The sequence below is a fragment of the Manis pentadactyla genome, chromosome 2 (assembly GCF_030020395.1).
Source record: "Manis pentadactyla isolate mManPen7 chromosome 2, mManPen7.hap1, whole genome shotgun sequence".
Taxonomy (NCBI): Eukaryota; Metazoa; Chordata; class Mammalia; order Pholidota; family Manidae; genus Manis; species Manis pentadactyla.
In genome coordinates, this window is record NC_080020.1 from 14,077,072 (window position 1) to 14,653,787 (window position 576,716).

General features: G+C 39.8%; 4 protein-coding genes, 1 long non-coding RNA gene, 1 other non-coding gene and 1 pseudogene across 16 annotated transcripts; 4 read left to right on the forward strand and 3 right to left on the reverse strand.

Moving 5' to 3' along the window:
- Positions 1-1,857: 1,857 nt before the first annotated feature.
- On the forward strand, positions 1,858-113,515 carry SGCG (sarcoglycan gamma). Of its 3 annotated transcripts, none has more exons than XM_036917423.2 (8): positions 1,858-2,115; positions 65,680-65,874; positions 71,237-71,338; positions 79,631-79,718; positions 87,272-87,391; positions 98,470-98,542; positions 110,348-110,471; positions 112,736-113,515. In XM_036917423.2, exons 1-8 carry the CDS (start codon positions 2,062-2,064, stop codon positions 112,907-112,909), a joined length of 930 nt encoding a protein of 309 aa, XP_036773318.2. In that variant the 5' UTR covers positions 1,858-2,061; the 3' UTR covers positions 112,910-113,515. The 3 variants fall into 3 exon arrangements, with proteins under 3 accessions (XP_036773318.2, XP_036773319.2, XP_057346238.1); XM_036917424.2 differs by lacking the exon at positions 1,858-2,115 and adding an exon at positions 37,196-37,352; XM_057490255.1 differs by lacking the exon at positions 1,858-2,115 and adding an exon at positions 60,787-60,808.
- On the forward strand, positions 34,832-44,405 carry LOC118928258 (probable ATP-dependent RNA helicase DDX43; annotated as a pseudogene).
- Positions 64,281-64,387, reverse strand: LOC118928348 (U6 spliceosomal RNA). The gene has a single exon (XR_005031195.2). It is a non-coding gene; the product is annotated as a U6 spliceosomal RNA (small nuclear RNA).
- A 4,265-nt stretch (positions 113,516-117,780) lies between the features above and the next one.
- SACS (sacsin molecular chaperone) lies at positions 117,781-255,086 on the reverse strand. Of its 6 annotated transcripts, none has more exons than XM_057490271.1 (11): positions 254,941-255,086; positions 210,887-211,407; positions 180,418-180,568; positions 175,350-175,437; positions 174,275-174,360; positions 171,126-171,237; positions 163,767-163,913; positions 157,525-159,010; positions 156,815-156,906; positions 135,043-135,069; positions 117,781-130,664 (listed from the first exon to the last, which is right to left on the reverse strand). In XM_057490271.1, the coding sequence occupies exons 2-11, from the start codon at positions 210,904-210,906 to the stop codon at positions 119,110-119,112; spliced, it is 13,764 nt and encodes a 4,587-aa protein (XP_057346254.1). In that variant the 5' UTR covers positions 210,907-211,407; positions 254,941-255,086; the 3' UTR covers positions 117,781-119,109. The 6 variants fall into 6 exon arrangements, with proteins under 6 accessions (XP_057346254.1, XP_057346255.1, XP_057346256.1 ...); XM_057490272.1 differs by having other exon boundaries at positions 254,945-255,082; XM_057490273.1 differs by lacking the exon at positions 254,941-255,086 and adding an exon at positions 237,903-238,162.
- On the forward strand, positions 211,059-219,350 carry LOC130680140 (uncharacterized). Of its 4 annotated transcripts, none has more exons than XR_008993181.1 (3): positions 211,059-211,180; positions 211,275-211,515; positions 215,051-219,350. It is a non-coding gene; the product is annotated as an uncharacterized LOC130680140 (long non-coding RNA). The 4 variants fall into 4 exon arrangements; XR_008993179.1 differs by lacking the exon at positions 215,051-219,350 and adding an exon at positions 213,581-214,856; XR_008993177.1 differs by lacking the exon at positions 215,051-219,350 and adding an exon at positions 213,581-214,855 and having other exon boundaries at positions 211,275-211,419.
- A 16,894-nt stretch (positions 255,087-271,980) lies between the features above and the next one.
- MICU2 (mitochondrial calcium uptake 2) lies at positions 271,981-420,749 on the reverse strand. The gene is made up of 12 exons (XM_036925502.2): positions 420,505-420,749; positions 380,072-380,216; positions 352,532-352,563; positions 352,342-352,417; positions 341,819-341,866; positions 340,749-340,831; positions 325,080-325,142; positions 297,396-297,493; positions 286,339-286,510; positions 282,154-282,262; positions 281,532-281,689; positions 271,981-273,356 (listed from the first exon to the last, which is right to left on the reverse strand). Exons 1-12 carry the CDS (start codon positions 420,706-420,708, stop codon positions 273,252-273,254), a joined length of 1,293 nt encoding a protein of 430 aa, XP_036781397.2. The 5' UTR covers positions 420,709-420,749; the 3' UTR covers positions 271,981-273,251.
- A 51,210-nt stretch (positions 420,750-471,959) lies between these two features.
- On the forward strand, positions 471,960-503,629 carry FGF9 (fibroblast growth factor 9). Its single transcript, XM_036925504.2, has 3 exons — positions 471,960-472,242; positions 480,747-480,850; positions 499,420-503,629. The coding sequence occupies exons 1-3, from the start codon at positions 471,966-471,968 to the stop codon at positions 499,663-499,665; spliced, it is 627 nt and encodes a 208-aa protein (XP_036781399.1). The 5' UTR covers positions 471,960-471,965; the 3' UTR covers positions 499,666-503,629.
- Positions 503,630-576,716: the final 73,087 nt, after the last annotated feature.

Consider the following 576,716-nt stretch of genomic DNA (forward strand, 5'->3'; position numbering starts at 1 on the left):
CCTGTTTATATTTATCTTTCCCTCTAAAGTTTCTATCTGTGTTGCAATGTAAGTAAAATGTTGATTTTATGCAAACAGTATAAAATATATTCATAATGCATATAATTTACAAATAACTATATATTAGGTTGCTCAGAATACTTTGACCTGTTAAGGTGCTCCTTCAAAACCATTTGGAGACTTCCTGCCAGGTACACACTCTTGGGTTTTTCCATACACCACTTTGGATATATTTAGCTTTTCCAGCAGGAGAATTATGGCAAGTGTTCTGGCTCCTCAGTGCTCTCACCATCTGTAGCATGAAACTGTTTCTGGTTGTTTCTTTCTAAACCAACAGAAGAGAAGTCTTGACTCTGAGATCATTTGAATTTTGGCAAGTAAAATACATTAGTAACTTTTAAATTCTTCCACACAAATACACAAACTGCAGCATTACTGGAGAGTATGGATATTTTTAGAGCAATAATTTACAATGCTTTTCATTATGCTGCCTGTGAAACAGGTAGAAAAATCATTAATACATCTTTAAAAATATATCTCAACCTACATCAATCTTATTTATCCTTGTGGGAGTAAGTTGTTTTAAAAAATAGATGTCACTATCACCTGTGCGGCAGAGAATAGTGAAACTTTATGTAAGCGTTTTTTGGGAAGTTGCCTTATCCCCTTTAGATTTCTACCTTTGAAAAAGTTTGTTTTAAAAAAGATGTAATGTAAAGGTTGTAACATTTCTGCCTTGCAATTATCCATTTTGTTACATGAAAATAGTTTTAAATAGTCCGGCATCTGCATGTTTCTACGTGTTTTCAAATATGGGAGCATGTCTCCATTTAGGAAATGATAAGACGAATGATCCTTTCAGGGATGTGTGTGCCCATTTCCTTTCTCCCAGCAACATTCATCAAACATCGTCAGATGCCCATACCATTCTCCAGACACGGAACTGCGAAAGCAAGTCCCCACTCTGGTTGAAGGCTGCCCAGCGCACGTGCAGATGTCAGCCAGTAAGGGCGCTACTTGAATACACAAGCACTACACACGACACTTGTGTGTCTTATGATCACAATTAGACGAACATCTTTAGGCCTTAAAAAAAATGTAGAAAAGCAGCTTCTTAAAAGTAATGGACTGGCACACACACTATTTCAGATCCTGGCTCAAAGAGCTAACGTGCAACATTGTTTTTGCCACAGCCAAGAATTCCGAAGGACCCTAAAGGGTGCCCCCTAGCGGCAAGACAAGCGTGTCTTGAGAGGAAACTGCTTCTGAGGCCCCAGTGGCTCCAGGCTGGGTGGGGGTCTTGCAAAAGGTATTTCCCCGCAGGGACGCCCTGAAGCGCCGGGATAGGAAGGCGCCGACTCTCCTAACAGTGGGGCACCGGGACCTGAGGTGGGGAGATGCTGCTCTTCCCGAGGGCGCCGAGCCCAGGTGCGCGAGGCAGACGGGGCTGGTGGGGAGACACCCCCGCGCGGGTCAGAGAGGAGCCTGGGGAGCCGCCGACGCCGAGAAGCGCTCCTGCCCTGCGGCGGCGCGCGCGGCCGCGGGGGACGAGCGGGACGGGGGAGGCCGGGGTCGCGCGCAGGGGGCGTGAGGGGCACGGGGTCCTCGGGCAGCGGGAGTCGGGGAGGGGCGCGGGTGGGTGGCGTGGCGGGGGCCTGCGAGTGGTGCGCGGCGGGAGCGCGAGGGGACGCGCACTCTTGCCCGCCTGGCGGCTACCCCGCTCCGCGGGGCTGGGGGACCGGGGCCACCGGGGGCGGGCACGGGGCTGCGCGAGGCGCGGGGCTGGACGGCCGGGCACGAGGCGGGCGCTGGGCGGGGCGTCCGGGGGTGGGGCGTGGGGAGGGGTGAGCGCGGGGTGGCCGTGGAGCGGCCCGGGGCGAGCCCCGCGGAGCAGTCGGGCCCCCACTTTCCTGGCGCCCGGGACCAGGCGGGGCTGTGGGCACCCGCCGGCGGCGGAGCGGCGCCCCCGCCCAGGAGCAGAGCGGTCGCTACGATCGCGGAGCAAGGAGGACGGAGCCCGGACCCCGCTGCCCGAGGAGACACGGGCTCATCCCGCCTGCAATGAGGGGAAACGCAGTGGTCCTTCCCGCCCGCAGACCCCGAGAAGTACAGCAGGTAAAGGGGGTAGCCGCGGACCGCCACTGCGCTCCCAGTCTCCCCAGGTTTCCTCCTCTTGCATGCCCCCAGACTAACTGCCGGCTGCTGGGCGCCCCTCTCCCTCTCCAGCCTGGGCCCAAGGACCCACCGCCGTCTTCCAAGCGGGCTCCCCAGCCCCGTCTGCTCCCTCCGCTCCTCTGTGCCCCGAACAGCGTTGCCCTCCTCATCCGCCGGCCGGCGGGGGCTCTGGCACGACGGGGAGGTGTAGTTGAGAAGTGTAGTTTGGTCTTTGGCCAAAAAACTTTGCTAACTGATGTGCACTCTGACATGACTGAAATCCGTTGTACATAGTGTGTGTGAGAGAGGGAGAGAGAAAGGGGGTGTGTGGAAATGAGAGAAGATAAGAGTGAATTTTTTTTCTGTGAATTGGTTTTGCCGAAACATTGCCCTCGACTGCTGACGAGTCTATCCTTGACATTAGTAAGCAGAGTCCCTGCACCGAGACAGTGCAGAGTTGCGGAGGGCTGACGTAGGCAGTTCAGAGGGGAAACAAAGATTACTTAAAATCACAGTTGGCTCATCACTTGATGATCCCCGCCCCATTATACCTGCTTGTCTCCTGAAGCACCTGTGGTTGGTATTTTTGTATTTGCATGTTATCACTCGGTTAGATCAAAGTTAGGAAGTTGATCATTTTTAAATCACGACTGGACAGTGGGATGTTTATAAATACTGGTACAATACGTACAATTTATCTGTGAAACCACTATTCATCAAGTGATACTGAATGTTGTACAAGTAGATTTATAATAATAGCCCTTCGTTATATGCAGAGTATTTTTGCATTAAGGCTTCCAGGTGTCCATTAAAGCAGGTAAACCTGTTTGTAAAGCAATGGAATTGCATTTATTTTTTTAAAAAGCAAACTTTTTTTTTGTATGGCTCTTCTTGGGATTTTCTTTCTTTAATGTGAGCAGGTGATTGAGAAACTCTGAAAAGTAGGTCTCACAATATTATTGAAAAACATACTTAAACTAATCTCTTGGGTTTTGGTGATGGAATATTTTACGAAAAGGTTCAGTGTCTCTGGTATTAAAACTTCCTCTGGAGGAAATGTGCTTCCAAACAAAGTGATTAGCGTATGTATCCACTGCACATGTATAAAAATATAATGAACTTTTAAGGATGTTTTCAAGTATTTCACCTTTCCTAAATCCTATGTTCTTTTCATGTTTAATGTTTGTTTTTGCTCAATCAGACATTAAATACAATATTGAGTGGATACTACACATAAATCATTTATGCATACAGTACATTTACACTTGGGGGCTTATGAGTGTATAAGGTGTCCTGGAGAACAATTGTAATAAAAAACTATACAGCAATGAATAATACATTTAGTAAATTAAAGTCATTGGAACTACATAGCAGACTGTAAAAGAAATAAGGAAACTTTCATGTTTAACAAATAATTTGCTTTTTTAAACGATTAAAACACCTCTCAGAGATGAGGATAATAATGCTCATTTCGTTTTTAAAGAAGCATTGCTGGAAGATATTTAAAGTAGATTATATATATATTTTAATCTCTATGTATATATATATATATATATACATACACACACACACATACACTATTACAGTTCAGTCACCATCATTTCATTATTTGGTGTATGGATTTTTTACATCTATGAGATTCTCATTTAGATATTTGGTACTTAAGGTCATGTCCTGCAAGAGCACCTATTTTACTGTAGGTAAAGTGGGCAAGTATCTATGACCACAGTTACAGTTAAACAAAAAAGGTTAAGCTAATTTTATTCCTCTAGAATTGTATTTTAGGAAATGATTTATATGGACATTTACAGTTATGGTATAATAACCAAAACATTTGATTTTCTAAAGACTTAGGTTCCTTGTGATTTAAAAAAAATGCCCATTTCATTGTTTCCTGTAGTTAAATTTATATGAAGTAGACACACCTGTTATGTGTTGTCAGTGGTACAGAGTTACCTACATAGATACCCCTTGTTTGAAGTATATTTGCACTTAAGTTTTTGAACATAACACCTTCTAAATTAGGAAACAATGTAACTACATATAACAGTTTGTCTTTTTAACATATCTTTTTATAAGAGGGAAATATTTGTGCTGAAATAGAAGACAACAGGAAAAAGGAGATAGTAAAGTGATGTTTCCTAACTATTTGAAGGTGATGGACATCTTTGAAAATCTGGTGATAGTTACAGATCTGAGGATCTTGAAAAATCTGGACTTGATTTCAAGAGGCTAACAGTTCTCAGAGAGTTTTGGACCCCTGGCTGAGGTCACCTACATTAGATTCTCAGCATGTAGGCTTGGTTGTTGCACGTACAGAGTCTTGAGTCACTCCATTATAACAATTATACATTCATAATTAAATTAATAATAAAACAATGAAAACCCTGTTTAGAAAGGTAACACAAACCAGGTATTAATTTATAAAAATATGCTTATGATATTTTGCCAAGTAGACTATTTGTTGCTAGACTTTTTTTCTAAAAATAACATATAATAACTCACCTGAATGACAAAAAAGGAAATTTTTTAAATATGAAAAACTTAACTAAAGTCATATTGCGTTGCAAACAAAGGCCTAAGTAGCAACCAAACTTAAAAAGGCAATGGCTATGTAAGAGTCGTGCTTTTATAGAGAATGTCTACATGAATCATTGAATTATTATTATTTTTTTAAATAATTATTTTTTATTGAAGGGTAGTTGACGCACAGTATTACATTACATTAGTTTCAAGTGTACAACACAGTGATAAAACATTTATATACATAATTCTAGGTTCCAGCTATCACCCTACCAAGCTGATACAATATCTTGACTATATTCCTTATGCTATACATTACATCCCGGTTACTTATTTATTTTACCATTGGAAGTCTGTCCTTTTTTTTTTTTTTTTGTGAGGGCATCTCTCATATTTCTTGATCAAATGGTTGTTAACGACAATAAAATTCTATATAGGGGAGTCAATGCTCAATGTACAATCATTAATCCACCCCGAGCCTAATTTTCGTCAGTCTCCAATCTTCTGAGGCATAACAAACAAGTTCTTACATGGAGAACAAATTCTTACATAATGAATAAGTTACATGGTGAACAGAACAAGGGCAGTCATCACAGAAACTTTCGGTTTTGCTCATGCATTATGAACTATAAACAGTCAGTTCAAATATGAATACTCATTTGGTTTTTATACTTGATTTATATGTGGATACCACATTTCTCTCTTTATTATTATGATTTTTAATAAAATGCTGAAGTGGTAGGTAGATACAAGATAAAGGTAGAAAACATAGTTTAGTGTTGTAAGAGAGCAAATGTAGATGATCAGGTGTGTGCCTGTAGACTATGCGTTAATCCAAGCTAGACAGGGGCAATAAAACATCCACGTATGCAGAAGATTTCTCTCAGAACGGGGGGGTGAGGTTCTAAGCCTCACCTCTGTTGATCCCCAATTTCTCACCTGATGGCCCCCCTGCGACTGTGCCTGTCTTAGGTTGTTCCTCCCTTGAGGAATCTTACCCGTCTCTGGCTAACCAGTCATCTTCCGGGGCCATACAGGGAAATGTGAAGTTGGTAAGTGAGAGAGAAGCCTTATTGTTTGAAAAGGTTAGCTTTTTACTTCTTTGCTTATTTATGCCCTGTGGCTTCTATGCCCAGCATTTGTCTTGCGGTATCTTTGCCACTTGGAAGAATTATGATACTCAGTAAATTTGATATGAGGCACGAATTTTATTTAAGGGTTGTAATTAGGAAGGAAGAAGAAAAGCTATAGAAGTAGCAGGCGGAAGAAAACATGGGAAGATTGATTATTTCTTTGACATATCTTCTCGTAGAGTACTTCAGCATGTATAGGTTTTAAGCTACTACTTAAATTGCGCACACACATTAACATAATAGGAGTATAGTTACATAACCAAAGCATATCTGTAATTACCAGCCATCTCCAGTGAAACCAAGAAAACCAGTTAGGCACCCCAGGCATTTGTGAAAACTTATCTATGATATGGTGGACACCGTCCAACTGAACGTGAACAGTCTGAGAGAAATCAGACAAACTAAAACAACCCATTCCTGGGGCATGTTCACATCCCTTATGTTCTTTTAACAGTAAATAGTCTGTAGTTGTAAGATTTTGGAGCGCTACAATTTGCACTTCTCCTAATTCTTGGTTGAGTTCCAACAGTATAGATCCAGTCAAATTTGTTGTTTTACTGTATGTACAGGCCAGCTTAGATATCTCCTTCCTCATTCCCATGGCAAGTCCAGGAACTGGTGGGATGAGTGCATCTACAGCTGTAGCAGTGCGTGGATCTTTGTTGGGGTTTTTTGATGATCATCTTCTGGCATGAGTCTTCCCGAGAGTGCTGATGTTGGAAGTTCTCTTTCATATCGTATCTTAGTTCATTTTCGGGGTAGCCCAATTAGGCTTTGATCTTCTGTATAGACGCAAACAGACCCTTTGCCTACACTCATATATGCCCTTTATACCCTTGTGTAGAACTCATTGGAGGTTACCACACAGGAACTGCCCTTTTTTTTTTTCTTTGTTTTTGGTATCACTAATCTACACTTACATGACGAATATTATGTTTACTAGGCTCTCCTCTATACCAGGTCTCCCCTATAAACCCCTTTACAGTCACTGTCCATCAGCATAGCAAAATGTTGTAGAATCACTACTTGCCTTCTCTGTGTTGTACAGCCCTCCCTTTTCTCCTACCCCCCATGCATGTTAATCTTAATACCCCCCTACTTCTCCCCCCCCCCTTATCCCTCCCTACCCACCCATCCTCCCCAGTCCCTTTCCCTTTGGTACCTGTTAGTCCATTCTTGAGTTCTGTGATTCTGGTGCTGTTTTGTTCCTTCAGTTTTTCCTTTGTTCTTATATTCCACAGATAAGTGAAATCATTTGGTATTTCTCTTTCTCCACTTGGCTTGTTTCACTGAGCATAATACCCTCCAGCTCCATCCATGTTGCTGCAAATGGTAGGATTTGCCCTCTTCTTATGGCTGAGTAGTATTCCATTGTGTATATGTACCATATCTTCTTTATCCATTCATCTATCGATGGACATTTAGGTTGCTTCCAATTCTTGGCTATTGTAAATAGTGCTGCGATAAACATAGGGGTGCATCTGTCTTTCTCAAACTTGATTGCTGCGTTCTTAGGGTAAATTCCTAGGAGTGGGATTCCTGGGTCAAATGGTAAGTCTGTTTTGAGCATTTTGATGTACCTCCATACTGCTTTCCACAATGGTTGAACTAACTTACATTCCCACCAGCAGTGTAGGAGGGTTCCCCTTTGTCCACACCCTCGCCAACATTTGTTGTTGTTTGTCTTTTGGATGGCAGCCATCCTTACTGGTGTGAGGTGATACCTCATTGTAGTTTTAATTTGCATTTCTCTGATAATTAGCGATGTGGTGCATCTTTTCATGTGTCTGTTGGCCATCTGTATTTCTTTTTTGGAGAACTGTCTGTTCAGTTCCTCTGCCCATTTTTTAATTGGGTTATTTGTTTTTTGTTTGTTGAGGCGTGTGAGCTCTTTATATATTCTGGATGTCAAGCCTTTATCGGATGTGTCATTTTCAAATATGTTCTCCCATACTGTAGGGATCCTTCTTGTTCTATTGATGGTGTCTTTTGCTGTACAGAAGCTTTTCAGCTTAATATAGTCCCACTTACTCATTTTTGCTGTTGTTTTCCTTGCCCGGGGAGATATGTCCAAGAAGAGGTCACTCATGTTTATGTCTAAGAGGTTTTCGCCTATGTTTTCTTCCAAGAGTTTAATGGTTTCATGGCTTACATTCTGGTCTTAGATCCATTTTGAGTTTACTTTTGTATATGGGGTTAGACAATGGTCCAGTTTCATTCTCCTACATGTAGCTGTCCAGTTTTGCCAGCACCACCTGTTGAAGAGACTGTCATTTCGCCATTGTATGTCCATGGCTCCTTTATCAAATATTAATTGACCATATATGTCTGGGTTAATGTCTGGATTCTCTAGTCTGTTCCATTGGTCTGTGGCTCTGCTCTTGTGCCAGTACCAAATTGTCTTGATTACTATGGCTTTATAGTAGAGTTTGAAGTTGGGGAGTGAGATCCCCCCTACTTTATTCTTCTTTCTCAGGATTGCTTTGGCTATTCGAGGTCTTTGGTGTTTCCATATGAATTTTTGAATTATTTGTTCCAGTTCATTGAAGAATGTTGCTGGTAGTTTCATAGGGATTGCATCAAATCTGTATATTGCTTTGGGCAGGATGGCCATTTTGACGATATTAATTCTTCCTAGCCATGAGCATGGGATGTGTTTCCATCTGTTAGTGTCCCCTTTAATTTCTCTTAAGAGTGACTTGTAGTTTTCAGAGTATAAGTCTTTCACTTCTTTGGTTAGGTTTTTTCCTAGGTATTTTATTTTTTTTGATGCAATTGTGAATGGAGTTGTTTTCCTGATTTCTCTTTCTGTTGGTTCATTGTTGGTATATAGGAAAGCCACAGATTTCTGTGTGTTGATTTTGTATCCTGCAACTTTGCTGTATTCCGATATCAGTTCTAGTAGTTTTGGGGTGGAGTCTGTAGGGTTTTTTATGTACAGTATCATGTCATCTGCAAATAGTGACAGCTTGACTTCTTCTTTACCAATCTGGATTCCTTGCATTTCTTTGTTTTGTCTGATTGCCGTGGCTAGGACCTCCAGTACTATGTTAAATAACAGTGGAGAGAGTGGGCATCCCTGTCTAGTTCCCGATCTCAGAGGAAATGCTTTCAGCTTCTCGCTGTTCAATATAATGTTGGCTGTGGGTTTATCATAGATGGCCTTTATTATGTTGAGGTACTTGCCCTCTGTTCTCATTTTGCTGAGAGTTTTTAACATGAATGGATGTTGAACTTTGTCCAATGCTTTTTCAGCATCTATGGAGATGATCATGTGGTTTTTGTCTTTCTTTTTGTTGATGTGGTGGATGATGTTGATGGACTTTCGAATGTTGTACCATCCTTGCATCCCTGGGATGAATCCCACTTGGTCATGGTGTATGATCCTTTTGATGTATTTTTGAATTCGGTTTGCTAATATTTTGTTGAGTATTTTTGCATCTACGTTCATCAGGGATATTGGTCTGTAGTTTTCTTTTTTGGTGGGGTCTTTGCCTGGTTTTGGTATTAGGGTGATGTTAGCTTCATAGAATGAGTTTGGGAGTATCCCCTCCTCCTCTATTTTTTGGAAAACTCTAAGGAGAATGGGTATTATGTCTTCCCTGTATGTCTGATAAAATTCCGAGGTAAATCCATCTGGCCCGGGGGTTTTGTTCTTTGGTAGTTTTTTGATTACCGCTTCAATTTCGTTGCTGGTAATTGGTCTGTTTAGATTTTCTGTTTCTTCCTGGGTCAATCTTGGAAGGGTGTATTTTTCTAGGAAGTTGTCCATTTCTCCTAGGTTTCCCAGCTTGTTAGCATATAGGTTTTCATAGTATTCTCCAATAATTCTTTGCATTTCTGTGGGGTCCGTCGTGATTTTTCCTTTCTCGTTTCTGATACTGTTGATTTGTGTTGACTCTCTTTTCTTCTTAATAAGTCTGGCTAGAGGCTTATCTATTTTGTTTATTTTCTCGAAGAACCAGCTCTTGGTTTCATTGATTTTTGCTATTGTTTTATTCTTCTCAATTTTATTTATTTCTTCTTTGATCTTTATTATGTCCCTCCTTCTGCTGACCTTAGGCCTCATTTGTTCTTCTTTTTCCAATTTCGATAATTGTGACATTAGACCATTCATTTGGGATTGCTCTTCCTTTTTTAAATATGCTTGGATTGGTATATACTTTCCTCTTAAGACTGCTTTTGCTGCGTCCCACAGAAGTTGGGGCTGAGTGTTGTTGTTGTCATTTGTTTCCATATATTGCTGGATCTCCATTTTGATTTGGTCATTGATCCATTGATTATTTAGGAGCGTGTTGTTAAGCCTCCATGTGTTTGTGAGCCTCTTTGCTTTCTTTGTACAGTTTATTTCTAGTTTTATGCCTTTGTGTTCTGAAAAGTCGGTTGGTAGGATTTCAATCTTTTGGAATTTTCTGAGGCTCTTTTTGTGGCCTAGTATGTGGTCTATTCTGGAGAATGTTCCATGTGCACTTGAGAAGAATGTATATCCCGCTGCTTTTGGATGTAGAGTTCTATAGATGTCTATTAGGTCCATCTGCTCTACTGTGTTGTTCAGTGCTTCCGTGTCCTTACTTATTTTACTGCCCAGTGGATCTATCCTTTGGGGTGAGTGGTGTGTTGAAGTCTCCTAGAATGAATGCATTGCAGTCTATATCCCCCTTTAGTTCTGCTAGTATTTGTTTCACATATGCTGGTGCTCCTGTGTTGGGTGCATATATATTTAGAATGGTTATATCCTCTTGTTTGACTGAGCCCTTTATCATTATGTAGTGTCCTTCTTTATCTCTTGTTACTTTCTTTGTTTTGAAGTCTATTTTGTCTGATATTAGTACTGCAACCCCTGCTTTCTTCTCACTGTTGTTTGCTTGAAATAAGTTTTTCCATCCCTTGACTTTTAGTCTGTACCTGTCTTTGGGTTTGAGGTGAGTTTCTTGTAAGCAGTATATAGATGGGTCTTGCTTTTTTATCCATTCTGTTACTCTGTGTCTTTTGATTGGTGCATTCAGTCCATTTACATTTAGGGTGACTATTGAAAGATATGTACTTATTGCCATTGCAGGCTTTAAATTCGTGGTTACCAAAGGTTCAAGGTTAGCCTCTTTAGTATATTACTGCCTAACTTAGCTCGCTTATTGAGCTGTTATATACACTGTCTGGAGATTCTTTTCTTCTCTCCCTTCTTGTTCCTCCTCATCGATTCTTCATATGTTGGGTGTTTTGTGCTGTGCTCTTTCTAGGAGTGCTCCCATCTAGAGCAGTCCCTGTAAGATGTTCTGTAGAGGTGGTTTGTGGAAAGCAAATTCCCTCAGCTTTTGTTTGTCTGGGAATTGTTTAATCCCACCGTCATATTTGAATCATAGTCGTGCCGGATACAGTATCCTTGGTTCAAGGCCCTTCTGTTTCATTGTATTAAATATATCATGCCATTCTGGTATGGCATGATAATATATCATACTCTTCTGGCCTGTAGGGTTTCTGTTGAGAAATCTGACGTTAGCCTGATGGGTTTCCCTTTATAGGTGACCTTTTTCTCTCTAGCTGCCTTTAACACTCTTTCCTTGTCCTTGATCTTTGCCATTTTAATTATTATGTGTCTTGGTGTTTTCCTTCTTGGATCCTTTCTGTTGGGGGTTCTGTGTATTTCCATGGTCTGTTCGATTACTTCCTCCCCCAGTGTGGGGAAGTTTTCAGCAATTTTTTCTTCTAAAATACTTTCCATCTCTTTTCCTCTCTCTTCTTCTTCTGGGACCCCTATAATATGGATATTGTTCCTTTTGGATTGGTCACACAGTTCTCTTAATATTGTTTCATTCCTGGAGATCCTTTTGTCTCTCTCTCTGTCTGCTTCTATGCGATCCTGTTCTCTGATTTCAATTCCATCAATGGCCTCTTGCATTCTATCCATTCTGCTTATAAACCCTTCCAGAGTTTGTTTCATTTCTGCGATCTCCTTTCTGGCATCTGTGATCTTCTTCCAGACTTCATCCCATTTCTCTTGCGTATTTCTCTGCATCTCTGTCAGCATGTTTATGATTCTTATTTTGAATTCTTTGTCAGGAAGACTGGTTAGGTCTGTCTCCTTCTCTGGTGTTGTCTCTGTGATCTTTGTCTGCCTGTAGCTTTGCCTTTTCATGGTGATAGGAATAGTCTGCAGAACTGGGACGAGTGACGGCTGGAAGGACTTCCCTTCTTGTTGGTTTGTGGCCCTCCTCTCCTGGGAGAACAGCGACCTCTAGTGGCTTGTGCTGCGCAGCTGCGCGCAGACAGGGTTTCTGCTTCCTGCCCGGTTGCTATGGAGTTAATCTCTGCTGTTGCTGTGGGCGTGGCCTGGCTCGGGCAGCTACTCCAAAATGGTGGAGTCGCATTGGAGCAGGAGCTGCTGGGAGGCTATTTATCTCAGTAAGGGGCCTCCCTGCTCCTTGCAGCCCAGGGGTTACGGTGCCCAGAGATCCCGGATTCCCTACCTCTGGATTAAGTGACCCGCCCTGCCCCTTTAAGACTTCCAAAAAGCACCCACCAAAACAAAACAACGACCACCAAAAAAAGAAAAAAATTTTTAAATTTAAAAAAAAAAAAAAAGGTGATCGTTCGTTTTTCTTTATTCTCCGGTGCCAGCCTCAGGCCTCTGCTCACTGGTCTTTCTGCCTTGTTTCCCTAGTATTGGGGTCCCTATCCCTTTAAGACTTCCAAAAAGCGCTCGCCAAAACAAAACAGCAAAAAAGAAAAAAAAAAAAAATTGGTCGCGCGCTTTTCTTATGTCCTCTGTCGCCCAGCCTCCAGTGCCCGCTCACTGTTCTTGCTGCCCTGTTTTCCTAGTATCGAGGGCTCTGCACTCTGGCCCGGATGGCTGGGGTGGGTGTTCGGCAGCCCTGGGCTCCGTCTCCCTCCCGCTCTGCCTGCTCTTCTCCCGCCGGGAGCTGGGGGGAGGGGCGCTCGGCTCCCGCGGGGCCGGGGCTTGTATCTTACCCCCTTCGCGAGGCGCTGGGTTCTCTCAGGTGCGGATGTGGTCCAGATATTGTCCTGTGTCCTCTGGTCTTTATTCTAGGAAGGGTTGTCTTTGTTATATTTTCATAGATATATGTGGTTTTGGGAGGAGAATTCCGCTGCTCTACTCACACCGCCATCTTCCGCCCCTCCTCATTGAATTATTTATGTGAAATTCTACGGGTTGTGTTGTCATTGAGGCTGTGTTGCATTTCACAGGTGTGGTGATGTACAGACATTTGACTGCAGATGGCTTCTGAGGGTAAAGGAATGTTTATATTTTCCATCATCTCTGCTTGGCCAAGCTCTCCTGAACACTGGCCTGTCTTTGTAACCATGGTTTCTGTCTCTATATCCTCCTTTAAGAGTCTTGACTCCCTCTTTATAATCCACCCACAATTCAGAAAGATTTGAGGTAAACAACCAATAAATTATTCCCAGATAAATTCCTACTTACATTTGCTCGTTTACCTCTGGTTTCTAGCATTCTAAAGAGTGCTGCGTTTACACTGATGGGGCTCCTCTTTTATGCCAGGCACTTTGAGTATTCCACTTCACCACGTCTTCACAAGCGTCCTGTGGTTAAGGCCCCTCTTAACATAGAAGGAAATAGTCCAGAGAGGCTGTAATTTGCCAGGGTGGTTACTCAGCAGGGCCAAGTAATAACAAGGGCCTGATAGCAAACCCACGCTTTCCACCAGCACAGCACCCAAGAAAACTTTTATTATTTGCGTTTTATTCTTTGGAATATGCAATAGCTCAAATGATTAGATCATGTAACTAGTGCTAGTAAGACACTGACTCAAGGGAAATGAAGACGATTTCATTTAAGGTTAATATTAAGTACTATAAAAGAATGCATATCATTAATCTTAGTACTGTTAAAAACTCACAGAATTTTTTTTTGGAAACTGTAGAAGTCTCTTATGTCTTCATCCTATAATTAAAATGTTTTTCTTTGCTTTTTAGTAAGTTAGGTAAATACAGGAGGTTGATAAAATAATACCTTACAAAACAGTATTCCATTGGCAAATTTTGAGGTGCATTGAGCATAGTAGGATGGTATTTTAGCCCATTGGTACTTTTTTATGAGAGATTTAAATTTTATTAATGCTTACCTATGCAGGTGATAATTCTATGGCCCTTTGTATATCATATTTTATTGCATCATTTTTGCTTTTCTTCCTTTTTCTTTTCCAATTCCTGAACTTTGAGGTGTACCTAAGTGGAGGCAGGCATGACTGACCCACCTGGAGTGCTAAGGGAAACGTATTGTAGTCTCTTTATTTGACCTGGCTCGTGCCCAGGCAACTCTCCTGCAGTGTTTCTTTAAAAATAGCACATGCTCTGCTTAGGGCTCCATGTGCTGCCTCCCACCGAGAGTCTTTCCTCAACTCCAGAAAAGCAGAAGGCACCATCTCTTTGTCTTGTCCCTTCCTCCTTCCTTTTCTCTCACTGTCACTGGGTGGATGTTGGCCCTTCTCGTTCCTGTCTTCCATTTCTTCTTGGGTGGCTGATTCCCTCATTCCCCAGCATGACAGTTTAATTGCTCAAGTGGTTTGTAATTTTTTGTGAGCTCATCGACACTGAGAGTTATTCTTAGACAGCAATCTCAAATGTACCGGGTGTGAAAGTGTCTCCAGGAACAGCTTTGCTTCTGCATCTGCTGGGATCCCAGGGTTTATGTGGGTCCTGGAGCAGTTTTTACATAAATTTCATGCTTTAGGATTACAGCATCACATGTTTGTTCTAAATTTGGCCAAACTCAGACTCACAAAATACACAGGCTTGGGGTTGGTACAAGCTTCTGACTTTGCTTTTTTTCAGTGGTTCATCTTTCCATTCACCACCTTGGAGGGGAGGGAGCCTCTTCTTGTACTGTCTTTGCATGTTGGGAGCTCAGGCCTTGCTCTGGCCAGAGGCGAGTCTCCAATCCTTGTTGGGCATTAGGAATCAGCTCGGCCACTAGGCCCATAAGTGGGTCTAATAATCTGAATACCTCTGTGTATAGCACCACCTCCCAGCTGTCCCTGGGTTTGATTTCCATCCTTGTTTCTAGTCCTTGGATGTTTTCCATTCTTTCCTATAACTTTATACATATATGTATATATATATATATATGCAGATACACACATACATAGAAGTTTATATATACACATATATAATTGCATTTTGTACAAGATTTCTGTGTCTTGGTGCTAAAGTGGTGCTTTCTCATACCTTCTCTGTTCATTGTAAGGACTCATATGTGTGATACATTTCATTTTGGGGGAGCAGTTTCCATGCGAATATTTTTAAAGAGAATTATGAAATAAATTTTATAATTAAGTTGAACTTCATATTCTCAGCTAGACTTACAAAAGAATTCATGATGTTCATTACCTAAATTTTAAAACAGCCAAATTTTAACCAACTTCTGAAATTTTAAAATTAGAGATGTTAAATGATTTATTAAGTATTTAATGATGGTATAATAAAGATAACTCTTAATTATTTATGTTGATTATGTAATCTGTGGGTTATTTAGGTTGGTTATCCAACCTGTTGCTTATTCTTGAGCTGTCTATATCTTTACAATTAAATTTTGTTTTTATTTAATAAAATTTCTTCCAATGTGGTTGGAAAATGAAAATAAACATCAGGACAATCAATTTTGTTATTGATTAGAGTTTGAGAAATTGGTTGCTTACAATTAATAATTAAGGTTTTATTATTGGAATTAAGGTTAATTATTAAAAACTCAAAGCATAGTATGAATTTGGAATCAAAATAGGTACTTAGTAAGTACCAGTTGATTTTAATTTTTTAATTTTTTTAGAAGGTAGAGGGAATGTAAAGATTCACCTCTTGGATTAACAGTAATAATTAGATACAATAAATTAATTTTTTTAATAATAAAATCTAACTAAAATATGACTTGCATATCTTACAATATTTATTTCCACTGAGATATATCAGGATTTGGCAAACTTTTTCTGTAAAGGGCCAGATAATAAATATTTTAGGCTTTATGGGCCATATGGTCTCTGCCACAAATACTCAACTCTGCCGTGGCAGCAACCGTAGAGAAAGTGAAGCACATAAGCATGGCTGTTGCCCAGTAACACTACTTGCAAAAACAGGCAGAGGCTTTCTTTAACACACAGACCATAATTTGCCAAACCCTGATCTATACTCATCAAAACAGTGAATTATAAAGAAATAATGTTTTGCTGTGAAATATTTCTCTACAGAGATTGGTATTGTCAACCTTAACAATTCAACAACAAAAGCTATGGAGCAGCAAATGAGTTTGTTCAAGAATAGCAGAGGAATTGCAATTTGGGACAGGCAAACAGTGGTAAACCACAGACAAGTCCAGAGAGCAATTCAGAACAGGCAAACTATGGGGAAGCACAGGCAAATCCTTTTTTAGAAGAAAGAAGGGATGCAAGAAGTGTTGTCTTGAACAAAAGTTCATTGGAGGAAAATGAGTTTGAAGTGGAGGTGGCTTCTCATTGTCTGCAAGCGAGGGCAGCCTGGCTATTGCAGAGCTAAGAGGACACCTCGCCCCTTCCTGCTAGACTGTGTGAACTGTGGTGGGTGTAGTGTGGAGAACTCCCCCCTTCATGGCTTCCCAACTCGGTTTTGAATGAGGTTCCTTTCATTCATTTTTACATGTCCCCCTTTGAACAAGATCTTTCCTCAAAAAGCATCACTGATCAGGAGTCAGGTTTTCTGTCTCCTGTGGTTTTGTCCCTCTATGCTAGGAAGAGCTTTTCCTGGTTGTCATGCAGGAGGGAAAGAGCATGGTGATTGGAAACCATTTAAGGTCACATTGAGCAACAAGGAAGGGCAGGAGGGAGAACTCCCAGGCATTTCCCATTCAAAGTCAGTATCTTATCAAGGGCATAAGCATTAGAGATTATCTTGAAGCACTGACCCAGCATCACCCTATAGGGTATGTCATTTCTGCAAAGATTTGACAGGCAATAGTCACAAAGCTTAAAAATGATTATACTAAACAAAATGAGGAGCAAAATGATGAATCCAGTTTATATAATGGTCTTAAATCAGGTGCCCAAACCTGAAGGTGACCAGCTAAATAGATCAAAAGATTAGGGGTCAGTTTTCTCCTAGCCTGAAATAAAAAAATTGCTCCAAATTCCCAAGGTTACACCCTTGCAATGACCTGGGAGATACAAATGATGATGTTATCTTTCCAGGCCAGTGCCAGAGTAGAGGGAAAATGAAGAAGAAGGGGTTTTATGCTTAAAGTATGAAGGATATCATCTGGTATGGAAGCAGTTAGCCTTGATGTCAGCTACGTTTCTTCCTGGTCGGTTTCATTCAGAAGTCTCAGCGTTTGGGGCTGGACATCAGGGGGAGAATTCTTTATCTGTGAGGTGTGTACCCAAAGGTCAAGTCCCTGAAGTCTGGCTGCCATCTGGATAGTGAGAAGTCCCCGTCAGGGAGGTTCAAGGGCAATGTTTGTTCTTAGTGATTCCAAATCTGAAGTATGGGAGAAAACTGGAAATGTTAGTCTGGAGAGTCATAGCCAAATACCTTAGGAGACTAGAGGAATTTAGCATGTCATCCAGGTTACAGGTATATAACAAAACCGCAAAGATGGCAGGATTAGAATCTAATACAGATAAAGGTGCAAACGTATTTTTTCTCTCTATAATTATCCTCGTTATTATTCTCCGAAGATAATAGCAGTAAAGTTGATTTGTTTGCATTAAACTTGGCCTGATTATTTACACAACTGTAGCAGGAACAGTGATTTATCATTATAAGCTTTTTTAAGACTGCTTTGCTGAAACTTTTTATAAGGAATCTCAGATTGAACTTTTAAAAACCTGAGGCCAGGACTTTATTTGCTCCATAAAAGTCAACCTTAATCCCTTAAAGCTGGTCATATCTAAGTCTGTATCTCTCTCTTAAATATGACAATCCAAAGTCCTGGTAATATAACCAACATTATTAATTCTGTTCTGTTTTAAGGAGAATAGATTTTCATTGAATTTATGCAAATAACTAATTATATTGCCATAAGAAAAACTCTTTAAGAGTTTCCTAACTCTGGAGAGATCAGATAGGGAAAAAAAGAGAAATGTTCCATCTTGGTTCACAAAGGTACATTTTACTAAATTTCTATAGTCATAGATAGCTTAAGAGGAAAGGTTTTCTTGTATCTGGAAAACAAAGATTAAAGAACCAGCAATATTTTCAACAAAAATGCATAGAAGTTGTAATCATCCTCATCAGTTCATTCAGTCCCAAGTTACTAATTTTTGTTTGAGTCCAGTTTTTCCATTAGTTCTGAAAATATTATTCAGTTCAATTTTATAATCTCAAAGTATGAATCACTTTTGTAAGTACATTTTTGCAAAAAGTTTTAGAATAGGACAATAAATGTAAATGACAGAAGACTTAAAAATGTCCATTATTAAAGATGTGATGAGAGTACATCACAGAGGAATTGATAAGGAAATTTGGCTATTTCTGTAACATACATTTTAAGACAATAACTGGAATTATGACTGGCAGCATTATGCAGAGACATCTGATTTTCAGGAATTTCATAGGATTTTTAGAATATTTATATTAATAATATTCATCTATACAATATAGCCTAAGAAGGTTTATCATCAGTTATTTGGCTGTGCTTTCCATGTAATTTAAGGTATCAAAAAAGCCTAATTAGTTTCACATCTTCATTTTTATAAGGACAGAGAACAAATCTTTTGAGATATTCCAGGGGCCCTCTGGAAAAATCCCAAATTAGCTCAATGTCAAAAAGGCTTGTTAGAATTCAACCTGGGGATGTTTGTCAGAAATATCAAAAGAGTTTAAAACACTATGTCAAACTGGGTCGTAGACTGCTGTGAAACTATACTTAGTTATCTATTTAACCATGAGGTTAGTAGAGGATGCTAAAGGTAAATACAGAAAGGCACATAGTTCTGAACCAAAAATTTTAAAGGTTCAGAAGACTCAGTTTGCTTAGGTAACCAAAGTCTGGTAAAGACAGCAAGCATAGGAAATTATTTTGAAAAAAAACACAGACTCCTTCTTTTTATTAAAAAGGATTACTTTAAATGATAAAATCTTTTACAATCTCTTATCAAAAGCAGACTGATAGTCCAAGAAAAAATTGTACTTTCAGCAAATGGAAGAAATTAAGGTTTAATTTTATATAAGTACACTTTGATATTAAAGCTTATTTTTAAAGCCCTTATAAGAAATCTATTTTATCTTGTCTAACCTGATCATACATAAAATTATTTCTTCAAAATTCCTTTTCCACAAGCCTTCTACAGCTTATGTCTGTTTTAGTTCGTCCCTTATTCTCTTTCCCTTAGAAACAGTCAGCTTTACTTTAGGACAATATCATTTTTCATTTCCCTCAAAAATTCATGTCCATTCCTCATACCTTTTCTAACCAAAACTAAAAATAGCCTACTTTCCTGGAATACAGAGTTATTTCTCTTATTATTTCAAATAGCCTTAATTACATATGTTAACTAGAATTCTTAGTCCTTAGAAACCTTCATTTCTATTGAAAACTAAGCCATTGTGAACTGTTAGATCAGCATTTTTTAGGTTGGCAATTTTATGAAAACATTTCATAATCCCCATATACATATGCTTCCTCATGGTACAGTTTTTCAGTATGGAACCAAATATGTTTAGTGATCTAAAATCTTTTATTTCTCTGTATTAAGAAGCCAGAATTGGATAGACCTAAGTTCAGTAATTAATGTTTCAGGATCTACCTTATTAGGAAATCATCTGGTTATTCAATGAATTTAACTTAACTCATCATTTAACTAACCAAAACTTTAAGGTTTGAGGTTACAAAAAAGATTGGGTTAAACTACTTGAAAAGTTCACCTAAAAGTGTTTTATCCTAGTTATATCAATTTAATTTACTTATTTTTAATATTGTGTTTAGATTACACACAAAAACTTCATGAGACTTTAGACAATTAGCTGTCAGCCCAGGCTATTTTCTTGCTGACAAATTTCATAACAGAGATAACATGAACTTACTGGACTTATAATAAACCTAGGTGGAATAAAGTTTTATATTTAATGCTAGTAACTCTAAAGAGACACCTGCTTTAATTGAACCAACCTGAAACTAGCTTTTATATTGAATATTTTCCCAGATGATGTGAACCTGAAAAACACCTGGGTTTCTATTATATTTCTGAGTAATCTATATAAGTACTCCATTTCCAAGCCAATTAAATACAGCTCCTTCTATAAATTAGTTGGCAGTATCATCCAGAGATATAAAAATACTATATCTATAATGTAAGTACATGTACATAAATAAATGCATAGACAAATGCAAATATAGACCTTAGAAGGCACTTTCAGGATCTTTTCTCTGAATTTTAAATGATCTTCCCCCCTTTTATTTTTCTTCTGGTAAGAATTACCTTCCTAAAATCTTTGCTTTAATATTTACTATAATATTTATTATAATATTTATAATCTCAGAAGCACAAGAAGGAATCAAAGTTCTTCCAAGAAGGACTTTGGTTTCTTAAGGTCTATCATCTACAAGGCTTTTAGCATAAATAGGGGAGGTTCTGGGACTGGTGAAAGGAATAGGTAAACCTTGAATTGGCGCTAGAGTTGCATTTATAGTTTTGCAAAGATTTGTAAGATAAGGACAATTGAATTGGTTGCAGCCTAAATGGCGTCATGGTTTTATCCACCCTTCAAATTACATGATCTTTTATAGTAAATCCTTTTACAAAGACCTCAGAAGGTTCCTTTCTTTGTGTGCCAAGTATATAGTTTCACTTTAACTTAGGGGAAGAGAGCTGAAAAAAAAAACCCCATCAGGCTCTATCAGCTTTTGTTATGAATTCAGTCAAATAGTGGCCTCCATTTCTTTCCCCTTTTTTATCTATTTAATATCAGGAGGTAATCCACCTGTAAAAACTTTTGAGAATACTCCCTGGGTTTAAGAAATTCTTTAACTATGTTGCTTAGTCCATAGAGTGAGATAGTGAAAGGTATAAAGTAGGTGGGCGCAGGGTAGAAGGAAAAAAGCTAATGCCAGGAACAAAGACCAGGGAAGGCAAAATAGCCTTCAAAAGCTTTTTTGTCTTCTTTCAGTTGTTTGCCTCAGTTAATTTAGAAATAATATTTTCTAAAGAGGTGATTTTAGAGTCTTGGATGCATTTGGAAAGCTCCAGGTACTAATTAAAATAGGCATCCCATCCAGTCTGATTTTAGAGACAGTCTCCTAATTTTGTTCTTTGAAAACCGTATTTGGAAATGTCAAAAGTTCCCCATAATGAGCCTTAGAATTCAAAATTGTCTTTGGTTAAGTTGGTCCATTTAGTTAAGAATGCACATGAAGAGACATGATAGTTTTATTTTTGTTTAAAGCATAAACTAGCTCACATCCCAGAAAGAGAACCCTCCTAAGAGAATTTAGAAAATTGGGATCCCATACTTCAAATACAGGCGTTCAAAAAACAAATGAATACTTCCCAAAGGACAGTGACTTAAAGAAAACAGTTTCCAAATAGAGTTCAACCAAAAGGGGAGAACTCAAATCCAAGAGGAGACTTACCAAGCTGAAAAGAAAAAGATGACCCACAGAAATGGAGAATGCAAGGGGCTCAAGCAGATACTACACACAATTCTGGGGATCATCCCTTAGGGATTCTTCTCCTTCAGATCCCACTTCTGACACCATGTAATGTAAAAATTGAAGGCTATTAAGCAGCAAATGAGTTTTTTGGAGAATAGCAGAGGAATTGAAATCCAGAACATGCGAACTATGGTAAACTGCAGGCAAGTCCAGAGAACAAAGGAGGACAGAATCCTCTTATGGAGAGAAGAAGGAATTGGGAGGGGTTGTTTTGAATAAAAGTTCATTGGAGTAAAATGAGAGTTTGAAGTGGTGGTAGCTTCTCAATGGGTACAGAGGGTATCTTGCTGTTTCTGGGCTGGGAGGATAACTTCCTTCCTGTGTAAACTGCAGTGGATGGGGTGGTAGTATGAGATCACTCACTATAGAGTTCTCACTCTATTTTGAATGAAGTTTCCTCTATTCATTTCCACAACATATACATGAACATAATTTTTTTGAGAAATCATGTCATATAAAATACTGATATAATCATACTCAGAAGATCCAGTGAAGAAGGAATCAGTCCCCATTTATCTTTTATTTATTATCTCTTCTCATTTCTTGCTTCAGAGAGAAGATCCAGCAAAGAAGGAATCAGTCCTTGTTTATCTTTTCTTTATTGTCTCTTCTCATTTCTTGCTTCAGAAAATGATATAATTCACACACTTCAAAAAAAAGTTACTTTCCTCTCTATAGCTGAAATCTCAAGTTGAGTAGGTCAGTATTGCAACCTACCTTTAATTTGTAAAAATTAGTATAAAGAAAGGTTTTCCTTTTTTGAAAAATAATACTTTATTATATGCATCACTGTGAATATGCTATACTTGTTGCATTGCATTACAAATCATCCTTTAATTTTATCACTATACAAAATTGTTGTGATAACCCAAAATATTAAAAATTAGAGAAATTTATATATCTAACCAATATTTTAAAATAGAAATTGTACCTATCAGTAAGCCTTGATTATCTGCATATTTATTTTATAACTTTATTACTGCATGCAATAATCAAATGATATGCAGCAAGAAAGCACTTTTCCTTTAGGAGAATAAGTGAGATTTGTGTGAATTTGGAAATTTTAAAAAACTAAAAAGTATTTATAAAGCTTGACTCTTGACATTTGAAAAATTACAATTTCATTAGATTAAATATTCTTAGTTCCATACTCAGAAGGGTTCTATATTTTTTTTGTGTTGATTAATTTAAAAAACATTAACTACATATTGTAAAGTGATGTTATCTTTTATTTTTACACTTTAAACAGCTAGAAGATATTTTTCCAACTCATAGCTTTTGGTTATATGTAGACTTTATTTTCAAATAAACAAATATTCCAGGGTAATGAAAGGAAACTTATTTGTACAATCTTTTGTTGAGAATATTTTTCTGCAAATAAATGAGCTACTTTTATTAGATTAGAAAGTGAATCCAAGGTTTGGAGGTGTTCCCTACTAGCAGAAGGGAAGGAGAACATGGCAGAGCCTATAGAATACAACATGTAGCCTGTTTGTTCCAAGGACAAATAAGTTTAATCTTGTGGTGTTAAGAACCACTGAAATTTCACATGAAGATTATTTCTCTTATGTTAGAGAAGTAATAGTGTACTATAAAAACCAAGCAGTGTGCAAGTGAGGATATGGAACAATAAGAGCTCTCATTCATTGCTAATGGGAAGGCAAAACAATGCAGCCACTTTGGAAAACAGTTTGGCATTTTCTTACAAAACTAAATATACTCAAAATATTCAGCAATCATGTTCCTTGGTGTTTACCCAAAGGAGTTGGGTAATATATTCATCGAAAATGTATTGATACAGAAATCTGCACATACGTGGTTTATTTATAGCAGCTTTATTTGTAATTGCCAACACTTGCAAGTACCAGTATGTCTTTCAGTAAATGAATGGATACATTGTGGTACATCCAGACAATGGAATATTATTCATCAATAAAAAGAAATGAGCTAGTAATCTACAAAGAGACTTATGTGACTATAAGTAAGTGAAATAAGCCAATATGAAAAGGCTGCATACTGTATGATTCCAATTATATGACATGTTGGAAAAGTCAGAGTTGTGGAGACAGTAAAAAGAGTAGAAATTACTGGGTGAGGGGACAAGGATTAAGAGATGAAAAGGCAATACAGAGGATTTTCAGGACAGTGAAAATACTCTGAATTAATAATAGGAATAAAGCTGGCAAATTCACAAATATGTGGAAATTAAAGAACACATTCCTGAACAACTGATTAGTTAAAGAAGAATTCAAAAGAGATATTTTTTAAAACCTTGGTGAAGAAAGTGAAAATGCAACATGAAATACCAAAACCTATGGAATGCTACAAAAACAGTTCTAAGAGGAAAATTGATAGCAATTAAAGCCTGTATAAAGAAAAAGTAAAGACCTCAAATAAACAACCTTACTTTACACCTCCAGGAACTAGAAACAGAAGAACAAACTAAGCCCAAAGTTAGCAGAGGGAGGAAAAAAATATCAGAATAGATGAAATAAAGAATAAAACTGATAGAACAGATCAATGAACTAAGAGCTGGCTTTTTGAAAGGATGAACAAAATTGACACAACTTTAGCTAGACTAAGAAAAAAACATTCAAATAAATCAGAAGTTAAAAGGAATCATCACAGCTAATACCAAAGAAATATAAAAAATAGTAAGAGACTACTATGAACAATTATACATCAACAAACGGGATACCCTGGAAGAAATGGGTAAATTCCTAGAAGCATAAAACCTATCAAGACTGAATCATGAAGAAATAGAAAATCTGAACAGACCAATAACTAGTAAGAAGAATCAATAATCAAAAATCTCCCTACAAAGAAAATCCCAGGATCAAATGGTTTTCCTGATGAATTTTACCAACTATTTAAAGAATTAACACCAGTTCTTTTCAAACTGTTCCAAAAATTTGAACAGGAGAGAGTAGTCCAAAGCTCATTTTACCAGCCCAACATTACCCTGATACAAACTCAAATAAGGACAAAACAAGGAAAGAAAATTATAGGAATATTCCTGATGAATATAGGTATAGAAATCCACAATAAAATATTAGCAAATCAAATTCAGTAGCCTATCAAAAGGATCATACACTATGATCAAGTGGTGTTCAAATTGAAAAGGAAAAAGTAAAGTTGCCTTTGTTTACAGATGATATAATCTTACGCATAGAAAATTCCACAAAGACCCCACCAAAAAAACTATTAGAACTAATAAATGATTCAGTGAAGTTGCAGGATACAAAGTCAACATACAGAAATCACTTGTGCTTTTAAAGTAACAATCAACAATCTGAAAAAAAATGAAGAAAACAATCCCATTTACAATAGAATCAAAATGATGAAATATTTGGGAATAAATTTAACCAAGCACATGAAAGATCTGTATGCTGAAAACTATAAGAGTTTGATGAGAGAAGTTGAAGAAAGACACAAAAAATGGAAAGGAGAGTGTTTATGGATCAGAGGAATGAATACTGTTAGCAAGTCTGTTACCCACAACCTTCTACAGATTCGGTGCAATCTCTATCAAAACTCCAATGGCATTTCTCACTGGAAAAGAAAGTGTGTATGAAACCACAAAAGACTCCAAATAGGCAAAACAATCCTGAGAAAGAACAACAAAACTGGAGGCATCACGTTTCCTGATTTCCTGATTTCAAACTACTGTACAAAGTTATAGTAATCAAAAAAGTGTGGTACTGGTTTAAAAAAAAATAGACACACACACACACAAAATCAGTCTGATTTAAAAATGGGCAAAAGACCTGAGTAGACACTTTTAAAGATATACAAATGGCCAGCAGGTAAATTAAAAGGTGCTCAATGTAATCATCATGGAAATGCAAATCAAAATCACAATGAGGTACCATCTAACACCTGTTGGAATGTTTTTTATCCAAAAGACAAGAAATAACAAGTGCTGGCGAAGATGTGAGAAAAGGGAACACCTGTGCACTGTTGGTGGAAATATAAATTGGTGCAGCCACTATGGAAAACAGCATGGAAGTTCCTCAAAAATTAAAAATAGAACTACTATAGACCAACAATCCCACTTCTGGGTGTATACCCAAAGGAAAGGAAAACAGTGTCTCCAACAGATATCTGCAACCCCACATTCTTTGCAGCGTTATTCACAGTAACCAAGAGAGGGTCTAAGTGTCCATTAATAGGTGAATAGATGAAGATGTGATATATATGTATGTAATGTATATTATTATCCTCAATTCAAAAATTATCATTAATTATTATTAGCAAATAAATGCCTGATATCTCCTGGACTAAATTTTTGAGTACTGAAATACAAATTTGGTATTTTTAAAAAGGAACAAAACAATAGGGGGTGAAAGGTAAACTTTTTTAAAGAACTTTTTTCAGGAGACAGTTTTAGATTCATAGCAATATTGAGAAGAATGTACAGCAATTTCCCATTTAACTCCTGCCCCTCACATACCTTTCCCATTATCAACATCCTGAACCAGAGCAGTGCATTTGTTAGAATCGATAACCTAATGTTGGCATGCCATTGCCATCTGAGTCCATAGTTCACACTAGAACTCATTCTTGGTATTGTACATTCTATAGGTTTGGGCAAATGTACAATAACATATATCCATCAATAGGGTATCATAAAGAATAGTCTCACTGCCCTAAAAATCTCTGTGTTCCACCATAATCCCTTCTTCACCATAAACCCCTGGCAACCCCTGATCTTTTTACTGTCTCCATAGTTTTGCCTTTTCCAGGATGTCATATAGGAATATAATAGGAATCATACAGTTTGTAGCCTTTTCATATTGGCTTCTTTCACTTAGTAATATGCATTTTTCCTCCATGTCTTCTCATGGTGTGACAGCTCATTTCTTCTTATCACTGAACAATGTTCCATTGTATGGATGTACCACATCATTCATTCACCTACTGAAGGATGTCCAGGTTGCTGTAAAAATTTCTTAAATGCAAAAATTACTTGACTTCCTTTTCTAAAAACCCTTCATTCAAAAGGAGCAAATTTTCTTTTTATTACTTTGATGTGGAAAGAAGAAGACCTGGAATTATCTCTCACAGTGTACAATACAGTTTGCATCCAAATAATTGCCTGTGTTCTGGAAGTTTGTTTGCAAATATGAATATATTTTCTAGCTATGTATCATAATATTATGTTGTAAGAATTTTTTGAAAATGCTTCCTTAAGCTTAATGTAGTTAAATAATCATATTCTTTGTTGCACAGAGCCTAAACATACATTCATAGCATCACTGCTGTGTTTTAATTCTTATTGCCAAGAATATGTCATGCTGAGAAATGGCCCAAAGAACAAGGACTCTGTCCTGAGAAGATGAGTGGGATGAGTTCACAATGACCGTTTTGTAGAAAGGAACCAAGTGTAATCCTGGGAGAGAAGGAGGATTCTGCACACCCGCGGGCAGCATAGTAGGCACAAGGGCCCCATCTGTTCGGGGATAGACTGACTTGTGACCTGAGCAGGAATTTTTCCCTGCCATATCTATAAACCAGAAGTAGGTTCAATGTTTATACAACACAGCCTAGATGTGAAAAGTTTAACTATTTCATATACAAAAAAAATATCCTCACTTTTGGAACCTAAAGCAATTACTTCCTTCTATTGAGTTGAAATGGACGGTTAAAAATGACGAAGCTTTCAGTTGCTCCTAAGGCATAAAGGTGAACTGGAAAGAATCATGTTGTTCCACGAGAGAGCAGTCACGCTGCCACGCATTGGAAGCGGGATGAGATCCATAAAGGAACGGAGAATCCTGAAAGTCTGGTTTGAGCAAATGTCAAAAATTGTCCCCTTTATTTTCAACTTCATTTCTGGGCTCTCTTTGAGCTTTTACTGGAATGAAATGCACTGTTTTCCTCTTTCTTGGTTATCTATGATTTTGAAAAGGACCAGAATTCTTTCAGGCAAGGATCCATAGAAGGGTGTACAGTGGCCACAGGTGGTTTTCACAGGTAGCTGATGACCCGTTAGCCCTATGGTAAGGACACATCGAGGGACAGACTTCCACCGTGGGGATGGCAACGTGAGGTTCATGCTCACACGCTGCTTTCCTGCACTCACTCAGATGCAACAAGGAGAGTGAGAAAGTCATTCAAACTCCATGTTTGGCAAAACTAGGTGACAACTAAAACCCAACCATGGAATTAGTTGAAAATTATCAAAAAGAATGGGGATTGAGCAGAAATGTGCCTGAAAGAATACCAAGAGAAGATATCAGAGCTGCTGCAGACTCAAAACCTAAGTGGTGTGTCCGTTTCGAAGGTGAAGGGGACTTCCTACGTGGTGCAAAGCCTGAGCTCCTTACTTACTATGAGGAGGATGAGATGCACGAGCTGACAACGTCCTTTGCACCCGGCTTGGTTCCAGGATGCAGAGTACATGGGCAGGCGAGGACTCACAACTAAGCCCTGTGTCCAGGAGGCAATCTCTCTGTGAAATAAAGGCACAGGACAGATCTTGCATTATTAAAAATGAAAGAATAAAAACAGCTGACTGAGAAGTCCGGACTGGACAGGCACAAATACTCTGTGTCATGAAGAAACTTCCAGTCACGCCAGAGTGTATCCCCTACCTGGCACAGACCTGAAAGAAGCTATTTAGAGACAGAGAAAGTGACAGCTCCAGGTAAGGGCTCATTAGAAGAAATGAGCAATATTTCACTAATAATGTCAAACTTTTTCATTTCATTTCTACATCTAGTATTTGGAATAAAGACTTATCCTCTTACAACAGGTTGCAGTGTTTTGAAGCTGTGTTTGCCAACCTGGACTACCCATTAGAATTGCCTAGGGAATTTAAAAAATACTGATAACCTATGCCCCTATCTATACAAATACACAGAATTTCTGGAGTGGATCATAGGCAGTGCTATCTTATACAACTCCTGGTTGATTCTGTGTGCAGCCACAGTTGTGAACCATTGTTCTTCGATCCACAAGCTCTCTGGCCTTATCTGTCCTCCTCTCTCACTCTGTGACACCCCCCCACCCCCCACCCCCACAAAACCCTGTTTGTGTTTCTTGATCATTAGGAGGTCATTCCTGCCTCCAGTGCCTGCTTTGCTGAGCTGCCTCTGTTGCACTTTGTCCTGCTCTTTCCATGACTGGTTCTTATTATTCTGAGACTTCCCTGACCATTGTATTTAAAATACTCTCCCCATCACCCTATTTATTTCTTAATAAATTTGTCACTGTGAGAAATTTTCTTGTGTGTTGTTTTCACATGTTTTGACTGTTTCAACTAGAACATAAGCTCTAGGAAGACAAGACCTCCTGTCTTGTTCATGGTGGTATCAACATCTAGAACAGTGTTTGACACCTAGAAGTAGGTGCTCTTTGCATCAAAAGCAGCAGAAGTGGCTTATCGAGATTCTGATAGTCTTTCCATGTCACTGATTCAGATAAGACAAACCAACTCAGCATCCCAGAAAAACAATTTTAGAGAGAGTCAGTCATTAATCCCATTAACTAATCTCCACATACAATAGTAAGCAAGGCATTACTTTTCTGACTTGGACAAGAACTGAATTTCTAATCTGTTCCAGTAAACGTAAAAAGAAATCAGTAAACAAAAGCAACTCATGTATATAACAGAGATAATCCTTGATGAATATTTTCTAAATGAATCATGAATGACGGACAACTGCTGTTATCATTCACTCCATTGTGCTATTAATAATTTCCCAAATCTAAAGTGCCCAATTTTTACATTTTAGTAGCTCTTAATTGGGAAGCGTAGTATAGTTGAATTTGCAGAAGCACTTCCTTTTTTTAGTGGAATAAAAACAGTCATGATCTTAAAACCATCAGTCTTAGGTTTGATAGGATAAGTATATGAGAGACTCAAGGGCTTTGCATAAGGTTTCCTGAATTACTAGTGTGCCTGTAATTTCTTTATTATTACTATTTTTTTTTAATTTGGAAGTGCCTTCTTAAATTGACCCTGGTCTTCTCTTGTCAAATCAAGTGATCTTTCTCTACCTTCGTCCTTGACATCCCCAGAGCACATGATGACATTGACTGGTCCATCCTTCATGTATGCCACCATAGAGGAAGTCAGTGTAACCCACAAGTTCTTATTGCACAACTGATGGCAGAGAGCTGTTCAGATCTGTGTTCATCACCTCTCTTCATGTTTTGAGACTCTTTGACTCCTAGTACCATCACCCCTCATTCTTATACTTACTAGTAACTAAGTGAATTCCACCACCACCAGAAAAAAGCGAAAGCAAAGCAAAGGCATGTTCTTTATTGCATTGGTTTGACTAAAACTTGTATTAGATGCTAAAGTTGCAAATTATCAAAAGCCAACTATAGAGTTTTGAACAAAAAAGGCAATTTACTGACTGATGTAACTAAAAAAGTACAAGGTTAGGGCTGATGTAGGAATGCCTTGATCCACAGACACAATTATCATCAGTTTTTCTCCGTCTCTCAGCTCTGCTGTCTGCTGTGTTGTCTTGTTTTCCTGACTGCTGACAAACCAGGCTCAAATCACTCTCACGTTCAAGTCAAGCAGGAAAGAAAGTGTGTCTTCCTTGTCACTAAAGCAGAAACCGTGGGATCTGCTCTGATGGGGCCTGGGCAGCTTGGAGGGAGTCTGAGCTAACCTCTGTGGCCAAGCGGATGCCGTGCTGTGATTGGCCTGGCCTGTGTTCCATGACCCCCCACTCACCTGGGGATGGTGTTTATCCGCTTGACCAAACATATGGACTGAAAGTGGGGTACCGGTGATCCCCCAAAAAGCAAATCCAAGGGTCATTACCAGAAATGGAGTTATAGGATGTCAAGAAACAAATAAAAGGCGTGTACTTAGAAATTATTTTTGAACCAATATGTTCATTTTAAAGACATTTTTAACTTTTTTAATCTCTAATTTTTTAATTATAAAAATTTATCTCCTTTTAAGGATTAGCGAACACATGGGATCTTTGTGCTACAGTGAAGAAACTTGTGGATTTGCAAGATTTTCTTCTTGTTGAAAGTTACAGAACCTAATACCTGATATCAAACAGCTTTCTTTCTTTCTTGGTAAGCAGCTGAACTGGCTCATATACATGATGTGCTTAGACCAACAACCTTCATTTTTTTCCTTGCAGTCCTCCTTTTCCAATTAAAAAGAAAAAAATGGACCTTGTGATCATTTGCTAATTGAGGAACAACTACACACATTAGTTGAAATGATTTAAATTAAGCTTTGGTGGGTATCTGGCATGGCCAACTGGCAAATAACAATGGCCATAGCTAAGAAAGAGAATAGAAGAGAAAAGAGGTTGGAGAAAAGTGGGAGGGTGGTAAAAATACGGTTCGTTTTCAACATGATGACTTTGAAATGGCCATGCTTATAAGTCTTTAAACATGAGGGATCCACGCCAATCCTCTTCCAGTTGTCATCTTCACCACTGTCTTTTCTCCACGTCAGCATCAAGTCCTTGCTGCCCTTAGGACCTCACAACATAGCGTTTCTGTCGTCATGATCCCTCTAGTGTCCAAGTACATGTTTTCAGTGGAAGAAAGGTTTTCGAGAGCACAGAATTTTGCACACTTCTTGGTGGATGGACCGAAGGTGGGAGGTCAGGAGCCCAGGGACCCTTAGGAAGTAACATGAGCAGGACAATGGTTGGAAGCAAGTCAAGTTTGCTGCACGGAATGACCAGTAACTAACTTTGAAACTACAAAAGTGTTCCTGTTTGTTGTTGACAAATGGGGATTATTTGATACCAAAAGCTAAACCATAAGGAAAACCAAAAAAAAAGGATAATTTAGTTTGATCGTCTAAAAGTGCTTATGGTCTAGCTTATGAAAGCTAGCTGAGCACATTAATGAGCAGGCATAACATTAAGTCAAATGCTTTTATCATACTAGGTGTATCATTAATAAATATGCCAAAATACCTTTATCATAAAGGCTGCATTTGTTATAATCTGTGATTCATAAATTTTAATTCTTTTTGAAAAATTCACTCTCAGCATTAAGAAATAATTATAATAGCTACCATTTATATGTGTTTCACTATGTGTCAAGCACCTTTTGTACGTTATCTCATTTGTTTTACTAGCCTTAAGAGGGGAGGTGATATTATCTCCAACATTAATAGCAGAAAATAGACCATTAAAGAAGATAACTAACTTACCTAACATTAAGCAGCTATTACATGGAAAAAATGACTTTAAAACTCAGCTGACCCCAAAGCCTGGAATTTTTGGTGATTTGTTTCTATTATCTCTAGGGAAAGAGGAAGTAAGAAGATTTTTTATTAATACCATATAATGTTAATCAGAACTAGACATCAGAACATCGGCTGAGTTGTCAAGTCAAAGAAGTTGTCAGGAATCTGAGCCTGATTTGGGGGGTTCTAGGGAGCTGAACGGAAGTCATCAACCCTGAAGATAAGATTCGGAAGGCCAGAGGTGAAACTCATACCATAAAATCAGAGAGAATTCTAATTCCTCTAAAGGGAAGATGGCTTTTGGACTTGAATATCTGACCACACGAGTCATCTCTATCTACCCTTGCTCACAGTTACCCACACGTTGTCTCTATCTCCACTCCCGAAGCACCTCACAGGTGACCTATCTCATCATTTCATGTCTGTGTCCCAGGAGGCCTCCGGGAGGAGCCCAACAAGCTCTGAATATGTGGGCTGCATCTCGTTCTCTCCTTCCCAAGGAGCAAAGTTTGTAGGTGCTTCAAACACGTGGGTAGTGATCTCCAAACTTACTTGTGAGTAATAAAAAGCATAGCACTTCAGAGAGAGTGATGCCATATCTCAATATGTATTGACTCTTACACATTTATAGATTATGTTCATGTATTATTATGTGAAATATTAAATACATTTGAAACATGCACAAATATTGAATAGCACAAATAGAGAATAGCCTCTGTTATGTAGTAGATCCACCACAAGGATGTGTAGTTGTTAAGTGCTGATTTTTACGGGTTTGAGAAGATTGAGAAGATTCACATCTGTTCATGCCCAAGTGCTGAACCAACTGAGTGACCGTGAGGCAAAGGGAAGTCTAAATGCCATTGTCCTCTAAATGTCCTCGATGTGCAGCAGCAGGGCGCTTCCCAGCGCCCCACATGGACTCCCCCACCCTTGGGCAGCTCTGGATGATCACAAGCCCTCGGGAAGGTTGCATTTGGAAACTTGCAGCTTGAAGGATCTCAGTGTAAGAAATGTACTCTTCAGGCAAGAAGGTCCCTGAAGAGGGAGGGCTTTCACTGCACATGCCTGCCTTCTTATGCCAGCTCACCAGGGGATGAGTCAATCCACTTTCCCCAGGAAATGACTAGAAGTTGTAGAGAGAGTCCAAGAATGTTACTGCAGGAGGAGAAACCTAGAAGGACTAAGTGTTTCCTACATAAATGGCCATTTTGACAACTTTTCAATGTCTGACATGCTCTCAAAGTGTCTGGGCACAGATTTCCTATTCTTCCATATCCAGACTGCCAATAATTTTTGATTCAGCTATTTTCCTCCAAATTTATACCACATATCTTCCTTTGCATAAAGTCTACCATCATTTACTCTCTAATCCTTGATCAGAAATTTATGATTAGGGTAAAGAAATTTTAAGAACATCCATGAAATATTACTGATTTCACATTTCATTTGCCCTGAAAGCCATACTTTATTACTGTTATACTGCCCTCTTCTGGGTAAGTCTTACAATATCACCCTGATCATATGTTAGCTGTGCACTATAAAACTGATATCATAAAAAAACAGTGTCTGGTGTAACTATGCAAAGTTCGGTTCATTAAGGACTCACCATATGTAGGTGCTGAGCAAGTTCATAGTCCAGTTGAGATAACAGGTATATAAGCCAGTGATGGCAAATAATGAGTTTATAAGTGCAAATAATTATAAGTTTAAAAACACAGAAAGCTGATAGTGACATGTAAACTGCCTTTTGAAAGTTAAGTACAGGCATACCTCATTTTATTGCACTCCACTTCATTGTATTTCACAGATATTGCAGTTTTTTTAAGAAATGGAAGGTTTATGGCTGTCCTGCACCCAGAAAGTCTCTCTCTCTGATAGCAGCATTTTTCCAGTGACATATTGGCCACTGCATGCCTCTGTCACAGTTTGGAAACCCTCACAGTATTTCACACTTCTTCATTATTATTATAACTTAAATTGCTGCAATCCAGGATCAGACCTGATGAGGAGTTGCTTCTTAGGGATGAGCAAAGAAAGTTCTTGAGATGGAATCTACTTCCGGTAAAGATGCTATGAAGACTGTTGAAATGACAAAGGATTTAGAATATTATGTAATTAAGTCGATAGAGCAGCAGCAGGATTTGAGAGGATTGCCTTCACTTTTGAAAGAAGTTCTACTTTGGGTAAAATGCTATCAAACAGCATCTCATACACAGAAACCATTTGTGAAACGAAGAGTCAACTATGGGGAAAATGGAAGTTCCTGTGGCCGGGAGCCTCCCCCGACCCTAACCTACTGGACGATGTGATTGGCCTGCTGCTAGGCTACTGCTTCCACACCCTAGGCAAGGAGCTGTTACTGACTGAGTCACTGTATAAAGAGCTCTGCCCAGCGCTCTGGGTGGAGGCAGAGATGGAGGAGGATTACAGACCTACAGACTGCTGGATGCAGACGTGATTCTAGTGCTCGACCTACTGCAGATAGAATAAAGCTGGGTATAAACCCTTTTACCCCCAGGACATTTCATTTCCTTGTCATTTTTTGATCTCACCAAATCCACAGTGAACTTGCCCAGGGCTGAAACCCTCAGGCAAGACATGACCTATATGGCAAACCTCATTGTTTTATTTTAGGAAATTTCCACAACCACCCAAACCTTGAACAACCACCACCCTGCTCAGTCAGCAGCCACCCACATTGAGGCAAGACCCTCCACCAGCAAAAATAGTACCACCTGCTGAAAGTTCAGGTGATGGGCAGCATTTTTTAGCAGTAATGTATTTTTGATTAATATATGTATATTGTGTTTTGAGATATAATGCTGTTGCACACTTACTAGACTACAGTGCACTGTAAATGTAACTGCTATGTGCACTGGAAAACCCCAAAATTCATCTGACTCCCTTAGTTACTATATTTGCTTTATTGCAGTGGTCTAGAACTGAACCTGCAGTTCTCTGTAAAGAAACCTGTAGTAGTTAAACAGCAAAAAAAAAAAAGATGAGAGGTAACTCTAGTCCAAGATACAGTCAGACACTCAACAGCACTGTCACTTCTGTGGTTCCTTATGGAACCTAAACAAGGAGGGACAGGCCCCAGCCACGAAGGTGTGTGCCCTATCAAGAGCTTGGTACTGTGTCCTGAAGGTTCGCTAAAGGGCTGTAAGCAGGGGAGCGATGTGGACAGAGTTACCTGTTCCCCCCTTTCTCTGGCAGTCCCAGAAGTGTGAGATGGAAGCCAGGTCCTGGCTACAGCAGCAGGCTCAGCCTGCTGGCATGTCCTCCAGTGAGGTGGGGACCCCTGGGAGAGGGTGGACGGAACAGGGGATGCTTGGTGTAGCAGGCTGGCCAGTGAGGGACATTACCAAATCTGTCTTCTGTGACTTTGTGGAGGATGGAGTCACAAACCAAGGAAGGGCACAGAGCAGGTCTGGGGAGATGATGCATTTGGTTTTGGAGGAAGGTGTGAGGTGGTTTTAGCGAATTTATTCAGAAGGGCTTGCAGTTGCAGCTAGTGTATAAAGCCATAGGAATCATTAAAAATGGGGCAACTCTACATTCCCCAGCCTCAGCAGGGCCTGAATATGTCTAGTGTGTTTTACTAGTCAGTTTATTCCCCATATCTTCATGCAACTACCTCAAACTTCTCTATTTTTCTGAAACTTTGAACTGTCTCTTCCTCTATCACCACTCTCCCTCCACAGACACCTTACCCCCCACTTCATGCCAACAGCAGAAGTGATTAGTCCCAGGAAGACGTGTCCCCACCAGGAAGTGCCCATTTTCACGAGTTCTAAGCGTCATCTCCATAACCTAAGCACCTCTTCAGTGAGGGAGCAGCAGGGCTGTGTGTCCGGGCAGGGGCGGGTTAGAAGGAGAGGAGGCCAGGAGGACTAACTGATGGCCAAGGGAGGAGGAGGGTGAATCCCTGAAGGACCTACAGGCATCCAGGACTGTGCTTAGGAGCCGGAGAGCCAACAGACTTTCAGGCACTTCTATCCACACCCTTACCAAGCTATTTTACAGCTAGTGGGACATTAGACCTTGTTTAAGAACTCTTATGGCTGCATTCCATTGAAAACATATGAGATGTGCATGTACAAGTTACAAAGTTAAGCTAGACCTACATTATAAAGCTATACCTACAACGTTGAAGTTCCTGTTTTTATAGTTTCAAACTATTGTATGAAATCAAGATATTTTTTCTCTAAGTCATCCTTCTGCAGGACTAAAAATGGAAGTCGATGGAATTAAATAAATCTGTGAATGTGACTGGCGATCAAACACATAACTTGACTAGTATTTTTACAAAGCAGTGCCCCAAACATTGAAAAGGTCCTTGCTATAATACCACTTTACTGACTGATGAAGTTCCCTCAGTATGTAACCTTTAACATGACATTTTAACCAGAAGATTGAGTTAGGAATTAAAATTTTTTGACTTTGCAGACACATACTGATGCAAAAATACATCTTATATCATTATTGTTAAATATACATTTTTCTTAAGAATTGGTAGTTGTGCTATAATTTTATGTCTAACTGAATTGCCATAATAGGAAAAATAGTGATATACAGAGAATTCATGAAAGATTTTTAGAAGTCTTATGAACAAGTGCATGATTAGTTGACACTGTATCAGCTTTTAATTTAAGGCCTGCAGCTGTTGGTGTAAGAAGCATCAATGTCAGAAGAAGCTAGAGTATGAATAAATAGAATAAGAGAAAAGGTCTCCTGAGAAGAAAATACAATAAAAAGTAATCATATAGATTATCATTACATTGCTTCTCATATTCAAGGTTTAGTGCTAAAATACATAATGTAGTCAGTTTTAATCCATGCTGCTAGCCAGACTATATAAAAATAATGCAAAAGGAAAGATTAGGATTATGCAAAAGCTTGCTATTAGTTTTTTCTTTATACCTTACAAAAATGAAATGACCTAATTGTTATTCTTTTTTAAATAAAGAAAAACATCGATCATGTTAGTTTGCTAAGCATACTATAAATTAGTTTACTAAAAAGAACTCACAATTTTAACATGTAGTTTTTTTTACCTTCTGTTTGTCATTGTGATCATTACGTGAGGTTTTTCTCTTCAAATATTAAGTTCTTCACTTAAACAGAGGCTTAAAAGTTTTTCTTAAGAAGTGACTATTATATGAAAATACGCAGTTTTCTTGGATGAGAGAGGTGTATACATTTAATACTAATCAAGCTGCAAGGGATAAGTGCTGCGTGTCGGTTTGAAGTGATTTTTTCATGACTTTTGTCAACATTAAATTCTACTGGAAACTAGCCCCAAAGTGGTTTGCTATTCATTTAAGGTAAAGTTTATTTTTAGAAAGGTATAATTATATAAGACTATCATGATTCAGGGTTTAAATGTTGGCTTTGTAAGAATTTTTTTATTTTGGCACACTTAGGGCAGTGTCCTGGAATTGGTGCCCAACCAATCTGAAGTGCGGTACGAGCTGTTTATGTCACTGAGTAAAATTAGATTCGCCTGTTGCTAATATGAGGGGATGAAACATGAGCCAAGGCCAAACACGTGAGAGACTCGTCTCTCAGGCATAGCTGGTAAAGCCAAAACCCTTCAGGCTTCTGCAGGCAAAGGGAAACTTTGAAACACTCTGTCTCCGGTAGATCTCCAGCTCGTTATACTTAATTCGCCGGTGTGCTTTTTCATACATCCAAGGTAAGTAAGCAGTTTTAATGTGGGTTTTATATCATTACAAAATACAGCCTAAAAACCATTAGGCTTCAGGATTCTTGATTTTGTTCTTCTTAGGTGACATAATAGTTAATTAGATTTAAAATGTTGAATAAATTTCTCTCAGAATGATTATATATTGGGTATCAATGAAATTTAGCTTCTCAAACTCTTCAGTTATTCTGATTACTAATATGCTATATAATTTTAGCACAATTTATATTTCTTATGCTTTTAATTTGTAAAATATAACATTTCTGTATTATTGGGCATTAAACTGTGTAATGTAGTTAATCCAGACAAAATATGGTCTTGTAAGAACACCTAATTCGACTCTAAAATTTTTGTGGTGTAATTACTTGTGCTCTACATTTTGTTGATAGTTTTGTGACAGACATTAAAAGATAGATTAAAATCAATGAGAACAAAAATCCACGTCATTTGATAACTTGGGAAGAAGGGAAACAAAAGCGAAGTCCCAACTTCAGTTGTCTAGTTATTCTTGAAGTGAAAAAGAGAAGAATAGTTCTTTCTGAAAATCTGAGAAAAATAAAGTGTTGCTCAAAATACATATGAAAAAGTAAATAGGGTAAAAGTTAAGCATGTGCTAACTAACGTTCTGGCCTACTGAAGTTGTCAGTTCTTTCTTTGGGCTTCCTGAGTTAAAAGGGAGCAATCAGAAAATGAGTTTTTAAAGGAAAGCATAGAAACAGATAATAAGGGAAAACAACTCAACTGGCTGAAAGATTTGCCAGCAGGGTGGAGTAACTCACTAAGACAAAACGAAGTACAAAACGTGCGGTTTATTTTTCACTGATTTTCTTGGAAGCATTTTATAGAGATTTGAAGAGACAGGTACTTTTCTTTCAAAACCAAATGAAAAGTAGTCTTTCAACACACTTAAGTATCAAATTCCAAACACTAATAAATTCAAGTTTCCAAAGATGCTGGTTAAGCTTGCAAGTTAAAATGCTGAACGTAAAATAGCTCCATATTGTCCTTTAAAAACTATATTTCCTAGACATTTAAGTTATACCGCTCTTAGACTGCATATGAAAAATCAAAGAACAATGGTAAATTCTGACCAGGCACCCATTTTATTCCAATTGCATATTGGGTAGGACCCACGGTTCTGCCTTTGCCCCTCAGCTGCTGGCCCATCACCCGCTGCCTCTTGCTTCTCCCCAAATAAGCCCAGCCTACTAAGCCTGCCATTGCTGTGATTTCCTAGTGGGAAGGAAAGAAACTACAGTCGTGAGTGTGATTCTACTCCCATTCCTTCAGAACCTGCTTCTGCATTTCCTGCTGTTCTTTCATCCTTTTCTGCTCATCTCAGGCAGCCTCTGTCTAGCTTTATTCTTCTCTGGACCTTCTGCAGGGCCAGATAGGTCTGTGACGTTCTCCTGAGTGTTGTAGAATTCCTCACCCACTATACTTGCCATCCCAGACTCCATTTTTAATTTTTATATGTTATTATACCCTAGAAAATTTTATGGGAAAATTGATACAGGAGTACTTAGCAATTTGTTGATTTGCAGAAGGCACAACACTTCTCTCAGAATCCCTCAAAATGTGCCTTGTCCCGTGAAGCCTCCTTGGCTTCAGTATGGCCGGTACACAGAGTACCACTGATGAACGTGAGCTGGGAGCAGGAGGGCGTGCTGGTACCCAGAGAATCTGGGCTTTGTCCCCAGCAGGGAGCCCTTTGAACAATACAGCAGAAAGGTAGCTCAGCCCATTCATCATTTGGGAAGGTCTTTCTGGCTGCTGCGGGGAGTGGGTTAGGGCGTGGGAGAGGGACGGAGGAGGGGTTACACGGAGTCAGAAGTTGGCCTCACTGAGGACTGGGGAGGGAACTGCAGGGAGGAAGCCCTGGAGAAAGGAACATAAAACCAGGCTTCACCTTTGTTTGTTTTACTCTTAAACATTCTTCATTTTATTTGTGAAACATCTCCGCAAAGCACAGTATCAATGAAGAGGCAGTGGTTACAAGTTCGGACTGTGGCATCAGACTGCCACGTTAGAGCTCTCAGGCCTCCTATGAATGACTTCCTTACCCTGGGCTCGGTTTCCTCGTTTGTAAGAATGGGAATGACCACAGTATCACCTGCTAAGGTCATCGTGGGTATCAGATTCAGTCCATGCAAGCCACTTAGAAATGTTCCGAGAGCTATAGGTCCTCCATGGCACTGCAAGAAGGAATTCAGGAGCAGACATGAAGTGGTTGGGCTTTAAGAGTTTATTTGGAAAACAAGGTTATAGAGAAAGGCAAGAGCACACCCCCAAGAGTGGGGGCCCGGGCAGACCCAGAGTGGGCAGCATGAAGGGAACAACAGGGAGCCCTTTTTATATAAAGGGAGATGAATATTCACTAAGGTTTCAAAGGGAACAGGTGGAGTCTTTTTGGGGCTCAAGCTCACTCTACCCTCACTTCAGGCAGAGGGATTTTGACTATATTTGGTCCCCGTCAGAACCGTCATGGTGCAGGATTTGTACTATGCTAATGACAGAGGGGCAGGATTTGTACCATGTTAATGGATTTTGGGGTGACGTTTGGATCAGTCTCCACCATGTTTTGGCCAGTCTGTTCTCTATATTCTCCCTCCACATCCCACGCACGCAGCTTACACAGAACGTGTAGTATGTAAGCAAGCATCTAGCTGAACGTAAACACCACACAGTCCCCCCCCCTCTTCTGTCTGGCTATCTGCCTACTAAAAGCCTCAGAATGATAAGTGATTAGAGTCTCTCACCTGTTTCTCCTGGACCCCCTGAGACAGCAGCTGAAGCCCTCTGTAGACAGAAGCATTTAGGCTGAGGATATTTCTGCTCCAGCAGAGAATGTTCTCCACATACAGTGAAGGCTGCCCAGGACTATGTACATTCCAGAGTGCAAATAGAAAACCCTCCCAAGATGTTCTCACCAACTGACCGAAAATCCCTAATGACGCCTTTAGTATTCATGAATGGAAAAAACATCAAATGACTGCTTAGGTTCCCTATGAACATTCTTCTTTCATAAGATATCTTAGATCTTGATGGCTACTTTACATAAACATTCCAAAATGTCAGTCTTGATGAATCATAGATGTATGCCGTCCCTGCACCAGAATGTCTTTGAATGTGTGTTTTCTAACATCGGAAAATCACTTTAAATCATCACATTCCAATCCTAAAGAAAAGGTGACTATATAGAAGTGAATCATGGCCCCAAAGTCCTCTGAAACTTTTAATGAACTGTCAAAGAAGTTGGAAAATTGCATATACATTACACTCGATAAGAACCTTAATTATGTCTACCTCAAGAAGAATTTCTTTTGCCTTAAATCTTTTATAAAGAGAACTGAAACTTAAAAAAAAACTCAACTTGGTTGATAAATTTAAATGACTTTCTTTTCTTAAAATCTGTCTTTTGTGTGGATATTTTTCAGAGTTAGAATTTAGTTAAATGCTGTTTTTAGAAACTAGGTACATTGAGATTTTCAGGGGAGGGGTCTCTAGTTGTTCTGCCTGAAAAATCCAGCTTCAGTTATAAAACTCCAAAGACTTAATGAAGTAGACAACAGGCTCCTTTATTCTCTGTTTGATTAAAGGTAGTTTCCATGTGTAACTTTCACTTAAGAATATTCCAAACTCTGTCTTCCTTTGTAAGTTATGTCAAAACTCAAAGCCATGTCTACACGGGATAAATGGCACTCTAAGAGACCCAGGCCCCCCGTACAGGACCGGTACATCCCAGCTCCTTCTCCTCACCTTATCTGCTCTCACTGCCTGAGTGTGCCTCTTGAGAGCATTCCTCTAATAAATCACAAGTATGAGAATCCTCTTCTCAGACTATGCTTCCAGGAACCTGACCTAAGATAAAGTTGAGCAATGTTCTTCTGATAAACCCTTACATGTATCTGATCACTTAAAAAAAATCCCAATTGTTCCAACAGCAATGGTTTAGACAGGTTTCCCCAGGAAACCCTCTGTGCTAGAGGTTTTCATACTGGTTTATTAGACAACACCTTCAGTAAAAACACCTGTAAGAAACAAGGCAGCAAACGCAGGCAGAAGGAGGCACTGAAGAGCAGCGTACTTGCAGTAGAGCTGGGGTGGCCCTTCAGAGTTCTCCGCAGAGTGAGGAAGGGGCTGGGCATTTGCATGCCTCCAGGGATGGAACCGTGTGGGACATGCCATCAAAGGGGCAGCTCAGCCCCATCAAAAGTAATTCTCATCATCACCCCCGGCAACGGGAAGATTGAGGGGCCTGGTTCTGCAGAGTGGCCTGGGTGGGCACCACTCTAGCCCACCCCTTGCATCCCTCTAATTCATCTGCCCCATACACCTCATTAAGGAACAGCTCCCCCAAGATTCTAATCAACCTCTCTTCCCGAGGAAACCACTGAGGGAATGTCAGTGGGATGGACTCACCCCTCCACGGCTGCAGCTGGTCTCCAGAGGGCAACTGATGCCCACCATCCTTCCTTCTCACCCACCACCCCAGCCACCCATTCATTCTCACCTAACACCTGTGCCTGTCTAGGCAGTCTGGTTTGATGGCCCTGACATTCAACTCAGGCTTGAACCCTTCTTCATCACGCTCTCATTTATCAGCCTTTGGCTGAGCACCTTTCCATCTATTAAAATGGTCTGGGAAGGAAGCGGTTGGGGGCGCTGTTGGGGCGGCAGAGGTGGCAGCCACAGGGACCCCTCCAGCCTCCAGCAGCCTGCAGCTGCTGGCCCCCAAGAACCAATGCTGTGCTTTGGATTGAAGAACGACTGGGTCGGCGCCGTGACCGGTGAGAGGGAGGGGGTGTGCGGCGGGGCTGGGCAGAGCACCTCACCTGCCCACTTTGCCTCCAATCAGCTCCACCTAATGAGACTCAGAGTCATGGTGGGCCAAAAATATGAGATATCCAAAATACAACAAACACCAAAATACAAATAATAAAAGGGCATCCCCAGGCAAAGGTCAGAATTTTTGGCAGCAAAGCAATGCAGACAAAAGCAAAAGCAGTGATAAACAATCTTGTTAAAATACAAGAAAGCTAAAAATCAGAGCTCCGAGTTGATACCATTGCAATCCAACCTTCTGGTGGAAGAGATGTAAGGTCAGACGACAGAGTTACACGCCAGCCTTTGATTGCTTGGGACCAAATTCGAGAAGATGCTTTAAAATGGGAAAGAAAAAGGTGGTCAGATTTACCTCCAATTAAGAAAAACTTTTACATGGAGTCAGAAATGACAAGTTCTATGTCTCAAGTGCAAATAGACAACTAGAGGAAAGAAAATTATAATGTGCAATGACTTAAGGGATGGTGAGAAACGTCCCATCCCCAATCCGACTTGTAAATTTGAGGATGCCTTTCAAAGTTACCTTAAGTTATGAAAAACGTTAAAAAGGCAGGTTTTCAAAAGCCAACACCAATTCAGTCACAAGCATGGCCAATAGTCCTGCAAGGAATAGATCTTGCAGGAGTGGCCCAAACTGGGACAGGAAAGACCTTATCCTACTTAATGCCTGGATTTATTCATCTTGATTCTCAACCAGTAGCTAGAGAAAAAAGGAATGGGCCTGGCATGCTGGTCCTTACACCCACTCGAGAATCAGCTCTTCAAGTGGAAGCTGAATGTTCTAAATATTCATATAAAGGTCTTAAAAGTGTTTGTATATACAGTGGTGGAGACAGAAACGGACAAATACAAGGCCTGACAAAAGGTGTCGATATCATTATTGCAACTCCAGGAAGACTGAATGATCTGCAAATGAATAATTTTGTCAACCTGAAAAGCGTAACCTACTTGGTATTAGAAGAAGCTGACAAGATGCTAGATATGGGAATTTGAACCCCAGATAATGAATATTTTATTAGATGTGCACCCAGATAGGCAAACTATTAGGACAAGTGTGGCGTGGCCATCCGCTGTCCGTCGGGTTGCACAATCTTACTTGAAAGAGCCGATGATTGTGTATGTTGGTACTCTGGATGTAGTTGCTGTAAGTGCCGTGAAACAAAATATAATTGTCACTACAGAAGAGGAGAAATGATCTCACATGCAGACTTTACTAGAGAGTATGTCTCCTGAAGACAAAGTCATAGTGTTTGTCAGCAGAAAGGCTGTTGCTGATCACTTATCAAGTGACCTGATTCTCCGACACATATCAGTAGAATCTCTTCATGGCAACAGAGAGCAGAGTGATTGATCGAGAGAGAACATTAGAAAACTTTAAAACAGGTAAAGTGAGAATACTGATTGCTACTGACTTAGGATCTCAGGGACTTGATGTCCATGACGTCACACACGTCTATAATTATGATTTCCCCCAGAACATCAAAGAATATGTGCAGAGAGTGGGGCGCACTGAAGGAGCTGGGAAGACTGGAGTGTCAGTTACCCTTATCACCAGAAATGATTGGAGGGTTGCCACTGAATTAATTAATATTCTGGAAAGAGCAAATCAGAGTGTCCTGGAGGATCTTGTGTCAATGGCTGAGTGATACAAAGCAAACAGACGGAGAAAGAAATGGAAAAAAAACTGGGACCACCCCAAGGAAAACCCAAGAAGTTTTATTAATGTCTGTTGTAAAGTACTACCGACCTACGTACAGGAGAATTTATTCCTTTTTTAGAGATATACTATTTAAGATATATGGAAGTATTGGGAACATGCTAATGTAATGAAGAAACTGATTCTTAAAATTAACAGTGTTTAAAAATGAAGAATCAATATTTTATACTTTAATAAAGTCAAAAGTATTTTAAAAATATAAAATGGTCAGGGGACACCAAGAACTGCTGTGTTGCTACCTGGGGCACAGACACGTGCTTCCCACCCAGTTACTATCAGAATGATGTGCCATCTCCTCCAACTGGCCTCTCGATATGAGAAGCTCAGGTGACTGACGGCAGCTTGAAGATTAATGGGGCTCACGTTGCACCCCCTGGTAGAAGCATTCCTCACTGGGAACAGACTGCCGCATCCACAGAGCCCATCGTTGTGGGGATGGGAGGCACAAATGTCCTGTGTAGGTCATTAAAAGTGACGGTAAGAAAGACCATTCCCACTCTCACCCTTGGTTCCTAGACCACTGTGGACACATGGCCGTAATGGCGGTTGATACAGTGAGCACAGACTGCATCCCTTGGAATCTCCGAGCTGGAGCCTCAGCTGCAACTTTAAAAGTCTGTCCCATCACCTGACGCCTTCTGGGAACTACAGTAGATGCTGAGAATAGTAGATCCCATAGCCAAGCGCTATAGCGGCTTTGCTGTAAAACGATCGTTTGGTTCATTGCAGTGTTCAGTGGCCAATCTTCCTTGTGCCGTCTGCCTGCTCCCACCCTTGGTGGGCCCCTTCTAGCTTGCAGTGGATTGCTGCTGCTCCCTGACCTTGTGCCTCCTTAGGTTAGACCTGAGGTGTGACAGAACTCAGGTCACAGTGGGAAGTACTCACATGTGGTCACGCTGTGTCTTAGGGTCAGCACCCTATCTCCACCAAGGCCCAGTAGTACTTAGGAAAAGGTTTTTCAAATGATATGTGATTCTCTGCTGCAGATGGCATGGCCTTATTCCAAAATGCTAGAGTTTTATATTGCGATTCTTGCACCAAGGTTTGTCATAAACATCACCTTCCATCTTTTCCCATCACAGACCCTCTTAACCCCATAGTGTGCCCGCATGTCCAGCCTGAGAGCCCTGTGGGTCCTGCTCAAAGATGACAGCCCTTGCCACTTAGTAAATGAGCAGGATATGCAGGGCCCCAAAAAACCTCCTGCAATTTGGCAGGTTCCAGAGCCTGGGTGGGGTTCCTCTCACACCCCCTTGCACACATGGATTCCACGAAGCCCTCCAGCACATTTGTCGCTTTCACCCAGTACAAGATGGCCCAAATCCCTTCTGAATATATGAAGACAGGGGAAAATACTACAGCCTAGCACATGTGAATGTGAACTACTTTTGGTCTTCGCTGGTGAGAGAAATAGGGGAGGTGCATTTACCAGCTTAGCAGGGCCACACACGCCCCAGGAGCCAGTCAGGCTGCCAGGCGAGCATGCCTCATCTGGCACAGCAGCAGCAAGCGGCACCTGCGAGATCGAGTTTGATGTATGTGGGATATATCTGGTTTTTCCGAGGTCCAGATTGGTGAATTTGGGTGGGAGCATGGTGAAAGCACTAACCCGGTCCTTTAAGAGTGGCACTGATCACTGCCCTTCTTCCTGGGATGCAGAGGGCATGAGGGCAGTTTGAAAACTTTTCTCTAGATTTTCCCCATTGGAATACCTCTTAACCCGCAGGCCAAGGAACTTCGAATGTGGGAGTTCTGCCAACTACCGGGTATATCTATCCCAATTATACATTTGTTGACCAAGGAAACAACTCCTCGGTAGTTCCACGGACCCACTATGAGCCAGATCTGGGCCAGGATTCCACTTATCACCTGGTCCCCGTATGTCTTCGCGCTAACAGAAAGTCCATGATGACGCTTTGTGCTCATGGTTTTAATAGTAGAACTAGACTCAGTGTCCTGTGTCCTCAGAATGCTCGAGTCCCGTTTCCCCACTGTGCGTTAATGCAACGAAATGGCCCTCGGTTCAGTCGGAGCACGGTGGGGCTGACCATTGCTGTGTACGTTTGCACCTCCCTCCGGAGACCTGGCCTCTCCACAGTAAAGGATTTCCTGGTCAGGAGACTGGCTTGTTCTGGAAACTGAGCAAAGAGCTGGGACTCCTTTTGTGGGGGCCAATGGCCTCAGCCTCCTGATTATCCTTCCCTGGTGTCTTTTGACTGCATGGATTGAGGTAACTCCCTTGTTGGCTGCCCATCCATCCTCCACAATTAGCTTGGCGATTCTGGATTTTGTCTTTCTCTAAGCCTAAGCCGCTGGTTTCTTTAAGCTGTGAGGGGCTGCCTGAAAGTGTGAAACTACCATCTTCCAAGACCCTTGCCTAGTGTTAAATTCTGCATTACTGGGGGGTGCCCTCCTATCAACAAGTGCCTCTTTATCCAATTCTATATTCTGTCTTCCTTGAGGCATCCTGTCATCTCCTGCTGATACATGCTGGAGAGGCCCTCTGGGATACGATCTCTTTATTTCCTTGTCAGGCCCACTCTTCCCTACCTGGGTTACCTTGGGATTTAACCTAACTATTTATTGGTCAGGTGGCCCAGAGGGGAGGTGGTGAGCATGTTGCACACCCTCTGCAAGTAGAAGGGAGGAGTGGACCACTCTGCATCCCCAACATCCCAGGGTGTCTGGAGTTTACAGCTCCTCAAGTGCATTGGTCCCCATGTCTCCTACCAAGTCCCAGGGTCCCTCTCCCACCCTGCCAGGTCCCTGATCCTGACAGAGCAGACTTACCTAGGAGGAAAGTCACTCTTCCGCGGCGCTCTACTGCTGTTATAAAGACCGCTGCTCAGCTGGCTCTGCCCTTTAGTTACAGGAGGTGAGAGGCTCTGCACAAGCTGCCAGGGAGGCCCCCTGAGTTTTACAATTCGCCTTGCATCATCTCAGACTGGAGTCATCTTTCTTCAACATCTTGAAGGAAATCAGCAAAGATACCAATCCTATTGTCCTTATGATTATTACTTTATCTGAAACCTTTAAACCCCTTATATATTGCCCACGAGTAAATTTTCTACCACTGATGTTTTATCCCAGTTCATCATCAGGGACAGTTTTAACAATGAGGCCTGCATGCCGTGATATATCAGTACTCCGCCTGCTGCCTGCATTGGGGTCCCCACTGCCAGTGGCTGCAGGTGATCCAGCCAGAATACCACTTCAGACTTCTTCCCTGGACTACTTCTGGCCACCAACTCTGCTATAGCAGTTTCTCCAGAAAAAAACAGGAGACTGAGATTTGCATAGAGGAAGTTTATTAGGAAATGTTCTTAGGAAGAACAGCTCTGAGGGAGTGGAGGAAACAGGATTGAGCAGAAGGAGTTCAACAGCAATGCAGTGAAAACAGAGGTCTTAACCATCCTACACGGCTGGCTGGGGAGAGGGGAGGGTGCTTTCTGAACCCAGACTGGCCCTTCAGGGATGTCCTGAATGAACGTGGGGCCCAGTCCTGGTACCACAGTCACTTAGCTGCTGGGAGGAACATCTCTTTGGGAGAGTCAGTTCCCTTCACCAAAGACAGTTCCAGAACAGGGATCCTGTTGGCAACTGTGAGCAGGAAACAGTCCTGGGAGCTGGGAGAAGGACTTCCTTGGTGCCGAGGGGAGGTCTGTGAGGCACACCACACCATCTGCTATAATAATTCTCTTAATGTTTCCTGGCTCTTTGATTATTTGATTTTTGCATGAGTTTTTGAGAAAATAATTTTCATTCTTTACTTGTTTTACTTATGTAGGTATGACCAAAGTACAATCATGTAAAACAACAAATTAAAAACAGTATTTAATGGTGGAGAATTAATCTTTGTATTATATTCATCCATTCAATCAACTAATACTGGCAGTATTCTAGGCGATGGGACTGGCCAGGTGCCTAACAGTAAAAATACAATCCTGCCCTTGTGGATATGGGATAAATAATAAGAGAACATAGACACGCTATTTTTTTGGATGTTCAATAAGATAGGAGACTGGAAACAGGAGAGAAAATTTTGTGTATCAGATTAATTTGTATGGTTCAGAAGTAAGCAAAAAAGTTAAAACTACCAGCAGAACTCCCAGTATAAATTACACCTTAAAGACTTGTTAAATTCAACTAGACAATCATCCCTTTACTCTCAACATAGACAAATTAGACGTCATTCTTATTTTGGTGATTGCGTTGGTTAAATAATATTGTTATCAAAACATTTTAAGGGGACAAAAAATATAAAATAAATATTTAAGTTTTTTATATGTTAAGAGGAATTGATAGTGAAAAGAATTTTAACATAATGATTAAAGTATTTTAGTATGAATCTACATGGAAAGTACGTATTATATAAATAATATACATAATAATATCAGTAAATTGGTAGTTGATTTTTGATTGATTATATTAATGATATTATAGAGTTTTGATTTGATACAAATTGTGTCTGTAGTACTAGTTTCCAGAACTTTGTCAAAATGTAACATCATCCTATTTTATAAATACATATTCTTTGAAATAATATTATGGTCTTGCTTCAAAGTCAAAAGACCATGAATTTTATTCATCATATCGGTAATAGCAAGTATAACACCCATACTAAACATTCTAGGAGCAGTGAGCTACGGTGACAAATCTTAGGGAAATACAGGCCTCCAGATACGCAGGATATATAAATATGTTGGGGATATAGCAGAGCAAATATTATAAGGTTAACCACATTGGTTCTGAATGTTAGATGTCCAATGATAATAAATGGCTTTGCTTGGGAGAATGATAGTATTCAGAGACATGATAATCCTTATGAAACTTAACATTCCCATGACATTAAATGTTTGTACTTCACTGATAAGACTTCTATTCCATCTGCTGCAAGGACGAGGCCAGCAGGTGCAGAGGTAGCACTGAGGACTTAGAGGAGAGGTGTGACATCACTAGTAACATTAGGACAGTTTTTTAAAGTTATGATGCCAATCAACAGCCCTGAGAAATTGTCATGTGTTTCAAAATTTTTTCTTGAATAACTGCATAATTGAACTCTGTATTTGGTAATACCTTTTTGTTGATAAAGCATTTAGAAAATATTATGTAATCAAATGCTCCACATATTTGCAGGTACTTTCTGAGTAATTTGACAGAACACAACATCAACAACAAAACTTTTTTAAAAAGTAACCATATACCGTTTTCTAAAAAGCTACATAGGAAATCAAGAAATACACCCTCTTGTTCATTATGGACCATCTAAATCGAAGAAATATATTTTTTAAAAGGCAAAGAGATCCGCCCAGCTCAAATAATACCATGCCTTTCTTCTCCACTTTTGCTCAGGAGTCTTAACTGTAAGGCACTTTGGATCTCCAAGTAAATCTTGTTTGCATTTCCGCCAGAACTTTAGGAGGACCTCACACTGGAGCAGAGTTTGGGGAAGGGGTGCCAGTCTCTAGAAGGAGAGAGAAAGCAGCAAGAACTCTAGTTTCAAGGAACCAAGTGCAGAAAGCAGCATGAAATCGGTTCTGAGGACTGCATCTCATGGACAAGACTAAGTGTCAGAACCACAGGGCCCCGCCATAGAGCTTTCAGATGTGCTCCGCCAGATGCTGGGATATTTCCCAGCACAGGGTGATCAGGAGTTCCCACTGTGAGAAGAAGCCTGATAGGATATTTGAGTCACTTGCCTAACAATTGATGATCACAGAGTTTTCATCATAGAGTTAAATAAGGAATGTCTTTACAACTCAGTCTGTTTTCTATGATCACAAAGGAAATGCCTGAGATACTATAGTTGCAAAGCAAAAGTAGAAACAGTACTTTTCTGATGCTAATCATCCTCCCCAATCCAACTCATTCCTCCATCAGTACAGAACTGGGGTAAAATGGAACTGAAAAGGCTGGGCAGAGCAGCTAGAGTGGGGCTTCATCTGAAGTGCAGCGGGAAGCCACCAACTGAACTCGGGTGGCTCGTGGTCGTCTTGTTGTATTTGAAGGTCTTACTCTGGCACCTGTGGACAATCATATTAAGAAGGGCAGGAGAAGATGCAGGTGACAAGTGAAGAGGCTGGTAAAAAAAAACAGTGTGGATTGGAGCAGTGGCTGTACAGATTAGAGAGCAGGGTGGACCAAATCTTTAATTAGCATGCAGACATGAGACGACTTGCTAATAAAATAGGTATGGGGGTGACAGAGGAACAGCGGGGAGCACTCAGGTGTCCGGGGTGGTCAGCTGGGAATAGGTGGTGCTATTACTGATGGGGAAGAGAAAGAGGAAGGAGGAGATCCGGAAGAGGTAAGGTTGTTGAAAATTAAGTTAATTTTTGAGCAAGTTCAATTTGAAATACCAGGTGGAGACTTCAAAAGCAATCATCAGCTATATGAGTCTAGAGTTCTGAGATCTCTTAGATAGATATTAATTTGAGAATCATCAGCTTATAAACAGTTCATAAGTTGTTATTATAATGAATAGAATTACCTCAAAAGATCAAAAGAAGATGGTCCCAGAACAAGTGCAGGGGTAATCCAGCAGTTAGAGGAGAGAGAGACAGAAGCAGACAGCGGGGAGGAGACTACGAAAGAGGCGGAGAAGCAAAGTCCAGTGAGATGGAGAGCGAATCAGGAGATCACAGAGTCAACAAAACCAGAAAGGAAAATGTTTTCAAGGAGGAGTGGCCACTCATTTCAAATAAAGTGAAGAATAAAATAAATAAAAAGAAAGAAAGAAAATGAGCATAGGAAAATAAATACTGGATTTGGAAGCAAAGAGGTCGTGTGATTTCTCTGACATTAGCAAAGATAAAGATTGCAAAATAATTTTCTCAGAAAAATACCTTTATATCTAAAAACAATTGTTTTTTAGAAGAGTCTATCTGACTTGGAAGGAAAATAGGTCAAAAATAGTTGAAAACCATCTACCAAGTTAGTTCATTTTTTCTTACTCCATGGTTCATCATTGTAAGATTTACTGCCTTTGCATCTCTCATATATGCATTATTTAGGATTGTTTCAGGTGAAAGTGACAGAATTCCAAGTTAAAGAAGTTCAAGCAAAGATGGAACTTATTGATAATAAGCTCACTCTTCCTCATTCATCCTTCCTGGTTTCTTCTCTAGCAAGCTTGCTCCAAGTAGTGGGAAGAAGATGTTGGCAGTGCAGTGTCAGCAGGTCTCTGAGCTTCTGTACCAGGAGCAACTTCTCTCTCAGAGACTAGTGACAATGAGTGGTTGTTTAGACTCTAATATAATGCAGAGGAAAACAGTAGGTATCAGTAGGTACCTACTCTAACATGATACAGAGGAAAACAACAGATGCCCACCATAATATGATATAGAAGGAAATAGGTATCCACTCTAATTTATACAGAGGAAATAGTAGTTGGTGCCTACCCTGACGTGATACAGAAGAAAACAGTCAGTGCCCACTCTAGGGTGATGTAGAAGCAGACACAGCGTGGCCTTGGGCTTCCAGAAGTTCCTCATTGTAGCATTTTGTTAACATTAACTTGGCTCTCAGCCAACTTCTAATTTGTCTCTTCCCACTTGATGTAGGTGCACTAAATCAAAGGTCGATGTGGTTACTGGAGCATATTTGGTACCAAATAACACCTGACTCTGTTTTAGAGGCCAAGTCTCCAAAAATGATAGTCTCTGTTGTGATACTTCAGTGCATGCACTTCTACTAGACATTAGGATTATTCTTTCTCATGGGTCTTATTTCTGCCAACTTCAGTTTCTGGATGTTGATACTACTCCATAGTGAAATACTGTATAATCACACCACAAATCTTCAGATATCTGAGGTCACTTAATACAAACAAGGAAAAAACACACAAAAAAAGTATATTGGAATTGCCCACCTTTATAAACATATGCTGTTTAAAATAAGTTTATCTGGGAAGCAACCTAAGTGTCCATCAGTAGATGAATGGATAAAGAAGAGGTGGTACATATATACAAAGGAATACTATTCAGCAATAAGAAAAAAATCCTACCATTTTCAACAACATGGATGGAGCTAGAGGGTATTATGCTCAGTGAAATAAGCCAGGCAGAGAAAGACAAGTACCAAATGATTTCCTTCATTTGTAGAGTATAACAATGAAGCAAAACTGAAGGAACAAAACAGCAGCAGGCTCACAGACTCCAAGAAGGGACCAGTGGTTACCAAAAGGGAGGGGAGGGGGAGTGGTGGGGAGGGCGGGTGGGGCGGGAAGGATAAGGGGATTGTGGGGTATCATGATTGGTGCACATGGTGTGTGGGGTCACTGGAAAGACAGTATAGCTGAGAAGACAAATAGGGACTCTGTGGCATCTTACTACACTTGATGGACTGTGAATGTAGTAAACACATTGTTTCTCTTGTGAAACCTTCATAAGAGTGTATATCAATGATACCTTCATAAAAAAAAAGTCATGGGAGGGAAAAAAAACACTGAAACAAACTTTGGTTAGTTCAACTTTTTAAAAAAATTAACTCTTGCTTTAGCTTATAATTTCATTTCAACAAAACACTCTATTTCTTTTTTAAACCTCCTTTAATCTTTGAAAACTGCTATAGCACTTGTGTTTATTTGCATTTGTTTGGTTCACAGTGAACCTTTTCTTACCACGTATGAGTCATTTGTGTTTCTTTGATGTATCTACACATTTTCGCTCAAGTTTTATTGGATTAACTGTATTTTTAAGGGTATTAAGCTTGTCACATCTTGAAGCAAATATCTTTCCCAATTTATTATCTTAAGTTCAATTTTTCTGTCATGATTAGCTCACTCTCACATATGTGTGACGAGAAGTTCTAATACAAGGTATTATTTCATCAACTTCTTTGTAAAAGGTGTTCCTAAATGTTGGTGCCCACTAAATAATAATGTAAGTTATGACAAAAACACTCGGCAGGAAATACTTTGAGAATTAGCTAACTAATAAGGAAATGGCTATTTCTTGGAAGTTTAAAAGAAAATCAAGGTAGAACACACCCAGTGATCCTCAGTGCTAGCATGATCTAGTCAGCTTCAACTTAACGAGCACATTGACTTTCTCCTTCGCTGGGAAAGTGACCAACACATACTCTCACTTTTTACTTACTTCTTTATCCTTCTGTGTACGGGCTTATTTTAGACTCTCTGTTCTCTTTTCTTTGTGTTTTTGTCCTCTTGTCACTATCTTATTTTTTCATTACTATCACATAAAACTGTTTTACATCCATTTTACATTCATAACACACTCATTTGTCCAGTACATGCTTACAGATAGCCTGTCACAAGCAGCTAATTCCTACTGGACATGATGATGTAGTCACATAGTTGTGATAAACATCTTTGTCATTTTGATGGATGATGTAACATAATGGCACTAATTGCAAAATAAATTATGCTACATGGATATTAGACTTGGGTGACATAGTTTATGAAAACCTGTTTTTTTAATTAAAGTATCATTGATACTCAATCTTATGCTCAGGTTTCACATGAGCAACATTGTGGTTACTAGATTCCCCCTATTATCAAGTCCCCACCACACACCCCATTATAGTCACTGTCCATCAGCATAGTAATAAGCTGTAGAGTCACTATTTGTCTTCTCTGTGCTACACTGCCTTCCCCGTGGCCCCCCATATTATGTGTGCTAATCATAATGCCCCTTATTCCCCTTATCCCTCCCTTCCAACCCACCTCCCCAGCCCCTTTTCCTTCAGTAACCACTAGTCAATTCTTCTGTTCTGTGAGTCTGCTGCTGTTTTGTTCCTTCAGTTTTTGCTTTGTTGTTATACTTCACTATGAATGAAATCATTTGGTATTTGTCTTTCTCCTCCTGGCTTATTTCACTGAGCATAATCCATGTTAGTTGCAAATGGTAGAATTTGTTTTCTTCTTGTGGCTGAATAATATTCCATTGTGTATATGTACTACATCTTCTTTATCCATTCATCTATTGATGGACACTTAGGTTGCATCCACTTCTTGGCTATTTAAATAATGCTGTGATAAACATAGAGGTGCATATGTCTTTCTGAAACTGGGATCCTGCATTCTAAGGGTAAATTCCTGGGTCAAATGGTATTTCTATTTTTAGTGTTTTGAGGAACCTCTATACTGCTTTCCACAATGGTTGAATTAGTGTACATTCCCACCAGCAGTGTAGGAGGGTTCCCCTTTCTCTGCATCCTCACCAGCATTTGTTAGGATGTTGGCCATCCTAACTGGTGTGGGTGATATCTCACTGTGATTTTAATTTGCATTTCTCTGATAATAAATGAAGTAGAGCATCTTTTTCCTGTGTCTGTTGGCCATCTGAATTTCTTCTTTGGAGAAGTGTCTGTTCAGATCCTCTGCCCATTTTTTAATAGGGTTATTTGCTTTTTTGGTGTTGAGGCATGTGAATTCTTTATATATTTTGGATGTCAACCTCTTATAGGATATGTCATTTATGAATATATTCTCCCATACTGTAGGATGCCTTTTTGTTCTACTGATGGTGTCCTTTGCTGTACAGAGCTTTTTAGTTTGATGTAGTTCCACTTGTTCATTTTTGCTTTGTTTCCCTTGCCTGAAAAGATATGTTCATGAAAAAGTTGCTCATGTTAATATTCAAGAGTTTTGCCTATGTTTTCTTCTAAGAGTTTTATGGTTTCATGACTTACATTCAGGTCTTTGATCCATTTTGAGTTTACTTTTGTGTATGGAGTTAAACAATAATCGAGTTTCATTCTCTTTCATGTAGCTGCCCAGTTTTGCCAATACCAGCTGTTGAAGAGGCTGTCATTTCCCCCATTGTATATCCATGGCTCCTTTATCATATATTAATTGACCACATATGTGTGGGTTTATATCTGGGCTCTCTAGTCTGTTCCATTGGTCTATTGTCCTGTTCTTGTGCCAGTACCAAATTGTCTTGATTACTGTGGCTTTGTAGTAGAGTTTGAAGTTGGAGAGCATAATCCCACCAGCTTTTATTCTTCCTTCTCAGGATTGCTTTGGCTATTCAGTGTCTTTTGCGGTTCCATAAGAATTTTAGAACTATTTGTTCTAGTTTGTTGAAAAATGCTCTCAGTATTTTGATAGGATTTGCATTGAATCTGTAGATTGCTTTAAACAGGATAGCCATTTTGATGGTATTAATTCTTTCTACCCAAGAGCATGGGATGCATTTCCATTTATTACTGTCCTCTTTAATTTCTCTCAAGAGTGTCTTGTAATTTTGAGGGCATAGGTCTTTCACTTTCTTGGTTAGGTTTACTCCTAGGTATTTTATTGTTTTTGATGCAATTGTAAATGGAATTTTTTCCTGATTTCTTTTTCTGCAAGTTCATCATTAGTGTATAGGAATGCAACAGTTTTCTGTGTATTAATTTTGTAGCCTGCAACTTTGCTGAATTCAGATATTAGTTCTAGAGGATTTTGGAGTGGATTCTTTAGGGTTTTTTAGAACAATATCGTGTCATCCGCAAACAGGGACAGTTTAACTTCTTCCTTACCAACCTGGATGCCTTTTATTTCTTTGTGTTGTCTGATTGCCGTGGCTAGGACCTCCAGAACTATGTTGAATAAAAGTGGGGAGAGTGGGCATCCTTGTCCTGTTTCTGATCTTAGAGGAAAAGCTTTCAGCTTCTCACTGTTAAGTATGATGTTGGCTGTGGGTTTGTCATATATGGCCTTTATTCTGTTGAGGTACTTGTCTTTTATACCCATTTTGTTGAGAGTTTTTTTCATGAATGGGTGTTGAATTTTGTCACATGATTTTTCAGCATCTATGGAGATGATCATGTGATTTTTGTACTACTTTTTTTGACGTAGTGGATGATGCTGATGGATTTTTGAATGTTGTACTTGATGAATGAATCCTGCTTGATCATGATGGATGATCTTTTTGATGTATTTTTGAATTCAGTTTGCTAGTATTTCATTGATTATTTTGGCATCTACATTTATAAGGGATATTGGTCTGTAGTTTTCTTTTTTTGTGGTATCTTTGCCTGGTTTTGGTATTCGAGTGATGCTGGCCTCATAGAATGAGTTGGGAAGTATTCTGTCATCTTCTAAATTTTGAAAAACTTTAAGGAGAATGGATATTAGGTCTATTCTAAATGTCTGATAAAATTCAGCAGTGAAGCCATCTGGTCCAGGCGTTTTGTTCTTGGGTAGTTTTTTGATTACCGATTCAATTTCATTGCTGGTAATTGGTCTGTTCAGATTTTCTGTTTCTTTCTGGGTCAGTCTTGGAAGATTGTATTTTTCTAGAAAGTTGTCCATTTCTTCTAGGTTATCCAATTTGTTAGCATATAATTTTTCATAGTATTCTCTAAAATTCTTTGTGTTTCAGTGGTGTCATAGTGATTTGTCCTTTCTCATTTCTTATTCTGTTTATGTGTGTAGATTCTCTTTTTTTCTTCATACATCTGGCTATGGGTTTATCTATTTTGTTTATTTTCTCAAAGAACCAGCTCTTGTTTCATTAATTTTTCTATTGTTTCATTCTTCTTGATTTTATTGATTTATTATCTGATCTTTATTATGTCCTCCTTCTACTGACTTTGGGCCTCATTTGTTCTTCTTTTTCCAGTTTCATTAATTGTGAATTTAGACTTCATTTGAGATTGTTCATCCTTCTTTAAATAGGCCTTCCTCTTCCACTCTTAATATATTAGGTGTCATATTCTGTACTTTTTGTGTATCCCTTGACTGATTTTGTGAGTAGTTGATTTAATTTTGCATTTGCTTAGTAATTAATTGGTCTACTTCCTTTACTGGGGTTTCATTTTCTCTGGTGACAGCTATTTAGCCTTAGGAGCACTTCCATCTACAGCAGTCCTTTTAAAATACACTGCAGAGATGGTTTGTGGGAGGTATATTCCCTCAACTTTTGCTTATCTGGAAATTGTTTAATCCTCCTTTAAATATAAATGACAATCTTGCTGGCTAGAGTATTCTTGATTTGAGGCCCTTCTGTTTCATTGTATTGAATATATCATGCCACTTCCTTCTGGGAGTACAAAGCCCTTTCCTGATTCCCAGCCACAGTACCTGCCTCCGCTTTCAGGACCAGTGATCCACATGCAGGGAGCAGCCTCTGTATTAAGCCGTGTAGTTGCTGTAGGCAGGGCTGCCCTCTGGCTGGTCTGGAGCAATGGTAGGGGCAGAGGGTTTGTGTGCATGTGCCAGCAGGAAGGAAGAAGTGGCAGGCCGCTTATCATGATGAGGGGCCTCGGGGCTGTACTGCCCACCAGGGGAATGGGGCGCTTGAAGCTCCTGAAAGTTCCCAATCTGCTGGGCTGAGTGTGCCAGGATGATTTTGTCCACCTGTTCCTTCTCCTGAATCCTTGTGCCATTAGCAGCCCTCTCACTGTTGGGAAGTCTTTCAAAGTGCCCTCCTTTCTTTTGTCCCAGGGCAGCTGGTTGTGCAAACCTGTTCACTACACACAGCTGGAGTCTCAGTCTCTGACTCTGGTTTTCAATCCCTCTAATCTCCAGAGCACCATGCAATGTGGGTCTGTGCTCCCGACATAGATTTCTAGGGCTGGGTATTTAACAGTCCTGGGCCTCCACTCCCTCCTGACTCTGATTCTCTTCCTCCCGCCAGTGAGCTGGGGTATGGGGAGTGCTCGGGTCCCGCCAGGTTGTGGCTTTCTTACTTTACCCTTTTCCATGAGATGTTCTCTTTTCCCAGATGTAGACTGGCTGGTGCACTCTTATTTCTGGTCACTCTTTTAGGAGTAGTTGTATTTGCTGTATTTTTGCATCATATGTGGTTTTGGGAGGAGATTTCTGCCTTACTTCTCACTCCACCATCTTTTTTCACTCTCCATCTGAAAGACTTTGAAAAACAACTGTTCTGAAGTTTTAAAATTGAGATCATAGGTGCTCTAAAGAGGCTTGGTACAGCCCTGGTCAGCATGCCCTGAGGGCTGGCAGGAAGTCCTACCCCTGCACACACAGAATCTCCCTCATAGAAGCAAGGACCATTGGGAAGCTGCCCCCAGTGGACCTTCTCCAGTCTCTGCTTTATGTTAACACCTGCTAAAATTAACCACTAAGCTTATGGCAGAAAAATGTAATCTGAATCAATGTATGTGTAAGAGTGGACATAATCATCAAGCCTCAACCTTTTAACACACTTCAAAAACTGGTTTATTCTGTAATGCATTTCTAACTTTAGTATGACCAGAGCAAAGGACTTGTATTAAACATACACTCTGGCATTTCTTCATACTTCCTTGTGAAGTCCTATGTTATCAAATTTTGGAAATGTTACACATATGCTTGAAAAAAAGTAAGCACTTTATAGGGCTTTATACACATCCATTTGAACACATTTGTGTTGTCCAAGTTTTCTTTAGCCTTACTCATTTTAGAGGGTTTGGACTATCAGTGGAGGTATGATAAAAAATCCTCTGCTATGATAATGGCTTTCTCAGTTTTTTCTTGATGTTATTTATTTTTTATTGTATTTATGCAGCTGAATAGATAGAGATATAGGTATAAGTATAGAGGGATGGTTATTAGATGCATGCAAGTCTGGTATTTCTATAGTTCCTGGTGAATTTATTTATTTTGTATCTATAGTGTTAGAGCAATATCCTATTATCATGTACCCTGTAATTACGGGGGGTCAGATATAATATAAATAACAGGTGGCTCCTGCCCTTTGCTCCTGCCCCATCACCAAAAGAGTAGCTGAAGTTAGCCTCTTCTTTGGGGTAAGAGTAGGTGGTGACCTGTAGTGACGGTTGTGTCAGGCTGAAACAAGCATCCCCAGCGAATAAGGCACCTGTCACCAATAATTTCCCACTAATCTCCCTTGAAAAGGTTAACTGAGAGAGTCATAAAATCATTGCTCCTTCCTCCATAGAATCCCTGTACAAGCCCAAGGGCCCAGAGCCCTTCCCAGCAAACCCTCTAACAAGAAGTGCTAGCTGGAAGTAGTAGAGATAGGCACTCTCACTCTCTTCCGGCCTGGACTTCAGGCCCACAGTCTGTATTTATGCCTTCACTGTGGTGTTTTCATTAACTTTGCTATGTTTACAAAGTTGAAATCTGGCACCCATACTGGTTGAAGTTTCTTTGCTGTTGGTCTTTTCTGGATTGAGAATGATTTTGTTTAATAAATTTGAATTAATTTATCCAGCTCAGGAGCCCATACCTGTTTTCAAGTTAGTATCTTTAATGATAGAAATTTCTTGGCACTTCTTCAATCATTTTATTTCCTGTATTTTCTCCAGTTGCTCCCCCTGGGGCTTCAGTGAGATGTATTTAGACCTTCTCCTTCATCAGCCATGTCCTTAAACTTACCTTCACATTTCTCGTGTCTTTATCATGCTGTGATATTTTCTAAGATCTTTCTTCCTATACACTGATTGTCTTTTCGGCTGTATGTAATCTGTCAGCTATAAAGGAAACTGTCTTTATATGTTTTATAACTTTAAGCTATGTAACTCATTCTCTGAATGTTAAAATGTAACCAAATTTCTCATTTCCAAAGAGACTGTTTAGTTCTTTTTCAAACCCACCTTTCAAACAATCATGGTGTCAGCTCTTTTTGAACATCCCCCATGTATTCATGATCTCTGTGTCTGAAACTCCTGGCAATAGGCTATCCAAACTAGACATAGAGTAAATGCTAGTTGAAATTAAGAATGTTATTTAACAACATTTATTTAGTAGACACTCTGCTCAATTCACTGTATTATGTACTACAACAAGAATCAAAGACTGTAGAAGGTAGCATTCCTATCTTAAAGAGGCTTTATTTTAAATAATAAATCGGGACCCATGATTTCAAAAGCATATAATAACTGATATTTATGCAAAAATGTATTATAATGCTTCATGTCTGGAGCCCTGTCCATTAAAATGTTGATAACTATATTTTAGAGAAGCATTTAAAGCCAATTAAAATTAAGTGTACCACCACCAACATACTTTGAAAGATGGTTAACAGGGAAAAGAGTGTAATTTTTTAATGATAACATAAATTAGTTTTAAAAATAAAGGATTATATGAAAAAAACAATATATTTCTCAAGATGTACTAAAACTCAAAATTCTTGATCTTGGAATATAGATTTTAAGTTTTAGTATAAGGTATTTCATTAACTTCTTTGTAAAGGGTTTATAAATAGATCACAAAGTGCTATGCATTATTCCAGGGCAGTTTCTTGCCAACATGAGTACTACTTTGTAGTTGTCTGACCTCAAGGGCTGGAAGAATTGGGATGGTCCACAACGCTAATTATAGTAAATATCTGAAGGAAGCTAGCTGAACCAGATAGCCTCTGATGGTCAAAAATTGAATACACAGTGTCAAAGAAAAATGAAAGTCACCGTAAGTTCTGAGGAATATAAGCTAATAAGTTGTTAAACAACAAAATGAACTTTTTAGAAAAAAATCTGAGTGTTCCACTTCATCATTTAAATCATGCCTATCTCAAATAAAATCCTTATTTTATGCAATACAATGAACACTGGGAAATGGAAGGTTAACCAAAAAAGTTAAACTGGGCAATCATAAAGTGTGATATGATAAGGAACACAACTGGAAAAAAAACAGATTTGGGAACAAATCGAAATGGCTTTGGTAAATACAGCTCAAATCTGGAAGGGCTAGACAGCAGGTCTACCTTCCAAAAGCCAGCTTGTGGTCAGTATGTTCTGCTGAGGAAATAGGATCCATTCTCTTACTCAAGCCATCCCCAGAGCAGTGCACAGATGTGGGGTGACCCATAAGCTAAACAGAGTGCGTTCCTCAGATTCCTCTCCCCCGAAGAACCTCAGCAGATGCAGAAGAGCTCAGTCTCCTTCACAGCGAACAGCTGATCACCCTGACCACAGTCCGCAGTGAGTGGGTTTCAGCTCACTAAACAGTTGAGGAAACTCTGAAGTAATCTATTTTATTTTTTTGTTGTAAATTTAAATGGAAATAAAGTTATCTGGATATCTGTCCATTCGATGTTTGCATTTGATTTATTCAGCAAATATTGATTGAGCACATACTATGTGCCAGGTACTGTTCTAGGTGCCAGGGATACAACAAAATAACAAACTAGTTGAAAACCCTACCCTCTTGGGGCTTCTATATGGTGAAGTGAGCATTTACAGTAAAATAAGTAAAATATATAATGGGTCACATGGAGTTAAGTGCTATGGTGACAAATAACACAGGAAGGAGCATAGAGAGATAGGCAGTGAGTGGTGTTCGTGGAGGGTTTTATTTCAGTAAGACATCAGAGAGGGCTCTGTTGGTAAATGATCTTTGAGAAGACAGTGGAGTGAAAAAGGGGGAGCCATGTGCTCTGGGAGAAGACCTTCCACGTAAAGGAAATTTCAACTACAAAGTCTGGGAAGTTGGAGCATGCTTGGGGTGACTAGGGATGAGTAAGATCGATGTGACCGCAGCAGGAATGAGGGGGAGCAGTGGGGTAAAGACAGGACGGGCCATGCTCCTCGGGGTAAGGATTTGGGGTTTTCTCTGAATAAAAGAGAAAGCCGTGGGAGGGATTCATGGAGAGGTGGGACATGGTCCGATTGATGTTGTCAGAGGACCCCTCCAACCCCTGCTGGAAATTGACTTCAGGAGATTTCAGGGTAGGAGCAGAGAACAGCTGGGTGGCTGTCACAACCAGCCAGGTGAAAGACGATGCCGAGGATTGATCCAGTTCTGGATTAAAGGTAGTAATTTAATTTGTTGATTTGTTGATGGATTGGAGATGGTATAGAGAAAGAAAGATTTAAGAACAACCTGTAGATTTTTGACTTGAGCACCTTGAAGCATAAAGTTGCCCTTCAGTGAGGTGGGGAAATTTTACAAGGAGCAGGCTGGGGAGATGAGGCCAGGAGTTTTGTCTGGGACATGTGGGATCTGTGATTCCCAACTGAGTGTAGTAATCATGAGTTCAAGGTGAACGTGTGCTGGGGACCACGAGCCATTTGCTTATAGATGTGCAGGAGCTGAGGCGGGGCAGGGAGACGAACAGTAAGCGGCGAATGAGAAGGAGAAGTAGCAGAAGAAATCCAAGTGGGGTTTCTGGAAACCAAGTGCAGAAGGCTTTTCAAGGGGGATGCAACGACTGTTTGGCAAGTGCTGGCTCTAGGTTACATGAACACACTTTGTTTAGCAACACGGAGGCCAATGGTGCACTTGTGGGAGCAAGGTCAGTGGGGCAGCAGATGCGAAGCCTACTGAGGTCTAGAAAGAATAGAAAACATGTATAGTCAACTCACTCAAGGAGTTCTGCTGAAGGAGTGGAGAGATGGGGCTGCACTGCTGCCTTTTGTGAAATGTCTGCTGTTTGCTGTTTGGTGACAAAGAAGACCCGCTGTCCTGCGCGAGCCCAGGCTGGTGGCTGGCCCCATCTCAGACTCTTTCTCCAGTCTTGTATAGTTTTCTTCCAGTATTTAAAAACTGGAAACCTTATATTTACATATTATGAGTCCTCTTCCCAAACATGTCATCTGAAAACACTTTAGCATAGCACATTTTATTTTTATCCATTTAGCCTGTATCCCATTTAGAATTAGTGTCTCATGTACAATCATTGTTGAAAAAGAGAGTTAGACCACGTGCTGAATCTTTTCTTAATAGACTGTGTTCATAAATCACAGAATGTTTTAGTTAATACGTACTCAGAGGACTTACTCCATTGATCCTGCCCTATTCTCTGGTATCACCTCTGGGAGGTAGTTCAGTTAATGTTTGTCAAATTCAACAGTTCTTTCTTCCTTTCTTTTCATTCATTGACCCTTTTTCCCTTAAGGCCTTTATTGTATGCCTATTAATTGTCAGTTGTATTGTGAGGACACAGCAATGATCAAGACTCACATGGAGTTTGCATTCGAAAGAGGGGAAGTCAATGAACAAGTGAATAATCAAATAAACAGAATCCCAGGGCCAAATTAGGGGGGATTTAAGGGCAACCCTCATAACAGAATTCCCACTGGCCCTCCTGTAAACCACGTCCAAATTGCCTTAAGTGGATATTAAAGTTTTCCTAATTTTATACAAGCATGAATTAAAGCTTTCTATGGCAGGCAGGATGAAGTCCCCCAAAGATGTGCATGTTCTAACCCCTGGAACCTTCCATGGTGACCATGATTTCGCAGCTGTGATTACGTTAAGGCCACTGAGCTGCGCAGATTATCCTGGGTTACCCAGGTGGGCTCAGTGTAATCCACAAAGGCCCTCACTAAGGAGAGGCCGGAGGGTTAGAGGCAGAGGAGATGGGACAACAGGAATGGAAGTGTTGGCAGCTTCTAGAAGCTGCCCCGGACCCTCCAGAAGGAAGAACAGCCCAGCCCACACTTTGATTTTTAGCCCCAGAAAACCCATTTTCAGACTTCCGACCTCCAAAACTATAATAAAATTATGTTGAGTTAAGCAACTGAATTTGTGACCATTTTTTAATACTAGCACTAGCAAACTATATATAAGAGTATAGTTGGAACCCTGCGTGTGTGTGCATGTGTGTGTACACAGATATTTTTAGAAACCTGCTGTTTATAGTGATCTGTAGCAATACTGTAAAAGACTGTGCTTGATATAAAGTCAGACTCTCTGGCCACCCTTCCTGGTCCACCTGTAGTCTCTCAGCCTGTCCTTTAGAGAGATTCTGGAGCCACCACCATTAGTTCCAGGAATGACAAGAGCTTCTGAATAAATGCAATAGAGTGATGTGCTGGAGGGTGAGGAGATGACACGTGAGCCGCAGTGAGACCTAAGGGCCAGCAGAGAGTTTCAGGTGGGGAGTGTGCCTGGCACAGGGGTCCTGGGTGGGTGCTGACCTGCTCTACTGAAGAGGAGCTGGAGCATCGTGAGCCAAAGGAAATGGAGCAGATGAAGGTGAAGAGGCGAGCAAAGCCCTGCCTGCAGGGTCTGGAAGGCGGAGGAGTGCGGATAGTCTCAGTGTGGGAAGTAACGCGGAAGGTTGGAAACAGGAGTGACGGGAGCTTGCGTACATCCTGTTCATGCAGCCGCCGGTGGGGAATGTTTCCTAGAGGGGAGAGAGGACAGCTGGTTTGGCCGTAAGGAAGATGAGGGAGTTTGCAGCGGCTTGATCTGGTGCCGCAGTAGAAGACACGGACAGGAGCCGGGTTTGGGACGTATGCCGAAGGCAGAGTGGGTAAGACTTGCTGGTGAGGTTGGAAGGGAGGAGAGAGGCAGCGGGGATGACCTCAGGCCTTGGAGCAGCTGTGCGGGTGGTGGTGGACTCTGGTCTGAGGAAGACGGCCGACTCAGAGACATGGGTAAGGAAATGACGCCATTATGAAATCATTTAACACTTGCGTTTGGAAAAAGGTATATTGTAAGTCCTGAGTATTTGAAAACACTGCGTGATGAATAGCATCATTTTTTCTTTTTTAATGTGGAATACTTCACGAATTTGCATGTCATCCTAGCGCACGGGCCATGCTAATCTTCCCTGTATCGTTCCAATTTTAGTACATGTGCTGCCGAAGCGAGCACAATGGCATCATTTTTAATAATCAGTTACCACACAGGAAAATGCCTATTAACAAGCTGAGAAAAGATTTGAAGAATTATTTTAGACTATGACTTATTTTAAATAAGGACACCTTCAAAACATCCCTAAAAATAAATGTATGATCTCTGCATTTAAAAAATCCCAGAGGTAAATATTTTATATTTCCAAGTAATCATTTCACTTCACTATAATGAGAAAAGTCTTCATAATCTTGATTTTATAAATAAAACACACTTTCTTTTTTACTTTGTGTAAGGGGAAATGAATGATTTTTTCAGAAATCTCCATAGAGTTGAAGTTGTTATAAAGGCTCTTACTCCTTCCTCTTCTTTTTTTTTTAAAATTCAGGTATGATTGATATACACTCTTATGAAGGTTTCACATGAAAAAACAATGTGGTTACTACATTCACCCATATTGTCAAGTCCCCACCCTACCCCAATGTAGTGCATCAAGATGCCGCAGATCCACTAAGTGCCTTCTCTGTGCTACTCTATTCCCCCCGTGACCCCCGACACCATGTGTACTAAGCTGCTCTTTCCTCTTACATAAAACAATGAATATTTTTAAACGTGTGTGTGCTCACACACATATTCTGATCATTCTTAAAGTAGGTTAATACTTGGGAACTTCACTATAGTCAAAAGTTAGTAAGGTAGGTATCTTGTAAAGAGCTTTTTAAATTCTGAGTAATTTAGTAGCTGAAGAAAGATGTAATTTAATCATCTGACATAAAATTGAGTAATTGCTTCTATTTTTTAAAATACATAGATTAATCAGCTTGATTTTCCTCCCAAGGAGTCTTAAAAACTTGATAACGTGATTATTTTAAGTTGATGCTTCAATTCCAAGTTTAACTCTGCAGAATTTCAAAAGTTGATGTATATACGTGAATTCATTGATTAAAATCTGATACTATAGCTACTGGATTTGTTACATATGAAATATTTTGAATGAGAGATGATATATCACTCTGCAGTTGAAATACAGTGACGTGTTTCAAAGTAATATTTAAAAATAATTTAAAATATCTAAAATCTCTTAAAAAATCATTAGCTTGGAATATTTATCAATGGGGTAAAAATATGGTTAGACTCTTAGTCAATCAGTACTGACAGGCAAGTTCTCTCTCCACCTGCCTGTCTGCCCCTCCCTCCCTCCCTCCCTCTCCCCGTCTCTGCCCCTCTCTGCCCTCCTCCTCCTCCTGGCCTTCCTTCCTCCCCCTCCCCTCTCCCCTCCCCCTACTCCCCAAACTTTCCCCACCCCGTGGCAGATGGTACGGGAACAGTACACCACGACCACAGAAGGCACCCACATAGAGAGGCCAGAGAACCAGTGCATCTACAAAATTGGCATTTACGGCTGGAGGAAGCGTTGCCTCTACTTATTTGTTCTTCTTTTACTCATCATCCTCCTCGTGAATTTTGCCCTTACAATTTGGATTCTTAAAGTGATGTGGTTTTCTCCGGTAAGTATTGTCTTTTCCCTGGTGAGCATGCTCTTGTTTTGTGTGCTGTATCTCTTCATCTATATTGTATTGGTAAAAGCTTTCCTTTCATATAATTCATGTTTGCTTCCATTCTGGGTCAAAAGTTGCAGTAGCAAAATATTCATATAACATTTACTTTTTTAAAAATTTCACTGTGAACACGCTATGCATGTTTGGGTTTTTTGTTTTTATTGTAATATTTTTTCATTGGTCGTTATCTCTCTATGTTGGGAAAATTGTAATAATCTTGAGTCTATGGTTGAGCGAGCCAAAACTGCTTGACTCACTCACATTACAATTAATTCATTAATTTGTGGAATTGTATGTTTTTATTCATAGATATTTACCATTCATATTCATAACTAACATTCATAAAATGCTACTTTTCATTTTTTAAAAAAATCCATTTGAATATACTCTAAGTTCATGTCTACACTTCAACATTTAACAGCAGATTTAGTAAGTAAAATACTAGTAGTCTTAAGCAATTCACATTTTATTTTAAATATCCTAATGTTTTCAAGATAGCTGGGTAATTTTATATGCTCTGATAAGATTTTGTGTACTTTTTGAAAAGAATACTCATTTAATATAGAATGTCTTAATTTTGCAATCATGGTGAGGAAAAAATGCTACAGTGAATAACAGAGGTAGGTTAATCTGTTCCTTGCACGCATCTTGAAAGTGTGATAGAAACACAGGCCCTTTCCTATTGCAGGAACAGTTGTAGCATTCTGTCTGAAGTGCCTTCCGGTGATTAGCATCCTTTACTTTCTATGCAATTATGTCTTTCCTGCAATTATTTCTTTCTTTCCTATGTCATTTTATAGCCAATAGACATTCTTTATTTTGAAATGTGTGTTATTTAATATATTTAATATAAATGTAGATGATATATTTAATATAAATATATAGCATATTATAAATATTTATTATAAATTATATAAACATATTTAAATTAGTCCTATTTACATTGGATTTCTTCTTTAATACTTACAAAAAAATAATTTACAGTTTCACCATAGTATCTAGTTCCATTGGGCAGCTTTACTTTATGCAAGTAGCACAACATATGGTATGCATGTTTTGTACATCATTTTCATTTCATATCCAAATCTGAAGTGTTTTATTTTACCATTTTTGGAGACTGAGTCAAGCCTGAGGTCCTCAAACTATAAACCATGGCATCTGTCAGGGACACCTGCTGGCCAGAGTGGCCTGCATCAGCCTGCAGTCCACCCCTCAGTCGGCAGAACTGTGCTAGGAAGAAGACCTCTAGAAAGGCCTGGGAAAAAGGCGTCCTGCAGCCTGCAAGTGCAGGAGACAGCCAGATTTTAATAGTCCCTCAGCACAGGGGCCATGAGTTAGTTCTATCAGTCACCTTGTGATTGTGGTGCATGGTTGGCACTCAGTCAGCATATCTTGAATGATTAAAGATATGCATCATATTAGAAATAATGTGCACCAATTTTATAAACTTTATGTGAATGCAAAGTGAATATAGGCATAGTTTGGGCTCTTGTCTTATACTGTGCATTTAAAATAGCTTATAGGTATGATAGACTTAAATTAAGTTGTGCTAGCAACTGAGCCCACTTCAGCGATTAGGATAGCTGAGGACAGAGCCCAGCAAATTGTTTCCTGCCTGAATGCAGCTCTTCACAGTCTGCACTTTCCAGTGAGATGTAGTCACTGAGTATGGTATTTTCTTCAATATCAGGAATGTGTTACTAACTGGCAGTGAATATTCAGGGTTCTAAAGTGTTGCCCTTCAACAGAATAGGATGAACAAACACTAATATTCATGGGCTCCAAGGCAAGATCCACCGAAAGATTCTCCAGCCAAGAGCACAGGGCTTGAATCAGAAGATGGTGGGTAGGCCTGGGGCCTTACCCTCAAAGTGGGATGACATAAATGATGTGATTCTCATGTGTATGTGAGCATGATTCCTACAGGACATGAGGCTGTAAATGTAAATTAATTTGTACTTTAATTTTTTCCTGCTTTGAAAGACCACTATATATAAGATTTCATTTTTAAAATTTTGTTCATATATAAATAACATATATAAATATGTTATATATAAATATATATAAATATACATATATATAATAATAATAAATATATATAAATATCATATATAATGCCATAGAAGTAACATGACTATAAAAGAACCCTTCTAGATCTCTGGCACCAGAATGATAAAGTCAGGGCCTTCAACATTTGTAGAGAGCTATACAGTTTGGAACATGTAATGACCAGGATATAGTTCTCTACCTAAATCCAAGTATAATAGCCTATCTATTACCCCCACAAGTGGTCATTAGTCAGGGTTCAGTGAAAATGATAATTTCCCGAATTAGCAGAGTTTAGGTGGGCTTTCTCTGCTTGGATCCCCAATAGTATAGTAATGGCATGTTTATTACTTTACATAGACTATCATTTCAATCCACTTCTTCCCACCATCATGCTTTAATATTTCACTGTAGAAAACAATAAAGCTAACTACCAGTAATATATTTTTAAATGCCATGATCAATTTACAGGAGAAAGAAAGCAAAACATCACAAAATGAAACCACAAGGATACCAAAGAATACTGAGACTTTAAAAAGATAAAAGAATAAGAGACATGACTTAGACGTTGATAAGAGAACTAATATGAACTCAAAAAAAACCAGCTTTTCTGTGCCCATTGTGGGTTTTGGAGACCCCAAATCATGAGTATCTCACAAATCCAGTCCCAGTCTTAGAACTGCAACTTCATGTGAGGGAATTTTACAAAATTTATGTAAATGATATCCATTGAATATAAAGTAATATTTAGGAAATGCAACTGATACTAAACAGATTCTAGTACGTTCTATGTTAGCCACTGTAACAGTTAAATCAATTACTTAGGAAAGTGGACATTAAAAGAAATCAGTGCAATAAAATGGTTAGTTTATGTTTCCCTCACTATACTTTCCTTCCATAAAACTAATATTCAATATTAGTTTTAGTTATAGTGTTCCTTGATGTAGAATGAAATCTAAAAGTATTGCCAACAAGTGCTTTAAAATAAGGCATCTTTTATTTTTTTACTGTGTGATTCCATATTTTTATATATATAATATTTAAATATATACAATAAAAATACATAACCATGTACCTTAAAATATTATTTTAAAATATTTCAAGTGTGATTATTTTTATATTAAATTTGTATTAAATCAAATATAAAATATGTAACATTTTAATATAAATAATTCTAAAAAATGCAAGCAAAACTATAGTGACAGAAAGCAGATCAGTGATTGCCTGGGAAGGCAGGGACAGGGAGAGAAGAAAGGGAGGGAAAGATTACAAAGGTGCATGAGTAAACTTTTAGGAAAGATGATCTGTTCATTATCTTGATGGTGGTTATGAATTCATGAATGTATAGAAATGTCAAAACTTATATTGTACCATTTAAATGTGTACAGTTCAATGTATATCAATTACATCTCAATAACATTGCTGAAAAATTCCCATCTTCAGAATTCAGGAATTTTCTTTAAGTTTTTAAATATGATATTAGGTTTCCCTTAAATTTCCTTTATCAAATTGAGAAACTTCCCTTCTGTTCCTAGTTTGCTGAATATTTTTTTAGAAATTCATATTTCATTTTTTCAAATAAGGCATCTTTTATTTTTAAGAGCCTAAACAGATTTTTTAAAAAACCTTTATAGTCATCAATATTTGTTTGCATATAAACTATTTTAGTGTCTTCAATGAATGTAATTTTAGCAAGGTAAGATTAGTGATTCTGAGCCATCTACATTAACACTGGAAGTTAAATTTCTTTGGGCACTTTTATTTGGAGAAAAGGGACATAAATAGTCAAAACAAAATTGTAATATTTAATTTAGAATTAAGCTTATAGCTCTCCTCTAAAATATTTTGTGGACATATTTTATTTGTTTTCCTTCACTATGGCAATAGGCAACATTGCTCCTATTAGGAAGTCAGAAACCCTAAGTGTATTTATCCTTAGGAAGGACTTAAAATTAATTCATTTTGGAAGCCAGCAATTGGAAATCTTCCATCAGGGATGTTCCAATTAAGAATCTTCATTTAGCCAGAAAGTAAGGCCCTAATGGACTGCCTCTGTGGATATTTCCTTAGATAAATGTGTCCTCATAAGAAGACAGTGATCATTCATGGGAAGGTAGGAAAACAGTATGAGATGGCATCTGGATGTCATTTATTTCAGCCCTGTGATTGTGTAATTATTTAAAGAGGATTTCAAAAACTCAGGAAAGAATGCTTACACACAAATAACTACAGGCTGTTTTTGCACACTGATCCTTCAAGGTCATTAAAATAGTACCTTTGTAGTGATATTTTCTAACATATCTATTAACTATTTCATTTTATAAATTCTCAAAATTTAAAGATGATTGATTTGTACTAAATACATAGGAAGACTTGAATACATTGTTTATTTTAATGACCTTTATTTTCTTCATCTATAAAACACCAAGGCAGGAGAAGTATTTTCTGAAGCAGGAGGAAGGCTGGGAAAGCATCGTGTGGGAGCCAAAGGGGGCTGGTGTTTCCAGGACAAACGTGTCCAGTGTGGGACGCCGAGGAGAACGCAAAGGGAATGAAGTTCTAATGTGACCACAGATTTAATGGCATGATGCTGATCTCCCAAATTAAATCTTCTATTCTTTCTGCTAATTCTTTAGACTAGAAACTCCTTGAAAGCAGGCACCTTGAACAGAGCTCCCCATCTTCCTGTAATGCTTTTCACTTAAGAAATGCTAAGCAAATGTCTGCTGTATTGTGAAGACTTAAAAAGATATTTAGGTGATGGACAGTAACTGTAATGGGGTATGTAGGGGGGACTTGATAATAGGGGGAGTCTAGTAACCATAATGTTCAAATAATTATACATTAACGATACCAAAAAAAAAAGATATTTAGGATATTTTGGGGGTGGTGGTGATGGAGCTGTTCTGTATCCTGGTTACAATTAAAAAAAAAAGAACTATACACCTCAGAAGAGTCCATTTTATTGCATCTTAATTTGAAAAAAACTAATTAATTGTAAGATTCTTTTCTTATATGGTGTGGACACTTGGGTGTTTACTATAAAGTGATTCTTTAAACCTTGTATGCCCTTTGTATGTACACAAGACAAAAAAATACTGAATATTGAATTAAAAAACCTAAAGTTTTAAATAAAGCATTTAATAGAACTATAGAAAAATGCCCATGGGAAATCCACAAAAATGTGTAACTAATTTAAGTTGATACTAAAAGAAATGAACAAGAAATCAGTTACAAAAGCTCTATTGTCTCATCTTTTTAACAGATAGGAATGGGTCACTTGCATGTTACAGAAGATGGACTTCGCCTAGAAGGGGAATCAGAATTTTTATTCCCCTTGTATGCCAAAGAAATACATTCCAGAGTGGTAAGAAACTGATGAAATATGTAAATAATTTTTTTGTTTTCTGAAAAGTAATGATTAAGTACAGAAATGTAATATATTTCAGAGAAGAATTCTTAGAATGCATACATATACACACAATCATGGTGTGCTTTTTATTTAAAAAAATTTGGCTATAATGTTGTGGAACTCATCTCTGATACTAAATTCTAAAAAGATTCCATTTTCATGTGTTTTACATCTGAGTTTGGTGGCATCAGTAATTTAGATCATAATAAAGTAAAGGTTTAATCATTAAAACCTTTATCAAAAACAATCTAAACTTCTTTCCATCAGTGCAAGTAATTTAAATACACTTATTTCCAGGCATTTAAAATTATCTGAGAAGCTTAAAGAGATATAAGTTTCCTAGTGTTATGAATACTATTATGTCCTGTACTAATTATACTAATTAGAGATGATGGTTCTGTAGGCTTCTCTGTATGTAGATTAAACATCACCATTAAATAATTGTGTGACTTCAAAAGTAAATCTGCCTCAACATTATCTTAATTTACCTCCATGGAATTTATAACAAGTAAAGCCAGGCATAAGACAAATAATCTTTGTAATATGTTCTATTTTCCCATATGTGACACTAGGGACTCTGTAATAAACACTTTGTTAGAATACTGATTAGGTGGTATTATCTAAATAAAATGTTAAAACTTCACCCAGTCATAATTTACCAACTGAATGAAGAACACATTCCTCATTTTTCTACCCATAATTCTAGATATGAAAGGATTTGTCGGTACCTCCTACATGCAGAGGTTGAACCACCTATTGTGGGGTAATGGGTCAGGAAACAAAGGCTGGCCACTGAGAAATACTCAGTCTTGTAGGAGAAATGAAGTACGCTCCTAAATGACACACCCAGTCACCAAGCTCTACTATCTGAATGATACAGTGTAAAACTTACATATAAATACTGACTACAGAAGAGAGTTCCTAGAGAATGCAAAGCACGTAAGTAGTTATTAGGCTCTATTGTGTCACATCTGGTAATATCTTCATCAATGCAGGCAAATGATCTGGAATATCACATCCTGATACACACATGAGCCTGATTCTGTGAGCTTATTCAGGTCATACACTTACTTTAATCATGATGGTATTTCACTGTATTAAATAGACTGTTATGTGGGAACATGAGGAATTAACACAGCTTTTGTAAAATGGAGAGTCAGATGTGAACAAAGAATTCAAATATTAGAACTTAGTGATTTTTTTCCTGCAGAGTTATGTTAACTGACCACCTCCAATATTTTTAAAGAGATAAGATTGGTGATAAGACTGATATCCTGGTGACTAAAATCAGGTGATTAGATCATAGCAACTTTAATATCCTGGAATTAATAATACTTTTAGTTATATCTTATCAGACTTGTTCATATCCTATACCCTGCATACTTTAAAAATAAACAGGGAGCAAAATTATATAATTTTAGATAATCACATTTTAAAGTCTCACAGTGATGCATTAATATATATATTAACCAATACATAAAATTATAGAAATATTTAGAATAATAGTATACAATCACAGAGCTGTATTTTGTAACTAACATGGCTTTCCAGTAATAGGTTTAACTAAACAAAATAATGCCTTGTAATTTCTGTATGCATTGATGTATTATTATGTTATTATATATTATGTTTTTGTTCCAAAGATGAGTCTGGGAAGTAATTCCCCATAAAATTACAGAAATTGCCTTATGAATTTGCAAAGTTTGACACATTTATGTATATTATTGGACTGGAAAAATTTCCTAATTATAAGTATAATTCAACATGATACTCTGGCTTCTAATATATGATTACTTGACCTTTTAAAATTACTACATGAAGTCCTCAAGATTGTTCTTGAAGTTCGTGATTGAAACTCATCCATCCTGCCCACTAATCCAAACATACAGCAATTACATCTAATAAAACAAAAAGGTTGTCTTTAAAAACATACAGACATTGTCAAAAGCTAAATGGAACAAAAACACACAGTTGTAAACCTTTCCTTGAAATCTAATTGCACTGACCGGGACTCTGGCCAGGTCTGTTGCAGGAGACAGTAATGAAAGGCAGGAAATAGTTGCAACTACAGCCCGTGCTTGAACAGGGAGGAACCTGCAAAGATGCCAGACCAGTGAGCACAGAAGTCTTAGCCCACTGTTGTAAGACTGAGACCCAGGAATCTGAATGAAACAATGATAAAGCCTTTAGACAGGATGGGTAAGTCCAGAAATTAAAATACATCCATGTGGGAGCTTGAGACTGAAATTTCAAACCACATAGGGAAAATTGCATCTAAAAAAAAAACAAATAAATCACAAAAAAAGAGAACTAACTTCCAAATAAGTAAGAATAATCAGTCTGAAAATGACTGGGAAAGCACACTTAAGAATCCCAAAGAGAAAAGGCTATTTTTTGAGTAGTTTTCATTTAGAAAATCAAGAAGTTATAAAATCAAACAGGTAATGTAAGACAGAAACAACAGGGAAGAGATTTACTTTCTCTCATTAAACAACTAAAATTTTGAGAAAATATCTGAAACAATGGCTTTTGCTATAGTCTTAATGTTCATATGTTGAAATCCTAACCCCCAAGGCGATGTACTAAGAAGGTGGGCCCGCCCTAGGAAGGTAATTAGGTTATTCGATAAAGCCCTCATGAATGGGATTATACAAGAGTCCTGAGAGACCTCCCTCATCCCTTTTGCCTCGCCAGGTTATAGCTGGAAGGTGCATTATGAACCAGAACGTGAGTCTCACTAGACATCAAATTTGCCAGCACCATCATCTTGGACTTCCCAGCCTGCAGAACTATGAAAAATAAATTGTTGTTTCTCAGTTTCTAGTATTTTGTTATAGCAGCCCAAATGGACTAAGACAGTTTTCAAGTATTAGATATGGCAGTTAGGACACTTAGCTCTGAGAGAGAGAAATAAAACAGGTGAGCCCCAGTTTACTTCCTGGAGAGTTTCTAAGACCACAGTGAGAGAGGGATACCATTGTAGAGATGTGTGTTCTCCCTGAGTTGAGGAGATATGGCTGGGATACAGGGAAAACCAGCCAGTCTGAGGTCCTCAAGGCAGAGTGCTGCAGAGGAGGGAGCTGCTACACACCAACAGCGCTCCAGAGATTGCAGAGAGTTCACCCTCCTTCACCATCTCCCACAGTTAGTCCACAGGTAAATACTTAACAATGTATATATATATGCGAGTAAGCTACCTGAGACTGAGGAAATAATCACTCAACAAAAACAGAAGGAATACATGGAATTCACATGGGTTTGGGAACAGCTCATATTCCCACTAGCCATAGTGGGAGAATTTCATAAGTCATGGGACATTGGGTAGAATGCTCAGAAGAGTGTTGGCTCAGGAATGGCACAAGATTGGCACTCAAATAAATGCTGGTCTGCTCCTATTGAATAAAGCTTAACAGGAAGCCTTGAAAATATACTTTTTCCAAGTGACTAGCTATATCCCAGAAGAAAACTCAAGAAAAATACATCCCATCTGGGTACAAAATTTAAGGAAAGCATGGGTATGTTAAGGAGAGATGTGAAAGAAAGACAAGAAACATGCAACTTAATCTTCTAGAGATGAAAAATGGAATTAAAAAAATCAATTAGTGGGATTAACAGATTAATAGCAAACTGGTCACTACAGAATGAAAAATTAGTAAATTTGAAAATATAGCAATAGATACTAATCAAAATGAAACATCGTGAAAAAAGACTGGAAAAAATTAAGAATATCAGTGAACTAAGGGACAATGTCAAGGGGTCTTAGGTATGTGTAATTGGAATTGCAAAGGGAATTGAGAGAAGGGAGGACAAATATTTGAGGAAAAAAAGTGATTTTTTTCCAAGTGTAATTAAAATCTTAAACCCACAGATCAAAGATGCTTACTGAACTCCAAACAAAAGAAACAAGAAACTACATTAAGGCACATCATAATTAAATTGCTTAAAGCTAGAGACAAAGAGAAAATCTTCAAAGCAGCCAGAGGAAAAAGACATATTATGTACAAAAGAACAGGAAAAGATGACAGCAAACTTCTAGTTGGGAATAATTCAAATGAGAAGCCCAGCACATCAATTTTAAAATACTAAAAGAAACACCAGCCAATCTAGAATTCTATACCTAGAAAAAATATCTTTCAAAACATAAGTCAAAATAAAATCTTTTCTCAGACTTAACAGAGCTGAAAAGAATTTACTTCAGCAGACTGGCTGGCACTACAAGAAATATTAAGGGAAATTCTTATGTAGAGGGAATCTGAGAACAGATAGAAATTTGGATTTTAACAAAGGAATAAGAAAACCAGAAATGGTAAATATGTGGATAAATGAAAAATAATATTTTTACTAGTTTAAACATTTTAGAAGATACTTACCTACAGAAGAAGAAATTATGACAATAGATTTTTGGATTTACAACAGGATAAAAGCAAAGTATATGACAACAATGAAACAAAGGCCATGAGAGAAAAAAAAATGAAAATACTGTTATAACATTCTTATATCATACATGAAGTGGCATAAAATTACTTAGACCATGATAAATTAAAGATGTTTAGTATAAATCCTACACTAAACACATACCCATATAATATAGTTAATATTTCAACCAAGGAGATAAAATCAAATCACAAATAATAATTAATGCAAAAGGAAACAAGAGCAAATTGGATAAATAGAAAACAAATAGCAAGTGGGTAGATTTAAACCAAGCCATATAATAATTACATTTAATATAAACGATCTAAACATTCCAATTGAAAGGCAGAAATTGTCATATTGAATGAAAAAAACCAGACCAACCATGTACCATGTACAAAAAAACCACCTTAATTACAAAGACACAAGTAGGTTAAAAGTACAAGGATAAAAAAAAAGATTAACTATAGTAACACTAATAAAAAAAAAAGTCGAAGTGACTATATTAACAAAAGACACAGCAGACTTCAAAGCAAAGAGAGAAAGATCTCAGAGATACATTCAAATGATGCAAGAGTAAATTCATGAACATTTATGTTGCTAAACATTTATTTATACACCTAATAGCTAAAATTCAAGCTACATGAAGAAAAATTGATAAAAGTGCAAGAAAAAAATTAGAAATATCCATATTTATAATAATAGATTTCAATATCCCTCTCTCAATAACTGACAAAGCAAATAGAAAATCAGTAAAAATATAGAAGACTTAAACACGATGAGCCTACTTGATCTAATTAGCATTCACAGGGCACTCTCTCCAACAACAGCACAAGTTATTTTCAAATGCACAAGGAATATTTATCAAGATAATATTTTAGATGATAAAACAAATCTCCATAAATTAAAAGCATTCGGATCATACAATGTATGTTTTCTAACCACAATGAATTTAAGGAGAAAGCAGCACCACAAAAATAACTGAAAACTTTCCAAATATTTGGAAATTAAATAAAACATTTATACACAATCCATTGGTCAAAGAAGAAATCAAAAGGAAAATTAGAGAGTATTTTGAACTGAATAAAAATGAAATTATATATATATATATATATACATATATATATATATATATATATATATATATATATGTATATATACAAAACTAGGGGGGTGTAGTCAAAGCTTTTCTTGAAGGGAAATTTATAACAAATTCTTACATTAGAAAAGAAGAAAAACAATGACCTCAGCATACAACTTGAGAAACTAGTAAAAGAAGAATAAATTACACCGAAAGAAAGAGAAGAAATGAAAGAATAAAAAACAGACATCAACAAAATAGAAAACATAAAAATAGAGAAAATCAATGAAAACCATAAGCTGGTTCTTTTGGAAGAACAATACGACTGATCAACCTCTAACCAGACTAATCATTGAGAAGAGAAGACATAAATGACCCATATCAGAAATGGTAGAGGGGACACGACATACCCTACAGACATTCAAATAGTGGTAAGGGAATATTATGAATAATTTCAGGCCAATTAATATAATATATCCACTGATAATTTTCTTACTGTTTAGTAGAATTCTTAACATACACATGCTGCTTTAATGACTAAATCAGCCTCTGCTATGCCCATATCAGGTTCAAATTTGAAGTAATTATGTACATACATGAAGTGTCCATAGGTGGTTATTAGGAATTCTTGGGGCAGTTGAGGTCCATATTTGGTCCTCCCAATGCATCCTTACATTGTTAATAGTCTTTTTATGCATCTTTCTCACAGCTATTTTTGTAGCTCACACACTGGAGAAAAGATAACATGTCTTGTGGCTAAATGTAATGTTGAATGATATATTTACGTTATCCAGTAAATGAGGGTCAGAATTCAATTCAGATGAGTGAAAAATATTCCCTTTCTACCTTGCTGTCATTCTACAAATGGCATAAACTTTTTCTCAAGGCTATCACGAGCTAACTATGAAAACCAAAACTCATTCACAAACTAGTTCTCAACTTCCTCATCTAGAAAATGGAAATGATATTCCTGTACTTGTTAATAAAATCGCAGGGTTTTTTATGTACCTGTTCATGGTTTTAAGGTACTTATCAAAAATGTAGATTAACAAGCAAGTGCAATCCAATGTAAAAGCTTTTGTTAAGTAGTACAGGGACTTTGTATATCATTTTGTTGTTAATATATAGAGAACTTTCTGCTTTATCTTGTGAGCAACAGAAAATCTAGCTAGTAATGCATAAACTTATAGGAACTTTTTTTCTCACCTAACAGAAGCTGGAAGCAGTAGCTATAGCATCAGTTTGGCACCTCACAATATTGGGGTCAGTATCTTCTCCATCCTCCTGACTTCTCCGTGGTGGCTAGATGTCTGATAGGCCACACCCAAGTCATGTGGCCCCATGAACTATGCAGTGCCAGTGCATGCATGCATCCCTTTCATCAGGAAAGCAAATGCTTGCCTAGAAACCCCCGGCTCCACCCATAGCAGATTTCAGCTTATATATCATTGACCAGAATTGTGTCACTTTGATATCCATAAGCTGCAAGACAGGCTGAGAAAGCAATTCACCTTTTCAATCCATTATAGTGTAAGGAAGAAAAAGGAAGGGGTTAGACAGTGCCCACTGGCCCAGACAACCAAGGCGGTTCCCTGAATAGCTTACCTCGTCTAGGCACCAGAGTGGGACTCATAGCTTTCGCCTGAGCCCTGTCCTCCCAGCCCAGAATGATAGAAAAAAGCATGGAAGTTGACATCTAATGAGTGGGTTCCATCATGGAACTTTCACTTGCTGTGATTTAATCTCTTTGAACTCAGTTTCCCCATCTATATATAAGGAGCAACGGTATCTACTTCAAAACGTGGAGGAGAAAATGAGAGGATGGATGCTGAAATTATTGGTAAATTGTTAACTCATTATCATTTATTATCTACTATCTAACTATTTCTAATTACCTAATCATTTTCTAACAATGCAAAAACAAGTATTAAGGTCATATCATCGGATAAAATGTGAGATGCTGATAGATCCATCTGCTTCCAGAAAGTGAGTTCAAGAATCGCTGACCTGCTGGATAGAATGCCAAGCACTCTTGAAACTTCTTTCCTGCTGAAAAATCACATTATTCCCTACAACTTTCAAAGATATTTGGTTCCCCCTGAGTGAACCACAAACCCACCTGAATCCAACAGCCAAATTTCTGCATTCCTTTTGAAGAAAATTGTTCATATAAAAGCTAACAGTCTTCTGTAAAACAAAACCACCCATTCAGAACTATGATACTGCAGAAAGCACTTCGGTGTTTATAAAGCCACTTTTATCTTCCAACAAAAGCTCAAAACACATAGGCATCCAACAACTTTTAAAACCTCTTTTGAAACTGTGAGAAGCTTTTGCATTTTGAAAGTAAGTAGTGTTATATTATAGAAAAGCTAACCATTCTCTGATTTATCTTAAAATATATTGTGTCTTGGAATTAAATAATAGGAACTGAACTTCAAATTTCTTGGAAAAGATTAAAAACTGGTTAAATCTTGACTGTATTTAGATCTTCACCTTGAGAACTGACTTGGTACATTGTAATCTGTGCACAGAAACAGTATAAACTCATAAAATTATTATATTTTATGGGAAAAATTTACATACTCAGTAAAATCAAAATTTTTAAATAATTTTAGCCACAAATTTATAGGATCACAGGATCTGAGACCATGGAAAAATCATTTTATGTAAATGCTAAATTTAAATACAATATAAAGATATTGTCACTTGAAATAGTACATATCTGGCTAATTTTATAAATCCCTTTCTAGGACTCATCTCTGCTTCTACAGTCAACTCAGAATGTGACCGTAAATGCACGCAATTCTGAAGGCGAAGTCACAGGCAGATTAAAAGTAGGTGAGTCTGACTTCATCACAGTGCTTTGCATGGGTTGTCCATGAACAGTTGTGCTGAATGGATAAGTCTGTTTTCTCTTCTAGAGAATTAAAGTTATTTGTGAACAATCGAAGTATGAATTTTCTAAATACCATGCTGTGTTGACCACAGAGAATAATTAGCATCACAGGGAGGGACAGTCTAAAGTATTTTATTTAAAGTTATGTTGATTCCAAGAAATAAGGGACCATTCAAGTTAGTAGAAGAAACACAATGAATGTTGCAGAATGCAAAAAAAATCACAGACCAGAGGAAAGGAGCCAGAGTAGCTGGCCTAGAGGGAACAGAGACCAGGTGCTGTAAACAAAAAGCATTGCCCTCCGTCTCCCATCTCTTCCCCTCCGCCTCTTTCTCCCCTTCCTCTCACCGCCTCTCCCTCTGCCCACGTACCTCTCTTCTCCAGTGTATCTCTGCCCCCATCATTTTCACTTGGGTGTTATGGCTTCATCATATCTAACCTGCAGGACCTGCAGGACCTCTCCAGCTCATGTGATCGGCTGCAGTTCTCATCACCCAACACCGACCAATTTAGTCTTCAGTTGCACAGACTGAATCTAAATTCACACAAAGTACTCTAATTGGTCCAACTAAACTGTTCAACCAACTGTCCTTGGGTCAACTATGTGCACCCATCCAATCAGCTAAGACCAGAGAATAAGGTCACATGGCAGTGAAGTCACATGGAATCTTGCACACTGAGGAAAAATGATTAGAGAGAAAGAATATAGATGAAAGAAAAAACAGAAGAGCAAACTCCCTGGTAAAAGTCATGTATATACCTTCTAGGTACTATCAATGTTCTATAGATTTGCTAAGTCTTAAGAAATTGGATGGCCCTTTTAATTATGGGGAAACAGATGAGAAGTGTCTCTCTTCTTTAATGACTGTTTTTACAAAAGAGAATAATGTTACCTTGGAAACTACACCATATATTAACCTGACTCCTTTCAGACTAATACAAGGAAGGATATTTTATGTTCTGTTTTAATCATCATAACTTATTCTAAGTAACAAGTTATACTCTTTTGCTTACAAGTTTGATCACTAAGTCCAGTGAAATCCTCAGTCTAGAGATGAACCTGAGTTTATCCACGATACATGTTGCTGAAACTTGCCTAAATCAAGTTTTCTTGATGAATTATGTAGCAGTATGATTTATCTTTACCATCTTTTCTTCTTTAACTGACTGTAACTTTTAAATGTTTGAGAGATTTTTGCCCATCTTTTGTCATTCACTCAACAAACATTTATTCAGTGCCAATGTGCTAGTGTCTACATTCTGTCAGGTAATTACTAACACATAAAGAATATGTTATTATGTCTTGAGAGCTCCAAAAGTAAATAATTCCTTTTATATTCTTATAAAAATGATGAATACAAATACTCATTTCCTTATTTAATTCTTTGTTGCATGTGGATTTTCATATATCATACAAGGGAGTTAGCAATAATACAAGTGTGTCTCCAATTTCATGGATAAGAAAGCACCAAAAAAGTTAACTTTTTCAAGAACCCAGACCTAGTTAGTAAAGATGCTAGTCACACCAGGACTGGCTCTGGGACTCACTTCCCTCGGCCAGGAGTGTTTCTGCCAGCCAGCCCTCCCTAGCTTTAAACAGATATCCTTAAATGATGGCATGCACTGTCCTGGTTACCACAAGTAGGGTTCCCATTTTTGTCACCAAGAGCTTACTAAAAAAGTTTCCCTTTGAAATTAGTTTACTATAAGCTGCTAACTTCAAATCTTCAGTTTTAACCTTGGTATTCCATTACTGATACAGTGTTAAAATCACTGATTTCTATTAAACTTAGGTTGAAAAGCCTCTGCTACATTGAGAAACCTGAAGCAGAGGGCAGCATTCAGCTCAACAAATCCAAGATTGTTTGCAGCAAAGGACTTCCTACAGTCTAAACATTCCAGCCCAGGAGAAGTTAAATCTAGCCAACCTAGATATTAAAATGTGATTCATGTGAATTAGCCAAATTAATCCTGTCAAATTATATGAATGATTGTTTATTGCTAAGCAATTACTGAAAGAATTGGTAACCAATGAAATCGAAACCAAAAGTCTTAAATTCCAGAAAACACTTAAACACAAGCACCAATACCTAACATTTAAAATCCTTGAACTAAAAGATATTAAATCATAAGCAACAACAATGGGAACCTTACTAGTTATAAATGCAGTTAATTTTCTGTTGATTTCAAATAGCAAAAAAAAACCACCCCAATTCTGGTTAGCTTAAAAATAAGACACACCCAGAAATATGCAAGCTGCATTCAGATGACTTGGCAGAGTGTGGCAGTGTGGGTCCTGGAAACAACACCGAACCGCCCAGCAACCTGTGCTGGGTGCAGCGTCTGATCAAGCAGGACTACCCCCCTCTCCCTCCAGAGCTTCCACTGCAGTCTAATCCCTACACACCAGTGCAGAGATTTTCCGATTGCAACCAAACAGACCCAGTGGGGGAGCAGGTGACATTTATGGCAGAATTTGGTCACTGCCTCCCAGATATCTAAGTCATTTTTCTGAGTGCTACAAGGACTGCTGTGCTGCAATCACACTATCTTAGATCCAGGTCTTTGAATGACATTTGACAAAGCTGAGAAGAATCTCATCAATTCACCGAGTTTGTTAGTTCTTCTTTGAACTTCTGCACTGACATGCTTAGCTTCGGCAGAAGACTTTATACACTCAGAGCATGACTGGTATCAAGGATATAAATGTAAAACACAAGAATAAAGTGAATATAGTATTGCAGAATTTAATGCACACCCTATTAAGAGACAGCAATGCAACCTTAGCCAAGATATCTTTGGGTGTAATGACTGAACTCAACAGAAGAAACACTTACAATGATGCCAAACGGTCACAGTTATCCTAACTTCGTATTTCTCTAAAGTCACCAAGATGTTACTTGCTGCTCTGAATTCCTTCCCAGGGAAACAGGAGAAACAGGGTGGAGACTCAGCTTCTGAAGACGAACGACCTTCTAGTGCAAGTGAACCACAGGGAAGAGAGGTCCCCGACACAACACAAGGCTGGGCAGGCCATGAAAGTCCTCAGGAATCAGAAGAACAATAGCAAGAGAGGTTTGACTTTTGAGCGTCTACAGGATTAAAGATCCACAAGGTTCTGCAGAAAAATTGCTAAAGCACCAAGAGTACCCCAAGGAGGACTTTGAGGTGAGGAGGATGCTAAGGGTCCTTCCACCCAGACTGGCAGGAATTCACAGGCTTTCTTTCTTAACTTTGCTCACTTTATGCAGAGGTTTCTGTAGGCCCTTCAAAGAGAAGTAACAAAGATCCTTCTGTTTGCTGCACAAGCACATCATCATTGGTCGGGACTGAGGCCAACAATTTTATCATCCACAAAAGCTCTAGGGAAGTCATGACAGTAGTAATCAGTGCTATGAAAGAGGTAACAGCTCGGGGTGCGCTAGCTGTGACTGAGAGCCTTCTGAGATCTACCCCAGTGTACGACACACAAACACAAGACTGATGATGTCTGATAGAACTTTGATTCAGCTCCTGAGCATTAAATCCTCGAATGCAACAGAAGAAATTCTGGTATAATCCTACAGAGGCCTCTATGGAAGCAAGAATGCAAGAATATGGGGAATTAAATGCTAAAGAGTACAGCTCAGGAGCAGACATTCTAGGGTGAGAAAGAGAAAGAAAATGATGAAGACGGGTGGGAAAGGAACCCAGGAGGCTGCTGAGGGCGAGTGTGTTGACATGTACTGTTCTTACACAAAGAACAGCAAGAACTTTCCAAGAATCTTGCCCGAGAGCTCAAAGAGGAGTGGAAAGCCAAAACTGCCACCCTTAGAACTAGTCAGGTTCTAACCCAGGATGACTTCCAAAAAATCTGCCTGCATTTTTCTCCAACTGAAGCATGAACACAATGCTGCCCCAGGAAAGCCCCCAAAATGAGATATATTGAAATAGCACCAATGGACGCAGAGACAGGATACTTTCAATACAATGAACACGTTCATAAAAGCCCAAGTCGGAGGAGGAGACAAATATTAGCAACTGCAATGGCTAGAAAGACAGACAGAAAATAATACGTTAGGGATATTGCTTTCCATGCATGCCATCAATTCTCAAGGACTATGTTTTCAGTTTTCAGTGTCATTATTCTCTTTAGTCTGTAATTTGTATTTCCCTCTTTTAGCCAGAAGTTTATTTAATAAAGGATTTTTTAATTTCTGCATGGATGGGCCATGTTTTGTTTCTGTTAACCAACGTTAATGCTACTGCATTGTGCTCAGAGAGTATTTCTTCATGGCCTTTCCACTTTATGAAAGTTACTGATGTTGTTTGTGATCTAATTTATGATTAGATTTTGTGAATGTGCCATGGGCACTTGAGAGGAATGTGTACCTATTATCAGAGTTTCATGTTAATATATGTCATAATACTTGCCTTATTAAGTTTTTAGATCCTCTATCTCCTTACTTATGTTAAGCAGGAAGAAATGAGCAGGATGAGAAGAGGGCGGAGTCCACCAACAACTCCGGGAGTTAATCAGATTAAGCCCGAGACCTAGCAAGGACTCACCCCCTTTGCAGTGGGAGTTCCTCCCACACACCCTGAGTCTGGGCTGACCTTGAGGCTTGCCGCGGCTAACGCAGGGGAGGCAGGGCAGAGACAAGGGACAAGCATCATGGTTCATTTTCCTAAAATATGCCAAGATTAGCATAACAAGAACAGGAAAGACTCATCTTAAGGCTAAGATTCCACTTTCAAAAGAAAATCGGACACTTAGACTCCTAACATTCTTTAGTAATTAGCCAGCGACTTGTCTTCACTGATGTATTTCCACTACTTGAGGGTGGTCACTGTCTTAGAGAGAAACAAAAGGCTTGTCCTACAGAATCACCTAGAGGACTGGCTATAGACAATGATACAGCATCTCTCACCAGAGATAAACATCATGAGACCTCCTGACAAGCCTACACCCCCCCCAACCCTTTATCCCATTCTTGAGACTCCTTGAAGGACAGAATCCCGGTTTTGGGGAGCGCCTCCTCTTCTCTGAGGTTGCCCGCACTCCCTTCCTGGACTGTGTATTTTTAAAAGACTTCTCACAGCTCAACTTATTACATTTTGTCTCTGTGCTCTTCTTGTCACTCTGTTATTCCATTATATTTTCCAGACTTCAAGCATACGTCTTCACTCTCTGTCCTGCTTCAGATTAGTAAGGAGGGGCTGCTGAGAGCCCTGATTTGGGCTGGCCCATTCCCAGCACCTGGGTGGCCCAGACTACAGCTATACAATCATGCTCCTTAGTTGCTTGCCTAAAAATCTCTTTTCTTTGCCTTTAGGAAATTCTCAGAACACACTTTCACTCTATCCAGTGCTCTGTGGCTCCCCTAAATCCTGGGGTGGTGTAACTCCGGGGAAAAATCCCGGGGCAAAAATACCTTCAAAATTGAAATTAGCCAAGGGAGAAATAAAGTGGGAGAAACCTATTTATTGCCTACAAGCAGTCGTCCAACTTCTGCTCTCCCATGTCTCTTGCAACCCGGCTGCAGAGGAAGGGACCCCACCCAGCCTCTCTGGTCCAGAAATGCCCTTGCTCACCCTTGTAATTCCCTACTGATATGGAGATGGACTACTGCTCTCCACCCCTTGGAAACACCTATTGATATGCAGATGCACTAAGATCAGGCTGGAGATTCTGGAAATATTGCAGTTTTACCCGCAGATGGTAAGAACTTAGTCCCCACACAGTGCAGATTCAAGCAGACCCTGGATGCCAGGTGTCACTGACTGTAAGAGTTGGCAAAGGACTGTGCCCTGTGCAGAGCAGCAGTTCAGTGAGCTTCCCTTTCCTTCCTCTCTGCTTCATTCCAGTAAACCTGCCTTTATCTACCCTGACTCTAGCCCGTTCATCCCTTAGAGTGCATTCACATAAGACTTTCATTCTGCTTCACAGCTGTGTGTCTGCCCTTCAGTTCTTTGTTGCCGTGGGGACAAGAACTGAGGAGAACAAGCTCATCACCCCAACACTTACGTTTTAGCCCATTTGATCTCTTGCTCAAAGTGGTGTGTTTGGACTACTTTCATTAGTGTGTTCTTTCTATGGGTGCTCCTGTCTTTAGTTTTTGTGTCCTAAGAGTGGTTGCTGTGATACCTGAGCACAAATGTAAGTATCCTGTCTGTGCTGTGGATTGCTGTCTTTCTGTTATGTGAATGCTCTGGACTTGAATTCTGCTCTGTCTGACGGGGGGCCAGCTGTCCTGGCGCTGCTGTGGCCCTTGCCTGCAGGGCTTTCATCTGTCCCTTCAGTGACCTTCTTCTGAAGCCCCTCGGTTTTCTCATCCTGCCTCTGCTCACCACACAGCCTGTGCGGGGGCAGCACTGGAAACAGGAGTGTATTAATCAGAGCCCTGGGGTTTGTTAATTTTCTCACATTAAACATACACTGAATGAAGTAATGAGTTGGGAGGCAATGAGTCTAAAATTCATGTGAAGAAATTAAGCTTGTAGGGGGGAAATGATGTTTCTGTCATAAAACAGAAAGAAGGAGTGAAGAAGACACAGATGCCTTCAGGGAAAGGAAAGGGCAGAAACCCGAGGGCGTTGTGCAGCGGTGATGTCCGCTTTCTCCGAGGAGTAAGAGGTGGGACCTCCTCCGAAGATAAAGGCAGAGGAGAGAATCTGAGTATGGCTCATCTTCTGGGGTATTTGGCCTTTAAGGTGAGCCATTCATGAAATGGCCTTTCACCAGCCTCACGTTTCTGAATACGCAAGCCTTAATGGGTTAATACACAAAAGAACACAAATTTAAACAATGTGAGTAAAAGGATTATATTATTTTGGCAAGTTTCCTGAAAAAATTAATACAATTTATTAATATTTGGCATAAATTAATTTTAATAGTATGATAGATCTAGGCTTAGAATTTAAGAAGTTTAACCACAGAGTAAAAAAAAAACTATTGGTGATGAACTATTTAGTAATTTGGAATTGCTGGATGACATAGCATGTGTAGAAAGAGAGATTTTTGATGCTGTTAGAAAACAGCATAAAACCTAAATGTGATTTATCCCCACTAGGATGTTTAGACATTTTAACAGTGAGGTATTAACAAAGGGCCACGTGGGGGAAGCTGCTCGGGCTGAGAGTGGGGGTGGGGATTGATAAGGGCCTGGCTGTACCTGTTTGAGTTTTTTTTAAACCTACCAGTAAGAACAAGACATGTAAAGGAAAGATATAACGGGCTTAGGCGACATCCGGGGAAGACTGTGAACCCTGTAGTACTCAGCCAATGAGGAACCAGGGGAGGGACTCCCGCACTAGGAGATAAATTATTGGCGCCAAACTCCCCAGGTGTGCCTGCCCACCAGACACCCGATCTTGCAAGACCGTCATTAAAGCCTCGCTCCGCTCTGCTCTTTGTCTCCGTGTCCACTTATTGAATTTGGACCAGTGAGTGTGTTTCTCACAATGCTGCACACAGTAAGCTCTTGATAATAAACTGTTCTAATTAATCCTTCAGGTCCCAAAATGGTAGAGGTCCAAAGTCAACAGTTTCAGATCAATTCCAAGGATGGCAAGCCACTGTTCACTGTTGATGAAAATGAAGTTGTGGTCGGTACAGACAGACTTCGAGTAACTGGTATGTAGTAACTCTGGTTTTTCTTTATTGAGATATAATTGATATAACTATATTAGTTTCGAGTTGAAACCTAATGATTTGGTATATTTCATATATGCAATATATTTGATATATTGATATAAAATACATTTGATATAAAATCTCATATTTATATATATTGTAAAATAGTCACGATAACTCTAGTTAACATCTGTCACCTCACATAGTTACAAATTTTCCTTGTGATGAGAACTTTTAAGATTTCTCTAGCGACTTTCAAATGTACAATACAGTATTATTAGTGATAGTGAGCACACTGTTCACTACATCCCCTAGGACTTACTTATTTTCTAACTGGAAGTTTGTACCTTTTCACCCCCTTCACCCATTTCATCCACTTCCCCCACAACCCTCCCACCCCAACCTCTAGCACCACCAATCTGTTCTGTGTACCTGTGAGTTCAGAATTTTGGGGGGTTTTAGTTTTTGAGATTCTACATGTCAGGGAGCTCACACAGCATTTGAATTTTTCGGTCTGACTTATTTCACTGAGCATAATGCCCTCAAGTTCCATCCATGTTGTTGCAAATAGCAAGACTTCCTTTTCTGTGGCCGATTGATGTTCCATTGTGTATATATATCTATGTACATATACATACCACCTTTTCTTTAACATTCATCTGTAGTAACTCTTGAGAAAAAGAACACCCCCTGTAGTGCACTCCTGCAAAAGCAAACTGTATTTTCTGCAAGGTTATGCCGGAATCTTTCTGCCAGGTAAAAGGGTGGTTTGAATCAGTTGACTTTTCTTCATGGCATTTCCTTTGAAATTCTTTGACACTCTCCTAGAAGAATGAAATCCTCCTCACAAAACTTTGCCCTCTCTTTTCTTGCACCACATCATTATTTTATCTCTTCCCAATTGGTATAATGCAAAGACACCATAAATTCTTTTACCATCTGTATGATATTCAAGTATCTGTTTTCCATATAACTGTTGCAAAAGAAACTTCTTCCCAGTTTTTTTTTAATTCCCATTATAATGGGTATTTGAAGTCCCTATATTTCCACAAAAAAATTTATTTGAAATCAAGATTGGATGGGATTCTGATGGACTCATTTTTAGGACTGAAAAGAATGAATTTTATGGAAAAATATCTTAGGAACATATTTTAAGTTTACTTGCCAAGCTTCTGTATATTACATCAAAAGGCAAACACTGATTAAATTCATCCTAGTACTATTTTCTGTACTATTCTGAAAACCAGTTGCAACTTAATTCTCTCACACATCATCACCAATACTCATGAATGAAAAAGAAGTAATGTTCCCTGACCTAAGAAGTAGACTCAACCTTAATAGAAAAATTTATGTAATATATAATTCCTAACAAAACAAACTACACAAATTATAACCTGCGTTGCAGTGTACTCTAAGGCAGTAGGATCCCTGGTTTTCTTACTAAAATAAAGGACACTAGGACATCACCTAATTACAGGAAGCTGACTATTGCCTAATAAAAGAATGAGTAGGCTGCCATGTGCCTTGGTCATCAGAATCATCTAGTCACTGGTCAGGGAATTCGGGCTTTGCAGATTCCATTCGGACCTCAGTAATTACTAACTGTGATGATCTCAGGCAAGTTACTTAATCTCTGCTGGCTGTTTCCTTTTATAATAGTGGATTGATAATGTACTAGTACTAGTGTTGCTGGATGACGTGGATTAGTGTATACGAAAGACAGCAGAGGTCCTGATAGAACACTATTGCACTGCGGGGCAAAAAAGCGTGTAGAGGAAACAGTCTGATAAAACAGGTTAGATTGCTTCAAACCCAAGCTATCCTCCACTGGGCATCGGTGAAGTGAGCTTCTTCCTGGCCTAGGGCTTCTTCCAGGCCATGATGTCAATTTTAGTGGAACTGGTGAGAAAAACTGCTAAGCAACTATATGATTTATTGCCTGCGTGTATGTATGAGAATGAACACCTGGAGGGCTTGTTGACATACACATTGCCGGGTTCAGTGCTGAGTTTCTAAGTCAGTAGGACTGGAGTGGGGCATGAGGATCCGCATTTCCTACATGCTCTCAGGTGTTGCCAGTGCCGCAGGGCCAGGGACCACAAAGCCACACGTCAGCCTCACGTAGATGCTCCCTCTGGCATGTGCATCCAAGGTAGCCTCTTAAAAAATAAGCCACATGCTTCTTTTCTTTTATAAGTATTTATACATGTCTGGAGGCACACATTTCTTCCAAACTCCTCCTCTCCAGTGAACCTAACTAGAGCATATGCCCCGCCTGTAGTTGCTTTATACTTCCTTGTTGTTACGCCATTACAGTAAGACGGATTTCTTCTCTCCAGGGCAACCAGGAGTGGTGAGTGTATGAACAGTACAATTTTGACCCACACCTTAACTCTTCTCAGTTTTCTAATTTGTTCTCAACTTCCCTAAATTTTGTGATTAAAAAAATGCAAGAAATTCCACAATTGTGACTTCTTTCCTTTTTTCTCTCTATGCAAGGTCTCTGTCTATATCTTATATAATTCAGGTTTTCTCAGCCTTGCCATTGTTGGCACTTGAAGGCTGGGTAAAGTCTTTGGTGTGGGTTGGGGGGAGGCGGCGTGTGCAGGGCAGGGCAGTTAGCAGCATCTCTGACATTTATCAGGATTCAGTAGTATTCCTCTTGCCCAAGTTATGACAACCAAAACATCCCCAAACATTGTTAAAAGTCTCCAGGGTGAAGAGGGAGTTGCAGAATCACCTCTACTTCAGAATCACTGGTCAACCTTAAACCTATACTGCTTCTCTGGAATTTATTTAACATTTAGCCTTTATTTAATATTTACTATCTGCTAGTAATTAAGCTAAATACCTATAGTACAAAATAACTAAGACATGATTCCTTTTACATGATGTTTACATTTTATCTGGAAAGATGTAAACATATATTAGTTTGTGGAACGGTCTGCTAAGGACTGTAATCAGTGTTTGGGCCAAGGGCTACAGGAGCAGAGAACCAGACCGAGTTCCAGTCACCGCCAAACCCCTGAGTAGGTATGTGACCTTGAGCGAGTCTTTGATCCCTTCACGCCTCACACTATGGCTCCAACATGCTTATTCACTGACCCCTCATTGGTTAGAGGGTATCGCACCGAATTCAGCAAAGCAAATACAAGTTGATTGTGAAATTAAATTTCAAGTCTTGCAAAAGATGCAGATTTTCTGGACGTCAAAAGCAATATATGGAAAAACTGGAACTGCCGACAACCCAGGAATAAAAGAAGACATGGAAAGTTAGACTTACCAGCATGTAAAGTGAAAATGAACAGAGGTGATGTCCTGATAGGTACTTCAAAAGCAATAATTTTAAATATAATAAGATTAATATGTTCACCCTTGGAAAGACTGACAGTGCCCTCCATTTGTCTGTTATTATGGCTTTACCGCCAATGTTAAACGTTATGTTAACAATGTCATATTGTGCCACTGGGATAAGCAGAATTTTAAGTATGATCCCCAGTGAATTTTTCCCTTCTAAAATATCCTGACCTCTGTGAATATGATGAGATCTCTCCCATGATTATGTTACTTCTATAACAAAAGGGAGATCACCTGGAAGATGGCCTGGAAATTAGATCTTCATCATCTAATCTAATCACATGAACTCTTTCTAAATAGAGAGTTTTCTCTAGATGATAGTAGGAGAACTCACAGAAATTTGAAGTGCAAGAAGGATTTGTTACTCTGTTGCTGTCTAAAGACGGAGAGGGCCATGCAACAAGGAATAGGGTAGCTTCCAGAACCTTACAGAGACACTAGGCTCCCAGCAAGAAAAAGGGGGCCTCCCCCCTAAGACCACAAGTTACTGTATTCTGCCAACAACCTGACTGGACTTAGAAGCAGATTCTTGCCCACATCCTCCAGAAAGAGCCCTGCCTGAATGACATCTTGATTTTGGCCTTGTGAAACCCTGAGCATAGGTTCCAGACAAGCCCACTGGGTGAGACTTCTGACCTACAGATGCGAGCCGACAAATGCACACTGTTTTAAGCAGTTAAGTTGTGTTAGAAAAGTTGCACCAAAAGACAAAACTTGATTTATTCTTTGTTTATTTCACATGATTTCATAGTTTTTATTATTGTGACTAGGTTTTGTTAAATGTAAACTATGAGAATATTTTTATATATTTTAATTGTTAAAGATAAATTCCTATCAAAGTTTTTGTCCACTATACTAACCAAAAACAGTGGGTCCCTATTTTAAATGGACTGACTCCGAGTAGCCTCTGGAGTTTCTTGGATCAGCAAAAGCAGCAGCAGTTAACAGACAGGAAGGAGGAATGACCAGAGAGGAGACAGGACCAGCTTCACTCTGAGGACCAAGAAGGGGAATGAAATGCCCTTCTCTCCTCTCTCTCTCCTCTGGTCCCTTGCACAACTGCACTAAGCATGAAATGTAAGATGAGGGACTGAATGGCTCTTTCCTTAAGGTTGTACACTCCAAATTCCTGACTTGTACTGAGTCTAAATCCTGACTCATAAAGCCTTGCCATTGTCTTTGTCTTAAGTGCTCAAGGAATAAGATGAAATCTCTCTTTAATTCTTAAGCAGCTTCCATTTGCAGATAATAGGACTTGCATAAAGAAAACCCCAAAGACTCAACCAGAACACTGTTAGAACTCATCAACAATTTCCGTGAAGTTTCAAGATATAAAATCAACATACAGAAATCAGTTGTATTTCTAGACACTAATAATGAAACATCTGAAAAATAAAGAAAACTATCATATTCACAGTAACAGCAAAAAACAATAAAATATCTAGGAATAAATTTGAGGAAGTGAAAGATCTGTACAACAAAAGATATAAGACTTTTGAAAGAAATCAAAGATACAACAAATGGGAAGACATCCTGTGTTGGTGGATTAAAAGAATTAAATTGTGAAAATGTGCACATTACCCAAAGACATCTACAGATTCAACATAATCCCCATCAATTACCAATAGCACTCTTCACTGAAATAGAAAAAACAATCCTAAAATGTATATGGAACCACAGAATACCTCAAATAGCCAAAGCAATCCTGAGGAAAAATAATGATGCTGGAGGTGTCATGCTTCCTGATTTCAAACTAAACCACAAAGCTATGGTAATAAGAACAGTACGGTACTGGCATAAAAGTAGATTCATAGACAGATGGAACAGAATAAACAGCCCAGAATTAAACCCCCATGTATATAGTCAACTAATATTCGACAAGGGAGCCAGGAACACCCGAAGGGGAAAGGATAATCTCCTCAACAAATGGTGTTGGGAAAGCTGGATAAACACAGGCAGACCAATTTATTTGACATCTGTCTTATCCCACTCACAAAATTTAACTTGAAGTGGGTAGAAGGCTTGAACATAAGACCAGATACCATAAAACTCCTTGAAGAAAACGTAGGGATAAAGCTCCTCAACACTGGTCTTGGCAATGATCTTTTTTTTTTTTTTTTGGACACAACACCAAAAGCACAAACAAAAGCAAAAATCAGCAAATGGAAATAGATCAAACTTAAAAGCTTCTGCACAGCCATAACAAAAGAGAACAATTAACAAAATGAAAAGGCAACCCACAGAATCGGAGAAAATTTTTGCAAACCATTTATAAAATAAAGGGTTAATATCCAAAATATATAAAGAACATATACAACTCAGTAACAAAGAAACAAACAATCCAATTTAAAAATGGGCAGAGGAATTAAATAGACATATTTCCAAAGAAAATATCCAATACGGCCAGTAGGTACATGAAGCATGTCAGTATCATCTACTTATCTTGGACATGCAAGTCAAAACCACATGAGATATCAGCTCACACCCATTAGGATGGCTATCATAAAATAGATAAGAGATAACAAGTGTTGGAGAGGATGTAGAGAAAAGAGAGCCCTTGTACATACACTGTTGGTGGGAATGTAAATTGGTTCAACCGATTTATGGGAAACAATATGGAGATTCTCCAAATACTTAAAAATAAATCTAGTGGATAATCCAGAAATTGCACTTCTGTGTATATATATCCAAAGGAAATAAAATCAAGATATCAAAGAGATATATGCACTCTCATGTTTATTGGAGCATTATTTACAGTAACCAAGATATGGAAATAAGTGCCTATCAATGGATGTATGGTTAAAGAAAATGTGTTATTTTACAATGGAATATTATCAGCCATGACTTGACTTACTGCCATTTATGACAACATGGATGGACCTTGAGCATATTACATCAGAGAAAAACAAGTACTGTGTGGTATCACTTATATGTGGAACCTAAAAAAGTCTCATAAAACTCATAAAACAGTAAAATGGTGGTTACAAGGGGATGGTGGGTATGGATATAGGACAGATATTGTTGAAGGGTGCAAACTTGCAATTAGTAGTGAATAAGCCCTAGAGATTTAAAGCACAGTATAATGAATACAGACAACAATATTATAATCATCAAAACTGCTAGCTGACTAGGACTTCATTACTGCAACTAAAAAAAAAATGACAGTTAGGTAACATAATAAAGGTAAAATTATCACTGCAATGGCAATCATGTTACAATGTGTAAATGTATCAAATTAACATGTTGTATACTTTAAATTTACATAATGTTATATGCCAACTATATTTTAATAAAATGACATTTAAAACATTCTTAAGCAGCTTCCATATAGAATTCAGTCAACTAGGAAAATGAAGGTTTGTTTTAAATCAAACTTATGGAGGATATTTTATTTAAAAATTTTATTGATTCAGTTTGAAATCAACCTGGACCTTGAAGCATTCTCACTTCCCCCCCTAAAAAATTGAATTGGTCACCAAATGACTGAAGTTAACATGCCATTTTTATTAACCCCATTTTCAGAGCATATTATTGGAAGAGCATCAAACATCTTCTTAAAAAAATTAATTCTATACCTTTGCCAGAACCTGCTTCTGGCAGAAAATATTTTAGTTCCTTGTCAACAATTTGCTTGGCTGGGTTCACTCCTCAACATTAAGTAAGAAAATCTGGGTCCTTTAATGGTACACCATTTCCCACCACTAACGAGGAAGCCAAGATCTAACAATAAGCTAGTTCTATTTCTTCACCTCTCTGTGAAGCTAAGCAGGATTCCATGAAGGTAAAGCGATGACGTAAAAATGCTGGAGTTGCCACAAAGTCACTAACAGAAGAGGACCCAGAGAATAAGATTTTAATAACTAAGAAAATGAACATAAACAATGATGCCATGTCCAGGTCTCTTAAAATAACATGAAGACAGAAATCCGGAGATGCTTACAGATCATGATATTTTTTGAACAAGTACTTGAGGTCTCTGAACACCTTGTGATGCAGTTCTGTGGACAGCTGATGACCCGGTCCAAAAGTTAACAACCTTTAGCTGAAAGGAACAAAAGACCCAGTTAAATCTGGTGTAAACGATAAGGACATTTATTACCTTGCATGAGAAGTCTGGAGGTAGGGTAGCTCCAGGGTGACTGATTGGTCCCATAGTATTTGCTCCAGCTCTGCTCCTCTTCTGTATAACATTCGCCTTTTACTGGCAGAATGGTCCCATCAAATCCAAGCATCACTTCCCTGTGCGTGGCTTCTCTAAGATTCTGTAAGAGGGCATCGATGGCCTCTGGTGATCTGGCCTCTTTAAAGTACCCTTCCAACCGAAATAAATTCTCCCCTTATTGAACTGCTTGCATTTCTCTTATAAGTGACATTTAACTGGAGTTTTTTTACTCCAGTCTGACTTTTAATGAGGAATTTAAGACATTCACATTAATTTTGATAGCAGCTCTGTTTGGGCTTATCTATGTCATAATATTTGATGATTTTTATTTTTGAATCATACTGAATTTGGATCCAAAGCAAGCCTGGTAAAAGGGAAAATAGAAAGGGAACAGATAACACAGGGACTTGGTGGTCATTCTAAGGACTTAGGATTTTTTTTCAATGCAAGGGAAAGGCCTTAAGTTGTTTTGAAGGGGAACTCCTTGATTTGTTAACCATTTTAAGATCAGTATAACCATTACAAGGGTTAATAGAGTTATTTGGAGGAAAGAATGGGAACAATAGACCAGTTAGAAGAATGTTAATTGCAGTACAGGCAACAGCCAATGGTGGCCTGGGTCAGGTGGTGGCAGTGGTCAAAGAGGGGAGCTAATGACTCCAAATTAAGAACCGACATAGACAGACTTGCCACGGATAAAATGAGCGACAGGCATCAAGGGAGGGAAGCAAAGATGAAAATGTAAGGTTGAAGGCACTGGGGGGAGGGGTGAGCACGTGGGACACTGATGACGTGCCAAAGTCCCCCGCTGCTGCCCCCTCCCAACCTGAAAAATGTGCCTTAGGCCAGCCAATCCTCGAGCCGCTGTAAATCTAAGCTCTGCCTCCCCCTGCCTTGCTGAGTGTGACTTCCCTGGCCTGTGATAGCCAGACGGGGGAATATCACCTGGGAATGGCGCTCAAATAAACTGCCTGGCCCTTTGTTGCCTCTTGTCGCCGGCTTATTTCAGCTAGAATTTATCTTACAGAAAATATATTTGTTTCTGGGTGATGACATTACTCTCTAGGTACTGGAGGTACAGAAGAACATCAGCAAGGCAGAGACACTAGACAATTAATGTTTTAGATATGTAAATTGAAGATGACTGTGAAGCAGCCCATGGATCTGTCAAGTCAGCTATTGGATATGCGAGCTACCTGTGTGCTGCTCAAGGTGGATGTCCTGACTAGGGATAGAAATGCGGGCATCTCACCTAAGTTCTGAGCGATGCCAGCATCTGAGCCCAGGTAAAGGAGGAGCAGCCGTCAAGGGAGAGGAAGAGACAGACACTGTGGTGGGAGGCGCGTCACAAGAGCCCTTTTCCTGGTTCCACAAGTGACTGTGTTCCCAGAATTTGGGTCCAGGAAAGAGGAGGACAGAAACTGCCCTGACTTTGCCCTCCTGGAGGCCATTGTCGTCTTGACAAGCACACTCACTGAGGTGCTAAGGCAAAAGGCAGTCTGAAGTGGTGGCAGAGGACAGAGAGTGGGGGCAGTGGAGACATCCCGTGGGAGTCTGGCTGGAAAAGGAGAAACAAATCTTTTTGCATCACTTGAAAAGCCCACTTCGGTCTATAAATACTCAATGCATGTGTGGAATTAATCTTTATAAACAGTATCAATGTAGATGTAAAAAAAACTAACAAATGCCTGGGCTTTTTAACCCACTGTTTGAACAGAAGTATTAATATTGAACTCCATGGGGCATGTGTTGGGGAAAATGGGACGACTTGGAGCAATTTCCCCTCCAAGTGTTGGGCCCTGTCCGTGAACTCCGAGATAGCAGGGCCCCATCCAAGAACCTTCGGCTGCCGCCACCACCATGTCAGTTCTCCTCGTGCCACGATCTAACCACAGATCTTCACATGAATATCTTTCATCATAAATTGTTCTAAGAACTAGAAGAAAAGAATGGTGTTATGCAAATACTAATGATATCAGTAGAAGTGACCAGACCATTTACCAGACCTATTTTCAGTGACATGTTCTTTAAAAAATATAAAAGTTAACATTATAAGATGGAAATTTTTGTTTGTTTTTTTTTTGGCCTTTTTGATTTTACTTTCCTATATTAGTATGGTAATGCTTTTTTCCTTAAAAGGGAAATCCAAAATAGGTGCTAATGTAGGTCTTCCGTAAAAGTGAAGTAGCTTGACTCCACTTTTCCGAGACCTGGGGAGACTTCACTTTACCCATTTCCACTTACAAAAGGTGTCATCGGAATGCTCTGCTTTTAAATAGCAGGAGAAACCTGTGCTTGGACACTGCAGATGCAGACTGCAAGCTTGGGGTTGGGTCTAAGCCAGGGGCGGACCCTAAGAAGGGGAGTGGCCTGGGAAGTGGGAGAGGTCTAAGAAGGAGGTGGGGCCTCGGTTAGGCACCGCCTCTACCCAGGTAGAGCCTCATGAGAAAGGATACAGGCAATGTGGTGCCACATGGATCTGTGCATATGCCCATAAAATTAAAGAGGAGAAATATTTTAAATACAATAAGAAAAATAAATTTGTATTTCTATGTTGAATCCTTTACTGTTGTAGTAAACTGAATTATTCATTCATTTCTGTACACCAGTCTCATTTTCCTGCTGCTGAGCTGTTGACCTTGAAAATCATTGCCCACAACCTCCATATATTCACAGATGTCTATTTATTTTAAGAATCAGACCAACTGCATTTTACTATATCAAGTCTTCCCTGATGCCTTAAAGTAATTCTGCCCTACTGATGACCCCCAAGATAACTTTGCTACTAGCACATTACTTCCTATCATACCGTGTAGTATTTATCACTATGTATGAGAAGCCCTATAGCATACAGATGAGGGCTTTGGATTCAAAGCACAGCCCTGCCACTCACTGTATAGCTCTAGGCAAGTTAATTAAGCTTTCTGTTCTTCAGTTTCCTACTCAGGAAAACGGAAAGGTAATCTTATCTGCCTTGGGCTCTGAGCATTAAACAAGTGAGTATATGTCAAAGCACACGCCACTTCTATCTGTGCATCTCTGCATGTCTGCATCTGAACCAACAGTGTCTTGCATACAATTAGGTTCTCAGAGCAATGAAATTACAAAACACACTGATTCCTAGAAATTAGAAAGTTTAAAAATTTTTTCTAGACACATCCTGATGATGCGCCTTAAGACACACTCACAAGATGCAACTTTTACACATAAAATCTAAAGAATTACTCAAATTTCTACAGACTAAAACCTATGTAGTTATTCCATTCTTAAAAGAAATTACTTCATTTTCAATTTGGGAGAAAATGCTGCTCTCCAGGTTTAAAATAAGCCTGCATATTTGTAATTGCTTTAAAAACCGTTATTTTGTTTATAAGAACCTAGTGAAATCATGGTATGTTCAGAAAAGTAGAGAGGCAATTGGGTGTATTTCCTTTTCCCAAAAGCTCGAACATCTGCACAAATTCAGCAGCCAAGATCAGGATCTACCTGTACTTATATAGAGACTAAATGTTTGATTTGTCTCACCTTTGTAAAATGACACCTGTTTGGTTTGGTTTAGGGCCTGAAGGGGCTCTTTTTGAACATTCAGTGGAGACACCTCTTGTAAGTGCCGACCCATTTCAGGAGCTGAGGTAAGGATCTGTTCAAATAGAAACATGCTTTCTTCTAGAACGCACCTGGCTATGAGCTGGAATAATATTTTAGCAGTTATTACCACATTAGTTGTCATTATTCTCATGACAGTCTGCTTGTAGCTAGTCATCGCTTGTAAAATCCAGAGGCAACAACAAGTCCTACTGATTGTCCACCCTCACTGGCCCCGAGCTGCAGGCCCTGTCCTTGCTCTGCCCAGGTTCTGCACTCTTCCAATGCCTATTCCTGCCTCCAGCTCTTCCTCCTTCATCTGCCCTTCACACTGAAATCAGAGTGTGCTACATGGAACTACTTAAAGCGTTTCATTGATCTCGAGTCAGTGGTCGGAAGGTGAACAGCACCTCCCTGGGCACTGGTGGACCCCTGTGAGCTAGACCCCAGCTGGTTCCGCAGCCTGACCTGTTCCCCAAGCCCCTACTTCTCTGGGAGTTGTCCCATCTGACTAGAGATCCCTCTTTCCCTCGGAGACCCTGATGTCCCGCCATCCCTGGAGTTTTAATTTCCCTGATGTGGAATTATGACTCATGTACTTCACAGACTCAACATAGTTCCCTAAAAAGCATCAGCATAAATTTCCTGACATTTTCCACAATTTTAGCACAGGACATTAATGTATTCATGTTATACTACCATCGCTACATGTGCAGACAAGGCAAAACTTTTGCACCTTTTTGTGAAAGAGAATGTTGCCCTGTGTGGGCTTGCAAGTTGCAAAAGGCACTCTTAGAAATGTCAATGTACATTAAATTTTCTGAAATATGTGAACTGTTAGTAGAGCAAAGGGAATTATCAAACCAAGTGCACAATAAATCCGTATTTGAAAAAAAATTGGAAATCTTTGGTAAATCTTCTTTTCAACTGTGGTAAAATATACATAACATAAAATTTAACATGTTAACCCTTTTAAGTGTACAGACAAAAGTGTTAAGTAGATTCACACTGTTGTGCAGCCATCACCACAAGATGTCTCCATTTTGCAAAACTGACACTGTCCTTATTAAATAACTCCCCATTCCCCAACCCCCAATTAACTTAAAAATGTGAATGGGCGTAAAGGTTTTCAAAATTCTGTTAGGACTATTATGAAAATATTGCTCTTTCTATTCTACCAAATTTTAGAATGTGTGAGTTTCAGATATGAACATATTCAGCTTTACCATACCTGACTAATGTTCATCTTGTTCTTATGCTTGTTTATAATTCTGTGAACGGTGTAAGAATTTGTCTTTCCTCTTACTTGTACCAGTATTTGGCATTGTCAGGCTTAATGTTCTTTTTCATTCTGATGAGCGGTATATTGTGTTATTTTATGTTTTATTTCCCTATGATTAGTGTGACTAAGCACCTTTCACTATTTGTGTTTTGTTAAGGTTGCTTCTTCTGTGAATTGACTCCATCTCTTTTGCATCTTTAATTGTTTTTTTAAATGGATTTGTGGAGATTAAAAAATATACATATATAATGACTATTAACCTTTTCCCTATTACATTTATTTATAATGTTTATGTATTCAAAAGGTTTATTAATCATTTCTTTTATTACATCTGGATTTTAAACCATAATTTGAAAGACTTACCCTACAGAAAGAAGAGGTCGTCAGATACATTTCTTGTTTGGCTTCATTATTTACAGCTAGATCCCTGATCCATTTAGTTTATCCTTGTATGAGACAGAAGGTATTAGGTCTAAGGCTGATCTTACCTGTTCCATCTGGTCAACCAGAGGAGACAACAATCAGATCATTGAAAACTGTGTCTTTGCTGCTGCGATCTGAAATGCAACCTTTATCATCTGTCTGTGCACGTGGGTCTTACCCTATTCCCCTAGTCTGTCTACTGAAGTGCCACTGTTACTAGAAATGGGTCCTTGGTCTCATTGCAAGAAAGAATTCAAGAACAGATGCAAAAAGCCATTAAGATTTTATTTGGAGAATAAAGTTCAGAGAAAGACAAAAGTATACACCTGAGAGTTGGGGCATGGGCAGACCCAGAGAGGGTAGCAGCTAAGGAACAATAGGAAACCTTTTTTATATGAAGGGAGATGAATATTCACTAAGTGAGATTAGGTTTCAAAGGGAACAGGTGGAGTCCTCGTGGGGTCGGGGCTTGCTCTGCCCTCACGCCATCAGGTGCGGAATTTTTTTGCTATGTTTGGTTCTCCTGGGAACTGTCATGGTGTGAGGAAGCATGATTTCACTACTATGATAATGATGGAGCATCATGAATTTCACTGTGTTAATAAGTGTATATTGTGTTTGGAGGTGAATTCAGGTCAACTTCTCTTCATGTTGGAACCAGCCAATTTTGGCCAGTCTGTTATCTCTACCCTTATTCCCTATCCTGCAGTAATGGCGTGCACAGAATGTGCAGAATGTAAGCAACCTTCCCACCCAAGTTCCCATTGCTTTTCCTGCTTATATCAAGCTATTTACCTACTTAATACCAGTATACCAATCTTGTTAATTAAATAGGCTTTAGAAGATATTGTAATGTCTGGCAGGACTAGTCACATACATACACAATCACACCCTCCATCTATTCCTGTTATTTTTCCATATAAACTTGAGTGTTAACTGGTCTAGTTCAAAAACAGGTTATTCTTTTATTAGGATTATGTTAAGTTTGTAAATTAACTTAGGGAAAACTGACATTTGTACAGTGTTAATTATTTACCCAAGAGCATAGAAGTCTTTCCATTTGTTAAAATCTATTTTTGTACTTTTCAAGTATATTTATATGTTTCCTTTGTATACGTTTTTCACATTTCTTGTTAAGTTTATCACTAGGCATTTTAGTTCATCTTTTTTGTTGCTGTAATAAGTATAGTTTTGTTCTACAGTTATATCCTCTAATAACATATTGTTTTGTTTATGAGGATGACTGATTTCTGTATGTTAATTTTATGTCATCTGCCTTACTGACTTTTTATTGTCGGTTTGATCATTGGTTCACCAGGATTGTGCAGGTACACTCTCATATTATCTGCAAATTGATGTAATTTTACACCTTATTTCCAACTCTATGTCTCTAATTCCCCTTATCTAATTGCATTGCCCAATACCCTCACTAAAATGTTTTTTAAAAATGGAGAGAGTATACATCCTTGCCTTTTCCCTGTCTGAATGGAAATGCCTTAATGTTTCTCCATTAAGTAAGATAATATTAATGTGTGTTTTAAAAAGAAAGTAAATATCAATTTCTATTCTGTGTTCAGTAGGTGTTGAATTTTATCAAAGGCTCTTTGCACCTATAGAGATAGTCATATATATGTCCTTTAGATACATTAATAGAGTGATCATATTAATGTGTTTTCTAATATTGAATATTGCATTCCTGGAATAAATTCCACTGTGGCATGGTATATTATTTTCTTAAAATAGTGTTCAATTTTATTTGCTAATAATTTATCTAGAGCCTTCACGTTTGTATACATATGTAATATTGGTCTGTAACTTTTTCTTTTTTGTGTGCTATCTTTGTAAATTTTAGGTAACACTGTTTTTCAAGCCTCCAAAGTTGGAAAGCTTTCCCTGATTTTCAATGTCCTGAAATATTTTGTGGACCATTGGAATTTTCTGGTCTCTAAAAGTTTGGTAGAATTCTCCCTGGAACCATATGAGCCTCATGAATTTTTTAAGCATAGTTCCATAATAGTTCATTTCTTCTTTTATGGAAATTTTTCTATTTAAACTTTCTACCTTTAATAGGGGCCAATCTTTATCAACTGTATTTCCCTAGAAATTATTCATTTAATCTTGGCTTCAAATATATATGTAGAGTGGTCTGAAAATAGTCTCTTAGGAATTTTTTTAAATTCCTTCTGTTTCAAAGCCTTTTTAAACAACTCATTGATAAAATCGATACCTGTAAACGCATGACAAACAAGTGAGGCATTGACTTGCTCTAACACAGTGTGCATGACCACACCCCTCAATCCACAGGGTCATCTTTCACTTACCACAGGTACTCTCTCTGGTCTATTTACCTTAAACAATGAAAGCAGTTTATGCCTCCTGGTAACTGACAATTCAGGATGTGGCTTATTTACCAATTCTAGCAATTCCAAGAAAGAGGAAAAAAATCATATATCAAAAAGAAAAAATAATAAATGCTTATATTTTTTATAATAAATATTATATTTATAAATAAATAATAATAACAGTTTTAAAAAGTTTGAAGAATCCAAAGATTCATCCAATAAGAGAACAGCAAGAATTTATGCAAGAATTCATCGATGACTCCTCCAACTCCTGGGCTGTTATGTAAAGTGCTGTGAAGTCAGAAATGTGAAATACGGATGTACGAGATGAATACTCCAAATAGAAACTTTTAAGTTGTTCTTCCAGGAAAAGCTTACAAATACATGGGTTCTAGTTTTCTTTTAGCGTAAATGAATTTATTTAAGATTTAACTTTTACTCTTAACAAATAGAAACTTAAGTCTTTTAAGAATTAAGGTATTAAAAAAAGGTCCTAAAATGGACTTCTTAAAGATAATCTAAATTTTACAGTTCACTGACTCCTGTGGTAATTAAAAGTCTTAGGCTCCCACAAAAAAATCAAATCAGGCACAGATGGCTTGAGCATAGCCATCGTATCCAAGTGGCATTAGTTATCCTGTAATGCAATATAATCTTTCACAGATTTCCACTCATTGCAATGACATTCTGCCCCCTCTAGGCGTCAGAGATTATAAGCACTCCATCTGTGAGGTACAGCCTTAATGGATTTGGAAGATGATTTTATAGTTTTCATGAATTAGACAAATTATATATATTTTCAAAGTAGAAGCAAATATTTCAGAAATAACGATATCACAGGAGTAATTTGGATGATTATGGGATGGTGCCAGCATTGAGGGTGAGCAGTACTTAAAATTATGTCATGTTATGCATCTTTTAGAAGACACATTCTATGGAACTGTATGATTTTTCTTCTAAGTTGTTACGCTGGACTATTTAACTCAAATGAAAATAATTGAAGTCAGTAAGGATGCATGTGAGAACAAATCAAGAGCAATAATATTAATATAAGTAAGTGTCGAACTCTATCGACCTTTAAATGTATATTTTCTACAAGTTCAAGTGAAATAATTGACTATTTTAAATGTTATGGTCATCATAAATCATAATGACTATCACAAATCAACATGTAACTATTATTAAAATACACTTGTAATACAAATATGACCAACAAAATGTCTTTGCTTAGTTCATTAATAAACCAAAATACAAACTTTTTAAGCTTTTAGAACCAAAACACATTTCTTATATACAAAAAATATTAGTTATAGCAGTGAGAATATAAAGTAAACCCATATCCAGATCTCCATAAATATGACCCTCAGAGCTGAATGGTGGTCAAGTCTGATGAGCAGTGGATTGTCAAGCTTATGAACGCTTCACTTACTAATCATACGTTCATAGATACTGATTTTTACCTTGGAAATATGTGATCAGTATGAAATTTAGTTTATCCTTGTGGTATTCTCTGAAAATAAACCTTTAGGAACTTGGATGTGTTTGAAAACACCGCTTGACCACTGAGAAGGGAATGAGATGTTTTAGAAACACTTGTTTTCCATATTTAGGTCTTTAATCCAACTGGAATTTGTTTTTCATGTGGGGTGTAAAGTAGGCAAATAATTTTATATTCTTTTCCGAATGATTAAACAGTTGTCTCAGAAGTCAACCCATTCCTTGCAAATTTGTAATGCTGCTTTCGTCATAGGGGTATTTTTAATAGGCTATCTATTCTGGTTTGTTGTCCTATCATTTTCTTCCCCAACCATGCCTTCTTGCTATTCTCTCCTTAGATAATTGTCTAGGGATTTTTAGACTTCCATTTTTCCATACATATTTTATGAGCAGTTGTTCAAGTTTCATGAAAAATTCTATTGGATTTTGAGTGGGAATTACATTGAATTTGAGAGAGAATTTTTGTTCTTGAAATAATGAATTTTCTAATCCATAAATATATCTCTCCATTCACAGAGTTCTTCCTTTAGACCCTACAGTATTATTTTGTGATATTCTCTATTCAGTTTGGTCTATTATTATTAGAATTCATTACTAGATTGCTCATAGTTAATTCTATTGAAAATGAATTCTTTTTCTGTTACATTTTTCAAATACATAATTATAGATTTTTGCATGATAGTTTTAAGTTAGCAGTTTTGCTGAACCTTTTCATTAATCCTAATATTTTGACTTTTAAACCTATTGGATTTTACATAAAAGTAGTAAATATATTTAAAAATCATCTTTTTAATTATTACATTTCTCATATCCTTGTTTTATTGCTTTGGCTGGGGCCTTCAGTAAAAGTTGAAGAGTAAGAGATGACAGACATCTGTGTCTACTTTCTAGCTTTGAAAAATGCTTCTCAAGTTTCCAAGTAAAATTATGTCTGCTATCGATTTTTGGTAAATATCTATTATCAGTTTAGGAAAGGTCCATTTAAATTTCCTAGCTATCTTTTCTCTACTGTTTGAAACTGAAAGAGCAATTGAAGTCTTGGTATAAACTCATCTGTGAAATTAAAGAGACAGTGGCTTGAGGGAGGTGGGATTTTTTTCACTACTGATTTAACTTCTTTAATGTAAAGTTACTTTCTTGAAGTTTTCTATTTCTTAAGACCATTTTGGTTCTTTATTTCTTGCTATACACTTTTCCTTGTCACTTGAGATTTCAAAATTAGGGGCATAGAGTTATTCCTAAACTCTATGGCAAATATGTTCTCTGTTGCCTTAATGTAAGGTGTGTGTGTGTGTGTACAACATACATATATATGACTATATATATGACTACTAGGCCAGTCTTATGAATTAACATTGTTGGTATCTTCTATATACTTAGATTTGTCTTCTGTGCCTATCAGCTTCTCAGTGAGTTTTATTAAAACTCCCACTGTAACTTTTATATTGCTGATTTTTCCTTTTGCATTAATTCTAAGATGTATACAAGTCCGTGCTAACTAATCTTGGGAACTGTTCCTTTTAATTGTGAAGTCATTGCTCCTACTTTGTCTGATTTTAATATTGCTATACCTGTTTCTACTTTCTTTTGCACTGATTTACCTTTTCCCAAAACACTGTAGTTTCAGTATTTTTGCAGCTTTGTGTTTCAGTTGTTTCTTTAGGGATTAAATTTCTTGATTTGAGATTTTCTTTTCACCCCCTGTAGGTTTTAGTAGGTGAATTTGACCATTTATATTTATTATGATCACTGGTTTATTTGACATATTTCTATTATCTTATGTTTTATTTACTATGTTTTTCTCTTTCTTTTTCTGACCTTTTGTTGGATTAATAAATTTTTCCTTATTCTGTGCATCATATTTCCTTCTAAAGTTTCTATTTTTATTCTTTTAAATGATTTTTTACTTTATATGCATGGAGATAAATTAAGTTTATCATTCTCTCCCCAAACTAAAAAAAAAAATTTAGGAAGTTATTTCAACTTTGCTTTTACTCATCCCCTTTATTTTTTTCATGCAAAGCATATTTAGCTTTACCAATGTAGTTTATTGATTTTTCTAATGTGCACCACGGCTTCTTGCAAAATACTCTTTTTTTCTGGTTTTAATTTCCACAAATACACTTTTTTCAGTGAGGGTCTATATAGATAGTAGTAAACTTTCCTTTTAAGCCTGAAATATCTAGTTTTTTCTTAGTTGAATGAAAGCTAAGATAGAATATAATTTTAGGCTAACAGTAGTTTCATATCAGCCTTTTAAAGATATTATTCATTACTTTGGGTTCTTTGTAAGCAATCTGATCTTCATTCTGAATACTTTCAAGACTTTCTCATTAATCTTAATGTTTTGCAGTTTCTCCATGGAGTGTATGGGTGTTGGATATGTTTTGTTCATACTTGGGTATGGTACATGTCTTCAAGTTTAGGAACTCCTGGTATTTTTCAGTTCCAAAAGATTATTAGCCATTACCTACTTGTATCTGTGCCTCCTCATCATCTGGAGGATAGGGGCTCTTAACTTGTGGTCTGCGGATCCCTTGGGGGTCCAGGAATGGAATTTAGTAGGTTAATGAATTTGAATGTGGAAAAGAAATTCTTCATTTTCACTGACTTGCAGTTGACATCTAGCATTCCTTTCACTGTGCAAAGTAACAAACCTCAGCAGGATGGACAGTTCCTTTGGCTTGTCACCTACGGAAGCCACAGATATGTTCGTATCACATAAAAGTTATGACAAGTCTCTCAAAATACTTTACATGTTGTTTACTGCTTTGAAATTACAACACCTGTGCCTAGATCTTATTTAATGCATTACTAAATAAGCTCATAAATCACTATCACATATTTAAAGGTATTTCTACACTTGTATTTAAAAGTTACTAGTTTCCTTTCAAATTCTATGTTCTTTGTCGAGAAACATTAAATTTAAAAACATTAAATTCATAGACTTCAGCAGAGTGCCAAAATGCGCAGTCCTTGACATGAAAGGAGGTCAAGAACCTTTGTGCACGGCCCTCTGCTGTGATTCCTGCCTCCTACAGGAAGTCTCCTTCTCCCCCCACTTGCCTTTAAGATTTTAGGTTTTACTTTTCTTTTTTGCCCACTGAATTACCAAGTCTACATTCCAATATCCTATTCTTTTTTCATATGTGTCATGTGTACTAGTGAGTCTGCCAGAAGAGTTTAATTTTATTGCTTGAATTTCCACATACCTGGCTTTTAAATCTTTCTTTTCTATTCTGGTCTCGTTCCATGGCTGTTATTAATTCATCTCTTTGAACGCTCTCACTTTAGTTTTGTTTTAGTCCCTTTCTGACCGCTCTGCTATCCCCAGCTCCTCATGTGGGTAGATTCTCTCATGTGGCTTGAACATTCTGTGAGTCATCCGCTTTGCTCTTCCTCTGGGAGCTGCTGTCGTGGAGACTGCCTTGCAATTGTTTTTAATGTCAGTTTCACATTCACTTCTGCCCGGATCCTGCAGGGGTCACTGTTCTGAAACCAGCTTTCACATGTATGTCCCAGCTTGGGTCTTATACAAGGCCTGAATCATGTGGACTTGGGTTCCACACTAATGCATGGTTTATGACTTTCCAGTCACATCACAGAAGGAGCAGACTGCTTTGGGGTTGTGACCATGTTGTGTTTGAATTCCTGTCTGTATGCATGGAGCCCTTTTCCAACTCTCCCTCCCCCAGCAGTTGGCCACAACTCTTTCCCTATAGATTTAAAATACCAGCCTTCAAAGCATGTATCTGCCCATTACCTTCATGGGATCCACACTTTCAACTCTCACTCAACACTGGCTGTGTGTGTGTGTGTGTGTGTGTGTGTGTGTGTGTGTGTGTGTGTGCGTGCGCGCGCGTGTGCTGAGAGCAGGAGAGGGGCAGTGGAGCTCTGCATCTGCTCATCTGGCTTGACCAGACTCTTTAGAGTGATAATTTTAAAACCAAAATTGAATCTCATCATTCCTCTGCTTAAGTCCATTAAGCTGCTTAAACATCAGGTTCCTAAGGGCAGAAACTTCTCTGTCTTGTTGGCCACCTTTGCCCTGCAGACCCAGAAGAGCACATAATAGGCACTTAATAAGTGTTAAATGAACGCATACTTTACTTCCCACCACTTTTAGATAAAAGACCAATACAGGTAACACATTTGAGTAGTCAGCACAGTCTAGTGGCCAGTCTGGTCCAGATCTCCCACGACCTGGCCAGTGCGCCTCCAGGATCTGTGGTCTGACCACATGTGTATTTATGCTTCCTGGTCTCTCAGCCCATTTACAAAATTTGGGCTTAATTTTGTAATTAAATTTGGGCCTGAAAGAGCTTAAAGTTGAAACAGTATCCATTTTTCTGAATAGCACTAACATGACATAAACAATAAACACTAAGATCATAAATGATTGATCGATGAGTCACATTCTACAAACTTAATGAAAAATGAATATGGGCAAAGCTTTGGGAAATTACTGAATTTTACTTATCTTTATTTAAAAAGGAACACAACTTAAAGCTCACCTGTTTCAGCAACCAAATTATCTTAATTGTATTTTTGTAACACAAATTGTGTATGTATATGTGCATATGTGTGTGTGTATATATTAGATACATATGTACATATACACATATATATACACAGCTTATTTATTTTTTTTATTTGGATATATTTCTGTGATAGTGTCCAAAACTTTTTGCTCTTCATATAAATCCTGAGTAAATATTCATATAATCACATATTTGAAGAAAAGGGTAGATATCTAAGTAACAAACTAAAATACAACCAAAGACAGAAGAAAATTAAGTTCTTTCATACCTGACTGTTGAACATGTTCTTGGAAACGTATATTTAACAGCATTCTACTTTCAGGTTTTTGGTAACATGTGTCTTAACTTGTGCGGAAGGGAAATATTTCATCCCCAAGGCTAGAAAAGATGCAAAGGGCAAGAAGTTTGCTCTCCTCGAGGCATCATAGTATATTACGGTTGAAAACTAGTAATTAGTTCTGTTGAGGTCATTTTGTTGTTAGATAATTGATCTTTGAAACAGATGTACTTTCACTAGGGTCCTTAAGATCAGGTGGTCTGCCTGAAACGGACCAGGTCTCTACAGAGGGCTGGTCTCCTTTCTTCCTTTCTGTCCCCTTAGCCTACCTCTTTCTATCTATCAATCCAGGCAGGAAAAATGTAGGCAATTAGCAGAGGTCAAAATAGCACAACAGGCCGGCAGGCAGCAGACCAAGCTCATCTTGAGATACCAATGCCTCCCTATAACCTAAGCCCAACGGAATTTGACCAATAAATGCCATAGATATCTCTAAGCGTTTTCTCATACTATTTCAAAATGTGTAACAGACAAATTTTACACACTGAGATGTACATACGAAAATGAAACTTTGTTTTCTACAACAGATAGTGGTAGACAAAACACTCGCCAATTAAACGCAGCAACCCACTTGACTTAACAGTCTATCAAATACTCAGTTGGTTCAAATGCAAATCTGTGATCAGGGTACTTCTCTCTTCTTGAGCCATCCCCTTTCTCCTCTTACCCGCCCTCTGCCCTAAGCTTGCTCTCCAGTGGAGGATTACAGGTCATTTTCTATTCTATTCTCTGTCTCTCGTGGATCTTCAAACATTTCAGTCAATTGGCCTTTCAAACTTTTGGGCTGAGTCGGGTTGTGTTGGAGCAGCTGAAAACCTTTCCAAGTGATCACGTTGTACCGTGTAGGGAATCCAATCTTTCCTTGGCAGAGGCAAATTAGGGAATTTTTCTGGTCCAAATATTCCTAGTTCTGTACATGTTTTACTTAGTCACAGAGATTCTGATAAATCTTACAAAAACAAAGTCAGCTTAGGCCAGTCCTGATCCTATCAACTTCATCAGCTCAGTATTTTTCCAAAAGAAATCTTTGCCCTTAAATTTGTCTTTTTTCCCAAACAACTTTGTGTTTTAACTAAAAAAAGAAATCATTTTACCAAGTTATTCCCAAATAGCGTTTTCTTCCAGTAAGGCATGCCGGAGTGCCTGACCATGCCGTCTGAAACTACTGCATACCGTGGGGTTGGCTCAAGTTTTTATGTTTTTAGATGACACTAATTTCACTGACTCTCACTGACGGGAAGTTAACTTCTTTTCTGAACATTATTTCTGGATTTATCAATGAGTAATTTACAATATATGTACAAGAAGGACATAAATGACATGAAGATACTGTTTACCTTAGTTTATTTTCTATGCTAAGTCATTCATTGAGGGGTTCTTGGGTAGCTTTTTTTAATACTCTTTTTCTTGGTTTCTTTCCCTCATTTCAGGTTAGAATCCCCCACACGAAGTCTAAGCATGGATGCCCCAAAAGGCGTTCATATTAAAGCTCATGCTGGGAAAATCGAGGCCCTTTCCCAAATGGATATCATTTTTCATAGTAGTGACGGAATGGTGAGTTCAGTGGATCAGGCTCCTATTGATGTCCTGATGACACTCATGCCCATTAAGTTATCAGTATATTACATTTATGGTCGTTTGTGAACAGGTGGTAGTGTGTTATGAAAGGCATAAAGCAAACAATGTAAAAAGAAGGCAAAGGAAATTTAACACAGAAAGAAGGCCAAGAGGCCCATAATTCCATATTGGATCCAGACAGCTTTCTTGGACTGGTGTGTGTGCTATCAAGTCTCTTGTTATATTTAGCTTTGAAAAAAACCACTACGGATTTCAGATCTCACGGAGAATATCCATTCTGCATTTCCTGGTGATCCCACTTCCCTCAGTACAGCTGTCACTAGGGCCTCTCTGCAAATGACACCTGTCATCTGTTCTCACCAAGAGCACAGTGCAGCTGACACCATGTTTAATGAAAAGTAAATATGAAAAGAGTTTTAAAAACCAGCTACAAGGACAAAATCCAGAACTTCAAGTCCAGAAATAAAACATCACTGACATAAGCCAAAGTCATCCTGAGCCGCTGAAGCACGTGCTACTCAACATTAGAGGTGTCTCTGGGCCTATCTTCTCATTTGCTGAGTAGGGAAGGGATATTTGCTTAACTATGTCACTGGGTTATTAGACACCGGTGTGCTAAAATGGGTGACAACATTTTGAAATTATATTAAGTTAATATTAAGAGGAAAGGGTAGTTGAGGCAGCAAGTGTGGAGGGACCGGCCAACTAGCGGAATATAAAAATTGTCTGGAGCAGCCCCTGCAAACTGTAACTTAAAAAGTTATGCTGCCAGGAGGAGATAAAAGCAAAAGTGGAAATCAAGAATTTTAGACTCTCACTAAACCCTTATTATACATGTTCGCCAATGCAAAACTGACAATTGTCAGTATAAACTTAAAATGTGTTGCCTTGAAAAACTTTACACTGATTTTAATTTTGAACTACTACTTATTTCCGTGAATTAGGTGTCATGTTTCACAAGTAGCACAAAGCCTGACCCACGGTTACAGTTGCTATTTGTTATTGCTGGGAAGCCTCCTCAAAGTGCAGAGATGTCTGGCTTCCTACAAAATACTTCCAAAAAGGCAAATGATGGTGAGCAAGGAAGCGGTAGGGGAACTACCAGTGATTAGTTTGCTGGAAAAGCAGGAAAAAAGTAATGACTGGAAAAAAAAATTGACCAATTAGTCATCAGAAGGAGAGGAGAAGCCATCAAGTTAGGGAACAGCAAGTACACACAGACCCCAAAGCACTGGACAATAACCTACGTGGGCTCTGCTTGGAAAAAGGAATAGCCATTGATTTGTTTTACTCTGACAGTGTTCCAGAGCACGGCGGTAAAGCGTGGCCTGTGGTGCCACTGATCATTCCGGAGGGGGAACACAGACTGTGAACATGAGCTTATTGAAAGAGTGGCGCTCACAGATGGCAGCTATGTAAAATAAAGGCCCCATCTGACCGTGGGGGCTAGGAAGAGCACGATGCCTGCCCACATACACTTTAATTCCTTCTACCAAGTGAGGGTCCCACAATGGGTAAGGCATGGCTGCTCAGTGCCACAATCCTTATTTCCTTAGATTATCAAAAAGATGTCCAACTTTCTATCAATGGCCATTTATTTGCACTTCAATCCAAGTAAACTGTAATAGGAACAAAAAATCCAGTGGCTTTCATTTTGATTTAGTTGACTTTAGTTTATGTGTCTACTGCTTTTCCACACCTCACAGAAGGTAGCAGTTTCAAATGATATTTTTAAAATTAGGAAAATGGGTGATAGCTAATAAGATTTATCTAATTGCCTCTCATAGGAAAATAAATCAGGAGAAATTCCAGCATTTACAGATAAAAATTTAGACAAATCTATTCTTATGGCTTGTACTATATCCTCATGGGGAAGAGAAGATGATTCAGCATAAAGTCAAAGTAGATCAAAAGATAAATGTGAATCAGCCAAGAAATTCTATTACTTTGTCAAATTATTCTGAAAGGTATTTTTAGGGTAGCATCCTAAGTTTTCCTGGCTCAGTTAGCACACTGGGTGAAGGAAAAAAATGACTTCCCTCCAAGTGTGACAGCCCTGCCTGAACATAAAAGAGAAGCAGGCTTTGAAGGAATCAGGTAATTGTAATATGACTTGAATTAAGCCAGGTGGCTATTTCATTTTCTACCCAGAGGAAAAATAATTTGTTTGGAACATTTTTTATGAATTTCTTGCTTACTGTGTTCATTTCTGCTTTCATTGTTCATTTTCTCCCGAACAGCTTGTGCTCGATGCTGGCACTGTGTGTTTACCCAAGTTGGCTCAGGGCACACGGGGGCCCGCTGACAGCTCACAGAGACTCTACGAGATCTGTGTGTGTCCGGATGGGAAGCTTTTCCTGTCTGTGGCTGGCGTGGGTACCACATGCCATGAACACAGTCACATCTGCCTCTGAAGCACCTGCATTTCCGTGGGGTGCCTGCTTCCTTTCAGTGATTCAAAGCGCCCACCTCAAGCCTTCAGATGTGACATGCTGCGAGACCAAGGTGGCGGATGGGAAGGAGGGGGATACATCTTCAAAAGGAACCCAGAAAGAAAAAAGTGACCAAGTGTTCAGATGAAACCACGTGATCTCAAAACGGCATGTGGATATTAGACAAAAAAAGTCAGATATCAAAGATTCTGCAGATTCCACTAGATTTCCATCAGAACCATTATGACTTTTCATTTTTCACAGATTGTCAATCTAAATGCAATATAGAATGGCCACGTAGAGTTCATGATGTTGAACTGTGGATATCAAACTCCCCATTCAAGTAGCATCGGTAAATACTAAAATGCCCCCAAAGTTCTATGAGGTGTCTCCACTATATTACTCAAACCTGTAAGTTCTCTCTTCATTTTTAATGCAGTGTGTTAGGTTTCTCAAGACAATCTTCAGGTTTTGAAGCAATTTTGAGGTTGATCTGATTTTCAATATGTACTCAATAAATTACACAACATTAATCACGCTTTCTTTATAGTCAAAGAGCAATAAACATAAGACTACATTTTTCACAAACTTCATAGCTTGAGTGTCTTACTTTCTTTAATCAGAATTATTTCAGGTAGGTATTATTTTTCCAAGTTACTGGTGATACCAAAAAGTTTAGATGGGACAAGTCACAAGGTCATAATAGTATCTTTTGAAATTAAATTAAAATGTGACCCTACATTTGAATAGCTGTTTTTACTTCAAAAAGTTCTGATATGTTGTCTCATTCCATCCACCTGATAACTGTGTAGATGGGTCGATACTCACTTGACAAGTAAGGAAGCTACAATCCAAAGGGTTTTTCACCAGCAAGATCAAACCACTAGTAGGTGGTGGGACCCAGAGCTGCCCGCCTGTGTAGCTAACCCTACACAATAGATAAAAGGCTGGATATAACTTCCTAACACCTGACTCTCTCAGTGTGTGAAAATATGTATAGTACCAATTGGTTGTAGAAGTTGCTGTTAATCAAATAGGACACACTGACCCTATGAAAACAGGTTCGTTTTGTGTAAGCCACTCACTCACTTTGTGAAAGGCCCTTCATCACAAAGGGTGGTGGGTGGTTTGCTTTGCTTTTGTTTTAGCAGTTGTAATAATTAGAATCTCCAAACAGCTCAAGATATGGTGGGACCAACTTCCAAATTATAGGATTTACAACTATAAACATAAGTTCAGATTCTAGTTTCAGAACCGAGAGAAAGTAGAAAAGTGAACTCTTTATTTCTAATGCTGTTAGGAAAAGGTGTTCGTTTAACAGTGTGGCCCACTTATGACTCCTTGATTTTTAAGTCTCTAGTATGCAAACACTTGAAATCACAAAATAAAAATATGGTGCTTTCTAAGCAATTAAGAGCAAACTCAACTCTAAAGATAATGCTTCCAAAGTTTCAAGGGGTTGGGTTCTTTTAGATTATAAATTAGTGGTCACCTTTTACATTTAGTTAGGTCTTGATTTTTTAAATCGTCTGCTTTCTTGCATCTGCATTTCTACTCTCATAGTAAATAGTATTGCCACTTCTTTGTCATATTCGCTCTCTTGTTCCATGTTTATGCAAAAAAGTCTTCCAGCCTGCTTGACTAAATAACTTTTTTAATGCAAAAGTGTCCTCCAGCCTGCTTGACATACACAGGATCACATGGGATATTCATAAAATAGCTTGACTCTTATAGTACTGCCCCCAAAAAGTGGTTCTTAGATGATAAATTAAGGTAAAAAAAAAGAATCAAGGAGAAAGTATGGAGAATAAAATCTCTTCAATAAAAGATGTAAATTAGAACTTTTTGCTCCTTTCTTATATGGAATCGTCATGAAAGTTGTTAGAGATGGCTGCATTCTCCAAGTGATAAGGAAGCTACCAGTGGTTAGACTCAAAACATTGAGATAGGCTGTATGTAATTTAAGTTTTCTTTAATGATCCGAGGTCTTGATTATAAACATACCTAATGAGATACAGACACTGATACTCCTATACCAAGTGGTTATAGACCATTGAGGGTTGATAGTCGAGCAACCTCAAAAGATAGTCCTATTTCTTTTCCAATTTCCTCGCTGACTGAGCAGACGAGAGTTAAAAAGATGAAGATCAAAATATCAATCAGCCTTAGTAGTAAAGAAGTTTGATTTGCAGCAAAAAGGACTTCTAAGATTTAACAGCTGAGTAACACACAATCCCGTCGGGTGGGGGCAGAACCACAGGCTCCAAGCGCCCACAGCTCAGGAGGGCAGGGTGGGCGAGGCACCTGTCCTGCAGGCAGCCCCAGCCCCCATTCCGAGTGAAAGGGAGGGCAGGCGGCACCGGCTCAGGACCTCCCCCTCCCCCACACCCCCGCCCCCGCCCACCGACCCGCCCGCTGTGTCCGTCTCCTCGGGAGACAGTGCATTGGGGCAGGAGCTGCTCTGAAAGGGCACCGCCCCTCTCACTGCAGCTGTTAGGATGTGTCTGCTTTGTATAGCTTTTTGTCCCCTTCCTTCCCTGATTTATATTGCTCCTTACTCGGCTTCAGCAGTCTTTTCCATATTTTGAATTCCACTTCAAACTTGCTTTGGTTTGGAAACCAAATAAACTTTGTATCAATTGTAAACAGGCAGATGGAATCGGAGACTCTAAGTGCACTGCTGAGCAGAAGGCAGATTTCTAACCAGATAGACGGCGCAACTCCAGTCCTGTCCTCTTAGCCCCCAGGACTTTCATATTCGGAGCACACCAGTGTACATCCCAAGCCACTCACCAACTCTAAGAGAAAGAAGCATAAAGTTTAAACACATAATTATTATTTTGAAGTAAAAAAAATAACTAAATCTGACTTTGGTTTACAAGCCGACTAGGTTCCCGATGTTAAGTAGACAGCTCTCTGGTCTGTGGGTGACGGAAACCAGCCGCCAGGGGGCACTGTCCCCTCTGTGCCTCCAGCCCGGCAAGGCCTGCACAGCGCACTCAGGATCGGTGTTCTCCAATGGATGAATGAATGACACTACCTTAGGCCACATATATTAGGGCAAGGTAAAAGGGGGGGAAAAACCTGGAGAAGCCAAAGTTGTAGGAAACTCTAGCTGTGGACTGCAGCTCCAGCCCCTGCCGCGCGTTTCCGGCCTGCAGTGTAGGCCTGCCATGTGGACTACAGACTCACCAGCCACAGGCACGAGTCAAACCCTGGGAATAGATCTCTTCACAGTCACTATGTGCATATCTCAGACTGGTTGTTGTTTCTCTGGTAGAACCCTGATCGGTACAAGACTAAGTAAACTCTTGTGTAATTGCTCTTTTCTATCAGCACTACAGATTTTATCCTCAACATCTATGAAACATTTGGAGTACAGAAAATGTCGACTGGAACCAGTGGAAGAAAATCCCACACATCCCCAAGTCAGACCTGTGAACTTTTTATTCATTAAACACTATCTAAACATCTTACCAACAGCATTGTCAAGCCCTCAGCGCCCCGCCCCCGCTGCCCCACTTCTCACCCAGTTCTGCTGGGGACACGTGTGGCCCTCCTCGTCCGGCTGCGGAAGCCACTCCTGGGAGCCGCAAGGCCTATGGCCCAGGTGCTCGTCGGGAGCAGCTACTCCACACCGGCCGGCAGTCTTCATTTTCCTTTTAATAAGAAAAGCAAAACAGGGATAAAGAAAAAAACACAAAATAATGAAATACAAAATTAGTTCAGGCCCAAAATTCATTACCTTAATGTGAAAATCTAAAAATCTCCAAAAAATGAAAACTTTCCAAATATATGTGCTGCGAACTATTGATGGCAAAACCTGACCGAAATTTAGATGAGGCTCTGCACCAGGTCTATAGATTCCATTCTGAGTAAACATTCATAGGCATTACTGCAGAAATAATACTGTGTTTAATTAAAGGGTGCTGTCTAACCCTGATGAGAATGAGGTTATTATGTACTTGTATTAACTTTCTAAAATCTAAATTTTGATATACATTTGGATCCAAGGGTTTCATATAAGGGATTCTGAACCTACATTTTTTTTTTAAGAAAGCCTAGAGAAAACATAAAATTCCAACTAGATCAACTATCACAAAGGCCAAAGAGCAATTACACAAGAGTTTAATTAGTCTTGTACCGATCAGGGTTCTACCAGAGAAACAACAACCAGTCTGAGATATGCAGATAGTGACTGGGAAGAGATCTATTCCCAGGACTTGACTCGGGACTGTGGCTTGTGAGTCTGCAGTCCACGTGGCAGGCCTACACCACAAATATCCAAAATCAATAAAATATATTTCAAGTGCTGAGTTTCAAAGTAACAAGTACGCCTTAAGAAAGTGCCAAGAAAGAGAAGATCCAGAATTCAGGTAGCTCAGGACAGAACTCTCAGCCCCAGCCTTGCCAAACGTGAAGACTTGAGGCTCAGGTATAAAGATGAACATTTCTTATCTGTCAGTGTTCAAGTGTGAATTAGCACCAGACATGCAGCCCTCTCCTGAGATTAAGGTGAATATTAATTCAGCCTCTACCTACAAAAGAACCATTATTTAATGTATCTATTTTCAAATACATCTATATATTACATATCAACTAATGTTATTCCTTAGAAAAGGTGAAATAAACTTTTAAAGAAATTAATGAGCACTTAATAAACCTGTACATATTGAGCACTTTATATTCAATCATAAAAAGAAACCTACTAAAATTCCAGTAGAGAACACATAGGAAAATTCTAACCTAATATTTCCAATAGACACACATACACCCACATACAAACTTAATATGAGAAGATACTAAGTTTGGTTTTCAGCGAACTGTTTCTCAGGAAATACCAGTTACAATGATTTCATATGTACATTTACTTTATTAAAAGTATGGCACTTATTATAATAGCAGAAATAATTACATGGCTTCACATCCAGAAGCAATACAATAGTGGAGGCACAAACATTCCTTATTACCAATAAAAGGAAAAACAACTTTTATATGTTCCACAAGCCCTTAATTGCATAAAATATTATATTTAGCTTCATTTACAGCCAGCATACTTATATGAACTAATTATCATTACCTTTCACATTCTGCAAAAGAAATATCTGAAAGTAAATACATATGGTAAGACACTCAAACATGATGAAAATTAAATGTCAGTTCTAAATCATTCATGGGGAAAATACAAGCCGACAGTTCCTCTTATATAAACAACTGAATATTATCACAATGATTTTACGATTTTTTTAATGTTCCCAAAGTAAAATCCAAAAAGCTCCGCTAAGTGCCATGTTGAAAGGCAAAGTCTTTTTTTTAATCGCAGCACCTTTAGACAACAAAAGATTGCATCCTGTTTAACCATGCTATATAAATTATGACATTTGTGGAAAATAAGTACAAACAAAAAGCATATGTTCTAACCGTTGATAAATGTTATGGTAAGCAGTTCCCGGAAGCAATATTAACATCTGGTGAAAAGAACTGCCACCGCTTCGAGTTTTCCGTATGCTATTTTCATGAAAGGAAGTCTGTAAACATAAGGCGTAAACCATTTAAAATAAGGACGTAAAGTGCACTCAGTGCACCCCAAGGAGTACTCTCTCCAGACTCTTCATCAAGTAGTATTCAGGATAAAAACACTGTCCCATTTTTTAAATGTACTGAGTTTTTAAGATGTAAAATTGCAACAAATTCATAATCAGATCCAGCTGATAAGAAAATAATTCATCCAAAGAGGAGCCATTTAAGGAAATGAGAAACTCCAAAGACTTAATTCCCCTTGTTTAAACCAATGATATGTCCAGTGTTTCAACAGCTCCTTCAAAAATACCATGTTAAAAACATAAAATGACTTCATCTTAACCAGAGACATACACAGACCTCTATCTGACAACAGCTAAGCTTTGGTTACATAAAGTGCAGTTCAATAATGTGCTACCCTAGCCATTCAAATACATCTAGCAATTGTGCAGTTTACAACTATCTTCAAAATAGTTCTCTTCAGGATTCATTTAAGGTCTCCTATTGCTATTCATGTTAATAACAACTCCAAAATTCTTCCCAAACAATCTTCACTGTGCTTCACAATTCCTAAATAACTGGCAATGAAGCTTAAGGAAGTACAGCACTTCATATTTGTGTTACAACACATTCAAGATCTAGCTCTGATTTTTAAAATATTTTCACACTTTTTGTTGTATAAAATTTTCAAGTTTTATAATAATACAGGCAGTACATTCCATCACCCTCATAGCAACCTCAGAAGTGAACCTGTCATTTGGGATCTGTGGGAAAGGCAGCAAATCAGGGTATCTTGTTTTTAAGCTGTCTACACCGTAAGCTTCCAGTGTGTGGACGTCATTTGTGAGTCCATCAAGTTGCTGACTATATTCTTCTATTTTTTGAGCCAGTGCAGTTGGTTTCACATCTTTATCGGACTTCCCCCTTACAGCATAGTCAGCGGCAATCAAAGCTAACTTAGTAGAAAGGTAACATTTAAAGCACACCCATTCATTGGCATTTTTATGGAGGTCATTCCTAGCAGCTGAAAAATTTGCTCTGGCTTGTCTTAACCATCTGCGTGCTTCGACTGGATTGCCAACGGACTTGAAAGTGGGAGGCACAAAGAACCTCTGGGAGTAAGTCTGTCCAGGTGGGGGTGGGCATTTTTCTTTATTTTGTTGTTGCCTTTCAGATTTATGGCTCGTTGCCTCCTGATTCCACGAAGTATAAAATCTTTGAAACGAGTACTTGTCTGACTGAAATCGGGATGCTGAGGTTGGAAATGTTCGCCGTGAGGCTCTGTCTGCATTTTGATCTAGAAAAGCCTGTTTCTCTAGTCGGCTGATTTCATTCTGCAAATGTTTAAAAACTTCATTAGCAATGTCATGATTCTCTGGATTTTTGTCAGGGTGCCATTTCAAATACAAGCGCCTAATAATCTTTTTTCTTTCGGATTCTGGAAGCTTCCAAGCTTGCTCCACCACCGATGTCACTTCTTTTAAAATTTCTGGTAAAGAATTCACCTTAAGCTTTTTGGGGAAATGGTGTTTTGAAGATGAGGTCTTGTGGCTCTCTTTCCCAGAGGAAAGAGGAGGGATGCTTCGTAGACCAGGGGCTAGGAACTCAGTAGGGCTGGTGGGTGTAGAAGGGGCACTATCTCTACTTTGAGAGCTTTCCTCAGGCCTTGAAAACTTATACAGATCAAGAGAGCTAACTATTTTATATTCACTATAACCAATATCAATCTGATATATCTTTCCTAGAAAACTAGAATTGTCTGCATCTTCTCTTTCAACTTCTTGTACAATAATTGCATAGGTGTATGTTGGCTGGTAAGATCCATAGATGTCACCACCTTCAGCATCAACAAGGTACCCCACATATTCTCCTGGGTAAAAAACATTCATGGGATCCATAAGCAGAGTATAATGAATCTCAGCAGGTATTGGAGTGCCGGGCATTGGAAGTTCAAGTTTAGATGGTTCTGAAGAGTCATATTTCACTCCTAAACTGTCAAGCTTCTCACTGATTCTATAAATATCATTGCATCCCAGCATAGCAATTAAGTAGGAAGTGTCAGAAATCAAATTGTCAGTCGCTGATTTAAGCGTCATTGCTAATGCTAACAGGAAATTAATGTCTTTACTGTCTGAATGTTGTATGTACAGCAGAATGACCGCATTACCAAACCTCTTCAAAAAAGCAAAAGTTTCACTTCTACTATGGGGAATAGGATTAAAACCTTTAACTCTCAGTGTCGTTTGAAGCTTTTCGAAACAGGACACTTTCAATCCTTCTCTAAGGGTTTTGCAGAGTCTTATGGCTTTTTCTTCATTGGCCAAGAAAGCATTATCATTTTCATGCTTCATGATTCTGATCAGTCCTGTAATGAACTGTTCAGAAGACAAGAGTAGTTGCAACCTTCCCTGAAGAGAACACAATGCTCCAAACTGACAAACTTTGGGAGTCTCTTCATCTAACTGCTCTTCAAGGATACTGCTCAGTAAACGAGGTCTGAGTTTTTGAGGAAAGAGCATTATTAGCTTTGTATGAAACCCATGGTCTTTCCCTAAGTAGCACTGGCTGAGATCAACCAACATTTGCACCCCAATATTCCCTTGGATTCTACTTTTGTAATGTGGTGCATCATCAAACACTAAGATGCTGGACTTCACCAGTCTACCATCCTGGCTTGGAAGGTAAAGCGTAAGGTCTCGTACATTCTCAAGATCACCCCTCACCTTGACTGAATCATTTTGTAGACTCCTGAACAAACCAGAAACTACTCTCTTAACTGTACGCATTTCATTAGGATCTAACTGTTTTCCTTCAGAATTTTTGAATATGCGGCTCAACACTTCAACGTATTGCTTAGTTGATATAATATCTTCAGTACCTAAATGTTTGAACAACTGATGAAATGTGCCAAGTTCTAAAGGTAGCTTGTATAAATAAGGTTTAAAATCAGATTCATATTCTAGATTTATCACTACCTCTTCAGGCTTCAGAAGTTTCCAACCATCTTCTACCATCACAAAAGCAACTCCCCTCAGTTGAAAACGAAACTCCCTTTTTTCCGCACTGAGAAATTCATATATGCTCCTTAAGACCTTTGCTCTAGTTTTTACCATTTCTTCATCCAAAGTTGTTATGCTGCATATGTTTCTGCAGTTATTAATGACCTTATCGAGAGGGGGGTCCAAGTTAACACTAAGCATACTTAAAACTTGCTCAAGCTGTTCTTGTGGACCAAGGTCACTATCTTCTTGTTCTTTGATAGCCAAGGGTGTGGCTTTCTCCGGAAGAATAGGGCAGGATGTCCATAACAGCTGCAGCACATCACACTGCTTGAATTTTGGATTTACTTGTGCTCCATTGAATTTTATAAGAGGAAGTGTTCCATTTACCTCTTGATATTGAGGATGAAATCTAATGAATTCAGCAGGAGCCCTCTCAGGACATAAGAATGGTATTAAAGACAGTTCTTTGAGAAAATTTCCAGATAACAAATCCATTCGTTCTTGGAATATATGATGGAGAAGGATATCAACTGTATTTTGCAATGTTTCTTTAGACCAGTTTTCTGTATTAGCTCTCACACTGATTTCCTTGGCAAACTGCAACAACTGCTGCTGAGAAAGTATGTATTTCAGCCCAATGTTTCTTAAGAATTCCACCCAGGATGTCATAAATGCAACTGGATTTTTGGGCTTTATAAGTTGTTCCAATTTTTTAAAGAAGTCCTTGGGAATGAACAATTTCTCTGGAAGCATAACTTCAAAAACTCTCACAGTTCTATCATAGAAATGTTTTGCTTGCTTGAGTCGGCTGTTAGCATCATGGATTATCAATAAACTTTCCAGTTTTTCAAAAAGTTGTTCCTTGATCTCCGATAATTCCTCAATACTTGACAATCTATTCTTAAGATAGATCAAGTGCTCTAATTTTGCATCATAAGAGAGATTTTCAATTTTTGGTAAGAGGTGTTTCAAATATACCTCAAGATCATCTACAGGTACACAACCAAGCACCTCGTATAGTTCTTTTAAGTGTATCTTTTCTTCAAGAAATGCAGATGATGATGATTGTGTCCATTTTTCCACTTCCGCTGAAGGAATACTTTTTGTAAGTACATAGCTTGTTCCAAATTTTGCAATGTTCATATAGCGACCACTGATGGATTTGTAGCATGGAAGTGACTTTAAAACTTTTATGTCATCTTGGGACATCAAGTCACTCAAATTACAGTTGAAATACATCAAAAGTGCTTCAAAGTCATTTTCTACTAATTTTTCACTTCTAAATGTTGAACTTTGGACCATGTAATGTACAGCCTTCAAAATGCTGGTGGGGCTCTCTATGTTTGCTGTGTGACATGACAACAGAGGAACAAATGCACTGTCTTTGGAGCAGATTTTGTTCAAAGCAAGCTGAATACAACCAGCCTTCATGAGAGCATGAAAAACTTTATCACTCTGGGCATTTGGAAAAACTGCAATGTGCATGAGGCTTAGAGGCAGAAGCACATCACCCTCGGGAACCACCAGGTGACTGGCTGACACGGTAAACTTTGTTCCCGGAAGCAACGCCCAGTCTTTTAGGGTATCAACAACGACGTCAAACATTGGTTTTGTTTCTTCTTGATCTTCTTTCACAGTTACAGATTCACTGATAAAATGCCATGCGTTCTTCAGCCAAGACTCACTTGCAAAATTGTCTTTCCACTTTGTACAATTTTTGGTCTTATATTCACGAGGCAATACAGAGGGTAACAAATCAGCAAAGCTTGAAATGTCAAACACTTTTGCAACTTTACAATTCAATAAAATAGTACTGTATTTCAAATACAATGTGTTCATGAACAAGTCTTTGCGGGATGGAATCAATTCATGGTACGTTGTTAGAAACTTGGGTCGTTTTGCATCAAAAGTTTGTAAAACACTGTCCAGTGTAATGAGAAGGGGCAGTCCCTCCACTTCAATCCCATTTTCTTCTGCATCCTTAAAACAATAATCAACTAGAAGTTTTAAACTGTGAAAAAGTTTTAGGTTAGTCTGCTGGAGACGACAAGGCAGCTTCCCAATATGGCAGTTAGTATCAGGAGAGGAAAATGTCATTAAAAAAGACCTAACATCAGCAGGAGTTACATAACTAACAGGAATATCAGCATCTATAAGACAGTGGTACAGATTAGCAGTCTCATCACAGTTGTAAACCAAGTTGAAGCCAATTTCTAAAAGTAGGTGTTTCAGCCTATAGACATTCTCTGCTACTGTTTTGCGTGTTGTGATATTATAATCTGCATTTTTAAGGTGTTGTAATTCATCCTGCAGTAAATTGTCAAAAAACGGTCTCGTTTTATTTGAAGTAGACATATTAATCCAAGTTATTATAACTGCAGAGTGCAAATCGGAGCCATCAATATTTGGAGCTCGTACAACAGGTAAGAGACGTTTCATGTCCTCATGAATGCAGCTATAAAGTGCTTTCACTAGACAATATAAATCTGGTTGTAGATCAAGCCTGTTAACTGGGAAAAATGATAAAAACTTCTTTAAAGTGTCCTTTACAACATGAATCGGCGTGTTCTGTAAAACTGATAATGTTGGGTCAGAACCAGGGAAATAGCGCTTTTTTAACTGGATTAATAATTCAACATATGCAGGAGCTATTAGAGCTGTCATTAAACTGTTATTCCAGTCACTTCGAACACCGACTCCATTATCATCACGCCACAGATTCCTTCGGGCTGAATCTAGAGCAAAGTGGCCATTCACATGAAATGGCAATCCCGTCTCTAAAGAGAGGGGCAAAAAGCAGAAGGCCCTGTGGGGTTTTTTATAGTTGTGAGTGATGCAAGCAGCTACTCCTCCCCGTGGGAAGAGAGTAATATCCTGGTTCTTGTGAGCTGATATAACGCTCTTAGATACTTTCTCCATACTTGAAAAACCTGATCTATTACAAACTAGCCATGTAGTAAGGTTCCCTTCAGAGTCCTCAGTATCCATAGTATAGGTAATCTGCTGAACTGGTATGTCCTTGAGCTGCCTCTTTTTAGTAACACTATCAATCACGGATGCATGGAACTGTTTCCTTTTCAATCTGTCTCCATCAGTGATTTTGCCCTTTACAGAATACAGCACATTTAGAGCTCCAGTAGCTTTATCTATTTCACAAATAGAAATTTTTTCCATGTGATTAAGAAACATTAAAAGTTCTGCCCCATCAGACCGCAATTTGTCCAAAAGATTCTGGACCATTCTGTCTGATGATGGAACTGAAGAAATTTCTGAACCTTTTGCCATTTCTGCATTACGAAGAGGAAATCTAAACATTGTGCAATTATCCAGTTTAAAGTGGGTTCCCAAATAAAGATCCAGAACATCTGAGAATTGTGTCCTAAAATCGGCATCTAAATCTCTGAACATGCGTCCAGGACTAACAGATGTGGCTCCTGGGGCAAATCTGGCATGAGGATCAAAAATACACAGGATGTCATTGCCAGAAATAAAAGAAGGGCAGTCTGTAATATGGTACACAGAATTGAATCCTATTCCATACTGTCCAGTTTTATAAGGATTTCCTTCCTTGGTGCCTTTTCCAAGATTCTGAATTCCTCTGACATCATCTTCTGTAAAAGGTTGGTTGTTATATACACAAAGCGCTGGTCCCTGCAGTGGGGCCCATTTATCGTCAAATATTCTATCAACTGGATGCTGTCTAGGATCAAACACAAAACAGATTTCTGTGGCTTTTGCATCATCAGCATTTTGGAGAAGTTCCTTCAGCATCTCCTTTTCTGAAGGATAGGCATTAAGGATACTCTTAATTCTGCTGGTCAGTTTTTCTTTCTGTCCAAATTCAGTGCCAAGTGTTGGAAAGCAGATGTTGGACGCATATCTTTCTAAGGCTTTATGTCGCTTTGGTACTGCTCCGAGTTTTACGGCTACTTCCCTGGGTATGTCAGCATGACAATATTTTACAGTGGTATCCTTTACTTTTATCCAGGGACAATCATTGTAGCATAAAGATTTAGCAGGGAGAAGCTTAAGATTAGTGTCTGGTAGTAGTATTTTGCCATAATTTTTCTCACAAAATTCTTGTTTCTTTTCTCTGATGAGACTCCATATTCCTTCACTAATTATTCTCCGGCAAAGCTGAAAATTCTCTTCTGTTACTTGCTTTGTTCCTTTTTCTTGATCGATAGATTCCAAAACAAGGGCAAAATCTTCAACAGTAAATGACTGCCTCACACCCACACTTTCAAAAAGTTCACGGAAATTATTTTTATATTTATTAGGCAACTGATAAAGGTATGGTGCTGCTTCAAAATTCAAATGAAAAGCAACTTTTTCTGTGTCAACATATGCATTCTCAACTAGAATGAAGCTAAAGGGCTTTAACTTTTCAGTGATTGATATCTTAGTGATTTCATTTTGCATCATTGCTTCATGCAGGTATTTGTAGCAAGCATTGGTGATATTCTCCTGGTACAACGTAATGCCATCATCAACTGATTTTGCAACTTCTTTCAATTGGCTTATAACCAAATCAACTGTTGGCTTCCTTAGTAATCCCAAAAACTCTTTCACAGCCAGTGGCACTGAACCACAACCTCTGAAAGAATGTGAGTTTTCGTTTAGAATTGGCTGCAAAAGACAAACTATATCTTGATGCTCAGCTGTATAAAGGTCAGTTGCTGCAAACATGGTTTCAGGCTTAAAACCGTTACCTTTCCAGTCCAAAGAAAAACCTGCTGGTTTTGTTAGAAATGGAAGGAAGGGGATTGTTTGATATTTTGCAGCAAAATCCTTTGCTCTAGGATCTCTTATTTTTAGTTTTTCATCAATAAGACTTAATAGGATACTACTTCTTAGACAAGCAGCCACATGATCACTTTTATTAATTTCCATTACTGACTCTGCACGTTCTAGCATGTCATCCCATAAGATGTCATCTTTTGCCATACCTAACTGAACTAGTTTAATCAAAATAATAGGATTTAGATAGTCCTGAGAAGAACCATAAGGAAACCGTCCATCTTTAGTATCAAATAACTTTGCAACTCGTCCTTCAGGGTGGATTAATCTTGATGGTAAAACCAAAGGATGCCCCTCCAAAGAGCAGGGAATACATGGAGTAACACGAAGAATTCCTGAGAATTCATCAACTTTTTCATTTAGAACAAAATTCATTAAAGGATCTCTGAGTTCTGGTTCAATTTCCTGAATATTTGGAAAAAACACTTCTGAAAAAAACTGCTTCTCTGAAAATGTATTTTCAAGCAGGATTTGTTTGCAGCCAGCTTCTTCAAATCCTAATTTTACTGAAGAAGGAAGTTCAACAGCGCAAAGATTTTTTGACCCAGTCTTCTTGAGGTATTTCAAAAATATTTTGAAGGCTGCTGGACCAACATCTCTTCTTTTAAGTATAGAGTCATCTAGAAATCTCACATTCCTCATGGAAACCCACATAGATCCATCAGAGAAGACTCTGGTCAATTCTCTCCCTTTTTCATGAGCTATATCTTCATAAAATCCTTGACAAATTACAGAAAAATCATCATGAACTAAATCAGGATCAGGCCACACTGCATAGTAAGTATAATCCACTAGCTCCCCACTGATGGCCAGGTCACGCAGGACACTGACTGCCTCCAGGTAAGCCTTCACAATTACGCGTCTCATGAACGTGGTATTCCATCGCCCTTTCGTATCTGTCTTCCAGATTTCTTTTCTGTTTGAAGTAACAGCAAAGCACCCATTGATGTGAACTGGTAACCCTGTTTTTATTCGTAAAGGTAAATAGCAAAATACCTCTCCAACGTGTGGCTTCACTGCCCACGTCTGGTCCTGGACTTCAGACAGTAGAACTCCTACTGCCCCGCAAGGAACCAGTCCAAGCCTTCGTCCACTTTCACTCAGGGAAAACTTTAGAGCCTCTCCTGTATCCATGCAGGTACACAGAAGCCACGTGGTACACTCTACTGTTTTTTGTGGCAACTCATCCGATGGCTTTTTTGATTGGCCAGACTTAGCCATTTCAAAGAAAGCAGCTGGGTCGTCATCTGGACCTCTAAAAAGTGGTGACTGTAGGTCAGCAATCCTCCTGAATACATGGTGAAATTCTTCAACTGTGATCTGAAGAATGCAAGATGACTTTGGCACATCAGCAGGAACCTTTTTATTACTGCTACTGCAAGTCTTCATGAGCTCAGCAGCTTCTTTTAAAACACTTAAGACAGGTACATGCAATGCTTTGGAAGAGCAGGGTTTTTTTTTAATTACTATTGTATCTTGTGCTAAGCTGGGATTGGTTTCCTCAATTTTCAAGTACTTCAAATACATTGAGTTTACACTCTGAGTGAAAATGATAAGCCTGTGTCCACAAAGACTAAATTCATCCACAAGAGAATATATATCTGCTGTATTATAGCAGGTACTGCTAACTTCACTCACTTTTGCTTCCTGTTGAGTTCTGAAGGACAGTCGGAAAAGAGTTCCATTGTAGCTGTAAGGTGCTTCTATGGTCAAAGGTAAATGACAGCCAAATACATCTATAAATGGTTTGAACTGATTAGGAAATTTCCTAAGTCTTTTCTGCTGTTTACTCCAATTAATTTTGATCCCAGGATTAGATCTGTCTTTAATGTGTTTACTGATATGGTTTATGTTTGGATCAAACATTATCATGAATTCTCGACTCATAATAATGGGAATGTCCGTGATATGGTACACAGAATTAAATCCAAGACCAAATTTCCCAACTTTATCAACTTCTCCCCTTTTTAAAGATTCTCCTAATCTGGTTATGTTCACAAAATCTGAATCTGAAAATTCAGAATTATTGAATGACCACAGTGCAGGTCCATGACAAGCTGCCATTCCTGGGTCTAGGAGATTCTCTCTGATGTCCATATTTCTTCTCATATCAATCATGAAACTGCATTCTGTTGCATTTGCATCATCAGCATTTTGAAGTAGCTCTTTAAAAATATCTGCCACTGAAGGGTATTCTTCCAGAATATTTTTAATTCTTACAGTAAGTGGCTCTCTCTGCCCAGACTGCTCAAACCCCATGTTTTCAGGATTGATCAATCTTGTACTAAGGCATGGAACTTTCAGCCATTCTGCAGTTTTCATGGGTATGTCTTCATGCACCAAAATGATTGGTTCCACTGAATCTTCCAGTAAGTCATTAAGGTCATCAACTTTGATGTCACAATAACAGCATTCATGAATTGGCTTCATTATAAGCTTAGAAGGATTTCTGCTATGATGTATAGGAACTGGAGTGTTGGGGCTTGCTGGAATCTGATTGCTATATAGCCATCTGATAATATTCAACATAAGATGAAGATTTTGTTTGCTTTCTTGTTCACTGAGATCTTGGTCACTTTTGAGATATATTTTCTGAATGACCATGGAAATATGATCTGATGTCAACTCCTCTATTGAACCACAAGCCTTAAATAGTTGGTGGAATTTTGCCATGGTTTTAGGCACGCTATGCAAATAAGGCTGAAGGTCAAGATCATGGAATGGTTTTATCACAGCTTGAGTGAGGGGACAAAATTTTTTACCAGTCCAAACCCAAGGAAATTTTAAGGCTCTGAAAGCATCTTTCCCTTCATCTAAATGATCATGCATGAATCCATAAATTTCAAGCAGAATATGTTGGAATTGATAATAGTCTTCATCGCTAAAGGTTTTTGAAGTATACCAGTCAACAACAATTTTAAAGTGTTTTAGCACAGCACTGATACTAGGTTTTGTGAAGATACCTAAAGCTTTTTCCAAGTGTATATGGGTACTTTCAACAAGAGGAAGTGAAGAGCCAACCAGAATTGCATGGGCTACATCACACATATCTGGTGGTACACAAAGATTACAGAGATTTCCTTTCCAGACCAAAGAGCCTGGATAATTTGGAGGCCTTTCCTTACAAGCTGGAACCCATTTTATTTTCTTCAATGTCATCTTTCCTTCAGATGACTGCAACAGTGCATGATTCTTATTTAAAACCAGTAAGAGAGTTTTGGCTTTCTTTAGAAGAATATCCTGTGGACAAGAACAAGCCTGTAAGGCTTCAATTTTTTTTGCCACTTGCACAATATCTTTCTCTTTGAGACTGCATTCATTTTTTAAACCAATCTGTCTCAAAGAGTGAAGAATATCTGGTGAGGTAAAAACTGAAGGTGGGAAACAAGTTTCTTCTTCATTAAAGAAGAGATCCTTTAGTACTTCTACATCAGGATCAAAGAGTTCACTGGCTGATACCATGTGTTCCTGTGAAATCTGAATGAATTTTAATGGCATTAACCAGTCAAGCACATTTGGATTCTCATTTTTAAGAGAGGATAGATTCTCAAGGATCCATAACATAAGGTGTGTTATCTCTTCATGTGAGTAAAATGCATTTTCAATATCTCTTAAAATAAGCTTTAAGCAACTAGTGGTCTTTAACTTCTCTATTTTCAACAGGTTTGCCAAGCGAATAGTAGCTTCATCGCTGCTGTCTATCACGGAGACAGAAAGCCGCAGGTCCGCGGGAAGGGCGGCAGTATGGTGCAAGACCTTACAGCCCTTCAGTTTTGTATAAGAGGAAACCCCCTGATCAGAGAGATGGTTAATTCGCTTGAATATTGTCAATTCCTGAATTATTCTTTTCTCCTTTTCACTGCTCTCAGTTAAACTAGCTAAGAACTTCCTCAGAGCATCTTTGTGTGTTGGAAGTAGCGAAGCTATTTGATTACACAATTTCTGCAATGGCATTTTCTCCATTATCTGCAAAACAGCACTTGGCAATGGCGAGTGAATGTATTTTTTAATAAGTGGATGTTGTATAGAGGCATCTAATTTTTTAAGGACAATCCCTCCAAGTTTTTGTACAATGTCTGCTAAAAATTCTGGAAGCTGGACTTCAGATTCATCATCTAAAATGACTAATGATGGAACCCTGAGTCTAATGAGTTCCACACATGTCTGACCTTCTTCTAGTGTAGTTCTGGGGATAAGTGGCATCTCATCAAATAAAGTCAGATCTTCTGAAAAATGTATATAGAGATTCTTCCAAACCATTTTAAGCCATGAAACAGATGGGTGATTTTTGTCTTCGTCAAATGGATACCATTGAACGATCAACTCTCTGCCAGGCCAGAATGTATTCATTACTTCTTTGATAAGACGTGCAAATCGTTCTGGATTTAGAAGCTGCAGTTGAGTACATGGCCTTCCTGTAAATCATATACAGAAATGTTACAAATACATAGAATTTTATTGTAACCTTTTAGCTTTCTATTCTTGTACATTAGTACTAGAAAGTCATTTTAGAGTTCTAAGTATACTGTAAAATTGCAAAAATTCAACACAATTGAGTTAAATAATTTTTAAATAATGAGACAGAATCTACACATACATCCATATTTATAATAACCCACAGGAAAAAATAATTCTCTCTGGAGTGCTTATTTTAAATAAATATATAAAATACATTTACATGTGTTTCAAAAATTATCCTATAGTGTTCTACAGATGGAATCAATATGGAAAGTAATTCTTAGTGGTTGTTTGTCCACAAATGAAAGCACCAAAGAAAATGTGGATAAAGTTTAAATAAGTATCCTTTTATTTAAGGGTAATTTATACGCAAACCTAGTAGGAATTTTCTTTTCTTCATGTTCCAGGAGCCATGTGGCCACATGGGCTAAACAAAGGGGCACGAAGCCTGAGCCTCCGTCTGGACAACCAGCTTCCAAAGCTGAGGCAAGACCTGCGGAGTTTCCTTTCTCCACTAAGTACACGTGTAAGTTAGGTGCCACTTAATCTTCCTGGGACTTGAATTCTCTCATCTGGAAAAAGGATGGGGATAAGGCTCTAGGTCTCCAGACTGTTCTGCATACATGCCCAAGGATGGAGCAAACTCACACCTTCCCAAAGCAGATCTTACATAGCTACTAATGACCTACTAATGTGTGTTCTTCAGAGCCCTGGTACTGTGCAGAAATGCTTCAGGAACAAGACACAGAAGCCAGAGAGGCACACAGTGAGGGCAGGGGCTGGATGTTTAATAAATGAGAAAACTAAGAAAATTTTATCTGGGGAAAAAGGTTTTTGCTGATTTTTAACCATTGGTTTGGAAAATAACATTTTATTTCTAAGTGCATTTTGTACCTCAGAGCATTTATGATACCAGTAGGAACAAAATTTTAAGATAACATTATATACCTTATAAGTATGTATTTGCCCATAGAGAGAAATAAAAAGCATCTCAATCTTATAGAAAACATTCCATTTTCTCCCTATATATGTACAATTTTTATACCCTTAGACTATTTCTTTAAAAGGCGTAAAAGAGCTCACACTCAAGCCCTTAAAACTTTTGTAAATCATTATTTTTTAACCAAGGAAGGACACCCTTATTTCACCAACTTACACATCAAGAAAAGACCTCTACCTTCTACCAAGAAAAGTATCTTTCATGAGGAGACATTTTAAAATTAGTGCCATACAAGTTTAAGCAAGGGCACACTTTTACAACTTTTAGAAGATGTCAATACCCAAGTTCTGAATATTTTCAGTTTTACGTTGTATGATATAGGGTAATTCAAACAATAATATTTAAGAAATCGTAAAATCTTGTCAGTGGTCTAACTAACTAGCATAGCCTCTTTGGTCTATAAAGCCCATTAAAATATAATTTTATAATTAATTTTAACAATGTCCTATTGAATTGAATTAACATAATAAAATACCAAATCATAAATAAGACAAGGATATAATACCAATGATACAATACAGTTAGCAGTTAAAATTCAGAACACTCAGAAACAAAAGATTAAACACACTATATTCTATGTTAATAACTGCAAATGACATGCACTTTGTAAACAATCACACCTAATACCCTTGTATGAAACTTCATGATTTATAGAATACATACCTACCTTCAGGAAAATTATCTACTACATAAAATGCCAAACACAGCCCCCACCACATATAACATGCAACTAACACACCAGTCATGCTCAACTGAAAAAAAAAAAAAAAAACAGAAAATAAAGGAGAGAGAAACTGTAGTAAGACACAATTCTGAGTACATAAACTGGTTTAATTCAAAGTCCTGGTTTCCTTCTATTTTGTATTTAATTAAGCCCTTTAGCTTTTCACCCTAAAAGTATAAATGTTAACATAGAAAATAAGTCTTCACGTCCCAGGTTAGAAAGCCACTGAAATTGTAAAGCACCTCTAACAGTATCAGCAAAACAATTTTTATTGCATTTTAATAAATGACTTATGTTTTGTGGCCTAGCCTTTAAAATTATCAGCACTGTTAAAAGAGGGTAACTGTATAGTGTCAAATGTTCCTAGACATAGAAAGGTTTTATCTAAACTATTATCAAATATGATTGCTTAATTTAGAAAGAATTCTTTCTTACAACTTTTCACTTCACTATGTATATAGATCAGTTCAAAATAACATCAACACACTGAATCCCTATTCAAGCACTGCATTGTTTTTTACTGTATATGTTTACGTTCAGCACTAACTTTGAGAAAGATTTTCAACATGGATGGAAATAGGCTATCACAGTGCACTTCAAAATTCGCTTAACCACGCAATCCCGGCCCTGAACGCCTTCACTCACAGGGAGGTCACTGCGCTCAGCCTGGCTCTCGCTGCCTGCTCTGGGGCCCTGGGGCCCTGGGGCCCTGGGGCTCTGGGGCCCTGGGGCTCTACGGCTCTGGAGCCCTGCGGCTCTGAGGCCCTGGGGCTCTGGGGCCCTGGGGCTCTGGCGCCCTGGGGCTCTGCAGCTCTGCGGCTCTGGGGCTCTGCGGCTCCATGCAAGCAACTGCTTCCTACACTTCCCTTGCGCAGAAAGTGCGGTGGCAGCTGTGGTGGCTGGTGGGTTCTGACCACGCTCCGCTGTGCGGATACCCAAATCTCTTTGGGAACATGTATGTGATAGAGTGAAGGTCCAATCAATGGTAATCTGTAGATCAGTCAAATCTTGAAGAAATCAAAAAGGGAAAAAGGAAACGAGCAGCCAAAGGAAGGGAGGCAGCCCTGTGCCAGCTAAGCACTCCTCGGGCACAGTGGCAGCAGCAAGCAGGTCCCGCAGAAACCTCCACGCTAAGGTGGATCACGCCGAGATGGTTCAAAAATACACTGGTGACCAAATTTCTTCTCAAGAAGTCAACACTGACCTTCTGCTGCTGCCTTCCTAGTTTCCAACTTGAACAGGAGATGCAACAATAACTAGAGAGAACACAGACGTAACCCAGAGTCCCAGGGCAGGTATAACTACACAGCCTGCTTCCATGAGGATTTTGTTTTCCTCTTTCATTACACTTTGAGTATAAAAGATACACTGATTAAGGTTTAAGACTATATAGTCATAGTAGCTGTGAATAAGCCACTTTTAATACAAACTAAACGAGAAACCAAATTCAATATTTACGTGAATTACCAGTGTAACAATGACTTGGTTTCTAAGTTAATTTTAATATAGGTACAGCCTGCTTCAAAGAATAGATTGACTCCAAAAATAAAATTTACTATACAAAGAATTTCCATTAAGCAAATCTTGCACCCTCTAATTTTCCAAGTGAAACATGAACTGGGAGAAGGTGAGTCAACTCAACAAGGTGAGTCAAAAACTTCCTACTTAAAAAAAAAGAATCCACAAGTACAACAACAAAGCAAAACTGAAGGAACAAAACAGCAGCAGACTCAAAGACTCCAAGAGGGACTTTCTAGTGGTTACCAAAGGGAAGGGGTTGGGGAAAGTGGGTAAGGAGGGCGGGGGAAGGGGGTTAAGGGGCATTATAATTAGCAATCACAATTATAGGTAGGTCATGAGGAAGGCAGTACAGCACGAAGAAGACAAGTAATGACTCTATAGCATCTTATTATGCTGATAGACAGTGACTGCAATGAGGCCAGGGGATGGGGGGGTACTTGATAACATGGGTGAATGTTGAAACCACAGTATTGCTCATGTGAAACCTTCAAAAGATTGTATATCAATGATACCTTAATTAATTAAAAAAAAACAGAGTCCACAGCATGGTTCACTATGTATTGTAAGAACAGTCAGCGACTGTTCCTAATGGAAGCTGTGTGGCTGCTGTCCTCCCAGTGTGCCATGGACAGGGGTTCCTTGCTGTCCCCAACGTCAGCACGTGAAGCCCTGCTTCACGGCAGGGCTCCAAGGTCTTCTCACTTTAGTCTCGGAGCCCAAAATTCATTCCCCTCTATCCTTTTTAATCTTAATATACATGTGTATTGTAACAGAGGTGCAATCACTTTCTCTTTCCCATTAGTACCACAGCTTCAAATACAAATTTCAGCATAATTCTTTCATTTGAGACTAAATGTTATGAAATGAATGGTTACAAGTCATTTAAATGTTTTTTTTTATTATGGCATGTATAACAACCATGTATGTATCTATATTAGTTTCGTCTCTCCTTTAATAGTTACTATAATCAGAAAAAAAAAATTGACATAATTCCTAGCTATTTAGGTAAATGAAAAACCAGTATTCAAAGAATCAAACGAACAAAAACTTCAAGCTACAAATAAACACAACATTTAGTCAGTTATCATACCTGAATATCCCCAGAGAAGTTGTTGTGCTAGAATATAATTAAATCCATTCTTAGGAAAAGTCAGAATTGTCACAATTTTCACAATGGTACAGGTATTATTCTGAATCTTAAGAAAAGACTGTCTGCAGAATCTTTACATGTCATTATGCAAATGAAAAGCCATAAGAAAAACTCTAAACAGAATATTCATTTAAGATTTAAAATGAATTTCCATGCACAATAAATCCAAACTACATAAAGACAGAACACCTTAAGTCAGAAAGAAAGCAAAGAAGCAAGGAATATGTATTCTACATGCATAAATTACATTTTCATAACAAAAAGTTATTTGATAAGCTCCCAATGGGATTTCTGTTCAGGCTATCATCATATAATATTCAGACAGTCTAGATAAGAATTAAGAAAGGAAAGCTATATGATTTTTTTAAAGTTTTGGAGTATCTCTACAAGGTGAGGATGCATTAGTTCTGACTTCGTGATAAAGGGAGGTCTTATCATATATTTCCACCGCTTGTTTACAGTAACCCCCAATAATTACAAACTTCAGAGAACTGCTCTGCCTGAAGCAAGCATTTGGCCAAGTACATCTCTACAACTGTGAGATGTTTGTATATCTGGGTGCCTTTGGCTAACCTGGGTGGCTAATACAGAGACCACTGGTCCTCCCAAAGGAACTGAAGCTCTTCTAACCCTAAGGCCCTTCAATCGCTGTAGAGGCACTCTTGCCAGCCAGTCAATACTGACTGAGGGCTAGAGACATAGAGATGAACAAAACAGACATGGTGCCAGACCTGTATCATAGTGTAATGCAGACGGCAGGTATTAGTTAAATTATTCTAAGTGATTAAACCGGAATGTATCAGGGCCGTGAGGAGTTCAGGCCCTGTCAGTCCACAGGCACCATGTGCAGGTGAGCATGAGGTAGCGAGATGACGGATGGGGAAGGAGAGCAGGTGTGCCAAACCCGTGGAGGGAAAAGCATGCTGCCTTCCAAATCTGAGAAAGCTCAAGGGAGATAATGAAGGAGGTTATTAATAATCATCACCGAAACAGCAAACACTGATAGGCCCCCTCCATGTACCAGGTATCTTTACAACACTTGGAAATGAAGCCAGATAATGAAGAGCTTCATAGGAAATGTTAAGGATTTTGGCCTTTGTTCCAAAGAAAAAAGGGAAACCTTTGAAAGATTTTCGTAAGTGAGCAAATAATATTTTAGAGAGACAGTCCTAGCAGTACCATGCTGTATGAACTAGAGAGGCAAGAAAGGATGTAGGGAGATTTTTGAAGTTATTTTCACATTCAGGTGGGGAGTGATGTGACCTGAATGAAGGGGAAGGTGGGGTCAGGAGGGAGAAAACACGGACCTTTGTTCAACAAGTAGCTGTGAATACTGACCCAGAACATCCTCATGGCACAAAGCTTGCATCAAAACCTTGGAATACTGCTGATCTATATGCCTGAAGTTGGCATCTAAAATTGTTACTTTTTCTGAAGATCTATCTCTACATACCTATATGCGATGTCATTATCTCTGTGATGAACGCATGAATCACCACAAAGTTGTGTCTAAGTGGACAAAGTCAATACACTACCCCCCGGCCATGAAGTTTGCAGTACCCCCCTAAAACTGAGATGGAATGCATGCCCCCCTCCTTCTTATCCTAATGTGATTATTTGACCGAGGGCCTGTCATAAAGAATTACAATGTAATGTGCATTGCTGTCTCCACTCAGCTGTTAGAGCCTTCAGTTTTATTCATCTTTATATTATCTCCATCTAGCATGATGCCTGGTACATAGGGAAATTCAAACAAATGTTTATTGAAGAATCTTTGGTCATGAAATGGAGCAAGGCATGAAGCCATATGTAATAAATAGGTATGGAAAAATTTTAAATAGAAATAGGATCTTGGTGCCAGCCTATTAGGCACTGCTATAATTTGTCTGACTTAACTGTTTTGTTTTTCTATTTATTTCCTCCAAAACCAATTTAGCTGCTCTTCTAACTATTCCCCAATTTCTGATAGGCACCCGATTACTGAAGTAACTTAATACAGAAGTATTCAAACTCTTTCATGTCTGCATCTCTCCAATGAAGTGATAGCATAAGCTCTATTCTCTCATTGCCGTAGAGAACAAACGAGGTAACAGAAGATACTTACTTGGAAAAGAAATACTAAATCACAGATACAATCTCAAGACTTGCCTTTTCGCCTGGTGCCTGTGTCCCCAGCACTGTGCCCACTGCACCCAGGATATGAGAGCATTCGTGCACCCAACTGGGTGCATGCACTGGGAACACAAAAACGGAAGAGGAGACTGCTCCTGCCCTCGAGGGTGCTGTGGTCCAGCACGGCACAGGGAATGTGAAGGAAGCCTCTCCGGCGAGACTTGTGGGCTGAATATTAAAGGGTGAATACAAGTTATCAAGGATGAAGAGAAGTTATCAAGACCAAGTGAAGGATGGAAAGAGTATTCTAAGTTTTGTACCATGTACAAAAACACAGATATGAGGAAACTTCATTCAGATTTAAAAAGTCTGTTCCAAGCACTCACCTTGAAGCAGGCTCTGTGTGCACGGTGGGACACCTGACAGGGCTCTGCTCTCACGAGAGTAGGGAGCACTCAAGTTCCCCCAACCGCCCTGCTTGGAATGGCAAGAACAGATGAGGGACACTGAGTGACCCAGTGCCAACAGGACGGCAGCTCACGGTCATGGGAAGCCCCACCTTCCACACTAACAGGACTAGGTCATCCTGAAGGATCAGCACTGGCAGGGCAGCGCCAGCAGAGGAGGGACACGATCAGGTGAATAGCAGGCCCCGGAGGGAGGGAGGCCACGAGGAGGGAGCAGCGGTAACGCCCCAGGAAACACAGGAGCCACAGTACAGCTCACAGGAGGGTCCAAGAGAGACCGTAACCAATAGAACCACCCACAAACTGTGAGGAGTAAAGACGGCAAATGGAGGATTCCTTCTCGAGCAACTCCATGGACCATGGGTACTTTTCTCAGTAAGATCATTCAGAAGGAGCAAGGGATTTGGGGAAAGGATGACGATTCAAGTTACGAAAACATTGGCTTTGAGATACATATGGAACTCCAAGTGATAATGATAATAGCTGCCATTTTATCAGCATGTATTATGTGCCAGAGACTGTGTTAAGCTGTATATATTATGTAGACATTGTCTGATCTTCAGAGTAATGCTACTATAAGTATAACTTTACAATAGAGCTTTTCAATAACATGCCTGCTGCAATAATGCAAAATTGTATAAAAGTTTACTTGCAAGTGCCTGCCATCCTACATTCAACCCTTATTCTCATTTCATAAACCTTGTAATAGAGCAATCTTGCACTTTATGTAACTTGATCGTGATGGCCCCACATATACTCTGATGGAAGGATGCTACTGTATTACCAGGCTATGAATGAGAAAACAGAAGCTCAAAGAGTCACACAATGAAGGAGCCGTGTTTGAGCCCAGATTTGTGTGACAGTGAAATCCAGGTTTGTAACCACTACACTGGGCCCTGGGACTGGGGTGGCACCTGAAGACATGAAGGTCAGCACGCACACATGATGGTGGGTACAGGGGAGTGAATGTATGCACTCAAAGAAAACAGAGACAAAATAAGTAGGAGCTCCCATACACTGGGGTAAACTAAGGAATAAGAATTCACAAATAATTCCGAGAACAGGCAAGATAAGGATACCAAGAGAGAATGGTATTATAAAAGACAAAGAGTTCAAAGAGGGAGTGATCAATAGTATCAAAGCTTCAGGGAGATCAGGTAAAAAGAACAAAAGCCCACTGGATTTAATAATAAAAAAATCATTAATTGGTGACCTCAGCCAGGCAATTTTATTTGAACAATAGTAGAAGCAAAAGCCTGTTTGCAAAGTTAATGGATGATGAGGAAGCATAGATAATAAGTGTCCACTGCTCTCTCCAGAAGCTGGACTATGATGCAATGCAAGAAAAGAAACCAAAGTCAGGGTTTGTTCTGTTTTCTCCCAAATGGGAAAGACTGAAACATGTTTAATTGCTAATGGGAAATGTACAGTAGATGTAAACTGTGATAATGTAAGCAATAAGTTAATATTCAGCTCAGAGTTCTGAATGTAATACAAGTATAAAGGTAACTATCAAATAATGACACAGATTTTGCTTGAGCTATCGAATTAGAGAAGTACCCATTGCAACATCACATTTCAATTTATGCAGCAGTACTTTCAAAACTGGCCAATTTTTACTGAAAATCAGTAAATAAAAGTCCATTTGATTGTCAGCGAAACAATCAGTCATTATTTATAGCAAAAATGTCAAATGTTGTTACATATTTGTGATACTTCCTACTATCAAAATAATAACTCTTGCTATGCAAAACTCCGACATGCTCTGAAGCATGTCGTGCCCGCCACCCTCTGCCTTCCTATGGTTCCGACAGAGCAGCTCACCTGCCCGCAGCCTGTGACCAGCAGGCTCGTTTTAGACAAGGCTTTTTGGCATGTCTCATCTTCCCCGTCATTACTTCCCTAGCTGTGCACATGAGTGATGGCTCTCCCACTGCACACCATGATGCCACCTATCCATTCAAGTCTCCAAGGAAAACTGGGATGCAAACCAGAGCCGCCCAGTGAGCAGTGTCCCACCAGGGTGAACTGTCATGGGAGGGGCCTCACTGAATCCCACGTTCACCTCGGGTCGGAGGCACAGATGGTGCGGGACTCCCCGGGCTGTCCCTTCCATCCATCATTCCCTCTGAGACGACCTTCCTCTTGGGATTCTGTCCATCACTAAGTTTCCCCTTGTGTGGAGTATTTCATTCTGTAAGCAGAGTCAGGCCTCAACAGCTGTGCAGGCCAACAGCACAACATGGACCGAGAAGCTCCTCGGTGTCTCTGCTCATCCAAAAAGCAGACATCCTACACCCCGACAATGTGCCTGGCCCTGTGCTAGACTACGGAGCACAGAGATGGACACAAAGCACCTGTGCTTCAAGTTCACAGCCGTGTCAAGGAGACAAAGACAGAGAGCTTATAAATAAATAGATATTTTTAATGCAAAATAATAATAATAATAATAATAACTCTTGGCCTCTCTATTCCCACACTAATGCCCTGCTTCTGTCTCATGCCACCAGAACATGGAATGACTTAACTGATTGGTAAATTTGGAAAAGGAATCCCCACCTGCTCAGGAAGTCTCTCAGGGCTGCTCTCCAGGCTCCCCTTTGCAGGGGCAGCCCGGGTAGGGAAGCCTGTGCTCTTCTAGTGCTGTCTGTGACTAGACTGGCGGGCTAATAATCCACTTAATTCTGGATTCAACAGTAGCCATCCACTGCTTGCCATAAGGCATGATCCCCAATATCAGAATTATCAGTAAAATGGGGTGATTTCTGACATCTGTCCGCTGGACTCCCCTCTCTGCATATCTCTTCACTGATTCTAGTCTCAGGGAAGGAAAGCCAGGGTGACGTTCATAGGGTCCCCATCAGCTCCCATGACATTCAAACTTTCATAACAAAAAATTAATATCAAAACCTATTTTTTACCTAGAACTAACAGTATAAAAATAATAGGGATTAAAGACGGTGTGAGAGGAGAGACAGAGGCTTCCTCCTAAAACTGGATACAATTAGAAAAAATAGTTGGCGCAACTAATCCTGAGAGAGCAACAGGAAAGAGGATGGCATGAGACTGCACACACCTGGAGAAAAAAGCAGACCTCACCGAACGGGGTAATGTACCAGAGCTGTGGCTCTGCGGGACCTGAGCCCCTCCCCGACCCCAGCTCACTGGCAGGAGGAAGAGAAACGGAGCAGGGAGGGAGTGGAAGGCTTGGGACTGCTAAATACCTAGCTCCAGAGATCTGCTCTGGGAGCACAAACCTACATTTAATGGTGCTTTCATGAGACTCGCATGGAAAGTTAATACAGGCAGAGTTCCTGGGGAGACTGGGATTCCGGCTGCTTGTGGAAAGCAGGGATCCATATCTGGCTGCTCTGGGACAAAAACTTATACCTGTGTGACCGGCCCACTGGCTCAGGCAGTGGAGACAGGCACAGCAGCCGGGAGGCGGGGAACAGCTCTTTCCTCCCCCCAGGCACCAGTACCTGCTCCCCTGCGACCCCCGACATTGCTTCAGGGGCTCAGCAGCTCCAGAATAGAGCGTCTGGACACTAGACGGCGCCATGTACAAACATGAAACGCCAAAGGAACCTTGTCCAGAGTAAAATTGTTAATATAACTCCAAGAAAGATTTAAATGATATAGACCTCATGACTCTTCCTGAAAGGGAGTTCAAAATAAAAATCATCAACATTCTAATGGAGGTACGGAAAGACATCCAAGAACTCAGGAATGAATTCAGGTTGGAGATCTAATTGCTGAAGAGCAGGATGGAGGGTATTAAAAGCAGGCTGGATATGGTGGAGGAGACAATAAATGAAATAGAAACTAGAGAAGAGGAATACAAAGAAGCTGAGGCACAGAGAGAAAAAAGGGTCTCTAAAAATGAAAGACTATTGAGAGAACTCTGTAACCAATCCAAGTGGAACAATATTCGCATTATAGGGACACCAGAAGAAGAAGAGAGAGAAAAAGGGATAGAAAGTGTCTTTGAGGAGGTAGTTGCTGAAAACTTCCCCAGTCTGGGGAAGGACATAGTCTGTCAGGTCATGGAGATCCACAGATCCCCCAACACAAGGGACCCAAAATGGGAAAGAACAAGGATAAGGACAGACTGTTAAAAGCAGCCAGAGGCAGAAATAACATCACATACAAAGGAAAACCCATCAGACTAACAACAGACTTCTAAGCAGAAAACTTACAGGTCAGAAGGGAGTGGCATGATGTATTTAATGCCATGAAGCAGAAGGGTCTGGAACCAAGATTACTTTATCCGGCAAGATTATCATTTAAATTTGAAGGAGGGATTAAACAATTTCCAGATAAGCAAAAGCTGAGAGAATTTACCTCCCACAAACCATCTCTACAGTCTATTTTGGAGGGACTGCTATAGATGGAAGTGTTCCTAAGGTTGAATAGCTGTGACCAGAGGCAATAAAACCACAGTAAAGAAAGTAGAACAGCCAATTACAAAGCAAATGCAAAATTAAATTAACTATCCCCAAAGTCAATCAAGGGATAGACAAAAAGTACAGAATTTAATACCTAATATATAAAGAATGAAGGAGGAAGAAAAAGGAGGAGAAATAGAAAAGAACCTATAGATTGTATTTGTAACAGCATACTAACTGAGTTAAGTTAGACTCTTAGATAGTAAGGAAAGTAACCTGGAACCTTTGGTAACCATGAATCTAAAGCCTAAAATGTCAATAAGTACATACCTATCGACAATCACCCTAAATGTAAATGGACTGAATGCACCAATCAAAAGACACAGAGTCACTGAATGGATAAAAAAACAAGACCCATCTATATGCTGCTTACAAGAGACTCACCTCAAACCCAAAGACATGCACAGACTAAAAGTCAAGGGATGGAAAAACATATTTCATGCAAACAATAGGGAAGAAAAAGCAGGTGTTGCAGTACTAGTATCAGACAAAATAGACTTCAAAACAAAGAAAGTAACAAGAGATAAAGAAGGACATTGCATAATGATAAAGGGCTTAGTCCAACAAGAGGATATAACCATTATATATATATATGTACCTGACACAGGAGCACCAGCATATGTGAAACACATACTAACAGAACTAAAAGAGGAAATAGAATGCAATGCATTCATTTTAGGAGACTTCAACACACCATTCATTCCAAAGGACAGATCTACCAGATAGAAAATAAGTAAGGACACAGAGGCACTGAACAACACAATAGAACAGATGGACCTAATTGACATCTATAGAACTCTACATCCAAAAGCAACAGGATACACATTCTTCTCAAGTGCACATGGAACATTTTCCAGAATAGACCACATACTAGGTCACAGAAAGAGCCTCAGTAAATTAAAAAAGATTGAAATTCTACCAACCAATTTTTGAGACTACAAAGGTATAAAACTAGAAATAAATTGTACAAAGAAAGCAAAAAGGCTCACAAACACATGGAGGCTTAACAACACACTCCTAAATAGTCAATGAATCAACGACCAAATTGAAATGGAGATGCAGCAATATATGGAAATAAATGACAACAACAACAAAAAGCCCCAACTTCTGTGGGACGCAGCAAAAGCAGTCTTAAGAGGAAAGTATATAGCAATCCAGGCATATTTAAAGAAGGAAGAACAAACCCAAATGAATAGTCTAACGTCACAATGATCAAAATTGGAAAAAGAAGAACAAATGAGGCCTAAAGTGGGCAGAAGGAGGGACATAATAAAGATTAGAGAAGAAATAAGTAAAATTGAGAAGAATAAAACAATAGAAAAAATCAATGAAACCAAGAGCTGGTTCAATGAGAAAATAAACAAAATAGATAAGCCTCTAGCCAGACTTATTAAGAGAAAAAGAGAATCAACACACATCAACAGAATCAGAAACGAGAAAGGAAACATCATGATGGACTTAACAGAAATACAAAGAATTACTAGAGAATACTATGAAAACCTATATGCTAAGAAACTGAGAAACCTAGAAGTGGATAACTTCCTAGAAAAATATAACCTTCCAAGACTGACCAAGGAAGAAACACAAAATCTAAACAAACCAATTACGAGAAAAGAAATTGAAGTGGTAATCAAAAAACTACCCAAGAAAAAAACCCCCGGGCCAAATGGATTTACCTCAGAATTTTATCAGACATACAGAGAAGATATAATACCCATTCTCCTTAAAGTTTTCCAAAAAACTAGAAGAGGAGGGAATACTCCCAAACTCATTCTATGAAGCCAACATCACTCTAATACCAAAACCAGGCAAAGACCCCACCAAAAAAGAAAACTACAGACCAATATCCCTGATGAATGTAGATGCAAAAATACTCAACAAAATATTAGCACACCGAATTCAAAAATACATCAAGAGGATCATACACCATGACCAAGTGGGATTCATCCCAGGGATGCAAGGATGGTACAACATCCGAAAATCCATCAACATCATCCACCACATCAACAAAAAGAAGGACAAAAACCACATGATCATCTCCATAGATGCTGGAAAAGAATTCGACAAAATTCAACATCCATTCATGATAAAAACTCTCAACAAAATGGGTATAGAGGGCAAGTACCTCAACATAATAAAGGCCATCTATGATAAACCCACAGCCAACATCATACTGAACAGCGAGAAACTAAAAGCTTTTCCTCTGAGATTGGGAACAAGACAGGGATGCCCACTCTCCCCACTGTTATTTAACATAGTACTGGAGGTCCTAGCCACGGTAATTAGACAAAACAAAGAAATACAAGGAATCCAGATTGGTAAAGGAGAAGTTAAACTGTCACTATTTGCAGATGACATGATACTGGACATAAAAAACCCTAAGGACTCCACTCCAAAACTACTAGAACTGATATCGGAATACAGCAAAGTTGTAGGATACAAAATTAACACACAGAAATCTGTGGCTTTCCTATACACTAACAATGAACCAATAGAAAGAGAAATCTGGAAAACAATTCCATTCACAATTGCATCAAAAAGAATAAAATGCTTAGGAATAAACCTTACCAAGGAAGTGAAAGACTTATACCCTGAAAACTATAAGACACTCTTAAGAGAAATTAAAGGGGACACTAACAAATGGAAACTCATCCCATGCTCCGGCTAGGAAGAATTAATATCGTCAAAATGGCCATCCTGCCTAAAGCAATATACAGATTTGATGCAATTCCTATCAAATTACAAACAACATTCTTCAACGAACTAGAACAAATAGTTCAAAAATTCATATGGAAACACCAAAGACCCCGAATAGCCAAAGCAATCCTGAGAAGGAAGAATAAAGTGGGGGAGATCTTGCTCCCCAATTTCAAGCTCTACTACAAAGCCACAGTAATCAAGACAGTTTGGTACTGTCACAAGAACAGAGCCAAACACCAGTGGAACAGAAAAGAGACCCAGATATTAACCCAAACATATATGGTCAATTAATATATGATAAAGGAGCCATGGACATACAATGGGGAAATGACAGTCTCTTCAACAGATGGTGCTGGCAAAACTGGACAGCTACATGTAAGGGAATGAAACTGGATCACTGTCTAACCCCATACACAAAAAGTAAATTTGAAATGGATCAAAGACTTGAATGTAAGTCATGAAACCATAAAACTCTTGGCAAAAAACATAGGCAAAAATCTCTTGGACATAAACATGAGTGACTTCTTTATGAACATATCTCCCCAGGCAAGGGAAACAAAAGCAAAAATGAACAAGTGGGACTATATCAAGCTGAAAAGCTTCTGTACAGCAAAGGACACCATCAATAGAACAAAAAGGTATCCTACAGTATGGGAGAACATATTCATAAATGACAGATCCGATAAAGGGTTGACATCCAAAATATATAAAGGACTCATGCACCTCAACACACAGAAAGCAAATAATCCAATTAAAAAATGGGTAGAGGAGCTGAACAGACAGTTCTCCAAAGAAGAAATTCAGATGGCCAACAGACACATGAAAAGATGCTCCACATCGCTTGTTATCCAAGAAATGCAAATTAAAACCACAATGAGATATCACCTCACGCCAGTAAGGATCACCACCATCCAAAAGACAAACAACAAATGTGGGTGAGGTTGCAGAGAAAGGGGAACCCTCCTACACTGCTGGTGGGAATGCAAATTAGTTTAACCATTGTGGAAAGCAGTAGGGAGGTTCCTCAAAAAGCTCAAAATAGAAATACCATTTGACCCAGGAATTCCACTTCTAGGAATTTTCCCTAAGAATGCAGCAGCCCAGTTTGAAAAAGACAGATGCACCCCTGTGTTTATCACAGTACTATTCACAATAGTCACGAAAAGGAAGCAACCTAAGTGTCCATCAATAGATGAATGGATAAAGAAGATGTGGTACATATACACAATGGAATATTATTCAGGCATAAGAAGAAAACAAATCCTACTATTTGAAACAACATGGATGGAGCTAGAGGGTATTATGCTCAGTGAAATAAGCCAGGCAGAGAAAGACAAGTACCAAATGATTTCACTCATATGTGGAGTATAAGAACAAAGAAAAACTGAAGGAACAAAACAGCAGCAGAATCACAGAACCCAAGAATGGACTAACGGTTACCCAAGGGAAAGGGACTGGGCAGGAGGGGTGGGAAGGGAGGGAGAAGGGCAGGGAAAAACAAAGCAGGCCTTATGATTAGCATGTATAATGTGGGGGGGCACGGGGAGGGATGTGCAACACAGAGAAGACAAGTAGTGAGTCTACAGCATCTTACTACGCTGATGGACAGTGACTGTAATGGGGTTTGTGAGGGGGGACTTGGTGAAGGGGAGAGTCTAGTAACCATAATGTTCTTCATGTAATTGTAGATTAATGATTATAACATGAATTTTAAAAAATTTGTAATAATAATAGGGAAATTGAGGGGCGGAAGATGGCGGCGTGAGTAGAGCAGCGGAAATCTCCTCCCAAAACAACATATATCTATGATAATATAACAAAGACAACCCTTCCTAGAATAAAGACCAGAGGACACAGGACAATATCCAGACCACGTCCGAACCTGAGAGAACCCAGCGCCTCGCGAAGGGGGTAAGATACAAGCCCCGGCCCCGCGGGAGCCGAGCACCCCTCCCCCCAGGTCCCAGCAGGAGAAGAGCAGGCAGAGCGGGAGGGAGACGGAGCCCAGGGCTGCCGAGCACCCAGCCCCCGCCATCCGGGCCAGAGTGCAGGGCGCTCGATACTAGGAAAACAGGGCAGCAAGAACAGTGAGCGGGCACTGGAGGCTGGGCGACAGAGGACATAAGAAAAGCGCGCGACCATTTTTTTTTTTTTTTTGCTTTTTTGCTGTTTTGTTTTGGCGAGCGCTTTTTGGAAGTCTTAAAGGGATAGGACCCCAATACTAGGGAAACAGGGCAGCAAGACCGGTGAGCAGAGGCCCGAGGCTGGCACCGGAGAATAAAGAAAAATGAACGACCACTGCTTTTTTTTTTTTTTAATTAAAAACTTTTTTTTTTTTAATTAAAAAAATTTTTTTTTCTTTTTTTTTTTTGGTGGGCGTTGTTTTGTTTTGGCGGGTGTTTTTGGAAGTCTTAAAGGGGCAGGGCGGGCCACTTAATCCAGAGGTAGGGAATCCGGGATCTCTGGGCACCGTAACCCCTGGGCTGCAGGGAGCAGGGAGGCCCCTTATGGAGATAAATAGCCTCCCAGCAGCTCCTGCTCCAACGCGACTCCACCATTTTGGAGCAGCTGCCTGAGCGAGGCCACGCCCACAGCAACAGCGGAGATTAACTCCATAGCAGCCGGGCAGGAAGCAGAAACCCTGTCTGCGCGCAGCTGCGCAGCACAAGCCACTAGAGGTCGCTGTTCTCCCAGGAGAGGAGGGCCACAAACCAACAAGAAAGGAAGTCCTTCCAGCCGTCACTTGTCCCAGCTCTGCACACTATTCCTATCACCATGAAAAGGCAAAGCTACAGGCAGACAAAGATCACAGAGACAACACCAGAGAAGGAGACAGACCTAACCAGTCTTCTTGACAAAGAATTCAAAATAAGAATCATAAACATGCTGACAGAGATGCAGAGAAATACGCAAGAGAAATGGGATGAAGTCCGGAGGGAGATCACAGATGCCAGAAAGGAGATCACAGAAATGAAACAAACTCTGGAAGGGTTTATAAGCAGAATGGATAGAATGCAAGAGGCCATTGATGGAATTGAAATCAGAGAACAGGAACGCATAGAAGCTGACATAGAGAGAGACAAAAGGATCTCCAGGAATGAAACAATATTAAGAGAACTGTGTGACCAATCCAAAAGGAACAATATCCGTATTATAGGGGTCCCAGAAGAAGAAGAGAGAGGAAAAGAGATGGAAAGTATCTTAGAAGAAATAATTGCTGAAAACTTCCCCACACTGGGGGAGGAAGTAATTGAACAGACCACGGAAATACACAGAACCCCCAACAGAAAGGATCCAAGAAGGGCAACACCAAGACACATAATAATTAAAATGGCAAAGATCAAGGATAAGGAAAGAGTGTTAAAGGCAGCTAGAGAGAAAAAGGTCACCTATAAAGGGAAACCCATCAGGCTAACGTGAGATTTCTCAACAGAAACCCTACAGGCCAGAAGAGAATGGCATGATATATTGAATACAATGGAACAGAAGGGCCTTGAACCAAGGATACTGTATCCAGCACGACTATCATTCAAATATGACGGTGGGATTAAACAATTCCCAGACAAACAAAAGCTGAGGGAATTTGCTTTCCACAAACCACCTCTACAGAACATCTTACAGGGACTGCTCTAGATGGGAGCACTCCTAGAAAGAGCACAGCACAAAACAACCAACATATGAAGAATCAAGGAGGAGGAACAAGAAGGGAGAGAAGAAAAGAATCTCCAGACAGTGTATATAACAGCTCAATAAGCGAGCTAAGTTAGGCAGTAAGATACTAAAGAGGCTAACCTTGAACCTTTGGTAACCACGAATTTAAAGCCTGCAATGGCAATAAGTACATATCTTTCAATAGTCACCCTAAATGTTAATGGGTTGAATGCACCAATCAAAAGACACAGAGTAACAGAATGGATAAAAAAGCAAGACCCATCTATATGCTGCTTACAAGAAACTCACCTCAAACCCAAAGACATGTACAGACTAAAAGTCAAGGGATGGAAAAACATATTTCAAGCAAACAACAGTGAGAAGAAAGCAGGGGTTGCAGTACTAATATCAGACAAAATAGACTTCAAAACAAAGAAAGTAACAAGAGATAAAGAAGGACACTACATAATGATAAAGGGCTCAGTCAAACAAGAGGATATAACCATTCTAAATATATATGCACCCAACACAGGAGCACCAGCATATGTGAAACAAATACTAACAGAACTAAAGGGGAATATAGACTGCAATGCATTCATTCTAGGAGACTTCAACACACCACTCACCCCAAAGGATAGATCCACTGGGCAGAAAATAAGTAAGGACATGGAAGCACTGAACAACACAGTAGAGCAGATGGACCTAATAGACATCTATAGAACTCTACATCCAAAAGCACCGGGATATACATTCTTCTCAAGTGCACATGGAACATTCTCCAGAATAGACCACATACTAGGCCACAAAAAGAGCCTCATAAAATTCCAAAAGACTGAAATCCTACCAACCAACTTTTCAGACCACAAAGGCATAAAACTAGAAATAAACTGTACAAAGAAAGCAAAGAGGCTCACAAACACATGGAGGCTTAACAACACGCTCCTAAATAATCAATGGATCAATGACCAAATAAAAATGGAGATCCAGCAATATATGGAAACAAATGACAACAACAACACTAAGCCCCAACTTCTGTGGGACACAGCAAAAGCAGTCTTAAGAGGAAAGTATATAGCAATCCAAGCATATTTAAAAAAGGAAGAGCAATCCCAAATGAATGGTCTAATGTCACAATTATCGAAATTGGAAAAAGAAGAACAGATGAGGCCTAAGGTCAGCAGAAGGAGCGACATAATAAAGATCAGAGAAGAAATAAATAAAATTGAGAAGAATAAAACAATAGCAAAAAGCAATGAAACCAAGAGCTGGTTCTTCGAGAAAATAAACAAAATAGATAAGCCTCTAGCCAGACTTATTAAGAAGAAAAGAGAGTCAACACAAATCAACAGTATCAGAAACGAGAAAGGAAAAATCACGACGGACCCCACGGAAATGCAAAGAATTATTGGAGACTACTATGAAAACCTATATGCTAACAAGCTGGGAAACCTAGGAGAAATGGACAACTTCCTAGAAAAATACAACCTTACAAGATTGACCCAGGAAGAAACAGAAAATCTAAACAGACCAATTACCAGCAACGAAATTGAAGTGGTAATCAAAAAACTACCAAAGAACAAAACCCCCGGGCCAGATGGATTTACCTCGGAATTTTATCAGACATACAGGGAAGACATAATACCCATTCTCCTTAAAGTTTTCCAAAAAATAGAGGAGGAGGGGATACTCCCAAACTCATTCTATGAAGCTTACATCACCCTAATACCAAAACCAGGCAAAGACACCACCAAAAAAGAAAACTACAGACCAATATCCCTGATGAACGTAGATGCAAAAATACTCAACAAAATATTAGCAAGCCGAATTCAAAAATACATCAAAAGGATCATACACCATGACCAAGTGGGATTCATCCCAGGGATGCAAGGATGGTACAACATTCGAAAGTCCATCAACATCATCCACCACATCAACAAAAAGAAAGACAAAAACCACATGATCATCTCCATAGATGCTGAAAAAGCATTTGACAAAGTTCAACATCCATTCATGTTAAAAACTCTCAGCAAAATGGGAATAGAGGGCAAGTACCTCAACATAATAAAGGCCATCTATGATAAACCCACAGCCAACATTATATTGAACAGCGAGAAGCTGAAAGCATTTCCTCTGAGATCGAGAACTAGACAGGGATGCCCACTCTCCCCACTGTTATATAACATAGTACTGGAGGTCCTAGCCACGGCAATCAGACAAAATAAAGAAATACAAGGAATCCAGATTGGTAAAGAAGAAGTTAAACTGTCACTATTTGCAGATGACATGATACTGTACATCAAAAACCCTAAAGACTCCACCCCAAAACTACTAGAACTGATATCGGAATACAGCAAAGTTGCAGGATACAAAATCAACACACAGAAATCTGTGGCTTTCCTATACACTAACAATGAACCAACAGAAAGAGAAATCAGGAAAACAACTCCATTCACAATTGCATCAAAAAAAAAAAAATACCTAGGAATAAACCTAACCAAAGAAGTGAAACACTTATACTGTGAAAACTACAAGTCACTCTTAAGAGAAATTAAAGGGGACACTAACAGATGGAAACTCATCCCATGCTCGTGGCTAGGAAGAATTAATATCGTTAAAATGGCCATCCTGCCCAAAGCAATATACAGATTTGATGCAATCCCTATGAAACTACCAGCAACATTCTTCAATGAACTGGAACAAATAATTCAAAAATTCATATGGAAACACCAAAGACCCCGAATAGCCAAAGCAATCCTGAGAAAGAAGAATAAAGTAGCGGGGATCTCACTCCCCAACTTCAAGCTCTACTATAAAGCCATAGTAATCAAGACAATTTGGTACTGGCACAAGAGCAGAGCCACAGACCAATGGAACAGACTAGAGAATCCAGACATTAACCCAGACATATATGGTCAATTAATATTTGATAAAGGAGCCATGGACATACAATGGCGAAATGACAGTCTCTTCAACAGGTGGTGCTGGCAAAACTGGACAGCTACATGTAGGAGAATGAAACTGGACCACTGTCTAACCCCATATACAAAAGTAAACTCAAAATGGATCAAAGACCTGAATGTAAGCCATGAAACCATTAAACTCTTGGAAGAAAACATAGGCAAAAACCTCTTAGACATAAACATGAGTGACCTCTTCTTGAACATATCTCCCCGGGCAAGGAAAACAACAGCAAAAATGAACAAGTGGGACTATATTAAGCTGAAAAGCTTCTAAACAGCAAAAGACACCATCAATAGAACAAAAAGGAAACCTACAGTATGGGAGAATATATTTGTAAATGACAGATCCGATAAAGGCTTGACGTCCAGAATATATAAGGAGCTCTCACGCCTCAACAAACAAAAAACAAATAACCCAATTAAAAAATGGGCAGAGGAACTGAACAGACAGTTCTCCAAAAAAGAAATACAGATGGCCAACAGACACATGAAAAGATGCTCCACATTGCTAATTATCAGAGAAATGCAAATTAAAACTACAATGAGGTATCACCTCACACCAGTAAGGATGGCTGCCATCCAAAAGACAGAGAACAACAAATGTTGGCGAGGCAGTGGAGAAAGGGGAACCCTCCTACACTGCTGGTGGGAATGTAAGTTAGTTCAACCATTGTGGAAAGCAGTATGGAGGTACATCAAAATGCTCAAAACAGACTTACCATTTGACCCAGGAATTCCACTCCTAGGAATTTACCCTAAGAACGCAGCAATCAAGTTTGAGAAAGACAGATGCACCCCTATGTTTATTGCAGCACTATTTACAATAGCCAAGAATTGGAAGCAACCTAAATGTCCATCAATAGATGAATGGATAAAGAAGATGTGGTACATATACACAATGGAATACTACTCAGCCATAAGAAAAGGGCAAATTAAATCATTTGCAGCAACATGGATGGAGCTGGAGGGTATTATGCTCAGTGAAACAAGCCAAGCGGAGAAAGAGAAATACCAAATGATTTCACTTATCTGTGGAATATAAGAACAAAGGAAAAACTGAAGGAACAAAACAGCAGCAGAATCACAGAACTCAAGAATGGACTAACAGGTACCAAAGGGAAAAGGACTGGGGAGGATGGGTGGGTAGGGAGGCATAAGGGGGGGAGAAGTAGGGGGGTATTAAGATTAACATGCATGGGGGGGTAGGAGAAAAGGGAGGGCTGTACAACACAGAGAAGGAAAGTAGTGATTCTACAACATTTTGCTATGCTGATGGACAGTGACTGTAAAGGGGTTTATTGGGGGAGACCTGGTATAGGGGAGAGCCTAGTAAACATAATATTCGTCATGTAAGTGTAGATTAGTGATACCAAAAACAAAGCAAAAAAAAAAAAAAAAGGGCAGTTCCTGTGTAGTAACCTCCAACGAGTTCTACACAAGGGTATAAAGGGCATATAAAAGTGTAGGCAAAGGGTCTGTTTGTGTTTATACAGAGGATCAAAGCCTAATTGGGCTACCCCGAAAATGAACTAAGATACGATATGAAAAAGAACTTCCAACATCTGCACTCTCTGGAAGACTCATGCCAGAAGATGATCATCAAAAAACTCCAACAAAGATCCACGCACTGCTACAGCTGTAGATGCACTCATCCCACCCGTTCCTGGACTTGCCATGGGAATGAGGAAGGAGATATCTAAGCTGGCCTGTGCATACAGTAAAACAACAAATTTGACTGGATCTATACTGTTGGAACTCAACCAAGAATTTGGAGAAGTGCAAATTGTAGCACTCCAAAGTCTTACAACTACAGACTATTTACTGTTAAAAGAACATATGGCATGTGAACAGTCCCCAGGAATGGGTTGTTTTAATTTGTCTGATTTCTCTCAGACTGTTCAAGTTCAGTTGGACAATATCCACCATATCATAGATAAGTTTTCACAAATGCCTAAGGTGCCTAACTGGTTTTCTTGGTTTCACTGGAGATGGCTGGTAATTATAGATATGCTTTGGTTATGTAACTATACTCCTATTACGTTAATGTGTGTGCGCAATTTAAGTAGTAGCTTAAAACCTATATATGCTGAAGTTACTCTACAAGAAGATATGTCAAAGAAATAATCAATCTTCCCATGTTTTATGCCACCTGCTACTTCTATAGCTTTTCTTCTTCCTTCCTAATTACAACCCTTAAATAGAATTCGTGCCTCATATCAAATTTACCGAGTATCATAAATCTTCCAAGTGGTAAAGATACCTCAAGACAAATGCTGGGCATAGAAGCCACAGGGCATAAATATGCAAAGAAGTAAAAAGCTAACCTTTTCAAACAATAAGGCTTCCCTCTCACTTACCAACTTCACATCTCCCTGTATGGCCCCGGAAGATGACTGGTTAGCCAGAGACGGGTAAGATTCCTCAAGGGAGGAACAACCTAAGACAGGCACAGTCGCAGGGGGGCCATCAGGTGAGAAATTGGGGATCAACAGAGGTGAGGCTTAAAACCTCACCCCCCCTGTTCTGAGAGAAATCTTCTGCATACGTGGATGTTTTATTGCCCTGGTCTAGCTTGGATTAACACATAGTCTACAGGCACACACCTGATCATCTACATTTGCTCTCTTACAACACTAAACTATGTTTTCTACCTTTATCTTGTATCTACCTACCACTTCAGCATTTTATTAAAAATAATAATAATAAAGAGAGAAATGTGGTATCCACATATAAATCAAGTATAAAAACCAAATGAGTATTCATATTTGAACTGACTGTTTATAGTTCATAATGCATGAGCAAAACCAAAAGTTTCTGTGATGACTGCCCTTGTACTGTTCACTATGTAACTTATTCACTATGTAAGAATTCGTTCTCCATGTAAGAACTTGTTCGTTATGCCTCAGAAGATTGGAGACTGATGAAAATTAGGCTTGGGGTGGATTAATGATTGTGCATTGAGCATTGACTCCCCTATACAGAATTATTGTCGTTAACAACCATTTGATCAATAAATATGAGAGATGCCCTCACAAAAAAAAAAAAAAAGGTCAGACTTCCAATGGTAAAATAAGTAAGTAACCGGGATGTAATGTATAGCATAAGGAATATAGTCAAGATATTGTAACAGCTTGGTAGGGTGATAGCTGGAACCTAGAATTATGTATATAAATGTTCTACCACTGTGTTGTACACTTCAAACTAATGTAATGTAATACTGTGCGTCAACTACCCTTCAATAAAAAATAATTATTTAAAAAAAAAAAATAATAATAATAATAGGGAAATTCCCAGGAGGCAGTTACCATCACCCATATGGCCAGATTAAAATACTAGAAAGGCTAGAGATCAGGATTATTAAATAATCATGAGAATGGCAACCTTGTACTTAAACTGAGATAAAGAAAGGCGACCATGAAGACAATTTCCAGACTGAGCCACACCTCCTGGGGGGCATACAGCAGCAGCAGGGGCACCCCGTCTAGTGTTCACAGCCCCGAGAAACTGAACCAAGAGCCAGAGACAAAACACAGGGCTACGGTATAAACCCCAGAGTAAGAAATCAGAATCCAGTAGACGAGAAAATTAAAGACAAAGAAGGAAAGTCAACTGTGTAAAGATGTCAAACTACCTAAGTAAACGTGTGAACTTAACTCGTCCCTACAAACATAACAGGCACCCTGTCCACCTGAGGCTGGAGAAGCAAGCTGTGGCCATGCCCTGTGCCACAGGGTATTTGAAAATTTCTGAATAAAAGCAGTATTATTCTGTTGGCCTTCCACCCTTTTAATTGATTTGGTTCTGTATATTTTTTCTCCAATTTCCAAATCCATACCCACCTCAGAAACTACTGGCCATTAACAAAAAGTATTCTCTTCAGAAGACAGTAATACATTATACTGTGAAAAGCCACAGCAGTGAGAAAGAGTGACCCACCGGTCCAGGCAACCACCGGGGTGGGTTCACAAATATGAGAGTACATAGAAGAGACAAACACAAGGCGTTCACACTGCATGATTCCTTTCAGGGAAAGTACGATGACCAGCTGGTCAATCTACGCCGTTAAAAGTCAGGACCATTGTTACCCTTGCGTGCGTGTGACTGGAAAAGGCTTGAGAGGGGTTTCTGGGTGTAAACAGTCTTCTGGTTTTTGATCTAGGTGTTTGGTTTGTAAAATCTAATTATGCCTGTATCTATATGTATACTTTTCTATATATACATTTGTTTTTATGTAATGTTTGTATACAAGAATATAACAGAGAATTTTAAAATAAGGAATTCTAAAACTTTGGAGCAAAGAACTGCAGGGCTGTAGCAACCCACACTTAACAACCAAAAAGACTACTTTGAAGATGGCGATTCCCAATTAAGTGAGTGACCTTGTCACAGTCACAGATCCATCGTGGTGAACAACATTTACAGGCTTGTTTTCCTTTGGTCTCACTTTGACTCCAACCTTAATTTGCCTTCCCCATTCCAATACCTTTCACTTATATTTAAATGAATAAAGTTGTATGATTATTAGCAACTTTTCCTCTCATCATTGTCTGAAAAGGAAGCAGCCTATAAAAGGTATGCTATAAAAGGCACATCGCAAAGAATATGCTTTACAACCTTAGCCAGTGGGGCAAATCCAGAAATTTTCAGGCCAATATCTGACTTAGAAAAAGTTCAGGCAGCAGTCTTATATGAGAAAGGATGCTCACAAAAGGTGAAGGATTGTATTAAACTTACAATCATGGTTGTTTTTTTATCCCAACCATTGTCTTTTCCTAAAGAGAATTCTCAGTCAAGGGCACCCACCCTTTGCTGAGGCCCCAGGAGTCCCCTTCCTGACACTGCTGCAGAAGTCACGCTACCTGTCTGCATTTCCTTGAAGCTGACCCAGCAGGGCCACACAGGCCTGTGAGGGCAGGGCAGGGTGGGCAGCTCACAGGTGGAAGAGCTGACGACCTTGAACTCGACCTCTTTCTCTCCTCGTAATCTAACCAGCAACTGCTGTCCTCACTATACCAAGCAGGTCACAAGGGATGAGGCTGGGGGTTCAAATGAGAAATGGGAAAGCACTGAAGGACTGTAAAGCACTGGGCAGGTACAAGAAATTATTTCCATGGATGTACACCACCAACTGTGACAGGAGACATTTTTAAATGAAGTATCACCTTCAGATTCTTTTAGATTTCAGAACCTAGTACTGAAACTTCTTTAAATAGAACAGTTACGTTAGGTTGAACCATAGGAAATTGCTGACTTATAGATCTAACATGGACCTACTCGTGACAATTTCATATTGGTTCAATGTAATACAAAACTTATAAAAAGTGTTTATATTTTTATACATAAGTTTATTAAAAAATCTAAACTACTATAATACCTCGGGTTTGCGCAGCTTCCTTTAAAGCAGCTAGAAGGTGAGGCTTCAAGTTATCCGAAATAAATCTTCCTTCAAGACCAGGAAAAAGGGACCTAAAAAGTGAAGGGAGCATCACAATTACAATTGTTAAACGATTCCATGGTAAAGAAATTCAACCAAGTAATTTCAAGCCAGTTAAATTGCTATTTTAATAAATTATAATGAACACATCAGATCACACGGCAATACTTTCCAATCAAATATTATCCAGGCTTCACTTTAAAAGGTGAGGGCACCATGCCCTCCAAATCTGGAAATAGTCTATACATCTTAGAATAAAATCAATTAAATTTTCTGAAATGTCAATCAATACACATCTTCAATTACAAAGACTGAATAGACTATTTTAATTACTTTAAGTTAAATTCATCAAAATAATTCATCGTTAACTAATCTTATTATTAACACTTTACAAGCTTTGCTTTCAGTGTTCTGTTGAAATTTCCAAGAACAATTGCTTGGATAACTTTTTAACTGATAAACATCTGAATGCTTTTTCACTTTAGAATGTAAAAATGCATCCTTTCATATTTGAACAAAGTATTTCTGCGAAAGTCTTCCTAACTGTAAAATCTGTTGCTAACTGCTGAATTCCACAGTAAAGGACTCTAATTGCAGGTGGGGGCAGAGGAATCCCTAAGAGGAGACCGCAGTCTAAGAGTGGGCTCTACCTTGGGTAGTCTTCTGAGGTAATATAAATAACATCTTGATCTGATACAGATGAGGAGAAGGGAACAAAATGTCCACTTTGTAAAGGCAGCAGCTCCAACCCAAGCAGGTCACTGTAGGCTTGGTCGGAGAGCACGAACTCCAGGAGGTGCAGCTTTTCCCCGGCACAGCCCGGCTGCGCACACTTCCTCAGCACCTGGCGCACCCACGCGGGCGTCACCTTCCTCACAGGCCTCCCGCTGGAGGCAGCGAGCTGAAGAGCGGCAGCCAGGTTTGCTGGCGCCTTGACAATCTGCTTCCCTGAGCTCTGGAGGTAGCTGAGCACACTTTTCGTGCATTCCGAACCGTCATCAAGTTCTGAGAAGTATGCCTGCTCCAACCTGACCCAGTCGTGGCTGACTGAATGAAGAACCGCATTCTGGAGCAGCTCATCAAACAGAGGCTCTAACAGCGGCCGCCAGTGCACCTTGACTTTGCTCGCATCAGGCCAGAGCCTGTAGATGACGTCAACCGACAAGGGGAAATCGGAGCTCTTTTCTGTCTCCAGACGTTTTATGGAATCTAAGATCAGAGTAGCATAGGCTTTCGGGACAACATTCACAATGAGAAATTCATTCCATAAGGCTGCCGGATCTCGCCACTGGTCCAGCTCTCTCCACTTGATGCTTCTGCGATTGTCAGTCAGGCCAAAGAACCCGCTGATGTGAACCGGGAGCCCCGTTTTACTTTCCTCACCAGGCGGTAAAGGAAGAAAACAAAATGCTTTTCCTGAGAAGTCAGATGTTGCTCCTTTTTCTTCATCATCTCTGCTTGATAAAGACATGGCTATTCCAATGATTGGCACAAATTTCAATTCATCAGCTAAAGAATCAAGTTTACTGTTAATCCCTCGCCCTCCCACACTGTTACACACCAACCAGGAGGTTCCTTGTGCATCCTTAGCACTCTCATCTTCTAGAGCTATGTTTATGTGGTATGTTACACAGGTTATACTGCTGCTCGGGACCTTGTTACAATAGTTACTTATCGCAGCTCCCAGAATCTTCACGGAATCTGACCGTTCACGTTTCAGGGCCTGATTCTCACTCGCAGTCACTCTGAACAGCAGCTTCTCTGTCCCGCCAGCCTCGCGGACATGTAAGGAGACATCCTGCACGCTTTTCAGAAAGAGCAGCACGGTGTCTGCATCTGCCCTAAAAGATTCAAACAACTCAAGAACCTTTTGCTTATTGTAGAGGTTACCACTAAGCTGTGAAGGTTGTAGGCGAAGAGGGAAACGGAAAAATGTTCCTGGAAAATGGCCGTTTATAAACGTTTCCTTGGTGCTTCCAAAAATGCCAATAAATGGTGCAAACTGGTCTGAAAGTTCACTAATTTCTTTGCTATCATCTTTAAGATTCCAACACTGGCCTGATTCATGTGGACCAAAAAGTGTTTGATGGGGATCTAACATCCCAATCTGGTCACCACTAAAGATACAAGGAACATCTGTAAAGAAAAAATTCAACAGTCACAATCAACTCTGAAATTTAGAACACAATTATAATCATAGTTGCAATGCATACATAATTGCTGTCAAAATATTGCACATGAAAAAGCATGAGCCATAAAATGATTCCAGAACGGGTTTATCTAAAACCAAACTAAATTAGGCTTTGGAAATATAATTATTGGACCATTAAAAATAAAAATTTCTCTTTTGATTAAAAAAAATACCAGGCACAGAGACTTTACATGATTATTGCAAAAACCTAAGATACATCTTTAAACACTTATTAAACAATGAAAATTTTGTATTCACACTCAGTGCCCACAGGCATGTGAACCAATTAAACACAAACAGAGCTGCATCCTATGCTTAAAATAAAAATTTCAACCACAGATTCTCTGAAAAAAAGAGAGAGGAAGAAATAACAACGCAGGCAGTTCTGCCCCCCCATGTTACTCCGTGAGCATGTGCCCTGGATGAGTTTGGAATGAGTGCCTTGGGTTGGTCCTCAGCCCTGTGCCTCTCAGAGGACAGCCTCTCAGTCTAGGAGCATCGCGCCGTGCTGAGCCTACGGGCAGTGCCACAAGGTACATACCTGTGAGGCATGTAGCATGGGCCCTGACCTGATTATCAGCTGCTTCACCTGTCTCTCAACCAAAGACAAAATGATACTTAAACACTGGCAGAAAAAGTGGGTATGTTGGATGTGCTGTATTGTGAGAAATTCTTCACCATGGTGCCTTTATAAGGACTTCCCAAGGGTAGTTTTGACACGTTTTGCCTTACATGCTGACTTAAGCACCTACCGTTAAGCAAGAGTCAACCACAGTAAGTCCACCTTTATTTCATCCACTGCATGCTCAGTGTCACTGCCGCCTATTCCTAAGCGCTCAGGTGTTTTAAGTAGGTAATGTCCTGGCCACCAACCCTGCCGCTAACTCAATCAACAATGAGTTATACTTGTCTACACTCCCTTGGGACAGCACTCGCTCTGAATACTGAACTCAGGCCAGGGAGACTCCTGACAGTTGCAAAGCATGACTCATGACCTTTGCAAAGCCTCAGATTAGAGACTAGCACTCCAGTTAATGCTGTGCACACAAATATACACGTTCCCAAATCTGGACCAAATCCACAGTGAGAAGCAGATGCTGGCAGTCAGTGGAACTCCCTAAACAATTCATTTCTGTCCAACAGTCTCCACACTTTTGAAATTCATGTACGTGCCCTCATAAACTTAAAAGCTACTATATACACAGACTGGGGGGTAACTCATGAATATTAATATTCATTAACCTGTAACTCGCAGAATGTTACATTCATGTATTATAGTTATATAATATTATATGATTTAATATCTAATATTAACATCTAATATAACATCTAATATAATTAATATTACTTATACATTATAATAATATAAATGCAATTTAAAAAATAGGTTTACTAAAACTGGGCTACAGTGGAGGTGACCTTATGTCGCACTGCCCAGGGCAGTCGCAGTTTAGGCCAGCTCTCTGACATTAATGTTAATCTCCTTCACTCTGAGGGGTGCCCCATTTGAATGGTGAATTAACACGGTCATCCTAGCAATAGCTTGGCCAGCCCAATCTCTCCTTCTTTTGCAAGTTCAAAATGCAAAAACAGTCTGAAAGTAAACCATAACAAGGGTCAAGTCCATAAAAAAACCTTTCCCATGAACTATAATAAATAATAAGAGCATTGATTCTAGAAGAATAGCCATGCATTCTTACACTAAGAGTTTCAAGTGTTTCCAATTGTAACTGTGTAAGTTTCTGGTAACTATAAATCCAAAACCTCCTTTTAATTCTAGGTTCAAAACATTACTTCAAAATAATCTTTAAAATATTCATAAGTTTAAGAAGAGCAAAATTTTTATGAGGAAATATACAGAGCCCAGATTACTTTAAAGATCTTCACTTTGTCAGTTATTAAATACCACTGGGTAGTATACTCTCCTCATTCATCTCTTGACATTTAAAAATATGTACAAGAAAATCTGTGAAAATCAGTTTGTATAACTAAAGATTGTCAGTGTAAAATTTTTTACAGTACAAGCATACCTCACTTTATCATACTTAGCTCTACTGCACTTCAGATGCTGTGCTTTTTACAAACTAAAGGTTTGTGGCAACCTTTTATTGAGCAAGTCTGTCAGCACTACTTTCCAACAGAAGTTGCTCATCCCATGTCTGTCACATTTTGGTTATTCTCACAATACTAAGAACACTTTCATTATTATGTTTGTTATGGTGATGTGTGAACTTTGATGATACTACTGTAATTATTTGGGGCATGGTGAACCTCACCCACATAAGATGGCAAACAGTTCATAAATGCTGTGCTCTGACTGCTCACCAACTGGCTGTTCCCCCATCTCTCTTGCTCTCCTTGGGCCTCCCTATTCCCTGAAACACAATACTGAAGTCAAGCCAATTAATAACCCCACAATGGCCTCTAAGTGTCCAAGTGAAAGGGAGAGTCACAGATCTCTCACTTTAAATCAAAAGCTAGAAATGATTAATCAGTGAGGAAGACATTGTCAAAAGCTAAGACAGGCTGAAAATGAGGCTTCTTGCACCAAACAGACAGCCAAGCTGTGAATGCGAAAGAAGTCCTTGAAGGAAATTGAGTGCCACTCCAGTGAATGCATGAATGATAAGAAAGCAGTCTTGTTGCTGTTATGGAGAAACTTTTAATGGTCTGGATGGAAGAGCAAACCAGCCACAACATTCCCTTAAGCCAAAGCATAACCCAAAGCAAGGCCACAGCTCTCTTTGGTTTTGTGAAGGCTGAGAGGTGAGGACGCTGCAGAGGACAAGCTGGAAGCTGGCAGAAGGTGGTTCATGAGGTTCAAGGAAAGAAGTCATCTCTGTAACATGAAGTGCGGAGTAAAGTGTCAAGTGCTGACGTAGAAGCTGTAGCAAGCAATCTGGCTAAGATAATTCACGCAGGTGGCTACACTGAACAACAGATTTGCAATGTAGATGAAACAGCCTTCTATTGGAAGAAGATACCATGTAGGACTTTACTAACTAGAGAGGTGAAGTCAATGCCTGGCTTCAAAGATTCAAAGGAGAAGCTGACTCTCTTGTTAGGTGCTAATGCAGCTGGTGACTTTAAGTTGAAGCCAATACTCATTATGCATTCAAAAAATCCTAGGGCCCTTCAGAATTATGCTCAGTCTGCCTTGCCTATGCTCTGTTAATAGAATATCAAAGCCTGGATGGCAGCACATCTGTTTACCACATGGTTTATGGAATAGTCTGAGCCCCCTGTTGAGACCTACTGCTCGGAAAAAGATTCCTTTCAAAATATTCCTGCTTATTGATAAAGTACCTGGACAGCCAAGAGAGCTGATCATGATGCACAACAAGATGAATGTTGTTTTCGTGGCTGCTGACACAACATCCACTCTGCAGCCTATGGATCAAGGCACAATTCCACTTTCAGCTCTTATTACTTAAGAAATACATTTCATAAGAATCTAGCTCCATAAATTGTGATTCCCCTGATGGATATAGGCAAAGTGAATTGAAAACCTTCTAGGAAGGATTCACCATTCTACGTTCCATTAAGAACATTTATGATTCAGGGGAAGAGGTCAAAACACCAACATTCACAGGAGTTTGCAAGAAGCTGATTCCATCTCTCATGAATGACTTTGAGGGGTTCAAGACATCAGGGAGCACGTCACTGAAGATGTGGTGGAAACAACAAGAGAACTAGAATTAGGAGTGGAGCCTGAGGATGTGACTGAATTGCTACAATCTCACGATCAAACTAGAATGGACGAGGAGTTGCTTCTTACAGATGAAAAAAGACAGCAGTTTCCTGAGATGGAAGCTACTCTCAGTGAAGATGCTATGAAAATTGTTGAAATGACAACAAAGGAGTTAGAATATTACATAAACTTGGCTGATGAAGCAGTGGCAGGATTTGAGAGGATTGCCTCCAATTTTGGAAGTTCTGCCACAGTTAAAATGCTGTCAAACAGCACTGCATGCTACAGAGCTAATGCTCATGAAAAGATGAATCAACTGATGCAATACACTTTGTTGTTGTCTTATTTTAATATTTTAAGAAATTGTCAAGGCCATCCCAACCTTCAGCAACTACCACACCCAGATCCATCAGCAGCCATGCACAGTGAGGCAGGACCCTCCACCACCAAAAAGATTACCCCTCGCTGAAAGCTCAGATGATGGTTAGCATTTTTTATCAATAAAGTGTTTTTTAATTAAGGTATATACATTGTTTTTTTTAAATATCACACTGTAGCACACCTGACAGACTACAGCATAGTGTAAACGTACTATTATATGTGCTGGGAAACTAAAGAACTCATTTGATTTCTTAACTGCAGTATTTGCTTACTGCAGTACTCTAGAGCCAGACTTGCAGGATGTCAGAGGGACGCCCGTAACAGTTCTGTGTAGGCTTTTCAAGAGCTACATTTGAGACCTCACACGAAATGACAGAACAAATTACACTGGTTCCACCAAATCATGACATTAACATTTAGCACCACATGATGCTTTGGTTGTAGTTGCCACGGTAACGTTAGATAACTCAAAACACACTAATTATTTCTGTAATATAATTCTTCCCCCAACAGAGAATTTGGAAAAGATGCCTTAAAAACAGTATCATCTCTGAAGTTAATCAAATAAATTTACAAAACATAAGCTAAAATAATTTTCAATATCAAGACTAAAAAGCCAAATACTATACCTGTTATATGATAGACAGAATTGAACCCGATTCCAAATCTTCCAACCTTCAAAGGGTCATCCTTTTTCCTGCTTCGTGCTATTTCTTGAATGCCGTTCCAGTCCTCTGAGGTGAAAACTGCATTGTTGTATACATAGAGAGCTGGCCCTGGGTGTTAAAATGTACACACAGGTGTTCAGCAAGAAGTAAGCCAAAGTGTTTGATTCTCTCAAGAACTTCCTCAATATTAAAATGGCTTATTTCATGAGAAGATGGAAAGAAGTGAATGGAATTAACTCTACTTATAATTCTGATTGCTTTCACAGTAAAAATAACACAAATCAATGGTAATGATTGCCAGCAAAAATAAATTGTTGGCCATATATCCAAAAAGGAAAAATTAAGGGTGTTAAATAGTACTGAGATACCCAATATGGAAGGCAAGCAAGGAAATTGATCAGTGTAGTATTTTGTAAAATCTGTTCCTAAATAGCATATTTGAATTTTCTTTTTTTTTTGTAATGGGATTACCTGTAAATGTACCGAGGAGACTATCTTAAGAAACCTCGTCAATATGTTATTTCATAAGGTGAAAAAAAATCCTCTAGCAATGTTAATAATCAACTTATAAGTGGTTGTTTTTGTTTTTGTCAACCTCTGGATTTTTCTACATTATTTGTATAATTTTTAAAAAGCATTAATATGACCAATTTTTAAATAAGCACTTCAGAATAATACCATCCTATCTCCAAAGTAGTTCCTTTAAAAGTTATATTTATAATTCTGGACAAAATATTTTTGGAATTCTATTTTTGAGACTTATCTTCAGATCTCTAACATTCTTTGAATATGTTCAACTGTAATAACTCCTATTTTAAAATAGTTTTTCTTTAAAAAAGCTACTGAGGGCACAGAGATGGAAAAAGCAAGGCAGAGTGAGAAGTGAGGCAGAAACCTCCTCCCAAAACCACATACCACACGAAAATACAGCAAATACAGCTAATCCTGAAATAGCAAGCCAAAGAATGCAGAACAGACTGCCTACATCTAGGAAAAGAGAAGACCTCACAGAAAACGGTAAAGTAACAAAGACACGATCTGGCAGGACACAAGCCCTCCCCCCACCTCAGCTCACAGACAGAGGAAGAGAAACAGAACTGGGAGGGAGTAGAAGCCCAGGACTGCCAAAAACCCAGCCCTGGAGATCTGGTCTGGGAGCAGGAACCTACATTACATAGTGCTCTAGAGATTAGTGGGGTTGGAAAGCAAATACAGGCAGAATACTTGGAGAGACTGAGATTCCAGCTGCTTGTGGAGAACAGGTATGAACAACTGGCCCCTCAGGGACAAAAGAAAGGTGGACACTTTGAAAGATTTCCCAACAGCGAGAGGGGTGCTAAAAGGGCAAAGATTACAGAGAGGTTACTCCTCAGGAAAAAGGGTAGGTGGACAAAACCATCCTGATACACTAAGCCTAGCAGGTTGGGATCTCTCAGGAGCTTCAGATACTCTATCCCCAAGCTGGCAATGCAGCCTCAAGGACCCCCCACTGCCATATGCAGCCTGCCACTCCTTCCTCCAGGCAGGCACTGGTTCGAAACCTGCAGCCCCAGCCATCATGCCAGGCCAGCCAGAGGGTGGCCCTGCCTACAGCAGCTACAGGACATAGCTCAGAGGCTACTCCCTGAACACTCAGCCCACTGGACCTGGCAGTGGTGGCAAGTGCTACAGCCAAAAAGTAGGAAAGAGCTCTTTCTTCCCAGCAGGCACCAGTTCCACTTACCTGCAACACCCACTGTAGCTACAGCTGCTCAGCAGCTCCAGAGAGTAGAGCTTCTGAGCACTAGAGGATGCCACCTACACAAAGTTATTATTCTAAAGGCATCACTAAAAAAATGAAATGGCAAGAAAATTTTGTACAAACAAAAATATAGCAGAAGATGCCAGAATGAGGGCTAAGTGAAACTGAAATCAACAATCTTCTTGATAAAGATTTCAAAATAAAAATAGTAAACATGCTCATGAAGCCACAGAAAAATAGGTTATTCAAGATCTCATGAAGTCCTCTTTAAGAAAGACAGAAACTTTGAAAAATACAGTATCTGAAATGAAAGGTAAAATGAAGGGATTTCAAAGTAGATTAGATGAGGTAGAGGACACAGTAAATGGAACAGAAATTAGAGAACAGGAATACAAAGAAGCTGAGGCACAGAGAGAAAAAAAGATCTCTAGGAATGAAAGAATATTGAGAGAATTGTGAGATGAATCCAAACAGAAAGATATTCGCACTATAGGGGTACCAGAGGAAGAAAATAGAAAAAAAGAGACAGAAAGTCTCTTTGAGGAAATAATTGCTGAAAACTTCCAAATCTGGGGAAGGAGATAGTCTCTCAGGCCATGGAAGTGTACAGATGTCCCAACACAAGGGACTCTAGGAAGACAACACCAAAACATATAATAATTAAAATGGCAAAGATCAAGGACAAGGACAGAATATTAGAAGCACCCAGAGAGAAAAAAAAGATCAGGTACAAAGGAAAGCCCACCAGGCTATCATCAGACTTCTCAGCAGAAACCTTACAGGCCAGAAGGGAGTGGCGTGATGTATTTAATGCAATGAAGCAGAAGGGTCTCAAACCAAGAATACTCTATCTGGCAAGATTATCATTTAAATTTGAAGGTGGGATTAAACAATTTCCAGATAAGCAAAAGTTGAAGGAATTTACCTCCCACAAATCATCTCTACAGGGAGGAACTGCTATAGATGGAAATGCTCCTAAGGCTAAATAGCTGTCAACTGAAAAAATAAAACCACAGTAAAGGAAGTGGACCAATTAATTACTAAGCAAATGCAAAATTAACTACCCACAGAGTAAGTCAAGGGATACACAGAGAGTTCAGAATAGGACACCTAATATATAAAGAGTGGAGGAGGAAGAAGTAGTGAGGAAAAAAAAAAAGAACCCTTAGATTGTGTTTGAAAGAGCATAATGAGAGTTAAGTTAGACTGTTAGATAGTAAGGAAGCTGCCTTTGAACATTTGGTAACCACGAATCTAAAGCCTGCAATGGCAATAAGTACATACCTATCGATAATCACCCTAAATGTAAATGGACTGAATGCACCAACCAACAGACACAGTTACACAATGGATAAAAGAACAAAACCCATGTATATGCTGCCTACAAGAGACTCACTTCAAACCCAAAGACATACACAGACTAAAAGTGAAGGGATAGAAAAGAGAGTTCATGCAAATAACAGGGATAAAAAAGCAGGAATAGCAGCACTTGTGTCAGAAAATAGACTTCAAAACAAAGAAAGTAACAAAAGACAAAGAAGGACATCACATAATGATAAAGGGGTCAGTCTAACAAGAGGACATAACCAGTATAAATATCTATGCACCTAACATAGGAGCACCCAAATATGTAAAATAAATACTAACAGAATTGAATGGTGAAACAAAATGCAAAGCATTCATTTTAGGAGATTTCAACACACCACTCACTCCAAAGGACAGATCAACCAGACAGAAAATAAGAACACAGAGGCACTGAACAACACATTAGAACAGATGGACCTAACAGACATCTACAGAACATTCTACCCAAAAGCAGCAGGATACACATTCTTCTCAAGTGTACATGGAACATTTTCTAGAATATATGACATACTAGGCCACAAAAAGAGCCTCAGTAAATTCAGAGGACTGAAATTGTACCAACTAACCAGCTTCTAAGACTAGAAAGGTATGAAACTAGAAGTAAATTATGCAAAGAAAACAAAAAAAGCCCACAAATGTATGGAGGCTTAACAACATGCTCCTAAAAATGGGTCAATGACCAAATAAAAACAGAGATGAAGCAATATATGGAGATAAATGAAAACAACAACTCAACACCCCAAAACCTGTGTGATGCACTGAAGGCAGTTCTAAGAGGAAAGTATATTGAAATACACACTCACTTCAAGAAAGAAAAATTCCAAATGAACAGTCTAAACTCACAATTAATGAAACTAGAAAAGGAAGAAAAAACGAGGCCCAAAGTCAGCAGAAGGAGGGACATAATAAAGATGAGAGCAGAAATCAATAAAATGGAGAAGAATCAAACAATGGAAAGACTTAATGAAAGCAGGAGCTGGTTCTTTGAGAAAATAAACAATAGATAAATGACTAGCCAGATGTATCAAGAAAAAAGTATACACACATAAGCAGAATCAGGAATGATAAAGTAAAAATCACTACAGACACCATGGAAATACAAAGACTTATTAGAGAATACTATGAAAAATTATATGCTAACAAACTGGATAATCTAGAAGAAATGGAAAACTTTCTAGAAAAATACAACCTTCCAAGACTGCCCCAGGAAGAAACAGAAAATTTGAACAGACCAATTATCAATAATGACATTGAATTGGTAATCAAAAACCTACCCAAGAACAAAACCTATGGACCAGATGGCTTCACGGCTGAATTTTACCAAACATTTAGTGAAGACCTAATACCTATCCTCCTTAAAGTTTTCCAAAAAGTAGAAGAGGAGGGAATACTTCCAAACTCATTGTATGAAGCCAGCATCATTCTAAAACCAAAACCAGGCATGCACCACAAAAAAAGAAAATTATAGACCAAATATCCCTGAGGAACATAGATGCAAAAATACTCAACAAAATATTAGCAAAGCAAATTCAAAAATACATCAAAAAGATCATCCATCATGATCAAGTGGGATTTATTCCAGGTATGCAAGGGTGGTACAATATTAAAAAATCCATGTACATCATACACCACCTCAATAAAAAGGATAAAAATTACATGATCGTCTCAATAAATGCTGAAAAAGCATTTGACAAAATTCAACATCCATTCACGATAAAAACTCCCAACAAAATGGGTATAGAGGGCAAGTACCTCAACATGATAAAGGCCACAGATGACAAACTCACAGCCAACATCAGACTCAACAGGGAAAAGCTGAAAGCTTTTCCTCTAAGATCAGGAACAAGACAAGGATGCTCACTCTCCCCACTTCCATTGAACATAGTTCTGCAGGTCCTAGCCACGGCAATCAGACAACACAATGAAATAAAAGGCATCCAGATTGGTAAGGAAGAAGTTACTGTCACTGCTGTTTGCAGATGACATGATGTTGTACATAAAAACCCTAAAGAATCCACCCCAAAACTACTAGAACTAATAACTGAATTCAGCAAAGTCACAGGGTGCAAAATTAATACACAGAAATCTGTGGCATTCCTATATACTAATGGTGAAATAGAAGAAAGAGAAATCAGGAAAACAACTTCATTTACAATTACATCAAAAAGAATAAATACCTAGCAATAAACCTAACCAAGGAGGTGAAAGACCTATACTCTGAAAACTACAAGACACTCATGAGAGAAATTAAAGAAGACAATAGTAAATGGAAATACATCCCATGCTCATGGAAAAGAAGAATTAATATTGTCAAAATGGCCACCCTGCCTAAAGCAATCTACAGATTCAATGCAAACCCTATCAAAATTTCGACAGCATTCTTCAATGAATTAGAACAAACAGTTCTAAAATTCCTATGGAACCACAGCACAACCTTGAGAAGGAAGAATAAAGCTGGGGAATTACACTCCCCAACTTCAAGCTCTACTACAAAGCCACAGTAACCAAGACAATTTGGTACTGGCACAAGAACAGAGCCACAGACCAGTGGAACAGATTAGAGACTCCACACATTAACCCAAACATATATGGTCAATTAATATCCGATAAAGGAGCCACGGACATACAATGGGGAAATGACAGTCTCTTCAACAGATGGTGGTGGCAGAACTGGACAGCTACATGTAAGAGAATGAAACTGGATCACTGTCTAACTCCATACATAAAAGTAAAGTCAAAATGGATCAAAGACTTGAATGTAAGTCATGAAACCATAAAACTCTTAGAAGAAAACATAAGCAAAACTCCCTTGAATATAAACGAGCAACTTTTTCATTAACATATCCTCTCAAGCAAGGGTAACAAAAGCAAAAATGAACAAGTGGGACTACACCAAACCGAAAAGCTTTTCTGTACAGCAAAGTACACCATCAGTAGAACAAAAAGGCATCCTACAGTTTGGGATATTCAGAAATGACATATCCAGTAAGGGGCTGACATACAAAATATATAAAGAACTCACATGCCTCAACACCCAAAAAGCAAAACCAATTAAAAAATGGGCAGAGGATCTGAACAGACACTTCTCCAAATATGAAATTCAGATGGCCAACAGACACATTAAAACATACTCCACATCACTAATTATCAGGAAAATGAAATTAAAACCACAATGAGATATCACCTCACACCAGTTAGGATGGCCAACATCCAAAAGACAAGAAACAACAATTGCTGGTGAGGATGCAGAGAAAGGGGAACCCTCCTATACTGTTGGTGGGAATGTAAATTAGCTCAAGCATTGTGGAAAGCAATATGGAGTTCGCAAAAAACTAAAAATAGAAATACCATTTCACCCAGTCTTTCTACTCCTAGGGAATCTACCTGAAGAAAACAAGATCTCAGATTCAAAAAGACATGTGCACCCCTACATTTATCATAGCACTATTCACAATAGCCAAGATAGAGAAGTAACCGAAGTGTCCATAAGTAGATGAATGGATAAAGAAGATGTGGTACATATATACAATGGAATATTATTCAGCTGTAAGAAGAAAACAAATCCTACCATTTGCAACAACATGGATGGAGCTAGAGGGTATTATGCTCTGTGAAATAAGCCAGGCGGAGAAAGACAAGTTCCAAATGAGTTCACTCATCTGTGGAGTATAACAACAAGGCAAAACTGAAGGAACAAAACAGCAGCAGACTCACATACTCTAAGAAGGGACTAGTGGTTACCAAAGGGAAGGAGAAGGGAATCAAGAGGCATTATAATCCACAATCACAATATAGATAGGTCATGGGGAAGGCAGTAGAGCATGGAGAAGACAAGTTATGACTCTGTAGCATCTTACTATGCTGATGGACAGTGACTGTAATGGGTATGTGTGGGGTGACTTGACAATATGGATGAATGTTGAAAGCAATGTTGCTCATGTGAAACCTTCATAAGATTGCATATCCGTGATGCCTTAATTAAAAAAAAGCTATTGAGGTATAACATATATACAATAAAGCACAAAGATTTTAAATGTATAGCTTGATGAATTCTTACAAAGTGAATAAACATGTGTATTCTCCATCCAAATGAATTATAGAGAACATTCCAGCACTCCTGAAGCCTCTTCTCATGCACCTATAAATTCAAGCACGGATATGGCATTGGTGGTACATGAAATAAAACTTGTTTCTCACTAATTATTGATTCTTACCCTGATATTGGGACATATCTTTTGACCAAAGGGTCTCTGTTCCATATTGAGTTTCATCATATAAAAATTTAACTTCTGTAGCCCCAGCATCTTCTGCATTCTGGATTAACTCCTAATCAATAAACACACCAAAAATTAAAATATTTAATAATACAGTAATCCACTGCCCATCTTTGTATTTACCTATAAAATTTATAAAGTGATTACATTTAAATAAAGAAAACCCGCTGTTTGCCTCAGTAAGATCTGGTCTGAAAACTACTGAAAGTAATTGTTACATGCACATGGGTGTGACTGAAAAGATTAGCAGACCTCCAATGACACATACCTAAACTGAATTTTTTAATTTGCTATCTCTTATCCTCTAAATATAAACCCTGAGATTATTTATAACTCTGACTCTTATTTACAATCTTCCCAAAGCCTACATTCAAAAGAAATCACTCCATTTCCAAGAGCTGCAGATACCTCATTCTCGAGCAGTTACCAAACACACACCTTTATTTATCATCTGCTTATCAAACGTACTTGCACTTGGAAAAAAAATGTATCAATGTATATTACTAATTAATATGCTGCATTATTGAGGACTTAAGATATGAACAAGCCTTTCTCCTGTACTAAGCTGAAAGTTTCTTGAAGGTCAGGGCCCTGTCGTAAAGAAGGCAGTAATATTTGTTTGGTAGATGGTGGGTGAGTGGATGGCTGGATGGCTGGCCAGACCTCTTAAATGTCAAAAGCGAAGGGCCACTCCAAGATTTACAGTCTTCAGCGGTTTCGAAAAAACCCTATCTCAACCATGCCAATCACTTTGGAACACCTACCAAAAAATGTTGTGCTCTGATCCATCTAAAGAGAGCTCCAGACTCTGAAATAAGAGTCCAACCCCTAGAGCCAACACCACAAGCATCCCAACTGGAAATGCACTCCAGAGACATCACTCCTAGTTCATTCTGGACCTCATCTAACATAAAGAAGAGCTGGCATGATGGTCGTCAGGATGAGCTCTGACTCGGGCAGACCAAGTCAAGCGGCTATCTCTGAAATCAATGGGTCTTTAGAATCATGGTAATTCACCCCATATTACTACATTCATGAACCTCTAATGTTGGGGAGAACTATTATTTTCTTTTTTTGCTTTCCCAGTATCTTGGTATCACTAAATGGGGAGGTGGGGATGGGAGGGATGGGCAAGAACTGAAGAAAGTTTGCCGTGATACTATAGCAATGCCAACACAAAGCCTTTATCAGAGCAAGCGAAACAGTGCCCACAGGACGTAAGACTGAGTGAGGAGACTTTGCAGATTCAAAGAGCTCATGCTGAGATCAGGTAGGGCCTTTGGTCCGGCCCAGTAGCCAAAAGCCTGGGGTGTCTTATCCTACCTATTGTTCAACCCAGAACATGAATATTTGAACCATGTCCCTATCTGCCTCTCTCTCAGCTACAAATTCTTCCTATTTACCAACTGACTATTTCTTACAGGATTTTTAAGACCAATTCCTACCCTATTTGTACAATGGAATCCCTAAAAACTAGCAATCTTATTTACACTGGGATATCATAATAAAAAAGATAAAAATAATTAAACAGGGCAGCATAATACAATGTTAACTTACAAAATTATAGCACTTTAGAGGCTGAATCCTGTTTTCACTTGGATATCTATTTGTGATTTTATGTGTATTTTAGGGAACAGAGATGAAGAAAACTGGAGACAAAATCCCAAGTCCCAGGCTCCAATGACCAATCTCAAATTGAACAAAAAATAGGATGGTTGTTTTTTCTCAAGGGATCTCTTTCAAATTGAATTTGAGAAGAAGAGTGAAAAAATGGGCCAATTTGCATATACTCTTGGGCAAGTCTTTAAAATATCTCTGGACCTGCTTCAGCAAATACCACAAAAAGTGGTGGTCTGTCTCAGCCTTTTGGAAACCCCTATTAAATCTAAAGCAGTTGAATTCCACTAAAATATCCAAAGAGCAAGGATTACATGGAGCTGGCTAGCACACAAATACATACAGTAAGCAAGACAGAAGAATACACATCGGCTGCTTGCTAACTATAAGAATGTACAGAATACAAGAGGACATTGTTCACAATGGCTGCCTTCTTCCCTGATAGGATCTCAATACCTCACTTTTGAACCCATGAGACCCTACTCCTATTATCACCAACCACATTTTTGTTTTAAATGTATTCTAGTCACCTCTCTCTACCCTGCATAACAACCCAAGAACCACACTCTTTCCATCTCCACTTTCCAATTATCTCAAAATAAAAATAGTTTTCAAATTAACCTTGTGTGAACCACTGATGTCTATTCTGAAAGATGACCTTAAACTCTTACAACATACTGTCAGATGCAGCAACCCTCAATCAGCACCTATCCAAGTGTGACTATTAAATAGACCTCTTCCTTATTCTCTAAATATCTACCATGTAAAGTAGAAAATATAATGAGGGCAAAGACACTGAAGGTAATAAAAATTAAATATATTAATGGGAAGGAAAATGCATAATAATTTATCGACTTTTACCATTAATTAAGGTTTCCTATTAAGCTCAAACACAAAATCTAATTTTTTCAGTATCTTCCATTATTGTTTTCTTTTATGGTTGTTCAGTTTTTGGGTTTTTTTTAATGAGTGTATTTAAACTAAAAGAACATATTGTAAATAGAAATAGTTAAAATAATTACCCATTAAATAAATTCTCCCAGAAGCAAACCTCTAAATCCAAGGGTCATATGGACATATGTTCATGGCACCTGAATGTGGGTTTTGTGTTATTTTAGTTGTTTGATCAGTTGGTTCATTTGTGATGCCCCTGTACAATGTTTTACATAAAATTACATTATGTAATTACATAAAATTACAAAAAACTCTCCCTAGAGCAACAGTGGGCTTGATTGTAGCACACAAGAGCTTAGTAAGTTCCTTTGCCTCTGAAACCTCTTGTATTTACACTGATTGCATTCTCAGCCCATCCTATACTGCGTGTGAGATCCAGGTGTGGAGGGAAATACATGCAGCCATTCAAATCCAGATGCACTTTTCAAAAACTTAAAACTAAAAGGACTTTAAGTAATTTTACTTCCATCTCATTTCTACCAAAGTAAATTCACACCCATGCACAACACATGTCCTACCTTCAGAATCTGTCCTCCTTCTGGGTATCTTCTTAAAATGTCCTTAAGAAAATCAACAAGTGGTGGAGTGGTTTGACCAAATCGACCTACAATACACAACACATTCGAAATGACTTAGAAAAAAATCCCATGGCCCGTTACCAGTGTGTTATTTGGTTCCAAAACAATAAAGTTATACAAGTTGTGACTTCATTCATTTTACTGCACTACTCTGGGGTGAGAAATCTACCTGACTGACCACATTCAGTAGCAAGTAAGACAGATTCAATTTCATCAGATCTCAAGATTTTTAGTTAAACTACAAATTCAGTTTTTAAAACACTATCAAAAATACACTAAATGCCACAAAATATTAACTCAAAAAGAAACAGCATAAGGAGGGGATGGGGGAGGCAGTGTCGGCTCTTCTCCAAGGCAAATGAAAAAATGGCACTATTTTGTGGATTCTTTGCCATTAAATAATAAGCCAGAAATAGTTGTGCCTATTATGACATTATTAATATTGTCAAACTCTCTTAATATTCTGCTTGTTCTGAAATTCAGCACAGTCGCTGTCTCAGTGGCTATCCTGTTCTAATACCCTTCTGCCTTTCCTAAGCTGGAGATTCTTAGCACTGACTGACCAGACCAGGTTATCTTAGGCAGGTGACAGCAAAGTACAGGGAGTTTGGGGGGAAACGAACTAGCGTTTCAAAAGCACAGAAATTTTTTAAAATTTGTATATAATTGAAAGAGAAATCAGTGCTTAAAATAATAAAATCATCAGTATATATATATATATATACACACACACATATATATATGTGTGTGTGTGTGTACACACACACACACACACACACACACACACATATAGTATCACATCCTTCTGGTGCAAATGCCCATCTAGACTAAGCCCAAGCAGGGCTCTGTCCCACAGGTGACTGTATGCCACACGTTCTCACAGATCACTAGCTCCGTGGCTCTTGTTCTCCTCGGGCCCTGATATCCCTGTGGTATACACCTCCATTTCACTTTTAAAACATAATCTTTATGCAACTAAAAATGGCACATACTCCTGGTAAAGTCAATATTATACCTCCCCCTTTTAAGCCTTTTGATTGAAGGTTTACAAAAAGATGACAGTTTTTGGAAGTCAGATCTCCAATCTTGATCCAGTCAGATAACTGAAAAAAAGAAAATAAAGTGTATGAAAAGCAATATCATTCCTAATGCCGTAAATTCAAAACTTCCCCTCAATTTTTTTCTCATTTGAGAAATAATGCTTGTTAGCTGTTCTTATCAGAAAATAAGCTGCCCTGGAGAAGCAAACATTTCAAAGAATAGAAATTAACTCAAAAACTTTTTTTAAAAAACCTGAAGGTTTTTCCTTTAATTACACACATTTTTGCTTTAAAATAACTTAAATATTTTGATGATGAGTCAGGATCATCAACATAAACAAAATCATTCTTTTGATCAGCATTTCCAAAGTGTATTGCTCAGAACAGAGCTCCAAGGGATGTCAATGGATGTTACAGGACCAAAGAAAAAGTTTTAAATTAGTTGGAATAATACAGTTTTTAGGGCATTTTACATATTAATAAGTATGCTAACTCTTAGAAAGGATTATCTCACAAAGTTTACCCACAATTTTTTTTCATAGTTTTTAAGGACATCTTATAGGTTATTGTTCCTAGAGATACACTTTGGAAAGTACAGCTGTAGATGCTACTACTAAAAGGTGTGCAGCAAAGGGAAGGGACAAATGAGGACCCCAGACTCTGAGGGTGCTCTGGTCTACAAACATCCTGAAACTGGCTTTCCTGGAAAACTCCTTGATACTTGTTTTTCTTTTGGGGATTGTCCTGTTTCTCATACAGGCAGGGTACAACATGTGTGAGCATGACCTGCAGAGCAGTGTGATCCAGTGCCTTTTTTGAAAAGGTAGATAACCCAAAGCCAGATTAGCCTCCTCCCCAGAAGCCCTCTCTCAAGTGTTACTATGGAGTGACCTCTTACAGGTCAGCTGTCCACAAACATTACTCCCAACCTCACCTGAAGAACCACCTCTGTAACTTATACCTCCCTGACAGATAGTAAAGAACATCACTTACGGTATCAAAACCCAGCACTTCCTACAGTCTCCCACCACCCCGACTGACTGCCTCCTGTTTCCTGAAGCTCAGCCACTCTCACTGCCTCCCTTCCAGCACTTGTCTCTCCTCTTTCACTTTCGTCTCAACAGCAGTGGCACCTTCTACCTAGCTGCTTGTACTGGAAAGCTCCAGGGAAAGTTCTCTCTCTCCAAGCCACATGTCCAAAGCCTCTAGGTCTCAGCATGTCCACTATCAGTATGTCTCATGTCTAACTTGCTCTCCACCATTTCCAATTGTATATTGTTTAGGTTATATATTTAGGTTATACACACATGCATATATGTAGATGTACATATGTATATATACATATACACTCATACGTGCATACACATGATAAGACTCTTAAAACAACTACAAAAAAGACAACAGAATAACAAACACAAAGGGGCAAGGGAAGACAGAAAGGATGCAGGCTAAGGAATAAAAGCACAGAGGTAAATATAAACTGCCAACAGTGCCCTAGTTCTTTGGTTAGATGAGGTCATCATGGTTGTTCATTATACTATTAGTTAATTAACTAATTAATTACTAAAAGAGAGCCAGGCAGGCATAAACCAAGGTTTGCTAGTCCAATTCTGTATAGATAAGGTATGTTTAAAGGAAGAAAGGCAGGAAGGGTGGAATGAAATGTACAATGCAGGAGGAAGTATCCAGATCTTAAAGAGGACTGGGAACGGAAGAAGACAGGAGTAGAGCCATGTTAGTGATCACATGTACCTGCCCATGTGAGTTGCATTTTGGTGGACTGTAATCAGTGGCCTATCAACAAGGAGGTGACTTTCCTAAAGACAAATCAGGCAGCCCAGATAACCTCACCAGTGCCATCTGCTTTCTCCTCCTGAGCCTGCCAAGCTTTGAGGGTTTTGCTTGGTTCTTTCTCCTTCCTGAACCCTAAATCACTCCAACCAACCAAGTAACATTGGTCCTACTCATCTCCAGAGGCAGTGAGATCTTCAAAGTTGTCTGTTTTAGTCTTTATAGTTTGTTTTTAAAAGAGGATGATTATAAGATAATTTGAACATCGGGTCTCTATCCATGCCAGCCTCAGCCTCCCTTAAAAACCTCAGAGATGCTCGTTTTCATTCACTATAAAATAATAACTCACACTCCAAATTATTAGCAAACAATATAGTATTAACTGCAATCCAGATCTCCCAACACTTCTTCCTTTGTTCAGGACACAAGAGAGGTTCACAATATTCCCAGGTTGACAGGAAAGACATTTTATCAATTAAAAACCAGGAAAGTTAACCTCCTGGTTTGAGCCTCAAGTACATTTGGTATGGAGAAAAAGAACCAGAAATATGCCCAGCGATAATAAACAGCTTCAGTCTCTCCATATGATAGGAGGTAAAGTGAAGAACTTTCAAAATTCCACTTCCAGGCCAGGAAAAGCAAAAAGGACAAGGAGAAAGAGGCCAGCAGGTGGCCCAGACAGACTGAGGACTAAGTACATGCCAGCTGCTAGCTGTGTCCAAACATCGCCTTACATAAAGGTGACCCTCTTTGATGGCTGGCACATGTTAGCAATGCTCAATTCACCAGTTCAGAAGTCACAGGCCTGTCCTCTGAATGCAGATAAAACTGCCCTCTGCTTGTTTCCTGAGTGAGCTCCATCCTTCTTTAAAGTTCATGTTTAATGCTTTAAGCTCTTCTCTGTTTTGAAGAACTTTATGTTTAACTTTTATTTATTCCCAATGGACATCCTGAAAGATTCTCTATGGTGTAGAATAGTAAAAAGTCCATAGACTTTGGAATCAAGACAGACCTAGCTTCAAATTTTGATTTGATATTTCATTTCTCTGAATCTTAGCTTTATACTTACATAAAATGGAATAGCAATAACTAATTCATAAGGAGGTTTGGAGTAGCAAATAAGATGATATATGCTAAGTACTTAAAAACTGTGTGTGGAACACAGTGAACTGCTCAATAAATGCTACTCTAATTGCCAATGCATTTTACTAAAGTACTGAAGGAGAAATGTGCTAGGCAGGTTACTTCCATAATTGCATCTCCCGCCCTGACCTCTACCTTGAGCTTCAGTCCCAGATCTGTGGCTGCCTAGTCTAGACTACTAACACAGCAGAGACCTTAAAATTGGTTAGAATTCATTTTATCCCATTACTATTAGTCTCCTATACATCCTTGCCTTTCAGTTGCCCCTCTGAAGTTGCAGCCTAGAACCTCATTCCCTCATGACAGCACCAGTGTCCTAAGCCGCCACAACCCACTCAATACAAAACACTCCATGCACCACTGCCATGGTCACCATCCCATATCGATGCCTTGCACAGACACCTCCAAAAGCACTTCTAATGGCAGCACCAAGCCACAGCTGAGTCTGCATATAGTATATGTAGGGGACAAGATGACAAAGCAGAACCAGAGGAGCAACCAAAGCAGTGGGTATAGAGCCAGAAGAGCAGACCCAGGAAAGTTAAGAGAGAGAAGGCGGCTCAGAAAAAGACGTAAGAAGGACAAGCTTTGCTCTCAATTCTGTCCAAAGTCCTCAGTCAAGTCATTGTCTGTCTTCATGCCACCAAACACCTTTGGGAAGCAGAATGGAGGACTGTTCCGTGGAGGAACACAAGTACAGGTTAACCAGAAATCTGTGTCTAAGTAGGAAGAGACAGAGAGTGGACCCAGGCACACAGAGGTCAAAGTCACATTAAGGGATTAGAAATCACAAGTACCAAGTATTTTGCCAATATCTGTACTGAATAGGAAGGAAATGCAATACTTGAAATATCATTCCACACAACTCAAGTATCCCTTGTATATCTGTTCAACTCTTCTTTTAAATCCTGAAAATGGTGTTCTTTTACCATATAAAAAAGTAAGGATACTTATTAGGATTAAAGAGTGAGTTAATTTTCAGTAAAACATCTCCATTTAACACCTCCTTTAAGAAAACTGTATTTTCATCAATTTTAAAGGATACACAGGCATACATCTTTTTATTGTATTTCCCAGATACGTGTTTTTCCCACAGATTGGCGGTTTGTGGCAACACAGAGTAAAGCAAGCCAAGTCTATAGGCACCATTTTTCCAACAGCATTTGCTTCTTCATGTCTGTGTCACGTTTTGATAATTCTCACAATACTTGAAATTTTTCATTATATTTGTTGTAGAGATCTGTGATCAGTGATTACAACTCGCTAAATGCTCAGATGATGGTTAGCATTTTTTAGCAGTATTTTTTAAGATATGTACATTTGTTTTTTAGACATAATGCTGTTGCACTTACTACACAACAGTACATATTATAAACATAACTTTTATATGCATTAGGAAACCAAAAAATCCATTTGGTTCACTTTATTGCAATAGTCACTTTATTGCAGTGGATTAGAACCAAACCCACAATATTTTGAGGTATGCCTGTATATGACAATATGAAATACTCCTATTTTCCAAAATTTTGATTGGCTAGGTCATTCATTTGCATTAAAATATGATATAAATTTACCCCTTGAAATAATAGGTTCTGTATTAAAGTGTGTCTGGAGATCCTTTCAGTCCTAAATTTCTGTGATTCAAAAATGGAGGAAATTTCTAAGACATAAAAGGTGAAGATATTTACCAGCATTCCAGTTAACTTACATAACACAATTAGAAAAATATGAGTAATGATTAAGTCATTTCAATGATGATGTCTCTAAACAAGAACATTTCTTAAAAGCTCTCTTGTCTATGATGCCCATCAAAAAAGTATTTTAATTTCAGGAAGTGAAAACTCAGACCAAATCTGAGGGGGGGTGCGGGAGGCATAAATGTTGAAATGGTAAATTAACAAAAATTACAACTAACGATAGGAACATAGTCGTGTCATTCTGTTCATGTTATTTACAAAGCATTATTTCCAGAGAGACCATTAAAAGAGCATGTCTTCATGAAATAAGATCAAGCCTGCTCAGTTCCACCCCCTAGCAAGTTGCTGTGCCAACACCCTTGGCACAGATGGCACGCCCATCGTCCTAAGCAGAGGGGACCGGCGGCCTTACCTCCCTGTCGCCGAGCCACAGCCGCTGCTCTGCCACCGGGAGGCCCGTCTCGGCGTAGATACGCTCCTTGACATCACGCACAGTCCAGGACGCCGGCACCGCCACGGTCCTGCAGCCCACGCAGCCGCGGAGCACAGTCACGCGGAGCCACCTGTGCAGGAGGCAAGGGGACCGTCAGAGCGGCCACGTGAGACCCCTGCCGCCGAGCGCGCGCTGCTGCCCCGGATCTCCTTGCGGGACCCTCGCGGCCCTGGCCCGGCCCGGGCGGGATTACCTGTCCCCCATCGCGAGGCCCTCACTGCGGGCCCGCGTCCGAGCCGGCGCCTGGTCACGGCCCTCCGCGGCGGTCCCGGAGGCCCAGAACGCGGCGGCATCAGACGAGGCGGAGAGAGTCTCACCCGCTGTGGAGGAGCCAGCGGAGGCGGCGGCCGCGCGCTCCCCGCCCTCAAGGGCTCCCGGAGGCCCGCCCGCGGGCACGCGCCCGCCAGCAGGACCGTTAGCTGTGGAGCCGCCGCGCCCGCCAGGCTCCCCACCGCCCCAGCCCGGCCCTTCCCGCCCCAGGCCACGCCCTCCCTCTGGCCACGCCCCTGGCCCAGGAGCCCCACCTCCTGCTCTCTCCCCTCAAGGCCCCGCTCCCCACTCCGGGACACGTCCCTCCCCTCGGGTCTCTCCCCTGCTGCCAGGAGCCGCTCCTCCTCCCAAGCCGCGCCCCATCCGCCGGGCCCCTTAGTTGAAGGGTTCCCTCCCTCCAGCACCCGCCTCACCAGCCCCGTCGCGCCCACCAGGACCCGCCCCACCAGCAGGCCCCCCGGCACAGACCATCCCGCCCCTACAAGCCCAATCCTCCTTGACAGCAGCGACAGCCTCATTTAACCGGGGGTGCGAATGCACTTTTACAGAAGATGTTATTTTTCATGATGGAGTTTAACAGTGCCATAAAATGCAAAACTAGACATTTCTAGGACCTACATCTCCTCCTTAACTCTAACGACTTAATCTTTGGAAGCATCTACAAATAAGATTTAGGACGGCCTCTTAAGCACAAAAGGGGAACGTGGTGACTGCTGAACTCAAGTGTCCTACTTGGCCTCATTTTCTGTTTCTTTGTGAGGCAAAAATTTAGGATCAGTGTTTCAGTTTGCTGGAGGAAGGAGTGTGATACACATATCCTATGACATGTTAAAATATATGTAACTTACTTGGCAATATTATACTGCTGTTAGCAATACCTGCAAACTCCTTGAAATCAGAAACATGAGTCTCAGAGTTGCTGGAATCTCCCCAGAGTAACTAATGTCCCCTTGTATTTGAAACTGTGGCTTGATGATATTTCAGAGAATGTCAATCCTTTCCCCTGTCTTATTTTTCATAGAAATGGATGAGACACATTAAAAAAAAGCAACATCTAGTGAGGCTATCTCATGAACAAATAAACTTGTGTACTTATTATTTAAATTCCTCAAATAGAATTAAATTTTGGTGTCAAACCTAAAAAGGGTATTAGTATATTTCAATTGCTTCTTCCCCTCCACACACACCCCCCCCACACACACACATACACACACACACTATATATATATATATATTACTCAGAACCCATTACCGGTAAAAAAAATACACAGGATAACCTTCCAAGTGTTCCATTTTTTCCTTCTAACCGTATTTAAAAGATATAGTGCTGTAAATCAGGCCAGTGTTTCCCTACTTATAAGTAAGCATGTTCAAGCAAGTAGAGAATATGCTAATTCAATACAAAGATTAGAAAAACTCTAGTGTATGGATACTAACTTCTTCAGTTAGACAAGACTATACAAGAAAATGCATTAACATACCAAGAAGCGGAAAGAATATGAGCTCCCACCCCTCTGCCAAAGCACCACAGTGCACATATCCCAGGGCAAACCCATCCTGTGCTCTCTCCTAGGGGGCCAGGCAAAGGGGATGTGGCGGGAAAGGAATGTGGGTGCCGAGCTGAAGACTTGAAAGACAAAGATCCGGAGAGGGTTTCACAGGGAGTGGAGCAGATGTGTCTGGGGAAGCAGGCTGATTATAAGAAGCTTTGAACATCTGGAGTTCAAAGTATACTCAGGATACACTTTAAAGTGTTAGCATGGGAAATATACGTCTGGAACTCAGGGGTCAAAGCCAAGGACACAGATTTAGGGATCACTTGTTTAAACATTCAGGTAATATTTATTAAATGTCTCCTATGTCCTAGAGGGACACATTTCTAAATGACAGGAATATAACAATGAACAAAGTCCCTATCTCATGCTTATTTTCCAGGGAGGAAGACACCAATAAGCAAATAGACAAATAATGTACAAATTCATCCTATAACATTAGCCATGGAGGGGTAGGGACTGTTTCAAAGTGGGGGAGGGAATTGGGGCAGGATAAGAGAGTCAAGGAGCTGGGTGATCCTACAACTCCTTTCTAAGAAGCGACATTTGAACAAAGGCCTGCAGGAAATACAGAATAATGAAATTGTCCAGAAAGAGCTTCTGGGAGAAGAAAAGGGTGATAGGGTGACCTGTGTAGCTCGTGCTCCCATCACCTGTCTCTGCCCTGGGTTTGCTGTCACTGCCTCCTGCTTGTCTCCAATCTACTCCCCGACCCGCCACATAGTCAAATGTGGAATTGGCTTTACTGGCATGCTGATGGCACCCCGAGGCCTGGAAGGGGTCCTAAAACACAGTAGGTGCTCAGATGAAGGAAGGAAGGGAGGCCTGGAAGAAGGAATGATTGGAGGAGGGCAGGGGGAGAGGGAGAAAGGAAGGAATGCGTAAATACCTGGAAAATATAAAAAGGTAGAAAGAAGCTCAAACGCTATTCATAATCCTAACACCCCAATACAAACATCTGTATACATAGCCATTAACTTAAGGGTTCTCAATATGATTGCAATTATACTACAGCTACATGGTATTTTTTCAACATTTTTGTCACTGTATAAATCTCATTTCTAATAACTGCCTAATTTTCCATTGAGAAGAAATACCATAGACTACTTAACCTTACAGATACTTACATGGGTATTTTAACATTTCAAAGGTGCACAAACTTCAATAAGTAACTTTGTTCATAAACTTTTACCACTACTTATGATAAGGACATTTGAAATAATGATGTATTCTAAGCATTTTCTGTTGAGCCTTGACTCATTCTTTAGGAGCTTACTGTCAAATGCAGAACAGCAAGAAGCCAAACTCCTCCCTTCTTTTAGAGTAAGTCCAAACTCAGTAAGAAATGGGGAGTCCCTTTGAGCCTATTTCAGTTGTAGAGATGGGCCAGTAACAGAGTTTTATTACACAAGCTCGACTTGGCAGGACAGAAGCAGAAAGCCCTGCTATTCCTTCTCAGGACCCCTGTTTTAACTTGCTCTGCTGCTTTCTTGCCGTGCCCTGGACGACATCTGGCATGCAATGGGCCTACCTTCCCCATCATTCCCATGATGAAAATCTTCCAATCCCTAAAATGAACTCATTTTAGTAACTGAAAATCCTATCCAGGGTAATAATCAAAATGCAGTCTAATCCAGTGTAAAAATTCTTAAACAGTAACTGAGCTCCCTCCGTTATGGTCCATTCTTAGCTTCACACACCATGCCCACCGCCATCCGGAAGCACAGCTCAAGGCTGAGAATTATCTTCCCCTGAAACCTTGCCCCCGATTTTATGGAATGGAATGTACCCAATAGCATGTCTTTGATCAGAGGGAAACGGTAAATTAGTCCCTCCTGGAGAATGTTCACCAGTTATGTAAAGACGAAGTATAACAAATCATTCTTTCTTTGCTTAATGAGTCAGCACAGGCTAAGTTTAGCTTGAAAATAAAAAGTGAGGATATTTATGGGCATGCCGTTCTGCGAAGTTCTAAGGAATGAGTAAAAACCACAAGCCAAATAGAGAAAGGAAAGGACCTCTAAGGGAGAGGAAACAGCTCCTGCAAAATCATGGAGTGGAAAAATAGCAACAAAACTGAGGAATTCCCAGTAGTTACATATGATTGGATCAGAAAGTAAAATGCATGGAAAGGCAGAGGAAATACCATCCTAGAGGGGTTTGCAGAAACCTAGTCATGTCTCCCTTATGTCACATATGGGGTTACCTGAAGGGAATGGGGGGCCACTTCCGGTTTTAGTCAGGTTAGGTGATCATAATTACCTTCTATGGAGATTCCTCAGGCACCAGCACTCAGGGTGGCTTGGAAGGAGACAAGACTTACAACAGGAACAAAACCAAAAAATATATATATATGAGATTAACTGAGAAGCTTCAAGAAGAGAACCACCATGTATCGCACAGATTAGGTGCCCACAGGATTCAATGACTAGGCCATTGCTTCAGAACCTACACAAATTTCCCAATGACTGTAGGATCAAGTTCAAGTCATTCTGCAGGACATACAAAGTCCCTCACAACTTAGCCTCACTCAGCCTTCTCAGATTCTTCTCAGGCCACCCCATATCCACAATACAGTTGGTCTCCATGACCAGCTGACAAGATGTAGCATTTATGGAATCCTTACTATGTGCCAGGCCCCTATTAAAAGCTTTATGTGATTTAGCTCATTTGATCTTCCCCAAAGCCCACAAAGTCATAAAACCTCGATTTTCAGGTAAGGAGAATGAAACTAGAGCTCTGACTTGTAGTTCCACAGCTGCAAGGGAAAGGGCCAGGATCTGAACCCCAGCAGTCTGACTCCAGAGCCCAAGAGCTATTAAGAACTCAATGACAAAAGTTACAAAACACAGTCACTTCGTGCCGCCGAGCTCTCCTCACGTGCCCCACTGCATCATCCCCCTCTTCCTGCAATCCTCTTCTCTTTCCTTTCTGTCTGGTAAATCCCTAAGTCCTAGTCCTGGGATCACTACTTCCCCCAGCTTTCTTCAACTCTTCCAGGCTGCTGCTTTTAATATAACTTATACGTTGTATGTTCACACTGGTATTACAGCATGTTATCACATTTGTATCAATTATAGTTAAACTTTATTCATTGCAATGGGGGCTCCTTTGCATTCCTCTTTGTATCTTAAGGGCTTAGCACAGAGTAATATTCAATAAATGTTCCTAAGACATTTGAGGGGTGAATGGATGACTGCACAAAGGTAAACAGCAACTTCAGTCCTCACAACAGTCAACAGGGTTTGGTTTTGTTTTTGGTTCTGTCCAAAATGCTTTTGGCTACAAGTAACTGATTGCCTTGTAGTTGCTAAACTGATGTACGTTTGTTTTTCTCACATGTCAAGGAGTTGGGAAGAAGGCCACTATTCAACAATGTCAAGACCAGCATCCCAGTGATACTGAGAGATTTTCTCTACTTGTCATAAATGGCCAGTACAGCTTGAATAAATCCATATGCGAAGTCAGAAGATGGGGGGAAAGGAAAACATCAGTTCTATCGGCTTTATCAGGAAAACTAGAATTTACCTAGCGAACTTCTGTTTCTCTTTCATTGGCCAGACTTCATCACATGGCCACCTAGAGCCGCAAGCAAAGCAGGGAAGATGAGTATTGAGCTTTTTAAGCCTCTACAGTAGGAGGTTCCAGCAAGACAGTAGGGATTGGTGAGTGACTAGTTAATTATCTTTTGGTTTTTACTTTTTTAAGTTAAGAGGATTCAGGATTAATCAGCTAAATTAAATCATGTTATTTAATTTAAATATTTAAAAATTTTCATTTAAGGATGTATTTATTTACAAGATGTAAACACTTAATATTTAATAGGAATCAAAGTGCTTAATTTTACAATGTTTCCAATTCTATGCCTTTGACCAAATATATATGTTACTCAATATATTTACTATATGTAAGTAATTTGCATTCATATAGCTAGAAAAGAAAAATTACTTTGTGTGTGCTTTTTCACTTGAATCAACTTCAGTAATTCCAATAACAGACCTTTTCAAACTGATCAGCCAGCAATTCAAAACCCAGGTAACACTTATTCAAAAATATTAGTCAGCTGTCACTTACAAAATGAAAGGCTAATTAGGTTAAAAAAAATTTTTTTAATACAGATGATTGCTAATGAAGGGAGACACCCCCAAATGATACATTCCAACATCCATATAATGTGTAACATATAATGCAATTCTGTTAATCATAATGGCCCCCACAGGTTACTATATTTCTTCTCAAACCTAAATATATCACTTGATGTGTTTGGTTTCATTTATTAAACTACAATGACATTTCTTGAATTAATTTCTCATTAAATCTACCATAATGAATTTTAGGAAAAAGTGTATCACCATGTAACTCTCAATGACCCCTACGAGTCTCAGCCTGCAACCCTATCTGCAATATTGCTCTAATCGACATGGTAAAACTATTTTTGAAGTATCTGCATAAGTATTAGAAAATAATATAACTGCTAAGTTTATAAAGCCTGATTAGTGACATATCAAGGCACATTTTTTTTCAAGGTTAGTGGGAGGGAAATATTTCATGCAAGTAACCTTTCTCTGCCTTGGGAGGGGAATTTGGGTAAATCCCATGATTTTTCTGCTCACTCCTATATAATGACAGTCCTATATAATGAAGCTCACGTTTGCATAATGGAGAGGAGGCAGAAAATAAATACACAGGTATATAATATGCAGAGCAGAAATAAATTCTGTGATGAAATTAAGTTACAAAACATAATTTCAATTCTCTAATCAGAATAAGTCCAGCCAAAATTGTTAAATAAAATTTCAACGTTTATTCTGCATTCAAAGGTCAGCTTTCTCCGGGCTGCTGCCATCAGCGCCCCACACCGAGATGAGTAATCTGCCTTCAGGGAGGGAGAGGAGGTGGTTTCTGGTCCCCTTCTGTTCTCCCAAATAGGAGCTGCAGTTTGACCCCATCAGGCCAAAGCCCTGCAGGCAGGAAAGGCAGGAGGACAGCCTGTTCCCACGAGGCTGGGTGGCTCGGAGCTGCATGGGTCTGCCAGGTAACTGTGCTCACCCCCTGCAAAGCCCGGTCCCTCAGGACCTCCCTGTGACGGTCCTCATGACCAGGTAAATTCAGTCCTATACCCACTGGTCACAATATACCTGCCACAATCTTGAGGAATTCCACGTCACCCCCCACTTCTAGCTGCCTGGCCGTGCCTCCCCTCAAGCAGACCCCACAGGAGACGTTCCAGTTCTACCCTGACCTCCTGCAGCCCCAGTCAGCTCAGGTGTGGTCCACGGAAAATTCTCTCATGTGCCTTACCCAACAAGCCTGGGCAGGGTGGGTGGATGCCAGGAGAGCCACCTCCCTCTGTTCGTCAGAGTGCCTGGGCCCAGGCCTGCATCAGCCCAGACCGCAGCACACAGGCGAGCACGTGTTTTAAATTCCCTGTGTGGGTCACCAGGCTTGTAAAGGGGAACCCCTCTCATCCTGTCCACCACAAAGACATCTCCACCAAACTTCCCTATGCTCTCTATACTCTGGCTGAGGGGGTCTCAGTCACAGAACTTGCCCTGAGGCCCTTTGTAACTGTGCACACAAGGAAGGGTCTGTCCCCCAAACACTCTGGCGTCCACCACCACTGTCAGACCAGGGCAGGAGGCACTTTATTCCAGCACTTTTTTAAGCACTTTTTTACCCTAGACATACACTAGCCATCAGAACAATCCAAATCATGTTTTCATAGAGCCCAAGAGAAGACAGGATATGAATAACATGTAAATCAACAAAAATATGTGTGATACACCCATATAAATATATTATTAAATCAAAGTTCGGGCACTGCCAGAATTATAGCAGTTAAAACAACACCGAGCTCCTATGAAGCTCACGTTTTCATAATGGAGAGGCAGAAAATAAATAAATACACAGGTATATAATATGCAGAGCAGAAATAAATTCTGTGATGAAACACAGTGGGCCAGGAATAGAAAATGGCCTGGGCTGGGTACTGTACAACATGGACGCCTTCTGGGGACAGAACCAAATCTGGTAAGTGAGATGCATGTAGAAAGATTCTTTGGGATGAAGGGGATTTAGGAAGCACTACCCCTACCCATATGCAAACTGTAAGGATACGGTTTCTTCTCTGCAAAAAAGAAAATTAGCTATTCTAGTTCATTCTCCATTCAACTTGCCTAGTATCATAACCCTGCTTCAAGTATCTAAAATTAAGATGGTACTCATTTCAGAACCCTATATATTCTACCCACTACAAATTTCTAAATGGAGCATCACTTCTGAAGTCAATTAAATACCTATTTAATGGAGGCATTCTTCAAACTGCTGAATATTTTGTTTCATATTGTGTGTACAGGCACTTGGTGACTAACTGCTGCTTTAAGGGGAAGCATTTCATTTTTGTTGACATTCCCACTTGTGCGTGAGGTTGTGTGTGTAGAATCCTGAGTGTGTATGCTCTAGGCTTAGGCGTGCAGAAGGCAACTGTTACCATTCTTTGAACCCACTGTGTACTTTTATGAACCTGAATCCTAATGAACTGCTAGGATTAGGATGTTACCTATTGGTATCCACGTATCACCACATGGATGGAAGCCAGCTGCAGGACTTCCAGCTGTCTGTGCCTAGGAAGTCTGCACAAGTTGAGTGAGGAAACCTCCATATGTGTCACATCCTAGAACACCTCGTGCATTTGTGGCAGGATCTGCACAGCAATCAGGGGGCTGGGCGGCAGGTAGCGCGCACACCCGACAGGAGGAAGAACAGAATGCTAGATGGGGCTGTTAACACTACGTTTACCTTGGCTAGTAGAAAGCCATGTGTCTCTGTGCTTATCTCCTAGAGCCTTCTTCCCTCTGACCTTCCTCTCTTCCATGTCTCTGTGTTACTGACCTTGGTATGTTTGATAAATCCCTGCATTACAGCTTTCCATCAGATTCACCTGACCTTGAGAGAACATGACAAGGACATTTTTCTGAGTGAGGCGAGCTGATTCTGCACTAGCTTTTCTCTTAACCCTTCTCAGGGCATCCCACGCTTCCTGTCCCACCTCCCCATGGTCCACCCACTACCCAGTGGCTCTGGCAGCACCATCCCCATCTCCTCTTTCCTCTCCTAGGCCTTTCTGGAAACACGTATTCCAATACAAACACAGTTGCAACAATTTTGAGTCCAGTCCCTGACTACATGTAAAATGAATTAGTGACCCAATGTCTAAATAAAACCATGAAGGGAGGCTTCAGGTGGCAGTCAGGGCCCCGGAGAAGACACGGCGACAGAAAACAAACAAAACCAAGGGAAAATAGTGAGCTGAATGGAAAGTCATGTACTGAGAGCTTCCCGTGTCACTCAGGAGAAGTCACAGTCCTTAGCCTACAAAACACGTGCACGTTCCCAGTCACACCGCCTCCTTGCTCACTGTCACCAGTCCCTGCCTCAGCTCCCCCGGCTCTCCCACCACAATCACCTGTGGCCCCTTTCAGTTCCTGAGCACCAGACCACATGCCCGCCCCAGGGTCTTGGCACGTGCTGGACCCCTGTGTGACAGGATCTTCATCCAGATGGCATTTCTCTTCACCTCCTTTATGTCTGCCTCAAATGCCATCTTTATCAGGACACCTTCCTGACCACCCTGTAAAAGATAGTCACTCCCAATGCCATGCCCAGCACTTCTCACCCCCATGGAATTTCTTCCTCCCCCTCACAGCATCTATCACCGTCTGAAATATATCCAGTTGTTTATTTGTACAATGTCTGTCTCAGCAAACTATGTTGTGCACTCCATGAGAGAGAAGCCCGTTTAATTCACTGTCCTTCCCAGCACAGACGAGACCAGCCATACCTGGGGTACTCTGTAGACTCCGCTGAATATGTGAATGGACAAATGCTCGCTCCGCATGCATCCTGGACTCCCGGGGGGACAGTACCCGCGTATCTGTGCCTCCACACCCCTCCCTCCTGGTTTCAGCCTTTGGTTCTTTGGCCTCCAGTCCTGGGGCCCCAGCACTGCCAGGCTCCCTGCAGCCATGGCTGTGTGTGGCTCTGATGGTGCCCGGCTCCATGTCGTCTGTCCCTTCTGTGCAGTGCTTCTCCGCCTTACTCCCGGGAGCCTGGATCCCGGCGTCTTAAACTCAGTCCGCAGGTGCCAGCTGATACCAACCTGCAGGCTGTTGAGCAGGACAGGTCCTGCCACTGTGGCTTCCTCCCCAGGGCAAGAGACCACCAGCAAAGTGGGAGAATGAGGTCATAGTCATGTTTCACTTCCTTAAAGAAGATTCTTAAAATCTGAGTGAGACCTCACAGCTGAAACCCTCTGAACCTATGCCTGGGGGTTAAGATTAAAAACCTTCTGATGACTCTCGCTGAAAGATGCAACTAACAAGAGACTTCAGCTTTCTTGTGCCAGAACTGCTGGCTTTTGCATCACGATTGCATGTGCCCTCCCCAGACCCTCCTAGTTGGCCTTGGAGTGCCTTCCCATCTGTAGACCCGTCCTTCTCCTGCCCCATGCCAGTCCTGTCTAAGACAGGAAGTTCCGAAGGTCCCCTGGGCACATTAACAACCCCCTGCAGTGGGTCAATGACTAAACCACACTCTCTGCTCCCCGACACTGCAGCATCGGACAGTGGGACCCTCCCTCGTCAGCCTGCCCTTCTCACATGGGTCCCATCTCAGTGCCACACCCCATTCTGGAATGAAAACTCTGTTCAGACTCAACTTAAGAGTTTTATAGAGTAGTGAATCACGCGACAGCATGGATCAACCTTGAGAACAGCACACTAAGGAAAGGAAGCCAAGTACTAAGACCTCACATCACATGCTCCCATTTGTATGAAATGCCCAGATTAGGCAGATCCACAGGGACAGAAACTAAATGACTGGTTGTCAGGGGCCGGGGACGGTGGGATGGGGAGTAACTACTCATGGATTTCTTTTGGACAGGATGAAAATGTTCTGGAATAACGATGATGGTTGCACATCCAGGTGAGTATCCTAAAAACCACTGAATTGGACCCATTAAAATGGTAACTTTTGTGGTTATGTGAATTATATCTAAATAAAAATAATAGCATCGTGGTTGGTGTGAATTAATCACTGTACATCACGTGCAGAATCCCTCTGGGCAGAAAGATACTTGAATGTGGCTACCTTGACTTTCCTGGTGAACTCAGTGGTCCATTCATTTAACTGTATTAAGATGTTCTCACTCTTTTTCCAGAATGGACAAAACATTTTTGCTCCCAAATATGTACATAAACAAGGTAAAATGCAAGTTCCTGATGGGAACATTCAGGTTCCACTTTTCACACTCATCTCCCACTCTCCAGTGACTGTGCCCCCTCCCACCCACCCTTCCACGCTGTGCTCCAGCCTCTTCAACGCCCCACGCGCTCAGTGACGTGGCCCTGCACATATTCCCTTTCCTCCTTCAGTGTCTACTCCGCCTTCAGATTCAGTCTTTGTCAAGGAAGCCTGACACTTCACAAGGCACCAGGCCTCACCTCCACCTCCCAGGTTTGTCCCATCTGGGTCTCTGCCCTGAGCTAGCTGAGGGCAGGGCACTGGGCACCCCAAGCGCCCCATGCGGAGCCTGATGCAGAGTGGTCCCTTTAATGGAAGTCTGCATCTCCAACCAGAGATGCTAGTGGCCTAGGCAGAATTCCCCCAGCAGGCCACACTGAGTAACCAGTAAGCCAGACAAACGATAAAACTTCCCTTCACTTTGTGCCAATGTAGACACAATCGCTTAACTTTTATTTTTAGTTACATTAGATGTGCTGAGGGAAATGATGTCATGCTTCTGAATTAACATTCCTGCCTTTTTGACTTCCTAAGAGGGGGTTATAAATTCCCTCACATGCTGTAAAAGTCATGAGAAGATAGAATTGTACAGACTTTACATGTAATTGTACAGACTTTTGAACCTATTGTTAATTTTAACAAGAACTAGTACGAGTTGTTCAGTTGCCAAAAATCCTAGGTTATTCAAAGACAGCTTTGCCAAAGCAAAATTAACGAGTAAAAGCCTGGAGAGTAGTGACACTTAAACATATCAATTGAGTAATGCAAAGGGACTGGGCATCGGAAAGGAGACACATGACTCAGACCCTCGGATACTGTAAAGGTGACACATCTTGAGCTATATCAGCCATTTCAGGGAATAATAAAACCACATGTGGTTTCTGAATCTCTCTTCCATTTATGATGACCTTTGATTAAACATCCTTTCTCAGAACATTTTATAAAAAATATGGAGACAGAGTGAGGTGGCTATAACAGTACATACACTGAAATAAGTTTACTGCATGTTAATAATTAGAATGTTTGAATGGAGTCTCAGCCTTAGACACAATGGTAGGAAATTATGACCTAAACCTATAAACCATTCCATCCTAAAACTGATTAAATTGAATGTAAAAAGGAAATAGTATGAGCAACCAATACCACGTCTTGCTAATGGGTTTCAGCCCTGGGCAAGTTCATGATGGATTCAATGAGACCAAAAATTGACTATGGAATGCTCTTCAGGTGAAAGGGTTTATACCCAACTTTATTCCCACAGTGGCAGTTCAGTCACTAGAATCCCATCCACTCAGAGTGAGTCTGCGTGCGGCAAGCCAGTCTCGGCCTCTGGGCCTCTCTGCCCCTGCAGCCGGGTCACTCTCTGACCTCGGCACTGCCCCCACTCCAGTCTCTGCTCTCCTGCAGCCCTGCAGCCCAGAGCACTGGGCACAGCTCTTCCTACAGAATCAGGAACAACGTATTGCCCACATGTGTGCAGTGAGTGGGCCGACCAAGGCCAGGTGAGAATCCTGGCCACAGGGACCTTCACTTTCTCCCCACCATGATACACTTCTTTGTTTTTTTAGCCATTGTTATTCTTCCAGGCAGTTGTTTTCCTTCTGTTTTGTCCTTTACTTTCCTGGATTGTGTTTCCCTTGCACCCAGCTCCACCTTGCCCCTTGTGGGGCAGTGAACCAGGCTCTTGCAGGTGACAGGAGCTGTTCCAGATCTGGGAGGCCCAGCGCCCCTAAAAGCCACAGGTGTCGGGAAGAGGAGCACAGCTCTGGCCTGGGCGCATGGCCTCACGGGGACAGGCAGGCTGAGACCTCAAGATGGCCGCCTCCACGCCCTCCTCGCCCAGCCTCTTCACACTACTGTTTTGCTTTGGCACCCAAAGAACAGTCTCCAGCAATGCCAGAAACAATGGGAATCAGGTAAAGCGTGTCTTGGGTGCTCTCAAACCTCTTTATCTCAGCATCACCTCCTTGTCCTCCTGATGTACCCTACCCTTTCCTCCACCACTTCCCCAGCTCTGCTGAGTTCAGTAAGCTTTCAAGGTGCAGGCATTCTGTGGGGAGCTCAGAAATCAAACGTAATGGTGAATAACAACCCACTGCCTGCAAGGAGCTGGAAGAATGGACCAATACACAAACATAACAAACATAATTTCCATATGAAAGGAAAAGTGCTAACATAAAGGAAGCCTGACTAAGTCATTAGTTGCTATAAATGCCAAGATATTGTCTTTCATTAACAGGGCTTTCCTGGACTTGCGCGGTGGCTTCATGTCCCCGTGAGGACAGAGACTGCACTCCTGGGTGATTTTATAGCCAGAATGAAATCTGTTTTTTCATTTTCCCCCTCCTTATCTTTATTTCCAAGCACACTGCAGGGTTCAGCTCCAAGCCAGGTCTGTCTGCCCCCTTGTTACTGGTTCTAACTTCCCATCCAGGCCACACTTCAGTTCCTCAACTTCCTTCCTCATCATGAGGGAAGTCTCAGCCCAAAGTGGCCCTGGTATTCCCATCTTGTGCATTTTCACGTGTCTGTGTGTTTACAAAGAATGTTTCCTTTTCCTCCCATCTCCTTGGATGTTCCTGAGAAAGGACAACGCAGACGGGGTAGCTGTCGGGAGCCCACACCATGCTCCATGGCCGTGGCACTGTCCTGGGATCGCTGCCTGCTCCTCCACACAGGAAGGCAGTGAAAGGGTCTTCTCCACAGCCAATTCCTCTCTGTCAAGTATATTTGTATTTTAACAAATAAAAAAGGGGGTTTTAATTACTACTGCTCTGTGGGAAACTGGCTTCTTATTTTGGGAAGATTAGTCACCCAACTGCTTCTGAAATCATATCACAAAGAGTTGTTAATTTTAAGCAGCAATTGAGATGGTCAGAAACTTAAAACCCATGCCTAATAATAATGCATGCTATTATTTAAGCACTTATTAGGCTCCAAAAACTTCCTATTTAATCTTCACTAAAATCATATGAGGCATTTTTATTCCTACTTTAGAGGTGATGAAAAATCGATTCAGAAAGGTTTTAACTACCCATGACCACACAGGGCCAAGATCTATCCGTACCTTGAGCAAACCCAAAAGCTGGGTTTTTAATCACTGAACATATCTGCATATGGGGTTCTTATTGATGGAACTAGAGATGTTTAGCCTAGAGAAAAAAATGATGCCAGGAAACATGTTATGCTAGTCAAGTGTGAACATTTCTGTGGCTGGCTCCAGAGACAGACAGATTTTGGGTCCACCCTCATGAAATATACTCCAACAACTGGAACATTGCTCACTTTTATTCATCAACAACTACACTTTGGATCCTTCACATCCACTATCATATTTAATTCCCAGGTAAACTTGCAAAGGAGACATTATTATCCACCATTATAAGACAGGCTGCTGGACCCAGAGAGGATAAGTCATTTGTCTAAGGTTTCCTTGCAAATGCAAATGTTAAGATCAGAACCCTGGTGTCCATTCAGTTTCCCTCATTCTGACCTGCTCTCTAGAACTAAGAGTAAAGGGGAAATAATTTGCTTGAAATTCCAAAATACCATGCAGTGTCAGCATGCCTTAGGGAAAAAAGAGTGCCCTAAATTCTCTCCTAAGGGCTAATCCCAAGCTAGTATTTTCAACCATGTAGCAACTTTACAGTCTGTCTGGATGTTGGCAACATGCAAGACCACACACACACACACACACACACACACACACGACAACACTTGTATATGATAAATATGTTAGTTTGAATTACGGAACATAGAGGTATTCCGCGAAAAGTGGTGACTTTACAATTAGCTACCTCTATTCAGTTCATCATAGTCAATTGCGTTGTTTAAAAATATACGTCCTCTTATTTAGTTTTGAAATAGTGTCTCAGAGATTGGAGCCAAGATGTCGGCGTGAGTAGAGCAGCGGAAATCTCCTCCCAAAACAACATATATCTATGAAAATATAACAAAGACAACTCTTCCTAGAATAAAGACCAGAGGACACAGGACAATATCCAGACCACATCCGCACCTGAGAGAACCCAGCGCCTCGCGAAGGGGGTAAGATACAAGCCCCGGCCCCGCGGGAGCCGAGCGCCCCTCCCCCCAGCTCCCGGCGGGAGAAGAGCAGGCAGAGCGGGAGGGAGACGGAGCCCAGGACTGCCGAGCACCCAGCCCCCGCCATCCGGGCCAGAGTGCAGGGCCCTCGATACTGGGAAAACAGGGCAGCAAGAACAGTGAGCAGGCACTGGAGGCTGGGCGACAGAGGACATAAGAAAAGCGAGCGGCCTTTTTTTTTTTTTTTCTTTCTGTTTTGTTTTGGCGAGCACTTTTTGGAAGTCGTAAAGGGATAGGGACCCCAATACTAGGGAAACAGGGCAGCAAGACCGGTGAGCAGATGCCTGAAGCTGGCGCTGGAGAATAAAGAAAAATGAGTTGCCATTTTTTATTTAATTTTTTTAATTTTATAAATTTTTATTTTTTTTTTTGGTTGTTGTTTGTTTGGCGGGTGCTTTTTGGAAGTCTTAAAGGGGCAGGGCAGGACACTTAATCCAGAGGTAGGGAATCCGGGGATCTCTGGGCACCCTAACCCCTGGGCTGCAGGGAGCAGGGAGGCCCCTTACGGAGATAAATAGCCTCCCAGCAGCTCCTGCTCCAACGCGACTCCACCATTTTGGAGCAGCTGCCCGAGCCAGGCCACGCCCACAGCAACAGCGGAGATTAACTCCATAGCAGCCGGGCAGGAAGCAGAAGCCCTGTGTGCGCGCAGCTGCGCAGCACAAGCCACTAGAGGTCGCTGTTCTCCCAGGAGAGGAGGGCCACAAACCAACAAGAAGGGAAGTTCTTCCAGCCGTCACTCGTCCCAGCTCTGCACACTATTCCTATCACCATGAAAAGGCAAAGCTACAGGCAGACAAAGATCACAGAGACAACACCAGAGAAGGAGACAGACCTAACCAGTCTTCCTGACAAAGAATTCAAAATAAGAATCATAAACATGCTGACAGAGATGCAGAGAAATACGCAAGAGAAATGGGATGAAGTCCGGAGGGAGATCACAGATGCCAGAAAGGAGATCACAGAAATGAAACAAACTCTGGAAGGGTTTATAAGCAGAATGGATAGGATGCAAGAGGCCATTGATGGAATTGAAACCAGAGAACAGGAACGCATAGAAGCTGACATAGAGAGAGATAAAAGGATCTCCAGGAATGAAACAATATTAAGAGAACTGTGTGACCAATCCAAAAGGAACAATATCCGTATTATAGGGGTACCAGAAGAAGAAGAGAGAGGAAAAGGGATGGAAAGTATCTTGAAAGAAATAATTGCTGAAAACTTCCCCAAACTGCGGGAGGAAATAATCGAACAGACCACGGAAATACACAGAACCCCCAACAGAAAGGATCCAAGGAGGACAACACCAAGACACATAATAATTAAAATGGCAAAGATCAATGACAAGGAAAGAGTTTTAAAAGCAGCTAGAGAGAAAAAGGTCACCTATAAAGGAAAACCCATCAGGCTAACATCAGACTTCTTGACAGAAACCCTACAGGCCAGAAGAGAATGGCATGATATATTAAATGCAGTGAAACAGAAGGGCCTTGAACCAAGGATACTGTATCCAGCGAGACTATCATTCAAATATGATGGTGGGATGAAACAATTCCCAGACAAACAAAAGCTGAGGGAATTTGCTTCCCACAAACCACCTCTACAGGACATCTTACAGGGACTGCTCTAGATGGGAGCACTCCTAGAAAGAGCACAGCACAAAACACCCAACATATGAAGAATCGAGGAGGAGGAACAAGAAGGGAGAGAAGAAAAGAATCTCCAGACAGTGTATATAACAGCTCAATAAGCGAGCTAAGTTAGGCAGTAAGATACTAAAGAGGCTAACCTTGAACCTTTGGCAACCACGAATTTAAAGCCTGCAATGGCAATAAGTACATATCTTTCAATAGTCACCCTAAATGTTAATGGGCTGAATGCACCAATCAAAACACACAGAGTAATAGAATGGATAAAAAAGCAAGACCCATCTATATGCTGCTTACAAGAAACTCACCTCAAACCCAAAGACATGTACAGACTAAAAGTCAAGGGATGGAAAAACATATTTCAGGCAAACGACAGCTAGAAGAAAGCAGGGGTTGCAGTACTAATATCAGACAAAATAGACTTCAAAACAAAGAAAGTAACAAGAGATAAAGAAGGACACTACATAATGATAAAGGGCTCAGTCCAACAAGAGGATATAACCATTCTAAATATATATGCACCCAACACAGGAGCCCCAGCATATGTGAAACAAATACTAACAGAACTAAAGGGGGAAATAGACTGCAATGCATTCATTCCAGGAGACTTCAACACACCACTCACCCCAAAGGACAGATCCACCAGGCAGAAAATAAGTAAGGACATGGAGGCACTGAACAACACAGTAGAGCAGATGGACCTAATAGATATCTATAGAACTCTACATCCAAAAGCAGCAGGATATACATTCTTCTCAAGTGCACATGGAACATTCTCCAGAATAGACCACATACTAGGCCACAAAAAGAGCCTCAGAAAATTCCAAAAGATTGAAATCCTACCAACCGACTTTTCAGACCACAAAGGCATAAAACTAGAAATAAACTGTACAAAGAAAGCAAAGAGGCTCACAAACACATGGAGGCTTAACAACATGCTCCTAAATAATCAATGGATCAATGACCAAATCAAAATGGAGATCCAGCAATATATGGAAACAAATGACAACAACAACACTCAGCCCCAACTTCTGTGGGACGCAGCAAAAGCAGTCTTAAGAGGAAAGTATATACCAATCCAAGCATATTTAAAAAAGGAAGAGCAATCCCAAATGAATGGTCTAATGTCACAATTATCGAAATTGGAAAAAGAAGAACAAATGAGGCCTAAGGTCAGCAGAAGGAGGGACATAATAAAGATCAGAGAAGAAATAAATAAAATTGAGAAGAATAAAACAATAGCAAAAATCAATGAAACCAAGAGCTGGTTCTTCGAGAAAATAAATAAAAAAGGTAAGCCTCCAGCCAGACTTATTAAGAGGAAAAGAGAGTCAACACAAATCAACAGTATCAGAAATGAGAAAGGAAAAATCACGATGGAACCCACAGAAATACAAAGAATTATTAGGGAATACTATGAAAACCTATATGCTAATAAGCTGGGAAACCTAGGAGAAATGGACAACTTCCTAGAAAAATACAACCTTCCAAGACTGACCCAGAAAGAAACAGAAAATCTAAACAGACCAATTACCAGCAACGAAATTGAAGCCGTAATCAAAAAACTACCAAAGAACAAAATCCCCGGGCCAGATGGATTTACCTCGGAATTTTATCAGACATACAGGGAAGACATAATACCCATTCTCCTTAAAGTTTTCCAAAAAATAGAGGAGGAGGGGATACTCCCAAACTCATCCTATGAAGCTAACATCACCCTAATACTAAAACCAGGCAAAGACCCCACCAAAAAAGAAAACTACAGACCAATATCCCTGATGAACGTAGATGCAAAAATACTCAACAAAATATTAGCAAACCACTGCTACAGCTGTAGCTGCACTCATCCCACCAGCTCCTGGACTTGTCATGGGAATGAAGGAGATATCTAAGCTGGCCTGTGCATACAGTAAAACAACAAATTTGACTGGATCTATACTGTTGGAACTCAACCAAGAATTAGGAGAAGTGCAAATTGTAGTGCTCCAAAATCTTACAACTACAGACTATTTACTGTTAAAAGAACATAAGGGATGTGAACAGTCCCCAGGAATGGGTTGTTTTAATTTGTCTGATTTCTCTCAGACTGTTCAAGTTCAGTTGGACAACATGCACCATATCATAGATAAGTTTTCACAAATGCCTAAGGTGCCTAACTGGTTTTCTTGGTTTCACTGGAGATGGCTGGTAATTACAGGTATGCTTTGGTTAGGTAACTATACTCCTATTATGTTAATGTGTGTGCGCATTTTAACTAGTAGCTTAAAACCTATACATGCTGAAGTTACTCTACAAGAAGATATGTCAAAGAAATAAATAATCTTCCCATGTTTTCTTCCACCTGCTACTTCTATAGCTTTTCTTCTTCCTTCCTAATTACAACCCTTAAATAGAATTCGTGCCTCATATTGAATTTACTGAGTATCATAATTCTTCCAAGTGGTAAAGATACCTCAAGACAAATGCTGGGCATAGAAGCCACAGGGCATAAATATGCAAAGAAGTAAAAAGCTAACCTTTTCAAACAATAAGGCTTCCCTCTCACTTACCAACTTCACATTTCCCTGTATGGCCCCGGAAGATGACTGGTCAGCCAGAGACGGGTAAGATTCCTCAAGGGAGGAACAACCTAAGACAGGCAGTCGCAGGGGGGCCAACAGGTGAGAAATTGGGGATCAACAGAGGTGAGGCTTAGAACCTCACCCCCCCTGTTCTGAGAGAAATCTTCTGTATACGTGGATGTTTTATTGCCCATGTCTAGCTTGGATTAACACATAGTCTACAGGCACACACCTGATCATCTACATTTGCTCTCTTACAACACTAAACTATGTTTTCTACCTTTATCTTGTATCTACCTACCACTTCAGCATTTTATTAAAAATAATAATAATAAAGAGAGAAATGTGGTATCCACATATAAATCAAGTATAAAAATCAAATGAGTATTCATATTTGAACTGACTGTTTATAGTTCATAATGCATGAGCAAAACCAAAAGTTTCTGTGATGACTGCCCTTGTACTGTTCACCATGTAACTTATTCACTATGTAAGAATTTGTTCTCCATGTAAGAACTTGTTCGTTATGCTTCAGAAGATTGGAGACTGACGAAAATTAGGCTTGGGGTGGATTAATGATTGTGCATTGAGCATTGACTCCCCTATACAGAATTTTATTGTTGTTAACAACCATTTGATCAATAAATATGAGAGATGCCCTCACAACAACAACAACAAAAAAAGCACACACTTCCAATTGTAAAATAAATAAGTAACCAGGATGTAATTATAGCATAAGGAATATAGTCAAAATATTGTAACAACTTGGTATGGTTATAGCTGGTAGCTAGAATTATCATGTATATAAATGTTGAATCACTGTATTGTACACCTGAAACTAATGTAATGTAATACTGTGTGTCAACTCCCCTTCAATAAAAAATAATTTAAAAAAAAAAAAAAAAAGAAGAAATAGTGTCTCAGATAGAAGCCCTAGCCAGAATTTGATTAAATATCCTGTGGTCAGAAGGATTTGAGAAATATGAGTTCATTTGTGAAAAATAAATGGGAATCATTTATTTTTGTCATATTTTATTTTTACATTTCTCTTATTAAAATAGTTTTAAAAATATATTCTTATGTACCCCATTTCTAAATATCTGGAATAGGACTGATACTTTCAAGGAACAGTTCAAAGGTTGATCATTATTTTATCCCTGTGTAGAGCCAAAGCCACAATAACTTGGAAATAGGAATCATAGAGTCATATTCTACAAAATTACAGATCTGTTAAATAACGTATTTGTGAAAAATAGCACCATTTTTTCATTTGTTTGAATTAAAAGAGGAACATGCTACAGTCTCCCTCACACAAAAGGGTCTATAAAGGCTGCACACATTTGCTGTCTTAGAGAACAATTAGGGGTGCTGGCCAGCAACTTCTACTGGAGGGGACACAAAGGAAACACTAGTTAGAAATAGGTCAAAAGAGTTTTTTTAAGGAAAATTGGGAATAAACCCATTAAAAAAACAAAACAACCGGATTTTACATGAGTACCACAATTGAATAGAAGCTTCATCTGTTAATATCCTACATTTTGTTCATTTCCAAGACTATTTCAAATTGTAACAGGATTTCATTGGATAAATTAGATAGTTACAGAGTATAAAAAGATGTCTATTTACTCGCTGGTTAAAAAAATGAATATTCCTGAAGCAGCAAGGACAAAATTTTTAATTACATAAAGTATATAATAATATTCAAATGTACATTTTTTCAGAACTAGCCCAGGTCTAAATTTAAGCAAATCATACAACTGTTCTCTATTTCTATAATCCTTATAAATCCTTATAAATTAAGCAATTTACATAAAAAATTATCAATTAGAAAACTAAGATAATTGAATATAGTTCAGAAAACATTTTTAATTATATTGGTAATTAAAATGATATGTATATTTGTCTTTTAAGTCTTTTGTCACTTTCCTGTTTTCTAAATATTTTCCATTTTTTGTTAAATAATCTCCATGAAGATATTGTTAATAGAAAACAAATATTCCAAGAAAGAAATACTGGTTATTCTCAGAAACCCTCTACTTGCACAGCCAGTCGGCCACCATGTCTAAATGCTCTACGAGGGCAAATATCTTTCGAATCCATTCCCTCCTCTTGTTCATACTGGTTTAGGTCCTACCCTCTCTTATCAGGGTCCCAACTATTCTCACTGCCCAAATCCTTTCCCCGCCAATCAATCCTTCACACTGCCACCGGGTCATTCTATAAGAGTATGACTGAATCTCTCTCAGTCACGATATTCAGCACTTCAAGTTACCTGCATGCTAAAAAGCACTTCAAGGGACAGGCTCACCTTTCCAACCGTGTCCCCACCCTTCCTTCCTGAAATCCCCCCCCCCGAGCTCTGCAGGCATATTCACGTCTTGTACATTTATTTGCACATCTCTGCACGTTCTGTTTCCTCCTGCAGGATCTGCCTCCTCCCTACCTGTTATATTCTTCACCACTCTTGATGGTGCAGCTCACATGTCACTTCTGTTTTGGTCTTCCCTCTTTAACCAGCACTGCTCAAGGAAAAAATGAGACTGGGTCCTGGACAAATATGTCTCCTTTCTTAATCTCTCATAATACTCTATATACCCATCAATCCCAGTTCTTTTCACATTCAAAAGCCATGTATTTTTGTAGCTGCATCCCCCTCAGAAGACTATGAACCTCTTAAGAACAGGAAACAGGTCTCAATGTCCCATCTTCACATATCCAGTGTCTGGCACAGGAAGTGTCTATGGTGTGAATAACGACTGAGATAGGTAAGTAGGTAATTATGATATCTTTTTCTCTAGAGAGCTGGTGAAAAACTACAATTTCAGACTTGGATCATGTAAAAGGAAAGCACTGATCTTATATTTAAGCCATTAAGTGCATGAATGGGGTGTTCAAAATGCCTTAAAATTTCAGGAGATGGATACAAAACCCATTAGAGATGGGAAGAACGTAAGAACACAACTGAGATTCTAGTCATCAATCAATGCTGTGGGTAAAATTGCAGTATTTCCAAAATCTCTCGCCTGGCCTTAGTGCATCTCTGTATCAGTAGGTGTTTCCAAAAGGTGGAGAGTAGTCCATCTCCAGATCAATAGGTAACTAAAGGGGGAGTGAGGGCATATCTGGACCAGAGAGGTTGGTAGGGTCCCTTCTTCTGCAGCTGGGTAACAAAAACACGGGCGAGCAGAAGTGGACAACTGCTTGTAGGCAATAAATAGTTTCTTCCACTTTATTTCTCCCTTTGACTGATTTGGTTTCACAGGTATTTTCACCCAGGATTTTTCCAAAGGAGTTACATCTAGGGGTACTCAGCAGGACCTCTGAACCCGAAATCTGTCTACATGGGTGTGACACTTGGGCGGGCTGTCCTGGTGAAGGGCTTTGTGTGCTGTAAGAGGGACTTACACAGAGTCCCGCAGCAACACGGGACAACAGTAAAGGGGCCGATACCCCTTGTCAGGTGGCAGAGAGACTAGACTGGGCCTCTGTCCAGATGAGGATATCAGTATGCCATGACTTGTGTGGGCACAGCTACTGGGCTGTTGGTTGCTTTTCCTACATGTCGTGCAGATCAGCAAACCACCAAGAGGAGCTTAGAGCATCTCTTCACAGCCTATGACCAGCTGAAGATGAATAAGAGCAATCAAGGCACCCACTTCAGTGGACATGCATTATAAGAATGGGTGCATCAATTAGGAATAAAGTGGAAGTTTCATGTAGCATATAACCCTACCAGCACAGGCATGATAGAGAGGTAGAATGGTTTGTTGAAATCTGGCCTGAAGTTGGACACCAACAGTCTACAGGGCGGGTCATTTCATTTATGGGCAGTGCTCTGGCATTTGAATAAGAAGCCCCTAAAAGGAGCCTTGAGCCCTGTGCATATGCTAATACCCATTGCTGCCTCTCCTATACAACTGTGTGTGCAAACCAATGAGGAGTTACTGAAGCCACGATATGGCCAGCAGAGCACCATCCTGCTGCCAGCCCCAACTGCATCAAACCCTGGACATTCTGTTGAGTGGACGTGGCCCTGGACATTTCAACACATAGACCAGAGATGGCTGGCCCTCTGGAACCTCGGGGAAAGGCATGTAAGGTGGCCTCCTGCATGTGCCTGAAGTAACAGCAGAAGTGGCCCACAAGATTTGCTTTAACATACTGAAGCAGAGAAAAAGGACATAAACAAATTTGGCAGAATTTCCATCATTGCTGAATCTGCACAATGGGTATATGGGTGTTCACTGTAATAGTTTCTTCTACTACTGTGGATGCCTGAAATTGTTCATGATGAAATTTTTTTACAAAGTCATGAAGGAACACCAAAGAGAAGCATAATATTTCTGTCAATTCTGCAAAGACAGGGTGAAAGCCCAGGCATCTCACCACATACACCAAATATCACCCCTTTGCCCATGAGACCTCTCTCCACCTGCTCTTGGCCCCGAGCTGACCTGTACAGGCTGCATCAACAGGGCCACCATACACTTTGGCTGCCGGTTGCATTGGGTTATCCTGAGTTTGACTGGGAACTCTGACTGATAGACCACTCAGCACAAAAAGGTTGTCTATTCTATCAGTGAAGGGAAAGGCACTAACCTTAACCTATAGATAATTCACTGTTATGAAAAGCAGCAGGGTGCCTGATTGGCGGGAGAAATACTGCAAAGCATTCCTCAGAGTGTTTTTCCCTTCTGCCCTCATCAAATGCCTTCCCTTGCATGGATTTCTCAGCCCCCTGATGCTGACAGCGCTAATGGTGAGTCACCTGTTGAAGTCCAAACAGTGGGCCAGAAACACTCCACGAGGGTTCAGAATCACACCTGCAGGCTGAGTTCGCCTCTCCCAGGAATCAGCAGTCAAATGGAAACCACTGCTGGAGCCCACAGCAGGGAGCTGTGGGGAAACCAAGTTGGTCTTTTCATTCCCACCTGCTGAGGATCACCTATCATCAGGAGTCATCCTGCACCCTTTGGATGACTCTTTCTAAAGATACTGTGTGGTGCTCACCAGGATTCTCCCCAGAACCTCTCTCTGCACCTTGTGTTTTCTACTGGATGGCCAAAGACACTCCACTAGCCCCTCCCCAAAACAGATCATGGCTTATGTGGACACACTGAGGGGATGATAACGGCAGGAAGGAAAATTCCCTCAACCCATCAAGAGGGATAAGACAGACCACTTTGGACCTGCTAGTGAGGCTGGGATGGTGGAGGGAAGCACCTTTCCTGCAACAGATACTCTGGGGTGTGGGAGTGGAAGCCATCAAAGATGGCTAGACTCTGTGCTAGTGTTTGGCTAACAGAGTAATAAGAACAACAGTTACCTTTCCTTGGGCACTCTGTCAGATACCAGGCTGTTTTACATTCGTGATCTCTCACATAATATTATTGTAGGCATTATTTTCCCCATGTTAAGGAAAAAGTAACATTCAAAGCCACATGACTAGTAAATAGCAAAGTTGAGGTTCAAACCAAGCATGTCTGGCTTCAAAGTTTATAGTCTTTCCATTATGCAATTTGTTTTCTCTTAAAGGAGGCAGGAGGGTATTTGTTGGGAGTTTTTGTTTGGATGCAGAGGTATCTAAGGAAAAGAGGAGAGACAGAGAAGACACAAAAGGGACAGGACAGAACTATCTTGCCCCCCTCTGGCCACACACAAGGGACTGGTTTTGAGCCCATGAGAACTGAAGGTCAGGTGTGGTGTTCACGAAATACTGGACAGCACCAGGTCCATGCAGCACTTCTTCCCTCCTAGACGACAAAGTCAGCATGGGCTTGAGGAGGCCGTTCCTCTCCCCTCACCATCCCATCCACAGCTGGCACAGGTGCTTTGGCTTCAAGAAGTCCATGGGGTGCAGGGGATAATGTCTCACAGAGGCACCTGCTGCAGCGGCCGTGACAGGTCCCCTTGACTGAGAGGCTCAGGTGGAAAGAACCTGAGCCTATATAAAACATCATCACCCGAGGATGCCCAGAAATAGCCAGGGAAGAGTTTAAGCAGACGAGAGGATCCTGGGTGTTGAAGTCTTGTCAGTCAGGTGAAGCTTTGAGGCCACAGCCATATAAATATTAATTGACCGCAGTTATACTTGTGAAGTTGCAGTAGCAACTTGGGAACTGTGCAATAGTTGCTAATCCACTTGTTCTTTCTTTGGACCCCTGTCACCCTGGCTGTTTCTGGGTTCCTGCCACCAGATCCGTGGCTCCAAGCCTGAATCCATTCCTGTCCCTCCGGAGAAGTATAGGCTGGCTCATTTCCTGGGCCCTCTCCTGCCCACCTGCTCTTCCTTGTCTGGACCTAGTTTTCATATACTTGGACTCAGCTTCCCTGAAGCTCTGCTCTCCCTTCTGAATTTTAATGACTGCTATTGTGGTACAGTAAAAAATACATATCTGGTCTTTGTCTGGGTCCTGGCATAGAGCTTCTTGGCTCCTAAAACCCTTGGGATTTTCTGAGTGACAGGAGTCTCTTTTGTATGAGGTAACTCATGGCAAGGCCCATAGAGAGCCTCAGGATTGGGGGGCTGGCACCAAGGAAGCCACTGTCAGCTCCAGCCCCACCCTCCAGGGAGGAGAGAGGGGCTACACACCATGTTCATTAACCAATGGCCGATGATCAGCCAGCCATGCCTACATAATGAGACTTGAAGAAAACCTCTGAAACAGCAAGGAGGCTAAGGGAGCAAGCGTCCAGGCAGGTGAACCCATGGAGAGGCAGTGTGCCAGAGAGGGCACAGAAGCCCGGACATCCCCTGCCCCCAATTCTTACCCCGTGCTTCTCTTCCATTTGGCTGTTCCTGAGACATACCCTTTATAATAACCTGAAGTTGTGAGGAAAATGCTTTCTCAGTTCTGAGATGTTCTAGTGAGTTATTGACCTGAGGTAGGGAAGAATCATGGGAATCCCTGAATTTATAGTTAGGGTGGCCTGGGGACTGCATGTGTGGCAGGCACCCGGAGTGGGGGCAGTCTTGTGGAACTGAGCCCTTCGCCTACAGATAGGCTGTGCTGACACCAGGAAGTTTGTGTCAGTGAGTCGTCGGACATCCAGCTGGCGCCAGAGAACTGGGGAGTTGACGACTGTCAGAGAATGACACAACACCCATCACAGTCAGCGTGCTGATATTCTTCTTAAATGTACTCACAGTTCCAACACTGCCAGATGGTAAGGATATTCTCACAGCTTTGCTCAACCGACTGACACGTGAGCTGCCCCAGAACCGTCAGGTGAGCAGTACCTCCAACTCCAACATTTTTACAGGATCCTTCGCATCCTGGCCAGAGCCACCAGCATCTCCCACCTAGGCTGTGCTAACCACCCACAGTGCAGCTCCCCACTTCTCCCCCAGCCTCTGCTGGGCAGTTAGAAGGATCCTGTAAAAATGGAAGTCAGATCATGTCACTCCTTACACCCTGCAGTGGGTCCCCGCTTCCTTCACTGAGTCTGGCATCTGGGCGACCCCTGTGACCACACCTTCACCTGGCCCACCCTCACTCCTCCAGCATGCCAGCCTCCTCCTCACTCTTGGAACATGCCAGGCAGCTCCCACACAGTGGCTCTGCACACACTTCCCCTAACAGCTTATGACTGATCCCCTCGCTTCCCCAAGTGTTTGCTCAGACTTCACCTTCTCCATGAGGTCTGTCCTGACCATTCTGTTTAAAATTGTGATGCATTCCCCTGTGAGCCCATTCAACTCTCACCTCCTTTTCTTTTTGTTCCATCGTATAAGGTACTTCTTTATTAGATCCATTGTGCTCTGTCTCCCCTGGCTGGAATGTAAACTCACAAACATCAATACCTATCTCAATTTCATTCCCTGATGCATTGGCATGCAATACATGCTCAGTTCACGTGGGTTGAATGAGACTTTAACAGCAGCAGTTCGTCTGGAGATCCTAACTGGAAGGGCTGCACTGCACCCCCAGGTTGGATGTCGAGGCGGACGCACTGGGCAGACCCCGGAGGGACGCAGGAGAGGCGGGTCCAGCAGGGACGGGGCTTGAGCCTGAGCAAGCCTCTCTCCTGGAACGGACTTCAGAAGGCTGCCCTGAACCCTCTTTTCAGTGAGCCTCCTGGGCCTCCGTCTCTCACCCACCCAGCCCAGTTTTAACAAGAATCCTGCTAAATCAGTTTAGCAAAAATCTCTCTGCCCTTACTATCTGATCACCCCAATAGCTAATCAAACTCCCGCCCTCACCCTTGATACCTGATCACCCTGGCCACCTTCAGCAAGAATTCTGTCCAGCTGGTTTAGCAAAGATCCCCACCCCCCTCCCATGTCCTCTTATTACATTAATACATCATCGGAGCAATCCTCTCACTTGGTTCCTTGGCTCTAAATTGCCAACTGTCTTTGCTGTATTCAGAATTGAGCCTAATCTCTCTCCTCGATCACAACGGTCATAACACTTACTCCAATAGTCCTGAATAGTCTTCCTTGCCGTTACAAGTATCAAAATAATTTTTTCTTTAACCAACCCTATGTATGAGTCTGAGCAAGTCACATAACTTCAATTTTCCCATCTGTCTAGCACCACCCATAAGAAAGGATTTCAGACACTGCCACCAGCCTGAATCAATCCCAAATATGCCAAGCTCCCTGGCACATAGTAAACAGAATTGTTCTCTTGCCATCCTAGGGGATGGTTTCCCAAATCCGGGCCACCCTTCTGTACCCAGGAATCTGCTCTTTGTGCTGTCACATCCTCATGCTCCACAGTCTGCCTTCCTGACAGCAACGGAGAGAGAACCAATCCCAAAACAGCCTTCAACAAGTGAGATTAAGTCTCAAGTTTTAGCTTAAATATTCAGATGGTATATTCAGCAACATACCTCCTTTCATTGTAGCATAAACATTTCAGATAAAAAGTCAGATAAAAAGACTTCTTAAATTTAGCTTAAATTTGAAACATTGAAAAACCCAATATTTGCTGTTTTCTTTACCTTCAAAAATATTTATTCATTAGACAGAGGAAGTGTTTCAGTACAACTTGCCTCCTAGCAAATCAGGATTAATCAGGACTGCTTGTTACTTAACCTTGTGAATGCATAAAAGTATTGAAACTACTTAATGGATTTCATTTTTACTGACCAATTAGGATATTTGCAGCTGTTTATCGGATAGATAATCTAACTTATTTTCCCAGAGTATTTACATAAGGCCAGTTCTCTGAGAACGGCCTGAGTGTTAACGCTGTGGTTCTGAGCAAGTCTTCACTGCTTACACCCCTGAAAACCACCCCAGAGATCAAGAAGCCCAGACGGGATCCTTCTTGAAAGCTTTACAAATTGTTATCTTGCTCCAGGAACAAGGAGACCAGACAATCAAGTTTTACACATATACGGTCTTAATAAGACAAGTATTAAATGTCTCAGTAAAAGTGTGTTTATAAAAATATTGATGCTTTGACTCTCAATTCATGTGTATTCATAAATGTTGCTTTTTCTAGTCACATTTTAGTTTTAAGTAGGTATATAAATAAGCTTTAAGTAACTAAGTACATAAATTCTGAGGAAATTCTAAAGTACCCAAAGCCTATATAATCTGCAAAGATACACTCAAAATTAGTATAATTTTTTCCAACTATAAATAGAATTTATCCCCTAGTTACTGCAGACAATCTAATCTGCTTATTTTCCAACATGTTAGATGTTGAATAATCAATCCTGATTGTTGAACATTTCTACTTAGCATCAAATTTATGACAGCATCAATGATTCTTCATAATCACATCTCTTTAAAATAAACTTATAAATGAAATTATTTCTAACAAATCAGTTAACTGGTAAGTTCAATGAAAATGAATTCACCTTTAATTTGAAAAACATTTACTTTCAAAACTAAAGAGGAAGCACTACGTGGAAGCATTTCAGAAGGTAAAAAAAAAAAATCCACAGAAATACTGTGAGATAAAATGCATGCTGATACATGAGTACACTTGTCTCATGTTTAAACAATTGAGCACCACTAATGGTAAGAAAATTCATCTCAGATGGCTTCTTACAATACTAGAAACTAAAACAATCAAATATCCTAATTGGTCAGTAAAAATGAAATCCATTGAGTAGTTTCAATACTCTTATGCATTCACAAAGTTAAGTAACAAGCAGTCCTGATTAATTCTGATTTGCTAGGAGGCAAGTTGTACTGAAACACTTCCTCTGTCTAATGAATAAATATTTTTGAAGGTAAAGAAAACAGCAAATATTGGTTTTTTCAGTGTTTCAAATTTAAGCTAAATTTAAGAAGTCTTTTTATCTGTTGACATCATTAGGTTACAAGATGTGAAGGCTTGCCTGATCTCTATGGCACTAAAATTTCATTTATTGAACGTACTATTTGAAGGCAGCATTCAAAACCAATGAAAGAGTGTTTTGTTACATGCTTACGAAAAAAAAGAACACATAGAAATTTCAGAGATTACTATAAATATATATAAATATGTTTTTGCATAAATCCTCAAGCTTATAAAATAAGCATATGTCCTTATAAAATAGCAACTAAATTTGAGGAAGGTAGCAAGCATTATTTTTATCATCATAGTTTATAAAGGAAAAGCAGGCTTCTCACTCTCCTTTCTCAAATTACTTCATGCAATTCCAAGTACTTCACCATTGTTTATATAACATTTTTCAAATAATCAAATGGCCAGTAAGAGGTAGTAATTATCCATCTGATGAAGGAGAAAATGGGAAACTGTCCATTACAACAGCCACAGCAGGAGACAGAAATCCAAAACCATCTGGACAAATGTAATGGTCTGCAGCCCGAGCCTTGAACTAGCGCACACAACTCCAGCTAGAACGGGAGGACCTACACTCCCTACACACTTCTACTTCCAGAAAGCTCTCCTTAGTTTGCCTACCTGTGCTTCATTTGGGGAAACCCAGAGAGCCTTAAAATCTCAATGCAAACTGTTGTAATTTAGAACAATAACTCATTTACCTATTCCCCTCGGTCTCCATGTTCACTTCCGGAGTATCTGTCTGTGCAAACCATGAAAATATTTTCCTTTCTTCTAAGCCTTTCGCTTGTGTTCCCTTTAAGTGGGCGTTCCACGTTCAGCTCCGCCCGGCCAGTGAAAAGCCGGCCTTCCCCTCCGCGTCCCCTCATCATCCGATGCCCGAAAGCATTGTCACAGCCGTGTCTGTGCTCCTCCGAGCAGGGGGACGCTGCAGTCTGAACGTCGGGGCCGCCTGGATTATGCCTTCTCACCCAACAGGCCACGCAAGTTCTTCGGTAAATAGTATTGATTCGCTAATTGTTTTTTGGCTTTGCCTCAAAGCATAAGTAAGCTCTTTTCATCTGAGAAACTCCTGCGTTTCCTTTGAAGGCTGGGGGAGGACGCTGCGGAAGATCCTGGAGACGGGGTTCCTCACCTCATCTCAACGGAGGTTAAACACTCCCCGGCGAGCACCCTGCTTCTGGTTCCGGTGCTCCTGCATCTTGCCATCACTTCTGCGACCCTGAAAGAAAAAGTAAGGGAGGGTAAAGGAAGGAGCAGGGAAACGTCCTCAGCGTAAAGTCACTGAAATGTGATTCCTCGTGGAAGACGGCCGTGGTTCTCCACTCAGGTGACTTTCTAATTATAAACTGCCCGTCACACCGCAGCCCTGCCGAAGAGCACGGCATTAATCCTTCTCCCCGCAACCAGAGGCACACGTGTGTAACTAGACGGGAAACCAAAAACATTTCTACTTAATTTAGTTTCATTTTCTCACTCCCATACATTGCTTCTCATTCCTCTATTTCCCTTCTTCCAAGTGAATGAAATACGTGCTTCACAGAATGTGCCTTTTTTTAAGGAACAATACCCTTAAATCCAAACATATAACTTTACACATCACACATGCTTGAAAGCAAAGTATCTACAGTACAAAAGGAAAAAAAAAATGTGTCTAAAAGCCAGTCTTTATTTTGCTACTAATATTCTCAATAACCACTGGTGCCTGTGATAGTCTAAGTTTTAAGAAATAAAATAAAAAAGAAAATGACAAACTTTTACAACAATGATCAGAGGGACACATGAGATTGCATTTTGTATCCATTCATGCAACTATCATGGTTATAAATACTTCATAATTTTCAAGGTGATCTCCTAGATATTACCACATTTCTTTGTGATAATATCTTCTTTGAAGTAGACTGAACAAGAGACATAGAATTGCTAATATATGCTAAGAAACTGGGTCACATGAAGTTAGGTAACTTTAAATGCACTCAACTAGGAAATGAGGGACTGGAAACTGGAAAACCAGCTCCTGACTTTCTCTGTGGCTGCTACCCAACCATGTTTCATTAGAGACAAAAGTGATGCACAGATAATAGTCTAAGCTATACTTCCAATGCCATAGATTCTTGGATTCATTAAAACCCATGAAAAGGACTAAAAATTTACTGTAAACACTTCCCCAGCAACTTGCTATGATAAAAACAGTATTAGGCATCATGGGTGAGATTAATGGAATAAACCAATCCAAAATCTTATTATTCTTTCATATAAAATCATATATCCTAAAATTTTGATTGCCATGTGTCAAGAATTAGAGAAACTCTGTATTTAAAATTACAACTAAAGAATTACAATTAAATGAAGAAGTTCTATAACAGGATGAAATCCTTTTGTTTGATAGTGGATTTTAGAAATTGGACTCTTCAACTTGAAATGTTTAAGTTAAGAAAGATTATGTATAATAAAGTGGAGAATTATGGTCAATTTCTTTGTAAAACAAAGAGGACTGGAGTAATTCTATGTTATTGCCACCTGTAAAAATCTGATTCCAGACAAGTATATCTATTTTTAATTCATCAATAATTCTGAGAAAAGGAATCAATCCAAATATGTCCTTGAAATAAAAAAGATTTTGTCAGTTAAAATGTCATTTTAAGTATAACCATAAAATATGAATATATTGCAGAACAGATACAGGTTTATGACAAAATAGGAGATTCCAAGGGAAGTCTGGAATTAGTTGTACTTGAAGTAAGGCTGCCAAGGCTTTGCCTTCAGCCCGCAAAGGTCACCTGTTGATGGTGTTCTGTCTCCGTGGGAACATTAGAGGGAAATAAATACAGATCTGAGTGGAACGCTGCATGTTCATGCTTATCAACCTCACTGAATAGAGAGTTCCATCTCTAACTCCAGTTTATCAATATCTTTAAAATACATATTCTGTAACTGGAATATTACTTCAAATTACATGGCATGTTTCATAAAACTGCTAAACAGCATAGAGACCTTTGGCAAATTATACATTCATAACCAAAAAAAAATCTTTGAATAGTTTTTCCTAGATATCTCTGAGCCCTAATGAATGTACTATTATCAAGCACATTTATTTCTATCATTTCTAGCAACATATGCGGACTTTGCCCAGTGTATTGCTTAGGCCAAGATATAGTCTTTCTCCTGCCTGCACTGAGTTACCAGTCAATACTCTTGTCAAATGTGCAAGTACATTAACATACATATGTTCTTGATGAGCCCATGCTGGGTCCCAGGGACCACTGTGTCCCTAACAGCTCCCAAACTCTCTCTCTAGTAATCCAATCTTTAAATTTAATATCACCTCAATAATTAACACCTAACCCACAATTTAGAATTTTGAAAAATATTATTTCCTTTATTGACACTGGCAGGTTTGTACATGTGCATCTCTGCAGGAGCTGTCTTATTGCTCAGAAACTACCCCCTATGATTGAACAACTGTGTATGCCAATGAGATCGTGCATGTGGATGAGAGAAGGCAACCTGTTGCCTGGAACATCAGTTTCCCAAACTATAGTCACTGATGAATCACCCTCATATTTTTTTTTCATATTTGCGATGCAACATAATACACTTAGGGGGGATCTTTGGCCTATTTGTGGACCAGCTGTTCATTATTTATTTAATAGTTTTCCTTAAAATGGCTCTACTTAAATAAATGTATTACAAAAGGAAACTTCCCATCCACAAAATAAATGGAAACCTAGTATCATGTGTCATAAACAGAGGGTAACTACAATGATAAATAAAATTAATGCAAAGGGAATCTTATTAAATTCTGGTTGGAGACAAGTACCATGAGAAACACTGAGTCTCTGACCTGTTCTTTCTTCATGAAAAATGGAGATTAGTGAATTTATGGTTACATTTACAAGCCTTTAATGATTTCACTCGGAATGAAAAAAGGTCGAAAATAAGTATCCATTTCAAGAACTTAGAAAAAAAGTAATGGGGATAAATCAGATATGAAATCAAGATGAGAGCAGAATTAAGTGGAAAACAAAGATACAATGGAAAATACCAGCAAAACCAAAAGAGAGTTCTTTAAAAATACTAATAAAATTGGCACACTTGTGGCAAGACAAGACATGATAAAAACAAAGATATCACACACATACAGAAAAACAATATTGGGAATGAAAATGGGATACACCAGAAATCAAATAAGAGAATATTATAAAAACTTTAAGATAACAAATTTGCAAATTTTGAAAATAGACAAATTCCTGGAAAAAAATATGAACTACCAAAATGAATTCAAGAAATGAGTCAATCCTATTGAAAAGATTCAATCACAGACATTTAAAACCTCCCCACATAGAAAACATCAGGCTGTATGGTTTTACTGATGAGTTGTATTAAATTTCAATAAACAGGTAACACTAATATTTTATAGATTTGACCAGGCAACATAAAAACAGATAACAAAGCCAAATACTTTCATTAGGCTGATAATATTCCCAAATTAGATTATCTAAACTACTTTGGGACAATGCAAAACAGGAAAATTACTGGTCAATCTCACTTAGGAACACAGATGAAAGTACATATTAGCAAGCTGAATCCAGCAATGTATAATAAAAATAATACCTTATGAGCAAATTGATGGATTTGTCAGAGGATAAAATTCAACATCCATTAATGACAGAAAGAAAGGAAGGGAGGGAGAGGAAGGAAGGAAGGAAAGAAGGAAGGAAGAGAGGGAGAGAGAAAGGGAGGGAGGGAGGAAAGGAGGAAGGAAGGAAACAAAAACCATTTGGTAAATAGCAAGCAGACAAGAATTTCCTTAAAGGAAAACCTCATACTTCCTGTCTCTACTTCCATCCAACATTTTCCTGCAGGTGCTGGCCAGTACAAGACAGAAAAAGCAGAAGAGCAAGGAAGGATAAAGGGTGGGAGGGGGAAACAAGATTGTCACTATTCATAGATGGAATATTCCATAAAAATTTAAAACTGAATTAATAATAAAGTGTATCAAGATTGCTGATACAAATTCTACATACCAGCAAGAGGGGCTTTTCAAGGCTTTTTTTTAAAAGAGCCATTTATAATAACAGGAAAAAATAATTTCCCTTGCAATAATTATAACAAAATGACTTATAAAGAATCTTAGAAGAAAATGGGTAACTTTAACAAAAGACATTAAAGAGGTCCTTCCTAAAAGGGACATATGAGCTGGATAAGACAGCTAAATATAACTGAAATGTCAACTCTCCTAAAATTGATTTTTTCATTCAAGGGATTTCCAATCAAAATTCCAACAACATTTTTAAATAAAACTTGACAAGGTGATTTTAAAAGTTTTAATCAAAAACAAAGTAACAAGAATAAAGAAAGACACTCCAGAAGAGTAAAAGATTTGCTTTCCTAAATATCAAACCTTAATGTAAAACCATAATAAGTAAGTTAGTTTGGTATTCACACAGGAACAGAGTAAAAAGCTTAGAAACATACTTAGGCATTAAGAGAAATATGACAGAGGTATTTAGAGAGCTCAGTGGGGAAAGCTGGGCCATTTAAAAAAATGTTACTGGGACAAGTGGTTATCTACATTAAAAAAATTTATCTGTACTTCATACTGTACACAAATATCAATGACAGATGATTGAGGGTATATGTGAGAAAATCAAACCTTAGAGTTTTTAGGAAGAAATATAACAGAGTGCCTTTATTACCTCAGGATAGAGAAGAATTCCTTAACCAGCAAATAGAAAGTACTCTCCATAAAATAACAGATGTCACATTAAAATGAAGAACATCCATTCACCCAAGGCAAGCTACATAAATCAGTCAATATTTGCCACACAGATAATTGTCATAAGTTGTGTGTCCAGGATATATAAAGAACTACTGACAATAAAAAAGGAAACAACCTAAAAAGAAAAGTGGGTGGATTGGCTTAAAGATGGTGATGTGAGAGATGAGACACAAACCTCCTCCCAAAACCACACATAATATGAAAATATAGCAAACACAACTAATACTGAAAAAGCAACAGGAAAGAAGGCTGCGGCAGACTGCCTACACCTGGGAAACAGAGCAGACCTTACTGGAAAAGGGTAAAGTACCAACGCCCTGATCCGGCAGGACCCAAACCCTTCCCCCACCCCAGCTCACTGGCAGGAAGAAGAGAAATATAGCAGGGAGTGGGTGGAGGCCTACAACTGCTGAACATCGAGCCCTGGAGATATTCTCTGGGAGCAAAAACTTACATTACATGGTACTCTGGAGATTACTGGGGTTAGAAAGCTAAGACAGGCAGAATACTTGGAGAGACTGAGATTTCAGACACTTGTGGAGAACAGGCACCAAAAAACAGCCACTTTGTAACAGAAGGTGAGCACTCTTGCGAGACTTCTAACAGTGAGAGGGCTGCTAAAGGGGCAAGGGCTGTACAGAGCTTGATGCTCAGGAGAAAGGACAGGTGGACAAAATTGTCCCAGTGCAATCAGCCCAGAGGTTGGGAACTTTCAAGAACTTCAAGCACTCCATCGCACTGGCTGGCAACACAGCTATGAGGCCCCCTACCATGATACACAGCCTGCCACTCATTCCCCCCGGCTGGCACCAGCTTGCAAACAGGCTACCCCCACCACTGTGCCTGGCCAGCCAGAGGACGGACCTGGCTATGGCAGCTACAAGTCCATAGCATAGAGGCTCCGCCCTGCATGCTCAGCCCACTGGCCCTGGCATGGGAAACAGGAAAGAGCCCTTTCCTCCAGACAAGCACCAGCACCACTCACCTGTGATCCCCGCCATCTCTCCAGGGGCTGAGCACCTTGAGAGAGTAGAGCTTCTGAATACTAGAGGGTGTCACCTACAAATGTGAAATGTCAAAGGAACCTGGTTCAAACCCAAATCCCACAAACACTAGAAAGATGGCCAAGTGAAACTGAAGTCACCAATCCCACTGAAAGAGACCTCAAAATAAAAATCATAAAAACACTCATGGAGCTACAGAAAAATATTCAAGAACTCAGGGACAAATTTAGGACAGATATTCAATCATTAAGAAATTCGGTATCTTTCTTAATGATTAGAGAATAGAAATTAGAGAAGAGGAATATGAAGAAGCTGAGGCACAGAGAGAAAAAAAGGATCTCTAGGAATGAAACAATATTGAGAGAACATTGTGACCAATCCAAACAGAACAACATTCACTTTATAGGAGTACCAGAAGAAGAAGACAGAGAGAAAGGGATAGAAAGTGTCTTTGAGGAGGTAATTACTGAAAACTCCCCAAATCTGGGGAAGGAGATAGTCTCTCAGGCCATGGAGGTGCACAGATCACCCAAAACAAAGGACCCAAGGAAGACAACACCAAGACATATAGTAATTAAAATGGCAAGATCAAGGATAAGGACAGAATATTATAATCACCCAGAGAGAAAGAAAAGATCACATACAAAGGAAAACCCAGCAGGATATCATCAGACTTCTCAACAGAAACCTTAGAGGCCAGAAGGGAGTGACATGATATATCTAATGGAATGAAACAGGAGGGCTTCGAACCAAGAATACTCTACCCAGGAAGACGATCATTTAAATTTGAAGGAGGGATTAAACAATTTCCAGATAAGCAAAAGTTGAGAGAATTTACCTCCCACAAACTGATCCTACATGGAGGGACTGCTATAGATGGAAATGTTCCTAAGGCTAAATCGTTGTCACCAGGGGAAATAAAACCACAGTAAAGAAAGTAGACCAATTAATTACTAAGCAAATGCAAAATCTAATCAACTACCCTCAAAGTCATTCAAGGGATGGACAAAGAATACAGAATATGATACCTAATATACAAAGAATGGAGGAAGAAGAAAAAGGAGGGGAAAAAAAAGAACCTTTAGATTGTGTTTGTTATAGCATACTGAGTGAGTTAAATTAGACTCTTAGATAGTAAGGAAGTTCCCTTGAACCTTTGGTACCCATGAATCTAAAGCCTAGAATGGCAATAAGTACCTACCTATTGATAATCAGCCTAAATGTAAACAGTCTGAATGCACCAATCAAAAGACACAGATTCACTGAATGGATAAAAAAACAAGACCCATCTCTATGCTGCCTGCAAGAGACTCACTTCAAACCCAAAGACATACACAGACTAAAAGTGAAGGGACGGAAAAGATATTTCATGCAACTAATAAGGAGAAAAAAGCAGGAGATGCAGTACTTGTATCAGACAAAATAGACTTCAAAACAAAGAAAGTAACAAGAGACAAAGAAGGACATTACACCATGATAAAGGGGTCGATCCAACAAGAAGATATAACCATTATAAATATATATGCACCCAACATAGGAGCAACTACATATGTGAAACAAATACTAACAGAAGTAAAGAGGAAATAGAATGCAATGCATTCATTCTAGGAGAATTCAACACTCCACTCACTCCAAAGGATCAACCAGACAGAAAATAAGTAAGGAGACAGAGGCATTGAACAACACATTAGAATAGATGGACCTAACAGACATCTACAGAACTCTACACCCAAAAGCAGCAGGATACACATTCTTCTCAAGTGCACATGGAACATTTTCAAGAATAGATCATATACTAGGTCACAAAAAGAGCCTCAGTAAATTCAAAAAGATTGAAATTGTACCAACCAGCTTCTCAGACCACAAAGGTATGAAACTAGAAATAAGTTACTCAAAGAAAATGAAAAATCCCACAAACACATGGAGTCTTAACAACATGCTCCTAAATAACCAATGGATCAATAACCAAATAAAAACAGAGATCAAGTAATATTCAGAGACAAATGACAACAATATTTTAACACCGCAAAATCTGTGGGATGCAGCAAAGGCCGTGCTAAGGGGGAAGTATATTGCAATACAGGCCTACCTCAGGAAAGAACAATCCCATATGAACAGTCTAAACTCACAATTAATGAAACTAGAAAAAGAAGAACAAATGAGGCCCAAAGTCAGTAGAAGGAGGGACATAATAAAGGTTAGAGCAGAAATAAATAAAATCGAGAAGAATAAAACAATAGAATCAATCAAAGTAGGAGCTGGTTCTTTGAAAAAATAAACAAAACAGATAAACCCCTAGCCAGATTTACCAATAAAAAAAGAGAGTCTACACACATAAACAGAATCAGAGATGAGAAAGGAAAAATCACCACAGACACCACAGAAATACCAAGAGTTATTAGGGAATACTATGAAAAATTATATGGTAACAAACTGGATAACCTAGAAGAAATGGACAACTTTTTAGAAAAATAACAACTTTCCAAGGCTGACCCAGAAAGAAACAAAAAAACTGAACAGACCAATTACCAGCAACGAAATTGAAATGCTAATCAAAAAACTGCCTAAGAACAAAACCCATGGACCAGATGGTTTCACTGCTGAATTTTATCAAACATTAAGTGAAGACCTAATACCCATCCTCCTTAAAGTTTTCCAAAAAGTAGAAGAGGAGGGAATATTTCCAAACTCATTCTATGAGACTAGCATCACTATAATACCAAAACCAGGCAAAGAAACTACAAAAAAAGAAAATTACAGTCCAGTATTCCTAATGAACATAGATGGAAAAATACTCAACAAAATATTAGCAAACTGAATTAAAAAACAGATCAAAAAGCTCATCCATCATGATCAAGTAGGATTTATTCCAGGTATGCAAGGATGGTACAATATTAGAAAATCCATCAACATCATCCACCACATCAACAAAAAGGACAAAAACCATATGATCCTCTCTCCATAGATGCCAAAAAAGCATTTGACAAAATTCAACATCCATTCATGATAAAAATTCCCAACAAAATGGGTATAAAGGACAAGTACCTCAACATAATAAAGGCCATATACAACAAACCCACAGCCAACATCATACTTATCAGCAAGAAGCTGAAAGGCTTTCCTTTAAGATCGGGAACAAGACAAGGATGCCCACTCTCTCCACTTTTATTCAACATAGTACTGGAGGTCCTAGCCACAGCAATCAGACAACACAAAGAAATAAAAGGCATCCAGATTGGTAAAGAAGATGTTAAACTGTCACTGTTTACAGATGACATGATATTGTACATAAAAAACCCTAAAGAATCCACTCCAAAACTACTAGATCTAATATAGGAATTCAGCACAGTTGCAGGATACAAAATTAATACACAGAAATCTGTTGCATTCCTATACACTAATGATGAACTAGCAGAAAGAGAAATTAGGAAACAATTCCATTCACATTTGCGTCAAAAAGAATAAAATACCTAGGAATAAGCCTAACCAAGGAAGTGAAAGAACTATACTCTGTAAACTACAAGACACTCATGAGAGAAATTAAAGCAGACACAAATAAATGGAAAAACATCCCATGCTCATGGATAAGAAGAATTAGTATTTTCAAAATGGCCATCCTGCCTAAGGCAATCTACAGATTCAATGCAATCCCTATCAAAATACCAACAGCATTCTTCAATAAACTAGAGCAAATAGATCTAAAATTCATATGGAACCACAAAAGACCCCGAATAGCCAAAGCAATCCTGGAGAAGGAAGAATAAAGCTGGGGGAATTAGGCTCCCTGACTTCAAGCTCTATGACAAAGACACAGTTACCAAGACAGTTTGGTACTGGCACTAGAACAGAATGGTAGACCAATGGAACAGATTAGAGAGCCCAGATATAAACCCAAGCATACATGGTCAATTAATATATGATAAGGGAGCCATAGACGTACAATGGGGAAATGACAGCCTCTTCAGCAACTGGTGTTGGCAAAACTGGACAGCTACATGTAAGAATGAAACTGCATTACTGTCTAACTCCATACACAAAAGTAAACTCAAAATGGATCAAAGACCTGAGTGTAAGTCATGAAACTATAAAACTCTTAGAAGAAAACATAGGCAAAACCTCCTGAATATAAACATGAGCAACTTTTTCCTGAACACATCTCCTCGGGCAAAGGAAACAAAAGCAAAAATGAACAAATGGGACTACACCAAACCTAAAAGCTTCTGTACAGCAAAGGACACCATCAGTAGAGTAAAAAGGCATCCTACAGAATGGGAGAATATATTTGCAAATATATTCAACAAGGGGTTAAAATCCAAAATATATAAAGAACTCACGTGCCTCAACACCCAAAAAGCAAATAACCTATTAAAAAATGGTGGAGGATATGAACAGACAATTCTCCAAAGAAGAAATTCAGATGGTCAACAGGCACATGAAAAGATGCTCCATGTCGTTAATTATCAGAGAAATGCAAATTAAAACCACAATGAGATACCACCTCACACCAGTTAGGATAGTCAATATCAAAAAGACTAGGAACAACAAATGCTGGCGAGGATGCAGAGAAAGGAGAACCCTCCTACCCTTTTGGTGGGAATCTAAATTAGTTCAGCCATTGTGGAAAGCAATATGGAGGTCGCTCAAAAAAACAAAAACAGAAATACCATTTGACCTGGGAATTCAACTTCTAGGAATTTACCCAAAGAAAGCAAAATCTCAGATTCAAAAAGACATATGCACCCCTATATTTATCGCAGCACTATTTACAATAGCCAAAATGTAGAAGCAACCTAAGTGTCCATCAGTAGATGAATGGATAAAGAAGATGTGGTACATATACACAATGGAATACTATTCAGCCATGAGAAGAAAACAAATCCTATCATATGCTCAGTGAAATGAGCCAGACGGAGAGAGACAAGTGCCAAATGATTTCACTCATTTGTGCACTATAACAATAAAGCAAAACTGAAGGAACAAAACAGCGGCAGACTCACAGACTCCAAGAAGGGACCAGCGGTTACCAAAGGGGAGAGTTGGGGGAGGGTGGGAGAGGAGGGTGGGAGAAGGGGATTGAGGGGTATTATGATTGGTACACATACTGTGGGGGGGGTCAAGGGAAAGACAGTGTAGCACAGAGAAGAAAAGTAGTGACTCTGTGGCATATTATTATGCTGATGGACAGTGACTGCAGTGGGGTGTGGGGGGGACTTGATAATATGGGTGAATGTAGTAACCATGATGTTTTTCATGTGAAACCTTCATAAGAGTGTGTATCAGTGATACCTTAATAAATAAAACGAAAAGAAAAGTGGGTGCAAGACTAATTTGTACATACCCTTCTGCATGTATAATATTTTCATTTAAAAATTAATAAAAATTAAATTTATACTACAAGTTGTGTCTTTTACCTGGGATAATATTGAAAATAGGTTTATAACATGATGAAGAATATATAATGACATCTTTCTTTGAAACAAGTGTCTTGAATAGCTTTCATTTGTTATCATAATAGCTGTTAATTAAGAATGTGTGGAATGATAGAGTCTATGCAATATGAGTTTTTTAAAATGAGGAAAGAAGGGAGAGGAAGCGATGGGGGGCAAAAAGGGAGAGACTTGCAAAAGAGGTCAAATCCCCACTCCATGAGCTCATTTCTTTGGTGCCTCCTTGAGTAGCACCTACTCCTTCCAGCCATCCTCTCTGTTAAGAGACCACGCATCCTATACCTTGTGAAACACCCCATCAGAAATTTTCCCCAAAGCATTCCTAAGTATTCCTTAGGGTTCCAAAGATCCTATAGTACCAGTAAACCCTTCCTAGTTAATATGAAATTCTGCACGTGGTATTTAAATCACAGTACCTTGCACTAGTGTAGTCCTTTAGAATTACATACATTGTTTCATGTGACCCTCAAGATGACCTTATAAAAGAGGTAGCACAGATAGTTTCCTCATATTATAGGTTTAGAGATAGACTTTCAAAGAGTTTAAAGCATGATAGAAAGGGACAAGGTGACTAGAGACCCCAGGCCAGTCTATGGCAAGTTATATAGATGCTCGTTTACAATGATGTCAATCTTGGTAAACTCTAGCTCTAGAGCAGCAGTGTGGAGGGAGAGACAGAATGTGCCCACCCCCACTGTGCCCCTTGGCACTGAGCCATTTCCAGGTCACACTGAGGAAGTTGCACAGCTCCAAACGAGCTCCAGACCCCTCGTTCATGGGATTTCCTCATTAAACCGGACCACTTGTCAAATACCAATACCGAAATGTGTACAGCACATTAAGATTCATAAAGCAGTTACTGTTTAGTTTATTCTCATAATTTCTTTGTAGTAATCCAACACCAAAACATATAGGCAAAATTAATATTAAAAAGTCTTTTTTTATTCCCAATTCATGATTTCATACAAACAGACACATACACCTTTATTCAATTCAACAAATATCCATTTCTCGGTGTGCCATAATTATACTTTCTAAATATGCAGATATATGAACACATCCCCACTTGCAATTAGATATGTACGTAGTTCTACTTCATTTTTATTATTTTAAACTCCAGAAATGCTTTTTGTTCCTTACTAATTGTATGATTAACACTGTATAGGATTTTTATGCTGTTTAATACTCCTCTTATTTATAAATCTTCATCTGACAATGTATCCACTTTTTAGTGCTTCAATATATCACACATTTACTTTTATAAATCCTGAACAATGACATTGCATGGAAGATAAAAGCTAGCAATCTTTTATATGGCATCTGATATGACTGAACAGCAATCTAATGCAATTTAAAAAATAAGAAATGTGAACCTTCAAAGTAACCAACAAATTTAAGGCACTTCCTCAAGAAGCAATCAAATTCATCATGATATAACAAATCCAATACTTTTTATTGCTTTCATGATGATTTTGTGTTTATGTGGTTCATTAATAAGGCCAAGAAAATTAGCATATTTCAGATTTAATATACAGTTGGAATGTTGTTGATAGTAAATTATAATGCAGTAGAATAAGATTCTCACGTAGAGATATGGTATTTTTAACTTGTTAAAGTGATTTCATGGACAGCATCTCATTTTAGCTTCACCGTGACTTGGTAGGGCATCATTAACTCCATTTACAGATAGGGAAACTGATGTCCAGATAAGTCAAAGAACATATCTTCCGGGACTGAGACACAAGTCCTTCAACTTCCATCTCTTATGTTATCTCCTTCTGTTGAGAGCCTGACATGGTGCAGGCCCTTGAGTTATTACCTCCTTCTCTTCTCACACCATCCCCAGTGGGAAAGAAAGCTGCTCCCACCAGCATGTTGGGGAGAGTGGCAGCACGGTGACCACAACTTTACAATCACTCCATCTCCTATGCTCAACTTTCCTCACCTGTAACACAGGGCTAGCTTGCCCCATCCACATGCAGATTCATCGTAAAGACAACTGGACCTATGTCTAAAGGTCCTTAATAAACTGTGCACAACTGTTGCCAATATCAGATGCCACTCTTTTTGCTAATACAATATTCTTTAACACAGGACGTAACATGACATGTATTAATGATATTGTCTGCTTGCTGATTCATGTCCTTCTCTCATCCATCAAGGGTCCAAACAGCCAAAGCTCTATAACTGCTCTTAGGGAACGGGACTGGGACATCCACCCTTGCCCGCAGTGGAATCGGTTCATTTGGCTTTGCAGCCTGAAGCCATTGCCCACAGTAATAGAAACACAGTGTGTCCATTCAGTGACCTCTTCTCCTGCCAAGCAAAAATACCCTATTTTGGCAATCTGGGCTTTCCCAATAGTAGTCGGATTTGGCACAACATGTGATCTCATTTAAGGAGTAGGAAAGAAACCTGCCAGCCCACTTATTCACTTAAGGTGAGGATTTCTTTGAGTTACACTGAGCCCAGAGACTCGGGGTCTAAATCATGACCATTGTATAAGTAAGTCGTGATGCTCCCTCAACCAAAAGCTGCCCTTTGGTAGAGGCAGGCAGAGAGGAGTGTGGGATAACAAAGTGCAGACTTCGCCAGAACGAAGAAGGACAGAGCAAACCGCCCAGGAACCAGAACATGGATACCAGGCTGTCACCCAAGGGAATGAACAGAAACATCTTTCCTGCTTGAATGAAAAAACTATAAAATCAGGAGCAATCCATTACTCTTTTTCCTCTTCGATATGACATCCCTTCCTTTTGTTGAATGGTGTCTATTACACTTTCGAACCATATCCTTTCTGCATGGACTTAGCACTGGTAAGACCCCCTGCTCTCTGGTGGGGAGGAAGGGGCTGTGTCCTGAGGGAAGCAAGGGCATTTTGGGTGACCTCTACCCCTTTTTGCTTTTTCAGGGAGTCAGCATTCACGGCACACCCTCTGCAGCCTTACCTATCGCAATAGCAGCAGTTTCTACCGAAACAGTCTTTAACCCATTTATAGGAGAGAAAAGAGCCAGAACTACCTTTTGCGATCTCCTGAGAATGGGATGCACACCATTCTAAGGATGGGAATTAGAAATCCACATTGCTTTTTATCATGTGTAACCAAATAAATTCAGACAGTGAAATTATCTATGATGTGGCAAAAATTCACCCTTGAAAATCCCTAACATTACAAAAACAAGGAGCCACAGACAGACCAACTTAGAGCCCCAGAAAGCCTCTGCTGGAATTACCTGCAGAATAATCGCCTTGGCTCCTTAATGTCAGAACAAAACATGAGTCAGCAGAGACTTTAAAAGAGGCATCTTTGCAAAATGGAAAAGTCATATTAATTTGTCCTGTAAGTCCTGTAAGTCCTATAAGTCAATAGAGCTAATTGCTGAGGTAGGGATTTGGGGGGCTAGCACTAAAACAGAAGCTCCTCAAAGTCTTAGGTCACCTCTAAAAGTTCAATTCACCTTCAAAGACAAAATTTTGCATAACAATAATAAACCATATGGTAAGTTGGATAGTATATGAATTATATATCAATAAAGCTTTTATATATTAAAAATAACTTATATGATTAAAATCTACCTCATTTGATAGTATCTGGCTAATATCATTATCTGGCATTTTGAAGGGAAAAATAATATTCATTCATTCATGTAAAAACCAACTTTTCTTTGGGGATCCTGCCAGGTAAAGCCATGCCAGAGGCTTTATTTTCCTATCACCTGAACTCTGAGGTGGAGATTATTAACCTTTTATCAGTCCCACATAGAAAGGAAAAAATTGAGGCTCTAAGAGATGAAGTATCACAACTACATTTTCAAAACCAAGTTATCTGCCTTCACATAAATAACATTTAAAATCTTGGGTATTTTTTTTTTCACCCATTAGCAGGGCCTCTGGGAATATGAAGGTGAGTTGGATATAATGTTTTTCAGGACCTGAATTTTCTTAGGATGGTCACTTAGCTTAAACATTTGATAAACAAAAGTATTAATAAATGACACTAGTGAGGTGTTTGGCATATCATGGAAAACTGATAAGGATTGGAAGCAATTTATATTATAAGCTTAAAAACCTAACAAACTAACATCTTTACACTCAAAGTTACTTTTATTTAATTTACCAACTAAGGTTCTGTAAATACAGGGTTGCCAGGTTTAACAACTAAAAATATGTCTGGTTAAGTTGAACTTCAAATAAATAACAAATAATTTTTTAGTATATGTTTATCTTATGCAGTATTTCCTATAATGTACCTAGAAACCCTATTAGGACCTTTTTTCAATGGTTAAATTTATCACTGTATTAAGAACAAGGAGAAAGGTTAAACCTCCACTACTATGTACAATAGTACACAAATTCTGGCTACCTCAATACTTCAAATACATACTCCTCTCTAGCACTTAGTACTTTAATGAAATAAGGAGATTTGTGAAGTTTAAAGAATCACCCATGACAAAATTCAGGTGGCTATGACTTATTTAAAAATGTTGTAGTTTCAGAACATGTGAGAAGAATATGTGGTCCATACTTTCCCGACTAGAGGACAGACTCACCGTCTAGCCCAGGACAGAATGTTTAAAACAAATGTTTGTAGTGCTGCTGTAAGTGGATCTCAGATTTCTCCTTACAAAAGTGAGAAGGAGGAAAAAATCTTGAGCTTCATATCACCATAAATTCTAAGTGGCACAAGACAGGGACTGTGGTGTAGGGAACAGAGGGCAGCGCTTGCAGTCTTAAGACTTGCTGCTGTTCAGCAAGAAAAGCCAAGTTAGAAACATCTGGTAAACCTCATCAGTTTACAGATAGGAAATAGTTGGGGCTGTATACTGTCTCCTAAGCTTACATTTTATAACCTCCAAAATGGGGTTGCCTGTTCCATAAGGCTATTGTCAGAGGGAAGAGAAACAACACATATGACAGGAGCCACATTACTTGATCAAATAATTGTTATAAACTGAATGTACCCCAAAAACTGAATTTACCCCAAAGACAGCTATATTAATTAAGCACCCACGACTTAAAGGAAATGTAAAGATTATCTACTTTGTACCTCTGATCTTAGAGATGGGGTTAAATGACGTTCCACTTAGCACAAAAGAAGCCATGGTCGAGGGGAGGGGTCGGAAGATGGCGGCGTGAGTAGAGCAGCGGAAATCTCCTCCCAAAACAACATATATCTATGAAAATATAACAAAGACAACCCTTCCTAGAATAAAGACCAGAGGACACAGGACAATATCCAGACCACATCCACACCTGAGAGAACCCAGCGCCTCGCGAAGGGGGTAAGATACAAGCCCCGGCCCCGCGGGAGCCGAGCGCCCCTCCCCCCAGCTCCCGGCGGGAGAAGAGCAGGCAGAGCGGGAGGGAGACGGAGCCCAGGGCTGCCGAGCACCCAGCCCCAGCCATCCGGGCCAGAGTGCAGGGCCCTCGATTCTGGGAAAACAGGGCAGCAAGAACAGTGAGCAGGCACTGGAGGCTGGGCGACAGAGGACATAAGAAAAGCGCGCGACCATTTTTTTTTTTTGCTTTTTTGCTGCTTTGTTTTGGCGAGCGCTTTTTGGAAGTCTTAAAGGGACAGGGACCCCAATATTAGGGAAACAGGGCAGAAAGACCGGTGAGCAGAGGCCTGAGGCTGGCACCGGAGAATAAAGAAAAACGAACGACCACCTTTTTTTTTTAATTAAAAAAAATTTTTTAATTAAAAAAATTTTTTTTTCTTGTTTTTTTTTGTGGTCGTTGTTTTGTTTTGGCGGGTACTTTTTGGAAGTCTTAAAGGGGCAGGGAGGGTCACTTAATCCAGAGGTAGGGAATCCGGGATCTCTGGGCACCCTAACCCCTGGGCTGCAGGGAGCAGGGAGGCCCCTTACGGAGATAAATAGCCTCCCAGCAGCTCCTGCTCCAACGCGACTCCACCATTTTGGAGCAGCTGCCCGAGCCAGGCCACGCCCACAGCAACAGCGGAGATTAACTCCATAGCAGCCGGGCAGGAAGCAGAAGCCCTGTCTGCGCGCAGCTGCGCAGCACAAGCCACTAGAGGCCGCTGTTCTCCCAGGAGAGGAGGGCCACAAACCAACAAGAAAGGAAGTCCTTCCAGCCGTCACTCGTCCCAGCTCTGCACACTATTCCTATCACCATGAAAAGGCAAAGCTACAGGCAGACAAAGATCACAGAGACAACACCAGAGAAGGAGACAGACCTAACCAGTCTTCCTGACAAAGAATTCAAAATAAGAATCATAAACATGCTGACAGAGATGCAGAGAAATACGCAAGAAAAATGGGATGAAGTCCGGAAAGAGATCACAGATGCCAGAAAGGAGATCGCAGAAATGAAACAAACTCTGGAAGGGTTTATAAGCAGAATGGATAGAATGCAAGAGGCCATTGATGGAATTGAAATCAGAGAACAGGAACGCATAGAAGCTGACATAGAGAGAGACAAAAGGATCTCCAGGAATGAAACAATATTAAGAGAACTGTGTGACCAATCTAAAAGGAGCAATATCCGTATTATAGGGGGTCCCAGAAGAAGAAGAGAGAGGCAAAGAGATGGAAAGTATCTTAGAAGAAATAATTGCTGAAAACTTCCCCACACTGGGGGAGGAAGTAATCGAACAGACCACGGAAATACACAGAACCCCCAACAGAAAGGATCCAAGAAGGGCAACACCAAGACACATAATAATTAAAATGGCAAAGATCAAGGACAAGGAAAGAGTGTTAAAGGCAGCTAGAGAGAAAAAGGTCACCTATAAAGGGAAACCCATCAGGCTAACGTCAGATTTCTCAACAGAAACCCTACAGGCCAGAAGAGAATGGCATGATATATTTAATACAATGAAACAGAAGGGCCTTGAACCAAGGATACTGTATCCAGCACGACTATCATTCAAATATGACGGTGGGATTAAACAATTCCCAGACAAACAAAAGCTGAGGGAATTTGCTTTCCACAAACCACCTCTACAGAACATCTTACAGGGACTGCTCTAGATGGGAGCACTCCTAGAAAGAGCACAGCACAAAACACCCAACATATAAAGAATCGAGGAGGAGGAACAAGAAGGGAGAGAAGAAAAGAATCTCCAGACAGTGTATATAACAGCTCAATAAGCGAGCTAAGTTAGGCAGTAAGATACTAAAGAGGCTAACCTTGAACCTTTGGTAACCACGAATTTAAAGCCTGCAATGGCAATAAGTACATATCTTTCAATAGTCACCCTAAATGTTAATGGGTTGAATGCACCAATCAAAAGACACAGAGTAACAGAATGGATAAAAAAGCAAGACCCATCTATATGCTGCTTACAAGAAACTCACCTCAAACCCAAAGACAGGTACAGACTAAAAGTCAAGGGATGGAAAAACATATTTCAAGCAAACAACAGTGAGAAGAAAGCAGGGGTTGCAGTACTAATATCAGACAAAATAGACTTCAAAACAAAGAAAGTAACAAGAGATAAAGAAGGACACTACATAATGATAAAGGGCTCAGTCAAACAAGAGGATATAACCATTCTAAATATATATGCACCCAACACAGGAGCACCAGCATATGTGAAACAAATACTAACAGAACTAAAGGGGGATATAGACTGCAATGCATTCATTCTAGGAGACTTCAACACACCACTCACCCCAAAGGATAGATCCACTGGGCAGAAAATAAGTAAGGACACGGAAGCACTGAACAACACAGTAGAGCAGATGGACCTAATAGACATCTATAGAACTCTACATCCAAAAGCAGCGGGATATACATTCTTCTCAAGTGCACATGGAACATTCTCCAGAATAGACCACATACTAGGCCACAAAAAGAGCCTCAGAAAATTCCAAAAGATTGAAATCCTACCAACCAACTTTTCAGACCACAAAGGCATAAAACTAGAAATAAACTGTACAAAGAAAGCAAAGAGGCTCACAAACACATGGAGGCTTAACAACACGCTCCTAAATAATCAATGGATCAATGACCAAATAAAAATGGAGATCCAGCAATATATGGAAACAAATGACAACAACAACACTAAGCCCCAACTTCTGTGGGACACAGCAAAAGCAGTCTTAAGAGGAAAGTATATAGCAATCCAAGCATATTTAAAAAAGGAAGAGCAATCCCAAATGAATGGTCTAATGTCACAATTATCGAAATTGGAAAAAGAAGAACAGATGAGGCCTAAGGTCAGCAGAAGGAGGGACATAATAAAGATCAGAGAAGAAATAAATAAAATTGAGAAGAATAAAACAATAGCAAAAATCAATGAAACCAAGAGCTGGTTCTTCGAGAAAATAAACAAAATAGATAAGCCTCTAGCCAGACTTATTAAGAAGAAAAGAGAATCAACACAAATCAACAGTATCAGAAACGAGAAAGGAAAAATCACGACGGACCCCACGGAAATGCAAAGAATTATTGGAGAATACTATGAAAACCTATATGCTAACAAGCTGGGAAACCTAGGAGAAATGGACAACTTCCTAGAAAAATATAACCTTCCAAGATTGACCCAGGAAGAAACAGAAAATCTAAACAGACCAATTACCAGCAACGAAATTGAAGAGGTAATCAAAAAACTACCAAAGAACAAAACCCCCGGGCCAGATGGATTTACCTCGGAATTTTATCAGACATACAGGGAAGACATAATACCCATTCTCCTTAAAGTTTTCCAAAAAATAGAGGAGGAGGGGATACTACCAAACTCATTCTATGAAGCTAACATAACCCTAATACCCAAACCAGGCAAAGACCCCACCAAAAAAGAAAACTACAGACCAATATCCCTGATGAACGTAGATGCAAAAATACTCAACAAAATATTAGCAAACCGAATTCAAAAATACATCAAAAGGATCATACACCATGACCAAGTGGGATTCATTCCAGGGATGCAAGGATGGTACAACATTCGAAAGTCCATCAACATCATCCACCACATCAACAAAAAGAAAGACAAAAACCACATGATCATCTCCATAGATGCTGAAAAAGCATTTGACAAAGTTCAACATCCATTCATGTTAAAAACTCTCAGCAAAATGGGAATAGAGGGCAAGTACCTCAACATAATAAAGGCCATCTATGATAAACCCACAGCCAACATTATATTGAACAGCGAGAAGCTGAAAGCATTTCCTCTGAGATCGGGAACTAGACAGGGATGCCCACTCTCTCCACTGTTATTTAACATAGTACTGGAGGTCCTAGCCACGGCAATCAGACAAAATAAAGAAATACAAGGAATCCAGATTGGTAAAGAAGAAGTTAAACTGTCACTATTTGCAGATGACATGATACTGTACATAAAAAACCCTAAAGACTCCACCCCAAAACTACTAGAACTGATATCGGAATACAGCAAAGTTGCAGGATACAAAATCAACACACAGAAATCTGTGGCTTTCCTATATACTAACAATGAACCAACAGAAAGAGAAATCAGGAAAACAACTCCATTCACAATTGCATCAAAAAAAATAAAATACCTAGGAATAAACCTAACCAAAGAAGTGAAAGACTTATACTCTGAAAACTACAAGTCACTCTTAAGAGAAATTAAAGGGGACACTAACAGATGGAAACTCATCCCATGCTCATGGCTAGGAAGAATTAATATCGTCAAAATGGCCATCCTGCCCAAAGCAATATACAGATTTGATGCAATCCCTATGAAACTACCAGCAACATTCTTCAATGAACTGGAACAAATAATTCAAAAATTCATATGGAAACACCAAAGACCCCGAATAGCCAAAGCAATCCTGAGAAAGAAGAATAAAGTAGGGGGGATCTCACTCCCCAACTTCAAGCTCTACTATAAAGCCATAGTAATCAAGACAATTTGGTACTGGCACAAGAGCAGAGCCACAGACCAATGGAACAGACTAGAGAATCCAGACATTAACCCAGACATATATGGTCAATTAATATTTGATAAAGGAGCCATGGACATACAATGGCGAAATGACAGTCTCTTCAACAGGTGGTGCTGGCAAAACTGGACAGCTACATGTAGGAGAATGAAACTGGACCATTGTCTAACCCCATATACAAAAGTAAACTCAAAATGGATCAAAGACCTGAATGTAAGCCATGAAACCATTAAACTCTTGGAAGAAAACATAGGCGAAAACCTCATAGACATAAACATGAGTGACCTCTTCTTGAACATATCTCCCCGGGCAAGGAAAACAACAGCAAAAATGAGTAAGGGGGACTATATTAAGCTGAAAAGCTTCTGTACAGCAAAAGACACCATCAATAGAACAAGAAGGATCCCTACAGTATGGGAGAATATATTTGAAAATGACACATCCGATAAAGGCTTGACGTCCAGAATATATAAGGAGCTCTCATGCCTCAACAAACAAAAAACAAATAACCCAATTAAAAAATGGGCAGAGGAACTGAACAGACAGTTCTCCAAAAAAGAAATACAGATGGCCAACAGACACATGAAAAGATGCTCCACATCGCTAATTATCAGAGAAATGCAAATTAAAACTACAATGAGGTATCACCTCACACCAGTAAGGATGGCTGCCATCCAAAAGACAAACAACAACAAATGTTGGCGAGGCTGTGGAGAAAGGGGAACCCTCCTACACTGCTGGTGGGAATGTAAGTTAGTTCAACCATTGTGGAAAGCAGTATGGAGGTACATCAAAATGCTCAAAACAGACTTACCATTTGACCCAGGAATTCCACTCCTAGGAATTTACCCTAAGAATGCAGCAATCAAGTTTGAGAAAGACAGATGCACCCCTATGTTTATTGCAGCACTATTTACAATAGCCAAGAATTGGAAGCAACCTAAATGTCCATCAATAGATGAATGGATAAAGAAGATGTGGTACATATACACAATGGAATACTACTCAGCCATAAGAAAAGGGCAAATCCAATCATTTGCAGCAACATGGATGGAGCTGGAGGGTATTATGCTCAGTGAAACAAGCCAAGCGGAGAAAGAGAAATACCAAATGATTTCACTTATCTGTGGAATATAAGAACAAAGGAAAAACTGAAGGAACAAAACAGCAGCAGAATCACAGAACTCAAGAATGGACTAACAGGTACCAAAGGGAAAGGGACTGGGGAGGATGGGTGGGTAGGGAGGGATAAGGGGGGGAGAAGTAGGGGGGTATTAAGATTAACATGCATGGGGGGGTAGGAGAAAAGGGAGGGCTGTACAACACAGAGAAGGCAAGTAGTGATTCTACAACATTTTGCTATGCTGATGGACAGTGACTGTAAAGGGGTTTATAGGGGACACCTGGTACAGGGGAGAGCCTAGTAAACATAATATTCGTCATGTAAGTGTAGATTAGTGATAGCAAAAAAAAAAAAAAAAAAAAAGGGCAGTTCCTGTGTGGTAACCTCCAACGAGTTCTACACAAGGGTATAAAGGGCATATAAAAGTGTAGGCAAAGGGTCTGTTTGTGTTTATACAGAGGATCAAAGCCTAATTGGGCTACCCCGATAATGAACTAAGATACGATATGAAAAAGAACTTCCAACATCTGCACTCTCTGGAAGACTCATGCCAGAAGATGATCATCAAAAAACCCCAACAAAGATCCACGCACTGCTACAGCTGTAGATGCACTCATCCCACCAGTTCCTGGACTTGCCATGGGAATGAGGAAGGAGATATCTAAGCTGGCCTGTGCATACAGTAAAACAACAAAATTGGACTGGATCTATACTGTTGGAACTCAACCAAGAATTTGGAGAAGTGCAAATTGTAGCGCTCCAAAGTCTTACAACTACAAACTATTTATTGTTAAAAGAACATATGGCATGTGAACAGTCCCCAGGAATGGGTTGTTTTAATTTGTCTGATTTCTCTCAGACTGTTCAAGTTCATTTGGACAATATCCACCATATCATAGATAAGTTTTCACAAATGCCTAAGGTGCCTAACTGGTTTTCTTGGTTTCACTGCAGATGGCTAGTAATTACAGATATGCTTTGGTTATGTAACTATACTCCTATTATGTTAATGTGTGTGTGCAATTTAAGTAGTAGCTTAAAACCTATACATGCTGAAGTTACTCTACAAGAAGATATATCAAAGAAATAATCAATCTTCCCATGTTTTCTTCCACCTGCTACTTCTATAGGTTTTCTTCTTCCTTCCTAATTACAACCCTTAAATAGAATTCGTGCCTCATATCAAATTTACCGAGTATCATAATTCTTCCAAGTGGTAAAGATACCTCAAGACAAATGCTGGGCATAGAAGCCACAGGGCATAAATATGCAAAGAAGTAAAAAGCTAACTTTTTCAAACAATAAGGCTTCTCTCTCACTTACCAACTTCACATTTCCCTGTATGGCCCCGGAAGATGACTGGTTAGCCAGAGACGGGTAAGATTCCTCAAGGGAGGAACAACCTAAGACAGGCACAGTCGCAGGGGGGCCATCAGGTGAGAAATTGGGGGTCAACAGAGGTGAGGCTTAGAACCTCACCCCCCCGTTCTGAGAGAAATCTTCTGCATACGTGGATGTTTTATTGCTCTGGTCTAGCTTGGATTAACACATAGTCTACAGGCACACACCTGATCATCTACATGTGCTCTCTTACAACACTAAACTATGTTTTCTACCTTTATCTTGTATCTACCTACCACTTCAGCATTTTATTAAAAATCATAATAATAAAGAGAGAAATGTGGTATCCACATATAAATGAAGTATAAAAACCAAATGAGTATTCATATTTGAACTGACTGTTTATAGTTCATAATGCATGAGCAAAACCGAAAGTTTCTGTGATGACTGCCCTTGTACTGTTCACTATGTAACTTATTCATTATGTAAGAATTTGTTCTCCATGTAAAAACTTGTTTGTTATGCCTCAGAAGATTGGAGACTGACAAAAATTAGGCTTGGGGTGGAATAATGATTGTGCATTGAGCATTGACTCCCCTATACAGAATTTTATTGTCGTTAACAACCATTTGATCAATAAATATGAGAGATGCCCTCACAAAAAAAAAAAAAAAAAAAAAAAAAAAAAAAAAGGACAGACTTCCAATGGTAAAATAAATAAGTAACCGGGATGTAATGTATAGCATAAGGAATATAGTCAAGATATTGTAACAGCTTGGTAGGGTGATAGCTGGAACCTAGAATTATGTATATAAATGTTCTACCACTGTGTTGTACACTTGAAACTCATGTAATGTAATACTGTATGTCAACTACCCTTCAATAAAAAATAATTAATTAAAAAAAAAAAAAAAAAAAAAAAAAAAAAGAAGCCATGGTCGAGCTAGGACCATAACCTGTGATTCCCATCCAGCGCTTCTTCCAATTTCATTATGTTCCCCCTTAGGTACTGGCACAATGGCGCCATCCTAGACTTGGAAATCTGGTACAATGTGCTAATTGAAGGAAAGGTGGCAAGGAGACACAAAAAATAGAAATTAAAATAGTAACAGGATTGGCAATACAAAGAACAAATTGCCACCCAGGTTGTCCAAGATGAGAATAGCGACAGAAACCGTCCTGATTTCCAATTTGGCACCCTTTGCATCAACTGCATTTAGCCGTTCTCACTTGGACTCAATGGCAGGACAGTCACTATTCCCATCACTTGGGCCAGCATCAAGGATTTCATAGGAGCTCTATCTACAAAGGGAGTTGGCCTTCCCTTCTCCAATAGAACACTTCTGTGGCAACATGGAAAGGTCAGCACTACAGGTAAGTGGTCCTTAGTATGTACTGAACATATTTTTTGGTACTTAATCAGAGCTGATTAAGATGTACTTGGTCAAAAAAGATCATTCTAAAATGCATTACTTTAGGGAAAGGATATGAGAAAGCACATTAGCAGGTTTCTGTGTGGGTGGGTGGATAGGTAGATGAGTGAGCTGAATGGGAAAAAGACAGAAGCCCTGCAAAATGGGTACATGGTGCCAAGTGCTGTGCCAGTGCCTTCCCATGCAGTTCCTTGTTTCAACCCTGTGACAGCTGTGTGAACAACAATTGCTGGCATCTAACATGGGAAGGACCTGCCAAACACAGAAATTAAGGGAGTTCTAACTGCGGAGCCAGAGCATGCCAGAGCCATGGTTTGAACCTGCAGTTTCTGAGGGAACATCCAGCATAACCCAACAATGCAAGAGGTGCTTCTGGTGTAAGCTCACCTTGGCCTCAAACCTGTGATCAGGCTTCTCTTCCTATTATTTGAAGAATAGAAAACACCATATCAATCATGGGAAAGAGCTTACCAACCAAGCAAAGTACAAGGAAAATACGGGGAATATAGAAAATCTGGCTTGTTTGAAAGGGAGACTGAAGCAGTCTCGACCAAAAGAAAAGAAGGGGAAAACTGGCCAGCCCCAAAGCCAGAGAAGGTAAATGATGAAGGGCACAGCAAGGAGGAAAGAGGAAAAGGAACTGGAAAAGAGCGTCACTTATCCAAAGCCAAAGAAGGAAAAGAAAGCTGGTTGGTCATCGGTAAATCCTCGGGACATAATCACCATGCGCATTAACCTGGTCTGTATCTGGTTATCAACGAGCAGTTCAAACAAAAATAATGTGGGAGATTTACCTTTCACGTGACAAAGAAAATGGGATTGTCAGTTATTTTATCTGCACTGGTGGTGACATAGAGAGCCCCTCTCGGAGAGAACTTCAGGGCAGCTTGTGCTTGGGAAGCACAGGAATCGACCTGCATCCCTCCTTTTACTTAAATAGAAGCAGCTTTTATCCCTCAGAGAGGACAAAATTAAGCCAACACCATTTATATATTAGAAACAAACCCAGCTCTCTGCGCTGAGGCACTAACCTTGTCTGGAGAAAAAGTCTCAGATTTTTGTTGTTAAAACTGGGAGGACACTCTTTCTAAGAATTTAATGATCGCTTCTTAAAAGAAAATTGAAAAGCTACATAAGATGTTTTTAACTAAAAAAAACAGGATTTTTCAAACATTATTATATAACTACAGTACATGGAATCATTCAAGGGCATGCTGTTTAAAATGAGGACACTTACTATAAACTCAACTATAAGCGACTGTGAGAATCCCACTTTATTATTCAGCAGGACTCTTGACCCCACACTCCTTACAGCAATGGGCCCGTTTTGTGGCCAAACACCGCAGCCCAGGGCGGAGTTTAGCTGACAAAGCCGGCGGCCCGAGCGTCGCCCCCACAGCCATCTCTCTAGTAACGCTGCAGCTGGCGCCTCACCCTCCAACTCGCGAGCTGCCAGCCCAAACCGCACATTTTAAAAAGCAGCCATTACCCGCAGCTGCACAACACCTGAGAGAAGACTGTGTGCCCTCTCACGCGGCGGGGACCCTAGGAAGGTGGTCACGGGTCTCCGCAGACGACTGCAGTGGCGGCCCGACCCGGTTCCGACCCGGCTCGGAGGGCTGAATGGCCCGCCCCGCCGCGGGCCGCTCTCTCCCACGAGCTGCTCCACTTCCCCTCCCGCTGTCACCGAGCTGCACCCGCAGATACTCACTGCGGCCTGTCAGCACCGCGCCTCCGCGCCTTCGTTTTCCTTTTGTCCCACCGGCAGGTTGCAGCGCAACGGTCCCCGCTGCCGCCCCGGGACCGGCGGACGGCAGGCGATGCCGCAGTCACCGCGGCCCCGCCCCCGTCGCCCCCGCCGGCCTTTTTTTTTTTTTTCTTTTTAAAGAGATAGGACGATCGTCCGCCTGAGGTTTCAATAACGCCGCAGAGTGCGGCATAGCGGCTCAGGCTGGCGGTGCCAAACAACAGGGAGTGCATTTTCAATTCTCTCCAAATCGCAAGATTAACTTTAGGAGGTAGGCATGGTGGCAAAGACTGGCCCTATTAAATGTTAGCAGTGAGACAAGCCAGTCGTGGGTCTCATTTACTTCATCGAAAAGGAAGAGCTGTGAACAGGCAATGTCCAGACTGGAAAAGTTACAGAACTTAAAAAAATTAAATACAAACACATCAGCCACACACTCGCTGATAAGATACAATAGCATGTTATATTTGCATTGCAGGTTATAGCTCACGAAGTGCTTTATGTATTTTATTTGGATTTGGTTATGAAGTTTCAACAGTTAAAAAGAAAAAAAGCACTCAATATGCTTGGTAAACTGTGAAATGTTATAACTATAAAATGTCCTAAGTCTTCACCATTACTATCAACGTAATGACAAGAATATTGTTACAGTAAATCAAATACAATTCTCTCTTCTCACTTCCCACAAAGGGGGGACGCGAAATACCAAGAGAGTCTGCTTTTGTAAATACCTGCCCCCTACCTGCCTTGGGTGTCCCATAGGCCTCATTATAGGCTCCAAGGAGAACTGCCTACTTCATTAATAGAAGTCTTATCTAGAATTGGTGCTTATCTAGAGTTGCTGGAGCTTTGAAGCCCCTGGTTGCTTCCTCTGAGTAAAACACCTAACCCAGCTCAGCAAACTCCAGGCCTGGAAAGGCTAGCTCTCCTGGGGAAGGCCACAGCAGGCCACAGAGGGCAGCCTTCACTTCCACGGCACAGCCACCTGCCCTCTGCAGTGCGGCCCTGTGCAGGGCTGCCACTCAAGACACCAAACCTAATGGCATCTCTTCCACATCCTAGACTCGCAGACCCAGTTATATGTGATGTCCTAGGAGAGAAGACAGAAATGTCTTGTCCTAACAAAATCACCATGCGACCAGCTTCTACCAGGGAGAAACAGTGTCCCGAGAAGCCCTCTCACCTGGCCTCCCCGTAGTTCTGTGTGGCCCCTGCCGGGGAGCCCGGCCCATTCAGAAGCTACTTCGCCTCTTGTAGGGCTATTGGGGTCATCGTCTAGTTCCCTGCGTGCACACCTGGTGATCTCTGTTTATAACCGTGAGCTAGTAGAGCCCCAGAGGAGCAAAGTTATAAATCACAAGTATGGGTGACTCCCCACTCCCCCATCTTCCTAGGAAAGTGGGTGCTAAAGAAAATCACTGTGTTTTGCTAAGGGCAGGGGTGGCGGGATGTACGGAGTGGAGACGCAGAGAGCAGATCACCCTGCGAGAGGGATGGGATGGCCCTGCTAGAAGGGTCTCCTGGAGAGGGGATCCCGGGCAGAGGGCAGACTTCTCACAGAAAGTGGCGGGAGGGGCAGGGCAGGTGAGGGAGAGGGAGGACAAGGGTGTCTAGGATGAGCGTGACTTCTGGGAAAGAGATGTAGAAAGTGAACTTTTAGGAAGTCATGCTGCTGGGCGTGCAGGGGGACTCTGCCTCTGACACCTTCTCAAGAGCAAACCAGCAGTGGGATTCCCGTGGCTGGGTTTGAGATCCTCTGCACAAGACCCCGTGCTGAGTCACATCCAGCTCTGGGAGCAAGAAGACGTGTCTGGGGGACCAAGAGGCTGCTGCAGGCAGGATGCTAGGGCTCTCTGCCCTCTGGGCCAGATGCCTCAGTGTGGATGGCCCTGCAGTGCAGCCTCCCTACACCACCCCTACCCCAAAGCCCCCCCCCCACTTCACACCCTCTACCCGACTCTCTCCTTCTGGGCAGTTATTGCAGCCACCCAGAGGCAGGCTTTCTTTACCCCAGGCCTAGATGACTCCAACTGCTTCTTTGCTCTCTTAGATATATTCTTTATTCATCAAAAGTGAGTCTTCAAACTGCTCCCTGCTTCCCAATGGCTCTGTGTGCAGACAGGAAGGTGGGTCTTGGGCTCAGCCTATACCATCCTCACATCCACACAAAAGCAGTCAGTTATATATGGGGTCCCGTGGTCTTGTGCTGTCACTTATTTGGTGATATTTTTGCAACTAAAGGGCAAAATCTAGTTATTTTTCTAAAATGACAGTTATTGTTTTATGCTAATTAGAAAGGCAATGTCTATTTAGAAAATACAAGTAATAAAACCCAAAATGCTACCATCTGAAATAAGTGTTCTTCATCTTTTGAGATCTATGCCATCTATATGTTTTGTACCCAGTTTTCCCACTTAACTTTACACTGAGACTATTTCTCTTTCATTTATTGAGAACATATTTTTTAATACTGGCATGATAGTTCTTCTTAGTTATACCATAATTAATTCAACCAAGTCCCGACTGTTGGACTTCTAGTTGATATATATTGTTTTCAGAAAGGTTATGCCGTTTTGCCCACCTACTCACACTGCATAAAAGTGAAACTCTGGGGGGCTCTCTTGTCCCCACCCGGCATGAGCCAGGAGCTCTGTCCTCTCACTTCATCTCTAAATAAAAGCCTCTCACTTGCTCTCCTAAAAAATTTTTTAAAAACTACGGTTTTGTAGAAATAGCTTAGTGATGTAGAGCATAAGGTGTCAATACGTTCACAAGCATTGCACATGACATGCTTTTTACCGTTACAATAACTTGCTTGTGTTTGTATGTGGCTTTACCTGCACTCTGAAGGTGGTTTCATGTATAACATCAGCCCTGGACCCCTGCCGCTGTCCAGATCCACAAGCACACTCAATAAACCATGTGACTTCAGTTAAATGCATGGTACCATTTATAGTATTCAGGCTTATTATCAAAAAATTTAGTCTTCATCCTAAAAATGTCAAGAAGCGAAAGGTTTCTGATCAGTGAATCATGAATCTTCCATGTTCTGGTCAAAGATTGACTGTCAATGTACACATCTTCACCTCCCCTTAAGCTGACGCTAGAAAATGGTGTAACAAAGCATTATCTAGCTCCAGACTTGCCCAGAATCTTGAAGGCTTAGCCAGACTTTGCCACTTGTCCAGGGCTTTTAACAAGCTAGTGTCACCAACCCAATGGCTCCTTCTCCTGGGTGACTCCCAGCCATTGTTCTTGCCCTGGCCCATTCGTCCTTTCCAGCCATGTCATATGGCCTAACCTTCTTCCTGTGAGGCCTGAAGACCACCCAAGACCTTCTTGACCCTCTCCCACAAATTGTATGAGTCATATTTTTATCAACTCAGAAATGGCCACCAAGAGATGTTGCACCCTGAGAGATGTCAGCTCAATCTCAGTATCTACTCATAATTCTGGAGTCTTAGCTTTCATATCTTTGTCACGTATTCTGTTGACTCACCTGTGTGTACATAATGCAGTCTTTCTCAATCTCCACAATGCTTTTGGCAGTTTAGTAGGGTAGATGTGGATTTGGTCCTGATAAACCAGTGAGTGTCTAGGCAAGTCAGCTGTGCTTTTTGACCCTCAGTTTCTTCATCTGTGAAATGGGAATATTAAAAACTACCTATACAACCTCAAGACATTTCTAACAACAGCAATAAAACCCCCCGTGATGTGTTCTAAGAAGGACACACACACCTTCAGGTGTGAACATGTGAACAGCAGGAGTAACAATGAACAGAGGTGTGATATCGTAGCACTCTGGTTCCATGGGTGCAACTGAGCCGGCCAGCAAGGGTACCAGCTGTGCTGTAGATTTCTCTCAAACCCCCCACAGCTTCTAGCCCGGGGTGGAGGTGTAGAAGGCGTGTGACCAATGTTAGCTGAACAGGGGGGGTGTGGGATACAGCCCACCTCTTCCTCTGGCCAATTCGTTCTCACACTTTGCTGTGTTATGTGGGGGACCAGAATATGCTGCTATTACTTATGACCCTTCAGCATAAAAATTATTTTGAACTGAAGACAGTGGAGAAGCAACCGACACAGAAAACTCTTTATCCTCCTCTTACCAGAGAGGGCTTTGAACTCTTATCAGAGCAAACTTTGTTAAAACCACCCCTATCTGCTATTAATTTCCCCTTACATTTACCTTCCCATGGTTTGCCACTTTTAAAAGCCTAAATCCCGTCTCCTTTGTCTTCTCACATCTCTACAAACTTACTGTTCTTTGTTAAACTCTTACATGAGTCCCAAGTTCTAAGCACCCCTTTGAGTTAGGACACATCTAGTTTCTCCACGTGTATGCACATGGCACACATTATTAAAATTTGTGCACTTTTTTCTTGTTACTCTGTCTTTTGTCAGTTTAATTTCCAGAGTCCCACTGCAGGACCTGAGAGGGTAGAGGGAAAAAAATGTTTTCTTCTCCTACAGTTACAGACTCCCATTGGTTCCCTGAACTAGTTTCTAAGAAGTCAGTTCCTAGAACTTGGCTGTGATTTAACATGCCCTGCAGTTTTTGAGCACTACAGTGTTCCAGAACAACTGAGTCTTCTGAGGCATAGTCGCAGAGACGTATCAACAAAGACTATCACTATATAGCTTTCTCATAAGTAGCTTTCAGAACAAAGCCAAAAACATGTTCCTTTTGTCCCTGCATCACAATATAACAATATTACAGTGAAGAATAGCTAACTTCTTGCATCTTAATTACAGCATAACCAATTCTGCCACATGATGCAGTATAGGCAAAATTATAATAAATTTTTAAGGTGGTGCTTGAAGCTGCCTTGGTCACTTAAAAAAAAAAGAGCATACTAGTTTACAGGATGATCAACTATCAACTCACTGGAAAAGTAATACCCATGCCTCCTTGAGGCCACAAAACACAACATACTAGTTGTGGTCTTATAAAACTTGAAAAGTGATTCATTTTAAATCTATAAAAATCAACTAATCAGAATAACACTGTTGGTATTTTAGAGGGTATAAATCAGTCCAGATTATTTCCTAGCTATATGGTGCATCAGTGACCATTTATTTACTTACAGTATGTCCTCTATCTGTAAGGCCTGAGCCTATGGGCCGCAGTGCATAGCAGGAAACCAAACAAAGGCCCCACCCTGTGGAACTTAGATTCTAGTGGGAAAGACCAAATACACAAAAATAAGCATATATGCCAAAGGTCAAATAATTGTCACAAAGAAAATTAAGTAGTGTTGGGAGGTACATTTTAGACAGAGAAGGAATTCAATCAAAAATTATTGACTGGACATTTATCATATGTAAGGGTTATAAAGTATAGAATTTCAGGTTTTGAATCAGAGCTATAATTCTTAATTTAATGGGATGAAGTCAATAATAAAGAAAAAAGATCAAAGATAGCCACTCTCAATTTTTTTCTTTCTTTCCTTTTTGTTTAATACTCAAAATGTTATTTAACTTTTAACTGTGCAAGCTCACATATAGTTGCATTCATAAATGATTCAAACTTTGCAGCTAAAACTAACTTTCCTTTATTACCAGCACATTCCCTATTTCTCACCTCAGCAATGTAACCAATATCATACAGTGTGTCTCCTTCTAGAGTAAATCTAGATTTTTTTCCATATTGCATACTCACACAAACATAGCAACATATAATACAGAATCTTCAAAGCAATATAAATTGTACGTTCCTTTCTACAACTTGTTTTTTTTACTCACAATCTGTCAGCAAACATTCTTATATTTCGACCCCATTCTTTCTAACAGTGTATTTAGTTCTTTCTTAATAGGTATTAAGGTGATTTCCAACTTGTATTTTTAAAAAATAAATCTGCATTGCTTTTCTGTCTATGTGACTATATTCCTCAGGTGGGTAATATGGAGTAGAATGGCTGGGTCATAGGACTTAAATTTTCAATATGTATTGTTTAATGATTCTATCCATTTAAAGTGCTTATCTTGGTTTAAAATTTCACCATTAGTGTATCCTTTGCAAAATTAGAGCCACAATATACTTACTGTTTAAGACTGCATTTTCTTGCACATAACAAAACTCTTTGAACATTTTTCTACATATTTTTGTCCTTTTAAAACATAATTTTTAATGAAGGCATATTTTTGCATCTCAGTTGCATTATAACGTGCTTTGAGTTAATTTTCCAACTATTGGATATTTCAGATATACCTGATTACAGCTATAATCATTGTACCAATTTAGGATAATTCCCTTATACTATACTCTTTAAAGTTAATACAGTATCAAACAAGATGGACATGTTTAAAGCCTTTTAGACGAGACTTGCCAAATTGTTCTCAAGAAAGACTTTCAAGAAAGACTTCATCCATCGACATTCCCACCAGCAGGGAGTAAGAAGAACCACATTCCTTTTTAGATGAGCATTCCAGGAGTTTCTTGGGATTTACAAGGTATGAGGAAGTCATACAGGGTTTCATGAGGATGGCGGCCCCATGGTGATGCAGGGCAATGTGGCACAATGGCTCAGACATCGCACCGACTATGCTCAAGCTCTGGCTTCCCACTGCCCCTGTGGGCCCTGGACACACAACTTGTCTTCATGCTGTTAGGCAGAAAAATGGGTATGAGCGGGGTGGAGAGAGAATAAGGCCAGTAAGCCCACTCAAAGGGACTCGAAGAGTTAACCAGATAAAACTAGAGAGTCAGAAAAGACTCACAGAATTAACAAGCAAATCAGTTAAAGCTCCAAAGGCCACAAGTAACTTGGAATGTCCAGATATTCCCCAGATAATGAAAAGTATCCCAGCACAGCCCACGTCTTCACTGTGTCAATTAGATCATGCCATCATAGGATTCACTTTAGCCTGCTCAAAGGCCCAGCTTTTTCTTTAACCGAACCTGCATGCTGTTTTTTTTCCCTCCTCCAACCCCTAATCAAGTAATTTGTAACCTGGGCAAGAGACAAGCACCATGATCGATTTCCCAAATAAGCCCAGATATAAACAGTATAGTAATAACAGGAAAGATTCCATCTTAAAGCTACAGTTCCATTTTTAAAGGCAGCAAGTTAGGAAATAAGATTCACATACTCTTTAGCAAACAGACAATAACTTGGGGGCTGGGCAGGCAGTCTTGATTGATACATTCCCAAAGGGAAGCTGCTCTCCTGGAGAGGAAGCAGATCAGTAAACTTATTGTGTTACTTTTGCAGAATTACCTAGAGGACTGATAATAGAAGAGAAGAGACTTAATGTCTCTAACCAAAGATAAACATCTTCAGACCACTTAACAACTCTATAACCTGTAACCCTCTGTCACATTCCTGAAAAATCCTTAAAAGGGGGAACCCCCAACCTTTCAGGCACCTCCTCTTTGAGGATGCCCACACTTTCTCTCTCTTTAAGTGGGTAACTTTAAATAAAACATTCACTCTGTTTCACTACTCTGTCTCTGTCCTTCAATTCTTTGTTGGGGCAGGGACAAAAACTGAGGAGAATAAACAACCGCCCCCTGACAATGCCTCAGCTACCTTAAATGTAAAATGGGTATGATAATAATACTTACGGAGTGTTTGTATGGAATAAATGGGCCTATATACATAAAGCTTTCTGCACCACACCTGGCTCAGCCCTTCGATAAATATTAGCAAGATTTATTATATCATTGCTGTTTCTATGATATTCAGGATCAGCAGCATAAAGTCCAGTGTTCATTTATTCAATATATTCACTGAGTACTCCCTATGAACGAGACACTGTGATAGGTAAGGTAGGTGGCATTCTCACCCATGTGACAGATTTATTTGAGAAGTCATTGGAAGACTGTCTGCTTCAGGAAGCACTGTCTCTGGTGAGTGAAGGCACTTACATATGCACATGTGTTTGCCTTTTTGCCTTTGTTTTTGGGAAGTGAAGAGGAAACTTTAATGCTCACTTATAATAATTGTGATGTTATTGGCCCAGAGATGCATTGTATCAATTTCTTTCTCATTCTGACACTTTTTTCACTTTGCATTTCATTATTATTGGCCTTGCTCTGGGTAAGTTGCATATAGATATATAACTGTATACTTTTATATGTAACACCTGTCATGAGTAAGGAGCCTTTTCATTTAAACAGATAAAGATTTTCCAGAAAAGAATCAAAAGCAGAAAGTATAACAAAGTACAATCTACGAAGAATACTATCAATAAGAGGAAGGACCAGTATTTGTGAAATGTATCTATGTAAGTTCCGAAAAGATAAAAAACGGTGGGGGGCAGGGGCTTGAGACTCTTTGACCTTCGATTTCTTGGGTCCCTGAGGAAATTAGTGGTGGAAACTGATTTTAAAGTGGAATGGAAACTAACATTTATTTCACAGCTACAGAGTTCCAGTCACTATGTAGGGGACTCTAAAGCTTTTCTTAGTCTTCACAACAGTAGTTCTTCAGGCGGGTGTTATTTCCCCATTAGATGAAGACACGGATGTCTAGAGTGATTTAGTCCAGGGTTCTGTAACTATCATCCTTGTTCTCAGAAGCAAGTACCCAGTATCTCCAGTCACACACCCTCTGTCCCACATCCTTTTTCCCAGGGCTGGGTGAGGAGAAAGACAAGGGTAAGCCTCTTTTCAAGAGGCCTAAAGCTGAATAAACCACTTATTGGCTTAAAAGAAGAATGTATAATATTTTTTAGTAAAAAGTATGGAGAGCCGGAGCCAAGATGGCAGCGTGAGTAGAGCAGCGGAAATCTCCTCCCAAAACCATATATATTTTTGAAAATACAACAAAAACAACTATTCCTAAAAGACAGATCAGAAGGCATAGAACAACAGTCAGACTACATCTACACATGCGAGAATCCAGTGCTTTGCGAAGGGGCGGCTGGGCAATAATCAGAGATCCCGGCTGTGCGCAGCTGCCCAGCACAAGCTGCTAGGGGTCGCTGTTCTCCCAGGAGAGGAAGGCCACAACTAGCAAGAAGGGACGTTCTCCCAGCCGACACATGCACCAGCTCCCCACAACTACCTCTATCGCCATGAAAAGGCAGAAGAATTTGATCCAGACCAAAATAACAAAGACAACCTCTGAGAAGGAGATAGACCTAACCAGTCTCCCTGAAAAAGAATTCAAAATAAAGGTCATAACCATGCTGATAGATCTTCAGAGAAATATGCAACTTCTAAGAGATGAAGTCCGGAAGGAGATTACAAAGATGAAACAATCTCTGGAAGGACTTAAGTGCACACTGAATGAGGTACAAGAGGCCATTAATGGAATAGAAATCAGAGAATAGTAACGCAGAGAAGCTGAAACAGAGAGGAATAAAAGGATCTCCAGGAATGAAAGAATATTAAGAGAACTGTGTGACTAATCCAAACGGAACAATATTCGCATTATAGGGGTACCATAAGAAGAGAGAGAAAAAGTGATAGAAAGTGTCTTTGAAGAAATAATTGCTGAAAACTTCCCCAAAATGGTGGAGGAAATAGATGCTCAGACCACGGAAGCACACAGAACTCCCAAAAGAAGGGACCCAAAGAGGACAACATCAAGACACATAATAAATAAAATGGCAAAGATCAAGGACAAGGACAGGGTATTAAAGGCAGCTAGAGAGAGGAAAAAGGTCACCTACAAAGGAAAACCCATCAGGCTATCATCAGACTTCTCAACAGAAACCTTACAGGACAGAAGAGAATGACATAATATATTTAATGCAATGAAACAGAAGGGCCTTGAACCAAGAATACTGTATCCAGCACAATTATCATTTAAATATGAAGGAGAGATTAAACAATTCCCAGACAAGCAAAAGTTGAGGGAATTTGCCTCCCACAAACCACCTCTACAGGGTATGTCAGAGGGACTGCTCTAGATGGGAGCACTCCTAAGGCTAAATAGATGTCACCAGAGAAAATAAAATCACAGCAAAGAAAGCAGACTAACTAAATACTAACTAAAGACAAAAAATAAAATCAAATATCCAGAAAAGCAGTCAAAGGAAACACAAAAGAGCACAGAATAAAACACCCAACATATGAAGAATGGAAGAGGAGGAATAAGAAGGGAGAGAAATAAAGAATCACCAGACAGTGTTTATAACAGCTCAATAAATGAGTTAAGTTAGACAGTAAGATAATAAAGAAGCTAACCCTAAACCTTTGGTAACCACAAACTTAAAGCCTGCAATTGTAATAAGTACATATCTTTCAATAATCACCCTACATGTAAATGGACTGAATGCACCAATCAAAAGACACAGAGTAACAGAATGGATAAAAAAGCAAGAACCATCTATATGCTGCTTACAAGAGACTCACCTGAAACCCAAAGACATGCACAGACTAAAAGTCAAGGAACGGAAAAAGATATTTAATGCAAACAATAGGGAGAAAAAAGTAGGTGTTGCAGTACTAGTATAAGACAAAATAGACTTCAAAACAAAGAAAGTAACAAGAGATAAAGAAGGACATTACATAATGATAAAGGGCTCAGTCCAACAAGAGGACAGAACCATTATAAATATATATGCACCCGACACAGGAGCACCAACATACCTGAAACAAAGACTAACATAACTAAAGTAGGAAATAGAATGCAATGCATTCATTTTCAGAGACTTCAACACACCACTCACTCCAAAGGACAGATCCACTGGACAGAAAATAAGTAAGGACACAGAGACACTGAACAACACACTAGAAGAGATGGACCTAATAGACATCTATAGAACTCTACATCCAAAAGCAACAGGATACACATTCTTCTCAAGTGCACATGGAACATTCTCCAGAATAGGCCACATACTAGGTCACAAAAAGAGCCTCAGTAAATTCAAAAAGATTGAAATTCTACCAACCAACTTCTCAGACCACAGAGGTATGAAACTAGAACTAAATTGTACAAAGAAAGCAAAAAGGCCCAGAAACACATGGAGGCTTAACAACATGCTCCTAAATAATCAATGGATCAACGACCAAATTAAAATAGAGATCAAGCAATATATGGAAACAAATGACAACAACAATACAAAGCCCTAACTTCTGTGGGATGCAGCGAAAGCAGTCTTAAGAGGAATGTATATACCAATCCAGGCATACATAAAGAAGGAAGAACAATCCCAATTGAATAGTCTAACATCACAATTATCAAAATTGGAAAAAGTAGAACAAATGAGGCCTAAAGACAGCAGAAGGAGGGGCATAATAAAGACCAGAGAAGAAACAAAATAAAATTGAGAAGAATGAAACAATAGAAAAAAATCAAGGAAACCAAGAGCTGGTTCTTCGAGAAAATAAACAAAATAGATAAGCCTCTAGCCAGACTTATTAAGAGAAAAAGAGAATCAACAAACATCAACAGAATCAGAAACGAGAAAGGAAACATCATGACGGACCCCACAGAATTACAAAGAATTATTAGAGAATACTATGAAAACCTATATGGTAACAAGCTGGAAAACCTAGAAGAAATGGACAACTTCCTAGAAAAACACAACCTTCCAAGACTGACCAAGGAAGAAACACAAAATTTAAACAAACCAATTACGAGCAAAGAAATTGAAGCATTAATCAAAACATTACCCAAGAACATAACCACCAGGCCAGATGGATTTACCTCAGAATTTTATCACACATACAAAGAAGACATAATACCCATTCTCCTTAAAGTTTTCCAAAAAATAGAAGACGAGGGAATACTCCCAAACTCATTCTATGAAGCCAACATCATCCTAAAACCAAAACCAGGCAAAGACCCCACCAAAAAAGAAAATTACAGACCAATATCCCTGATGAATATAGATGCAAAAATACTCAACAAAATATTAGCAAGCCGGATACAAAAATACATCAAAAGGATCATACACCATGACCAAGTGGGATTCATCCCAGGGATGCAAGGATGATACAACATTAGAAAATCCATCAACATCATCCACCACATAAACAAAAAGAAGGACAAAAACCACATTATTATCTCCATAGATGCTGAAAAAGCATTCAACAAAATTCAACATCCATTCATGACAAAAACTCTCAGCAAAATGGGTATAGAGGGCAAGTACCTCAACATAATAAAGGCCATATATGATAAACCTACAGCTAACATCATACTGAACAGCAAGAAGCTGAAAGCTTTTCCTCTGAGATCAGGAACAAGACAGGGATGCCCACTCTCTCCACTGTTATTTAACATAGTACTAGAGGTCCTAGCCACAGCAATTAGACAAAACAAAGAAATACAAGGAATCCAGATCGGTAAAGAAGAAGTTAAACTGTCCCTATTTGCAGATGACATGATACTGTACATAAAAAACCCTAAAGACTCCACTCCAAAACTACTCGAACTGATATTGGAATACAGCAAAGTTGCAGGATACAAAATTAACACACAGAAATCTGTGACTTTCCTATACACTAACAATGAACCAATAGAAAGAAAAATCAGGAAAACAATTCCATTCACAATAGCATCAAAAAGAATAAAATACCTAGGAATAAACCTAACCAAGGAAGTGGAAGACCTATACCCTGAAAACTATAAGACACTCGTAAGATAAATTAAAGAGGACACTAACAAATGGGAACTCATCCCATGCTCCTAGCTAGGAAGAATTAATATCGTCAAAATGGCCATCCTGCCCAAAGCAATATACAGATTCGATGCAATCCTTATCAAATTACCAACAACATTCTTCAACAAACTGGAACAAACAGTTCTAAAATTCATATGGAAACACCAAATACCCCAAATAGCCAAAGCAATCCTGAGAAGGAAGAATAAAGTGGGGGGATCTCGCACCCCAACTTCAAGCTCTACTACAAAGCCACAGTAATCAAGACAATTTGGTACTGGCACAAGAACAGAGTCACACACCAGTGGAACAGAATAGAGACTCCAAACATTAACCCAAACATATATGGTCAATTAATATTCAATAAAGGAGCCATGGACATACAATGGGGAAATGACACTCTCTTCAACAGATGGTGCTGGCAAAACTGGACAGCTACATGTAAGAGAATGAAACTGGATCACTGTCTAACCCCATACACAAAAGTAAATTTGAAATGGATCAAAGACTTGAATGTAAGTCATGAAACCATAAAACTCTTAGAAAAAAACATAGGCAAAAATCTCTTGGGCATAAACATGAGTGACTTCTTCATGAATTTATCTCCCCGGGCAAGGGAAACAAAAGCAAAAATGAACAAGTGGGACTATATCAAGCTGAAAAGCTTCTGTACAGCAAAGGACACCATCAATAGAACAAAAAGGTATCCTACAGTATGGCAGAATATATTCATGAATGACAGATCCAATAAAGGGTTGACATCCAAAATATATAAAGAGCTCACACACCTCAACAAACAAAAAGCAAATAATCCAATTAAAAAATGGGCAGAGGAGCTGAACAGTTTTCCAAAGAAGAAACTCAGATGACCAACAGACACATGAAAAGATGCTCCATATCGCTAGTTATCAGAGAAATGCAAATTAAAACCACAATGAGATAACACCTCATACCAGTAAGGTCGCTACCATCCAAAAGACAAAGAAAAACAAATGTTGGTGAGGTTGTGGAGAAAGGTGAACCCTCCTACACTGCTGGTGGGAATGCAAATAAGTTCAGGCATTATGGAAAGCAGTATAGAGGTTCCTCAAAAAGCTCAAAATAGAAATACCATTTGACCCAGGAATTCCACTTTTAGGAATTTACCCTAGGAATGCAGCAGTCCAGTTTGAAAAAGACACATGCACCCCTATGTTTATTGCAGCACTATTTACAATAGCCAAGAAATGGAAGCAACCTAAGTGTCCATCAGTAGATGAATGGATAAAGAAGATGTGGTACACATACACAATGGAATATTATTCAGCCATAAGAAGAAAACAAACCGTACCATTCGCAACAACATGGATGGAGCTAGAGGGTATTATGCTCAGTGAAATAAGTCAGGCGGAAAAAGACAAGTACCAAATGATTTCACTGATATGTGGAGTATAAGAACAAAGAAAAACTGAAGGAACAAAACAGCAGCAGAATCACAGAACCCAAGAATGGACTAACAGTTACCAAAGGGAAAGGGACTGGGGAGGATGGGAGGGAACAGAGGGATAAGGGCAGGAGAAAAAGGGGGCATTACGATCAGCATGTATAATGTGGGGGGGGGCATGGGGAGGGCTGTGCAACACAGAGGAGACAAGTAGTGATTTTACAGTATCTTACTACGCTGATGGACAGTGACTGTAATTGGGTTTCTGGGGGTGCTTGGTGAAGGGGGGACCCTAGTAAACATAATGCTCTTCATGTAATTGTAGATTAATGATAACAAAATAAATAAATAAATAAATAAATAATAAAGGAACTGAAAATGGCTAGATGAGAACATATGCTCCATAAACACGTAGGTTTGGTCCCAGCCTTTCTTAGTTTTTAATAAAATTACACATGAAAGTTATCTGCCTTCTGGTGAAAATGCCTAAATCATAGAAGGATTAAGAGGAGCTGGTATCAAGCACACTTGTGAGGTCATAGATAGATAGACAGATAGATAGATAGATAGACAGACAGACAGATAGACAGAGATCACAGGTAAGACTGAAATCTGCCCTGAGTGTCCAGATCTGGATAACCAAGTAAACAATAGTAGTTAATTTTAAAAGCATGTATTCTGGAACCAAACTGCTTGTGTAACAATTCAAATTATGCCATTTACTAGTCATATATGCTTCACACATTACTTAACTTATGGAGGTTATTATGAGGATTAACTAAATGAACACATGTGAAGATATAATTATTATTATCCTCTCCCATCTAGTTAAAGAATACCAAAAGCTAAGAAAATTCTATAAAATCATTAAAACAGCACTTTTATAACACTTCACTCAATTTAAAGCAAAGTTATTTTTAAATTCTGCCAAGCAATGTGTCCTAATTGATACTTAATGAAATTCTAGGCTATGATTTCTAAAGGATGGGCCTACAGCCTAACTGAGGTCATCATCTCCAAACACAATCACCTAACCCACACCCTACCTCCCATTATGGACCAATTACACTTCCACTGATCCTATTGGCTCGGTGAAAGTTACACACAGAGCGGAAAGGTATTCATCACCTTAAACAGCCACTCGATAACTGCATCGCCTAACCAAATGACCTATTTGCTCAGCCTCATTTCGAACATCTGTAGAGATACTTATGCTGAGATACTGAGAGGATTAAAGGAAAGAACGAATGAAATGTCCCCTCCATCCATAAGAGCACACAGCGCTTCTCAATTCATGTCCATTTCCCTTTATGTTTAATGTCACCTTTGGATATTTTTGACAAAACCATCTATAGGTTAAGCTGTGCACTTCAACAAAGATGCACCCTTTTAATCGTTCCTTCAGAAGCTTTACTCCATAACCAATATGGAATTAGAATAGGCTGAGAATAATCTTCTGACAGAATTAAATAAGACTGGTATAACTTTTGGAATGGATTCCCACTTCAAAGAAATAAGATAAAGTATCACCATAACTGATGAGAATCCTATGATTACTATCACTTTCTATAAGAAGCCTCAAGAAATACCTAAATCTAGTCTATTTCAATTCATTCAAACATCATTTTCGGCAAACATTTTGGCAGCCAAAACGATGAGACTAAATAATATTCAACAGATTAACCATATTCATGTAGTAGAAATACATTCCACAACTAATTTAATCTGGGCGTACTTACAAGAATAGCATTCTTCAAAATGAAATGTTCCATAGGTAAAAGATAATTTTCTGAGGTGGATGTTTTCATTTAAAAACCCACCCTGAAACCTTCTAAGCCAAAGTATTCTCTTCCACATGTAGAACTCTGATTTAACCAAGTATTTCTTTGAGAGCTGTACAAATTCAGAGCTGTAATTGGAGTTCTGATTCTGCCAGTTGCGAGTGCGTGGTACGGCTTCTCATTCACACAATTATTGTGTATCTCATGTGGTTCTTTCTTTTTTAGTGTGTATAATAGTGATCCTTTAGAGAGCTGTGGATTTAGTCTGGAGATTAAGAACAGATCATTGAGACGGCAAAGGATTGCTTTTACAAACACCACTGACCATTTGGTCCTAAGTTTTCACGAAGAATTGACATAAGCAGCAGACATGTACAGAAAAAGGCCAATTTAAGTGTAAAATAGCTGCACACTCAAAGCCTATGAACAATTAAGATAGACCAATCAGTTACTACCACAAACACAGCAGAAGCCCTTGAACAAGGTTTGATTGACAACCAATATCCTTCCATTTTAACAGTCTATTCGAATTAGTACTCAAATTCTTGAAGTGCACTGCAACGTTACTCCCGTTTTCCAGGGAATCGGGTGACAAATTGCGTATTAAGAATTAACGAGAGAACTGGCAGTAATATAGAACGTCAAAATCTGAGGGTTTAAAAAGCATAAACCTCCATAAGCAACAGCCAAGAAAAAGACAAGTGGGCTTATATATCGTGTCACTCTTTGTTTCTGTCTTAAAACATTGTGTATAAGACACCGGAGGCGGAAGTGAAATAAATGAACTTCAAAATCGGTCAAGTGCCACTGACACTCGCACGCGGGCGCTCATTTGTCCACGGCGAGCCCGCCTTCGGCAGAGACCGCGGAGAGCCGCCGCAGCCCCCCGCCCCGCGGGGAACGCGCTCTCCTCAAGCTGTTCGGACAACCAACCGGGAGGAACGTCTCCACTCGACGACGCCAGCGAAAGCACAGCAGGCCGCGCATACGGCCTGGACGCTGCCGGGCCACCCCGGCGAGGAGCCCGCTTCTGGCCCTCTCCGCGGAGGACCGGGCGCTGCCCGGGACCCCGAGCTCAGGGGCGCCGCCGCGGCCGCCACAGAGCCGCGGGCCGGGGGCCTCCCCTGTGCGGCGGAGCAGGCAGGGCCCCTCCACCCGGGCGGCCGCCCACCCTCGCGGCCCGCCTCCCGCCCCCATCGGCGCGCCCGTCCGGCCCTCCGCCCGCCGCCGCGGGTACTCACGCACAGCTCCACCACGTACGCGTAGTAGGACCAGACGCCCACGCAGGTGATGAAGGGCACCGGCACCCAGCCCACCGTACGCTGGCAGCAGCGCCAGAACGTCCACGGCGCCATGTCCCGCCGGCGGCTGCAGCTCCCGGCGCCTCGGGCTCGTGCGGCGCTCCAGGGCCCAGGCGGCGCCAACGCCGGCGACCCGGCGGCTCCGCGCTCAGCGGCCCCGCCTCCTAGCGAAGCGACGGTCCCGGGCTTCTCCGCGGCTCCTCCCCGCGCCGCGCCCAGCCGGGTCCTGCCCCTCGCCTGCGTCCTGCCGCTCGCGCCCCGCCCTCCGCAGCCGGGCCGAGCCGGCGGGGCGGGACTGATAGCCGGGGGCGGGGCGCGGGGCGGGGGCGCGGGGGCGGGGCGCGGTCCCATGGCTGGAGCGAGGCGCTGGGCCGGCTACCTTGGCTGCTTCGTGAACTTGGGGCTCTCAATGCCCAGGACTCGCTCTCCTGGGGCGTCGGTCCCTAAATGGACATCAGGCGAGGAGCTCGCACTGTTGAATGGCTCCTCCAAGGAACGGTGAGCGTCTCTGGCTAAGATCCCTGTATTTTCAAGTAATTTACTCCATGTTTCAGACGGAACCCGTGCCTGTCATTTAGGATGGAAGCCGTGGAGAGTCCGTCATTTTGATTTGAAACCCGAATTTAAGACTGAATTGTGAGAAGGGAGTAATAGCGTTGTCCTTCCCCAAAACTTGGAAACGAAATTTCAGTAGTTTATTTACAGTTGGAGGATTTGCTAAACAATTATGCTTGTAATCATAACCAGACCCTAGAAACATCACTGGGAAGAAAGACATACTAATACAAGGTTGAAAGCATCACAAGTAATTCTAAACCGCATTTCCTGTTACTGTCGGGCCTATTTTGCTTAGACTAAGACTTTAATTAGCTGTTTCTATCCAAGGTCTCCATGAAGCAGAAACTGTGATATAAAGGTACTAAAGGCAAACAATATTTTATCAGTGCACACTAGTGCCAGAAATAATAAACAATGTGTAAAATAATTTGTTCTTCCAGATTTTATACCTTGAAAGTCATATGGCAAAGCTGACAGTAGATTCAAGGCATTAATGTGGATCAAATTCAGTTTGGTTTCCAGAGAGGCTCCTTGAGAGGGTTAAGCTCCTAGATGGAATTTGGATTGATGTGGAAGACCGTAATGCCTTTTCCTCTCCTGCCATCTCTTCAAATCAGAATCGTCCTACTAAAGCTCAACACAAATGCCATGTCCTCTAGAAGTCTTTCTTGATCACATCAGCTGAACATGATTTCCCTGTTATGCCATTTTGCTTATTACACATTTATTAGTTTCCTAGGGCTCCCATAACAAAGATGGCTTAATAGAACAGATATTTATTGTCTCACAATTTTGGAGGCTAGAAGTCCTAATTAAGGTGCCAGCAGGGCCACAGTCCCCCTGAAATCCGTAGGGGAGAAGCCTTGCCTCTTCGTAGCTTCTGGTGGCAGCCGTCAGTCCTGGGTATTCCTCAGTTAACAGCTCCATCACCCCAAGCTTGCCTTTATTGTTACTTGGCAGTTTCCCTTCCTGTGTCTAAATCTCTAAATCTCTTCCTCTCGTATTGGGCTAAGGGCCCACACTACTCCACTATGACCTCATCTTAACTAATTACATCTGCAGTGATCCCAGTCCACACATAAGGTCACATTTTGAAGTACTGGTGGTTAGAACTGCAACACATCACTGAGGGAACACAATCCAACCCATAACAACAGGTGAAGATTTTTATGCTAATTGTAATTAACTTACCACTAAGATAAGACCCTTGAAGGTAGAAGTATTTCTTATATGTCCTATTTTCTCCACAGTGCCTTGCAAGTGGGAAATACCCAGTAAGTATTTGTTGAGGGGGCATTTGAAGGCTTCTGTTGTGATCTAGCTGTCTTCATTTTGGAGCAGCCAACAAGATCACATTAGTTCTTGATTTCTCAATGACTGTCACGTGTTCTAAGAAGGTGTTGATCCTATATGGGATCTAGAAAACATTTACGATCTGGTTCCTTGTCCTTGAGATCATTCCAGTGAGTATACACATTTTGAGAATGTCTCTATCTTTAGTGACTAGATATGAGTTAATATTTCCTGGTCTGTAAACAATAGGAGCCAGCCTCTTTAACACCTTCCTTCCTTTTCTGTTGGGATGATGATTTTACTCCATCTCTGCTACTGATTGTGACAGTACAGATTCATTTAGAGACTTTGGGCAAAACAGTGAGGTGAGTGGAATTACATTTTAAAACAATCATTTTGGTCATGGTGGGATGAATGGATTGAAGGGAAGAAAGACTAGAAAGAGAGCAGTTAGGATGCTATTGCAGTCATAAGCAAGAGGTGGTGGTGGCTTGAATTAGCGTGTGGCCGTGGATAAGGTGATAAGGAAGCCGTTAGGACTTCAGACCAATTTTGATGCACCCGCTCTGCTCCAAAAACATACTAATAGTAGATATAAATAGAAAAATAGAAAACCAATGAGGTAAACTCAGGCTCAAACCTCCATCCCCACCCTCGATCCTCCCCAGCCCCCAACAAGGGAAACAGAAAAAACTGCTGATCAAGCACTAGGATTGTGGCCTTTCACGGAGAATGGAGGACACACTGCAGCTCCCTGACTGGAAGTGAACCAAGCTGCCGGCTGGCCTGGGGACCGGATCGGTGGTGTCCCCGTTGTTACCACCAGCTAGAAACCTCATAAAGCCATTTTAAATTCTGGTTCTGAAGTGAAGACTAGGGAAAAACAAGGGTACAAGAGGCAGCTCCAAAACTGTTAGAAAAGGTTTAGGGAAGCCACGTGATATGGAAAGAGTGAAGAAGAAAAAAACACAAACTCATAAATTCAGAATTAAACCACAATTCCAAAACAAACAAATAAATCTAATATTAAGAAAGAATGCAAATAATAAACCATCAGAACTTGAATTCACTCGCAGTAAAATTTATTTTATGAGGCAGTCTTACTGTTGAAACAGTATACAGTGTGCCCAAAGAGGTAACTGAAGGAGTAACTTCTGTCTAAATCGAACAAGAAACTTTGAAACCAAATAATAAACAAAAGTGGAAAAAGAACAGGTGGATTTGAAATATAAGTTGAGCTGAGTTATGTGGGAGAGTGAGTCCCACAGAGCTCCGAGTCCGGGGACCGAGACTCAGGACATCACAGGCCAGGTGAAGGGCAAGGACAGTCACCCTGGGGCAGGTGCGCTCGGGGGTGGTTCCAGGAAACACAGGATGTCCGCATGGCTGAAGGAGGAGGGGTGGCATGGGTGTTTGGGAGAGTCAAGGCAGGGGTGCCAGAGCCCTGAGAACATGGGAAGGGGTCGTATTGTATCGCTATGGGAAGGAAGCCTTTGAAAGTAACCTACAGCAGGTGACGTTTTCGTGCTTACTCCGGGGCTTGCAATGCATATTTACAAAGATTCTACGTCCCCTTTCAAATAACTCCACGTAGTCCACGGCAGTGCAGGCATGTCACCCCAGTGTTCCTGATCCCCCCCTCTCGTCCCTTATAGTATTGCTGCCATTCCACTCATCATAAGCTATACTCACCCAGTACATCGTTGTTATTATTATTTTGAGCAATTACCTGTTAGACTAATTAAAGAACAAAATATTTTATCTCCATCTCTTCCTTCTCCAGTGCCCACCCTTGATTATGTAGAGCTGAGTTTCTGACCCATATCCATTTTCCTTCTTTCTGGGGAATTTCTTTTAAAATTTCTTGCAAAGCAGGATACTGGTGACATATTCCCTAAATTTTTGTCTGAGAAAGTCTGAGACTCTTTGATTGCTACACTTTTGAAGGAAAACTTTGCTGGCTGTAGAATTCCAAGTACTGATTTTTCTACTGAGAATCTCATTTGTTTTGTTTTTGTTCTTACATATATTCAACATGTACTGATCCTAGGAGGTATTTTAGAAACATATATAAGGCTTCTTTTTTATCTTCTAGTATCATAGTGCCTAGAACATATTAATAACACATTAATTCCATGTTATTTTATTCTAAATTGTTTTATGTTAGTGCATTAGGTTATTTAAAAAGTAAGAAGTTAGGAAGTAAAGGACATATACTCTGAAAACTACAAGACACTCTTAAGAGAAATTAAAGAGGACACTAACAAATGGAACCTCATCCCATGCTCTTGGCTAGGAAGAATTAATATTGTCAAAATGGCCATCCTGCCCAAAGCAATATACACATTTGATGCAATCCCTAGCAAATTACCAAAAACATTCTTCAGTGAACTGGAACAAATAGTTCACATATTCATATGAAAACACCAAAGACCCCGAATAGCCAAAGCAATCCTGAGAAGGAAGAATAAAGTGGGGTGGATCTCGCTCCCCAACTTCAAGCTCTACTATAAAACCACAGTAAACAAGACAATTTGGTACTGGCACAAGAACAGAGCAGAATAGAGACTCCAGACATTAACCCAAACATATGTGGTCAATTAATATACGATAAAGGAGCCATGGACAATACAATGGGGAGATGACAGTCTCTTCAACAGATGGTGCTGGCAAAATTGGACACCTACATGTAAGAGGATGAAACTGGATCACTGTCTAACCCCATACACAAAAGTAAATTCGAAACGGATCAAAGACCTGATCATGAAACCATAAAACTCTTAGAAAAAAACATAGGCAAAAATCTCTTGGACTTAAACATGAGTGACTTCTTCATGAACATATCTCCCTGGGCAAGGGAAACAAAAGCAAAAATGAACAAGTGGGACTATATCAAGCTGAAAAGCTAGTGTACAGTAAAGGACACTATCAAGAGAACAAAAAGGTAACCTACAGTATGGGAGAATATATTCATAAATGGCAGATCTGATAAGGGGTTGACATCCAAAATATATAAAGAGCTCATGCACCTCAACAAACAAAAAGCAAATAATCCAATTAAAAAATGGGCAGAGGATCTGAAGAGACCATTCTCCAAAGAAGAAATTCAAATGGCCAACAGACACATGAAAAGATACTCCACATCACTAGTCATCAGAGAAATGCAAATTAAAACCACAATGAGGTATCACCTCACACCAGTAAGGATCACCACCATCCAAAAGACAAACAACAACAAATGTGGGCAAGGTTGTGGAGAAAGGGGAACCCTCCTACACTGCTGGTGGGAATGTAAATTAGTTCAACCATTGTGGAAAGCAATATGGAGGTTCCTCAAAATGCTCAAAATACAAATACCATTTGACCCAGGAATTGCACTCCTAGGAATTTACCCTAAGAATGCAGCAGTCCAGTTTGAAAAAGACACATGCACCCCTATGTTTATCACAGCACTATTTACAATAGCCAAGAAATGGAAGCAACCTAAGTGTCCATCAGTAGATGAATGGATAAAGAAGATGTGGTACATATACACAATGGAATATTATTCAGCCATAAGAAGAAAACAAATCCTACCATTTGCAACAACATGGATGGAGCTAGAGGGTATTATGCTCAGTGAAATAAGCCAGGCGGAGAAAGACAAGAACCAAATGATTTCACTCATCTGTGGAGTATAAGAACAAAGGAAAAACTGAAGGAACAAAACAGCAGCAGATTCACAGAACCCAAGAATGAACTAACAGTTACCAAAGGTAAAGGGACTGGGGAAGATGGGTGAGAAGGGAGGGATAAGGGCAGGGGAAAAAGAAAGGGAGCATTACGATTAGCCATGTATAGTGTGTGTGGGGCACGGGGAGGGATGTGCAACACAGAGAAGACAAGTAGTGATACTACAGCATCTTACTACGCTGATGGACAGTGACTGTGATGGGGTGTGGGTGGGGGACTTGGTGAAGGGGGGAGCCTAGTAGACCTAATGTTCTTCATGTAATTGTTGATTAATGATAACAAAATAGAAAAACAAGAAGGTTATGCTACTTATGAATTTCATTTCATGATGGCAAAAAGGGCATTATAAAATATTTTTTTTAAATGGTGGTGGTGTGGAGGTTGAGACCACTTATCTAGATATTAATCCCTTGTTGGGTTTTGGTATTTCCAAACACTTTTTCTCAACCTATCACTCATTGGTTAACCTTGTCTTTATTATATATTGTGCTTTAAAAAAAAAAGTAGTTTCATAGAGATATAATTCACATACCAATATAGTTCACCCATGTGAAGGGTACAATTCAGTGTTACTGGTATATTACTAATTTTAAAAACTGTGTAAAATACATGATAATTTTGACATTTTAAGTGTGCAGTTCGGTGGCATTATATTCACAGCGTTGTGCTACCATCACCACTATGCATTTCCAAAATGTTCATCAAACTACCATCTGTACACATTGAGGATTAAGTCCCCATTCTCCCTCCTCCCCAGCCTTGGGTAACATCTGACCCACTTTCTGTCTCTGTGAAGTTGCCTATTCTAGGTACCTATATAAGGGGAATCATACAATATTAGTTTCTTTTTGACTGGCTTTTTTTACTTAGCTTAATGTTTTTAATGCTCATCCATGTGTAGCATGTATGGAATTTCATTTTATTTTATGGCTGAATAATACTCTTTTATAAGTACATACGTTTTGTTTTCCATTCATCTGTTGATGGACATTTGAGTGTCCTTTTGGCCAAGTGTATAGTGATGTACGGAACACTGGCATGTAAGTATCTTCTTGAATTCCTAGAAGTGGAATTGCTTGATTATATGGTTATTCTACGGTTAGATTTTTGAGAAACCTGCTTACCATGAATGGCAGCACCACTTTAAATTCCCACCAACAATGTATGAGGGTTCCAATTTCTCCACATCCTCATCAAAACTTGGTTATTTGCAATTTTTTGATAATAGCCACTCTAATATGTGAATTGGTTTTGATTTGTGTATCTCTAATGGCTAATGATGTTGAGCACTTTTATGTGCTAAGTTGCCATCTATGTATCTTCTTTGGAGAAATATCTGTTCAAGTCCTTTGTTTTTTAAATCTGGTTACATATATGTGATTTGTGAATATTTTCTTCCATTCTGTGAATTCTTTTTAGTCTCAAGAGTTTCCTTTGATACAAACACATTTAAAATTTGATGATCAAATTATCTATTTTCTTTTGTTGCCTGTGCTTTTGGTTTCATATCTAAGAAATTATTGCCAAATCCAAGGTCATGAGCTTATCTCCTGTGTTTTTCTCTAAGAGCTTTATAGTTTCATCTCCTGATTGGAGTTTGTTGAGCTTCTTGGGTGTGTATATTCCTGGCTATCATGAGATTTGGGAAGTTTTCAGCCATTATTTCTTCAAAATATTTTTCTGCCCCCTTTTCTCTCTCTCTTATGCTGGGATTGATATAATGCATCCTCTTTTTCATTTGATACTGTTCCACAGATCCCTCAAACTGTTCATTTTTCTTTCTTTCTGTTCCCCATAACTGCATACTTTCAAATGCATTATCTTTAGATTCACTGATGCTTCCTTCTGCCTGTTCAAGTCTGTCACTTAATGCCTCCAGTGAGTTTTTCTGTTTGGTTCCTTTTCATAATTTCTCTTTACTGATATTATCATTTTGTTCAGACATCATTTTCTTGATTACCTTTATAGTCATTGTCCATGATTGCTTTAGCTCACTGAACATATTTAATGAAGTTGGTTTGATGTCTTTGACTGTTAATTCCAGTATCTGATATTGGTATTGTTCAGGATGGTTTCTGTGAAATTCTTTATTTCCTGTGAATGAATCATGCTTGCCTGTTGCTTTATATGTTTTGAATTCTTTTGTTGAGAACTAGACATTCTAAATATATGTTGTAGGAAATCTGGAAATCAAATTCTCCCACTCCTTAGGGATTGCTTGTTTTTGCTTTTTGTGGGCTATATCCAGCCTTGTTTTTTGGCTTCCCTATTTCTGCAAAGTGTGTATTTCTTGTTGTGAGGTCACTAAAGCTTCTTTTCCATTTTGTTTGTGGCCAGCTAGTGACCTAACAAAGATTTCCTTAAATGTCTGGCTCCCAAGAGGAGGGGAGAAGGTCTTGTCTCTCTAAATCCCCTATAGCTGGGGAGCTGCTTCAGCCCGTGGGTGTGGGGCTGACAATGGCTGAACTCTGTGCTGGCCCTTCAGTGATCAAAACCAGCAATCAGCTCCCAGAGCACAGTCCTGCCCCTTGGGGGACAAAGTTCTTTTTGCCCACCGGGGCTCAGTAAGCCTCATCAGAAATGTAGGCTGACACCTTCACAGCTGCCTACTGCTGGGCTGCTAACTGCAACCTTGCAAAAGGCTCAAATTCTCCCAAAGTTACCCGCCTCTTCATCAAGCTCCCCACAGATGCTCGACCTGTTCTCCCGGGCTCCAGAGAACCATGGTAGTTACTTCACACAATTCCTGCCAGTTCAGTAGTTGTTGAGGTAGAGGGACAGATTCTTGGATCTCCCTACACTCCCACCTTCCTTGACCTCACCCTCTTCATTATGCTTTGATTTTATAGTTTAACTCCCTGAGGCTAGACCTATTTTTAAGTTTTGGGAGGGCACTTCAGTGTTTCTATCTCTAGCACCTGTTCTGCTTTCCAACCACATTTAGAACACTCGCCCTCCATGTGCAAGGCAGAGCCAGCCCAGAGCTGTCTTGTAGTTCTCCTACGAGGGTTCCTGAGAGAGCGCTCCTCTTTTCCCTGCCCAGTCCTGTAACAGGAAGCTGAAAGACCAGGGTCCTGCACACGTGGGGATACTACTTGTATTTCTCACTTTCCTTCTTTCATCGTGTCACATATTTTCTGAGCAATACTATATGCCAGCTCTTGATGGATGCTGGGGACAGAATTAAGAGAATTAAGAGTCCTCGTTCTTAACAAGCTCATAGTTGAGTGGGAGAGGCAAATAAAAATTCCAGTATATCTTGATGAGGTTTGAAAGAGGTGAAAAAACGTAGCTGGGACAGCTGAGAGGAGGGGATGCCTAAATGCGTCTGGGGGGAAAGCAGGAGAAAAACGAAACACCTCACAACAGAGGAAGTGGCACGTGAAGACCTCAGCCAGGTAGGAGCGTCTGTGAGGGCAGCACCAGCAAGAGCAAATGCCTGGGGGAGTGAGATCATGGCCAGTTGGGATGATGGCAAGTGATTTCAGCATAGGTGCGTGGGGCCAAGTGTTAGGAGATGAGGCCAGAAGGGTAGGTGGGGGTGTCTTGCCAATGGGTTTCAGCCCCGGGAAAGTTCGCTATGGATTCAATGTGACCAAAGAAATCAACAGCAGAATGTTCTTTGGGGAGAAAGGGTTTATTACCCGGCTTGTTCTCCCAGCGGTAGGTCGAGGACTAGCATCTCTGCCTCCGAGCAGAGCATTGGGCCGAGTTCTCTATATAGCGCAATAATAGCTTATATCCTAAAGGTGTGGAAGTGGTAGCCTAGCAGCAGGCCAGTTACATCATCAGGTGGTTTAAGTTCAGTGAGGATCCTGGTTATAGGAACCCCAACTTCCTCACACTCCACCCCTCCAGGATTCTCACCTTACAATCTACATGCTTTCAATCTTCCGCGGTGGTCCCTGTGCGAGAAAGCTGGAGCACTGTAACCGGATTCCACAATAGCAACAGAGGATAACAACTTAGAGATAATAACAAAAATTATAATAATCCTCAAGCCAGAGGAGGTTCCTAATAACAAAAATAATAATCCTCAAGCTAGAGGAAGTTCCCAATCCACAAAGACATTAGGGGCAATAAGACACATGTTTTAATGCCACCAATATAGGCAAATCTTGTCCATCAGGTAGGCTGCATGCAAGAGAGTGGTCCTGTGATAGGACTAGCAGGAAGGGGGTCCCTTCCATGTCTATATATAGTGCTACTGGAGGTGCATGCACTGGCCATAAAGATAAAACAAAAATCCCTGGTAAGATGCTCCTACCTTCTGGCCATTCAGGATACACTACTGTGTCCTTTGGTGGCCACTCTGCTGTTATTCCAGGAATACACAGGAGGCTAGCTTCCAGGCCTTGTCCCCAGGGTGCCAGTAGAGCCAGCCATCATTGGTCCATGTGTCCAAAGGTCCAAGGCCACGTCCACTCAATGGAGTCTCCACAGTTTAGTGCTGTTGGTAGTGGCAGCAAGATATTATTCTGGTGGCCAAAACTTGGCTTCAACAATTCTTCCATGGGTTGTTCTTGCGATGTATAGTGGTGGCAGCAATATGCGTTAGCATGTCTACAGGGCTCAGGGATCCCTTTTGGGGTTCAAATGCCATAGCGCTGTTCATAAGAGGACTGACCATCCCCACAGGCTATTGGAATCTGACTTCAGTACAGATTTTAACAAACCATTTACCTCTCTATCATGCCTGCTGTGGTAGGATTGTATGGCACATGAAACTTCCATTTGATTCCAAATGTTGCACCCATTCTTGCAGTGCATGTCCAGTAAAATGGGTGCCCTGATCACTCTCAATCACCTGTGGTTGGCCATAGGAGGCAAAGAGACACTCTAGGCCTCTTTTGGTCTTCTGTTGGTCTGCAGAACGAGTAGGAAAAGCAACCAGGAGTCCAGTAACTGTGTTCACACAAGTCATGGCATACTGGTATCCTTCTGAAATGGGCAGAGGCCCAGTATAGTCTATCTGCCACCTCACGAGGGGTGTCAGTCCTTAGCTATTGTCCCTTCTTGCTGTGGAACTTGATGTAAGTCCCTTTTGGAGCAGACACACTCCTGCCAGGCTCTACTAACTTCTTCAAAGGTCAAAGGCAGGCTCCACCAACGGGCTACAGCCCACATTGTCTTTTGCCCTGCATGCAACAAATGCCGATGTAACCATTGGGCTACATCAGAGGCAGGCTTTCCTTCTAGCCAATGTATCTGGGCCAGTTTACCTGTTTTATCACTTCCTTGGATGCCAGTGGCAAATGACCTGTCACATGGTATACTGTAATTATTTTAGGCTGACCACAGGCCCATAAGCCTTGCCACAATTCTTGCCCCCAAAAGGGTCAGTGACCAACCAACCAGTTGACATGGTACTAGGTTGGTAGCCGCAGGGTCAAGCCCCGATAGACAGCCCAGCTGTAAGTGCAGACGACTATAGGGGAGGGCTCCTGGCTGATCACAAACCACACAGGCCACAACTCTGCCCACTGGCTGCTCTTTCCTTTACCATCTTCCATCCATGTTCTCTCAGTCTTAGGATGGAAAGCTACGGCCCTCCATTTTGGGGGCTGCCCACGGCTGGAGCCATCTGTGTACCATGCATCTTCAGGTACAGGGGCTCTTCCCTCCCAGTAAGGACTTTAATGGTTCTGAAGTAAATTCTTCCTGCCTTTCACTAGTATATGTCACCGGCCCCAATAAGCATTGGGAGTTCTTCACTCAAGAACTAGCAAAGAGGGCACCACACTGATGTATGTAAGCACCCCCCTTGGCCAGTGTGGGTGTTTGCGTCACACTACTCGTTGGTTTTTGGGTCCAGTCTCATACCCACCCCAAGATGGGATAGGTGGTTATTACCTTTACCAGGGCCATTCCAGTGATGGGTTCTGCAGCCAGCAAGGTGTGACACACGGCAGCCAATTGTTTTTCTATCAAAGTGTATTGTACCTCTGCCCCTTTCCAGAGTTGTGACCAGAATCCAATAGGTTGGCAAGTTCATTCAAGCTGCTGACAGAAACCCCAGCCATACCGTCTTCAGTCACATGAACATCCAGCTCACAGGGCCTTGATGGGTCTATCACACTCAGGGCCTGCACGGCCTTGACTGCCCATTTTGCTGTAGTAAAGGCAGATGCACATGTCTCATCCCAGTCCCACCTGATGCCCTTTCATACCAACCAGTATAAGGGCTTCAGAATTTGTGCCAAGTGCAGGATAAACACTCTCCAGTAGCCTAAAAGACCCCAAAACTCCTGTAACAATGCCACAGTTGTAGGATTAGGAAAGGCCTGGACTTTGTCTATGACTGCTTCTGGTATAACTTTGGTCTTAACTGACCAGACGACTCCCAAGAGTCTGACAGACAAACCAGGTCCCTGAACCTTGATGCTATTCGCAGCCCATCCTTTCTCCTGTAGATGTTGCAGCATTCTAGGTGCTGCACCTTCTAGATCTGAAAGAGAATCGGACGTGAGCATGACATCATCAATATAATGGTACAGCTGCACCACTGGCGGTTTCTCCCATGTAGCCAAGTCCTGGGCTACAAGCCCATGACAGATGGTGGGGCTGTGGAGGTATCCCTGTGGAAGGACTGTGAAAGTCCATTGCAGTCCTTCCCATGTGAAGGCAAACTGTTCTTGACTTTCCTGCTCAATGTCAATGGGAAAGAAGGCATTAGCAAGATCTACCACATAATGGTATGTTCCTAGTTCATGGCTGAGGGTCCATCAAGCCTGCAATAGAGGGGACAGCAGCATGCATAGGGGGTATGACCTTATTCAGTTCTCTGTAATCCACAGTCATACACCAGGAGCCATCTGGCTTTTTTACAGACCACACTGGGGAATTGAAAGGACTATGGTTGGGCTTTATAATACCCACCTTTTCCAGCTCCTGGAGAGTTTCTCCAATCTCTTTATGCCCTCCAGGCAGTTTGTATTGTTTGGTATTAGTCACCCACTGAGGCACAGGCAAAGCTATGGGTGGGTGCCTAGCATGTCCCCTCAGAACTGCCTTCACCACACATACTCTCAGTCTGAACTCACCTGCAGTGGTCTGCAGCCATAGACCCTGCAGGGTATCAATCCCCAAAATATATTCAGGGATAGGAGATATATACACAGTATGCTCTTTTGGGGGTAGATGCCCTATTCCTAAAGGGGTTTGGGCTTTTTTCACCCTGATAGCCTTCCCCCCATATCCATCTATGATAGTGGGCATCCTGGGGAACCACTCAGGGTTACCATGAATCAGTGAACATTCAGCCCCTGTGTCCACCAGAGCCAGGACACATTGTATGCCCATTGGGGACCAACAGATAGCTATTTCCACATGTGGCCTAAGGTTCCCCCCTGGTCCCTCAGGGCAGATACCTTGACCTTTCCCTCAATCAAACTGTGTTCCCCAATCACCTTCCTGTGTGGGCTCAAGTGAGGTTGGCTCACTCCCAGCAGGAAGTCTTGGAAACACACAGGCCAGACTCGTGGCTCTGTCTCTGGCCTCTGCCTCTTTGGTCTGAATGGCTGGAACTGCTGCTCTGGTTTCAGCCGTTGCCATAGCTCTAGTAAGATCCTATTTGACTTCCCATCTAATTTCCTTCCATTTGCTCCTGCCCATATTAAATCAACCCACATCTGGGTCGTTGTAACCTTCATAGGGCCCTGTAAATTCTTGTAACAGGTCTTCTTTCCGGATTCTCATTGCTTCAGCCTCCCCTAAGTCCACTACTGTATGTGTCACCTCACTTATGAGATGCCCTAAGTAAGGGGAAAGAATGGCCACAAGAGACCCATAGAGGGGATGTAGGAGCCGTTTGAAGTACAGTATTTCTCATCCCAGTAGTGAAAATCTCTTCATCTGGGCCATAATTCTCTGGACTATAGACCACATTTCTTATGCCTAGCTCTCGTAGCACCTGTTGGAGCTCAGCATACATCTGCCATCTAACAGGAGAGGATGGCCGATCACCCAGATTGGGCCACACAGCACTAAGTGCAGCCATAAGCCACTAGAAGAGGGGGTGACTCCCTGGGGTCTGATGTGCATTTTGCAATTGCTGCCTCAAGGTGGGCTGCACTGTCAGGGAAGCCAGCTTTCCCATCTCTGATCCCGACAGAACAATTCCATCCACCCCTAAGTTCCATAGATGCAGGAGCCAAGCTGATACTGACTCTGAGGGCTTCTGCCTAAACCGGGAGCCCAAATCCACCAGCTCAGCCTGAGTATAGAGGTGGACCATAGCGTGCTCCACGACCTGGGGAGGGGGCTGTTCCTCTCCTGGGGGAACTTACAGCTGCTGGGTCTTTATTTTCTTTACAACCACTGGGCGTGCTTCCAATACAGGAGGCGCCAGTGCCTCCAGCATCACCCCTTCACCCTTCCCCAGCTCCTCCATTTCCGGGGCTGATGGCACCTTTCTCTTGCCTCCCCCAAGTGCCTCCTCTGCTACGACCTTTACCTTTCTACTGTGCCTCGCAGCAATGCCAGCTCGGTCTTAAGAAGGTCTCTTACCTTCAGCTCGACGCTTCGCAGCTGACGTTCTCCGCCTGGGCTTCCCCCTCAGGAGTGCATCCTTTTCCTCAATGGCCTCTTCCTCCTTCAGAGCACCTGGCAGCGCTGCTGTCTCGTCTCCAATGGCCCCTTGCTGCCGGCGCTCTCGTGCTGCCTCCTCCCACATCAAGGCCATCTCCTTCCTCAGGGAATCCAGAGGTTTGCAGCTCATGTTCTCGTGCTGCCATTTCTTGGGTCTCCTCTGTAGACCTTTTTAAGACTGTGAGGAGCAGTCAACCCACAGTCCCCACTGCCTCATGGGCACCCTGCTTCTCAAAGGATCTGCTTACTATACCAAGAGCCACCCCTACTGCCTCAGGTGTCACCTCCATTTGCCTCCAGTCCTGGGGTGGGGCCCAGTCCTCTAGGAGGCAAGCCACCTCAGATCACATACCCATTGGGGGATGATCCACTGTCTCCCCATTCACAGGGGCAGCCCGCTGAAGCACCCCTCCCATAAGGGCAGCCTGTCTTTTCCCTTGGTCAACAGTGTTCCCTGCCAACTTTTGCCAGTTGTCTTGACAATGGGTTTCAGCCCCGGGCAAGTTCGCTGCGGATTCAATGTGACCAAAGGAAATCGACAGCAGAACATTCTTTGGGGTGAAAGGGTTTATTGCCCGGCTTGTTCTCCAGCGGTAGGCCGAGCACTAGTGTCTGCCTCCACGCAGAGCACTGGGCCGAGCTCTGTGTAGCACAATAATGGCTTATTGCCTGAAGGTGTGGAAGCGGTATCCTAGCAACAGGCCAGTTACATCATCAGGTGGTTTGAGTTCAGTGAGGATCCTGGCCATAGGAACCCCGACTTCCCCACAGGGGGCGAGATCATGTAGGAGTTGAATTTTATTTTATAGGTGATTCTAGTGTCATGGACTGTCAGTGATAGAGGGGTATGCTCAGATTATGTTTTAGAAAAGTTAATCTGGTGCGAAGGCAGATCTGAAATGAGAAGTTAACACCAGTTAATGAGGGTCTACTCCCTGCATTTCACATAGTCTCATTTAATTCTCAAAAAACTCTTACATTGGAACTACAGTCATTCCCACTTTCTCGATGAAGAAGCAGGCACAGAGAGATCAAGTACCTTGTCAAAGTTGAGAGAGTTACTGTGCAATGGACCTGAGGTTAGAATCCAGGTAGTTTGACTCCAGCTGGATGCTTACTCCCTGCGGTTTTACCAGGGGCCAGGCCTGGAGGGTGATAGGACTCTGCTGAGGGAATCAAAGTAATTACTGACCAGGGCTTGGACTCAGGCCGTTCCAATGGGGCTGGAAGGTGGAGAACAAGTTCGGGGGATTCTGAGGAAGCAGAATTGAAAAGTCGCTATTCACCGTGGAGGCATCAGGGGTGAGATTCCCGGACAGCTGCCTGGTTCCTAGTTAGGTCGGTGGGGAGACGCTCACTGACACAGTGGGACACACGTGCAGAAACACGGTTTGGGGAAAGCGGAGAGATGATCAGGTCAGTTTTGGAAATGCTGAGTTGGAGACACCCAGAAGGTAAGAGGGCCACGAATTCAGGGTAGAGAAAGATGCCAGAGACGTGAATGAGATCCCTCGCGGGTGGACAAGGAAGACAAGTGAAGGCTGGGCTCAGAATAACTGCCACCTCTCCCTGCCTTCAGGGAGCAGCAGAGAAACCCAAGCTGCCACAACATTAGGAGACTCAATGATCATTTGTTCAATAAAACGATAGCAAAGAAATGACTGAAGGTTCAGTTTAGATTATTAGGAGTCTAGCTGCTTTCAAGGTAGTTTCTCCACACTTCTAAGAAGAGACACTGGCAGATCTAGTTTGCTTATTTGACCCAAGTGTTTATCCATATTTTCAAACAGGATCAAGTTGTTTTGCAGCAATCACATGGTAATGACTAAAACGAATTACTCATTTTCAGATTTTTTCAAGTTGTAGACCATTTCCTTTTGGCTTGGAGAAATGTACCTTCAATCTCTTGGATACTCTTGTTTTAAGGAAGTCTACTCTTCTCTAACATTGCTCTATTTAAAAAATTTTTACTGTATAATTACGTAGTTTAAATGTTGGTTGGTTGGCTTTCAGTTTTCATCACTAGACTGTCTGCTCCGTGACAGCAGGGACCACTGTTCTAAGTCACCGCTGCGTGCTCAGGACCCGGGTGGGTTCTTGCTGGCACCCTCACTGTCTACAAGCCTCTCCTCTCTCCCTCCCTGCCTGGTCCGCACCTTGTCTCTCTCCTTTCTCCTCTTTCCTCTCCTTCTCTCCCTCCCTTTTATTCAACAAATAATGTGTTGAATACCTTCTGTAAGTCAGGCACTCAGCTAGACTGGTAGGTAAAAAATGACTAAGGCACTGTTTTTGCTCTTGATTTAACAGTTTAGCAGAGACAAACTTGGTATATGGGCAGCAGCTTGATGTCTAGAATTTCACCCGGAGGACAAATGGGGGAAAAGAATCCTGGTCAGGAGGAGCTGGTGTGTGTAAAGCCCTGGGGATTGGGCCATGTGAAAAGCACACGGTGTCTGTGGGGTGCGGTCAGGTATCTTGTAGGGCTGGAGTGGAGTGCTCACGGGGTGCTCACGACAGTGGGGGAGCGAGAGTCCGTGCAGGGAAGGAGGCTACGGAAGTGAGGGCGAGACTGTGACGACACCAGAAACTACTCTTACTTTTGGATTTTTATACCCCTGCTCTTTACGCATAAGGGCATCTGGACAGACAGGTGAGGAGAAAGTTAGGTAATATTTTTGTGGCTAATGGAATAAATGGGTGGAGGATGCACACCTCTGCTCTTCTGCATTGTCTATCTTTTGTTTTTACAATAAAGGAAAAAAATTAGTTATTTCTAAAATAATGAGTTAGAATCAGCAACAAAATAAATTTATTTTTTATTAAAAAATTATTTTTTGACTAATACTTGGATGAAACCTTTTACCACTTGTCAATCTCAATCTAAACTATAAGAGTCTCCCAATTTAGCGTGTTTCAAGGCCTTCCAATTAACGTATTTCAATACCTTATCCTTTAACAACTGTAGGAAAGAGGTTTTCCTTGCCCCATTTATCAGACAGCTAATTAATTTTCAATGTAAGCTCATGGTTCTGGCTTTATTCAACAGGTTATAATCCATTACTGATATTAATTACTTTGATGCTCAAACTGTGTCAGATTTAGCTCGGGAAGCTCCCTCAAGTGGGCTCTTGCCCTCTTGATGTGTCCCGTTATGTTGTGAGCACTTCCTTCCAGGCATGAGATGTCCCAGGCTCGTCGTGAACTCAGTCACTGATCTAGGGACTGATACATGTTTTAAATGTCTCCAATATTTTTGAGAAGCATATTTAAAACATTTAAAAAACCCCTTACATTTAAAAAATACCATTTCATGATACCTTTATATATTTAATGCCAATTAATTTCTAGTGCCACTTTAAATATTTACCCACAACCCAATATATACCCCAAGAGATCCTGATTTTGTGATCAAGATTATCCCAATTACACAAGTTTTTAAGAACATAAACTAATGAGGTTGGCAAGGAATGAGTATTTACTTTAAAAAAAACATGGAAAACAAAGCATACCTTGATAATTTTTGGCTTTATAAATACTTTATTCTGTTTCCAGATAGGATACTGAAATTTATGCTATTTTTAAGATAACCAATATGCAGCCAACTAAAATAAAATATACAAGAACTTTATGATATGTAAGATACAGATGAGAAAACCCAAAATGTTTTTACCTTAATTTGCCCTATAAGGAACATCAGGATTTGTGGAATTGAAACTGGCCTTGTATATCAATTACCTTTTTCTATAAGTACTTGCTGATCCTTCTAGAGGGTATATTGTGTTTTTATGTCTAAGAAATCAGCGTTTTCCATCTTATCAAGTACAAAGCATTACTTCAGTCCTAGACATTCTGACAGAATACCTGTTTTTATAAAAGATTACTTTCATTTTACTAAGTTCTTTAATGAAATTGCATTAAGAAATTATTTTATATCAGAGAATAGCCAGAGAACAAATACAAGGCATATTTATATTTCAAAGGAAATCAGTAAGACTTAAGAAGAAAACATTTAGTACTTAAAAAAAAATCCCATATTCTGACATTTGGAGTAATATAATCTCCATGTTATTTTTTTTTAAAAAGGATGTTTTCCAGCTTGTTTCCAGACTTCTTTCACGCCTTTAATGCTTTCTTTTTTCACACATTTCCAGTATTCTTGTATACTTAGTTGTTGTGGTACCTGTTCAAAGTAAAAATTAAGGAGTCATTCTCTTTTAAGGGTAAGCATGACTTCATGTGTACTTTGTTACTATTACCCACACTCCTCCAAAAAATATTTGAGATGGATGATGTTGTAAAGATGACTGCAACAGAAATGTAAAATAAGGGTAACAGATAAAAAGTGACTGCGATGTAAGAATACCCTTACAGTCTCTAAGGAATGGAGGCAAACTGTTGATTTGCTTTCCTAAGTTGGAAATAAATAGTTTTGCTTTAATGAATCCATCATGTATGTTCATTTGAACCCATTGTTTCCAGACTTCTTTCCATAGGGGCCTCCCAAAGAAGACAATGGAGACTTTGGGTGACCATGTTTCATATATTAGTTTTAAAGTGTCATTATTTCATAATGTTTCCCATTTCTGGTGAACTTTAGTTATGGGGGATAAAAATTGTCAGTCTAAACCTTAACCTTGGCTAAATTAAGAAGAATGAATAGGTCACAGTATATTAGATAAGAAGCCTTAAGAAGAAATAATATAATTCACCTAAGTGCTTTGTGAATTAAAAGTTCTGTGTGGTTATTATTCCTCTCAACGGAATGAGAAAGAAAGGTTAAAAAATGTTTGGGTCCTGGTGGCAGGAGCACTGTTGCTGGACACCTGCCAAATGAAAGCAAAAGTCCATTTTAGATTATATATGTATATTGTTATTTCTTATCATTACTTCCCAGCTCTTTCCTTTAATGGTCTCTGGGAAGACACTTGTGGGCAAACTGTTAACAGCAAAGGTTGACTTAATTTCTGGTAATGTTATAATATTTTTTTCTTTTGGTATCATTAATATAAAATCACATGGGCAACATTGTGGTTACTAGATTCCCCCCATTATCAAGTCCCCACCACATACCCCACTACAGTCGCTGTCCATCAGCATGGTAAGATTCTACGGAGTCACAACTGGTCTTCTCTGTGCTATGCTGCCTTCCCCGTGCCCTCCCCAACGTTATGTGTGCTAATCGTGATGCTCCTTATTCCCCTTCTCCCTCCCTTCCCACCCCCACCCTCCCCAGTCCCTTTCGCTCTGGTAACTCTTAGTCCATTCTTGGGTTCTGTGAGTCTGCTGCTGTTTGTTCCTTCAGTTTTTGCTTTGTTCTTAAGCTCCATAGATGAGTGAAATTGTTTGGTACTTGTCTTTCTCCACCTGGCTTATTTCACTGAGCATAATACCCTCTAGCTCCATCCACATTGTTGCAAATGGTAGGATTTGTTTTCTTCTTATGGCTGAATAATATTCCATTGTGTATATGTACCACATCTTCTTTATCCATTCATCTACTGATGGACACTTAGGTTGTTTCCATTTCTTGGCTATTGTAAATAGTGCTGCGATAAACACAGGGGTGCATGTATCTTTTTGAAACTGGGATCCTACATTCTAATTTGTGGGTCAAATGGTAGGGAATTTGATTATTAACTATGAGGTGCTGGATGACAACACTGCTGGTAAATATGTTTGCTAATGGGAATCGTATTTGTTTATTTTCCATAGCTTATGTTTGTAGCAGGAAAATGAATTTGCTTCTCTAAGTTGTAAATAAATAGCTTCTTCTTAAAGGAACCTACCATATTCTGTCTCTCCACCTCCTTTCCTTTCTCTGGCCCAGCTGTCATGTAGTCGTCTCTGGACCCTTGTTTTCAACCTACAGACTGCTTTCTTTCTTTTTTTAAAATTTTTATTAAGATATGATCGATATACACTCTTATGAATGTTTCACATGAAAAATCAATGTGCTACTACATTTACCCATATTATCAAGTCCCCACCCATACCCCAATGCAGTCACTGTCCATCTGTGTAGTAAGATGCCACAGATTCACTATGTGCCTTCTCTGTGCTACACTGTTCTCCCCGTGACCCCCCACACCATGTGTACTAAACACAATACCTCTCAAACCCTTCTCCCTCCCTCCCCACCCGCCTTCCCACACCCCTCCCCTTTGGTAACCACTAGTTCCTTCTTGGAGTCTCTGAGTCTGCTATTTTGTTTCTTCAGTTTTGCTTCATTGTTATATTCCACAAATGAGGGAAATCATTTGGCATTTGTCTTTCTCTGCCTGGCTTATTTCAGTGAGCATAATGTCCTCCAGCTCCATCCATGTTGCTACAAATTGTAGGATTTGTTTCTTTCTTATGGCCGAATAGTATTCCATTGTATATATGTACCACATCTTCTTTATCCATTCATCTACTGATGGACACTTAGGTTGCTTCCATATCTTGGCTATTGTAAAAAGTGCTGTGATAAACAAAGGGGTGCATATGTCTTTTTAATCAGAGAACTTGTGTTCTTTGGGCAAATACCAAGGAGTGGGATTCCTGGGTCAAATGGTATTTCTATTTTTAGTTTTTTTGAGGAACCTCCATATTGCTTTCCACAATGGTTGAACTAGGTTACATTCCCACCAGCAGTGTAGGAGGGTTCCCCTTTCTCCACATCCTGGCCAGCATTTGTTGTTCTTAGTCTTTTCGATGCTGGCCATCCTTACTGGTATGAGGTGATATCTCATATTGTGGTTTTAATTTGTATTTCCCTGATAATTAGTGATATGGAGCATCTTTTCATCTGACTGTTGGCCATCTGAATTTCTTCTTTGGAGAACTGTCTCTTCATATCCTCTGTTCATTTTTTTAATCAGGTTATTTGCTTCTTGGGTGTTGAGGTGTGTAAGTTCTTTATATATTTTGGATGTTAACCACTCATCAGATATGTCATTTACAAATATATTCTCCCATACTGTAGGATGCCTTTTTGTTCTGTTGATGGTGTCTTTTGCTGTACAGAAACTTTTAAGTTTAATGTAGTCCCATGAGTTCATTTTTGCTTTTGTTTCCTTGCTCAAGGAGATGCGTGCAGGAAGAACTTGTTCATGGTTATATTCAGGAGATGTTTGCCTATATTGTCTTCTAAGAGTTTTATGGTTTCATGACTTACATTCAAGTCTTTAATCCATTTCGAGTTTACTTTTGTGTATGGGGTTAAACAATAATCCAGTTTCATTCTCTTGCATGTAGGTGTCCAGTTTTGCTAACACCAGCTGTTGAAGACGCTGTCATTTTTCCATTGTATATTCATGGCTCCTTTATCATATATTAATTGACCATATATGGTTGGGTTTATATCAGGGCTCTCTAGTCTGTTCCATTGGTCTATGGGTCTGTTCTTGTGCCAGTACCAAATTGTCTTATTTACTGTGGCTTTGTAGTAGAGCTTGAAGTTGGGGAGCATAATGCCCCCACTTTATTCTTCCTTCTCAGAATTGCTTTGGCTATTCGAGTTCTTTTGTGGTTCCATATAAATTTTAGAATGATTTTCTCTAGTTCACTGAAGAATGCTGTTGGTATTTTGATAGGAATTGCATTGAATCTATAGATTGCTTTAGGCAGGATGGCCATTTTGACAATATTAATTCTTCCTATCTATGAGAACAGGATGTGTTTCCATTTATTGGTATCTTCTTTAATTTCTCTTAAGAGTGTCTTGTAGTTTTCAGGGGTATAGGTCTTTCACTTCCTTGGTTAGGTTTATTTCGAGGTATTTTATTCTTTTTGATGCAATTGTGAATGGAATTGTTTTCCTGATTTCTCTCTCTGCTAGTTCATTGTTAGTGTATAGGAGTGCAACAGACTTTTGTGTTTTGTATCCTGCAACTTTCCTGAATTCAGATATTAGTTCTAGTAGTTTTGGAGTGGATTCTTTAGGTTCTTTTTATGTACAATATCATGTCATCTGCAAACAGTGACAGTTTAACTTCTTCCTTACCAATCTGGATGCCCTTTATTTCTTTGTGTTGTCTAATTGCTGTGGCGAAAACCTCCAGTACTATTTTGAATACAAGCGGGGAGAGAGGGCATCCTTGTCTTATTCTTGATCTTAGAGGAAAAGCTTTCAACCTCTCACTCTTAAGTATGATGTTGGCTGTGGGTTTGTCATATATGGCCTTCATTATGTTGAGGTACTTGCCCTCCATATCCATTTTGTTGAGAGTTTTTATCATGAATGGATGTTGAATTTCGTCAAATACTCTTTCGGCATCTATGGAGATGATGTTGTTCCTTCTTTTTGTTGATGCGGTGGATGTGTTGTGCTATCCTTGCATCCATGGGATGAATCCCTCTTGATCAAGGTGTATGATCCTGATTTATTTTTGAATTCGGTTTGCTAATATTTTGTTGAGTATTTTTGCATCTATGTTCATCAGGGATATTGGTCTGTAATTTTCTTTTTTTGTGGTGTCTTTGCCTGGTTTTGGTATTAGAGTGATGCTGGCATCATAGAATGAGTTTGGAAATATTCCCTCTTCTATTCTTTGGAAAACTTTAAGGAGGACAGGTATTAGGTCTTCACTAAATGTTTGATAAAATTTAGTGGTGAAGCCATCTGGTACAGGGGTTTTGTTCTTAGGTAGTTTTTTGATTACCAGTTCAATTTTGTTGCTGGTAATTGGTCTGTTCAGATTTTGTTTCTTTCTTGGTCAGCCTTGGAAGGTTGCATTTTTCTAGAAAGTTTTCCATTTCTTTTAGGCTATCTAGTTTGTTAGCATTTCATTTTTCATAGAATTCTCTAATAGTTCTTTGTATTTCTGTGGTGTCCATAGTGATTTTTCCTTTCTCAGTTCTGATTGTGTTTATGTGTGTAGACTCTTTTTTTCTTGATAAGTCTGGCTAGGGGTTTATCTATTTCACTCATTTTCTTGAAGAACCAGCTCTTGCTTTCATTGATTCTTTCTATTGTTTTATTCTTCTTGGTTGTATTTATTTCTGCTCTAATCTTTATTATGCCCCTCTACTGACTTAGGGCCTCATTTGTTCTTTTTCTAGTTGCATTAATTGTGAGTTTAGACTGTTCATATGGGATTGTTCTTCTTTCTTGAGGTAGGCCTGTATTGCAATATGCTTTCCTCTTAGCACGGCCTTGGCTGCATCCCACAGATGTTGCCGTGTTGAATTATTATTGTCATTTGTCTCCATATATTGCTTGATCTCTGTTTTTATTTGGTCATTGATCCATTTGTTATTTAGGAGCATGTTGTGAAGCCTCCATGTGTTTGTGGGTGTTTTTCATTTTCTTTGAGTAATTTATTTCTAGTTTCATACTTTTGTGGTCTGAGAAACTGGTTGGTACAATTTTGATCTTTTTGAATTTACTGAGGCTTTTTTTGTGGCCTAGTATATGATCTATTCTTGAAAATGTTTCATGTGCACTTGAGAAGAATGTGTATCCTGCTGCTTTTGGGTGTAGAGTTCTGTAGCTATCTGTTAGGTCCATCTCTTCTAATGTCTTATTCAGGGCCTCTCTACTTATCTTCTGTCTGGTGGATCTGTCCTTCAGAGTGAGTGGAGTGTTGAAGTCTCCTAGACTGAATGCATTGCATTCTATTTCCCCTTTTAATTCAGTTAGTATTTGTTTCACATATGTAGGTTCTCCTGTGTTGGGAGCACAGATATTTATAATGGTTATATCTTCTTGTTAGATTGACCCCTTTATCATTATGTAATGTCCTTCATTGTCTCTTGTGACTTTCTTTGTTTTGAAGTCTATTTTGTCTGATACAAGTACTGCAACTCCTGTTTTCTCCCTATTAGTTGCATGAAATATCTTTTTCCATCCCTTCAGTTTTAGTCTGTATATGTCTTTGGGTTTGAGGTGAGTCTCTTGTAAGCAGCATATAGATGGGTCTTGTTTTTTTATCCATTCAGTGACTTATGTCTTTTGATTGGTGCATTCAGTCCATTTACATTTAGGGTGATTATCAATAGGTATGTACTTATTGCCATTTCAGGCTTTAGATTCGTGGTTACCAAAGGTTCAAGGTTATCTTCGTTACTTTCTAAGAGTCTAACTTAACTCACTTAGTATGCTGTTACAAACACAATCTAAAGGTTCTTTTCTTTTTTTCCGCGTTTTTCTTCCTCCTCCATTCTTTATATATTAGATATCATATTCTGTACTGTTTGTCTATCCCTTGATTGACTTTTGGGATAATTTATTTTTGCATTTGCTTAGTAATTAGCTGTTCTACTTTCTTTACTGTGGTTTTATTACCTCTGGTGACAGCTATTTAACCTTAGGAACACTTCCATCTATAGCAGTCCCTCCAAAACAGACTGTAGAGATGGTTTGTGGGAGGTAAATTCTCAGCTTTTGCTTATCTGGAAATTGTTTAATCCCTCCTTCAAATTTAAATGATAATGTTGCTGGATAAAGTAATCTTGGTTCCAGGCCCTTCTGCTTCATGGCATTAAATACATCATGCCTCTCCCTTCTGGCCTGTAAGGTTTCTGCTGAGAAGTCTGATGTTAGCCCAATGGGCTTTCCTTTGTATGTGATCTTATTTCTCTGTCTGGCTGCTTTTAATAGTTTGTCCTTATCCTTGATCTTTGCCATTTTAATTACTATGTGTCTTGGTGTTGTCTTCCTTGGGTCCCTTGTGTTGGGAGATCTGTGGATCTCCATGGCGTGAGAGACTATCTCCTTCCGCAGATTGGAGAAGTTTTCAGCAATTACCTCCTCAAAGACACTTTCCATCCCTTTCTCTCTCTCTCCTTCTTCTGGTATCCCTATAATGCAAATATTGTTCCGTTTGGATTGGTCACACAGTTCTCTCAATATTCTTTCATTCTTAGAGATCCTTTTTCCTCTCTGTGCCTCAGCTTCTTTGTATTCCTCTTCTCTAGTTTCTATTTCATTTATCGTCTTCTCCACTGTATCCAGTCTGCTTTTAATACCCTCCATTGTGCTCTTCAATGATTGGATCTCCAACCGGAATTTGTTCCTGAGTTCTTGAATATCTTTCCATACCTCCATGAGCATGTTAATGACTTTTATTTTGAACTCCTTTTCAGGAAAAGTCATGAGGTCCATGTCATTTAAATCTTTCTCGGGAGTTGTATTAATTTTACTCTGTACTAGGTTCCTTTGGCGTTTCATATTTGTATATGGCGCCCTCTAGTGTCCAGAAGCTGTAGTCTCTGGAGCTGCTGAGCCCCTGAAGCAATGTCGGGGGTCGCGGGCGAGCGGTACTGGTGCCTGGGTTGAGGAAAGAGATGTTTCCTGCTTCCCGGCTGCTGTGCCTGTCTCCACTGCCTGAGCCAGTGGGCCGGGCACACAGGTATAAGCTTTTGTCCCAGAGCAGCTGGATATGGATCCCTGCCTTCTTCCACAACTGTCTGGAATCTCAGTCTCTCCAGGAATTCTGCCTGTATTAGCTTTCCAACCCCGTAAAGACACGAGTATCATGAAAGCACCATGAAATGTAGGTTTGTGCTTCCAGAGCAGATCTCTAGGGCTAGGTATTGAGCAGTCCCAGGCCTCCCCTCCCTCCTTGCTCCATTTCTCTCCCTCCCGCTGGTGAGCTGGGATGGGGGAAGGACTTGGGTCCTGCTGGGCCACTGCTTTGGTACGTTACCCTGCTCTGTGAGGTCTGCTCTTTTCTCCAGCTGTATGTAGTCTGGCGCAGTCCTCTTTCCTGTTGCTCTATCAGGGTTAGTTGTATTAATTATATTTTTGTATTATATGTGGCTTCAGGAGGAAGCCTCTGTCTCACCTGTCATGCCACCATCTTTAATCCCCTATAGACTGCTTTCATGACAGTGTTTGCAGTAGATTCTAATTTAATAAAATTTTGAGTTTTCTTTCTCTGATAGTTAAAGACCAGTAGGTGAATTTGAATGAATATTGATAATAGCTAACATTTACTTCAACTGTCTTAGCCATTCTATTAAGTATTCTACATTTAATTCTCACAATAATTCCTCTTGGTAGATTGTATTAGTTTCCTCATTTTACAGATGAGGAATCTGAGGCTCAGAAAATAATGTGGCTTTGCGAGATTTGGTAGTAAGTAATAGAGCTGGGATTTGAACCTAGGTATGTCTAACTACAGAGCCCAAAGTAAAATTCTGGGTCATGATTTCTGATGGTGGTTTCTGATTAGATTTAGATTTAAAAGGAAAAGCAAAGAAAAATATTGGCTATCATTTATAGGAGATAGCTCTGGTGTAATTATAGCTTATCATCTCTTTACAAATGATGAAGTCCAGTTAGGACTATACATTTGCTCAAATTCTGTTTATTATCATTCACTTAAGTTACATGTAAACAAGTAGTCATTTAAATACTCAAATCTGTTACCCATAAGCCTCGATGCATCCTGTTTTTTAACACCCCAAGAAACTCCTCGTGGCTCAGACACTCATCGCCATCCAAATCAAAGAGCTTGAAGACGGTGTCCAAAATATTGTTGGAGAGCTCCTGTCCTGTTGCCACTTTGACAGCTCTCTTAAACTCCGCTGAGAAAGGAAGCACAGAACAACTCATCAACTGTGTGAAAGAGTCTATGTGGAATTAATCTAAATTTTTGTTATTTGAAGAGCAAGCACAAATCTAAATATTTATAATTTGGAAGGTAAAACAAAACCAAAAATACTCATCAAGAACATATTCAAATAAATTTGCCTGAGAAATGCCATGAACAGAACTGCAAGATATTAAGTAGGCTATTTTAATCTAATCAGTATTAAACCTACATATTTAAATATTCCCTTCTCAGGGGAAAAGTAAGAAAGTAGAAGCAAATAAACTAATTCCTTAATGTGAGTGTCGGTGTTGTAAATCTAGAACAAGCACACTGAATTAATCAGAGGGACAATGAATTGTTTTACTGATAACTGGCTCCTTGACTGATACCTTCCAGTTGTTAAATAGACTGGCATTGTTTATAAATGATAAAAATTAAATAATTCATGTAACTTACCTAGTCTGACAGGGCGATGAGCTAAACTAAACATTTGCATGGCAATAGCAAAGTCTTCCAAATGGGTCGTAAAATGACAGAATGACTTGAATTCATCCAAACTAATGTTCTAATAAAATAAAAAAATGAGTTTTTGTTATAACTTTCTAAATACATTAAATGACATTATGACTATAAGTGAGTCCTCTTTTCTGTCATAAAGCATATAAACAATCTTCCTAAGTAAGTCTATTAATAAGCTTAATATAAGAATAACAATTACAGATTTCTGAAATTAGGAGGAACCCCAAGAGACTAAGGGCAGGGCCACTGTGTGTGGCTGTGCATTCTGCAGGCTATGCCAACAGGGGGCCTCCTGGAGTTGTGCAGTGCAAGACTTGGGGTGGCCCTGTGATACAGACCGAATTGTATCCCCTCAAATTTCATATGCTGAAGCCCCAATTCCCGACTGACTGTGTTTGGAGATAGGCCTTTAGGGAGGAAGCTGAGGCCAAGTAAGGCTAAAGGCCCAATGCGGCCACAGCTAATCCACTAGGACCGGGGTCCTGACGAGGGGAGGAGACACCAGAGCTCCTTCTCCTCCACGTAAGCACAGAGGAAAGCGAGAAGGCAGCGGTGTGCGGGCTGGGAGAGGAGACCTCCCCACACGCCAGCCTCCTGGGGCCTTGGTCTCGGACTTCCAGGCTTCAGGATGGGAGAACATTTTTTGTTTAAGTCACTGAGTCTGTGGTATTTTGTTAGGACAGCCTGAGGGGACTCACACATCCTGTTCAGTGGTCCACCTCCTCGCTGTTCTGCTTTGCTTTATCAGAGAACACAGCTCTGACTAACAGCACTGGGTTTTAGAGTTCGATGGACCTGTATCGAACTTCCAGTTCTGCCATTTACTGTGTATGGTTTTGGCCTCTCTAAGCCTTAGGCAATAACCTTTCAGGGACTAAGTAATTACCCAAGGTCTAGAAAATGGAACACATCAGGATTTGAACCTTGTTCCGCCTGACTTCAAACCTATTCACTTAAAAACAAACAAAAATAAGCTTTAAAGAAAAACCTAGGTTTTCCAATGAAAAAGTAAACAAAGTGTGAAAATTCTTAATTTGAAAGTAACTTCTTCCCTCCCTGCCTGAGAAAAAAGTTTCTCTTTGTGGGGACCTTCTGGGTCATGCCCTGTGCATGTGTGTGGCTTTACTCAAGCTTCACTGCTTTCATCTTCTGATAATTTATAGAGTTTTAATTTAAAAATTTTAATTACATTTCTAAAGAGGTAAAATACACACGTGGAAAAAAAATTCCAACAGCACAGTGGATAGAAATGAAAATTTTCTTTCCTCTTTTGATCTCCAGTTCACTTCCCCAGAGGTAAAGCACTGTTACTGATTCCTTGTTATATTTCCAGAAATATTCTACTCATACAAAAGAGCATCAATGCACACATACACCCTTGTTTTACACTTGGGAGCATTCTCTTCACATATTCTACACTTTGCTTTATTTTCTCAACAACAAATCTCATCAGCACAACTAAGACTGGTTGTTTCTCTGTATCATGATCTGAAAGCAGGCACTGGGTGCAACCTTAATTTCTACTTTACTGATAGGTGAGAAATGTTGTCATCAATGTTTGAATCTGTATGTCTTTAAGTATGAATGAAATTAAACATGTTTCACTTTTATGTTTTTATTAGTCATTTTTGGATTTCTCTGGGTCCTCTGCCCAAATTTTTAATGGGTTGTTAGGTGCCTTTTGCTGGGACATAGTTTTCCATGAGCCTTTCATGATTCTGCTTATCTTGAAAACAGAGGCACTGACCCCTTTTTTGTTCCAGACTGTCTTTCCAAGGACATTTGTACGGTGAACAGCCTTGGTACAGACAGTGTCTCCCTTGGGAGAGGACAGCTTTGTGTACTGCCCATTAGAAAAGATTCAGGTTTCCTAAGGTGAGGTTCCCAGGCTGGGGTGCACATCCACTTGTGGGCGGCACCTGCAGGGGCCGTGAGGTGTTGTCCCTGTGGGAGTTGGGAGGCAAGAGAGGACCGGCACACGCTGCTGCTCTGCTGCAAATGGTGACGACGGTCTTTGTCTCCGACCCAGTAGTCTGTGCCTCCTGCCAGCATCCATGGGATGGTGCAGGCAAACTTGGAAAAATGATGAAAATCTAAGATATTTTGAAGTCACTAACACTGATTTCTAAGATCCCACTATAGATTAAATAAGTAAAATGTCAGGTCCTTTAAAATTGTTTTTTAAAGATTTTGTTAGAAATCAAAGAAATTGAACTATTACATGTGATACCAGTATTCACCCCCTTTTGTTACATTTTTCTTTTAACTTTATAATTTTGGGGGTGATGAGGGGACGCAGCAGGATTTTAACTTTAAGAAGTAATTTTATAAAAATTTCCTCGAAAACTTGTGGGTTTTACATACAAAGATATATATACCCCCCTCTAAAATGAATGTTTCCAAGTTTTCTTCTATATTTACTTAGTTTCATTTTTCTCTTTAACATTTAATTTTTTGGTCCATCTGGAACTCATTTTAGAGTAAGTAGAGATTTACCTTCATTTTCTCCCTCAGATGGCTAGTAAACTCTTCTAATGCCATTTATTAATAATTCTTTTACCCAACTAGTCTGCAATAAGTGTTTACATATACAAAGTTTCCCTGTGTATTTGGGTCTATTTTTGGACTTTACATTCTGTTCAATTGTTATGTGTGTGAATTTCAATTGTCAGTAACATTTTAGTTACCAATATTTGATGATACAATTTAATATACTGGCATTCTTTTAAAAAAGTAGTTCATTTTTTATGGGCAGTTTTAAGTTTACAGCAAAACTGCGGGGAAGGCACAGGGAGTTTCCATGTGCCCACCCCCTAGCAGTCTTCATTGAAACTTTTATGGCTCGTCTGGCCCCCTCTTGAGAATCCGATGGCATTTTCACTGAAACCCACTGGTTCTCTCCCAATTCCTGTACACACAGAATATTACACCTCACCTCCTTGCAGTTAGGTGGGGTCATGTAATTAGTCTGGCCGGTAGCCAAGGGTGATGTTTCCAGGCCAAACACTTACTTGCTGGAATGTGACTCATTCCTTTCTTTTCCTCCACAGCCTCTGAGGCTGGTGTTTCTTCAGACGTTAAAGCTCCAAGACGGTGGAGCCTTGGAGAGTCTGGGCACCTGAGTGGCTCTGTGGGCGTCAGCCCGCAACGGACATGTAAGAACTGACCTGTCCTCGCGTCAGCCTCGGGAGCTGCAGCATTAATTTGCAGCAAACCCTGAGGATCTGACCATATAACCATTACCTTTATAGATTAATTTTAGGGAAAACTGCTGTATTTATAATACTGAGACTTCCTATTCAGTAATAAGGGATGTTGTTATAGTTAAGTTTTCTTTTGTATCCATCAAGACTTTAAAGTTTATTTTTTGTTATATTTATTTTTAATTGTTAAATATTTTACTGTAATTGTAAATGGGACCTTCACTATATTTTCTTCTCTTTTTCCTCACTATAGAAATAGCTTTAAAAAATTATATTAAAACACATGCCCAAATGTTTTGGAACAATAAAAGTCACTTGAAATCTCACTGCAATATACCAACCATTATTAATAGTTTGGCAAACATCATTTCATGCACCTCATGCACACACACACACACACACACACACACACACATGTGCACGCACACCATTATATATATCCTAAGTTGCAGAAGAGCTACTTCTAATAACTAGCATTATAACAGATACTTTCTTGAATTTTTATTGTTTCTGATGGTTTTTCAACTTGATTCTCTAGGGTTCTCTGGGCATATTTCCACACATATGCACACAAAGACAACTATCATCTTTCAAATTTTATACTCTTTTATCTTGTTAATTTGTACTGGCTGAGACTTCCAGAATAATAGAAAGTAATAATGGTAATAGTGGACATTCTTATCTTATTCCTGACATTATTGGCAATGCAAAACTCCTGTTTGTTATACTTAGTCTATCTTAGGTAATAGTTCATTCTTAAGAAAACAGTATGTGGAGAACATTTCTCAACTTGATTTTATGCTTAAACACCAGAGTAACACATTTTGATTAATTTGGAAGTTACTTCATTTAATTATATATAAATATGCCTAACAATATTTCATCTTTATCACAGGCATAATAAAAGGGCCATACCAACCTCTCCTGCTGACAACTTCTCTCTCACATTTTTCCAATAAATGTCTTTATTTTCAGTGTTAGTGAAAAAAAGTAGCCACTCTGCAAAGTCTTCTTTTCTCATAAAATTCAAACCTTTAGAGAACTGAAGGAATTCCATTTCTTGGATCTCTGTTTGTAAATTTTCCATAAATCTAATGTTAAAAACATACAAAATCGATGTAAGTAACAAGTAGCTTAATGTTGTAAGTGGGATTGCGAAGCACCTTTTGTTACCTGTTCAGTGGGTGGCTTCTTGAAAAGGTGCATCAAATGAAGCATCTGTTTGTACAGAGGATTGTGCAGGAGAAGGGATGCAGGGGCTGATTAGTTCCCGCACTTGCTTCAGTCTGACACTCCCTATATTCAAGTTGTTTGTGCAAATTAGAGCTGGCAACCTACATTTTGATACTTAAAAGACCTGAAAAATTATGTAAAATGTTGCTTTGATACATCCATGGCAGTTTTTTTTCATTATCAATAATCAGAGGAACTTAAAATTCAGCTGCCATACTCCTTTTAGAATGTTAATCATACTTAATACTTCTAATATTTTTCAGATACTAGAACTAATTAATGTGATCAATGGCTTTGTATCAAAAGTTTAGATTTGTCTAAAAATATCATCTTTGGGACAATAACTTATGTCTGTATGACAACATTGTTTTTTTTATAAAAACATGGTGCTTTGAAGATTGGAGACTGACGAGAATTAGGCTTGGGGTGGATTAATGATTGTGCATTGAGCATTGACTCCCCTATACAGAATTTTATTGTTGTTAACAACCATTTGATCAATAAATATGAGAGATGCCCTCTCAAAAAAAAAAAAGGTGCACATGAAGTCTTTGCTAATTGAAAAACAGTGACTAGTACTAAAATCCTAATCATAATTCTCAAGGGCATAATTTTATTCTCCAAGTAGTCAAATGTTTATGAAATGAACTAAATATAAAGATTAAAAATGGGCAGATAATTTTTGAAGATTTCTAATTATCAGGTTTAATTTGTGTTCAACACATTTTTCTTAAGTAACAGAGTAAAATCTAGAATATAAAATTAATAATTTGCTCTTTAAATGTAAGCTTTATGCAGAAAATTAACAATTTTGATAAAAAAATCCAAGCCTTCTAATGTTAATAAGAAACACATTTTAATAAGACATCAGTACAATAAAAAAACAAACAAACAAAAAAAAAACATGGTGCTTTGATCAAACTGCCGTCAACAGCTTCCTGGGCAGGGTACATGTTGAAAGGATATCAGATTAAAATATAGTTTGAAAAAGAATCCAGAAATGCTGTCCTTGATTTGTTTCTAACTAAACCATTTGAGATATATTATCTCCATGAATTTTAGTATGTTGCTGATACTTTATTCACCTTTCTACATATTAAAAGATCTGTACTATCTGTCATGGCACAATTTAAAGGACACATAGATGGGATGGAAAAGAGTTATGTCCTAGTTCAGTGGAAGAAAAACTGTCACTGTTAGAAAACTACCTGCTTTGGAGTCTACATTTATCCCATTAACCTTAAAAGAATGCGGAGTTTGATTTCAGGCTTCTATCTATGTGGTAAGAGTCTGTTATAGAACATTTTCTGAATGTATTAAATATATAAATTTATCAATGTTGTGTGTCTTTTGGGGTCAAAGAAGAATTTTATCTAAAATTTGAAGTATTTCAAGTTTGGGAGGATAAAGAGTCTTTAACTGATATGTTTTGTCCTTTGTTTGACTGACTTACACTGTGCAGTGTGATGACATTCATTCATTCTTAACTAGGATGTTAAAAGAATGCTTTACTTGCAAGTGTACACTGAATTAGGGAAGTAGAAAAGACAGAATAAAAGCATCACGAACTCGTTCCTTTTACTTTTTCTTTAGGCTCTGAAGCTTTAAGTACTATATACTTAATTAGTGTTAAATTACACATTGTCAGCTTTAAGCTGTTTTTGTCTTAATTATAGTACCTTTGAGGAACATAAGTGTATTATATGATGATAACCTTTTCTAAATCTAAAATTAGAGATCTAACACTATGAAAATCTGGACCATGATACCGGACATAAATTTATGAACCTAAGAATTTATAGTACATTCTGAACAGATGCATTCTGAACAAGTTACATAGTTTATAAGTTAGTGGATTCATTGGAAGCAATGGGAAAAATCTACCTTTCCTTATCTGGGGTTTCAAGGCCATGGCACCCTGGAGACGGCTCACACTAGCTGTGAGTTTACTGTACACACATCTTCCCACCTTTGCTTCATGTCTGGTGGCTTGAAATTAGCTTAGCAGAGTATTTACACTACTAATTATTAAATGCTAAAAATGAAAGCTGTTCTTCCTGAGGGCTGATCATTAAACACATTTACCAGAATACTACTGCTGACAGATATTTTTGAATTGATAAAAAGTACTCACGAATTTAGAACACCCTTGACAACTGGTATTTCAGAATTTAAAAAAATAGTCCTAAAATGTACATTAGGAAGGTGGTGGAGTAGAAAGATCCTGAACTCACTTCCACTCAAACCTACAGTTACATACGGATCATTCCCTCTGAAAAAGACCTGAAAACTAGCTGAAGAGCTCCCTCAGAACAAAGGATAACAGGGCCACAATGAGATGGTAGGAGGGGCAGAGATGTGTTTTCACTAGAACTCTAGTCCTGGCACAGTGACCCACAATCATGAGGGATCTTACAAATATGCAGTTTTTCCCAAAGAATGAGGGGTTTGTACCCCACATCAGGCACTCCAACTCCTGGGATGTTCTCTGGGAAATGAGGCACTGGTAGGTGCCATTTTTGCATGCACACTCCATCTTGCTAGCACTAGTGGGTATCATTTTTGTGGTCTCTCTACCTTGCTCAGTGCTGGTGGGCTTGCCCTGCCCCTGTGCTCTCATGTGGCCTGGGAGAAGAACAGATGAACACAGTGAGAACTTGAACAAAGAGATAGAAAATATAGGAAAGTACCAAAATAAGTCATAGACCTGAAGAATAAAATAGCTGAACTGAAAAAACACTAGAGGGGTTCAATAGCAGTTTAGATGAAGCAGAAGAAAGGATCAGCAACCTGAAGTCAGGACAGTGGAACTCAACCAAACAGAGCAGGAAGAAAAAAAAGTAAAGGCAGCCACACGGACCTCTAGGATGTCAAGCAGAGTGACTTTGGTATGATGGGGGTCCCAGAAGGAGAAAAGAGGGAAGGGCAGAAAAATTATTTAAAGAAATAATGGCTGAAAATTTCCTTAACCTAGGGAACGAAACAGACATCTGGGTTCAAGAAGCAGAGTGTTCCAAATAAGGTAAACCCAAAGAAAGGGATACAAAGGCACATTATAATTAAAATGTCAAAGGTTAAAAATAGAGAATCTTAAAATTTCCAAGAGAAAACAACTTGTTACATAAAAGAGACATCTCTCCCATATCTACCCCACCATGCCTGAAAAAACTATGAGCAGATTCCCCAGCAGAAACTTTGAGTGCCAGAAGCTATGATATATTCAAAGTACTGAAAGGAAGAAAACTTAGAACCAGGAACACTGTACCTGGCAAGACTATCATTCAGAATTGAAGAAGAGAGAGAAGAGTTTTCCAGACAAAAAAAAGCTTAAGAAGTCTATCCCCAGAAACATTAAAGAGACTTCTTTAAGCTGAAAAGAAAAGGCACTAACTAGGAACAAGAAAACATGAAAATAAAGGTCCCACTAGAAAAGGCAAATACATAGTAAAGATACGGGAATAATTGCTTATAAAGCTAGTATGAATTTTAGAAGATTAAAGAGGGAAAATAAGCTATATTACAATAATTAGTTAAGGGATATGCAGTATAAAATGTTGTAAAATATGAAACAGTTACCAAGGGGAAAGGGACTGGGGAGGATGGGTGGGAAGGGAGGGATAAGGGGGAAAATAGGGCATTAGGATTAGCACACATATTGTTTGGGGGCCACAGGAAAGGCAGTATATACAGAGAAGGTAAGTAATGATTCTATAGCATGTTACTATGCTGATGGACAGTGACTGTAATGGGGTATGTGGGGGGGACTTGATATTTAATTGGGGGAGTCTAGTAATCATAAGGTTCAAGTAACTGTACATTAATGATATCAAAAAAGAAAAGTAAATGTTAACATCTAAAAAATAAATAAATAATTCATTAATGTTGGAAAAAATAAACCCAACATGTAATTCCAAATATCTATAGTTTGTTACTAATCCTAGGCAAGATGAACACATCACTGCCTGGGTCAATAGAACACATGAAGATAAATGAAAAAAAAAAGTTGTAAAATATGAAAAACAAAATGAGAGAGAGAGAGAGAGGCATAAAAATGTAGACTTTTAGAATGTGTTAAATTTTAGTAGCAATTTAAAAGATTGCTGTACAAATATATGCTATAATATGTGATTCTCACTGTAACCACAAAGCAAAAACCTAAAGAAGATACATAAAAACATGGGAGAAGTATTTAACACTAAAGAAAGTCACCAAACTACAAGAGCTAAAGAAAAAGAAAGGAACTAAAAAAATCCAGAAAACAATTAAAATGGCAATAAGTACATACCTATCATTAATTATTTTAAATGTAAATGGGCTAAATTCTCTAATCAAAAGACAGAGAATAGCTGAATGGATTAAAAAAAAAAACAAGGCCCACCTATATCCTGCCCACAAGAGACTCACTTCAGATGTAAAATCCCACAAAAGACTCAAAGTGAATGGACAGAAAAAGATACTCCATACAAATGGACATGAAAAGGAAGCTGGTGCAGGTATACTTATGTCAGACAGTTCAGATTTTAAGACACAAATAATAATAAAACAAGAAGAAGAGTATTACAAAACAATAAAGGGGTCAACCCAACAAAAGGGTGTAACATTTGTAAGTATTTATGCACCCAACACATGAACACCTGAATATATATGGTAAAATATAACAAGAGCTAAAAAGAAAAATCGACAACAATACAATAACAGTAGGGCACTTTAATACCTCACTTACACCAATGCATAGATCATCCAGATGGAATGTCAGTAAGGAAATACCGGCTTTAAACAACACGTTAGACCAGAAGGACTCAATCTGTACAGAACATTCCATTCAAAGGCAGAAAAATACACATTCTTCTCAAGTGTACATGGGACATTCTCCAGGAGAGGTCACATGTTAGGGCACAAACAAATCTTAATAAATTTAAGAGAACTGAAATCATACCAAACATCTTTTCTTGCCACAATGGTATGAAACTAGAAAATAATTACAACAAGAAAACTGGAAAAAATCACAAATACATTGACATTAAACATGCTACTGAACAATCAATGGGTCAATGAAGAAATAAATAACTTGAAATGAAAGCAGAAATACAACACCAAAACCTATGGGATGCAGAGAAAGCAGTTCTATGAGGTTAAGTTCATAGTGTTACAGGCCTACGTCAATAAACAAAAAAACCCCTAAAATAATCAACCTAAATGACCTAGGAAAAAAACAAATGAAGTTGAAAGTAAGTAGAAGGAAATAATAAGGATCTGAGTGGAAATATGTGAGATAGGGACTAAAAAGACACTATAAAAGATCAATGATATTAAGTGCTGGCTCTTTGAAAAGTTAAAGCAAACTGACAAACCTCTAGCTAGACTCAGTGACAGAGAAGGCTCAGATAACACAAAAAAGGAGATACTACAACTGATACCACAGAAATAGAAAATGCCATAGACTGTTTTTAACAATTATATACCAACAATTTGGACAACCTAGAAGAAATGGATAAATTCACAGAAACATAAAATCTTCCAAGAATGAATCATGAAAAAATAGAACATTTGAACAGGTTGTATACTAGTAAGGAGACTGAATTATTAAGGTAAAAAACTCCCATAAGACAAAAGTCCAGAACCAAATAGCTTTATTGGTGAATTCTACCAAACGTTCAGAGGGAATTCAAACTTATCCTTCTCAAACTCTCCCTAAAAACTGAAGGGGAGGGGAATGCCCCCTAACTCATTTTACAAGGCCAGCAATACTCTGCTACTAAAACCAGACAAGGACACCACAAAAAAAGAAAATTACAAGCCAATATCCCTGATGAACACAGATGCAAAAGTCATCAACAAAATATTAACAAACCAAATTTAACAATAAAAGGATAATGTACCATGATCAAAGGATGTTTCAACATCTGCATATCAATCAATGTGATACATAATATCAACACAGTGGATAAAAATCATAGGATTATCTCAATAGATGCAGAAAAAGCATCTGACAAAGTTCAATATCCATTTATGAGAAACACTTAACAAAATGGGTGTAGAGGGAAGGTAACTCAGCATAACAAAGGCCACATATAACAAGCCCACAGCTAACATCATACTCAATAGGGAAAAGGAACAAGACAAGGATGACCACTGTTGCTATTTTAATGCAATATAATATAAAAATCCTTGATCGAATTGGGCAATAAAAAGGAATAAATGGCATCCAAATATGAAAAGAAGTAAAACTTTCACTATTTGCAGATGACATATTATATATAAAGCACCCTAAAGACTCCATCTAAAAAACTGTTAGAATGAATGAATTCAGTAAAGTAGCAGGAAACAAAAATCAACATACAGCAATTTGTTGCATTTTCTAGATACTACTAATGACCTACCAGAAAGAGATTAAGAAAACAATCCCATGTACAATTGCATCGAAAAGAATAAAATAACTAGGTACACATTTAGCAAAGGAGGTGAATGACCTGTACACTGAAAATTGTAAGGAACTGGTAAAAGAAACTGAGGAAGACACAAATAAATGGAAAGATAGTCTGTGATCATCGATTAGAAGACCTAATATTGTTAAACTCAAAATGTCTATAACTACTCATACTACAGATTCAATGCAATCCCTATCAAAATCCCCACAGCATTTTTTACAGACCTAGAACGAATAGTTTAAAAATTTTTGTATAGCCACATAAGACCCAAAAGTGCCAAAGCAATCTTGAAAAAGAACAAGGTTAGAGGTATCATACTCTGATTTCAAACTATACTAAAAGCTAGAATAGTCGAAACAGTATGGTTAAGGGCATAAAAACATTTCAAACTATACTAAAATATATAATAATCAAACAGTATAGTATAGGTATAAAAAAACTGATACACAGGTCAATACAACAGAATAGAGAGCCTAGAAATAAACCCACATGTATATGCAGCTAATTTATGGCAAAGGAGCCAAGAATACAGGGTGGAGAAAGGACACGCTCCTCAGTAAATGGTGTTAGGAATATTGGACAGCTACACACAAAAAATGAAATTAGACCATTACCTTATACCATAAACAAAAATTTACTCAAAATGGGTTAAAGACTTAATGTCAGATGTGAAACCATAAAACTCTTAGAAGAAAACAGATGGTAAGCTACTTGACATTAGTCCTGGCATTGAAGTTTTGGATAAGACTCCAAAGGCAACCAAAGAAAAAATAAGTAAATGGGACTACATCAAACTAAAAAGCTCTGTACAGCAAGGAAACCAACAACAAAATGAGAATGCAACTTACTAAATGGGAGAAAATGTTTGCAAATCATACATACAATAAGGGGTTAATATCCAAAATATATGAAGAACTCATACAACTAAAAACAAAACAAAACAAATAAAAAAGACCCCAACCAATCTTTAAAAAATGGGCTGAGGATCTAAATAGATACTTTTCCAAAGAAGACACACAGATGGGCAACAGGTACAGGAAATGCTCAACATTACTAAATTATCAGAGAAATGCAGATCAAAACCACAATGAGATACCACCTCACACTTTGTACAGTGTTGGCAGGAATATAAATTGGTGCAGCCACTGTGGAAAACAGAATGGAAGTTTCTCAAAACATTAAAACAGAGCTACCATATGATCCAGCAATTCTGCCTCTGGATATTTACCTGAAATAAATAAAAACACTTATTTGAAAAGATATATGCACCCCAATGTTCACTGCAGCATTACTTAAAATAGCCAAGATACAGAAACATCTAAAGTGTGCATCAATGGATGATTGGTAAGAAGATGTGGTGGATATATTCAATGCAATACTACACAGCTATAAAAAAGAAGGAAATAGGCCATTTGTGACAACATGGGTGGACCTTGAGGCTATTATGTGAAGTAAAATTAAAGTCAGACAATGACAAGTACTATGACTTCATTTATACATGGAATCTAAAAAACCAAACCAAACCAAACCAAACTCATAGATACAGAGAACAGAGAGGTGGTTCAAAGTGGAAGGGGACCAAAAGGTATGGGGAGGATGTAAAGGTGGTCAGTGGAATGATGATGGTTGCCAACTAGACCTGTGATCACTTTGTAGTGTACAAAAATCAAATTATTAAGTTTTACACCAGAACTCGATATCATGTTACATACCAATTTTGCTTCAATAACAAGAAAAGTACATCAGTATCAACATCATTCTAATTCTGCCTGGTGAGCAAACTTGAGACCAATTTTATTCCTTCCCTAACCATTTCTTTACTACATCTCAAGTCACCGAGTTATTTTTAGTTTAAAAAGTTACTGGAATAGAAAATGAGATAAAATATACCACACTGGAGATAAATTTGGGATTATTTGTAGTCACTATTTTAAGGCTACCCATCAAGAGTTTAACAGAAGGGAGAAGACATGAAGAAGGAAAAGCCCCCAAAAGTAGGAGAGCAGAGGGAAAAGAAGACAGGGGAAAACGTCACAGACGCAGGTGCGGATACAGGGGCTGCAAAGGCCACCGGCAGCCGCCTGAGGAGCCCGAGCACCAATACTTTCTTTCCTGAACTATGGATAGACACAGACAAAAAACTGAATTTTCACAATTAAATTACCTGTTGATTTCATAAGAATGGGCAAACACCAAAATTCCAGAAGACAGATCTTAAATTATACTGTAGTTTTTATTTACATGGCTAAGTGTATTTCAGTTGGAAAATCTTGTCTAGTTGTAAAAGTACAAGATCCCCAAACAAACAACAAATTAATCTACATGCTCTCTCATTAGAAGGTAAGTTTGTCTTGATACGTGGTAGTACCTACTTAGTATGTCTGTCCTTCTCCCTGGAGCAGTGCCAGCTCCCTGAACGCCCATTCAGTGCACCCAAACGCCGACCAGGGAACTGGGGGACCAACTCCCACAGAAGCTCTGTGACCACATGAACCACGTGAGACAAACCTGGGTCCCATCCCTGCCTCTTCGGTCTCTGAGGTATATGACCCTAGACTAAGTCTCTTAATCTTGTCAAATCCTAGTTAAAAAAAGGGAAGACTACTCTCTGATGTATGTAAAATACTTACACAAATGCCAGGCACAGCGTAAGTGCTCAACAGAGAGCAGCTGTGGTGGCACAAGGATGTACGTAACTTTCTTTTCCTCTCTGTCCTTATGTAAGCCCAGACTACTCTTAATTGCTTTCGCTGCTTTCTTGCCAACATTCCGACTACATCCTAAGCATCCCTGGGCTACTGAAGGCCTTCCTCAAGTGCAGCTTGAAGATGACTGTACAGTAACTGCACACCGGGGTACCAGCAGAAAGCCGTGGCTACACCGTCAACCCTTCCGGACAGCACAGAGAGCTCTCTTTTTAATTTTACACAGTGGCTATTTCAACTCCTTTATACACTCTACAAGTCTTATCTTACTGGCTTTCTATCTGTCTTTAGCAGACTGCTTGCCCCAACCTCTCAGATAAACTAGAAATCATTATTTAGGAAATTCTCTCATTTTCTTGCTACCACTCCAGAAATGTGCCAGCGCCTACACCCATTTCTTTCCCCCAACTCTCATCTCAAGGAAGGAGTCCCTTCCCCGTCGACGGCTGCCACACCTCCCTGCATTCTGAAAACCGTCTGTACTCCTGCATTTGCTCCTCCTCAGGGCCCTTGTTCCTCCGGCCCTTCCCATTCCCCTCCCATGCGGTCTTTCCTCTTTGCATCCTCATTAAACATGTGGGGACACTCCCCTACTCCCTTCCCGCCACTGGCTCTGCTCTTCCTCTCTTGGGGTCTGTCTTCTTCAACGAGTTATCTGTGTTTCCTTCTCTACTCACCCCTCACTGCGCCCTCGGCCCACTGCAGCCTGCCTTCTGCTCCCACTATCAATGTCTAAGCGACACTTACCATTTTCTTACACTTACCATTTCTTACTTGTGCTCTCTAAGTAAACAAATACCAGGCATTATCTTTGATTTCTCCTTCCCTCCCTCCCTCCCAATCAGTCACCAGTATTAATTCCCTTTCCTTAAATAACTCCTTGGATTCTGCCACTCCTTTCTGTTCCCACTGCCACCACCTCAGCCTAATCACCATCAGCCCTCCTCCAGTGATGCAGTGGCCTCTTAACAGATCTTGCCCTGGGTGATTTCCTCAGCCAGTCTGCCAGACCTGCCAATCACCTTACTCTCCTGCTTAAAAACCTTCAGTGGCTCATAAGTGTTCTCATCCCAGCACAAAAAGCCTTCAGAATTTGGCCTGTTTACCTTTTCACCTTCCTCTCTTGCCAGTCTCCCCTTTAAATTTCTCCTTAAGTCACAATGAACTTACAGTTTCTGAATTTGCCATGTTTTCTCTTGCACTCATATATATTATTTTACCTACTTAATAATCACTGGGTTCAGGAGAACCACCCAAATGACCCAAAGACTCATGGAAATAATAACTGGTCATTGTTTTAATTCAAGTTCAGATGGTTTGTTTTGTATTAAGAATAAACTGATGCAAGGGAATGTCTCTTTTAGTTGCAAACATTAAGTTACTAAAATAATTACTGTATTCTATAAAACAGATATTCTCTTAACATGTTAAGATATATTTTTGAGCATAGTAAACTTTACATTTCATAGGTTTTGTTCTCAGAGATAAACAGTACATAGAGGCACATATAGTATGTAGTTTTACGGTCTGCAGTTAAATGAAAATAGTCCATTGTTCCTTCATTTCTTACTTAAAAAATCTTTAAATGAACATAAATACTTGTATTTTACCTTCGAAATTCTCTGTAATGAAGTTTTCTTTCTCCTCTTTTTCCAAAGAAATGTATCTGAAGGGTTGTATTAATTTCAGGTTCTTTTACTGTTGGTTTCTATTAAAAAAATGACACAATTAACTTCAAGTAATTATAATAAACAAAAATGGATCCTGCAGCCTGGAACTCCTAGGACATATTCATAAAAGATTCTTAATAACAAGAACAAAGGTGGAGAAAAGAGATGTAACCATTCTGTTACTTTGCATTAACACTATGCTATCATCACCTTTGCTCAAGCAGGAGAAAAAGAATGAGGGCTACAATACTCCATCTACTCAAGGTAAACTTCAGCAGTAGAAAGAATCTTAGGCCAAAAAGAGAGCTTAGAATGGTGAAATAGATGTTATTTATTTCATATAATTATTTTATCACAATAATGTTATGATCTCTCAGCATTTTCCAATGAAGCAGGACTGAGAAAATCAAAGCAGGAAAGTCTTTGAGCTTCTGCTGAATGTTAGAACTACTTGAAAACACTTGCTTCTCCTAAGTATAAAATTAATAGGTGAGAATTCCATTAATGGATAAAACAGATTCACAGATTCTTCCTCCTTCAAATAAAGTAATAATAAAAATAGTAACAGAATGGCTAAAAAGATTATCAGCAGCAATTAAGCAACAAAATGGAGTACAAATATAAACCAAATATTTTGAAAAAGACTGGTTAAAGAAACTAGACTGAGGTATTGGATGGCCTAGCATGTCTCATCCTACCCCAACCCTTTATATCTAAAAATAGCACTAGCAGGTGAGATTATGCCACTATTAGAACTTGAGTAAAACCTTCAATTTAGTGACAAGTAGACTAGGTGGGCGAGAAGGCAGCCCTGGGGCAAGTCACGGGAAATCTCAGAAGATCCTTTATAGCCCGATGGGACGTATGCAGAGACAGTGAGGGTTTTTCCAAGGCCTACCTAGAATCTTTCAGGGCACAATGTTATATTGAGGGGATAATGAGAAGCCCACAGAGTGGGATACACCTTGGAGGGTGGGGTGGTCTGTGGTCTAGAACATTTAATGGGATCACAGAAGAGTGAACAGAATCGGTCTTCCAGTAAGGGCTGTGTTTAGCCCAGGGGACTCTCTTTCCTCTTTCCTCTAAAGAACAGTGGATCAGAATGGAGCATCTACAACTCAGAAGGAAAAAAGATGAATTAGTTCCAGATAAGGTGGGAAGAGTACTAAGGAAAATTTCATTTATGCTCCAGCAGGGCAAAGAGAAAATTTAGACAGACCAAGAGTATGAGCACAAGAAATGGCGTAACAGTTACACAAAGGCACTGTAGCAAGAGGTAGAAAAGAGCAAATCAGGCAAAAGATACAATAGGCACAGTGTAGAAGAACACATAATCCAAGAAACAAATGTGTATCCCCACGAATACTTTGTTTAAATTTTTTGTATTTTGAGGTAATCATAGATGCACATGCAACTGTAATACAGAACCATCTCTTGTAACATTTACCCAGCTTCCTCCAACGCTGACATCTTGCAGAACACAATGTTACCACCCATAGCGCCAACATACAGAACATTTCCTCCAACGCGGGGGTCCTTCCTGATGCTCTTCCAGCTACACTGAGTTCCCTCCTGCTCCCACCTTCACTCTGACCTCTGGCAACCATGAATCAACTCCTTTTCTATAATTGTGTCATCTCCAAGTGTTAGATAAGAAGAATCATACAGCATGTAATTTTGTGGCATTGGCACTTTTCATTCAGTGTAATTCCCTAGATATCGATCCAGTTTGTTGCTGTATCAATAGTTCGTTCCTTTTTATTGCAGATTAGCATTTCAACGTATGGGTCACTATAGTTTACCTGCTGAAGGACACCTGGGTTGTTTCCAGTTTTTGGCTATTACAAATAAACCTGTTAAAACTATTCATGGACAGGTTTTTGTGTGAACATAGTTTTTCATCTCTCTGGGGTGGATGCCAGGAGTATGATTACTGTTTCATCAGAGCACAGTGTCGTTTTACATTCCTACCAGAATGGATGAGTGCTCCAGTTTCTCTGCACCCTTGCAGTCACTTGGTACTGTTAGCCTTTTAGTCACTCAGAGGTGTGTTGTGACATCTCATTCTGGTTTTAATTTGCATTCCCCTCATGATTACAGATGCTGAGCATCTTTTCACATGCTTATTGGCTATTTGTATATCTTCTTTGGGAAAATGTCTTTTCAAGCTGCTCTGCCCAGTTGGGTTGTCTTTTCTTACTGAGTTCTAGGCATTCTTTATATATCCTAGTATTAGACCCCTCTAAGGATTATGCAAATATCTTCTCCCATTCTGTAGGTTGTTTTATCACTTTATGGCATTGTCCTTTGATAAACAAACGTTAAAATATTTTTTTAACTGAAGTATACTTGACATACAATATTATACTGGTTTCAGGTGTGCAACATAGTAATTTGACAATTATATACATTAAGAAATGTTCATGGGTACAGTGTAGTTACCATCTATCACCATACAATTATTACAATATTATTGACTATATTCCCTATACTGTACTTTTCATCCCCATGACTTATTTATTTTGTAATTGGAATTTTATACCTAAGTATCCTCCACCTATTTCACCCATTCCCCAATCCATATCCTCTATGGCAATACACCATATACAGTTCTCTGTCTTTATGAGTCTGTTCCCGTTTTTTTTTTTTTAAGATTCCACATATAAGTAAAATCATACACTTTCTTTCTGTCTGAAAATACCTTCTAGGTCCATGTATGTTGCTGCGAATGGCAAATTTTCATTCTTTTTCATAGCAAGTAATATTCCATTGTATATATGTGACATCTTCTTTACACATTCATCTATCAATGCACACTTCCATATCTTGTCTTGAATATGCGGGTGCACTTATCGAAAAGTTACTGTTTTTGTGTTCTTTGGGTAAATACCTAGAAGTGGAATTATTGGATCATACGGTAGTTCCATTTTTAATTTTTGTGGAACCTCTAATGGTTTTTTGGTGGAGTCTTTAGAGTGTTCTGTATGTACAGTACCATGTCATCTGCCAGTTGAAACAGATTTACTACTTTCTAACTTGGATGCATTTTATTCCTTTTTTTCCCCTAGTTGGTTTGCCTAGGACTTCCAATACTACATTCAGTAATAGTGAGAGTGGACATCTTGTCTCATTCCGGATCTTACCTGTTGCGTATGATGTTTACTGTCGGCTTGTCAATATATGGCCTTTATTATGTTGAAGTATGTATGTTTCCTCTCTACCCATTTTGTTGAGAGCTTTTATAATAAATATGGATGTTGAATTTGCCAAATGCTTTTTCTATGTCTACGGAGATGATCATGATTTTTATCTTTAATTTTGTTAATGTGATGTATCACTCTGATGTGCAGATGTCCTTGCATCTCTGGAATAAATCCCACTGATGATGGTGTATTGTTTTTCGTGTATTGTTTAATTTGGTTTGCTAATATTTTGTGGAGGATTTTTGCACCTATGTTCATCAGGGATATTGGCCTGTAATTTTTTTTATGGTGCCATCATCTGGTTTGGTATCAGAGTAATAATGCTGGTCTTATAAAATGAATTTGGGATCATTCCCTCCTCTTCAATTTTTTGGAAGTGTTTGAGAGAGATAGGCTACTAGACCTCCTTTGAATGTCTGGTAGAATTCACCAGGGAAGCTGATTCTGGACTTTTTGTTTGCTCTGAGGTTTTTGATTACTGATTCAATCTCTTTACTAGTAATTAGTCTATTCAGATTTTCTATTTCTTCATAATTCAGTCTTGGAAGACTGTATGTTTCTAAGAATTTAACCCTTCTATTCTAGATTGTCCCATTTGTTGGTGTATAACTGTTCATTGTGTAATACAATCCTTTGTAATCCTGGAGTAATTTTTCTTTCAGTTCTATTTGAGTCCTCTCTTTTATTCCCAAGGCTTATTTTGTTTAGCTTTTCAAAGAATCATTTTTTAGTTTTACTGATCTTTTGTATTGTCTTTTTAGTCTCTATTTCATTAATTTCCACTTTGATCTTTATTTCCTTCCATTAACTCTGGACTTGGTTCTTTTTTTCTAGTTCCTTTAGCTGTAAAGTTAAATTGGTGGTGATTTCTCTTGCTTCTTGAGGTAGGCCTATATCACTATGAGCCTCTGTCTTAGATATGCTTTTGCTGCATTTCATAGATTTTGGTTATGTTGTACCTCTGTTTTCATTTGTTTCTAGGTATTTTATGATTTTTTTCCTTTGATTTCTTCTATGACACTTCTATGTTGTTCAGTAACATGACTTAAAAAAAACTATACGTATTTGTAGTTTCTCCAGTTTTCTTCGTTTCTTGCTTCCTATCACTGTGGTTGGAAAGATGCTTGATATGAATCCAATCTTCTTGAATTTACTGAGACTTGTTTTGTGGCCTCACGTGATCTATCCTGGAGAATGTTCCACATGTTTGAGAAGAATGTGTATCCTGCTTTTAGATGGAAGTTCTACATACATCTATTAAGTCCATCTGGTCTAAAATGTCATTTAAGGCTGATGTTTATTATTTTTTTGTCTGGATGAGCTATCCATTGATGTGAGTTGGTGTTAAAGTCCCCTATTCTTATTGCATTGCTATTTCTCCCTTTAGGTCTGTTAATATCTGCTTTATGTATTTTGGTACTCCTATGCTGAGTGTATATATACGTATTACATATTTTCTTGCTGGATTGACTCTTTATCATTGTGTAGTACCCATCTTTGTCTTTTTTTATAGTCTTTGTTTTAAAGTCTATTTTGTCTGATATGAATATAGCTACAGCAGCATTCTTTTTGGGCCCCTTTGCATGAAACATCACTTTCCATCCCTTCTCTTAACAGTTTGTGTGTCCTTAAATCTGCAATGAGTCTCTTATAGGCAGTATATAGATTATAGAGATTTATTGCTTTTAAATCCATTCAGCCACTCTGTCTTTTGACGGGAAAACTGAGTCCATTTACATTTAATGCAATTATTGACAGGTATTTACTTACTGCCATCTTGTTCAGTTTTCTGGCTGCTCATGCAGCTACTTTCTGCCCTTCTCTTGCTCTCTTCCTTTGTGGTTTGGTGACTTTCTTTAGTGTTAGGTTTAGATTCCTTTCTCATTAAAAAAAATCTATTTAGTCTAAGTTTTTGTGGTGACATTACAGTGAGATTCATACATATATAACACTGTATTATAAGTTGATAGCAACTTAAATTTGAACACATTCCAAAACTACATTTTTATTACTCCCCATGTTTTATGTTTTTGATGTCACATTTTATCTTTGTCTTTATGTATACCTTAACTATTGTAGTTTTATTTATTTTATTACTTGTCTTTTAACCTTCATAGTAGATAAGTGATTTATTTACCTTTACTACAATTACTACATATTTACCTTTTCAGTGAGATTTTAATTTTCTAATTTTTAAATTTTTAATGAATGCCATTTCTCCATTTCTTTTCAGCTTAAAGAGATCCCTTTAATATTTTTGTTAGGCTGGTTTAGTTAGTGACAAACTCCATTAGCTTTTGCTTGTCTGGAATACTCTTTCTTTCCTTAAATTCTGAACGATAACCTTGCTAAGAGTATTATTAGCTGGAAAATTTTTTTCTTTTTATCACTTTGAATATGTCATGGCACTGTTCTGGCCTGCAACATTTCTGCTGAGAAATCTCATTAGTCTTATGTGGTTCTGCTGTATGTAGCATTTGTTGTATTTTCTCTTGCTTTTAAGATTCTCTCTTTACCTTTAGCTTTTGGCTCTGTAGTTATGATGAATCTTGCTGTGGATCTCTTTGGGTTCATTTCATTTGGAACTCTCTGTGCTTCCTGAACCTGGATGTCTGTTTTGTTACCCTAGGTTAGATAAATTTTTAGCCATTATTTCTTCAAATAATTCTTCTGCCCTTTTCTCTCCTTCTTCTTTTTCTGGGACCCCTATAATGAAAATGTTATTCTGACTGATGATCTCTCATAGGTCCCTTGAGTTGCCTTTACTTTTTATATTTCTTTTTTCTTTTTGCTGCTCTGTTTGGGTGAGGTCCACTGCCCTGTCTTCCACTTTGATTATCTGTTCTTTTGCTTCATCTAATCCACTGTTGAACACCATTGGTGTATTTTCAGTTCAGGTATTGTATTCTTCAGCTTTGTGACTTCTCTTTGGTACTTTCTTATATTTTATGTCTCTTTGTTGGAGTTCTCACTGTAATCCCAAGTTCAGTGAGCATCTTCATGAACATTACTTCAAATTCTTTATCACAAAGAATACATATCTGTGTATCATTAAGGTCTTTTTCAGAGGTTTGTCAAGTTCTTTCACTTGGAACATATATCTCTGTTTTCTTATTTTGCTTGAGTCTGTGTACTACCATATTGAGGTGAAGCAGTTACCTCTCTTAGTTTTTAAAGGAGTGGCCTTGTGTAAGAGCTGAATCTTCTGATTCAACCTTGCCCCAGTTCTCGGTTGTCTTTCAAACCTTTGTGATTTTTCTAAACTACCTGAATTATTCTTGATGGGTGTGCCAAGATCTGTCACTATTCTAAGAGGAGAAATCTCATTCAGCACTGAGTTTCAGGTTGATTGGGAAGGGACTCTCAGGAAGTAGCATTTAAAATATGGAAATATGTATAATTCTGTGGCGCTCTAGTCATATATCTCTGATAGCCCCCAGACCAGATCTGGAAGTGTCTCCTGGGTGATAGGTGAAAAAACTGGGGCTGCAGATGAGTGTATAAGTTCCTAAGAGGTAAGGAGGGGGAAAGGATGGTGTGTCTCTGCTTCCATTACCTCGGAGTACCTCTTTAGTCTCTAGATGTGTTGGAAACCTGAAGCCTTTTCCTTAGGCTTAAGTTCCAAGCTAAAGACATTTTTCACTGGAAGACTAGAGCTGTGTTTCAGTCAGCTGTCTGTGCAGTACCTTGGGGGTGGCAGTCTATCAGTCTGTAACCTTCCCATGAAGCTCAGGAAAGCCATCGCCATTGGTCTCCATGACAAAGGGGGTGTCCCCTGCATGGGCTACATGCAACTTCTGGCTTTAGCTAGGCAGATGAAGAGAGTACAGGGGAGGGTGTGCACACTAGCCTCAGAAAGGCAGTGGGAAAATGTCTTGAATTTGCACACCTGCGGACTTCAGGAATGTAGCAGGAGAGCGCCTTGCCTGCGCATGTGTGCTGGCTTTAGACCGGGAGTGGGGGAGGCCTCCACTGCGTGCATCCACCAGTCCCAGCCAAGGAGTGGGCATCACCCATGCTTGCCGACTTTAGCGAGGGAGTGAGAGAATGCTGTGACCGCTGGTGCTGGCCTGCCCCAACAAGGGAGGGAGTAGGGGAGTGCTACAATCACCCTCACTCTCTAGCTTCAGCAAGGCAGCAGTCAGCGGGATAGTGCAGTGACCACTCACCCCCCACCTGCCTTTGGAAAGCAGTGGGCGGTGGGGGGTGTTGAGCTCACGCTAGCAGGGTAGACAGAGGATACAAAATCAGCTTCTGCCAGTTCCTTTATCTTCAGGGAGAGTTTTAACTGTCCCCCACCCCTCCAGCAGATGCTTCTAGATTAGCAAATGAAATTTTTTCATATATAGTCTAGGTGCTTTTCAAATTGCTGTTTTTTCACTGGGTCTTGGGGAAAGTCAGACATAAATGAGCCCTTTAAAAGGGGAATCTCATTCAGTATCGTACAGTACTTTGGACCTCTTGGACATCAGCCCCACTGGTTTTCTAAGCTAGACTCTTTCAGGGTTTGTCTCTCTGGTTCAGATTCCAGGGGTAGGAGTGCTTGATATGGGGTTTTTGATGAGACTGTCTCTACTTCTCCTTCCTGACTCAATGTGATTTTTTTATCCTTTCTTGTTGAGAAGCAGTTCATCTAGTTTTTAAATCTTTTTTCAGAGGGAAATGATCTGTATGTAGCTGTAGATTTGGTATGTTTGTGGGAAGACAAGTTCAGGATCTTCCTACACTGCCATCTTAGCAGAAGAGCCCCATATTCTCTGTCACAAAGAAACTTTCATGCTTTGATTTTTGACATTGAAATCTTTATCTGGAGTTTACTGTGATATAAGAATTGAGACATACATTCAGCAGTATTTAGTCAGTCCATTAGTTATCAACAAGGATATAGTGAATGCCTGTTATGCCAGATATTATATTACGCATTGGGGATTCATAGTTTTCTATTCCTTAAGGATAACTGGGCACTGAGCAGGTTATTATAAATAGTACTCACAAGCAAGAAAGTGCTGGGAAAAACTACTAAAAGCTATGGGAACATATACAGATGTTTCCTTCAGTAGCTCAGGTGAGGCTTCCTTGAAAAAATGCTGTTTAAACCAAGACCTGTAGTCTGAATAGACATTAAGAAAATAAGAAGTGGGAATAAACATTCTAAACAGAGGACATGTATAAAGGCCTGATGGTACAAGAGACCATGCTGCTGTATGGCTGTGGTGTAGAAAGCAGTAATATTAAGTATACAGCAAATACTTATATACTGCTTATGTTTTAAGCAATTCTAAGAGAAACTAATTAAATATATTAACATCCTCAAAATAACCTAATGAGGTAGATTTCTATCATTGTCATTATACAAATGAGGAACTGGCGCAAAGAGAAGCAAACTAATTTGCTCAGGGTCACAAGGCTGTAGAGTGATGAAGCAGCACTTGAACCTGGGCGGGTAAGTCTTCTGAACCTGCATTCTTAGCCACTATGCTCTTCTGCGGAGAGAAAAAGTACAGCGGGAAGCTGGAAGAATGGTCAGGAGCAGAGTACTCAGGCTGGGGCTAGTTCGATCACAATTTTCCATGTTTGTAAGTCACTCTACCTGTAGTCTGAAAAATGAATTAGAAAAGACAAGAGCAGATGCAGGGAGATCAGCCAGCAGGCTACTGTTAGTAACACAAGTGAGAAATGATGGTGGACTGATCAAGTGACAATAGTGGACCAGAGGTAAAAAGGAAGGATTTGAGAAACACTTATGAGGTAGAACTAACAGGACTTAGTGACTAATTGGATATGAGGATAAAAGAGATGTCAAGAATGCCTTCTAGGTTTCTGAAATCCTGAAAAGTGATTTGATAGTTTGTTTTTTCCTACTGATTTAAAATTATACCTGTTGTATACTAATGCACATATATACTTTGGATGTATATTTGGAGTGTTCTTTCTCAGTATACTACTTCATTGTTCCTCTTATTACTTGCATTTTCCAGAATGTTCTTGGTTATTCTCTTATGTTTATTCTTCCAGATATAATTTAGAATCTTTTTCAAGTTTCTGTACACTTGCTGCCTGCACCCACTTCTTCCCTGACCACTATCACTGAAAACCAAACCAAACCAAACCAACTAAAAAAATAAAACCAAGTACTCAGTTGTTGAGTTTCACCTGGACTGCACTGAATTCATAGGTTAATTTAATGGGAATTGGCCACTTTACAATGTCACTATTCCAAACTAAGAATAAAGTTTACCTTTACATTTATTTCTGTCTTCTCTTATGTTTCCCATTAAAATTTATAGTTTATTGTTTTCATTAATGTAGATTCTTTAAATATTAACTTTATTTTTCATATATCTTAAAAATGAGTTAATTATTAAATGTTTAGTGTTATTAAGTAAGCCTCATGAAAATACTGCCTAGTTCATGCTTTTGGTATATAGTATTTCTTTTAAAAGGTAAAATTTTTTTTTTTTTTTAATTGAAGGGTAGTTGACAACAGTATTACATTACATTAGTTTCAGGTGTACAACACAGTGATTCAACATTTATATACATGATAATTCTAGGTACCAGCTATCACCATACCAAGTTGTTACAATATTTTGACTATATTCCTTATGCTATACATTACATCCCGGTTACTTATTTATTTTACAATTGGAAATGTGTTTATATATATATATATATATATATACATATATATATATATATATATATTTTTTGTGAGGGCATCTCTCATATTTATTGATCAAATAGTTGTTAACAACAATAAATTTCTGTATAGGGGGGTCAATACTCAATGCACAATCATTAATCCACCCCAAGCTTAATTTTCGTCAGTCTCCAATCTTCTGATGCATAACGAACAAGTTCTTACATGGAGAACAAATTCTTACATAGTGAATAAGTTACATGGTAAACAGTACAAGGGCAGTCATCACAGAAACCTTCGGTTTTGCTCATGCATTGTGAACTATAAACAGTCAGTTCAAATATGAATATTCATTTGATTTTTAAACTTGATTTATATGTGGATACCACATTTCTCTCTTTATTATTATTATTTTTAATAAAATGCTGAAGTGGTAGGTAGATAAGAGATAAAGGTAGAAAACAGAGTTCAGTGTTGTAAGAGAGCAAATGTAGATGATCAGGTGTGTGCCTGTAGACTATGTGTTAATCTGAGCTAGACCAGGGCAATAAACATCCATGTATGCAGAAGATTTCTCTCAGAACATGAGGGGGGAGGTTCTAAGCCTCACCTCTGCTGCTCCCCGTTTTCTCACCAGATGGCCCCCTGTGACTGTGCCTGTCTTAGGTTGTTCCTCCCTTGAGGAATCTTACCCGTCTCTGGCTAACCAGTCATCTTCCGGGGCCATACAGGTAAATGTTAAGTTGGTAAGTGCAAGAGAAGCCTTATTGTTTGAAAAGGTTAGCTTTTTACTTCTTTGCATATTTATGCCCTGTGGCTTCTATGCCCAGCATTTGTCTTGAGGTGTCTTTACCACTTGGAAGAATTATGATACTCGGTAAATTCGACATGTGGCACGAGTTCTATTTAAAGGTTGTGATTAGGTAGGAAGAAGAAAAGCTATAGAAGTAGCAGGCAGAAGAAAACCTGGGAAGATTGATTATTTCTTTGACATATCTTCTTGTAGAGTAACTTCAGCATGGATAGGTTTTAAACTACTAATTAAATTGTGCACACACATTAACATAATAGGAATATAGTTACCTAACCAAAGCATACCTGTAATTACCAGCCATCTCCAGTGAAACCAAGAAAACCAGTTAGGCACCTTAGGCATTTGTGAAAACTTATCTATGATATGGTGGATATTGTCCGACTGAACTTAAACAGTCTGAGAGAATTCAGATAAATTAGAACAACCCATTCCTGGGGACTGTTCACATCCCATACGTTCTTTTAACAGTAAATAGTCTGTAGTTGTAAGATTTTGGAGTGCTACAATTTGCACTTCTCCTAATTCTTGGTTGAGTTCCAACAGTATAGATCCAGTCACATTTGTTGTTTTACTGTATGCACAGGCCAGCTTAGATATCTCCTTCCTCATTCCCATGGCAAGTCCAGGAACTGGTGGGATGAGTGCATCTACACCTGTGGCAGTGCGTGGATCTTTGTTGGAGTTTTTTTTTTTGCTGATCATCTTCTGTCATGAGTCTTCCCGAGAGTGCTGATGTTGGAAGTTCTTTTTCATATCGTATCTTAGTTCATTTTCGGGGTAGCCAAATTAGGCTTTGATCCTCTGTATAAACACAAACAGACCCTTTGCCTACACTTTTATATGCCCTTTATATCATTGTGTAGAACTCATTGGAGGTCACCACACAGGAACTGCTTTTTTTTTTTTTAATCATTAACCTACACTTACATGACGAATACTTTGTTTACTAGGCTCTCCCCTATACCAGGTCCCCCCTATATACTCCTTTACAGTCACTGTCCATCAGCGTAGCAAACTGTTGTAGAATCACTACTTGTCTTCTCTGTGTTGTACAGCCCTCCCCTTTCTCCCACCCCGCTATGGAAGCTAATCTTAATACCCCTCTTTTTCTGCCCCCCCTTATCCCTCCCTACCCACCCATCCTCCCCAGTCCCTTTCCCTTTGGTACCTGTTAGTCCATTCTTGAGTTCTGTGATTCTGTTGCTGTTTTGTTCCTTCAGTTTTTCCCTTGTTCTTATATTCCACAGATGAGTGAAATCATTTGGTATTTCTCTTTCTCCGCTTGGCTTGTTTCACTGAGCATAATACCCTCCAGCTCCATCCATGTTGCTGCAAATGGTTGGATTTGCACTTTTCTTATGGCTGAGTAGTATTCCATTGTGTATATGTACCACATCTTCTTTATCCATTCATCTATCGATGGACATTTAGGTTGCTTCCAATTCTTGGCTATTGTAAATAGTGCTGCGATAAACATAGGGGTACATTGGTCTTTCTCATACTTGATTGCTGCATTCTTAGGGTAAATTCCTAGGAGTGCAATTCCTGGGTCAAATGGTATGTCTGTTTTGAGCATTTTGATGTACCTCCATACTGCTTTCCACAATGGTTGAACAAGTTTACATTCCCACCAGCAGTGTAGGAGGGTTCCCCTTTCTCCACAGCCTCGCCAACATTTGTTGTTCTCTGTCTTTTGGATGGCAGTCATCCTTACTGGTGTGAGGTGATACCTCATTGTAGTTTTAATTTGCATTTCTCTGATAATTAGCGATGTGGAGCATCTTTTCATGTGTCTGTTGGCCATCTGTATTTCTTTTTTGGAGAACCGTCTGTTCAGTTCCTTTGCCCATTTTTTAATTGGGTTATTTGTTTTTTGTTTGTTGAGGCGTGTGAGCTCTTTATATACTCTGGACGTCAAGCCTTTATCGGATGTGTCATTTTCAAAGATATTCTCCCATACTGTAGGGTTCCTTTTGGTTCTACTGATGGTGTCTTTTGCTGTACAGAAGCTTTTCAGCTTAATATAGTCCCACTTGTTCATTTTTGCTGTTGTTTTCCTTGCCCGGGGAGATATGTTCAAGAAGAGGTCACTCATGTTTATGTCTAAGAGGTTTGTGCCTATGTTTTCTTCCAAGAGTTTAATGGTTTCGTGACTTACATTCAGGTCTTTGATCCATTTTGAGTTTACTTTTGTATATGGGGTTAGACAATGGTCCAGTTTCATTCTCCTACATGTAGCTGTCCAGTTTTGCCAGCACCATCTGTTGAAGAGACTGTCATTTCGCCATTGTATGTCCATGGCTCCTTTATCAAATATTTATTTACCATATATGTCTGGGTTAATGTCTGGATTGTCTAGTCTGTTCCATTGGTCTGTGGCTCTGTTCTTGTGCCAGTACCAAATTGTCTTGATTACTATGGCTTTATAATAGAGCTTGAAGTTGGGGAGTGAGATCCCCCCTACTTTATTCTTCTTTCTCAGGATTTCTTTGGCTATTCGGGGTCTTTGGTGGTTCCATATGAATTTTTGAATTATTTGTTCCAGTTCATTGAAGAATGTTGCTGGTAGTTTCATAGGGATTGCATCAAATCTGTATATTGCTTTGGGCAGGATGGCCATGACGATATTAATTCTTCCAAGCCATGAGCATAGGATGCATTTCCATATGTTAGTGTCCCCTTTAATTTCTTTTAAAGGTGACTTGTAGTTTTCAGAATATAAGTCTTTCACTTCTTTGGTTAGGTTTATTCCTAGGTATTTTATTTTTTTTGATGCAATTGTGAATGGAGTTGTTTTCCTGATTTCTCTTTCTGTTGGTTCATTTTTGGTGTATAGGAAAGCCACAGATTTCTGTGTGTTGATTTTGTATCCTGCAACTTTGCTGTATTCCGATATCAGTTCTAGTAGTTCTGGGGTGGAGTCTTTAGGGTTTTTTATGTACAGTATCATGTCATCTGCAAATAGTGACAGTTTGACTTCTTCTTTGCCAATCTGGATTCCTTGTATTTTTTTGTTTTGTCTGATTGCCGTGGCTAGGACCTCCAGTACTATGTTAAATAACAGTGGGGAGAGTGGGCATCCCTGTCTAGTTCCCGATCTCAGCGGAAATGCTTTCAGCTTCTCGCTATTCAATATAATGTTGGCTGTGGGTTTTTCATAGATGACCTTTATTATGTTGAGGTACTTGCCCTCTATTCCCATTTTGCTGAGAGTTTTTATCATGAATGGATGTTGAACTTTTTCAAATGCTTTTTCGGCATCTATGGAGATGATCATGTGGTTTTTGTCTTTCTTTTTGTTGATGTGGTGGATGATATTGATGGACTTTCGAATGTTGTGCCATCCTTGCATCCCTGGGATGAATCCCACTTGGTCATGGTGTACGATCCTTTTGATGTATTTTTGAATTCGGTTTGCTAAAATTTTTTTGAGTATTTTTGCGTCTACGTTCATCAGGGATATTGGTCTACAGTTTTCTTTTTTGGTGGTGTCTTTGCCTGGTTTTGGTATTAGGGTGATGTTAGCTTCATAGAATGAGTTTGGGAGTATCCCCTCCTCTTCTATTTCTTGGAAAACTTTAAGGAGAATGGGTATTATGTCTTCCCTGTATGTCTGATAAAATTCCGAGGTAAATCCATCTGGCCCAGGGGTTTTGTTCTTTGGTAGTTTTTTGATTACCGCTTCAATTTCGTTGCTGGGAATTGGTCTGTTTAGATTTTCTGTTTCTTTTTGGGTCAGTCTTGGAAGGTTGTATTTTTCTAGGAAGTTGTCCATTTCTCCTAGGTTTCCCAGGTTGTTAGCATATAGGTTTTCATAGTAGTCTCTAATAATTCTTTGTATTTCTGTGGGGTCCGTCGTGATTTTTCCTTTCTCGTTTCTGATACTGTTGATTTGTGTTGACTCTCTTTTCCTCTTAATAAGTCTGGCTAGAGGCTTATCTATTTTGTTTATTTTCTCGAAGAACCAGCTCTTGGTTTCATTGCTTTTTTGCTATTGTTTTATTCTTCTCAATTTTATTTATTTCTTCTCTGATCTTTATTATGTCCCTCCTTCTGCTGACCTTAGGCCTCATTTGTTCTTCTTTTTCCAATTTCGATAGTTGTGACATTAGACCATTCATTTGGGATTGCTCTTCCTTTTTTAAATATGCTTGGATTGCTATATACTTTCCTCTTAAGAGTGCTTTTGCTGTGTTCCACAGAAGTTGGGGCTTAGTGTTGTTGTCATTTGTTTCCATATATTGCTGGATCTCCATTTTGATTTGGTCATTGATCCATTGATTATTTAGGAGCGTGTTGTTTAGCCTCCATGTGTTTGTGAGCCTTTTTGCTTTCTTTGAACAGTTTATTTCTAGTTTAATGCCTTTGTGGTCTGAAAAGTTGGTTGGTAGGGTTTCAATCTTTTGGAATTTACTGAGGCTCTTTTTGTGTCCTAGTATGTGGTCTATTCTGGAGAATGTTCCATGTGCACTTGAGAAGAATGTGTATCCTGTTGCTTTTGGATGTAGAGTTCTGTAGATGTCTATTAGGTCCATCTGTTCTAATGTGTTGTTCAGTGCCTCTGTGTCCTTACTTATTTTCTGTCTGGTGGATCTGTCCTTTGGAGTGAGTGGTGTGTTGAAGTCTCCTAGAATGAATGCATTGCATTCTATTTCCTCCTTTAGTTCTGTTAATATTTGTTTCAGGTATGTTGGTGCTCCTGTATTGGGTGCATATATATTTATAATGGTTATATCCTCTTGATGGACTGAGCCCTTTATCATTATGTAATGTCCTTCTTTGTCTTTTGTTACTTTCTTTATTTTGAAGTCTGTTTTGTCTGATACCAGAATTGCAACACCTGCTTTCTTCTCTCTGTTGTTTGCTTGAAATATCTTTTTCCATCCCTTGACTTTAAGTCTGTGCGCGTCTTTGGGTTTGAGGTGAGTCTCTTGTAAGCAGCATATGGATGGATCTTGCTTTTTAATCCATTCTATTACTCTGTGTCTTTTGATTGGTGCATTCAGTCCATTTACATTTAGGCTGATTATTGAAAGGTATGAATTTATTGCCATTGCAGGCTTTAAGTTTGTGGTTACCAAAGGTTTAGGGTTAGCTTCTTTACTACCTTACTGTCTAACTTAACTCGCTTGTTGAGCTATTATAAACACAGTCTGATGATTCTTTATTTCGCTCCCTTCTTATTCCTCCTCCTCCCTTCTTCATATGTTGGGTGTTTTGTTGTGTGCTCTTTTTAGGAGTGCTCCCATCTAGAGCAGTCCCTGTAGGATGCCCTGTAGACGTGGTTTGTGGGAGGCAAATTCCCTCAACTTTTGCTTGTCTGGGAATTGTTTAATCCCTCCTTCATATTTAAATGATATTCGTGCTGGATACAGTAGTCTTGGTTCGAGGCCCTTCTGTTTCATTGCATTAAGTATATTATGCCATTCTCTTCTGGCCTGTAGGGTTTCTGTTGAGAAGTCTGATGATAGCCTGATGGGTTTTCCTTTGTAGGTAACCTTTTTTTTCTCTCTGGCTGCCTGTAATACTTTGTCCTTGTCTTTGATCTTTGCCATTTTAATTATTATGTGTCTTGGTGTTGCCCTCCTTGGATCCCTTGTCATGGGAGTTCTGTGTACCTCTGTGGTCTGAGAGGCCATTTCTTCCCCTAGTTTGGGGAAGTTTTCAGCAATTATTTCTTCAAAGACATTTTCTATCCCCTTTTCTCTCTCTACTTCTTCTGGAATACCTATAATTCTTATATTGTTCCTTTTCGTTTGGTCACTCAGCTCTCTTAAAATTCTTTCATTCCTGGAGATCCTTTTATCTCTCTCTGCGTCAGCTTCTCTGCGTTCCTGTTCACTGTTTTCTAGTCCATTAATGGTCTCTTGCATCTCGTCCATTCTGTTTTGAAGTCCTTCCAGAGCTTGTTTTATTTCTGAATTCTCCTTCCTTAGTTCTTGCATATTTCTCTGCAAGTCCATCAGCATGGTTATGACTTTTGTTTTGAATTCTTTTTCAGGTAGACTGGCTAAATCTATCTCCCCAGGTTCCTTCTCAGGGGAAGATGTAGCAGATGCCGAAGCTGTCTGGGTTAGTCTTGTCTGGATCATATTTTTTTGCCTTTTCATGTTGACAGGTGCTATTGACTGTCAGCTGGGAGGGCCAAAATTTTCACTTGCTACTGGCCTTTCTTTACTGGGACAACTGCGACCCCTAGTGGCTTGTGTTGGGTAATTGCGTGTAGAGTGGGTCTTTGTGTCTTGCCTGGCCGGAAGGGAGAAATTTCCCTTTCTGTGGGCGGAGTTTGTCTCAGGCTGCTTCTCTGCTTTCGCAGCGCCCGGTGGGGTGATGGATGGGGGGCTGCTTGACTGTTTGCCTCCGTGAGGGGTCTCAGAGCTTTTGTCCAGGGGGTTAGTGCGCCCGGTTTTCCCTGTAGTTTCCAGCTGCTGTACTGTGACCTGGGTTGTTTCCGTCAAGCTGTTAAGTTCCTGTCCCTTTAAGACTTTCAAAAAGCCCCCGCTTTTCTTTGTCACAGGGGCATCAGCTTCGGCACCCGCTCAGAGGTCTTACTCCCTGTTCCCCCAGTATCCAGGGCCCCCTGGGCACGTACTGTGTCTGCACTCTGGCCCGGATGGCTGGGGCTGGGTGTTCAGCAGCCCTGGGCTCCGTCTCCCTCCCGCTCTGCCTATTGTTCTCCCGCCTGGAGCTGGGGGGAGGGGCGCTCGGGTCCCGCAGGGCCGGGGCTTGTATCTTACCCCTTTCACCGGGCGCTGGGTTCTCGCTGGTGTAGCTGCAGTCTGGCCACTGTCCTGCGTCTTCTGGTCTCTCTTTTAGGGCTAGTTGTGTTTGTTGTATTTTCAAAAGTATATATGTTTTTGGGAGGAGATTCCCACTGTCCTACTCACGCTGCCATGTTGGCTCTGCCCCGTAAAATTTTATAGTATACTAAATATGTTACTTTATCTAAAATATTTGCTTTTAGAACCTACTAACAATGTTTACTGAAAGCCGATGTAAACCTCCAGACCACTTAAAATTCTGACTTCCCACATGATGGAATGAGGTTGACAGATCTTTTCCCCAAAAAGCAAACAGCTGAACAAAATGGTTAAAAAACAAGCATTTCAATGCTGTGGAATCTGACCAGAGGCACACAACAAACTGAGAAGTGTTTTTCATGCTAACTAGTAAACTTTGGGCAGTGCAGAGTCTGTGGCCTTCTGTGTTGGTGCTTTACAATGGGGGGCAGGCTGTCCGAACCCAGAGCTCTCCTGACACTGATGGAGGGGGTTTACTTGATCTGGAGCATTAAACTGGTGAATCTGGCAGCTCATTAACTGAGGCTGCAGGCCTGTTTGGAGCAATCAATGGACTGGCCGATGGCCAGGTATTTAAAAGATTATTTCAGGAGGTGAGGGAGCCATCAGGGCTTCCCTGGCTCTCCTTATATCCCAGGTTATGCTGCACCCACAGCAGAGGCCTCACCAGCTCCAGCCACCCACACCTGCTTGGCTCAAAGAGCTGGCCCAGCTGTGCAGTGACATACTTGAAAAGAGTCTACAGTGTGGATGTGCTCCCGACAGCAGAGGGGGGGCCTCATTAGCTCCAGGTGCATTAGCACAATCAGTGGCCAATCTTTGGCTGAACACTAACCTACGCAGACATAGGGATGGGCCCTTAGGAAGCCTGGCTAAAAAAAAAAAAAAAAAAATTGAGCAGAGGTTAACTGCAGCCTCAGATTGTTGGGGAGACAGGCTTCAGAGATTTAGTCCAGCAAGTCAGTAAACAAAGAAACAACAATGCTGTGGAGGGCAGAGAAGAAAACATTTTGATTTTAGAACAACCAGGAAAACCAATAGACAAAGTAAAAATAATAAGAAAATTCAGTGAGACAGTATTGTACACAAACATTAAAAATCAAACATTTCCTGTTTAACAGCAATAATTTTCCTTCTAGGTAAAAGAGTCCATTTATAATAGAAAAAAGTAAAAGAATGTAATGCAATGGAAGCGATTAATGTACTGTCCCTAGGGATGCCCTTAAACAAATTTCAGATAAATGAAAAAATTAAAGGTAAAAAAATGAAACCACAATTAAACCAGAGGATAATATAGGTTATTGTTTATAACTGGTCTGGGGGAGGCATTTTAAAGAATGAAAGTAACTGGATAAATAAATGAAAAGACAGATAAATATGACTACATTAAAAACATCTATAACAAAAACATTGTAAGTTAAAACAAACCTGAGAAATATTTCAATATTTCTGACAGACATTAGGTTAATATTTTTAAATATAAAACACTGTTTAAAGCAAATATGAAAAAAAAATTTAGACATTCCCAAAGAACAGGAAACAGAAAACTTATAAGAAATACAAGAGGCTTATAAAACCATCTTAAAAAAGAGTAATAAAAATAACTTTTCCTCTATCAACTGGCACAGATTAGAAAACAAAGCAAAAAAAAAGATTCAAATCCTGGAGAGACTGTTGAGAGATGGGCATGCTCACTAAATGCTAGTGGGACAGGATTGTTATAACCCTCCCAGAAGACAGTTTGGCAATATAAACCAAAAGCCTTAAAAGTATTCATGCCTTTCGACCCAATAATCTCACTTTAAAAACTCTAGTCTAAATTTTAGAGTTTTATTACAACATGACTTTTAATAGCAAATATTTGGACATAATGACCAATTATAAGATAAAAATGTTATATCTATAAGATTAGACAATTGTTCAGTCATTAAAAAAATTTACCACACACGTAGAATATGCCTAGTGCTTACCATGCTGTATAGGTACAACTTGTATAGTAAAGAATTAACCTTACCTAAATAGTGGTCTGGCTTTTGCTCTGGACTGTGAGTAGGTAAACTCTAAGATAAGAGTGTCTTTGTTTACCTGGAGGTCTTGGGACACACCATATAATCTAACAGTGAGATTTAGGTGGGAGCTCGGGACATGGGGCATCAACTTGACCTCTGGAAGGGCTGGAGACTGAGGTCACCATGTGGGCAACCAAAGCCAACCAGTTTTATATGGCTGACCCCAATAAAATCTCTGGACACCAGGGCCCTGTTTGGTACTACACCATGTGTACTGTCATATCATTCCTGGGAAAGGTAGCACTGGCCACAACTCTACTGGAGAGGACAGCTGGGACCTGTACTGTTGGAACTTTCTGGAACCGTGCTTGTGTTTCTTCCCTTGGCTAATTTTAATCTGTATCCTCGCATTGTAAGAAACAATAATCATGAAACTAACAACTTTCAGTGAGTTGTATGTGTCCTTCCAGCAAATTACTGAACCCAAAGGTGGTCTGGGAGGACCCTCTAACTTGTAAATGGTGTTAGAAATATGGGTGGTCTTGTGGACTGATTCCTAATTTCACACAGCCTTAAAGAGAAGCATGGTGCTTACATTCCAGAGGAGGATACAGACAATTACATTAATGTGTGACAGGTGTCATCATGGGGCACATTCAGAGTACTATGGGAACACACAAGATAAGTACAGCTAGGAAAGGAAGTACCATCTAGGGCTTGAATGTGAGAAAAAGAAGTCCAGTCTATGACTGCTCAAAGGGATGAAATGCAAAAAGTAACTGATTTTAGTACTCTGCAATAGAAAATTTACTGATATACATTACTGGTAGGAATGGAAATTGGTTCATTTTCTAGAGAAGATATTTGACAACATTTATCGAAGTTAATCAAGAAATCTTTTGACCCAGCAATCAAATTTCTGGGAAGTTATCCCTCAGGTAGATTCACGTATCTATATAACGATATAGTAACAAGATTATTAATTGCAGCACTATTTTTAAGGTCAAAAGACTGGATATATGTTAAATGTTTTTCAAAGGGAAATGGTTAAACTAGTACATCCATACAACAAAGTAGTATAGAGAAATTAAAAAGAACAGGATATTGTGGAAAAGATGGTAGACTAGGAAGACAAGGTGGAAACTTCCTCCCACACACACCCAAGGAGGCCAGAACAGCACACACAACCAACTCTGAAGATGACCTGAAGACTCCAGAACAGGCCACCTACACCTGGTGAAGAAGAGCTGCAATTGATTGGGACCTGTGCCCTTCCACTATCTCAGCCCACAAGCAGAAGGGAGAGGAGTAGAGCAAGGATGGGACAGGCAATCTAACTCTGCACAACTGTCATCCCTGGAGGCCTGCTCTGGGAACACACGTCCACATGCCACTGGGCTTTTGTGAATAATCGGGCTGCACACCAGGGAGAGTTGGAGCACGCTGGGGGCCTGAGACTCCTCTGTCACTTGTGGAGGACAGGCACACTATGTTGGTCCTGCTGAGACTCAATAGAAAGACTGCACTTTGAAAGATTTACCAGCAGTGGGAGTGTACATGAGGGATGGAAGGAGGGAGCTCTTCCTAGAGGAGAAAGGGCAGGGGAACAACACTTTACCAGCCCTCATTCAGCTGAATTGTTCAGGCTTTTGCAGGAGCCAGCTCCAAACGCTCCATCTTCCTCACTAGCAGCTCAGCTCCACACTGCACTCTTCTGCGCACCCACCCACTCACCCCGTTGGTCCAGCAGTGGGTGCCATTGCTGCTCAGTAGGCAGAGGGTGGCTCCTTCCACCACGATCCCAGCAGAAGCACTGAAGAGCACACAAAGGGCATGCTGAGACTAGCTGTCAGCATCTGCAGAGAGATCAGCCAGGTAGGCAGGCACCCACGAATAACAACTAGGGCTCCACGGCAAAGGAGAACCAGGCACTGCTAAGCAAAGAGTCTTGAGTTGCTGGGCACCACAGGATGCCTTCATAAAGCCATTACTTTCTAGACCAGGAGGCACAGTGGATCTAATACAAATGAAGAAACATAGAAACCCAGATAAAATGAGGGGGCAGAGGAATACGTTCCCAATAAAAGAACAAGATAAGGCACATGAAAGAGGGTTAAATGAACTGGAGATTAACAATCTTCTTGATAAAGATTTCAAAGTAACAGTCATAAAGATGCTCAATGACTTGGGAAAAGAATTGATGATCTCAGAGCAAAGTTAGAGACAAAAGAGTTGAAAAAGAGCTACTCAGAGCTGAAGAATACAATGGAGAGAATGAATAGTTGACTGCTGTAAGTACAGCAAACAATCAATAGATGTAAGATAGAGAATGGAAAAACAACCAAGCTGAGGAACAGAGAGAAAAATGAATTTCTAAAAATGAGAAGATGCTAAGAGAGCTGTGTGACAATTCCAAATGAAACAATATTTGCATAATGGGGGTCCCGGAAGGAGAAGAGAGAGACAAAAGAGTAGTCAGTCTCTTTGGAGAAATACTTGCTGAAAACTACAATCTGAAAGAGGAAATAGACATGCAGGTCCTGGAAGCACAGAGAGCCTCTAACAAAAGGAACCCCAGGAAGACAACACCAAGACATACAGTAATTAAAAAGGCAAAGAAAAGATAAAGAGAGGATCTTAAAAGGAGCAAGAGAGGCAAACAGTTACCTATAAGGGAAAGTCCATAAAGCTATCAGATGTCCCAGCAGAAACTTTATAGGCTAGAAGGGAGTGGCATGAAATATTTAATGTATTGAAAGGGAAGAACCAAGAATCCTCTATCCAGCAAAGTTATCATTTAGAATTGAAGGAGAGATTAAAAGTTTCCCAGATAAATGAAAGTTAAAAAAATTCACCACCACTAAATCTACCTTACAAGATATGTTAAAAGGACTTCTGTAGATGGAAATATTCTTAAGCCTAAATATTTTTCATAAGTGAAAACAAAACTACAGTAAAGGTAGTAGACCAATTAATTAGACAAGTATGAAGTTAAAAAAACCCATAAGTAGCAAAATCAACTATACACAAAATCAGTCCAAGGGATACACAAAGATGTAGATTATGACATCTTGTATGTAAAGTGTGCGGGAGGAAGAATAAAAAGTAGTAATTTTAGATAGTATTCCAAATAGAGTGACCATCAACTTAAGACAGACTGTTATATATTTAGGAAACTATGACCATTAGGGTAACTACAAATCTAAAGCCTATAAAAACAAAACCAAACACCCAAGCATGTTACACTAAAGAAAATGACCAAGCAAGATAAGTATAAGAGAGGAAGAAAGGAAGAGAGGAACTGCAAAAACACCAAGGAAACAATAAAGTGGAAGCATATACCTATCAATAATTACCTTAAATGTAAACAGACTGAATGCACCAATCAAAAGACATAATGTGGCAGGATCTATATGCTAGTTATAAGAGACTTCTTTCAGACCTAAAGATATACACAGAGTGAAGGTGAGGGATGAAAAAATGGTATTTCATGCAATAAGGACTGTCAGTAGTTAAATGAGACAAAACAGATTTCAAAACAAAGTAATGAGACAAAGAAGGGCATTACATAATGATAAAGGGACTAGCACAACAAGGGGACAATTACAAATATCTATGCACTCAATGTAGAAGCACCTAAATATATAAAACAAATACTGAGAGAACCAAAGGGGGAAACAGACAGCACATAATAATATTAGGAGACTTTAACCACCCACTCACATCAAAAGACAGATCAACCAGAGAGAAATAAGTTAACAGATGCATTGAATGACACATTAGACCAGATGGATGTGACAGATATATACAGAATGTTCACCCCAAAACACTAGGATACACATTTTTCTCAAGAGGACATAGAATGTTTTATACAATAGATCACATTAGGACACAAAGAGAGCCTCAATAAATTCCAAAAGATTGATACTGAATCAAGCATCTTTTCAGATCACAATAGTATGACACTGGAAATCAACTGCATGAAGAAACACAAAAACCCCACAAACACAAGGATGCTAAACAACATGCTTCTAAATAATCAGTGGATCAATGAACAAAGGAAATCAAACAATACATGGAGAGAAATAAAAACAGAAACACAACTCAAAATATGTGGGGTGTAGCAAAAGTGGTTCTAGGGGGAAGTACACAGCAATACAGGCCTACCTCAAGAAAGAGGAACAATTTCAAATAGTTTAAAGTCACAACTAAAGAAAATTATAATAGAAGAACCAAAATCCAAGGTTAGTATGAGAGACATAATAAAGAACAGAGCAGAAATAAAATAGAGAAGAATAAAACCACAGGAAAAGGCAATTAAACCAGTAACTGGTTCTATGAGAAAATAAACAAAATAGACAAACCCCTAGCCAGACTTATCAAGAAAAAAAGAGCTAGTACACAAATAAACAAAATCAGAAATGAAAAACGAATAGACACAATGGATACCACAAAAATACAAAGAATGATTACAGAATTTTATGAAAAATTATATGCCAATTGGACAACCTAGAAGAAATGGACAAATTCCTAGAAAAGTACAACCTTCCAAGACTGGCACAGGAAGAGAAAATCTGAACAGACCAATTACCAGTAACAAAACTGAATCAGTAATCAATAAACTCTCAACAAACAAGTCCAGGAGCAGATGACTTCACATCTGAATTCTTCCAAACATTTAAAGAAGAGCTAATACCAATCCTTCTTAAAGTATTCCAAAAAATAGAAGAGGAAAGAATACTTCCAAAAACCTCATCCTATAAGGCCAGCATCACTCTAATACCAAAATCAGACAAAGAAACTACAGGAAAATAAAATTGTAGACCAATATCCCTGATGGATAGATGCAAAAATACTCAATAAAATTGTAGTAAACTTAATTAAAAATACATCAAAAGGATCATCCACCATGACCAACTGGGATTTATTCCAGGGATGCAAGAATGGTAAATAATCATAAATTGATTTGATCTGTAGCTCCAGGGGGAAGTGTGTTCCCAGCCTGGGGCAAATAAGCCACTGAAACCAGTGAAGCTGAAATCACTCAAGGGAAAAGCCAGATGGGAGCAACCTTTTATCTGCTCACAAGGGGCCTGGTTCCATTTACCACCTCAGCTGCCGCTCTCACTCTCCCTTCCTGCCGCCTCGGTCTGCACTCACCTGTCCCCACCACCCCTCTGGGAGGAACTCTGATGGGGAATCCCTGCAGACTGACATGAGCCACAACAACCACACCCCAGAGGTGCAGAGAGAACAGCTTAACTCCATCTCTCATCTCAGAGGGAAGTAGCAGTGTATGTAAAGGCCAGGTGGCAGATTCTGGAAATTTTGCACTTCTACCTCACGGTGATATACGACATTAACAAAAGGAAGGATAAAAACTGTATGATCATCTTAACAGGTAATATGACATTAACAAAAGGAAGGATAAAAACTGTATGATCATCTTAACAGTGCTGAAAAAGCATTTGACAAAATTCAACATCCATTCATGATAAACACTCTCAACAAAATGGGCATATAGGGAATATAGCTCAACATAATAAAGGCCATATATAGGACAAACCCACAGCTAATATTATGCTCAATGATGAAAAGCTGTAAGCTTTTCCTCTAAGATCAGGAACAAGACAAGGGTGTCCACTTTCACCACTTTTTATTCAGCATAGAATTGGAGATCTTAACCACAACAATCAGACAACACAGAGATAAAAGGCATCTCAGTTGCTAAGGAAGAAGTAAAACTGTCACTATTTGCATATATGAGATGATACTATATATAGAAAACCCTAAAGATTCCACCAAAAACTATTAGAACTAATAACCGGATTCAGCCAAGTTGCAGGATACAAAATCAATATACAGAAATCTGTTGCATTCCTATATACTAACAAAGAACTAACAGAAAGAGAAATTGGGAAAACAATTACATCAAAAAGAAAAAAATACCTAGGAATAAACCTAACCAAAGAGGTTAAGACCTGTACTCAGAAAACTGTAAGACATTGATGAAAGAAATTAAAGAAACAAAAAAATGGATATGTATCCCATGCTCGTGGGTACAAATAATATTGCCAAAATGGCCATCCAAAGTAATTTACAGATTCAATGCAGTCCCTATCAAAATACTAACATTTTTCAATGAACAAGAGTAAATAATCCTAAAATCCGTATGGAAACACAAAAGACACCAAGAGCCAAAGCAATCTTGAGAAAGAACAACAATGTTGGAGGTATTATGTTCCTTGACTTCAAGCTATCATTACAAAGCTGCAGTAATCAAAAGTGACACTGGCACAAGAACAGACCTGTAGATAAATGGAACAGAATAAAGAGCCCACAAATAAGTCTATGTGTATATGGTCAATTAATATATGATAAGGGAGTCATGAATATACAATGGGGAAAAGATAACCTCTTCAATAACTGGTGTTGGTAAAACTGGACAGCTACATGCAAGAGAATGAAACTGGACTACTGTCTAAGTCTATACACAGAAGTATTTAACCAAAATGGATTAAAGATCTGAATATAAGACATGAAACCATAAAACTCATAGAAGAAAACAAAGGTAAAAATCTCTTGAACATAAGGATGAGCAATTTTTTTCTGGACACATCTCCCCTGGCAAGGAAAACAAAATCAACAATGAACCAGTGGGACCACATCAAAATAAAAAGCTACTGTACAGCAAAGGACACCATCAACAGAAAAAGGCAGTATGGGAGAATATATTCATAAAGTATGTATCTGCTAAGTGGTTAATATCCAAAATATATAAAGAATTCATACTCCTTAACACCAAGAAAACCAAATAACCTGATTAAAAAATGGGCAGAGGATCTGAATAGACAATTTTCCAAAGAAGAAATACAAATGGCCAATAGGCACATGAAAAGATGCTCTACATTGCTAATCAGCAGGGAAATACAAATCCAAACCACAATTAGATATCACCACACACCAGTCAGAATGGCTACTATCCAAAAGACAACAAGTAACAAGTGTTGGGAAGAATGTGGAGAAAAAGGAACCCTCCTATACTATTGGTGGGAATGTAATTAGTGCAGCCACTAAGGAAAGCAGTATGCAGGTTCCTTAAAACTAAATATAGAAATACCATATGACCCAGTAACTGCACTTCTAGGAATTTACCCAAAGAGAACAGAATCTCTAATTTGAAAATATATATGCACGCTTATGTTCACTGCCTCATTATTTACAATAACCAATATATGGAAGCAACCAAAGTGTCCATCAATAGATGAATGGTAAAGAAGAGGTGGTACGTATACACCAATGGATTATTATTCAGCTGCAAAAAAGTAAGCAAGCCTGCCATTTGTCACAACATGGATGGACCTAGAGGGTATTAACACTAAGTGAAAAAGCTAAGTGGAGAAAGACAAATACTATGTGATTTCACTTATATGTGGCGTCCAGAAACAAAATAAACAAAACAGCAGTAGACTCACAGACACTGAGAAGTGACGGGTGGTTGCCATCAGGGAGGGGTTGGGGTGAGTGGATGAGGAGGATGAAGAGGCACAAAATCTCAATCATAATATACGTTGGTCACGGGGATGGAAGTACAGCATGGAAAACAGTCAGTGGTTTTGTAACATCTTTTTATGTTGTCAGTAATTGCTCTACTTGTGGTGAGGACTTAATGTGTATAACTGTTGAACACTGTGTTGTATACTTGAAACCAATATAAAATAGTATATCAAGTATATCTTAGTAAAAAAAAGAAAAAATATGGTATTCAGATGTATTAAGGAAAAATGGGAGAGTGGAACAGTGTATAGTATACTACCACTTGTATACAACAAAGGAAAAAAGGAAATAAAGCTATATTTAGTATTTCTGTACATATATGCTGAAAATTCATGAAATATTTCTGGGCAAATACACAGGATACTGATGGCACTCATGGCTCAGGGAGAACTGGGTGACTGGGAGGAAAATTTTGCCATCTATTTGGACTATTGTGAACCACTTAAAGTCTGGACCATGTAGCACATCTATTTAAGATATGCAGAAAAATCAAGTTTTTTCCTGATAATTTTTCCAACCATTTGAGACTACTTATTTAAACAAACAGAACAGAGAAGCTATTACAAATACATTTGGAAATATTTAGCTTATTTGCACATACCTGGAATTCTGTTTCTTTAGTTACAGTCTTCAGATCATCTTCTTTACTTATGATCTTCTGCAGCTAAAAAGATTGCAAATATTGAGATGTGTGTCTATTGGATTTTTCAAAACAACCTAGAAAACAGATGCTAAGTTTTTATTATAAAATATATACATACTAGTTACTTGTTAAATGTTGCCTGAAATTCTTTCTGCATTATAACTCCTAATACTGTTATTTTTCTTAGATCCTGTAAAAATCAAAAGATAAATAGATAAGCAAGTATTAACATTATTACTATAACTTGGATTTTTTTTCTCCTATAGAAATTAGCTTACTTAATATATACATATTGTGAAGGCATCACTGTATAAAAACTTTATCCTCATTCTTCAAGAGAAAATTTTATTTTTTTGGTATCATTAATAGTTTATGCCACATTTTCAAGTATATAGCTCTTTAAAGCTATTTATGTAATATAAATGTTCTTCCTTTTTGTTTTGTGTATTTATAAAGCATTAAAATAATTTAAACATCTATATTTCTACCAAGTATAAAACTGTCAATATTATCTTGAGTTGGGTACATTAAAAAACCTACCTACCTTTCCAAGTCATTTTTACCAATCCTCATATGGAAAGCAAATTTTTAAAAAAGTTAAAAAAAAAATTAAATGTAGACAAAAATTCAAACTATGGATTCAAATCAATTAGGAGACAAACCTTCACCTATATTTTTTTCTAGACTAGTTCTTGTTAATAGTTTGAAAATTGCTTCAACTAAATTATAAATTAATGATCTTAAATTTAGCTGCTTCTCTTATGTTGGTTTTACAATAGTTTATTGCTCTCTAAATCCTCAACTTTTCACACCTCTCCCACCCCATTCTTATTTTAGAGAAAAAAGTTGAAAACCTTTATATTTGTTTGATCTTTTACTTTTTAAGTGGACAGAGTGTAACACCAAGTTTAATACCCACCATTTCTCCCTTTGTTTTACTGCATGTCCTTTTAAACTTTTTTATGGTGGAAATTTTCAAACATAGTGTGAGGAAAATGGGTTTTTGACCAGAACTGGCTTTGAAAGTGCCCATTGTGTATACATATAAGAGCCTGTCTGCACATCAATGGCATGTTTACCAGTGGCAGAGCCACTAGTCAGTCACAGAAATTCCGGCGCTGGGGTGGGTGGAGAGGCCGTCCTCTCCTGAGTTCCTGTGCTTACTTGGACAGGCACCCGTCAGTCACAAGGGACCTGCCCACAGAGTTCTTTCTGAGGCAAGGGGGTTTGGAGTGGAGCTGGAGGCTGGAGAGAGTGAGCTGGGGAACCAAACAAGAGGAAGTGGAGCGCACGTGGAGAGAGAGTGAGCCAAGCAGCTGGGATTTGGAGTGAAGAGAGACTGAGCCATGAGAATAAAAACCTTTAATCCTCAATCTCTCACCCTTGTTTTCCTTTGGTCCTATCAGATTCATAGTGAACTTGCCCAGGGTGGGGAACCGCCTTCCTGCGGGAGCTACACATAGCAGAGTAGAGAGAGTTCTATAATAAATCACCATATACATATTATTCAGCTTCAACAGTTTTCAAAATTTTGCCATTCTTGGTTCACCTATTTTTCTACCCACTCCCTTTTCCCTTCTCTATTATTATTTACAGGACTTCAGGAAAAATTTACATATATATATATTGAAATGTACAAATTTCAGCCATACAATTTTAACAAATGGGTACACCTGAGTAACCCACACTTCTGTCACCGGACAGAACATTTCCATCTTCTCGGGAAGTTTTTTTGTGTCTCTTCCCAGTCAATCCTTTCTTTCTTCATCCCCAAAGAGGGATAATCAGAGTTCTGATACTCCCCACCCCAACACCTAAATTAATTTCACTTAGTTTAGAAAGTCAAATAAATGACACCAAATCGTATGTATTCTTTTGTGTGTGCCATCTTTCATTCTGCATAATGGTTCTGAGAATTATCATTCTTATTTGCATATCTATAGCCTGTTCTTATTTATTGTTGAGTTGTATGAATATTCCACAATTTATCCATTAATCTTTTGATAGATGTTTACATTGTCTTCAGTTTTTGGCTACTGGGAATGAAGCTGAATAAACTTTCTCTTTTTTCCAACTTTATTGAGGTATAATTAATATACAAAAAACTGCATATATATACATTTTGATGAGTTTGGATGCATTTATCAGTGACACATCACCAAAATCAAGGTGATGAACACATTCTGTTAATATGCCTGATGAAAGTGATTCTCAACCATTACACAAATTTTATATTCCTCGAATAAGTGTCACTTGGTTGTGATATACTCTGTTCTGCTCTATCTGATTAAGTATTTTTTGTATCTTTATTAATGAGGAAAGTTAGTCTACAATTTCCTTCTCTTGTTAGGTCTTTGCCAAGTTTTAGTTATCAGGGATATGTTGGTTTCATAACATGAGAAGGAAATGTTCTTTTTCTTTTGTTTTTCTGAATGAGTTTGTGCAAATTTGCCATTTCTTTTTCCTTTAAATGTATGCCAGATTTCACCAGTTAAACTCTCTGGGTCTGGACATTTCTTTGTGGGAAATTTTTTGATAAAAACTTAAATTCCTTTGATAAAGGGCTATTTAGATTTTGTATTCTATCTCTTGTTACTTTTGGTAAGTTTTGTTTTTTAAGGCATTTATCCAGTTCATCTGGGTTATCAAATTTATAGTCACATATAGAACATATAGTCACATATAGAATCAGCTGTTCACAATATTCCATTTTAATCCTTTTGATATCTGTAGGATCTGTTGTGATACCTCCTTTCATTCCTAATATTGATTATTTGAATACTGTATTTTTGTTTCTTTTCTAGACTAAATACTGAAAATTAATAAAAAATTACCATGCAGATAACAATTTAAACAATAGATGTTATTCATTAAAATGATTATAAATTTCTGTAGAAAATTTTTGCAGGAAACTTATTTTTCTTTCATAAGACATTTAATATACTTATAACCTTCACATAGTCATTTTCAAATAGTTACAAACAAAACAAAAAAAGCAAATAGGATTAGTTCCCTGAGAAAAGAATTTTTTAAGGAAGCTTGTTATAATATTGGTTTATTCTAATATGATGTGTAATTTGGAATGAGGGTTTGTCCTACAGTCTATCCAAGTGGGTTTAGGGCCAGGTAAAACTTGTCATGTTAGAATCTTACCTAAATTATTTTGGTTTGCATTCAGGGAAAGGGGTTGTAGCAGGTGCTGGTGTACTTTGAAGACTATAGTGCTGTATATTAATTCTATAATAATAGCTCCATTTAAAAGAACATAAACATTTTGTGTCAGATATTCTCTTATGCCAGAAAGACTCTCTGGTCTACTGAGACACTTCCCAAAGTGGCTTTATGTGACCCTGATTCATAATAGCAATGTACTAAGTACTTATCATGTGATAGAGTGCTGTGCTAAGTGTTGGGAATACAGGGCAGATAATGTACTTGCTCCTAGGAACTTACATTCTAATGGGCTGGAGATAACAAACAAATGAACAAATAAATAAGAGAATTTCAGATAATGTCAAGTGCTGTGACTAGACTAAAACAGTTAACAGGATTCAGAGACTGCAGGGGAGGGGTTACTGTTAGATGGGCTTATTCTGGTGAGTTCTCTTTGAGGACATGACATCTGGGCTGAGAACAAAATGATTAAAAGTTACCAAAGGATTGGAGGAAGGACATTCTAGGCAGAGAGAAGAGCAAAGTTTCTGGTAGAAATACAAGTGCTTTGTTAGAGAAACAGAAAAGGTAAAGTGGTTGTACCTAAGTGGTAAAAAAAAAAAAGCTGGACGCAGTCATCAAATACAAATTGTGAATGATTTAAAAAGTACTGCCAAATTGACTATTTAAATTTATATTGATTGATATTTTTAATTATCAATGAAAATTATCAAATTAAGAAAGTATATATTTGATTGAGTTTTGCCTTCAGGATCATGGTAATTCAAATTCTGGAATAAGAACACTATTCCAAAACCAAGAAGAATAAATTCTATTTTTGAAGGCTTTTATATTAAATAATAATTTCTCTAGCAGGTATATTTAGCACAATAAAATTATAACACTATTACATTAAGAGCAGTATGAAAGCAATGTGAAAATAAAGGACCACCTAAAGAAAAACTTATAATAGTAAATCCACTTGTCATTAATCTATTGCTTAAAGAAATTACACTAAAACCCTGGCACTATCCCAAATAAGTATACATTGCCATATGTCAAGGTAAAGATTAAATGGATTAACTATTACTGGTTTTGATTGCTGCTGGTATTGTTTATTATTATCTGAGAGAGAAGAGCTTATATAGATAGTTGTGTTTTACTTCTGGAGACACAGAAGTAAGTAATACCCTAACCAACACAGTTTCTAGATTTGGGCTTTAATAAAACATGAATGTAGCACAAAACAAAGGTAAAAAACCGAGGCAATTTACATTGTAAGACATATTCAAGACTTTATACTAATATATCTTATCATTGCTTTTGTTTTTGCTTTTCAAATCACTGTTATATTTCTGTTCTGGGCATTAAAGTAATTCTTGTTACTTATTGTTCATTAGTGCTTATGGTAGGAACAGTAATAAATAAGATTTACTGTGGGAACACTCGTAAGCTCAAACCGAAAGCAAACCAAAACTCCCTTTTCCCTTCAATATGCTTTTCTGATCTGAAAAGAACTGTTAGGTTCTTTGAATAAAATCTTAAATATAAGATGCTACATACTTAAGGTTTCCTAATACAATGACCATGGAAATAAAGTAATTATTCAATAACTAATGTAAATGTAGTTTTCTCTCCTCTATGCTTGTTATTATTATTTTTTATTGAGGTATAACTAACATCCGAGATTATATTAGTTTTAGGTGATGACATAATGATTCAATATTTGTATACACTGTTAAATGATCACCACAAATAGATCTAGTTTCCCTGTCACCATATAGTTACATAATGTGCAATAAAATATTGACTATAGTCACCATGTTGTATATTACACCCCCTCAAATCTTATTTATTTTATATTTGGAAATATTTACCTCTGGACTCCCATCTCCCATATCCCACAAACCCCCTCCTCCCCTCTGGAACGACCAATCTGTTCTCTACATCTACGAGTTTTGTTTGTTCACTTGTTTTGTTTTGTAGATTCCACATATAAGTGAAATTATATGGTGTTTGTATTTGTGTTATTTCATTTAGCATAATACCCTCAAGGTCCATCCATGTTGTTGGAAATGGCAATTTCCTCCTTCTTTTTATAGCCAACTAGTATTGTATTGTGTGTGTGTATATGTATATATGTAAAATACTTATGTAAAGAAGAAAAAAATATGCCTCTTTTTAATCTACTTATCCATCCACGGACACTTTGTTTCCATATCTTGGCTACTGTGAATAGTGCTGCAATGAACACAGGGATGCATATTTCCTTTTGAATTAGTGTTTTTGTTTCCTTCAGAAAAATACCTAGAAGTGGAATTGCTGGATCATATTCTATTTTCAATTTTTTGAGGAACCTCCATACTGTTTTCCATAGTGCCTGCACAAATTTACATTTCCAGCAACAGTGCAGGAGCGTTCCCTTTTCTCCACATCCTCAATAACACTTGCTATTTCTTGTCTTGTGGATAGTAGCCACTCTGACTGGTGTGAGGTATTCCTTATGGTTTTGACTAGCATTTCCCTGATGATTAGTGATATTGAGCATCTTTGCATGATTGTTGGCCATCTGTATGTCTTCTTTGGAAAAATTGTCTACTCAGATCCTTTCCCCATTTTTTTTTTTTTGAGAGGGCATCTCTCATATTTATTGATCAAATGGTTGTTAACATCAATAAAATTCTGTATAGGGGACTCAATGCACAGTCATTAATCAACCCCAAGCCTAATTCTCAACAGTCTCCAATCTTCTGAAGCATAACGAACAAGTTCTTAAATGGTGAACAAGTTTTTACATAGTGAATAAGTTCTTACATGGTGAACAGTGCAAGGGCAGTCATATCACAGAAACTTTCGGTTTTGATCACGCATCATGAACTATAAACAATCAAGTCAGATATGATTATTCATTTGATTTTTATACTTGATTTATATGTGAATCCCACATTTCTCCCTTATTTATTATTATTATTTTTAATAAAATGCTGAATTGGTAGATGCAAGATAAAGGTAGAAAACATAATTTAGTGCTGTAAGAAGGCAAATGTAGATGATCAGGTCTGTGCCTATAGACTAAGTATTAATCCAAGCTAGACCAGGGCAATAAAACATCCACGTATGCAGAAGATTTCTCTCAGAACAGGGGGGGTGAGGTTCTAAGCCTCACCTCTGTTGATCCCCAATTTCTCACCTGATGGCCCCCCTGCGACTGTGCCTGTCTTAGGTTGTTCCTCCCTTGAGGAATCTTACCCGTCTCTGGCTAACCAGCCGTCTTCTGGGGCCATACAGGGAAATGTAAAGTTGGTAAGTGAGAGAGAAGCAATATTCTTTGAAAAGGTTAGCTTTTTACTTCTTTGCAGATTTATACCCTGTGGCTTCTATGCCCAGCATTTGTCTTGAGGTATCTTTACCACTTGGAAGAATTATGATACTCAGTAATTTTCAATATGAGGCACAAATTCTACTAAAGGGCTGTAATTAGGCAGGAAGAAGAAAAGCTATAGAAGTAGCAGACGGAAGAAAACATGCCTTTCCCCATTTTTTAAAATAGGATTTTGTTTTGAGTTGTATGAGTCTATATATTTTGAATGTTAACCCCTTATTGGATATATTTGTTCTTTCATTATGTTTGCCTTTTATTTTGTCAAAGGTTTCCTTTGCTGTGTAGACGCTTTTTAATTTGATGTAGCCCCATTTGTGTATTTATGCTTTTGTTGCCATTGCCTTTGGATTCAGATCCAAACAAATATCATCAAGAGCAATGTTAAGGAGCTTACACCTGTTTTCTTATAGAAGTTGTATGGTTTTTGGTTTTTATTCACGTTTTTAATAAACTCTGAGTTAATTTTTATGTATGCTATGAAAGTGGTACAATTTCATTCTTTCTGTATGTAGCTGTCTAGTTTTCCCAACACCATTTATTGAAGAGACTGTCCTCACCGTATTTTATACTATTGCTTCGTTTGTTGTAAGTTAATTGACCATATGTGTATGAGTTTTTATCTGGGCTCTCTACTGTGTTTCTTTGATACATGGGTCTGTTTTTATGCCAATACCATAATGTTGTGAGTACTGTAGCTGTGTAATATAGTTTGAAGCCAGGGAGCACGATGCCTCAAGGTTTGTTCTTCTTTCTCAAGATTGCTTTAGCTGTTTGGGATCTTTTGTGGTTTCATACAAATTTTAGAATTGTTTGTTTTACTTCTGTGAAAAATGTCATTGTTGTACACTTGTAGATTGTACTAGATCTGCAGATTACTTTGGATAGCACGGCCATTTTAACAGTATTAATTCTTACAATGCATGATTAGAGTATCTTTTCATTATTCATATATTCTTCAGTTTCTTTCATTAATGTCTTGTAGTTTTCAGAGAATAGGTCATTTGCCTTCTTAGTTAAATTTACAGGTATTTTATTCATTGTTTTCTTAGTTTCTCTTCCTGATAGTTTGTTGTTAGTGTGTAAAAACACAACAGACTCTTGTATATTGATTTTATATCTTACAACTTTACTGAATTTATATGTAAGTTCCAAAAAAACTTTGGGAGTATTTAGGAGTTTCTCTATATAAAATATTACACAAATAGTGACAGTTTTACTTCTTTCTTTCCAATTTGGATGCCTTTTATTTCTTTTTCTTGTCTAACTACTGAAGCCTGCTGGGTTTAGTATGGTGGAGTCATTGGAGAGAAACCAGGCTGGTGCAAGCCTCCCCACCAGGTTTAGAGAGCCTAGGCTGCAGGGTGGTGCTGGGTTAGGCCAAGCCTGCCGATCAGGTTTAGTTGGGTGTGGCTGTTGGGGCTGCCAGGCCAGCACAAGTCCACATGCCAGATTTAGTTGGCTCTGTGATGGGAGAGCAGAAGGGTGGGGTAAGCACTGGTAGCAAGGTGTGCAAAAATTTCGCTTGCCAGTGACGGTGATAGCAGGTTATAAGGAGAGTGAAAAAATGGTGCCCACCAGGGCCTCTGTGCACTGAGAGGGTTGTTAGACCCCTTACCATCCAGCTGACATTAAGTGCAATCTGCTGCTTTTGTACCTTGGGTGAGTGAGTGCGTACAAGTGCTTCAAGAGTATTCTGTTTCCTATAGCTCTTTGTGTCTCCCGGATGTTAAGCCCTGTTGGTTTTCAAAGCCAGATATTTTTGGGGTTTGTCTTTCCTGTGTGGGTCCCAAGGATTAGAGTTTGATGTGGTTCTTGAATCACTTAATCCTCAGGGATAAGGTCTGTATTTGTGAGATCCCTTCTGCTTGTGGGTCACAGCACCAGGGGTAGTGCTTTTGGCAAAACCGTGTCTCTACTCCTCCTACTCGACACCATGTGGCCCTTTTATCTTATACTGTGGAGGAGCTATTCTGCTAGTTTTCTGTTCTATATGTAGCCATAGACTTGGTGTGTCAGTGGTAGGAGGAGGGTTCATGGTCTTCCTACGCCACCATCTGTTACTTCAAATTGACATAATTTATCATGCTGTGTGAGTTAATGAGTTTTGTGTTTTATTTCTATGATTAGCTTAAAATCTTTTATAGACTTAGAAGGTTGTCCTTTATAACCCTAAACATAATAAAAAAATAAGTGACGTATTCTAACATATTCTTTTTCTTGTTTTCTTAATTCATGGATTTATCAATCAAGATTTTCCCAAACATTTAAGGAAAAAATTGTAGTATTCAGAAAGTAGCTCATAAATTCAGCATGCTGAACTGTTATGTTAAAAAAAAAGTATTTGAATAACTTTTAAAGTTGGTATGCTTAGAATTTTCAGGAGTAGAGGCTGTATGTATAGCAGAAGAGACTAGTACAGCGTCTTGCAGCAGGAGGTTCTGTGTTTCACTGTGAGAGGAGACTGGGAGAAGAAAAAGAGGCAACACCCAGATGCCCTAAACTGCCTTTCTTGTCTCATGTTCAGTGTCTCCTTTAGCTACAGGCTTTGTCGTTTGACCTTGGGTTACCAAAAAACATTACTATAGTACATCAAAACTGGTTTTGGTTAAGTATGACAGAGGTATTACCAGGGGCTTTACTATGTCCATTTTTATAAAATTACCTACAACCTAACTACTCTAGGGACATGTGTATTATAGCGGATACGATACTTCTAAGATTTGGCTCTCTATGCCTTGTAACTCTCTTGGATAAGAGCAGAAAGTTCATCCAGGTTTGAGGGAATTATGGTATGTGCAGACTCTAACAGCTCCTTGACATACTATCATTTCACCTTACATATTATTCAGAACTATTAACTTCTGCTTGAATGACAGTCTTCATATGTCCTTTCCTTGTTCTTGAGGCAGACTGAGGTAGCTCGACTATGTTAGTACCTTGTGACTTGTGACACTGGGTATTCCAGGTCCTACTTGTGCAGACAGATAGGTTGTCTTCCTGAAAACTCATCTCAAGTTAACTCTCTTATCATCAAACATCTCAGAAGAATAATTTTTATCTACTGCCATCAATTTTGCATTTCTTATTCATTTCTTTTCAGCCTTTTGCTCTGTGGCATTGGTCACAACCATTGTTTTGAAACTGCTTCTGTAATGTTTCCTAATGACCTACAAAATTTAAAGGGTCCTCTACTCAATCTCTATCCTACTTGGCCACTTTTTAAAGAGTTTGGTATTAAATATCCCCTCATAGTTACTATTCTTCCTGAGATTCCAATATCTTATACTGTCTCGACTTTCTTCTGTCTTCTTTGATATTCTGCTTCTTCTTAATTTCATTATTTGGCTTCTCAACCTCAGCTTCACCTTTTTTTTGGTATCATTAATATATAATCAAATGAGCAACATTGTGTTTACTAGATTCCCCCATTATCAAGTCCCCACAACATACCCCATTACTGTCACTGTACATCCACATAGTAAGATGCTATAGAATCATTACTTGTCTTCGCTGTTCTAAACTGCCTTCCCCACGCCACCCCTACATTATGGGTGTTAATCGTAATGCCCATTATTTCCCTTCTTCCTCCCTTCCCACCTACCCTCCCCAGTCATTTTCCCTTTGGCAACTGTTAGTTCATTCTTGGGTTCTGTGATTCTGCTGCTGTTTTGTTCCTTCAGTTTTTCTTCGTTCTTATACTCCACAGATGAGTGAAATCATTTGGTACTTGTCTTTCTCTGCCTGGCTTATTTCACTGAGCATAATACCCTCTAGCTCCATCCATGTTGTTGCAAATGGTAGGATTTGTTTTCTTCTTATGGCTGAATAATATTCCATTGTGTATATGTACCACATCTTCTTGATCCATTCATCTACTGATGGACACTTAGGTTGCTTCCATTTCTTGGCTATTGTAAATAATGCTGTGATAAACATAGAGGTGCATATGTCTTTCTGAAACTGGGATCCTGCATTCTAAGGGTAAATTCCTGGGTCAAATGGTATTTCTATTTTTAGTGTTTTGAGGAACCTCTATACTGCTTTCCACAATGGTTGAATTAGTGTACATTCCCACCAGCAGTGTAGGAGGGTTCCCCTTTCTCTGCATCCTCACCAGCATTTGTTAGGATGTTGGCCATCCTAACTGGTGTCGGTGATATCTCACTGTGATTTTAATTTGCATTTCTCTGATAATAAATGAAGTAGAGCATCTTTTTCCTGTGCCTGTTGGCCATCTGAATTTCTTCTTTGGAGAAGTGTCTGTTCAGATCCTCTGCCCATTTTTTAATAGGGTTATTTGCTTTTTTGGTGTTGAGGCATGTGAATTCTTTATATATTTTGGATGTCAATCTCTTAAAGGATATGTCATTTATGAATATATTCTCCCATACTGTAAGATGCCTTTTTGTTCTACTGATGGTGTCCTTTGCTGTACAGAGCTTTTTAGTTTGATGTAGTTCCACTTGTTCATTTTTGCTTTGTTTCCCTTGCCTGAAAAGATATGTTCATGAAAAAGTTGCTCATGTTAATATTCAAGAGTTTTGCCTATGTTTTCTTCTAAGAGTTTTATGGTTTCATGACTTACATTCAGGTCTTTGATCCATTTTGAGTTTACTTTTGTGTATGGAGTTAAACAATAATCGAGTTTCATTCTCTTTCATGTAGCTGCCCAGTTTTGCCAATACCAGCTGTTGAAGAGGCTGTCATTTCCCCCATTGTATATCCATGGCTCCTTTATCGTATATTAATTGACCATATATGCTTGGGTTTATATCTGGGCTCTCTAGTCCATTCCATTGGTCTATGGGTCTGTTCTTGTGCCAGTACCGAATTGTCTTGATTATCGTGGCTTTGCAGTAGAGCTTGAAGTCAGGGAGCGTAATTCCCCCTGTTTTATTTTTCCTTCTCAGGATTGCTTTGGCTATTCAGGGTCAGCTTGACCTCTTTAATGAAACTATTTTCCAAGACTGTAGTCTTATTCTCCTTCAGTTGACATTCTGTCTCTTTTAGGTCATATATTCTCATGACTTTACGCTCACCTCTGTTAGCATGCTTTCTAATCCTGTTTAAATACACTTTTGGTCTCCAGACAGTTGCTTGCTACACTTGTCTATCTCTATAGGGATGTCCTGCAGTTCATCAGGTTCAACGTTTCCAAACTCAGAACTGAGATTTTTTTCAACTTTGCTCTCCCTTGAATCCTCCTTCAAATGAGGCAAGTTGACATGGATGAAAGAGCAGGGATCTAGAATTGGACGAAGTTGGAATCAAGTCACTGCTGCAATACTGACTGCATATCAATCTTCTCATCTTTAAATAGGGACACTACTACTTATTTTGTAGGTTGTGGTAAGGATTCAATAATCTAACATCTATGTGGGACATAACCACATATGGCCCACAGTAAGAACTAGTCTTCTTTTCTTTTCAGTCAGTCAGTACTATCATTTTTCCCAGTCAGGCTGGCTGGAGAATGGAGTGACCACTGATTTCTCCCTTTCCCTCATTTCTCTAATCCAACTGGAAACCAGGTTCTACACAGTCTATTCCATAGTATACTTTCTATTCTTTATTCATAGTTGTAAACTGGACTCCTGCAATAGCCTAAGGAGTCTCCTTGCCTCCAATCTCTCCTCTTTTAATTCACCTTTCATACTGTGTCGAGATGAACTTTGGGACACTGAAGTGCGATCATCACCATTACAACTAACTTCCTCCTGATTTCTCCTCACAGCAGTGAAGAAAATTTTCCCCTGTGATGAGAACTCTTAGGATTTACTTTGGAAACAACTGTCCTATATGCCACACTGCAGTGTTAGCTATAGTCACCATGCAGTTACATCCCAGTACTTACTTATCTCATAACTGGAAGTTTGTGCCCTTTAGCCCCCTCTTCCATTTCCTGCCTCTGATAACCATAAATTTGATCTTTTTCTTTGAGTTTGGTTTACTTTTTTTTTAATTGCACATATAAGTGAGGTCATACAGTATTTGTCTTTCCATAAGTCCTATTTTCAAGACAGGTCCTCATGCAGAAGCCTCTTACCCACCCCGGTATTCCAACTGCTCACCTTTTTGAACCTTTTCTATGTGCTTCATGAAGCACATCTAACATACAAAAACGCAAATCTCTGTTTTGGCATGAGGGTATGTCCTCTAAGTTTTTTTAGGACACCTTTGTAGAATTTCACAGCAACATACTGGGCTAAAATTTTGAGGGTAATCTATAAATATGCCTGAATCCATTCTCTCCTAAATATTTCAGAATTTATTTTCTCAAATTGTATACTGGATTCTTTTTCCTCAAATGAAATGTAGCAAACAATCTTCCCTGGCCTCTCCATAACTAATTCAGGTTAATCAATGGTCCCTATTCCCTCTGTAGAATTTCATGATAGATGCTCACATAAAGCTGATCATATACCTATAATAATTAACCTATAATAATTAGCCTGTCTAAAGCAGGCTCACGTATGCTTGGCAGTTGAACTCAATTTTGCTATGTCTTTTGTGTTTCCAAACCAATTATGCTTATTGTAGTTGTAATTACTTAATCTTATTCAATATTACTGTGAAGTAATGGGGTTGCGAAAACACCAGAAAGGTGGAGATACAAGTTGATTACTTGAGGACACTGGGACATTGGTCTTCTATTTTTGGCCTAGGTGTGAATATAGCTTCAAAGACAAATGAATTTGGTTAAAAAACCAGAAAAGTCTGAAATGAAAGAATTAAATAAGCATAGAGATTATTTGTGTAAATTGTTTCCTGAGTGATGATACAAACTCCAAATATAAAAGCATAAAATTCCTCTCTCTTAGATCTGGCAAGACCCTAAATATGTGACCATAGTATCACCTGTAGCTGCTGGTCCCCACTGGAAACTCTGCAATGTCAGTAAGTTGTGATGAGATGTCCTGTATCTGTTCCTGCTCTGGTGGCCACCTTGCTGCATTAAATTATGAGGCTGGGTTAAATACAGGATAACTTTCTGTGTGTTTTCAGTCTCTTCCTGCCTATTTGTAGACCACTGCAACAATGCAAATACCTCAGTGAAAAATGAGTCTGAAAAAGAGTTGTCTCAGTAAAAAAGTGAGAGGAATACTTAAGAGTTGTGTGATAAAGGCACATTGCTAAAAATTTGCTTCTAATTACTTAGGGTAAGACTGTAAGGGGTGGAAAAATTAAAAATCTTGAAGGATTCCACACTGATTGCTTCCAAGTATCTTTACATTTTTGCTGCATTTTAGAGAAAATGTAACTGGAAACTGTAGATGACAAATTATGTGTATACTTACACAGAAAAATAAGTAATTTCAATCAGCAGCTCCACTCCAAAGAAAAGGACTTGGTTCTAAAATTTATTTAATTAAAATGTTTGTTATATTTATTTTAAAAATTGATTCCCTATTTTAACAGACTTTTAAAATTAACTGAACAACTATTGATCTGGCCACATCAGGTAAGATGGTTTCTACTACATGTTAACCTCAAACACTGAGATTTTCATTTGTTACTTTACTGCCCACTCACATAGATGTCTGTGTCACTACCTTGTTTCCCCTATATGCTTACATTTATGTATTCTATACACCCTCTTCCAGGTAATTTCTAAAAATGTTACTTACAAACCTTATTTTTGTAGGATCCCGCTGTTTTATAAATTTATTCTCTAATTAGAACCTATTTTGCTATGTTCTTTGTTTGTAGTCCTTGAATAGTTTGATGTATATAAAGCCAAATATTTTAGTAATTAAATTTGTAAAGCCTGTGTTTGCCAAAGGGACTAAGATAGTTTATATATAATAAAATGCACTTGTTTAAATGTATAGTTTGATGATTTTGACAAATTTATATACCAGTCACTACCACCCCAATCAAGATCTAAAATATTCCAGCACTCCAGAACATTCCCTCATTTGTCTTTGCAGCCAATTTCTCACTCCCTCCTGGCCCCAGGAAACCAATGATTTGCTTTCTTTTAGTGTCGATATGTTCCTTTTCTTATTTCATATAAATGGAATCATACAGTATGCACTCTGTTTCATTAAGATTCATTCACCCTGTGGCATTTATCTGTACTTTGTTCCTTTTTATTGTGAGTAAAATTTTACTATATGGATATGATGTGTAACTCTGGTTTGGAGCTATTATGAATAAAATTGCAAGGAATGATTATATACCCATAATAATCATCCATGTAATCTGTGTGAATATGTTTTCTTTTCTTTGACTAAATATGTAGAAGTGGACCTGTCAGGTCATATGCTAAGTATATACTTAAAAGTTGCCAATTTCATTTTCCAAACTTCATGTACCATTTTACATTCTCAACAGCAAGGTAAGAGAGTTCAATTTGCTTCATGTCTTTTCTTTAAAAAAGGTCATAATTTTAAAAAGTCATAAATTAGTTATTTATTTATGTACTCATTAATTCATCAATGAATAGTTTTTCTAGGTAGTTAGGATGTGCTAAGCACTGTGCTATATATTTACCTATGTATTTTTTCTTCATTAAGTACTCTAGTAGATTAAAAACATTTAACTCTGGCACATATCCAACAGGTTATGAGAGCTTAGGTATTTTTTAATGTTGCCATCAACTTTCTTGGAACAGAGTGAAATTACTGGTTGGATTCCTGGAGTTGTCTTGGGAAATATTATTTGAATATATTTTCAGCTTTTCAAAATTAGCCTTAGGAAATTCTTGGAAAATCTGCACCTATTTATACTTAGTATGGCCTTTTCATTTTCCTCCTATTCTTTATGAAGGATTTTTATTTTTCTTATTTCTTTTTCTTGGGGGGTGGAATATAAGAATAATTTTTAACATATCTATGAAAACCTTTCTATTATCATTTGCTGAAATCATAATAATAAAACCCCAAAAATGTATATTCTTAAAGTCATTTCTCCTTTTGGTTTCTTCAAGGTTGTATTATGCAACATTTAATATTCTGAATGTATAAATGATTTCTTGACATTTCATATGTAAGCAGTGGGTATAATTTTTATTTTTATGGAAATATAAAATTATTACACAAGCATCCAGGTGTTTTATGATGAACCAAAAATAATTAGAGTCTACTTACCTTAAAAAATTCCTTTTTCTCAACCATCTCATCACCATCTGTATCCAGCATTTTAAAAGCAACATGAAAACCAGTATGGGGTTCTGAAATTAAGTGAAAAATGAATAATTATGTAAATGCTGGTGCACTGCAAGTTATTTTCAGATCTATAGATTTTCAAATTTGAAATCAGAAGCTGTACCAGGGTTATGCCTAAGCAGAGAAAAAACAATCTCTTTGCATGAGAACTGTTTCCAAAGGCTGCTTGTGTTTTCATGGTGCTGTTCTGCTATTGAGGGTTCAATCCTTCAAAGCAAAATTAATCTGAGAACTTAACTTCTTTAGCTCTGCCAGGGGCTTTCCTATATTCTTACAGTACTTTGGCAATTTTCATGTGGATTATTACTCTTCATTTCCATTTTTCAGAGTAGAGTTTTTGGAAAAGTTCTGTTTGGAAATAATTTTGGACTTACAGAAATGTAAAGATAGTAGAGTGACTTCTCTGATGCCCTTCACCCAACTTCCTCTAGTGTTGACATCTTAGATAACCATAGTACCTTTATCAAAACTAAGACATTAACATTGGTAGAGCATTTTAAACTAAACTACAGACTTTATTTGGATTTCAGGTTTTTTCTACTAATGCTGCTTTCCTATTCTAAGATCAAATACAAGAAACCATGTTGCATTTCGTTGTTATGTCTCCTCTAAGCTGTGAAAGTTTCTCAATCTTTCCTTCATTTTCATGACATTGACAGTTTGAAGAATGGTCAGGAATTTGTGGAATGTCAGATGAGGTTTTTTTCAGTATTCCTAAAGGAAGGTCAAGTCTGATTCTTCTGTTCAATAAGCTTTCTATTAAGGAGACAAAGTTATGGGGAGTCAGTGTAACATATATGCCAAAGTTACAGTGGAAAGGAGGTAGAAAGGACCTAAAGGGATAATCTAATTCAATAGTATCATTTTATAGATAAACTAAGGTTCTAATAATATTTTTACTGATAAAGACATAAATACCAAACCTTCAAAACCCTGTGTGGTAAAAATAGACAATTCCATAGGATTGTTGAGAAAAATTGTAGGATACTTACTAGTAAGGATTGTAAGCAAGAAAAGATACTCCATATATGAAATTAGCCCTGAAAGAGATAAAATAAAAGCATCAGAAATTAAGTTTTAGACGGTTTATATGTAATTATATATACACACTTGTATGGAAATTTCACCTAGTTAAAAACACATTTTTATTTTAAATTATCTCTCTTTGGCATAGCAGAAACTTTTAAAATAGAGTTATGTACAGTACTAATACCTGAGAAAAGATACTATATTTCATCAGGTTACTACTACTAATGAGGGGGAAAGGATGCTGGCTAGCAAATAACAGGTATTCACTCCAGGTTTTATTTGCATGGCACTTCAGTAATATAATATCTCATGTGAAGCGAATTTATAATTCAATAGAATAACAGAGATCGGGATATACCAAAGGTGAAACTATATTATTTAAAATGAAATAACTAAATCTTTGTAGCAGTAACTTGATTTTCCTTTGGGAAATCATTCCTTCCTCATTCTCAAACATGCAGTTTGGGTAGGATGCCCACTCTCACCTTTGGAGGTAGATGGAGGGAGAGTCAGTGTATTCCCCTAGAACTGGGGCAGGGATGAGCACACTTGCCTCTTAGCTGTCCTAGGTTAATGAGCCAGTTGCATTAATCTGGTTGCAGGGACTGGTTCAGGGATGTGCCATGATCTAGCTGGGCCACTCAGAGTATAATTTCTGCTGAGATGCTGGATCATTCAACTTCATTTTTTCCCCTGCCTTCCCCTCCAACCCCAGCTTTGCTGAAGGGAGAATGGAAAGAGTGCCCAGGGCTGCCGGATAGGCAGTATGAGAGACTGAGAGGAGTCAATATTTAGTTGACAGGCTTAAAGATGGATAGTGGTGATGTTTGAGCCCTAGTTTAAGCTGGGCTTGAAGCTAGCTCTATGTCTGGTCACTAAATAAATTTCTTTTCTTGCTCAAGTAGATAGTGTCAGGTTTTTTAAGCTTGAAATGGAAAGAATAATATATAACATCTTATATATCACCTATAACATCTTATATAGCTTCTTGATAAGCTAAAAATAATTCCCTTCTGGATCATAAGCGTGGTAAAAGCAAAATACAAATTAAATAACTTTATCATGGAAAATTTCAATTATATAAAAGTAGAGAGAATACTATGAAGAGTAATTGCATTATATATATCAGCTTCAGTAATTATCAATTCTTGGCAGGCCTTGTTTCATCTATACCTTTCTTTACTCCCCCCTACTTTAAACTGGACTACTTTGAAATAAATATCCTATCGTATCACTTCCTAGTAAAAAATTCAGGCTCTATCTCTAAAAAGACTGTTCTCTCCCTTCAAATGTATTTACCATACCTAAAAAATTATCAATAATTTCTTAATATCATCAAGTTCAAATCAGTGTTACAAGTCCCTGCTTCAGAAAAAAATATTTTTAGGTGTGCTCAATCAGAATTCAAAGGTCCTTGCAGTACACTTTGTGGATGTCTCCCATGCCACTTTTTTCCTTAAAAATGGGATATGCTTGTAAGTTTACACGTGACAGGAATGACACAGTGGAGAGAGACTGCTGATATGGTAGAGGGAGGTCATGACACCAAAGCAGAGAAGTTTTGCGAAGGCAACAGATGAGGCCTGGTACCAACGCAGAGGCAGGGCGGCTCTGTTAAAGGAATAGTGCTTCTATGAGGGAAGGGCAGGTGGGAATGACACATGCAGCTGCAGGGTGCCAGGCAGATCTGGAGGTGAGTTTTGTCCTTTATGTAAAGAAAAAGAAAAGCCCTTAAAAATTTATTAAGTTCTCCTCTGCACAGGATATATTTCATTACAAATTTTATCAATTTTAATAATTATCTTCATGATTCTGAATGTAGAAAACATGGTATTATTAGACATACATTCTCATAATCTGTAATAGAGCAGAGCAAGTTTAAAAACCATGCTTTGTGTTTAAGCTGCCATAGTCATGGGTTATTTACTTCAATTAAGTGACTATACCATATTAAATCTGGTAGTACACTGAATAACTTCAACTTAAATAATATCTAGTTCAGGAGAAGGAAAAAAATTCTATACAATAGTAGCAAGTCACTAAGTATTAAGCTGATTAAATGTTGGTCACTAGGAGGCAGAAATTTCATGTAATGTTTTAGAAATAGTTTACAACAAAAGGAAGTGTTTCAATGAAAAAAATTACATGATGATAATTTTATGTTTTTATTCAGATGTCAATAAACAGTTGATGTAGTTTTGTAAACTTTATGGAAGTATTACTGCTAAATGGATTTAATCTTGTTGGTAAAATACCAATTAATCCTAATTGGGAAGATTAATATAAATTACTGAAGAGTTTTGATTGGAAAATATTTTTAAAAACATGTAGTCTTCATACTTTAAATACATAGGAAAGGTACCTAAAATTACATACCAAAAATACTCAAAGGACTCAATGACTAGATCAGAATAATTTGTAATTAGCATGTAATATATTTAATTTTAGATGAGTATCTATTATCTGCTAGAGAACACTTTAGGTAACATGTTAGGCAAGTGGGGATACAAAAATAACCACATGAAATTTTCCTCTTAGAGACTTTATGGTTTAAGTAGAGAATGTGAAAGGCAATACAGTATAGCAAAATGCAAAAAATGAGAAGGAACAAGACCTCTGTTTAGTGCTTGCAGAGACTGCAGTCATGGAGTACGAGAGCTGATGGGTGGGAAGCATTTAATAATTGGGAGTATAGATGGGACTCCGGCCACACTGCAGTACCAGGTGGCACTTACAGGCCACACTACAGGCAATCTGAGGTAATGTGAGATGAGGCTATGCAAGCACTTTTCCCCAGAAGTAAGTATGCTTCTAAGGGCCTTAGAAATGTGTCTTTCTTTTAAGTACTACAGCTTCATTCATCTCTCATCTTTCAAATATTTTCCTAGGAATTTACCAAAGAAAACAAAATCCCTGATTCAAAAAGATACATACATACCTGTTTACTGTCGCATTATTTGCAATAGCCAAGATATGGAAGCAACCAAAATGACCATCAATAGATGAATGTATAAAGGTGGTACATATACACAATGGAATATTTCTCAGCCACAAAAAGAAAAGAAATCTGTCCATTTGCAACAACATGCATGGACCTAGAGAATATTATGCTAAGTGAAGTAGTCAGGTGCAGAAAGACAAATACCAAATGATTTCACTTATTTGTGGAATATAAAACAAAACAAAACAAAATGAATAAAATAGTAGATTCATAGACACTGAGAAGTGACTGGTAGTTATCATGGGGAAGGGTGAGGGGCACAGAAATTCTCAAATCATAATGTAAGTTGGTCACAGGGATGGTAGTACAGCATGGAGAATATAGTCAATGATTTGGTAACATTTTTCTATGTTGACAGATAGTAATTGCACTAGTTGGGGTGAGGATCTAATAAAATGAGTAACTGTTGTACCACTGTGTTGTATACCTGAAACCAATATAAGATTGTATATCAATGATACTTCAAAAAAAAACCAAAACAAACATCTTTCTCTTAAAATAACTTAAACTTTCTGCAGTTTTAATTTTATAAATTTGCCTTGAAATTCATTTTTAACAGAATTTCTAAAATCATGCTTGTATTAGTGCTTGACACAAATGTTGAATTAACCTACTCCTATTATTTTGCCACTTGGTCAAAATTACAGAACTCTCCCCACCCTTCTTTCCTTCAGGGAAAAAAAGAATCAATCATAAAACAACTGAGTTTATATCCACAGATATCACCCAGGTTTTCACAACTGATAACTACAGTTTCTTTCTTTCTTTCTTTTTTTTTTTTAATTGAAGGGTAGTTGACACACAGTATTACATTAGTTTCAGGTGTACAACACATTGATTCAACATTTATATACATGATAATTCTAGGTACCAGCTATCACCATACCAAGTTGTTACAATATTTTGACTATATTCCTTATGCTATACATTACATCCCGGTTACTTATTTATTTTACAATTGGAACTGTGTTTATATATATATATATATATATATTTTTTTTTTTTTTGTGAGGGCATCTCTCATATTTATTGATCAAATAGTTGTTAACAACAATAAAATTCTGTATAGGGGGGTCAATACTCAATGCACAATCATTAATCCACCCCAAGCCTAATTTTCGTCAGTCTCCAATCTTCTGATGCATAACAAACAAGTTCTTACCTGGAGTACAAATTCTTACATAGTGAATAAGTTACATGGTGAACAGTACAAGGGCAGTCATCACAGAAGCTTTCGGTTTTGTTCATGCATTATGAACTATAAACAGTCAGTTCAAATATGAATATTCATTTGATTTTTAAACTTGATTTATATGTGGATACCACATTTCTCTCTTTATTATTATTATTTTTAATAAAATGCTGAAGTGGTAGGTAGATAAGAGATAAAGGTAGAAAACAGAGTTCAGTGTTGTAAGAGAGCAAATGTAGATGATCAGGTGTGTGCCTGTAGACTATGTGTTAATCCGAGCTAGACAAGGGCAATAAACATCCACGTATGCAGAAGATTTCTCTCAGAACATGAGGGGGGAGGTTCTAAGCCTCACCTCTGCTGATCCCCATTTTCTTACCTGATGGCCCCCTGCGACTGTGCCTGTCTTAGGTTGTTCCTCCCTTGAGGAATCTTACCCGTCTCTGGCTAACCAGTCATCTTCCGGGGCCATACAGGGAAATGTTAAGTTGGTAAGTGAGAGAGAAGCCTTATTGTTTGAAAAGGTTAGCTTTTTACATCTTTGCATATTTATGCCCTGTGGCTTCTATGCCCAGCATTTGTCTTGAGGTATCTTTACCACTTGGAAGAATTATGATACTCGGTAAATTCGACATGTGGCACGAGTTCTATTTAAAGGTTGTAATTAGGTAGGAAGAAGAAAAGCTATAGAAGTAGCAGGGAGAAGAAAACCTGGGAAGATTGACTATTTCTTTGACATATCTTCTTGTAGAGTAACTTCAGCATGGATAGGTTTTGAACTACTAATTAAATTGTGCGCACACATTAACATAATAGGAGTATAGTTACATAACCAAAGCATACCTGTAATTACCAGCCATCTCCAGTGAAACCAAGAAAACCAGTTAGGCACCTTAGGCATTTGTGAAAACTTATCTATGATATGGTGGATATTGTCCAACTGAACTTGAACAGTCTGAGAGAATTAAGATAAATTAAAACAACCCATTCCTGGGGACTGTTCACATCCCATATGTTCTTTTAACAGTAAATAGTCTGTGGTTGTAAGATTTTGGAGTGCTACAATTTGCACTTCTCCAAATTCTTGGTTGAGTTCCAACAGTATAGATCCAGTCCAATTTTGTTGTTTTACTGTATGCACAGGCCAGCTTAGATATCTCCTTCCTCATTCCCATGGCAAGTCCAGTAACTGGTGGGATGAGTGCATCTACACCTGTGGCAGTGCGTGGATCTTTGTTGGGGTTTTTTTTGCTGATCATCTTCTGTCATGAGTCTTCCCGAGAGTGCTGATGTTGGAAGTTCTTTTTCATATCGTATCTTAGTTCATTTTCGGGGTAGCCAAATTAGGCTTTGATCCTCTGTATAAACACAAACAGACCCTTTGCCTACACTTTTATATGCCCTTTATATCATTGTGTAGAATTCATTGGAGGTCACCACACAGGAACTGCTTTTTTTTTTTTATCATTAATCTACACTTACATGACGATTACTTTGTTTACTAGGCTCTCCCCTCTACCAGGTCCCCCCTATATACTCCTTTACAGTCACTGTCCATCAGCGTAGCAAACTGTTGTAGAATCACTACTTGTCTTCTCTGTGTTGTACAGCCCTCCCCTTTCTCCCACCCCCCTATGGATGCTAATCTTAATACCCCTCTTTTTCTCCCCCCCCTTATCCCTCCCTTCCCACCCATCCTCCCCAGTCCCTTTCCCTTTGGTACCTGTTAGTCCATTCTTGAGTTCCTACAGTTTCTTTCTTAAAATCCCAAAATGCCTTCAGAAAAGTATTTGTCATGAAAGGATACATCAATGCCACCGTTTCTATCTAAATATCAGTTTTTGGGATTTAAATATTATACCTAAAATCTACTCTTAAATGCCAAATTAACAACAATTTCCTATAATCTTTATTAATTACGATTTAACAGGTAGTTTAATTTATAAATTCACTAAGAAGAGGCCAAGGTCCAGTTAACGTTAAATCTTATAAAACATATAGCAATTACATTACCAATACGACTAATTATAAAGTTACAATGTGCCAGACATAGTCAGGAAACTGAGATTAACTGGCCCAAGGTCATACAGCTAACTACCAAGAGCTGGGAATGCAAACCAGGCTTAAAACCCATGTTATTAATAATTTTTTTGGGTTATGTACCAGATACTATAAATGCTGAAAATATTATTTTATTATTTCTTTAACACAAGGTATTACTGCCTTGTGTTAAAGCAATGAAAGCGAGTACAAAGGAGATTAAGTGACTTCCCCAGGTCATAAAACCAGGAAAAATTTGAATTTAAGTCTGTTGACTCCAAAATACACTCCATTATATACTCTCCATAGACTGCCACCCAGTAAATTCCTATTTTAAAAAATTAGGGATATTTTTAACCTAAGTTTTGGGAAGTTCTGGTGCATATTAGAAGGAATCAGGTAAGGGGTGTAAAGATAATCAGATAGTTTAGTAGAAGGAACTAATACTTGTAGAATATAATTACAGTTATACATGTACATATAGTCTATGTAGTCCACTAAATATTGACCCACTGAGGTATGGGCAGAAACTGATACTTAATAATAATCAATTTGATTATTATTGATTTTATGGAGTAGGGATGCCAACGTTATTACACCTTTTGTCACATTTTGTTTTCTTTATGGGATGTTATGCATTTTTCTCATTTTAAAATTAATGTTGACATACAAAACTTTTTTTAAAAAAGTAATGATTTGAGAATGCCATAGATCTTTATTTTTTTATTATTTTTATTTTGGTATCATTAATCTACAATTACATGAGGAACATTATGTTTACTAGGCTCCCCCATCACCTAGTCCCCCCCAGTGCAGTCACTGTCCATCAGTGTAGTGAGATGCTGTAGAATCACTACTTGTCTTCTGTGTTGCACAGCCCTCCCCATGCCCCCCCAACATTTTACATGCTAATCGTAAGGCCCCCTTTCTTTTTTGCCATAGATCTTTTTTTAGCTAGCTATAAAAACTTGTCTGTGATTCAACAAAAGGATTATGAACCAGTGATCTAGAATTACACTTGAACTTAATCCTTCAATTCCTTCTTCAGACAAAAGGAAAGAATATTATCTGTTAATTCATCAGCAACTTCAGGTGAACATTTTTTTCTATACTTGTCATAGACTGGTCCTTATATCAAAAGGATCAGTAGAGGTCCTCTACCTATTTGTACGAGCATATTTAAATACATTCAAGTGACATTCACTAAAGTGAGATTTGGCTTGAAGAGGGATGACGGTAAAACTAAGAGATATTTATGAATTATTTATTTACTACCCGTAGATAACCTTGGGAAGCTTAGTTAACCTTTGGTGCCTAGTTACTCATCTATAAAAGGAGACAGGAAAGAAGACCTTCCTCACAGGATTGTTGTGTGGGTCAAAGGCACGAACACATGCAGAGGGCTCAGGGCAGCACTCGAGGCACAGGAAGCCTGCAGTAAATGTCTGTAGCTGTTAATGCCGTTCTGCTTGTACAGTATTTTGGAAGCACTTACAGCACTGATAAGGCCACCCCCGGGGAGGGGGCCTGCCTGACCTCTCCTTCCCCAGCCTCTCCAAGGATTCCTTCTCTTTCGTGTGACGCTCAGAATGAGAAGCTCCGCCCCAGGGCCCCTTCTCTCCTCACTGTACACCTGCTTGCTGCACAATGGAACCTGCAACCATAGCTCCACGTGCTTTTTAAATGACGACAGTTCTAAAATCTGAACTCACTATGTCCTCAGCTGGACTCCGTCCCCTCCAAGCTTAGTCCTCCTACGTCCCACGCGTCTCGGTGAATGGCACCATTGTTCACCTAGTTGCTCAAACCAGGAATCTGGGCAAAACATGAATCCTTTTCTTTCCAGCCCTCTTACATCCAATTAGTCACTAAGTCCTATCAATTTTATCACCAAGTATCACCAAAATACCTATTATTATGTTTATATTCTTCCCTCCATTTCCACTACCTCTGCTCCACCCGAGGATCCCCTGCTGATACTGCAGAACCTCCTACTTGTTTCCTCTTTTGCCCCCTTCCTCAATCCATTCACCACCCTGCTGCCAGACTATTTTTTCTAATTTGATCTGTCACTTTCTTGTCAAGACTTTTCAGCGGCAATCCACTGTTCTCAGGGTCAGGTAGCAATCCTCTACGAAGTCCCACAAAGCTGTATATGACTCACGCTCTGCTCCTCTCTCCGGCTTACCTCCAGCTGTCCTCAGCAGCCACTCTTCTTACATGCTTGTAGGCTGGTCTGTGCTTCCTCTTTCCTGCCTTCACCATCTCCCACTCCGCTGCTTCTGCCCAGGCTTTTCTATTACGTCTCTGAAATTCCCATTTCATGGTAACACCTTTAATTTATTCATTGTATGCTTAGTCTCGCCTTAGCTGAAACCTGGTTGTTCACAAAGGGTCCTGGTGCCCCCCTTTTCAAATGGAGATTACTCTTCTTTTTCTACTTTAGTGCCAATTCCAGACTTTCTCTCTTCTAAACTCTTGTAAAAATCTCTTTCCTTTGAAGCTAAAGCCCTGTAGCCAGAAACTATGTTTCTCTTCTTAGTGGTCCTCTACCAAACTTCTCTATTTTTATTTTCAGTCACTGAAGACTTTAGTACCTGTTTCAGTGACTTTCTCTACTCAGTCATCATCCTAGTGATTCCAACACGCATATGACAATACTCTCTCTTAGATCCCTGGAAACCTCACTGCATTAACTTGGCCACCCACTTCTGCTTTAGCCTCCTAGTTCCATGACCACACCCAGAACCCTGAAGTCACCTGGACCTGCTTCATCCCTGAAATTACAAATTCAGACACCTGCTCTATGGTTGTAAGTTCTTTTGTGCTCTCGGACCCCTTGCACACCCGTTTCTCACCCTCGCCGGTGGCTCTCTTGGGACCGCTGCACTTCTTCTTTTCATCTCTCTTCGTTACCTTTCCTCTCTGTTGTCTTGCTTACACTCCAGGACTCATTGCTTAAACCTCTCTTGCCCTCAATATTCTTAACTCCCTAGCCCACAACTCTTCGTCCAACCATGTGCCTGGCAAAATCCTAACCCCAGTGCAACTGTCCCCATTCCTCTCCCCACAGGTGTCCTGCAGAGCCACCACCACACAACCGCCCTGACTGGTGACTCTGTTCTTTTATGACTGACATTATCTTCCATCTTGTAAGCTACCCAGCAATTTTTTTATGTTTCTCTGGTCAGTTCTCTTTCCTCATCACAGAAACAACTTGACACCTTCTTTCTCCATACCTCCTACTTTACACATAAAATCAAAGCTTTCCAAAAATCCTGCATTAACTTCTTGACGTTAAATTTGCAAATATCTGCATTAAACACCCACTGGTTCATTCTTTCCTACAGACACCACAGAAAAGCTCTCCACCCTGTGGAATGCTGCACCTTCCACTGTGCTCTGAAAACAGTCTCTTCTCTCACGTTTTCTGGGATTTTGTCCCACTCATGCTTCCTTTCTCTAACATTTCCACCTCTTCCTCTCATCAGCAAGAGGCATGCTCAAGCCACTTTATCTAAAGTAAGCCCACATTCCCTTGGCCTTTGGCTTCCACCAGCTCCTGCTCTCTGCTCACTTTTGCTCACACCCATGTTTCTCAGCTGGTCTGCACTTAACTTCTCATGTCTTGACTCGCTTCTCCGTTGTTCTGTGATTCTGCTTCAGACCCCATCATCACCGAATCGCACTTGCTCAAGGGCCGAAACACTTCCTTGCTGTTAAATCTACTGAACGTTTCTCAGTCCTCAGCTTAATCAATCTCCTTAATTGATTTATACATACTGGGTAACTCTTTCGTGAACACTTTCTCCTATTGGCTTCTGTGATAACCTTCTCCTGATCTTTCTCTGCCTCTGGCCACTCTGCCTGGTGCCTTTCATGGGCATGTCGTCCTCTTCCGCTCCCTTAAACGTCAGCGTCCCTCCGGGTGCTCCTGAAGGCCTTCTCTTCTTACTTCAGGTGCTCTGCCTCATTCCTCCTCCCCAGGCTTTAATTAAAATCAACCTCTGAATACTGTACCTGTAATTGCTCAAAGAGTTTCAGAAAGTTACTTCCTACTAGAGTATTTTATTATAACTTAGTAACATCTGTTAAAGAACATGGAGTTATAACATTCTCTATGTAGAGTCTCTACTGTATATCCTCTAATATAAAGTTGCAAACTTCATGATTGCTTGGTTAAATTCCTTCATTAGTAATACCTTGGTTAAATAAAACATGTAAGTAGAAATTTAACAACAAACCAAAATTACCTTTATCACCAAGGTCTCTAAAAAAGGTCGATCCACAAGGAGCTGTTTGGATTCCTCCCAGTATATCCTCGAAATCCTTTCAATACACATATAAAAATCTTTGAATTTAATTTATTAAAGTTCATTTTCCAGCTTACCAAAAAACAAAAACTAACACCAAAATAAAAGAATACCCCCACACATTGCTTACCTTTTTTGTCAGCTTCTTGACTGAAGTTTTACCTATGGCAAAAAAGAAATGTTATTTGTACCCACATTCCTTGGTAAAACTTAATTTTCACTAAGAAAGAAAAATCACTTAAAAGAGAAAACAAACAACTAGACATTTATTTAAAAATATATGGCAATGTAGCTAGTATCTGTAACCCAAAGTAATGAGCCAGAGAATTGTAGTTCTTTGTAAGACCTTTCAATTTCACTCACCCTATTTCAACATATGAAATCTTATAACCATCTTTGCTTTATCTTAGTTGTCTGTCTAAATAAATTCTTGCCAAACATGATTTCTTTCTTCACGTGACTGTTAAAATCCATCCTTTTTTGCTTTTACTGATTAAAAAAATAGACATTCGTGTTTTAGAAAGCCTCCTTTCTGAACCCTGAAAAGTTCCCTTAAGATAACAACTTTCCAGTCAAATTTAAAAGGCTAGCTAAGGAGCAAGGGCGGAAGATGGCGGCGTGAGTAGAGCAGCGGAAATCTCCTCCCAAAACAACATATATCTATGAAAATATAACAAAGACAACCCTTCCTAGAATAAAGACCAGAGGACACAGGACAATATCCAGACCACATCCGCACCTGAGAGAACCCAGCGCCTCGCGAAGGGGGTAAGATACAAGCCCCGGCCCCGCGGGAGCCGAGCGCCCCTCCCCCCAGCTCCCGGCGGGAGAAGAGCAGGCAGAGCGGGAGGGAGACGGAGCCCAGGGCTGCCGAACACCCAGCCCCAGCCATCCGGGCCAGAGTGTAGGGCCCTCGATACTGGGAAAACAGGGCAGCAAGAACAGTGAGCAGGCACTGGAGGCTGGGCGACAGAGGACATAAGAAAAGCGCGCGACCATTTTTTTTTTTTTTTTTTGCTTTTTTGCTGCTTTGTTTTGGCGAGCGCTGTTTGGAAGTCTTAAAGGGACAGGGACCCCAATATTAGGGAAACAGGGCAGAAAGACCGGTGAGCAGAGGCCTGAGGCTGGCACCGGAGAATAAAGAAAAACGAACGACCACCTTTTTTTTTTTTTTTTAAATTAAAAAAATTTTTTTTTTTTTTTAATTAAAAAAATATTTTTTCTTGTTTTTTTTTTTGTGGTCGTTGTTTTGTTTTGGCGGGTGCTTTTTGGAAGTCTTAAAGGGGCAGGGCAGGACACTTAATCCAGAGGTAGGGAATCCGGGGATCTCTGGGCACCCTAACCCCTGGGCTGCAGGGAGCAGGGAGGCCCCTTACGGAGATAAATAGCCTCCCAGCAGCTCCTGCTCCAAAGCGACTCCACCATTTTGGAGTAGCTGCCCGAGCCAGGCCACGCCCACAGCAACAGCGGAGATTAACTCCATAGCAGCCGGGCAGGAAGCAGAAACCCTGTCTGCGCGCAGCTGCGCAGGACAAGCCACTAGAGGCCGCTGTTCTCCCAGGAGAGGAGGGCCACAAACCAACAAGAAAGGAAGTCCTTCCAGCCGTCACTCGTCCCAGTTCTGCAGACTATTCCTATCACCATGAAAAGGCAAAGCTACAGGCAGACAAAGATCACAGAGACAACACCAGAGAAGGAGACAGACCTAACCAGTCTTCCTGACAAAGAATTCAAAATAAGAATCATAAACATGCTGACAGAGATGCAGAGAAATACGCAAGAGAAATGGGATGAAGTTCGGAAGGAGATCACAGATGCCAGAAAGGAGATCGCAGAAATGAAACAAACTCTGGAAGGGTTTATAAGCAGAATGGATAGAATGCAAGAGGCCATTGATGGAATTGAAATCAGAGAACAGGAACGCATGGAAGCTGACATAGAGAGAGACAAAAGGATCTCCAGGAATGAAACAATATTAAGAGAACTGTGTGACCAATCTAAAAGGAGCAATATCCGTATTATAGGGGTCCCAGAAGAAGAAGAGAGAGGCAAAGAGATGGAAAGTATCTTAGAAGAAATAATTGCTGAAAACTTCCCCACACTGGGGGAGGAAGTAATCAAACAGACCACGGAAATACACAGAACCCCCAACAGAAAGGATCCAAGAAGGGCAACACCAAGACACATAATAATTAAAATGGCAAAGATCAAGGACAAGGAAAGAGTGTTAAAGGCAGCTAGAGAGAAAAAGGTCACCTATAAAGGGAAACCCATCAGGCTAACGTCAGATTTCTCAACAGAAACCCTACAGGCCAGAAGAGAATGGCATGATATATTTAATACAATGAAACAGAAGGGCCTTGAACCAAGGATACTGTATCCAGCACGACTATCATTCAAATATGACGGTGGGATTAAACAATTCCCAGACAAACAAAAGCTGAGGGAATTTGCTTTCCACAAACCACCTCTACAGAACATCTTACAGGGACTGCTCTAGATGGGAGCACTCCTAGAAGGAGCACAGCACAAAACACCCAACATATGAAGAATCGAGGAGGAGGAACAAGAAGGGAGAGAAGAAAAGAATCTCCAGACAGTGTATATAACAGCTCAATAAGCGAGCTAAGTTAGGCAGTAAGATACTAAAGAGGCTAACCTTGAACCTTTGGTAACCACGAATTTAAAGCCTGCAATGGCAATAAGTACATATCTTTCAATAGTCACCCTAAATGTTAATGGGTTGAATGCACCAATCAAAAGACACAGAGTAACAGAATGGATAAAAAAGCAAGACCCATCTATATGCTGCTTACAAGAAACTCACCTCAAACCCAAAGACATGTACAGACTAAAAGTCAAGGGATGGAAAAACATATTTCAAGCAAACAACAGTGAGAAGAAAGCAGGGGTTGCAGTACTAATATCAGACAAAATAGACTTCAAAACAAAGAAAGTAACAAGAGATAAAGAAGGACACTACATAATGATAAAGGGCTCAGTCAAACAAGAGGATATAACCATTCTAAATATATATGCACCCAACACAGGAGCACCAGCATATGTGAAACAAATACTAACAGAACTAAAGGGGGATATAGACTGCAATGCATTCATTCTAGGAGACTTCAACACACCACTCACCCCAAAGGATAGATCCACTGGGCAGAAAATAAGTAAGGACACGGAAGCACTGAACAACACAGTAGAGCAGATGGACCTAATAGACATCTATAGAACTCTACATCCAAAAGCAGCGGGATATACATTCTTCTCAAGTGCACATGGAACATTCTCCAGAATAGACCACATACTAGGCCACAAAAAGAGCCTCAGAAAATTCCAAAAGATTGAAATCCTACCAACCAACTTTTCAGACCACAAAGGCATAAAACTAGAAATAAACTGTACAAAGAAAGCAAAGAGGCTCACGAACACATGGAGGCTTAACAACACGCTCCTAAATAATCAATGGATCAATGACCAAATCAAAATGGAGATCCAGCAATATATGGAAACAAATGACAACAACAACACTAAGCCCCAACTTCTGTGGGACGCAGCAAAAGCAGTCTTAAGAGGAAAGTATATAGCAATCCAAGCATATTTAAAAAAGGAAGAGCAATCCCAAATGAATGGTCTAATGTCACAATTATCGAAATTGGAAAAAGAAGAACAGATGAGGCCTAAGGTCAGCAGAAGGAGGGACATAATAAAGATCAGAGAAGAAATAAATAAAATTGAGAAGAATAAAACAATAGCAAAAATCAATGAAACCAAGAGCTGGTTCTTCGAGAAAATAAACAAAATAGATAAGCCTCTAGCCAGACTTATTAAGAAGAAAAGAGAGTCAACACAAATCAACAGTATCAGAAACGAGAAAGGAAAAATCACGACGGACCCCACGGAAATGCAAAGAATTATTGGAGAATACTATGAAAACCTATATGCTAACAAGCTGGGAAACCTAGGAGAAATGGACAACTTCCTAGAAAAATATAACCTTCCAAGATTGACCCAGGAAGAAACAGAAAATCTAAACAGACCAATTACCAGCAATGAAATTGAAGAGGTAATCAAAAAACTACCAAAGAACAAAACCCCCGGGCCAGATGGATTTACCTCAGAATTTTATCAGACATACAGGGAAGACATAATACCCATTCTCCTTAAAGTCTTCCAAAAAATAGAGGAGGAGGGGATACTCCCAAACTCATTCTATGAAGCTAACATCACCCTAATACCAAAACCAGGCAAAGACCCCACCAAAAAAGAAAACTACAGACCAATATCCCTGATGAACGTAGATGCAAAAATACTCAACAAAATATTAGCAAACCGAATTCAAAAATAAATCAAAAGGATCATACACCATGACCAAGTGGGATTCATTCCAGGGATGCAAGGATGGTACAACATTCGAAAGTCCATCAACATCATCCACCACATCAACAAAAAGAAAGACAAAAACCACATGATCATCTCAATAGATGCTGAAAAAGCTTTTGACAAAGTTCAACATCCATTCATGTTAAAAACTCTCAGCAAAATGGGAATAGAGGGCAAGTACCTCAACATAATAAAGGCCATCTATGATAAACCCACAGCCAACATTATATTGAACAGCGAGAAGCTGAAAGCATTTCCTCTGAGATCGGGAACTAGACAGGGATGCCCACTCTCTCCACTGTTATTTAACATAGTACTGGAGGTCCTAGCCACGGCAATCAGACAAAATAAAGAAATACAAGGAATCCAGATTGGTAAAGAAGAAGTTAAACTGTCACTATTTGCAGATGACATGATACTGTACATAAAAAACCCTAAAGACTCCACCCCAAAACTACTAGAACTGATATCGGAATACAGCAAAGTTGCAGGATACAAAATCAACACACAGAAATCTGTGGCTTTCCTATATACTAACAATGAACCAACAGAGAGAGAAATCAGGAAAACAACTCCATTCACAATTGCATCAAAAAAAATAAAATACCTAGGAATAAACCTAACCAAAGAAGTGAAAGACTTATACTCTGAAAACTACAAGTCACTCTTAAGAGAAATTAAAGGGGACACTAACAGATGGAAACTCATCCCATGCTCGTGGCTAGGAAGAATTAATATCGTTAAAATGGCCATCCTGCCCAAAGCAATATACAGATTTGATGCAATCCCTATGAAACTACCAGCAACATTCTTCAATGAACTGGAACAAATAATTCAAAAATTCATATGGAAACACCAAAGACCCCGAATAGCCAAAGCAATCCTGAGAAAGAAGAATAAAGTAGGGGGGATCTCACTCCCCAACTTCAAGCTCTACTATAAAGCCATAGTAATCAAGACAATTTGGTACTGGCACAAGAGCAGAGCCACAGACCAATGGAACAGACTAGAGAATCCAGACATTAACCCAGACATATATGGTCAATTAATATTTGATAAAGGAGCCATGGACATACAATGGCGAAATGACAGTCTCTTCAACAGGTGGTGCTGGCAAAACTGGACAGCTACATGTAGGAGAATGAAACTGGACCATTGTCTAACCCCATATACAAAAGTAAACTCAAAATGGATCAAAGACCTGAATGTAAGCCATGAAACCATTAAACTCCTGGAAGAAAACATAGGCGAAAACCTCTTAGACATAAACATGAGTGACCTCTTCTTGAACATATCTCCCCGGGCAAGGAAAACAACAGCAAAAATGAGTAAGTGGGACTATATTAAGCTGAAAAGCTTCTGTACAGCAAAAGACACCATCAATAGAACAAGAAGGATCCCTACAGTATGGGAGAATATATTTGAAAATGACACATCCGATAAAGGCTTGACGTCCAGAATATATAAGGAGCTCTCACGCCTCAACAAACAAAAAACAAATAACCCAATTAAAAAATGGGCAGAGGAACTGAACAGACAGTTCTCCAAAAAAGAAATACAGATGGCCAACACACACATGAAAAGATGCTCCACATCGCTAATTATCAGAGAAATGCAAATTAAAACTACAATGAGGTATCACCTCACACCAGTAAGGATGGCTGCCATCCAAAAGACAAACAACAACAAATGTTGGCGAGGCTGTGGAGAAAGGGGAACCCTCCTACACTGCTGGTGGGAATGTAAGTTAGTTCAACCATTGTGGAAAGCAGTATGGAGGTACATCAAAATGCTCAAAACAGACTTACCATTTGACCCAGGAATTGCACTCCTAGGAATTTACCCTAAGAATGCAGCAATCAAGTTTGAGAAAGACAGATGCACCCCTATGTTTATTGCAGCACTATTTACAATAGCCAAGAATTGGAAGCAACCTAAATGTCCATCAATAGATGAATGGATAAAGAAGATGTGGTACATATACACAATGGAATACTACTCAGCTATAAGAAAAGGGCAAATCCAATCATTTGCAGCAACATGGATGGAGCTGGAGGGTATTATGCTCAGTGAAACAAGCCAAGCGGAGAAAGAGAAATACCAAATGATTTCACTTATCTGTGGAATATAAGAACAAAGGAAAAACTGAAGGAACAAAACAGCAGCAGAATCACAGAACTCAAGAATGGACTAACAGGTACCAAAGGGAAAGGGACTGGGGAGGATGGGTGGGTAGGGAGGGATAAGGGGGGGAGAAGTAGGGGGGTATTAAGATTAACATGCAAGGGGGGGGTAGGAGAAAAGGGAGGGCTGTACAATACAGAGAAGGCAAGTAGTGATTCTACAACATTTTGCTATGCTGATGGACAGTGACTGTAAAGGGGTTTATAGGGGAGACCTGGTATAGGGGAGAGCCTAGTAAACATAATATTCGTCATGTAAGTGTAGATTAGTGATAGCAAAAAAAAAAAAAAAAAAAAAAAAAAAGGGCAGTTCCTGTGTGGTAACCTCCAACGAGTTCTACACAAGGGTATAAAGGGCATATAAAAGTGTAGGCAAAGGGTCTGTTTGTGTTTATACAGAGGATCAATTGGGCTACCCCGAAAATGAACTAAGATACGATATGAAAAAGAACTTCCAACATCTGCACCCTCTGGAAGACTCATGCCAGAAGATGATCATCAAAAAACCCCAACAAAGATCCACGCACTGCTACAGCTGTAGATGCACTCATCCCACCAGTTCCTGGACCTGCCATGGGAATGAGGAAGGAGATATCTAAGCTGGCCTGTGCATACAGTAAAACAACAAAATTGGACTGGATCTATACTGTTGGAACTCAACCGAGAATTTGGAGAAGTGCAAATTGTAGCGCTCCAACGTCTTACAACTACAAACTATTTATTGTTAAAAGAACATATGGCATGTGAACAGTCCCCAGGAATGGGTTGTTTTAATTTGTCTGATTTCTCTCAGACTGTTCAAGTTCATTTGGACAATATCCACCATATCATAGATAAGTTTTCACAAATGCCTAAGGTGCCTAACTGGTTTTCTTGGTTTCACTGCAGATGGCTGGTAATTACAGATATGCTTTGGTTATGTAACTATACTCCTATTATGTTAATGTGTGTGCGCAATTTAAGTAGTAGCTTAAAACCTATACATGCTGAAGTTACTCTACAAGAAGATATATCAAAGAAATAATCAATCTTCCCATGTTTTCTTCCGCCTGCTACTTCTATAGCTTTTCTTCTTCCTTCCTAATTACAACCCTTAAATAGAATTCGTGCCTCATATCAAATTTACCGAGTATCATAATTCTTCCAAGTGGTAAAGATACCTCAAGACAAATGCTGGGCATAGAAGCCACAGGGCATAAATATGCAAAGAAGTAAAAAGCTAACTTTTTCAAACAATAAGGCTTCTCTCTCACTTACCAACTTCACATTTCCCTGTATGGCCCCGGAAGATGACTGGTTAGCCAGAGACGGGTAAGATTCCTCAAGGGAGGAACAACCTAAGACAGGCACAGTCGCAGGGGGGCCATCAGGTGAGAAATTGGGGATCAACAGAGGTGAGGCTTAGAACCTCACCCCCCCGTTCTGAGAGAAATCTTCTGCATACGTGGATGTTTTACTGCCCTGGTCTAGCTTGGATTAACACATAGTCTACAGGCACACACCTGATCATCTACATGTGCTCTCTTACAACACTAAACTATGTTTTCTACCTTTATCTTGTATCTACCTACCACTTCAGCATTTTATTAAAAATAATAATAATAAAGAGAGAAATGTGGTATCCACATATAAATCAAGTATAAAAACCAAATGAGTATTCATATTTGAACTGTTTATAGTTCATAATGCATGAGCAAAACCGAAAGTTTCTGTGATGACTGCCCTTGTACTGTTCACTATGTAACTTATTCATTATGTAAGAATTTGTTCTACATGTAAAAACTTGTTTGTTATGCCTCAGAAGATTGGAGACTGACAAAAATTAGGCTTGGGGTGGAATAATGATTGTGCATTGAGCATTCACTCCCCTATACAGAATTTTATTGTCGTTAACAACCATTTGATCAATAAATATGAGAGATGCCCTCACAAAAAAAAAAAAAAAAAAAAAAAGGACAGACTTCCAATGGTAAAATAAATTAGTAACCGGGATGTAAGGTATAGCATAAGGAATATAGTCAAGATATTGTAACAGCCTGGTAGGGTGATAGCTGGAACCTAGAATTATGTATATAAATGTTCTACCACTGTGTTGTACACTTGAAACTCATGTAATGTAATACTGTGTGTCAACTACCCTTCAATAAAAAATAATTATTAAAAAAAAAAAAAAAAAAAAGGCTAGCTAACATGACCATCTAAGGTGATTATTACTTCTAATAGTAGTTTCCTACTAGATGACAGAGATTAAAAATTTTCAGGTTTTGGCCATCTCCTTTACTGTTTACATTATTTTTCTCTTTTCCACTGTAATGCTAAAGCAGGTTGTTCCTTTTGTTGAGACTTATTCTGATGGCCTCAAGCCATTTTACACATTTAGAAAAACACTGAAAAATATTTGATTTTGTTTCTTATGTAAGCCATGTGCATTACAAACTTCCCTTCTTGCTCTCAAAGTTATCTATGAAGTTCCTTCAGCGCGCAATTGCATGGTCTATGAAATTCAGGTGACAGGCTAAAAAATGAGTACTTTTAGATGTGCGTTTTCTGTAGTTTGTGACGTTTAACTCATTCTATAAATCTACTGGAGCCAGATTCTATTATTTTGTGTTAATAAATTGTCGACTTAAGTTTTGCATTATTAATTAAAATATTTTTGGGACTATGAGTATGTAATGTTTAGAAACATCTATGACCATGTTTGTAAGCTTAGGTATTACTACTTTGGGATAATTTTTATTCATTATAAACTACTATGTGTCCTGGTGACAAGGAACTCAAGATTCTAATGTTAAGTGCTTTTATACCATGACATCGAAGTTACCACTTAATTTACAAATCTAAGTGTCTGTGAATATATATAGAAATATGTAGTAATATTATGCTGATAAGACCAGAAAACTGTGTAATACATGTATATTACCTACCTTTGCATGTTCTACTAACTTAAAGAAAGTGACCATGATTCATATACCTTATATTGCTTTTATATCACAAATTATTCACTACCATATGCACTTTTAGTTTTAGACAGTTAAGGTTAGTTCTATCAGTTTTTTAAAGAGAGATTATTGTACCCAACTGAAAAAGTACTCTAGGAATCAATAATCCACATATTAAAGTTGCCACCTTGCGGTGGCAGTATGAATAGTTTCTAAGAAATAAGATTGTATTTCTAAGGGGTATTATATCTGCCTCAGAGTTAGATTTCTTTTCGGTCTTTTAAAAATCTTTGTGCTTAAGAAAAAAGTTCTTTTACTTAAAACTGAGTGAGGAATGAAGGTAATGTTTGCTTCCCTGCAGCTAGAAGTCTTGATGCCAAACAGTTAAGCCAATATAATTAACTGCTATATGAATGAAATACAACAATAAAGTCACAAACTAATCGATAATATATTTATAAAAGTAACATCAGAATTCCAGGCAAGAACTAAATTGTAAAACCCTACTGAGGCAGACTCCATATCTGTCTCACATTTACGTAGTTCAGAGATTAGCATTTAAATATTTGTTGAATGAAAAGAAATTGAAACAATTCCAGAATGTCTTTTTATTCAGATCCCTGCCTTTTAGTGCTTAATAAATTATTATTCCCATTTTACAAATAAAACAAATAGGGTGATGAGCTTATACCAGTAACAGGCAAGAGGAATTAGGTTACAATATGGGCTCCAGAGGATTTTTTTATTATAAAGATTTTTCAAATTCATGTGTCAGATACTTTGACTCTATTAGTGATGGGAACCTGCAGACTACTTCCAGCACTTCAGAAAGCTTCATAGAACTGAATAAATTAAGCATTATATGGTTATAGAGGCAGTTTTATAATTGTTTTTGACTGAACTCAAAATGGTTATTTCATGCCTATTAAAAGTTGTGCTTGGTACCTGCACATGCATTTGATTTTCAAAAATGAGGAAACCATGTACTTAATGAGCTTCTTTTAAAAAACACTTTTCAAAATGAAATAGTAATTAGAAAGTGAGAAAGAAACTAAATTATCTTTAGTGATATAAAGGGGTCATTTCCTTACATAAAATACATTTTTAGATTTAAAAAAGTTAAGCTACTAGGAGAGAATACCTAATATCTGCTTTCTCCTAAGTTAATAAACTTTTCATTGAGTAAGAGAAGGGGTTGTGGAGCTTCAAACCCAAAATGCCCTGGTAAGGTTTTTTCAGCAGGTGGCTGTCTCACCCAGGCACGCCTGCGTGTGAACCACATGGGCTGCACCAAAACAGGGACCAGAGCATCAAAGTGGTTCATGCCCCGATCTGCTATATGAAGAGCCATGACCTTTGCGCTTCTGACAGAAATTATACCATAAGGACATATTAAATATACCTATTTTTGGCCACATTTTTCTTGTTATAAAACTAGAAGACATTTTTCTAGGGTAAAGCTCATCTTAAATAATGTAAATTTTTCTTCAACTTTTTTGTTTTCTTCCTTTTTTTTTTGGTCTGTCTGTTTTGGGGAGAACTACTGCTTTTCTTTCTTTGGCTATTTATACCTTCATGCACATAGAAAAATTTGGTTTATTATTTTCATATACATTCATGCACTATTATATGAAAATAATAGAATGGGGGAAAAACAGCAAAAAAGGTAGAACTAGAGTTGGGGTTGTAATGTTTTATTGTATGAGTATGAAAGAATGGAAAGTACATTATGGCTTTTCTTGGCAGGGGAAGAAGGTATAGCTCTCTAACACTATGATGCAATTCTGGCTCAGGAAATAGAATGTTTATAAAGGCCTCCACCTATTCTAGAGAGTCCATCATGCGGTTTTTCGCTGTTTACAGAGGATTTCTGAAGGAAAAAGCAGGAACACGTACATCTTGTTACAGGCAAAAGCCATTTTAATACTCTTTAAATAAGTAAAACTGCATTAAAACATATTAAGGGTTGTTACAGGCCAAATAAACCTTTGCCTCTAACAAAAAGTTATTTGATAATCATAACTATAAAAACATTACTAACAACAATGAATTCAATTTTGCTTAGTTAGAGGTTAAGTCAACTTTCGAGGCATAAAAATTACACAATAGGGACATTTCCATTATTTCATGTCTTTTGCATGAACAATGGAACAACTTGGCATCAATATTAGAATCACTGTAAGACAGAACTGTTTACTCCAAAACTTGCTTGGATTCAGTCACAGGTAATAAGGAAACAAGGCAGAAAATGACACACTACTAGCAAAACAACTAAACTCCCTAATACCACTAAAAAAATGATAACAGGAGGCAAAAAAGGCAGGGGACAAATTCAATGGTGCCATTTTCCTTTCCTTCCAACAAAGCATATGGCTTGTTTATTTTTGCCGGAATGGAATACCAGAAATACTGTTGCAGCCATTTTTCTTTAAATAGTAAGAGCAAGAGATATCTTCTGATTGGTATTTCTTTGAGAGGGAGACAAATGGTGATCCCCTAAAATGTCTAAAACTGGCCTCTGTCAGCTTTGCTAAGCAGGGTCTTGAAATACATTTAAATTGTTTTTGAAAGGAGGAAAAGGAAATCAGACTTTTTTTTGCAACCTCAAGCACTGTGAAAAAATTAATATCAACATTATACACAACAAATTATAGTTTAAAAACTGAAATAAAGAGGGAAATACAGCAGCCAAGAAACTAAATAATGGGGAGAAGGAAGATAAAGGAAAGCTTATCCAAGGAAGAGATGCTTAAGATCTGAATTAGCTCAGAAAATTGGGGTTGAAAGCATTCCAGGAATAACATGGGAATCAGTTGTGAGACAGGAAGGGTGGGACTTTGAGGAACAGAATAGGCCTAGTCAGTGTCTTCTGTTATGATGAGGAGGATGAGGAGTTGAGTGCCATGCAAGTAGTTTTGGTGGCAAGAAGCTGAGATAATTTCTACCTGATGATTTCTATTTTCTCTTTGAGCAGGTGATCAGGTAGGTAACTTGCTAGAGTGTATGTATGTCTAGGGGCTTGTAGAAACTTAGCATGCTCCATCAGATTGCTAGTATAAATACAACTGATTTTCATATGCAGATGCTGTATCCTGTGACCCTGATAACTCACTTGTTAGTTCCAGTTTTATTATTTGTAAATGCTCTGAGATTTTCTACATAGATAAACCTGTCTTTGAAGACAGTTTTATCTGTTCCTTTTAAATCTCTAGGTCTCATTATTTTTCTTGGCTTTTTGCCCTGGGTAGGACTTCCAGTACAGTGTTGAAAACAAGTGATAAGAAAGATGCAAAGCCTTGCTTAGTTCTTGATCTTAAAGGCAAAGTATTCAATCTTTCACTATTAGTAACTGGCTCTATTTCCATACGGTGTTTTGGAATCCAGTCTCAAAAGTGCTATGCTGTCACTCCATGCATATTCTATGAGTTACGAATTAAGGCAGTCACAAAGGTTTAGGGGGAGGGGACACAGGCTTTACACTGATGGGGAGTGACACAGTTGTGGGAGAGCATATATGACTAGAAATACTGCTACAGCCATTGTGGGATTAAATCTGCTACAGCATCTTAACCAATTTATCCCCTTATATGGAATAGTCCCCTTGTGTTCACTGGAGGAAATTCTATCCATTCTTCTCATACCCTGTATAAAGTCCTGATTATGAAGTCCAACCTTCACTGACCTTTGCTGAAACTTTACACACTTAAGATAGTCTATCACCCAGACTCTCATACTAGATTATGAATCCTAATTTATGCAGTATTTTATTTACCACTATATCGCAAGGCTTAATACAGCAACTTACATGAGATATATCCAATAAAAAATTTAATAAATGAATTATGACTCATCATTTTATTATGTAATTAATATTGTGTATTAGTTGATGTATTTATTTATTAATCTATTCAATAAACATTTGCGTCAGGGAACTGTGCAGGGAATACAGTGTCAAACAAAAGAGACCCGGATGCTATTACTCATTAGCCGAGAGATCAGTGGCTGAGGTAGGTGTGAGGTGTATCCATGGTAGGGAGGAACAGACACCTACAACACGTTTTGGAATTGTTGACTTGAGTGCCTCTGGTACTTCTTAGAGGAGATGTCCAAAACACAGGTAGATACATGGGCCTGGTAGTCAGGTGAGAAGTCTGGTCTGGAGATATACATACGGAAATCAGTGTGCAGGGAACAGCTAAACCACTGATGTGGGTAAGATCACCGAAGGTAAAAGCAAGGAGAGAAGACAATGCTTGAGGATGGAAGCTTAAGGAATGAATTCAAAGGTGGACATTGGTTTTGTCCCTACAATTAGACTGAAGAGTCTTTGAGAGCCTGTATCTCATTTTATTGCCTTTACCCTCCAGATATTTATTATGGTTGTGAAACACTTATAGCATTAAGTGTCAGACTGATCTGAGTGGCTTTATTCATCAGGGTCATATATCCAAACCATCATATCACAAACCCCAACCAGACATCATCTAGGAATTAGAGCCTGTTGCTCTTGCAGCAGCCTCCACTTATGAACATGCTACAGAATGGATCTAGGAACAGAACTACTGCTTCAACTGTGAGAAAGGAAAGGTTCAAGAGACTATATGCCCTGGTGAATAAAATAAATATTTCAGGCTAATGCTTCTTGATTCCACACTCCAAAACCATACAAACTGGTGTTGATGAATGGTCTTTTAAAAATGTACAGTACACAGTTCTAGTTTCTCATTACAACAATCACAAAAGTAAACCAGAAGTTATATGTATATGAATGTTAGAAAAAAAAATTTAAGTATTTTTCCTCTTCACATTAGCAAGTTTAATCACTCTAGAATTGAATGCTTTACCTTGCCTAATTTTTATTTGTTATAGAGAAATACCCTAAAGTAGGCTTAAACTGAATGGAATTCCAAAGAACTTCAAATTTTGAATTATTTTATAGAGGCTATCAGAAGAGTAATAACATGCATTGGGCTTGGATTATGAAAAGAACCGTATTTTAAAACTTTCTATTATAGCTTTGTCTATAACTCATCCCTCTTTTTTAATGATTCCTTTTTTATATCATTCAGAGAGCAATAGTGAGTAAGTTGATTATAGGCAGAAGACTGTCTAAAGAAAATGAGAGGGGAAAACATCTTTCCTGATTATCCTCTCAAGGAGGAACCATCTATCTTAAAGCATGAAAACCATGGCCTGTGGGTTTTCTTATACTGGAAACCTGTTTTTCTTACACTGGAAAATGTACACTCCCAGTTGGGGATGGGTTGGTGATAAGCCCGGGGATAATATAAGACTTATGTTATTTACCATCTTGCAATCTGGCAACTATAGAAATCCTTACTGGGTTCCATCTTAGGTATGTGTGCATACGGGTGTGTTTATAAGAAGGCCCAGAGTAGAAAATGTTTTATGTGTGTAGTGATTGGAAAATTTGGTAATTTTGTATAGCGTTCAAATGCTGTGAAAGGAGATTATATTCATGGTCCTGGTCTACTCAGGGACTGATTTTCTGTTTAACTGGAGGAATGGAAGTAAGACTTCTTAGTGAGTCCCTGGAGGCCTACACAGCTAATTTTTTGGAAAATGAATTTATCACCAAGCTATACTTTAAAAACTTCTGATATATAAAAACAAGCTTGTGCTTATGAATCAGTTCATTTTTCTACTAGAATTGTACTAGATGGGTGTTTTGGTTTGCATACCTCCTTAGACCTACAGTGAGTTTTCTGATATTAGAAAAGCATATTTTTATGATTTGACTGTCTTCATCTTTTATAGTATAGCTTAAAAATTAATATTTTAAATTGAGAACAAGGATTGGTATTTTTTACATATGCATTTTTTATAACTTTAGAGCTATATTTCATATACCATAAAATCCATCTGTTTAGACTATACAGGTTCAATGATTTTTAGTATATTCAAAGTTTTATAACCATCAATCACCACAGTCTACTTTCAGAATATTTCATCACCACAAAAAGAGGGAAAAACCCATTAGCAGTCACTCCCCTTCTCCTCCTCCTAGGAAACTCCTCATCTACTTTCTGTCTGCATAGACAATGCCTCTTCTGGACATTTCATATAAATGGAATCATACAATATGTAGTCTTTTGGGATTGGTGTCTTTCATTCAGCTTAATGTTCTCAAGGTTCATGTATGTTATAGAATGTATCAGTACTTCATTTTTAAAATAGTAAAAAAAATATTCCATTGTATGGATATACCATACTCTGTTGATCTGTTCATCTACTGATGGACATTTAGGTTGTTTCTGTTTTGGGCTATTATGAATAATGTTGCTATGAACACTCACGTGTGAGTTTTGTGTGGATGTATGTCTTTTTTACTTCTCTAGGATGGTATACCCAGGAGTCGAGCTGCTGGGTCATATAGTAACTCCATGTTTAACATTTTGAGATTGCTGGGCTGTTTTCCAAAGTGGCTGTAACCATTTTACATTCTCATAAGCAATGTAAGAGGGTTCCAGTTTTACCATATCCTCTTTAACATTTTTTACTGGTTGTCAAAGATTGGTATTTATTAATTTTTTTATTGAAGTATAGCTGATATACCATATTATATTGGTTTCAAGTATATAACATAGTGATTTGACAGTTATCTACATTATTAGATAATCACTCCAACTACTGTAGTTACTGTCAGCATAGAAAGATGCTATAGTATTGACTATATTCTCCATGCATCCCTGTGACCAACTTGTATTATGAATGAGATTTTGTGCCTCTTTATCACCCTCACCTACCCCACTTACCTACTGTAATCCCTCCCCCATGGCAACCACCAGTCACTCCTCAATGTCTATGAGTCTACTGTTGTTTTATTCAATTAGTTTTGATTTTAATTCCACATGCAAGTGAAATCATATGGTATTTGTCTTTTTCCACTTGGCTTATTTCATTTAGCATAAAACCCCCTAGGTCCATCCATCTTGCCAAAACTGGCAGGATTTCTTTTTTTTTTATGGCTGAATAATATTCCATTGTGTATATGTACCACATCTTTGTACATTCATCTATTAATGGACACTTTTGTTGCTTTCATATCTTGGTTACTCTAAATAATGCAGCAATAAAACATAGGGGTGTGATATGATGAGTTATAGGAAATACATATTTGGTTATCTGGATGACCAAATATGTATTTCCTAAGGTGTATTTGGTCTTTATCCAGTTCTTAAAAACAATTCAGAGCCTTAAAAGTGAAATGGGTGTCTAGTTATGTTAACAAGAGACTTTTGGACCCCACCCAGGGCAGAGGGTGGAGGATGAATCAGCCAATGGCCAGTGATTTAGTCAATCATGACTATGCAATGAAGCCCTCACAAAAAGCCCTGAGAAGTGCTTTTTGCTCTTTCTCTCTGCTCTGTTCTGCTTGCTGTGCTTGTTTGGATCCTGCTTCTTGGTCAGAGAGAGCGTTTATGCTTGGGGAACCAGGATGCCTCCACGTGCCCACCAGGCAGCCCCAAGCTGCACTAGGAGAGAAGCTCCTTTATTTGGTACCTTGTCCTTACGTATCTCATCATCTGGCTGCTAACTTGTATCCTTTACAGTATCCTTTATTATATTGGTAAATGTGTTTTCCTGAGTTCTGTGAGCCACTCTAGCAAATAAATCAAACCTAAGCAGGGAGGTCGTGGGAACCTCCAGTCTGTAGCCAGTTATTGGTCAGAAGCACAGGTAACTGCCTGGGGCTTGCAACCTGTGTCTGCAGTGGGGGAGTGGAGAGCATTCTTGTGGGACAGAGCCCTTAACCGGGGGAATCTGGTGCTGTCTCAGGCCAGATAGAGTCAGAATCGAGTTGAATTCTCACAAATCCTGCTGGTGTTGGAGAATTGCTTGGTGGTGTGTGTGGGAAACCCCCTCACGCACACATGCATTGAACTGGGTCTGGGAACACACAAAAGGACTTACACTGTTATGTAAGAAAAAAACCCGGGTGTGTATTTCTTTTCAAATCAGGGATTTTGTTTTCTTCAGGTAAATTCCTAGAAGTGGAGTTACTGGGTCAAGTGGTATTTCTATTTTTAGTTTTTTGAGGAACCTTCATGTTGCTTTCCATAGTGGCTGCACCAATTCACATTCCTACCTACAGTGTAGGAGGGCTCCCTTTTCTCCACATCCTCACTAACACTAGTTTTTTCTTGTCTTTTGGATAGTGGCCATTCTGACTGGTGTGGGAAGATGTCATTTTGATTTGCATTTCCCTGGTAATTAGTGATATGGAGCAAAAATACTGGTATTTAAATAAAAGAGATTTGAAGCATAAACCTGAAACTGAAGGAAATTCAGAACAACTTCAAATCACAATGAACTATGTCAGACAGGGCATTGTCTCTAAGGTGCCCCAACAATGACTTTAACACCAAAGACCTTCTTCACATACAACTAATAAACTGGTACTAAGCATAAACTGTAGTCAATTGAAAAAGCCTAAGATAAAACTTACTTAAATGTAGGTTTTATTGGTGTGGAGATGTAACTCTAGTCACACAATAGCATTTAAAAAGCTGTGATGCAAATATTTCAGGAAAATTGCCCCCAATTTCTCCACTGAAAAAAGAAAAAACTGGGGCACAAATTTCTTTAGGGAGACAATCTTTTCAACAAATGGTGCTGGGACAACTGGATAGTCAAATGCAAAAAAATGAATTTGGGCCCCTACCTCCTACCACATACAAAAATTAGCTCAAAGTGAGTCAAGGATCTAAATATAAGAACTAAAACTACACAACTCTTAGAAGAAAACAGGTATAAATATTCATAACCCTGAATTAACTAACAGTGTCTTAGACAGGACACCTATCACACAAGCAACCAAGGAAACAGATAAACTGGACTTCATAAAAATTAAAAACTTTGATGTATCAAAGAACACTATCAAAAAAGTGAAAAGATGGGACACAGAATGGGAGAAATATTTGCCAATCATCTATCTTATAATGGTCTAGTATTCAGAATTTATAAACAACTCCTGCAGAATTTATAAACAACTCCTGCAACTCAACAATAAAAAGATAATAAAGGCAATTAAAAAACATGAGCAATGGATACAAAGAGACATTTTTCAAAAGAACATATTCAAACGACAATAAGCACACAGATTGATGCTCATCATTCACTAGAAAAATACAAATCAAAACCACAAATTAACACTTCACACCTACTGAGATGGCAATAATGAAAAAACAAAAAATGGAAAATAAGCATTGGTTAGGATGTGGAGAAAGTGGAACACCCATACACTGCTGGGGCAAATGCAGAGTGGTGCAGTTTCTGTGGAAAACAGTCTGGCTGTTCCTCAAAAAGTTAAACATATTGTTACTCTATGACCCAGCATTCTACTCCTAGGTATACACCCAAGAGAAATGAAGAGACTATGTTCATACAAAAACTTTATTAATGTTCAGGCAAGTGTTGACCCATGATAACCAAAAAGTAGAAACAAATCACCAACTGATGAATGAATAAGCAAAATATGGTATATTCATAAACAGAATATATCCAATCATTAAAAAAATGAAGTAATACATGCTGTAACATAATGAAGCTTGAGAATATTATGCTAAATGAAAGAAACCAGATACAAAAGGACAAATATTGTTTAATTCCACTTGCATGTGGTATCAAGATTTAGGCAAATTCATACAGCAGATTGTAGATTAGTGGTTGTCAGAGAGTAGGAGGAGAGAAGATAGAAAATGACTGCAAATGGGTACAGAATTTCTTCTTAGCATGATGAAAATGTTCTGGAATTAGATAATGATGACGGTTGTACAACCTTGTGAATATACTAAAACCCACTGAATTGTACACTTTAAAATGATGAATTTGTGGCATGTGAATTAATAAAAATACAATTAATAAGATAGCTAAGGCTTTATGAGCACATGGTAGGTATGTGCTTAAGTGCTGTTCTAAGCACTTTCTATAAATTATTTATCCAATCCTCAAAATAGCCCTATGAGGTAGATACTATTCTTATCCCAACCTTATGGATGAAACAGATTTACAGAAGAGATTGCTTTTCCTGGATTATTCAGGTAGTAGGAGGAGTTAGTATAGAGCTAAAGCTTATGCTTTTTGTTGTATTACATATAAAGAATCTAAATTTAAAAATTTCCAGGATGCTACAGGAGAATTTCAAATAGCAGAAGGAAATTTGGTGAGTTCTGTACTATAAGTTTTGAGTTAGTAAGAGATGTGTTTAAATGTCTGAAAATGAACTGACAGCCTAAGTTGAACCTGAGCCTTACTTGGTTCTTCCTGTCATTCTAGAAAGCCATGGCAAAGTGAGACATGGACCGTGGGTTGAGACAGAGTAGGGTGAGGACCTCCGGAAAAAGCAAGACAAGATAATTATAGTCAGAGCAATGTAACTATATGCAAAGAAACCCCTACACCAAAGCTCCGTGTGAAGCATTAAGCTCTAGAGTCATTCTTCAGTGATATCAGTTAATATTCCCCAGATAAAGGAAAGTATCTCAGTATAGCTCATGTTTTCTATTGTGTTAATCATGCCATTGTAGGATTCACTTTAGCATGCTAAAAGGCCTAGGCCTATATGCTGTTTTTCCTCCTTCAGACCTAATTAAGTAAAATTTGCAACCTGGGCAATTAATTTGGCAAGCAAGCCAGCCATAAACAACATAGCAAAAACAAGAAGGATTCCATCTTAAGGATAAGATTGCCTTTTAAAACCCAAGAAGTTAAGAAATATGGTTCTTAACAAACTCTTCAGCAAACAGACAATAACTCAGCCCACCTTAAGGCCAGTGCAGGCTGTCTTGACTGATATGCTCCCAGATCAAGAAGCTGCTACTCTGGGAAGAAATCTGCAGTAAATTTCTAATGTTAATTTTACAGTATTATCTGGAAGACTGATGAAATAAGAGACTTAATGTTTCATCAAGGATAAACATTCTAGCACCACTTAACAGGTCCACACCCATAGCCCTTTATCACATTTCCAAAAATCCTCAACTGCCTATAAAACGCCTAGGCAGTGCATGACCACAGGCTCCCTTGTCCCCTCCTGGCTCGCCAGGAGCTCTGTCCTCTCACTTTATCTCTTAAGTTAAAGCCTCTCCCTGGCTCTCCTACCTTGAGTGTTTGCTAAGTTCATCTTCGACTCCGTGAACAAAAACCCTGGCATCAAAAGCAAATTTTCTATTAATTAATCTAATGGTAGTAAGACAGGAATTGAAAAAAGAGACTTCTCCTTAAATATAATGATAGGACAGAATTTATTATTAAAAAATCAATGACAAATTTTCCAGTTAAGGGGGAAGCAGAAATCAGTATATCCTAGCAGGCAATTTGCTAGTACATCTATCAGGCAATTTGGCAATATACTTCAAAATTCTTAAATGTTTATATTTTATAGTTATACATATCCTATAAAATAATCACAGTTGATGGAATTTTATTAAAAAAGTATATTCACTGTAGCATTATTCATAATGAAAAATTACACAAAACATAAATATCCTAATAATTAATTATGCTATATTAGTAAGATAATATTATATAGTCATAAAAATGGCATTTTAGAAAAACATTTATTGACAAGGAAAACTGCTCACATGTATTACACAGAAAAAATAAGGTTATAAAACAATATATACAGCTGATCCTTGAACAACATGGGGGTTAGGGGCAGTTGAAAATCCACAAGATCCAAAAATCCATTAAAATCCAAAAGTTATCCATATAACTTGTGACTTCCAAAAGCTTAAATACTTACTAATGGCCTACTGTTGACAGGAAACCTTACCAATTAACATAAACGGTGATTAACACACATTTTGCTATGTTGTGTGTATTATACACTGTATTCTTCAATAAAGTAAACTAGGGAAAAGACAATGTTTTTTTCAAATTTTTACAAGTCTCCACAAATTTTTCGATATATGTACTGAAAAAAATCCATGAAGTTGAACCCGCACAGCTCAAACCTGTGTTGGTTCAAGGGTCAACTGCAGTATAGGAAGCTAGCATGATTTCAAATTTGTAAAAAGTAATTTGTATGTCAATGTTGGTTACTTCTGGATGGTGGTAATAGAATTACGGTTGACTTTATTTTCTGCTCTGTTTGTATGTTTCAGTTTCTAAAATGAACACAGATTTTTATAATAAGTGTTATTCCTTAATTTAAAATATTTAGCTGCTAATGTTTATGAGATCTCACTATGGATTTTGTGGATTAAAGGCTTTAGTTGTTTAATTTTAGTCTTTTAATTGGGAATATTAATTATAAACAACTGTAGCTACAGGCCTCCCCCCCACATTCTCTAATTTAACCATCCGAACAAGACTATGAAGTAGATACCATTATTTTACAAATCAGGAAACAGAGACAGAAGAGATTAGGGAGTTTATCCAAGGTCACAATATGGTTAAAGTGGTGGAGACAATCAACTCCAGGTCTGTGTGACTCCAACATGCCACACTTTGCCTTGATTACAGTGACACGACACATTCCAAGGCACCTTCCCATATATTGTTTAAATACTTCTCAAACTTGTTTTTGTGGGAGGGGTGCTTGTTAAAAACAGGAATATATAAGAGGCAGAGGAGGGGAAAGGGTAGCACTGATTGATTCCATGGGCCTATCCCAGACCTTAGGAATAAAAATGAGGGGAGGTGGAAGCGGGACTTGAGAGTTTTAAAAACGCTACAGGTGAATTTACTATCAAGCAAGTTTGGGAAATTCTGTGTTATCATATTTGCCTAGAAAGATTGAAATGATACTCAATTTTACAGAGTATGAAACAATCTCAGAAAGACTAGGAGACTAGCTCTAAATCAAATACCTATAATAGTGGTAAAGATAAGAACTATATATTTTAATTGCAACAATTAAAAAATTTAAGATTCATTCACGGAATTTCAAAAGTTCAAGATAAATCCACAAAGACATAGGCTTACACAAACTACTCTGGCATATGCACCATAATAAATTCTATGGTCACCCTACTTGTGAGTACTCTCTTCAGAGCAAACTGTTAATGCTGATGGGTTAACCTGAATTTGGCTGACTTATTTACTTATTTGTGACAAAATGTTGCAATTATAAATACGTTGTAAGTATAAATAATGGCATGTGGTGCACAGAAGTAGGCTCGGTCCAGCAGGAGGCCAAGTTCCTGAGTTACCTTTCTATTGGCCTTATTCCTCTCTTCCCAGCAGCTCCCTGACATCTTTTCTGTGACTCATTTTTACTTACACTTGAGGGTTAGGCTGTGACCTCATTCTTAAGGGGATTTATATTATAAAAGGGCTCCTGGATATGGGGAAAAAATCTTTCAAGGAATTAAGTTAAATTAATAGTCCAACAATGGTAGAACAACTATTCTTAGAGGGTCAGAGTAGCACAGTCTTAGCTTTCCCTTCAAGCATCATTACCAATAGTGATTTTTAAAACGTAACTGAACAAACAAGAGCCACAAATAAATACTTTATCTTAGGAAAGCATTTTAAGGTAAAATTCAATCTACCATCTCAGCCCAAACAATAAGTTTCCATAGTTACATAAATTCAATAATTTTGGTTTTCAGGTTTTAACCACTGAAACTTAAGCTTTGTTACAACTAAAATACTTATTGTGAGGGAGTCCCCAGTTACGGGAATAATAATGCTTACTGAAAAATCTTTAAAAGATGCTGAAAAGCATTAAAAAATTAAAATCACTCATAATTAGAGAACTGAGACATAACTGCCAATATGTTTGCATCTTTCCTAATAAGAGTTACAATTATAAAGTTGCTAAAATTTCAGAGCTTCCTATGTGCCATATACTCAGTGCCTGACTTGGATTGTGCTGAATCTTTACACTTTGAGGTAGTCACTGTTAACCCTCCATTTTACTGATGAGGAAATCTAGGCTGGATGCTTAACTGACTGCCCACGGACACACTACTACTGAGTGACAGAGCCAGTATTCAGACTCAGTTTGCCTAATTCCAGGACTTGTACTGTCAACTGTACTATATCATAATGCCCACTGTTCGTAATGGCTTCTCTAGGGCTTACCACATACCTTTTAACTTATAAGAAATAGCTTCAGATTTATACTAAATTCCAGTGAGACAGAAACTGTTACTCTTACATAGCTCTATTTCCTTTTCTCCTTTTTGTGGTATTGTTACACATACTGTATCCATTAATGTTATAAACTCCAAAATATATTAGTAATTACTATAACATCAGTATTATACTAATATAACATATGAATGTGATATCATATTAAGTAATAACTTATAAATTACTAGTTTCTTTGAATGTCTCATTGTTTTTAGAACTGGATTACCTCTAATATTGTACTGTATGATATATATAGTAGCAACTCTGGGTTCTCCTTCATCATAGGGCTTGTTATTTGCTTGTTTATTTATTTAGTACTTGGTTGGATTATTTTAGTTAAGACTGTCCCCTCCCTACCCAATGGTAAGCCTTTGGCACTGTTCCGCAGGGAAGAGCGGCTTTGGGTATGCCCACTGGGATGGCCACAGCTTTGGGGGCTCTCATGAGAGACTTCCTATCCCTATTCACGAGAGAATCTCCTTCCCTGACTGTATCAACATTTGAGCTCCACTAATAGACAGTGGAATGTTTTACTGTTTTAAAGAATGTCCTGGGACATAACTTTCTCTAGATATCAGTCCAATCCCATCCCCTGAAGGAAAAGTCCCCATGATGCATGTTTCGTATTTGTCACGACCCCAAGCGGGCCCCTCCCAGCCATTTCCCCCTAGCTTCTTCTGCAGACTAGCCAGCCTACAGTTAGCCTTCACTTCACTTACTGTCCTCCCAATTACTATTCACCATAACCTCCACCTGTTTTTCCAAAGCACCCTTAGGCTTGAACTTCTCCGTGCTTTGTTGACAATGAAGTCAGTTTCTTTGGGAAGAGATTAGGAGCTATTTGTTTTACCACCTGCTTCTTTACACAGGCGAAATCACTGACCCGAGTAGCTCTTGAAGCGACACCCCACCCTAGGAGGCAGCTGACAGTGATGTCAGGTCTCAGTGTGGAAGCAATGCCATACAAACTGGAAGGGAACTCTGCTCCAGTAGTCTCAGTGGCACAGAGCCCTGTGTAGAGCCTCCATGCTATGAGTAAGGGCTGGGGAGAAAGGAGCGCCCATCTCCAGTGCACTCGCCCAGAGCTTAGCCTCAGCAAATACCTGGGGCAGGATAAGAAATGCTGGTATTTTCCTCCTCCTAGGGAAGAAAGCCTTCTGACTGGGAGCTGGGGAGAGATGGAACTGGAATGCAATTTCTGCCTTACTGAGCTGGATGCGGGTAGGGAGAGATCAGTCTTAGTTCAAATAACACAGACGTGCACTTCTTATCCAATACTAGCAGCTTTTCATGTTTCTTCATTTGCTGTATGACCTTAGGACCATTTCTAGAGCATTCATGTATTTTAAAACAATTTTAACCAGTTTCAGGGGGAGGCAGGTCCCTGGAGCAACCCATGCTTGCAGGATGGGAGCTGACCTCTTCAGTTTGCTCAGTTTTCCTAACAAATAGAATTCCACTGTGTGACTATACCACACCTCATTTATCCATTCTCCAAGTGATGGACATATGGACATTTGGGTTATTTCCAGACTTTTTGCTAATAGAATACTGCTGCTTTGAGCATTCTTGGGCAAATGTTTCTGTATATATGTGTGTATATATATATATATATATATGTCACACATACACACCTACCTAGAAATGGGATTTCTAGGTCAAAAGTTAAACTAATATTTAACTTTACAAGATAGTGCCAAATTGTTTCCAAAGTAGCTGTTTCAAATTTATATTTCTAACGAGTAGGGTATAAAAGTCCCTGTAGACCTCCAACCTTTGCTATTAACAGACTCAATTGTTGCCCATCTAATGAGCTTAAATTTATCTTATTGTACTCACTAATAAAGGTAATGTATGTTTACGGTTACTGTTCCTATATGTTTCATCTTCTCTTAATACTATTTCCTTTGCCCATGTTTTGATTGGGTTCTCTTTTTCTTACTGACTTGTAGATTTGTGTATATTCTAAATATTGTCAATCACATGCATTATTAATAAATGTTACCAGTTTGTGGCTTATCTAAGGTGACTTGATAAACAGAAGTTCTAACTTTAGTATAGTTGAATTTGTCAATCTGTTGTAGGTGTCAGAGGCTAAAACTGTGTCTGGTGTCCTTGTTTTTGTCTCCCGTTGCTTCATTTCCTAAGGACTCCTTAAATAAGGTCTGAGGGATGCAGCTCTTTCAGATATAGCCTTGTTATACAGGAGTGCTGCTGATGTGTGGGGAGGTTGGGGGGAGGGGAAGCATTCTATAATCCTGTGATTAGTTATCAGTCTGTCAGTGAGCCTGTGTCCTGGGCTCACACGTGTTTCCAGTGTTTTGCTTTTGCTGGCGTTGATTTTTCTTTCTTAAGTGACACAGGAAGGCTAGAGGGGGCTGGGTTTTTCCGTTTCCCTATATTCCTTAAGCTGTGGTAAAACATCAATGGGTTAGACTTTGGTAAAACACTTTCCTTTTTGTGAAGACCTTTGTTAAGGAGAACAGGATGCTCTGGGAATATTTCAAAATGATTATTTTTCCCTCCTTTTGATGGAAGCAGGAAATTATTCTCAGATCTTCAATGGTGAGTATTTGGTGGGGCTCTTCCAGATAAAACTCAGGAAAGTATATAAACACCTAGTGGCTGGATCTTCACAAGTTTTTGTTTCTCAAGCTAGTCCACACTCAGATTCTAGAAATTTAGCCAACTAACCTTTAAATATGCCTACCAGATGCCAGTTCCAAGGGTGGTTTCTAGGCAGTTTCTGCTCCAGGTAAGCTCTCTTTCTCTGTGTCTGCCAATTTTCATTTTTTAGGTCAAGGCCCTGCAACGTCAATTCTCTGACGGTTCTAACAAGAGTTGCTGATTTTCAGGTTTTCAGCTTTTTTCTTGCTGTGAGGACAAGAGTGACAATGTCTAAACTCTTTACATGTTAGAGAGGCTAAGCTGCTTTTTAAAATAAATCTTTTTTGTACATCTCCAATTATTTACTTAGACTAATCTTCTCAGAGTGAACTTACTGCATTACAGTGAGTAAATATTTTCAAGGTTTTTGCTACATACTGCCAAACCTCCCTCCAAAGCTGTACCAAAATAACCTAAATATATTTTTACCACCTTATCTTCCTGCTCATAAATCTTCATTATTTCCTTGTTGATTTAAGATAAAACTCACACATCTTTAGTAAGTATACTCATTTTTCTGGTGGTTGCCTGGAGTCACTGAAATCCTCTGTACAATCTGGCCCTTGTTTGTTTTTCAACCTGATTTCTCAGTACTAACACAATCCTTTGGTTTTGTCGAGCAGAGAACTTGTTCCTGAAACATGCCATGGCCATTCATTTTGTTTTTGTTCAAATCACCCCGTAGTGTTAATAATGCCTTCTTAAGTCTTCTCAGTCTTCCTCAATTCAATCTATACTTCTTACTGCTCATCTTGCACTAGCCCATTTCACCTGTTCAGTGCATTTTGAAAAATGTCAGGAAGTCAGTAAGTTTTCATAGAACACTTCTGCAATATAGGGCAGAGGATAGGGCCATATTTACTCTGCAAAATAAATGAAAGGAACTGGCTTATGTAATAAAACTAAGAATTTCTGACATGTGGAATAACTAAGAGATGATGGTTTATGAAATAAAATTATGTAACTATAGCTTTTGGACTTTTGCTTTTCATATTTTTTCAGGGTTCTTTTATTAATAGCATCACAACTCCATTATATGGCCCTCCTGATTGCTCTAATTTAAATCTAATTTGCCCAATTTAAAACATCAATATCACCAAAACTAACATCCTGGATAAATTAATTATTCTGTTGATAACACAGTGACACTTAAAAACTTACCTGTTTTTCCTTTCTTTAGAAAAATGCCTATAGAAAATTATTTCTTAGATAAATAAGGGTTTTACTACACTGTGGCACACACACACACAAAAATAAGTAAATGCATAATACAAAGAATGATGATAATTAAATTGAAGAAGAGCTGTTACTAATTCTGAAACAAATTTCTTAGCCTTAATGTTTGATTTTTTTTTAAATTTAAAAAAACAAAAAACAACTCACGTTCCATTTGTTCAAACATTACAGAAAAGAGGAAGTCTCGTGGTGTCATGTAATATTCTCCTCCATATTCCAGTGAAGAAAACTGCATGAAGCGCTGTTTACGAAGGGACAATTTCCCTATCATCTCTCCACAGTCAACATTTTCCTAAAAGACAGGAAATTGCAATTTAATATTTTTCCAGTATGATTCCCCAACTTAGCTACTTCTACAATAATCTTTAAAGAGTAGTGTTAGTGTTCAGATCTAACAACCGCCATACTTTTAAATCATTAACAAATACTTACTGTGTGCCTACTTAGCACTGTTTTAGGCACTTCAGACTCAACAGTGAATGAGATGAAGTTGAAGGAGGACATATTCCAGAATGGAAGAACGACAATTAATGAATACAAGTACAAAATAATGTAAGATGGCAGAAGTGCCATGAACAAATATAAAGCAGGATAAAAAAGTCATAAGAAGTAAAATTTTAGAAAGGTCAGGGAAGGCCCTTCTAAAAAGGTGACTTTCTTTTTTTATTAAAGCATCATTGATGTACAATCTTATGACCGTTTCACATGAACATTGTGGTTTCAACATTCACCCTTATTATCAAGTCATCACCCACACCCCCAGTGCACTATCAGCATAGTAAGATGCTACAGAGTAATTACTTGCCTTCTCCGAGCTGTACTGCCATCCCCATGACCTACCTACATTGTGATTGTGAATTATAGTGGTGATAATCCCCTTCTCCATCCCCATGTACCCTCCCCCAACAATTCCCTTTGCTAACCGCTAGTCCCTTTCTGGAGTCTGTAAGTCTGCTGCTATTTTGTTCCCTCATTTTTGTTTTATACTCCACAAATGAGTGAAGTCATTTGGTACTTGTCTTTCTTTGCCTCGCTTATCTCACTGAGCATAATACCCTCGAACTCCGTCCATGTTGTTGTAAATGGCAGAGTTTCTTTTCCTTTTATGGATGAGTATAATTCCATTGTGTATATGTACCCATCTTCTTTATTCATTCATCTATTGATGGACACTTAGGTTGTTTCCTTTATCTTGGCTACTGTAAATAGGCTGCAATAAACATAGGGGAGCTTATATCTTCTTGAATCAGGGATCTTGTATTCTTTGGGTAAATTACTAGGGGTGGAATTCCTGGGTCAAATGGTATTTCTATTTTTAGTTTTTTTGAGGAAACTCCACATTGTTTTCCACACAGTTAAACTAATTTACGTTCCCACCAACAGTGTAGAAGGGTTTCCCTTTCTTCACATCCTCACCAGCATTTGTTGTTCCTTGTCTTTCAGATGTTGGTCATCGTAACTGGTATGAGGTGATATCTCTTTGTGGTTTTAATTTGTATTTCCCTGATGATTAGCATGTGGAGCATCTTTTTTCATGTGCCTGTTGGCCATCTGAATTTCTTCTTTGTTGATGTGTCTGTTCAGATCCTCCACCCATTTTTAAAATTGGGTTATTTGTTTTTTGGGTGTTGAGGTGTGAGTTCTTTATATATTTTGGATGTTCACCCCTTATCGGATATGTCATTTATGAATATGTTCTCCCATAGTGTAGGATGCCTTTTTGTTCTGATGGTGTCCTTTGCTTTACAGAAGCTTTTAGGTTTGATGTAGTCACACTTGTTCATTTTTGCTTTTGTTTCCCTTGCCTGAGATGTGTTCAGGAAAAAGTTGCTCATTATTATATTCAAGAGATTTTTGCCTGTTTTTTTCTATAATATGAGTTTTGGTACTTGTCTTTCTCTGCCTCGCTTATCTCACTGAGCATAATACCCTCTTTATGGTTTCATGACTTACACTCAGGTCTTTGATCCATTTTGAGTTTACTTTTGTATATGGAGTTTGACAATAATCCAGTTTCATTCTCTTACATGCGGCTGTCCAGTTTTGCCAACACCAACTGTTGAAGAGGCTGTCTTTTCCCTATTGTATATTCATGGATCCCTTATTGTATATTAATTGGCCATAGATGTGTGGGTTTATATCTGAGCTCTCTATTCTGTTCCACTGATCTATGGGACTGTTCTTGTGCCAGTACCAAATTGTTTTGATTAATGTAGCTTTGTAGGAAAGCTTGACTTCAAGGAGTGCAATCCCCCCAGGTTTGTTCTTCTTCCTCAGGATTGCTTTGGCTATTCAGGGTCTTTTGTGGTTCCATATGAATTTTAGAACTATTTGTTCTACTTCTATGAAGAATGCTGTTGGTATCTTGATAGGGATTGCAGTGAATCTGTAGATTGCTTCAGGTAGGTTGGCCATTTTGATGATGTTAATTCTTTCTATCCATGAGCACGGGGTAGATTTCCATGTATTGGTGTCATCTTTAATTTCTCTCATGTCTCGTACTTTTCAGAGGATAGGTCTTTCACCTCCTTGGTTAGGTTTATTCCTAGGTATCTTATTCTTTTTGATGCAATTGTGAATTGAGTTGTTTTCCTGATTTCTCTTTCTGTTAGTTCATTGTTAGTGTATAGGAATGCAACAGATCTCTGTGTATTAATTTTGTATCCTACAACTTTGCTGAATTCAGTTATTCTCATTTTTTGGTGGTCTTTAGGGTTTTCTATGTATAACATCATGTCATCTGCAGACAGGGATAGTTTAACTTCTTCCTTAACAATTTGGATGCCTTTTATTTCTTTGTGCTGTCTGATTGCCATGACTAGGACCTCCATTACTATATTGAATAAAAGTGGTGAGAGTGGGCATGCTTGCCTTGTTCCCTATCTTAGAAGGAAAGCTTTCAGCTCTTCACTGTTAAGTATGATGTTGGTTGTGGTTTGTTGTATATGGCCTTTATTATGTTGAAGTACTTACCCCATATACCCATTTTGTTGAGTTTTTATCATGAATGGGTGCTGAATTTTGTCAAATGCTTTTTCAGCATCTATGGAAATGATCATGTGATTTTTGTCCTTTGCTGATGTGGTGGATAATGTTGACTGATTTTCAAATATTGTACTATCTTTGCATTCCTGAAATCCCACTTGGTCATGATGATCTTCTTTTATGTATTTTTGAATTCGGTTTACTAATATTTTGTTGAGGATTTTTGCATCTTTGTTCATCAGGGGTACTGGTAGTTTTCTTTTTTTGTGGTGTCTTAGGTTTTCATATAGAGTAATGGTAACCTCATAGAATGAGCTTTGAAGTATTCCCTCCTCTTCAACTTTTTGGAAACTCTGAGGATGGGGATTATTAGCTCTTTCTTAAATGTTCGATAAAATTCAGCCGTAAAGTCATTTGGGTCAGGGCTTTTGTTCTCAGGTAGTTTTTTTATTACAAATTTGATTTCATTGCTGGTAATTGGTCTCTTCAGATTTTCAGTTTCTTCCTGGGTCAGTCTTGGAAAGTTGTATTTTTTTTTTTTTACAAAGTTGTCCATTTATTCTAGATTATCCAATTTGTTGGCATATAATTTTTCATAGTATTCTCTAATAATTCTTTGTATTTCTCTGGTGTCCACTGTGATTTTCCCCTTTTCATTTCTGATTCTATTTATGTGTGTACACTCTCTTTTTTTCTTGGTAAGTCTGGCTAGGGGTTTATCTGTTATGTTTATTTTCTCAAAGAGCCAGCTCCTGGTTTCACTGATTCTATTGATTTATTTTTCTTAATTTATTTCTGCTCTGATCTTTATTATGTCCCTCCTTCTACTTTGGGCCTCATTTGTTCTTCTTTTGCTAGTCTCATTAATTGTGAGTTTAGACTGTTCATTTGGGATTGTTCTCGTTTCTTGAGGTAAGCCTGTATTGCTATATACTTCCCTCTCATAATTGCCTTCACTGTATTCCACAGGTTTTGGGCTGTTGTTGTTTTCATTTGTCTCCATATATTGCTTGATCCCTGTTTTAATTTCATCATTGATACTTTGATTACTTAGGAGCGTGTTGTTAAGCCACCATGTGTTTGTGGGCTTTTATGTTTTCTTTCTGTAAATTTATTTCTAGTTTCATGCCTTTGTGGTCTGAGAAGCTGGCTGGCACAATTTCAATGGTTTTGAATTTATTCATGCTCTTTTTATGGCCTTGTATGTGATCTCTTCTGGAAAATGTTCCATGAACACTTGAGAATGTGTATCCTGCTATTGTTGGGTGTACTGTTCTGTAGATGTCCATTATGTCTATCTTTTCTAATGTATTGTTTAGTGCCTCTGTCTCCTTACTTATTTTCTGTTTGGTTGATCTATGTTTGGAGTGAATGGTGTGTTGAAGTCTCCTAAAATGAATGCATTGCATTCTATTTCCCCCTTGAATTTGTTTCACATATTAGGTACTCCTATAGTGGGTGCAAAGATATTTATAATGGTTATACCTTGTTGGACTGATCCCTTTATCATTATGTAATGTCCTTGTCGCTTTTTGAAATCTATTTTGTCTGATATAAGTACTGCTACTCCTGCTTTTTTCTCCCTGCTATTTGCATGAAATATTTTTTCCACTACTTCACTTTTAGTTTGTATATGCCTTTGGCTTTGAAATTATTCTTTTGTAGGAAGCATATAGATGGGTCTTTTTTTTAATCCATTCTGTAACTCCATGTATTTTGATTGCTGCACTCAGTCCATTTACATTCAGGCTGATTATTGATAGATAAGTATTTATTGCCATTGTAGGCTTAAGACTGTGGTTACCAAAGGCTCAAGGATAGCTTCCTTATTATATCTTATCTTATATCTTAACTTGCTTATTAGTCTATTTGAAACACAATCTAATGGTTTTTATTTTTCCCCTTCTCCTCCTCCTCCACTCTTTATATATTAAGTTATATATTCTGTACTCTTTGTGTATCCCTTAACTAACTTTGTGTGTGGTTGATTTAATTTTATATTTGCTTAGTAATTAATTGGTCTACTTCTTTTACTGTGTGGGTTTATTTTCTCTGGTGACAGCTATTTAGCCCTAGGAGCATTTCCATCTAGAGCAGTCCACTTAAAATATCTTGTAGAGATGGTTTGGTAGTGGTGAATACCCTCAACTTTTGCTTATCTGGAAATTGCTTAATCCCTGCTTCAAATTTAAATGATAATCTTGCCAGGTAGAGTATTCCTCATTGGAGACCCTTCTGTTTTATTGCATTAAGTATATTATGCCACTCCCTTCTGGCCTGTATGGCTGCTTTCAACACTCCCTCCTTGTCCTTGATTTTTGCCATTTTAATTATTATATGTCTTGGTGTTGTCTTCCCAGGGTTCCTTGTGTTGGGAGATCTCTGACTTCCATGACTTTAGTGACTATTTCCTTCCCCAGATTGGGAGTTTTCAACAATTATTTCCTCAAAGAGACTTTCTATCCGTTTTCTCTCTTCTTCTTCTGGTACCCCTATAATGCAAATATTGTTCTGTTTGGATTGGTCACACAGATCTCTTACTATTCTTTCATTCCTAAAGATCCTTTTTTCTGTTTCTCAGCTTCTTTGTTTTCCTGTTCTCTAATTTCTACTTCACTTACTGTCTCCTCTATCTCATCTAATCTACTTTTAAATCCCTCCATTGTATGCTTCATTTCAGATACTGTAGTTTTCAAAATTTGTATCTCTTTGTTGATATCCTCCCTGAGATATTGAGTATTTTTTTGTAGCTCCATGAGCATGTTTCTGACTTTTATTTTGAATTCTTTATCAAGAAGACTGGTGATTTCAGTTTCACCAAGCCTTGTTCCTGGCATTTTTTTCCTTGTAATTTTTTTTGTCCAAATTCCTTCACCTCTTCATTTTTCTTGTTTTTCCTATGGAATAATACCTTTGTGTAGGTGGCGCCCTCTAGTGCCCAGACACTCATTTTCTATGCGTGAGCCTCCGCTTTTCATGAGCAGTAGGTGTGGTGCCTTTCTGACTTGCTTGTAGTGAGCTGTGTGGGCCATCAGCTGATGGCACGAGCAGGGAGAATACTCTCCAGAGTTGCTGTGCCCCTGCAGCAATGGCAGAGGTCACAGTCGAGCAGAACTGGTGCCTGCTGGGAGGAAAGAGCTCAGCTGGAAGGATTTCCTGCCTTTCCGGTTATAATGCCTGCCTCCACTGCGACGTCCAGTGGGCTGTGTGAGTAGGAAGAAATCTCTGTGCTATGCCTCTGTAGCTGGCAGGGTGGGCCACCCTCCAGACGGCCTTGCACCATGGCAAGGGTGGCAAATGAGCTGGACTGATGCCTGCTGGGAGGAAGAACTGGCAGGCTGCATACTGCAGTGGGAGGCCTTAGGGCTGTGCTCCCAGCCAGGGGGATGAAGCATCTGAAGTTCCTTAGAGTTCTCAACCTGCTGGGCTGAGCACGTGGGGAAGGTTTTGTCCACCTGCCCTTTTTCCTGAGCAGAGCTCTGTGTAATCTTTGCCCCCTTAGCGCCCCTTTGGTCTGTGGGAAATCCTTCAAACTGTCCACCTTTCTTTTGCTCCAGGGGGTTTGGTTGTGTGTACTTGTTCTCCACAAGTGGCTGGAATCTCAGCCTCTCCTAGTGTTCTGCATGTCTTTGCTTCCCAACCCCACTAATCTCTGGTGCACCATGTAATGTGGGTTTCATGCTCCCAGAGCTGATCTCCAGGGCTGGGTGTTCAGTGGTCCTGGGCTTCTACTCCCTCCCTACTCCATTCCTCTGCCTCCTGCCTGAGGGCTGGAGTTGAGAGAGGGCTTAAGTCCTGCCAGATCGTGGCTTTGCCACTTTACCCTTTTCTGTGAGGTTTTCTCTTCTTCCCCAGATGTAGGCAGTCTATTCCGCAGTCTTCAGGCCACTTTTTCCGGATTAGTTATTTGCTGTATTTTCATGTTTCATGTGAACTTGGGAGGAAGATTTTGCTTCACTTTTCACTCAGCCATCTTTTTCTATCAAGAGGTGACATTTAAAGAGAGTAAATGAGGTGGAGCTGGTGGAAAATGAGCTCCCTGGAGGAACAGCATTCCAAGCAAGAGGTAAAGTGAGAAACAAGACCATGAGATAGAAATAAGCTTGGTGTGTTCAAGAAAGAGCACAGAAGAAGGTAAGAGAGAGTGAGTTAGGCAACAAATCACATAAAGTTGTTCTGTCATAAAGATAAAATATATATCTGATAAACAGCTCTGCTTTCAGAAACATTTACATCATGGATGGAAAGTGCTAGAAGAACAAAAATATTGTTAGTGTGTCATTTCAGGCAATAGGATCTAGAACTTGACATAAATGCTGATAAGACACAACACTGAAATTTTTATTGCTAATCTTTCTTGAGCACTTACTATGTTCTAGGCACTATACTAATTAAGCACTTTACACAGATTATTTAATCCTCTCTATAACTGAACAACAGATACTACAGTAGATTTGTAAATTGTAAAGAAAGATCAGGTATGTCCAATTCAAAGTGCTTCAATCTCTTAACTATCACATTATCCTACCCACAGCTGGGCTCTGTATCCTAGGCAGACTGGAAGATGAGGACACACCAGATAACAGAGACAGCACTGCCAATACAGTGATCTTGCCACAGAATGTGGGCGTTATGTGTGAAATCCAATAGCACACTTTCATCCTGGACTGTTTTCCTTAAAGCAACGATCTAACCCGGACTACAACATCCTTCCTGGATACATCACCTCCTTTTCACACTTACCACTGATCCTATTATTTATCCTGACACACTAGTGAGGTTAACTGAACAGAACTGAAATGGCGAAAAATATGAATTCCAGTTGCTTAAACCTCTCCAAATTCAAAACCATCAATAAATCCTTTGTGGCTGATCTCAGTTCTCTGATTAGCATTAATTATCTCTGCTTTGACAACTGCTTTCCTTGAACAGGTAGTTTCATACCTCTTTCACGTTTATAGTGGATATATACACAATAGTCAATAATATTGCAATGATCTATACTCCTATCTTCTCTAGAACTTGTCTACTCATCTTTCATTTTCTTAAATTACTACTATAAAAATAACAAATTTATATTGAGTACTTGTAGGAAAACAGTGGTAAACAAGACAAACATTACTTCCTACATAATGAATTTGCAGAGAGAATATAGACAAAATAGCAACGGGAGAGTAGGGAAGAGTCTTCTCATTAAATGTCATAGCACTGTCAAGAGTCCCAGATATGAGAGAGAAAATGGTATATTAGAAGAACTAAAAGTTGGACATGGGCATATACATTAGCTTAGAGAATATTTTTATTTATTATATTGTTAATATACAGTCTATTAAGAGATTAAGAAAAGTAAATAATCTGTAAAGAAATACAGTATATTTCTAAATCCTTAAACAAATGTTGCGTCTTTTACACTTCCTAATATCTAAGTTGTTCATGCCTGGTTAAAAAAAATACCTTTACCAAAAATTTAATCCTTTTTGTATAAAGAAATGTTTTTCTTTCCAAACCTCAACCAACTAAAAGGGGTCAATTACTCACTGACCCTCCTCCTCAAATGGCCTCATAACAAGATGGACCATTAATTCTGTCTCTTTTGGTTTTCTTGGTGTCCTCTATCTTATAGAAATCTTACTCTTTCTTGGTCTTAACTTATATCGAAAATGGCCATGACAAATCTCTCACTCTCTTACAAGATATGAAAACTATATTCCTACTTTCTCCCAGGAGAATTAGACCCTAAAAATTCCCTTATCTCACGGTTACCATTTTCTATATGACTATGTGTCTGGAACTTGCATAAGCATCACCTGTCTGAAGGGCCTCAAGAACAATCAATTATTCTGGGAAATGCCTTTTTAAATAATGGTTGACTGGGTATTCATCCCTTCCAATTTTGGTTAAATATTCTCTCTAGTGAATAAGAAAAGGTAGACAATATGAAACTAAAGCTCCCTTTCATGGGTTGATGTTGGCACTTAAAACTATCATATGAATTGCAGACCATGGATTTATAAGGTCACTTAAAAACATATGACTTAGAAATTTGTCCCATAACCATGACTCTCCCTACCAGTAGATGGATTGTATGGTATAAAACTGCCTAACAACCCCTCTGCCAACATCCTCACAATTCATTCTGGTATTGCAGCCTTTAATTCCTGCTACTTCATGGTATAAATAAACCTATTCTACTATCCCCAAATCTTTCATCTCCCACTGCTAGCACTAATATGTCTCTCCTTTTTCTAACCCTTTATGCTACCTCTCATCTTCTTACTGAGTACACAGCTGTAACTTAGAGGTCACCACCACTGTCGATTCTATTCCTACCATTTCTCTTATGGAATATATAGCAGAAGCCCCCCAGTCACAATTTCTTACTCTTAGGGTCTTTTCCCTTCATCTTGACCCTGCCCCCATTCCAAGTAAATACTTAAGTGAGCATCTACCAATTTGAGGACACTTCAGGAAGAGACAGAACACACTAATCAAGGGAGCAGGAGTATAGCAGGAATAAATGCTAGTAATAAGAGCTAATGTGCAAGGCAGGGTGCTAATATCTTTACATACATGGTGTCACTCAGTCTTCACAATAACTCTAACAGTAGATATAATTTTTATCCTCATTGTACAAAGAAGAATCCAAGGCTTGTCAAGATTTGCTAGTTTGTCTGTATTAACACAGCAAGGTGACAGTGAAAGGCAGTATGACAACAACTACAGTCTCAACCACACTGTTACACTAGCTCCTCTGAATATTACATAGATTAGGAAAGGAGAGAAAGCTGTATGGGTAATGATAGTTGAGGAAGTTTTCATGAAAAGAGGGGGATTTAAACTAGGCATTGAAGAAACACAAAAAAACAGAATCAGATTTAGTTATTCTTTAGGCCTGGGCTAATCTGCTGTTCATTTCCTAAATGGTATGTATTATTTCCTTGTTCATAATTAAAGCAAGCAAGACACAAAATATTTGTCTTTGCTACGAAGAAATTTATTTAAAGGGAAAAAGAGTATTATACTGAAATTGCCAGAGCTTTTCTAATTCCAAGTAGATGAATCAGTTTTATTTACGTCATCTTTTACATACAGTAGTTGAATTAAAAGCACATTTAAAGTTGAATTTTACAAGTACTAGTATCATGTGAATTATGTATTTATGCTTCATAGAATTTGCCACTTTTAATCTTTGATTTATCTGTAAGGTTTATATTGTCTTACTTCATTTGTATAACCATTTTGATCAAATCTCAGACTTACAGGACTTAATTATCAAGAATGAACAATCCTCCCTGCACGCCCCCCGCGTGTCTTCCTGCTTGCTTGTGTGCACTGCCCTTTCCTCCCGCTGCCTGTCTTCCTGCTCACGTGTGAGCTGTACTTTCCAGGTGGCAGCACTGTACCTGCTGTCTCCCTATTTTTGAACCAACCACACTGTTTCAGGTTTTCATTTCCTTTCTTCTGACCTCTACTGTCTGCTTTTCACTTTGGCTTGTATGCAGGACATCTGTAGTAGGTTGGGATTGGTAAACTGAGCTAAGGCAAAGACAATCAATGGCTTGCAGACTTCTGTAAGTGTAGTTAGAGTATCTGGATGGAGAGGAAGGGGAGGAGGAACAAAGGTAAAAACAGGAAAGTTATATCTGACAGCAACAATATAAGGGCAACACCTAGCTTATTGTTACATATCAGGTAGTGAAAAAGTACATGAAATCTCTCTCAAACATTATGGATCTGTTATGTGTCATTGTTCTGTGGATATAGACATGGGCTATAAGGTCCTGGTCTTTAAGAAGCTTACAAAGGGGAGTGCTGGATAGCAAATAAACAATTAAGACCCATAGATCAATGGAATAGAATAGAGAGCTCAGATTTAAACCCACACATATATGGCCAATTAGTATATGATAAAGGAGCCATGGATTTACAATGGAGAAATGACAGCCTCTTCAACACCTGGTGTTGGCAAAACCAGACAGCTACATGTAAGAGAATGAAACTGGATCACTGTCTAACCCGATACACAAAAGTAAATTCGAAATGGATCAAAGACCTGAATGTAAGTCATGAAACCATAAAACTCTTAGAAGAAAACATGGACAAAACTCTAGAATATAAACATGGGCAACTTTTTCCTGAACACATCTCCTCAGGCAACGTAAACAAAAGCAAAAATGAACAAATGGGACTATATCAAGCTGAAAAGCTTCTGTATAGCAGAGGACACCATCAGCAGAACAAAAAGGCACCCTACAGTATGGGAGAATATATTCACAAATGACATATCTGATAAGGGGTTAACATCCAAAATATATCAAGATAGTTCACACGCCTCAACATGCAAATAACCCGATTAAAAAATGGGCAGAGGATATGAACAGGTGCTTCTCCAAATAAATTCAGATGCCAATAGGGACATGAAAAGATGCTCGACATTGCTAATCATCAGGGAAATGCAAATTAAAACCACAATGAGATATCACCTCACACCAGTTACAATGGCCAACATCCAAAAGCAAGAAAACAAATGCTGGCAAGGACGCAGAGAAAGGGGAACCCTCCTACACTGCTGGTGGGAATGTAAATTATAGTTCAACCATTGTGGAAAGCAAAATAGAGGTTCCTCAATTCCATATACACAATGGAATATTATTCAGCTGGAAGAAAATGAATCCTACCATTTGCAACAACATGGATGGAGCTGGAGTGTATTATGCTCAGTGAAATAAGCCAGGTGGAGAAAGACAAGTACCAAATGATTCCATTATCATCTGTGGAGTATAAGAACAAAGCAAAAACTGAAGGAACAAAACAGCAGCAGACTCACAGAACCCAAGAATGGACTAACAGTTACCAAAGGGAAAGGGTTGGGGAGGGTGGGTGGGAAGGAAGAGAGAAAGGGATTAAGGGGCCTTATGATTAGCACATGTAATATAGGGGGGGCATGGGGAAGGCAATATAGCATAAAGACAAGTAGTGACTCTAGAGCATCTTACTATGCTGATGGACAGTGACTGTAATGGGGTATGTAGTAAGGACTTGATAATATGGGGAAATGTAGTAACCACAATGTTGCTCATGTGAAACCTTCTTAAGATTGTACATCAATGATCCCTTAATAAAACAACAAAAAAAGAGGAACCCCCCACACCCCCGCAAAAAAAACCCCAAACAATTACACTACCTAGGATTCAGATTCTAGTTCTGTCACTTACTAGGTATGTGACCTTGGACCAGTTACCTCTCTGCATCTCAGCTGACTCATACGAGAAAAATGGAAATTGGAATCAAACTGCCTGGATTTAAATCCAGCTCTGTCACTTGGTCAAGTTATTGTGCCCTTCTCTCAGTTAACTAATTTTTTAAATGGAGAAAATAGTAGTATCTCCTTAAAACAGTCTTTTAAAAAATGAGCATCCAATAAAATAATATACATAAAGCTTAGCATAATGTGCAGAACATACTAAGTACTGAAAAAGGTTAGGTATGACTATGATGATCATAGTTATTTTAACAAATGCTCTAAAAGAAGGATAAAAATTCTATGAGAAGGCAGTGAGAAGATTACTTAAGTGACTTACTAACTGGATGACTTAAGAAAGGCATGACAGAGGTGAGGCTTAGAACCTCACCCCCCCGTTCTGAGAGAAATCTTCTGCATCCGTGGATGTTTTATTGCCCTTGTCTAGCTTGGATTAACACTTAGTCTACAGGCACACACCTGATCATCTACATTTGCTCTCTTACAACACTAAACTATGTTTTCTACCTTTATCTTGCATCTACCTAGCACTTCAGCATTTTATTAAAAAAAAATAATAATAATAATAATAAGGGAGAAATGTGGGATTCACATATAAATCAAGTATAAAAATCAAAATCAAACGAATATTCATATTTGACCTGATTGTTTATAGATCATAATGCGTGATCAAAACCGAAAGTTTCTGTGATGACTGCCCTTGTACTGTTCACCATGTAAGAACTTATTCACTATGTAAGAATTTGTTCACCATGTAAGAACTTGTTCGTTATGCTTCAGAAGATTGGAGACTGATGAGAATTAGGCTTGGGGTGGATTAATGATTGTGCATTGAGCACTGAGTCCCCTATACAGAATTTTATTGTTATTAACAACCATTTGATCAATAAATATGAGAGATGCCCTCTCAAAAAAAAAAAAAAAGAAAAGAAAGGCATGACAGAGCAAAAGTTAGCTGAATTGAATCAAAAGGATGTGTAGGAGTTGCCAAGATGAGGGCCAACAGTAGAGTAAACTACACGAAAGTCAGTTCTGAGATTTGGACAGCCAGATCCATAGTGTAAAGGGTCTTTGGGGTACATGACAAAAATGGACAAAAGAGGACAATGGCAAACACACTATACTGGAAAGATCATCTTATATATCAATATTTACTTTTGTTAATTTATACAGTAGCCATCATATGAAGGACATTGGAATCTATATGGCTGATACTATAGGCTATCTCACAGCACGATTCAGCACTTACTCTTGATCTATCAATCAAATAAATCTGGCTATTTAGTTTCAAAATCCCAGCATATTAAAAACATTCAATTACAAATGCTAAAGTCAAGTATACTGATGGCAGAAGGTAGACCTAATAGCGACAGAAGAGAAAAATAATACAGAACAGACCTGGCTGCAATAGTCTGGACTAAACAGTTACCATGACCAGTCAATAGTCTCTTCATCTATTTATGGTGACGATATTCAGATACTGAGAAATTGCTAATTATGAAGGGAATATTCTGTTTAAAATATAGGAATATGTATAATGTAGTTTAGCTGTTCTTAATGGAAATCTTGCGTAAAAAAAGATGTTATATGGCTTATAAGGGTAATTTTAACTGTCTGGAAGACTCATGTACAAAGCACAATGATGCTATATATATATTCAGCTTTACTATCTGATCAATATATATCCAAAGCACTTTGCAGAATGTTTGTTATATAACAACACCACGACTATACTTACATAAACTGAAAATAATTAGCACGTGAGTGAAAATAGAATCTTTCACAAAAATACAAGTAGACATAGTTTGGGCTTGTCATAAATAGTAAACCACGTCAAATAAAATTAGGCCCCAGGATGCAAATCTTTTCATCTTTCCAATATTGTTAACATGTACTTTTAAAAGAACTTACTACTAGTGTATTCTTAGTCACAATGAGATATCACTTACAGGAAAAGCATCTATACAAATAACAATCCAGTATGCTGACACAGAGGTTCAGGGATGTCAGGAGGTCAAGAGAAATGTGACTATATCCTAGGGCTAAATCAATTTCTTTCAAAGATAAAAAGTATCATAAGGCTAACTGTAATTTTAAGCAATTATTTAGGACATAAATTTCAGTATAAATGTTGACATTCATGTTTAAAATCCTTGCAAGTGCTGAGGACTGTTTCAAGGCTATGCAGAAAAATATCAGCACCGGAGGAAGTTGGAATCTCCAGGTATCACAGGATCTGCTGCGAGTTTCCTTTTGTTTTTCTCTTGGATTTTTTTTTTTTTTTTTTTTGTGAGGGCATCTCTCATATTTATTGATCAAATGGTTGTTAACAACAATAAAATTCTGTATAGGGGACTCAGTGCTCAATGCACAATCATTAATCCACCCCAAGCCTAATTCTCGTCAGTCTCCAATCTTCTGATGCATAACGAACAAGTTCTTACATGGAGTACAAATTCTTACATAGTGAATAAGTTACATGGTGAACATTACAAGGGCAGTCATCACAGAAGCTTTCGGTTTTGTTCATGCATTATGAACTATAAACAGTCAATTCAAATATGAATATTCATTTGATTTTTATACTTGATTTATATGTGGATACCACATTTCTCTATTACTATTATTTTTAATAAAATGCTGAAGTGGTAGGTAGATAAGAGATAAAGGTAGAAAACAGAGTTTAGTGTTGTGAGAGAGCAAATGTAGATGATCAGGTGTGTGCCTGTAGACTATGTGTTAATCCGAGCTAGACAAGGGCAATAAAACATCCATGTATGCAGAAGATTTCTCTCAGAACATGAGGGGGGAGGTTCTAAGCCTCACCTCTGCTGATCCCCATTTTCTCACCTGATGGCCCCCTGCGACTGTGCCTGTCTTAGGTTGTTCCTCCCTTGAGGAATCTTACCCGTCTCTGGCTAACCAGTCATCTTCCGGGGCCATACAGGGAAATGTTAAGTTGGTAAGTGAGAGAGAAGCCTTATTGTTTGAAAAGGTTAGCTTTTTACTTCTTTGCATATTTATGCCCTGTGGCTTCTATGCCCAGCATTTGTCTTGAGGTGTCTTTACCACTTGGAAGAATTATGATACTCGGTAAATTCGACATGTGGCACAAATTCTATTTAAGGGTTGTAATTAGGTAGGAAGAAGAAAAGCTATAGACGTAGCAGGCAGAAGAAAACCTGGGAAGATTGATTATTTCTTTGACATATCTTCTTGTAGAGTAACTTCAGCATGGATAGGTTTTAAACTACTAATTAAATTGTGCGCACACATTAACATAATAGGAGTACAGTTATGTAACCAAAGCATACCTGTAATTACCAGTCATCTCCAGTGAAACCAAGAAAACCAGTTAGGCACCTTAGGCATTTGTGAAAACTTATCTATGATATGGTGGATATTGTCCAACTGAACTTGAACAGTCTGAGAGAATTCAGATAAATTAAAACAACCCATTCCTGGGGACTGTTCACATCCCATATGTTCTTTTAACAGTAAACAGTCTGTGGTTGTAAGATTTTGGAGTGCTACAATTTGCACTTCTCCTAATTCTTGGTTGAGTTCCAACAGTATAGATCCAGTCAAATTTGTTGTTTTATTGTATGCACAGGCCAGCTTAGATATCTCCTTCATCCTTCCCATGGCAAGTCCAGGAACTGGTGGGATGAGTGCATCTACACCTGTGGCAGTGCGTGGATCTTTGTTGGGGTTTTTTTTGCTGATCATCTTCTGTCATGAGTCTTCCCGAGAGTGCTGATGTTGGAAGTTCTTTTTCATATCGTATCTTAGTTCATTTTCGGGGTAGCCCAATTAGGCTTTGATCCTCTGTATAAACACAAACAGACCCTTTGCCTACACTTTTATATGCCCTTTATATCTTGGATTTTGTTTTTTATTCTCAATCTACATAATCACTTAAAAATGAATGGGGAGGTCCTTTCTCCTAAAAAAGGTATAACATACCTTCCTGAGTTAATTTTTAATAAAATCAAAGGGTTACTAAAAACAGAACAAAAAAACTCTACAGATGAATGAGAAAGCAGTAAATAAAAGATTTGAAAACCTCTGTTCCATAATTTGACATAAAAACAAAAACAAGAAGCAAGCACAGCTATATTGATACTGGCTTCTAACCACCCACTTTAAACTTATTCTAAAAGACCCTTCTGGAGAATAATAACTTGAACCAAACCATAAGACAACTCTAGGACTGAAAACGAGTTTCTTCTTCCAGAGAAAATAGTGCTGTGTAATGGAATGAGAAGATGAAATTCTGAAGCACCTCACTGCTGAGGGTCACCTCGTCCAGCTGTGGGCACCTTATAGCTCTAAGGAGCACCATCTACATTGTAAGCCCTGTACAACTGTCTATCAAATGGTAGTACAGTGCACTGAGGAAGGGGTATCTTTTTCTAATTTGCACCAAGGTACCGTATGGGCGAGGGGTAGTGTGGTCACTGACATCTCCCCATCTGCAGGGACTGTGTGGGCCAGAGAAAAGAATTTCCCACTGAAACTACTTATCACTCACTGCCTTCACTAATGGCCCAACAAAGGTGGGATCAGCATCAGCAAGTTATGGCTTGGCTGGGCAGAAGTATTCAGGGCCACGCTACCCTAAAACCTATGAACTATGTATAATGGCAGTTCTCTAAAGAGGCAGGCACCCTAAATGGGGAAACAAAGTGAAACCCAAAGGCCACTTCCGTAGGACAGGATAAACCCCAACTTTGCAGAAGAGGAAGAACTCACAGAGCATATCAAGGACACAGACACATTGCCAATAGCAGTAGTCTAAGCTTAGCTCTTTCTGAGATCCCTCAGGCAGCTGAATGTTTGAACAATGGATAAAATTATTAACATTCTGTTCTTTAATATTCTAATGCAAAGATAAAAGAGTGCTTAGATCAAGATGGAAAAGAGTCGAGGATATACATTCACATTGTTTTTGGCAAATAACAGATTTGGCTAGAACATGTTTAAAATCTATGTTAAGAAAAAAAACAATGTTGGACCTATGCAGATTCTGCAGGAAAAAATGAAGGCAAGAGCAACAGCAAACAATGAAAATCACATTTTGAAAGAGAACAGAAAAAAAATGACAGAAAATGAAGGTGAAAGACTAACACCAGAGAGCAAGGATAAGATGCAAGACACTCGAAAAGCCTGAAGTTAACAAAAATCACTCATCAAAATATCTACAACTGCATGTTTATCATAGCATTATTTACAACAGCCAAAATATGGAAGCAACCTAAATGTCCATCAACAGATGAATGTATAAAAATGTGGTGTGTATATATATATATACATATATGTATATATATATACACACACACAATGGAATATTGCTTAGCAATAAAAAGGAACAAAATCTTGCCATCTGTGACATGGATGGACCTAGAGGGTATTATGCTAAGTGAATTAAATCAGAGGGAGACAAATACCATATGATTTCACTTACATGTGGAGTCTAAAAAACAAAAAAAACAAATAATACTGAAATAGACTCATAAACATGGAGAACAGACTGGTGGTTGCCCTAGAGGAAGCAGTTGGGGATGGGTGGGTGAAATAGGTGAAGGGGAAAAAAATTAATGAGAATATTTGACATCTTGATCTGTGTGATGGCTGTAAGAGTGCATATAATGTCAAAATCCATCCAACTGTACATTAAGATCTGTGCATTGTAGTGCATGTACTTCAATACAAATTTTTTTTTTAATTGAAAACAGTAGGCTTATTAGCTCAGTAAAAAAATAGGAGAGAAACAACATTACAAAATCTTAAAAGACTTTAAGAAACCATAAAGACTGGAATCAACATTGCAGAAAATAAATGGACTATGTGATAGGAAAAAAAAAATCACACAGAAGGCAAAAGACAAGCACACAGAAAAGCAATTAGGGGAGGTAATATCCACATGTATGATAGACACCAAGGATTTAATATATGAGTGACTGCTGTGCTTTGTGCTTCAGGTGGAAAAAGAGCAAATCAAACATACTTCAAAAATATAGTGGGAAGAAAACTACCGAAACGAAGCTTGATTTTGCTACTTTATTTGCCACTGCCCTGTGTGTAGGTGGCTCTAGGTTTGAATAACTAGGAGACCTCAGGAGCGACTGACCAGTTTTCGTCTCATTCAGAAAACCTAAATAAAGGAGATGCTAAAAAATCTAAATAAGGTTAAAACCATGCTGACATTATTGCTGGATTCAACTTCTTAAAAGCTGTTCCTTAAGGAGCTAATAAAAAAAAACAGTAAAGGATTAGAGAATTTATTTCTAAGATCATTCTTAAAAGACATGCCTTCACCCTTACGTATTATGTGCGGAAATGAAGACAGTTCCAGGGGGTAACGCAGCCAAGCTATTCAGCTTGAAAGGCTGGAGAGAATATTTTTTGTCCCTTCTTACCCCAACTTGTTTATTACAGTTCAAGAGAATATTCCAGTAGGAAGCGACTAAACAATATTATCAATCTTGACCTTTCTCTGACTAATGAGATTTTATAAGCTACTTCTGCAAAGCTACTCTGCCGGCCATTGTACACTGCTTCACACAAAGAACCGGCGGACTGGCGTGAGGGAAGCAGCTGCCCGAGGAATGAGCGCCGCAGGAAGAAAAGAGCGGCATGAAATGCGGTGGAGATCAAAGAGTGGCTGAAGGCCTGTAGCGGCTCGCTGTGACCTAAACCTACCAGAGACAGAATTTAGTCTTGGTAGGTGGAAAGTGATGGAAGTGGGGATGAATTCCTCCTATCACCATAGCTATTTGCTTCTCAAACCTGAATCTAAAGCTAAATATATGGGAAAGGAGGGGCAGAAGAAATGCTGGGATTTGGGGCCATACCAAACATGTGTAAACCATCCACATGGTTCTGGTTATACAGAAAATGCTCCATGGATTTCAAGGATTACTTGTAATGCAGTAAAAAATGTGACAAAGGAATTAAGAGCAATGAGTGATGTGAACTGGATAAAAGAGATCTTTGAAAGCTGATGACTTCTGTTAAAACATTTCACTAGTTTATTGCCTTTAAAGCAACAGGTGCTTCACCATTCTGTCTCTACTTTTTATCCATGAAGTGACAAATTGGAAAAGTTCTCTGTTCTTTGTTGAACATTCTTTGGTCTCTACATTTCTCAGGAAAAAAGTGGGAAAAGAAAAGCTTTCCTTAAATGCTTTCAATATGTTCAATGTCTATACATTGCAGTAGACAAAATGTAGTAAAACCTTATTCATTTGGGGCCTTTAATTTGGAATTTGTAATAATCTGGATAAAATGTAATTGCTTTGTTGTCTTTGAACTTTCTGTGGTGTAACTAAAACACTGTTTTTCTTCTAAAGAAAACTTTACAATTGGGAATTTTCAGACATTAACAGAACTTTTACATTTTGTTCTAAATCAGGAAGATTTTACTGTACATGAAACAAAATACTGCCATTAACTACATAAGCTATACTTCATGATGAATTCTACAAATGATAAATTATTAGCCAAGGACACAAAAGTCATTCTGAGAAAACCAGGAAGATCTGCAAACTATTCTCTCTGGCTTCTGAATATTATTTTATCTAGAGAAGGCTGAGTCTAGACTCCTTTCCAAAGACTGGGAGAAAGCTAGTGTGGCTTTTCTTATATGAGCATGGTAAATGAAATGGCATTTATAAAATACCATAGAATTCTGTCTGGAGAAGTGTGGCCACTATCAGGAAATGCTGGTGAGTAAAAAAGCATCTTTTCTATTAACTGCTTTCTCTTTCCCAAACAGATCACTGAGCAGAAGACTCATTTTCCCTTCCTGAATAATTATCTTTCAGTCAGTAGATTGTAACTACATAAATTTTTGTATTATGTTCTGAACAAAATGTTTGAATTAGGTTTCAAGTGATTAAAAAAAAAAAGAATAGTGCTTTAACTTAAAATCTCAATACCCTCCAAAACTTTCATCAGTATCATTTACTGCAACCATACCTAAGTAATGTTTTTCTTAAGAAATGACTGAGATACTTGAGCTTATTCCTTACACAGAAGATAAATACTACTATGCAACTAGCATTTACTACATGTGTGTGTCTCACAATGATACATTTCAAACTCTGATAACTATTTTTCCAATGTTATCAACCATGGCATTTTTACTTCTTACTTTTCAAAATAAGATATGCACCAAACTAATATTTTTCAAGATTATGTAATTAAATTTAAGTGGAAAACTCATAATAAGTCTGGCATTAGTAAATTTATCTGCACTGTTATTTCTCTTCTTTGGGCAGCTGAGCAGCACAGTATAGCAGTAACAAGAAACCTTTTATAATGGAAGTTATGGTCTACTTTCTGGAACCTTACACACTCATGCAAAAAGGTCTCTTTAAAACTGAGAACTTCAAGTAAACCTGGTAAAGTGCTGCTATCAGAGGGCTGAGTCATAAACAGAGACTACCACCAGGAATAACAACTTTTAGGACACTATATCCTATAGTACTTGATACAGTATAGGGCAAAGAAGGGATGGATTAAAGGATCCCTCTCTCCCCTCCTCCCATCCCTTCTTGGGAAACAGCTGCAGTCTGTAGCTATAAGTATTTTACAGTTTGGGATTGAAGAAGGAAACTGATTCACTCAGATATTATTTTGCACTGCTTTCCCCTAGTGGTCCCGCATTCTCTGTGATGCACTCAGATTTCCATATCTCCAACTCACAGCAGAAGACTGTTCCTGCTACGTGCCTCCTCAGTTTATAGGACACTCATAGTTGAGGGTGGCCTTATAAAGCCTGTGGCTGAACACTGACGGCAGTTTGCCTGTCTGCCACCAAGTCCCTTCTGCCCCTCACCCTAACTCTACACAAAATTAGGTCAAAGACTGGAATTACTTTTTAAAAATGGCCGTATATTGCTTGCATACACACAAGAAATTTTATCCAAAACAAAAAATGGGACAATTTTTGAAAAAGCCTCCGGGATCCAATGGAAAGATAATGAAAAGGCTGAATGAAGGGGCAGACCTGCAATTTCTTATTAAAAGCAAAAATTACACTTCTATTAAAAAATTGCATTGAAACTATTATTTTTTATGAATTGTTTTTGTACAAATATTATACTAATTTAAAATGTTGACCTTAGTTTTGTTCCTTGCTAACGCGACCTTCCTAAAATTGATTTGGCTTGCTGGTGTGTCCCTAGCTTCAGTGTTGACCTGGCTACCTTTGATGAGCTTCAATAAACCTTTGCTGCATACCCTTCCAGGAGGCAGATTAAATAACTACTTACTGCTTCTGACTGTAATAAAGCACTTCACAAAGCATGTAACATAGTTGTTTCTTGTTCCTTTTGTTGTTTGGCTAACTTACTTGTTAAGAATTAATTCTAGTGGTTGCCTCCTCTAGGTGTCCTTCTCTGAGTACCCATTTTGGGTTAGGAAGCTTCTTAGAATGAGCATAGAAACCCTGAGTCAACTTTTATCAGCGCCCTTATGACTCTGTACTGGAATTGTCTGTGCCCCACTACAGTGAATTCCTCAAAAACACAGAGTATCTTTCTTTCTGGTATTCTCAGTGCCTACTACAGGGTTAATAGTGTTAAATGGTTAAAAAAAAAGTGTGCCAGGAATGAATGGATCTTTATGAATAGGAATTCCAGACTCAAGCTATAATATTAAAAAAATAAAAATTTAAAAAGATTATAGTCTCTGAAGCAAAATACAAAAGTTTGGTTCCTCTGCTTATGTATTTTAAACCATATTGTTTATTAAAATATCTTTAGATAGGTATGTATTCTGCCATGTGCAACTGAACATGAAAGTATGCTCACAAATAGAAATAAAGGCCCTTTGCTTCCTTTTATTATAACCCAAATTACTGTTAATTACTTTAGATTTTTAAAAATGCCTCATAACAAGAGGAAAGAGGTAAAGTCACTGACAGGGTGTGGCAATATTAACTGTTAACAAAGGATAGTGCCTCATTTTCTTGCCTATTGCAGAAATCATGGAATCTCAGAAACAGAATGCTCTGAAACTGAATCACACCAGCTGCTTCACACTCTCCTGTAAATCTGAATGAATGATTTAGTGGATTTCAGGCTTTTGTCATGGTTGGGTTAGGTTTTAATGGATCTGTTTTAGCTTTAGCTTGGAGTTCACTGACATATTTAATATGTCAAATAAATTTTGCTATTAAAATATATTTGTAGGAAATGAGCAGGGGTGAACCAGACATTTTACCAACCAAACACTGACAAAACAGGTGAAGTTTATTAGGAAAGGTACTAAGTTGCATGCCATTTATATTTCTATTGATGGTTATAAATTAAATCACTAGTAAGTAAAATAGTACATAGATAACACAATACAAATACACAATGCAAAAAGAAGTCATCCACAGATGATTATATATTTTATAACTTATTGTTCAAGCAAAGCTCTGCTTTCTATCTGTGAAGTACCAACAGAACAAATTATTTAAGACCTGGCAAAAATTAGCCAAAATCTCTTCTTTTAACTGTATTCTATAGACATATTTCATGATAAGATATCCATGCTCTTCATTTAGTAATTTCTGAAGATACTTTGACAGTGAAGATTTAAATATTCCATAATAGATGTTACATAATGACTGAAAAACCAGACAGATTGTTTCTGGTTTTGGCTTGTTTTTTGCTTTGTGGTAGCACAAAGCATAGCTAAAGTAAACAACTGTTAACTAGTAAGTGGAAAAAGAAGTTAACACTTTTCTCCTTCAACTCCTCTACCACATTTTAGTGTCTTTGACAACATTTGGTGTCCAATGAGGAAAGATGAATGTCTGTATCTTAACCTTCAAGTACAAGAAAAATACAGTATAAAACTGTGCCAGTGAATCATATGCTAAGTTAGCAGAATTGTTAGCATCTGCCCAGGCAACAGTGAGGTCTATACCAAATATGAAGTTCTCTTGGTGCATGTTAAAGAAAAATCTGTTCTTTACCCCTGGGAATATTAGAATCTTATATGAGAAACAAAACAAGCAAACACTTGTAGTTTATGATAAGTTGTTATATAAGTACTTGAAAGTCAGGAGTGGACAGAGCTAGAATTTGGGTAATCTTTTCCTTTTGAAATTTATTTGGTGATTAATTTAATCCTGTGTTCTTTATAATCAAGAGAATACCTTAATCAAATCTTGGGAAGAGAATGAGGGGAAAAGGGTAGTTATTTGTAGGCTAGAATAGACAGTGTCTCAAGTTCTGAAATGATTCAGGCAACCCAAATCTCAAAACTTCAATTACTAGTGTAGTCTCAAAGAATAAATCAGCATATTTAATGACCTGGATAGATTTTGTCACTTTGCTTAGTGTAAAATTAGTTTCTAAGTATTTATGGCTGGTGGGTGGGTGAAATAGGTGAAGGGCATAAAGAGGTACAAAATCTCAATCTGATGTAAATTAGTCACAGGGATGAAAGTACAGCTTAGAGAATATAGTCAATAGTTCTATAACATCTTTGTATGTTGACAGTTAACTACACTAGTTGGGGTGCAGATTTAATAATGTACATAACTGTTGAGTCACTGTATTATATACTGGAAACCAATTACATCAACTATACTTCAATACAAAATATATTTAAAAAGCAAATACTTATGGCTATTGTTTAATCTTTTAACATATATTTGAAAAAATCTTACATGTCATATATATTATTACCAGTATTAATAATATTCCTATGAATTTATAGGTAGACTCCTATAGCGAACTTGAGTAACCTAACTAACCTATAGGCTAGAGAGTAAAGAGAATAAACTTGAATAAGCTCTCTTGGATGATGAACCTTTATGAACTAAAGGTGAGGGATACGGTAACAGACAAAAGTGTCTGTTCCATTTACAAGGCAGTGAACAGGAGAAGCTAGTACAATAGGGCTTAAAGAACATACACTGGGCTAGAGAAAAAGGATGTACAGAGTCAGAACAGAGGTGAAGGACTGGTAAAGCAGAAGAGTAAATATAAAATAAATATAAAGCATTTGGTCTTAGGGTAATATCATCCAAAAGCTAAGAGAAATGAAGTGACATAATAAGAGTGAACTGGAAGATAATCTTAGACATAACATTCAAAACATTTCATAATGTGAAGAAAGATGAATATTAAGAAGCTTGGAGGGACAAGGGATATAACTTAAAAATTTATAGAGCTGGGGCTCTTAACTGCACAGTATATGGTCATACTTCCTGGTGTTCACAAGTCCCTAAAACTGTGACAATGTGCATGTGCACTTTTTGGGAGAGGGTCTATAATTTTTTTTTATCACATTCTCAGATTCAAAACTGAGTCAAAGATTAAGAATGATAAAGATGAATCAGCAAACATGAGTGATAATATGGTAAAATATTATCACAATTAATAAAGTAAAATGCTCCAATTTTAAGTATGGGCCATATTAGAATAGTGTTATGTGGTTAATTAACTTTAAATAACTGAGATGAGTATCAGATTCAATCCATTTTCAACATATGGGTGTAGAAGTCTCTTAAAATTTCAAAGAAAAAAAAAAAGTTTCCCCAACAGGACTAAGGATAAAATGAGAAAGTCTATTAATTCTAGGTCCTTTAAAAATGTCTTAAATTTTCCAGTAGCTAAAGCAGATTAAAAAAAGAGTACACAACTGTTGTTTAGCCAGAATAAACCAATGAACTAAAGAACATCACTGCTGTATAAAAATTTCAAATAAAAGCTCGGTCTCAATAAAAGATTACATGTATATCTGCACAATTTTTTTTTAGGTATAATTGACATGCAACATTATAATTAAGGCACAATTCTGATTTTTGTATTGCTCTATCTTTTCACTGACATGGTGCTAAAGCCACTGTAGTCTGCCTTTCCCAAACTAGGCACTATTCTATATAAGGAAGCAGACGTCATGCTAAGCATAATGAATACTCAGGGCTTTTAGCAGAGAAACCACCCAAGGGAAATATGGATGAGAAGAGAGTGGAGAGCAAAGATACAGAGGCAACAGAGAGTCTCCAAAAGGGCAAGGACAGCTCACTTTCAGTATAATGACCCTATGTGGAACCACCATAGTTATTTCTTAACACCTGAACCACTAGCTTTATTTCTATAGTATGAAGGAACAACACTTTGCTAACACTATTATTAATACTATCTTGTAAAGTTTTAATAAAAACTTCCCATTCAAGATACAATAACCAAAACTTTAACCATAACTAGACTTTTCAAGTCATGATAAAAGATGGATTTTATTCTTTTCTTTTAGCCCCTTTTCCTAATTTTTATAATGTACATATATTTCAATAAGAAAAAAAAGTCAATATAGGTAACCTCTAAGAATCAAGAAACAGCCAACAGCTTCAACTCCCTCCTTAATATAGTCCAAGGAATTCCAATAATCATAATAAAAGAGTATTTCTTTAGTGTTTAAAGAAGCAATCTTTTCATGACTGTAATTTAAGATGGATTTAATCACTGCCTAATGGCCAAGTCTCCTAATGAAATGCAAAGTCAACTTAAAAACAGAAGAGTTGCCTTATTAAATAAATGAATCAACTACAAATAAAATAAAGTTAGTATTTAAGTTTTTGAAAAAGAACGGTGTGCCTCTGGCTCATATTATACTACTGATTGTCCTCTCTTGCAGTGATTCCCTTGTTAAATCCCAGTGTTGCCTTATGATCATCCTTCTTCGGCTTGCCACTGAACTATCTTACCTTGATATGTCTGAAAGTCAAGTACTAGAAGAGATGATCCTTTTATTATACTTCAGTGTACGCAGGACTGATCGTTGGACGAGCCTTTACCAGGGGCTCAGCTGGTGCTTTTCCTCGGTAGTATGCAGTCACACAGCAGGGCACACACACAGAATGCAGTGCTATTCCCCAAGGGCAGCCTCCTGAACCTGGACTGCAGTGCTGGGACGACTCCAAGCATTCCAGAACTCCCCTCTGTGGGTTTACACAGAGGCAGAAGCATATTTGGAAACTGAATTGAGCTGGTTCTTAATTGGGTAATTATGATAAACTGAAGAAAACTTTGTCTTTAAAACACTTAACAGTGAGATTTAATCTCTTGGTATTTACATTGCACACACTGAAACAGCAATCAACCCATTTATAATTTCTTATTATGTATAATCTTCTAACTGTGTATACTGGTAACTGAGAAAAATGACATGATATTCCCAAAGAGCAGATTTACTAAGTCATACTTTGCCTTGAATATCTAGAACAATTTGTGGAAAAACACTGCTTCCTATGTAAAGTTCACTTTGTCCTATTTAAAAAATAGTTTGCACTTCCAGGGCACACAGCAGCTAAGTGATGAGGGACTGAAAAGGGAGAGGCCTGGAACTGTAGCATTTAACAGAAAACAATGAAGTGTAATGGTTCTAGTACGTAATGAATAAATCATTATCCACAATATAGGTATAGATAAATTTAAGATTTTATAAGGCTGTATTTCTTAATAGTAATCACAACTTTTATTCTACACACCACATATTCATGGAACTGTCGGTATCAATGAAAGTTTTCTACATAAACCAGGCTATACTTCCATATATGACTCATCAGATATTTCTATATTGACATTATTTCTAATCTGAAACACTTAACAATTCTACTTACAGAGAGTAGGTAAACAGAATATATTCACTCTTGGTTTACTTTACCAAGTTTTTACTTTTTAAACTTCTAAATTCTTACACTGCTATTGATGGCTTAGGATATGTTTACGTACTGTAATAATTCATAAAACTCCAAAATTCACAGCAACAAAGCATTAATTTGTGTATGTTATCTGTTAGAACATGTTTTATAGAATATGAGCAAACAGGAATTTACTAGATTCAGCTAAACAAATATAACTGCAAAGTAAAGATGAAAATACACTTCTGCTTTAATATTACAGTTTTTTCTTTCTTTCATGGCCTTCCCAGAGAAGTACCTCCACAGATTTACAGTAGGACATGTAAGTACTGTCCTCCTATTATGCAAGGAAGGAAAGTAAGACAACCTCTCATTCATACAGGACAAATAGCTATGCCAAAAGCACAAATTACATCTGATTATAGGGTATAACTTTTGTCATCTTTCTTTTCATAATCTAGCCACTTACACACTTTGACTTTTTACTTCCATTTGGGTTTATTAACATCAAAGCTTTGTTATCACTTACTGTTCCTTGAGACAGTTTTACCTGAGGCAGTAAAATACAAAAACTTGTTGGCATTCTTGCTTTACTGTTTCAAGAAAGCTTTAGTTTTCACTGGGCTTACAATGTTTCATGGATATTAAACTTCTGTATGTTGCTGTAAAGTTTATTTCCCTTGGAATACAATTTTTAATGTACTACCATTAAACCCAATGCACTACTCACAAATATACTCTGAGTACACTCCAGTAGGTTCTAGTTTTACCAACTGCCAATGTCTTATTAATGTCTTCTCTCTTTTCACAAAAATAGTCAGACAACTTGAAATAAAAGAATGCAACGCCAATTTAATTGTATGACTTGTTTAGGATTCTCAGAGCAACTTAAAATAGCTCCACATATTACATAATTTGGGTTTTAAAAATATTCATTGATATGCAACCGAGTCCTACCTCTGATGAAATCTGAAAATTCACTTCCCAATACATGTTTTATTGTTTAGACATGACCATCTACATTCCCTGCTTTTAATCATTTAAAATTTGTGACCACTTTGTTTCACTCGGGTTGTACTCACAAAATATAAAATATGAATTTAATTATCAAAGAAAAACCATTTTTGAGATTCTTACTATTTTAGCATTCTAATAATTTTTTTTGGTATCATTAATCTACAATTACATGAGGAACATTATGTTTACTAAACTCCCCCCATCACCAAGTTCCCCCCACATACCCCATTGCAGTCACTGTCCATCAGCGTAGTAAGATGCTGCAGAATCACTACTTGTCTTGTGTTGCACAGCCCTCCCTGTGCACCCCCCACATTATGCATGCTAATCGTAATGTCCCCTTTCTTCCTCCCCCCTCCCCTCTTATACCTCCCTTCCCACCCATTCTCCCCAGCCCCTTTCCCTTTGGTAACTGTTAGTCCATTCTTGGGTTCTGTGAGTCTGCTGCTGTTTTGCTCTTTCACTTTTTTTGTTCTTATACTCCACAGATGAGTGATAGCATTTGATACTTGTCTTTCTCCATCTGGCTTATTTCTGAGCATAATACCCTCTAGCTCCATCCATGTTGTTGCAAATGGTAGGATTTGTTTTCTTCTTATGGCTGAATAATATTCCATTGTGTACATGTACCACATCTTCTTAATACATTCATCTACTGATGGACAGTTAGGTTGCTTCCATTTCTTGGCTATTGTAAATAGTGCTGCGATAAACATAGGGGTGCATATGTCTTTTTCAAACTGGGCTGCTGCATTCTTAGGGTAAATTCCTAGGAGTGGAATTCCTGGGTCAAATGGTATTTCTAATTTTAGTTTTTTGAGGAACTTCCATATTGCTTTCCACAATGGTTGAACTAATTTACATTCCCACCAGCAGTGTAGGAGGGTCCCCCTTTCTCCATATCCTCACCAACATATTTGTTGTTGTCTGTCTTTTGGATGGTGGTGATCCTTACTGGTGTGAGGTGATATCTCATTGTGGTTTTAATTTGCATTTCTCTGATGACTAGTGATGTGGAGCATCTTTTCATGTGTCTGTTGGCCATATGACTTTTTTCTTTGGAGAACTGTCTGTTCAGTCCTGCTGACCATTTTTTGATTGGATTATTTGCTTTTTGTTTGTTGAGGTGCGTGAGCTCTTTATATATTTTGGATGTCAACCCTTTATCGGATCTGTTATTTATGAATATATTCTCCCATACTGTAGGATGCCTTTTTTTCTATTGGTGGTGTCCTTTGCTGTACAGAAGCTTTCCAGTTTGATGTAGTCCCACTTGTTCATTTTTGCTTTTGTTTCCCAATTCTAATAATTTTTAAATTTAATGCCATGATACATTATTCATATTAAACTTATAGTTTCAGGGTTTCCTAAAAATAATTTGTTAGATGATATTTTTAGTAACATTGGAAAAACTCATCAAAAGCAAGGCATTAGAAGTTTGTGGTAACTGGTTCTATACTCATCTTCGCTGTTTCTGAGCTCTCATTCTTCATGAACTGTTATATTAGCCCCTCTCCCTCTAACTATGGGCTTTTCTCTCCAGTAGCAGTCATTATAGATCCCTTTGACATGGCCCATGTTTCACTAATTCTAATTTTCCAGAGCAATTTACAATCAGGATCTTCAGCTTTTTCTTTTTAACAGAAGGGAAGTGTGGATTAGGTCTATAAGCAGTTTGTAGGATTAACCACACCCTCTGCTTTTACTCCTGTTACAATGGGAGAAGAATCCTTGTTATTATCAAAGGCCAACCTTTCTACCTGTGGAGTAGACTCTATTAACTTCCTTTCTCAAAGACTTCAACTTCTAAGTATTTCCCCATAGATCTGTACCAATGTTTGCCTCATCACATCATTCTAACAGCATTTAAACATCCTTTATCTAACCTTACAAAAAAAAAAAAAAAAAAAGCAAAACCTGTCCTTGGTCTCCTATCTCCTGCTTGTCTTTTTTAATACCCTTTACGGCAACACTTCCAGAAAGTACAGACACACCTCTCAGATACTGCAGATCCAGTTCCAGACCACTGCAATAGGGCTAATATTGCAATAAACTGATCAGCATTTGGGGATTGCCCAGAGATCTTTTTGTTAGTTGAATCTTATTGTGGTCAGAAAACATACTTGTATGACTTGAATCCTTTTAAGTGTACTGAAATCAGTTTTATGGCTCAGTATCTTGGTAAATGATTCTTCTGTACTTGAAAAGAATATATACTATGTTATTGTTGGGAGGAGTGTTCTATAAATGTCAATTAAGTCAAGCTGATTGATAGTGTTGTTTAAATATTCTATACTTATAATAATTTTCTAACTATTGTTCTATCAATTATTTAAAGAAGGTTATTCACATCTTAAATTATAATTGTGAATTCACCTATTTCATCTGGTAGTTTTATAATATTTCACTTTATGTATGTTGGAACTCTTTTAGGTATTTAACATTTTGGATTTTTATGTTCTTTTGATGAATTGACCCCTTTATCATTATGAAATGGCCTTCTTTATTCCTGATAACATTCTTAGATGTGGAATCAAGTATGCTGAATATTAATACAGCCACTCCTGCTTTCTTTTGTAGAATTGTAGCATGATATGTATTTTTCCAACCTTTTATTTTTAATCTACAGGCATGCCTCAGAGATATTATGGGTTCAGTTCTAGACAACCACAATAAAGAAAACAGAATTCAAAATAAGACACCCAAATGAATTTTTGATTTCCTGGTTTATGCATGCTATACTGTAGTCTATTAAGTGAGCAATAGCATTATGTCTTAAAAAATGTACATACCTTTTCAATATTTTATTGCTAAAAAAATACTTCCATCATCTGAGCTTTCATCAAGTCATAATCTTTTTGCTGAAGGGTTTTGCCTCTATGTTGATGGTCCCTGAGTGATTGGATAGATGGTAGTTGCTGTGGCAATTTCTTAAGACAACACGAAGTCTTGTCACATTGACTGACTCTTCCTTTCACAATTTCTCTGAAGCATTTAATGCTGTTTGACAGCAGTTTATCCACAGAACTTCTTTCAAAATTGGAGTTAGTCCTTTCAAACCCCACCACTGCTTCATCAACTAAGTTTAAGTAATATTCTAAGTCCTGTGTTGTCACTTCAACAGTCTTCACAGCATCTCCATTGGAAGTAGATTCCATTTCAAGAAACCACTGTCTTTGCTCATCCATAAGAAGCAACTCCTCATCCATTCAAGTTTGATTGTAAAACTGTAGCAATTCAGTCACATCCTTAGGTTCCACTTCCAATTCTAGTTCTCTTGCTGTTTCTATCACATCTGCAGTTATTCCCTCCACTGAAGTCTTGAGCCCCTTAAAGTCATCCATGAGAGCTAGAATCAACTTATTCCTAACCGCTCTTAACAATGATATTTTGACCTCTTCCAGTGAATCATGAATGTTCTTAATGGCATCTAGAATGGCGCATCCTTTCTACAACGTTTTCAGTTTACTCTGCCCAGCTCCATCACAGGAATCACTATGTATAGCAGCTATAGCCTTTCGAAATATATTTTTTTTTAATAACACTTGAAAATTGGATTAACTGCTTGATCTGTGGGCTGCAGAAAGGATGTTGTGTTAGCAGGCATGAAAACAACATTCATCTCATGTTCATCTCCATCAGAGCTCTTAGGTGACCAGGAGCATTGTCAATGAGCAATAATATTTGTCAAGTAATCTTTTTTTCTGAGTAGGTCCCAACAGTGGGCTTAAACTATTCAGAAAACCATGTTGTGAACATAGGTGCTGTCATTCAGGCTTTGTTGTTCCACTGATAAGAGCGCAGGTAGCACAGGGCCTAGGATTTCTGAATGGTCAGTGAGCACTGCCTTCAACCCGAAGTCACCAGTCACATTAGACCCTAATGAAAGTCAGTTTGTCCTTTGAAGATATGCACTGACTTCTCTCCATCTATAAAAGTCCAAAGGCAGTGTTTCATCTACATTGAAAATTTGTTTAGTGTAGCCACCCTCTTACTTTAGTCAGACCTTCTGAATAACTTGCTGCAGCTTCTACATCAGCATTCGCTGCTTCGCTTTGCACTTTAGTTATGGAGATGACTTCTTTCCCCCTGAAGCCTCTACGAGCTTCCGACTTTTCTTCTGCAGCTTCCTCACCTCTCTCAGCTTTCATTAAAATGAGTATAATTAGATTAAGCTTTGGCTTAAGGGAATGTTGTGGCTATTCTGATCTTCCAGCCAGACCATTAAAATTTCTCCATATCAGCAATAAGGCTGTTCTGCTTTCTTATCATTCATGTGCTCACTGGAGAAGCACTTTCGCCTTCAAGAACTTTTCATTTGCCTTCACAACTTGGCTGGCTGACTGATGCAAGAGACCCAACTTTTGGAATCTCAGTTTGACAAGCCTTCTTCACTAAGCTTGGTCATTCCAGCTTTTAACTTAAAGTGAGACACACGCAACTCTCCCTTTCACTTGAACACTTAGAAGTTGTAGGGTTATTGACTGACCTTATTTCAATATTGCTGTGTCTCAGGGAATAGGGAGGCCTGAGAAGAGGGAGGGAGATTGTGGAATGGCCTATCAGAACACGTTCACTGTCTTAAACTGGACCAGTTTGTGGTGTCCCAAAACAGTTACAACAGTACCATCAAATATCACTGATCATTATAAGCAATATAATAATTTTAAAAAGTATGAAATATTGCAAGAATCACCATAACATGACAGAAACACAAGGTGAGCAAATGCTGCTGGAAAAATGGCACTGATAGACTTGTTCAAAGTAGGGTTGCCACGAACCTTCAATATGTAAAAAAAAAAAAACAGTATCTGCAGAGTTCAATAAAGTGAAGCACAATAAAATGAGGTATGCCTGCATATCTATTCACTCTCTTTGGTTCTTACTTCATTATCTCTTGTCAACCCTTTCTAATTAAATTTGTCCTAAGTATTTCACTGAAATTTGTCAAGGTCACTAACAACTTCCCTATTGTCATACCCCAAGCTCAATTTTCTGTTTGCAACCTCTCAGCAGCAACAGACTTAAGTGGGCACTTTCTGAAAGGTTTCTTCATGACTATACTTTATTGGTAAGCGCACCATTCTGCTACTTATTTAATACTTTTTGGTTATGCAAATGTCTACTTAGAGATTATTTAAAAATGCCATATGAAACTTCTTACTATACTTACTGTAACTATGCTGTACTATTCTCTTTAGTAAACAGGAGAAAGTAACTATTTTATTCCCAGAATTAGTTATGTTTCTGAGCAAATGACTAATATGAAGCACATAACATAGCCTGCACATAACATAGCCTGCTCCCCTTTCTAAACTTGCTGCTAAGTTTAAAATTAAGTTTACGACTTACCTCAAGCACAATACAGGGTCTTACAGCATTTACGTAATCTTTTTTTTACAATTTTCATCTTATATTTACTATTTTCTCTTCACTTGAAAGTGATAACTCATAGTACCATTTTTCTAAGCAATTTTAAATATTTTTAGTCTCAAGGTCAGCATAAATAAACACATAAATACAATTTAAGGAAAAAATGACAATAGCATTGAATTCAGTGAGGAAGATGTCTACTTCCGTCTTTCAAGAAGCTGCTTTTCAGGCATCTTCCTCCCTCTTTTTATTTCCCTGATATTTCAGAGACTATCAGTTACCATATCCTAGGTAAGTTATCTGTCATTTTGTGTGACCTTTGCTAAAAGCTCTTTTCTCTTAGATCAGTAAATCAACAATTGCTGCACCCCTCCTCTCCCTTCCTTTTGGCAGGGGCAAGGGGAGGGGGGCACGGCATGTCCAAGGCAGAGCTTTCAGGGAACTGGTTACGTACAGGGTGACTGAGGGTTCAGACACAGACCTTCCTCGGCTGAGGACAGGGTTGCTTTCCAAGAGACACATCATAAACTGACAATGCATTCAATACTAATCTACTGACTACCTTAAATGTGCTCAAAACACTTACATTAGTTTACAACTGGGCAAAATTATCTAACACAAAGCCTATTTTATAATAAGGTCTTGAAATACATCATGTAATATATTGAATACTGTACTGAAAGTGAAAAAGAATATGGATACGAAATAAAAGTGTATCAGTGTTGACCCTCATGGTAGTGTGGCTGATGGGGAGCTGCTGCTGGCTGCTGCCCACCACTGGAGGTAGGATCATACTGTGTTATCACTAACCTGGGAAAAAAAACCCAAATTCAAATTTTGAAGTACACTTTCCATTATTAAATGGACTATTTTCACACCATAGTAAATTTGGAAAATTGCAAGTTGAACCACTGCAAGTTGGGGACTGTCTATACAATTACGGTCATGGATTAAAACCCTTTGAATAAATCAGGAACCCATGAGTTCTATGAAGCCTTGAAGTATCTCTCCACAAAATACTGATTAAAGAGAATACTTTAACCTTACAATGGAGAAACCTGGCAGATATCATCTTACCAAATGATAAAAATTAGTATCAGTAGAAATCTGTATCATATGCCTCCTAATATGATGTATAGAAAAGAACACAGCATTACTTTAGTCTTAATCCTAACAGAAATTAAGAAATCATGAGGAAACATCAGCCAAATCTAAATTAAGGGACATACTGCAAAGTAGCCACTACCCAGTGATGGGTGAAAATACTTTATAACTATAAATATGCATAAAAACAATACATGGATTGAAACTTGGAAGAAAAGTACACTAATTCTGAACTTAATATAGCCACTTTAAACACAGATTTATTTGTGCACTCTCTCCATTTATTCATTTATGCACTTATTCAACAACTATTTACTGAATACCTACTATAAGCCAGAGACTGCTAAGTATTGTTAGTATAATAATGAATAAAAGCTAAATATTATGTGTAAGTAGTTTAGAATGGTAGTTGTACAATAAGGCTTTTTAAAAAAGTGATATATAAATATATAATTGACATGTAACATTCTATCAGTTTCCCTAAGGAGATACTGATTCAATACTTGTGTACACTGCAAAATGATCACCACAATACGTTAGTTAACACCCATCACCATACATACACTTTTTTTTTTCCTTATGAAGAGAACTTTTAACTCTTAGCAACACTCAGATAGTGTTACTATTATTTGTAATACAATGTTAACATAAAATATAGTATTACTGTTATAGCTTCCACCTTTTGACCACCTTCACCCCATTCTGCCCAACTTACAGTAAGATATCAGTGACTAATTAGATAATGACTAGTATTAATGACTATATAGTAAAACATAAATGACTAATAATTAAATCCACTAAGATGGATGGAATTTCAGTGAGTCCTGGATCTTGATTTTCTTTGACAGATTTAAAGAAGACAGACTTAGAATTGCACTGTTGTAAACATTCTTTCTCCTACTGTGAAGACACCTAAGTCAAATTTATTAGTATCAAATTTAGCATCTATAATGCCTTTTTATAACAAAATTAACTACAGAAGTGACCATACAAAAATTAATCTGAGCACATCAACTAAGCTTTATAATGTGAAGACAGTAAGTGGAATATGGTATTCTGCCAGCTTTTTTCCTTGACAAAAGCCTCAAATCCAAATTCTAGCTAGGTTAAAAACATAAGCAACATATAAGATTTAAGACTTCTAAGTCAGTCTCTGTATCTGTTTAGGAAGACTCCTAATGCTATTCATTAACCCTCAAACATGTTAGTTTACCCATTTGGGCACAGTGACAAAGCAGCATCTTCTGACCACTCCTAGTCTACACTGCCTTTCTTTCTCCTGTGCTGAGTACTGCGGGAAATCACCTTCTGATCCAAGGGAAACCCTTCTCCTTTCATATTTCTTTGACAAGTTTCTCTATGCCCATGGTTTCTCTTCTCCTAAAGACTAAGGTTTTGTCAAACAATGAATGTATCTCAATTTAAGCAATGAAAACATGGCCAAATTCTCAAATATTCAGGGAATGACAACTAAGTCATCACTGCCACCTAGACAAAAGGGAATGGAATGTAAGACACCACTGACTCAATGTATCCTGATTTCAGGTATGCTGAGATTTAAAAAAGAAAACAAAAAAAAAAAGTTCCTAGAATGAATGAAATATACTCGCTGGAATTCTGTGATATACTAATTCCATTTTAAATAAGGAGTTTTATATTTTTACAAATGATATTTAAATACTTGGCAAAATGCTATGGATCACATTTAAAAAATTTTTTGAGCTTAAAGATTAATAATGTTGTTAGCAAGACTAGGTATTAGATACGCTAAGAAAATGGAAATACCAGTTAATGGCAGAAACCAAATACTATGAAAAGTTAAAGGAAGGATAATAAGGATGGTCAGAAGGAGGAATTCTTACTGATTAGCAAGAATTCATGGAAACAGAAACTGATCATTATTATGAATGTCAAAATGTTAAAGGCATGAAAAACTAGGCAGCTCTGAATAAAACATTAGGAAGTTTGTAACAGCTAATGCTGTTTTATAATGCAAGTTTCTAATAGGTTATCTAATATTGCTACAGTCTGCCTTAAGTCCATTAAAATGGTCAATCATAATCTAACACAGGGTAGGATTAAAAGGCAAAGTATTAATTTAGAAATACTCAAGTTCACTATATGGAATATAAACACAAAATCACACCAATACACACATACTTCTAAGATATATTCATATGTAAGGCTTTTATCATGTATGTAATATATTTACATGGATCCATTTTAAAAGTGGTTTTTCCTCTAATTTCTTTTATATTAAATAAAAGCCAGCAAATTACATCAAGAGAAAAACATCTATCAAATGTCAATAGATTAAATGAAAATCATTAAAATTATAAGTAAATCATAATCACAATTACATAAGAAAGTGATTTGATTTACTCTCAAAGGCTGCCTATTTGATATTCTTCTGGATCTGAAAAAGTCTCTGACAGAACACAGCTAAAAACCACTGCTCATAGACCCAACACCAAATACTGACTGTATTAGTTTCCAACAGATGCTGTAACAAAGTACCACAAACTGAGTGGTTTAAACAACAGAAATTTATTGTCTTAACATTTTGGAGGCCAAAAAAAATCCTACTATGAAGTCAGGTTAACATATAGCATCCAATATCACATATAATTTAAAAGCTAATTTAAGGCTGAAAAATACAAAAACACAGACAGTAAGTGAAATATTCATACAATTAACAAATGAGTAAGAATAAATAAAATATCACTGTTGTCAACTGTGAACTACATTGCAATTTACTTTGGCTTTATGGTTTTTTCTTCACTTTTTTTTTAACCCTTCTTGCAGTTTTAGGCCTTATTATTACAATGACTTATTATTACAATAATATCAATGGTTCAGAAAAGCTCAACATTGAGGATTTACTTAGTGACATTGAGATTTGTTTTCATTATTTTGTCTTACCAATATATTATTTCTAGCTTGTAAATACAAAATACAATAATAGCTTCAAAACTTTTATTACTAAAATTCCTGCAGAAAAATAGTTTTGCCACTGCAACTCTAAAACTCTCTAGCTCCTGCTTTCACCATTGAAATAACTTTATATTTTTTATTATATCAGTTTATTAAATGCAGCTATCCTTTATAGCAGAATAATTAGAATAGAATTTTGTTTTGTCTTCTCCCTATCATTTCTTATCTTATTTCACTATGTCAGAATCAAATGTGATACTGTAAAGAAAGTAATACTAAAATCTTAGAACAGTTTTCCAATATTCATTAAGTGTTTCAGAAGAAGTAGTTTACATAAAACTGAGATGTTGACTTGCTCTAAAGCAAGTTTTTCAAGGATCACTGTAGGAGGCAGTATTCTGTTGCCCAGTTGTAATCATTGTATTTATTTAAGACTTTTGCAACTCAGACTCTGCAAATTTATCTTCTAAACCTCTTTCAAATTCATCTACTAATTTAGCCATCACCAACTCTCTCCTGAATTTTTACAACTCCCTAATTCCAATTTTTAATTCATTCTCCTCTCTGAAGTCTTGATACTCTTTCCACAGGTCAAAGCTAAATTTTCCATTTAGTAATGTAGGTATTTATGCATTAGATAACATGGTATTATGGGAGGTTTAATAAGTACTCTGATTTTGAAGAAGTGATATTCTGAGATTTTTGTAACAACTATAATAGGACAATATCAGATTTCTATTAATGACAAAGTCAGTTACTGTTAATATATCATCACTTGTTGCCTAAATTAGCAATTGAAGAAAATGTTAAATTACAGGTCAATAGACCTGCTTGGATCTTTTGGGGTCCATGCTGGTTAATTAAGATCCCATACAATGGTTCCCTGCTGTCCTCAAGATAAAAATTTATGTCCTATGGCTTAAGGAGCACTTAATGATCTGATTCCTTGCTACCACTCAACCTGTTGTAAACTCATCTTCAGCAGCTCACATTCTACTGACTCAAACTCTTACCTTCAGACCTCTGCAACGTTATTCCCTTTGCCTGCGATACTTTCCCCATTCTCTTTGCCTAGCAAGCTACCAGTCATCGTGCCGGTGTCAGTTTATCAGTTTATATATCACTGCTTCAGGAAAGACACTGTTGGGTGCTCTCCACTGTTGCCATAGCACCCAGCACTTACCCCTATCATAACAGTTACCAACCTGTTAAAACTGCCCTCCTCAGTGAAACTATAAACACTTGAACTGTGTCTCAAATTCCCATTCCTTGCATACTGCCTGGCACAGAGTAGGGACTTCAATAATTATGAATGAAAGACAGAAGGGGAATTCCAATTTATTTGCTATTTCATGACCTTGAATTCTATCCTAAATTCCTGATTGACCTTCACAAAAGCAAGCTGTAGGTCACAATGGGAACCATTAAAGTGTAGGATTCAATTAATACAAACCCACTATTTTTACAAGAATCACTAGCTGTGATGATTTTTACCATCTTTCAATACTAAGTAAATAATTAGACAAATACATTAAAAAAACCTGTATCAAGAGATGGTATGTATCTAAGCAATTCCCAACTGTGCACAAATGACTCCAGAGTCAAGTGGAGGGTTAACAGGCCCCCTCTTAGGGAAGTGTTATCAGATTCAGAGGTGCAGGGGGGGCTTTTAAACTATAGACCCTTCAATTCTTGTACTCAGCCATGTTGCTGCGAGGAATGTGTGGGCCTCTTTAAATTCATTGTAGTGGTTAAAAGGATACGAACAACCGCTTTAAATTGGTCCAACAGCAGACCAAGCAATGCTATGTCAACAGACCTTGTAAAGTTATTAAAATGGTTTCTGTATTATTGTAGCTACGCTGAGTACCAAAGGCTTGGGGGCAAAATACTATGCCGGCGTTGTTTTTAGTGTCATGTCAGGAATTAAAAACACAAAGAACCTAGAAGTGGGCCTGAAAACAAACCAGTGAAGACAGATGAACTAAAATCAGAATCTACAAACTGCTGAGGAAGAACTGAAGTCATAGTCTGGGGAAGGATTGGAAGCTGTGTCTGAGTGGTGATAGGTCAAAATATGACTACACAGGGCTTTGAATGATGAAATTTAAAAACGTGGATTTTATCCTAGGCAGAATGAGGCACTACTGGTTTCTGAAGAACGGCACCATTACATGGCTAAAGTGATACTCCTGGGAAGACTGACCTAAGGGTCCTAAACAGGATCCCTGAATTAAGGGGTTGAAAACAGCGAAACCAAAGATGAATAATACTCTGAACTGCTTGGCAGAAAAACAAAAATGCTAAAAAACACTACTAGACAGACCCTTCCACCTGTGATGAGAAATGTAGAGAGGATGGGGGAGAGTTATCTATGTGGCACTTCAATTTAATGTAACTATAAAAAGAACCATTTGTCAATACTTAATTTTAATTCACAATGGCGGTTTTCCTCGTTTCATATGGCTGTTTAGTTTTTCAATAGGTGCAATATAAAAAAAAGTCAAAAGAAACTGAAGAAGAAAATGCTTTTAATTTTCAAAAGAAATTCACGGACAAAATCCTACTAAAATTAAGATGTCCATAAAATATTTTTAAAGTAGTACTCTCTACCAAATTTTCGAATGTACGTGGCAATTTTATACTGAACTAGGGAAGATGACCTTTATCTTAACATGGCCGGTTTTGGAAGAAAAGTCTTTTGCTTAGTACTTACTGTCTACTGAAGCATTAAGGTTTATGATCACAATCTGGAAATTACCAACCGGTTAATTTTTATGGTCATTTTTATGATTTAAAAAGTCATCTATTCGGACTTACCGCGCTGTACAGTGAGCCTGTAGTAAAAGCTTTAGTTAGGTGAACAAAGGTGTGCCCGAGTTGGGTAAACGGACGCGCTCTACCTGCAGATTTGAGCACCAGTTTGCACACGGGGAGGCGCGCAGTGCAGCGAGGGCGCCGCGAACCCGGTGTTGCACTAGGACACGCCCACACTCCTCCCTTCCACGGTCTGCCCGGTTTCATTCCCGGCGTCCGCAGACTCCCCCGGGGCAGGCTGAGTGTCTCGGCCCCGGCCTCGAGCGTCCTCGGGGCGCGCGGCGGCGGTGGAGCACAGACCACCTGCCCCATCTCCCGCGATGTGCCCTTTCCTCGGCTCGCGGAGGCAGCCGGGCCGCCGGCCGGACCCCGCCCCGAGGGCGCCTGAGGCGGGAGGAGCCTGGCTGGGGCTGGCGGAAAGGCCCGGTCCCGTACCTGGGCTAGGACGCGGAGGCAGCCCTCGGGAGCCGCGACGTTCACGCGGCCGTGGTAGTACGCCGCTCCTGCTCCTGCCAGGGCCACCCCGGCCACTGCTGCCGCCAACGGGCGGGGGCCCGGTAACACCCGCTGGCCGGCCGCGAGCCCACGCCGCAGTCTCCCGCCCCAGGCCGCCAGGCGAGCGCCCCTAGCCGCCGCCATCTTTGCGGAAGCGCCGCACCGCCCCTCCCGCTTCGCCGCCGGCTTCCACGAGCCGAGAACTCCCGCCCGCCGCGGGTCTCGCGACATCTCTGCGGCCTCCGCCCAGCCTCGCGAGCCTGAGCAGTGTACGTGGCTGAGCTGGCAGAGCTCCGGGCGCGAGGACCTGGGGCGCTGGCAGCTCCAGTTCTGCGGCGGGAATGGGTAACTAGAAAAGTCGGGTCGCAACCGAAGCAAGCCGCCCCAATCGAAGACGAGACAGGGCCCGTACTGCGTACGAAGGTCCTCCTGTTCTGTAAGGGACGTTGTGGCATCCCTTGGTCAGTAAAAGAACCGGTGTTTGGTAGGCGGGGCGGGAAACAGGTGCGTGAGCGAGGCAGTGCCGACGGTGACCGATAAACTGCGTAGTTCGCTTTTCTGGTGGGCATGACCTTAGGAGTGGAATGCCATCCCTTAAGTAGTGGGGCGCAGAATTGGAAAATTCTCGTATTCCTGAAAACTGGCTTTGCTCTAAATTGTACAAGCCTACCTCTGTTAAGAATTTCTTAAAACTATTTGTATCCTGTTATTCAGAAATCTGTATAAGCTGCAGATACTTTCAGGCCATTTAAAATAACATCAGTAACTCATCCAGCTGCTAGTAACCCTTACTTTTTAAAAATGTGTGTGTATTCTCCTACTTTTTTCACTTCAAGTTAGATAGGCTAACTTTTTAAAACTTTGTTTTTTGTGGCGCAATATGCATAACTACCGCTTTAACCGTTCTTAAGTGCCTATCTCATTGACGTAAGTAATTCATATTTTGTGTGATCGCAACCATTCATCTCCAGAACTTTTTCATCTTGCACAGTCTGCAAACATAAAAAAAAGTAGTGTCTTCCCCGTCTGTTTGTTCCTCCTTCCTAGTACCATATTCTTGACTACTCAAATGTTTTGGTAAGTCATATCCTAGTCCACCCTCCTACTGATGATGTATTTTCTACAAACTCCCAGACAAAGCCACTCTTTTTTTCAGGCAGCCACTATTTGCTGAATGTCTAATTTAAGCTCTGTTCTAATCAAGTGTTTGACAGTATGTGTTCTCCCATTTAGAACCAGGTCAGGTGCCTCAGGTACCTAACCTGTGTCCCTATCTTCAGGGGCCCAGCTGTTACCCTAGTACAAGGTTGGGAGCCTCAGTCCTCGTTGTGCCATTGGTCATAAATATTTTAGCCTAGGCAGATAACTTGGCTTGATTTTGTAGCCTCCGATCCTCCATTTTTTGGTCTTTATTTTTCAGAATAATTTTGCTCAGTAAACTTTGTTCAGCCTCTGAAATGTCCTTAACTACCAGAAGCTTTACTTGGGGCATATGGTAACTTAGAACCAAAGGCAAAGGTGCCAACAGCCCTGATCATATAGTCACTGCCATCTTGAACTTTTGTAAAACAAACAAAAAAATCGAAAACAAAAAACAAGTGCCTCCCTAAGTCTAATTTGACCCCGTAATTCCTTGGATCATTTTGTCATGCCCTTAGTTCTTGCTCCCTTTTTCTTACCCAGCTTGTCTAAATTAATCTGCAGTCAGAGCTGCTTCCCTTTTTCTCCAGCTGCTGAAACCACTTTCCGTTTTTCTCAGGCAGAAAGAAAGTAGATGAGACTCACTGGGTGCAGATTTGGGAGCCAGGCCCCAGGGTTAGAATCCTGGCTCCCCCAGGATGATCACTGTGATTTGGAGCAAATTACCAGTTGAGTCTCAGTTTTCTCAACTGTAAACAACTCTATCAGGGTTTGGGGGCGGGGGATTAAATGAAACATTCTGTAGGAGGTGACTGGCCAAATGCCAGGCACACAATAGATTCAACACATATGTCAGTTTACCTTCTTCAAGATTTGGCTTACTCCTACCCTCTAGTTACAGATGATCGTAATCAAATGTCCATGATTCCAGATAACTAGCCTGTCTAACCTGAAATTTTCCTGCTCTTTCATATCTAGCCTGACTTCACAGACCTCTGGTCTGTTTTTCACTCCCGTTAACTCTGGTAGCTCTTAGCATATGTCCTACTTTTCTAGATTACTGACATCTTGCTGGTTTCTGTCCCCTGATGATTTTAGGATTTCTAGGTACATTTGGGTATCCTGGATGTCTTACGTTGTAACTTATTCTTCATCTCCAGCAACCACAGTTAAAATGGTAGTTTATGTATGTACACATTACCTAATTTCACACTGTTCCTCCACCCATTTAATGAATATTAGTCATGGCCCTAAGCCCCAAGTAAGTGCATATTCCTATTAAAGCATTTGGCATATTTAAAAACAACATATTTCTCCTACAGTTTGACATCCTCATGGGTGAGGATATCCTATTTTTCTGTTTCCTCAGTGTAAGATAAATTCTAGCCGGAATAAGCAGGCAAAGAGAGGCAACAAAGGGCCAGGTAATTTATTTAAATACCCCCGGGTGAGGTTCTGTGGCCTTCTTGTCACAGGCCAGAGAAGTCACACCTGGTTAGGGAGGTGGGGGGCTTATAAGGGGTTAGGAGGGGGAGGAGTGGGCAAGCTATCTTAGGGGGCATGGAGAGGTATGATTGGCTAAAGGTGACATAATAGACAACTAGAAACTTTTTTTCCTTCCAAGAGGGAGGAGGCTGACATCGGGGTCTTAGTTGGCACATCAGGATGGAATTCAGGGAGAGCTGTCCCCTTTCCATATACAGCACGGACTTTGGGGTCTGGTCTGTTCTCTCCCTATGGCATCTCTCTGTTCTGTTTGCATGTCCTTGTTTTTCCTTTCTCCAGCCTAACACTCAGCACCTAGCATAATGCCTAGCACATTTTAGACACTCAGTGTGTGAATGTGTGAATAAGCCAATAAGTAGATAGTACAAATGAAACTCTGGTGTGCCTATTTCCATTCTTTGGGTATTAAACACACAGAAATGTATTACTCTTTGTGTAATTTGTTTTCCAAGACAAAGACCTCATTTTAAATTATTTTCTTTGCAGAAAAATCTTTGAATCTAGTTGGAAAGCTGTGCTTTGTAATTAGATTTTTTTGCATTATGTGCCCAGACCTCCAGAGCTCTCATTAAGATTTAATGTATTCAAACTTTTCTTTTGCAGAGGAAACAAATTCTTATAATAGAACCAATCTCTAGCCGACTAACCATTCTAAGTATGAAGTCTTCCCTAGCAGCTGCTGACATTTGTCTAAGCACATTGACTCTATTGGTCTTTTTAGGCTCCAGCTTTGTTCATTTCTTCATTACTAGCTGTAGAGAAAGTCCTTGGCTGGGATGTATTTTCAACCACGTAGTTTACAAACCAACCCAAATAAAGAACTTGCTTCTAAAACTATAAGATCTATGCCATTTCAAATGGTAATTGCACAAAAACAGAATGGAAACACTGAGCTTCAAATACCATTCTTAATTCACTTACTTTGTGCTCTTTTTCTGTAGGAGGAACATAAGTTGTTATGGCAGAACAGCTGCTCTTAAAGGGCTTTACTTTCACTGGAGACATGAATCCCGGCTTTCAAAACAATGCAAGATGGCATTGAACTGTTTTTTTTTTTTTACTGTACAGAGGAGGAAGCATGTGATGGGCTAGAGCAGTTAGGCATCTTGGGAAGAGAGGAAGAGAGAGACTTAATTTGGAACTTGGAAAGGTCTGGATAGGTAGCATCCTCCAAGACTGGAAGAGCAGTAGGGTTGAGAGCATGTAGAGAACTAGATACAGTGTGTGTGTACATGGCTGGGAGCAGAGCGCTGATATAGGGGTGGCCTCAAGTATCTAGAGGGCCACAAGAGGGTCATGCAGTAATTTCCACCAATATATGGGGCCTTTGTCAGCTCTCTTGACCCTCTAACATGTTGGTCTCTTACTGTGATTGTCCTCTGCTGTCCAGATTTTAACCTGGCCTTTCTTGCCCACAACAATCCCATAGGCTTCTCTAAATTGCCTTCCTTCCTATGTACAAACCAAAACTTTGATTTTTCTCTGGATTGCTGGTCTTGAACAAAAAAGATTAACAAGCTTATTGAATACATTTACTCTATTGTATTTCCATTTCAAAAGACAAAAGACAAAGTCGTTAACTCAAATGCAACTTTGATCTTAACATGTGTGGGAAATACAAACAAAAATTGCCATCCGGATTCTGAAAGATTGTTTTCTGTTGTATCACAGAATAACGTGTGTTAAGATTGATTACCTTAGGGGGAAGAAGAAAAAATACAGAGGATCTAAAGATAAGTTGCTTTCAGTCCTGCAGTAGAGGAGTAACGGCATGAGTGAACAGTGTAAAGAACCACTGCTTGGAATAGACAGAGGTTAAACTATATTTATGGTGGATAATTGTGTAGTGGAGGGTATGAATCACTCTCAGAGGCCCTAGATGAGTCAAGAGAATTGCTAATTATGTCTTTTTTGTGCCATTTGGGGCCATGGGTAAAAATATCTGGGTATCATGACATACCAGCATGTGTAGAAATAGGTCAAGATTAAATCTTGCTGACATGAAAAGGCGGTGCTGAGAGTCGCCTTTTCAGTGTCTTTCAGATCCTCCTCTGGTTCTCGTTCCCTTCCCTTCAGCCCAGTTCACGCTCCCATTACTGCATGCTTTGATGATGGCAGTCATCTCTTAACACGCACTGTTGCTTGTCCTCTGAAACATCCCATAGATCTGTGTCAGATCAATCTTCCTAAAACATGTCTTTCACCATGTTTCCATTAGCTGTGCCGTTCAGCCTTCCTAAACCTCTGTCTTCTTGCTGGAAAATGAAGAGATTGGTTTCAGTTTATTTTTCCAGTTCTAAAATTCTCCTTCTATGCCACTCCAAAGTAGCTTTTTTTTTTTTTTGCTCAGCAAACTATATTGAGCGTGTAATATGTGGCAGGCATAGAGATGCAAAGACAAATAAGACTCAGTTCCCCTTCTGGTGCCCTGTCATGGGCAAAGGTCTCCACACTGGATTGTGGCACCTATGCTTAAAATTTTTTAAAGCATGCTGCCCCTATTTATGTATGTTTTTCTTAAGTGTACACATTTACAACTAAACATAATAAAAACTTTAAGAAATTGTATTTATAAAATATAATTTTAAATTTATTCTTCAAGGTGCAATGAATGTTTTCTCTCTAAAAATAATATTTCAGTGATAGCAATGTAATTAAAGTGGCTTCATTAACTTGGACAATCTTGATTTAAGTTTTTTGAGACAAATGCAAAGATCTGGCATCTTGGTAAAGTTCAGTTACTTTAGACATTAGTTTCTAATGACTGTCAAAGCTCAAAAAGCTCTCACAAAAGTGTATTAATTCATATGAAAGGAATCAGCATATTAACCGAAGTAATGAAATCAGGATACTTGTGTCTCTACGTTTTTTATTATGAAAAACTTAAGATGTATGCAGAATTGGGGAGAATGAAATGATGAACATCCACGTACATCTAACGTGTCTTCGACAGTTACCAGATCATGACCAATTTTGTTTCAACTATAGCTCCTCCATTTCCCCAGCTAGATTACATTGAAATAATTTTCAAGCTCATATGATTTTATTCTACCTGCTTCATTATGCACTTTTAAAAGTTAAAGACATCAGTCAACTCCCACGTGAATTTTTAAATTTTTTATTTCTTAATAATGTTTGTAATCCAGCAGTCACACAAAACTTCACTGAGGGAAAAAAGTTGCAAAGATCACATAAATGCCCAGAAGTTAGGAAGACACCAAGGTAATGGGAAGAAGAAGAGTAAAAAGTCCTCTTGTGTAAGTGTTGTGTAACACTTCCCCGTCGTGGGAGAGCAGTCTGTGTTGTACTGAAGAGCCCTTACAAACGAGTGATAGTACAGTGTTTGAAGCTGTAAACAAGATTTTCTCTGAAAACCTATTTATGGAACAGATGGTGTATGTCCCAGAAATTTGATTATTTTCGAGTCAGGTATAATAACTCCAAAGTTTGATTTATCCACAAAGAAAGAAAATTAACATGTAAATATATATATTATCCAGAATATAATAGCCGGTCTTGTCTTCAACTGTGCAAAAGACTAAGGCATTAAGTTAGTGCAAAAGCTCTATTTTTGTTTTTATAAAAAACAAAATTAAAATAATCTCAATTTTATTATGCTTTTATTTTCCCCCAAGAGCAGAGCTGTGTTTAGGCTACCAAGCTACGTGAACATGTGGTAGCAGCCCCATGTGTTTGTGCAGGAGGCCAGCAGGCCAGAGGCCAATCTCTTAGCAGCAGAATTCACTTCCTTTCAGAAGCTTCTTTCTCCAACCAACTGGGTTGCCCTGAGTTTTAGTTCTTCAGGGACTCAGAAAAGTACACCCAGTTGGTCACCATTCAGTGGCTGTCTGTGAGACAATGATTATGAGGTGTGGCGAAATGGAGGTTTGGCAAGGACCGTGGGGACTGGGTGTGACAGGTGACCCTCCGTTGACTCCTAGGGTGGATAGATCTGTGCCTAGAACATGTCAGACTGATGGCTGGGGTGTTGGTCATCTGCTGCCTGCTTGGCTTGGGGTAGGTGATGCAGGTGGCCTTGAAGGTTCAGGCTGGCTCATTATGTCTGGCCGTGACCACAGTGACCATTTCCAGTTGTGAGGTCTTTAGCGGCAACCCTGGGCTGTTGGGGGTTGAGGGTGGGGCTTCAGATGAGGGCAAAGACTTACAGGGCACGGTGTTGCCAGAGACAGTTCCTGTCAAAAGACGGGGGACTTCAGAAGTTGAGTCAGTACACCCTAATGTGCGAAGTCAAGTGTAGTAACATCTTGTTTGGTGATGGCTTCCCCAGGGGGATTTTGGTCTAATGTAGAAGAGGCAGTCCAGGTGGAGAGATGGGGCTGTTTCTGGGCCACCTGGGGCAAAGCGTTGGCCGTGGGAGGTCTGTCTTCAAGGAGATAGCCACAGGCAAGTCTGACCTGTCCTTCCTGGACTCTGGACCTGGACACCAGACTCAAGTGGCCAATTTGTGTCTATATTTTAGAAGTTCCCTTGGCCTTCTGGGGAGTTGGAGACGTTTGTATGGCTGGGCTGGCTGGGTGGGTTGGAGGGCTACTCTCCTTCAGAGGGAGGGTCCAGAACCAAGAGAGCAAGTCAACTGAAGCTCCAGGAAACAGACTGTGAGCACTGAGCTTGGGCATGGAGGATTCGGAGGCCGCCCTGTCAATGGCCAGTTGTGGGAGGCAGTCGTGAAGGTGGGCTCTGCATGTCAGGGGCTTCAGTAGCTTCTCTAACTGTGGCAGGGCTGCTGGCCAGGTCTCAGTCCCTCACACACAGCTGTCCCACGTGGGTGAGCTCTGATCCTATGTCCCAGGCACGGGGTGTCGTGAAGGCAGTAGGCAGTTTGCATGACTGGCGCTGCTGACAGCATGTCCTGAAATACCATCATGGTATTAACATACCAGTTCCATCCACCACTTAGGGAAAGCGTGCTGGAGCGTGGCTCCTGAAATCTCTGACTTCCTTGATGTCCTTCACTTGTTCTTTCAAGCTTATTGGGTTTGAAACTCACCAAAATTTTTCATTTCAAAGATGTTCAAGTGGCTTAGAAAATTTGGGGTTCAGGTTTTTAAGTGTGCAGATAAAAGAGTTTTTCTAGGTCACACATATCATTTTGGATCAGAAAACCATATAGTGATGCAAATATCTCCAAATATTGCTTTTCAAAATGTACTCCCCACACAAATTTATTTCAAAAAGCAGTTACTTTCTTAGTCATTGTTAAAAACATCACCTTTGCCTTTAAGAGATGTATTAATTTTTTAAATTAAGTATATTACTAATAGTCACTTGTCATAGAAGAGGACAACAAATATGGAACACATTATTTTGTAAAAGATGTGCAGTTCACCTTTCCTTGTGACGGTTGCTTAATTTACTTTGCTGTGAGTTGACTAGCAAACTTGTGTGGTCCAAGAAAATTTAATGGCATATTTTATCTCTTTTGGAGTGTTGTAAAGATTCCACAATATATTAAACATCCTACTCTTATGCAATTAAGCATTGCTAGTTTCTCAGTCTCAGCACTGTTGACACTTTGGGCCAGATAATTTCTTGTTGTGGACACTGTCCTGTGCCGCGCAGATGTTTGCAGCACCTCTGGCCCCTACCCACTAGATGTCAACGGCACCCTCTCCCTTCAGACATTGCGAAATATCCTCCAGGGGGCAAAATCTCTCTAGCTGAGAACCACTGCTCTAGAATGTCAGCTCCGGGAGGGCAGTGAATTTGGCCCGTTTTGTGCCCCGTGTTATATCCCTGGTGCCTAGAGCAGTATCAGGCATTCAATAACTGTGTTAAATGAATGAATGAGTGAATGCTACTTTAGTCATTTTTATTATGATAGGAAAAAAGAAAATACATTGTTGGGCTTTTGTCTTTGTGGTTAAGTAACAAATTAAGGACCCCACAAACATTTAAGTTTAATAAAATTTGTCAACTATCAGATTGAATATTGCTGAAAAGGTTTATTTATAGAGGCTTATCTTCATGTTCTGGATAGTTTTGAATTCTTATCATGGCTCTGTTAATAACTAATATTGCAAGGCACAATATACGTTTAGGATTAGGTTCAATAATAATAGTGGATATAAATCCATTTTTCAGACAACCTTCTTGATACTTTGTTTTGTTTTTCTTTACTGACTTTGATTGGATGTTTTCATCTATTAGTAAAGTCAGAGAGTAGAAGCATGAGCTCTCTATTTGCTCCTTATTCACTGGCATTTGAATACTTTACTATTATCTCCTATTTGTAGAGCCTTTGCAGGAATCTTTTAAAACCAGTTATCCATGTCATCAGGCTTATTTTCAGAAAGCTAGATAATGCAACCAGTAAGTCCACATTTCTGGACGCACAGAAACTGCGACACCTGACTAGGTACTGAATGCTGATGATCACCTGATGACATCTGCGCAAGCACTCTGAGTTGTAGAACTCTTGCTCTTTTGTCAGATACTTTCCCTATTGCGATATAAGGCCGTCTTACATCGAGACTATGCATTATTTTTTCTCTTTGTTGGATTAAAAGAAAACCATATATAGGAGTTTTAGTATTTTGTTCCTGTGTCCTCTGTGACAGGTACACTTGCCTTTGAGAACCATAGGTCTAGTGCATTTTGGATCAGATCAGTCTCCCAGTCTAGCATTCTCAATTATGGCAAAGACAATGTTTATAATGAACCCACCAAATCCCATTTTATATTTCTCTTCCAGGGCACACAGGAAGTTGCATTTCCCAGGTTCCCGTGCAGTGGGATGTGGCCATGTCATCACATCCGGTCTACTGTATGTAGGAGAACTGACTTGCATCCACTCTGAGCCACTGTTGTTAAACAGTCCGTGTGCACACAGTCTGTGCTCTGCACGGTTCTTCCTCTGCAGTGGTCTTAGAAGCATGTGAGAGAGTAGAGTTAAGAGAGAAATCTCCTGTTGGAGGAGAACTGCCAAAGGAGAAACATACAATTTACACCCGACTTTGTCTTTTTTTGTGTTAATGTGACCTAGACCTTGTGCTGGGTGTTAGGGTAGCTGGCATGAATTATCCTGCGTAATATACGGGTTATCTGTCTATATTCCCCATCCAAACTCCCCAGTGTAACTCTCAATTGTTTACTGTCTTTCACTGACATCACTCTAATAATGTTGTACAGCAAAATGAAACTATTGTATTATTAAAAGACTGTTGTTGAAGTTGTAGCCTACTAAGTCACATTGTGTCCCCTATTGAGAATCCAGAGGGGAAATCTGAGTTCCAGTAATTTTAAAAAACCCTCACCTACCTACGTACCTGTTCTGCTCTTATCTCATAGACATTCTATGTCTGCTAACTGATCGTGTTTTCTTTAGTGCCAACTTTGTGGTTTGCATCTAGTAACTGTCTAGTATGCATTATTCTGATTCGTATACATTGTTACTTATGATACACATTATTCTGATTTCCTACACTTATTTTCCTGTGTCATCATACATTCTTGCCAAAAAATAAAAATAAATCCTTGTTTTAATGTTTTTTAGATGCTTGATTTTTTTTTTGGTAAAGAAATTGATATGAATACATTAAAAAATATGTAACTTTTAGTGTTACCTGTTTTGTCATTTGAGAGATTACATGTAACATGTCTTCTTGATTTTTTGTAGCTCTCCCAATAATATTTAATAACTATTTCTTGGTTGATTAATAAAGATGTTAGTATATGTGCTGATTTAAAAGGGTTAAAGTTAAAATAGAATTAGGTGAGACAAATAGAACAGAAGTTAGGAAAAGGGACATTCTAATACTAAATAGACACAAGCTATTGGCATATTTATGCAGTGCACGTCTTTGTTACATATGTGTTTTTCTATATTTCAGTTCAAATGGTCTCAGTGTGTATTATAACCTTTTTGTAAGAAAGTACTTTTAGTGAAGTAAAAGGAGAAAAATAGTGAAATAACACATGGGACGTTTTAATTAGTATAAGGCTTAAGTATATTCACCCCTAGTGCAAATACCAAAATGATCATGGCTGCAGAGAAAAATACTGAAACACTGCATTGCGATTTTTTAAAAGATTATGGCAGTGATGAATTACGTGTCATCACCAGTGAAGACAAGGTGCTGGCAGTCGCACTATGTACTAAGGTCAGGTGGGAAGGCGCTATGCCGTGCTGAGGTAAAAGCCCGCCAGTGTAGACAGATGGCACTGTAGGCCATTCCCATACATTCCCAATGTAGGACATTCCCTAGATGTCTTTGAGGTTCCCCAGAGATAGGCTTTGAGAAATCACTATGCATCTGGGTCCTTATTAACTGGTAACTCCTCAAAAAGCTGTCTGCACCTTCAAAAAGATAATACAGTTGACCCTTGAACAACATAGGTTTAAACTGTCGGTCCACTAATATGCTTATTTTTTTTCAATAAATATATTAGGGAAGTTGGAGGAGATTTGTGAGAATTTGAAAAAACATTTTCTCTGGCTTTATTGTAAGAATATGGCATATATTAGATGTAACAGAGTATGTCTTAATTGTTTATATTATCATTAAGACTTCCAGTCTAACTGGAGGCTATTAGTAGTTAAGTTTTTGGGGATTCAGAAGTTACACATGAATTTTCAACTGTGTGGAGCTCTGTGCCCTTGGCCCCTGTTGATAGAGGGTCAACTATACTATGTTTGAAAGCATAATTTTTATGGGTGAGTTGCCAGAAAACAAATACATATGACTCGTATATATGTGTGTGTGTATGTAAGTAACATTTGCTTATTTGTGAACAAGTGTTAGTTTGAATTTGCATAAAGTATTTTTTTTATATATGATAACAATATGTGTCCAGAGGTATAAAGTCCAGGAGTAAAGTACAATATTTCTTATCCATATACGATATAGTATATAGAGTATTAAATTGTGTAGTATAGATCTGAAGCATTCTTGGGGGAAAAAAAGTAGCCCTTTGTTAAAATTTGACAGTGCTTCTCTCTTTGTGAAGGCTTATCAAAGTTCTAAATCCTTTTTCCTAGCATGTGCAAGACTTTTCAAAAATACTTTCCTCAGATCAAAATTCTAAGTTTCAGATTCGGTTAAATAGATTTTATAATTCGTCCTGCAGCTGTTGGAGCTATAATGGAGTAAAATGAGAGTTGCTTTTTAGGGTGTATTTCTTAACAGAGCAGTTTTGAAAATGAAACCAAATCTTCATGCTCCACTTGACATTGGAATTTAAAGTTATTTTTACAGGCTCCACTGCAGTCACTGTGTAAAATATTAAACAAGCTATCAGAATATAGTAAGTTAATAGTTAAAACAACTTTCTTTTAGCGTCTTGTTCAGTAAACAAAAAAAATTACAAATATCTAGTTATTACCTTTCATGGTTTTTCATGTTTATGCTTTAACTAAATAACACATTTTCCTGTGTAAAATGTTTTCTTCCTTTTAATTATAGCCAGATTTGCTTCCTTGGCATGTAGAGGTTTTTGAGCTTGAAAGTATGTTTGGTTTAAGTAGATGTACGAGCAAACCCTTCAAGAGGAATTACATTTATCACATTTTCTTTGAAATGCAGTACAGTACCTAAATATAACTTTAACTAAGTCCCTAGAACATTGAGGTATTGGAAAATGTTCAGGTGTCCCTACTGGGGACAGATGTGCTTTCGATTTTACCAAGTAGTGACTGTATAACATCACTGAAGCTGAACAGATAAAAGGCTTCAGATTCACTGTAAAGCCCACAAAGAAATGAGCTCATCAAAAGCTGAGCAGCAGCAGAATTGTGTTCATCTTCCCCTTTGTCTTCGACTTGAAAGGGCTTTGACCCTCGCATCGCTGTGAAGCAGACCACTTTTCTTTTGTTAACTTCCTCCTCCCATTACACCTTCCTGCAAGCAGCCTGTGTACCTTTCCCGCCGGGCCTGGCCCCAGTTTACTGCCAGCTAATCCCAGGTAAAGTATATGTGAAAGGCTCCTTTCAAAAAAGAGGACTTGCTCTCCCTAATCTCCACCTACTTTGAAGAATGAGGCTCAAACTACAGCATAAGGATGGAAGGATTTAGGTTCACTTACAGTGAGGACTGTTAAATATCAGTTCCATAGTAATTCCGGAAGTCTTAAAATGAGAGTATTTCTCCAATGTCTGAGACAGCTTAAATCTTGACATTAATCTGGGAGGCAATGAAGTGGTAACTCATGGGCACATTCTGGGTAACCTTATCATCGTTAAATGTATGATTTCAATGTTAGGCTTTTTATATACAAAAAATTATTTGAGATCTGAACATTACTCTTCTGTGACTTTCTACAGAGCTGGTGGATCCCAGTTTGGGAGGAATTAATAGACAACCTGTGCTTTATGTATTTAAATGAATAGTTATAAAAAATATAGAACAAAAACAAAACAATTAAAACCTAACAATGGCTTGCTCAGAGTTGTATATCACAGGTAATGATGGAGTCAAGAATAGAAAATTCAGGTTTTTGAGTCTCAGTTGAGCACTCTTTCTAAGAACAGAATACTACTTCTCAAATTCAAATTATGTAGTTAATTGAAGCTTTTTAAAAACTTTTTTATTTTTAATTGAAGCTTTTTATAAATGATTTAAATATACCATAAAATATAACGCCAGCTGAAGAGCAGCCTATTACCATATCTTTTCTTTTTTTTATTAAGATATTACTGATACACACTCTTATAAAGGTTTCACCTGAAAAAACAATGTGGTTACTACATTCACCCATGTTATCGTGTCCCCCCAAACCCCATTACAGTCACTATCCATTAGTGTAGTAAGATGCCACAGAGTCACTATTTGCCTTCTCTGTGCTACACTGTCTTCCCCTTGATCCCCTCACACCATGTGTGCCAATCATAATACCCCTGAATCCCCTTCTCCCTCCCTCCCCACCCACCCTCCCTCACCCCTCCCCTTAGGTAACCACTAGTCTCTTCTTGGAGTCTGTGAGTCTGCTGCTGTTTTGTTCCTTCAGTTTTGCTTCATTGTTATGCTCCACAAATGAGGGAAATCATTTGGTACTTGTCTTTCTCCGCCTGGCTTATTTCACTGAACATGATATTCTTCAACTCCATCCATGTTGTTGCAAATTGTAGGATTTGTTTCTTATGGCTGAATAATATTCCATTGTGTGTATGTACCACATCTTCTTTATCCATTCGTCTACTGTGGACAATTCTGAATAGTTTGGATCAGTGCCTTTTGAAACTGTTGACACTTAGGTTGCTTCCATATCTTGGCTACTGTAAATAGTGCTTCAGTAAACATAGGGGTGCATATGTCTTTTTGACTCTGAGAAATTATATTCTTTGGGTAAATTCCTAGGAGTGGAATTCCTGGGTCAAATGGTATTTCTATTTTTAGTTTTTTGAGGAACCTCCATACTGCTTTCCACAATGGTTGAACTAGCTTACATTCCCTCCAGCAGTGTAGGAGGGTTCCCCTTTCTCCACATCCTCGCCAGCATTTGTTGTTCTTAGTCTTTTCGATACTGGCCATCCTTCCTGGTGTGAGGTGATATCTCATTGTGGTTTTTATTTGCATTTCCCTGATAATTAGTGATGTGGAGCATCTTTTCATGTGCCTGTTGGCCATCTGAATTTCTTCTTTGGAGAATTGTCTGTTACCATATCTTTTCAACAAGCACAAATATTACCTGAATTAGTGTGGACAATTCTGAATAGTTTGAATCAGTGCCTTTTGAAACTGTTAAGTGCAAACAAATGATACAGGCATCTTGTAACAATGTAAGACTAGCTCTGTAGCTGTGAGGTGGAGCCTGCATTTGTAATAAGTTCCCAGGAGGTTCTGACACAGCAGCAGGAGTTTAGACTGAGCATGGCAGAAAGGGATGGTTTCGGTCTCTAGAGAGCTTATGCTTAAGGCAGTAGATAAGAAAAATAAGCAAAAGTAAGACAGTAAATACATCTTGAATATCTGATATTTTTATGTATATACTAATTTCTTTGTGACTTAGATTTTCCCAGTTAGATGAAAGCCCCTCCCAGTCAGTTTCTTTTTTACGTTTTGTAGTGTCCAGAAAACCGCTCTGCCCATAGAGGAGTTAAGAAATGCCAATTGACTTCATTATTGTTGGTTGCTGGAAACATCAGATGAAATTCTGGATGGAACCGGATCATTCAGTCTTGAGATAAAATTCCTTTCAGTAGTGGATTATCTGAATGGCTGCATGGTAAGTTTCTTTGCAACTTTATTAATTCCCCCAATACTTGCCACTTCACAGGCGAAGTAGAAAGGAACAGGAAATGTCTTCAGTGCTGGGGAGCTTAGGCAGATTTCAAGGCCAACAGACACTTACTAGAGAGATGGCTATTAACTGCTTCCTGGTTAGACCCGAGTTACAGGGCAAGGAAGCAGCAGATAGAAGCAATGAAATAAACTGGGTTTTCCTCAAAAATAGTCGAGGGCCGGCTGTCCAATACTGTAGGTGCTAGTCACCTGTGGCTATTTAAATTAAGTGAAAATTGAGAGTTCAGATGTGCAGTTGCACTGGGTTCATTTCCGTGCTTAATAACTGTGGCTAGTGCCTATTGCACTGGAGAGCAGCACCGATACAAACCATTTCCGTCGCCACAGAAAGTGTGATTGGGCACAGGCAAAAGAGGAAGGACAGCTTGACCTGAGTGGCGGCTGGAAGTCATTGAAGAAACGTGTAACTAGACGGTGATTGCTTGATAACAGTATTTAAACTGGAGGGAAGGGTAATGGAATGGGGTGAGGTTCAGTCAGGGAGAGGAGGGATGAATTTAGTTGCTCATGTCATAACCAATTCTTTTGACTCATTACATTTTTTTTCATGAGCGGTGGGTACACACTACATTACATCACAGGTCCATCCTGGGCCCTGTCCACTTAGGAAAGCATGTCCTGTAACTGAGCATGTGGTGCTTTCTGCAGTGCTGTAGCATATTGTTTGATACATATTTTTTTGTTGGGCAAACTGGTTTGTGGCTCCCTTGTGGTGCAGACGTGCACACTTGTGTTACTCAGCTCAGCTTGTGCTCAGTGATCAGGTCAGAGGCTCTGTTTTAATGTCTTAGGTCCATTTTCTGCCAACTGGGCTTTCATTCATTCATTCATTCAACAAGTATTTATTAAACACCTACTAAGTGCCAGGCGTTTGTTGACGCTTCTACCTTTTTCTCTTCTTCAGTGACTCTTCTTTCTTCTGGAGGAGAGTTTAAACACTAATGAAATGAAATCGTCCAGCCAGAACTCAATATTACAAAACATTTTCTGAGTAGAGCAAACCACATTGCTTAGCAATGTGAGCCAAATGGCTCGACTTCTCCCTCAGGAGGAGAGAGCTTTAACAGTGTTCTTCTCTGATCTAAGATCCCTTCTCATGATTCAACATCCTGAGCCCCTGTATCAGTTTCCTAGGGCTGCCATAACAAATTGCCACGAACAGAGTAGCTCAAAACAACAGAAATGCATTCTTTCACAGTTGTGGAAGCTGCATGCCTACGTAGAGGTGGCAGCAGGGCTGTGCTCCCTCTGAAGGCTCTGGGGGAAGCCCTCTTGCCTCCTATCTCCTTCCGGTGGTGGCTGGCAGTCTTGGCACTCTTCAGCTTGCAGCTGCATCACTCCAACTTCTGCTTTATCGCATGACTGTTTTCTGTCTCTGTGTCTGTCAGTCTCTGTGTCCAAGTCTCCTTCTCCTTTCTCTTATAAAGACACCAATCACTGGTTTAGGGTCCACTTTAATCTACTATTGTGTCCTTACCTTAACTCGATTATATCTGCAAAGGCTCTCTAAATAAGGTCACATGGCCCAGTACTGGGAGTCAGGATGTGAACATCTTTCTGGAGGACACAATTCAACCCTCAACAGTCCCTTTAAAATATGTGTATACCTACATATGCATCCAGTCCTTTGATTTTAGCCCCAGTACAGGGGCAAGGAAGCTAGATTGCAGGGAGAGCCTGAGCTTCAACAAGAGAAGAAATAACATTACTGTGACCCTTGGTCCTTGCAACTCCAGGGAGCAGATGGGGTGAGCCGTGAGAAAGATCAAAGATGACTGGGGACCAGAGAGCAGAGTGATGAGCACGCTGGACCCCAACAGGGCCGTAAATCACTCTTGGTCCTTCCTAGTGGCATTCTAAGCCTTTCATCTCTCCTACCGCTCTTCCTTCTACTTGCCTCTTTCCCCTCCCCTCTCTCTTCCATTTCCCATTCAGTCTCCTTGTCATCCCCTTTCTTTGAGCCCTAAAGCAAAGAAGAAATGTATTATGTGATCAAAGAACTTCCAAAGGGAGCTTGTGTGTTCTCCATTAGGTTACAAGTGTTTTATGGAATTTTATGTCTGACAAACAAAACATCCCAAATCCAGTATTCTGATGACAAATCATAGGGCAGAGTTTGTAGATTTCTTTATGCTTGATATCAACCAAGTTTAGTTGAACCAGTTTTCTCAGCTCCCCCATCGTCTTTTAGTTAATTTCCATAGCACATGGTAGCAATGTGCAACATGTTGTTATTCAATATACAGACATAAAAACAAATTAAGAAAATAGGAAGGACATCATCTCTTAACATTTCCTAAAGAGTTGACTCATTTTATACGTTAACCTATTCTGATTTTTATGAAACTTTTGTTCATTCCTATTACCAGTATTTATAGTACCCAGAAAGAATTTTGCCAGAATTTGTGGATGGTGCTGAAATAAATAGGACACAGTACTTGCTCTCAAGAAGTTTCCGGTTTGGTGAGAGAAAGACTCATATAAATAAGTCTGATAGAAGTTTAAATGAGGTAAATACTGCAATAGGCTCAAAATGTTTGGGTAGTATTTGGGGAAAGAGGAATTAATTATCATTAGAAATGTTTTTGGAAGAGGCAATGGAGTTTCCACTGGGATTTCAAGAATGGAGAGTACATCAACTAGGAGAAGTTCCCTGAAGGACAGTACCATGGGAATACTTGAGCAGAGGTGCTGAGGTGGGACAGAGCGGGGTATCTTGTGGGAGAACACCAACAGCTGTATGGGGTGGTGAAAGGGAAGCCAAGTGGAAAATAAAGCTGAGAAGAAGTTCAAAGATCCAAAAGTGAAGGTTTTAAAAAAAATTCCAGATTGAAGCATTTGGACTTCATTCTGTATTTACTGGAGAAGCATCAGGGTTTCTCATTGGAGGGCGAGAAGGTAGTTAGGCAGCTCGTGCAATGGCCTAGGAGTGAGGAAATAAAGATCTGACCCAGGAAAGGAATGGAAGGTGTGGAGAACAGGGAACTCCGGGGTCCCCGGTAGAAGCCGAATCTGAAGAGCCTGGCAGCAGACAGAGCTGAAGCCGAAGGAGGACGGGACAGTTAGAATGGTGGTTGTGCCAGGAAAGGCAGGCGCGCTGGAGCAGGCTTATTCGAGAGAAAGGAGTTAAAATTCTGTGTTGGCCTTGGGGTATTTTTGAGATGTTGATGGGGGAATTCCAGCAGGTTGTGAAATATTTGGAGTTTTGAAGAGCCATCAGAGCAAGCGTTCTTATTAAGTAAAGTATGGATTTTAGAGAGAAAGGGGATGATCAGCCTTTTCTCTGTTATAGAAATATATTATCCACACTTAAAGTAAGTTGATCATATTGGGGAAACTCTTAGAAACAGAAGTATTAATGTTTACTAAACACAATTGTGCCAAAAGTGGAAAACATATAAAAAGTAGAAAAGCACTAAAAGGATAAGGACTCAAGGATTCTACAGAGAAAAGTGTCTCTCCCTCAGGGACTAATTTAAAGAATTGTTGATGGCAGGAAGTTTTATTATTCAGGGATTTTATATTTTATAGTGGGTCATCAAAAGGTCATAGAATATATTTGCATAAAAGTATTATAATCTTCCATTTGGATGGAATAGTCAGAACAGACACCCTTGCAGGCAGCCAATTAACTGGAAAATAATTTCGCTTGCTATGGGTAAATCCTTGTAATCAATTAGGAGACATTTCTAGTTTTATTTCAAATGAAGATGAATTTCCCCACAGTAATTTATGCCCAACAGTGAAATAGGGTTTCTCAGGAGGCCTCAAACTTCCTTCTCAAGATGTGTTGAAGAAAAATACGATGGGCCATTTGTTGAGGATATTTCAAAAGGCGCTTTTTCTTTGGGAGGGAAGTTGGCCTAAAAGGCACACCAAGACTGTATGAGCTCTAGGTGCCCTTTGCAGGAATTAGGAGTTGAAGGTCGCCGCAGGTACATTAGAGGCTGGTCATTGTCCTCTGGTTCCAAGGATAGTCCTGTTGCTGATTCTCTTAGAAGCTACAGTTGAAAGGATCATAGGAGATTGTAAATAAACTCAGTGGCTTTTCTCTTTCCCCATGATTTTTATATTCTAAACTTTTAACATTTAACCAGTTCCTGGGTGTGGAGAATAAGAATGGAAACAGGTCTTAATGGATGTTTTATTTTGTTTGAATTTTGAAGGCTGCTACAAAGAGAAGCTTTATTTTTAAATTATATCTTAAAATATTTTTTCAAGCCAACTCTTGGAGTTCAAATGGAAAAATTATCATAGTATGTCTATGTTATTATAGCTGAAGACTTGGTATCAGTACAAGACACCTTCAATTCTTTAATTAACTGTAACTCTGACAGTTTGTCTATACATAAGTAGTACACTTCATTATTTAACTTATTTGTTTTTTCATTTGAATCTTAATCTCTTTTCTGTGCTTGGAATATGTACTTATGCTTACTATTATTATAAAGTTAGTCTAAATATGGCAAAAATGAAAATAGTCTAAATCTAAATCCTAATAAAAACAAAGATAAAATAAAACTATATAGTATCTTCTCCTACTTTAGTAGTGTTTTTGCAATAAATTGAAAATAAGATTGTGGTTCTATCATTTAGTAGTCTTAAAGCTAATATTAATCCAATTTGTAGTCTCATTAGCCAGTCGTTTTGCATATATTTTTTCAACAATAGGTGGCACCAGCACATAGCATCCATCTGTATTCTACCCAACAGAAATGCTAATAGGTGGGCGGGAAATGTAAGACATTCAAAATGCCAGAAGACTAGGAATTCAGTTCTGAAGAACACAGATACATGTTGGGGAACTGTGAGCTACAAGTAGTTCTTGAGCAGAAAGACACTTCAGAACATGAACATCAGTTCCTAAACATACATGGCAATCTGGTCTGTTGTAGAGGAGAGCAATACAAACCAACTCTCTAGGGGAATGTCTAACCAGAAGATCCGTCTGATATCTCACAATATGTTCCAGAATATGGATGAAACCAAAGATTGCATTTGTGCAATCCCACTTCAGAGAGAGAAGATGTAGGAGAACGTGGGGAAGAAGGAAGGAGAGACACTGAGGAATAGGACGATGATTGAATGCCCTAGGAACTGAAACTTCCAAACAAGATGCTATGTACTTTCTGCCTATTTCTTCCTAAAAAATACAGCAAGTGTGAGGACCACATAGATGTCTAAAAAAATGTCCCCTGGGGAAGAAGAACACCCATGAAAATGAAGAATTAACTAAATAGCACAAAATATTTGTAGTCACTTTATAGTTTTCCATCTGCACACATTTGAGGATGTGTGATATCAGATTATTATTTTCGTGAAACTTTACTACATTTATTAAATTCCACTCAAGAAGCATTGCAATTCGGGTGTTTGTCACCAGATTGGTTCCAACCGCAGTCTAACAAAGTCTTCTTTTTAAATAAGCGAAATTAAATTTTATACTACCACATAAAAATCTAATTGCTTTTAAGGGTTTTCTTTAAACTAATATCTTTATTAAAATTAGAGCACAATAATTAATAGATTCATTTAATAACTATGGATCTCCCTTTTCTTAGTGGCTAAATGTAAAGGCCAGATTATTTTTATATTCCTCTACTGTTCCATAACATTGCTTATAAGAATGATGTATGATTTAGAGCAAGAGTTAAAGAAATATAAACACCCACGGCACAGCTAAGTATTTATTACTAATGTTTTAAAGTGAGTCCTTTAAATATTTTTCCTTCTAGTTATAAGCTGACATTTATTTAGAATCTTTCCTAATGTCAAACACCTACAGGCGTACAATGTAGTTCAGGTGTTTCTGGTTTCCATGGCCTTTGGAGTAAAAATATATTCCTTGCATATATTTACATTATTTGACTATCTTATGCTAATAGAAGATTTCTGTTATCTACTTAGCTATGAATACATTTTAAAATTCTAATTTGTATCAAGTACTTGAGATTAGCAATTTTCCTTAATAATTCAAAAAGTTTTGTAATGTACCTTTGACACTCATCAGTGATACAAACTACTTTGGAAGATGAACCATCAAAAAAGAACAGGAAAACTCCACCACTCATACAACATATGGTGGTTTAAGGACTAGGTCAAGTTTTATTTCTTTTATAAAATTCTTCCTTATGTTTCTAATTACCTAGCTTGACTGTATTTGATAATTATCATCTTCATTTGTATATATATATATCTCCAAGTTGGTCCTAAGGTACTAGAAGCCGCATTATTTTCTTGAGTATTTCACTGATAATTTTTTTGCTCGATTTTCTCTCATCTTCCCTTGAATTCTTATTAGTCTGATATCACACATCCTCATTTGACTCTGATCCTGCCCCAGAGCTCTAGAATAATTCTGGACCCTTGGTGTCTTCGTGAAAGTTGTGGCTTTCTTCACTGAGGATTTTGCTCCACTACTCCAATTGCTTTCTTCCAGAACTTTCTTGTAATTTCTTACCTGCCAATGGACCCTCCTGATCTTCTCATTATTACCTGGGTTTGTATTTTATCAGAGCCTCAGAGGGGAGAGGAGATGAATGCGTATATGTAATCTGTCTTCTGTAATTAGAATTAAAAGTACTTTTATGGTGATTTGGGGCAGAGTTAAAAGATGTTAACTTTGATCAATGGTCCTTAAAGTTTTGTTCTTGACCTTCAGCATCAGCACCACCTGGCATTTTGTTAGAAGTGCAAAATCTTGGGCCCATCCTGAATCTATGGAGTCAGAAACTTTAGGGATTAGTCTGAACAACCTATGATTTAACAAGCTCTGCTAATGATTCTGTTTCAAGGAAAAGTTTGAAAGCCACTGATTTAGATAATTGGTCACTGCTTAGAGCATCATTTCTTTGTTATCCTTTTCTAAACATTTTTATTGGAATAAAGTTGATATACAATATTATGTTGGTTTCAGATGGACAACATAGTAACTCAATAATTATATATATTACTAGATGCTTTCCACAGTAAGTGTAGTTCCCCCACTGTTATACCAGTATATTACACTATTATTGGTTAATTCTGTATGTTGCACTTTCATTTGTTCTCTTTTTTTATATATTAACTTCTACTCTTCTCTATATTGTTTCCTTCTTCTTTCCTTTTATCTTCTTTTAATTAACTTCCTAAGTGCACACTTAAACTTCAGTCTTTATCCTTTTCTAAAATAAGCATGTAAGTCTTTAAATTTTCATGAATTACTACTTTTGCTATATCCCTACAGATTTTCAAATATGGTGTTTCTATTATTCATTTATGTGTATTTTTAATTTTCCGCTATGATATCTTCTTTGATCCATTTTCAGAAGTTTTTCTTTAATTTCCAAAAAGAGGAGCTTTTGTTTATCTTTTTGTTATTGCATTATTTTGTGTTTAGATAATGGAACCTGTGTCAGATTTCTGTAAAACTGTAGAGACTTTCTCTTTATTACTCTTTGTAAATTTTCCATTTGTGCTTGAGAAGAATGCATATTTTCTAATTATTGGATCCATTCTAGATATGTATATCAAGTCACACTTGTTTGTTGTGTTGTTCAAATTCTTCTAGAGCTACGGTTGCTGTTTTTTTCTTTGCTTGACTTATTTTGTTTCTTGTTTAGTAAAGATATGTTGAACTCTCCCCCTTCCACAAACACATCTTATGATGGTAATTTGTCACTTTCTTCCTACAGTTCTATCAATATTTGCTTCTTAAATTTTGAGGCATGTATGTTTTGGAACTGTAGTTATTTGTTGGTGCACTGAACCTTTTTATTATTATGTAGTGACGTATCCTTAACAATGCTTGTGGTCAGAGAATTTCTTTAGTCTGAAATGAATATAGCTACTCCAGCTATGTTTTGCTTATTAGTTTCATGAAATTCTTTTTCCATATGTTAAAGTAAATTAAAATTTTCTTTAAAATTTTCCATGTCCATATGTTTTGGTTTTTGTGAACAGCATAAGGCTGGGTTCTGACTGTCTTTTATCTGGCAAGTTCAGTGCATTTTCATTGTGATTATAGACATATTTCAATTTGTTTCAGTAATCTTACTTGGTGCTTTCTGTTTGTCTATATTTTCCTATGCTTTTTTCCTTCTTTCTTGTCTTTTGAATATTGATTTAAAAGAGTTGTTCATTTATTTCACTTTCTCTCTGTCTACTGGTTGGAAGTTACACATTCTATTTTCATATTTGCAATCTCACTATGCACACTTACTTTATCAACATTTCAAGTTAATATCTTAGTCCCCGGTTTGAACAAGTCAAGTCCTTAGAACACTTTAGCTCTGATCACTTTCTCTCAGTTCACATGTTATTTTTATCTGACACTTTATCCTAGCCTTATCTTTAGAGATCAGACTATTATTATGGATTCAAAAAACAAATATTTATTTAGATTTTCCTGCATTTTAAACAAGTTACTTGCCCACCATTCTTTCCTGCATTTCAGTTCCTTCTTCTGAGATAATTTTCCCTTTTCCTGAATTCATCTTTTTGAAGTTCCTTTAGTATAGTCTATTACATTTTTTAATGTTATCAGAACATTTATTTTGAGCTTTTTCTTGAAATATAATTTTTATGGATACATGAGACTAGATCGATAGTTATTTATTCTTAGCATTTTGAAGATATTCTACTGTCCTCCTGCTTCTATTATCACTTCTGATATGTCTGCCAAAAATCCAGTTGTGGGTACTTGGTGATCTGTCTTTTTGCTCTTAAGATATTCTTTTTATCATTTTTTAAATTCAACATATGTTTTGCTTCCAACCTCTGTGAATGCATGTCTTTCTTTAGTTATGGAAAATTCTAATTGTCTTTTCAGCTACTGTCTCTCCATCCTGACAATTTTCTTCTTCTATTAGACCTGTACTTTCCATTCTACCATATCTGTTAATGCTTCTTTCAAATCTTCCACATTCCTGTCCTACTCTGCTGCTTTCTGAGTAGTTTTTTCAAATCAGTATTCCAGTTCACTGATTTTTCTCTTCAGTTATCTTTCCTGCTGTTTAATCAATTGAGTTAAAAATTTTTTAACAATTATTATTAACTTATTCATTAATTGTGTTTTGTGATTAAGTGCATCTAACAAAATTTACCATCATAGCCATTTTTAAGCGCACAGCTCAATGGCATTAAATACACTCATAATGTTGTGCTACCATCACCACCACACGTCCCATTACTCTTTTAATCTTGAAAATCTGAAAGTCCGTGCCCATTAACTTTCCATTTTTCTCCGCCCCCAGTCCTTGGCAACCACCATTGTACTTTCTGTCCTTACGAGTTTGACTATTCGAAGTACCTCATATAATAATAATAAATAATAAATCATAGCATATAATATTAAGATTATATCTAATATAATAAATAAATTATAAATAATGCAGTATTTATCTTTTCGTGACTGGCTTACTTCAGTTAGCATAATGTTCTCCAGGTTTATCATGTTATAACATATTGCAGATTTTTTTTTTCCTTTCAAGGCTAAATAATATTCCATTGTAGGTATGTGCCACAGTTTGTTTATCCATTCATCCATTGATGGATACTTGGGTTGTTGCTACATTTAGCTATTTTGAATAATGCTGCTATGAACATGGCTGTGCAAATATCTTTGAGACCCTGCTTTCAATTCTTCTGGTATGAACCCAAAATTGGAATTGCTGGATCATATGATAATTCTATTTTTAATTTTTTGAGGAACTGACGTACTATTTTCCATAGTGGCTGTAGCATTTACATTTCCAGCAACAGTGCAAAAAGGTTCCAGTTTCTCCACATCCTCACCACCACTTGTTGTTTTCTGTTCCATTATTTTTTAATAGTAGCCATACTAACTATGTGAGGTGATATTTCATTGTGGTTTTAATTTGCATTTCCCTAATGACTAGTAATGTTGCATGTCTTTTCATGTGCTTATTGGCCATGTGTTTATCTTCTGGCGAAATATCTGTTCAAGTCCTTTGCCCATTTTTGAATTCAATTGTTTGTTTGTTTTTGTTGTTGAGTTTTAGGACTTCTTTATATCTTCTAGATATTAATTCCTTATCAGATATATGATCTGCAAATATTTTCTCCCATTCTTTGGATTGCTATTTTTTTTTACTCTGCTTATAATATCTTTTGATGCACAGAAATTTTTTAATTTTCATGAAATCCAATTTTTCTATTTTAAATTTTATTACCTGTGCCTTTGGTGTCCTATCCAAGAGGTCATTGCCAAATCCAATGTCATGAAGATTTTGTCTTATGCTTCCCTCTAAGAGTTTTATTGCTTTAAGTTTACATTTAGATATTTATTCCATGTTGAACTATTTTTTTGTATATGATATTAGAAAGGTCCAACTTCATATTTTTACATGTGGATATAGTTTTTCCAGCACCATCTATCTGTTGAAGAGATGGTCCTTTCTCCATTGAATGGTCTTGGTACCTTGTCAAAAATCATTTGGCTGTATCTGTGAGGGTTTATTTCCAGGCTATGTGTTCTATTCCATTCATCTTTATGTCTTTCTGTATGTGAATATCATACTGGCTGTAGCTTTGTTTTGAAATGAGCAAGTATGAGTCTTCCAGTTTTGTTCTTTGTTTTCAAGTTTGTTTTTCAGGGTCCCTTGAGATTCCACTTGAGTTTTAGGATGGGCTTTTCTATTTCTGCAGAAAATGTCTTTGAGATTTTGATACAGATTGCACTGCATCTGTAGATCACTTTTCTGACATTTTAATAATATTAAATCTAATCCTTGGACATGGACTGTGCTTTCATTTATTTACATCTTTAATTTTTTTCAGTAATGTTTTGTAGTTTTCTTTGTATAAGTTTCACTTCTTTAGTTGAGTTAATTCCTCAACATTTTATTCTTTTTGATGCTATTGTGAATTGAATTGACTTTTGTAATTTCCTTTTCATATTCATTGTACAGAAATGCAACTGATTTTTATGTGTTGAATTTATATTCTGTTATTTATTTTTGAACTCATTTATTAGTTCTAAAGTTTTTTTGTGGAATCCTTAGGGTTTTCTACATGTAAGGTATCATCTGCAAATAGGTGTAATTTTACTTCTTCCTTTCCAATGTAGGAAGTCTTTTATTTCTTTTTCTTGTCTAACTGCTTTGGCTAGAACTTCTAGTTCTTTGTTGAGTAAAAGTGGTAAAGTGGATATCCTTGTCTTGTTGCTAATTGTGGAGGGAAATTCCTTTCTTATTTTTGAGGGTATGTAATCTATAGCTATTTGTGGTTCCATGAGAATTACATTTAATATCCTAAAGTTAGAATATTTAACTTTGACTTTATGCCAGTTTAACTTTGGTAACATACAGATCTCTTTTCCTTTACAACTCTGTCCCACCCATTTTGGTTGTTGGTGTCACAAAATTATATCTTTATATATTGTGAGCCCCAAAACATAAACTAACAATTCTTTTAAATACATAGGTATCTTAAATGAACAATTGTTAGTTTTTATTTATAAATATTTTTGATAGTCTCTATTACTTGCTAATTTTTATGATTTCATTTAAGATTATATACATAAGTACTTTATAGTCTGTGGGTGGCAATTAAATTATCAGAATTTCCTGAATGTCCAATTCTGTTGTTTTTTGTTTCTGCTGACTCTCGTTCATGGTGATTTATTTTTTTCTTTTTTGGCTTTGTGATTATCTTCTCTCTTTTGGTTTTGTGATTTTTGATTGGGAGCTCATATTTGGTTGATCTTAATAGGTGGAAAACCTGGGGACCTAAATTGAAGATGCTTGTTTCTTCTGGAAGCGAGTGGTTTCACTGGACCCTTGTAGTGTCTCTGGCTAAACCCTCGTGCCTTTACTAAACTTTCCTCTTTTCATGATGGCTAGGTTGATATTAGTATTTATCCACCAGGCCAATGCAACCCTTTACCTATGTTTATAGCTTCTGCTTATTTGTCCTCCTTGTAAGTCTACATTATGAGTCACTTAGGCAGGCTAGGCTACGTTGTGTTAACAAGTAATTGCTGCAGGTCAGAGTACCTGCATCTCCAGGACACCTGTTCTTCAAACTGTGACTAAGCAGCCCAGGTAACTTTGTTCCTATGGTTCCATTGTTTCAGTGTGAGGCCTCTGCCTTCATGATGTAAAGGGAAGAGAGAGCATGGATTATGCATGAAACCTTTACTCTATCATCTCAAAAGTGACACTTGTCATCCAGCTCATATTTATTGGGGAAATTATGTGACTTCTCCAGCTGTGGGGAACCTGGGAAAATAGTCTTCATAGGCCCGGGAAGGAAAGGAGAACATGATATTGGTGAGCCTTAGGAATGACTGCTACCTCTTAAATCCTGAAAGCCCAGCAATGCAGCAAAAATGGTATTTTGTTCAAAATTTATTTGTTCCACAGTGAGAAGGCCTTTCAACTATCTCGACTGTGATTCCTCTGGGTTCTTAAGGTCTTCTTTACAGTCTTGTGATTCCCAGGTCATTCTTAAATACACTAAGATTTGAGAGCCTCCAGATGTCACAAATCCTAGTTTGAGTTTTTCAAAGCTCAACTGACTTATTTTGATGTGGTATATGGAATAATGGGATATTACCTAATTTTGTTTACCCAAGAGCAAATACTTATATTCTTTAAATGTAATGAAATAGAACACAGTGGATATGAATTTAGATACAGGCAGCACAGAGTAGTGTATATAAATACAAAGGAAGATATTTGAAAAAAGTATAGGTCAAACAAGATTGAGAAAGGTAAATAATTTTTGGAAAAATTGATAAGGCACATATGACCATTTCACCACTGATCCTTTGAAGCAATTGAGCATTTTCAGATTCTTCTCTGATGAATATTGATAGTGTTACTCAGGTGAAATAATCAGTTCTATAAAGTTTGGGATTACAACATTACTGGAATTAGTTCTCTTTATTTCTTATTAGAATTACTCATTTTTATTATTCTTGTATTGATGGTTTTCTTCTTAACATGGCATTATAATATGAAAGTTTAGATACATTTTTGTCCCTGGGCTCTGAAATAAGCTGAATTAAGAAGCATAATAAAACATGTCAAGATTAACAATGTTAATTAATATATTTTACTCCAAAGTTGAGTAAGTTTTATTAGGATATCTGTATCTAAGTCTAATGTGAATTACAGAGTTTTGAGTAATTGCTATGTATGCAGCTGGAAGACATGACTTAAATAGGGAAGAGATCTATTACGTCAAACACTATTAAGGAAACAAATATAGAATTACTAGTGTTTAAATCTATTTTTAGTATTTTAAAATTGTATGTTGCATGAAAATGCTAAACTTGAAGAAGCTTTGAGTCTCTAGTTTCTCTGAGCAGCTGCCAAAGGCTAATGATTATAATTAGCATCATTATTGTTAATAATAACAATTAATACTAAAGTCTATCTTAAAATGTGATGCTTTTAAAAATAATACCGAAGATGACAAAGTACATATAAATTTTTCCTCAATAAAGTTTAACATTATAAAACTACGTAATAATTATTGTTTCCTATAAAACACATTGTATTTTAACTAGGATTATTTCCTGTAGTCAAGATATTTAAAGAAAATACTTATAAAAAATACATCCAACTCTTTGGGAAAAGCAGTGCTTCCTAATAGGATAAAATATGTTATTCGAATATTTGTACTAATGACAAGGGGAAAAGATATGTTTGTGTATTGTATGCAGTAATATCAATGTTTGAATTCTTTAGAAGTTAATTTTATTTTTGAATGGCTTTTTAATTGACTTCAAAATTTAAAAATACTCCTTTTCATGATAAATTTTAATATGTGATTCTGCAAATTTCTTATATACTAACAAAAAGAAAAATGTTTCATAGAGCTTAAGTGTGATTTAATAATGGCCAACATAAATGATGCTGCATGCCTGGCACCTGACCTAATGCTCAGCATGCTCATTTAACTTCACAGCAGCTGAGGAGGTAAGTTACTATACTTGCTTGACTGCAGAGGGGCCTGAGGCTCAGAGGTTAGGTGAGCTGCCCAGGGAGAGTCTGATTCCAGTCTTCCTTTACTGTACACCTCACACTTTTATTCAGGTGCCCATCTATTCAGGAGTGGCATTGCTTCTCTAGACTGTGTGGTAAGTGGGTTCTAAATCCACTGCCACCCTGTCTTCAGCACCCCATCAGACACTGTGCTGCTGCAGCCCCTAATAGCTACCTCTCTCCAGTACTGGCCTAACACAGCTGTGACCACAAGAGCAGTCCTAGGACTTGAAGATGTCTATGGTAATGGCAGCAATGCACTTGGGGAAAGGCCCCATCGTGTCCAGTGGTTTCTGAATGGTGGGATAGACCAACAGCTCTGACAGCAGAGGAAGTTGGAGAGGGAAACTAGCGCTTACCAGGTGCACTCAGCCCCAGTGTTGTGCTGGAGACTATGTATATTACCTCACTCAATTATTCAATCTAGATGTATCATCTCCCAAAGGCAGAGGAAAATTCTGTTTCTGAGACAGCAGTTAACTTGACTGAGGTTGTACAGCTTATACCGGCAGACCTCATACGGGATTCAGTTGTGTCCTTGAGGCCAGTTCTGGGCCTGTTTGCTCATTCAAGCTGGGCTGTGGCAGGGTTAGGGAACATGCCACACTCCAGCCTTAGGGGATTAGCTCTCCCTGGCCTTTCCTCTCCTTCTCCTTCACTTTCCTGTGGCTGGCAGAGGGGGGCCCCTTGCGATCCCAACCCAATTCTTTGTCCTTTCCGTTACCATGTGCGTGTATGTAACTGCTGATGTGGCTGTCTTGGCTGCTGCTTCTAGCAAGCCAAATTGGACATTGAAATGGAATTTGTGCAACATCTGGATAGTAAGCACCTGCTATATGCCAGAAACTGTGCAAGGCCCCGAGTGCCACAGTCAAAAGAGATGGTCTCTACTCTCACACCACCACTGTCCAGAGAGACCACCAGGCAGCTAAGCATTGAAAATCTGCTGTCATACGTGCTCTTGCCCTAAAATGTTTTCCAAACAAGAACAGTACTAGTATTTATCTGAGGACAATGACCATAAGATTTATCCACATAAGGTTTTTTTTTCCACAGGGTGAAGATAACATAAATATACAATGTTTGACAAAGGGAAGGACCAGTTTGATTAGATGTATAGTGATAAAATTTTGATGTCCCCAAAGGGCAGAACCTGTGAGGCCAGCCTGGGCCTGTCGGAGGGGGACGGCCCTCCAGCTATAACCCTCCTGGGTTCGAGGGGCCATGGTACAGGTGCGTCTGTTAGGAAGAATTCGGGAAGCAAGGCCTCTGCATAGTGAGGGACACTGATGCCCTTTCCTAGTCGGACAGGTGTTCACTTGAGCAGTAATTAGGAAACTGAAGGTCTTTAAAAATGTATATATGATTTGGGACCTAACTATTGATTCGGAGACTGCAGGTGTATTTGAAGTGGTAGTGTGATCTGTCCACAAGAGGGCGCCTATATTCTTTGTTTTTATTTTATATCTGGAAGCAACAATTTGTGTTTTCATACTGGTACAGAATAAACACAAGAGTGACTTACATTTTGCTGTTTACTGAGATGATTGCATGTACTTTGGACATTTCTATTACATTCCAAACAGTTACAACTTTTTCCACTGGGACTTTGGATATTGGATTAGCACATCAGAAAAACATGGGTTATGCCTCTCAACAATATCCTTATACTGTGTGGGCTCTACTATTTGGATTATCTATAAAAACATCTTCACTAGTGCCTGTGGAGAAGATCTGTCAGTAAAATACTAGTCTCCCAAATGTGCTTCTGCATATTTGAATGTTTACCTAATGCAGAAAACAAGTGATAGATTCATTTAAAATGGAGAAACACCTGAATGATGCATTTTCTTATTACCCAGACAGTCACAGCACTATGGAGGCGTTACCATTAGTAAGTTCAGACAGGAATAACAGGACCCTTTTCCAGATCGCACCCAGAAATAAGAAAGGGGCTGTCTGTCCCTGAGGTAGAGCAGGAGGACATGTGGACAGACACACAAACTCCTTTCAGGCCCAGAAAGAGCGGGGGCAGAAGTTGGAAAATAAAAATCCATGGCTTTTAAATTTAGTGTGAAGTTGCAACATAGATAATGAACTGAGCAGAGCAGATGAGAGAGAGAGGAAACTAGTTAAATGTGAGGATCTGTGAGAAGCATCCCAAAAACAGTCCCCATGGCCCAGGGCTCTGCTATGCCCCACGGGGTAATACACTGGCACATGGGCAAAGATGCTTGTTTTCCTGGGCAATGATTCCCTCTCTTCCTCTTAGCTTCCCTGCCTTCACCTTTTTACTCCTAAACTATTATGACACGGAGTGGGGGACATTCAGGTGACGCTTTATGTTCTGTATGGTTTTCTGTGAAGGTCGGAGATGCTACAACTTGGGCGACTAATGATTATGTTTGCTGTGCTCTGAGATTCCCTTTCCTTGTAAGATGAAGAAAGCTCTGGGAAAACACTTTCTGTACTACCCTGTTTTATTCAGCATTTTCTGTAGAAGTCTTAAGTGAAGATAAAAACTCTCAGCCTCTAAATTAATGTGACCTGGCATTCTCAGGGCTGATGTTGTTGACTTGCCTGTGAGAAGGCTCGGGGTCTGGGGTTTATTTCTGTGGATGTAATCAACAGAGATAGTGAATGGGAAGCATGACTGCAAAACTCTGAGTTTCCAGCGTGCTCCATGTTTTGTCATTATCTCGGGGTAATTGGAGTTGAGAGGGTAGGCCCTCTAATGAGCTGCTCCGCTCCCCTAATGGATGGGGACCTGGAAATTAGTGCGGCTCCTGCTGTTCTCCATGAGTGAACAGTGGCTGCAGGAGCCGCCAGCCAGTCCCTCCAGGAAGTTTCAGGCAACCGCTTGATGGTAGCCTCACTAATGGCAACAATTACAGAATAGTCTTTTCAATAGGACCCGTGTGCTCCAGTTAGAGACTAATCTCATTGAGCAACGACGGGCCTGTGACAATGTACTCTGGCGTAGTTGGCTAGAAGTGGTTTTCTTGTCCCCTGAGAAAGCCAAAATAGATACAATGAGACACTAACCTATTCCCCTCCACCAGAACAGTGGAAAAAGGAAGGGTGCTTTCTCTCAAATCCTCTTGCAAGGGTAGCCCTTCAGTAACTAAGGCATCGCGTTTAACGAGTACAGAGCAGTAAGCAGAAAGCACGACCATTTGCCTGTCCCCGGCCTCTGCCTTCACGTCTACCTGCAACAACACGCTGGAAGGAAAAACAGCGGGACAAAGACAGAAGAGGGTTCTTGGGATGAGAATCATAAAGGCTGCTGGAGTCACTCTAGCTGTGAGGGACAGCTGTCCAAGGCTGCTTCAAATAATTGAACCAGCTTCCCAAGGGTGACACAGCTGGGTCTTCCGGGCCGGGCTGGGAGAGCCACTGTATTTTAAGGTCACGTGGCTTGGCTTTTCTTAATCTTAGAATGGCCTGCCTTGCCCAGCCTTGGCAGCCTAGACTGCACCCCAGAAGGACCTGGACATGGGGAAAGTGAGTAAGGATGTATATCCTGTCAGTGTCCCTCCCGTGTGAACACTCTTTCCTGAAATGATTTGATTAACTTATTTTTACTGAATCTAAGGCATGGGTAAATTGGGCATACTATGGACACATATGCTGCATCTTCTGTGTAGAATACACAGGAGTTGAATGAGTTGTGAAATATTTTTAAATATAAAAACTACATAAGCAAAAACTTAGCAATACATTTACTGGGTGGATTCAAAGATAAGCTGGGTCTTTTTATCATAATTTTTCTTGAGCATCATCAACTGACTCAAATCTGGACACTTGTTTGGAAACAGAAAAATAAGAAGCTTCAAATTTTTTTAGCTTTTTAAAATTTGTATGTGCATGATAGCTGTTGATCTATCATCTTGGAAAAGTGAGGATGAGAGAAAATAACAAATACATTTAATGTACTGAATTTTAAAAGCAGTTCTTGCTGTCATTTTTAGTGTTATGTGTTTCAGCCATAGCATGCAGACAAAATATGATTTCACTAGGTGATCCCTTATTCAGTCAAAATGAGGAGCCAGTGTTGAATGCAGCTCGCAAGTGACCAATTTAACTTATGTTACTTGCACATGAAAATAATTGCAGGTGCAAAAAGAGAGGAACCTTTTAAGCAACTGGCTGTAGGTTTGCTGGGGTAATAATGCCCTAGTCAAGTTGGGTCCTGGAATATTTGTTTTATTCTCTGTTTTGGCTTCAGTCATTTCAGGACTGGTAGCTTTAAAGAGGATGAGGCCCAAAGAAAAATAGCAGACTTCACCTAGTTTAAAATAAGAGTTTTCTATTGGTTGATTTTATTCTTTACATTGCAGAATTTAGAGAAAGCAAGTCATTCACAAAGCACCTATTTCTGGTTTGAAATGCAAGTTGTGGTTTCCCACTTGTTAAACATTTGCTATGTTTTTAAGACACTTTGCCTAAGAGTTGATAAAGTGCTTGTAAAGCAATGGCTGTTGGTAGAGTTCTGAAATTCCCTGAGGAACTAAATTTTGTTCTTGTTATTCTCCAAACGGAATGGGAGTTTGCCAAGATGGCAGTATTTTCTAACTCAGAAGTAAATTAAGGATACAGAGTTACTTTTGTGTGATCTTTGGTTAAAAGCAAATCCCTCACTTTGAAAGTTCAAACAAATGCTTTCTTTTGGAGAAAAGGGAAAAAAAGATCCAGTGGACTTGGTAAACATCCTTGTCCCACATTGACTCAATCCGTAGAATGGGACTTGACTCATAATTTGGTGGTGCCCTTGTGAGGTGATGGGGTTAGTCCCTGGACCACAGAAAACCTCAGGCATGTGAACAAAACAGTGACCACAGGCACCCATCGCGCTGTGAAAACAATGGGCCAGTTACTGGGGAAAACAAACAGCCAGCAGTTTCTACATGCCCATCAGGAGATGTGAATAACAGAGTGCATGCATTTTCATATTTAGCACATTTTTGCTGCTCAATAAATGTATAATCATCATCATCACATTTTTATTAGACACTGCATTTATGAGCAAGCTTGGTGGTCTCTTTGGGCCTCTGCCAAGGTCTAATGGAGCCTTCATAGCTGTTCAGATTCCTCTTTCAGGGTTTTCTCTCCTGTCTGCACAGTGTAAGGAGCAATAGCAAACCCACCTGAGTGAAGGGAAATTAAGGAGGTAGCTTTTATGTTATCTGAGAGTCAGTCTGTCCTGACTTTTCCAAGCCAAAAACGTTCTTCTAGAAATCACTGTGCTCTATAGCAAAACTTGAACAGAAGATAATCACCCACAACTGAAAAGAAGAATGTTAACATTAGCCTTTTGTCCAAAAATTGGTTTCTGATCCAAGTGTCAACATTCATTGACCTGTAATGCCAGGTAGTATGCTTACTTATCAATAATGGTGGAGCTGGGGCTTGGCACAAAAAAGTCACCTTGCTTTTTAGGTTCCACAAATGAAATCTGGTTGAGGGAAAAGTTAATGATGTAACATCAAGGCTAATGCTTATAAACTGTGAATGAATAAATGAGGAAAATTTTGGAAAGTAGTCACAAGTATTATTTTTTAGAACTTAAAAACTTCCCCTCTCGAATTCAAGCAGATGGCTATAAAGGGTAATCAAACATTTTGACAACCAGAGCAATTGTGATCACTAGAGGAGAATTTAATTTTTTGGCATATAACCTATTTATCAGATATAATCAGACCTGGAACATGGAAAGGTGAGATGGGTACACTCATTCAGTCAACAAACCTATAAGCAACTAAGAGGGGCCAGCTCCCCTTCTTGGAACTTAGGTACATTGGTGAACAGGATAAAGAGCCCTGACTTTGCAGAACTAGCAATTTCTAATGAACAGAAAGTGCACAGAAAATCCAAAAAATATAGTGTAAGTTTGGTAGGTGAGGAAAATGAAAGTGAATAAGGAATTCAGAGAGAGTGAGTTGAGAAAATGCAGGTAAAATTAGACTTATTGATGGTGTTAAGAAATACAAAGAACTGTTACAATCTTGGAAAGGTCAGTGATCATCTCCACAGAGGATAGTACAGAAGGAACCAAGCCAACTACTAGGGAGGAAATATAAATTTGAAGATGTGGGAGAATGGCAAGGAAGTGGAATGTAGCACCAATGGCAGGAAAAACAGTGACATAAATTACTTGGAGTCCTCCCTGAAACTGGTCATAAGCTATTTAAGCTATATTTATTCTATTTTTAAAACTCAAAACAGCCATAAACTTATTTAACATATATAAATAATGAATCAGCTAAGAGAGATGAACACAGAATAGCCAACCAAACATAGGTCTGTCTATTCAGAGGACAAATGTGTTTGCATCCGATCTGTACATGGAGGGGTTGCCTTATTCAGGGGGAAGGTTTTTTCTTCTGTCTGAGATGATGAATAATGTACCATCCATGTCTGAGGCTGGTTTATTGCTTTTAGTATGTTGTATGTACATCCATCCATCCATGCATGTGTGTGTGATATATGTTTACATATTTATTGTCTTTTTTTGCAAGATGTCTAGTCAACATATGACTTCCATAGTTGACTAGAACTATTGGAGATGTTCTTAGCATGATTTCACCTCTTGAAAGTAAGGCAGGTAGAGAAGCAGGCAAGTTAGCTGGGAGCATAACAGTGCAGGTTTAGCACAGGGTAAGGCCAGGGCCTCCCAAGGCTATTACCCCGACCAGCACCTCCCCTGGCTCTTTGTTTCTGTTTCTAGTCTGGCAGTAGACACAGCACTGCGGTGAGTCCCTTGAGGCCAGGGACCATATCTAATGCAGTGTTGAATTCTGAGCATCCGCACACATCTGTGTTCTTAATAGATGCTCCACCCATGCTTGTTGGCTGGAATTGACTATCAGAAGCAAGTGAGGAGAAAGTGACCCCGGGGCTGCACTGAGGCCATGGGCCTCTGGGCGCACAACTCCAGGATGCACCCTTTACCTCTGTGGCACACCACTCCCTGCAGCTGTGCAGGGACAGGCCCTGACTTCAGGATGAACTGCATCTAGTTCAAAGGATGTTCGCTGTGGCTCTGTCTATAAGGGGGGGAAAAACTGTGGACAATCCAAACATCCATCAGTTGGAGAAACTATGAAATTATGACACAGTGATATTACAGAAAAGCAACTGGCCATTAATAAAGAAGGAGGCAAGTCTGTGAGACCCAACAAAGAAATCCATGGCGTAGTCCTGATTTTTAAAAAGCAAGGTGCAAGTTAAATTGTGTAATTTGTTCTCATTTAAAGAAATGATATGTAAGTACCATATATGTCAGTACTTAGAGAAAGGTCTGCAAGGATACACCCCAAGTACTAATGCGTGCCTATGAGAGCATGGGGGAGATTTTTTATTTTTACTGGAGATCCTTCTGAACTGTCTGAATGCTTTATAGCAAGCTTATATTACCTTTGCAATAGCATATGTGTTATGTGTAAAATCTATACAGAAGAGTCCCTCTCTTTCATGAGAACTGTTCTGTTTTAGTAGCTAAGAATATAAATTAAGTATTTGTTACTTACTGTGGGGAAAATGGACAAGATCCTCCCCTGACCCTAAACTACTTGATGATGTAATTGACCCACTGCCAGGCTAATGCTTCCACACCCTTAGGCAATGAGCTGTTACTGACTGAGTCACTATATAAAGAGCTCTGCCTGGTGCTCTGGGCTGAAGCAGCCATGGAGGTGAGCTATGGACCTGCAGACTGTTGGATGCAGTTGTGATTCTAGTACTCGACTTAGCACTGTGAGAATAAAGCCAGCATGAATCCTTTTACCCCAAGAAAATTCCATTGTCATTTCTTGGATTCCCTGAATCCATAGTGAACTTGCCCAGGGCTGAAACCCTCAGCAAGACACTTACTAATTTATTAACTATTTATTTACTGATATATCCCTGGCTAGCTAAACAATTCTCATGAAGAAGAGAGACCATCCTTTACTAGTAAAAAGTATTTTCCATGACTGAAAGCCGTATCATTTGGCTGGGCTTGTATTTCTTTTAGCGACAAATAAGGGCCAGTGTGCCCAAAGGCCTTGTTTGGAATTGTGTCCAGGATTGAGAAGACTTCTCTCTACTGAGCATGGAAGCCTTCAGTCGCCATGACCTAGTTACCCTCTGGAGATAGAGTCCTGGCCATAAGGACAGTGGTGGGCGGTTTTCTCTGGTGCTCATAACTTGGTGATGACACTAGCTGAATGGGCTGGGGAGCCTTTACAGTAGGCTTGCAGGCCACTCACCATACTCTCAAACTGGGCCAGTACCTGGGAGCTTTACAAAAGTGCTCCCAGGTGGACTCCCCCTGGACCAAATGCCTCAGAATCTTTGCGGGGGGCGGGGAGACTTGGTTCCCAGTTGATTCCAATATTCAGTCAAGCTTGAGAACTACTGATGAAAATTAGATATGGGAATGCAAATCATCAGCAAAAATCCCTACAGGCAAAACAAACCAAGGTAACATGGTGTTACAGGGTCGCTCCAAATATGGGGTCCCTGCTCACCACCCAGAGTCAAAAATGTGGATGCTCTGGTCCCACCCAAGCATCCTGAATTGGACTCTCATGGGTTGATCTCAGGAATGTGCACTAGGTAAGGATCCTGAGGGATGTCCAGGTAACTTCTGGAATCGCTGGTGCATAGACCTGGCTCTGTAGCACCATCTTCATTTGGCAGCCAGTTGCAGGAAGCTGTTTACCGTGGGAAGGAGGGTCCTCTGATAAGTTGTTGAATTATGTTTAAGAAAAATTAATTCATCAGCATTTCCACTAGAGATAATATATTTCGGTAACTGGTTTTGCAAACTAAAGAAAACATTTTTGATGATGTTGATGACTGTATCTATAATAATGCTGTACCTTTAGAGTTTGTGTCTATGGGTACCTTTTACCTAAGGCTCTTAATGTATTTTATAGTCAGTCTTCTCATAATAATTTTGACAGAGTTTGTAAAAGTTACTGCTCTCACTTTTCAGTCCAAGAGTAACAGATTAATTATTAAAAGTCACATCCTGGAAATAAGTACAACTATTTTGCTATACTTTGTTGCAGTTCACCTACACCAAATGGTATAAGAAAGAATATTTTTGTCATTAATTTAGGGCTTTCAACTCTAATGGGGTGACATTCAAATGTTTAAGTATTGCTAACAGATAGTTACATTATAAATTTATAATTGAATTCGGAAAGGCTGGTCTCAGACATCGGTCAAGTTAAAATCAAGTTAAAAATCACTCTGTTTTTATGTTTTTTTGTGGTTAATTTCAGAAATGACTTTAGTAAGACTTCCTGATACAAAACTTGCAAAGGTGGAGAAAAGTACTTGTGAAAACACTGTTTCGAAGTTGTTGGCCTTCTTAAAAAGTCGTAATTTGAATGTCTAATGCTCTTTCTTGCTTTTTCCTCTGGGCTTGTCTAAATAATGCAAGTCGAAAGTTAAAATACAACTCCAGATCAGCATTTGCATTCTCACCACAAGGGGAGGTAAATACCAGTGGAAAGTCTGAGATGGTCCCCAGGCAAGCATGTTTTTATGTCACTCCATGCATAATCCTGAGGCAAAGCCAGGACAGACCGAATCGGGGCATTTCCTTTGATGCTTACAGTACTCAGTGGAGTACAACTCAGTCTCTCTTATGTAATAGGAATAATGCGATATTTTGTGGGCAAATTTTGTACTTTTCCCGTTTGTTTTAGTGGGCAGCATCAACTCCTAGGCTGATGTTTAAATGTTTATTATTTTAGAGTATCTGCAATCAAGGCTCCATCAAAAATTCAAGAAAAGTCTAAATCATCATCTTATTTTCTTTGTCACTACTGGGGCGATTTAGATGAGATGATCACAAAGTTTCCTTCCAATTATGATTCCACTTTATGACTCTGGTAAGTGAGGCCTTGAGTGTGCTAAATAAGTTCACATTCATAGGCCTGGATGAGTTCCATCTCCAAGTACCATATGAATTCCTGTATATAATGGTAGAGCCTGGTCAATGGTGTTTGAGAAACTTATCCATGACACTAAACAATCTTCTACCACACTGAAAAATAATGGCTAGGTAGCACTGTGTGGCTGAATGAGTCTATTTAACTGATTCTCTATTACTGAACATTTAAGTTATTTTTAATTTTTCTTTCCTTTTCCAGGTCCTTTTATCCCTCAGTGGGTGTGGTGGTTAATTTTGCCTGTTAGATATGTGGTCAGGCATTATTCTGGGTGTTTCTGTGAGGGTATTTTTGGATGAGCTTAACATTCAAGTCAAAAGAGTGAGCAAAACAGATGGCCTTCTACAGTGTGGTGGTGGTGGGGCCTCACCCAATCAGTTGAAGGCCTGAATAGAACAAAAGGCTGCCCCTCCCCTGAGTAAAAAAGAATTCTCCTGCCTGATGGCCTTTGAACAAAGGGCATCAGCTCTGCAGATTTTAGACTTGCCAGCCTTCATGATCACATGAGCCAGTTTCTTTAAATATCTTTATATGTGTGTGTGTGTGTGTGTGTGTATAAAATATATATAATAAATCTGCAACTGTGTGCGTGCATGTACCATTGATTCTGTTTCTCTGGAACACAATGGGCAATGAAAAAAACATGATTTTCAGTGTATTTTAAACCTTTTTTTTTTTTCCTCAAAGACGATATATTGGATTGTTAGGAGAAAATATGTTGTATTATTTGTGAATTAGATTCCTTGGGCATGATGATGCTATGGTAACAATTTATAAATCTTCCTCTTTTCCATTTTTGAGATGAAATAGATTTTGAAAGGAGAGAATGATATTTTAACGTTAGTTAAAGAGTAAGTGAACATTGAATAGATCATTTGAAATGTTTTTTTAAAACTAATAACAAATTATGTTTTATGATAAACTAACAGTAGTGTGGTAGACATTATACATGTGATATTTAAAAGTTTAGACTTTGTGGCACGTTACACACTGATGGTCAGTGACTTCAACGGGGGATAGGGGGACTTGATAATATGGGTGAATGTAGTAACCACAATGTTTTTTATATGAAACCTTCATAAGAGTGTATATCAATGATACCTTAATTAAAAAATGTTAAAAATAAAAAAAACGTTTTAACAGTTTAACTACAATCAAGAACAAGGACTTTCGGTACTCAGAACATTACTGTTTATGGCTATTTAAAAAATGGACATATTTTCTTCATCTTACCTTCCCAAATCACTAGAAACTCCGACAGTATTTTAAAGGGCGATTTCAATGAAGTCTGGAAGCTAAAGATTAAGAACATTTAATAAGCTTATTTTCTTCATGGACTTGGTGTTTGAGGAGCTTGAACAGAACTGTGGCTGAGCTCGTGCTAGTATGGTCTGGACGGGGCTGCGTACCTTGGCGCTTTGGGTGTTTTGGGCTGGATACTTGTCTGTCTTTGCTGGGAGGTCCTGTCTCACATTCTGTAGGATGTTGAGCAGCAGCCCTGGTATACCCCGGAGGTGCCAGTCCCCTTTCCCAATTGTGGCCCCCCAAAGATCTCCAGACATGGTCTAAAGTCCCCTGGGGGGCAAAATTACCTCAGTTGAGATCCACAAATGTAGGTATATATGGCATGAGTCTGGCCAGTTATGTAAATAAGGGACCCTAGCCTAGGATACATGTAAGTTAGAGATTGCCTAATAAAGTATAATGAAGGACAACACTCAGGAAACATCTGGAGCCTGCGGTGTAGGAATCATAGCTAGGCTTCACCTTTTGCCGCCTCTTCACATTTGACATTGTGGTTGATAGAAGGAAGACTTCACTTTTCACTTACTTTTCTAACACCTCTCCACCTCGGTTTTCACCAGGATTAAAGCTACAGCCAACCCATAGTAAGAATACAGTCCTCATTTGTCAAGGTGTTCTCTAGTGAGAGAGCTTTTAAACCTCTGTGATAATGATTTTGAGTTTGATTTAATGATGGTTCAGCGAAGTGCAAAGCTCCCAATCGAGCACTGTGTCAGGCTAGCCTTGGGGATGAAGACGGGGTTAGGAAGGGTGTTATTTCCAGAGAGTACTGTCTTTAGTGGGGTTTGAAATGAGCTGAGATGCTAGTGGCTTTAAATAAGTTAGAAAGTGGGAGAAAATAAGATGAATGTTGAGTGATGGAGGTGTTTGGTGTGTCCACTTGGGGTGTTCAACCTGAGGCTACATACCCAGGTGTTCAACCAAATATTCGTCTGGGTGCTGCTCTCAGGTATTTTATGGACGCGGTTAACATGGACAAGCAGTACTCTAAGTGAAGCGGATTATCCTAGATAATCTGGGTGGGCCTGGTCCAGTCAGCTGAAAGGCCTCAAGAACATAACTGAGTTTTCCCTGAAGATGAAGACATTTTGTCTGCTCACAGCAGCTTCAGAAACCGCCTGGACTTCCAACCTGCAGACCTGCCCTGGGAACTTGAGCCTGCCTAGCCGGGCCCCACAGTGCCTGCAGCAGCCCGCTTCCCCCCTTTCCCTCTTTGTCTTCTCCTTTCTCGGTCCCCTCTTCAGCCTTCATGTTCAAGCTGGTTCCCAGTAGGACTACTGCCTCTGTCATTACCAAGGGGCGTGATGATGTCAGGACTCGATCTCATTTCTTTTGTTTCCTTCTGGAGTCTGGCACACAGCTCTCAGTGAATGATGGATTGAATGAAATAATTATTAGCAATCATTGCAAAGAGCTGTGGAGTGGATAACAAATATTTAAAATGTCTCTGCTAGGCAATAGGTAATTTTTATGAAAAAAGACATCGTTTAGCTTTCAAAATTCAAAATATTTATATTTTTTTCATCATATGGGTAACATTAAGCATACTCTTGAAAATCTGGAAGATAGAGGGCAAAACACCTTGTGTTCATGATCATAACATCAGCAGTGCCAGCACTGGGAGTGTTTCCTTTTCCCTCCTGAGCCCCACCCCATGCAAATGTCTTTTTCTATAGTAGTAACCATACTGTAAGATTTTCTCCCTGCTTTTCTCAGAGGTATTGCTTAGTCTTCATAAATGTCAGTTTCTCTTTATTTATTTAGTTTTTCTCTGTTGAAAATAGTTGTACTATTTAGGTAAAATTAATTTATGCTCATGGATAAGATGGACCTTTAATGAGCTGTCACAGGTACTGGGCATTTTACTTGCATCTTACACTGTCTAACCCTTTATAACCTCAAAACAAATATGTATGACAAGGATTACTATCATCCCCATTGTGCAGATGAGGAAGTTAGTTTTGGAACCATGAAGAGCTTGTCCAGTTCTGGTGGAGGGCAGAGCTTCTGAATATGCTTATTCTGCCTTGCTGTGCGGTCTTGTTTTGCTCATTTCACATTATCTTTTCTTTTGTGGATAAAAGGATTTATGCGAACATTCCTTTCATCTTGTTCTGTGGAAAAGAATATGTGCAAAGACAATATCTGGCTCCACATTTTATCATAGAATGTGTTTTTAAAACTCAGCAAAGTGAAGTATGCCTTTTTTCTTTTAGGTGCACAACTATTGATGTTTTCTACATTTTATGTTTTCAAATTGAGCTCACATTCCAGTAATTTTTACTGAGAAAAGACCATAGTTTTTAGGCTTTGGGTTAGTTGCTGGTAACTAACCTATTTGAAATCTGCGTGATCAGATACATGGTCATCCAACCCGTTGGAAGGATGTAAAGTAAAATGAATAAATAAGTGAACAAATAAATTCAGCTGTCATTAAAGAAATGTTCAGAGATTCAGAATGGACACTGTCAATTGGATTTCCTTACAGTTTTTCATGAGAGAAATGACTCAAAATACAGCATTCACTCCATAGTTGGGTATAATTAGGAATATTAAGAATTTTTTATTTTCCTTTTACTATGTGTGTAACACATTGAAGTCGGCAATGCCACACCAAGGTAAACAATGCCAACTATGGCCGGTCAATTAAAATGATCACATTACAGCCTAGCAGAGAAGGAAGCATTGCAATTGTTGCAGTTTTAAAACATTTCATTTCCTTTGCCCTCATGTAGCTCCTGTAAATTGTAAATAAGAATGTCTTACCAACATGAACTTTCTATTTTGATGAAGTATGCTGGGTATGGACATTTTTTTTTTTTACTTTTTTTTAAACCCCAATATTTAATGATTCTGAGTAAATGCTTAAAGACAATGTGATATTAACTATGTGTCTTGTGACTCTGGCCAGTTGATGCAAAAGACTTGCTCTCCTCACCCTTCTGATTTAAAAAAAAAAGTGGCATTACTGCTAGGGGAGAATTTTCGACCACGGGGACTGTGTGGATCTCCTTCAGAGAATACCGTGTCATTGCTGCCGCCAGCAGCTGAAGACCAGCTCAGCTGAGCTGCAACTACTCTGCCACGGTGAAAGGGGCGTTGTGGAATTGCCAAAAAGCTATTTAGAAGAGGGCACTTAAAGATGTTGCACATTCCACTTCTTTCAAAGGCCAGCTTGGTAAAGTTATCTAGAGAGATAGGAAGGATAAACATATCCTCCCAGTTCTATAATGTTGAGAAGTCAGCATAGTTATCTAGAGGTAAGTTTACATACCAGCATAATTCATGAAATTAATGTGCCAGGAGGTTCATATAGGGTGAAATTTTACTGCTATATATATCTTTAGAAAAAGACATATCCTTTCGGAATGTTATTTTTGATTTTGCATTTTCTCTACTCAGGAACCCAGTGGAAAATTCTGTCTGATTTGATTGTTTCATATAAAGTGTGAACACTGCTTTGTGAAGATCTTAAAAGGTGATTCACAAATAACTTTAAACCTCAACTGGAATCTGTCTGCATTCACACAGTCTTGTAAACAAAGGCTAGCAAGTGCAAGTCAGTTGTTAAAGGCTATGTTGTCAAGCCTGGCAAATAATCTCCCATTTGTCTTTATGTCCTTAAACTAGGGAGAGTGTAGACAAGTGAGATCTAAGAAGAACTCAGGAAAGCCCTCCTGGCCTTTCCAATGGACAGTCGTGCTGGTGTGACCTCAGCCATTCCTTGCTGAATCAGGTAGCCTATATCCCAGACTTGGAAGAAGGTTCAGCTGAGATAGTGGATGTGGAAGACCTTTGAAAACTGTAAAACACTATGAAATATAGGGTAGACTCCTTGATACAGTAATCGCTCCTTTTCAAAAGTAAAACATGAAATTATTCCTTCTGGATAGTATGTATTTGGTTGAGGCAGGTCAGTAGTCCTACTGTAGCAACTAGGAAAAACTGGAGAAATTACAAAAATGGTATTTTTAAAGGCACCAGAGAGTTGGGGAATAAACGAGTTCTAGATGCCTTACAATTCCAGAGAGGGGGATATGGTTCCAAGGTAAGATGATGATTGACAGCTGGTTTTGGCCCTAGGGCCATTTGTTGATTCTGGACCCAGGCTGAGGATCAGACTTGGCTCACTCAGAGGTCTTGTGAAGGAAAAAGAGAAACCAGCAAAGCTTTAACCAACATGGAGCTAGTGGGACAAATTAGAACCTTGAGTGACTTCAAACTCAGAGCTGGTTTTCTCTGAAGGTATTTGCTGAGTTCTTTGGATTCACAGGGTGCTGGGGAGTGAGGCTGAAAGTTTCTAAAAGGCAAATTAAACCTCCCCCAGGCTTATGTTCTTAAGAAACAAGAAGCCTGTGGGGGATAGGGCCTGCTTCAAGCACATGGCTTTCCCCCTCTCCCTTAAGACCTTTGCCAGATTTTGAAGCTTGGTGGGGCTAGGAGACTGGAGAGCTGGTTTTGCAGGACTTTAGGTGAGATTTTATATTATCTGGCTGGGAGTTAGGCTGTTCTTACGGTTTGCAGTAGCTGTAATATCGGTCTAAAATTTCTACTGGTGTCTTTGTTTCTACCTCCCCTGTTGTCTTTGGATTTCTCTGGAGACTCTTTCAATAGGGTCTAAGTCTCAGTTCTTTTAGCTCTAATCCCTGTTAATACAAGGAGCCCTTATGCAGTGGTGAGGTGTGGGGACAGGAAGTAGTCTATAGTCCATGACGTAGTTTTCTAACTTGGCTTTTAGTAAGCTTGAGTTGAGTATTTTTCTTCCATCATGTTGAAGACTAGAGGGAGCTGGAGTAGGAAATTTCCCCTCCCCCAGGTTGGGTAGGTGCTGGTCAAATAGTTTCCCTTGAGGACAGGCCTTGTGAAGGAGAACAGAGAGCTCTCAGCATATTCAGAATTGCTGCTTTCCCCCTCCCCCTCTAGGAAGCAGGAGGGGATTTTTCTCAGATCTCAGTGAGAATCTGGGGGAGCTCCTAGAGGTAGATCTCAGGAACATGTAGAGGCCATTGTAAGACTTGGTCTTTTCTGAATTTTTTTTCACTTTGTTTTTTAAATTTTGATATCATTAATATACAATCACATGAGCAACATTGTGATTACTAGATTCCTCCCATTATCAAGTCCCCCTAACATACCCCATTACAGTCACTGATAATCAGCATAATAAGGTGCTATAGAGTCACTACTTGTCTTCTCTGTGCTATGCTGCCTTCCCCATGCCCCCCCTACATTATGTATGCTAATCGTAATGCACCTTATTCCCCTTCTCCCTCCCTTCCTACCCCCACCCCTCCAGTCCCTTTCCCTTTGGCGACTGTTAGTTCATTCTTGGGTTCTGTGAGTCTGCTGCTGTTTTGTTCCTTCAGTTTTTGCTTTGTCTTATGCTCCACAGATGAGTGAAATCATTTGGTACTTGTCTTTCTCTGCCTGGCTTATTTCACTGAGCATAATACCCTCTAGCTCCATACATGTTGCAAATGGTAGGATTTGTTTTCTTCTTATGGCTGAATAATATTCCATTGTGTACATGTACCACATCTTCTTCATCCACTCATCTACTGATGGACACTTAGGCTGCTTCCATTTCTTGGCTATTGTAAATAGTGCTGCGATAAATATAGGGGTGCATCTGTCTTTTTGAAACTGGGCTGCTGCATTCTTAGGGTTAATTCCTAGGAGTGGACCTTTTCTGAATTTTTAACTCTCAAGCTTATCCACAGTGAGCCCCCAGCAATTCATCAGTTACATTTTGAAGTGTTCCTAATGATACTGATTCCAGGCATGGGCCACTACTTTCTGGTTTTTAGGGCAACCGTTTGTCCTGTGCCCTCAATTCTCTGATGGATCTAATAAGAGTTGTCAACTTTCAGTTCATTCAGTGTTTTCTCATGTGTAGACAGGAGTAATGACATCCAAGCTCTTTACATGTCAGACTGGAAACCAGAAGTTGTATTTTTCTTTATATATTAGGCAAATTAGTTCTTTTTCTTGATAGGAGATGCACATTTTTTTCTAACTTGTCATTTATCTTTTGAACTCATGTTTTCCCTCCATGCAGCTAAACAAATGTTTTGTGTGTGGTTGAAATTTATCATTAATCTCTTTCAGGCATTTGGATTCTGTGATACAATTAATAAGGCCTTCACAACTCAGATTTTAAAGGAATTCTTCCATTGCTCCTTTTAGTACTTGTTATGGTTTTATTTTCTATATTTAAATATTTGTTCCATTTAGGTTTTATCCTCATGTAAAGTGTGAAGAATAGATCCTACTTTTTCCCCCCCAGTTGTCTGTTTAGTTGTTTGCAAAACCATTTACTCAATAATTCTTTTATCTTTTCATTGATGGTTTATCATGTACTCCAGTATGTATTTGGGTCTATTTCTGTAATTTTGATTCTGTCTTTTTGCTTTATGTCTTTATTCATATGCTACTGTGAACAATTCATGGTAATACTACTCTATTTTAATTACTATAGCTTTAAGATATTTAAAAAATACTGTATGGCTAGTTACTCCCCTATTTTTCTTGTCAATTTCAAACATTTTAAAAATCAATTTAAATTTAATTTTCATATTATCTTTAGCACCTGTGTTTCTAGTAAAAAAAAGTCTTATTTTCATTGTGAGCTAGTTAAGTTTTTAGATTAACTTAGGAATGATTGTATATTTATGAAATTGAATTTTTCTAAGAACATTGTATGCCTTCTCATTTGCTCAGATTTTCTTTTGTGTCCCTAGAGAGCTTTAAACATATTTCTTTATATTAATCTTGCATATTGATATTAATTTTATTCTTAGGAATCTTACCTTTCTTTTCTTTTTTTCCTCTGTTGTAACTAGAGCTTCATTTCTTCATTATGTCTTTTAGCTGGTTGTTTGTATATGTATATAAAGTAACTATTTCCATATATTTATTTTAAGCAAACATACTATTTATAAAAAACTTAAAAGTATATGCCTATTATAATAGAGGACAGTGTTGCACCACAGAGGTCTGAGGTCTATTTATTAGCTCTGTCACAATAGGCATCTTTCTTAATCTTTATAAGCCAGTTTCCTCCTGTGTAAATGGGATAATAATAGTACTTACCTCATAAGGTAATTTTGAGGGTTAAAAAGATAAAGTAAAAAGCACTAAGTTGAATGTCTGGAACACAGTAAGGAGCCAATAAGTGTTGCTGCAATGTCCCATCCTCCTACCATCAAAGCCTACATCTAGTACACAGGGGTCACACCGGGGGAAATGGAGACGGCAGGGTAGAGGCCCAGGTACACCTTCACTGTCATGGGAAGGGAATAAAAAGAATCTGTGCTGACTGCGTTTGGCAGTCAAGAAAATTGAAGGAGGAGAACAAAGCAGTGGAGGTGAACAGAGTACTTCTTCAAACAGTCCCCTTAAATTTCCAGGGGCTTTGTGCCTTACAGGCTATGTTTACATACAGGACCATCTCTGCAGTGGCTCACCGGGGCCCATGAGGGGAACCATCCATCAGAGGGTGTAGGTGGGGGGTTGGGGAAGAGGGAATCCAGATCTGCTCATCCCTCTTCATTTGTCTTCACTTCCTTCATTTATTCTCATCTGGGTCAAAACACGAAGTCATCAGTAGAAAAGAACTATAATACACTTTAGGATGGGAAAACAGGAGGATTTAAATATTTTGAGTAGAGCCTAAAAACGCTTTGGGATTGAAATCAATAATAGTAATTGCTGAATACCCCATGTACAAAGATCCATGGGGAACTATATTAGGAATAGTATAATAATAGCTAGTATGTCTTAAGTGTCTATTGTCTGATGCGTGTTTTATGTGCATTTTTCTTTTATTCCTAACAACAGTCTTCCAAGGCAGGTGTTATTAAGCCAATTATACCACGTGTCTAGAAAACAAGGCCTCTTTCCTCTTGGAGCTTAACATCTATGTATTAATTGAAAAATGCTTGTAAAGCATACCTGCAGGCCTGGACACATGATCATGACAGAGCTGGAAGGGCATCTTGAAGAAGTCAGCCAGAGCCAGTGGCGTGAGTTCCCAAGTGTGATGTGATCAGTGAAAGCAAGGACATTGTTTCTCTTACTATAATGGGAAAGCACAAAGCAGGGAGGAAAACATGATGGGCAAGTTAAAAGGGCAAGAAAACAGCAACAGCTTCCTGCAGCTAGAGTTAGGGATGCAGGAGACATGTGGGCCAAAGCCACTGCAGTGGAACGCAGAAGCGCAGAGGAGTCTCCTTCTAACTGGGAAACTGCCCCATCAGCTACTTAGCCCTTTCTCCCACTGCTGCGGCTCTTAAAGTGACAGTCACGAGGATGCAGGATTCGGAAGCGGAAATGGGTTTTGCTCATTGGCTGGCACTCTAAATTCAGACCCGAAGAATGTGGCTGGAGACAGCTGGTGCAGATCGTCCAGTCCGGTCTTTGGTGGAAGTGTCCACGAGCGGTTCGTCTCTTCCCTATGCAGCTTCTCCCTCCCTCCATCTCTGCCTCTGCCTGTCTCTCTTTTTTTCATCACATTTTATAAAAAAGTAACTGACCCGGCACGTTGTACTCAAGAGGTCCAGGAACGCCCCTGCTAAACCCAGCGCTGCTGGCTGCCTCGGTGATTAATGCGAGCCTCTCGGGTGGTTTATGAGACGTGACACTTCCTTCCCAGCTTCTTGTATCTGCTGCCACCGGGCAGTTACCGTTAAAACCCACCGTCGGTGTGACTGCCGAGCATACCGCGGGCAGGGGGTCCGTGCTTCCTATACACGTAAGCAGGAGGCACAGAGCCAGCCCTCGGACGCCCAATGACCCGGGACTGCGGCAAAGGGGTGTGGGACTGGAAGAAGGGGGCACCACCTCGGTCCTCTCCGCCCTCCGGCCTGGGCGAACACGCCCTACACCCCGGGGCCCGGGAAGGTCGCTCCAGGTCGCCGGCACCGCCAGCACCCGAGAAATCTGCTAATTCATTGCTCCCTTTCATCTTCCGGCGAAAGCCTTCCGTCCCGTGTAGGGCCAGCCCCGGTTCTTCACCTCCAGCCTTGAGCTGACGACTAAGGCGGATTCGACTTCTCCCCCCAAAAAGGCTCCGATTCTCTCCCCGCCGCGGGGTCCGGTCTCTGCTTTCGACTTTGCTGCTCACCGGCACGCCCCACAGTCCCAAGCTGTGATCAAGTCTCGGCAACTTTCACCATTTTGCCCGGAGAACAGGGCCATTGCTAAGACAATGTGAACAAAGAGGGGCAGGGACGGGGCCCGCGGGCGGGCTCCGGGCGAGTGTGCGTGTGCGCGCGGGTGGGTGCGGGGCGCCGTGCCCCTCGCCCGCGGCCTCGGGTACCTGGCGCGGGCGGCGTCCCGGACGCGGATCCCGCCGCTGCCGGCTCCCGGGCGGCCTGGCCAGGCAGGGCCTTGGGCGGCGGGCATCTTTGTCCCGGCCTCTGGAGGGGCGCGAAGGCAGCGGGCCACGAGAAAAGAAACCCGAGCCCAGCACTGGGACTCAGGCTTCCACGTGCGGCCCCCGGGGCAGAGCCGGGAGCAGCGGCTGCGGCTCCGGGGTGCCCCCAAGCGCCTCGCACCCCCTCTCCAGTTTCCGCGGCGGGCGTGGGAGCTCGCCTTTCACTTCCCCGAGCGGAAAACGGGGCGTGAGTGGGCACAGCTCGTCCTACATGGCATGGTTGGGGGTGAGGGGAGAAGGAGCCCACCGGAGCGCTCTCCTCCACCTTGACTCTCCAAAGACGCGCTCCAGTCGAACTCGGGGACAGAGGGTGTTCTCTGGCGTCCCACCCCGCCGACTGCACCGCGGCCGCCCGGACTCGGAGGCAGGCTGGACCTAAACACACCCCAAACCCAGAGACGGAACTCCCGAACCAAACCGAAACGGTGCCACATCTGCGTGTGTGTGTGCGTGTGTGCGTGCGTGTGTATGTACGTGTGGAATGGGGGGCTGGGGTTACATCCGCCCGTCTTACCTGCAGTACAGTTTGCAGTACTGGGTGCCCGGCAGAAGAATGAAAAATTAAACTGCCATGTACATTGAGGCTTATTAAATCAAACTCCTTACATTCCAACTCTCTAAACTTTTATTTTATAATGTAATGCAATGTTACAGTCCATATGAAAAGTTGTTTTCCAATTGCAATCGGAACCTTCATCAACGCATTGAGAAAGATTTTAGGTTACCGGCTTCAATTCCGCAGGACCACTTTGATTCTCGGTAAGCTCGGGATTTCTGTCTCCGGCCTCTGTGGGTGCTTCCTTTGAAAAGCACGGGATCCCTGGTTGTCCCCTAGGAGGTCCCGCGCGCTGGCAAGCCGCGCGGGGCCTGCGGCAGATCAGAGCGGGCAGCATGGCGGGCGCTAGGACCGCGGGGAGCCCGGGCGGCCGCGGCGCTACCTTAAACCCAGCCCAATGCCGCTGCCTGCGCCACTCTGCGCGCCGGCGGGGGCTGCGCAGGAGGAGCGCTCCGCCGGCTACAACGCTCGGCGAGCCGGCGCGGCAACACCTGTTCGCGACAGCCAGCGCTGCACGCGAGCTCCCGGCTGAGGCTCTCCTCGCTCGCCGCTCGCCGCTCGCCGCTCGCCACCCGTTCAGAGCCAATGGACATCTGCCGATACTCTGGAGAATTCTGGATACTAGCTTTGGACGCCTAAAGTTTTCTTTTCCTCTTCTTGTTTTATTATTATTACTATATGTTTTTTTTGGAGGGAGGACCAGGAGGGGAGATTTGTTGCGGCCACCAACGTGAGATTTTTTTTTCCCCTTGAAGGATTCATGCTGATGTCTGCAGAGTCGGTTAGAGTAAAAACAGCGCATGCCTTCCTGGAGTCGGAATCCGTAAATTCTGACGTAGCCTGTGCATCTTAAAAATCCCTATAATAACGCCTAGGCATTTAAGTTGCTATGGTCATTCTGATCTCAAACCAAATGGAGAAACTACGGATTTTTTTCCTTATTACGGTCGGATGGGACGAAGACCTTCCTGCCTGCTAAGAGCTGGGGATCTATCTATAGAGATACATAGATATGTTTATCAGTATGTCAGTGTGTGAGTATAAAGTGGTTTCTTAGACTATCAGTGGTTTGACCTTGAACCTGTGCCAGTGAAACAGATTACTTTTATTTATGCATTTAATGGATTGAAGAAAGGAACCTTTTTTTCCTCTCTCTGCAACTGCGGTAAGGGAGGGGAGCTGGATATACCTCGCCTAATATCTTCTGGGTTGACACCGTCATTATTGTTTATTCCTGTGCTCCAAAAGCCGAGTCCTCTGATGGCTCCCTTAGGTGAAGTTGGGAACTATTTCGGTGTGCAGGATGCGGTTCCGTTTGGGAATGTGCCTGTGTTGCCGGTGGACAGTCCGGTTTTGTTAAGTGACCACTTGGGTCAGTCTGAAGCAGGGGGGCTTCCCAGGGGACCCGCAGTCACGGACTTGGATCACTTAAAGGGGATTCTCAGGCGGAGGCAGCTTTACTGCAGGACTGGATTTCACTTAGAAATCTTCCCCAATGGTACTATCCAGGGAACCAGGAAAGACCACAGCCGATTTGGTAGGTATACCATTAACCCTTTAGTCTCCATGCGATGACATGTTCTGGATTATAACTACCAAGAAGGTAGTGACCGGGCGGGGGATGCGGGAAGGGGTGTCTCCCTCTCTCTGTCTCTGTCTTTGTTTTGCTAGCTTAAAAAAAAAAGCCTCCGGAATTGCAGATCTGCCATGGTCACTGATGCAAGTCTACATTGAAAGGCTTTTTTTTTTTTTTTAAAGGAGGGCATGATTTTAAAATGTAACCTAAGTCTCTAGTTCTTTTTCGTTAAATACACGGGAAGGTCGGGTCTAGGAAGTTTCTTTTGAATGAGTTGATTCCACGAGTTTAGAGCTTTAATCATTAACTACTGAGAACTTAATGCATTTTCCTGAAGGCAGGGGTTATCATCCTGTGCCCAAATGAAATTTTTGCCCCTTCCCTTTTTTTTCTAATTAGTATACTGCTTGAATTGTAAATTAAGCGTATTTTTTATTCTCACTATGAGGGTCTGAAGACCCAGTAGGCAAAGGTTGCTGACTGTTCTGTTGGGAGGAGGGCTAAAATCGTGTCTTAGACCCTGGAGCAGCACAGGGAGAGGCGCAGGGGGAAAATGAGTTGGAAGGGGCTAAACGCTCACCAGGGGCGTTTGTCCTTCCAGTGAAGAAGTTATTACCTATGCTTTGTACAATTCCATAGTGTGCAGCTGTGTGGGTCTCCTGGGTGGCTCTCTGAGTGTGTCCGCGCGTGCAAAAACTGCAAGCTGATTTTAAAGGGCATTCCGAGGATTTCATTTCCCGAGGAGGGTATTTGTGACTCAGCATTGAGGGCTGCAGACCCGAGGGTTGGTGACTGTCCACTTTAATGGCCGCACACACGTGCCTGCGGGGCCACCCAGAGTCCAACCGCACTAAGTCAGAGAGCACAGTGCTGATAGGGGAAATGGGGAGGACTCTTGGGGTTTTCCTGATTTACCTAAAAGAAAAAAAAAAAGCACCCGTCTGGGCAACCAGACTTTTGGAAGGAGTTAACTTCTGAATGAACCCACCTGACAACACTTAAACTAGGTCGTAAAAAATAAAGTCCCGTGGTGATTTTTCTTTCTCATGCTTTAATGCCAGATGTTGAACACGATTTAAAACTATCTGTTTAGGTTTGTGGGGCTGTAGATGATGCCAGAAGGTGAGGAGGATTCAGGCGTGGGACAGGGATGGTCCCACACACACGAGCCCCAGGAATTTATCTTTGCTCACCGTCGAGCCTAAGCCCCAAACTGAACGTTTCTGGCTGTTTCCCCTTTATGCTTAAAAAAAAAAAAAAGCTGTAGCTTTGCAGTTATTCCGTTGAAATACAACCTACCATCCCCAGCCCCGCAGAGGTAAACGCAGCTCTGATTGTTGCAGAGAGAAGACTAAACTTTACCAAAAGTGCTGCTATATCTGGCCGCTTTAAGGGCTGCTACAGTGCCTAGCGTTTGTACCAGAAAAACAGGCAGTGGGCGGCCGTGGATGGCCGAACCCGGACGACAGCGATCACCCGTTGGGAGTCTGGGCCGCGCCGCTACAGGGCGAGCGGCGTGGGCGGGCGGCCTAGGTGCGCCCCGGCGGCCGGACCCGTGGTCCTCCCGCGCTCCCCGCCGGCAGGTGCCGGCTTGGCAGCCCGGGCCCCGCGGCGCACTTGGCGGCTACCCTGCCAGCTCCGCGCGGTCCTAAATGCGCTCGACTTCAAGCTCCCTCTTCACACCGCTCGGGTGAGCCCTACGGTGCTGCGGGGACTCCATGAGTCCGGGGGCGACAGGCAGGGGCTGACACACTTTTGGCTGCGTTTAGGGAATCAGCTTTTTTTTGCCCAAGTTTAGTCCCCTCGCTTTCTCTTTGTGTGGGTTTGTGGGTGCAGCGGGGCTGACAGCCGCCGCCCCAAGCAGCGCGGTCGCTTGCGGTGTGGGAACCGCTGGAGGCGTGAGCCGGCGGGAGAGTTGGTGGCAGGGACAGAGAACAGGCTGGAGGTCGAACATCTGACCTCCGCTGCCCAATCTCCAATCCTTCTCCCCCTTTCTGAAGAGCGCGTGTTCTGGGTTTCGGAGAGTCGATGGGCTCGGCTGCGCCGGGGGAGGTGGGTCGGGGGCCCTGGCCGGGCAAGGCCGGAGTCACGGCGGAAAGGGTGGGGGGACAAAGGGCTGAGGAGGCGGGCCTAGGGAGAGGCGTGCTATTGTTAACCAATTTCCCGAGCGAAGCTCGCGGCCCTCGGGCCAGCTTGCCCGTGCCCCGGCCTGTCGGCCCGGGGGACCCCGGGTGAGCACCGGGGCGCAGTGCGGGCACACTGCTGCAGGGCCTCGGCCAGGGCGGGTTTCATTGTGTGAATTAGCCGAGCCCTGCCCTTGAGAGAGCGCTCGGCTCTCCCGGTGCAGCAAGCTGGGGCCCGGCGTGGAGAGACCGTGGGATATTCCGGCTGGGGATCCTCCACGCCCTCCACCCTCCTACCCCTGCCTCCGGCTTACCCCCTCCTGCAATGTAGTCACCTTTAGGGTAGGACGTTTGCTACACAAAATCGAGTCATTAGACATCCAGTAACTCTGTCACCGTGGAGAGCGAGGGTGCAAGGGTGGGTTGGTGGGGGCCACGCGGAGGCGGGAACACGAGAGGCCCGTTCTAGGGTCATCAGACTATTGATAAAACGGCCGAGAGGCCAAAAATAAAAAAAACTAAACTTCCCCTCCCCCCACTCCCAATCCTGGAGGCTGGAAAAAGGTGTCGCCAAGGAGGTGGCATCTCTACCCCTTAGACTACTTGGCAATGTTGGATGGGTAGGTAGGGGCAATGTTGGGTGGGAGGAGAGGGGAGCCCCGGCTCGGGGTGATGGTGGAGGGCGCCGCGCCGCAAGCTTGAGGGTCGGCCGGGAGCCGGCCGCGGGGGGAAGGGCGGGCCTAGCTCGCTGCTGTGCCACTCACCCTCGTTTGGATGGAGCTGAGTGGGTGGCTGTGCGCAGTGGGGGTGGGGAAGGAGGGTTATTTAAGTCTTTCATCCGGTTGCAGTGAGAAGCGGCCCCCGGGGTGACAGCAGTGGCGCAGTCTCCCGCTGTTGCCGCTGCGGCAGGTCCCAATATTAGCAACCTCTGCAGCGCTGCGCGCGTGCCGGGAGCCTCCTACCCTTGCTTCCCCAGCCCCGCCCGGAGGGAAGTCTCGGCGGCGCTAGGACCCGGCGGCGCGCGCGGAGGAGGAGGAGAGAGCGAGCTCCGCGAGGGGACCCAGGGGCTGCGGCAGCCTGTCACACCTGGCGCTCCCGCGCCCCGTCGCCGCTCACCTTCCGCCCTCCTCCCCGCTAGCTGAAGTTCCCCCTCTCCACCTTGGCTCCCCTCTGGGGACTTCATCTTCACCCGCAGTTTCCCTTCCGATTTCCTAGAAAAAGAGCAGCTGTGGGTAGGGGGTGGGTGGGTTTACACCTTGATTAAAATAGAAGGTGCGTATTCCACGTGAAATGAGCGGCGGAAGAAACAGTGCTGGAAAAATTATTTTTGCCACCCCCATGCAGCCGCAGGTGACTGCAGCTAGCTGGCAAGCCTGGCGGTGACACAGCAGCAGCAGTGCAGGGTACTGGGGGCGGGGAATCTTACTGTGGTCCCAGCAGGAGCTGCGGCGATGACAACTTCGGTGGGACCTTGAGGGAGCCCTTTGCTTTTTCCTTTGGGGGCGGTGGTGTGGAGATCAGGTTAGCATGGAGGAAAGGAACTGGGAATTGTATCTCTGGTTGATGATAGACTGGGGGAGCGAGGGGTTTCGTTATATATATATATATATATATATATATATATTCTTTAAAACACTTGCTAGATGGAGGCAAATAAACAGAAAATAACTGAAGAATTGGTAGTGTGGAATAATAAAAAACTGAGTGTTAGGCCTGATCCATTATTTAGCTTGGCAAAAGGAAGAGTAAGTGAGTGGACCCCTGGGCTGGGTGGAAGATGGCCTGCTTCCCGCCGCTGCCCCTTTTGGCCTGGAGCAGAGGCTCTGAAAGGCCAGACTCTCGTCAGGACCCTAGATGCGTGCTGCACCTGGGGCTGCCCATTCAAGGGGTCAGGTATTAGGCAGAAGTGGTACTAGAGGCGAAAAATATGATAAACTGTGTGAATTTTTTATTTTAAAAACGAGGTGAAAAAAAACTTAACTTCCAGGGTTTTGCACTTAAAAAAATTCTGTTTCATGTATCTGACATTACAATATATCGCATCACTAAAGGAAAGACTGCCTATTTAAGGAGCTATTTTCAGTATTGGTTCAGATTCTTGAAAAATTAATGGGGTTCTAATTGTCATTCCGTTAGTCATTTCCTAAGTGGGCTCTGAGATTTGCTCAAGTTGCTGCACACGGGGACCTTCTCAGATGCAGGCTCTGTGGTGATTGATTTGACAGCCCTGGTGTGGGATTCTCTGGGGGAGCAGGGAGCTGAGAAGGGAGGGGGGTTAATCTATCTTGGAAAGCCTCATGTCCTGCCTCTCTGCTCAGTCTGCATACATTCTTTCCTCTGAAGAATGCAGCTCTGTTAAATGTTGGGGGCTTTTAGGTTAGGGGGTTGTTTAACATGGGCCAGGATGGCACAGATTCTGCCTGCCCTCCCACTTCTCATTGCTGTCCTTGGTATGGTCTTGGAGGAGAGGCCCAGCACAGAGGGGCTCTCAGGAGCTGGGCCAGCTTTGGGGTAATGGTCCATTTGAATGGAGCTCTGTGGCTGACCACTAATTCCTAGTGACTGTGCAGCAAGGATGAGAGTCCGGTGTGGTCGTTTTCCTGAAGCAGTCCCAGGAATTGACCCAGCCTCTTGTGGACCAGGGACAACCTAGGACCCCATCAGACCTCCTTGGGCCCAGTGAACACATCCTCATGGAAAACTGTTGGCTGCTGTGAAAGGGAATAGCCAAATGCCACTAGTCACTGACCCTTTACTTCCTATGTCACTCCTTCACTACCCAATGCTGTGGTGCTTGGGAACTGAGGATGTCTAGGCTGTGTTTGTTCAAGAGGAGAGACAGGCCACCAGGTACGCGCATGAGCACAGCTCTAGTTTGGGCACAGTCCCACCCTCCCTCCCTCCCTCCTTCACACCTTCCCTTGGTTCTTTCCTCTCTTCCTTGTTATTTCCTTCATTCCGTTCCTTTCCTGTTGACCATTAAACACTTAAATGATTCTACACAGAAGACTGCTTCTGGGCTTTTAGTGATCCAGAGACTCCTCTTTGCTGCACATTCATGTAAATGGATACCATGGGGAGTGGGCTGTACGCAAATGAATTTGGTTGGAAGCACGTGCTTGGCACTGGCTCAGGCCCAGAGGGTAGTGAGCTGACCCAGTGGAGATTATAGAGTTCACTGTGGACAAGGTGGTACCAGGAATGATGAGGATTCCAATCAGGGAGGGTTTCCAGGTCTTTCTGACCTTAACAACACTGGCGCTCTCTGAATGAGGGTGAAAGTGAAAAGCTATATGCACATAAACAATTTGGATAAATAGGGTACATACACAGGCTGTAACTCAAACATTCAGGGATTCTCCTTGTCCTTGGGTCACTCTTACCTCATTTGTGAGGTGACCTCATAAAAAGCTGGGCTGTTTTTTTGAGCCTCTACTTTTCAAGGAGCTGGTTTGAGGTGATGAAATCTATTCCTCCTGGGGTCTCAAGTAGGTAAGTCCTTCCTATGTGGCGCCCGTTTTGCTCCTGTCCAAAGCCTGAGTGAGTCACTCGTTGGGCTCCGACGGTAGCCTGAAAGTCTCCCTCTCACTGCATTCACCACATCGTTATTATACTAACCTGGTTATGTGTCCTTCCTCCCACTAGATGGGAAGCTCTTTAGGGGAACGGGGCCTGGGCTATATGGTACTCAACTTTATGTACTTAACACATGGCAGAGTGTTTCCTGAGAATAGTCACTCAGTAACAGTTTGTTTATTGAATAAGTCAGTGAATGTGAATTATAGCTATCTTGTTGATGCCAGAAAAAAAACAAGATATTTATTTGAATACTTTCACTTCCAAAGTATATAATAATAATAATAATTACAGAATCTAAGTCCTTTAACAAGAAAAGCTATGTGCACATAAACAATTTGGATAAATAGTGTACATACACAGAAATGCCACCCTTCCAAATTCTGCATGATGAAAGAGCACATTCCCAGGGCTGACCTGTTTTTCATGACCTCTGCTACTTCTTGTGCTCCCCAGTGGGCCTGAGGAGTCTGGTCTAGGTAACATCTTCTAGTCACTAGCGAGGGAATAACTATATAAAAAAGGTACAGAAAAAATCATGGATACATGGAAAAAAGGTAAAACTAAAAATAAGATGTGTATCATCAATAGGGATATAGGCTTTGGAGTCTGATCGAATGGGGGAAAGTTATTTAACATCCTTAAACTGCAGTTTCCCCATTTGTAAACTGGAGATTAAAATATTGTAATGCCTCAGGTTATTCTGAGGATTAAATGGGAGGAGGCCTCCCATTTGGCACAGACTGAATGCTCAAGTGTCCCAGCTAGTGTGGTTGTCCTTGTCCTCAGGTTTTGTGACAGTCAAATGTTTTGTGAGATCACCTACATCCTGTTTTTTATTGGGCCTGATAGGCAATGGCGGCTGATATTTGTTATTAGTTCTCAGAGCTGCCTCTTGTTTAAGGAAAACAGATCATCAAACACCCTCATAGAAGATGTGTGTCTTTTAGTTTTATAATTAAAGCTTTTCCATTTAAATGGTGCATTAATTTGGTCAGGCCTCAAAGGGAGCAAAGTGTTTTTTATTTTTATTTTGATAATGAAAATCGGACATTAATGAAGTCCTTACATTAATTTCAGGATAACTGTGACCTACATTATAGTATGTTTATAGGTAGCTAAGAAGAGATTCATATGTATGTGACTCCTACTAGTAATAAAATGCCACAATGTTAATTATTTTTAATTACAGGAGTTAGAAACAATACAATGAAATAAAATGATTGTGTCAGTGAGGGAGTGTATCTCATATGAAAAGAATCTCATGGAAATATTGCCTTACTTCTCTATTTGCTTTGTGAGGTAGGGAAGGCCAGTAGCTTATCTTTGATTATGGAGTCACAAATGACCAGATCCAAAATGTAATTTGTAATTTCTCTTTATATTTTCCCATACCCTATTTCACATTCTACTAAGATAAATAGTTTTGCAGGTCCAGATATTCTGTAAACTGTAAGCACAAGATATTTGTTACATTTTGCACTTATAAAAGAATTAGGAATACTCCTTTATAAGAAGTATCTCCCCTTTTTTACATCACCTTGTAACTCTTTGCTTTATTAGATTTATGTAGCTCATGTCTTCTCTTGATTACTGCACAGTCTATTTTGTGAGAATTGCAAAATTGTTTAAAAATCCATGTAAGTGCTTTTTTATTAGTCACATGAGACTGACTATAGCACAATGTTATCCTTAGTTTTTCTGAACTCTTAAATGTAAGTAAATTTTTCAATATTTGAAGATATTTTTAAAAACAACTCAATATTTGGAATGCATTAACCAAGATCTGCACTGAGTGTAGCACTTTATAACAACACTGAGAAAATGGCTAAGCACAGGTAATATGAGCATTGTCCCAAATATACTGTTGGATAATCATCTTAAAACAGCAGTATAGTTAGAGAAATTGAAGCTGCTGTTGTGTGGCCATAAAATTCTGGATTATGCCTGCTTAGGTGTTGTTATTCTTAGTGACGTAAGCAAGGAGAAAGAAGGAAATAGAGAAAGATCATGATGTTGATTTGATTTTGGGATATAGTATTCCATGCCTATTTTAAATCAAGAGCATTTTTGGAACCAGTATTTTTTTCCCCCAGAATATTATGTTATCTTAATTGTTTAACTATCTCTTTAAGGCTTAGATAAGCACAGCAAATGTCAATACTTTGTTTAAGCAGAAAAGTGTAGGCTATTTAGTTTTAGGACGAGTGTAGGCTATTTTCGTTTTCCAGATGGAGTTCAAGAAGGTTATACAATAAACAGCCAGATATTTTTCATATATAAGCCAAGCAAGTCTTTGGTTAGTGGTACCTACTCTTATTTGGAGGGCCATAAGACATAAAACCTAAATTTAATGTGTTCTGGTCGATGCCCGTACACATAAACTTAATTTCACAGTTATACAGTGGAAGTAAGTTGTTTTTCTTTTAAATTATATTCCTTTAGGTTAATTGGAACATGTACCTTGGTTTATCTGTCCTCTCACTGCTTAGCATATCTATGTAACTAGTGGCTTTTTAATATTTAAAGTGTTTGTGATGTGTCATGTTGATCGGCATTTTGGTATTACTGTTGTGAGATAGAATTTAGTTGAAAAATCAATTCTTTTAGGCTTTGGTTTTAAGAGAAGATACTTCTTTAATGAACGTAAGGTTATCCAAGTTGGGAGCTGGGCTCAGCGTCCTCTCAAAAACTCCTAGGGATGCTGAGACGACGGAAATGCTCTGTGCACTGACCTGTCTTTGCCATCTGCTGTTTGTCTCCTAGGCATTCTGGAATTTATCAGTATAGCAGTGGGCCTGGTCAGCATTCGAGGCGTGGACAGTGGACTCTACCTCGGGATGAATGAGAAGGGAGAGCTGTATGGATCAGTAAGTACTGGGAGAGACTTTGCCAATGTTTATGCCTCATGCCTCATTCGATCTGCATTTGCTCTAGATTATAAATAGCCAGGAAAACTGAGTCTGTTTGGAAGGAGAGTGTAAGTTTTTACCTTTTTGAGGAAAACCATTTTGTTTGTATTAATAGTTATCAGCCCTGGATCTTCACTAGACCAAAGTCTCCACGGAAATGCTTTATATGCCAAACCATTTTCATTATCAAGTAAATAAAAAATTTGCAAGTGTGAAAAACCCCATCTTCTTGTATTGAATGGGAGTTATTTTTGAAATGAATTGAAATGATCTCCCAGGCTTTGCTGAGCATTGTAATTAAAGCTAGAAATAGACCGTGCAGTGAGTATAAACCCTTTCTTTGAGCTACATACGATTTTCGTTATGTAGAGAGAGGGGAGATGGAAATTATTGTCAGTATTCTTGTATGTGAATAGCAATATAAAAATATTACAATTATTTGCAAGTATTATGAGTTTTTTTTTTCCCTCTCACTTCCTGTCTCCATTGGGATGTAAGCTCCTTGGGGGAGGTAGTGAAGAAGTATTTGTTATAGCCTGCCAGGTGCCAGGCACTGTCCTAGGTGCTTGGGGACAGCAATGAATGAGACAAGATTTCTGCTTCTGCTTTGAGAGGAGGGGACTGACTTTACATCTTCTTTCACTGATGCTAGCACAGTTTCTAAAACACAATGCATGGGATACAGTAGGAACTTAATATATTTTTAGTAAATGTGTGACTATGAATAATAGATAATTAGTTACTATCTATGAATTTGAGTTGTCAACAAAAAACTTGTAAAGAAATCAATCTTTTTCACTGTGGTTGTTGATGGTCAAATGAGAATTTAATCCATATTATCTGCAATGTGAAAACTTTGATTAGATCTACAAACAATTAAAAATTAAAACATCCAGAGTGGGAGAAGTTCTGGAGTCCTCTGTTGACAGAAATGAAGGGCATTTTCATATAGCATAGGTAGAAATTTTTTCTAGTTCTATTCCTTTGCTTCCCATATACTGCTAAGTATAGATATATGTGTACACACACACACACACAGAGGGCTGGAAGTAGTATCAAATTTTTTACTCAAAAACTCCAGATGACACTAAATTATGACCTATGTACTTTGGATATAGCACACATAATTTTTAACAGCACAAGGTTGTTTTCCTGCCTTGGCAAAACTTAAATTCTAGATAGATTGGCTGTGTTAGATATTTAAGTCTTTTTTAAAAATGTACTTCTTAGAATAAATTATTTTAAAATACATTTTTAAGTGTAGGGTTCAGTTTAGCTTTGTAAACACAAGGTAAAGGTATTTTCTTCCCAGACGTATCTCTTTCAACAATTTTAAGTACAAACACACAAGCTATGAAATTTTTAAAATATAAAGTGACATTGTTCTTTTTTCACCCTCTCGATTATTTTCACTTTTAGGCTTATAATATGGATTTAATTAAGTCAGTCACAGTTAAATCAATAAAACGCTTTTTGAGTGTGGGGCACAACCTGACTTTTAGTGGGTGGAAGGCATTATGGTTTATCATAAGTTTACCAAACTTTTTTGATCACATATCACCACCAGAAAATATTTATGGAGTATGGATTTCAACGATGCATATTAAAATTTATATATATCTAATAAAAAACAATATATATATAATAAAAAATAATATATATATATATATAAAATACCATTCATATGTGTTATTATATTTTATAAACACGGATTAAGGCAGAACCTTTTTTAAAGGCTGTGGTGATGAGCAAACAGGCGTGTCCGGCGCCGCCACGGGACCCCCTTGCCTCGCCCTCGGGGCGCCCTCCCTCTGGGGAGATGACTGTTCTTTCTGAGGAAGTTGCAGCATGACGCCTTGGGGGTCTCCTCTGCGCTCAGCATGGGGACCTCTGCCTCTGTAGACCCTTGCCAGGGTTCTTCCCCTGACGTCCTTGCTCCTGGCCCCTCCTGCCTTGGGGACCCCAGGCTGGGGTGCGCCCTGGGGATGGGGCCAGGGCTCCGGGAGAGCTCCATGCAGACTCCCTGTGGACCTGGGACAGCACCCCCCGAAACTGTGGACAGGTGGCAGAAAGTTGGGAGACCCCTCATTTTGGCATGTTTTCTGGGAAGTCAAACTGTGTTTTCTGTGAGTCCCAAGTGCCTTCTTTAGGGCTTTTCAAGCATATAGTGTGTGGCAGGAGTCGACTTCTTGCCTCCCCTGCCACGCGGCCACAGAGCCACATGGCGAGCTGACAGCCCCAGTCCACGAATCCCAGCGAGGCACCGGGAGAATCTGGGGGAAGGCAAAACGACTCTTCTTCCTTCCGTGCTTGAGAAATGCACACCTTCCTTGACACGGGATGGTCTTGTCAGGCTCGGAGACTGCTTGGGGTCTCCGAGAAGGCTTCCCTGTGCTGTGGTTTCCTTTGTGGAAAAATATCTTAAGCAGCTTCTCTGTGTCGAGCATCTCCATCTCCACTCCGTTCTCCACACTGGCAGGAGGATTACCTTTTAAAACCCAGACATGAGTGTCACTTCTCTGCTCCGACCCCTTCAAATACTAGCCTTTAAAGGGGAATGCCTGCTTTTTTTTTTTTTAGCATAGTATTCAGTACTTCTCACAGCCCACTTGGCCTGGATCTGCTTTGCCAGCATCATCTCCTGCCCTCTTCTCCTTGTAATTTGATTCCATCTCCTTACTGTTCTCCAAACACATCCTGCATCTAATGTGTACGTGTGGTCAGGTCAGCCCCTCTGTTTCCATGCTTTGCTCCTCCCTTCTCTACCTCATGGAGGAGCATTTCTTTCTTTAAGATTCAGTGAAAGTATTGCCTCTTTACCACACTGCTAACTTGAGCCCTGGTTATTTTGGATAGCATTTCTTGTGTTCCTCTGGGCCCCAGTGATACTTTGTGTATATTTCCATTAGCATACAAGTAACAGTATGATTTATAGAGTAGTTAATTGTGTTTCTGCATTCCTTAGTGTATCAACAAGGGCGTGGGCTGCATATTTCTTTTTAATGTTGCCTAACACGTAGCAATGGCCCTTGCACATGGTAGGTGCTCAATAAATGCTTGCTGGATTGAAATGAATTAAATAAACATTGTGATTTGTTTTTATGCTCCATTAAACATAGAGGTGTGGGCCTCACTGTATCTCCTCTGGGAGGTCAGTGTGTACTTAGCGCTCTAGCGGAAGGAAGATGCCCTGTCTTCCTTACTGTGCTGGATTACCAGGCTGAATTGGACTGGGATGTGTTGTCCCTGGTGTGTTCAGACCAAGCAGGATGGGACTGAGGTTGGAGAAGTAGTGCAGTAGCAAGAGCATGGAAATAGGAGCCAGGACACTTGTGCCCTTTCTGTCTCTGCCACTAGTGGAGCTCCAGGCCCTCATTCTCCTCATCTGTAAAGTGAAGAGCTTGACTTAGATGTCTGGATTGTTTCTTTCCCCTCTAGGTCTCAGAACTGATGGTTTGGATTTTTTAGGCTTCACTCCTGAGTCCTGTCTGCCTAACCCGTGATGTTCTCTGTGCACACAAAATGTTTATGCAGTGAGATCTTTTTTGCCTCTTATGTATAGAGCTGGGAAGAAAGCCCCCCGGCCAGCCAGATTTTTGTCCCTTTGGTGTGTACCTAAATGCAGGTCAGGGGAAGTGCAAGGGAGAGATCCCATCTCCTCTGGGGCCAGGAATCACCTTTCCTACTGGGTTTGTGGTTATCATCCCTGGCGTGGCAATGGGCATGAGAGCGACCAAAAGATAAGAAGCAGCCAGTGATTCGTTATTAAATACACTAACAATTGTAGCCTGAAGAATTTAACCTGTATAAGGTTATGTAAAGCTCAGTAACTAAAATGGAGAAGTTTTGTTTTGAAACATTGGGGAAACCTTGAAAAGACCGATCTCATTATGAAAGAAGGCAGATAGGAGATTTGGGGAAATAGTCACTTTATAAAGTAAATGAATGTGTAAATGTAGCAAAAATAGATTTAAAATGCATGTTGGAATTAATTTTACCTTTTCATCTGTTTAGTTCTTTTGTTTCTAAGCTTACTTGGGAGAAGATCTAAAAGGTCAGAGGTGAATGGGGTAACTCTTCTTCAGAAAAATATGAAGGACTCTGATATCCTATTGGGAAGTGGAAATAGGAAAAGCCATGTTCCTGATGTGTCTATGGTATGATTTAAGGAAAACCTGAATAATTCTAACTCTGGGGTGGAGTTTGATTATCATGTTCATGTATTAGTTCATTCATGCATCTATTCCTTCCTTTGCTCATTCATTCACAAACATTTATACCTACTGTTTGCTCAGCACTGTGTTAAGTGCATAACAATATAACAAATATCTCCAAATCTGGTTTGAGAAATGTACTTATGAATAAAGTTCAGTGCAATGTGAAATGCATTGTATTAGAGGAATGCACACATGCCTTCGGGGTTCAGAGGAGTGTTTATAAATAACTGCTTGGGGAAATTGGGTGGTAACATTTAAACTGGGTCTTGAGGGATCAATAGGGGTCTCAGAAAAGGAAGGGCAGACAAGTTAAGGCACATAAGCTTTCAAACGTACAGCACACTCACACACACGGAAGTACATAGTTGGCTAGAGGATTAAAATATTAGAGTATTAGTTTACATTTGCCACTTTTGTTCTTATCAAAGAGAAGACAAGTTAGGTTCAGATAGTTACTCTTAGGGACCTCATCTAAATTATCTGAGTATTATCAGGATACCTTAAAGTGTCAAGAATAATTGACTATAATAGATCTCTCTTTAAAAAAGCGTGCCATGAAAAAATTAATCTCCTTCAAGAAGCTTGTATTTAATGAAAGATATTTGACCTTTGCATTAAAAAAGGTAGCCCAACCACTGAGGCCGTACTGATGTAGGAAAGGAGATCGTGGAATCTGTAAGAGTGATGGAAAAACGTGACACATGGGTTTCTGGTTTGTATCCCTTTTATAGCATTTACTTTATTCCTTCCGGAATTTTAATTCCTGTTGGTCTTTCCCACTGATTAACTTCTTAGGGGTCAGAGTGTCTATGTTTATAAACTTTCTGTTTCCTAGAGGCCCATCAGTGCATGTTTTGCGCAGGTGGCAATATGGTGACTGTTTGCTGACCCAGCCCCTCAGCCTACCACAACCCACTTCCATGCAGAGCCTTGAGTACTGGGTGTCAGGCATGATAGCACTGCCCAGCATGTAGCTGCTGTCAGCCTACAGCACCCTGGGTGCCACAGGAGGTATGTCATTAACTGTTAACCTGAAAGTGACTGAGGTTCGGTGACTTGCTCAAAGGCCCGGAGCTCACAGGCCAGAGTGAGGACTCCAACTGAGTTCTTGCAGCTCTTAGACTGACTCTCTGGTGTCTGACCATCATCCTGACAGGTCTGCTTGTCAACCAGCTGTTTACTGGGGAGACTGGATCATCATGTTTCCAGAAACACAGCTGGGCCCTGGGTTATGTGAATCCATGTAATAAATAACCAAGGTGGGATGAATTATAACTGTGGTTCCTTTGCACGTAAACAAAGCACATTCATTGGGGCAGTTGTCTCTACTGGCTAGAGGTATGTGAGCCAAAGAAGATCCTTGAATAATTTTCATGGAGTTGGCAGAGGTGGGCAAGACCCTCTGGCTCCACCTCTCCCAGAATGAAGGAACGTTCTTTAGCATTTAAGTCAACCTCTTTAAGACAAACAGTAGTCTCTCTCAGATCTTTAGAACCTGATACAGATTTAAGTTACTTTTATTATGTTTTTTGAATATGTACAAGTATAAGCTCTTTAAATCTCTTTGGCGACTCCGATTCCAAACATGTTTATATTAAAATTCACAGTAAACTGTAAGACCAATAAGATCCAAATTGGCATGGTGGTTTTAATGTATGGAGGCATTTGCTGATGGAGACTAAGGTGCTGCCGCACTGCCATGTGGCCTGACAGGTGGGACCCTCCCTGCTCGGTTTGATCTCAGCACACCCATTCCTGTTCCTCGGAGCACCTCAGGAAGACAGCATTCCCCCAGTGTCTTCCTATTTGAATCACTGTTCTTCACTGATGTTCCAGGCATGCCTTTTTCTTTTCCTGTTAGCCCCGATGGCAAGTAGCAATGAAAGTAGTGCTTAGCAATGAAAGGAATTTTAAATACAGATATATTCCTGGGTGGCAGTGCATGCTTATAGCTGGGTCCAGAATAGCCTTAAAATGATTCCTTTAGTTCTTCCTGAAATGAAAAGATAAGGTGAAGAAGTTCTGGTAGAAAACGTGTACCCCGCCAGATCAGGTCCTGCGTCTTCTAGGGATCTGTGGACACCAGCTTTGAAAACATCCTAGTAGGTATGAAGTCCTCGGGAGGAGGGTCAGAGGTGCACTGGGGAGGCAGGTGTACCCCAGAAGTTTATCGGAGGCCTTCTTGTCCCTGGTAGGCATCCTGCAAGGGCAATTGTGAGCAACTTTTGAGCAAGCAGAATGAACGTATGTGTCTGTGGAACAAGATATCATACCAAAGAGCAAGGCTCCACTCGACTTAGTAGTATGTCATTGTGGTGTGTCATTTCAGATCACTTTGATGATAGACGTTTGGGCATGTACTGTACATAGACTCTCCAAAGAATGTAATTCATATACAGGAAATGAAAGGGTGATTTTGTTCAGTAATCTACTTGAGAGCAAGCATGGTCTGGAAATGGACGGTTTGGGTAACAGAGTGTTGCCTAATATTGTGTCTGTACATTGCCGATTTTCAAAGGGTCAAGTAGTAATTCTTTGTTGATAGAGAGGGCAGCACTTCAGAAGGGCATCTTCTAGTATATTATTTGATTTAGCTCATACAATGTCCTTGTTTTAGAGATGAGGAGAGTGAGAGTTAGCTTAGTGGCTTACTCAAGATCACATAGATAGTAAGTGACAGATTATGATTTGAAAGAGGATGAATCAGTAAATCTTGTCTGCTACGTAGGCGTAAGAGTGGCCATCCATTTTTGTGAACAAAAAATATTTTTTTACCAGAATTAACCTAATATTAGAGTGAGATGTTAGTGTTTCCTTCAGAGATATGATTTGGGAACAATTTTTCCTTTCTAGTAGCCCAGTTTCTATTGAGTAGCTCATTTGTTTCCTTAGCATCTATATTCTGGCCATTAGTTAGTGGAGAATCATCTTTTTAAAAATTTCTGCTTATTTATTTCAGTTAAGCTTATGTTGCTTATCAGAGTAGCTACATCTACCAATTGTCTGAGGCGTGTTTAAAACATCCGAAGTTACTGATGACCAAAGTCACAGGATGCAGGTCTGAAGACTTTTCAGGCTTCGGGAAGGAGGAACTAATAGCTTCATGACTGCTCTCCTCCCTTCTGGGACTAGAAGTGCCAGGAGGACGGGGCCAGGTGACACGCCTTCAGGAGCCGTCTTTCTGCCGGCTCAGAAGTCTGCACCATCTTCCCAGGACAGGGGCAGCTTCTACACATGATCCCAGCTCTTCTCTCTTCACACCCTTGGTTTTCCTTGGGGTCCCTGCTGCACACTGCGTTCCCTGAAGTCTCCGTGCCTCAGTCCCTGCCAGAGAAGCCTGATGAGGAAAACTTGAGAGAGTGGTGAGTCAGGCACTTAATGAAACTGTTTTTTGGGGTGGAAGGTCAATGAGCACCTAGTCCTGCAGCGTCCCTACTAGAATTCCATTTCATAAAGGGCTAGCCCCATGAAGGCCGGGTCACTTTTGTCTCTCACTGAACTGCCAGTACGTAAAAAAAAACATGTCTTGCATGCATCTGGCACTAAATAAATATTGAACATGTGAATGAATGTGTTGTCAGTGGGATCTCAAAGCACCGATTTTTTTTTCTGTGGTAAGAAAACCAGGCAGATGCTGGCGTATAAGCATCTAACTGATGAACAGGTCTTGGAGGTTTGAGGAGTTGACGGACAGACCGCAGTGGTTACTGATCATTTTGAGTACAAGGCTCCCTTCTGATAAACATGTCAGGGAGCTCCATGTGATAGTGGCCTTGTGGCTTTTGATTTAAGTGACACATCTTGACAAAACTCCTGTGAATTCATTAACATTTGAAAATGAATTTGTCCAAGAGCAGTTCATGCGTACTTTTGAGAGGAGTGGCCCATCTGTGCGACAGTATTTCATTTGCATAGTTTGCTGACAGGGCTGACTCCTGGTGTCCTGGTCACACGGGACATCCCATTAATTTGTAAGCAGCAGGGTGTGAGGACAATTCAGAAATATCCTTAGGGACAAGACTGGTCAAGCTCACTAAGGCTCACTGCCTCCAGCCCCTGGCTGATCCCACTCCTTACCACTTGCTGCCCTCTTGGGCTCCTGGGGTCCGCCTGCCCCCACCCTGTTCTTCTTCTCACCTCTCACCTCCTTTTTCAGAACAGATGTTGATCACACAGAACCCTGAATAGCTCCTCATCCCGAGCCTGTTTCTTAGACGGGTTTGAGTTGCAGAGCTGCCTGCTGCCCTATCAAGCGGCTGGGTGTCTGAGCGCCTGAACTAATGCTGTTGGCAGCCCACTTGGTCTCAATCACTTACTCACTCAAACTCACACTCACCTCTTGCCTACTTTCACAGTCAACAAACATTACCCACATCACCTGGGCTCATGCATACCGGCTGCGTTGGTAGGTGCAGGAAATGCTGTTGATCTGCCTTATTTGATGATGGTTTCTGAGTTTGCTTACTTGCTAAAACTTGCTTGTAACCTGAAAATCTCTACTCATGGCACTGTTGCAGGGTCATTTGCAGACATGCGCAAAGAAGCAAAATGATTTGTCTCGTTGGCACGTGTTGGCTGGGGTCCAATGAGGAGGCACTCTGCCGTTGTATCAGCTGATACTGTGAAAGGTTGTCCTTTTCGGGATCTACTTAGTGCCATGTGTTTCACATTTTTGTGTTTTCTGCTGGTTGTTTTACTGTTTAAAATGCCCCCAAGCACAGTGCGGTGCGGAAGTGCTGTCTAGTGTTTGTAAGTGCAGGAAGGTTGTAATGTGTGTTGTGGAGAAAATATGTGAGATAGATAAGCTTTGTGCAGGCATGAGTCATGGTGCTGTCAGCTGTGAGTTCACTGTCCACGAGTCAATATTAAACAGAAACACGTACAAAAATGGTACAATTTGAGGCTCGCAGGAAACCTACCCTGTGTTCCCTCAGGAGCAATGGTTCAGTATTCCCTAGTTCAGTGTCCCTTGTGGCTTTATAGAACAAAACTACCTCGAACGAGAGTGGACTGTGCATGCAAATGCAGATGGTACTCCTCCTGCCGGTGATCTTAAGAACTGATTCAAGAAGAACTTGCAACTTTGCTGGGGGAGTCAGATATAAAGCCAATAATTATGATTTGGTATGATAAATGTTGTATGGAATTATATACAAAAAGAGCTTGTGGGAAGGAGCTCAACTCTAGGGGTAGAAGAGACTCTCAGGATTATTCACAGAAGCGATGGAGAAAAACAGTCAGGGTTCTCGGGAGAGAAAGAAGCTGCTGTGAAGGCATCTTTGCTCGGGGTTGGAAACGTGGTGGCTGCTGGATGTATCCTGATTCTGTTATCTTTACTTCCAACCCTCTGCTCACTCTGCCTCTGCCTATCCCAGTGCCTGCCAGAGGCTATACGGAGGACATTTGGATGGTCCTCCCCTGTCATTGTCATTAGCCATTCAGGGGATGGTGCTGCTCTGTGTCCTGGCCTGGGAGGTGCCCTTGAGCCTCCCGAAGAAAGCTGCCCCACCAGAGCCAAGCTGCCCCTGGGGCAGCTGCAGCCCTGGCCCGGCTACCACATCCCTCCTGTGTCCCCCATGGCAGAGACTAACCTGGACTTGTGCAAAGACATCACGTGTCAGTCTTTTGACACGGTGCATCTCAGTAGTATCCTGACAGGTGGCCGAGAAGAAATGTGTGCGTTCCTGATACCCCTGCGGCAGAGGGCTTCCCCCAGGGATTAAAAGGCTGTGGCGTTAAGTGGGAGAGGACGTGCACAGAGCTGTCTTCCTTAGTCCTGTCTATAAATGCTTGAAATCCTACCCAAGTTGATCTCCTTTCTTAATCTTTGTGTTTGTTTGCTTTTTTGCTGGTGGTATAATTCTTCATTGAACTCTCCACTGTGATTTGCTTTTCCTTTGAAATGAAGTGCCCAAAGCTCAGTGTAGTGTTAAAGCTCAAGGGCAGACTTGCCGGAGGTCATGCCAAAGATACCCCCTCCTAGTGGAGCACAGTGTGAGGGGTGCTGTAGCTGGGCTGGTCTTTGCCTGTTCAGCTGCCATGTTGCCCTGCACGTTCTCCATTCTCAGCTCTAGATCTTTCTGTTCCCCTGGCCCCTTGCTTCCCTCCTTCTTCCTTCCTTTCATCCTCTCATCCATCCGTCCACCTGTCCATCCCTCCACTTTCCATATGAAGTGCTGTGTTTCAGATAGTTTCCTCTTGGTTGTGTTTAGTTGGCTTGTATTCATCTTCCTTTCTCCTTCAAGTTGATTTTTCAGTTTGCTACATTTTGATGAAGTATTCAAGCCTATTCTTGTGTTCTGAATGATTGAACCTGGAGACGAAGCATGGAGTAGTGGAAACACAGGGCTGGAATCCCAGCTCTGCTGCTCACTAGCTGTGTGACCCTGGGCAGTCTGCTCAAGCTTGCTGAGCTGTAACTAAGAACCAGGTCTAACAAGGGCCACATCATAGCTCTGCTATGAGCATTAGAGGAGAGGATGCCCGTAGCACAGCCAGCACAGGGCTTGACTCACAGTGGCTGCTTAGTACTGGCCCCTTAGCATTCTTCGGATTATATTCTTCATGGGTGAGTGAGCCGATGATGGATGTGCTGTCTGGGTGCAACCTCTGATGCTCCTTACCAGATGGGAGGCGCCTACAAATTGTATTTCCTGAAAGCTTGAATATTGAAATAAGGATTTATGATATTATCTATGAAAATAGTTTCCTTCAGATCAAAATATGGCATCCCTCAAATTAAGCTTTCAAATGTTAACCATAGCTTTATTTATCAAAATCAATTTTGTGTACTTTATTCTCACATGCAGCTCATTATTATTTTATCCACTTAAAGAAATGTCTTTTTTGGGGGACTTAATTTACTTGTGATTATTATCATTATTATTTCTTAATGTTCACATATTAGTGAACTCACTGGGCTGTCACAGCACCCAAACATCAACCATCAGAATTGGTATTTTGGGGCTAAGGCACTGTTTTAAAATAGGCTCATGTCGGCATATGGATATGGAATCTTGGAGGAATGGAATTATTAGCCGATGGCGTCAGCCCATGAGCATTGGAAGCGGGCTGTTAGAATCTAGACCGGAGGGGCCCCGGAAGAATTAGACCCAGTCACCGAAGTGTTGCAGAGGGGAGGCGCGGCCGCATGGCTCCCTGCCTGAGCACAGGTCCGGTTTGCCTCCCACACGTTGTGGAGTACGAGGAAGAGGTTGGGTCCAGGCAAATCTGGGCCAGCATCACAGCTGCAGGTAGGCAGTGCAGACCCGAGGATGGAGACAGGGAAGGAGGGAGGATGCAGAGACGGTTCACCCCCCCTTGTGATTTCACTGGGGATCTCTTCTGTGCATGGTGGGTGCAGAGGGCCAAGAGGACTGGCTGGGGTGTTTGAGAAACGCCGGAGCTCTGGTCTGGTTTCTCTTCCGGTTGCATTTTACTTGCCTCGTGAGCACGTCCCGCATCCCCCTGGGTGGGAGCACTCCACGGCTCTGCTAACTTTGTAGTTTTTTTTAACAGGATTGGATTTTGCTTCCAAATAAGCTCTCTCAGGACAGCTCCTGATATAGGGCTTGTTGGCCAGGCACACATGCATTAATGAGGCATGTTTATGGAGGCCAGCGCTGGGGAGAGGACTTGGCACCCCTGGTGCCAAGCTGATGTCTTCTTCCCTGGCCTTTTTTCTTCCTTGAAGGAGCAGCCTCTCTCCCTCTGCTGCTGCCGGAAGCATTAGCTCCGGCTGCGTTTCTGCGCGCCGCCCCCGCCCCTCTGCCCATCGGCGTTCTTGGCGTTTTCCAAATCCCCTGCGGTTCGTTGTAACATTTCCTGTTCAGTGTGTCCTTCCAGTGTCACTGTGGACCACTCTGTTTCCTAAGCCTGGGTCCCTCGAATCTGAGACCCAGAGAGACCGTAAAAGTTTCTAAGTGCAGTGCGCGCATTTTACAGAGAAGAACACCAAGGCCCCGCGCCGTCCCTCGCCCTGCCCAGTGACCGGCCGGGGTTCGCGCTTGGGGAGGTTGGCATTCCCTTTTCTGAGAAGGTCTGTGGCTCTTTCAGTGTTTCGAAAATGGTCTTTGGGCTTATTCTCTCATTGTATTTGTTAATCTTTTGGTTTCTCCGATTTTATTTTGAGAAACCAGGTCTTGAGGTTAACCTGCTTTGTCTATCAGAGAAAAGAGAAAATCTTAGGTTTTCCTTTTCAACTCTACCCCCTACAGTAGTGTATCAGTGACTATCACGGGGGCAGAGTAGTTGGATTTATTTGAATTCAAACTTGAGAAGTTCAATATTCACATTAAGCAATATTTTTGCTTGTGCCAATGTCTTTTGGATCTTTTATTTCCTTAATTTCACTGCTCAGCTTTTAGCTTTCCCCCTTCCTTCCACTGTCTGTCTCTCTGATTCTTCGAGGCCATTGTACTCTGTTTTTACATAGGGCGATATTTAGCGTGAAGGCTTCTCAGCTCCTGCATATCTTCGGTGTGCCTTTTAAGAGGTCACTGAATGACATGCTACTCTTATCAGATAATCGTCTTTGATAAGAAATGTTACATGTGATTTCTTTTTAACTTAGGTGTTCTAAGATCCCAAAAGAAATTTCATGAATTTTCCTTGCAGGGTTCTTTGTGGAAGAATTAAATGTGTGTTGTCTGCACATTGGCACAAGCAAAACTATTGCTTAATGTGAATATTGAACTTCTCAAGTTTGAATTCTGTAATACCCTGAGCAAGATTTTCTTTCCCCTGTGGGCCTACATCTCTGAAAATGCCTTGAATGTTTATGAGCTAATATGATTTGCTAAGCGAATGTCCATGTCTGTAGGCGGCTTCTAAGCAAGGCCCTTAAATTGTCTAGCCCGTCCTGTGGCACATTTGGCAGGTTCTGTCCTTGGCAGTGCAGCTCAAGGTTGGCGAGTGCATAGATGTCTGTCTGTGCCCCAGATTCACGCTGGGCCCTAAGTAAGCAGCTTCTGGAGACAAGATGTTTTCTGTTTGTTTGTTGTGTTTTGTTCAGCTTTTTGGTGGGAATGGAGTGGAGAGAATGTAAGAGCTCTTAATTTTCTATAAATTTTGATGAGGAAAAGTGAAAAATTGCCTCCCTACTTGCTTCATTTTGCTCACACTGAACAGACACAACTGATTCCCATTGTTCCCACCATTCCAGTGGGAGTTTTGATGGCCAGGATCATGGATATAAAAGCAAACCCATCTGGAATAGTGGGGATTTTAAAGAGGTTTTGAAAAATGGGGCTTAAGGTGAGTCATACTGAGGTAAGGCGGGGTGGGGGGTGTTGGAGCTTTAATGAAATAGGGTAGCACCCTCCTGCCTGCTCCCTCTGTTGCTTTCTGTTTGGGTTCTTCTCCCAGGAGAGAAGAGTTAAAAGAACTGGCTTCTTATTAATGGTCCTTTAGTCATTATATTTAATCACCCTGATCCTTGCAAGAACTCCCATTAAGACTTTACTGCTGGGTTATTAATGAGGAAGAGTACATCTGTATGAGTAATTGTGGCTAAAGGAGGTTTAAATACCATGACTGTCATAAGTGGTAGATAAGAGAACAAGTGATCACATCACATCATTAACTCATAAAATGTTTGGGAACTCCACCATCAAGTCAGTTTCTGTGGAGTCACCGACCTCGGATGTACACGGTGTGGTAGGTTCGTGCAAGTAGCTTAAGTGACCCACACTGAGTTGAATAAATGCAACTCTTTGGATAGAGGGGTGAAAGCTACATCAGATATACTTACATATATTTATAAATATGGAAATCATGTTTTAAAATAGCGACTTGATATAAGTCTGTATGTTTTCAACGAGGCCTGTTGAGTCTCAGATTTTGAAAAATTCTGATTTCAGTTTTTAAATGGTTATAGATACGAACTGGGCATAAGAATGCCCACGTGGATTACACATTTTCCAGTTGTCTAATATTTTAAATTAGTGTCTCTGTGAGTTTATGTCTTGTAACATTCCTAAACATTCTCTGGGGCATACTATAATTTTCACATTATTATCTCATACTTTAGTTTTAATAGGACTGGTAAAAGTATTGAAGTTTTAATTTCAGTTTTTCCCACTGCTCACGATTTGATGATATAAAATGCAAAGAGGTTTCCATAGTTGCTAACATTCCCCAGATTTTGTTCCGAAGCATGAGCTTTAGTAGAGTTTTGAATTAAATCCACATTCTCCACCCAAGCCTAGTGATATAATCCAACAGTTCAAAGATAGGTATGCCATAAACAGCTATAGTTAAATAATCAAAAAAAAAAAATTAAAACATGGAAATACAATAAAACAAGAATTGATCACTTTATAGTGGAATACTCTATAAACTGTCTGCATTGGAAACATGTGGTGAGTTTTAAAACATCTGAGTTCTATAATTCTAAAGTGTATAGTTTATTTGAAGGCAGAATTTTTTTTCTCTGCATATATGTATATATATGTATATAGACACACACACATATACATAAGAATACAGGTTAATATATTTTTGCTGTCCCAATTTGCATTCATTTACTTAAATTTAATTTAGAAAAATCAATTTGGAGTACAAATATATAACATAAACATATTCACCTTAGCAAAAGTTTATCACTAAGTACCAAAGTGTGATCATGAAGAGATTAATTCTGTTAATCTTGCTACTTTATCTCTTTAAAACAAGAAGTCACATGTTATTTTAATATAATATTCCAAATAAGAGGAAGAAATTATTTAAAAGCATATAGACTGTATAGAAATTTAAGTTCTTTAATTTTTCATGATAATTTAAATTTTTAGTGCACTTAAGCTTATCTGAGTGGCATTATACCAATTGTATAATAATTCCAGGAGCTGAAATGTACCACTAGATTTGCAATGTAATAAATGCACAATCTCATTTAACTTGTGAACTGAAGTTGTACAGCCCTTCCTGCATAAGATGATTGAACTCTTAACTACCACAAAAAATGCTGGCTATAGACTACTGTTTTAAGTGGAATAATTCACTTTATTTTCTGGGTTGCCTAGAAAGTTATACTATGTGTGTATAAACAATGCTATAATAGCCTGCTAAGGGAAATAGAGCAGGGTTTACTGAGCAGTGAAAAGGCCAGTTCAATTTCTGAGCTTATTCAACCTTTTAAAAAAGATCAATATATATATATATATATATATATATATATATATATATATATACTTAACAAACCCCAAAACATGTAAAATGAGAATCTTTTCTTAAATACTGAAAATAAATGTGTTCCACTGTTAGCTTGTGATATCCTCACCACTGGAAACTTTTGTTTGTAATCTCTGTTTTCTTTCCATGTCCACCCATTCCTTCTGAGAAATGAACAGTGTTTGTAAAAACTACATTTTGAGGTAAAGAGAAAAGGGAGCACATATGGGTCTTAGAATAAGAGTAACTGCACTTAATTTCTGGGCTTAGTCTGTGAACCCCAGCATTTCCCTGCATGGTCCTCCCCAATGGGTGGCCCGTCGGGAACAGCATCAGAAGTGTTCCCAGTCGAGGAGAGAGGGTCAGCAGGAGTCACACTGGCTCAGGGCAAAGGAAAGCGATGGAAGGGGCTGTGTGGGGAGTACAAGGTCCCTGCGAGGCCTCCTGGGGCGTCTGGCTCAGCTGGCTTCTTTACCCGTAATTACAAGATCCTGTGGCACAGACCTGGGGCAGTCCTTTCACATGTGGGCCTCATCCATGTAACAAGGAACGTCATACTCGCTGTTTCCTAAGGTTTGTTCCTCTAAGAGGTTCTGATGTGAACCTGTCAGCAACTACCACTGTGTATGGAAGGCTTCCTCTGTTCTCCGACTGCACATTGGTCCTAGCCCTGTCTCCAGGTACTTAGTACGGATCTGCTGCAAAGGTAGCTGAGGTGGCTGTGCTGGGCAGGTGGTAGGTCGGTAGCTGGAAGGCCCCATGGCTAGTGAGGGGCGAGGTCTCTGGCCTCCAAGGCAGGCTCATCACCATTGTGCAAACCAGTTATTTTCTGCTACGGGTATGATAAGTATACACAGCAAATAGAAATTAGTGCATAACTCATGGTTCTAAAAGGAGGAAGAAGTGTTCTATGTTTTAAGCAAAAGTGTCTGTCATGTGGTGTGATTTCCTGTCGAGAAAAAGAAGGCTTAACTTGAATTAAATTTTCACGTCCTTTGTAGAACCAAAGGTTCAGTACACAATTCCATACTTTGGTCCTGGTCCATTTTATTAAGAAAAAAAAAGAACATAATTTGTTTAGAAAATTTACTTGATCAGAGCAAACCCAAACCGGATGTCTTTGCCAGGAATAACCTTCTCTGTGAGGAGAATATTTGTTATACAGATGGGAGTAAAGACTAAAATAGCTCTTAATGTCTCTAACACACTATTTTTATTTTGTCAGTTTTAATGGAGGTGAAAGAGAAATCACGTTCAGCCTCATCTGCTAGTGCAGTGGGGATGCGGGGCTGTTCCCGCAGAAGAATGCGTCTCTGGGTGTGCACACCCCTCCTCCTGAAGGGTAGTGTTCCCCCCAGTACCCCAAGTGGGAATTGTCCAGTTGATGGGGGGGCCACAGATACTCCTTGCACCCTGCATTTCATCTTGTCCCTATAAAACCAGCATCATCAGTCCAAAGTTTTCCCATCATTTCTCCTTACCAGATGCATTTTTTTCTTTTTTCTTTCCCCTTTGTTTCAACTCACTTAGCCAAAACTTGTCCAATGATATAATATTTTGTTACAGACCCACTCAGTGCTTTTTGATCACCTGGAACAGCGCCTATGAAGTGCAGGCGCCTCTGTGGATCTTAAGCCTTCGGTTAACTAAAGAAGAGGCGTAGAGAAGCTGGCCATACATTGTGCTCTTGATTTTGTCAAATTCTCTACCTTTCTCCCTCCTTTTGCTTTCCTGACTTAACTCCACAGCAGCTGGGGATGATGGATTCTGCCCAGCTGATAGCTACGAACTCCGTGTACTAAACTGTGTTCTCAGATGTGTGCCTGTGAAAAGGACTCCTATATTTTGGTGATGTCTTCCTGTGCATCTAAATGACAGAAATGGAGGAACATCTTATCTGCTCTGCTGTTTTAACTCTGTGTGTGGACGTGTATTTTTTTTTATTACTTATGTTAGGTAGAGGTGGGGAAGAACGAGGGGATACTTTAAAAAGTCATTTTAGCATTTATTTTTAAAAATTACCATTGAGGAGGGTACTGATTTTAAAAGTTTCAATTTAGTGGTGAGAAGAGCAAAGAGGCCATTCAATGCCATTGCTTTGCTTCCCCAGGGGCCAGCTCAGAGGCATATGTTTGTTTGGGGATGTGACGTGTACTTTGTTCCCCGTCATTATGACTGCGCATGAGACATGAAGCATATGAGCCCCAGGTTGTGGGTTTACATGGGGCCCACCCTGTCATCAAGCTCAGATGTAGGGAGATTGCAATACATTCAAGAAAATATAGAACCTTTTTGCTTTGGGAATATGGGAATAAGTACAGCTTTTCTCTCGGTAGTCATATGCCTGTGAATGTGGCTTTTTAAGTTGAGGTGTTCATCTATCTAAGCTCAAGGAAATAGGAAGGATAGAATATTTGTTTTTACTTCTTTGTACTCAGGAAGACTCAGTCATGACAGAAAGCAGAATATTTAAAAATGTGGACCAGTTACCTGTATCAGAATTTGCCCAGGGTCTGTTAAAAATGAATATTTGCAGACTTTCTGGATCAGAATTTTTAAAGGATTGAGGACTGGAAATCCACATGTTAAAAAAAGCATCCCAGGTGATTCTTCTGTACAATGAAGCTTGAAAAGCTCTCCTACAAAGTAATAAGTAAACTCTACTGCTTCGAAGGGAAGACAAAATCTGACATTGCTGGTAATGTTGCTAATGTTGGTCTACTTAGCAGGTGCTTTATAAAAACTGTAGTAAAGATGAAGCCGTTATGGGAACCTTTGGTTTCAGCTAAGGCTGTCCATCCCAGGATGGTCGGCATCCTAACTGCTGTAGTGAAAATGAGAAGAAGAAATTGCATTAGTTGTCCTTTGCCTGTTTGACTCATTCAAATAACCAGCCTGAGGAGAAGTCTAACTAGAAAACATTTGGAATCTTTTGTGCTGTAGTCATTATGAATACAAAATTAGAATATAGTTAAACTTACAGAGTTAAGGATTTTTGTGCAAAATGTGTTAAAATGGTTAAAATGGATTAAAATCAGCATCTTCTAATCAGAATTATATTGTGTGTAGCAATTGAATATTGCTTTAAATGCAGAAAGATGCTAATTTTGTGAAATATTTATTTGCTTTTTTTTCAAACAGGAAAAGCTAACCCAAGAATGCGTATTCAGAGAACAGTTTGAAGAAAATTGGTATAATACATACTCCTCAAATCTGTATAAACACGTGGACACTGGAAGGCGATACTATGTTGCGTTAAATAAAGACGGGACCCCGAGAGAAGGAGCGAGGACTAAACGGCACCAGAAATTCACACATTTTTTACCTAGACCAGTGGACCCCGACAAAGTACCTGAACTATATAAGGATATTCTAAGCCAAAGTTGACAAAGACGATTTCTTCACTTGAGCCCTTAAAAAAGTAACCACTATAAAGGTCTCATGCAGTGGGTTCTTACTGATTCGCTGTGTCGTCACATCAGCCGCGCTGTTGCCAAACTTTGTCGCATGCATAATGTACGGTGGAGGCTTGGATGGGAGACATGCTGGTTTTGCTCTGCATTTCAGGGCTTGTCCTCCAGGAGGACAGCCTGTGCCCACTCGCTTGATTTCCTGTGAGAAGAGGAGAGGGTGACTGCGAGCGGGAGTGTGTGTGGCTGAGCAGGGAACTGAGAGATGCAGAAGCAGCTAGGACAGCGGCCCGATGCATGCTGGGAACTGGACTCGCTTTCACATTTCATCAGTTGTACTTCATCCTGTATCAGCACAGCTGCCATACGTCGACTCATCTGGATTTTGGCTAGTGGCCTGCGCAAGGGTACGCTGCATTTTCAAAGGCATGGAGGGTGCAGTCTTACTTAAAAGACTTTTTCAGTTAATGCTCACTGGGGTCAGCCTAGTGAATTTAAAGCAAAGACCTCTTAGTAAAAAAAAAAAAAAAGTTAAATTTATTTATAGAAATTCCAAAGGCAACATTTTATTTATTTTATATATTTATTTATTATATAGAGTTTATTTTTAATGAAATATGTACAGGCCAGATAGGCATTTTGGAAGCTTTAGGCTCTGTAAGCATTAAATGGCAACGTCTGCTACGAACCTGTGGTAAATTCATGCAAGTAAATATAACGGTGTATGGATAGGAGAAATTCTAATGACCCTAATGTACTAAAGGCGACAATCTCTTTTGTGCCCGTATTATTGTAAACTTATGCACATCATCATGACACTGAGTATTCACTCTTCAGACTGCTTGTTTCATAGCTTATCCCAGAGGATTAAAGATAAACTGGGTCTCAAACTTTTATTCTGTGTCTGTAATACTTCCTCTCTCCTAAGTGATTTAGTCCATCATTGTAACTTCATGGTTGGAAAACACAAGGGTTGGTATATATCCTACTTGTTTAAATCCATTGCAGAATACACCAAAGCTGAACAGCAACTATGCTTTTATTTTAGCCCGCCTCCAGAACAACAGGACTAACATCAAACACCGTACTGACTTAGAATTCTCAAAAAGGAAAAAAAACAACAACAACCCGTGTAGTACAGATTTTTTCTTTTTTAAGGGACAACAATCAGATGAACAGGCTCATTCTTACAAACTTTTTATTTGTGCCCTTGGCTACCAAAAATGAAATGATGCAAGTACCATAGGGGCCATTGTAACATCTTTTATTGAAAATTGCTTTTGTTGTGAACTGTCATAACACACGGTAATAGCACCCTTCAAGCAAAACTTGCAAAATGAAACTAATAAATCTTCATCAATAATGACAATGAGGGGAAAAGTATTATACTTGTTGACTGTGTTTTATTTTAAAAAATGGTCTTCACAAGCACTCAGTTTTTTTAGAGGGGAGGTTACCGTATAGAATATCTTTTACAAGGCTTTTATAACATTTTATGCTAAAAAGCATAAGAATATATAAAGAATACATTTCTTTAGTAGCAATAATTTTGGAACTTGCTTTTGGGCAAGGGAGACTATTTCTTACTATATACTGAGAAGGAAAGAGCCAAATTCTTAAAGCAATATTTAAGAAAAAGGAATTTATAACAAATTCTCATACGACATTTAACACTTTCTAGCCAGTTATATTGGGAAATTGAAAGTGACAGTTAAAAAATGTGTGGGGATTTATGTAACTATTTTAAAATTTAATATTCCAACTTTGTTTTGCTCTGATGCACATTCTCTATGAAAAATAGAAGTATGTCACTGGTGAGTTAAAGCTGTTTTGAAGTAGAATCACATGATTTATTGCCATAAGCGCATGTGGTCCTTCTAATGGTGCAAGTTAAAATACATAGCAGAGCCCTCCTGCTGATGTGCATTAAGGAAAAACTAAGTCTAACATTTGGAATTAAGAAATATTTTGGGGGGAGGGACAGAAGCAATGTCAAATAGTTGATTTACGATAAAGATCAGAATATCCCCTTCATTTCTTTTCTTTTCTTTTCTTTTTTACCTTCTAAATAGAAACTGCATTTAATTCTAAGATTAGTATTCTTATTTATTATTTAACCTTTTGCTGCTGCTAAAATGTGCACATATTCAGGCTTTAGTTTTCCCAAAAGGTGTTTCATATTTTTGGCTGAAAAACATCCCGCATCTGACCACAGGGAAGAATCAAGTTTTTAGGATGTAGGTAAAATATTTAGCACTGAAGAGATTGATTTTAGAAGATAGCCAAAAGTAATCTTAAAGTAGCATGAGATGCTAGATAATCAAGCCTAAAAGAAAGAAACACTTTGTGAAAAAGACTAAAATCTCTGTGCATTCCTAGAAATGCTACTTTAATATCTACTTTTGGAGTTATTTTGTTTTGGTACTTTTTAAAAAAGACAAACAAAATGTTATATGCTTTTGGCAATAGATAAACTGTAATGGTCTGTAAATGAATATTGACTTATGCAATTTATGTAAATAAGTGTTCTGGGAGAGTAGATGGCTCAGAGTTTTGTCGCGGACATCGTCCTGTTGGGCAGTAGAGTGAGTCATCCCCAGTTTGCGGGTTTGCGTCCGGTTCTTGTAGTGAGAGACCCAAAGCCCCGTTGGCTGGCAGCCCGGAGCCTCTGTGGAACGGGTGGTTCCAGTTTTTCACAAACAGATGCTCAAACAGCCAAACCACTATCTTACTGGTGCCAACACTTGCACCTTGGTCAAAGACTTCATGGGCATGGACTGAACCACCCTCCCATCTGTCATGTGAATGTCCCCAGGCAGTGTGAAGGACATGCCAGGTCAGTGGCGGGGAATCTGTCCCTGCCAGGTCCTGTTTTGTAGATAAATGAATGGCTTCAGTTTATGGTGTTTTCATTCTATTTCATCTCATTGACACTACAACATTGTGTTATTTACTGGATAATCTGTAATTGTATGTAAATACATACAAGATTATGTAATTTGTGTTAATACATAATTACAGACTTTTGAAAACTGGTTTTTACTTGATGTCCATTTTGGAGCTGCTTCAGATTATGTGCCTACACGAACCAATGGAATTTGAAAAACGTGCTGCCCTTGCTCTTACAGCTTTTGCGTGTGTATTGAGGGGATGGCGAGGGGGCTTGGGGGATGCAGGGATGGAGAAACATATCCAGATGTCTCCTCTTTTCCGTAAGCATTAGATGAAGAAGCAAGTAATCTTCTGGGATAAAGACTTACGAACTTGGAGCAAGCAAAACGCAGTGTGTGTGCACATTTACGCGGATGGCTGGATGGACAAAGGCATATCGTTTAAGGTCAAATTATTGCTTGCTGCATCATTTGACCTTGAAATGTGCCAAATTTAGATCTGTTTGTCATCATTTGCACGAAAGAGCAATGAAATGGTGGGGGTGGGGGAATATGCCACATGGATTCAAAAGCCTTGTTAGCCACCAAGCGCCTTTGAAGTGTACTTGTGTGTATGTGTGTTATACATGCCGTATAATACCAGTGGATGTCCATAGACATTTTAAAATTGGTATTTCATTGTTAAAAGTGAAATGGGGAGAAATTAAAGGAAGAAACAGTTTATAGCCCAAAGTTCTGGGATTCAGGTTGGAGGCATGTCACCTGGCTGTGACAGGTTTGGTTACAGAGGTGTGAACTCTTCAGTGGGATTTCTACTTCGTGCTTGCAGTGTGCCTTGACGGCTGCCTTCTCTTAAGTCTTCAGAATAATTTTTCCCCGTTTTTATCAAGATATAATTGGCATTCGTCACTGTGTGCGTTGAAGGTCCACAGCAGAAGGATTTTACTTACCTGTATTGTGAAATGATTTCCATGATAGGTTTAGTTAACATCGATTATCTAGAACAATTGTTGATATAACCTTTTCTTCACCAGGCAGAAACATGCAGAAATAAGAAATAACCCCTTTTATTATTTTCTTTGGAAAGAAAGTGAAAACAAGCATTAATGTGCATCCTTCTTCTTGCTTCTATGCCAGCATAGTCATCAGTTGAATGACATCTTGCCTTAAGTGTGGACAATTATTGTGATGGCCACCAGGCCTGTAAAACAAAACTCCAAATAAAGGCCTCCGTGCTATTTTGGTTACTGGTAAAAGCGAAAATTCTTATTTAAAATTTTTATCATTCTCCAACCATATTCCAGCTTTTATCTTGGAAAAAAAGATTTTAAACTCCATTTAAAGAATTTGTAGGCATCCCAAGTATCTCAGTAGCCCTTGGTAAGCTGTGCTTGTGACTGGCTCTTGCTTTTCCCCTGTTCCCTTCTGATGGTCCTTTTAATTATGTTTGTTGTTTCAGTTATGATTCCCATGGTTATTAGTGGACTTAGCCAGGAACATTTGATACTGGGGACTAAGGAGTTAAAAGAAAAAAGCCTAAGGAGGACATTCAGAGCTGAGCAACCAGTTCTGCCCTCCTTGCACAGAGGAAGGGCGAGCATATTGTGGTGTTCGGGGCCCAGCTTGGAGACACTTAGTTTTGAAAGCACTCATGTAGTCTTTTTCCTAACTGTTTTGTGGGATGTTGCAAAACATTCTGTAAGCTCCACCTAACTGTTGCCTCTGACTTCTAGTATCTGCATATGTAGAGGGCTGGTAAATGACAGCTTTGTGAGATTTCTGTTCTGAATAGTAAAAAGTGGGCTTTTCCTAGTCTGTGAAGATCACCGATGTATAGCTGTTCTTTCAGGAGAAAGCGATGCTCTGAATAGCTCTTTATAGCTGACCAAATTCTCCCTCTCTTTCTATTTTTTCTTTCCCTCCCTCCCTCTCTGGTTCCCTCATTCTATTTTGTGGAGATGGCATCACCAATAAAGAGGCAGGCACAGCCCCTCAGGGCACATGCAGAGTTTAAACAAGCAGGCACCCTGGTATGTTGTGATGAGAAGTGTGACAGAGAGGGTTCCAGGAACTGTGAACGTAAAGTGCCCCTGATACTGACTAATGAAGGCCTGGGGTCAAAACTGAGTAGGAGGTCCCGAAAAGAGGGCTGCAGTCCCTAGTATTCTATATGTGTCAAGGAAGTGCTTTGTACTTGGAGAATTTGGGTTCATCTTATCTTTTACTTCTGTTTCCTGGTTGATAGTGACTGAGCCTGAGGACATAAAAAGTGCTGGGTGACTGGCCATCTTTGGTGCTGGGGGGTCCCCTATCCCTTGTGGAGGGCCCAGGTTCATGGAGAGGGTCAGAACCAGTCTCTGAGTCAGACCAGCTGTTTACCCCTCCTGAAACATCGTGACATCGTGCTCTTTTGTAACTCTTGGTTTCTATCCAGAGAAAGGTGGCCCTATTCATTTTTGTTAACATTACTCACTTCAGTTTCCCCCTTCCCATGGGCCTCATGTCTCAGGCAAAGTCCCCAACATAATAACAATAAAAATATAGGATAATAAAAGGGGTGAAAATATAACAATTTTTAAAATACCCACTTCATTCTTTCAATAAATTCGTATTAAGCAACTGTTATATGACATGCAATGGTGCTGAGGATATAACAGAGAAAGAACAGGTGACAACATTCTGATCTTGTTACTTAAATACCAGGCGGGGGTCTTTGTCAATGATAATATAAATACACAGTACCCATTTAAGATACTGCAGAACTGGGATGCCCACATTAAAAGGCAATTAGGACAATGTTGGCGATTTTCCATGAACTTCATGTCTTCAACTGTGTCGTCCACTTGATAATATAGAAGAACTCAGATGCAGCCCCATTCAAATCCTGTTGTATTAAGTAGGACAGCATTTTGAAAGAGTGTTCTTGAATTTGATGGTACAGGTTCTTTCATAGATGAGCTCCTTGGCAGTAAGTGAGTTTCTTTGGAAATAAATAGGATAGAGGCTGCTGCCTTTTTCTCTCTTTGGGAAAATCCAAAGGCAAAGTCAATGGAATTCCAAAAGTTTCCACAACTGTGGAATCTACAGTTCCACAATTGTGGATTTGTGATGTCTTTTAAGGATACCAGAAAGTCAGTGAAACTAAAATAACTAATCAAGTTTTGGAAAATACCTCATCTCCTGTAGAATCCACCTTACTGAAACATAAATGGGCATATAATCATAGCTTTAATACCAGTGAGATTAAATTCTGCACCTTGGTTAGGGGAATAAAACATCATTTTGTTTGTCTTCACCAGAAAGACAAATCTGTAGTGAATCAGCTTCCGGCTTCCTGTGGCTGGCTTTGACCTCCTTTCCTGGTCACACAGGTGCCTTAACTTCCTACTTTCTTGGGTCTTCCCCTTCCTATCCCACCCTTAAAGAGTAGACATGTTTAGGCCCATGTCACAAAATAGGTAGAACTGATAGCATGTGATAGACAGCCTTTGGAATTTCCCCAGAAGAGTTTTAGGATTTTGAGTTTGGCTAAGGAAATGAGGGCTGAATTAGAGCATTATTCAAAGCAGGGCATATTGACAAGAAAAGAAATACTCTAGCCTTCCGGAGCTATATTTTGACTATCCCTTGCTGGATAAAACCTAAGGACAGAACGTTTCCGTGATGCTGCCATTCATCCAGTGTCTGAAGTGCCATCTAGAGATAGATTCAAGTCATGAATGACTCTTGCTAGGTGGGTGCAAAATTAGACATCAGGCTATTTCTTCTGATGATCTGCTTCAAAGAAGCAACTTTAAATTTGTGGTCACTCTATTGTGCTTATACATACATGTTTTCTGTCTCCTCCACCTGGCGTATTTCCATTGCAAGAAGGCCAAATTCTACTATCCTACCTCAGAGCTTTCAATTGGTTCCAGATGCTAAATACTTATTCCTTTTAAAATATAGATTATTAAGTGGAAGAAGAGTTGTATTGTATTGACAATGCTTCCTATAGAAGTATGTGAATTAACCTGCCTGAATATGGTTTAGCCAAATCAGGCCCATATTCATGAGCCGTGGCCCCCATTGTGGGCTCCATGCGGTCCTAGATGCATTCCCAAGTGCAGCAGCACCCTGCGATGGCTCAACTGCATCTCTAATGAGTTGTTCTTTGTTTTAATTAGTTGGTTGCTATAGATACTTGGGTCATATATATTTTTCAAATAGCAGAAGCTCAGATTATAGGGCAACTAAAAGTAAAATAGAAATAATATTATTGTACTTTGGGTAAATAAAAGCTATTTTTTTGTAGTCATGGGTCACATTTGGTGACTAAAAAAGACTTTGAAAGTTGGTCAGCCATTGAGTTTTATTCTTAGAAAAAAACCCCATGATTTTTCAATATGTCTATATAATACCCAATGTATGATTTAGAACCTGACCAAAAACTAATGTGAAGGGAAATTGTCAATGAAACTCAATTTATTAAGCAAGCTGTTATTAACATATATCATATTCCAGAAATTATGAAAGTAGAAACAGAATTATTAAAATATGTTTTCAATGCAATATGAATATATATGGACCCACATGGCTTATACCTACACTTTGTGAAAGTGTGATGAACTAGTTGTCATTAGCTTTTCTTCTTGTATCCCTAATACAAAGTATCACTTCTCTCTGAAGAAAAGGACTGGGATACGGTTAATGGACTTATGCCATTTGGAGATCTTCTGTTGTTTCTCATTCAACTGGGTGCTTAAAATTGTTCCCAGAGGAATTCTTCTTGGTTTGACTTTGAATTGAAAAATGTCTCTGAAAAAGAAAACATGCATAAACTCAATATGATGTAATTTAGCATAACTTTTTGGCATATTTTATAATGATTAGTCTGTATTTTTAGTTGAAAGCAGTAGTTGAGTTTCAAAATTCCTGTGTGACTCTTTATCTCGGAGACATGTGACAGCTTATCACAAGGCTATTTTATTTGGGAGGCACACCTAATGGTTCTGAGCATACTCAAGGAGCTGTATTAAGGAGCATGTGACAAATGTATGAACAATTTATAAATACATTTGATCAGTTACTGCTCTAGAAAGGGGCCGTATACTGATTTGTACGTGAGTATAAGGAATCTACCTGAGGACATAGAAAGAACCACCTTAATGGATGAGCTGTGATAATCCTTGGGGCTTAGGGTCATGAATAGTGCCTCTTCCTACCAACCAGACCCCTTTCTAAAACCTCAAGACTCATAGAGCTTTGGGTAGAATACACAGAGGGTATTGCCTCAGTGTGGAAAAGAAGCCTCCCTAGATTAAGCATGATTCCAGTCTCACCTAACATATTTAAAAGAAACATCAAAAAGGATCAAACTATTTTTTTTGTTTGATCATGTTATTATTTCGTCATTTACTTTTTTTTTTTGTATCATTAATCTACAATTACATAGGAACATCATGTTTACTAAGATCAAACTATTTTTTAAGTAAATGTCACTTCATCCCAGAACAATGCTCAACAAAATTTGTGGGAACCCAAAATATCTAGCTCCCTGCAAGATAAAATACAGTTTGGCATCCAGTCAAAAATCATCAGACCTTCAAAGAGACAGGAAAATACAACTCATAATTAGAAAAAAATATCATTCAGTTCAATCTGTCCCAGAATGGATAAAGATTTTAGAATAAGCAGAAAAATATATTGAAATAGTTATTATAACTATATTCCATGTTTTAGAAAAGACAAGGAAGATACACAAAAAAATTAAACTGGACTTCTAGAGATGAAAAATACAGTGCATGAGATGAAAAATACACAGGATGGGACTGATGGCAGATTAGACATTGCAAAAGAGAACTGGCATGCTCTGAAAATTATAGCAACAGAAACTATCTATAATGGAATACAGAGAGCAAAGGGAATTAAAAAGTAACAGAGCACCAATGAGCTGTGGGAAAACTTCAAGCAGCATGTGTGTGTGTGTGTGTGTGTGTGTGTGTAGTTGAAGTCCTTAAAAGGAGAGAGTGAGGAGGAAAAAAAGAATTTGAACGTGTAACGTCTAGAAAGTTTTTAAATTTTATAGAAACTGTAAACACGCAGAACCAAGATGCTCAATGAACCTAAAGCATAAGAAACATGAAAAAAAAGAAGACACCAAGGTACATCATGATTAAGTTGATGATTAAGTTGCTGACAACCAGGGAGAAGGGAAAATCTTAAAAGCAGCCAATTTAAACAACACATATTACATACAAAGGAACAAAGTTCAGGATGACAGCAGATTTACTGTCTGAAACAACGTGAGTAAGAAGACAGAGGAGATCTTTAAAGTACAGAAAACAAGTCTGTCAGAATTACATAACCAGCGACAATATATTTCAAAAACAAAGGGGAATGGAGACTTTTTCTGACATGCAAAGGCTGAAAGAATTAATTATCAGCTGACCCGTACTGTAAGAAATGTTAACATGGTAAATAGTGTTACAATGTTAAAATCCTTCAGACAGAAGGAAAAAAATACTACCTGGAAATACAAATCTATATGAATGAATGAAGAGCACCAGAAATGATAACTACATGGGTAAACATACTCATTTTCTTATTTTACATCTCTTTAAAAGATAATTGACTGTTTAAACACAGATGATAACAATATACTGTGGGATTTATCACACATGTAAAAGTAAACTGTTTGATAACAATAGCCCTAATCTGGAAGGGTAGATATGGAAATATTTTATTGTAAGTTTCTTATGCCATAAATAGAGTGATATAATATCCTGATATGTTAAAGATGTGTGGTATAAAACTCTAAATCAATCACCAAAATAATAAAACAGAGTTATAAAAAGATAATAGGTTTAAGCCTATCCATCCAGAAGTTCCCCCTTATCTGCAGGGGATACATTCTAAGACTCCCAGTGGTTGCCTGAAAGTGCAGATAATATTGAACCCTACATATACTGTGTTTTTTCTATATATATACACACCTATGTTAAAGTTTAATTTATAAATTAGACACAGTAGAGATTAACAACAACAATAATAAAACAGAACAGTTGTAATAATAGACTGTAAGAGAAGTTATGTGAATGGGGTCTCTCTCAAAGTATCTTATTGTACTGTACTCATTCTCCTTGTGATAATGTGAGGTCATAAAAAGCCTACATGAAGAGATTCAGTAAGGTGATTGATGTAAGTATTGTGATCACTGTTAGGCTTCTACTGACCTTCTGATAACATAGTAGAGGATCATCTTCTGGAGCAGTTGACAACAGGTAACTGAAACCTGGAAAACAAAATCATGGACAAGAGGGAGACTACTGTACTGGTAATCACATTAAAAGTAAATGGTCTAAACACCTCAAGGCAGAGGTAGTCAGACTGGATTTAAAAAAGCAAGGTCCATACATATATACTACCTATAAGAAACACACTTTAAATATAAAAACACAGATATAGGCATACCTTGTTTTATTGTGCTTTGCTTGATTGCTCTTCACAGATAACGTGCTTTTTGTAAATGGAAGGTTTGTGGCAACCCTGTGTTGACTGAGTCTATCAGTGTCATTTTTCCAACAGTATATGCTGAGGTATGAAGTCATATCTCTGTGCCACATTTTGCTAACTCGTGCAATATTTCAAGCTTTATTATTATATATTTTATGGGGATCTGTGATCAGTGATCTTTGATGTACTATTATACTTGTTTTGGGGTGCCATGAACCACATTCATACAAAATGGTGAACTTACGAAATCTGTATGCCCTGAACACTCCACTGACCAGCTGTTACCCAATATCTCTCTCCCTCCCCAAGCCTTCCTCTTTCCCGAGGCACAGCAATATTGAAATCAGGCCAATTAATAACCTTACAATTGCCTCTAAGTGCTCAAGTTAAAGGAATTGTCACACATCTCTGTTTCAATCAAAAGTTAGAAATGATTAAGCTCAGTGAAGAAGGCATGCCAAAAGCTAACATAGGCAAAAAGCTAGGCCTCTTGTGCCAAATAGTTAGCCAAGCTGTGAATGCAAAGGAAAAGTTCTTGAAGGAAATTAAAAGTGCTTCTCCAGTAAACACAAATGATAAGAAAGGGAAATAGTACTACTGCTGATATGGAGAAAGTTTTAGTGGCCTGGATAGAAGATCAAACCAGCCACAACATTCCCCTAAGCCAAAGCCTAACCCACAGCAAGGCCATACCTCTTTTTAATTCTGTGAAGACAGAGAGAGGTGAGGAAGCTGGAGAAGAAAACTTTGAATCTAACAGAGCTTGTTTCATGATGTTTAAGGAACGAAGTCATCTCCAAAACATTAAAGTGTAAGGGGAAACAGCAAGTGCTGATGGAGAAGCTGCAGCAAGTTATTCAGAATCTTAACTTCCATCTTAAGAAACTAGAAAAGAAGAGAAAACTAACCTAAAGTAAGCAGAAAAAATGAAATATAAAGATCAGAGCAGAAATTAATGAAACAGGAAGCATATTAAACAATGACAAAAATCAATGAAACCAAAAACTGGTTCTTTGACAAGTTCAATGAAATTCATAAACCTTTAGCCAAACTGATCAAGAAAAAAAGAAAGAGGAAACAAATTTACAGACATCAAAACAGAGGTGATATCATTACAGATTCCACAGATATTAAAATAAAATAAGGGAATACTAGAAAAAATCGATGGTAATATTTGATGTTGAATAACAATTTAGATTAAATGGATAAATTCCTTGAAAAACATGAACTACCAATTACCAAAGATGACTTGAGAAGGAAAAGATGACATGAGTAGTCCCATTTTTATTGATAGGCCTAAATCCCTGTTAATATTTTAATGTTAATAGTTAATACAGCTATAACTGTAAACATCAATATTAATTACAAAATTTGTAATGAAAACTCTTCATAGTAATAAAACTCTAGGTTCAGAGGCATCACTGGTAAGGTGTACTTAACATTTAAGAAAAAAAATACCATTTTTTGGTAAACTCAGAAAAATGAAGAGAAGTGATTATTTTTAAATCCATTTAATGAGTTTGTCCAAAGAAAGATATTACATGAAGAGAAAATGACAGACCAATAACTCTCATGAACCTAGATATAAAAATTCTAAATAATAAGTTTAGCAAATTGAATTCAACAATATATAAAAAGGATAATACATCCATGTAAGATTTATCCCAAGAATGCAAGGTTAATTTACCAATTGAAAAATCAATCAATGTAATTCATCTCATTACCAAGTTAAAAAAGAAAAATATATTATCATGTCAATAAACACAGAAAAAGCATCTGACAAAAATGAAAACCATTCCTGATCAAATCTTCAGCAAATTAGGAAGAGACAGAAGCTTCCTCAACAATAAAAAACAATGTGAACATTATACTTATGAAGCACCAAGTAGTTTACTTCAAAATTCAGGAACAAGACAAGGATGTCCACTCTTACCACTTCTATTCAACATTGAACTAGATCTTAGCCAATGCAATAAGGCAAGATAAAGAAATAAAAGGCATCCAGATTATAAAACAAAAAAAAACTCTCCTTTTTTTGCAGATGATCATCTATGTAGAAAATGTGATGTTATTTACAGAAATGCTTCTAAAATTAAAAAATGAGTTTAGTAAGGCTGAAGGATGCAGGAGCAATATATAGTAATCTACTGTATCTCTAAATATTTTAATAAAAATAACATACAGGATAAAATATTTAGAATATGAAAAAGATGTTGAAGATTAATATGCTGCAAACCATAAAATATGACTGAGATAAATTTAAGAGGGTCTAAATAAATGGAGAAATATACCATGTTTAGGTATCATTAAATGCAAATTTCCTGCACATTGATCTTTTGATCCCAGGCAATCCCAATAAAAATATTGAAGGCTTATTATTTTTTTTTTAGAAATTAACAAACTGATTCTAAAATTTATGTGGGAATGCAGAGGATCTGGAGTAGCTAAAACAACTCTGAAAAGGGACAAAGTTGGAGGACTGACAGTATTTTGAATTCAAGACACAAAGTTACAGTAATTAATACTACAAACCTAATTAAAAATTTTATATTTATTACTATTTTATTTTGAAAAACAAATATCCATAAAATGTAATTTTGCAACAGAATCACTGAAAAAGAGATCTGACATGCTAAATTCATTACTTTTTATTTATAAACCTTTTAAAAGTTAAGATTTTTTTAAAGAGCTGTTTTAGGTTCACAGAAAATTGAGGGGATGTTTCAAATATTTCTCATATACCCCCTGCCTACACAGAAGCAAAGCCTTCGACATTATTAGAGTTATACATTTGTTACAATTGATGAATGTACTTTGACACATTGTAATCATCCAAAATCCATAATTTACATCATCATCTACTGTGGTATACATTTTATAGGTTTGGACAAATGTATAATGACATGTATTATGGTACATAATGATCATTATATGGTATCAAACAGAGTATTTTCACTGCCCCTCAAATCCCCTGTGCTCTGCTTATTTTTTCCTCCACCTCTCAAACCCCTGGCTACCACTTACCTTTTTACCATCTTCATTGTTTTGCATTTTCTGAATGCCATATAGTTGGAATCATGTACTATGTAGTCCTTTCAGACTGGCTGCTTTCACTTAATAATATGCACAGAAGTTTCCTCCATGTCTTTTTATGGCTTGATAGCTCATTTCTTTTTAGTACTGAATAGTATTCCCTCACCTGATACACCACAGTTTACTTGTCCATTCACCTACTAAAGGATGTCTTGGTTTATTCCAAATTTTGGCAGTTATGAATAAAGCTGCTATAAACATGCATGTGCAAGTTTTGTAGGGACAGAAATTTTCAACTCCTTTGGGTAAATACCAAGAAGCACGATTGCTGGATCCTATAGTAGGAGTATGTTCAGTTTTGTAAGAAACTATCAAATTGTGTTCCAAAGTTTTACATTCCCACATTCCCACAATTGAAGAATTCCTGTTGCTTTAAATCCTCACCAGCAGGGACAGTTAATTTTTGACAAAGGGAATTCTCAAAATTCACCTCTTTGGATTGGAGTGATCTGCCAGTGAAAGGGTAGCTTTTCAACAAATGGCATGGAACAAATGGATATCTGTATGGAAAAATTTAATCTACACCTGTACCATAAACAAATTAACTCAGAATAGATTGCTGATGTAACATCAATCCAAAAATAATAAAACATCTACAATTAAACATAGGAGAAGATATTGCTGATCTTGAGTAAAGATTTCTCAGATACAACTCAGAAAGACACACTCTCTCTCAAAGACACCATTTAAGAGAATGAAAAAAAAAAGCCATAGCCGTGAAGAAAATATTTCTCAATTATGTTCACACTGAATATGCACAGGGACATATGAAGAACTCTCAAAACTCAAGAAAATGGGCAAAATATTTGAACAGATGTGTCACCAAAGAATACACAAATGGCAAATAAGTATATGAAAACATGCTCAACATCACTGTTCATCAGAAAAATGCAAAATAAAACTGGAATGAGTTGCACCTATTGAAATGGCTAAAATAAAAAAATTGACCATTCTAAGTGTTAACAAGGATTTGGAGGAACTGGAACTCTCATACATGGTTGCTATAAATGTAAAATTATACATCCTCTTTGGAAAGCATTTTGTCAGTTTCTTAAAATGTTCATCATATGTCTACTATATGATCCAGCCATTGTGCTCCCATGTATGTACCCTGTAGAAACAGAAGCATATAATCATATAAAGACAGGAAAATTTTAAATAGTAGCCTCTAACTTGGAAAAACCCAAATGTCCACTACAGGTGAGTCAGTAAATGATGGTACATCTATACAATGGAATACTACTCAACAATAAAAATGAATGAATTGCTGAAACACTCTACAGCATTGATGAATCTCAAAATAATTGTAAGAATGAAAGAAGCTAGACAAAAAGGAGTACATGCTATGTGTTTCCATTTAAATAAAATTCTAGAAAATTAAGTTGAATGCAGAGTTATAGATAGTAGATCAGTGGGAGATGAGCAGGACTGGCAGGGGTGGGAGAAGGGATTACCAGGTGCAAGAGGAGACTTTTGGGGTGATGGATATACTAATGGTCTTGATTTATTGGGTGTACAAATATGTCAAACTTATCAAATTATATACTTTTGTGCAATTTATTGTATGCCAATTATACCACAAGGAAAAAATTTAAAAATCTTATGTAAAATGATTACCAATAATATGAACCTTCCAGGGCTTGTCATATAGATAAATGAGATAATAGACGCTCGTGTGATCCTGGTGCATCAGGGAATCGAAATATAACTCAGCTCCTTTTATTTAGAATTATAGCCTGATATTACTCCATCCAGGAAGAACTCCTCAAGTATGCTAAATAGCAGGCAAAGGGAGAATTCAGAGAAAGGGGAAAGTATTAGGATTTTGTTTTTGAGGACCATTTTCTGACACCTAGCATTTTGGACTGGAGTGATTGGTCAGACAGAAGCAGATGAATCTGGGGACTAGGGAGAACATTTCCTGACCAGTGATGGCTGAAAGGGTCCTCCACCCCGATCATAAACTAAACCTTTATGTGGGGACCACACACTGTTCACAGGAGAGAGTGGCTTGACTTACAGCATATGATTAAGGAGATGTGGAAGCAAAGCAAAAAAAACAAGCAGTAAATTGAGACATATATGTCATGTCATACAGAACACCTTCTTTAGCATGCTTTGTGATGATTTGTTCTATATTTTTAGTTCAGACATGAATTAAGTCTCAGAATTCCGGCTTAGCTGTTTTTATCTCAGAGACACGTGACAGCTTGTCATAAAGCTAAACTAGGAACCACACCCGATGGCTGTAAGCACACTCAAGAAACTATATTAAGGGCTATGTGACAAATAGATTAACAAATTGTAAAGCCATTAGTTACCGCTCTATAGAAAGACCTGAGCACTTGAAGCAAATTCCAGAATTCAGACTAGGCTGCGAGATTCATGAAAGATCAGAGGAAAGAATTAATACTGTGTGTGATCCAGTGAGTAAATTACCTGTTCTTGGGACTGTAGGAGTTTATATGTAAGATGGGACATGAAGGTCAAGACTGTAGAGTAATGGACTAATGGTCTGAAAAAAAACATATATAAAGGAGAGGAGGTCTAATCAAAGTCTTATTTATGTTTTTTACAACTAGAATGAGAACTTTTCATTTGGAGGGTCATCAAGAAATCAGCGATGATGGTGTGTCTCAATAGACATTAGTCATTCTGTGCCATGTGGTTTATAGTACTGTGCCTCTGTTAAATGGGGATTTGTTGGAGTTAAAAATCAACTATCCTGCTGAACTATTTAAAAAAGTATATTGAACCCACTGAAATATGTTAACCATTTATGCTGGTATTAACTCACACTTGAGTAATACTAGTTTATAAAAAAAATTTATTTGCATTTGCTCCTGAGATGGAAGATCAATGAGACTGATTGATCTTTTAAGAATAGTAGGAGTTACCAGTAGAGTCACTCATCCACATTGATTAAATACCCATTCTCCACCAAGCTATTTAGCCGTGTTGAAGTGCATAGACTTTGTAATAGGTTCACTGGATTTGAATTTCATGTCCTTCATTTCTTCAAACGTGGTGGCCTGAGACAGAACTCCATGCCTTGGGTCGGTCCTCTGTCCGGACCTCTGCAGAGGTTATTCTCAGGATTAAATAAGTGAGGCTCTGAAAGCATTTTCAGTAGTGCCTGGCACATAGTAAGCACTTATTAGATCTTGGCTACCCTTGCATACCTTACATTTTAATCTTTGAAATAACATAAGAAGGAGCTGATTGCCCCTGTTTTATAGATGACAAACTAGCAAGTTCGGGCTCCATCTGTGCTTGAACCAGGCTTTCTGACCTTGGCCTTAGCTTTCCACTTCTATATTGTATTACAGCAGGAGAGGGGTGCTGTCCACTAAGATTTCTCTTTTTTTGGAAACTCCCTCCTGGAATTTTTCTTAAATCATAACGGATTTCTGCGTGCTCCTCCCGCCTCTGCTGGGGAGGCTGAATGCGCGGCCTCTGAGGGCCTCCTCGAGCAGGCGCCCCTTGGACTGGGAAGCAGAGGGCAGGCTTTGTGATCTCACTGCCTTCACCACCTTGCAAGGAGGGGGAGCATGGCTCGTGTGAACTGCTGCTTTATGGATAAACGTGAAACAAACGAATCTGGAGAAGTGAAGGGGCTTGAGTTGGTTCACTTTCCACAGGGAGCGAGCAACAGCCCACTTAGAAGACTAATGATCTAATTTTCACTTTATGTAGCTCAAAAACTACCCCTGCCCCTCTGTCCCACCTTCTAAATGCCTTCTAAATTTCCCTCCTCTCCATGCGGAGGAGATCTGTTCAGATGTGGGATCCCGAGGCCCTGCCTGGGCTCAGCTTGTCTGGGCTGGACTGGGAGACCCAGGTGCCCACTCAGGCCCATTCTTCCCTTCTTCCAGTCTTGGAATTGTTACCATGCTGGCCCAGCACTGCCCAGCCAGACACTCAATTCCCCACCCTCCCTTGCAGCTGGGTTTTGCCACTGGATTAATTTCTAGCCATGGGATGCAAGCAGAAGAGACTTACAGCATTTTTAGGCCTGGGCCTCAAACATCCCACGATCTCTCCTCCGTCTTTCTCCTTCCCAAGAGCAGGAGCACACAGGACCCCAGACTCTGACAAGCGCAAGGTGCGAGGGGCTGGTGGGATGGTGGAGACGTGAGAGGAAAAACCTTAGTTCCTTAACTATCCTTGCGGAATAGAGCAGCCTGCCCACCTACTCTGGGCTCTTGAGGAACAAACCAGGACCTCACGGACACTGGGTTATTAGATCTTTTCATTTCATCTTTGAAATAAAGATGTTTCCTATTTAAGGCAGGGTCCTCTGGCAGCTTTCTGGCTGGGCTTCTCACAACAGAGTTTTGTCCACTTTAAATGAGTAACACTTTCTAAAGACAAAAAACAAAATCGCCCAAAAGCATTGCTGCCATCGCTGTTCACTGAGCAGGAAAGATTTGTTTCATAGAAAATTACTTTGCAGTCTTTGAAAATCCCGTTGCTGATTTTCCACTCCAGAACTACACTTTCCAATAGAGCCATCCTGTTAGTGACTCTCTGCTAGGTACGTAGTTATGCATGATCTCTGGGGGCCACACATCCATTTTGTAAGTGGCTTTTGAAATCATGTCAGGGATTATTTAGAAAAGATTAAAAATGTGTTTATAAGGAGTCCAGCACTAGGAGAAGCATGGTGGTGGAAGGACATATGAATGTCTTATTATTCTATCTACCTATACTTAATAGAAAGTCAGCTTAGAGGATTCTGTAAATTTATGGCACCAATTTCAGAAGAGGCACAAACCCGTATTCTTCCACCTCCACAACTCAATAAAAAAGAAAGCCAACAATGTGTTTCTATTTTAGGGCTATGTAATAGTGCTTGAATTGTTACCATGTTGTTTACCTAACTTGCTTCTCTGAAGTTAAAAAAAGAGAACGTGGATGCTGACAACTATTAGAAAGAAGGGAGGCCATAGTGGAGAGGTGTTCTGGTGCTAACCGGGCCCCAGGGGAGCAAGCAGCTTCGTACGTGGCCGTGCCAGCAAGAGGAGGGCAGGAGGAAGGTAATCGGGCCAGCTCGGCTCTGCTGTCCTGTGCCTGCCTGAGCCGTACATCCCGGCCTCTTTAGGGAATTTCTGGAGAGCCTGGCCTCATATTCTCTGCCATTCCCTCCTCGCCAGGTGGAAAACAATTCTCAGTTGCCTCTGCATGGGATCACTTTATGAAATTTTAATTTACCCCATGCATTGCCAACATTGCCCCTGAGCTTATGACTTGTATGTCCAGCTCCCTGGTTGGATGGTTGCTTCTGGATGTCCAATAGTTCAAGTTCAGTTGTTCAAATGGAGCCTATTATTTTATTTCCTAATCCTTCTCCGCTCCCCGTGAGCACCTTTTCAAAGGTGGCACCGCCATCCCTGAAGGAACCCGGGAGGAAACCTGGAGCTCTGTTTCTGCCCCGAACCACCCTCACGTCTCACAGTCACTGCTGGCTCATCTTCAAATCCTGCCGGTGCATCTCCAGATCATTTCTTCACAGTCTTGTCCTTCTTTCTATGCTTCCCACCACTCCACGGTTCAGGGCCTCCCTCACCGTTTGCTCTGGACCCCCAGCCTCACCCATGACCCCGCCCACCCGTCCTCTGCAGAGCCCCCAGAATGGAGCAGGCCTGCAAGCCCGTGCCCTGTGGCTGCTGTGTTCTGGGATATTCTCGACTTCAGAACAGTGACAATGTGCATACCATATATTATTAAACATCACCAGCAAAGTCTGAGGGAGCACGTCAGGTTCCAAAACATTAATATTTCTGCTCAGAAAAATTCATTACCTTAAGTGGATAAAGAACAAGTCTATTTACCCATAGTCCAAAAGTCTATTTCTCCACATAGCTTCAGGCCAGGGCAGATCAGGTCTTGCGGCCTTAAGGTCGGAGAGGGCCCGATTCTGACACCTAAAGTGTTAAACTTCATGTTCTGAACTTTCGGCTTCCAAGCGGCACTCTGTTACACGTTACTGCTCCTCTGTTTATGGTCCCCCTTGGCCCGCAGGACACATTCTAACTTCCCAGCCTGCCATCATCTGTGTTCCTGCAGTTCTCAGAGTGGACATTTGCTTCCCCTTCCTCTCTGCCCCAGCGCCCCCAAAAGGCTGGCAGCTCCCCAAATGCACCACTCGCTTGGACTGCCTGACTCCATGCTTTTGTTCTGCTGTCCCTTCTCCCTGAGTGTCTCTGCTCCCCTGCTGGACATGGTTGGTCATAGATTCATTTTGGACGTTACCTTCTACGAGATCTTTACACCTAAGTCAGCACCTTTCTCCCCAGCGCCACGCAGCACACCTTACCGAAACGGCTTGTGTTTCTATCCCGGGCTCCCAGGACAAGCTTGAGTCTTGCTTACCTCTGTAGACCCGGTGCCTGCACGGTGCCTGGGGCCTGGGAGGCATTCAGCAAGTTTATTGAGTAAATTGAAAAAATGGCTCCCTCTCCTTCTTTCTCCCTGGAATGTATTTACTGTTTTATTGTGGGTGTTAATGGGGGAATTGGGATTCCACAGATGGACTTTAGGCTTTGAAGTTGACTTTTGCAGAAAGAAGTTTATGCATCAAGGGCTGTCTGGGCTTTGCTTCCAAATTTCATAACTACAATTCATGAACATGTAAATTGACAAAGAAAATCCTCTGGTCACAAATAACTGTGAGCTGGTACTCTGTAGCTTTGTTCAGTGAGCTGGTGCAGGGAAACCTGGGGTGCAGGTAAGAATCCCCAGGAGGCCACAGAGAGGACCAGCTGGGCAGGAAGGCTCTGCAGGGGCCCATGCAGTCTTGATCTTAGCTCCCCTGCTTCCTCCAGGCAGTTATTTAACTTTTTAAAGCCTCAGTTTCCCCATTTGTAAATAGCATAACACACTAAGGCGTGAGCCCTGGTATGTATGCCTAGCCAGCCTGTAGTAGAATTCTTCTTCTCATTTTGGCTGTGCCATGAAGTGTGACCTGGGGCAGGTCACTCTACCAAGTCTGTAAATGACAGGTGTGAGCTAGAACACTGACAGGCGTCAGCCAGGACAGCAGTCTTGCCTATTGTACTGTAACACAAGTTACAACAAAGTGTGAGTGGTGGCACAATTCATTTTATTATTCAAAATCCAGAAACTCAAAAAATGTTCCTGTGCACCTGAGGGTGGGCAGACGTGTGTCAGGACTGGGGACATCCCTGCTCACATGGAGACGGAAGCCAGACAGGGGAGGCGGGCTGTGAATAAGTAACAACAAGGTGGTTCAGGAAGGCTACTAAAAGCAATCTGTGAGCTAATTACCATTTGGTTTTTAATAGGTTAGAGTGGCTTCAAGGTTATTTGTGAGATAATGTTGCTTTCATTTAGTTGCTTTCTGATATACCTTTTTTTATGGTGGAGAGAAAAGGATGCCATATATTTTTGTGCTGGAAATTGTACATAACCCAGGTACACATATGAACTGGTTTGGGCAAAAAAGTTGAGAAGTATTGAAATATAAGACTTGTAAATGGCCCTTCTAACCTCCAGATTCTATATCTTACAATCTGTAATAATGATCCTGCTACATCTTTGGCATTTCACCATTACCATTACGATGCACCGTGTTCGGTGTTTAATGCCTCTTTTCATTCTATTCCTTTGCAAACTGGTCGTTCATCCAGCCAGTATGCATGGGACTGTGGCTATGAGGCAGACACTGCATTTCCACTCCCGCTGAGCTTCCAGCGTGGAGGGCAGGGAGGAAGGACGATACCGGGCCACACGCTAGGGTCTCAAACAGTGGACTGGAAACCAGTCTGATTTAGAAAAACAGGGTTTCCTTGTGCTGAACTGGAACCCTGCTCCTTGGTATCTTTAATTTCTGTGTCTCTTTCTGTTTAAAAAAAAACAACAACACAACTTTCCCAATGTTCTTCATAAATTGTCCTTTTCTTCATCTTGCGCTCATTACACAGGGGTTGTGCCTCCTCGTACCATGCTAACTAACTCTTCCCTCGGGTGTTTACATGTTTCCATTATTTATAGGCTGCTACGTTTTCTCCTTTGCTCACCACCGGTCACCACCCAGACGTGCTGTACATAGTTAGTTATTTTAATCTTTCCTAGTAAATCAATTCTCTCAACCTCCCCATCATTTTTATTACTCTTCTCTGAACTCCCTTCAGCTTTTCTACATCTTTATGGTATCAAAATGCCCGGAATTTAACGGAATTTTCCAGGTGGGGTTTGAGGAAGGCTATTAAAGAGGGACTCTCACCTCTGTTCTCTGCTGATGAAGCCATTGGGAACAAAGCCCAAAACTACATTAGCTTTTTTAGCTGCTGCATCAGCTTTACAAACTCATCTCTGATTTTCTTTCCATCATCGCCTTGCCAGCCCTTTCATGCAGCCTTTGTGGTTGCTCAATGGATAGAATGGACTTGACTATTTCTATGAGGGTTTTACTGCTTCTAGCTTTGAGTCGGGTCTCAGCATCAAGAGAGATGGAGCAAGAAAACTCATGAACAGAGAGCCCCACAAAGCAGGTCTAGCAGTCTAATGAATGACACTGATAATAACTGCCATGTGTGCAATAGTATGCGCTATGAGACTCACTCATATATTCTCCCATTCAGTACTCATAATAATAATTCTGTCACATAGACTGAGGATCCTGGGACTCAGAGACATTAGGTCAGCATCAGGAAGCCTCCCAGCCCGGGGTGGCACAGCTCACCTTGAATCTGAGTCAGCCCTACCAGCTGGACCACAAAGCCCAGTGAGGGCGACGGAGAGGTGGGGTTCTGCCATGCAGAGTTGTGTGGAGCTCGGGTCCTGTGGCAGAAGGTGCCGAATGGCATATAATCACAGCTTTTACTCACTGAGGAATCCTGGCACGTGCTCCCTGGCCTCTCTGCCTCAACCTGATGCAATGCGTGCACTCAGAGGGCCACTGCGATCTTTAAGGGAGTGAAGGTTGAGCTCCTGGACGTGGTGGACACTCAGGGAGTGTTAGCACTCCCTCATCTCTCAATCCCGGTGCCCTGAGGGTAGCTTTGGGAGTTACCACAACCAGAATCAGAATGCAAAGCTCAGCAAGACAGGCACTAGCAGAGCAGGGTTTTTGAAAATGTTAATTCCAATTGCATAGAATTAGCTAGTGTTTGAGGACGTTTCTACAAGGACCTTTACTTGAAGTGTGGTCTCACTGGTCAATTGCCAGCTCTCAGCAGGAGCACTACTTCTTAGGTCAAAGTTGAAACTGAGTACTTCCACTTTATTTCTCCTAATAGTTATGTAAACCTTGATCTAGTGTATATGGAAAATGGAGTTTGGTAGGAGAAATTACAATGCAAATGGTATCTTTAGTGTGTGTATGTATGATCTTTCTTGAGAAAAAATAAAGTCTGTATTCTGAAACCATTACTGCATTAGAAAAGCATTGCTGGGCTTTCCTTCTTTCCATCCATTAAGTCTTTGCAGGCTTATTTGTGTGGCAGCCTGTGTCAGGAAAAAGGTGTGGCTATTAAAGTCATGCAGATCTTGGACCCAGCCAGTGTCATTACTTAGTTTTTTTAAACTTGGGCATGTCATTTAATTTATGTGGTCCTAATGTTTTATCATCTTTAAGTTAGAATTTCTGCCAATAGTTGTAAGACTGAGAAGTCCTTCACAGACCTTGATATCCAAGCCAGTGCTTCACAAATGTTGATCTTCACTTCTGTTAATCTTTATCCCTTATTCTCTTTTATAACGCATGTGCTTTGTTATTTACCAGATGAACCATGTATCAGTGAATTCTCCTAAGTTATCTATTGTATGTTCAGAACTGTATGATGGACACTGTCAATTACCACCATCACCACCACCACCACTACCACCACCATAGCCACCATCACCACCATCTGCCATCATTACCTCCACCAGCGCTTCCTGAGTACTTACTGCATGCCAGGCACTATGCCAAGCACTTTATAGACATGTTCTCATTTATTCTTCATAATTAACCTTTAGAGTAGGTGCTATTATCATTCCAGTTTTGAAAATGAGAATACTGATGTTTGGAGAGGTGAAATAACTTTTTCAAGGTCATACAGGACACAAGAGATAAGAAAACATGAGCCAGGAGCCTGTCCCAAGGAAATGTGTGATCTATTGAGAAGCAAAATTCAAGCATGTGCAAAATGAATGACCTCAAGAGACATCCTGTAGTAAGTACCGAATTGCATGGTTCAGGCTAGAAATGCTGCAGATGTTCCAGGAACAGGGACTGGTGAACGGTAGTATGTTAGGGTCTTAATGCTTATCCAGATTCCCTTCAGTACCGTGTGGACACATGTGGGAAGCAGGATCTCGGGCAGTGACTCAGACTTTGCAAGGATCGAGGAAAGGTCTATAGACAGGGTTCTTAGGGAAAGCCGGAACTGAGTGAGACTTGCCTCGTAGAAACTGGGCTCAGGAAGCTGTGCTGGACCCAAGGCTGCCCCAGTAGCAGCAATCTTGTGCCCTGGCAGCAGGGGGACTTCCAGCTCCTTCCCTAAGCCTCCACGTCAGTGTGACTGGACCGCTCGTTGATGTTTCCACTCCTGCCCCTCAAAGTTCTCTCTCTCGTTCTCTCTCCTGTTAGATTTCCAAGAGAGGGGATCTCACTGACCTGCCAGACCCTCATCATCCCTCTCTAAGCAGAGCTTTTGGCCTGGGCCCACTCACCAGCCAGTGGGAGCCATGGACTGTCCGGCCTGGGTTAGGAGCCCGCACACATCCAACCAGCTTTGGCCAGAGGATTATAGCCATGCAGAACATGGTCACTTATGCAGAAGGAGTTCCTTGGGACAGCTGTGTCACCAGGATTGGGTCACAAAAGTTTCCCTCAAAGGGAAGCTCTGGGTGTGGCAGTTGCATTGACCAGCCTATTGGCTCAGCTGGGGAGGCTTTTATGGGGTATTCCAGTTTCAGAGAAAAATATCTTAGAAACGTCATAGAAGATGGACTGAATTTAGCTTTGGGTGGCAGAGAACACAAGGAAAGGGTCATGGGAATTAGGGTCAGCTATGTGCACCTGATCAGGGGCCTTATGAGTCAGGCAGAAATGTGTAGATAATAAGATGAAGTACTAGGGAGCCAGTAAGGGTTTTGGAGGACAACAGAGAAATGTGAAAATGATATTTAAGAAAAACCAGTGTGGCTGAGATATGAAGCACAGCTTGGAGCAGTCAGAGCAAAGTCAGGTATTCCCATCAGGAGCTGGTTACACTCATCTAGATGTGTGGCCAGGAAACAGAAAAACAGAATTCTTGTTCAGAGAGATTTTGGTTTCTTATGCTCAGGGCACCTTTCAGGATTTCTAGTTCTCTTGCACGCTCAGGCAGTCAACACACTCACATGACATTATGTTAGTTGGATAACTCACACAGTCCGGTTTGAACAGCAGCAAAAGACCCATTTGAATGAACTCAAATCATAGAGTGGGTTGGTAATGAGTCACAAGTTGTTTTAAAAATAACAAATTTGTTTCCTGAATTTGCCAGGTTGCTGAATTCCTGAATTAAACTTCCATACCTGTTGCTATCATATTTTCTCTCCTATATTTCTGTTTTATTTCTTACCCTTTCTTTCCAAGAACTCCATTTTCAGTTTTCTGCAAAAGCCACCTCAATGTTTATTCTTTAACTTGCAAATATTCCTACACGCTGCTGCCCAAGCCCCGCCGCGTTAGCTGCGCCACCGCCTGTAGACGGCGCAGGGCGCTCAGCCCGTCAGCGGACTGATGCAGCTTTTCTTCAGGGAAGTAATTCATAGTGTACAAAGGCTTCCTGAAGAAGCAATATTTAGAATATAATTAGCAAACGATACACACCAATGATAGTTTTGTTCCCTCTGATAACTCAAATTATTTGGCTTTCTATTGGGTTTTGAATACCTGCTATGGATTGGAAGATCCACAGTTACTTTATGTTCCGCTATTGCTGTGAAATAAGTATACTGCCAGTTATACGACACATACAAAAATTTGTAAGATACTTCCTAAATTTAGAGATGTGAAAAATAAACGTGTAAAAAGTAAAAAATAACGTCTTAGAATTGGTGGCTTATGATGGGTTACGGGAATCCTTTGAATCGTGTTTTCAAATGGGAAGTAAACTGGTGATCGCCCTAATCCTAGGCCACACCCTAATCTTATTCCTAACCAGAATATTACCTGACCCTATGGCTAACCTGTTCTTAACCTTAACCAACTCACATCCTCTTTCCCACTGCCCCTATACAGCTGATTACTCAATTCTTTTAATGTTTAGTAGAAAAGTGCTTATTTGATGACTTTCCAACTGTCTTATTTGGGCTGCTGTAAGAAAACACCACAGACTGGGTGGCTTAAACAACAGATACTTATTTCCCCCAGTTTTGAAGTCTGGAAAGTCCACGATCAAGGTGCAAGTGGACGGGCCTCTGGATAGAGCCCTTTGCTTGGTTTGCAGCCTGCCAACCTCTAGGCTTCCCACGGTGTCCCCACGTGGCAGGGAGAGCAGGGGAGGCAGGCTGTCTGGTGTTCCTGCTTAGAAGGGTCCCGATCCCATCATGTGGGCTCCACCCTCATGACCTCCTCACCTCCCAAGGCCCCACCTCTTAGCGCCATCACACTGGGAGGTGAGATGTCGAGGTGTGAATTTGGGGGGACATGGACATTCCGTCCGCAGCTCTACCGCCCCCGCGCTCCCTGGGGTCGTCAGCCTGGTTTGCCTGGGTTCTTGGAACGGCTCATGTTTCTTCTCCTTGCCTCTGGTGCCCCCCTCCCATCCTTCCACACCGAAGCCAAATTTACCTTCTACAGTCAAAATCTTGTGCCAGTTTTCTATTTAGTAATTTCTTTCTTCTACCAGGAATATATTTTTTTCCTTTTTTGCCTGGCAAAGACCCAGCTCATAGGACACCTTTGTGACTTCTTTTGTGACACCATAGATCAATTCCTGTCCTTTCTGTCCCTGTGGTTGCCCTCTTATGACCTTATTACCACTTAGCCCAGAAATATGACCTGTCATCTGACAGTAGGTGGGGACGAAAACTAGGGATGTGGGGTCAGTGATGGTAACAGATGAGAACAAGCAGATCCAGGCCCTGCCTGACTAGCAGAGTTCTGGGTGATGACTGAAGACCAAAAAACGTGGTTCTGAAGGGACTCAGCTTCAAAAAGAGGTTCTGTAAATCTTAGAAGGTCAGGAATAGGAACATGTGCCTGGTTGAAAGGCTGGCGCACTCGGCTCTCCTCTTGGGTCCTTCATATCTGCATCAGCTCTGCATCTAAGGCAGGCGTTGGCAAACTACAGAATCTGCTTGCTCACTGTTTTTGTAAATAAAGTTTTATTGGAAAACAGACATGGTCATTTGTTTATGTGTTGTCTACAGCTGCTTTTACACTATAATGATGACAGCAAATAGTTATGATGGAGACCACATGGTCAGCGAAGTCTAAATGCATTTATTATGTGGCCCTTTGCAGAAAAAGTTTGCTGATCTCCGATCCAAGACTTCTTAGGGGTACCAACCTACAGGGTCTGAACTTTAAGCAGTCACTTCTTGTCCCACTAGAAAAAAATAAGTAAAAGGTGAAATAATGATTAAAAAAAGAATAGATTCAAGATGCAAGCCAAGGACTTTGTCTGAATTAATCCCTTTGAAGGTGCCTGGAAAAATGCCCTCTGTGTCTACAGGGACTAGGGGGTCAATGACGATGAACAGGGGCTTTCAGCAGTGAAGGAGCCATGGGCTGGCTAACCTTCAGTGCCTTAGTTTTTAACTTATGGAGACCAACTTCACACTCTTGTCCCTTTGCTCTTGTCCCTGCTCATCCCTGTCCACTGAGCAGGACTCTCTTGTGTCCAGTTTGTGACACTCTCCTTTCTTCCTGTCTGTGGTCATGCTAAGAGCTAAACTGTGCTCAGGAAATCTGAGCCATACAGTTGGGAGGACAGAGGCCAGGCAGAAGCCTCTCTTCTCAGAGATGGTGCAAACCTTTTCCCCAGCCTGTGCAGTTCCTGGGAGAACATATGTCGCTCTGGAGCAAAGCAAATGTGGATTCACTCGGACATGAGCATCTGACTCCCTGGCAGGCTTAGTATCAGAGTAGGCTGGGGCTTGGAGGGAGAGGATATTTCTGTCCTCTTTCCCAATCTCTTTCTTATTTACATTCAAATGTCATCTTTGTTTGGAGGTCTCTGGTGAGAAGCAGTGATGTGTTCTCAGGTAAAGAGCACAGGCACAAAGGCTGGCCCCTGGATAATCTGACAGCGTGGCTTGCATCCAACAGGACCATATGTCATGTAACCCTACCCGGGACCCTCTGCCAAGCCAGGCTATTCTCAATGCCATTCAGAGACAGGTTCCAGAAGAAAAATCTAAAATCTAGAAGGGTTTGTGGAAATTCAGTGCAACAGGGGTTATGCCCAAGTCAGAAGTTTAAAAATGTGCTTCTGATCAAATATACAGTCCAACAGCCCATTAATCAAGTGGTTAATCTGGTGCTGTCATTGCAGGGTTGGTTGGGAAGGAGGAAGGCTGAGGGAAAGACACGGACCCACTGTGGGGCTGTGATACGATTGCTTGGTGAGAAGTCATAAGGAGCTGGCCCTTCCAGCCGGTGCATCAAGCAGCAACTCCACCTTACGTACACACAAAGCTGACCCACACCGCCTCCCTTGGCCCCAGCCTAAGTCCTCAGCCATTTGTCGTGCTCTTGTGGGTGATTTTCCTCCTCAGTTCAATGAAACAAATTGTAACACGGACCCACTTTGTTCAATGCTTGGGAATAATGCTGGCTGTGTGTCTGTGTGTGCATGTGTTGTGATAAATATAACACAAGAGGAATAAATAAGCTGCTGATGGGATTTAGTTAGCCAAATCATGTGCTGTTGAGGGGATGAAGGATGATTTAATGGAAGTGAAATATGAGATCTGAGATGGGTCTTGAAAGACAGATTGGGTTTCAATGAGAGAAAAGCCATCCAGGTGCAGTGTGAGAAAAGGTAGAGAGGTAGGAAAGCAGATGAATATTGGGGAACCGCATGTAGCTTTGACTGAATAATGGACAGAATATGGGCAGGGGAGGGATACGAGGTGCATTAAGGGGGATCTATGTCGGTAAAGGTTAGGTTTGGATGAGAGTAACAGGAAACAAAAACTGACAATGGCTTAAACAAGGTATAAACATATAAGGGCCAGCAGTCACCAGGGCTGGTGTACTCCATTGTGTCAGGAACAGCTGCTGTTGTTTGTTACTCCATTAGTTGATGATCCAAGATCATAGCAACACACTGAAGACACAGCATGGAGACAGAGAAACCGGGGGCTAAAGGGCTGCATCCGATCTTTTAGGGTGGGTTCCCAGGAACTACTACATAAAACTACATTCATTCCATTGGCTAGAACTGACACCTAGCCTAGGGATTGCCTAGCTGCAAGGGATCCTGGGAAATATGTACTCTCTCTTTCTTTTCTTAGCTGTCTACGTTCTCAGCAAATCACTGGGGGTTCTGTTACCATAGAAGGAGGAGAGGATGGATATTAAAAGAGAGCTTGTGGCATTTTCTCTACATTGTGGTGGACACTGAATGTCAGGTTGAGAAGCATATACTAAACATCAGAGGTTTATAGGAAGCTGGGAAGTTTTGAGTATGGAACTTATGTGAAAAGCAGTATTTCAGGAAGATTAATCTGTCAGCAGCATGTAGATGGATTAACACGGAGGAAAGGGGAAATGGGGAGACTAGTACATCTACCGCAGTACAGCAGTGGGGAATTAACAGTGGCCATGACAGTGTAAAGGAGGAAACAGCTTCAACACTCACTGGAAAGACAGTATAGCAGAGCTGGGCAGTTGAAAGAAAAGTGAAGGGCTTGGCAATATTTGAATTATAGACCAGTAAGAGGAGCTGGTTTAGTGAAGGTTATGGTAGGCTTTGAATATGTTTAATTTGAGATTCTAGTGAGACTTTCAAATGAGCTTTGAAAGGAGTAGTTGAACTTGTGGGTCTACAATAATATGGTAAATTAAGTGTGGTTGATTTGCCCTGTCTGTGGTTAACCTGTGCAGTTAAAAAAAAGTATTAGTTGTTAATTAATTGCTTATAAAAAATCTGCATTCCTAACTTCTTTTGAAAAAGCTGAAGATTTGGAATCACCAGACTTTCATTCCTGCAAAGACAACAGTTGGCTAGAGTGGAGAGTGAAGTGTGTGCTTCCCACTTTACCACCTTTACCTTCCCTATTATCCTCAAGCCCAGCCTGTTGTTGTTGCTGATGTTACCTGCCCAGTGCCTGTACAAATCTGGGTGTTCAACCCCTATTCTAGGGTTTCGATAAGATGTCAGGGCCACAGATAGAGATTTGGGAGCCATGACTTTAGAAAGAGAGGGTTGTAGCCATTGAAATGAGTGAGGCTGATGAAGGGAAGGGGGTGGAGGAGACAAGAAGAGGCCCAGAAACATGGGCAGCCCCTGTGGCAAGCCGTAAGGATGGACAGATCCCATCACGCGGACTTGAAGGGAAGGTATCAGAGAGAGGACAAAACCCAGAGCAGAGTCACATCATAAAAACCAAGGAGAAAGGGATTTCAAGGTGGAAACCAGCCAGTGTCAAACGCTGCAGAAAGAGCAAGGGACACGAAGCTGAGCCAAAGGCCATTGGCCTTGGCCATCAGAAGGTTCTGGAGAGCTTCAGTAGAGTGCGAGGACCGAGGTCAGATGGAAACACTGCTTTCATGAGCATGATGATGTGATGTCATCTGTGTAAGGGTCCTGGGGGGTAGGGAGGGCAGGGCACAGCCGTGGTCAGCGTCCGTTGAATCTCTCCCTCACCTGGGAAGAGCCCCAGGTGGAGACTGGCCAGGTGGGGGCCTGACGGTTTTGCAGAGAGGAAGGTGCTTCTTGTATCCCACATCTATTAAATGCCACGCTTTTTCGTATGGTGCCTCATTTGATCCTCATAACCTTGGAATTAGGTCCTGTTATTTGCATTTTTACAGATGAAGAAGATAAGCTTACAGAGGTTACATGATTTGCTCAAAGTGATTTACACAGCAACAGAGTTGAGGAGTTGGGATTTGAACATGGCTCTATCATCCTTGTTCTTTCTACATATCAGCCAGTTGCATGGTCTTGAGGGGAGCAGAGGCCCCGTTGTTCTCTGTTCCATGTCAGGCAACGATCCCACTTACAGCCAGCAAAGGGCCATCCTTGTTACTCTTTAACATAGTCCTGTTTGACAGCTACCCTTTGTTCAAAGTGCATTCTGAGATGGTTAAAAAAACATTAAAAGTTGTAAGGCAAAAATAACTTGTTCTGAGTCTCTTTGTATTATCCAATACACAGAAGTCCTTCGCTTTGTCCCAATTACTCTTCCATCTTGTCAGGCTCCATTAATTTTATTAGAAAATTGTGTGCCATGAATAACATACACCTTATCACCATGAAAAATGAAAATAATCTGTGTGAATGTGATCAATAAATTAGTAGACTGGATTTATTTCATTATAATCGTTCAATATAGGTCAGAAAACTTAATCCCAGTGTGTAAGAGGGGAGAGACAAAGGCCAGGCGTGACGCCCTGGCTAAAATACTTGCGCACAGCCGCTAACTTGATTCGTATTCGAATGCATGACTGCTGCTCTCAAGGAAAATTGGCAGCACAACCCTGTACTCTCCCCTCTACTCTTTGTTCTCAGCCTTTGAGGAGATGAAGGAAGAGTTCAGAGGTCAACATTTGCAAAATCTCCCCAGTACTGTTACTTTTTTCCCTTTGGGGAATCATCAGTATTTCTCACACTAGGTGACAGATGATAGCATGATAAGCACCTCTTGGCCTGGTTTCCTGACAACTCCTCCTGGTAGAGATTCTTATTACCTACAATTCATAGATGAGGAAACAGAGAGGCTGAGGGGGCTGGAGGATTTTGCCCAAGGCCGTGCAGCAAGTGATGGAGCGAGTATCAGATTCCCCCCTACGGCGTCCCTGTGCGCCCTCTCCTGAGTCAGCTGGCCCATCAGGGGCCAGAACCAGCCGGGGTCGTTGTCGACCAGTCCCCCTTGCAAGGCACCGCGGGGCTGTGGCGAGCCTGCCTGCCAGCGATCCCAGGAGCGGCTCCTCACGCGGGCTGGGCTGGCTTGCTCTCCTTTGGGGGCGGTGTCCCTTCACTTCCATTTTCAAAACGGGGGAGTTCCAACCAACTGATGGGTGCTCATTTCTGACCCCAAAACCAAGATACCTGGTCCAACAGAGGACTGTTTCTCTGCTTTGTGCTATTTCTTGCATGGAAAATTTTGCCCAGGAGTAAACGTGAAAACCTATCTGCTTCTATATTTAATGATTTTACTATTAAAAAGAAGAAAATGTTAAAAAAAAAAAAACACCCCACTGAGATCACCTTGGGAAATACAGGGAGCCTGCTTGTGTAGAGGGCTCCTCCATCTCTGTAATTTTAAGCATGGTTTGTCAGGTTGGACTGGGCGCGGGTTGCTGTATGTCTCCTAAATGCAGATGGCTTCTCCTTTGGGAAGTAGCAATGCTCAGTAATGGACCCCTTGTGTTAACAAGAAACATAAGGTGGGGATGGGCAGGGGGCTTAACAAGGTATTTATCACAGCGATTGTGCCCAGGGGTTTCTCACAGTGATTGCTTCATAAATTTTAGTAATCTTTCCTCCTCTGATTTATGTGCTTTTCTAAAGGGCATTGCTCGGCAGCACATTAATGCAGATGCTAAATATAGCTGGAAAGAGCTGTCCCTGATGCACCAATGCCCATTGGAAGAAGGCATCTGCCAGTCAATAACCTACTTTTGTTCCAGTCTTTCTGCTAGAATATATCATGCCTCAGAGGCTATTTATATCTGAAAAACATTCTGAAAGTTGTTAGAAATCCTTCCTGCTGCCCCCAGGAGCTGCTAAAGTGTAAATGTGCAGCCAGGCGTTCTCAGCAGCGCCTGGACTGAGTGACCTTGATGGGCTCCATCCTTCCTTTGAAAACAAAAACACCAACTTGGAATTTTAATTAAAAGGCCACGAGTGGGCTATCAAGCTCACAGCGTTGGCTGAACTGCTGTTAATTGCCGTGTGGATTTGAGGTCGCTATTGTGAAGCCTGTAACATTAACTTATCAGGGAAAACACATCAGCTGAATTTATCTCCAGGTTCACTACGAGAGAGTGGCTCAGAAGGACTTTTTTTTGATGCATGAAACGGACGCTGTTAAGAACACAGCATTCCATCAGGCCAATGCCAGCTGCCCTCCCAAAGTGAGGGAGCAAAGAGGGCGATGAAAATAATGTCCTTTTGGTCGCACTCTGTGTAACCTATTGGCTGAGCCTCGCAGCTCTAGTTGCCTGTGTGCTGACGGTCAACATGGCTCCGTTCCGCGGCTCAGCGTGCCTTAGGAGCACCGGTGGTTCAGCTGGCCCATAAAATGAATTAAGTCTGCTGGAGTGGGTTGTTTTGCATTGAAAAAGTTATTTACAGCCTTTTAAAAATAGCATTATTGGAGCCTGTAAGTGGTTTACATTACTTTGTGAGGAGGCACCCACATTCTTTATTGCAGAGATCTCCCAATTCCAGATTTGTAAAAAACCTCTAAATAAAGGGATCATCCCTGTCTTGGCTCTTCCTACACCGATCACCTTGAGGGGCTGCGGTGGCTCGCACCTGGAGTGAGGGTGTGTGTGTGGGGGCCCCAGCCTTGGTCAGCACAGGACCCCTGGAGCTTGTAAAGCGGCGCCTTCCTGAACCCGCTAAGGTTCTCTTCAGTGGGTCTGAATCTGCGTGTCAAGGCGTTTCCTGGAAGTTTCTGATAACAGAGGGCTTGGGAGCTCTTCGTTAAGGAACTTTTGGAAGTCCAATCTAGTCATGGGATAAAAATAAAGGGGATTTTCAGAGAAGGGGAAGGAGAAGGCTCAGGCACACTCTCCTGCTCCTCCTGCGAGGACGTGGGGATGTCCCCAACAAGGCAGGCAGCTGCACCGCCAGGACGTCCTCCGTGCCTGGACGTTCTGACGCTCCCCACGGTACCTCCCTCGGTGCTAACAATCCTTCAGTGGACCTCAGTGTCCCCACGAGGTGAGTAGGGAAACTAAGGCTTAGAGCTATCAGACCATGCTTGAGGGCACACAGCTGTGCACTGGAAGGAGGTAGGAACCCCGGCTTGGCCCCTCTGCCCCCGGGGGCTGGGGTCCGCCTGGGCTATGGTGGAGCAGTCCAGCCCTGCGTGGCCAGGCCCTAGTCACCTCCATGGTCACAGAGTGGATTTACCCCCACTTCCATGGCAGAGCGTAGGGGACAGGAAGCTGACTCCCACCTCCTGCTCCTCTGCTGCTCCCAGCATCAAGCTTCAGATCTAACCCAAGGTTGAGCCTCTGTTGGCCGGACTCCATCAGGATGTGGGCTGGTGTCCTGCTCTCTCTCTGACGGACTCCCAGACCAGAGGAGGAGACAGGAGGGTGGACTGTAGAGCTTCCACTGCAATTGCCAAGGAGATGGGTGAGTTGATGAAATGCAGGGCCCATCCATGGCATTTGCCGATTTTCATGGTGGAAATACTCTCATTAGGGCTGATTTCAAACTACCCATGACTTAACAGCTGGGTTTGGAAGTTTCTGAACGTTTGACCACTGCAAGTGTGCCTAGTGTCTGTGGGCCAGCATCTCCACCCCGCTGGTCCCCCTCGGTGGGTCGGTGCCGCTGCCTCACTTGGCACACCCCTGCGCCTGCAGACGGTCTCATGCACCTCTGTGTGTCCTGCACATGTTGGACCAGTGTGATGACCTATGCACAGTAGATGCCTGAGAGAAAGGACCTGACCACTAGGTCCCCCTCCAGCTGCCCTAACAGCTAAACCTATGCACTCAGCACAGCATGGGGGCCCTGTGAGCCAGCCAGCAGTGGGGATCGGTGTCAGAAGCCACGGTGTACCACATGTGGGGATTGGCAACAGAAGTTGTTCCAGTGCGGGACAGGGTGGGGACTGAAGTGAGGGGCTAAAGGCAAGGCCCCGCCATGCAGCCAGGAGAAAGCTGTGGAGCACTAGGTCGGAGGGTGACCCTGGGGGCCGAGGCTTATGTGGAGCCAGTCTGGGACGGGGTGACACGCAGAGCCAGGTGCTGGGGGAGCGGCTGCAGCTGCTCGCTAGAGAACAATATTTATATGTGCGCCTTGTGGGAAGCATTGAGCTTTGGACACTGGAATTTTTAAGCCACTTCTCCCTCCCTCTCACACACCAGGGCCAGAAGCTTCTGAAAACAGGAAAATAGTGACGTGGATGTGGTCGTCTCTTGCTTAACTGTTATCTAGGTTTCATCTTTAAACCTCCGGTGCTTAGTATAACACTCCACATGCGACTGGTCCCCACCTCTAGGTCCTTCAGCATGGAGCCCTGTCTCCATCCTGCAGCCTCCGGCCAGGGCTTCCTGAGGCCTCTCTGGGCTTAGGCCCACAGCCCAATGGCTCTTCCAGCCTCTGTTCTTATGCTCCTCTGATCTGCTCTTCACCCTTGAGGGCATTTTCTATAATGAAGATGGACCAATGCCTTGGAAAAACTCTCCCCTGTTTTCAGGGTGGAGTCTCCATCCCTCAGGGAGGCGTCTGAGCCCTGATCTGACCTGGCCCTGGAGTGCCCGTCTGGCCTGGACTCCCACCCTGGGCTGGGAGCTTGGCCCAGCCCACTGCCCGGGGCTGCCCACGCGTGCTCTGCCTCCCACCCCTGGCTGGTGGCCCTGGCCTGCCTGTTCCGGGGCTGGCTCCGGGTCCGGCTCCGGGTCCCAGTTCTGGCTGCACCCTCCCTGTGCCTGTTCTGCTCAGGCAGCCCCTGTTCCTGAGTCCCTCTGGGTCTGGGAGCCCCTCACACCTCCTGCTTCAGCTCACTGTGGGACAGGGGGGACAGCTCCTTGTCACGTGTGTCTTGTTGCCTCTGCTGCTGATGACTTAGCAAAATGCCCAGCATGGAGCCAGTGCAAAGAATACACTTTTGCAGTGGATTTACTCGAGTGGATTATTCACCTTTGCATGTTTGCCTTAATCACAGCAAATCCAAGCCCAGGCCCCACAGCTCTCCCTGGGGATCCCTGGTTGAAGGAAGGGTTGGTGGCAGAGATGAGCACGGCGAGCAGTGGGCTTTAATGGAGTGACAAAGTCACAAAGAATGCCCATAGTGCCTATGCCTGCCTTTTTCTACCCCTAGGATCAAATATTGATAATTTTATATATGAGCATATACAGCATGCTACTATAAGCCTTAAGGGGCAGAGAATCCATATACCTAATTTGCTTTACCTATTGCTCAGCACAGTGCTATGGACAGAAAACAGCTTGATAAACACCCACTAGCTCTGGAAGCTGGCGTGTGCCTGGTTTAACCCTGGCACTGAGCCTGCAATTCTGGTTGTAGGGCATCAGCATGCATGGACAGCCTCACTTCAATAAGGGGGCGTTATTTTGAGCAAACATTAACCAGTGAAATAAACATCTTCATTGTTGTGTAATCAGCACTCACCTTGCCCCCAACAGAAGGTGGGTCATTGAAGTGTGGGTAGAAAACAGTATAGGTGATGCCTGGGCTTGGAAAAAGACATGATTTAAGCCCTTTAGCGTTGTTCTGATACCAGAGGCCACGGCATTGTGATGTGGACAGCAGTGTTAGAAGGACGAAATGCAAACCTTCTGAAAGACCTTGCCCCTTTGTCTGACATGTCAGTTTTGATTTTTATGACCGATGACACAGTGGGTAAATGCAATAACACCCCTCACGGCAGTCTGTGTGGAAACTGTGCCGAGGGGTTATTCAGTTTTCATTCTATATACATTTCACAAATGTCTGACCCATGTGATTTTAGGTAATCAAGGAAACAAACCCAAACCTTTGTAACTCACTGTTTCTTGATATAACTGGCAGACTTCTGTTTCAGTCCAGCAATGTGCTGACTGGATTCTGGTGAGTCTGGGCAATAGAGAGAATCCCTGAAGAATCTCTCTGTTTTAAAAGCAACACTGCTATTTTATTTTAATATGTGTGAGTAAATCATATTATATTTCATGGGGCATTTAGTAAACCTTTTCAATAAATAGCAATTTTCGCTTGGCTATTCAAAGTAAATGAATATATATTGCAAGACCCAGCCATTCCTCTGTTGTAACGGAAGAGGCATATGAATGCTCTGATTTATCCAGAAGTCATCTCCAAAACATACTTCATAGCCTCAAGATCATTTTGACTTGATTCATTATATCAGAGGAAAGTTTCAGTTCATAATTTATGAGCTTTCAAGCTACATGGTCATATGGAGGAACAGAGCTCCTAAGGTCAAGTACCATCAGATATGTTTGTGAACAACCATGGTGCAGATGACTATAGGAAGCATAATTCACATGTATTAAATATTGATTATGTGGTAAGAGCCTTTCCATGTATTACCTCATTTAATCCTACCAGGTAGTTACTGTGAAGCCCACTTTACAGATGAGGAAACAGGCATATGTATGTTGTCAAAAATCACTTAGTAGGTGGCACAGTCAGGACTTGAACTGGGTTTTTTGAATCCAGAGCCTGCCAAAGCATTCAGTTCCTGAAAATGTCATCATAAACATGAAAGAGTGGGGGTCCTCATTGACCTGTGAAAGTGGTGGAGCCGTAGAGTAAGATCCATGGCATAGGTGACTTGTGTCATGATGGAAAGACCTTGGCCTCTGGTTTATATCTTAAGGCAAAAAATAAGATGTCCATTTGTTCTTTGGATTCTTGTGGCCCTGCTCCAGGAGAGGGGATTGTTTGTGCTGCTAGAAAGCTGGGTGGCCCTCATGTATGTTCCAAAGGGAGGGTTCTGTGTGCTTTACCTTCTGCCCACACCTGCTTCCCCTACCCCCCACCCACCAAGATCAGACCAGGTAGGCAAACCCCAGCCTGTTGGGGGGCTGTGTAGCTGTGGTGGACTTGTCCCTTAATGGGCTGTTAATGGATGATGTTAATCTGTCTTCCAAGTTCCTAGATGCTCCAAATTTCATGTTTCATGAAGCTTACTGGTTAATTATTGTAGTTGGATTGTGTTCCCCAAAAGGATATGTTGAATCCTAACCCCCAGTGCCTGTGAATGTGACCTAATTGTGAACAGGTTCTTTGCAGCCATAATCAAGTTAAGGTGAGGTCATACTGGGGTAGGTGGGTGACTGGTGCCTGTGTCCCTTTAAGAAGAGGAAATTTGGACACAGACATACAGGGAGAAAGCCCTGGAAAGACAGAGACACAGAGGGAAGAAGGCCATGTAGGGATGGTGGCAGAGATTGCAGCGATGTGTCTATAAGCTCAGGAAAGGCTTCTTCCCAGAAGCTGGGAGAGAGCAAGGGTGGATCCTTCTGGAGCACCCTTGGAGGGAGTGTGGCCCTGGCAACACTGATTTCAGGCTTCGAGACTCCAGCACTGGGAGACAAGAACTTTTTGTCATGTGAAGCCACCCACTTTGCAGAACTTTGTCATGGTGGGCTGAGCAAACATACAGGACTTGTTTAAGTGATTCCTGGGCCCCATATGAGTAAATTCTGATTCATGGTAGGGTTTGTGAAAGGAATTTAAAATAAAGCACAAGTGATGCTGGTGTGGAGGATTCCTGTGAGTAAAGCCTTACCCCAGGGTCCATTACCTTCAACATCATAACTACGGAGTGTTTTGTATGCTTATTTCACAGAACAAAAAGATGCTTATTTGTCATTGTAAATGATAAACACAGAAAAAGAAAAAAAATGCACGCTACTGGTTTTATAGGAGGGGGTGTAAAACGAAAGTGTCTGGGACAGCGTTATAGATAAGGCCTTGCTATCTGCACACCTGTCTGGGCTCGGAGGCCAGCGGTAGGTTCACACCCTGTCTTATCTTTATTACCTCCCTTATCTTTTAACATTTTAATGTTGACCCAATGCGGGGCTGTTGTTTTGAACTAAAAGATACAACCTGGTGGAGCTGGAAATATGTTCGCATAACTTCAAGCTTGCCTTCTGGGCTTCTGCTCCCCTCCCTCGCCCTCTGTAGCCAGAATGATCTCTTGAAACACTACTCTGCTTAATCCTCTTCCATGGCACTGTCGTCAAGATCAAGTTCAAACTCTTCAGCATGGCCGGGGGCTCTTTGCAGCTTGGGTCCTATTCACCTCTCCAGCCTGTCTCCCAGGCGGCTTCATCGCATGATATTCTCCTCCCTAACTCAACATGTGCTTCTCTGCTCACCTCCCCACCCCAGCAGGCTTACCCGCTTTCTCTCCTGGATTCTTAGTGCAGAAGCCACTTCCTAAACCCCTGAAGCCAGGTTAGGGGTCCCTCGTATGAGTTTCTGCAGAATCCCCATTCACTGTAACATGTGTCACTCAAGAGGGATGTTGTCCCTCCTGTCGCCCCCCTCCAATCGGTATGTATGGACTGAATCGTGTTCCCTGAGAAGTCCTATGTTGAAATCTTAATGTCTGCTAATGGTTTAGGAGGTAGGGCCTTTGGAGGTGGCAGGTCATGGGGCTGCAGCCCTCCCCGAGGGGCTCAGTGCCCTTACAAAGAGATTGCACAGAGGTCCCTTGCTCCTTGCACCGTGTGAGGATGCAGCAAAAAGCCTGCAACCTGGGAGAGGACCCTCACCCGACCCTGCAGGGACTAGGCTCCAGCTTCCTGAATTGTGAGAAATAAATTCCTGTTGTTTCTAAGCCATCCAGCCCATGGTATTTTTTACAGCAGCCTGAGCTAAGGGAAAATGTTTTACCCCAATACCTGAACCACTGTCTGACACACAACAGGTGTTCAATAGGTAATTTCTGAACTGACGGCAGTGAAACAAGTGCTGTCTACCACTCGACCTCACCCCTGGCGCTGGCACGCCTCAGAGGCCTGCTTCCCCCTTCTCTCTGCTCTTGTGCTTGCTGGAGGAGATCTCATAACCGTGAAGCCTTCACCACCAGTCCGCGTTCTCTGCTTGTCGAATCACTCTTACTCACGTCCCCATGGGCCTTGATGCCGCTGCTCACTCAGTGGCGACCACTTTCTACGTCCCCATTCCATTTCCGTGTCTCCTCAGGGTGACCTGGCCAGCCCAGGGGGACCTCCATCAGCTCTCCTGCCAATGCCTGGCTGACTCTCCGCTCCTTTCCAAGTCCAATTCCTCCCCCATCCTTTGATTGCATCCCCCGTGGTCCCTCTGTCACTTTGCTTTAGCCATAATCTCTTTTAACTTTGGTCCCTTCCTCTCCTCAAGCTCCTTCCTCTCAACTTCAAACATGCTTTGGTTTGACCTTTCTTAAAACTTATTTCCACACAGTCTTCCTCCTCAAGTTTCCTCAATAGCCACCTACCCACCCACCCATCTACCCATCTATCCATCCATCACCTGTCTACCCACCCATCATCATCATCTATCCATCCACCCACCCATTCAACCCTCTCTCTATCCATCCGGTTCTCTACACATCAGCCACTATGACATTTCAAAAATACAAATTAAGATTAGGTCATTTATTTCTTAAAAATCACCCAGATGCTTCTCAGGGCACTTAAAAGAAAATCCAAACTCTTTCTTCACCATATCCAGCAAGATGATGCCACGTCACGCCATCCAGGTCCTGCTTGCTTCCCTAACTGTGTCTCTTCTGTGTGTGCCCTTGCTCGCATGTTCCAGCCACACTGGCCTTCTTTCTGTTTCTCGAACATCTTCTCTTTAGGAAACGTACACTTTCTTTCCTCTTGCCTGGGGACTGTTCCAGACTCTGCGTGGCTGCTTCTCATTCAGTCCCAGGCTCAAACACCACTTCCTCAGGGACTCCACCTTTGGCCGTGCAAGCTAATTAGCACCCGGCCTTCATCCTAGCGCTCTTAATAACACTACTTCTTGTTCCTTCACAGCACTTATCACAGAATAATAAGAAATTTTCTTTGTCACTGATTTGTTTAAATGCATTTTATCTGTCCCCCATCCTTAATCTTGATGCTAGAATATGAACCTGGTAAGTGTAATTTGCTTTTGTCCTTCCTTTTCTCTTTTCTCTGATTATACACATGCTAGTTTTTATCCTCATTATTTTCTCTGTATTTCTGATAACCTGGGCATATTGTTCCTGAATTCAGAATCCAACCTTTACCAGCACATATACAGTTTCATTACAATTATTGCTATGTCTTACCGTTTATTAATTTTTTTCCTGTACTGTCCAATCTGCTGTTATTCCAGTCCATGTGTTTTTCTTCTTACATGTTGTAGTTTAACCCCTAGAGGCTTGATTTAGATCTTTTAAAACACCTCCCTAGTTCTATTTAATATGATTGATCTTTGTTCTAGCTTCCTGGACATATAGAATACAGGCATGTAATTTTTAATGTCTGTTTATTAATTATATCAACTCTAAGCTTGTTTATATTGATTGTTTTCTCTTCTAATTATGGACTGTTTGCATGCCTGGTAAATTTTGATTAGATATCAGACAGTGTGAATTTTATCCATTTGGATGATTGATATGTTTGTATTCCTATAAATATTCTTGAGATTTGTTCTGGGATGCAGAACAATCATGTGAAAATGGTTTGATGCTTTTAAGGTTTGCTTTTAAGTTTTCTGAGTTGTTGCCAGAGCAGGTTTCCACCTAGGGTTGAGGAAATAATCTGCTGAATATTTGACAGGATACTCCATGAATTATGTGGTCTGACTAATGGGAACAAGGACTATTTATGATTCTGTGTAAGCTGCAGGGATTGCTGTCTCTGCTCCTTCTGGGCAGTACTTCCCTTAGCCAAAGGTAGTTTTCTCACATGCGTGTCCTTATCAGAACTTAGCCGAACGAAGAAGTCTTCAGAGATCTCTCAGTTCAGCCTTCTCCTCTCCAGTACATTGCTTTGAAAACTTTAACTTGGTTTCCCCAGACTTAGCATTCCAATTCCTTAGCTCAGGGAGACTGCGTGGTGGCCACCTGCCTTCCCTATGGCCTGGAAATTCTCCAGGCAGTACAGGAGGGCAATCCATGAGGCTCACTTCATTTATCTCCTTTCTCTCAGGAATTGCTGTCTGATGTTGCCTCATTTCTAGTTTATGAAAACTCTTTTTCATTTATTTTGTCTAATTTTTAGTAGTTTCTGGTGGGAGGGTTAACCAGGTCTCTGTTAGTCCATCTTTGCCAGTGATAGGAGTCTCATTAGCATGCATTATTATTATTTAAAATTTTTATTTCGGCTTTACTGAGTTTTAATTGACATAAAGAATTGCAAGATATTTAAAGTATATTTAGTGGTGATATGATATATTTATACATTGTGAAAAGATTCCCACATCTATCACCTCACATATTTATCTATTTTTTGTGAGAACATTTGAGTTTTACTCTCAGGAAATTTCAATTATACAACACAGTATTATCAACTAGAGTCACCATGTTTTACACTACATCCTCAGACTTTATTCATCTTATAGCTGAAAGTTTGTACCCTTTTACCAAACTCTTCCTATTTCCCTATTTTTCTATTCTCTGTTTCTATGGGTTTGACATTTTTTTTAAAGATTCTACATATAAGTGATATCAAGAAGTACTTAGCATAATGCCCTCAAGGTACACCCATGTTGTTACAAACACCACTGTGAATAACACCACAATGAATATGTAATGCACATTTTGAATATATTTCTTCAAAATCGTGTTTTCATTTCCTTTAGATATGTAGTTAGGAGTGGAATGGCTGGATCACATGGTAGTTCTAGTTATAATTTTTTTGAGAAAAGTCCATACTGTTTTCAATACTGGCTGCACCAATTCACATTCCCACTAACAGTGAACAAGGGTTCCTTTACTCCAAATCCTCACCAGCACCTGTTATCTCTTGTCTTTTGATAACAGTCATTCTAATAGGTGTGTGAGGTGATGTCTCATTGTGGTTTTGATATACACTCTCTGATGTTTAGAGATGCTGAGCATCTTTTCTATTGTCTTTAGTCTCTATTTCATTTATTTCTGCTCCAATATTTGTTATTTCCTTCTTTCTACTAACTTTGGGCTTTGTTCTTTTTCTAGCGCCTTGAGGTGTAAAGTTAGGTTGTTTGAGATCTTTCTTGTTTCTTACTGTAGGCACTTACTGCTATGAGCTTCACGCTTAGAACTGCTTTTGCTGTATCCCACATGTTTTGGTATATTCTATTTCCATTTTATTTGTCTAAAGATATTTTTAAAGTTCTATTTTGATTCCATCTTTGACTCATTGTTTGTTCAATGGCATGTTTTCTAATCTCCACATGTTTGTGTTTTTTTCTTATAATTGATTTCTAGTTTCATACCATTGTGGTCTGAAAAGATGCTCAATATAATTTCAATCTTCTTAAATTTTTTAAGAGTTGTTTTGTAGTCTAATGTGATCTATCCTGGAGAATACTTCATGTACACTTGAGAAGAATATCTATTCTGCTGCTTTCTGATAGAATGTTCTATAAATGTCACTAAGTCCTTCTGGTCTAAAGTGTCATTTAAGTCTAGTGTTTCCTTATTGATTTTCTGTCTGGATGGTCTATCCCTTGATCTAAGTGGGCTGTTAAAATTCCCTGCTATTATTGTATTGTTTTCTATCTCCTTATTTATATCTGTTAATCTTTGCTTTATATATTTAGGTGCTCCCATGTTGGGTGCATAAATATTTATAAATGTTATATCCTAAAGTCGGACTGACCCCTTCATCATTATATAGTGATATATAATGCCATTCTTTGTCTTTTATTATAGTTTTTATCCTATAGTCTATTTTATCTGATGTAAGATTAGCTAGCCATGGTTTATTTTGGTTTCTATTTTCATGGATTATCTTTATCTATACCTTCACTTTCAGTCTCTGTGTCTTTAAAGCTGAAGTGAGTCTCTTGTAAGCAGCATATAGTTAGATCTCCCGACTGCACACTTGACACCACATTTTCAGACTCCCTTGGGGCCAGCAAGAAAGTCTTATCTTTGACGATAGACAATTTTGAGTTTCCTTGGTTACTAGTAAAATCTACAAATCTCTTTGAGATTGATGTTGACTGATATTTTTCCAGTTGAGCTCCAGAGGCTACTTGCCATATACCATAGATGAGGCATCTCTCTCCCTGATATGCCTGAATGCTCTCATCACCTGGGACAGTGAGAGCAAGGCACTGGTGCCTCTGCACATCTTATCACTCTGACAAGCAGAGTGACCATCGATCATATCTTGATATGCCTTGAGATGTTGGATTTTCCCTCTTCTCTGTTTGAAATGTCTTTCCCAGGGACATATATTTCATCACTGCATATTCATTTGTTTGTGTCTTCAAAGCTTGCTGTGTCTTCACCCAATATGTTAAGTCATCTTAAGCCAGGATGGAAACCTTTTGGGCCATGTTCCTTACCCCTCTTGTGGTTCTTTTAAAGACAGGCTTAACTTCCCTAATCTCCATCTGAGAGGCAGTGAAGTACAGCAGAAAAAGCTTAGGGATATGGGTTGAGAGAGCTGATACTAATTCTTGGTATACTGCTAACATATTATGTGAACCTCAGAAATTATTTAACTTCTTTGGGCTTCTATTTTTTTTATTTGAAGCAAAAATTAATGATAAGAAATTTTGATAGTTTTCATTTGTTGAATGCTTTTTCTGTGCCACTCTCTATGTTAAGTGTTTTATATGCATTTTTTTTCTTTTGATCTTTATAGCACTTCTTTTGAAGATTAGTTGTTTTTATTCCCATTTTACAGCTGAAGAAGATTGAAGCTCAGAGTCAAGCAATATGCTTAGCCAAGAAGTACACAGCTGGGATTAAAACTCAGGATTGCCCATGCGGTCATATGACTGGGTCACTTCTAGCATTCTTTCCATTTATAAACATTCTATAAATATATTAGATTTCAGGAGATCCACAGCAATCTCTGAGTTCTTCTGGTTAATAGTACTTGAGCTTTAGAGTGACATAAATATAAGAACTAAAGACAAAATCATTTTTATTTATTGGGGGATTAAAATGTGTTAGGCAGCATAAATACCTCATTTTCAGACCCATCTCTATTTCTCCTGAAACTCCAGTTAGATATTTGTTGGACATTTGCATGTTACCCTCTATGTTTTTAATCTCTTTTTCTTTCTGTGCTGAATTCTGTGTAATATCCTCTGGTTTATCTTCAGTTTACTAATTCTTCCTGCAGCTTTATCTAATAGTCTACAAACTCATGCACCAAGATGTTTTAATTTCATTGACTATACTTTTTATTACTGTAAGTTCTACTTGTTTTGTTTGCTTATTCCTTTTTAAAATAGCATCTTATTTATTTCTTATATTTTTGATTACTTTTGTTTAAATCATTTAAAATTTTATATTTTTAGTCTCTATACAATAATTCTATTATCAGAGGTTTTAAAGAATTGCATCATGCTGTCTATTTTGTTTACTCACTATCATTGATGGTCATATTCATATGCTATGTGTAAACTTGGGTTTGAGAATTCCTCTAGAAGTGCTCTGTGGTTTTCTAGGAGATCTAGGAGATTCATCTTGGGTAGTATGATCTCTTCGAACTGTGTAAGGTCCAGACTGGAGTTTTGAATTCCTAGAGGGGGCTTCTTTTTTAAAAAAGCACAGAGATAGAATGGTTTTCTCTTTCTCTCTCTCTTCTGGGGTGAATTTTTTCCTAGTTTATTATTTCCCCAAGTTATCTTTGAGAATTATGTCTTTACATGGGAGCTTGTTTTACCTCCTGGCTCCTCTGGGTAACTGAGATGCTTTCCCCTTCCTGCCCTGATTATCACAGTGTGGGCTCACACGGTTCTCTGGTTTTCAGTCTTCTTTTCATTTATAGTCTTTGGGGAGTTCCTCCTTCCCTTCCTTTTTCCCTCCCTCCCTCCTTCCTTCCTTCCTTCCTTCCAGAAAATGGAATCTCATATTTTATTTAATATTTTAAATTGCATTATGGTGGGAAAGTCTCCAGGTTACTAAATCCTTAATATTGTTGGAAATGGAAGTTCTGTATTTATTAACTATAAATATCATAATTCTTCAAGGCAAGCATGGTTAACTCCAGGTTTCAAATGATTAAGTGCTTAAGGAAGGTTTAGTAACTTGCCAAGCATCACACAGCTGGTGAAATCACCAGACCTGTCTTTTCAAGCCAGTGCTCTTCCCAGTACACACAGGCCAGGAAGCTGGGGCAAGGAGTAAGCCCTGAGTGGGAAGGGAGGGATAAGAGGAGAATGGGGTCTTGTCTTTGGCATGCTCCCCTACTTCACAAGGGTTCTAGGGCTGAATCTAAAATCTTAATTGTTTTAAGGCATAGGGTTGGGGCACCAAATGTGTCATCACATGGTAAACATGGGTATTCTTGGGAGGAGAAGCTGGAGGCATAGGGAAACCGTTCTCCATCAGCTCATTATTAGGAAATCTCATGTCTCAGGTCCTAGAATGACATACCACAGGGAAATCTGACTGAAGGTCATCTCAGAAGACGGGTGTTAGCCAAAGGCAAAAATGCAGTAGGTGCTACCTGACAGGTGGATGTTGGTGTCACCTGGGAGCATCGCTTTCTTAGGATGCAGTTCACTCACACAAGACCCTTCAGATCAGCCCTTTGCTCAGGTTAGGAAATTAAAAACCAAGGGGCTTGAAATGAATCCCTCATCTCTGTTCTTTGCAATATCTAGTCTTCCTGGTATTTCAGTTTCCCTCAACCCCCATTAAGCTGTCAGTTGGTAATGATATTAGGTTTAAGCAGCTTTAAGTAATTCTGGGCTTGTAGGCAAGATGGTGGGGAACACTGACATTTGGCTCTCCTCCTCCTTGTAGCACTGCTAAATGGACAAGGAAGCAATGATTTTTAAAAAGGTGTAAAACCACCAGGTCAAAAAGGAAAGGAGAGAAGATAGCATGTGTTTGCATTTGAATGTATTGTGAGGAGGTTTACAGAGTAGGGGAGAATTTGGAATTGAATTAATAAGAACATAGAAATGTAAGTAAAGCAAAAGCAAGTAAGTATTAATATTCACTCCACAGAAAGGAAATTACTGTGTCAGCAAGGAAATGGAACTATTGTGCAACATGAACAATCTGTGAATAGCATTGACATAGATACGATAACGTAGTCCCTGAATAATGGTCGTAAATTGCGATGTAACTAATTTGGAAAGGTGGTTGGGAGGAAATGTATGTGTGTATATGTAGGGGGTGAGAGTCAATTGATAGCACCTAAAATGGAAAAATTTGCACGATATGTGTAAGTTGTATAGAGATATGAATACAAACATGAAAATAGTTAAAAGATTTGAGGGCTTGTTCGGAGGTTCTAGCAAGAGAGTGCCTCCATTCCTACACCCTTGACTGAAGAATGGTCCTTCTCCAGTGAGGACGGCCGTCCTCTCTGATGGAGCATGCAGCTTCAGGAGAGATGCACATGGAGTGGGGAGGGAGGGAAGGAGGGGACTCCACCTGGCCAGCCAGGTCTGCCAGATCCCCCTGGCGATCAATGGGGTGGCAGATGTTGCAGCCAGATCACCGTCACATCCTAAAGGTTATGAAAGTGGTTGCCTTTAGGGAGCAAAAGAACAGGTCAGGAGCTGTTACTGTTGCTTTTCTTGACAAGTCTTGTAGGATGACTTGACATTGAACTAAGCATGTGTAGAATTTTGCTAAAAACAAAATAAAAATCAGTATGTGATTTCAGGATAGAATGTTATTTTTTTTAGGAGAAAGAAGATGAAAACATTAAGTGACTCTGAGCCTTACCTGAAAGAAGAGACCGAATGGAGATCCTGGTGGGAAGCCCTGAGGCAGCATGAGCTCGGGCAGGCGGCCTCACTCGGCCCTGCCCCCAGAGCGCCCAGACCTGGTGTCACTCTGCAGTCTCCGCGCTGCCCCTTGCTTCTGGTATCCTCCAGGTTTGGGACCTGCTGCCTGGCCTTTTGACTCTGGGCTTTTGCTGGCTTTTTAGCAATTAGGTCCTCTTGTTTTACACTTGACTGCTTTGTTTTGTTTTTAATTGAAGTATATTTGAGATACAATATTATATTAGTTTCAGGTGCACAACATAATTATTTGACATTTTATGTACCTTGTGAAATGGTCTCTCCATTAAGTCTATTTACCACCTGCTACCATACAAAGTTACAACATTTTGTTTTTTTTGTGTGTGGTGAGAATGTTTAATTTACAATATGGTGTCTTGACTATAGTCTCCATGCTGTACATGAGGTCCCCACACTTGACTACTTTGTTTTTAATCCAGTTTCTCCCTAACTATCTACACTGGAAGTGGCAGATGTGTGCCAGAGGTTCAAATCCTGCCCAAAGATGTTTTTGCAGGGCCAGCAGAGTATTCTGAAAGTCCTGTCTCTGGATGTGGCCAGGCAGCATCCCCCAGATCACTCTAAGTGCTCACCTGTCCTGGTCAACCTCACACAGTTGCCTTACGTTTCTGTCCCCAAAGGCCTTGGGGCAGGTAATCCCAGTTCTAGATCCTCAGGCATGGGCCGCTGCAGCCAGTTGTGGCTTCTCTCTGTCATTCCTGGTGTTTGCTTTCCATCCTGTTTATTTCATTCCACTGTCAAGGGCTATAGCTCAAAACCAAATACAAATGATTCCCTCATTTTCTGTTATTTTTCATGGCTTATCAGAAAATGTATGTATTGACTCCCCAAAATATGAATATTTAACTAGTATTTTATCTAGTTAGCTCTATTAGAGGTAAATCACAAAAATGGTGAAATTTGAGTTATTCTTACTAAAAATTCGTCCAAATAGAGTGCTACAAGGGAGGTGCTAGACTTCTGCTTACATGCAGTGTAATACAGCTGAGGTTTACTGGTTTGCAACACTATGGTGCTTCTTATAATTCCTTCCTTATGACTGAATTAACTTCAAAGGCACTTGGTACCTACATGTTGCATGTACCTCTACTGGAAAATTCACCTGAAGATACAATGTATTGCCCTTCTCCATAGTGAAGACCTACCCTGCCAGGTACCTCCTTACATATGACCTTGATACTCTTCTCTCTCTGGTTGTCTCAAAAATATCATCATGTTTTGTCTTTTCAGTGTGATGGTAAAGTCCTCTGAAACAGACCTTTCTTTCCCATTGAGTTCTCTTTTTCATGGAATATAGCCCTATTTTAAGCACACAATAGGCTCTGGTAAGAAACTTCTAAGTAAGAATCCTGGTCACATCACTTACTGACAGTGTGACTTTACAGTAGAGTTTCATTTTTACTAAAAAACTTAAGAAAATAAAGGTATTAATAACTTTACAACGATGACTATAAGTGGAATATTTGCCTATAAACAGACAATTATTATGCCATTATTTAATTAATAATTGTTATATGTTAACTTGTACTGCTTTTTACCTTTGGTCCATGGTCCTAACTAGTTTTTGATTTCCTTAAAAGCTGGAGAAGACATGTGACCAGTGGTGGCACTTAATTTTTTTCTGTTCCTTTTCTTTTTTTCTTTATTAAGCGCTTATTCGGGCCCATTTAAAAAGCCCTATAAATATTAATATACTTGATCTTCATAGTTTCCTATGAGGTAGGTATTCTGTAATATCCCCATTTTGCATATGAGGAAACTGAGGTACAGAGATATTAAATAATTTGATAAGGTCACACTGTCAGTAAGTGATGTGACCAGGATTCTTACTTCTGACTCCAGAATCTGTGCTCTTAACCAGTATGCTAGGCTGCATCTCAACAAATCTTTGCTATTGAAGATTTAAATTGAACAGAATTTTAACATTATGGGGCAAGGGGAGAAAGAAAATGTTCTCTTTCCCACTCTCAAATCAGGGCTGGAGTACATGTATAGAATCATACAATGTTTGATAGGACACTTGAGGAATTAAGCTTACAGTAAACACATGTTTGATTTCCAACTCTTTGCAAAATGCAAACAAGCTTTGTACTTGTTTGTCTTTGGGTTATGTCTGGCATCTTCTCCCAGATGGTCAGATGAAAACTGAGAAGTTGCAGAAGTAATAGTTTAATTGAATGGCTGTAAAATTAATAAAGTCTTTCTTCAGTGCCTTCTATCATTCTATCTCTCTCTGGTTGAGTGGGAATTAGAAATTGGACTAATATGAGAAAAACAGGGGTCTATGAAGTGTCATGTCTGATGCTGGCAGCATACCATCCTGAATGGGGTCACACAGATTGCATAACTAACAGAGACAGGGGTTAGGATAGGAAAAGGAGGATTAATAAGAAATGCTAAATTGAGTTTGTATGTGGAAATTAGTGTTTATTCTAAATATTCATGGAGATCTGTAAAGTTATTTTTTGTCCTGTTGCACCTATGAACCAGAATTAGAGTATCAAAACTTAAATGAAAGAGCTGTGATTTTTTTTTTAAGTAAAATGGACCCTTGAGGGAGTATATATAATTTTTTTTGTATATGTCTGAATATTTAGTTGTAGAGATAGTAAATGTGATAAAATACTAAATAGAAAGGGACACTGTTTGAAATAATGAATTGGTAACTTGTTTAGTTGTGAAGATTGCAGCCTCGAAAATAGAAAAAAACCCTCACATTTTCTAACTTCAGATATTTCTGTTTATTGTAATTATATAAGCAATTGTTTATTATTCTGTCTGGTTAAGGCATTAGAACCAGAGAAGTAGCAGGCAGCTTTAGGGTGAAACTAATCAACTCCTTGTAAAAAAATATAATTGTATTTTAATTTAGACTTTTGGATATGGGACCAGAAGCTAAAGACTCAGATTCTAATCACTTGGGGTCGGATGTGGCCCAAGTATCCAGGCCAAAGGGAGAAGGGCCAGGAGCAGTGAGATCTTCATTTAGATCTCAGCAAAGAGAAGAGTTTTAAAAATTAGCCTGGAGTTTCCTTTCTGGTTGGGCAGTAGAGAGATGCCACAGACACGAATCACACTCAGTCCCCGTTTTGTCTGAATTTGCAGGTATTCGGAGCTATTTCACATGTGACTCCATCCTAGATGATTTGGAGATTGAGTGATATAACCAGGTGCCAACGACTTGAAATAGAGAATCTGTGGACTGCCTCGGTTGGGGTTTTAACTTGAATCAAGACCAATAGGGACCGGCACTTCGTATAGATGCAGCCAGAGGCAAACACTCTTCTCTTAGGAAAGCTGGGGGGCATGATGCGGAGTCATCATTGGCCTGATGTTCTCCTTGGTCCCTGAGTTTTCTTGGATTGCCTTCATCTCCCAGACCACTGTCTACTCTTGGTCTTGAGGAAAGTTTCAGTGAAATGAAAGAACATGGTGTTTGGGGTCAGGCAGACCTGAATCCACATCTTGTCACAATCATCACGATTAGCTGTGTGATTTGGGGCAAACTGTCCCTTCTGGGCAGCGATGTCCTCATCTGTGAAATGCACTTGGAAAGCTGACACCAAGTGGTAAAAGGAGGATGAATTAGCCAATGTGCGCACGGAGCCTGGAGCTCAGCCACCGGTGCCCGGGGCCTCCTTATGGAAACGAGCACCCTAGTGGAGCCCAGAGGGCAGGCAGTGATCCGACTCCAGAAGAAGAGACGAGGGTCCGAGTTGGAGTGGTCACTGCCCAGGCTCGGTGCGAGGCCATCCCTCCCTTCCCCGTATGCCGCGTCTTTCCTGAGTTAGTTTCACTTATGTTTTAAACATAATCCCTTTATCCCTAGGAAATCATTGTGTTAAATAAGACTGGTAACATATGTGTGCAAGTCATAGGTCGGAAAACATGGGAAGAACCAGACCTTTTCCGCCTCTGCAGGCCAGGACCTCCCCTGCATTGCTGTATGGGAGGCAGGGATCGCAGGTGGATCTCAGGATGCATGGTTCGCCCAAGGATTCGGATGTGACTGGGCTGGTCTGCCAGCTGCGTGGAGTCTGTGGGGGGCTGTTTTCAAGAAGCACGAGGAGATGCCTGGAAAGCACACTGCTTAGGGTGGAAGGGCGCCGACTTCAGGGCCACTTCGGCGTCTTAGCCACAATGTGCACCACCCTGTCCCTGTCTGTGTCCGCGTCCCAAAGCAGTAGGATGGGAAAAGCCACTGGCCACGAGGGGCACTCATCAGAGAGCTTCGAACAGAGATTAGGAGAGCAAAGCACAGGAGAGGGGTATCTTTCCCCTGGCAGGCCCCGGAGCCGGCGGGTCCGGTGCCTTCGATTGCTGTGGGGGGCGGGGCGATGCGTGAAGTTTGGTGGCCTTGCGGGAGTGGCCTGGGCACTGACTTCTCTGCCCTCCACAGGGACAGCTTTTGTACAGATAACTGGGTCTCTGGTGGCTGCTCGGGGGCAGAGATTCGCCACGTGCTCAGGGTTGGTCCAGGAGCGCAGCGCCCGCGGCGGCAGGTGTCCGCGGGAACCAGCGCGGGGCAGGCTCGGCACAGGCACAGGGGCTTCCTGAACACTGTGTCTCAAACACTGCTTGCGACTTCTTGAAAGGGCACTAGTTTACCAAGAAATGGGTTCTACGAGGGCAGGTGTGAGCAGAGCTTGACAACCACTACTTGCGAATATTCCTGAGACCCAGGCCTGCCCGTTCCCTGGGATGGCCTGGGAAGCACAGGTTGTATTTGTAAATTATTGTGCGATTTGTGTATTGATTTATATTGAGGAGACCACTGACCAAAGGAGACAACTGACCAACATGGTAGATGTGAATATTTAACTTAGGAACTCAGAAGATTTAAAAACAAACAAAAACAAAGATACAAATGATATATTTAGTAGGAAAGTGCAAGCCAGGCTTCGGAGCTGCAAATCGATTTAGACTTGCGGCCTGGGGCATTTGTCTGGAGACGGGGCGGGGAAACTTAGGAGGAGGCTGGGAACCCAGGAGGCCGCAGAAATAAGTGCGAACTGGATGCACTGTTTAATGTCACTGCCAGGGAACACTTAGGGAAGGCTGGCCTGGAAGTCAAAGTGCGTGTGCTTGTGTGTGCACAGGTGTGTGAGTGTGCATGTGTGCACCCATATGCATTCTACTGGGTGCATCAGTGTGGAGAGTATGACACCAAAACTGGAAGATAAGTCCAATTTTTTTTATGAAATCAGGGAAGGGAGCATATAGGCTGACAATCAACTAGAGGTGCTTGCTTGTGTGGAGGCTTTTAGAGGTGAAGCTTTCAAAATAAAGTTTCTAGTTGGATAAAGGGAGATTTTGGGGAGACCTGCTGCCCATCTCTCCTTGTCATGCACACATAATTGATGCTAGGAAAACTACTTGCTCCTCACATCAGGGAGGAAGAGAGGGTTCACTGACTTCCCTATTTGGTAGCTTGTTCTGTGGATAAAGTATCTTGAGTTCAATGTAAAGAGGTGACTTTGAAATTAAAATTGAAATAAATTATTGGAATGTTTGGACTCTACCCCAATATCCTAAATATTTGACTGAATCAGGGAGATGGTTTGGAGATGTGCAGACAGATTTAACCCTTCTAAGATAAGCAACTGTGCTTCCTTACACAGGGATGTTAGTTGGCACAGTGAAGACTTAATTTAACCCAGAAAATTCATTGCATGTAGCTAGCCAACCCTAAAAAGATGGAATCTTCTCCTTAGAGAAAGTTGATTGATTGCTTTCTTAGGATAAATACCACAGATTCGTCTTCTTCATATTCCAAAATATCTTCATTTCTCTTCCAAGCGCACCGTGGAGAAGAGGAGGAGGAAGCCGGGGGTGGGGGTGCGAGAGTGAGGGCGTGGAAGTGTGCTCAGAGCAAACGACTCGGTGGCTTCTTAGCAACCTTAGCCATCAGATAAGCAACCTGAGGTTATAAATTTCAATTATCCCTTCATCTGGGTTTTTATTTGTTCCTGAATTTTTACCCACAGTACATTGATAATATTCTTGGGTAAACTGTGGGACTTTCCCGGACTTCACACCAAGCTTGTAAAACTCCCTTTTAAAACGTCCTTCTTCTTCTTCTTCTTTTTCTTTTTCTAAATGCGGAAACAAAGAAACACACCTAGATAAACAGAGAAGTGCAGATGCCGTAACGGAGTGGCTCTGAGCAGGTTGCTGAAGCAGTTTTGTTAATGAATGTGTTATATATAAAAGTCCAGTTTTTAAAGTGGAGAAAAAGGATGGAAAGGTGATGGTGGCATGAAGAGGGCCCCCTGCTCCCTCCGACAGCAGAGCAGAATTTAAAAAGCAAGGTTAAACATAGAAGGAAAGAAAAATATGCAAGGGATATTTGAAGCTGAGTCAAGCTTGCAAAGCCTGACTCGGCTTCAAATGCCAAGAACAATTTATCACCCCCCAAAACACATCCTCTAAAACATGCCAATGAGTGCCAGCTAGGCCAGGGAAGACCTTTCACACAATTGGCCATTAGCTTGGTCCTTAAAATGTATTCTTGGCATTTCCTACAGGATGCCCTTGGAAGTAAGGGATACGTAGGTCTTTGAGAGGCATGGTTATGACCACCTATCTCACTGGCTGCTGCTGTTCTGTGTTATTACACCATTTTACATCACAGCACTAAAGCTCAGACCTCCAAAACAGCTGAGAAGAAAGGTGGACCACAGAGGCGTTTTCCCTCCTACTTCCTGAGGAGTAAACTTTAATGAGAACATCCTTGATTTTGCACATGAAGAGCAGATAATGATTTGAACAACCTGAGGAGGATGTCTTGTTTCCTCTCCACCTCCCTTTCATAACTGGTGTCCGTTCCCACTTTACTGTGTGTCTCTACACCTCTCCACATGGCATCAGGATTACATGCATCTAGTTGTTAATGCAGAATGAAAAGGCAACCTCTTAGGGCTTGTTGGGCATCATGAGAGAATTACCGCCAGTTTACTCTGGGCTTTTGCACATGTCTTTCATTCCGACAGCTAAACTGTCTTTAATTCCAATCGATCTGCCACCCATCCTGGGATTATTTCAGTAAGGATTGCTTGGACTTTTGTTTGAAAGTTTGCAAGCTGGTAACCCAGGGTGAGTGGAAGGTGAGCATTACCTTCTAGAAGCTTTGTCAAATCAGTCCAGCACATCTCTATGCTTTTCATAAGTTAATTGCTAACTTCCAAGGAAAAAAAAGACCATTTCTTACTTTCTGGTCTCTTATCAAACATGCTGAGCACGGCTTGGTTAAGCAGTAACTCTTGCTATGCAAGTAAACAGAATTCCCCACCTTACCCCGTCCTTTTCATTCTAATCTAAATGAGAACTGGGGAGAAAATAATCAGCAGCTATTAACAACAGGCTGAACTGGAAGTGATTCAATTTCTGTAATAACACCTTGAGAATATTTACATCCGTGGAGGACGGAGTGTTTACAAGGGCCAGGTGCTCGTGTATCTGAGAGCACTTGCAGGGCAACACAGCTGATAGGCTCTGGGACGGTCTCTGCCGGCAGAGGGCCTTCAGCACCATGGGCTATTAGTGGAATAAAGACTTAAGGTTGCACTGAAGTTGGCCATTGGCTTCTCAGGAGTTTTATAAATGGTTAGCACCTCACGAGCCAGAAGTGGTTTTGAGGCTTGGTAGTGGGGTGAGGTCTGAACGCCATCCAGGCCTCGGATATGAAGAGTCAGGAAGGGATGCCCATTCTAGGGCTTTGTCCACACAAGCGGGTGGAGGAACCAGGCCACCTATGTAGTGTGACTTGGAAGTTGCCAGAAAAGCAGCCCCTGACCCAGAAGTGGGCCTCTCTCCTCAAAGACCTACCTCAGAGTCTGAATTTAGACCAGGAGACTTGCGTTTTGGCTTGGACGTGGTCTCTGAAACATCTTTAAAATGCAAAAATTCCACTGAAAGGAATGTGTTAAGATATCAGCACCCAGACCACATACCATGACTAAATGTCACCTTAAATGATGTCACCAAGGCGTAGGGGCCTCAGGGAGTGCCGCCATCACCTACCTGGCTTCTGACCAGGGACTCAGCCCCCCTTAGCTCCCCAGGCTCATGCTACCTGGAGGTCCTCACGAGCATCTGTTGAGAACACCATGGCTTCTCTTTCCTGGGCCTTGCTTTATTTGTATGCCTTTAAGGCCACTGTGGCAATGTTTACATTCAGGATTGGATTATGATCTTCAGGGGCCCTAAATACTGAAAATGTTACCATGTTCTCCTTCTGGCCATGAGGAATTCAAATTCAGATTCATTCTAAACTGCAGAACAGACATAATGATGGCTTAATGAAGTGACTATTTTCTCCACAAGAACTAGTTTCTTGCACTTTCAGAAATAGAAAAGGTGAAATTCTTTCTTTGTCACTCCTATATCCAAAGACTGTGATTTTTCCTCCTAAATGTCTTTCCATTCCACCTCCTTTTATTTTTACTCCCCCCGCCCCACCTTACCCAGGCCGCCATCACGCTTGTCTGGGTGGCCGCAGTGGCCGCAGTAACCGTCTGGCCAGTGCCCCTAGCCCGTCTCCTTTCAGATCGCACAGCCCTTTGCACCCTGTGGCCCCATCGATCACGTTCCTCTTCCCAACAGCATGAATGGTATCTCACGGCTTAGCCTCCTCTCTGAGATTCACAAGGCTGTTCATGATCCAGCTCTGCTTCTTGCTTCAGCTCATCTCTGGCCACTTCCTAGCTAGACCTCTGTGATAGTAAATGTCAACAGATTCCCATCCACACAGCAACCTGCTGCCCTCTGGACCTTTACACATGCTGTCCCATCTACTTGGAGCAGCCTGTCCTCTTCGTGTTTGCCTGACCGACTCCTGCACATCCTTTGGCTGTGACAGCTCTTCCTGCAGGCCCTCTCCTGGTACCCCTGCGCACCCCACAATGTACTGTGCACAACCCAGAGTTGGTGTCTATCCTTTTCCTGGCTAATGAAGTCCAGGACAGCAGGCACTGTGTGGGTCTTGTTGACATTGTCTAGTGCCTTGCACAATGCCTGCCACATAGTAAATGCTCGGTAAGTATGTGTTGATCAAATGACTATTTTAATAGGTCACGTGGGGAGGGCATTATTAGGAAAGGGGCTTGGGTAGAGCTTTATTTAAGTACTTAAAGTAGATGTATGCTGCACCTGGGGTGTGTGGGGTAGCTCTTGAGCCTGAGACATCAAATGCGATAATAACCATCACTTAATGACATGTTTGCCACATCAGGCTCACCATTTGTGTATCTCACAGTTATTTCCAAGGTGTGGACAGGGAAAGCCACTTACCAGAGGTCACTTGGCAGGTGTAGATGGGAGTGGTGAAGGTGGAGGGAGGTGACACTGATACACAGGGTCTGTGTTCCCTGTGTTGCCTGGGCCTGTCTGTGGGGGGTCTGGCTAAACGCATAGAGGGCATTGAACTCCATCACAACTGTGTTGTAAAATTATCCTGAAATTGTAGTCACTTTCCTGTAATATGTACATTACATAATTTACTTGTTTGGTGTGTTTTGCAGGCTGGAGAAAGCAAGGGTGTGTGACACCAAGAGTTGTTGGGTCGATTCATAGAGAGAATAGCATCTGCTATCTGAATAACCTGGCCTATTTTTCCAAATGATTAGCTCGAAAAAAATCAATGAATTAGTTAATTCCTTCACCAATTACTCATTAAATGGGATGCAAGATGCTGTTCTGTACTCTGGATAAGAGAGAAAGAGTCAGGTGGTCTTCACCTAGCAGGGAGAGAGGTGACACGCGGTCCTTCACCAACACGAAGTAGGAATGTTGGTGCCTGGAAACTGTGGGCTGTGGTGACTGCAGAAGGCAGCACGTGACCTGGCTGCTAGCATGGCTGCTCTACGTGTTCAATACCAACATGTCAATGAGCCTATCATCTCACACAGGGTGTGATGGATGGCAGGAGCTCCATAATAATCACTGGTTTGGTTTTTCTTGTCCATCCCATGCCCAGCCTGCAGTCACCACATCTGACCAGAGGAGCTGTGTTTACTGCTGAGCCTAGAGAAGTGTGTCTGAATAGCTTAGTATAATTTGGATTTAAAAAAACCCGCATATGTTGTTTGCCACACTTCTAAAATGCTTGGATACCTTTATTATAAGGCCAGGATTCTTGACCTGGAGGTCCCAGATGCATTTCATCTTTGGGCCCAGCTATTAAAAGCAAAATTTGTATATATATATGCAAGTATTTGTTTTTCTGCCAATAACTTTTGTGAGATTCATAAAGGGATATGTAACAATTTTGTGGTTGAAAAACATATATTTCACAAAAAGCTGATATTTATTAATATGTAAAATCAACACATTCTTATAATTATTAACAATTAAATGATTTGTATGTTGTAACTTTTTACATGTTATAATTTATAATAGATTATGTGTCTAGAATATGTAACTGTGGCTTGGAATATGAGAAAAGTTCAAGTATTTAAGAAAAAATTTGAAAGTAAGTGGTGTATTATCTAAATTGAATGATCAAGGTACACCATCCTTACTCTCTCCTCTATATCTCTTTTATATTTCCTTTATAGTTCTTTGAAATGAATAAAATCAGCAAAGGATCTACCAGACTCTAGTTACTGGATTCTAGGGACTTAACACCTGTCCTGAGCTGGCTTTTAGATATGGTGAGTATCCATGCAGTTGGGGGCACTCGTCCAGGTTAGGAAAGATGGCCGAATGAGGGGACCAGGTCAGCAGCTGATTTGGATGGGAGCTCGTCCAGGGTTGCATGCTCTCTTAGGCTGGGTTCTTCCAGAAGTAGGTGCTGAGATAAGGACTCTAGTGCAAGTAGTTTATTTGGGAGGTGATCCCGGGAGACACAGGAGAGGGAGAGTGAGGAAGGAAAGACAGTGAATCTACAGCACGTCCTTCAGCAAGGACCCCCTAGGGCATCTGGGCCTCATACCTGTTGGGAACCCTGGGTGCCCGTGACCATCACATGCCTCTGAGTGACCACATCTGGCGGAAGGTAGTGGAGTGTTTCTCCATTGAACTCTTCTTGATCACTGGTTGAGAGCTGCTCCTGGGAGAGGATGGTAATTCTCCAGCACTGCCTGGTGAGAGAGCAGCCTGGGAGCCAAGCCGGATGAAGCCTTCAGGGAAAGAGGTACAGAGGTTGACAGCTGGGGAGCTTAGCCAGCCTGTAGGTTAATCCTGAGCCTATAGGGGTAGGGGCACCCAATGCTGCAGTCGACTTTTACTCTGCTGGCCTGGCTACTGGGCAGTGCTTAGGGTCAGTTTACTCACTGTGCAAGAAGCAGGGGTTATCGCCGTTAAGAACATCAAGAGATGCCACCCCTCCTTCTGGAGCCGGCAGTTCCTGAGGCTGAAGGAAGGGCTCCTGTGCGGGAATGCTTCGCATGGGTGCGATAACTGGAAAGATGGTATCAGTATTATTTGATATTAGAAATGATTAAGGCAAAGAAGTTTACTTTTTCCCCTGCTTTGAAGTGCTTTAGATTAAAGTAGTTGGCTTATCAAAGTGTTTAGGGGCCATGATAATGTATCACATAGGTAGACATTTCCCATCCTTCCTTCTTAACTATTTTTTTTAAAAAAATCATTCTTTTTCTTTCTTTCTCTTTATAAGAACTTTTACTCAGAAAGCCTTCTCTATTTTGAATGCACTATTTCCCTCATCCTGTCCTCTCTGTTCTGAACCTTTGAGGACAGGGACTATATTTTGTTGGTCTCTGTGTTATTGATGCTTAGCAGTCTGTCGAGCATATGGTAGGTTTCGAGTAAACCTTTGTGGAATGAGTGTGTCCCTTTGATACTCTGAAATGGGGCAGTGCAGAGAACTGCCTGGGTGCTTGGTGGGGCCAGAGCAACTCCCCCTTGTGAGGCAGCCTCTTCCTGCACCTTGTGGCCCCTTGGCTGGAGGGCCACGCCCGTGCACCCCTTTACTCTGCATGCAAAGGGACACAGATTGCCCGAGTCCAAAGGAAGCTGATGTCTTCTTGGGGTCCAACCAGCTAAAACAGTGTTTGAAAACTAATGTGTTTCTTCTGAGAATTGGCAGGAAGCCCTGGTAAGTGAAAAACTGAAGAGTTATTCTATAGTTGCTGTTTAAAGGAATTTTATCTTTTTGCAATGGTTTAAGGTTAGCTGTGGAACTTTGCTGATTTTGTGGTTAAATGCCATTTCCTACCACCATTCTGGATTACCCAGCAGTGTCTCCTGCTGGGCTTCTAACTGCTGCTAAGATGACTGGTGTTTTTCTTTTCCCCATTGTCTATAAGCTCATGCTTATTACCATTGGGTCTCTGGCAAAAATAAAACATGGACACTGTAGAAAATTTAAGAGCAAAAGATATATGGATATAAACAAAATTTTATCATTCAGTGATAAAAATTATTAACATATTGGTAGAAAATCTTTTTATGGATATAAAACAGAAAAGGCTTCATAACAAGTTGAGAATATTGGTTTTAGTCTCTACTTAATTAACAGGTAAGGATGTCTGAGATGGGGTCTTATTGAAATCATTTCCCAGTGAAGCCTCGCAGTTTCATTCACTGCCCTGCATTGGGAGAAGAATTTTATTATTAACATAGCACAAGATACAATTTGTTGAAGCAGAATATTTACAATGCTTATGAAAATCCACTGTGTAGAATAAATATTTCCTTTTTATCATGCCGCCTAACTGCTGATATTTGGACTCATCATTCAACGTTCAGCTCTGAAGCTAGCACGCAACAGTAGTAAACTCCTCCCATGAGGTTTTGCTTAGTGCATTTATTTCCCCAAATTATTTTTACTGTAGCGTGCTAAAATAACATGTCACTGAACTTTTGGGTTTATGTGGTGGGGTTCAGCCAATGAAAGCATTAGTTGGAATGCAGCTGTATTTGAAGATTGACATAGAAAGGACTGAAAAGGATCTGTGAGTAGTTTAAAAGAAGTTTTTAGAGGACATGGAACATTTATTCACATAGCAGGCTTAGTTGCTCCGCTGACCGTGCTTTGAGTCACCTGTGTCACACAGCTGTCTGGTGGATTCCGTGATTACAAGAATAGTTATGACAGCAGAGATGCAACTGCTGCTGCTGGTTACAGTGTCCTCGCCAACAAGTAGAAGTACAGGAAGAACCATTTCGGGTTAGTTTACACTTACTGACAGATGTAGAGGCTAAATGAACAGTCAGAGAAGTGGCCCATTGCAGCTAGATTAGAGCTGTTTATACTGCGGACAACAGACAGCACCTGGGATTTCAGAGCAAGAGCAACCACTACAGTTTCTACAGCACCCATCACAACACGTTTGTTTGAAAATTAAAATAGGGACAGTGTCAGCAACTTTTCCCCTGGATTCGCTAGAATGTAAGTTAACTAGGGCACAACTGGCTAGGAACTCTTGCAAAGCCTTCTTCTCCCCCAAGAAAAAAGACCTCTAGATTGACCTCAAATGCTTCCCTGTAAGAAGCTGCTAATACTGAGCACAAAATGCTTCTAAATATTATGCCCCATTAAATTAAACCAACACTCCTTAGAGAAATAATTGATGCAGAGTGAGGGAGGAGAGAGCACAAGGTGAGTCCGGGAGTCTCATAATGTCAGAGAGTAAGGACACGCACACAAAATGACAGGGACACCTCCAAAGGACACACGGTAGGCTCCGGGAGCGTTCACTGGCCGAATGAGGGACAATCTGAGCATCACATGAATGATGACAGTAATGGGTTGCAATTCACTGCCTTGTATGAGAATCCCCGTGTCCATAATAAATCGATACATGGAGAATAAAGGAATGCCATATGGTTAAGTGCAGAAAGAACACAGAAAATCACCGTTTTGGAACCATCAGAATAAAGGTTGATTCAGGCCAGAATCATCAGTGGATGCCCAAATTGCTGGAGGAAAGTTTGAGAGGAACGAGATATTTACATTTTCTCAAAGTCTTTCCCACAGAGGATTTGTTAGTTACAAAGGTAAAAATAGTAACATATAGTGAGGAACCCTGGGCAACCCCACATTAACCAAGCCGTCAGTTTCCACCACCCATCCTGGGGCACACCAGCAGGCAGGGTGCTCGCAGCACCTCTTATCGAGCATTCCCGTCCCAGATGCGTGACCCGGATCTAATCCAAACAGAGGGATGCAATCTTCAAAAGTACCAACGTCATGCGAGACCAGGAAAGGTGGAAGAACTGCCCCGATGACAGGAGATTAAAGAGACATGACAGCTAAATGCAACACCTGGTCCTGGGCTGAATTCCGGGTTGGGGAAAACTGATGTAAAAGACGGTATTGGGGCGATTAGTGCCATGAGAAAGGAGTGTGGATTAGACAACCCTATCGAATCGGAGATCGTTCTTCTGAATATTTAAGTGTTTATTGCAGAGGAAGAGAATGTCCTTGTCTTTGGCAAACACGCACTGAAAGATTTTGGGGTGAAGGGGCAGGAGTTGGTCAGCTAACTCTTAAAAGGTTCAGAAAAAATATAATTATATAAATTATGTTGCATATAATATATGTAAAATAGATAAAAACATGTCATATGTGGAAAGGGAATAACAGCAAATGTGGCAAGGTGTTAAAATCATGAATCTGAATAAAGGGGGTTCTTTGCACTGTTTTTGCAACTCTTATAAATGATTTCAACGTGAAAAGTTAAAAGAAAAAAAAGCTACGAATATTGTCCCAGTTTTTGGGGGAGGTGAGAAAGTCAAATTCACATCTCAACCCGTTCCTTCCGCTCTCCGGTGTCCCAGGTTCTCCTCGCAGAGTCAGCCCGCTGGCACGCGGGGCGCGCAGGCGGGCAGCGAGGGCCTGCGGCGTGCGGGGCGAGTGCGCCCGCTGCCCTGGCAGACCAGCCCGCACCGCCACCTTGCCTACCGCGTCTTCCTTTATTCTGCTTCATTCTACTGCTGCTGTTGTTTTGGTGGCGCCTTCCTCCCACCTAGCCGCCAACCCCCACTGCCTCCGATGCCACGGGAAATGCCTCGCTGGTTCCCCTCCTCCGGCCAGTGCCCCCTCCTCGCTGGTTCTCCCCAAGGGGCTGGCTTCCTTTCCCCGTGCTGCGGGCGGCTCTGGTTGGGCTGCAGGGTCCACCTCTTCCTGATCTGCGCTTGAGGGCACGGGCCTCCACCCCCACTGCCAAGGAAGCGCTGTCATTTACGCGGGACAGGACTGACTTTTCCAGGATTAATGGACAGTCTCACCATAGGCTATCCTCGTCTGCAAACTTATATCCTCACAAAATGTCCTTTGCGTTGCGGTACGTGGAGGACTTCAAACTCCAGAGGCCACCGGAGTCAGGCAGAGCTTTGGCTGTGGTCCTGTCCTGCCCACTCCCTCTGCCCGGGAAGCACGCCTGACTGTAGACATTAGCAACCTTCTAGCGCTCTACCATTAGAGGGCTATGAGGCCGCCTAGTTAAAATAACATTGAATGATTACTACATGATTGGTAATGATTACCTTTCCCATTAAGGAAATTTGATCATCTCGGCATTAAGACAATATATGCAAATACTGTAACTAAGCAAAACCTGGAAAATACCAAGTTTTGGTTTATGCATCTAATGGGCTATGACTCTCATGCTTGGATTTCCTTGTCCTTTTTTTAAACTTGTGCTTGGTAGGGGAATTTAATGGAGTCTGTGCTGGGTAGGGGAATTTAATACGGAAGTAGGAGTGAAGGGATTATATCAATTCTCTTTCCTCTACGGCAAAAGTGTCCGGGACTGGATGATTATACAGTGCCCACTACAGTTTCTGTTGACTCGGGTTGTTAGTAGCATTGCCAGAGTCTCTGTTTTCCAAACATTCTGCTTTCATTGTATCTACATCAGCAAACTGGCAGTTTGAACCCACTTGCCAAAGATCATTCACGCGGTCTTGCTGAAGATGAAGCACTGTTGTGTTTGCGTCAGGCAGTGGGAAAAGTCCATGGAAAGCAGCAGATGAATCAGAGCCCTTCCTGGTTTCTTCAAACATCTCCCAACTGCCTTGCCCCCCACCTCCTTTTGTTTAGAATACAAATAAGTAAGCAGTTATTTTTCAGAGGATATGATCTCTATTGTTTTTGTCCTTAACCAAAATAGGGACCAGTTGTTGACAATTGTATTGGTAGATATTTGCAAATGCCCAACTTTTCGAACAATATTATGGTAAAAAAAAATGTGACAAACAACCCTTTAAAGCAAGCATGACCACTGTAAGCTACTCAGCTTTGATATTTCTTCTTTCTCCATATAGCCTTGGCCTTGGCCAAGGCAACATGATTTATAGCAAGAGTGAATGTCTAGAGGGCAAAAACTATGTCATAGAGGCAAAAACATGTCCTGAGCTTGCCACGTTCTATTTAAGATATCAATCATACAACATTTGTATTAAAGAAATTGGAAAGTTTATGGATATCATTAGTTACTTTATGTAATTATTTTAGAATGTGTTTATAGAATGTATCTTTGCTATATTATGATTTTTAAATCATCCTTTAAAAGTTAATTTAAAAATGAAATAATATATGTTTCAAGGTTAAAAAAATTTAACAAAGCATATTAGACCTTGTAATAAGGAGTCATAGCTTCTGGGCCTGTCCTTCCTCATCCCTAGGCCCTTTTCCCAGGGGCAACTATTTTAATGTCTTTTAGTTTCTGCTATTAGTTATTGCCTATCCCTAAGTATTGTGTTACACTGTTATTTCTTTATGCTGAGGGGATAAATGAGGGTTGGTTAATCTACATGTCCTCATCACCATTTCTTCCAGCCTCTCCACACAGTCATGCTCCACTGCAAGGACCTTTGCTGTTGGGTTACTTTGTGACTTTAAGACGTATTAAGTGGACATTTACTCCTTGACGCGTTATGTACTGAGAGTATGCCAGCCCCAGGACTAGTTACAAAATTTTTAGGGCCCTGTGGAAAGTGAAAATACAGGGCCTGTTATTTAAAAATTATTACGAATATCAAAAGCGTGTTCAAGCAAGCATGCGTGCCTTCTAGGTCTGGGCTCTGGGATTGCACGGGGCACACCCTGGGACTGCCTATTCACGCCCTGTCTTACCCTTCAGTGCTCTTTCTTCAGTTTTGCCTCTTCTGCCCTTCTTATTTTTCAAATAAATTAATAACATTTAAATTTTGTTCTGTAACCATAAATATCTCATCTATTCATTTTCTATAGGTTAAGTTTCTAAGTTTAAAATTAATATATAGTTCATTATTGTGATAATGCAAATATTCATTGTGGAACCAGTAAAGGCCTGTATTTTCTTGTATATCCTTTTCTGTTTCCCGGTGTTTCTAACTGCTTTCACTTTTGTCTTGCCTTTTGCCTTTATCACTTTCTCAGTTTTAACCAACTTCGCCCCATCTCTCTAATTATCTTTTCAATCTAATTTTCCCCAGAGGCCTCCGTCAATCCCAGATGAAGGGTCCTCCCTGCTTTTCCAATCTGGACCTAATTCTCTCCAGGCCTGCTGCCTGCCTGCTGCCTACCTGCCCGGCACTTTTCTTTATAGCTTCCCTCATTTGGTTTCAATACTTCTTAGATCCTGGGATTTTTATCCTTCTTGGTTTATCCTTTGTATGTTTTAGCCCCTCCTCAAATAACTCTGAGTGTGGGAAGAAATTTCCAAGTCCTGCCATTTCTGAAGATATCTATATATTATTTCTCACCCTTGACTTGTAGTCATAAATAGAATTCTAGGTTGAAAATAATTTCCTCTTAGAGTTTTGAGAATATTGTTCATTGTCACTGGCATTCACTATTACTCATAGAAGGGACACTTTGATGCCCTTTATTTGACATTGCACCTGATTTTTTTTGCCCCCGGACAGTTTCCTCTTCATTCTTGGAATTCTGAATTTCACAACATTCACCCAGGTGAGGCACAGGTGTGCGTCCAGGCTCACTTGTTACTCAAGGCATGTGGGAACATTTTAAATCTGGAGAGGGCTGTCTTTTAGTCCTTGGAAAATTCTTCTGAATATGCTGTGTGATAGTTTCCTCCCTTCTGTTTTTCTCCATTCTCTTTTTGAAATGCCTTTTAATTGGATCTTGGATTTCTTAGACTAACTCTTTGTGCCCATTTTCCATTATCTCAACTTTGTCTTCTCTTTCAGTTCTCATTTTTGGGAGGTCCTAATTTTTCTTCCACTGTTTCTATTAATTTATCATTTTTTTAAATCTCTAAAAGTTTCATTTTTCTCTAAAATTGTTACTTATGGCATTCTGCTCTTGCTTTATGAATACGATAAGCCTCTCTAATGAGTACACAAATTGGAGGATTCAGATTATTCCTGAATGCCCCATATATTATTGCTTATTTATTTATCCTGGTCTTTTGTTTTTTTTTTCTTTAATGGTGGAGGTTTTTATGTTGGTGATCCTTGGCTGATATTTTAATTTTAGGCTGGGGCAGTAAGGACCTGATGTTGGGTGCTGTGTGGACAAATGGGGTTTGTGAATTGGTGCAGTTTGCTTTAGGGTGATAGATGGTGACAGATTGTTTTTATGGGGAGATTTCTATATATTAGAATATGTACTTCTCTATTCTGTAGTGGTCAGACACTTGAGGGTGACATTCTTGATTTTTTTGCCTGGAGGTATTTCCCTGGTTGGAAATTGAAGTATGTGGAACTGACTTCTTCTTTCAGTAAGTTTCAATTATTTCCTTGTTTTCCTCCCCAGAGTTCCCCCCAGGCCCCCTGGTTGTACTGCTTCCTGAATGCTGTCCTTCTTGGCCCTAATCTTTCTAAGTGCTGAACCTCTGGGGTTCCAGGGGGAACACTGTCCCTGAGCATGATGGCGTCATAGGCTTATTCTAACATGAACTTTCTCTGTCCTGCTCCTCGAGTCCAACCCTACAGCTTCTCACCTCTGTAAATTTGCGGAACTTTCATGGCCCTTTCCTTTTCTGTATAGTTGTTGGTTTATAATCCCTTCATTTCTTTACTGTCATTTAAGTTCATGTAAGTGAGGTCTTGAAGGAAGAAAGTGCCATCTTAAAAGGTGCTTCTGTTTTTGAGGAAATCCTTAATCTTTCTTTAAACTGCCCATGGCACCTGAACATACCGAGGGTGGTATTGCCCAATATGTACTAGCTGCTTTCATGCAAACACTGTTTCATTCTCACTTGGTAAAGGTGCAGAAAATCTATGACACTTTATATAGCAAAAACAGTTCATATAGTATCTATGTGTCTATGTATCTTCCTGTCTATGGTTCTATAGCAAAACCATTTCTATTGGATATGAGAAGGGAAATGATTCAAATGCACAAAGCCTCTTAATGGAATTTCAGAGAGAAGGTAAATATGGTCACCTTTGGAATGGATAGGAGGAGTTTCTTTTGTTCTTTTTAATCAGCAAAGAGTTAAAAAGGATTTAACTGTACATTTTAGGCTGGTAGGTGTTTTCCAAGTCATTAGGCCTCATATCTTTTTATTATTTTAAAACACATTTATGGGCCAAGTAAGATCTATCTTTATTCAAGCATGTAAATAGATTGTTTAATAAAGTACATGTTTTTTTATACAGGGTTTGAGGCAAATACTGCAAAAATAATACGTAAAATGAGGGAATTAATTAAACTGCCCCCACATGCTTATAGCACTTCTTACCTTATTACTGTAGCAGTTACCTTAGTGATTTACACCTGCTTAACCACAGCTCTTTCTTCTCATGGGACAGAGACTACCTAAGTTTAAGTTTGGACCTTAGCCTAGGAGGCATCTCTAAGCTTTCGGAGACTTTGTAAACACCTTGCGTAAATTTTTGTCTGTAGCATTTCAGTAATTTTTATGTAGAGATTTTTACTTCCAATGAAAGCAAATGGCCAGCAGCTCTTAAAGGCTTTTCTCTGCCTCTCTTCTAATTGGCCAGCAGACAGCGGTGACATTCAGCAAGTATTTCTGGGCGCTTGCATGTGTTGGGACATTTGTACACTAGCCTCATGTTGGGACTTTGAGGAAAATGGCTGTGAAATATGGAAATGTGGAATCCATTGTAATGTCTATGGGCATGTGATCTGAACATTGCAGATGGAGAATAAATACAGGTCTGTATTTATTCTGAATGTGAATATGACTAATTAAAAATCTATTAGATAGTAGCATGGTTTATTTATTTTTAATAGTTTTTAAAACAAACGCATCACACTTACTATGTGTCAGGAAGTATGCAACATCTCACTGACCGTCACCATTTGAAAAAGGCATTATGATCGACAGTTTACAAATGAGGAAACTGAGGCTCTGAGGGGCCGTCGCTTGCTTCTGTGGGTAACACAAGGCAGAGCTGCATGTGAGTACGTTTAATGTAAGAGCCCCGAGTCTTGCTTCCCTCACTCTGTCTCTGTCTGCACCCTTTGTTTGACTTGTTCTTTTTGCCTGGAATATCCTCTTTTACTTACCGAAATTCAATTTCTCTTTTAAGTTCTAACACAAATACCAGACAACAGAATGCCTGGCTACATAAGTAGAATCTCAATTTATGTCATTGTCCTGCCCTTTATTTTCCATGAGAGCTCTCCGGCTCCCAGCTTGGTTTTAGCCTTTCGCTATTGAGTTCCCGTTCCACTTTGTTTTTATTTCCTTCTGTTTCATTGTCTATGTGCCTATTTGTGTCCTGCATTAGAATGCAAGCTGTCTGAGGTCAACAGATACGGTTGATTTTCTTTCTATTTAATCCCTATGGGCCAGCATAATGTCTTCCACATACTTGACCCTGTGATGTTAAGACCATTTGAATAAGCTCATGTTAAGGAAGAACTGGACCCTCCTGAGCGTGGGTTTGATTTTTATGCCACTAGGATTCACAGGGGTCTAGTTGTATAGACATAATTTCTGCCTGTTTGTTTTTTTTTTTGTTTGTTTGTTTAATCACTCAGTTTTCTGAAAAGATAGAAGACTCCATAAAAGCTCTAAGACTGCTAAGAAAAAAACCAAACAGAATGTTTACTAGATTCTAAGATACTTGAAGGCAGGGAACATGTGTCATAACGCTCCACTTGGCGGCTACGCATTGCCTGGTGCATGCAGTTTGGAGAACAGGATTTGAAAGTATGGTGACTTTCAGCCATGGGCAAAGACATGCCCAAGAGTGAGACTGAACTGTGCAGTACGGAGCGTCCTCTGAAATAAAGTCCACCCTGCTGACCCCTCTTGATAGCTTGGAATTCCCAAGAGATTTTAATTTGGATTCTTTTTTTTTTTTTTTTATTGTTGGTGTGAATTCTCTCCCAGCTTCCATTCTCATTTCCTACAGCAATTTCCATTCTTATCCTTTGCTATAATTGCTGGGTATTAAAAGACTATGTGAATGTGTTTATGAAACAAAGTTGTATTGTATGAATATTCTTATCCTAGTGTTTTTCTTTCCTGTTGATGCTGTGAGAAATCTCTTTTTTCCTCCTGTCATGTCTCTAAAGGGATTTTTCACAGCTAATTTGGGATAATAAAGGCATTCTTACTGCAATGCAGCTATTCTTTTTAGGAATATATATATTTTGGTAGCTTCTATTTAAATGTGCCTGAACCGAATGAAATTTCCCACAGGCTGGTTTTTAAGGCATTAGTGCATTTGTGTGCCTCTTCACAGTTCTGCCCACCCTCCCCACATTTCCTGAGTGGCCCCAGGACTCACCCTTGACTTCTGTTGCACAAAACAGTTTAAGGGCTTTCTGCTTTGTTCAGCATGATAAAAATTAAAGACTGAGAAACCAGAGGTAAAAACGTTGTTGTGGTGAATATGAAGCTGTTTGGTTTGAAGGTGGTCTTTTTTGACTGAAAGTGAAATAGGCAGTGGAAAATGGAAGGTTAATCAGTGTTTTACTTTGATAATGCTTTGCTTGGCCATTTGAAATAAACATCCATTAAGTGCATGAATCATGCCTTGTTGATCTGCTAGACCCTAAGAAATGTATTGACATGCTGACTTCTTATCTTTGTTTCATTCATAAAGGAAGCAAGTGTACTTAGTGGGAAGTGTGTTTTTCCTTTCCCTGGTCACCTCCTGTTGCCTCTTTCCCTGTCCCGGAGAACACCCCACTCCCAGGGAGCTCCTTACTTTCTTGGGTCATTGACCTTTTAACGAAAATGATTTTTCCCTATGTGATGATAAATTCGGTGTCAATTTGGTTAGACTTTGGCGTCCAGCTGGTTGGTCAAAAACTAGTCCAGATATTGTTGTGAAAGTGCTTTGCAGGTGTGATTAACCATCTGTAATCAGTTGACTTCAAGTAAATACTAGCCTTGATAATGTGGGTGGGCCTCATCCTATCAGTTGAAGGCCTTAAGAGCAAAAACTGAGGTTTCTTGGAAAGGAAGGAACGTTTGCCTCAAGACCAAAACATCCAGTCCTGACTGAGTTTCCAGTTTTTGGGTTGCTCTACACATTTTAGACTTGCCTCATAATGATGTAACTACATTAGCCAATTCGTTGAACCAAATGCATCGTTCATCCTCCGTCCCTCCCTCTCTCTCTGAATATCATTAAATCTATACCTCCTGTTTGTTCTGTCCCTCTGGATACACTGATATGCCATGTTTCCAATGTCTAAACACACAGCCATGCTTGCTTTGATAATGCAGGAGGGAAGTGCTCCTCATTCATTGTGGGTATAGTTGTTATGAAAGAATAATTATTAAAACTGCATCACCAGTGGATTCACTGCCCAAGTGGATCATAATACTTCTCCCCCTGGTTGCCTCCCTGTGCACCCGGCCCGGCCCTGCCCACTTATTCCTCGGTCATTATGCTGAGGGCCTACCCCATGCACAGCACTCTCTATTTCCTGTTCACTCTTTCTTGGCTAAGTTATGGAGGTCAGAGGATAGGTGATCTTACAGTTAGCAGGAAGGGAGTTACGAGAACCGTTGCTATTTTGGTGCTGCTTCTCTGTTTTTCCTGTACCAGGGTTAGTGAACGCAGCGGTTGTGAAGAGCGCAAGTTCGCAAAGCATGGGGAAATGTTCTTTAACGTCCTTCCTTTTCAATGAATATGTTCTGAAGTAAAAATAAAATAGGAACCTTGAAGAATTTATAAGCATACATTACAGCTCACGGAACTGGAAGTCTCGAGTGGGAAACGTCATGAGGCTTCAGCTGGGATGCATTTGACTTGCTGGAGGGGCTTTCCGCGCAGCTTCTCAAAAAGCATCAGGGCCACCACATGGCTGCAACCGTGGGTGACGACGGGGTTCCGAGGTGGCGTAAGTGGTGGTCCAGTGGGGACCCTCAGATTACAAAGGGGGTTCCTGGAAGGAGTCTGGCTCTGAGGACCTGGTGCTCCTCCTGCAACAGAGGAAGGCAGAGCCCACGTGGTCTCAGATGCACCAACATGGACGCCCCTCTCCTGATGGGAACACTGACGCTCATGGGCTTTTCCACTGAACCTCAAAGGAAATTTGGGGTAAAATGGCTTTGCTTTAAAAATAAAATTAATGAAAAACAGGATCTTATTTCAGCTTCTCCAGTATTCGCTTAGTCTACAAAGTGAGAGACTTTCAGTAAGTCTGGGGACTCTGGGCTGCCACGGTGCCTGCCTCGCCACCACGTCACCTTGTCCTTACCTTCTTGGCAGCTGTGCACACCTCTGAGCTGTAAACTTCCTTCACCATCTTTTTCTCTAAACTTCCCTTCAGTTGCCTGCATTTCCCTAGCAACTGTGTGATTGAATGAATCTTTTTCAATTCCTTTCTGGAGAATGGGAGGTGAAATGCATGTCTTATTTCCCCTCTTCCTGAAGCTTTTCCAATTTCTGTTGAGTTGAATGAACATCAACTTGGCTGATATCATTTAATAAATGGGCTATCTTCCTGGACCTGGTAGGAGTTTTGGAGTCAGACAGCCTAGTCTTTAAACCCCAGCCCCACCCTTCACTAAGTATGACCTTGGACAAACTAATCACTCAGTTTTCTTACCTGTGAAACAGAACAAATGTCTATGGTGAAGATTGACTGGGAGAACAGATATGAAAGAGTAGATGTTTAATTAGTGGACACTGTTATTATTATTTATCAAAGACAATTTGTTTGTTTTCCAGACTGCAAAGCACATTCACCTTATATCTGTTCCAAAGAATTTGTACCTATTCCTTTTCTTCCTTTCCTTTCCTTTTCTTTTTGGTTTCATGAGATATAAAGATGATAGAAAGCTATAGTTGTTCTAATCTTGCTATATTATTTAGTCTAGGAGGAAACATCCTTTGGAACTTTAAATGAAATTAAATTTAAGAGTCATTACCATTTGTGAGCGTCACCATGGAGACAAAAATGCCTGGTCCCCATAGCGACCTTTATCAACTCTCCCCATCTGAAATTATTAGCATAGAAAATTAGATATGGCTGCTGCTATGAAAAGATGGAGTATAAATAACTTGGGCTATCTTGATGACAATGCCTACTGAATTTGGTGTCATGGTGCAGTCCTGAAAGTGTTCTTAAATGCTAAGCTGACACTCTGCTAGATTTTCGCATAGCTGGCTTGTGGCTCTGCCCTTTTACTTCCAAACTGGCAGGACATTCTTGGATGGGGTCATTCCTTGTTTCCTCTTTTTAGTCTCCTATCTCATTCAGGGCAACTTTACTGTGTGTTTGCTATGTATGGCTGCCTTTGGTGCTACCTATTGCTTCCTTGAAGGATATTCTATGAATTCTGATGCTTTTGTAAAAAAAATAAAAAGATATCAAATGACTTTATAACAACTCCCATATGTAGTAATAGTAGTCGGGGTAGTCATTTTATTTTAGGTAACTGTTTTTGAAAAGAGATGACCCTTCTTCTATAACATGTTATGATGCATCTTGCAACCTACCATAAATTATGTGTCTAAATGAATCTGTTGGTAGAAATAAATGATTCCCAAATGTGTGATAGGCCATCAGGGTATCCAGATAATGTCTGCAGTGTATATATTTTAAACTGGAAGCACCCAAATTCATCAACTCTTAGATTTCCTAGTGCCGGATGTTCTCCTAGGGAGAGCGACGGCCTCCTGCGGGCTCAGGGAGAGTTAGGTGTGTCGATGGCAGCGGGGCCAGGGCAGGAGCGGGAGTGGCAACCAGTGTCAGAGGGGGAGATGGGAGGGATTGAGGGCAAGGGGCATGCAGGATGGTGCACATTGCCAGAAAGTGCAGAGGAACATAATTTGTTTTCAGATTTTCCTTGGTTTCAGAATAAAACCGGAATTTTGAGTTAGATGGGAACCTCAGAACACTCTTAAGTGAAAATACTTTGCAGTTTGAAAATTTCATAACAGAATGGGTATCTCTTCAAGTACAACTTTTTATGCATTGCTCAGAAGATGCTGTGTTTGAATGGAAAAATGAACTTCTGGGTTATTGGTCTTATGAGAAAGTGACTTCCAAGAACCCAGTATTCTCTGAAGGAAAGAACGTAAACTCTGTGGCACCTCCCAAAGGTAATGGCAGACTTTCCCACATGGCATGCTGAGCAGATTTCTGGAATTCTTCTGGTGGATATAACAGCAGTTTGTTGAATTGAATGCCTTCTGCAAATTCAAGGACTTGGGATTTTGGGCTAAACCTGGTCCTTGGGGTCTGGGGATTGTTTTCTCTGGGCAAGATATTGACCTCTATTTCTAAGAAAAACATCTTTGAAAAACTCTTCAGACATGGAAATAGCTCTATGAAACAACGCTTTGCTGCTTTAAAGTATAAACTAACCAGAAACACATGATTTCAGTTTCCCATGAATCACAGAGGGTTTTGCCTAAGAGAAAAATGCATGGCAAAACACATCACGGACAAACAGTTTAAGGCAGTAATCTGGTTGCACAAGTAGGTCAAGGATTGGGGAAGGTGACATACAAATTTGCATTCAGGTGGAGCGGAAAGGGGCTTATTAGCATCAGCTCCACCTGGTAGAAGGCAGGGCACCAGCAACCTTGTGTTAAGGTGACAGTGGCACTAGGTTTCTTTGTCCTACAATGGAAGCCTGAGCTGTCTGACATGAACTTCATTTGGATTACTGTTAGAGAAAATAAGATCCAGTTATTAAAAATTCCGATTATGGAATTTATTATGGAAATGAATTTTTATGGCACTTCAAATAATCTGGCTTGCTCGTTAACCCATTGCTCACTCATTGTCACCTGATTAATGGGTTGATAAGTGAGATTTGCTATCAGCATATGTGAGGAGAGCTTCTGAACTGCATAAAGATATGGGAAGACACTGCCAGGATTTAAAAAGATCCTGTATTTGATGTTCTTGACGTTGTATCATGAATTATGTACAAAGCAATTTTTTTCTCAAGACGGTCCTTGATGAAATGATCACATGATGTAAATTAATAGAACCCAAATGAATTTGGCTTTATTCTATTTTGAAAACCACTCACTTGACTTGCATTAGGTTGTGAGATTTGTTGGGAATTTCTTGACTCCTAGGTAAGAGCTCTTTCAAGAAGCTGGTGGGTAAAAGAATGATGGATAAAGTGTTGAGCATCTTGTACATGTCATGCATTGTTCTTTTAAAATGTCCTCTTTCAAAATACAGAAGTCCTTTAAGAAGGCTTGTTATCTTGATTTTATAGGCTAGGAAACAGAGATGTTAAACCAAGATCAACAGCAACTATCATTTTCTCCATTCGGAAGTGAGCAATATCATCCAGCATTGGAAAATGTTTTGGCTGGATCAATTTACAGTTTATCAGATGTGCAAGATTCTCTTGCTCTCTTCTCCAAGGCTGACAGCTGGGATGGGAATGGGAGATGCATAAATCAGAAGCCCAAAGACCAATCCTCTTTATTAATTAAAAATAAAAAGTTCAGAGAAACCCGGCAACTTAAAAAATAATTCCTTCAGCACACAAGTCCTGGTGCTGGTGAAAATCATGAAGAATATCGGGAAGGCTGGCTTCTAACCCAGCCAACCACCGTACAGCTGCACGAAGTCCGTTTGCTTGTTTATAAAATAAGGAGTCCATGTAAGGGTGCCTCCAGTGATCATAAAATAAGTAACATCACAACAACAACAACTGCAAAAATAACAACAAAAGAAGTAAAGCAATGCAATTAATAAAAACTAAAAGGACAGAATTTTCTGTACCATGATACTTAGGGGTGAGCATTTATGAGGATAAATATTACTATGCAGTCGGAACTGTTAGTGCACAGATGGTATCCTGAGCGGACAAAACTTTCTCCATGTCGTAACCCTCAGAGCAAGCTGGTCCCGTCGTCCTTCTGGGGCCCGGCGGTGAGTGGGTCATTGGAGTCTGGCAGGAACCATGGTGCAGCCTGTGCTCCGAGACGGACATTTCCTCCAAGCGCTGTTTCTGTGAGTTGCGGTGAGTTCACGCATTTGGCTTGTGTATTTGGGCAACAACTAATGTGCTCCCTTGTGATGAAAGCTAGAGCATCAGTTAGTGAATATTAACAACCATCTCTAATCAAAATGGGATTTGATGGGCGGGCATTGGAAGCTCCTGAAACACGTCTCGTCTCATGAATCGCAGCCTCCCTCCCCGCTCTGGACGGCGGAGTCCCGGCCCTCCTGGGCCCCTCACGGGCCGCCTCGCAGGGGGGAAGGACACTCCGCGGGGCTCATCTTTTTATAGCTTTGAAATACTTGAGCTTTAATACTTTTTAAATGCGGAGGTTGGGTTCTTCAGGGTACCTTTCTCAATCGTTTTTCAGAGTGACCAATGCTGCAAATTGTGTGAGAAAAACATAATTTTGAAGGAACCGTTTTCACGACTCAGATTATTTTTTCAAACCCTAGATTCAAACCTGGGCCTTCCGTACTGGTTCCCAAACGCAGGGGCAGGAGGAAGCAGAAAGCAGTGGTTTCTGGGTGGGGGTCACATGTTGGGGTCTTCTGGCCGCGCTGCTCTCACAATCTGTGACCAGTTTTTTTTTTGACCTAATATTTTAGAGGGCTTTGGTGCCCCGAAGGGGTGCAGACCTGTGGAGAGGACTTTCCCTTATCTTGCCAATCTCAATTTCTTTTTCCAGGATAAATATTTAGGGAGTCTGTCAGAAATGTCATAGTTAATTTATTCTCCCAAAGATGAAGCTTTTTAGTCTCTCCTCCTGCCGTTCTCTCTTCCCGCCTCTCCGCCCACCTCCACCCCCTACAAAGCAAGGCATCTTCCCAGGGGGTTCCTGCTCTCCGATCACAGTGCTCACGGGCTCTTTGGCTGGGCATCTGCCACGCGCTGGCCCAGCTGGCACGTGGCACATGTGGCACTGGGGTAAAGGGGCTGAACAAAGCGGAGTCATGACCGATGGGGACACTGGACGTACAGGTACAGTCAGGGTGGCCTCTGGGATGGGGAGGACAGGAGACACCCCAGGCCTGGCCAGGGGAGGGTCTTCGGAGGAAGGGACGGTTATCTGAGAGCAAAGAAGCTGTTAGGGTAGGGGCAGGGGCAGTTTGGAGGCTCCGGGGAAGGGGAGAGAGGGACGTGGTTGTCTACCTGGGAGAAGTGAGGACAGCGGGGGCAGAGAGAGGGAGCAGGAGAGAGGCCGAAGGAGGCGGGCGCCAGGCCCAGCCTCTCCCGTCGGAGGGTCGGCTCCTACGGGCAGCAGTCTCCAGGACGAGCTGGTAAACAAGTGGGCTGTATCTAGGAAGTTTAACCAAACCACGGAGCAGTTAGCTTCCAGAGGCAATTCCAGTCCAGGTACCAGGAAATTCTGTCGAGTTCCGTGTAGTGATTCTAGTCCCTGCACCAGAGATGAAGCTCTTTAGTGTCCCTCCCCTGATGGAGCAGGACGGTCACTTGTGTGTAGGCTCAGTCTCAAGGTTTGGAAAGGACCTCAGAAGTCATTTTGGACCTCTTGCCACTTTATTGTAGCATTATAATTTACCATTTTGGTGGGAGGAGGCACTCACAGAAAATTACAAATGAGGGTATTGAGGATAACTGTCCATCAGATAGAAAGTCATGGAAAATTCCTGACTTGTTTCTTTTCCCTAATCTCTTTCATATTCCAAAACACCATTATCTTATAAATTGTTAGGGAAGAAAGCCACACATCAGAGAGACCCTCATGGGATAGGTTCTCTACCTATCTATGAATCTATCTATGAATATCTATCTATCTATCTATCTATCTATCTATCTATCTATCTATCTATCTATCTATCTATCATCTATCCATCATCTATCTATCTGTCTTTCTATCTATCGTCTATCATCTATCATCATTTATCTATCATCTATCTATCTATCTATCTTCTCTCTATTCATCCATCTATATCTATCATCTCTATCCCTCTATCAATCTATCATCTCTGTTTGTCTGTCTGTCTATCTATCTAAACCGTCATCATCTATCTATGAAAGAGGACTAAAAGACCAGTGTGGGAGTCTAGCAAATTTTAGGTACAGCTAGTGAGAGTCTAGGAAAATTGTCTTTGAAAAGGATCTTTCAAGTTAATCCGCTAGAGTGTTTAAATACTTCTCTTTAATTTTAATCCTTTTGCAGATCCCAATAGGAAATGGTCAAAGAATCATACATGGACTGATTTTCCCACAATCACTCACATATTGTTTAGATTCACATGCTGCATGGCATATTAGGTTTTTAACATATATGTGTATATAGATGTGTATATATGACAAATTGCATTAATCAAGACAATAAGAATTTCTTTTTTAAATTAAATTTGAATATAAATATTTAAACCATACAGCGAAGTGCAAGCAGAAACATAACATTTTGCCATATCTTTTTTTAAAGGAAATAAAAATAGAGGTATGGTTGAATGCCCACCACAGTCCTGGCTCACCCTCTACTTTCTCACCTTTCC

Bases quoted from the DNA above. Each gene is read 5' to 3' on its own strand.
- SGCG (XM_036917423.2), top strand. From the start codon at position 2,062: ATGAGGGGAAACGCAGTGGTCCTTCCCGCCCGCAGACCCCGAGAAGTA. The intron at 65,875-71,236 runs GTAAGTATTGTC...TCTTTTTAACAG, and splicing joins AAGTGATGTGGTTTTCTCCG to ATAGGAATGGGTCACTTGCA. The intron at 87,392-98,469 runs GTATGTAGTAAC...GGTTTGGTTTAG, and splicing joins AGACAGACTTCGAGTAACTG to GGCCTGAAGGGGCTCTTTTT.
- SACS (XM_057490271.1), bottom strand. From the start codon at position 210,906: ATGGAGACCGAGGGGAATAG. The intron at 156,907-157,524 runs GTAGAGCCCACT...TTCACTTTTTAG, and splicing joins ACCTCAGAAGACTACCCAAG to GTCCCTTTTTCCTGGTCTTG. The intron at 135,070-156,814 runs GTATTATAGTAG...ATTATATTCTAG, and splicing joins GGAAGCTGCGCAAACCCGAG to CACAACAACTTCTCTGGGGA.
- MICU2 (XM_036925502.2), bottom strand. From the start codon at position 420,708: ATGGCGGCGGCTAGGGGCGCTCGCCTGGCGGCCTGGGGCGGGAGACTG. The intron at 352,418-352,531 runs GTAAGCAATGTG...GTGTATTGAAAG, and splicing joins TCAAGAAGCTGACAAAAAAG to GATTTCGAGGATATACTGGG. The intron at 341,867-352,341 runs GTAATTTTGGTT...TATCTCTTTCAG, and splicing joins TAGAGACCTTGGTGATAAAG to GGCTAATTTCATATATGGAG.
- FGF9 (XM_036925504.2), top strand. From the start codon at position 471,966: ATGGCTCCCTTAGGTGAAGTTGGGAACTATTTCGGTGTGCAGGATGCG. The intron at 472,243-480,746 runs GTAGGTATACCA...TTTGTCTCCTAG, and splicing joins GAAAGACCACAGCCGATTTG to GCATTCTGGAATTTATCAGT. The intron at 480,851-499,419 runs GTAAGTACTGGG...TTTTTCAAACAG, and splicing joins AGGGAGAGCTGTATGGATCA to GAAAAGCTAACCCAAGAATG.